Source organism: Chrysemys picta, chromosome 10, assembly GCF_011386835.1.
Source record: "Chrysemys picta bellii isolate R12L10 chromosome 10, ASM1138683v2, whole genome shotgun sequence".
NCBI classification, from domain to species: Eukaryota; Metazoa; Chordata; order Testudines; family Emydidae; genus Chrysemys; species Chrysemys picta.
The window spans coordinates 84,560,185-85,033,620 of record NC_088800.1 but is presented as its reverse complement, the minus strand read 5'-3'; the positions used below and the strand labels follow the sequence as shown (position 1 = coordinate 85,033,620).

The window sequence follows — 473,436 nt, the reverse complement described above, 5'->3', positions numbered from 1 at the left end:
GGATTTTAAATCCAGTTGTTTCCCTTAATGCGTATAATTCTCCACATACCCATTCTTCTGAGCCATGACCACAGGGACGTGTGGAAAAAAAGAACCAATCTCCTTCCTTCCTGCCCTGTGATGTGATTTCCAGCCCAGATGTTGCGGAGTGTGGTACTTCCAAGCTGGATAGCTTCAAGGACAATCTATTCCCATCAAACACATCTGTACACGGCATTGGCTGCACTGTCTTGAGAAGTATTCATGTTCTTGATTGCTGGACAAGGCATCAAAGGTAACTGTAACTGCATTAATTGTAAGCATAACACAGACTTCTCCCAGACATCTCTAACAACACACTTCAGTCCTGCTCTGAGGCTCACGTCTCGTCCTTAATTCTCTCACTGCTTTGCTAATGGCCTGCTCTCACTTTGCTATTCCAGGCCCAGCCCCCACCCTCTCAGACTCTTCCCCTCCCCCAACCTCGCTCTCACCTGCAGCTCCCCCTATTAGTCCAGTCCTGGCTTTTCTGTACAATCCCAACCTTCAAAAGCCTGGGGCGATCTCTCGCTTTTCCTTTTTCTAAGCTTGGAACTAGTGGCCTAGAGGTCGGAGGGTCCATATCCCATCCTGCCAGCCCAGAGCAAGTCAGTCCTGCAACACTTGTTTCACACAAGAATTAAAGGATTTACTGGCACATTCTTTGTTATTGTCAAATGTATTCTCTAGAGGTGAGCGATTCACCTCTTAGACAATACCCATCAGTCACCCAGCTGTCCATATCACCCTGCATTTCTACATGCCCTCCTAGATAGCCTCCCACGGCCAGATCCTGCAAGCCAGGCTCCCATGAGTCAATGGGTCTCGCGGTGCTGGGCTCTTACGGATCCAAAACCCACTGAAGTCAATGCAGTAAGCCTTTGGCAAAACCTACGCGCTACAGCTTCTGGAGAGCATGTCACACAGAGAAGTGATGCTCCATGCTAGCCCCATCTTCCAACAAATGCCTTATAAAAAGAAACCTGGGGCCTTTTCATAGAATCATAGAATATCAGAGTTGGAAGGGACCTCAAGAGGTCATCTAGTCCAACCCCCTGCTCAAAGCAGGACCAATTCCCAGCTAAATCATCCCAGCCAGGGCTTTGTCAAGCCGGGCCTTAAAAACCTCCAAGGAAGGAGACTCCACCACCTCCCTAGGTAACGCATTCCAGTGTTTCACCACCCTCCTAGTGAAATAGTTTTTCCTGATATCCAACCTGGACCTCCCCCACCGCAACTTGAGACCATTGCTCCTTGTTCTGTCATCTGCCACCACTGAGAACAGCCGAGCTCCATCCTCTTTGGAACCCCCCTTCAGGTAGTTGAAGGCTGCTATCAAATCCCCCCTCATTCTTCTCTTCTGGAGACTAAACAATCCCAGTTCTCTCAGCCTCTCCTCATAAGTCATGTGCTCCAGACCCCTAATCATTTTTGTTGCCCTTTCTATGCAGTCGAGTATTTGCTGGCTGTAAACAAACCCGATACCTTTTCACAGCTGACCTCTCTGCAGAGAGAGTTCAGCTCTCCAGGTAATTCATTGTTTATACACCTTGTTGCAACATGCCACAAGCACTGCCAAGAGCCCACACACCCAGCGAATGTAATTCCTGACTCCAGTTTTCCTCTCGCGGCTCCCTCCTGATTTCCTTTCTATAAGCTTTGGTGCAATTCTTGGCACCACAAGACCTTGTACTTGCTGACAATGCTTCTTGGTCATAGGCTGCATTTTCCAAGTTCAGTTTCACGTCCGTAAAAATCTGGGAGGGATTTTGTGGGTTTTACAAATCCATCCTATTCCATCCTTTGCATTTTGGGGCAGGCCAGAAGCTTTGCACAGCACTGAGCTAGTAACTGGCAAGCTGTTAACATGACTGCAAGCTCATTTGCTGAGGAATCACTGACAATTTAATTTCCTCTGACATTACAAGGGGTTTACACGGGTCAGCAAGTACTATGTGAATGTATTTGTTAAACCTGAGTGTGGAAGGGGAATTTAATTCTTCCAAAGGGGCTGAAATGACACGACCTCCTTTTGATCACACAAGTGGGGAGATTAGACCCTGGAGTTGCAGAAGTTAGAGCTGGAAAAGAGAAAAAAAGAGCATTCCCCTCGACAAGGTAAGCCAGCGCCCAGCCCTACCATCTCTAGTGCTCTACCCAGTCTAACTGCACATGTCCCATCCACCACTTCCCTTGGGATCCTATTCTGCTACCGTCTTAGGGCCAAAGGCATCCCTGGCTCCAATGGAATTAGATCAGGGATAAATGTGGCCAAATACAGCTCATTGTCAGGAATCTTTCCCACTAACCAGCCTTTTCTTGATTTCATCCCATTGCTCCTATTTCCAGAGGTCTCTTTGGTAGGCAGTGAGCATGGCTAGGACTGGGACTCAGGAAACCCGGGTTATATTCTCGGCTCTGCCCCACACTTACTTTGTGACATTGGCCAGTCAATTAACTTCTTTGCGCCTCACTGTCCCCATCTGTGAAAGGGGATAATGGTTTTACCTGCCATTGTGAATGGCTTTGAGATCTATTATAAATATATAGAGATATGCCTATCTCATAGAGCTAGAAGGGATGGTCATCGAGTCCAGTCCCCTGCCTTCACTAGCAGGACCAAGTGATTTTGCCCCAGATCCCTAAATGGCCCCCTTAAGGCTTGAACTCACAACCCTCAATTTAGCAGGCTAATACTCAAAGCACTGAGCTATCCCTCCCAGAAGTGCCAAGAATGAAACCCTTGGCCCATTCTGTAGCGAACAGGCTCTCTTCCTTCTGGCAATTAGTAGCAATTGAATTGAAACTTTCTAGCCAAAATGTAAGAGAAGGGTTAAAAGGCTGCCCTGAGCTGCAGGACTTAAAGTCATTAAGATCAATGGAAGCTAGGTGCCTAAGTCACTTAGGCACTTTTGTAAGACCCTCTGGGCCCCTCTCTGCATCTTTAGGTTCCCCAATACATTTGTAAATGTAGCCCTGGATCTATTCATCAATCACTTCAGTTCCGCTTTGCAAAGGCGCCCATTGAAATTCAATGAGAGCTGGCGCTGGGCCCAGCCTGAAAAGAGTTTGTAAATAAAAGCTAATTTTATGACCTGGCTCTCACAAAGCCACAGTGAGAGTGAACGCTGCCGGCCTAACCCGGGCATCCTCCCCTAGTGCGTGGGGATTAGATGAAGATGAACGGGGAGCAGCTTTCATAAATCAGAGTCAAGGTCTGTAAGACAAGCAAGTTCATTGAGTCTGCCAGGAGGATGAGAGCGCTAAGTCATATTCCAGAAGGAACGTGTTCTTCTCATGCAGCAATTTGTTAAATGGGGCCTTGAAATATATGTGCATGTCTAGGGGTGTAAATATGCACAGAGACGTGTGTAAGGTGATGTGCACAGGTACCAATGCATATGCATGAAGATATGCATTTAGCAGGGTGCTTGTGCCCAGAGGTAAGATGGGGAAGGGGGGTACTTTTCTAGCACTCTGGCATCTTGACAATACAAAGTTCTTTGTCTCTTTCTCCTTGGAAATGCAGCAGCCCACACAGTTCTGAGCTGCTGTGATTCTTCTCCATTTATTGTTCCTCCCCCTTTCCATCCCACTGCTCACTTCCCTTTAACACTTCAATCTCATTTCCTTTGTCAGTGTCACTCTGGTTTTTCATTGAAATTCCTCAAACATCAGCTCCTCAAGCGCAGCCCATCAATTATTTTCAGGCAGGAATTGACTGTTTTCTTTTTTGCAGCTGTGAATGTTTAAATTCCAAAATTTTGCTGGAAGATCTGTCCTGTTTATTCCTTTTCCTATTTTGTCAGGTCAATCCAAGCCTCCTTCCTTTGTCTCTTTATTTTAGTGTCTGTCTCCCTCATACACACAGGGTCCCTGTGGTTTGGATCTTAGGGTCCTTGGCTTATTTCTGTCATCAGTCTTGAAGGGCAGCTTCTCTCTACAAGCTCCCCCGCTACCACTTCGTCCTTAACAGTATCTGCCGCTGGAGCACGGATACATGGATAATCACAGGGGTTTAGTGAACATCTCCGACTACTTGGGGTGGGAAGCAGAGGGGGATTGATTGCCAAGTCTTCCTTTCCTGGCATTTAAACACATATTTTGTTTGCAAGGCAAATTCTATTTTAAAAAAGCAACAACAACATGTTTCTGGAGCCAAGGAGAAAGGGGTTTCAGCTCTGCTGAGCACCTGCATCTCGAGCTGACTTCACTTGGAGCTGAGGGTGCGCGGCCCGTGCTGATAATCAGTCCTATGGTGTTAATACAGAACCATGCCGCAGGTGGCTGCCTGAGATGGAGGATGGAGACTGGGTTCTCCCAGTAGGATTCTCCTGCCCACCAACTCATTGCATTTCGTTACTCTCTGCTCTACTTTCACTTTGTTCCCCCCGCCCCAGTCTCCTCCCTTTACTATTTCTCGCCTGCTGTACACCGAATCCAAGCCCAGGAATGTCTGGGTTTTCAAACTTTCAACCCACCGACTTCCAGTCGAGTACACCTGCCCCTAATACTGTGTTTCCAGGTTCGATTTTTTCCCCCAGGCACACGTCTGGATGTTTTCGTTACCCCTTTGCCATCTGCTCTGACCCTGGCTGTAGAGAACGTGGGGCACACCCAATAAGCAGAGCATTAAACCAACACCCCTGCTCGGACCAATAGCCAGTTCTTCTTTGGGCAGCTTTTGAAATGAGTCACTGGGTTCTCCAGCCTCTTCCTAATGGATAAAGGCATCTGCATCAAAACTGGCCCCTTCCTGGCAGCCCCAGCAGAGAGGCCAGGGACTGGCTAGGTCATGGAGCCTGAACTCCCCTCACCCCAGCTCAGGATGGAGGTATGCTAGTACAACAGCTCACACTGCTGCTTCCTAGCGCTCTTCTCTGGGAAAGCGGAGCCTTCACTCTCTGCGGCTGCTGTGGAACCCGCCAGCACTAAACTAGTTCCCCCTTTGGGAGCGGCACTGCAGTGGGACAAGCTTGTCCGGCAGGAAAAAGTCCTGGGCTACAATTGTTGTACCGATTTAGCTATGTAACTAGGAGGGTAATTTTTTTACCAGTATAGTTAAACTGGTACAACACCCAGTATGGATGAAGCTATATGCCACTATCCAGGTAACGTGTTCTCCTACATTAAGAATAAGCTGTCTCTGTAAAAGCACCTTTATACCAGTATAATTGCATCCATTCCAGGGGTTTCCACTGCTTTAACTAGAGCAGTAGTCTAATGTGTGTGGAGACAAGCTCTTAAGGAAAAACATACTACTCCTGTCCCATCCATCCCTGAAAAACTAAAAATGGCTTGGACTCAGCTATATAACCATCCCTAGCTTTTATAGAGCGTGTTTCATCTGTTGATCTCAAAGGACTTTACAAAGAAGGCCAGTGGCATTATCCCCCTTTTACAGATGGGGAAACTGAGGCACGGAGCTATGAAGTGATTTACCCAAGGCCAGCCAGAGGGCTAGTGACAGAGCCAGGAACAGAATCTAGATCTCCTGAGTTCCAGTCCAATGCGGTAACCACTAGGCAACACCACCTCTCAGAGGGCCCGATCCTGCAAAATGTTTACTCACATGAATAGTCCTAATGGGCCATGTGAGAAAGAGCTTGCAGCTGGATTGGCCTTCGTATTCCTGGCTTCAATTGCCTTCCCTAATCAACGGTTCCCTGAGTTATTACCCTTTGCCTGAACTGTAGGCCAGTGCCTTCTGCCACCATTTAGGGCTCGTCTAGATTAGGGATATGGGCACCAGTGGAACTACAGCCGTGTATTTGTCCTGGAGCGAAGACACTTCCCCAGCCCCAGCTCCACTCTACACCACAGCAGCACGTCTACACTGGAAACTGCACCGGAGGCGTTACAGCAGTGGGGAAAAGACACCTTGGTCTGTAACTGGACTCACACCCGTGTCTAAAATTTAGGCACCACTGTGCTTAGTGTCGCAATGCCCAAGTCCCCTCGTGGATCTGGGCCTTCATTCCTTGCCATAATGTGTCCCAAGAACCATCCGTCTCTCTTGACAAATAACACGTCTCCAGCTGCCACTCAAGCACCAGGAGGGCCCCTGCCCTATGATTTTGCAAGAGAATCTAGCGAAAGGAAATGTCAGGGAGAAGACGAGACACCAGAGCTTGGATCTCCAACAGTGACAGCCTGTGTAAAGGAATAGGCAGTTGCTTGGTATTTATCACTGTGGGATGAGAGTCACAAGGGCTGGGATTGGGATTCAGATGTGCTGTGATCTAACCCTGGTTCTGCCATGGACTCCCTGTGTGGCCACAGAATTTCACCTCCCCGTGCCTCGGTTTCCCCCCCCCTGTGAAATGGTGGTGATGACATTGACCTACTTTCCAGGATGAAATAGTTGCAGGACCTGATTACTGCAAACATTACTCATCTGAGCAATCCAATCCACCTGTCAATCACTATAGCGTCTAGGTGCCTAGATTTCAGAGGGACCGCTCAGGGGAGTAAGGATTACTCATGTGAGTAAAGGCCGAACGATCTTATCCACAGATTGTGTCCCCGGTAGAAACAACTCATCATTCCACAGGAAATCCTGCACATAATGGTTGGAGCGTATGGGAGACGGCAGGGGTGCGGCGGAGTCCCCATCATTTGGAGTTTCTGCCTCAAGACTGAGGGTCTCCCCCTGTAAAAGAACCACTCCGGCTCAGTGAAGAGTTATTGGGCTGGAGGCAGGAACCACTGGGTGGGGTTCTCTGGCCTGGGTGAGGCAGGAGGTCAGACTATATGATCATAAGGGTCCCTTCTGGCCTTCATGTCTGTGAGAAGTGCAAGGAAGGAGGGCGACCCTGCACTCATCGCTAGGAACACCAGCTCAGCTGCACTCACAGAGTTAGGAAGATATGCAGCTTCAGGCCGTCCTGTAAGGTGCTAAGTGCTCAGTGACTACAAGGGGCTCTCAGCATCTCCCATGCTCGGGCCCTTAGAGCCTGGAGATTAGTAATGCCACAATCTACAAATTGAAGCTCTGTGGGGCAAAACCCGTCTTGCTAGGGTAACCTGCGCACAGGGGGGCAGGGGCACTGCCTCCCCACTCCCTAGCCCCTAGGCCTTCCTGCTGCTGCAGGACCAGGGTGGAAGGCGCTGCTGACTGCTCCTAAGAGCGGGAGCGCAGTACATACCCAGCAGCATGTGCACTACTAACCCATCTGCGCAGAGGTGTTGTCGTCAAGCCCCATCCTTGGTAATGCAGCAGCAGGTGGGCTGGAGCACTCCTACCTTGAGGCCAGATCCTGCTCCCTCTGAAGCCAATGGGAGTTTTGCAGGAGTAGGCGTTTGTTGAATGGAGGAAGAGAAGAACCTTCCTATGCCCCCTTCCACCCTAGAAGATCACTGCAACATAGGGCAGGATTTTACCCTGGGTGACTGCTAGCGACAACCCAACTACCCCCGCTGTGACGCTGTGACCGGACAAGAAAGCCCTTGGGCCGTCATTTCACTGAATTCCTCAAAGACCGACTCTCCCTAGCTCTCCATTCCTGCCGGGGCTCCTGGGATAAGAAATATTGTACTTCCCTTGCACTGGGGTTGGGGTAGTTAATTTTTAAAATTCCCTTTTAGTCTCTGTTCTTCTACAGACTCCCCCCTGCCTCTGAGAGCGAGGGGCTGATGAAAGCGCATCTTTGAACTCAGTGCGAATGGAGAAAGGGCAGAACAGGTTTTGAAGCAACCTAGGTTTGGTACAGTGAAGAGGGCAGGGCTGCCCAACGCATTTATAAATGAGGGGCAGCCCAAAGGCAAAGAAGAGTTCGGCACTTCAGAGCGAGTGCAGAGCAGAGATGGCACGAGAGCTCCAGGGAGCAGATGCCCCTGAAGGAGGGAGCAGGGAGAGTTCCCTGGTGAGCAGTAGAGCCAGATCACACTGGTGAAAGCAGAAAGCGGGAAGGCAGTCGGGAGGGTCCCCTACAAACTTCCTCAGGGGCTGCATGCATATGACAGAGACTGTGGGCAGGCAATCGGCCCCCAGGAAGAGGGGATCAGTCAGCATGTGCCTAGAAGAGGGAAACCAAGGCGGGGCGCACTTCCAAGGCCACCCTGAGGCCACAAGGGGGAGCCCAGGAGGCAGCCACCCTAGGACACTGCCCCCTATTTTTCACAAAAATCCTGATTTAATAGTGCATTTGGTAAATCCTGCACTGGGCATAACATTTACTGCACTGAAAACAGTGCAAGAATACTGTAGAGTGTGTTCATGTGTATATGTATACATAAACACTAACATATACACATGTCTACCGAATATAATCACGGCTGCTCAATTTTGTGTCATGTGCCCTATACTGCTAACAATTAAAGGAGATTCTCCTTCAGCTCCGTTTAGTGGCTGGGTTTTCCCCTCAGAAGGAGGTGAGTTCTAGCCAAGCTGTCCAAGTTCCACGCTGCTATGGCACGAAGCACAACAACCACCATGAAGTCCTATCATAAATGACCACCGCTTTGTTCCAGTCTAAACGCATCATTCCCTAAGGGCGCAGGGAACGATGCTGCAGAGGGTAGGTCTGTGTTTTTGACACAGGAAAACAAGCTAGCCACAAGGCAAAGGGTAAAGTAGCCTCTATCAACAGCTCGGAGGTAAGGGCTTTCTGAAATGTCTGCAAGGTCAAGCCAAGAAAAGGCAACTGCTAAACTCTGAGTAAGCACAGCCGAGTTAGTCACCAGTTAAGGAGGGCTGATAGGGATGAGATATAATTGAGTTTCCTCCTTAAAACCCAGGGTAAGAGATAAATATTTTACATTCTCCGCCCTTAATATTTAATGGCTGGTTGTAACATGTTCAACGGGAAAACTACACATCTGGCGTGCCTCTAGCTGTTCGTCCTTGGTAAGGAGTTTAATCTCTGGCGGGCTTTAGGATGCACAGCACATTATGGGCTCCTTAGTGGGTCACCTAGATCCCACACTGGGATTCTCCTCTTGCCTTTTAGGCAGGGAAAATGAAAACATTAGCAACTAAGTGCTGCTGAGATTCTGCACTGGCAGGACTTGTGCAGCGTTCGTATCTACCACGGATACAGTGGTCAGGCACACAGCATCAGATGAGAGGTGAAACGTCCCAAACAAATAAGCGCTGAGGCCCCTGACCCCAACTGCTCACAGTCCAAGGACATTATCCAAAGATCCCTGAAGTCAATGGAAAGAACACCATGTATATTGCTTGCCCTGAGATTACTTCTCTAGAGGACTAAGTCTGAAATCCACCCACAGGCTCAGGAAGTCAATAGTAACAGAGCTTGGTGTTAATCAAACAACACGCCTACCCCTCTTCCCCTCCAATTCACAACAGCAGAGCCCGTCCTTTCTCCTGCAAATCTAGTCCTTTCTCATCCCTGCTCCGGTGGGTACTCTCACTCCTTCCAATGCATCGCTCTCCAGGCGTCCCAAGTACAGCGGAATCTGCTGAATTAGCACGTGTTCCCAGATGCCGGGCTTCCTCTTAACCAGGAGGTGGTTTCTCTATTTTTGCAGTCCCCATGCTGGCTGCTCATTCCTTTGGCTACAATATAGATCATTGTTACTCTGTTGGTTTCCCCAACATTGGTCCTGCCGAGCAGCACAGATAAGGTGATGCATTAGCAGTTGTCAACACAGGCAGGGTATTAGTACCTTAGCCATTTAATGGAATGGACATGAGCGAGCACTCGAAGCGTACGATATTACAGATGGCTGAGTCCTGCAAGATGCCGCGTGCCCTCCACACATTGACTTTCGTGGGGGCGAAGACTGCACAACACCGCTCGGAAACATCCAGCACCTGGCAGGATTGGGCCCATAGCAATTTTCATCAGAGCACTTTAAAAACGCTTCTAATAACAATACTTAACACTTGACAGATGGTCTTGTGGTTATAGCAGTGGGATTCTGGAGGTCTTGGTTCAATTCCATTCTCTGCCACAGATTTATTTTGTGACCATGGGCAACTTCCTTTTCCGCTCTGTGCGTCAGGTCCCCATCCATAAAATGGAGATAATAATACCTTCTTCCTCCAGCTAATTGTCTGACTTGTCTAGTTAGATTGCAAGCTCTTCAGGGCAAGGACTCTTGTACTGTATGTACAGCGCCTAGCACAACGGAGCCCTGAGCTCGGTGCTACTGTAATACAAAATACAGTCATCAATTAACCGCCACAATACACCAGGGTGGCAGGTATTACTGGGCCTATTCCCTACTTTATAACTGGAGAAACTGGGCAGAGAGGCGACATAACTTGACCAAGGCAACACAGTGGATCAGTGTCAGGAGCAGACTAGAAATCAGGAGCTCCTGGCTCCCAGTCCTATGCTCCGATCACACCTCCTGAAGCTCCTGCAGTAAACGGTGGTCCTGGATGGTAGGTGCCTTCATCTCCATTTGCCAGATACAGGGCTCCAGGTTGAAGAGGCCACACCGTGGTACCGAGTCGGGAGAGAGTGCAACTTAGGGATGATTGAAAAGGAAACAGAGGTGGACGCCAATATCATTTCTGATATAGAACAAATCTATAAGACTCCTGCCAGCCTGAAATTTTTGACTTTTTACTGATTTCTTTTCAAAAGAAAGCAGTTCTGTTGTGCTTCGGTATGTGCCATGATCTGCGAGGTGCTGCCCCCTATGGGTGGGAGGTTGTGCAAATAGCATTTCCGCACAGACATCTTCCAAACAACGTAGCTCCTGGCCTGGTCTCTCTACTCTCCCATTCCTTGTGCTCTCCTCAGCAAAGGCTGCTAATCATGCCAGACTGTAATGGGGCCAGGATTAGATGGAGGCCAGCAAACTAATTTTGCTCATGAACAGAGACAAAACTGAGTCAAAGTTTCCATCAGTGAGGAGCTAGCACATAAAACCCCTACAGCACTTAGCCTTCAAATCTACTCTGTTCTAATACTCCTCTGCTTTTATGACCTAAGAGATCCAAAAATGTAATAAGGGAAAGAGATTTGGAGTATGAGATTCAAAAGGTCTTTAAAATGTGTCATTTTTTAATATTGGCTGCTGGGGAAGTGGAAAACTGACACTATTCAGCTCCCTGAATGCAAGGGCTGGAGTTATTTTCTGGAGAGTTGGGGCATTTTCAGTGCTTTTCCCCGTGTGTCTCGGTGGCACCAAGCGTTACATAAATAACCATAGCTTAAAATTGTCGGGAGACTTTTGGTAGCAAGATATAGGCACCTTTCACAATGGAGAAGGATTAAAGTATGGCTGCAGTTATAAAAACGGCTGTAAAAATGTCACCTCTGTGTTTCATATTTATCGGCAAGTCAGCCACGTCCATCTCAAATAGATCCACCAAAGTCAAACCGAGCCACTTTGAACAGCAGCTCGGGCGCGTATCACTCAAAGCACGAGAGTAGTCTCACTGAAGTCAATGAACAGAACTGGTTATGTGCTTAAAAAGTTATGTATGTGCTTAAGTGCTTTGCTGGGTCAAAGCCTTAGCCGGCTGGCTGAGAAAACACAAGGCAGAAGGGATCATGGCCGCTGTCACAGGCCAAGTACACCCTGTCCCCACTTTGGGGCAAGGAAAGGAGCATTATAGTCCCACAACTGAGTCCGCTTGACCACCCTCAGCCTCACGGCAGTAGGGCCTACTGGCCAGAGTCAATAGGGCTGCCCTCCTTTGCAGGGCTGAGTGGCCCAATGGCCAGAGGGGATGAGCCACCACCCAAGGTGGGGTAGCTGAGGTCGGGTACCCAGGCCTCCCTACTCCACTGGGTCCCAGCCCAGGCCCTGTCAGCAGCGAGTGTACTAACCACAGGGTCAGCAGGGATCGGACTGAAACACGCTGACTTAGTTCCCGGACCTATTACCAGATCACTGGCTAGTTCCCCCGGGCTACTTCCTACCCTGTCTTCCCATGGCATGGTCCTCCAGTCCCCTGGGTCTCTGGCCTGTGAAGCCTCTGACGGTTCCGACACCTCCTGGGTGTCCACAGGTAGCCGGGTATCTGCCCAGGAGCCTGCAACATGCATCCTCCATCCTGACTGAGCTGGGCTGCTCCCTTTTATACTGAGGCTCTAGTTGGAGCATGCCCAGCAGGGGCGAGGGGGCGTGGTTTCTTCTGCTCAGAGTACGGGGTTAACCCCTCCTTGTCCAGTGCAGGGTAAGTAGGCCCTGTCACAGCCGCCCCTTGCCCAGCTATCTGCAGTGCTAACTGGAGCAAAAACTTGATTTGACTCCTGCCAAATACCTGTTCAGGGCTTGACGCGGCAAGGCCCTGTGCTGCTCTCGGAAGCGCTGAGCTCCCGCAGCTCCCAGTGCAGTCAATGCGCTTGTGAGCATTGAGCCCTGCCGCTGCAGCGCTGGGAAATTCAAAGGAGTCTCAGGTGCTCAGGCACCCACATCCTGCTGAAATTCAAGGCCATTTAGGTACCTAACTCCCTTTGCAAAGCCCAGGCCAAAGCACTTCCAGGACAGTTGGCTCTGGCCACAGAGATGCATCTTTTTTAAAGGAAAAACAAATTATTGAACCAATATCAACTTAAAAACAAACAAGGTGTTTCAGACCGGAGAATCCCCCACCAAAAATCTGGGCCTTATAAACTAGTACCCATGGAGACCAAAGCTATCAGTGGTACATATGGCGCCCAGAACTATAACATCTGAGCACCTCCCAGCCTGTAATAAATTTATCCTGACAGCATCCGCTGTGAGGCAGGGCAGTGCTCTCATCCCCACTGCACATCTGGGAAACTGAGGCACGGAAAGACTCAAGGTATGGCCAGGGCCAGCTCCAGGCACCAGCTTGTCAAGCAGGTGCTTGGGGCGGTCGCTCCAGACAGGGGCGGCACGTCCAGGTATTCGGTGGCAATTCGGCGGACGGTCCCTCACTCTGCCTTGGAGCGAAGGACCTCCCGCCGAATTGCCACCGCAGATCGCGATTGCGATCGCGGCTTTTTTTTTTTTTTTTGGCTGCTTGGGGCGGCCAAAACCCTGGAACCGGCCCTGGGTATGGCTACACAGCAAAGAAAAACCACTGGCATCAAGTCTCAAGAGCCCAGTTCAACTGACTCGGGGGGATAGGGGCTCTGCAACCTGGGGACGGGGAAGCGTCTCAGAGCCTGGGTGGATGGCAGCACAAGAAGGAATGTTTACACTGCTCTTTTGAGCTCTGCGGCCTGAGCCCTCAATTGACCCAGGCTCTGAGACTTGTCACCGCTCTGAGACTTGGTTTCTCTTTGTAGTGTAGACATACCAAGGGGCTTGTTCAAAGTTACCCAGAAACTCTGTCAGAGTATGGAATTGAATCAAGGTCTCTCATCCTAACATCCTAACCACTGGTCTATCCTTCCCCTACTGAGCTCAGCTGCAGAGATAGTACATGGGATGAGATAGGCTCGGGCTAAATTAACTGTAAGCCCCACGGAAAGATAGCTCAGCGAAGACAGCTATTTAATGCACAGAGACAGTCAAAATAAAAGCAGACAGCGTGTGCAAGGAATGAAATAGACAATACTGAGATTGTTAGAGGGCCATAACACAATTAATCTGGAGTGCTGCATTTTGTTCCAGGCTTCCATTCTCTAAATAAACAAATAAATAAATAAATAAATAAGCAAGCTATGGCAGAAGCCGAATGGGCCCAGAGAGAGGTGACGAAAGCGCTCAGAGTCCTGGAAAGATTGCCATATGAGGGGAGATTGCACGGGTTCGACAGCAATGTGCAATTCAGCAAAGCATGTGCTTAACGTTAAGCACGCGCTTGGCTGAATCGGCATCTAAAGGGATAAGAGGGGACGTGCTAGACGTATGCAGAATAATGAATGCTATTGAGACAGGAGCTAGAAAGATAGGGCGCTCCTATTTACCCTCAGACCAGAACAAGGGGGATAGCCAGTGAGAATAAAAAGGACAACACATTTGAAACTGCACAGAAAACACAGATCTGGAGATATCATTAGGCCCAAGTGCTTACCAGGACCCAATAAAGGAGTAGACATTTATCTGGCTAAGATCATCCACGGTTACATAATGCACCTGGCACACCTTGGGGCCCTGTAAAATAATAAGTGATGGTAATAAGCCTGAATAAAAATGTATAAGTGTTATAAAGCCTAATGTTTCAGTGCATAAAGCAGCCGCTAACTGCAGGGGATTGGCCGAAACTTCCACTAATGGCAGGTTATTACACAACTGTCCATGATTATGGGGTTTTCTGCATCTTCCTCTAAAGAATCTGGTGCGGGCCCCTGTCAGAGACAGGATCACGGGCTCGATGAACCCTTGGTCTGGTGGCAATTCCTACGTAGGAAAACGCCAATCTGGCTAGCCAGTAACCTGCACAGTATGGTTAGCACCCAAGTGCTCCTTCACAATCCTTTTTCCAGCATCCTTTCAGCTGGCAAATGGATGATCTGCAGTTCCACATGAGTGGGGAGAGCCAGTATCTAAGTGCGAGGCTTCATCAGCAATTCATCAGAGTCCAGAGCAAATCCCCTGGCAGCGGGTCAATGATTAGTCATTGGCAGCCCTTTCTCCGAACAATAGTTGTAAATCCCAAGATCAGCTGGGACTTGGAGTTACCGTGGATGGTTCTCTGAAAACTTCAACTCAATGAGCAGCAGCCATCAAACTGTTAGGGAAATGATAGACAAGGAGACAGAAAGATGTTCCAATGGTCCCATATAAATCCAGGGTGCGCCCACACCTGGAATACTGTGTCCAGTTCTGGTCCCCGCATCTCAAAAAGGACATAGTGGAACTGAAAAAGGTTCAGAGAAGGGCAACAAAGATGATCAGGGGTATCGAGAGCAGCCATACAAGGAGAGACTATAAAGATGAGGGCTGTTCAGCTTGGAAAAGAGACAGCTAAGGGGGGGGGTATGATAGAGGTCTATACAATCATGAATAGAGTGGGGAAAGCGAACAGAGAAGCACTATTTTGCCTTTCCCACAATACCAAAACCAGGGGTCACCCAATGAAATGAACAGGGAACGGTTAATACAAGCAAGAGGAAGTACTTTTTCATGGGGCGTTGTCATGGCCAAAAAGTATAACTGGCTTAAAAAAAATTTAAATAAGTTTATGGAGGATAGATCCATCAGTGGCTATTATTCAATGGTCAGGGATGTAGCCCTATGCCCAAGGTGGCCCTAAACCTCTGACTGCCAGAAGCCAGGAGAGGAAGACAGGAGTGGATCATTCCAACTGCCCTGATCTGTACACAACCCTTGAAGCTCTGGTGCTGGTCACTGGGCTGGATGGACCATTGGTTTGACCCAGTCTGACAGTTCTTGTTCTTAATTGCTTCCTTCTTTCTGCTCCTCTCCCTGCATTGCACTGCGTCTTCTCTTGCCAGCTGTAACTTTGATGTGAACTGGACTGCAGGCAGCTGGTATGGATTCAGTTCATTCAAATCCAGAGCTTGAAAAGGATGTTTGGTGTTTTTGTTTGTTTGCTTTGGGGTTTTTTTTAGTGCTTGTTAGTGTTTTCCAGGACAATTCTAATTTTCCCTCTTGGCAAAACTCTAATATAGGTGTGAGCAATTGATTATTGTGAGCTTTAGGGGACCGTTATTTAATTGACTGGACAGCCCCACAGATACACGAGTTTAAAGACACCGTTGACTTGAAATCTAGCCAGTTTTGATAAATTAGTTCAAAGCACTTCCAGGTTCTCCTCTTGCCCCTGAACCTTTCTGCCAAGGTCTGTGGTCTTACAATTCAAATATTTCCCGGTTTCTAATATCTTTCTTTTCATCCCCACTGCCCTGCGCAAAGCTAATGAATGGCCCAGTCCTGCAAACACCTAGGCATGCAGATAATTTTACTCGTGCGAGTCACCCTATTGAAATCAGAGGCACTAATCCCATGAGAAAAGTTATTCCCGTGCGTCAGTGATCGCAGGGTTGGCCCCTAAGGAAGCAGCGAAACCAGCTCTGTACAAAGCAAACAGCCGTTGACTAGCAATTTCTCAGAGCTGGCTTTTAAAAAGGAGAGTTTTTGTCTTGGATGCCACGTACCCCAGCCCAAGCCCCAGTGCTGGCTTTTCAAGGAGATCTTTACGCTTCAGCTCTGGACGTGCCTCCTCACACTTCCTTGGCTGCCTGCAGCGTTCCAGGGTCTCGCGCTCTGTCAGCGTGGAGGGGGGTTAGATCCAGCATCTGAGCTCTGGGCTTTTTGAGCAGAGGGTTCTGTGCCTGTACGTCCCTGCTGATGCTACTCAGATCCCCTAGCATCCAGGGTCCCCTTCTGCTGCATTGTCATCCATGGGGAAAGGTGTGGGGGGGAAGGGGGCTCTCAAACACAGAAAAGTGGAGGGATGTGAAGAATCAATCACAGTCACTTTCGTTTTCAAAGAACGGAGCTCCAGCCCTCGTGTGATTTCAGATCTCCCAGAGGAGACCTTTCATGTGATGCCGTCAATGCTGGAACCAAGACAGCCCGTGTATTGTGCCAGCGACGGCTTTACCTGAACTCCCTGGAATATAGTTCAATTCCAGCACCTGATGCCCATTCCACTGTATCGCTTTCCAATCCCCCAACATGGCTGGATCCGGAGCAGTGATGCTGTGACAGACTGCTCAGACACCAATGCCCATGCCAGCCGTGGGAGCAAGGCCCTGATGGGAGGGGTGTGAAATATCCACAGCAAAACGCAAAACCTCGTTGCAAAAGTGGCCCTGGAGTCCGGCTTTGTGGGAGTGTGGCTTAGGAGTGCAACACCGTTCCATGAAAGGGGCCCAGGTTCTGAGCCAAGCCAGGCCCGTTTCTGAAGCGAGATGATGGTTTTCTCATCAAAGGGAGGTGAAGAGTCCCATTTTTTTCAAGTTTTCAAATGCAAAAATAGCCACAAATGGAAACAAAACAAAGGGTGGGGAGGGGAGGCCGCAAAAATTGCACAGAACAGCAAGAATTGCCGGGGTGGGGCGGGGCGGGGGAATTCAACCCCCTGAATCCCAAGATTGCTGTCAAACATCTTCTCCAACACCTAGCGAGAGATGCCAAGATTAGGGCTACTCTTTGCTTCCCACCCCCCTTCAGGAGCTATTCAGCACAAGAAGAAAGGCAGGTCAGGGTTGCGACCGGTTGGTGGCTGAGTGGGGTGGGACAGGGGTGAGCTTCCACCCCTGGAGCACCTGTCCTGGGAATAAACAGAGATCTCGGGCTCACGGTGGCACCTTTCACCAGCATTACAAAAATGAAAAGAATCACTTTTAAAAATTGTTTTAAAATGAAGGAAACAAATACCAACGACCCGAATGAGAAATGCTTGCTAAGTTGTACTGCGACCTCGTCATCACTATAGTAACTAACCCAGCGAGCACAGCGGGAACTTAGGAAAAGCCGTCTCGCTAGCAAGCCGGTGTGCTGCAGTTGCTGCTTGCTACACTCGGTATGATCATGTCACTGTCACGTTGTCTCCCTCTGGCGGTTTGTAACATCCACCTCCATGCCTGTCCTCGTATGCTTCAGCTGTAAGCTCTCTGGGTCAGGGATTGTCTTTTATAGAACCATAGGTTAGAATGGACTGAAAGGGTCGTCTAGTCTAACCCCCTGGCAAGATGCAGGATTTGTGGTGTTAAGCCATCCCAGACAGAGGCTCTCCAGCCTCCTTTGGAAAACCTCCAGTGAAGGCGCTTCCACGACCTCCCGAGGCGTCTGCTCCATTGGCCGACTGTTCTTACAGTTAGGAAGTGTTTCCTGAGATTTAATCTAAATCTGCTGTGCTGTAGTTTGAACCCATCGCCTGTTGTCCTGCCCTCCGTGGCGAGAGAGAACAACTTTTCTCCATCCTTTTTATGGCAGCCTTTCCAGTATCTGAAGACCGCTCTCATGTCCCCCCTTAATCTCCTCTTTTCCAAACTAAACACACCCAGTTCCTTCAGCCTTTGCTCGTCTGGCTGCATTCCATCCCTTTGATCATCTTCGTCGCTCGCCTCTGGATCCTTTCCCGTTTCTCCACCTCCGTTCTATACATTGGTGACCCAAACTGGACACAGCCCTCCAGCTGAGGCCTAACCAGCGCCGGGTAGAACAGTACCATCACCTCCCATGACTTGTATGCTACACCTCTGTGAACGCAACCTAAAAATGCATTTGCTTTGTTTGCAGCAGCGTCGCATTGCTGACTCATGTTGAAGGTGTGATCCACCACAACTTTCTCATTGCTTGTGTGTACGGCACTTACCCCGCAGCAATGCCCTGGGACACGAACACTGAACGCATGCTAGTAAATGCATTCATCAGCATTCGATGAGGCCAGGTTCTGTTGCCTTTCCTCAGGCTGACTCTGCAAACAGCGCCGCTACAATGAATGAGACAGTGTGCGGAGGAAGGTGCTGCTCCAGGTGGTCCGGTCTCACCCTTACTCTTTATGTTATGGCAGTGTCCAGAGGTTCCGGCCAGGCACCGTGCTGGGCGCTGTATGGAGACAAAGACGATACCGTCCTTAACCTCTAGAGGCCACTATCCACGGTCACCATCTAAACCCACCTCTAGACTTTTCCAGAAGAGAGAGATGAAAACCACTCGGCCGTACCATCCTTCCTTTTTACAACCATGCTGGCCCAGCTCCTGGGCCGGTGCAAACTGATGCAGCACCACTGAAGTCTGCACTAAAATTCCAGGGCACTACACTGATTTACATCAGCTGAGGATCGGACGCATTGGCCCATCTGTCTTTGATAGCCCCACCTTCCGAGCTCCGCTGTCCATCTTGGAGAAAGGAAAGCAGTCCAAGCCAGAGTCCTAGCCTGTGGCCAATGCCACCTTTTCTGTCAGACATTCTTAGCCAGGCAAGGCTAGTCCTAGTCAATATTTAGTAGGAAGACACCCCTCCCTCCTCACCTTCCCAAAGGAAAAAGCAGGGCGCAGTAGGAAGGGGCATATCCATTAACCAGCAAATGCACTTTTCCTCCGGATCTCAGGTGCCCTGCATGGATGGAGCTGCTGTCTTTCAGATGAGGTCTTTGTGGTCATTACTGATCACATGGCACCTTCCGCAATAATAAAGGATGTTAGCTCTGGTGTCCTTGCCAAATTGCACTTTGGTTAATTGCATTCTGTCTCCCTACATTCCCCCTGCCACTTCCATTGTTTGGGTATTCTTCACCACCTGCCCAACACTGCTGTGTAATGGGGCAGTGTGCTGTTAAAAACAGCTGCTACGTTCTACCCCAGAGATGGTTGCTCTAGACTCGCACCCCTTATCAAAAAATGTTCTCGCACCCCTTAAGTCTAGATATATTTTTGTTTGTATATTACAGTAATCGTTAAAAAATGTATAATGTTAATAAATACATAGGTTTGATGAAACAAAGTACCGTAGTTGTACTTATGTGCCTGTGCTTAATTTGTGTTTTCGATGATTTACCTTCAAAAAAAAATCTGGCGTGTCTCACACCCCCAGAAAGGGCATCTCGCACCCCCAGGGTGCGTGCACCCCCAGGTTAAGAACCACTGCTCTAGAGCAGTGGTCTCCAAACTTTTTTGATCGCGCACCCCTATCAGTAAAAAAATTTTGAGCACGCACCCCCTGCCGTGCCGCAGGGCCGGCTCTACCATTTTTGCTGCCCCAAACAAACACACAAACAAACAAAAAACCGCTCGGACTCCCGGCTGAACTGCAGAAGCGAAAACCCCACTTTGGAGACCACCGCTCTAGAGCATGGGGGTGAGGGGTGAACTGGTTACTGCGCACATAGTTGGTAATAATAATAAATAATAATAATACCTAGCTCTTACAGTGTTTTTCATTCATAGATCTCTTAAGCACTTTATATCTGCAAAATGGGGAAACAGAGGCACAGAGAAGCAAAATGACTGCCCAAGGTCATCCAGCGGCAGAGCTGGGAACTCAGGTCTCCTTACTCCCAGCCTGGTACGCTATCCACCAGGCCACACTGCCTCCCTGTAAGAGGAGAGGAACTTATATAGAGGTAGCTGACACTGGTTTGACTTATGCGGTTTGATGTGCCAAGTCAGAGTGGAGGCGGAGAAGCCACTGGTATCCTGCAGTCTCCCATTAAAGAGAATAAATCAGAACATCAATTGTAGATGGATCTAAATGATTCAGTGGAGGCAACTTTTTTTGCATGCAGTGACAACTGTATTTATAGCGATTCAAAAATAAACCCCCTCTGTGTAGGGGGATGACATGTGCTTATTGAGCGAGCAGCACATTAGACAAGATTATCCCTTAAGGAGATCAACCTGTATAATGAGCTACCTTTCTAGTGCCAGCTGATCTTCTGCCACGGTTGTCAAAAGGGGGGGATCGAAGATAAAAATCTGGCATCTAACTCTTTCCATATGCACTCATTATTCATACACAGCCAGAGGGGAATGGGAGCAGTTTTATAATGGACTTGACACAGAGTAGAGTGTGTGCCACATCACCACGTTTGCGCTGTCCCTTCTCTGTGGATGTGGCGAAGCTGCGCTTGCAGGAGCTGACGTCTTCCCAATGCTGCGGGGAGGTGGCCATCTGCTGATGGGGGCCGTATCCCACCCTAGGCCCAGCTGAGACAACACCAAGGGAAGTGTGAGGACCTCCTGACTCGGGAGTCTGGCAGCGGGCTAAGGAGCCATTTATGTCCTGAACGTGATCCAGTTCAGCGGCACTTGTATGGAGTCAGCGGCCGACAGCTTTGGGGAGCCGATGCGACGTGAGCGAGTGGTCTTGGCCCACACTCAGCAGTGCTGGGGTTAGCACCCTTGGGGGCAGCCTCATCAGAAGCCAAAGTCTGAATGGGCCATGGAGACCGAGCTGTGCCCTGCCCCCAGAGCTGGTCCCTCCAGGTCAGGATGAAGCACTTATCCGGGTGGGGTGAGGGCTGTTTCCTCTGCTGCCGCCAGCCCTGTGCCAGTTTTGGGAGAGGTGTCCTGTGTCCAAAACCTGCAGGAACAAGGGCTGCAGTTGTGAGGATGCCGATATGAGAAGATCAAACATGAGACAACATCCTCACTGACCCCCAGGCAAGGAATACCTTCCCCCTTGCCAGTCACCAAGCCAACCCGTCCCTCATTCAAATCCCACCTGAAGACTTACTTCGTCCCTGGTGCCCACAATGATAATACACTGAGAAAGACATGAAATACACAAAAGCCCACTCATCCCCTCTGTTGGCGCCTGGGTTTTCAGATTCCTCTGAAGGTACGTCCAGACTGCAATAAAACACACGCAGCTGGCCCACGTCAGCTTGGGCTGCAAGGTTATAAATTGCAGTGTCGATGTTCAGGCCTGGGTTCTGAGACCCCATGAGGGGGGAGCTTCTCAGAGCTCAGGCTCCGTAGCCAAGGGTCTGTCTACACTGCAGTGTAAACCCAGAGGTAATAGAACTCGAGTTAGCAGACCCTGGGTTTGCTAACCTAGGGCTTGAGCATCTACACTCATTTGTAACCCCAGGTGTGGGATTGTTAAACCCTGGGTCCCAACTGGAGGGACTGCATTATGCGGGCCTAAGTCCAGCCACCCCATCCCAGACTTCCTAGTGCCCTCTGTAAGGGAATGAACTCACCCCTACGGCACCTCCTGCTGGTTGTCTCAGGGAATTAGCTCTCCAGCCTCTGGAGTGCCCTCTGCAGGCAGGTGATCCGCCTTATGGCTGGCCCCCGTGTCCCTCCCGGACCCGGTGCCCTGTTATCTGGGGCGCTGCCCCCTGGCAGTAACCCCTCAGTCTTAGGGTCTCCCCTCCCCGGGGAACCTCCACCCACTATCCCCACCTCGCCTCAGTATACGGCTACTGCCAGTCATTGTCTAGCCCCCGCGCCCTGGGGCAGACTGCAGTATCAGCTACTCATCACTGGGAAGGTTGGGTTTGTACCTGCTGCCTTGGCCTACCCCGGGCTGCCCTCTGCAACCCCCAGTACCTGCTAGCCCAATGCTAGGCCGCAGCCTGGTGCTTTCCAGGCTGGAGCTCCCCGGCTCCTCTGCCTTTCCCCAGCCCTGCTCCATTATTATCACCAATAGTTGACGAAGCCTCATGACATCACTGGAGGAAGGTAAGTATTACCATCTGCATTGGACAGATGGGTAATTGAGACCGAAAGGTTAAGGCCCAAATTGGACTCTGATTTTAAATGTCCAACTTTAGACACCGAGGTGTTGAATATTGGGTCCCCCAACACTGAGGCATCAGAGGCCACTTTTGAAAATTCAAATTTAAATGGCTTGCTCTCAGCCCAGGTCACATACAGCAACACAGTCAGAAATAGAACCCAGGAGTTCTGACTTCAGACCTGAGCGCCAAAGGCTGGAGAATGTTTTGGACTGCTCAAAATACTGTAGCCAGGGAAATCATCAAAGACAACTTGTTTGCTTGAAGAAGGTTGTTGGTGAATAGAAACTAGAACATGAACAATGAGTTACTGAGTATAAAAAGATATCACCTGAAACGGCTAAATGTCCATAACCTTTTTGCATTCATACAATATACAAGTGGTTTAAAATAATTGCTGTGAATAAATTCCCTTCCTGAGCTGAAGCCTTGCGCAGAAATAATTCAGACAGAGCCAAATGTCCCCACAGGGCCTCGCAAGGAGATTATGGAATCAGCACTGACTAGAGCATCTGAAAAGTCAACACTGAAAGTCCACCACTCCCTCTGCCAGCTGGAGTTGCACTTCATGCACCATGGAAGGAACAGATAATGTGCTGCTGGACTTGCCCTTCCTGTAACATTTCAATACAAGTGGATTTAACCAAGGTTAGGGGGAAGACCTGGTCCATAAAGAGCATGTCATACCGGCATGCCAATGACTGCATGTCCGGGTGCAATGCAAGGCATTTTTTGCTCTTTAAGGGATCAATCCAGCTCCCTCTGAAGTCAATAAGTCTTGAACTCCTATGGGAGCCTTTCCATTAACTTCAACGGAAGTTAGATTGTGCCCTAAAGTCCCATATAATTTGGGTCCCAGGTACCAGAGACAGCAGCTCTCTCCCCATGCACCATTACAACAGCTGAGATCATCCACACCCCCATGCTAGTGGTCCTTAGATTTGAACATCTGCAGGGCTCCAGACAGAGCAATCTCAGCGGAGGATCCTTGACTTTGGAATTGGTTTCCTCAGTTCGTCCAATGGAGAGAGCGTCTGTTGACCTCCAGGGCACAGTGTGAAAATCTTTGCGCTCTCAGCCTGATGGTGGGGGACCCGAGGTGGATCTTCAGTGAGTGCTGTAAAAATGCCAATGCAGCATCTAAGCACTGATCATGATCTATTAGAGCTGCGTGGCATTGTCTATAATAGACTTAATAATGATTTCTTCACTTCTCCTGGATTATTAGAAGCTCTGTGTGTGTGCACAGGCGTACACGGTTGTAGTTCTGCGACTTCAGTTATGGGGCAGAAGCTCAGGGTCTCTTTCCTCTCCCACGTGACGTACTGTATGTTGTGTGTAACAGCGATAGCTGGGGTCAGGACTCCTCCTTTTTGGTTAGACCTGGAACTCTCACTTTGCAGGGGTTTGTAGCAGGTGCATGCTTGCAGGGAGACAACTGAGACCCAGGCTTTTAAACAATATTTTAGAACAGTAAATCAATGAAGTACTAGAGGGCGCTGTCCATTCATAAACTGAGCGGTGGCCGGTCACAGGCCAAGCTGCGAACAGTGAGATGAAAGGAGCGTGTGTAGAGGGGAAGGCCTCTCTTAAGGTTCCAGGGGACAAGAGGCTCTAGTTCCTTTTTAGTTTGTTTCATGTGTTCACCCAAAGCAGGATCTGAGCGAGCAGAACCTCCCAATGTTCATCAGGAAGAATCTCTTATTTCCCCAAGCGACAAAGTCAGCCTTCACTAACACACGAGGCTGGACAGTTACACTTGTTGCATCTGATGCCCAGCTCTTAGAGTGGCCCTATCACGTGCCCAACGACAGGGTCGTTTCTGTGCATCCTGCACATTACTGCGGGTCAGCCTCAGACTTGGACTCGTATGGGTCTAGGCGCACCAAGTGGAAGGTTGAACCCTTAGGAACTGTGCCATAAGCTTGTCCCTTGTCCCCTCGGTCACCATGTCTTGCTTATGAGACCGCAGATCATCACATCGTCCTGCTGCAATGCGGCATCACAACTCGACAGCCTTCATCGTGCAACAGTACAGCACCCTGAGACGTGCCGCACGAGGAAGGCACTGCATGTCTAGATTCACCTGGGGATATTTTACCATCCTGCCCAGGCTGCGTGTGTCACAATGTATACTATTGTACAACAAAGCTGGGCTGTCATGTCACAACACAGCATCCTGATGCGATGCGACGTTTGCCGTTCCTTGACATCTCGGCACTTTTCTCTCATCTTTGCAGGCAGATCTAGGTGATACACCCTAGCAACTATGGGGTAACCACAGCAGCTCTGTGAATGATGAGGTTACAATTTGGAATGGAAGAAAGATGAGAGCGAGGGTGCTTTCTTTGAAGGGATGGATCCTCTATTGTACCCTTAGGGATCTCCTCTCTGGCCTCATGTATCAACTCCCACTTATGCGTACGCAGACTTCTCTGCAGCTCGCTTGTGTGAACCATACCAACCACCCTCCATTAAAGTCAATGGAAAAATTCCCTTTGACTTAAATGCTGCAGGATCAGGGTCACAGACCGCAGTGAGGCCAAGCTAATGAGCAAGCACGAGGCATTAGAAAATCAGTTCTGCTTCTTGAATATGACGCGGTCACTCTCAGTAGACAAATAAGAGCAAAATGACAAACGCTGATTAATTGTGTTTATCCAGAACTCACTTCCACTTTGCAGCAATAACAGTCAACAGATGGAGTGAGCTGTGGGCTGGCTCCTAATAAAGACGACTCCCACAGTTCCAAGAGCAATATTTGCTGGCCTTGTTATTATTTCCCCAGTTGTCCACATTTGAGGAAGCAGGGCTCCAAATGCAAAGACACTGGCTAATCACACCCTACAAAAATAGCCACTTCAGCATAGACAGCCACTGAATGAAGTCAGCCTGCTTTATACTTGTTTACAAATGAGAGGATGGGCAGGTGCTAGATTTTGCTCCCCTTCTGGAACTGAAGTCTTACATTTGGTATTTCCAACCCCAAGTATTGAATAAAATCATGAGTCAGATTCCCTTAAAAAAGAAATTGACAGATTGGCCTAACAATCGTGAGATTTTAAAAGCAACCCATTTGGGGTTCTTTTTATTGGCCCCCTTATTTGGAGCCTTAAAGGTCACGCTCTCTCTCTCTTCTCTGCAACCACAGAAGCTAAAAACTTGTTTTAAAAAGGAAAGCTGAGATTCTCTGCTAATAACGCGATTCCAACATCTGGGCCTTTAACAACAAATATCATGAGACTTGTGATAAAATCATGAGAGATGGCAATCTGGTAAATTTCAAGCCATGTGACCATTATCAAATAACCCACTCTTTAACTCTGGGAGGCATCACGTAAAAGCAAAAGAAGATGCGCATTGTGTTTGTGATAAGTGATTACGTTTTACATGTCATCTCTCTGTTACTGCATTAAGGTGATTTATTTTCCTTCACAGCTGAAGCATCTGTTCTAGGGTATGCGTTCTTTATTAATAGAGAAACATTTTGTGAAATGCCAGGAGAAACAGCTTCTGCAATATAAACAGCATCATGAATAGGCTGTGCAAGTGCCATCCTCTACTGGATGGAAAAGAAATGCTCACCTAGGTGTCATATGCCCTCACTAGCCAGGAGAGTCTGAGTGCTAGAAACTTTGGGAGCAGAGGATTCTGGGTTGTAGCCATGCTGTCACTGTGAAGTTCTGAGCAGTCATGGTGTTCATCTAACCAGATGTTAATTTAGTTAATTTAGTTTGTTTAAACCGTGTTGAGAAATTCACAATTTGTTGATGGTGCAGAGACAGAAAAATCTCCTTTCCCACGTCCACCCGTTCCCTGGCAGTAAATAGGCAATAACATCCCAGCCCCAGAATGCATTTTTCCCCTCCATACTTTTCTGTGCTTTGCATTGTCATTTGTTGAATATATTCCGACTCGGTAATGAGAATTTATTATCAGAACTAATAAATCAATGTGACTAGTTATCCTCTTGAAACTTTTGTGAGCCTCCCTATATATCCGCCCATGCCCCTGATTAATTCTTTGTTTATAATCCTCATATTTGCCTGGCAAGCCCGTCATTTGGGGGAAACCTTTAGCTCCATTATAGCTTCATCTGCTGGGTCACATTAGCAAACTATCTGCTCTCTTAATAATGATACAGTCCTTCCATACGGGGATTTCTTTTCCTTGCTGATAGCTGAAAGCAGAGACGGTGAACATATGGATGTTAAAGCAGGAAGATTGGAGAAAGAAATATTTACAACTGGGGAAAACAGAGATAAATATTTTGCAGTCAAATAAGAAAGTAGTAAACACTGTGTTATGTATGGCCCAATTCATCATGCAATTAGCACGGATGGATGCTGTGTATTTCAGCAGAATTTGGGCCAAAAGGCACAAATGTTTTCACAGAGTAAATTTAACATAATTAAATATCCTGCCAAGCAGTGACACTGGGTGCTGTGACATTAGTTCAGGTTTATACAGTGCTTTAGACATGGAAAGCCAGCATCTCGGTCAGTGTCAATTGGCATTGCATTGGTTTCAATGGGATTCAGCATGTGCTTAAATGCTTTGCTGGAGTGTGGGCAGAGTTCAGCATTTTACAGGACTGAGCCCTAAATGTCTCAACAGGCAGATTAGATAGATAGTGGACAGAGAGATTATACAAGTAATGTAGTGTAAACGGCCCTGGCTTGACAACAGATGGACACACACGCACACACTCTAATGCCAGCCCCAACGGTTCAAAGCTCATGAGTCTTCCCCACGCCCCGAAAAATCATGAGATAAAACACACAGAGGTTCTTTTTATTTGCCTGCTGGTTTTTTTAAGCTATTGAGAGTTGCATTTTCAAGTTTTTCTCTACAAGGAAGAGGCGCTAGAAACTTATTTTTTTTAAATGACACCTGAAATTCGGAGGCAGTCACCTGACTCCGGGAGCTGGGGCTTTAAGACAGATACAAAACAGCATGGGACTTGTGATAAAATCATGAGTTGGCAACAAAACTGCGCACAGAGACTCAAGAAACCTGAAGTTGGGATCATTTACATTGTTCTACTCCCATAGCTAGAGAGAAACCACCATTTTAGGGGAGTTTAGTCCTGGAGAAAGGTAAACCCTGAAATCTCTCCCCTCCCCCTGGAAAGAGGCAGCATAGGTCCCATCTTCCTGTACCATCCTGGCCAATTGCTTTGTCTGCCTGCTCTTTAACGGTCAGATGCTTGCAGCGCATTTCTCTCCTCCCACTCCCTCTTTCGTTGTGATTTTCTCTTGACAGCTGCCAGGCAGATTTCCTGAGAGCCTGACTGGGCCCCATCCCTTGCTAATCAGCTCCTGACACTTCTGATCAGATGCCTGCCAGACTGACAGACCAGTGCAGAGGGCAGGAGAATGCTCACAGCTGGCCTGATGATCTAAAGCCCGCTATAGCCAGGGGAAAGATTCCCACTGACTTCAGTGGGCTTGGGACCAGCGTCACTCAGCTTTCAGGCCCCTTCTCCCTTGGACTGAGAACGTGCCCATTCACGACCCACCCGCGGATCTGCTGCCAGCCCCACCTGTTGTGGGGATACAGTTCTCTACCTCACAGCAGGGTTGGGAGGATCCTTTAGTTTGCATCTGTAAAGCGCTTGAAAGGTCTCAATCCAGCACAGCACATGAGCAGTCTCATGGACGTCAATGGGACCATTCCCACATTCGACCCTTTGTGCATCAGTCACTGGCTCATTGGTGCGCTCATGTTAATTATTTACTATATAATAGGGAGGACAATAAAAACCCATGGAATCCCACCAACCAAGAGAGACTGTAGGCCAGACACTGCCGTCCTTATCTAGTCAAAAATCCCATTGCAAGACTTGTCTTGATAAGGAGTCGGAGGCAGGGCCAATCACGCAAGGAGCTGAGAATCCTGGACTTCCACCGAGTCATCAAACCTCCACTGACCTCAGTGGCACCAGTCTCACAGTAGGGATTTCAGGGTTTGGCTCTGTGGACATAGCTGGTGGGACAAAAGTCTGCCACCCCAGAGAGTAATATTTATCTAGCTGTGCCTCTTGAAATGGCTTGAGGGAACCCCTCTCTTCACAGGAAAAGGATTCTGTCGCCCATGGTAGATGTCATGGTACATCCCAAATGGAGCTGTGGTCCTCTGACTTAGTTCCAGAAGCTTCGCAATCTCTTGGAGGCCCCTAAGGGTTTGGATCTCATTTAGCCGAGCAAACTCTTCCCAGGTTTGATTTGACGCCATTTAGCAAATGCTTCGCAGCAGAACAGATTCAGGGCTTGAGCCCTCGTGACATTCCAACTAGTTTGAACCCAGCTGTCTCACGCATGATTTTTGTTGTGAGCTTGCAGCAAGACTCAGTTTGGTTGGGTTCATGCAAGTCTGCGTGGCGTTTGCTGAAACCAGAAGTGGGACAAGTGGCCACAAATCATGTCACTTGCCCCCCTGGTGCCCTCTCCCAGTGAACACACCTGCAACAACAATCAGCAGTCGCCGATCATTTGCCGTTCTCTAGACAAGAGCCAGCCGTGATGAGAAGTTTGCAGCTGCAAATGCAATTCCAGTGAATTGCTGCTGGTTTTGAACTCCAAGCAAAGCTGATTTTGTCTCTGGGGAAATTTAGAGGAAGACTTGAATCAGAACCCCAGATTTAGAGCAGTCCCCTCGCTCTGGGGAAAGTCTGAATTTCAACCCTGATCCAAAAGGAGCACCTGGGGCCTATATCCTATTAGATGTCTCCTGTCCCATCATAGTGACCATGGAATATTAAAGGAGCTGGCAATTTAAATTGCAAGCTCAATAGCAAAGATTTTTAATGAATCAGTAAACTCGGGGGTCGTACCCTATGACTGGAGAATTGCCTACAGTACCTATTGTGACATGTTATGCCCCACTCCGGGGTGCCAACTGATGTACTGGGGTACCACTGAGCCCCCCTATTCCACCAGCCTGTGCTCCCTTACACTGCCCTGCTGAGCCAAGCTCTCAAACCTCCTCCAGCACACACCCAGGTAGGGACACACCCAGCCGCAGAAAGACACAGACACTGAGATCAGCTCTGCATGGGAAAACTCAACTAGGGATTTGCCCAGCACGCAGTGCATTCCCTCTCTGGAGTGTAAACCCCAAACTGTATTGTGTTGCACTGCACAGACAAGTGTACAGCGTAAGCTCGTGAAATTCGCCCCCTCCCTCGATGTGGAGGAAGATATGCACAGCTTTTTGCCCCACACTCCTGAATTCCACAAACTGGTTTTAGAATAAACAAAAACAAGTGTATTAACTACAAAGGGTAAATTCTAAGTGATTATAAGGGATCGCAAACCGATCAAAGCAGATTACCCAGCAAATAAAACAAAAACCGCAATATAAACTTAAGACACAAATGAAACTGGTTACAAGTAGTAATTTCTCACCCTAAATGTTATTTTAGGCATTTCTTTCACAGGCCAGACACCTTTTCCAGTCTGGCCTCAGCTCTTCTCCCCCTGTTTTGTCTTTGTTTCTTAGATGTTTCCAGCAGTCATTCTGGGCAGGGATTCAGTGAAGAATGAACCAAGATTAACTCACTTCCCCATCTTAAATAGGATTTACATATGGCGGGAATCCTTTGTGTCCCAGTTTGATCCCCACCCCCTATTAGTGGAAAAATATAAGTAGCCCAAGATGGAATCCAGTACCAGGTGACATGATCACATGACTCTGCAGTGTTAAAGCAGCATCCCAGGAAGCTTCTCAGGAAGGTGGGAGATTAGCATCTTCAAAGTCCTATTGTTCCCCTAATGGCCCAGCCAGGTTGATTGCATTTTGTCTGGTGGGGCGTTTCCCCAGGTGTAAACACAGTTATAATAGGTACATCGACAATATTCCCAACTTCAGATACCAAAATGATACATGCATACAAATAGGATAATCACAGTCAGTACATCATAATCTATCCTATGATATCGCACATGATCCATCTTGCATAAAACATATCTTAGTTATGCCATATTCATATAATAACAATATATCTTTGAAGAATATGGGGCATAGTGTCATACCTATATTTAAGAAAGGGGGGGGAAAGTGATCCAGGAAACAACAGGCCCGTTAGTTTGACCTCAAATGTAGGCAAGGTCTTGGAACAAATTTTGAAAGAGAAAGTAGTTAAGAACATAGAGGTAAAATACAACATGGTTTTACATACGGCAGATCATGCCAGACCAAACTGATCTCTTTCTTTAAGAAGATAATTGAGTTTTTAGACAAAGGAAATGCAGTAGATCTAATCTACCTGGATTTCAGTAAGGCATTTGATACTGTGCCACATGGGAAATTATTATTTAAATTGGAGAAGATGTGGATTAATATAAGAACTGAAAGGTGGATAAGGAACTGGTTAAAAGGGAGACTACAACAGGTCATACTGAAAGGTGAACTGTCAGACAGGAGGGAGGTTACTAGCGGAGTTCTTCAGGGATTAAGCTTGGGACCAATCTTATTTAACATTTTCATTCATGACCTTTGCACAAAAAGTGCTAATAAAATCTGCAGAGGTATTGCCAATAGGGAGGAGGACCGGAATGTCATACAAGAAGATCTGCAGGACCTTGAAAACTGGAGTAATAGAAGTGGGATAAAATGTAACAGTACAAAGTGCAAGGTCATGTTCTTAGGGACTAACAACAAGAATTTTTGCTATATGCTTGGGACACATCAATTGGAAGCGACAGAGAAGGAGAAAGAGCGAAGTGTATTGGTTGATTATAGGATGACTATGAGCCACCAATGTAATGCAGCTGTCAAAAAGGCTAACGAAATCCTAGGATGCCTCAGGTGAGGCATTTCCAGTAGAGATAGGGAAATGTTAGTCCCATTATACAAGGCACTGGTGAGACCTTATCTGGAATACTGTGTGCAGTTCTGGTCTCCCATGTTTAAGAAAGATGAATTCAAACTGGAACAGGTGCAAAGAAGGGCTACTAGGATGATTAGAGGAATGAAATACCTATCTTATGAGAGGAGACTTAAGGAGCTTGGCTTGTTTAGCCTAAACAAAAGAAGGCTGAGGGGAGATATGATTGCTCTCTATAAATACATCAGAGGAATAAATACCAGGGAGGGAGAGGAGTTATTTAAGCTAAGCACTAGTGTTGACACAAGAACAAATGGATATGAGCTGCCCATCAATAAGTTTAGGCTTGAACTTAGGCAAAGGATTCTGACCATCAGAGGAGTGAAGTTCTGGAACACCGTCCAAGGGGAGCAGTGGGGGCAAAAGACCTAACTGGCTTCAAGACTGAGCTTGATAAGTTTATGGAGGGGACGGTGTGATGGGACTGCCTACAATGGCATGGGGCCCATCCGCGACTGCTATTAGCAAATATCTCCAACAGTTGGAGAAGGGGCACTAGATGGGGAGGGCTCTGAGTTACTACAGGGAATTCTTTCCCAGGTGTGTGGCTCATGGGCCGACATGCTCAGAGTCCAACTGATTGCCATTTGGGGTTGGGAAGGAATTTCCCCCCCAGGTCAGATTGGCAGAGACCCTGGGAGTTTTTCACCTTCCTCTCAGCGTTGGGCACAAGTCACTTGCTGGTTTAAACTAGTGTAAATGGTGGATTCTCTGAAACTTGAAGTATTTAAATCAAGATTTGAGGACGTCAGTAACTCAGCCAGAGTTAGGAGCCTATTACAGGAGTGGGTGGGTGTGGTTCTGCCGCCTGCAATGTGCAGGAGGTCAGGCTAGATGATCCCGATGGTCCTTTCTGGTCTTAAAAGTCTATGAGACCTCTTCACCTCCAACCTCCTTAGGTCCATCTGATTCTGCAGTTCCCTTCCTGCACTTCCCACAGAGGCTGCTGTCTGCCCTCCCTGCTGCCCCATCACGTCTGCACATGCAACTTGTGTTCCGAAGCCTTGTGCCCCTGTGGAAGATGCCACAGATACTTGCCAAGTCTCCTCTTTCTTTTCCTGGGTCAGGCAGGCTTCCTCAGGTTGTGAGCTAGGGCCACGTGCTAACCTCTCCCACAGACTACAACAAACATACACATTTGTTATGTTTACAGTGAGAAATCCCTGCTGGACTGGACCGGGAATAAGGAATCCAGTTTCCAGAGTGAGCGCTCTGGCACGGAACATGAAGAGCTGTTCCAGTAGCTAGAGTTTCTTTCTCTGCGTTATGCAGGCTTTCTTATATTCTGCCGGACTCCGACACCTAAGACTTCCTCTTTGTTTACCACCACACAAAAGGTTAGGCCTAAAACCCCACATTAACATTAGGGCACTAGAAGGATGTGATCTATGATTTTTCCACCCCCAGGTGTGCTTTGAATTGGGCTGGCGCTGACAGTCCTGGAAAGCAACAAAATAGGTGCGTCAACCCTTTTTCTGGCAAGCTGATTCTAGAGATACGGCGTTAGTTCGGTTTCCTTGGCTTTGTGCAGCAACTGCCTTCATGGGGATAATTAGCACTATTCGATGGGGTTTGTTGTTGTTTTTTAAATGGAGACCCTTAGCGCCACTAGGAACTGGCGTGAGTCCCACAGGCCATTGTACAATCATCAGATGCTGATAGGGCTCAGTTCCAACTGACTTGGGCTGAATTTGAACCAGTGACCCAAGGCTGAGAAGTCTATTTAGTTGTTAATACCCTGGGCCAGCCAGTCCCCCACTGTTTCTATCTGCTACGTTAATGAGCAGCAACACATAAATTGTGTTCAAACCTCTGGATTCTTTTGTCATCGGTATTTCAGACATAGCGTTGAGCAAGGGAACGCCCTTCCATTTCACCACGTCCATGCAGTGCCTGAGCCCTGCTTCCAGACAACGAGGTCTGAAATGCCTAATAAGTTGCAGAGCTATGACACATGCTATCCAAGCATCCCAGCTGAAGTCAGCGGGAGTTTTGCAGGAGAGAGCTGTAGGTGCCCTTTAGAATGGACATCAGCTCCAGGAAGTCAGCTGCCAAATACCTTGCAAATCCGAGGGTGCGTCTGTTCGTGGGTGGGTCCAGTCAGTTGTGCACTTGGGGTAAAAACGGAAGTTTTGGGCTTTTAGCCAGCCCAAGCCCTCCCCATCTACCCGACCAGTGTATCTACACCAGGAAAAGGGAATGGTGTCCCTAGCCTCTGTTTGTCAGAGGGTGGAGATGGATGGCAGGAGAGAGATCACTGGATCATTACCTGTTAGGTTCACTCCCTCTGGGGCACCTGGCATTGGCCACTGTCAGTAGACAGGACTCCTGGATGGACCTTTGGTCTGACCCAGTCTGGCCGTTCTAAAAAGGGAGAAGGGCCACAGGTTCTTCTTCTAGGCCCCGGCTCTCGCCAATCTATGTTAGATGGTAAGCGTTCAGAGGCCAAGGTGATGGGCTGCACTATCACACCCTAAGAGGGTAGGCTCCAGGGCGTCTGGCTCCCAGCCGGCTTGCTTTCAGGGGCTATAGGGGAGTGTGTGTGTGTGTGTGTCTGTCTGTCTAGGTCTGCAAGGCCTGGGTGGGTTTGTGCAGCCCACAGGAGAGACGGGATCTGGGGGGGCACAGCCCCGCCGGGCAGAGCTGCCTCTTTCTCCCTCTTCCCTGGCGGAGGAGAAGGAAACTTCCCGGGCGTGCTCGGCTGTGAGCTCCCGCCGGCGAGGGGCCGGCGGGGGCGGCTGCTGCGGGGGCAGAGGGGCCAGCAGGGGCTCGGAGCAGCCCTGGCCGCCGAGGGCCTGGCTTCCCTTCCCCACGCCGGGCGGAGGGCGGAGCGGGGCGGAGCGGAGCGGGGAGCTGGCGGCGGGCCCCGGGCAGAGCCGCGGGGCGCTGGGCTCCAGCTGTCAGGGCGGAGGAGGATGCTGGCGCGGCGGCCCGGGCGGCGGGAGGAGGAGCCCTAGCCGCGTCCCAGGCCAGCGCTGCAGCGGCGGGCAGGACACAGCGCGCAGCCCGAGCCCTGGCCGGAGGAGCGCGATGCGTCGGGGCCGCTGAGCCCAGGCAGGGGCCATGCAGCGGGCCGGCCGGTGCTGAGCCCAGCGCGTCCCGGGCCCGGGGCTGTCCGGGCCGGGGGGATCGGCGGGCCGGGGCCATGCCCTGCCCGCAGTGAGCGATGCCGTTTGGAAATGGACACACTGGATCACAGCGCAAACATGGCGTCCCCGTCTCGGGCTGGTGCCTGCTCTGCTGCCTCCTGTGCGGGGGGCTGGCCGCGGCCAGGGGCCCCCTCGCCCCGAGCTGCCAGCCCTGCGGCCCCAGCTGTTCCTGCGCCGGCGGCAGGGCCCCGGGCTCCTGCCTGGTGAACTGCTCCTCGCGGGGGCTGGAGCAGCGCCCGGCCAGCGGCGTCCCGCCGGCAGCCACCGCTCTGTAAGTCCGGCTGCGCCCTGGGCGCACGGGGAGGGGGCGCACGGGGAGGGTCCTGGGGGGGGGTCCCCCACCCGTGCACGAGCCGCCTCCGGCTCATGAAACAAACTCCCCGCTCTGCTCCCTGCGTGCCGGGAGGTGGCTGGGCTCGGGGAGCTGCTGGCACCCCCCGGCATTGCGGGGTGGTAGTGGGGAGGTGTGTGAAAGGCAGGTCTCCCCCTCCTCTTGCCCCAGCAGGCGCTAGCCTCCGCCGGGCAGCCTTGCTTTGTGGTCAAAGGAAGAGAAACGCGGGGGGTACCACTGATCTCATTTGCCACCAAAGCTGCGGTTGGCACTGGCCTAGCACTGAAGGCCAGGGCTGAGAGCTAGATTGCACGAGGCATAAGCATTCCTTCCACGGTGGAATAATTTTCTTTTAAAGCTGTGAACGTTAGCAACCCCCTTCCTCCCCCCACAGCGGGGCTGGGATCTTTCCAAGTGAGCCGGGTCCTGAAATCTCACCTTGAAGAATTGGAGGTGCTCTGGCGGTGTTAGTAAACTTTTCTTTCCAGCAGTAGTTTTCCTTGTCTTGCAGGGGGGGTTTTGTAATAGAACTTGCTGTGATTTATGCTGGCACACAGATCATACGTATGACAGCAGAGGCAAATATGGAAAAATCAAGGGAAGATTGCTTCGTACTAGGTGTGCAAGAATTTGAAGGTGTGCAGAACTGTACTTAGTGAAGCGTGTGATTTAACTAAGAATGATACAGTGGCCGGGTGGAGAAAGCAAAAGGAAACAACTCCAGCATCTGTAAATGAAGGCGGTCCAATGCTGCATGTAACTTCACACAATGGCTTCAGTGGGACAGCTCATGTGAATTATGTTACTTGTGTGTAAGTAACAGGGCTGCCAGCAGGAGCAGGACACTGGATTTGATGACCGAGGAGGCCCCTTCGCGTCCTATGTTATATGTGTAACTTTGCTGATGACACCCACAACCAGGGCTAACACGCATAAACTTACTCACATTCATAAGTGTTGACAGAATCAAGCAACTGCCTTGCGACTGTGGGCTTAGATCTTTGCAAAGTCTTCTGCATGTGCTCAACTTTTTGCATTTTAAGTGGTGTGCAGACTTTGCAAATATTTGCAAGCTCAAGACCGTAGGCTTCGACCAGGATCCTGAATAACAGTGTTATGGTTACGCCAAGCTTTTAAGGTGTTCTCTGGTATGTTAGAGAAAAATAACAGGCCGTGTGGTACAGTGGGTTTCAGAGAACCCCAGTGGAAGTTACGGAGTGAAGGCCCTATCTCTAGATGGAACCCCGTGGCCACGATTCGAGCACTGGCTGTGTCAGGGGCAGATACACAAATTCAAATGTTTGATCAAAACTTCTAGAGAGAAGTAGCAGCAATGCAAGGTGATTAGTACGTTTCTAACTGGCTTTTGATTCCATGACGTTAATGACCAAGTCAAGTTTAAGAATCATGCTGATCTCTAGAACGGTTCGGTCCGTTAAATAAACCTGCTAGTCCAGCCTTTTAAACAGGTTGAAGAGGAGCTGTGGGAATTGTTATTTTTTCTTTTCATGAGTGAGTTCAGATCAGTAGTTGTCCTACATAGATAAAACTTTTTAGGGAATAACTTTTCTGTTCTTCAGGGGACAAAACCCTCTCATAGGTTTTGTTGAAAAGGAAACAGACACCTAAATGATATTTCCCTGTGCAGGAAGAAAGTTTCAGTTTATCCACATCCTATTGATATTGCAATAAGGTAAATATCAGCTTTAGTGTTAATGTTGCTTAACAATAATTTTTAAATCTGTGAAGTTTTAAAAAGCCATTGTTTTGCATAATTCTACTGGCAATCCCGGAAAGCGTGCAGTATTTGGGACCTATACAAGCTGTAAGTCAGTCACCTTTTTGTACTTTTTTTAAGAATTAAAAAAAAAAATCACAAACACCTTTGAAAACTTTATAATGTGGATCAAGGGGACAGACCTAGCGTAGCTTCGGAGAGAACGACAGCTTTTCATCTAGAAGTGGAGGTGTGTGTTTTAAGTATTTTCCTACACCAAAATTAGAGTATTAAGTGTTTCTTTTACTGGGAGATTTAAATTGTAGAAACATACTCTGGCCCTAGGATATAAAAACACGTTCCTTGAAGTTGTACATCTTGCTAAGTTTTTACATTTATTTCTTAAAATAAAGTAGAGAGTGAATTTTGCAGAAATCCCTCAACTGGGCAAGATTAATTTTTATTGATTTACTGGTTGCGCGAACTGCACAATAGGCAGAGTTAGACATTTGTGATGGAGGTTCTGCAAATGTAATGTTGCTTTGGACAAAATAAGTGGTGTATAAAATTGGCCTCTTCTCATAAGGATCTTTAAAAGGCTTCTGAAGACAGTGATGAAGATTAAAAGTGTCACTGGAACGTCAGTTCAAGCTTTCTAAACCGAGTTGGGGTTATTGTGGCGGCTTTATGGGTATTACTAACTTTGCGAGTGAGTGCTTAAGACAGCTAATTATTGTTCAGCGGTGTTGGGTGGTAAAAGCACCCTGAACAATTAGGATGGGCCTTTAATATATACAAGAGCTACTGGACATCATCTAACTTAAATACTCAAAGCATGTTATACATTCTACTGGAGCAAGCACATTGAAACCTCAAGGTAATATTATTAGCAGCAGGATTTTTCCTATTTTAATTTATGTGAAATTATTTGTTTACAGCCCTATTAAGGCGAATGGTTCACAAGAAGAGTGATCTTTGGAATTCACAAATTTGAGCGATATCTGAATTTGCAAAGGGATCTTTGGCAGGAAGTGGATCATTTAGGATGCACAGTAAAGGCTCTGTTGGGGATCAAAGTATGTGTTTTTAAATACTTGGTCTCTTGGCATAAGTTGTGGTGAAGTTGTGCCCCTCCTTTGGAAATGCACTTGGATATGAAATACAGAAAGATACAGTGTAGGAAGATTGCTAGCCTATTTGACCTTCTAACAAGGAGAAAGTGTGAGGATGTAATTATGGGTGTCATAACTGTATGATAAGAGCTATAAGAGTTCAATTACTCCAGGGGTGCATTTAGCCCCCCATCTTTACACCCCGCAAGATAGGAGGGAAACTCTACAACCTAAGGTGTAGAGTTACAACTTAGGTTGTAACTTCCTTTATCGACTTCCTTTATCGACTATTGACAGATAAGGCAGTTGGACTTAAATATTCTGCTTCCTATTCTCATGTAATGGCTTGCAGTGATATTTTGTAGTAAGAAAAAAGTTGTATAAATAATTTTTAAACACAAAATGCAGCTCCATCAACCTTTATGAAAGCAGTACCGATCAGCAACTATGAACCCTGAAGGAATTATATAACCTTTGTGGTGAAGTCTTCAATTTAGCAGTTCTGCACATATTAACAGTCCCACTGAAGTCAATGTGATTACGTGTGTGCAAAAGTGTAGAATCAGAGCCTAGGATAGGAATGCTTATGATAAAACCTCTTTTGGCCAACATAACAGACACGGCCTTTTCTTATTCAGAATTGCGAACACTGAGGGAACGGTTACCATGAATACGGAAGAAATGCCACATCCAAAGACTCACCAAGGAAAACAAGTACTGCCAGAAATAGAGTATGCACACCTAGATGAAAGCAGTCTCCTGATCCACTTAATAGCAACATCAAATCAAAGTTAGTCACCCTATAAGGCAAATAACTTGAAGACATCTCATATAAAATGTCTAAACAAACGTAAGAGGAAAGGCTATTGTGTAAATTGATCATCTTCAGTCCTTAACGTAAAAAGGTACTTTAAATGCAAGAGTTTTCAAGTGGCAACCCTGGTCGTTTTGTATGTTCACCCCAATTGAGAGGAATTCTGATACTATCTTAAAGTGTTCTTCTCCCATTGGTTGTGGATTTATGCAAACTTTTTGTTTGGGATCTTAGATCTTTTTGGTGAGACAGATAATCCTGATTTAGATTTCAGTTGAGATCAGAGACTTGTTTTCTTTCCCCTGTGAATATTTACTGTTTCTGACACCTCTGCAGTATCTTCGTGACTCTTTTTTTAAATACAGGGATTAGAATCTTGTCCATAGAAATGTCGGTCTGGAAGGGAACATGAAAAGTCATCAAGTCCAGCCCCCTGCACTGAGGCAGAAAACCTAGGCCATCCCTGACAAGTGTTTGTCCAGTTGGTTCTTAAAAGCTTCCAGTGACAGGGATTTCACAACCTCCGTTGGAAGGTTATTTCAGAGTTTCACTACCCTTATTGTTAGAAAGTTTTTCCTAATATCTGACCTAAATCTCCCGTGCTGCAAATAAAGCCCATTGCTTCTTGTCCTACTTTCAGTGGACATGGAGAACAATTGTTCCCAGTCCTCTTTATAAACAGCCCTCAGCATATTTGAAGACCGTTATCAGATCTCCTTTTCTCAAGACTAAACATGTTCAGTAGAAACTCATGTATTTGTCCTTCGGTAATCCATAATTCTTGGGTGATACCACTATCAGAATGCTGCAGCAAGGTCTTGTTGTTGCTCTTACAATCTATGGGCCCAAACCTGCCGACATGCACATTTCAGTAATTCCATTAGCTTCAATGAGACGGCTTAGGCGGGTAGAGTTACTGACGTGCGTTAAATCTTTGCAGTTTTGGGACCTGTATTACTCATTTAACCCTGCTTATTATAGGGGGATGTGTCAGCAACCCCTATTTTTATGTTGCCTAACAAATCTAAGCAAACCCTGTCAGTATAAATGTATTTTTAAGATGCAGGCACATATATTTTTTGTTTTTCCTAACTCAGTTATTTGCATGACTTGGTAAGTTTCAGTAGGTCTCCGAGTCATTAATAGAATTTATTTATTTCTATTTCAACATATAAACATAAGAAATTCCTATCCAAGATTCAAGTCATGCTTGACAGGTAATGAAAAATGAAATCCAATTAAAACAAAGCAGCGGTAGCAAAACACTCTCTTTGTACAAAAGCAGCTAGCCCACAAAACCAAAACGTCCCTACGTTAGTCATGAAAAACCTGAATTTCACTCAAATAAGTATCCGTATCGCCACCTAAACGTGAGGTTCTGGTTTCCTTTTTTTTCCCCAAAGAAAGACTTTTTTTTTTAATTAAAAAAAACGAGCGCACAAGTTGAGGTGCAGGAATAAAATTAATTAAAAACAAAATGAACTCAGTCTATTGAAAGGACAAAACTGCATGAGGTACAGAAGGAAAACATGTCCCAGTTAATACATTGAACAAGGTAGGGATTATGTAGTACGTGATTGACGCCAATGAGCTAAGATATTAGTGCGGTGTCACTGTCATGTCTGTTTTGTTTAAAGCAATGCCCTACAGTGGACTACACAGTTTGCTACTCTTCTTCCAGATGTTTCAGACAAATTACCCCTATATCTTAAGTGTTCGTTGGCTTTTTATTCTGACGTCTAACTTTGGCTTTTTGTCTGCTGCTGGCATAGAGCATTTTAGTAACAACAACAACCTACTGTTTGGGGAAAACACTGTCAGTCTGAGAGATGGCGTTAGAGCGGTTTCTGTGTATTTGGTTAGAGAATTTGCCAAGCTGCCATGTAGAAACTGGAGCGACAGAGAAATCTCTTGCCTCCTCGACTCCAGCCCAACCATTTAAGAATTTGCACTTAGTAATTCAGCACAACCAAATGTGAACAAGAGCAATAATTTAAGGAGACAAACTAAGAAACCACAGCTAGACACCTCAAATGGGTGGAGTGAATACAGAACTCACTAGAGACCCAGTTCTGCTGCAATTCAGTGATGCAGGATCAGGTCCTAAGTATGTATCAGTGTTTGGGAAGAGGCTTTGGAGGTACCTGGTGGTGTTTTGCTCCTATATATTTAAAGAGTTAAGAAACAGAATTTTAACACCATTAAAATAAATCCAGCTGTGGGACTTGCTTGTTCATTGTTTTAAAATGATTGTGCTAAATAATTTCTTGACCAGTTAATCATTCCTTGCAACAATCTATTGGGAGGGATAATGGGTAGGGTGAGTGTGAGGGAACGCCTTATCTTTGTACAATTCATGTGGCTGGGTTATCCTGAAATTCAGGTGATGTTTAGAAGGTGTTTTGCTTTTGTGTCATTAATTTTGTTTTTCTCTTTCTTTCTGCAATTCATTTTCCTTGTGTCACTTCCCTCATTTTAGAACTAATTGTATCGCTTATTCCACCACCCCTTTAATGCAGCTCCTTCTTGCTTTTGCATTTTGAACTGACAGCATGGGCCCAATCCCAAACCACTATTCACGCAGGGTGGCCCACTGGTAGTCTACTCACATGAGTAAGGCAAGCGAGATTTTTCAGCTGCTTTGTTCTGCTCTCGCACCTTCGGAATCTTTGCTGGTTTTAATCCTACATTTTAATCAAGCGATTTTTAAAAAGTCACCGGTTAATGCTTTGCTCCCTGTTTGTAGTTGAATGGAATTCCTTGTTGTATCTCATTGTGAATTATTTTCCCCACAGTGGTTTCTGTATTGGATTTCTGTGTTGCCCCTCTTCTACTTCTCCAGGCCCTGTTCTTCTTCTTTATGGACGCATTATCCTTATTTAACACTGCTTCCCCATCACCTATCTATGGACTGCCTCCTGTCAACTTCAAAGACCTGAGGGCCAGATCGACCTCAGTTCTATTGACTCGCCTAGCCTAGCTTAACATGCTTGTACAGAGCAGGTCACCTTCCCCTTTAGTGGCTGGTCCACAAAGAGGATGAGGCTTTGGAACTAGACCCTTCTTTCTGTAAGTTACATTCACATTCAGGAGAAGGCTAGCTAGGTTTTCATCTTACCAGGCTCTTTTACTAAGGGCTTGTATACACTTGAAAGACTACAGCGGGACAGCGACTGTAACGCTTCAGTGTAGACGTTACCTATGCCAAGGAGAGAGGTTCTCCTATTGGTGTAGGTAATCATCTCCTCAAGAAGCAGTAGATTGACAGAAGAATTCTTACATCAATTTAGCACTGTCCACATGGGGACTTAGGCCTGGTCTACACTGCAGAGTTAGGTTGACGCAAGGCAGTTTACATTGACCTAACTATGGAAGCGTCCACACTAAAATTTCGCTCCCACTGACATAATCATCCCGCTACGCCAACTTAATAACTCCACTTCCCCGAGCGCCGTAGAGTCAATGTCGATGTCACTGTCAGTGTAGACATGGTGTTGCCTACATTGACTGTTACTGGCTTTCAGAAGCCATCCCACAGTGGGCCACGCTGACAGTACAGTCGGTACAAGCGCTCCGGGGGAGGCTGAGCACTGCCGACACAAGGAGCGTAGTGTGAACACGCAAAAGCGATTTAGTTAGTGTGGCAGCCGTATGCCAACGTAACTTAGGTCAACATAATTTTGTCATGTAGACATACCCCCTTAGGCTGTCTTAACTACATCGCTCAGAGGTGTGGCTTTTTCACACCACCGAGTGCTGTTGCTGGGTTGATCTAATTGTCTAGTATAGACCAGCCCTAAGATACTGATAATAAATTCCAGTTTAGCTTCAGCAAGACTACATGCGAGGTATAAATATTTTACAATGCATTGCAAGCCAAAAACGGAATTATAAAGGGTAACAAAAAAAAAAATTAAAATCATGAAAACAGATTTAAAGCATTTGGTCATCAGTAACAGTGTTTGCAATTTCCAATATAACCATGGGTAGCATTTCTTGTGGTAAAATTGCAGAAACCATGACTAGAAACCAGAATTTTGTTGTTGTTTTTGTATTCATCAATTTTTAAGAGACATGCAGCTGATGGATTTTAAAATAGAAATAAACATTATTTTCTAGCGAGTCTGACTGGGAGGAAACTTACCTATTAACCCTGTAGTGAATAGGTTAGCGGAAAACACAGACCACCACTGGTTGTGGTCTCATATCTCAGAAGCTAAGTAGCACCAGACCTGGTCAGTACTTAGATAGCATGAGAGCCCAGGAAAGTCCCATATATGGCACAATGGTTTTCTGTGCCAGTGCTCAGCCTGGTGTTACAGTGCACTGGTTTGTACCAGTGCCATTTTTGGGCAGAGATGAAAAAGGAGGTGTGGACTGTGTGTGGTAATGAAAAGTGCCAGGGGGATTTTAGTAAGAGCAGGGACAGTAACCATGGTAACATGCTGTAATGCCAATTTGGTTTATACAGGCTGCCTCCCTGAAATCCCCACTCAGGTTTCAACGGATTCAGTATTCTTCACTTCCTGTCCTCAACTTCAGCATAGCACTGGTGTGTACTGCTAGTAAAACAGTAGCAACCTCCTCTGGGGTGGGCATGTCAGAAGCTATGGGCTGTGCAGGGAGCCAGGGGCCCACGTGGATGGAGCCAGTTGCAGGATTGGGAAGACATCCCAAAGCTATTTACAAGTTCTCTCAAGCTGAGAGGCATCATAGAAGTTTGCCTTTGTTTTTCCGATTCCCCAAAGCACAATTTAAACAATGTTTATCAAAACGGGAAGTGCAGAGAACATCTGGCTGCACAATATGGAATTCAGGACAGGAACAGTATGCACCGCTAACAGCTTAGTACCCTAAGAAAAGCAAGTTAGTGTGTGTCATCATGGGATGGGAGAGACTGGACTGGCTGACTTTGACAATAACATAACAGAATCTGCTGAACAGATTTTTGCAAGCTAAGACCATTCAGAAAAAACAAAACAAAAAAAACTCATGATGAAAGAAGCTTTGAAACCCCATGCCAGGAACTCATAACTGTCTTACCCATCTCAAATTGCGTTCAAGTCATCATTTCTTGTCTGATTACATTCCAGTTACTGTTAGGCAACGGGGACAGAAAATCCAAACACTAGCCATGTGTTCTAGGCCAGAGCCTGCTAGCGTGTGAGTAACATTTTTGTATTGAGGGTACATGCTATAATGGGAACCAACCAAGGGTGCTGGAACAATGTGTATAGTGTGGGTGCTGAGAGCCATTGAACCAAACTGTAAACCCTGGATATGATGGAAACCACTTCAAGCCAGGGGGTGCTACCGCACCCCCAGTTCCGGCACCTATGGAACCACACGCGTTCCTCGGTTGGAGTTTGCATGCGTTGAGTATCGGAATTGGGATAATTTGAAAAGCGTTCATGCCAAGACACTCAACCCCCTCTACCCTTTGACAGAGAGTTACAGATTATGTGTGACCAGACTCACACTGGCTCAGATTTGTGTCTTTTTTGCAGCGTTGTGGGAAAAGAAGAAAACTGTGTACAGAAAAAACTAAGACACAGGGGCTGGATTCCGCCTTCACTTACAGAGGCCTGCTGAGGTCAATAGACAGAATTTGGCTAATGATGATACCACCTTCTCTGTAATAAAGTCATTGTTAAGGCACAAGGCTACCTTGCTTCTGCTTTGAAACTGGGGTTCCCGGTGAGGAGTTGGCAGGATGGGCTAGAGCCAGGAATCTTGAAAACGGCTCTGTGCAAGTTTCCCAATGCAAATGTCACTAATGACATTCTACTTGGACTTGCAGCCTCTTTGCTGTGCCAGCCTTGGGCACTACACAGCTCTCTACCCATGCACTGCAATCCCTTGCCCTCCTTGTACCTTACCAGTAGGGCTTCATGGTGCTCAGAGCTTCCCCAGTTGCAGCTGCCTCAAGGTCTTCCTTGGAAGGGTGGGGGGCTTGCAGACCACTGAGAGGCTAACAGCGTCATTTACAGCAAATTCTGTAGGCAGTGATTTGAACCTGCCTTCCCTGCAGTTTTGGTGGGGCAGAAAATGCTGCACACCATCCATTGTGGCCTTTAGTTTGTAAAATTCTTTGGGCTCTATAACCAGCAGTCAGTATTTTTCAGAAACACCCCATCCTGTTAGCAGGTGTTGATCCTACTAGGAATGGGTTAAGTGGGTTCTGCTGAGGTAATTGGCTTGTAGCCCCCAAGAGATGGGAGTGGCTCTTGGAAGAGAGGATGTAGGGTGGGGGCTGAGCAGTTTCAGAGGAGGAACCCTAGAAGCACCCAAATTTGGGAAGGTCTGAGATGAATTTTTATGCTGTGCAGATAATTTCTTTGTTCAAAAAGCCACACCCTAGGAAGGAAGTGAAGTGATTTTCTGACTCTACAGAATGTGGAGTTTTAGATCAAGTTGGTAAAAGCATCTGTTTACAGGTCCCTTCAGGAGTATGCTTGGATGTAGCAGTACAATTCTCACTTGGGGTGCAAGTGGTCCTGGGTTGTATATTTAGATACCAAGGTGATGGGTACATTGTAGAATCATCTAGTCCAGTCCCCTACACTGAGACAGGATTAAGTATTATCCAGATCGCCACTGACAGGTGTTTGTCTACCTGTTCTTAAAAACCTTCATTGACAGAGATTCTACAACCTCCCTAGGTAATTTGTTCCAGTGCTCACAGGTAGGAAGATTTTCCTGATGTCTAACCTAAAATCTCTCTTGCTGCAATTTAAGCATGTTATTTCTTGTCCTTTCCTCAGAGGCTAAGGAGAACAATTTCTCCTCCTCAAACAACTTTTTATGTACTTGAAAACTGTTATCAAGTCCCCCTTTAGTCTTCTCTTCTCCAGCCTAAACAAACCCCATTTTTTCAATCTTTCCTCGTAGGTCACGTTTTCTAGACCTCAAATCATTTTTGTTGCTTTCCTCTAGACTTCCTCCAGTTTGTCCACATCTTTCCTGAAGTTTGGAGCCAGAACTGGACATAATACTCCAGTTGAGGCCTTATCAGTGCTGAGTGGAGTGGAAGAATTCTGTCTCATGTCTTGCTTACAACACTGCTGCTAATACATCCCAGAATGATGGTTTTTTTTTTTTTGCAATGATATTACATTGTTTACCACTATTTAGTTTGTGATCCACTACACCTCCTAGGTCATTTTCTGCAGTGCTCTGTCCTAGGCAGTTATTTCCCATTTTGTAGGTGTGCAACTGATTGTTCCCTCCTAAGTGAAGTACTTTGCATTTGTCCATATTGGATTTCATCCTATTTAGTTCAGACCATTTCTCCAGTTTGTCAAGATCATTCTGAATTTTAATCCTATCCTCCAAAGCACTTGCAACCCCTCCCAGCTTGGTATCAGCCGCAAATTTTATAAATGTACACGCTATGCCATTATCCAAATCATTTATGAATAGATATTGAATAGAACTGGACCAAGGACAGATTTCTGCGAGCCCCCACTCAATGCACCTTTCTGGCTCAATTGTGAGCCATGGACAACTGCTCTCCGAGTATGGTTTTCCAACTAGTTATGCACTCACCTTTATAGTAGGTTCGTCTAGGTTATATTTCCCTAGTTTGTTTATGAGACGGTCACGCAAGATGGTGAAGATATATGAAATCTGCTACTTCCCCCCCATTCACAAGCTTGCTACCCTGTCAAAGAAGGATATTAGGTTGGTCTTGATAAATCCATAATGACTTTCTTATTACAGGTCTAGTGCTGACAAACATTGTTTGATTATGTGCTCCATTATCTTTCCAGGTACTGAAGATAAGGTGACTAGTCTATAATTCCCTGGGCTGTCCTTATTCCCCGTTTTTATAGATAGGCGCTATATTTGCCCTTTTCAAGTCCTTGGTTCTCTTTCCCACCCTCCATGACTTCTCAGAGATAATTACTAACAGCTCAGAGATCTCTTCAGGCAGTTCCCTAATTAAATGTCCATTATCTGTCTAGATATTTGAAGGGTGCTGTGCTGCGAACACAAAATCATTGCGTCCATGGAGACACACCAGGAGTTATTGTACTGACAAGAACACATGGGCCCCTCTAGTAGCTGAAGCCAGATATTGTTCCTTTTATTTATTTATATCTGGCAGGCTCGTGGCGCTTGGAAGAACGTTTAAGTGGCTATTTTTCACTTTTCCCTTCATCTCCTTGTCTTATAGTTGGGCCGGTTGTGGTCAAGGGTGGCATCCCGTTTCTCCTTTCCCAGCATGGCTTAACTAAAACAGATGTTCCCATTCCTAACACTCACGTAATGCATTTCCAGCATTAGATCAACACTGGCAAACAGGCTGTGACGTGTGTGGAGGGAAGATGTTGTGTAGCCCCTTTGGCCCTGCGTCTCCCCGCCAAACTTTGGTTGTTATTTTCAGAGTTAGCCGCACTTCTCTCTCTCTGAAATTAACCAGAGGGGTGTAGCTCACTCCCCCAGTCGGCTTTGAAAATTGCCACCTGTGCGTGTGACACAAAGCTGGTGTCTCTTTCCTCCCCCTCCTCCCATCTCTGGCAGCGGGGACAGACGCGGACTGTTCCTCCAGCACGCATGGTTGATAGGGGAATGTTCACGGGTTTTGCCTCATGAGTTGCTTCTGTGCTGTTGCCTAATGGTTTTCACATGCAGAGGGAGGCTGCATTTCTGTTTTCCAGCAGACTGAACTGTCTGAGCCGTGTTCTCTCGCTGGTGCCAGGCGGGTCCATGGAATGATAATCATCATCATCACAGGCCTCATCCGCCCAAGTTCTGAGTGCACGGCTGCCGCGGCGGTCTAGGGGCTCTCCGAGGGCTCACAGAGGGGAGCCCCGTCTTTGGGAAGCATCTCCCCTTTCGCTCTAAGGGGCTGCAGGACTAGTACCACAATTGGGAACAATTAAAACTGCATCACATACAGACTATACAGTCCCAGACAGAAGGGGAACAAGCCAGATCCACTCCCAGGGGGTGGGTTTATGACCTGGAATTGCCCAGCCAGCCCCTCCACCCCCAATCCTTAGAGGTCTCAACGCCCCCATTTTACTCCTTCAATCCCCTCCCTCCTTCTCATCAATAACCCTCTCACTCGCCACTCCTTTCTCCTGAACTGTATTGTGCCTTGTCATGGTCTACAAGCATAGATCGCTCCTCAAAAGAGCTGATGAAGCATTAGCTATAGGGCAAAGTCAGTCCTGTACACAGGGGCCTATGCTCCACCTAAGTCCTCAAGATAGGACTTCACTGGTGCCTAGCTCTGCAGCTGGCCCTCCGTCCAGGGGTGAATTTCATTCTTACCCTGCTACAGCAAGCACCGAACAGGGTCAGAAAGCTTTGTAAGAGGGGCAGCTTTTTAAAAGGAGGAATTGGAGTGAAGAAAGGGGGGGGGGGGTCAGTTGGAACGTGGGAATTCATAGCTTCCAGGGCCAGAAGGGACCATTATGATCCTCTAGTCTGACCTCCTACAGAACACGGGCCAGCGAACTGCCCCCAAATAATTCCTAGGGCTGCTCTTTTAGAAAAACATCCACTCTTGATTTAAACATGGCCAGCGACGGAGATTCCCCCCCGACCCTTGGTGAGTTGTTCCAGTGATTGATTACTCTCACCATTCAAAATGTACACCTTCTCTCTCATCTCAGTGTGTCCAGATTCCATTTCCAGCCTTTGGATTGGGTTACACCTTTCTCTGCTAGACAGAAGAGCCCAGTATTACATATTTGTTCCCCAGGTAGGTACTTACAGACTGTGGTCAAGTCACCCCTTCACCTTCTCTTTGGTAAGCTAAATAGAATGAGCTTCTTCAGTCTATCACTAGAAGGCAGGTTTGTAATCTTTCTCCTGGCTCTTCTCTGAGCCCAATGAAGTGTATTTAACATTTTGTATTGTGATAATACAATAAGGGATCAGGCCCTTGTTGGGCTAGACACAGTATAAACCCAGCAGAGAGATGGTCCCTGTCCGGAAGCACTTACATTTTTGCACAATTACTTGCACTGTAAGCATGGCACGTAGACAGTTTTGCCAGTTTCACAAACAATCCCTTAAAACCACACCGCGACCTTCTTTCAGTTATTTCTGCCTTGCAAACCTGTCTTTGCACCCAGATGCTTTCAGCCCATCACACAGTTTCAAACTTTTTTAAATTATCCCTCCCCCCCCCCACACACACACACACACTTGAATGGGTTCCTGGAAACTGGAGATTTAAAAATGGGAAGTGCTTGTCTGAAATCTGATGCAGTGATTCCCGAGAAGAATACTTTCCATTTGGAAAGGTCTTGGCCCCTTTCCAGCGCTCTGTTAAAGTTGTTCTAGATGGTGGCTCATTATTGCTACCTCAGTGGGTTTTATTTAAAAAAAAAAAAAAAAAGGGACTGTTACATAAGCAACAAGTTGGCGAATCTATTCGTTGTGCTCACTTCTCAGCTATTCCACTACATGAAGTGACTGGGGGGGTTGAGACGCACTGAGACAAACCGAGTAACATTGGCCAGAGATTCATAAGTAATTAATTAAATCTGTGCAGATCAAAGGTTTCTATCGGAGTGTGGGAATGTTAGTTTACTCCTACAGAAGGAAAACAAGATCAGTGGCCTTTATGGAGCAAATTCTGTACTGACGGGCAACCCTGGAGTCAGTGCAGAATTTGCCTCAAACCTCTTTAAAAGTCTAGTGCAGACAAAGTGGAAGGAGGAGAACTGTGAGCTGCAAGGAGAGTTGCACTATTTCATGTTAAGAATGCAGGTTTTTTTAAACCTCCCCTGTAGTTTATTTAGGAGAGTGAAAAGTGGATTGGGTTCATACAAATAGTAATGAATGGCCCTACATTTACAAAGCTAACTTACGATTGCTGCTCCCACTACTGAAATGCAGCCACCTCTGGGTGCAACATGGCGACTGTTTTATACTGCACGTGGCGCATGCCACGGAAGTTATCCAAATGGAACGGGAAAGGTTTGTTAGGTAGGCAGAACACAATTCCCCCAGGGGATTTGGCAAGAACTGACAGATCTGTTCTTACAAAGGATGCTACAAGACCTTCACAGGTGGTCAGGGCCTCCATTCAAACAGTGGCATCTCCAAGAGGTCCAGGCCCCAGCACCCTACCCTAGAATTGATTCAGGATTGAATCTGGAGGCAAGGTCACCCTCTCCTTAGTCACCACATGTTAATATCACCTTCCCAGTATCTGCTAGTAGAGTTACAATTTTGCTATTCTCCGTAGAATTTATTCCTGCTCACTTGGTCGGATTGCACCAAGTAACTCCATCGATTTCAATAGTGGCTCTGGATTTGCACTGAACCGAGAACAGAATTGGGCCCACAGACTGCAGTGTCCAAAGGGTTAACTCCGATTTGCCATCTTTTCTGGAGAATGAAACACTAAAGCAAACCGCTGTGTTCTGTCTTCCCATGGATTATGTTAGACACCTCAGAGCTTGCAGCCTTGTCACATGAAGTTAGAAAAAATTGGGAGAGGAAACTGTTTGACAATTTATAATCCCCACCCTCCCCCCTGAGACAGAGCTTTCCCCAAACTAGAAGCCTGCAGTAACTGCTGAAGACAGACCTTCCACAATTCGAGAGCAGCCAGCACAGAGGCCAGCAGTCTCTTCCGGCTGGCCGATGTCCCTCTGCCCAGCAGTACGGGTTCCTTTTCTCAAGGAACTCTGATCTCTTCCACGTACCCCTGGAGTTTAGCTCCTGTTCACTCACACACAGACAAGGAGGTGAAAGTGGGGCCTGCAGTATTTTTAAAACTCAGTTGCTGCAAGTCTGCGGAGAGGCGGGACTGGAAATGGAATACTGTAGTGAGCAAGAGCGGTTGTAAAAAAACAAACAGACAAACAAACAAACCACACAAACACCATGAGGAGTCCTTATGGCACCTTAGAGACTAACAAATTTATTTGGGCATAAGCTTTCGTGGGCTAGAGAAGCGGTTAGTCTCTAAGGTGCCACAAGGACTCCTTGTTTTTTTTTAGCTGATACAGACTAACACGGCTACCACTCTGAAACCTGTCACCATGCAAGAGCGGTTGTGCGTGTGCACATTTGAATGTACAGGGATAAAATGTAAATAGGCAGCAAGAGTTAGGGACCAGCATTGACCTGAGCAGCCCGCTCTTTTCCTTCTACCAAACAGAAGTGGTATAGCTCATTCCCTGTTTTGTGCTGGGAGGTAGCGCTGTCTAGTGGTTGGAGCAGGAGTGGGACTCAGGACACCTAGGTTTTGTTTACAGTTCTGCTGCTGACTTGCTGTGTGGCCTTGCAGAGGTCACTTGACCTTTTGGGGGCTCATTTCCCCATGAGGATGATGCTTACCTGCCTCACCGGGCTATTGTCATGATTACTTACACAGTATTCATGCTTAGATGCCAGGATGCTGTATAAAGGCCAAGGATTATGAATTCCTGTTTGTGGAATGCTTTGTGGCCCGTTGAAAGGTGCTTTGGAAATGCATAGTGTTGTCACGTACTAAGTCCTGGTCCAACTGCGGTGAGCCCCATGAGAATGAACCACATATCCCAGTTCGTCTTGGGCACACTCACCCATCGCTGCCTTCCAGCCTCTGCACTAGTTTTCACTCATGCCTGGCAGCTTTCTAGATGCAAATAATGCTGTAATTCCTTTCAGTGGCACATGACCACACATCCAAGCACAGTTGCCCAGGGCGGAATAATTCACCAACCCCTCATGCCTAGAGAGATTGATTTTTCTTTAGCAAGTTTTAACACAACTCCAGGTTGTTTGGGGGCAGGACAAGGTAAGGCAAATGCATTTCTGAACAAAACATCCCCCATCCCCTCTACCCCACCTCCCCAATTCACAGTCAAATTTGATTTAGCCCAGGAATATCTGCTCCCCAGAAGAGACTGTTCTGTTGCTAGCTCTGTCGGCTAGGTGGAGATGGCTTGCTGGGGATAGAGAGCATCGCTTTCTCCTACATCCCATTGCACCAGGGCTCCCCAAGCAAAGCTGTACAGAGGAATTGCTGTAAGCCAAGGCCTGGAAGTGGGGAGATTGAGCTGAAGATAGCCCTGTGTGAGTTGTTGACTGGGGTTACTGGAGGAGAGGTGAAAAGAGCAGGAGCACTGAATTATACAGCAGCAATGCATGCTAGGACACTAGGGGTTTGTGCCCTTCTATTTCCCATAGGTAATTCCCCAGTGAAGTCAATGGGATGTGGGGAGTTTAGGGTTTCCCACACCCAGGAGTACTGAGGGGAAGGGTTTTCAGTTTATTCCTCCGTAATGGGATCTTACCTCAGCTATCTAGTACATCTGCTGCTTCAGTTTCCATTCTGGTGTGCCATCTGCCTCTTGGGGTAGGCTACTTTATGCCTCAGTTTACCTTCTGGCTGGCTGATTCCATGCCATTTAAGTGCTTTGGCCATAGGGTCAAAGCAAAGAGACTTTATCTTTGTCACACTTCCTTGGCCCTCCCTAACCTGTCACCTGCACGCCATCTGGTGCCTCCTTCCACCCCTCTCTGAAAACCCCAATGATGGAGTCCCAAGCAGGAAGCTAGCACTCAATTGCCCTCCCCAAACCTCTCTGCTTTGGTGACCTTTGCTAACAGTTGCTTCCTTCACCCTTCCCTGGGGTCCTTCTATAGGACCCTGCCTCTCTCTCTTGCCTTTTGCATGCCCTGCTTGGGTTGCTTCCCCAGCTGACCTGGTAGTGAGCCCCGCCTCACCCCACACCTCTTACAATACTTCAAAGAACAACCCCCACCTAGTTAGCTAGCTCACTCTGTTGGTAGGGCAGGCTTCTCCTTATATTCCCTGGCACTCCTTCCCAGAATGCCCTTCTGCCCCAGCCCACAGTCACATGGTGCCCCACCAGTCCTTGTGGACTACATCCCCCAGAGTGCCCTGGTGTTGTGCTGCTCCCCCACCAGGGTAGGCCAGTCGTCTCCCTTAAAGGAACCAACACCCCATTGCAATCCCCACAGTTGGAGAAATTTCAAAAGTGCAGCCCAGTGAATTTTGGGCATGCGCTCTGTGTAGTGGTGGTGAACAGTGAGGTGAATAAAGCTGGGCTGCGGTGACAACACACAGTAATACACGCTCGGCCTGTCACATCACACAGACTGTATCTGTGAGCTTCTGAGGCCCAGTCTTGGCAAGCGCTTCTGCATTCGCTTGCTTGAGTAGTTTTAATGGCGCTATTATGTGAGTGACGTGAAACTGGCTAGGCAGGCAGTGTTGTCTAGTGGGTTGAGAACCAGTTGTACTTCAGCAAACCTGGGTTCTGTTCCTGGCTCTGCCAGTGAGCTGGGGTTGTTTTCTGCACGGCTGTTTCCCATCCCACCCTTTACTTGTCTTGTCTGCATAGATTATAAGCAGCACCAACCTCCCCACAAAGAGCCCTTTGAGGGAGCATCTGCCTCCGTGCGTGTACAAGGCCTAGCACGCTGGAGCTGTGATAGCAGTTATTATCCTTTGAACTGTGGGGGCACCTGGAAACGCCAGCCCCGGTGCATGGCGCACTGTACAGCATCACAACAAAGAGACAGGCCGTTACAGACGAAGGGCCCACACCTGCTGTCATAGTATAAATAATCAGCCTGTGCGTGTTTTCAGGAGCAGGCCCTAAAGTGGCTCACCAGCTTGCGCGTCTGATATAGACTGTATTACCGTATTTAAAAGTGATAATATGGAATAGCTGCTGCGTGTAATGTCCCATTCCTGCTGGGAGCTGCTTTTTAACGATAGCTGATTAAAGCGAGAGGAAAGGAACTTGTCCTCTAGCGAGCATGCCCCTTTCTGCTCCCGGACAGGGGCTTTCAGTACTCTTCCTGGGCATTTGATAACGTCTTAATCTTCTGCCTAGGTCATCAAACGGACTTTAAGGTGGTAACGGAAGCTTCACTTAGCATCTGGGACACTGGCTTCCAGAATGGAGTTTCTTTTGCCTTTTCAAATGTGAAACACATTGCAGCAGCAGTAGCATTGTCTTATTCATAGATTCATAGATTCATAGATTCTAGGACTGGAAGGGACCTCGAGAGGTCATCGAGTCCAGTCCCCTGCCCGCATGGCAGGACCAAATACCGTCTAGACCATCCCTGATAGACATTTATCTAACCTACTCTTAAATATCTCCAGAGACGGAGATTCCACAACCTCCCTACGCAATTTATTCCAGTGTTTAACCACTCTGACAGTTAGGAACTTTTTCCTAATGTCCAGCCTAGACCTCCCTTGCTGCAGTTTAAACCCATTGCTTCTGGTTCTATCCTTAGAGGCTAAGGTGAACAAGTTCTCTCCCTCCTCCTTATGACACCCTTTTAAATACCTGAAAACTGCTATCATGTCCTTTCTCAGTCTTCTCTTTTCCAAACTAAACAAACCCAATTCTTTCAGCCTTCCTTCATAGGTCATGTTCTCAAGACCTTTAATCATTCTTGTTGCTCTTCTCTGGACCCGCTCCAATTTCTCCACATCTTTTTTAAAATGCAGTGCCCAGAACTGGACACAATACTCCAGCTGAGGCCTAACCAGAGCAGAGTAGAGCGGAAGAATGACTTCTCGTCTTCTTTTTTCTTTATGAAGCTAGCCCAGGAAGGCCCACAGCAAGGACTGTGAGTTTACTGCTCAGATGAGACGCGAGGCCTTAGACAGGAGGGTCAGAATCGCCCTTCTGGCGGACTCAGTATTCACACCGTTTCTCTTTTAGCTTCTTAAATTCCTTCCTCTTCCCAGCTCAGGGACTGGTAGGCCACAGGCCTTAGACAGGTGTTCTGCTTCTCCCCAACAGTGGTCAATGCTGGGTACTTCAGAAGAAAGTGTAAAACCCTTTCCTTTGCATAATGCACCTACTTGTGCAATGCTGCACCCTGAGGGAGAAAGGTTTTCCCAAGCCCAGCTAGGGTTCAGTTTATGCCGTGAAATGTGAAGGCATCAGTCCTGCAAGAGCCAATATCCAAGCCTACTGCCGGGGAGGGGGACAAAGGGGGCAATTGCCCAGGGGTCCAGGCAATTTAAAAGGGCCAGGGCTCCCCGTCCTCCACCCCTGGCCCTTTTAAATTGCCTGGACCCCTGGGGGTGGGGGCCGCAGGGCTCCTAGGTATGTGTGGGGTGGTACCGGTGGCAGCAAAGGCAGCCAGGCGGGCATGTGGAAGCCCTGGCCGTGCCAGAAGAGAGCACCGCGCAGCCGGCAGCAGTTCGCTGGGCACAGCCAGTGCGGGCGCAGCACCGCCCAAATGTCCGGCGGCTCTTTCTAGGGGCCCATTGACTGTTCTGCCATGGGCAGAGCTGTCCCTAGGGTATGGCGAATTGGGGCGACCGCTCCGGGCCCTGCGCTTTTCGAGGCCCTGTGGGCTGGTGCGATTGGCCAGCGTGGTCGGTCCTGGAAGTGACAGATTCGTCACGTCCGCCCCGCATCCCCCCTAGGGACGGCCCTGGGGCCCAGAGTTGCTGTCGGCGGGCCTGCCACTATCCAAGCTTTGGGACACTCCGAATCCCTGTGAGACACATGCTGGTGCCAGCAGGTGAACTGGCCATACGTACTAAAGGTCCCAGGTCCTCATTCGCCGCTTCCATTTGACATCTGTGTTGACATCTACAGGAGTCTTGTGTACCCAAATGCTGGACAGGATATGGCTGTTAGTTGCCTCTGGCAATGACTCATAAAGCTGTATAATCCTCCTTGTAAGAATGGTGGAATCATTTATGATCCTCTAATCCTGCATCACTCAGCCAAGGATCTAAAGAATTTCTATCCTGGCAGCCGTGGATGGCAAGCAGGCCAAGGTACCCCCTACTGTCTGTCTTTGAGCAATGAGCAAGAAGCCAGCCAAATGATTTTATGAAACGTCATCAGCTCTGCTGCCTATTCACTTGTACCAAGTCAGGAGGGAGAGGAGAAACCGCATTTCAAGCCACTGTAAATCCATAACAAAATGGTTCACTTTAAATGCAGACATTAGACTGCAGCTTATGTGTCTGGGAGAACCAGAGGAGCAGAATCCGGGAATTGTTATCAGTTATAGAGCAGAAGTACCTAGAGCCCCAGCCAAGAATGGGGCCCCATAGTGATAGGCACCATCCATGAACATCATAAGAGACAGGCACTGCCCTGAAGACCGTAGAATGGAAATAGCCAAGACGAGAGAGAAAAAGGAACTGTTATTACTGGTCTGCAAAAGAATGGAGCGATTAAGTCACTTGCCCAAGGCCCCACGGAGAATCTGTGTCAGCACCTGGGACTGAATCCAGCTCTTCAGAAGCCTGGTCCAGTGTCTTACCCATAAGGCCACCTTGATACCCCCACTATGCCCCATTGTCCATGATTGATAGTCAATGCAATCCTCATGGGATGCAGGGATAGCGATGAATTACAGGGACATACCAAGAGCAGAACACTGGTTCATTTGGCCCAGTCTTCTACCTTGGGCTGAGGGCTGTACCTACTGCTTCAGGGGAAACCAATCTCAGCCATTTTGCACTATGCCTAACTCAATAGTGGGAGGGATAGCTCAGTGGTTTGGGCATTGGCCTGCTAAACTAAAGGTTAGGAGTTCAATCCTTGAGGGGGCCATTGAGGGATTTGGGGCAAAAATCTATCTGGGGATTGGTCCTCCTTTGAGCAGGGGGTTGGACTAGATGACCTCCTGAGGTCCCTTCCAAACCTGATATTCTATGAATAGATGAATTTAGGAAGAAAAATGACCTTCCCAAATCAGCTTATTCCTTGCAATGTGAGGCTTGGCTTCCTCAAAGGCATGTCGGCATCCACTGTGAAACAAGCTACCAGACTGGATGGGGCAGTGTTCTGCTAACATATTATAATTCCCTATGACATCAAAATATAATGACAGAAAGTGGCAACGTGCACTAATATCTCTCCAGAGTAGTACGATAAAGCCATTAAATCAATTGGCAGGTAATTAATATATTAAGCTAGGGCACCGATTCTGGGTCTGCTGAACACAGATGGAAGTTTGTACATTAGCCTGTTTCAGGTAAATATGACGTACATCCCCAGCTACAATATGCAGTGACCTCCCAGTGCATGAGCGGAGCGGCAGCTCCTGAGTTGGTGTCCCCACTCAAACCCTGCTCGCCGCAGCCTTCCTGAGCCTTTGGGTGCGGATCCTAAGTATCACCCGTTGAACTTAACTGTGCTTTGGGGAGTGTTGCCTTGTAGAAGTTTTTATATGCTGATGCTAAGGCCCTGATCCTGCTGTGCAGGGGTCTGCCCACCCTGGACTTGGGCCTAGCAGATTTTTCTTATGCTGAGATAACTTCTTTGTGGTGGACTCTGGGACACAGGCTCTATCTAAGAGAGCATGGTGTGACATGAGGGCATGACATTTCATCATTAACTTCTTGTGCAGAAGTCCCCGATTAATCATTACCGCAGTTTAATGGGCTTCGAGTTTAAACCCAGAAACGTCCGCAGCACCTGACCAGTCCGTTGGCAAAGCCAAAGGGATATCAGATGTTAGCACCCGGAAATGGGGCGCGGCACTCTGCAGCGCAGGAGGGAACGAACAGCAATGGTTAATATGTAGATCCGAGTTAATCATTCATTGAACGCCATAGCTACAAACCCCCTCCTTGGTAGTTGTGCTGTGTGTGTGTGTGTGTGTGTGTGTGTGTGCGCACTGCAAAAAGACAATTGATCACCAGCATCAGATAGGAAAGGAGATGCAACACGATCCCTTTTTGGATCCTTACAAACCATAGCCCTGATAAGTGGAGAATTTCTGGTCCTCCTCCAGACAAGAGGCCGTCTACAGGAGGAGATGCTTGAATGATCTAATAGGGATGAGCAAACATCTCCTGTTGCTGGACCTTGGCCAGTGCTGGGAAACTTGCTGTACCTGCACTCAGGCGCATCCCACTTCAGATACAGTTGCTGATGACCAAAGAGGAAAATTAAAGGTCTTTTACGGGCCAAGATCTGAAATCAGGGATCTGTGTTTCTCCTGAAACAGTGGATGGCATCATCAACACCTAAAGCAGCAGCAGAAGAATTGGTTTGAATTAATCTGGTGGGCAGGAGGTGCTTTCTTAGAAGAGTGCATCATCCCACCTCCCTCAGGTGTTCAAAACTGAGTTGGGATCCCCCAAATCATGAGATTGGCTTAAAAATTATAAGACTTTAAAAAATAATAAGATTTTGGGTTATTTTTCTTTGCCGTCTATTTTCAGAGTCTTCGGGTTACACTCAGGTCATGTTTTCAGGCTTTTCTTTGCAACCAGGAGGGCTAGAAACTTACTTTAAAAAAAAAAAGTGAGAATCTCATGTAATCACAAGACTCTGAGAGCTGGAGCTTTAAGGAAAAAAGAACATCAAGTATCATGAGACAGCATCACAGAGTACGTTTTCTGTTGGTGATCTGCTGTTGGGTGAAGGTGGGGCAGCCAGCTGTTGTTCTGAGCTAGATATAGTTACAGCTCAGGTTTAGGCTGGACCTAAGGGTTCAAGACTGAGGCCAAGACAGTGCTGTGTCTGAGTTTGGATTAAGTGATGCTGAAGCCTTGAGGGCCATTCACACAGAATTTCTCAGGTGATCCGCTAGATCTTGTGAGACTTCTGCTATCTTGGGTTGAAATCACATCCCCATGATACTTCAGCACTGTCTAAACCAGAGCCGGATAGGAGCCAAAACTGGAAGGAGCTGGGCTTGGATCCAGGGCTTTGAGTCTAAACCACCCCCACTCTTCTCCCCACCCCATCCCCCAATGATATACCCAAAAGTTGAAGATGTTTCGATCTGAAGTTCTGGTTTGGGCCCATCTTTGCTTTAAAGAGAGTGTCCTCCAGATTCAGGGTTTGTTACCTTGGGTATACTCAGGGGTGAAAGTAACTTAAAGGACTTACCGGGACGCCGGAGTCCTGAGCGGGGGCGTGGCCTCAACGGGAAGAGGCGGGGCCTTTCAAGATTTAAAGGCTCTGGGGCTCCGGCTGTGGCTGGGAACCCCAGGGCCTTTAAATCACCCCGGAGCTACCAGCTGCAGAGGTGAATGGGAGCCCCGGGGCTCAGGGGCGAATTAAAGGGCCTGGGGCTCCGGCCGGCGTGGAGCTCCGGGCCCTTTAAATCACCGCGGGAGCCCAGCTGCCAGAGCTCCGGCGGTGCTTTAAAGGGCCCAGGGCTCCCCGCACCGGCCGGAGCTCCGGGCCCTATAAATCCCCACCCGAGCCTGGCTGCCGGAGCTCCGGCAGGGACTTAAAGGGCCCAGGGCTCGCTGCAGCAGCTGGAGCCCTGGGCCCTTTAAATCACCACCGCAGAAGCCGGTCCAGTCTGGCACGGCGTACTGGCTCTTGCTGGTACCCCGTACCGGACCGGACCAGCTTACTTTCACCTCTGGGTATACTCCAAACCTGGTCTTTCTTTTGGAGGGGGTGGATTGAGGGAGTGAGCTGGTTAGATTTGGGGTGTATGGGCATTCCCAGGAAACTCAATGTCCTGTAGCTTCAATATACGTTTTGTGGCTATTATTCTTTGTATTGTATATTTTAATTATTGCAGAGCACCTAAAGATGAAGGATAGATGCCCCCCTAGAAACTCACTGTGTAACCGTTCCCTCTCCGTGCCTCAGTTTTCCAACCTGTAAAATGGGGATATATTTACTAATATTTAGGGCTTGGCTACACAGGGACACTCAGGAAAGTTCATCTGAATTAACAAAAGATGTGAATTTAAAGTGGATTAGTTAAACTGCACTAAACCCCTGTGTGGATGCTCTGACTCAGAACTAAAGTGGCCTTAATTTGATTTAGCTTAATTCACTTCCAAAGTGTGGTTTAACTAGTCTCCTGTAAAAGTCAATTTGGATTAACTTTCCTGAGTGTCCCCGTGTAGACAAATCCTTATTTCCTGACATCCAAGGCAGATTGTGGAAACGAATGATGTAGGGCCTGATTCTGATCCGACTTATAGCCATTTTAGATCACTGTAACTCCATTGCCTTCAGGGGAATTACTCCCGATTTGCACTGTTATGAACGCAGAATTGGGCGCTTCACGGCTGTGTACACTTGGGGGACTTCTCATGCCAAGTCCTCCTGCCATCTGTTGCTCAAACAAATGCTTTGGATGTGTCCGTCTAATGGACGTAGACTGATTGCCTGTGTTGTTGGTCTTTTCCAATTTGAAACGGCAAACCCTAATTGCTCCCTGCAAGTTACCAGGGCTCCTTGGGCAGATTCTCATTAGACAGTATGGTTAATGGGGGGATCAATGAAAGTTTTAAAATGCCTTTGACAGGGTGTTGAACTAGGGAGGATTTCTCTGAGATGACAGGCTCCAGTTGGCAGGGAGAAGTTTTGCTTTATTGTATATGCAAAGTGTGAGAGAGCTCAAACATCCTCCCTCTGCGTTTCCAACCCCGTGGGCTAGGAGCAGAGGGTTTGGGAGAGCGCTTTCAGTGAGACGGGTTTGGTAATTACAACAAAGTGAAAGGTTTCATCGCTGGCAGTTTTCCTCGTATTGCTTTCTGGAGACTTGAGCAGTGTCAGGCCAGAGGGTCAGGGAGTGACATGGTGCTAGGGGAAGATTGCACAGCAACTTGGGTGGAGGGCACTGTTTATGCTGGCCCTGGCCCTTTAATGCTCTGGGTACTCTCAGTGTCCAGTGAGGGGAGTTGGGAGCAGCCCTTCCCACCTGTGCAATGTGCAGCATCTGAAAAGCATCAGAGAGAACCTTTGAAGTGAGACCATTTTGTGGTGCCAGGGGTGGCTACCCCGTGTCCACTCCCCTCCCATCACATTGTGGCTGACCAGGCTGACTGGCAGGCACTGGGCAAGCCCCAGCGCGTTGACGCCCTTTTCAGATCCCAGGTAGAATGAATATGTTGCCTGTTTCCAGCATCCTCTCGGAGCTGCGTCTGCGCTGGGAGGAGCCCCTGGCAGCAGCTCTGTGGTTGCAGTGCTCGGGACGTCTCTTCCATTCCTTTCCATGCCATCAGGGATATGCCCGCTCCAATTTGTCTCCAGCAATAAGACGAAGCCACATTCTGGCATGAAGAGGAAGGAGAGAAAACGAGAGGATTCTACAATCAATTTGAAAATGGCCGCAGTCTGCAGCTCAGAGGCTTTGAGTGCCAAAGACTTTGAAGGAAAGTGCCGGTTCCAGAGGGCGTTCCATGAAACCCGCTCTCTTTTTCTGTCCATCTGTCTCACTTCCTCTGTTTGTCTTGCTCCAGATCCCACTTCGTTAAGTGTGGGAAAGTGACCAGAACTTTAAAATAAAAAACCGAGCCGCGGACCACCGGTGCCAAAGCCCGTCCTCAGCAGCACCGCTGTGAATGCGGTTGAAACCAACTGGCATGAGTGGAGTTTCTCCAGCTGGATGCTGGTGTTGCTGACAGTGAAATACAGCCCTGTGGTACGCCCCGGTGTCATTTCTGCCCTGGCAGTAGCAGCCCCCTAGCGCTCATCAATTCCCTTCTCTGACTGAATTTTATCCTTCCATGTCATTTTCCATTTTCCTGGGGAGATGCCATGTCTGGAGACGCTGTGGCTCAGCGCGACTCGGGCCAGGCAGCAGACTTGTCTCTGGGTCCCACCTCAGCGACGCGGCATCTGGATGGGTCCCTTCCCAGCTCCCCGCCCCACACATCCCACAATGTGCAGGGTACATCATTCAGCTGTTGTTTTGCAGCTCCACTCCTCTCCTTCCTGCCATAGTGAAGGGAGGGAACCAAAAATAAGCCAAACGAGAGTGAAAAATAACGTGATGGGTATTAGTCACATCACACAGTGTGTCAGCAGTCAACCAGCACCATCAAATACCTAGGGGGATCCAATTTAAACTCCTAAAAGCTGGAAAGTCTGGAGTTAAAGCCTGATTCTCTGCTCATGGAACTGGCCCATTGTAAGGTCAGCATTACTGCAGCCCACCTAGGCCAGGGAGGGGTAGCATTTTAATCCATTAGACCACTGTCTCTGAACCTTTTTGATACCAGGGATTGGCTTGCTGCCTTCCTACACTGTGTCAGGAAGATCTCAGGGACCAGCGCCGGTCCACGGATGGGTCATTGAGAAACACTGCATTAGACAGTCTAGTCAGATATTTTCAAGGCTTTTATTTTACTGGCTGACATTTTTGCACAGCAGGAAAATAAAAACAGCCTCAGATATTAATTGTTATTTACTCACATTGGACTGAATGTAGGAGTTGGGATTCAGCCACAAAAGTCATAATATTTGATGATCGTGATATTCATTTTGTAATGTTTTCTCTCTCAGTAGAATGGAATACTGAATTCCTTGACAGCAACAGACACACAAACAGAGCCTGCCAGACACAGACAGTACAGCCTACCCACAGAGATAGAGTATAACTGTGAGTGCTTTGTCCAGCCCGGTTTTAAACGTCCCTTCCCTTGCGGAGACTGTTCCATGCTCCATCACATCCCATTACTAGTAACGTTCTCCAGATTTCAGCCGTGGTTTTGCCTTGCTCCAATTTCATCCCATGATGCTTGTTGCACCTCGTGATGTTTGTTCCATACAGACACCTGTGGGGAGAGAGGGCTTAGCCGAACCTGGAGTTACTCTGGAATAGCTAGTGCGCTTTAAATTCACACCCGACCTTAACGTGAATTAACTTTCCAGTGTAGCCAAGCCTTGTCCCCACCCCTGGACATTCCTGGAGAGGAGCTACGTTGCTTTTCTAGTGATGACATTCCCAAGAGGGAAGTCCTCAAGGCTTTGGTGTTTCTGCCTGGGCCGGCGGTGTCCGGGAAGGAGAATTCACGCGTTTCGTTCTGTGCAGAATGCTCAAGGCTGCAGCTCCAGGGCCTGGAACAGCTCACCCCTGACTTGTGCGTTTGCATTTTCTCCAATGCGTCTGCGCAGGTTAAAGTGGAACAATTTACCCAGGCTCACAGTAGCTTCTCTATCACTGACGAGGTTTAAATCAAGACTGGAGGTTTGTCTAAAAGCTCTGCTCTAGGAATCATTGTGGGGTAAGTTCTCTGGCCCGGGCTATGCAGGAGGTCAGACTAGATGATTGCAATGGTCCCTTCTGGCCTTGGAGTTAATGGATCATCTAGGAATGCCAGACTGTCTCTCCTGGCACAGGTGCATCACCACATTTCACAGCAGAGAGTTCCCATGAGCACATCCTGCCAGATGCTGACTGACTCCCTGATTTCAGCCAGAGATGGGGGCTGCCACCTCCTGCAAACTGATTGTGTGCGATATGCTGACCTGGGAATGGTTCTGCCAGCTCAGCAGAGGGAGATGAAGTCTATCGCACTCCCCCATGGGGAAAAGCACCTTCCCAGCCTGAGATGGGAGGATCAGCTTTAATCCAAGCCACGAGAGCACTGGCCATCCCAGTTACCACCTCTCTTTACAACCCACGGTGCTGAGAGTGTGCAGCTAATCCCTGTCCTGCTTATAACAAATTGCCTCCACTCTTCGCTGATTCCTGCTGTACACCGCTGAGTGCCTCCCACTCCGTGCCACGTGATCCTCTCTTCCCCGAGGCCTCCCACGGCGCATGGGAGCGGAGCAGCCTGCTTGACTATGAGGGTCCCTAAGCGCAGAACCAACCCCCACTGATTCTCTTCTTTCTAGACACGTTAGAAAGGGGGTGTCTCGACTGGCGAGGCTGGAGCAAGAGAAGAGCTTTGCAAACCTCCTGGCAGCTCAAGGAGTGCCGCTCTAGCAGCAGGCAGCCCCAGTGTGGGTGCTTTCTTTGCCTGTGTGCTCGCTAGGGAGGAGGTTTATGCCAGCCATGCAGGCAGCGTTTGGAGTTTTCTTGGCAGGACAGTGTTGTTGGCTTTACCCTTTCAAAAGGAGATGCCCTGGCTGGACTCTGTACTGTGTATAACTGTAGCGCCTTGGGCAGAATCCGAGTGGACGGTGCTGACGTAACAGGAGGGCAGGTATGTCAAGCTAAAATCTGTCAGGTTCGCAGGGAGAACCTGATAAAGCCTGGGTAAAATCCTGTCCTTCCTTGTCAGACAAATTGGGGGTCAGGGCGGCACGAGAAGAAAGGAGCCGTGCCCACTGTGTAGTAGGTATAGGAATCATGACCAGGCACAGTGGCTCGGGACATCCTGTGTCAATCTCAATGAGATTAGCAATTCTTCTTCGCTTCCTGTCCTAAACCCTCATGTCATGTTGCTCTGTGCTGTTATCCAGCAGCAGCTGCATTTTAGTTGTGGGTTACACAATCCCTGTGTACAGTTTGTACTTCAGTAAATAGGTTTGCAATGGTCTTTTGGGTCTTTGAGGATGAGCGGCGCAATGGAAACATAAATGGCTATTATTATATGGGAAGGAAATCTGTTATTTCACTGTCCTGACTGTGATTGTGATTACACTGCCGAGTAATTTTTAGCTTTGGCAGGAAGATGATTTAACTTAAGACGACCAAAGATGTAGCTTAATGGAGAACCTGCCATAAATCTTGTAAAACGATGACATCGTCTCAGGCGCCATGCTCCGTGAGAGCCAGGGCAGATGTTCTTTCCTGCCATACGGCACTGATGTAAGGTCTGATTTATGAACGTGATGGTTCTTGATGAGGTTTCAAGATGGCTGCGAGGTCAGAAGATCACCAAGGGCATTTACAAACAAAACAAAACCAACCCCTCCATATGAAGCAATAACAGGGAGGCTGGGGAGAGATTGGGCCCCATGTTTACATTGCCCACCATATCCTGCCTACGCTTGGTAGCTTGCCAAACTCGATGGCATTGGTGCTTAGACAGATGACACTGCACTCATCCAGACTGGTGTCCCTTCTGAGTGCTACACAGCTTCTGGGGTACATGCTCCAGGAAAGCATGCTGCATTGCTTGGCTTGGTTGGAGGTGCTCTGCGTTTTCTTGGACTTGAAAATGCTCAGGTTTAAACTCTCCTTTCTATTTTAAACCAGGCAAAATTTGCTAACCCTTCTCATTTGTCACCAAAGGCCTCTTGCACAACCTGGTTTGTTTTTCTTCCTAGTATATTAAGACTACGTGTGCTAGGTTAGATTTTTATTCAGAATCGTTAAAGGGAAAAGCAGCCCAAGATAATCACGGGAGCCTGAAGCGAAGTGCGAAGCTGAAAAAAAAAAATCATCAGTCAGTTATTCCCCAGTTTTGTACTGACCACAGCTGAAAAGGAATTAATTTCCTAGTTTTCTTTTTTACTTGGCAGAGAATGAAAAAAAGAAAAGAGATGTAAGTCACACTAAATAAAATCTGTAATAGGGAATGTGTGTGATTTACCCCCTCCCCCCCAAAATGTGATGGTCTTTGTCTCTCCGCCCATGGGACCTGTCTTTGTGGCTCTCTGAATGTTTGTTTATCCTTTCTTAATCCTCGTGCTGTGCTGCATGACAACTGCGGGTAACAGAAGTGGGTGAATACCAAGAATTGTCTGGGGCTGTCCCGAGAGTTGTAACTAGGAAAATGGGGTACAACTTGAGCAAGGGGAAGATTGACACTGATTTAACAGCCTATGGACTCTTCTCCCAAGGGAAGGGGCGGGGGAGGAGGGAGAGGAAGTCTCATTGCTTGAGCCATTTGTGATTAAAGTGGACAGAACTCTGCCAACTAGACTGCAGGCGGCAAACCTGCCCCGGGGAAGGGTCTGGATTAGATGCCATCTCTGTTTCCTCTGGGGCTTTGGATGAAGTGTTGTGTGTTGGACTGTTGCATTCATTGACTTCAATGAATGGTTGTGTGCGAATGCCAGAGGGCAGAATTTAGCCCTCTGAGCTACAATAACAGTTCCGATGAACTTTTATTTTGGGTCCAGACAGCAGTTTAAGCTCCCACATTGACCTGCCTGTAAATATTTATCTGGGAGAGAAAAAGCCTTTTGGATTTAAATAAAAGAATACATAATGTGCCCTGGGTGAGATTCACCCTTTGGCAAACGGCCGACACAAACAAAGGCCGATGAACCATTTAAGCCCCATTTTGAAGTCTTAAGTAGGATTTAAGTGCTGTGTAGGCCTTATGCTTGTCTTCAGCACAGGGGAGAATTTCACCCCGTCTGACTAAACCACCGCCTCTTGTCACTAAGGTCTTACAACAACCCCATAGACGCCATTTGTGTAGAAGCTATGCAGAAATCATGTGCTTTGCTCTAGGGCTCCCCCTGCTCGCTCTTCACAGCAGCACATGTTCTCGCTACTACGGTTAACACATCAGAAAACAAATGCACCACCAAACCCGTGGGGAGGGGAAGATTGCCAAAAATAAAGAATACTTTTTTTTAAGGGGGGTGTGGGGGAAAGAAAGATTCTGGTTGTGAAACATCAACTTTCCCGCTGTAGACGGTTGAATGGTCCAGTCTGTGTATTTATGCTGGCAGTAACCGATCCCTGCAATAACAGCCGTACCCTGTTTAGCTTTGCTACTCTTTAGCGACTCTGTGCCAGGACTTATTGGACTCCCCCGGACAGGCATTTAGAAAGTCTTTAAAGAACCAAGACACAAGAAACCAAACCAAAACAAAAACAACCCACCGAGTCTCTGGAGAAACTGGATTTGTTTAAAAAGAAATCCACCGTAGGGTGATCTAGTGCAGTAGATGTTTAGCATGACAGCTTTTAACAAGATCAAGAAAGGGATATCTCCCTGTAGCATTTGCAGGAATTAAATCATTAGAAAGATGAGTGGAGCGGCGAGACTATTTTCTTTCCCCGAGGAGGTTTAGTCCATGTTATGATGATAAAAAGAAGGGGTTGCAGGTTTCAATCCTGAGGGGGGAAAGAAACAGACCTCGTTAGGAAACTTCCCTTGGAAGATCCGTAACAGGATTTATAATCTTGGGGTAATGAAATTATCCTTTTTACGATTCACTGAAAATGGAATCAGATCAGGATTGATTTAATTTAGGGGAGCAGTGTCCCTTTCAGAAAGGGGTCCAGGGACGGTAGCTTGCAGGAGTGTACTCCCACCTTCGAAGGAGAGGGAGGTGGGTAAGTGTAGCCACAGAGTTATTCTCTCTCCCTGCCTCATTCCTGGAGCCCCCTGCTCTGAACGGGCTGACGGCATCAGAATAAAAAAGGCAACAGGACTCTAGAGCAATGCTCCCAAAGGGCAGGATTTCCAGATGTCACTGCGGAGTCTGCAGCCAGGGCGGTAGTATTTCTCACTCAGGAGGGGCAGCTGAGTCTGTGAGCACTTCTACCAGGGAACAGACCAGCCAATTGCCCCTGGCTGTCTTTCCCCTGGGAATTTGCTGATTTAGGCTCTAAGGAAAATCTTGGGTTTCTATCCCAGCTTTCGTGTCTGTTGACTGAGAAAAAGCCTAGCGTTAATCATGATCTCCAATCCCAGGAGAGGCCAAGGCCTGCTTCTTAAGATGAGTTTCTGCTGCATGGCTGTGTGCTCCTGTCCTCTCTCCCCACTGCATTGCCCCCTGGCCAGAGGGGAGCTGGATAACGAGGCAAAGGCCTGCTGGTGTTTGAGAAAGCCCAGAGCTGCCACACCAAAAGAGAACAAACTAGGAGATCAGACCCTGGCCTGAAAGATAGCGCATGTAGGAGGTAGACAGAAAAATGGGGATGGAGAGAAAGTGGGGAGCAGGGGCAAAAAAAGACTCCAAGATATCCTTTTCCTCCCCCCTCCATCCAACATTTCCATCTCCCCGTCTTTCCCTCACTCCCATATTTCACTATTTCTGCTCTCCTCCCACAGTGTCATTCTCCCCACAGCCTAACCTTTCAGAAGCTGGCGAGGGCAGCAGGACAGAGATCCCCCTCTCCCTCAAAGCCTAAGGGGAGGGGAGGGGGAGGCACCAGCGGGTAGGAGCAGCTGATCCCCAGAGAGTTCTTAGTTCACATGGTTCCCAGGTGGCCAGTGCAGGGCCAGAGCTCTGCTCTTGTTGCCTGGGAGCTCCTGGGGACTCTACTTGATTGCAATCAGCATCATAATTGCTCGGTGCTTTGGAGGGCCAGGCCCCCTGTGGTCACTGGGTGGCGGAAGGAGTTGCTGAGCGTTTAGTTTGGGGTTGTTTTGGTATGTTTGTGAACAGTGTTGGCTTGACAGGGACAGGCCCCCTCCTCAGGACGCCCTGACCTGCATGAATCAGCTCCGGGGTGAGAGCGGAGTCTGTACTCCGTGGCTCGTTGGTTTCATGGTCCCACTGATGCGGCTGCCAGCGAAGACGCTCGTTTGTGCCTGCACTGATGGCAGTTTTGTGATGTGGACATCAGTCTACTAGGGACTGGGCTGAGGCCCACCCAGCCCATTACACCTAGGCCACCAAATAATAATAATATATGGAGATATACCCATCTCCTAGAACTGGAAGGGACCCTGAAAGGTCATTGAGTCCAGCCCCCTGCCTTCACTAGCAGGACCAAGTACTGATTTTGCCCCAGATCCCTAAGTGGGCCCCTCAAGGATTGAACTCACAACTCTGGGTTTAGCAGGCCAATGCTCAAACCACTGAGCTATCCCACCCCCCTGTCAGGCAGCCCCGACTTCCTCCCATTACACCCTGGGCAGCTTGAAACGGATGAGCCGGAAATGAGGGGGGAGACATGCCCCTCATCTGAGGTTAGCTGGTGCCTGTGTTCATGTGGGCCATCTCCGCGCCAGGATAGCGAATGATACGCAATGCCCTAACCATGTGGATCGATAACTGCTGTATGTGTTTGGGGGCGTCAGAAAACATGGCCGTTTGGGTTCAGAACCCCCAAAGAAGGGCACCTCCAACCCTTTTGTTCAGCGCGAAGTAGGAAGAGAGCACCGTCACTGAGGCTCTCTCTTCTCAGGCACCTGTCCTTCCCCCTCCACCCTATCCCCAGATACTTACTTGAATGCACAGCAGTGGATTTATCAGCTGCTAACATTTGGCAGAACTGCGGCCAGTTATTCTTCACAAGCAGATTTTGTTAAAATCTTAGCTCTCTCCTATCTGGACTTACAGCTTCTCAAGAAAGTTAGATGTGCAACTCCAGTTTAACCCCTGAGCTCCAAATCCTCCCTTCCAGCAACATCGGGATCTCACCACCCCCATTGCAGCACAGCAGATGTGCTAGCGGTGCCATCCGGGCCTGTTGCACATCAAAGAACTGCGAAGGTCTCTCTGTAACCCCCGGAGCACATGGAGCTAAATTGATCTTTGATGTAATGCCATCAACTGCTATTTGACAATTCTTCCCTAAATACCCTGTGTTTCCTGCTGCATTTACCTTCCCCGTCATTGTCGGTTATTAGGGTCCTTTGTGTGAAAACAGCCTGGATTGGTGGGTGGAGTCCACCAGAACAACGGATGGACATCCTTGCTGAGCTCCAGCATAAGGGACAGATTGGTTATGGTTTCCCATGCTCGAGTACAAGATGCTTTTGTAGGACGCAACAGCTCCTCTGAATTCATGCCCCACGGTAGGGTTGAATGAACGGCTAGTTCCTTTTGCTTTGTACTCATTGTGAGGCCTAGCCTCCTGCACAGTGGTGGTGTTGTTTTTTTATCTAGAACATTCTGACTATGTCACAAAAGATCTTCTAGTGCTAAGAGGAAGTAAAGCAACCACCCAGATTATTAACGCCAGAAGCATGCAACGTCATTCTGTCCCTAGAACCAGCCGATCTCTATTCGGTTCTGATCGTTTCTTTTTTTAGAGGGAAGATATTTAAGGATCCTCAGCAGACATATTCCAAATACATTCAGCGTAGAACCCGCCAGCTCAAACAACCAGATTACAAATACCTGGGCGGGGAGTTCCTATAACTCAGTGAACACTGGAACTTCAGAATTAAAGGAAAGGACTGTCATGAATAGTTTTGTAAAAACTGTTTTTAACCTGGTCTCATGGTTCAAAAGCAAGCCTAGGAGACAAGAGACCTGGATTGCAGTCCTCATTGCAGTCCTGTGGTTTTGGATAAGTCACGTAGGCCAAAATTATTATTGTTTAATACATTAATTTATTATTTCTATTCTGGTACCAGATCAAGGTTCTGACTGTGAAGCAGGGCCCACTGTGCCAGGTACTGTACACACACACACACACACACACACACACACACACTCTCTCTCTCTCTCTCTCTCTCTCTCTCTCTCTCTCCCCCCCTGCCCGTAGAAACCCTCTTTACATATGATGAAACAACTAGTGGATAAAACAAAGAAATGGGTAGAGAGAACAAGGCAATCACTGACAGAATCCCAAATGGCTTGATAGGTGGCAATGACAGCACACCAACTGCCTAGCCATTCTCAAGTGGTTTGTAGGCATCATGGCAAAGGTGAATTGTAAGGGTTTGAAAGAGGACAAGGGAATGAGCTGTTTTTGTAAAATGAGGTGCTCCTCCCAAGCATAGGGGGCTGCAAGGGAGAAAGCCCAGAGATGTCTGATTGAAAGTTGAACTCGGGGGTAATAAAGGGACATTTATAAGCGTGAACATTTTCAATTTGAGCCGCTTTGGGTCTACTGTTCAGATGTGCTGGGCCCCCAGAGCTCCTATTGGCTTCAGCTGGAGTTCTGAAAAATCAGGCCCTGGGCATTCCAAAAGAGAAGGCCACTTTTGAAAACATTGGCCATCCCCTCTGTGTGTCGCTCCCGTTCCCTCTGGGCGATGGGGTTAATCACTCACCGTCACACTTCTGCCCTCTCCCCCCCTCCCTGCCCCAGTATTTTGTTGTTTAAAAAAAAAAAAATCATCCCAGGCAACATTTCTACTTGCATTAGGTTTTGTTAAACCTAAAGAGTATTTGGGGTTTGTAGCATTGGCCTGTGTGCGTTGGGGGCACTTTGCCTTTCGGGAGGAGAAAAGAAGAACAGCTGGACACTCTCATGGGTTGACTGACAGCAGATTTCATTGCAACATCATGAGAGATCAAAAACTGCAAAGCTCAGTACGACTCCAGGTGCTGGAAAGCAGCACAAGGACAGTTGACTAGGTCCTTGTAGGATCAGTGGAACAAGTCCTTTGTGGAGAACGGTCCCATCATCACGGATAGAGGGCAAGCACCTGGGTGAAACAGATCCAGCTTGGAGCAGGGACTCACCTGGTCTGTCCAGTGCCTCAGTTTCCCTCCTGGTGCTGCTTCCGTTGTGACTCACGGCAGTCATCCATTGGCTCCCAATGTGGGTAGGTCACTGAGGTGACTTAGCTCGCTGGCCAAGTCACAAAAATCCCCCCTTTCCAGAGTTAAGGACAGTCCAAAAGAAACATGGCACCAAATCTTCCACCCCAGAGTTTGCCAGACATAGCTCTTCTTCTCAGGGACTGTCCTCTTCCTGCACAGTCTGTAGCCCTTCTCCTGGGCTCAGCTTCCAGCCTTCCTGGGCTCCAGTCAGGCCCTTCTTCCCCTCATTGACAGGGTCGGCTGTAGTACCTCACAAGGCGGTAGCATAGGGAGAACCCACACCCACCGTCTACTATGGACCACCAGCCCTGGGACCTAAGCCATTGAGTTCTGTGCTCGATAACTCACACTGCTCTGACTTTCCTTCCCAGGACCTCTTCCTGTGTGCTAAGCCTAATCTTCTCACTGCCCTTTTCCTGGCTGGTTTCCTACTCTTTAATGGAGCACTCGCTCTAGGTCTGTTCTCCCTGGAGTCTCTCCTGAATGCCCACAGGCTGCCCTTATATCTCTCAGCAGGTCTGTTCTCAGTCACCTGTTGCCAGTCACATGACCCTCCTACTCATTCTCATCGCCTGTGGAGGTAGCTAGCCAAACACAGGCAAGGCTGAGCCCAGTCCTCTTAGAAGCCCAGCTCACCTGATCGGCCCATCCTGACTGTGATATAGAAAGGCGAGCAGCATAGGGCCTGGCTACATTCCAGACCTCCTCCTCCTGAGGGATCCCTGAACAGGGATCCCAGCCACCGTTTAGCAAACACCCCATGTTGCAGGGCACTAGGCCTTTGCTATGGTGGGACAGTCCCAGAGCCCAGGCTTCTGCCTGAGCCTCAGTGCCTGGCTGTAATTTTCTAACCTCACAGCCTGAGCACCGCGAACCCAAGTCAGCTGACACGGGCCAGCTGTGGGTGTTTCATTGCAGTGTAGACATACCTACAGATGGCAGACAGCTCTGAATCAGTCTTCAAAATCAAACGGCTTCCCACTCCATGACCATGCAGCTGCCCAGACGCTTGCAGAATGAATGGCTAAAGCATGTGGCCCAAAGAGCATTTTTAGGGTTTGCTCTGCTGTTGTGAGCTGTGAAAACACTTCCTCGCCCAGGTGAGTATAAGAAGCTGAGTCCCTAGCCCTGTCTGTCCGAGGGATTTTCTGTAATTAAAAAAGAGAGAACGCAGCTGGAAGAAATATTTGCTTAAGTGCTGACTGAAGCCATCGGAAAGCAACCCATTCTGGAGGTGGGCACTTTCCCTCTGGGCCAAGCCTCGGTGTGCCGGCTTCAGTGGGAGACACATGGAACCTGTGGAGGGGCTTCCAATCCCGCATGGCTCTCTTTGTGGGAAATATAAAAAGTGAACCGAGAAGTGTGGGGGAGAGAGAGAGGAGCCGTTTTCTAAACTGGAGGTGGATGAATGTTACATAACGCACCGAGCTGCTCCAAAGACACATTCTAATGATTAATTTGAGGTTCTGGCAGCCGCTTCCCTGTAATAATATTTTAAACATTACTTTTCCACTGCTGCTTGCCAGGGATCGTTATTTTGTGCCGTGGAGGCTGTAAAATTTCACTTCAAGGATGGGTTTCACTCCCGTTACAAAATGTGTCTGGAATGTGCAGATGTTTCCTTCGGGGAATAGAGAGCCAATCCGCTGCAACACAACGTCCCTATTGGGAGGACTCAACATGCTAAAACGGCCCTATTCACAAAATCACAAACAAACACAGGCACACACGACCCTGTGGGGCTGTACCAGTGCTGGGAATGTCGCTCGGTGCCTTTTAAATGTACAAAGCCCACCGGCTCTGCTGGAGCTGCAGAACGCTCTGAGCTCGGCTTCTGCCAGCACGTGGACAGACACATGTGTTAGCCTAGCCGAGAGTCCATATTGCTGCCTTTTGTTAGCTGGGAGTGTTGTTTGTATCATTGGACGTTTACACAACGCTATACGTCATTATTTTATGGGGAATGGCTGAAAGAACCATGAATAATTTGGCTAGCAGGGCGCAAGGTACCTGAAGAGTGTAAAGATGAAGGAGGGAGAGGAGTTGTTTAGGATAGTCTGGAAGGAGGTAAAACAGGAAGGAATGAACAAAAGAAAGTTTTGGTTTAATTCAAGAAGATTATGACCTGTTTGTTCCCGCAAAGGAAATGGACGCCCCATCGGTTGGGACATTTTAAACAGGGCTAGACCAAGCCCTGGAGAATTGTAGGGAACAATCTCGCATGGGAAAGAGATGATTTAGCGGCTCACTCCGTCTTTCATTTCTGTGATTTTCTTTTTCAATAGTATCTGTACTGCGCAGGATCAAAACACGCTGCTGGGAAGTCCATCGGTGTCATTGGGACTGGCCCCCATGGAGCTCTGACACGGGGTCATGAACACTACACTAGAAAGCTGTTAATGCTATAGGAATCCTCCTCCCAGCCCCACTTTCTTGCTCCCCATGGCATTGAGCATTTTGTGCTTTTTCTACAGCTGCATTTGCATCTGCTACAAGATCGGAAAAGTCATTTCACTACTTCGTATAAAGAAAGCATCATCTTCACCGCCTGGGTGGTGCTGGTTGCAACTTTCAATGATCGTGCTTGGATTGTTTTAAACCTTGACTGGCTACTGATCCCAGCTCCCAGGGGCCCTTTTCTGTTTGCTTGTGTGTTTCTAAATTATTACTGATGAAAGGCACCGGATGAGAATATTTTTCATATGGACAGAAGAGATGCAACAACAGAGCCAGATTCTATTACATCATGCCTGTCCTGAAAGGACCCCACCTCTACGGGTGATAATGGAGTTCCATCAACTTGACCTCTTTGGGGAGAAGTTCATTTGCGGTGTTGGGATTGGTTTTGTGATGGGGACACCTCATTCTTTCTGCTCAGTACCAGAGTGACCAGTATATAGAGCTATCCTTATCATTTACCCTTATTAAAAAAACAACTTGACTTAGAGGGGAACTGAAGGCATTTACAAATAAATAAATAATATGTAACTTACGGAAAAAAGGAGAAGTTGATAGCAATAACTATCAATTAGAAGCTAGGAATAGTAGAAAACTGATAAGGGAAGCAAAAGAAGACAAGGATAAATTTATGGCCAGCAGATTTAAGGACAATGAGGAGTTACAGTTTATTAGAAACAGAACTCAGAGTTAATAAAGAAGTAAAGAAAGGTAATCTAATTAATGCCAATCAGCATGGATTTATGGAAAATAAATCTTGTCAAACTAACTTGATATCTTATATATGTGTCTCTGTATATGAGATGACAAGTTTGGTTGATAATGGTAATAGTGTTGCCGTAAAACTTTCGACTTAGTACCACACAACAATGTGATTAAGAAACTAGAACAATACGGAATCAATTCGGCACACATTAAATGGGCTGAAAACGCCTAATGATATGCCTCGATGATACGCAGGGATTGGTTCTTGGCCCTATGCTGTGTAACGTTTTGTATCAGGGACCTGGAAGAAAACAAAATAATTACTGATGAAGTTTGCAGCTGGCACAAAGATTGCGGGGAGTGGTGAATAATGACAAGGACATATAGAGCGATCTGGATCGCTTGGTATCCTGGGCGCAAGCAAACAATGTGTTTGAATACAGCTAAATGTCAAGTCAGACATGTCGGCTATACTTTCAGGGTGGGGGACTCTGTCCTGGGAAGCAGCGACTCTGAAAAAGACTTAGGGGTCGTAGTGCACAATGAGCTGAACATGGGCTCCCAGTGCAATGCTGTGCCCGAAGGGGCCAATGCGATCTTTGGAGTCATAAACGGGGGGACTCTGAGTAGGAGCAGAGAGGTTATATTATCTCTGTATTTGGCACTGGTGCGACCACTCCAGGAACACGGTGTCCGGTTCTGGCATGTCCACAAGTTAAGGATAATGTTGATAAATTGTAGAGGGTTCAGAGAAGAGCCAAGAGAATGATTAACGGATTAGAAAACCTGCCTGATAGTGATAAGCTCAAGGAGCTCCATCTCATTAAACCACAGTCTATAAGAACCTACATGGGGAGCAGTAATCGGATAAGAGAGGGCTCTTCAATCTAGCAGACTAAGGTATAACATGAGCTAATGGCTGGAATTTGAAGCTAGAGAAATTCAGACAAGAAATAAGGCGCAGGTTTTTTTTAAGTGAGGATAATTAACTATTTGATCAACTTACCCAGGGTTGTGGTGGATTCTCTGTCACTTTCAGTCAAGACTGGATGTTTTTCTAGAAGCTATGATCTAGTTCAACTGCAGCTATTGGCTTCGAAGCCAGACTTAATTTATGGAAATCCTATGGTCTGTGTTATATAAGATATGAAACTCAATGATCTCAATTGTCCCTTCTGGCCTAAAAACTGGATGAATCATCCTCTTTGCTCCTTGTTACTGAAGAAAGCAGATTGCCAAGGAAAGGGGAAAAGGGAAAGGGTTCCTAGCTTATCCCCCCAGCTGACTAATGTACTGGGAAGGTCGGGGTGTTTTAGAACATCTGGAAGACCTGTCTGTCATTTATTAGACCACAGAGAGTAGACATAACACTCCGACTGCAAGGAAAACACAAGCTGGACTTCACAGCAGCCCATGGTTTGGCTTGTTCTAGTGACCTGAACATGCAGCCGCTTTTCTCTTGCTGTAGCGTGGCTTTGGATTTGTTCAGTCAACATAATTGGGGGCGGGCTTTGTGTTTGTTCTCAGCATCACTGTTTGCCCAGAGTGTGGCACCATTTATGTTAATCTGTTTTTAGATGGATTTAGTATCGGTCTGACAGCCCTGAAGTCTTCTGTCTTGTATATTTGCAGGGCTGACGTTTAGCTGGAGAAAATTGCAGATAGCGGTGCACTTGTCCAGCACAAAGTAGACCGCAAGACATTTCCAAAAGTTATTCTTGGTCACTTAGCTGCCCGGGGCCATAAATGAACCAATGACCTGCAGGTAGACGGCGCTACATCTCTATTACCAGTCCTAGCCTTTCCACTACCTCCATTATTTTTAGGTTACTGCCCAAGTTTAGAGCTAAATGGCATTGGCAAGAGACCTGAACAGAAGAGCCTTTTAAACCAGAAGAGAATAACGTTGATAAAAGGTACCAGGAATAAAATCTGCTTGCCAGACACACTTAAAATAAATACAACAAAACCTGTCTTAAGCAATACCCTAGGGGTGTGCAAGATGTGAGTGCCTGGTGGAACTTGCCCTTAACTAAACAAAATTTTACTGGAAACCACGTGAGGAAGCTTTAAAGGGGTAGTTTGAGATGGGGTTGTTACTTTGTTGTAGTTATTTGGCTACTATGCCAATATCCCCTCTGTCCGCTGATGACCAGAAAGTCAGACCTCATAGACTCATAGACTCATAGACTTTAAGGTCAGAAGGGACCATTAAGATCATCTAGTCTGACCTCCCGCATGATGCAGGCCACAAAGCCGTCCCTTCTTGTGACTCTTGTAAAGAGAACCTAAAGCACTAATATAAGCACAGGTAACGAGGAGTCCTCTTGATCCCAAGTGACAGGCACTTGTGGTTTGGGAATTTTGGAGCAGATCTCACGTTCTCCATGTGACCCATGGTTTGCAGAACAGCTCATGAATAAATTGCCACAAAATCATTATGTTAGGTCTGGTTCTCTTTAATAGTCAGGCCACTTTCCACCACTCTGGCAGTGTAAAGGGGTCTTAAAGTGGGAGTACGTTATATTTATACCCACTTAGGGCCTGTTGACACAGCTAGAGTAGTACAGGGTGGTCTTAGTGTAAACGAGAATCAGGTCCGTTGTCCCTAGTGCAGGTGTAACCGTATCTTGAGTAGCTTCTTCCCCTGCATCCTCGTTACAAAAATTTTGAACCAGGGATGCCCAACTTTGCCTGTTGTTAGTAGATCAGTTTGCTAAGAACTATTAACTTCTCAGTCCTTCATGAGCTCCCCCTGAAAGGAATAATCTTGCTGCTTTGTGGCTACGGCTTTCCTCCCTTTTAAGTATAGTTAATGTCAGATTATATGCCAGAGATGCCCTCTGATCTGTTATCACCTGCGCACTTTCCAGTCTCACCCCTTTCTAGCAGCCTTTCCGTTTTAGCTCAGCCACAAAGTCAGTTGGACATTATTGATTTAAAAATCTGCTATTAAACTAAAAACCCCACCGTTGCATTTCAGATGAGCACGTACCAGCTACTCAAACCAATGATATAGCGGAACCAGGGGGATGGCAGAATTACATGGTTCAAAGGTCTCATTGCATGTTAATATCTAAAGTATCTTAGTGTTCCCCTGGTGAAACAAAATGTGGATGTCCTAAGAGGTTTCTACAGTAACAGGCTATGCAAATATTTACTTCGTATCATGTGGGGATGGTTGCCAACTTGATGTGTTCTTTTTGAGAAGATTTACCAGGATTTATCTCCATTTTCTGGAGTTAGCTCCTTCCATTTAAGCGAACTGAGGTCCTTTTTATATCATTTAAATAGTCTCTGAAGCTTCTTGCATCTTAAAGCCTTGTTTCTGGCGCTCATTCATTATATATAGCAATGCTCCTGGGGCTGGGGAAAATACTACAGAATTTCACATTATTTATCTCAGGGAGCCCTGCTTGTTTCTGGAACCTAGAGGATACCGCTTCAGCCAACCTGGCTGCACATTACCCTGCTAAGTCTGGTCATGCTGAAGGCCATGCTTCGCTTTTAACCAAAGGACGTGTAGATACAGTTTTCTTAGCAGCCCACCTGCATAGCTCCTAAATGGCTAGTGTAAGGTAACAATCGAAAACATCCCCCAGCTCCAGGAGTTGAGCAGACTGCCCTCTTGCAACCCTCCTGGTTTTTGAGAGAACAGGGCTGGGCATTGGAAAGAGAGCACATCATCACTATGGGGTTCTTCCAAAAGTTCGCTATTGGGGGGAGAAAGGTGGATATCTTCATGGAAAACTATTGGGTTCAGCGTGCAGGCTTCTAACCTTATTCCCACCACACCCCCCTTCCGTTCTGCTGTGTCTGCTGGGAAGAGACACTGTTTTAACATAGCTTTAGTTTCTTTGCAAACTTTTGGTGGAACAAATGTATATTTTCAGGGCTGACCCGTAGCTGGATAAAATTGCAGACAGCTTGTTTATATGCAGCTCGAACTGTGACTGTTAACACAGTTTAAATATTTGGGTGGTTGGATTTCCAAACTGTAAGGTCCTGTCTGTTTTGGTTTTAAAACATGATTTACCAGGGAGGGGTTGGGCCATTGGAGTGTGTCTGTATGAGTGAGATGAATTAGGCACAAGCTCCGTTTCATGCTAACGAGAGTCACCTGGTTAGATCTCCCATGAGAGAACAAGCCCTGGAGATGCAACAGTGGGATCATATTGTTTGAGAATGTCTGGATGACCAATCAGGTCACATGATTGGCGGAACAATTGGGAAATGATCTTAAAAGTTGTGAAAACTACATTTTTAACAGGGAAGGTTCCAAACTTGGGACTAAAAGTCAATAGCAAAACTCTCAATGACCTCCATGGACGTAGGAGGCGCTCAGTGAGTCACCAGTGTCCTGTTGCATTTGGCTTCATTGTTTAAATGTTGGGAACAAGAAGATGAAGGAAATTATAATCTAAAAATAGCTTGGAAAATGAACTGCGCTGCAGGTCCCGAGCATCTCTCCAGTTCCTGGGAGGGCATGCTGTGAAAAGTCACCCCCCTCCCCATCTAATTTGGGAGGAGGAGGTATTGCATGGTGCCCTTGCACCCAAGTGAGTGAATCAGCCCTGCCAAAGATGACATCACTCCATGAGGTAACACGTTCCCTTTGTCCGAATGGCTTCATCTCTGATCGCTCTCATAACCATATTTGGGAAAGTCTGAGAAGTGTTCTCTGGCCAGAGTGACGTTCATAACCGCTATTTAAATCTCAGATAGACTTCAGACAGATCCCACCTGGAATTACAGATGTGCCACTAGCTTAGGGTGACCAGACAGCAAGTGTGAAAAATTGGGACAGAGGGGGGGGGGGGTAATAGGAGCCTATATAAGAAAAAGACCCAAAAATCGGGACTGTCCCTATAAAATCGGGACATCTGGTCACCCTACACTAGCTTGCCTTTGCCAGACACTTAAAGAATACAATCCGAGGTTTACGCTGGGGAGAACACATCGGAGCATGCCTGGCAACACACCAACATCCTGTCACAATGCAAAGCGAGGGAGGGAGGGGTGGTGAGCGCAGGGGCTTGCAGGTCAGGACTGCTGGCTTCCATCCCTGGCCCTGCCTGTGTGTTGCTCTGTGATCTTGGACGCTAGGCTTCTCCGTGTCTCTGTTTTGCTATCCGTGAAATGATTACTTAGTTGTAGGATAGTAGCACTGAGAGGGTCTGTAACTGGTTGCCCTTTCCATAATCAGGTCATTTGCTGCCTTAAAGTTTCCCTACCTTTAATGCTCTGTCACAGGCTTTTAAGTTCTCCCCTCCCCAGCATAGGAAAGGGGCAACAACTCCCAAAACAAATAGGCCCTCACAGCCCTTCCCAGACTCAGACAGCCCTTGGTACAGGGCTCTGCCGACAGCCTTTTGCCCTTAGTGCATGCGTCATCACTCTCCCTAGGGAAACTTCAGCCAACCCTTCAGCCTTGGTTAGGGTTGTCCATTCCCTTCTCCAGGAGGGGCAACTGAAGGTGCAGAGGAGCCCAGTCCATCTCTCTACCCCAGGCTTCAGCCCCAAGGTCCTTACTCCAGCCTCACCTGTCCACAACATTATTCCATCAGGGCTACTCCCTGCCCTGCTTGGGGTAGGCCTTTACCCCAGCCCCACGTCAAGCTGTGCCTTCCTATGACTCACAGGCTCTAGCCCTAGGCCACTTCGCCGGCTGCTGAGAACCACACCTCCTCTTAGATCTTGCATCTACACTAGCTTCCTCCTGACTGAGTGGAGTGTTGCTTTATATAGTCCCCACAGGCAGTCACATGACCCTTCCCAGCTAGATCTTAAAGGATCCACGCCCCAGTAACAGGAAGGCTGCTAGCACGTAGCATTGCAAATCCAGCTCACCCATTGCACTAGATGCAGTGTAAACAGAGAGTAATAGATGGTCCCTGCTCCAGAGAGCTCACAGTCTAAATAGATAGGCCAGACAAAGGGTGGAAGAAAGGATGTAGCATCATCCCCATTTTACAGAGAGAAAAATGAAGCCCAGCGACTGGCCCAAGGTCATACAGTGAGTCTGTGGTGGAGCAGGGAATTGACTCCAGATCTCGTGCGCCCCAGTGCAGCCCCTCAACCAGAACCTGTTCTTTATCCCCTACGGTTATAACAGCTACCTTGCAGGGATGTACGTCAAGTTCTTTGCAGTCCTCTAATGAGCAGTGCTGTCCGAGTACAAAGCGTACAGAACAGTGCAAAAATTGCTGTGTCCTTGCCTTGAATTTTCAGGCCAGGAACTGCGATTTTGCTGTGGAAAAGTTTGCAGGGGAACATTGTGAAAAAGGTCTTCTTGGTCAGCACCCTTTCTGAGAGCTAAACATTGGGCCAGAATTTGTGACTTGGATTTTTAAATAAAAATGAACAAACCTGTTTGTTTGGTTTGTACATTAAATTGGCATTGTACCGTGGCTGCCTTGGGTGAAAGATGGTCCTGGTCTCACAGTACTGTTGATCCCAGGCGGCAGGTTGTCCAAGCCAATGCTCACGCTCAGCAGTTGCCCTGGTCTAGCCCCAAGTCTCAATATATGTCTCTTTTCCTTTCTCTGCACGGCGCTCTGTCTGGTACATTTAATCCCTACAGATCCAAACATGCTTTAGAAATTGATACCTGTAATGGAATCGCTGGGATTTCCCTGTACTGAAATGCAGCCACCTCTGGGGTGGAATGCACAGCACACAACAACGCTATACAACAGTTTGGGACAGAAAGGGTGAAGTGTGCAAAGGACCCGCACAGGGCCTATGCATAAATTCCACTTCAGCTCTCTGACGTGAAATGGGATTTGAGCACCTTAATCTATTAACCTCATTTGGCAGCCCAGCCTTAGCCAGTATCTACCTGAGTCGGACTGAAACCAGCTATCCCGTGGTGAAAGGCTCCACATCCTACCCCCACCTCCCCAGCTTTTTACAATGCCGAGAGAGCGCCATGCAGCACCACTGCTGAGAGAATATTCGTTTCCAGACTGGAAGTGGGGACATTCCTATATATAGCATGAGTCCATAAGTGTCACTTCCCCAGGGCCCAGCTCCAGACTTGTAACGAGACTTATTTTTTTAAAATTTCAAAGCCGTTGTGGCATAAATCTGGAACCCCCCTGCTGCACACAAGCCCCGTTGCTTCCTTTCTGCATCTTAGGAGAGGCGCAAGCCAAAAAAACAAAAAAAGAATCGTCAGCTAAAAAACACATTTTCCTGGCTCAAGTGTGCAAAAAACACCTAGGTTTTTTTCCCTCCAGAAGCCCTCTTTTCTGGAAAGGCTATTATGAAAGTGAGGCAACACCCGGACATACTCTTTTTACGCAGGGGCACTAGCCTGCATTTTCTTCCCATCTACTACAAAAGCATTTGCCATGTTAACACCTACTGCGGCATTCCTGCTGTGTAGGCAACCTTAGATAGCAGTCCTACGTGGTCAGCTGCTCTGTGTGTCTGTATTTTAAAAGGGGGCATTTCAGACAATTTAATATTTTGCATTTCTGTTCTCCCGCTCCCCTCCCCCCATGCAACTTGTCCTCCTGGGGGCTCCATTATTGTGTATCACATAATTGTGCAATCTCACTTTTGGGAGGGAGTGTGAGCTGATGGTAAGCGCAGAGGACTGGGAGTCAGGACCCCCCCTCTGTCAGTGTTGTGCTGCAGTACCTTGAACAAATCACTTAACTTGTCAGTGCCTCAGTTTACCACTCTGTGAGACTTTGTTAAGGAGAGCTGAGTCTTGCAAGGGGCTGCGTGCCCTCAGGATTCTGAAGGAGCAACTCTGGAAATGTTTGGGGAAATAAGCAGAAGTTGCTGGTTGATTCTCCTCCCTCCCCTCTATTAAGCAGGGAAGTTACATTTAAATAAACCTTCCGTGAACAGAATGTTAAGGTTATAGTTTTAAACACTCAAAAGGGAGGCAATGCAGACATCCTGGGGCCCAATTCTCTTGTCAGATACACCTGCACAGTTTCCAGTTTAACTTCAATGCGGTTCCCCTGATTCACAGCAGGACCTGGACTTATCTGCACCCTGTGAATGAGCTACAGTTAGTGCAAGCACCTTACCACACTATATCTTTGCCATGCCTTTCCCACCCATGTTGTGGGGTGGGGTGTGTAAATACCCCTTCCTCCCGCTGGGATTTTCCGGGCTCTGCTGACACTGGAGTTGTGATCTCACTCACGCGGGCTGCCCCACCCGGGCCGTGCTGAGATGAGATGTGTTTCCCTGGGCTGAGACATGCAATGGGGTTTTGTTGCTTGTGTGCATGTAACCTGGGGGCTAGGAGGAGCAGGGCAGTGTGTATGTGTCAGGGAGCGGGGGGCGGGAGGTGCGGGAGCCCCATTGTGGGGACATTAGGAAATGCATCTTCAATTGTTCATTTGGGAATTACGTGAAAGGAGGGGAGACTTTCTGGGATGGGGATGCAGTCGTGGGGAGGCACGCCCTGCCCTCCAGGTCTGCAGGGAAACCCTAGTCTCTCCCGAAGGACAGGGAGCCCAGCTGTTGAATGTGGGCACCTACTTGGTTCCTTGAACTGGCACTTAGCCAGGGATGTGCTCCTCTTACCCCAAAGCCCTAGAGCAGGGGTTGGCAACCTTTCAGAAGTGGTGTGCCGAGTCTTCATTTATTTACTCTAATGTAAGGTTTCGTGTGCCAGTCATACATTGTAACATTTTTAGAAGGTCTCTTTCTATAAGTCTATCATATATAACTAAACTATTGTTGTATGTAAAGTAAATAAGGTTTTTAAAATGTTTAAGAAGCTGCATTTAAAATTAAATTAAAATGCAGAGCCCCTTGGACCGGTGTCCAGGACCCGGGCAGGGTGAGTGCCACTGAAAATCAGCTCACGTCCCGCCTTCGGCACGCGTGCCATAGATTGCCTACCCCTGCCCTAGCGTGTCCTGTAGGGACCAGCCCTATCCTGCCTGGGAAGATCTAATAGCTTTTTCCCCTCTGTAAGCCTATGAGCTTATGCACCCCCGGGTGCTCAGAGTTCAGCCCCCGCTGGCACTAAGGGCCTCTTAGCAGCAGCCATGCAAGGCTGAATCTCCCTCACTTTCCCTAATACTAGGGTGACCAGATAGCAAGGGTGAAAAATCGGGACAGGAGGTGGGGAGTAATTGGCACCTGTATAAGACAAAGCCCCAACTATCAGGACTGTCCCTATAAAATCGGGACAACTGGTCACCCTACCGAATACTGATGGGGCTTTAATGGACTCTCAGAGTCCTGACTTGCTGGTGGGTCTTTGACTGTGGCTGCTTCTGCTTTTGAGTCCCTCCAAACCCTGCCCCCTGCTCAGGGTCGTGTGCTCCATCCTGCTTCAGAAGGGCAGGGAAACTCCTTTCTCTCTGGGTTTGTTTTCTTCCCTGGCCCAGTGGCTTTTATTTTTGTAGCTTATAAACTCGAAGCTGGTTTATTAATGAATCACTGCAGCCCTCTGTCAGCCTGCACACAAGCCTCTATCTGTGCAGACAGTTCTCTGTGGCCGTGGATGCTTTTCCCATTACTGTTCTGGCTGGACTCCATGCACCAAAAGGGCTGAGAAAGGAGTGATCCAGCGTAGCTTTTTTTTTTTTTCCCTGCCCCTCTCTTCCCTCCCCTTCTGCTTCATGAAAGGAAGGCGGGATGGGCCTGTGAATGACATAATGGGGGTATGACATCAGTCTTGGCAGCCAGGGGAGGCTATACTCTGTTTAACATTATGTGTTCTTTGGACTAGGGAAGAGGGAAAAAAAAAAACACATTGAAAAAGTCTTTTCCCCACAATGCTGCAGGAATAAAGGCAATGGCTGCCCCAGCCCTGCAGAGCATTAGTTGGCCAGTGTAAACTGAACAGTTTGACCGCTGCAAACCCTCCGCCTGTCTAAACTTTATGAATGAACAAAGCAGCCACCAGGCACCAGACCCTGCTGCTGGTTTCCTTCTTGGTCTGCTCAAGGGGTAGCAGATAGCAAAGGGGGGTTCAGATAAAGGGACCAGCTATCTCTCTCAAGTGTGTAACTGGTCCCCATCCCTGGAGTATCAGCACCTCACAATCATTAATGTATTGATACTCACAGTCTGCCTGTGCTGTAATCCCCACTGGGAAACTGAGGCACAGACAGACTAAGTGACTTACCCATGGTCACACCGGGAGCCTGTGATAGAGCAGGGAACCAAAGACAGTTCTCCCAAGTCCCAGGCTAATGGCCTAACCACGGCCCATCTTTCCTCTCTACAGCTTTGTCTGTCCCATTTGAACCCAACTCCAATGGGCTTTCGGCAATTTTGATAAAATTTGCTTAACTATATATGTTTATTGCCTCAAGCATATCTGAGCTTCCTGGTCATTTGGGGAGCTGTGAAGAGAGCTCTTGTGGTGTAGTACTTCCAGCTCAGTTTTTATTCCTTCATAGTAATAACTGCTCTTTTACTGTGCCTTCCAGCTAAGGCTCACAGAGCATTTCACAAAGACAAATGCATTGATCCTCACAGCCTCCCCGGGCAGTAGCATGATCCCCATTTCACAGACAGGGAAACTGAAGCCAATGTAGTGACTGCTCAACCCCTGAGCCATCCTGTCACCCAGGAGACAATTGAACTACTCTTTTTTTTTCAAATGAGGGCACGTGACAGCCTGCATGCTGGTGAATTTTCAATGAAGAGCCTTGTTCTTTTGCTGGCTTTTGCTTGGCTTTGAACCTGTTCCGAATTTCCTCCGTCCTGGCAAAGAGATGGGAAAATGTAGCCATGGCGGTTTGTGGCACCGGACGGCTGCGTTTTGGTCCCATCCTGCAGCCTTAGTGTGGGGTTTTATTGGTCGGTAGTTTCTTTCCTGGCATGTTTCTTTTTATGCTGTAACCTTGTTTGGTTAAGAAGCAGCCCTTCCCATGCCGGTAAGGCATCAGATAATTTTCCATACGTGCTGCAGAGGAAACAGTGGGAAAAGACGATCAGTCCTTTGGCAATGCAGCTGACCGAGAGTGACCTCCTTGTGCCGGTGGGGCCGTGTGTAATCTCACCATTCTTCTCTCACCCATTATCACCTGTCACCAGGAACCTCGCTGCTGTCACAGGCCTTGCACAGAAGAGATCTGGTGCTGCTTAAAATCGGGGAGATTATTTTAATCTATTGTTGGCTCAGCAAAGCCATGGGCTGACCAGCAGCCAGTGAGGGAATAATGTTTTGGCTTGGCCGTGGATTGTGGTGCCCTCTAGTGGTAGGACTGCAGGGAGGATAAAAGCCTTTCTAGCAGAGCTGGCTAAAGGAGCTATCTTTTAACTCAGGTGGTAGAAGTCTGGGGTTCTGGAGTCAAAGGTGCTTGGATCTGTTGCCCGTGCTGCAATATGTGAGGTATAATCGAGGACCCCAAGTTGGCGGAGCTGTAATCCGTCTGTAAACAGCATTACACGCTGCCTGGTTGCTTATGCTGGGCAGTTTGTCTGGAACTAGCCCAGGTGGAGAGAAGCTTCTTTTGACTCCCTGCCCTTTCATGGGGCAGGCCAGGAGGGTTCATCATGCCCAGTCTTGGTCCAGGGCAAGAGTGAAGTGTAATAATCCTGGGGCGCCAGGGCTCTTCGGCTGTATTCCTTGGGCTGGCCACGGAACCGCTCTGTGCTCTAGGTTTACTCTTTGACAAAACAAGGAGAATGATGCTTAACTACCTGAGGGAGGGGGTGTTTGTAGGGGCTCACAGAGGAGGTGAAGGGCCTCAGCACTGAAATAACATTGGAAGATGGATGGGTAGGAGCCATGTTGCTTTCCCAGAGTGCATCATTTCCCTCAGGGGCCTGTCTGAGGCCTGAAAGAGCCTGAAGCAATGAACTGTGTGGTGAGGAACACCAAAGGAGCCCTGAGCAGACACTAGGGTGTGGAGGATAATGGAGGGGAAGCCAGGAGTACAGTAAGGTTTGGGGCACAATAGAGGGGAAGCCAGCTAAATCTGTCAGGTACATTAGGGAGAACAGGAACATCAGCAGGTATCATATGCCGCCTGCAACCCCCACCTTGACAATGACGTTATCCACAAATCTAACAAGGCCGGGAAAAGCCGTTGCCTCTCTGCATGGTGCAGGCCAGGCAGCGCTTTGAATGGCCAGTCATTGACTCTGAAGGTGCGACTGTGCGGCAGCACGTCAGTTTGTCTGGGAGGTGGCTGTAGTTTTGGGGAACAACGTGTGGGAGCTGTCAGGGCTGAAACACTATCTCCCTCTGCCCTGCGCCTGAGGTGCTGTCTGACAGCATAAGTGGGATATTTCCAGACATCTCAAAGGAGAGAACTGAAAAAGAAATACTCTAGCTGTCTCCTTGTTATTGCAAGGAAATTAATTACCCACTGTGTGTGCACCCCTCACAGAAGGTACACGGTGCTTGCTAAAGACTTGGCTTGCTGTCAAGTCCATCCTTTCACTGAAGGTATGTAGTGTTTATGCACAGAAATCCTTAATAGCCTGGCTGTTTTCTCCTGTAGGTTAGCTGGGGTCCAGTAGCAGTGAGTAGATAGGTGGGGGCCAGGGGGATATCCAATACTAGCAATGGTTTTGGCTAGAGGCCAAAGGGAAATCAACTAAATAGTCTAGGACTATTTTGGTGAAAGTGACTGAAGTGGCACGCAGCCAATCTCAAGCTAACCAGCCTCACGTGGTTTCAGGAGAAGCTGAAGACGTTTAAACATTTGAGTGCTAGGGGCCCAGGAGTGGAGTGTATTTTGAAAGCGTGTTAAAGGAACACAGTCAAGATAACAATCCCGTAGTTAAGAAATATCATCCATCCCTGTGTTACACGGGGTTGAGGAGGGAGGGGTGCGTTAGGGTCCTACAACCAAAAGGATTTCAAAATTGTAAGTCACTTTCCACCACTGATGCTGGGTTTTTTTTGTTTTGGGGTTGTTGAATTGGTTGGTTGGGTTTTTTGGTTTGTTTTTGTATTGTACTCGTTATTGGAGCTGGTCACATAATGCAAAAAAAAAGTTACCCGGAATTTTATTGGTAACATTCACTTCAGTTCAGAGGGTTCGTCACAAGGCCTATATGCCGCTTAAGTCCCACTTAGCCCATAGAAAGAACAGGAGTACTTGTGGCACCTCAGAGACTAACAAATTTATTAGAGCATAAGCTATTTAGCCCAATGAGCTGGCTGGCTGCACAAGGATGAATTTCACCCTCCCTGCATAATGGCAAGTTTGGTGAATACACTGTCAAATAACACCAGATGAGCTGTGCTCATCTTAGCATCATTTTGTGTTTATAGTCAGTTCCACATTTTCTCTGCTGCACTGGCACAACACAGCTGGGTTTGGGTTGCCAACATCTGTGTTTTATTGCAAGTATCATGTTGTTAGATGTGTTTTCTTAAAGCCCCAGACCCTGGAGTCATGTGATTGTCTGAGAACCTCTGCTTTCATTTTAAAAGTGTTCAGCTCTCTTAGTTATGGAGAAAAGCAAGAACACTTGACCCCTAAAGACTCAAAAGCCAGGAGGCAAATGAAACCAAAAATATTTTTTTAAAATGGCATCATATTTAAATCAATCTTTCCATTTTTGGAGGGGCCTGACTCACAGTTTTTGAACATTTGAGATTGGCAGTACAAGGCCTCCAGCACCGAAGGGAGAAGGTTTAAATCCACCCAAAGTCTTATTTTCTTTTTTTAAACCTTCATGAAGCTATCTTTTTCTATCAGGTTTTGTAAAACTTTTTAGAAAGGATAAACTAAATTTATTCGCAAGCGATGCAAAAGCCCCCTTGTAACTCTCTATACCTGTCCTCAATGAATCAGATTGTGATGCAATGATTATAGGTAATGTGGGGACAGAGGTGCAAAGCAGAGACCCAAGGAAGATAAACTAGAGAAATAAGACAGCATCTCCATGGGGAAGGGATTAAACCTGTCTTGACTGGAGCAGCTGGGATCCAATTCCAAAACTCATTTTTTTGTCTTGTGAGTAGGAGTCGTAAATGGTTTTGGAAGTAACTTTGATGTCTGGAAGTTAAACGCCTCCTACACAGAGTGCAGCTCATGCATGTTTGTGAGAGTTTAGCAAAGGCTGCTTCATTTTCTGCTATTATCTGGCTAGCTTGAGCAAAGGAAATGCATATTGATTTGACAAACTTCGCTGCTGGCTTCTGCCTTTGTGCATTTCTTCATTGTTGTTTTGCAACACTCATGTTGCCTTCAGTGGGCTGCTGGAAATTTCTTCTAAATGTGCTATTAGCTTGGAGGAAAAATCCCCCACGTAAAGACACCCCAACTCCCCAAATAATGCCCCTTCCCTGTTAGGCATTCCTGTCACTAATCTCCCACCAACCCTACATTCCTGTGGTTCCACGACAGTTTTCTGTCTGTTATTTGAGAGGATTGTTGAATTTTGGACTGTGATTTTACCTTGTGTGTTCGGTTAAAAAAAATATAGACCAAATGTAGGTGTCAGATCCATCAGGAGGATTAGAACTTGCCGAATGAAATCAAAGATGTAGCAGCAAAGGGAAATTGCAAGGAAAGAATTCAGGGTAAAAAAAAAAAAGGCTCTGATTTTTATTTTTTAAGTGGCACCTCTTGAACTTAGGAGAGCTGTAGAGTGGGCCCAGTCCTGTCAGGAAAGCACATGACATCTTGAAGGATCAACCCATTGTGCTTATTCCAACCCCCTTTTCAACCTGATAGTGTAGCTGGTCCACCATTCAAACAGCTAGGAGAACTGTTGTATTTACTATTAGCTTGCTAGCTAGGTTATTGGTATTATATTAGTGTATTAAAGGGTCCCAGTCAAGTATTCTAGGCTCCCAATTTAGGTTTTGTCTTGTGCTGCAAAACCAAATATAAATAGTAAGGGGTTTTGCTAATTTTTTAGACCATAATTGCAAAGATTCTCTCTCTTGTTTTTTTACTTAATCTTTTTCTTGCTGGTGTGGTGTTGAACCCATTTCATTGGGTAAGAAATGAGACTCATCGGGAACTGAAATGGAAACTGACTAGTTTGTTTACTTTTAAATGTCACTTAGGGAGGACAGTGAAACAAAGGACATAAATTGAACAGTATAAATCGTGTAAAGTGAATGGGAGGGTGGAAATAGTTCCAGTTTGAATAAGGTGCAGGTTATTAGTAAAACAGGGAAGGGTTTAAAATGGTTATTTCCCCGGTGTTCCTTTATATAGAGTTCAATACGGCCCCTGTATTTACTTTAACAAAAAATATTTTGTTACTTCTCCTCTTTTAAGTTCTGCAGTCATTAAAAAAGAAAAAAGATTTTTGTATTTAATTTGAATGCGTCACTCCTGTAATTAATTACCAGTTCTTTGGCACTGGCAACAGTACATGAAGGTTCCACAGAAAATTCTATGTATAACTTAATAACTACTTTGTCAAAATTATTCCTTAAAGTAATTTCTTTATGAGGCATATTTTAGACTTCAGTTTTAAACTGGTGCCTGAGAATTAGTAATAAATGTGTCATGCCTGTAATTATTTTACTTTAAAAATGTGATGGGGGTATTTTTGTGTGTAGTGATAGGCCTAATTCATATCGACACATAGTGCAAAGCTTGGAGCACCGGATGCTTGATAGCTGGGAAAGGTGTTATTTTTGGCTGGGAGAACTGTTCCGTTTTAATACACCAAGAACTTACTTTCTGTCTGGAATCTGGATGGAGTTTGGAGACAGTCTTTTCTAAGCCTCCATGGTGGAAGACAGACACAGTGAACTTGCATGATAATAAGCTGCACTGTTTTCTTTCTTTAGGGATCTTTCCAATAACAAGATCACCATTTTAGATGTTCAGGCTTTTCAACATCTGACTTCCCTGGAAGAACTGTGAGTACATGTTACCCCTTTGTAGTCTTATGGCAGATTTAAGGCATATTTGAGCAGTTACGTAAAAATCCCTTTTGGTGTCTGGCAAATTACCCTTGTTCCATAACACTTGCTCTGACCTTCCTGGCCCTATATCCCCTATGCCCAGGGCTCAGATGCATCAAAAGCCCTTTTTTTACTGTTTGACGCAAGCCTAATTTGGCCAGTACAGAATATTTGCACAGTGCATTTAACTGTATGAGCTAGTGAATTACTGATTAACTCTCCTGGCATTCAGGAGTTCGGATACAATTTGATTCAACCCAATGACCAGGCTGGTCGATGGTAGAATGGTCCAGTATTGTAAATGGGGACATAATAAAGGACTAGCCCTGGGGATAGTGGTATCTCAGCATGTTGGTAAGGAGTTTTAGAACTCAGTGCCCAAATCCCACTGAATTTCTTGGTCTTGGGCACTTAATGCCCTTAGCCTGTTCTGAAAAGCCCAGTTGCCTTCTTCTTCCACGTTGTCCCATCCACTGATGTCACCAAGACCGCTTGGAGAGGGAGATGAAGGTGGCTTGTTAGCGAACTCCCTGGTTTGAATGCTGCTCAGGTCAAAAGTAACAGAGTTGTTATGAGCTGGTGGATTTTCACTGGCGAAAGGGAAGGCGCTGGTGTCTCTCAGTCCAGTCCCGGCTAGGAGGTAGGTACCCAAGAGCCACCATCACAACCAGCACTAAAAAGCCCATTTGGCAACCCCAGCAGAGAGACCAGGGTGGAGCAGCCCATGGAATCAGAGCGCCCCTTTTGCCCCTAGAAGTGGGGTTCCTCCCAGGGCATAGCTGAGATGAGCTGGTGAGGCCTGTGCCAAGCCTGATCTTTGGGTGAAGACAGGCTTCTGTCTCTAGGATGCCAAGCCAGCTCCTTTCAGCTGCACAAAATCCACATAGAAAAATAACAAGAAATAGACCCATGATAAGGAAACAGAGAGGTCTCGTTAGACCAAAGAGAGACCTGGGACAAGATGGTCAGCTTACCTTGTCCCATCAGCTGACGCTCTGTGCCTCGGTTTCCCCTCTTGCCCTGGGACCCTCCACCCTGAGCTCTCTCCTACTGGCAGCAGGTTGCCTCTTTTATAGCAGGTCTTGTTCCCCTGCTGAAGTCACATGACCTGACTGAGTCATGCGCTCCATCTATAGACTGCCTCTCCCTAAAACTCCGCCTTAAAGAGGCCACGTCCCCTTAACAGATGTGCTGCCTAGGGCCCGTAAGGGCCAGCACCTTTTTACATCTGGTTTATTGACTTCTTCACCCCCGAGGGTCTGTTGGCTCCTAGAACCAGAAAGAGAAGGTGGGCTGATGGCAGCACTGTACCGTTAATGACTGTACCTTTGAGATGAAAAGTCCTAGAGCCGGGCCCCCAGCTATCCAAAGCTCAGATTGGATTTTCATCCTGTAAGAATGGCAGAAAATTATTCTTATAATTATGAATGATTAAACTTTCCTTTCCCATTTTCCCTGTGTTACAGAGATATAAGCCACAACATGATTTCTACGTTAGAAGATGGAATATTTGATAATTTATTTAATTTAAGTTACATGTAAGTTCTTGTTCCTTAATCTTCAGCTCTCTGAATATGGCTCTTGTTTTCAGAATTCCCTTCCCCGGGCTCCTGCTATGTCTCAGCTCACTTAGGGTCTGTCTACACTGCAATCAGAGGGGTGACTGCAGCACGGGTAGACACACTTGAGTTAGCTTTTATCTAGCTAGCTCTAGTATCAATAGCAGGGAAGCAACAGCAACATGGGCTAGCTGCTTGAGCACATATCCAGGGTCCTTGGGTGGGGGTTATACACCCCGTGCTGTTGTGGCTTCACTGCTCTCATTATTCAAGGTAGCTAGTTCAAAGCTAGTGCGGTACGTCCGTCAGACTGACAGCTGCAGTTGTGGTGTAGATGTACCCTCCGGCTATGTCTACAGGCCCCGGAGTTTGGTCTGGGAAGCTGTGAACAGCTGTGCGCACAGAAGTGCTGCACCGTAACTCCCCTGTGTGACTGCTGTGGCGCTAACTAAAATGTTCCTAGTTCACATGAATGTGGTCGTGTTTCAAGAGGACAATGTTAACACCAACTAGGAACCTTTTAGTTTGCGCCTGCCGCATCCACAGGGGGAAGTCACGCTGCAGCACTTTGGTGGGCAGTGCTGTTCTCACCCCTGCAGTCCACGGGGGCAGGGTAGACGAGCCCTCAGGGAGTTTGCAACAGCACAAGTTTTTTAACTCACGTTAGCATTTTCAAAGCACATGACTCCAAGAAAAACAAAATGGCTGGGAGTGGCGAGGCTAAATCTCTGCTTGACTTCCTACTGTGGGGCAGGAGCATGGACCTGGGACTCAAAGAACTGCCTGCAGCGGGACTGGGACCCGCAAGACCTGCAGCCATAATAGTGGGAGCGAGATTAAAGAATAGTTGCACGCAGGACTCTACTATCTAGCTCTTACATAAATAAAACCCACACTAGGAGCATGTGGGTCTTTGTCTTCTTCTAGTGGCTGGGCCACAGGTTGAGAGATCAGTACATTTGCTACATGTACCAGCAAGGGGATTTAATTCTTTAGCTCAAGCTTGTGCTTTTAAGACAAGAGAACTGGGTTCAAACTGGCAGCATAACTACAGTTGGTTGTGCAAACATCTTCCCAGCTCTGTCCTCTTTGCAGCTGAATGCCAAAGGCTGTAATTTAGGCCAAACACAACTGCAGTTAATGTTTCCATCTTTTCATTAAACCACCACAAGGCAAAACTGCCACTACGTTCGCATTTCTTTTTTGATAGATCAATTTGATTCTCGTAGATGTTTTTTAATGACACTGTAAAAAATCTCCCTTAGCTACAGAGGTTGCCGTTGCAACCAACTGATGTTAGACGGCAGACTATTTTGAATATAGGATTATGGCTGTAATTTACTTCTAATTGCAACAATTATTTGTATTGTGAGAAAAAAGTGCTTGCAATACTTGCCTAATTCTAGCCTTTAGAAAAATCATGTTAATTATTGCTTGATTCTCTATTCATTAACTCCCCTAGTGAGTCTTTATGAGACATTTCCTTGGAGTCGTGCAGATGGGAACAGGGGGATTTTTGTGATGGTGTAATTAACACTTATCGTATGGTTCCCATTGTCAAGTTAATGCATAATCTTTCTCTACTCTGTTCTAGAAACTTAAGTTTGAATCCATTTCTTTGTGACTGCAAACTTTCCTGGCTCCCCCGCTGGGTGGAAGAAAGAAAAGTTAACGTTAGTCGGCTGCTGGATACAAAATGCGCCCAGCCTCCTGAAGTGGCAAACCTTCCGCTTTTCAATGTTTCATTCACCAGTGTTACTTGTGGTAAGGAAGGAGGATGGGCTCTGGTTTATGGTGAAGGTAAATCTAGTGGAAACGTTGAGATCAAAGAGGCTGATATTCCTCTAAGGACTCTTCCATCCTGCAAGTCATCTCAGCTAGTTCTCATCTAGCCCACTCAGTAATGATGGCTCATTGGTGAATCTCAGACGAGGTCCTGGTAGACTGGAATCCGTATCAGTAACGGGGCTCCTCTGTTGTCTGTCTCAGCAGAGAGGCTAAGGATTGGATGGACCGGGGGCAGGAAGGAGGTTTCTTCCAAGCTACCTTAGAGGCACATTGGTGGGGCAGTGAGGGGGAATTTTGTGCTCCGGTTGCCCATGTCACACCTGTGGCATGGACAAAGAGGGCTTCATCTTCCCAGCAGCCAGCACCTTTCAGCAGCACGTTTTTGCCTAAATACGCGCTGCATTTCACCTTTATTTTTATCTCCGCTTCGCTGCTCAGACCAGAGATCAGTGCCTGCCACGCTGGTGACTTTATTAAGTGAGTCCCCATTCACTGAGAAGAGGGCTGAGACCAGTAAACTCATTACTCACAGGCCACCAAAGCAACCACCAGATGGTGGCCTCTATGTCCTTTTTCCTTAGGCCCCAATTCATCAAAGCAAGTAAGCACGTGCTTAACAAATTGAAATCCCTCTGAAGTCAATGGGACATTAGCATAGGCTGAGTAGGGATGGAGATGAGCAACTGCATAAGTGCTCTGCTGAATCAAGGCCTTAATCTGGACAATAGACTTTCCTCTAAGGCAAGGGTCTCAAACTCAATTTACCTTAGGGCCAGGGCCAGTCCTCAAATCCTCCCAGCGGGCCATTGTCACTCATGCTGCCCAGAACCCGCCCCCACCAAAAAAACCTCCGCCCTCCACCTGCCCAAGGCTCTGGGACGGAGTTTGGGTGGGGAAGGAGGTCTGGGGTAGGGGATTGGGGTGCAGGCTCTGGGAGGGAGTGTGGGTGTGGGAGCGGGTCTGGGGTGCAGGCTCTGGGATTGAGTTTGGGGGCTCGAGGGGTGTGGGGAGGGTGAAGGAGGTGCAGGCTGTGGGAGGGAGTTTGCCCCAATTTTTTTTTTTGCTTGGGGCGGCAAAAAAGCCAGCCCCAGCCCTGGTAATTGGGCTGGTATTTTAAACAAAGGTACTTTCTAAGCATCTGTAATCATAACAAGGGGCTTTTCTCATGCATTTCTAAATAGGTAGCATGGCTCAATGACTGTACTGAGCTTTCAGCGAGACCAGGGCAGGCAGAGGGGATCGTTATGGGAACCGACGTGAGGACAGCAGTGTTGAGATGTTTTGGGAGCGATGTTGTAGCAACAGTCAGAAACAGACCAGTAAACATGCCTCGATTGCGTGGGCAGAATTGGACGGGAGGCAAGGAAATCCCAGCTGGGTTGAGGCTGTGTACGCTGCAAAATAGTGTGTGTTTGTGGCAGGGAAAAAACCCCCACCCCTCTTAGGCAGGTCAAAAGTTAGGGAACACAAGTGAATAAGTTACTGCCCTGGGAATGGGATCTGCTGCATATGTGTGTGTGTGTGTGTGTGTGTGTGTGTGTACCATGTGACTATGTGTATGTATCCATGTGCCTGTAGGTTTATATCCTCTGCTTTTCCACAGCACAGGTCTGGCATGGGTTAGGGCAGCAGAAGCTTCACCCCGATACTGCCCTGTTGGGGTGCCAGTGTGCATGCACCTCTGCTTGGCTGGGTCTGGGTGTGGGCTTATTGCTCAGATGCCAGTGAAGTTAAGTGAATGGCACCAGGAGCTGCAGAGAATTGGTGGCAGACCCAGGAGGAGAACGCACCTGCCACGTGCTAGCCACACTCACTCCTAAGCAGGGACTCGGGCTGAGAGCCGCTTCGTACTCTGTGGGAGTGGAACGTTCTCTGTGGTACTCTTTATTTACTGTGCCTTGCTGCTCCATAAATCTGTGCTGATGGCCGGGTATTCCTGTCGTCACCGCTACAAAGGGATTGGCAAACGCCACGGGTGGATTAAAGGGTTCCCAAGCAAGACTGCAATAGGAAATGCTCAGAATAGAAACCCTCCGCTGTGTAATCTCCCTGCAGCTCACGGCCTGGGGGAAGTCCACTTGCAGAGGTGTGGTGTCTAACTGAGGGTTATGGCCTGGCGTGGTCAGTTTGCAGCAGGCTTCTCTGTTCTTTCCCCTCTAGGAGCTCCTTACATAGCATGCTTGACCGACAACTCCACAGGGGCAGCCGATTCCGTCATCCTCTTCACGTCCGTACTTTCTGCAAACCTCAGCGAGGAGACCTGCAGCGCCCTCTGCTATGCTAACGCCCAGGAGTACGGCGGCTTCGGTGACCAGGAGCAGTGTCTGTGCGGCATGGCCCTTGAACCAAATTCTTCCTCCGGTTGTTTGCCGTTTTGCACGGAGGACTCTGCTAGGCGAGCCTGTGGTGGCCCTTCCCTTGTCCGCTCTATCTTCCCAGCACGGCTGCACGCCTCTTTCCCAGGTCCCCGCCACCCTCACAGCCTTCACCACATGTTGGCCTTCAATGTCAGTATTCCAGTTGCTGTCAGCACTTTACAGTGGGACTTCGGGGACCGATCAGGGCTTCTCAACACTACCAAAAACGTAGCGCTCCATCAGTACGCCTTGCCCGGGCGCTACAACGTCACCGTCACCCTCTTCATGGGCGCCAGGGTCACCTCCGTGCAGACGGACGTCGAGGTGGTGGCTCCCCCAGAGCGGATAGACCTGCAGTGTCCTACCCTGGTCAGGACGAACGAAAGCCTGGACCTACGGATCAGGAATAGGGGTGGCACCGGCCTAGCAGCTGTGTATAGTATTACTGCAGAGAATGAAGAGCCAGGCAAAGGTGAGTCGAGTTTGGCTGATGAGGTGCCTGCTGAAGTTGGGTTGGGCTGGGTGGAGGGAAGAATTACACTGAGAACTGGTTCCTCCAAAAATTCTTTACTTTCGAGGCCCTGCCAGCACCGGGAATGAAGGGCCTGCGTGACCGCTGCCCTACATCTTGAGCACTTATACATTACTGCCACTTGGAGTAAGAACTTCTGGTGGCATTTTGCACCCACGTTGCACTGGTGGAAAGGAGTGCACAAGACACAGGGCACCGGAGAACCAGACCCACTCACTCCAGATAGACCGGGCATTCTCAGTACCCAGGGTTTCTTCCATTCCCGCAGCACCTTTTTAGTCATCTAGTCAATCTCACTAGGTGTGCCCTGGAGAACCCTTGTGTGGCCATGCCCATCTGCACTACAGTATCTGAGCACTTCAAGCTTCTTTTCTTTACATCTTCCTCATATCCTTCCCTACCACCGCCTCATTCACTCTTCTCTAAATTCCTCCTGCCTTAGTCATGTTTTCACATGCCCCAGATTATGTAACAACCTCCACCCACTACGGCCCATTCATGGGGTAAGAACCCACGCCTCTCAGCACCAAATGCACAAGCCCCTGCTGCTGGAGCTAAGGGAGTAAGACAAAGGGCTGGTACTTCTAGTTGGTTCCTTATCTATGTAGGCCAGCCACTAGAGGGAGACATGGTCACACCTGCTGAGCTGATGTCTTACATTTGCATTATGGGGTCTTGCCAGTGGGTCGGGCGTCCCACCTTCCAACACATGTCCACCTAAGGGGCTTCAAGCTTTGTTTTTTTTTCCGCTCATACAGTGATTCACCCAATGTGCCCGTCAGATGGCCTGGTCTTCCCTGGCAACAATCACTGCTACCAACTGGTGGTGGAGAAGGCCCAGTGGCTGGAGGCCCAACAGCATTGTCAGGTCCATGGTGACGGAGAGCTGGCTTTTGTGAGCAGTCCTGAAATTAAGAGTTTCTTGGTCTCTCATGTCATCAGGTTAGTGAGTGCAGTCACGGCTGGGATTTGCTATGGGCAGGGTCGTTGCCTGGTGCATCTTCATGCCATTCTCACGGCACCCACAGTCCAAGGGGCACCTGTGCTCTGCAGGGATCAGCAGCAGACAAAGGAAGGGGTGTTATGACCCCAAGGTGAATTTACCTGTCGGCTGGGCATAGCTGGCTCTGCTGATTAGCCCCCCCCTTACTTCCTGGAGTGTCCGGGAACCATAGAATCATAGAGTATCAGGGTTGGAAGGGACCTCAGGAGGTCATCTAGTCCCACCCCCTGCTCAAAGCAGGACCAACCCCAACTAAATCATCCCAGCCAGAGCTCTGTCAAGCTGGGCCTTAAAAACCTCTAAGGATGGAGATTCCACCACCTCCCAGGGTAACCCATTTCACCCTTCACCACCCTCCTAGTGAAATAGTGTTTCCTAATATCTAACCTTGACCTCCCCCACTGCAACTTGAGACCATTGCTCCTTGTTCTGTCATTTGCCGCCACTGAGAACAGCCGAGCTCCATCCTCTTTGGAACCCCCCTTCAGGTAGTTGAAGGCTGTTATCAAATCCCCCCTCACTCTTCTCTTCTGCTGACTAAATAAGCCCAGTTCCCTCAACCTCTCCTCGTAAGTCATGTGTCCCAGACCCCTAATCATTTTCATTGCCCTCCGCTGGACTCTCTCCAATTTGTCCACATCTTTTCTGTAGTGGAGGCCCCAAAACTGGACACAATACTCCAGATATGGCCTCACCAGTGCCGAATAGAGGGGAATAATCACTTCCCTCGATCTGCTGTCAATGCTCCTACTAATGCAGCCCAATATGCCATTAGCCTTCTTGTCAACAAGGGCACACTGTTGACTCATATCCAGCTTCTCATTCACTGTAATCCCCAGGTCCTTTTCTGCAGAACTGCTGCTTAGCCAGTTGGTCCCCAGCCTGTAGCAGTGCATGGGATTCTTCTGTCCTAAGTGCAGGACTCTACACTTGTCCTTGTTGAACCTCATCAGATTTCTTTTGGCCCAATCCTCCAATTTGTCTGGGTCACTCTGGACCCTATCCCAACCCTCCAGTGCATCTACTTCTTCCCCCCAGCTTAGTGTCATCCACAAACTTGCTGTCCATGGGTGCAATCCATCCCATCATTCAGATCATTAATGAAGATGTTGAACAAAACCAGCCCCAGGACTGACCCTTGGGGCACTCCGCTTGATACCGGCTGCCAACTAGACATGGAGCCGTTGATCACTACCCGTTGACGCGATGATCTAGCCAGCTTTCTATCCACCTTATAGTCCATTCATCCAATCCATACATTTTTAACTTGCTGGCAAGAATACTGTGGGAGACCGTATCAAAAGCTTTGCTAAAGTCAAGATATATCACGTCCACTGCTTTCCCCATATCCACAGAGCCAGTTATCTCCTCATAGAAGGCAATCATGGTCAGGCATGACTTGCCCTTGGTGAATCCATGCTGACTGTTCTGATCACCTTCCTCTCCTCCAAGTGCTTCTAAATGGATTCCTTGAAGACCTGCTCCATTTTTCCAGGGACTGAGGTGAAGCTGACCGGTCTGTAGTTCCCCGGATCCTCCTTCTTCCCTTTTTTAATGATGGGCACTATCTAAAGATGGGAGAAGCAGTGCACTATGTCAGGGTTACTGCAACCATTCATCAGAAACCCAGCCTTCCAGGGAATGTCTTCTTGGTGCTTGGGGATGGCAGAATATAGTTGCATCAGGGTTACTGCATCCAATGAGGAAAGCGCTGAGGTACGTCTGGGTGAAGGTGGAAGGTCGTCACTGAATGAATAGGAGGAAGGTACTGGAATAAGCACAGCCGTACCGCAGCATCCCTGTCTGTGACCTTGGAGTGACGTCTGAGTTTGTTAGGAATTAAATCCCGCTAGAGAAGCATTTTATTCCGGTTTATTGCATATGGATTATTTGAAAGAGACCTTGGAGACCCCAGATCCTGTCTGCTCTCTGTGGGCATTTAAGAACTCAGGTCCTTTTAGTGAGGATCAAAGCTTGCCCTATGTTCCTTAGCTACAATTTCCCAGCTCCCCTAACTTTGGCAGCGCCCTCCACCCCAGACGTGGCAGCAGGGCTCTGCATGTCCAGTTTGCAAAGTGCTTCAGGAATCGTGGTGACAGGAGGCAGGCACCATAGAAAGAAAAAGTTGATGCTGTAAGTCTGCCTCTCTCTGTTGAGTCTCACGCTGCTGCCCAGTCACAGGGTGTCCACCTCAGCCAAAGACCCTTTTGAGACAGAGCAGCCCACGTCCCCAAGTGTTGGGCTTTGAAGGCATCTGTTCCACCTCACAGCCAGCACTTTCTAAACAGGCAGCATGGAACGTGTCAGCCTTTGATGAAATCCCCCCCACAAATGCCCTTTCTGCAACCAGCCATCTTAAAGGGGAAGTGCTCAGACCTTCCCAGGGGCCTGACAGCTCCATGCAGATGCAGATATTGGCGGGGGCTTCTTAATAAACACGTCCCAGAAAGCACACGAGACTGGAGCAGCTGCATGTGATGTAGCCTTTGAACAGGCCTGCCCTGGGTCCAACAGCCTTTCTCCTGAACTTGTTTTCTTGTCTTGCTCCATTCACACTGGGATTGATCCTGAGATTACAAACATGTGCGCCCGGCAAGGCCAAGTGAGAGGAGCCCATCCTTTCCGAAGGGTTAGGAGCTGGTCACTCGATGCACTGATTTATCTCGCATTGCTTGCAGGGCTTTTGATGGACTGCAGTGGCGATGAAATCATGAGACCTAGAAAGGAGCGAGCCGACCAAGCTGTTTCCCAGCTGCCGCACCTCATTGTTCTCCACTCCGGCTCCCTTATTCTCTTTATTTATTTATTTATTTATTAATCCGTTCAGATAAACATGAATGAGATGATTCCAGGATGTGATTTCCCTGGCGATAAGAGAGAAATGAAGTATAAGCCATGTTTTTTTGGAACGCGTGACTTCCAGGGTTTCTTGTGGGAAAATGACAGAAGCAAAAATCTGTTTCCCATTAGCGCACACGGCAGTTACGGTCACTCTCTTCTCTTCCTCTCTCCTGTCATTTGATGATCTTTCCCAGAACCTGTGTGCTCTGAACCAGTTCTCCCCACCAAGAACCAGGGCCCTGTGAACCAGTTCCCCCACACCTACAACCAGTGACTCTCCCCTTCCAAAATGCTGGAACTTTTCCTCTCCCTCCAGTGACCCAAGTCAGACAGATCATTAGTTCTCAAGAAATGCTGCTGGAATAAAGAAAGTGCAATCCAGCCCCTACTTCAACGGAGAGAATTTACCCTCATTTAGAGACACTGGACCCACCAGCCAGGGAGGGGGCAAGGGAACTATCCAGCCAATCTTGGTTTGTTTCTTTCTTTTTTTAAATTTTTTATTTTTGATGACTTGCAGTTAGATCATAGCTGGAATTAGAAAAGGAAAAACTCTACTGGGTTTTACTGCTGACAGCAAATAGGCTGTTTCCTAGCCCGCTCTCCTTAATCCCTTCCAGTGTTTCAGGAACAAAGCACAGCAATTATTTGTTTTTTAATCTGATTTGTGATAAAAATTACTGATTCACAGAACAATTATGTTCATCGTCATTTTTCAGTATGACCTCATTAATCATAGCTAAGGCTACAATTTAATCACAGGTATTTTTAGTAAAAGTCATGGACAGGTCATGGGCCATGATTTTGACATATACCATAAATACCCCTGATTGAATCTTTGGGGGGGGCACTGTGAGGGGGGCAAGTCCGCGGCACCAGCTGTGTGGGGAGCCCTGGAGGCCCATTGCCAATCCCGCCGCTGCCTGCGGGGGAGCCCCGGGGACCCGCTGCCGATCCGGCCGCAGCCTGGAGGGGAGGGAAGCCCCGGGGGGCCAGCAGCTGTTCTGGCCACCATGGGGGGAAGCCCTGGGGCCAGCCTCTAATCTGTGGCTGCTCCCGCCACCCTGAGGCCAGCCACATCGGGCGCTGCTCGGGCAGTCCTGGGGGCCAGCTGCTGGGAGCTTCCAGAACAGTGGCTGGTGTGGCTGGCTGCAGGGGCATCCAAGCGGCTGCCTGCAGAGCTGCTCCAGCAGTGGCCAGTCTGGCTGTCCCCAGGGCCACCCGAGTAGCTGTCCCCAGGGCGGCCTTGGGGTCAGCCACACCGGCCACTGCGGAAGTCACGGAGGTCGCAGGAAGTCACAGAATCTGTGACTTCCGCAACCTCCATGACAAACACGGATCCTTAATCATGTCATCTGGTACAGACTTGGTGGTGGAGAGACACCAATTATCTCCTTAGACTGCTCTTTGCAAAGCACTACCTTGTGAGCATCTCAGATTGCAAAAGTGAAGCAGTGATGGGTGCGGTTTGGAGGGGATACCTTCGAGGTGATGGTACAGGTGGTGCAGGGAAGGTCGACGAGCGATGGAACAAAGGCCTTAGCATACGAGCACTATCTTTTGGGTGAGATGTAAAGCAGAAGTTCCTGGCTGCCTTTGACCAGTGGAGATCCTACAGGATTTTCCACAAGAGCCAACTTTGGTGGTCAGCCAAAATTCCAAATTGGGCAGTTATATTCCATTGACCTAAAACGATACTGGTGGTTTCCATTGTATGGGACATTCTTTTTCACTTCCACGTCCTACATTGCTTTGCTCTGCTCTTGTATTCTACCCCAGATGTTGCTGTTTCAGTGGTCAGTGATGCATAATCGATATATTATTATATATTTCGGTAGTGCAGCGGAACCCCTGTCGTGGGCCAGGATTTATCAGAGTACGGTGTTAAACTCTGCACCAATGCTATTCCCAACTCCAGTGTTACTGGAGAATACTGTAGTAGCTCCTCTTAATGAGAAGTTCGTATAGGTGAAACGCGAGGTTTATAAAAGATACAGGCAGCGCTGACAGGTAATGGAAATTCTCCTTTATCTACAGTGCAGCTGTTCAGGAGAACCCACGTTCTATCCCTGGCAACATCAGGAGGTTCCGAGTGCAACTCAGTGACGTGTGAAGATGCTACATGGTCCCAGCTTTGCTATCTTATTATATGGCAGATTCTGGTAGCGCACCCATCACCGTGGCATCTGAGCTCCTTAGGAGGCAGCTTGCCTTATGAATTAAATGCCTTTATGACTATGGCTTTAACTCATCAGCAGGTCACAATATGGTTTGCTACTTAGGAGACTGTCTTTCAAGAAGCAGGTGCTTGAGATAGAATGAGTATCACAATCATGTAGTAATTAAAAGGGCTCTTTGAATATTGACTGACCCATGGATGGAAGCTGTTGTTGTTATAGTTATTTTCATCAAGAACCCTGGATGGGTGGAGTCTGTCCCAGATCCTTTCAATACTTGTGATTTCCTGAAAATTCTGGCATTCCTTTGCATTGTTTTGAAGGGGCCTTGATGTCTGGATCGGATTCAATGATTTTGCAAGTGCTGGAGCTCAGCAGAGGGGCGAAGGATTTAATCTGGAGAGCTGTCAGAACTGGCTGCCAGGAGAGCCCCATCCATCAAACGCTGACCACTGTGTCCGGATGGGCCCGACGGGCCAGTGCAACACCGACCTGTGCATGGCCAAGCACAGCTATGTGTGCGAGTACAAGCCAAAAGGTGAGCTCTCCCGCTGCCCTGCTCTCAGCAGGCCTTCCGCACCTGGGTGCTGGTTGGAGGTGGCATGTGTCAGTCCAAAGGGAAGGGCCTCATTGTTTTTCTGGTGAACCATCATCTTTGTTAGATGGAAGTTGGGAATTTCCGAGCCTCTTACAAATGTTCTGGACATAAAAACATGTTCTGTAGAGTCCCCAGAAGGAAGGCAGAATGGGCCAAATGGCCTATTTTATTGCCACCCACAATATTTGAGCGCGCACTCGTTTGGAAGCACAGATACCAGTCTTGAGTGCATAGAATAGGTCATTGCTCACTTCAAGTCTGATCTAGTAAGTAGGACAACCCATTGGTTTGTAATTCAGACATGACTAGCAGCCCTAGGAGAACAGCCAACCGACTCGCCATCAATTGGTGTTTCTCTTGTGGGTTTTGAAGCAGGAAACGTGCACACTGATGGAGCTGCAGCCCAGCCCGCTAACCCTTCCCAAATGTCTCAAATGTTCTCTAAAAATACGCACATACTGGGTTATCACCCAAAGACACGGCCTCATATTCTGAATAAAACACACACAAAATATCTTGGAGAAACATGCTCTCAGGCTGTGGGTCTTGAGGTGTATAGTCGCCATATGTCACAACAAACTCCCTCTCACTGCTGGGAAGTTAGGGAGGAAGACAGAACAAAACAGGGCTGCACCCTGCTCTTCTTCATGCTTTGTTCTTTTTCTGTGTTAGCGGCTTATGCAGCACCCCAACGGTCTCAGCCTAGAAAGGGGGGGCATTTTACACAGGCATGTCCTAGGATTTGATTGGATTTTTTTTCAGTTTGCCCGTTAAGGGCAATAAAGGAACCAAGGCGGCAAGTCTCAGAGCCCGGGTCAACAGATTCAGGCTCATGGGGTTCGGCTGCGGGGCTAAAAAGAGCAGTGTAGACCGTGGGGCGCAGGCTGCAGCCAGGGCTTTCAGACCCTCTCCCGCGCGCAGGGTCTCAGAGCCCAGGCCCCAGCCCAAACCCGAATGTCGACACTGCTGTTTTGAACCCCACAGCCCCAGCCAGTGGACTCTGAGACTTGCTGCTGCAGGTTTTTTAGTGCCGTGAATAAGCTGAATAAGAAAAAGAGGTGGGGGTTAGGTGAGGGTTAGCTACACTCCTGGGTCAGCTTTGACCAGCTAAATTGAGGTGAAAAAGGTGGAAAGCTGCATCTACACTAGGGAAAAGTCAGGGTTAGCTAACCTCGACTTCCTTTCCTAATCTAGAAATATCCCAAAAATCTGCTAGCACAGAGGACCCTCTGCCCCGTCCCTGACAGTGGTATATCTGTACCCCAGCCTGGGATGGAAAGTAATGCCGGGATGCACAGGGTTACCGTCTCTGAGCTCACCAGGCCTTCAGGGCTGGTTCAGCTCCTGTCTCTCCTGGAGCCGCCAGCTTTGTGGGCACTTCAGGGCGGCTGCCTTCCTTTTCTGCACCTGCTAGAGCTGCAAATGTTTCCTCTGTTTGGAGAGCCACGGTCAGGTTCCCTGAAGTTCATGAACATGTTGGAGAGCCAAGGACAAGCTTTGGGTGTGCCCGTGCCAAAGCTGGAATGTGCATTGGCTCCAGGCATAGGGTGGGTATCTGGCTGCCTAAGGTGCCACCTTTCAGGGTGACTCTGAGTGGAGAGTCCATTGCGGGAAGAAGCCATCTTAGCAGAAGACCCCACCCTCATGCAGCATAGGAACCCCCCCCCCCCTCCATCGCACAGGCAGCAGGAAGAAGCAGACTGGCTGGAAGACAAATTCCTCACCCCAGGGAGAGGGAGTGGAAGACAGAGGAGGAAGTTGGGAATAAGAAAGAGAATAAAGATGGGAGGGGGCTCAGATAAAGTGTAAGGTAAAGAGATGTGGGGGACCCACCCTAGCTGTGAAGAGAGGTCCCAATAACTGCTCACTGATACAGTACCCCAAGGCCTGCCCTGGTTATGAGAAGCCTGAGCTAGGTGAGGTTATTTTGATGGAAACCAGGTGGCTTTAGTTGAGTTTTACATAGAATTTTGGGGGCTGCATTTATACCCAAAAATTCAACGCAAACCTCAGGGCGTGAATCCCGTGTGAAGGGGGACGGGCAGCGTTTGCAGGATTCCCAGAAGCCGAAGCTGCTGACCGTTGCGCGGTTCTGTCATTGCGCTGGGAATGCTGCAAACATTAATTACACAGGCTGGGAAGGGAATCAAAACCACAGCGTAGAGAGAAAGGTAACTGAATCATAACCGCAGCTGCCTCTCCCCCAGAACTGAGGAATCATGTGATTTGAACTGGTCCAAAACCCATTTTGTAATTCCCCCTGTGATGGGTGTTACCGTTCCGATATGTGATGTGATCTAGCGCGGCCGAGGCACAAACACAGGCCTTGCTGGCTCTCACCGGCTTTGCCTAATGCTTCCTTTGAAAATAGGAATTCTCCTGAACGCTGAAAACTTTTACATGGGCGACCCTGCGTTTGACACACCCAGGTCTGTGAGATACGTGACAAGAGACGCATCGCTGCCGGCTCCATTGGACACTGTGGAGGTAAGAAGGGCTTACATCCTAGCCCCGTGGAGGGAGCTCCGTGAGCAGTGCAGCAGAGCGGTGAAGGCCTTGGGTTTTGTTTTCCAGACGATGGTGTTCCCCAGTTTGGCGTTTCAGCAGGAAGCATTTTTAACAGCCCTTGAGTTTGTGACTGAAGAACTGCAGCGGTCTATTCACGTGAGGTTTCAGGTGCACAGACCAACACGCAGTGAAGGTACAACATCTCCTCTCTTTCCCTGACTCCAAGTTATTTTAAAAGTGACCCACACTGGGTTTGTGGCCTTTCCTCTTCTTTTGAAAGGAGGCCTGAGAGAGGCTTTATGGTGTTTATTTTTTTTAATCTTGAGCAGTTTCAGGTGAGGTCTCATCTTCCTTGGTTTTGCTGGGAAATGTCCTGGGGGCATCTCAGTGCATGTGTATCGTGAGCTCTCGCCCTTCGATTGGAAGTTTGAATCTTTAACACAGTCGCCTGTTCCGCAAAATCTGTGTTGGGCTTTGGCGTTAAACTGACAAAACAAAGACCCTTCCCCTTGCCATGGCTGCGGCTTCCCACCGCTTCGCTTCTGGGATACCGCTGGCATCACTCGCTCTCTGGTCCCGCGGCGCCTCCTGGGCTAGATAGGACCTGGAGTTTCTGAAGCAGACATCAAGTGAGAACCCTCCCCACTCCTCACACAACAGCCAATGGAGCCATTCCGGCCTTCTCTCCAAACCACAGAGCAGCTAAAAAATGGGCCAAGCCTCCAAAGCTCTCCAGCCTCCTGTATTGGCAGGGAGTCTCCCGCTTGTGAATGAGGGGAGGCACTCTAGACCATGTCTCAATGGTTAGAGCCCTGGAGAACTGAAGCTCTAAATTATGGAGACCCCCAGGAGTCCTCCAGGACTCTAACCATAGAGATCCTGCCTCCAGGATAGCCCCCAACCCACATGACATAGAGATAGGAATAGAGCAGTGGGCAAATGTGAGGGAGAGACAGACACTCTAGCTGCCAGACACTCTATGGCTTTGGGCTGGTTGTGTGGGGAATATTCTTCTCAGAGAGTCTAGGGTTAGCGTGTGTGTTGCGTGGGGCAGGGGGAAACTTGAGGTGAGGTGAGGAGAAGCTGGGGAGTGGGGAGTGGAACCAGGACAGCGATGGGGAAGATGGAATCAGTCAGACAAAGGGGATAGGTGGGGAAATGCAAGAAAGGATTTGCAGTGGAGAAGGAGTCATAGAGGAAGTATCTTTGGATGGTGAACAGAAGAGGGGATTTATGCAAAAGAGATAATGACTATTTATCAACGCTATAAGTCAGGGCATTACATCATTAGCATACGGTCTGCAGCTTTTGGGACCTCCCCCCCAAACAGGGGTGGCACAAGCCCATTTGCTTTCCTCTTTAATATCCAGGTGGATAATTATTATTTAATTATTCAGAATGCACCATTTCCTGTAAGCTCGAGGGGGAAACAATGCTGATTCCCAGAGCAAGACACAGAACCGTGTTGGGAAAGGCCTAGAGTGCTGCACAAATCCCCTTTCTGCGCATGCTCCTTGTGTCTGCCTCACAAACTGTCAGCGCTCGTTGGACAAGAAACCTCTGTAACACCCAGGCACTTTAATGCTGGGACAGTTTGCAGGGGAATTACTCTGTGGCTGCTGGCATGAAAATAGATGCTGCGGATTCCGCAGAGCCGGTTCATACAGTAACTATGGCAACTGCACTGAAGTTGCCCCAACTTTCGCTAGGTCTGCATTTGGTCCAAGGTTGAAGCCATGGGATGATATTTCTTATAATGGATTCCAAAGGTTTCCTTGAGGAATTGTCGCATGTCATGAAGTATGAAGACTAACCGGATCTTGGGCAGAAATGAATTCACCTTCTGCATTATTTCTTTCTACTTGAAAATGTCACACCATGATGGATTGTGCTCTATCTAGTCCCAAAAGTTAACAGGGGAGAAAAATTTTTCCCGACCGTGAAACAGGACAATAGATCATTCTTATAATTTTGGCTGAAGAGGGATGAATAGTATGGTCTAACAGGCCTTTTCTATGAGTCTCAGTGCAACTGTGCAGAAGCCACAATTTTTGTGGGAATGAATTTTCCCCACAGGAAGGTTTGATGCAGTCACACAGTCCACAGTTGTGGGGGAAAAAAAGATATTTTGACATTGGAAAACGGATATTCTGACATCTAAGCGCTAACTTGTGAAAACTAACAATGCATTTTCAACGTTCACAGCCAGCTCTGCTCAAAAAAATGGGTCTGCTTTTGCTTGGAAATAGCTCTAAAATTGGAAAAGGGACCATTTTCCCCCTACGAACTGTGCAATCTTAATGAAATTTTCCACTAACATGGTCAATTTTTGGCCCAAAGAGAAAATGCAGTTGATTGACATTTTTGACTTTTTCAAATTCATGGAAAAAATGTGAGAAAACCTTGAATTTTGAGTATTTGGGGATTTTATTCTTAATTTAATTCTACACAAGTATGTGCCTGAGCTATCAGATTTCTTCTTTCCTCCCACCTTCCAGGTTACAAGGAGGAAAAAAACGCTACATATCCATTCCACACTTCTCAGGATATTGGGAACTGGACACTACTTGAATGCCCTGCTGGTTTCCAGTGGTGTCACTTGACTAACACATGTTTGTCGCTAAGCAGTTGCTGCAGCCCAGTGGAATGTGCCAATGATTCCATCACCAATAGCACCAACTCCCTTTCTTGGCACAATGAAAGCCAACTCAGCTATGAACTCCTCAAAGAGTTTCTCTTCACTATACCAGCTAACACCTCTGCTCAGTATCTGGTAAGTGCAAATTAACTGGTATAACCAATGTGTGGACAGGGCTATTTTCCTTGGGTACTGAACTGTGGGTCCAACCTGTGTGGCAGGTGTTCTCCCCATTTTACATATGGGGAAACTGAGGCACAGAGCCGTGACGTGACTTATTCATGATCCCATAGCAGGTAAGTGGCAGAATCTGGAATAGAACCCAGGAGCTGTGACTCCCGTTTCCTTCCTCTAACCACTCCCCCAGTAATTTGTTGCAACAATAAAGTGGATGGAAGGGTCAGTTTTCAAAGCTTTGTACAAGATTTTAACAGGGCCACGCTCATTGCATTTAACAAGAAGGTTGAACTGTAGAATAAAACCGATGTTTATCTCAGTTTTCAGCACATCCGATTCATATCGGCAAAGAGGGTGGCATTTTAAAGAAAGCTCCCTGCGCTACTGGATTTGCTGCGGTCTTTATCCTGGCGGTAAATCCAATGGTAAACTTTCTCACCTGCCCAAATTCGGGACTGGTGATGGGGATGGCGGTGCCTGCTGAGAATTTAAGCCATGGAATCAAAATAATCTCTACCCTTTCACAGGTGATGTTTAAAGGTGAAGACACCTTTGTCAGGCCTAAGGATGTCTTCAGCATCCAGCACGATGCAACGCCAGGCTTGTTCCTCCAGTGCCGGCCAAGTACACGATCACCGTACAGAATGAACTACTTAAGCACAAATTCTTCTGACTGGGTGCCCAGCCTGTCCGCCAACCTCAGCGGTGCAATTTGGAAGAATGATACCGTGTGCTCTCTCAGGGTTCTCTATGCCACTGAACAGGTGATGCCGCTTATCAGTCAACACAATCCTGGGCTGGAGCGTCACGGCCTCTACACCGTTAAAGCCACGGTAGACAATGGAGTCTTTAGTGCCAACTTGTCTTGCAGTTTCTGGGTCACTTCTCTGGTGTCAGGCCTCCATGTCATTTACCCCTCTCCTCACAGTGGCAAAGTCTATGTGCCAACTAACCACTCTTCGCTGGTGGTGAAGATCTCCTCCGGGGTGAATGCGACGGCAAGCTGGCTTGGCGAGAACCGGACCTTCCCCTTCGAAGGGGCTTGCCCCCCAGCCATTGTTCCACTGACAGCAGACTGCACCAGGGACACCAACGACACGTGGTTCTCGGTGGTCAAGCTAAGTGGCGGTGGGGAAAGCGTGAGCACCAGGCTGCTCATGGTGGAAAACTCGGTGAGCTCCCAGAACATCACTGTCGAAGTGAAAGTGGAGGAGCCCATTAGAGGACTCAGAGCGACCCCTGACCCGGAAACCAGAGTCTTGCTAAACACCCGGGTGGTGAGTCATTGCACTGTTGTTAAATTATTAATAATGTTTTCATTGCGACCTTTAATGCGAATGCTTTGGGGTTGGGAAACAGCCCTGATGTAAACACGGTGGATCACCGGTGCACTACTAATGAGGACCTGCACCTCCATGCGATCTGCCCCATTTTATGCATGTCAGATAGGGCCTTTGATCCCATGGCAAACTGCCAACACAGCTCCTCACTAGGGAAGATGTGGATGCCCCTGAATTAGGCGTGTAACTTAGCAGTACACCACCTTAAATACCCCAGCATTAGGGTAGGAGAATGTTAGCTCGGCGTTTCTTTCCTTGCTCCCATAAATTGCCCAGATGACCAGGTGCATTGTGGAAGATCAGGGTTCATGTTCCTCTGACTTCCTTTTGAAGTTCTGATTTGCGATCGCAAATTCCGTCCACCTGCCAGCTGGAGCTATATATACTTCCTTTGCCTACCCAAGTCCTGTAATTATCCTGGTGTCTTCAGTCCTTTTCCCCACTGCAAAGTTAAACCCTGCGCAGAGGCCAAGGAATCGTTGTTTGGTAACTACCCATCGGATCTGTCAAATGCTCTGTTTTAATCTTTGGCTGCTTAATGGCAGAAAATATGCAAGGTTGTGCCTGTCAGTCTCACCTCACCAGCTGGTCTCTGCAGCTGTTGGGTTAAGAAGTCTGATTGTGCTAATGAGACATGTTCTAGAGGAGCAGGAATCCAACCCCAGCCTGCCAAGTGCAACTGGATCTATTTAGGCTTTGGGTCGGGTATTTCCTAGTGAAAAGGGTCAGAGGTTCAGTTCAGCGAAGCAGCCAAAGCGTGGCAGCGTCTGCAAAGTTATCAGAGCCTCTTGGGGCAGGAAGGAAGCATAGTCTTGTGGACAGATCTCCAGGGAAGGGGGGTAGTCAGGAGACCTGGGTTCTGGTCCCAGCTGTGCCACTGGTGAGCTCCGTGAAGCATCAGTCTCTCACTGCCTGAATTTCCCCATCTGTACAAGGAGGCTAAGGAGGCTCACCCACCTCTGTAAATTGCTCCGAAACCTATGTTTGAAAAGTGCTCATTACTATTATCTGGAAATATTGGAAAAACAGGTTTTCTAGAACATCCCATTAAGTGGGACTCTTTCCTTTTTTAAGGCATGAGAGCAGTGGGGAAGACTCGACAGCAAAATAATTTAGATTGTGAATTCTTTGGGGCAAGGCCCTGGTCTGATTACTGTATGTGATGTAAGAGCCATGCTTACCTAAGGAGCTGTAGGCTGGGATTTCAGCAGAATTTAGCCCCCCAACTCCCACTGACTTTTAGTGGGATTAGGGTATATCCCTCCTGAAACCCCTTGGAAAGTCCCAGGCATAAGAACTAATTTTAGGAAAGACTACTTTGAAATGACCTTGAAAGGAAACCCAACAATAGTCACAGTGTTGTTGTTATCCCCTCAGCTGAGAGTCTCCAAGTTTCTTTCCCTCTCTTTCGCTTCTCTGTTTGGAGACTTGTACATTTGATTGAACTAGCGGCAATGAACAGGATTTCAGGCTCCCCAGTGCCGACCAGGAGCTGGAGAGAGAAAGATGTCTGACCACCTGAGGAGGGGAGATTAGCTTGGACTATGAAAGAGCTAAAGGGACTAAAAATAAATCCTACTGTTTACTTTCCATTCAAACTAAAAACGGAATCCCCCAAAATACAGTAACTAAAAGGCAGAGTCTAAAGGATGCAGAAACCGTTTCTTGTCCTATCAGCTGCTTTCAGTGAATCTTGAACTAGCCTGGAAGATTGAATCTGTTCCGTCTCCTGTTCAGTTGGGAAGTGCCATGTGCTTCTTTCATGCCCTCGTGCAGAGGTTTTCAACCAGGGGTCTGGGGCCCCCTGGGGGGCCACGAGCAGGTTTCAGGGGGTCCTCCAAAATACACCAGAAAGCAAGGTTGGCGTTAGACTCGCTGGGGCCCAGGGCAGAAAGCGAAGCCCGAGTCCTGCGGTGCAGGGCTGAAGCTGAAGTCTGAGCAACTTAGCTTCGTGAGGCCCTCTGTGGGTTGGGGCCCAGGGCAATTGTCCTGCTTGCTACCCCCTAACACCAGCTCTGGCTTTTAATCTCCTGGATATGCAGAAAAACAGTTGCTGAGCCACAGGGGGCCCGTGGAGTTTTTAGAGCATGTTGGGGTTGTGGGGGGGCGGGGCTCAGAAAGAAAAAGGTTGAGAACCCCTTGGTCTAGTATGAAGTGTCCTCGTACCTTTCAGAGCTACATCCCTGTGATGGAGGCCGGGTCGGATGTGACTTTCAGATGGACGGTAGACGATAAGCCATCTTTCACTTTTTACAACGTCGTCTTCAACGTTATCTACCAAAGCCCAGCTGTGTACAAGCTCTCGGTAAGCCAAGGCCTCTCCCGTGGCACCGTTTCAGGTCTGCTTTTCCATTGGGGTTCCACCAGCTGAAAAGGGAAAGCAGCGGTTTGATGAATTCTGCCAACGCCCTGCTCCATTCGCAAGCCAGTTGGTAACGCAGGCTGTGCATTGCAGCTTCCTGAAGAGGTTTTCGCTGCGCTTGCAAAACTGCTTAGTCTTTAGTTTTGCTCGGGTGAGAGCTTCCTCTTGTGTCCTCCACTCCACTGCTCTCTCCTCTCCTCCCTTCCCCTCTCCTTCTTTCCTCGCCTTTGTTCTTCTTTTCCCCTCCGCTGTTCTTTGTTCCCCACCCCCCTTCTCCTTTTCTTTTCCTTTGTCCCTATTATCTCCGGGTCTCTCCTCTGCCCATTTCCTTCCTCCGCTCCTGTCCATTCTCCTCCCATGTTGCTTTGCTCCTTTCTCCCAGTTTTCACAGTTCATCTTGGTCCCCTTTTCTGACCGTTCCGATCTTTCTTCTCAGCTCCCCTCCAGCTTTGCCCCCGGCCCTCTCCTCTCCTCCATCCCTGCCTTGTCTCATGAGAAGTGCTGAAGCTGCACTTGGCACGCTAGCGTCCTGCGCCCTCTGTTATGTCTGGAGCTACTCACCGGAAGCTGCTGCTGCTCCATCAGTGGCTCTGAATGCCTGTGCACAGCAACTTGCTAGCGACAAGGCTCAGACAGAGCCAGCGAATGAACGATCGGTAAGTTCAGGGCTGGAAGAGTCTCCTGGGTCGTGTGCACTTGTTGAGTTCCAAGGCACCAGGGCAGAAATTCCTCTCCCTGATTCCAGAATCCAGTTCCCCCTTGAACAGACCTAGCAGTGGAGCCATGACAGCTTCACGGGGAAGATTATTCCACTGGGCATGTGACTTTGTGGTCATGGATGCTTTCCAGTTTGAATGGGCCTCTTCCGACTGCCTATTACCCTGACTCCCTCTCTTTCCTTTCGTTACTCCCCCTACCACAGTCACACTTACTTGCCAGCTCTCCCCTGAGCTGCTCAGGCCCTGTCCTTTCCCTCTCCCCAGTCCCTTTCAGTGTTTTCCCCTGGACTCTCTCTGGTTTATTGGAGTCTGTCACGGGGGCACTCACCACCAGGGGTGCCTCCTCCTGGCTGCTCTGGGGATTAGCTCTTTCCGGGTCCGAGATCCCCTTCTGCCACTCGGTCTCTGCGACTGGGTGCTTGTTCTTTGTGACTTGGCTTTCCGACCAGGTCACTATACGTGTTTCCCCTTTCTGGGGTATCAAAGTATTACTAAGTCTCTGTCCACACTAGCCATGTCAGGCAGTCTGCCCACTCACTGCCCCATGGTGCCACTCCCTCAGGGGCTGGCCGGGGAACCCGGGCCCGCCCTCTGCTCTGGGGCCTTCTCCTCAGCAGCCAAGGTCTGCCCTATCCCACACCTTGCTGCTTTTCCCCTGAGTCTTCCCTACCTTTCTGGCTCTCCCTCCCAAATTCCCTTCTCCCTTTATAGTCCCAACCACACCTTCCTTCCCCCTGGAGCCTTCCTTCTGTTGCCAGTCCCTTGGCTTTAATGTAAGCCCCGCCTGTTCCCTCACAGATAAGTTTGCTTCCAATTAGTGGCCTCTCGCCTAAATCTCTCCCCTGTTTGCCGCTTAATTGGCTGATTGGACCCGCCTGGCCTAATTCCGCTCGCTCAAGGCCCGTTTGGGGAGACGCCCCATCCCAGTGTCCCTTTAGCACTGTGAAACCAGATCCCTCCTTGGTGCTGTACTCCCAGGAGCGTGGTGAGGTAACCTCAGAGCCATTCCGTTTGTCCTGCCTGTCCCTAACAGCTCACCGCGTCCAATCACGTCAGCAATGTCACAGTTGATTACAACGTCACAGTGGAGAAGATGAATAGGATGAAGGACCTGACCGTGTCTGAGATCCCACTGGTCCTCCCTCAGAACAGGACCATGGAGCTAACCGCCAGAGTACAGATCGACTCGGCTGTGGACGCTGCTTTCTTGTGAGTCCTTTGCACGTTGCCCAAACTTAGGGTCTCACCGTGCACAGCTCAGGGGCTTTGCCATGGCTGATTTCTCACCCGAGGGCCCATTGATTTCAAATGGGTATTCGGCCTAATTCACAGGCTCTGGCTTATTCTTTCCTCAGTGCTCATTCAAGGCAAATTCCTATTGATGTCCCCCAGAGCTTGACTGGGTGAGGCCTTTGCTAGGTGATCCTTTGGCTCTGTCTTTGTTCCTCACCTGCTCAGAACAGAATCATCACAGAACTCCCTGTGCAGTGTCTCTGCTCTCCTATGGGATATGTTTTGGCACCAGGGAAGGGCGTGCTGGTATTTGTAATGCCGGGTTTTTGGAACAGGAGCCGAGGGATGCTTAATTGGAGCAGGACCGAGGAGTCCTGGTGAAGAAATCTAAACACAGTGGTACCATAACAACAAAATCTGGTATTTACAGAGACTGATTTTGAGAGGGGCTTAGCCTCCCAGCGTTCCCATTGGTTTTAGCCGGGGTAGTGGGTGTTCAGTGTTTTTGGAGGTCAGTCCCATAATGCCTTTCTTCCGCAACACTTGCTATTTGGTTAGTTAGAAGTTCCTCCTTCCCTTTCTCTAACTGCCACCATACTCCTGTCACCATGGCACCGCGATGGGATTAGAATAACTCACGTTGTGATACTCAGCAGAACCCGCTGCGGTAGCTCCCCGGGTAACCACAGTGTTGTGACTGTAGCAGAACACTGGGAATAACACTGGGGGTGCTTACGGGATTCCACTATGTAACGACCAGCTCATGATCTGCATGTCTGCTTTCCTCTCCCCAGATGGGATTTTGGAGATGGTGGTCATGAAATTTACCAGTTTAAACCTCCATATAACGAGTCTTTCCTCATTCCTGATCCCAGCGTCCATCAGGTTGTGATCGAGCACAACGTTTCGTACGCCTATCAAGTACCAGGTAAGCTCTGTTTGCATAGCCTGGGAGAAAGAGGCTTATGCAGTTTTATTGCACTGGGGGCTACAGGGGTCAAGAGCTTCAGAAAGTCCTAGCACCTCCACACTAGAGAATGATTCAGAGGCCTGCATGTATCGTTAGTTTCTTTCTTGGTTAAACGCCCTCCACTGTTGGTGCTGCTGGTCATTGGTTGTAATAAACAACAGACGAAGCCCTGGCAGAAAATTAGCATCAAGAAAGGTGCTGATGAACACAGGAGGCAGGACTGGATGATCAGACATCATCTCTGACTGTGAGAACCTGTTCACAACACCAGTTTAAATCCTCCTCTGGATTGCTGGTTCAAATCTAGCCCAGACTGGAAGTGACCAGAAAGTGTCACCATCCGATAATCTCACTGGATGTGTGTTCACATCATAGAAACTACGCTCATTGGCACAGGCAGATTTCCTTCTTGGCAGTCTCATAGATTCATAGATTCATAGATTCTAGGACTGGAAGGGACCTCGAGAGGTCATCGAGTCCAGTCCCCTGCCCGCATGGCAGGACCAAATACTGTCTAGACCATCCCTGATAGACATTTATCTAACCTACTCTTAAATATCTCCAGAGACGGAGATTCCACAACCTCCCTAGGCAATTTGTTCCAGTGTTTAACCACCCTGACAGTTAGGAACTCAGGAGATAGGCCGATAGCAGAATGGCCCATGGAGACTGAACTTCCCTCACATCCAGGGTTCGGGTCAGAGATGAGGCACAGTTGCAGGGCACAGGTAGAAGCAGCATGCATGGCTACTCTCTGTTCGTCCACTATTATATGGATGAACGGAAAAAGAATCAGTCTTCAGAACTGTCAGGCTGGCCTCCTATATAGGTAGGCTGGCCACACATGCATGTCCTATTTTAATGCACCCTTAGTGGTAATGAGAGAAAGAAGAGAAATACAGCACATGTGTGGTGCAGAAGCAGAGCAGTGTCTACCTGGAATGTTTTTAACCTTTCCCATGAGGCCGTTAAGGCCTGTGGTGGTTGCATGGACCCCTCCAACATGACTGCCCATGTTCTGCTCTCTTCATCTGCAGGAGAATACACCCTGGTTGTTCTAGTGTCAAACAGTTTTGAGAACCTCACCCACCAGATCCCGGTTCACGTCCACACTTACTTGACTGACTTGACTGTAGAAGCAGATGCAGATGTCCTGGTCGTAGGCCGGCCTGTCACCTTCAGAGCCTGTCCGCTGCCATCCCCCTATGGAGTCTGGTACACCTGGGACTTTGGGGATGGCTCCTCGCTGCTGTTGGAGAGTCAACCTAGAGTGACCCACAGCTATCAGACCAGGGGGGTATACAACGTCAGCCTGACAGCCAACAACACGATTAGCAGCGTGGAGACACACCAGCGTTATCGTGTCTTTGAAGAGATCACTGGGCTGAGAGTTTCATCCGACGAGGTGGCAGAGCAAGGCATCTCAATATCAATAAATGCTTCAGTGGAGACAGGGGACAACATCACCTGGATATTTGACATGGGGGACGGGACCATACTGATGAGCACGCTGCCAGAGGTAGACCATAGGTATGAAAAGGATGTCAACTGCTGCACTATTAACGTGACAGCTGTGAATCCCGTGAACTCTGTTTCGCAGACTGTGCCTGTCCGAGTATTCGTCCTGGAGGTCCTCAAAATAGAGCCTTCCTCTTGCATCCTGGAACACCCCAACGTACAGTTCACCGCGTATGTCTCTGGGAACTCCGAGAACTACATTTTTGACTGGACCTTTGGAGATGGCTCGTCCAACGTCACTATTTCTGGGGACCCTGTGGTAATGCACAACTTCACCCACAGCGGAATCTTCTCTCTCTCCCTGATTCTCTCAAGCAGTGTGAACAAGGCGCACTACTTCACCATCGTCTGTGTGGAGCCGGAAATTGTCAATGTCACGCTCCTACCCCCCAAGCAGTTTGCGAGCCTTGGCAAAGAGAGCAATTTCCAGGTCAGCGCCATGCCTCTGTACCAATACAGGTACCTCTGGGACTTTGGGACCAATGATTCCGCTAGGTCCGGTGGGACTGAAGTGAGTTACACTTACAAGAGCACAGGGGTCTACCTGGTCACAGTGACTGTCTCCAACAATGTCTCGTTCAACAATGACACGGCTTTTGTGGAAGTCCAAGAACCAGTTGGGGTAGCGAAGATTGAATACAACGGGACAAGGGTTTTGGAGCTCAACGAGATCTATCTGTTCTCCGCCAGTGGGAATGGGACCAAAGTGAGCTACCGCTGGGACTTGGGGGATGGCAGTAACCAGCTTGGACCGATCATCACCCACTCTTACAACAACACCGGCAACTACACTATCAGCTTGACTGGCTGTAACGATGTAAGCAACAGTGAGACCAAGCTCAACCTCACTGTGAAGAGGCGACTCCAGGGGCTTACCATCAATGCCAGCAGGACTGTGGTGCCACTGAATGGGTCAGTGAGCTTCGTAGCCACTCTCCTAGCCGGCAATGCTAGCCGATATTCCTGGATCCTGTGCGATAGGTGCACACCCATCCAAGGCTCCTACACCATTTCCTACACATTCCGGTCCGTGGGGACTTTTAATGTCATTGTGACGGCGGAGAACGAGATCAGCTCACTGCAGGACAGCATCTTCGTCTACGTCTTGCAGCAGATCGAAGGACTGCAGATCGCCAGCAGCGACCTCGTGGAAGATGCCTATTTCCCAACCAACAAAACGCTTCATCTGCAAGCGGTGGTGAGAGATGGGACAAACATCTCTTACAGCTGGACGGCCTGGAAGGACAGCACCCCCGTGCAGACGTTCAGTGGGAAGATCTTCTCCTTGAGCATCCTGGAGGCTGGGAACTACACTATCTATCTGAGAGCCACTAACATGCTGGGAAGCACAGCTGTTAACAGGACAGTGGAGTTCATTGAAAGTATCGGCCTTTTAAAACCTTCTGCCTTCCCCAATCCGGCTGCCATAAACGCCTCTGTTAACATAAGCACCAGCGTAACCAGTGGCACTTGCCTAATATATATTTGGCACCTGGAAGAGGATTTCTCTCCTGTTACCATTGAACCCTTCATCATACATTCTTTCCAAAGACCTGGGGCTACAGCAGTCACTGTCACCGCTGAAAACAAGATTGGTTCCACTAATGCATCGGTTTACATCTTTGTACAGGAACCCGTGGTGGGGTTGAGGATTGGGACTGCAGAGCTGGACTGCAGCTACGTCCCCTCGGGCTCCATGGTGACCTTCAGTGGTGAACTCGAAAAGGGGACCAATGTGACATGGCTGTGGGAGCTGCCAAAAGGCTTGCAGACTGGACAGACTGTGGCGGTGATGTTCCCTAAGGCGGGCTTTTTCTCTCTCCGTCTGAATGTGTCCAATGACATCAGCTGGGCTGTGGCCAGCAAGAATATCACAGTGCAGGACAAGATTGACGGGCTGGAGCTTTTTGTGAGCAAGAAGGTGGTGGAGCCTGGGGAACAAATCGCTTTTGTGATCAGCATGTCTTCGGGTTCCTCCGTGAGCTATTCGGTGAACATAAGTGGGGGCTACTCCGTGGTGCTCAATGGTTCTAGGTTCACCCATGAGTTCACCGAGAGCGGTGACTACCTCGTGATGGTGATGGTGCAGAACCAAGTCAGCCGGGAACGCGCACAGGTGCTTATCTCAGTACTGGAAGCCATCCATGACCTACGGCTTGTGAACTGCTGCGAGCTGGGCATCCCAACGGGAACAAAAAAGACCTTCACCGCCCAGGTTGGGAGTGGCTCACGGGTGTCGTACTCCTGGCAGTTCTCCTTGCAGAAAGAGCACGGCCGTGCCCTGGTCAGCTTGGCGGGCAGAAGTGTCTCCTACGCTCCAGCGGCTCCAGGGCTGCTAGAAATTCATCTCAGTGCTTTCAATGACCTGGGGAGTTTGAACATCACCAGAGTGATCCAAGTCCAAGACCCAATCGTTCAAATCTCCCTTAAGCCGGCATTGTCCTTTGTGAACAGGACGGTGTTGTTTGAAGCTTCCGTGCAGCCCAGCGCGTGGCAAGTTGTTTTCTGGTGGAACTTTGGCGATGGTTCCCCAGCTCAAACCACAGAGGTGGCAGCTGCGAACTACTCCTACCTGAAGGCCGGAGATTACCAGGTGGAGGTGAACGCCACCAACCATGTCAGCTTCATGACAGCCCATCTCACAGTCACCGTCCGAGTCCTGGAGTGCGAGGAGCCGGAGGTGGAACTAGCCCTGCCACCGCAGGTAGTCATGAAACGATCCCAGAGGAACTACCTGGAGGCGCAGATCGACCTCCGGGGCTGCGTCAAGTACCAGACCGAGTATCTGTGGGAGATTTACAGAGCACCCAGCTGCCTGCACTTCGAGGACGCCGACAGGGTCCACCTGCTGAGCGTTGACGTGAGCCGGCCCCAGCTAGTCATACCCAAGCTGGCCCTGGCAGTAGGAAACTATTGCTTCGTCTTCTTTGTCTCCTTTGGAGACACCCCACTGTCCAAGAGTATTTTTGCCAATGTGACTATGACGCCGAGTAAGCTGGTCCCAATCATCGACGGGGGATCTTACCGCGTGTGGTCCAACACTCGGGACTTAATCCTGGATGGTGAGAAATCCTATGACCCTAACCTGGACGATGGTGAACAGACGCCACTGCTTTACCGGTGGTCCTGCACGTCTTGCTCCAAGGTAAGAGAATCTGCACTGAAAAAGACGGTGATAATTAGTTGCCTTGCAGTAGTACCTAGAGACCCCAACCCAGGATCAGGGCTCCATTGTGCCAGGCGCTGTGCGCGCACACAACCCATTTTTGTGTCTGGGCTGGGAAGGCATAGAGGGAAGAGTTCGTAACTGACTCTCAGTAGGATCACAAGGGAAGTGGGGGTGGCCTGGTACCCAGCTCAGAAAGATGGCACAAGATCAGTCGCAGGAGTCTCGGTGATGGCTTATCATGCCTATATGCTATTCGTATGCACCGCCCTCAGCATTTGCAGTGAGCCAAGGAGCATTCCCTGCATCTGCCATTGCACCTGGCCTCTGGTTAACCGTTCTGGTGTGGCTGCTGCTTTAATCTTCTGAAGGCATTACAAGGACAGGGGCCAATTTACAGTCTAGCAGGCTCGAGTTACATGTGTGTTCTCTAATCCTGCTCCCATTAGAGTCATTTCAAAACCTTCCGTTTCAGCAGGAGCCAAATGAATCTTTTGAAGGATAAGCACAAATAACAGTTGGGTACAGGACATTGTTCCTCGCTGGTCAACACATCGAATCAGTCTTGGCCACCAATAAAAAAGGATCTCCCTTCAGAGTCTCATGGCAAACTCTCTCGATGAATATTGTCTTGTTGACCCCGAACTGTCTTGTTTATTGAAAGACCTTTTCTTCGGTCTTTTCCACTTTCTAAATGGAGGTTTGTGCATCAGACTTAGCGTAAATGTAAGCACTCTTCTTTTTCTGCCTTCTGTTAGCATATTTACAAGGTATTTAATCAAGAATTAATTTTTAAAAAACGTGGAGGCCAGCCAAAATATAGGGGTGTTCCAAGAGTTGTTTACTAACCTGATGGCAAATACAGTGCGCTTACCGGTACCCCACCCTACCTCCCCAGCCACAAACAAGGGGTAATTTATAGCAAGAACTGATTGTGTCGGAAACTGAACATATTGGCTACAGACAAATGCAACGTGCATCAGTGCAAAGAAGGGTTTGAATGGTCTTTTCTCCTCGCAAGCAGAGCTCGCCTGCAGGGTGCTCGCTGCACTTCAGTGCCACAGAAGGGGTCAACACCATTTCCAAGGCAAAACTAGAAGCAGATGTGGAATATACGTTTGACCTCAGTGTCTGGAAGATGGGTCTGAATCCCGAGTCTACGAATCAAACCGTACGTACCTCTGTCCTCACTGTGCGTGTCTGTCTGCTTCTGGGCAACAGGACAACGCGCAGGGTTCACACTCTCCTTTCCAAGCAAAACTCCAGAGCTAGCCAGCTTTTGGGATACCCACAGTCATAGGTAGGTCCGGAGTCCTGCTCCTCTCCTGACCCCACTTTGCAGGACAGTAACAAACATAACAAGGGACTGTGAGCTTGCTGTTGTCTGCATTAATTGGGGAGGAAGCAGAGAGAGGTTGAAGGAGAGATTTGCCTTTGATTCCTCCCAGAGTCCTAAGCTCGGTCCACGGCCCTCAGGGGGACATATACCATATACTCAGTGATGGACACACTTTAAATTTCCAGGGGGCAGCATATCTGCTGACAACGGTAAAGTGTTTTGTTGGGTTTCCTCCCGTAGGCCTTTTATTAAGATCACGCTGTCTCTCGCTCTCTGTCTGCATGCGCCATGTTAATAACCGGATCATTCAGGGGTCCAGTTCACAGCAGATCAGATTCTGAAGTTACAGTGGTTGAGCTGCCTTAGGAGAATATGAGGATCCTACAGCCCACGGGATTAAGAACTGATCCAGCAATGTGCCCAGCACTGTCGTGCCCCAGCCCTACTTCCACTTAACAGCCCTGTGCCCTTTCCAAATTGGCACCAGAAGGGCGAGCTTTAGGAGGGCTGGTACTTGCTTTTGCTGTCAATCGTTCCTACCCTTTTTTCCTTTTTAAAAAATAAACAGAAGGTTTTTTAAGGGCATGTTGTTTATGTCAGATTAAACCAAACACTGAGCGCATCTGCAGTCCGACAGCACTTATGGCTTATGTCAGAAACATTCATCATGGTGCGTTTGGCAATTAAGAGACGTAGTTAGTCTGAAAGTGGAAACTCTTACTGCCTGGATTTTTAAACCAAAGCCGGAGGATAAAGAAAAAAAATTTAAATTGATAGTCTTTCAAGGACATTCCGTACTATCAGCTTTCCATGCATGAGCGCAAAACAATGAATCCAGTGTCATAGGAAATTTGCAAAGGCTGGAGGAATGAGGGAACCTTCAATGCTCTTCCCCTTCAGTTGGTGGAACACTTTGCTTTTAACAGCCTGCCATGTTAAACAATGTCTTTATTACTGCCTTTCTTTACATTCAGAATACTCATTATGCTAGGGCCCAGGCAAACTCCGCACAGTGCTGCTTGGTAGGGGATTAAAGGCGTTTAGGAGAAGTACAGAGAAATACTACACTAGCCAGGGGCTCGGAGGGAACGGGGATCCTGAAGTTCTTATCCTGCACAACGCTTTGTAGGAGAGGCGTGTTAGAGGTAACCAGTTGTAGGCGGTGAAGTTGAGAGGAAAGTCCGGGACAACACACCGTCCTGTGGAAAAACTGGCTGTCCTGCACAACAGACCAAAATGCATTTGATAGCCAGTAGGCGCTGCTGTTCTAGCTTCTTTATCATTTCTCATGTCTTTCAAGGGCATTTTAAAAATGTACACCTCTACCCCGATATAACGCTGTCCTCGGGAGCCAAAAAATCTTACTGTGTTATAAGTGAAACCGCGTTATATTGAACTTGCTTTAATCCGCCAGAGTGCGCAGCCCCGCCTCCCCGGAGCACTGCTTTACCGCGTTAGATCCGAATTCGTGTTCTATCGGGTCGCGTTATATCGGGGTAGAGGTGTATTTAGAATGCTGACAGTTTATACAAAGTCGTGACATAAAGAATGCACTGAACAGAGCCATGCAGGCCCAGGGCCAGATCCTGAGACCCAGCACAAAGGCCCAGGCTGAGGATCTCAGCGGGAACAAGAGAGGAAGATGCTGCTGCAGGACCAGGCCTCACTGCATTCCCCTTCCATTGGGAAGAATGCCCAGGGGCCTAGGCAGGCACAGAGCCTTGGTATGTATTGGAGGACAGACAACTCCCATTGTTCAGGGCTCGGTGGCAAGCAGGGGGCCAGTCCTGCCTCCCCCTTTTCACAGCTAGTTTCACTGGCTCAGGGCTCGCTGCAGAGGAAGGGCCAAAGATTTGGCCCAAAGAAAATCAAGGCGCGTTGCAGAAGTTTCCAGGGCCAGATGCATGCCAGATGTTTGATCTCAGATCCAACTAGACCTTCCCTCTCCCAGTTAGATGTCTTCTCTACAGAGCACAGGTTAGTCTTAACTGGGATAAGAGTGATTTTTTTTTTTGAAGGATGCCTCATCTTTCAGAGAACCTCAGTTTAGTAACAGATGTACTTAGTAAAACCACAAGAGCCATCTTGGCATCCTATCCAGGACTATACACAGAAACTTTTAAAGCAACCCATTAAAAAAAAATACGGAAAAACAAAATCACCTAGTCTAGCCTGGATCAATGTAGGGAAGTTCTAGAGATCCCAGCAGCGTCGTATCTAGGCCCTGAAAGTGAAATCCCTATGTGGCTTATTCATGGCTTGTCCCACTAAAGCCCTTTGGGAATCCTTAAGTGAACTTGCGCAGTGCACAGGCCCCGTGCTGGTCCCTCTGCAGTGGGGTGAATTTCACCCTAAATACGCGTCTTGCTGAAATGGAGTGAGCTCCCGTGCAGAGAACTGGGCACAAGGACATTTGCAAACTAGTCAGAAGTTGATAGCAATATCCCCTTATGTTTTTGTGTGTGTCCTGGTTGCATCAGGCATGGAATGGACGTCTCCTGAGTTGTTCTCTTACCGTTCTTCCCTCCTCGTAGGTGTTGATCAAGAAGGGAAGGGTCCCCATTGTGTCCCTAGAATGTGTTTCCTGCAAGGCCCAGTCTGTCTACGAAGTCAGCAAGAGCTCCTATGTCTACCTGGAGGGCACCTGCAGGAACTGCCAGAACGACTCCAAGCTTGGGGTAAAGTGGTGATGGGGAAGCCGTTGCTGTTGGAGGCAAAATTGATCCCTTTCGTGTTAGGGGGCGGGAGGGGTAGAATTAAGTGAAAAATAACACGATCGATGTGAACGCCCAAAGAGAAACAGAGCAGCAGGGTTCTGAGGCCTTGCTCAGCGTGTCCCCTTCATCCAGTGCAGTCCCCTGTGAATCTGCAAGAAGCCTGACCTCTTAGAGCAGGGTCTGTTTGTAGTGAACCTGGGGGAGGGGCTCTGACCCCATCACAGAGCCCCCCCCCATGTCATGCCAGGCCTTGCCACTGTAGGCTTGCTGTAGCTGCCGTTCAAACGAAGCCGCTCAGGTTCTGTCAGCAGCAACTCCACCAAGTGAGCCTTCCCCTAGCCATGCCCATATGGGCTGTGCGAATTGTGTCCCTGTGGAGAGATCTTCTCAGTAACTGCCCCAGGAGTTGCGGGAAATGTGGCCTCCCTCCATCAGAGTGGCTCACCGCTACCCAAGGGCCATTCAACCCATGATGCCCCTGCCACGGCACTGCCAACCTGGGCTCACGTACCAGGAGCTCATTTCATGTTCCTTTTGATCGAGATTTTAAAGTGTTTTCGCCTCTCTGCTCGGTGGCCTGAGTTATTCTGGCTCAGGGGGTTGAAACATAGATCGCTCAGTCTGTTTTCTTCACCTCCAGCCACATTCCCCTCCCAGCCGCGTACTGGGCTATATGGTGTTGGATGAAACAGGCTTTGTAAGTGAAAGTCCCACTGGAAACGCTGCTCTATATCCCCAGTGAGCTGAGCGGTTTCCTGCACGGTGTTTTCCGGCCGCCTGTCTCGGTGTGTCTCGTTGTCACAGTTGTACGTTTGTACGATTGACAGGAACAATGCAGGACACCTTCAAAAAGCAATTGTAGCCTGTAAAAGCAATGTTATCCCCAGGAGATTCCACCACTGTTTAATTTGATTTCCTGTGTTTTGTGTTGTGGATTATGAAATATTTTGTCAGTGGATGATGTAATCCCAGAGACGAAAGTGGATCTCACAGTGGAAATATTCCCACCAGACAGTTTGGAAGCTTTCCAGTTCTTGTTGCTTCAGCACATGAGAACAAAGCTGAATTATCAACTGCAAAGTTGGCAGCCTTTACCTCTAGATTCTATTCTTTCCCCTATAGACTCAGTCCAAAAACATTTTAGGGACATTACTTCAGATTAAACCAGAATTTCTCCCGTCTTTCTCCCTTCATCTCTGTAGAGATGGGCAGCACATAGCTTTAAAAACAAGTCTCTCATCTTGGACAAAACCACTACCTCCACTGGGAACACCGGAATGAACCTGGTCTTACGGCCAGGGGCCTTAAAGGATGGGGAAGGATACACCTTTACCCTTCACATCACTGACCTCACAACGGGGGAGGAAGGTTACGCCTCCATTGACCTGCTCCCGAACCGGCCCCCGATTGGAGGATTGTGTCAGCTCTCTCCGACCGGAGAAATCAGGGCGCTGATGGCAAAAGTTCACTTTGAATGTGCAGGTGAGTGTGTGGTCGTGACAGTGCCAGAGATTAGCCTGGCATCTCTACTGTTCATCGGTGAGTGTGTTTCTCACACCAAGTGAGTTATCCAGATGCATGTATTCCTTGGTCCCACAGAGTTCTCGCTCTTTACTCTCAGCTCCACTTCTATTCCTAAGGGTACCTGTAGGTAGGTCAGATTTTTCATAAGCAGACCCTTAGGTTTGCAAGTACCAGACTGCAGGCCCCACTCAATTTTGGTACCCCAAGCATGCACATTCTAAAATTCATTTATGCACACATTTTTCACATCTAAATCAAGTATCCGAATGCCTGTCAAGCTAGTTGGTGCGAGTGGATTGTGTGTATAAACCTGGGTTTTGGGTGTGGGGAAAAAAGTGAGTGCCCAAACTTACATCCCCACATTCACACAACTCAGAAACTGGACACCACTTAGAGGCCACTCTGAAAATGTGGCCTGAATGATTTCATTCTGCTTTCCCCACCCAAATACAGTTTCCTTTCCTGCAAGTTATTTCTGACACAGTCACAGAGACAAAAATATGTAGCCCAATGATGCAAAAGCTGACTGGTCCCTGTAACATATTGCTGTGGGCCTGCAAGTAAGTGTCTCTGAAACTCCCCCGCTTCTCCCCCAAGTGATTAGTATTAGAGATTCATGCTCTATTGTACATGAATGCTGGGATTCCATGTTTCCGATGGTAGGGCAAATTGGTTTCTAGCGCTAGTCATTCTTGTGATGGTGATCACATTGCAGCTTCAATCAGGTGGAAAAGCAAGAGGGTAATCCGAACGATGCGATTTTAATGTCTGGTATATTTTGATCTGCCAGCGCTAATTATGAAAACTTTGTACCTTTGGCATTATGGGGTTTGTGGCTATTAGTAGTAATATATGTTAAGCAGGGACAAAGTGCTGGATACAAAATACAGATCAGTGGGCTATATCCAGTCTAATAACCCATTCATTCCTAAGGCTGGTGGACTATAACAGGCTTGCACTGAGGTCTCAAGCTAACAGCAGCTTTGACAGGGCTTTTGTTTAGGACATTATATCTAGTCAGGGACCTTGGCTATGTGCTGTATTCAGCCTCTGCAGTACAACAGAATCGTCCTTGTTTTGCTATTGAGTTATGGGGAGTGCGTGGCTATTCCCATGGTGGCGTGTTGATTTCTCTAGGGTCTCCTGAATTGTTAAAAGCTCATGCTTCAGGGTTTCAACTGGCCACCTCTAGGGGGACAGGAAAGGATATTTGACCCCCAAGGTATCTGGGGATTTTTTGTTAATCTCCTTCCTCTGAAGCATCCAGGCTGGCCACAGCCGAAGCTGGGCCGTGGGGTGGGCTGGCCTGGCCATAACTCTGAGGTGGCACCGAGCAGCCTCTCTCTCAGGGGCTTGGTTGGCTGGTTCTTGCTCACATGCTCAGGGTCTAACTGATTTCCAGGTGTGGCCAGGAAAGACTTTTCCCCCAGGTCAGACTGGCAGGGACCTTGAGGAGTTTTTGTCTCTCTCTGCAGCGTGTGGGCGCGGGTCGCTTGCCAGGATGATCTGGGTATATCATCCCTGCCGTTGCAGGGGCCTTGGTGAACCTTGGTCTTGCCTATCCTCTGCCCATGGCACATACTAGACTAGGCTCCTGTGGGCTGTGATACTTTGGTCTCATTTCAGTGGTTGGGTTTAGAGCGTGAGTTGATGTCCTGTGATATACAGGAAATCAGACGAGATGGTCCCTTCTGACCTTAAACTCTATGACCAAATGTTCTGGGGCCCAAAACCCACAACAGAAAACCCCTAAACTTGAGAGAAATCCAGCTCAGAGCTTTGTGTCTCAGATCCCTCTATCAGTTCTCTGGAGGCTTTAGTTCAGCCTGTCCCACCCTGTCAGGGCAGCAGGGACACTCGCGGTGGAGGGGGTGATGAGGAGGGCTCTACCAAATTCATGATCCATTTTGGTCCATTTCAGAGTCATGGGATTTTTAAAATTGAAATGTCACGATTTCCGCTATTTAAATCTGAAATTTCACGGTGTTGTAATTGTAGGGGTCCTGACCCAAAAAAGAGTTGGGGGGGGGGGGTCGCAAGGTTATTGTAGGGGGGGTTGGGACCCCAACCCTTACTTCTGAGCTGCTGCTGGCGAGGGGGCTTCCTTCAGAGCTGGGCAGCCAGAGAGCAGCAGCTGCTGGTTGGGAGCCCAGCTCTGAAGACAGAGCCACCACCAGCAGCAGCAGCGGAGACGTAAGGAGGGCCTGGTATAGTATTGCCACCCTTACTTCTGCACTGCTGCTTGCAGGGTATTTCCTTCAGAGCTGGGTTCCCGGCCAGCGGCCGCTGCTCTCTGGTTGCCCAGCTCTGAAGGCAGTGCCGCTGCCAGCAGCAGCTCAGACGTAAGGGTAGCAGTACTGCAACCCCCCCTACAATAACCGCCCGGCCAACAGCCTCTGCTCTTCGGCCACCCAGCTCTGAAGGCAGCGCAGAAGTAAGGGGGGCACGACCATGTCCCCCCTAAAATAACCTTGTGACCCCCCTGCAACTCCCTTTTGGGTCAGGACCCCCAATTTGAGAAATGCTGGTCTCCCCGGTGAAATCTGTATAGTATAGGGTAAAAACACACAAAGGACCAGATTTCACAGTCCGTGATGCATTCATGGCCATGAATTTGGTAGGGCCCTAGTGATGAGGGTACAGAGGCAGGGGGAGTCAGCAATGTAACTCTGCACAGTATTATGCAAATCAAGGGACAAGAGTAACAGAGGGGAGAAGAGAGGGCACGGGCCGCTGTTAATGATGGATTTAAAAGCCTGATCCCTAGTGGTCAAGACAATGGCTGCAGCTACAGGCCTGGCGGGTGCACTCGGATCCCATTGACACTGCCCGGTGTGCTTGGCTTGCAGGCTGGAGAGACACGGAGGACGAAGAGGCCCCCTTGGTGTACATCCTCCTGGCCACTCGCTGCAAAGCGGGGCAATGTGAGGAGTTCGGCATGTACAAAGGCAGCCGCTCTGAGCACAGCGCCTTCCTCCCACCAGGCTTCAGTGCAAACAGCTTTCTCGTGTACGTTTCTGTGCTCGTGCAGGATCAGCTGGGAGCTACGGTCGTGGCCCTCAACCGGTAAGGTGCTCCTATTACAGACAGGGGAAGCAACAGGCCCACGGCCGCATGGTGAAGTAGGGGCCGAGCTGGGCACAAAATCCAGGAATCCCAACTCACAGGCCTGTGCCCTTGGCGGGATAACAAAGTGCGGCTTAGCAGCTGTGCAGTGGGCATGTCTGTTCAAGGGCTATGGATCCCTCGTCAGCTGGGTTCCTGCTGCAACCGTGCCCAGCTCAGAAACGGCCCCAGCACTGGTGGCAGATACAGCCTCAGTGAAATATTGGGCCACAGAGAATGAGCTCCAGGCCTTACAGGTGGTCTCTCAAGGACTGAGTTAAGGCATAGTGGGATGGGAACTTGCATTCCAGCTGCCTCCGTCATGTCTGGGCTGTAGGTGGAGGAAGGAGATCACACTTCTTCAGGCCCTCACAAGCACTCACTTCTCTGATAGACACACACAAATTCACTCTATTTTTAACCATCTGTCGATACACACTTCCTCTCCTCATTCATTTTAATCAAACACAAGCACCATTTGGAAATCTTTTAAAGACCTCTTCAGGTACGTCTTAAGTTTTACCTCTCTGCTAATAGACGGGGTTGCTAGACCAGTAAAGCTCGAAGAACGCTACCTTGTTAAGAAAGATCAAAAAGGCCCCTGCACACACATTTCCCCTCACCTGAGTTACTGTTCCCGTGGCCATTCATCTTGAGTCACAGCCACGCTTCCCTTTTGAGGCAGGATGTCGTTTTCTGGGAGACCTAGCTATATATTTTTTACGAGTAATATTGTTCGAGGGCAATGCATCAGGCAAAGAGGCTGTGACTGACTCGCATTGCAGTTGGGTGGGAGAAGAATTTAATGTTCCTTTCGTACCCATAACAAATGGCTGCATTATTAGTAATGGCTTACAGGGAAAGCCAAATGAATAAAGGACACCTGGGCCCATTTATCTTGGAGATCTCCCTGCTTGTGCTGCGAGCGTGCTCTGCCTCCTGCCCCTCCTTTGCAGCCAGAACCCTTTAAAGAAAGTTGGAAGCAGCAGGGAGCTGTGCTCGGAATAACCTTGTGTCCCACTGCGGACAAGCAGGGGCAGAGCTGTGTTTAGCTCAGGTGGGCGCACTCCTGTGTTTGGATCTGGGGGTCGCTGGGGCAGGTCCCAGCATGGGCCGATTTCTGACACTCTCATCTCTCATTCAGCAGTGAATAAACACAAGCCCCCCCAGTGCATTAACCTCATGCATTGGGCCCCAAGGGACTAAATCCAAGCTGCAAGTGCCCCCTGGACTCTAGAAGATCGACACCTCTACAATCTAAGTGGACTGAAGACAGTTCTTGGGTGCTTCTTAAACACCCTAAAACTGAACCCAGATCTTACTCCCAGGGTCAAACACCTCCCTTCTGCCAATCCAATGGTTATGTGGAGTTACGCAAGGGAGGAATTTGGCCCCTTATCTCAACTATTCAGAAACAGGCCTCCCCTCCCTTGTGAGACAGGGGTCTGAGAAGAGCCGGTCCATGCCCGGGGTCCGGTGACGCTGAAAGGACGTTCTCTAGGCACTGCCGGGGGGAGGTGGGGAGGAATATGCCCATCACCCTTGGTTCCATTCGACAGTCTGCTCTTTACAAACCGAGCGCTTCTTCCCCTTCCAGCTCCATGACCATCACCCTGCCAACCCCCGCGGCCGGAGTCCACAGCCTCTCTCACTGGCTCTACAATCAGACAGACACTGTGCTGCAGGGCTTGGTGAAGCAGGGGGACCCGCAGCACGTCATCGAGTACTCTCTGGCCCTCATCACCATCTTAAATGAGGTAAAGCAGTGCTGTCTGACCTGCTGCCTGGCTGGCTACCAGCTCTGGTTGGCTGGCCACTCGTTATCCAGTCCATGAGCTCACCTTGGGCCTGAGGTAAACTGACGGTTTCACCCGGTCTCCCAAGTAAGTTAGGAGATGTCGGAGACCTGCTGTGGGATGCTGGGCTGTGCTGGAGATCTGAGTGCGTCCCAGTCACATGACCTGTGTGAGAGCAGGGGGCATCAAAGTAGGCCCAGGAGAGGGAAATGTACCCTGTACCCACTCTCCAGCCTCACAGCCTACTTTCCTCCTCCGGATGCAGCCAGCCTTCCCTCACTGTCTTCTACCCCCAGTTTAAACACTGCACTTACCAATAGAAACCTTAGTCTGAGCTCCCCCTTGGGCTGGCTGTCGCAAAGCTCTCCCTCTCTCACTAGCCTTTCATGCACTTGAGTGGGTGCCACTGAGACCTGCCTGGCCCAGTTGCCAGGATGAGTCAGCAGAACGGCTCTGCACATGCACACAGGGCCTTCCACGGGTGCCCGACACGTGGCCACAAAGTACAACTCATGATTTTTCTCTCTTAACCATCATCTTCCCAGGCTCCCCCCACAACTCCCCCAGCCCCTTTGTTCATTGTCACTCATATCTCATTCAGGGCCCAGTCCTAGCAGGTGCCCAGCTCCCATAGATTTTTGTGGATCCCTCTTTCTTGCCGCAGATGAGCCTCGTCCCATCCTTTAGAGCCTATCAGTGTTGGTCCCTCAGGGAGTCAGCACAGGGCTCTCCCTTCCCCATCCCTGAAGGACTGAGCACACGGCTTCCTCAGCAATCCCAGGCCACTAGGTGAATGGGGAACAAGAGAACAGGCCCTGAACTCCAGCCATGGCAGTACAGTGGGCACAGATGCCTGTGCCAATCTAACCCACCTGGATTGTCCATAGCCTAAAATTGTGTATCCCTAAGACACTGTAAAGAGTCACTGTGCAGCTGGGGAGCCCAATTTTCAAAACATGGCCACTTTCACAGAGCATCCGGATCTCCATCTGGGTGCCCCGCTTTGTGCTTTGCTGGGTAAATGCCAGGTGTATGCACCTAGGTACCAGTTTAAGCCTGCAGAACAGGGGTGCCCTATTAAAGTGCCCATTTGAATCACAGAATTAGACTGGAACGCTCTGTTGAAAGCTGGGCCCACCGAGTGGCCCAACAAACAACAGCACAGGCAAGAGAGGAGATCTGGTACGATCACACAGCAACGTTGAAAAGTGACCAGATGGAGAGAGACAAGAATGTTCTCGTAGCTGGCAGAAGCTGCAGAGGAGAAGACTCTTTCACGGAGATTGTTTCCTGTCCTGCTTCCAGTTAGATTTTCCACTGGCAGCAGACTGCAAAGAGGCTTTTTAACTTTCAAATTGTATCCAGCAGCAGCCCTGGCTGTGCCTGCCGAGAACCCAGATATCAGAGACTCCCAGCTGGAAAGTCATTAAATGCTGCAATGGAAATTTGTGGTTGAGTGCTAAAGCTCGTGTTCTGCAAGCTTCTGATAAACCCCCCTGCTTTTGTTTCCCCTAAGCACGAGCACTTGATGCGCTCAGAAGCCAAGACTGGGGACGAACTAGATCTTCGCACCTGGACGCGGAGAAACATCACCGAGACCCTCATCTCCCTGAATGTGAACACGGTGGACGATATCCAGCAGATCTCCGCTGCCCTTGCTCAGTGCATGGTATGGGACCCTCCGGCCTCATTCTGCTCTGATGCTGAGTGATGGAAAGAAAGGGTAGCTCTGGCCTTTCCGTGTTCCGTTTCAGCTTCGCGCACATACACACACGTTGATCATATACAGAGGACAGGTATAATTTGTCGGTGACATCTGTAGGGCGTGTGTGTTTCTATCCATCCATCTTTAAGTGCAAGCATTATCGTCGCTACCCTTTTCTCATCTATCATTCTCGAAAGGCAGCGAGAGATGAATGCGCACTCATCCCCTGCAGATGTTACCGAAGAATTTATACCTGTCCTCTGGAAACAGCCCTAGCACAGTTGCTTGGCAGCAGGAGGCTCGGAGCCTGTCATCATTTGAAGTATTGCATTCCACACTGTGGCAGCCTAGCCGGGGCCGGCTCCAGGGTTTTTGCAGCCCCAAGCGGCGAAAAAAAAAAAAAAAAAAAAGCCGTGATCGGCGGTAGCTCCACCGCGCCGCTTTCTTCTTCGGCGGCAATTCGGCGGCAGGTCCTTCCCTCTGAGAGGGACCGAGGGACCCGCCGCCGAAGAGCCCGATGTGCCGCCCCAAGCACCTGCTTGCTGAGCTGGTACCTGGAGCCAGCCCTGAGCCTCGCCCGTGGGCCCCACTTCCCAGGGCTGGAGCTGCTCCCTGTTGGATTCAGGAGGGGCTTTTTATGCTTCATCAGCTGGGCATCAAACGAATGAGCCCAGCTATTTAATGGGCTTGGCTTTGGGTGGCCAGCCAATCAACCGCCTGCTCTTCTTCCCCTACCTCTCGAAGGGACTGCAAGGCTTTGCGTGCCCATCACCGTCATTTCTGAGCACCTCCCTCACACCCATAAATAGCTCCGCATGCTCGCTCATTGAGAATGCGGCCTGCCATGAATCCAACAGCCCGCTGCTCTCAAAATCCTTGTCCCGGGACCCCCTTTGCTTCGAACAGCTCATCCTGGGATCCTTCTCGCCAAAGCCACTGCTTTCTCTTCTGCCTCTGTCCCCGTCCTGAACTCTGGCCCTATGCATCACTTTCCTCTGCCGGATTTTACTAGCACAAGACACACTCGACCTCTTCTCGTGAGCCTGCAACCCAGCACCTCATCGGACTGCAGTGGAGCTGGTCAGGGAATGGAAGTCTTGTCCCGTGGTCAGGTTTGACATTCCCAGATTAGTTTTGGCTCTGAGCCAGAGCAAAAAGCCGAAATAGCAACCAAAAAAAAAAAATAAAAAAGGCAGAGAACAAAAAGTTTGAAATTGGAAAAATAGAAAAAAATTTTAAAGTAAACTTTTTTCTTTGGTTTTAGAAATGTTGGCTCAAAATTAAACTGCTTGTTTCTATTCTCCCTATTGGGGAGAGAAAATGTTAATTTTAACATTTTTCCCCACAGAGAGTTTCTATTTTGACAAAAACCACATTTTCTGCCTGGAAAGTATTTCACGTCAGCTCTGCTCCTTGGGTAACAGTCTCCCTGGGGCAGTTCTTCCATGACTCCTTTTTGCTGTTCTCTCCCTTCCTTCCTCTGCTCTGTGTAACTCGTTTTCATCTTACATGCTGCTGCTGTCTCTTCTTTACATAGTAAGATCCTCAGGGTAGAGAGAGGTCCTCTTATATCTCTGTAAATGGTGCTGTATATTAATGTACAAATACAAGCCCATGGGGGCTTTCACACCCCTTTGTGCTGCAAGTCGTTCTGACATCTGTGGTGAATCCTCTGATGACAAAAAGAGGAGGAGCTAGGAGATGGGTGGTGGTAACTGCTTCCATGTGTTTCGTAGCTTATTCTCATCGAGCCCATGCTTTAAACGTAGAACATTCTGTTTCTTAGACACATCTGGGAGTGGATGGGAGGGACGGTCATCAAAACTGGGTGGTGAAATCCCTCCCACAACTCTAGGACATGTTTGAATGTTGGAGATGGATCCACTTAGAGCCAAATCCTGCTCCCGTTGAAGACAATGGAAAAAACCCAACCGCCTCTGGTTGTCTTCAACAGGAGTAAAATTCAGCCCTGAGGTAACAACTTGAAAGAAGCAACAAGAGACACATTCACTCCTGGTGTCAGAACCCCAGGGACTTGGGTGCCCTACCTTGCGTTGGTACCTCTAGACAGGCTATTATTGCAGTGCGAGTTGCCTAGGTACTACAGTGAAGGGAACTCTAGACGTCCAGTAGGTAGGTAGATTATGGTAGCAAGTGAGAGGGGTAAGTAGATGATTGGGGGGAAAAAATGGACTTGGTTGTGGATAAAGTACAATCTGAAGAGAACTATTAGAGATGTGGCACACAGGGTGCACGGTCCCGATCCAGCGGCGCTCCCAAGCACAGGTTGAACTAGACGCATGCACGTAGTCTCAGAGCCAGAGCGCTCAGCACTTGGTAGGACTGAACCCAGTAAGTACCATGCACAGCTGCTACTGCCGTTCATACAGAGTTGATTTCGCTGGATTAGCCTGCATTTCTAATGGCAGGTGGCGAGCAAGGAGCTTCTTTGCAGATCATGTCTGACCGGGACCTTGAGCAAGCTGGAAAGCATGATGGCCATCCTCCAGGGCGAAACCACTCAGGGCATCATGACACCGACAGCCATCGCGGACAACATCCTCAACATTACGGGTCAGTTCTGGGGGCCCCCAAGCAACGGGGATGTTCTCTAGGCGGTGTTCAGGGCATGGGCGGGGGGTAGATTTTAAAAAGATGATCAGGGAAGGACCAGGCTAGAAAAGCTGGGAAAGGTTTCTTAGGCCTTCTCCCGGCTGGGAGATGTCCTGAGCAAAGGCTGCCTACAGTTAGTGTTTATCACAGAGGTGGGCCAGTGCCAAGCCCTCCATTTGAATAGCATCCCCCCCTCCAGGCGTTGGGGGAAAATCTGAATCTGTAGGTTGGGCCCATCTGTAATTTATCATCTCTCCGATTTTCCCACTGTCATCCTGCTGGTGCCTGTTCCCTGCTGGGGCATTTGAAACTGACAGCCCCTGAATTAATGAAGTCGTTGGTACTCTAGGGAACAGCCCGGTTTTAGGAAGCTTGAGGATAACAGAGGCAGCTTCCAGATGTGTGGGCTGCCATGCACAGCATCAAGTTGGGCTTCATCCTTGACAGATGTGCTTATGGAAACTTCATTGGCCTCTGACATCACCTTCAGATTACCTTTAAAGAAAGGCCCGTTATTGGCATGCTTGCAATGGGCTGCGTTTGTAATGGCATTACTCTTTATAGTTCCAGCGGTTTGTTATATTGGTTCTATGTGTCTATTTCCCTCCATCCACTTTTCTCGCAGCCCTTTCACAGAAGGAAGAGGAAGCCCACATTAGGATCTTGTAACTTTAGATCTTAACCACACCATAGGTTAGAGAAAACACAACGATGCAGAAGAGCGCTGTATGTTTAGCTATGGACGATGGAGAGCTTTCATTGTGGAAGGTCCTGTGTCACAATGCTGTAGTCCAATAGAAAGCCAGTAAGGAAGGAGGTTTCCTGATGGTTGTGGGAAGGAGTTGAGTGTTGCCTAGATTGTGGTCCTCACTGCTATTCCGTTTGCTATTTTACCTCTCTCCTTACAGGGGACTTAATACAACTCGTCAACACAGTTCCACAGGAGTCAAAACTCCAGGAATTGTGCAACGATCCCCACCGTGTGCTGGTAGCTTCCAAAGCCTACAGCCTGTCCTCCAGCCTGATGCGCATCCTCATGAAGTCCCGGGTGCTGAATGAGGAGCCCCTTGAACTGGTGGGAGGAGAAATCGTGGCCAAAGGCAAACGGTCTGATCCCCTCAACTTGCTCTGCTATGAGAACACGTTGGACTGCCAGTTCTCCATCCCCCAGGCCTTCAACACCACCTTCTCCGACCTGACCGACGTGATCCAAGTCATGTTCCGGGTGGACTCCAATCCCTTCCCCTTTGGCTACATCAGCAACTACACTGTGTCCACAGAGGTGGCCGCCATGGAGTTTCAAACCAACAACGGGACCCAGATTCCCATCGGGAGTCTGGACGCAGAGAAGGCCATCACTGTGATGGTACTGAACAATGCCATGACGAACATCTCCGCTGGCTCCGCAATCATTCAGGGAAAGACTTCGGTGAACCTAGTTGTTACGACAGAAAACAACAACAGAGAAGCAGGATTGCATTTCCAGCTCACCTACAGAGTCTTAAATGGTAGGTACCGCACTTTTTCTGCTGTTCAATATACTTTTCATCTGAAGGCCAGAGAGAGCACAGGACCTGGGGCCTGCATGCTAAACGGGATCTGCTACAGGGCAGGGACCAGTCAAGCACAACACACGAGCACAGTGCAGCAAGGGATCAGGATTGAGAGCTGCACTGCAAGTCACCGTCCCCAGTGGGATTAGAGCTCAAATCGTTTGCTCTCCAGGAGCATTGGCCTGAACCACTGGAGCCAAAGGAGAATCCTGTTGGCATATAGCAGCCTCAGAGCTTCGTCCGCGTGTTCCAGTGACATTGGACAGGGTAGATGCTTTCCAAATGCTCAGAGTCTAGCTGTGCTAGGACTGGTATATCATAGTCTCTGTGGACTTCCAGCCACTAGAGGGTGAGAGGATCATGCTTAGGATTCCCATTCCCTGCTGCAGAGGGGAAGGGTGATACCTAATTAGGGAGCCGGTCGCACTCCTCTGAGCCCAGGAGCTGCCGTTCCACCTGCCCCTTCCGCGAGCTGCACAAGCGGTGGAGGAAGTTCCTTACTCTCACCCCTGCGTCCTTGCAAGAGCCTGGCAGAACCTAGCCCCGGGTTTTACTAGGGCATGTCAGACACTGCAAGATACGCTACCGTTGTCTGGCTGCTCTCGCCCTGCACACCTGGTGCCACTCTCCTCTTGCAGGAGGAATGTCAGGCGGGTCTGGGCCTGTTCCCACTGACTTCGCTGACCCAGGGTCAAACCCCAGTCGAGCATTTCCCCCTTGGAACACAAATCGAATTGAGCTGCGCGGCGAGAATGGTCCGTGGTTACCGCTGGCGTTAGTGACATGCTAAGATACAGCGGGACCGAGCATTTGTTCCTGAGCACCAAAGGCCCAGTCCCGCGCTGTGCAGAGCCACCTCCCTCCCTGCTGAGGGCAATGGGAGCGGAAGGCATGTAAACCCTTAGCGGCAGGTGCTCAGCACCTGTCAGGATGGATCCTTCCAACCAGTCCTGTATGGGCTGCTGACACGTGAGCGTGGTACCAGAAGCAGTGGCACTTAACATTCACTTCTGTAAATATCACAGGTCCAATCTAGCAGCCCTCACTCAAACAAGACACCTGCTGAAGTCAGCAGGATCGGGGCCCACGCTGGGGGTTTGTAAAGGGCTTTCCATTCCCTCTCTTCCCCTTGCTGCCCAGATCGTTACATCTCGAGCGAGCTGGAGCCGTTCATCGCAGCCTACCTCTCTCCCTCGCCTGCGCCCAACGAGCACAACTGCAGCGCGGCCAAGAAGATCGGGCTGGAGGCCGTGGAGAGACGGGACCACAAGCGCTACACTTTCTTCATTTCCCCAATGTAAGAGAAAACAACACCCCCCCCCCCCCCCCCGTGTAACCCCTAGCCCTGGCTCTCGCTCGTGGCTTTAGACCATAAGCTTTTGGGGGCAGCTTACCCATTCTGGCATCAGGCACATCTGCTGCCCCGGTCGCTCCTCGCTCCAAGTCTCGTTCCTGCCGGCATACGGGTCCCTCTGCTGGTAGGGCAGTTCGGTGCTTTTCCCCGTCTGGCCAAACTGAGGTGTCGTCTCCTTCCCGGGAAAGCAGCATCCCAGACAGAGTCCCAGTGTAATTACTGTGACCCTCCCGCTCAGCTTCTTTACTAGGGCCCAGCCTCCCTTGAGCACCTGCCCAACTTCTCCTCACTCCAAGGGAACAGCCTCCCAGCGCTGCAGCTCCTTTCCCTTCAAACCCCCCTCCCTCCCCTGGCTCCAAGCAAGCCTTCAGCACCCCTTCCCCAAGCTCAATTTATTCACAGTACTGAGGCAGGGGTCTGCACCACCTCCCTCTCTGGGGGTCACCACTGCAGGGGGCTCATTCCCCAGAACTCAGTGGCTCCTTCACCCTGATGATGCAAGCTGAGTAAGGGGCTTCCTTCCACCCTCCCTTTCAGGGAGCACCTACGTGAGCACCGGTGCCAACCTAGACCTCAACCCCACACTGCGAACGTGCTGCCCACGCCTCTTCCTTCTCATGCTCCAGTCACCCCCTGGCCCCGTCTGGATTCTGCTCTGAGGCCCCAGCCGGGCTCCTTGCCCTTAGCCCATCCTGGCTGTTGCTCCAGGTCTGCCCGTCCCTGGACAGCTATTATGGGGCAGCCTTATATACTGCAGTCACTTGACTGTCATCTGCCCCTTTCCTAGCAGAGCTTGCTCCCAGTTTGGTCATGTGATCCAGAGAACTACACATCCCAGAATGCCTGTGCCGTGGAACTGCCCTTAAAGGGAACAGATGCACAGATCCCCTGCTGTACAGTGCCAAAAACTTTGGGTGTGGAGGAGTGAGCTAGGCACTGGGTGGTCCTGAGTTCTAATCCTGACTCTTGACTTACTGTGTGGCCTTCCGCAAACCACCTTTGGCCTCTGTTCCTCATTTACCCCATCTGTAAAATGGGGCTATTGATATTCACCCACCTACCTGCCCACGTAGATCACTTGGCACTTTGAACACGTAAAGTTCTATATAAACATTTAGTTTTATTATTGTACTGTTAGATTTTGGGATCCAACCTTTCTTGTTTATTGCGTTAATCATTGGTACAACTTCAGTAGTTGAAATATTTCTTTTTTTTTTTTCCCCACAGCAATAAATGTTTACGCCTCCCATTATTTATGAACCACTCCTAGGTGTTACCCAAGAAGAAAGTTGGTGGACTGGGAATAGGTGGGGCCAGGGTAGAGCCACTGCTGTGTAATTTAGCACGGCTTCCAGGGCTTTTGGTAACAAGATTCTCAAAGAGGGATTCATAGTCTTAATGAACAAATCCTTTCCCAGGCCCACTATGGAAGTGTCACCCGAGTCAGGGTAACGCAGTTAAGGGGTGGTGGGGTAGCTGTGCAAGTCTAGCCACCGATTCGCTTTTGCAAAAGAGGAGAATGTGCACTATAATTAGTGCATCTACCACACCGGGCTCCTAGTCCATGACTAATAGACGTACAAACAATAATAAGTAATAAAGCCTTGGGGAACCCATGAGTTCCCCCACAGCAAAAGGACTCTGTAAATTACTCACCATTAGTAGGATCCGTTTTCCTATGTCGCTTTGCACAGAAGTTGGTACTGAGTCAATTGCTCGCCACGCAGCAGGGCTGTTTGCATGGAAAGTCACTTGTGTGCCATAGATCGGCTTAGGATAGGGATTCGCGGCTCATCCAGGGGCTGGCGGATAAGCAGCCCCGTGCTTGCTCTTCTCTTTTTAGTACTGACGACACCACCAAGGACTATTACTTCAACATCACAAACCATTTCAGTTGGTCGCCGGTGGAGGTGACCCTGAGTTTGTACACCTCCTTGTGCCAGTACTTCAGTGAGCAGGAGATGAGGTGGAAGACGGAAGGCATCATCCCATTGGAGGACACCAGCCCGGATCAGGCTGTGTGCTTAACCCAACACCTGACAGCCTTCGGAGCCAGCCTGTTTGTTCCCCCAAACTCCGTCCAATTCATATTTCCTGTGAGTAAAAACAAAAACCAGACACTGGCGCTTTCCTGCACACTGGATAAATTAGCAGCTTGCTGGCTTTTGAATGTGCCCGCTTGAAAAAACAACTGCTGCTCTCAACACATCTCCCAAGCTAAGTAGAGTCATGCCTGATCTATGCTTGGATGGGAGACCAACCAGCAAGACCAAGGCCCCAGCATAGCCCCCTTGGGAACTTTGCTGCTGGCGGTGCCCTGTTTCAGAGAGATGTACACATCGGTCCTGACCAATTGTAGTCATTAAAAATCCCATAGCACTTTTACTGAGCGTAGGGTGGTTAAGCCCCAGGGTCCTGGCCAAATTCTGGTTGCATTTTGCTTACCTTCTCATTTTTGCCACAGCGTTCTTCCCTTCCTGCCCAAAGCTGTTGCATAGTTTTGTTTTACACTTTTAGAGGCTGCTCCTACCAGGTGCTCTGTGCCTTCTGATGGAGTTCAGGCTTCTCTGTAGCTCTGTAAGTGACGTCACGGGGAGCTACAGGCGTTCAGCACTTTCCTGCATGAAGCCCTGGAGAGCGGCTGAATTCCACTCCAGAGGTGGATGCATTTCAGCAGTGGGCAGGGTGATTGATGTGCATACGCATAGTCTGTACTCCAGTTAGGGAGCCTGCAGGATGGACGTCACTATGTAAGATGAAGATATGTGTTACTTATTGTTATTGCAGTCCGTGAGGAGTGAACGTGAGGCTGTGAAGAGAGGAGCTTGGGGAGGGAAAAGCATCTTTCAATATCTTTCATTTTGCTTAGCCTCCTGGCCCAGGTCTCAACTACATCGTTTTGCTGACATGTGCCGTCTGCTTTGTGACATACTCTGTGGCCATACTGATTGTGCACAAACTGGACCTGATCGACATTAACCGAGTGGGGGTGATTCCGTTCTGCGGGAAGAACGGGATGTATAAATATGAGATCCTGGTGAAAACCGGCTGGGGCCGAGGATCAGGTCAGTAACAGCGTCACTCTCTGGAACGGCTGACCGTGGGGTAGCTCCATATTAGTCCTTTGAGACTTCTAGGCACCGCATCACAGCGAATCGCCCTGCATGGCACAGAACTTTCCCAGGGTTCTCCAGAGCAGCGAGGGAGGGTTGCCCCTGAGGATCTGGAAGGTGTTTCCGGCTCTGAAAGGGGTTGAGTTATTCTGCCATGGTCCGGCTCCTTCTTGCAATTCTGCTGAAAGCGCCCTTGTATGTCTTTGAGACGTTTTCAGTTCAGGCCAATTCAATGCGACTTCAAAAGGAAACAGCCCTCAGGTAAGTGTCAAATATAAGTATGATCCACAAAGGACGGGTCTTCGTACTGGGCTTGGGGCTTGATCCCGTGTCCATTTACCAGCCCTGACTGTTCCTGATTGGGGGCGATGACTCCGCAGCACGATGCCCTCTTGCTCCTTTCTCCCGGGATTAGGCACAATTTCTCCTCCTCTCATTTTGTGGAGATGTTGCTCGTGGTTCCCGATGGTTTCAGGGAGAGCGTTGAATTTTACTCCAGCTGGCCCTTTGGGGCCAGCACTGCTATAAGACAGTGAGTTGGATTCTCTCCTGCTTTCTGTGCGTTGCCAGCACAATTAATCGCTTCACTCTGGTCCCTGAGTCTCTCTTAGCAGCGAGGAGGAAGGAGGCAGAAAGCTTGGGCTGGGATAGCAGCCACAACCGCTAGAAACATCATCTTTGGACTTTGAAACGCGAGCGGATATAATCTGGGAGCGTTGATTGAGCGTCTGTACAGAATGCCCTGGTGTCACTGTCGGATAGCTGCTCTCATGGGCGCCAATGGCTTCCCTGGGAGCAGGTTCATGCCCAGTCACCATGTCTGGGTCCTTATAGGCGAGCAGGGGACATTTAGGTGGCCCAGGTGAAACAAGGAGTGTCTGGCAGCTGGTCCCGGGGAGTAGTCAAAGAAAACAAGCCTTTCAGCCACTCCGTGGAAAGAACATCCAGAACAAACATCTCCTCCCACCAGGATGTCAGCAAGTTAAAGAACATTAGCTCACATCCCATCTCAGAAGGAAACATACTAAAGCCCATGTATCAATCCGATCTCACCAGCTGACTCTTCCAAGCTGTGTGTAACCCTATCTCTGGGTGTGGGGAGGCCAAGCCGCAACCATGGATACAAACATGTTAATTTCTTACGGGTCTCTGGGTGGCCTCTCAAAAGGGCCATTTCATTTGGTCATAGGGTTGGGGGGGAGAGAACTCTGCACTGGATGGGATCTGCCACACTGAACCCTCCTGTTAACTCCTGCCAGGTACCACCGCCCACGTGGGGATCACCCTGTACGGCGTGGATAATAAAAGTGGTCACAGGCATCTGGATGGGGAGAACGCTTTCCACCGCAACAGCCTCGATGTTTTTCAGATTGCGACGGAGCAGAGCCTGGGCAGCGTCTGGAAAATCCGCATCTGGCATGACAATAAAGGTGAGGCCTGGGCAGGTGTGCCAGGTTTGGACAGCTGGGACGATCACCATTGGGTTGGTGATTTACACTGGTGTAAGATCTGAATCAGACCTATGGTATTCGATATTCTTGCAAGGTTTCTGCCTGTGCCACTCTGGGCTACCCCCAGAAATCCTGCACGAGCAGCCATTCTTGCACGGGGGATTGTGCTGGGAAGCTGATGAACTCTGATGGGTAACTAAGAACATTCACTGCCTTAGGACACACCGCACTGTGGAGAGACATTATTGTCCAGTGGCCACGACCTGGGGCTGGCAGCCAGGGGACTTGAGCGCTAGCCCCAGCTCTGTCACTGCGTTTCCTTGGGAAAGTCTCTTCAGGCCACATTTGCCAAAGGATTCTAATTTTGAGTGCCCAACCATAGACACGTAGGCTGACGTTTTCCAATGGGGTTGCCTGGAATTAGGTGTGTAAATCTATGTGCAAGCCCCAAAATGATTTTCACAGATGTCCTTGGTGCCTCAGCTACCGCAGATTGGGGCTATATTCTAGTTACCTACGTTTGTAAAGTGCTTTGAGATGGAAGTGTCTGTCTTAGGCCCTTCCAGAGTGGCCCATCCCATAGCGCCTGTGGGCCACCCCGTCCCGTAGGGATGAGGAGTGCGATTGATACGCATTACTGACTGTTATTACTCTCCTGAGCTCGTCCCCGGGGCTGTGCCCCTGCCGAGGAATTGTCTGCCATGAGCCACGTCACTCTGTTTCCCTGCTCTTAGGACTCAGCCCTTCTTGGTACCTGCAGCACGTCATAGTCCGAGACCTGCAGACCAGCAAGAACTACTTCTTCCTGGTGAATGACTGGCTGTCCGTGGAGAGCGAAGAGAATGACGGCATGGTGGAGAAGGAGGTCTATGCCGCCAGTGAGTGCTTGGTTGCTGGGACACGCGGCCTGGAACATTCAGTGTTCATGGGATACAAGGAGGAGGGCAGGGCAGGGCAGTTCCTGGGATTTTGGGGCTTCTTATTTTGTAGGGAATGTCAAAAGAGTGACGGTATGGACGACATCATGGGCTCCCAGTCAATGCCCTCACGCTGGCTCGAGATTGGAGGTGCCCTGCTGGCTTCTTTCTGCCTTTTACCTGCTCTGGCTCTGTTTTCTCCACTACCAGAGCATACATGGCAAAGAAGGCGGCCACAATGAAACCCCAGCTCTGAGGGATGGGTCCTGGCCTCACCACACAGGTCCCCATGAACCCCAGCTCTGAGGGTTGGGTCCCAGCCTCACCACACAGGTCCCCATGAACCCCAGCTCTGAGGGTTGGGTCCCAGCCTCACCACACAGGCCCCCGTGAACCCCAGCTCTGACGGATGGGTCCCGGTCTCACCACACGGGCCCCCGTGAACCCCAGCTCTGACGGATGGGTCTCGGCCTCACCACACAGGCCCCCGTGAACCCCAGGACTGAGGGATGGGCCCCGGCCTCACCACACAGGCCCCCATGAACCCCAGCTCTGAGGGATGGGTCCCGGTCTCACCACACAGGCCCCGGGAACCCCAGCTCTGCGGGATGGGTCTTGGTCTCACCACACAGGTCCCCGTGAACCCCAGCTCTGAGGGATGGGCCCCTGTCTCACCACACAGGCCCCCATGAACTCCAGCTCTGAGGGATGGGTCCCGGTCTCACCACACAGGCCCCCGTGAGCTCCAGCTGTGAGGGCTGGTGGATCTAGGGCACAGAATGGCCTCCTCTGCAGAGCGTGGCTGTCACCTGCTCATCTCAGCCTGACCCTGGCTCTCTTTTCCCGGCATTCAGGTGAGACGGAATTGAGGAGCTTCCCTCGGATCTTCGTGGCGGAGCTGCAGCGGGGTTTCTTCGAGAAGCACGTTTGGCTCTCCATGTGGGACCGGCCCCCACGCAGCCGCTTCACTCGGGTGCAGAGAGCCACCTGCTGCTCCGCCCTCATCTTCCTCTTCCTCTGCGCCAACGCCGTGTGGTACGGCGTGGTGGGAGACGTCAATCTCAGGTGGGCCGCACATCCTACCGCGCTGCTCCTGGTCTCTCGGGCTCACCTTACCAAGCCTCTGCCCTGGTCTAGCACCACCCATCCCATGTCCTGCCTGGTAATGGCCTGTGCTGTCACCTGGCTGTGTGGCACGCAGACCATGATTCTGTGACGCCCCAGACCCTTGATCTATCACCTTCCTACGATCCTCCATTTCCACCAGTGTAAAGGAAAAGGAGCTCCCCGACCGCCCTATCACAAGAATCTGTGAATTGTTCCCATGCTCAGATACCACTAGGATGGGCATCATAGAAGAGCCTGGATGGAGAGATCTTGCTGCTCCCTCTCTCTCTTTGGCTCCACCCCTCCCCCCCTCTTATTTTTGCCTGTAGAGAAATATTTCAGACCTTGCCGATATTCTCCCTCCTGATACTTGTGATGGGGCTAAGAAGCAGCTGTGAAGGTGTCCCGCTTGCTCTGGACACAAGTGCCAGGTGTGGGGACTCCTGGCAGAAAGCAGCAGAGAGACACAGCTCCTGGGTGGAATTTTTCCAATAGCCCAACCCTGATTTGTTCTGTGGTTTGGGACTTGGGAGGCTTTTTATATCCTGGGAAAAAGCAAAGTAACAAAGCATCTAAAAATGAGCCCGAGAGAGAGAGGGACAGAGCAGGTCAACAGCAGCTGCAGTCGTTTGCTGCATAATCAGAATTTCACCAGACCACAACAGCCCTTCATTTTGGTACTAATAACGCCAGGCAAAAGGCTTTCTGCTCCAGATCCTCCAAGTTAGGCAGGTACCTTTGATACGTTTGAGGTACCATCCATTTCAAATCAAAGCCTGTTGATTTAGGACCTAAATACCTGTGAGGATCTGAGCCTAAGCCAGGGCTCTATTCTGCGCTCCTTGCACATCCAAAACTCCCAGTGGAGCCAGCAATGTCTTCTCGACGGTGTCCCTTTGAAAATGGCTTTTCCCTTCCAAACGCTGGCTCCCTAGTTCAGGTGGTGACACAGGTGATGTTGGTTCTGACATCTCTCTCCTTTTCTTGACCTTCTCCAGTCACGTGGCTGTTTCCAACCTGATCCCACTCAGCGTTGACACAGTGGCTGTTGGTTTGGTGTCCAGCGTTGTGGTCTATCCATTGTACCTGGTCATTTTATTCCTCTTCAGGATGGCTCGTAGCAAGGTAACAGGGAGGAAAAATCACTGACTTTCAAGGGGTGTTTTATGACAACAGATTGGCTTATAGCGGGCCAGCATCCGTCATCCTTACTCCCACTGTGTAGTATCTTACTTCAGGAGTAACAGCATGGACAGAAGTAAGAGGCACAGAATCTGGCCCATAGCGATGCTACAGAAGCGTTCCGTGCCCATACAAATAGCAGCGTTGATTCTCCTTTCACTCACCCCCTCCTAAATCAGGTGTTGCTCCTCTGTGTCTAGTAGGCTGCCGGGGTATAAATGATAGGAGATCCAGTCCCACAGACACATCAGGCAGGGGAGACCAGAACAAAACCCCAAGTGGGAATATGCCAATTGCAATGAAGAACGATGGGAGGCAAGCACCATAGGAGAGACTCTCAGAAAGTCGTGGGGGGTGGGCGGGGGAGGGGATGGACCCAACCGGAATCAGGACAGGAGAACTTGTGGCACCTTAGAGACTAGCACATTTCTTTGGGAAAGCCGCTCAGCAGGTGATTGTGAGCTGTCCCTGTGCTGGTATGCCCTTGGCGGGGGGAGACGTCAGACTCAGGGGCACCATGCAGGCACCTGGTGTCATCTGACTTGTAAGCATTGGCTGGTGAGAGCTGCCCCTGGGAGGTATTTGAAAAACCCACGTGGGTTTGGGGCGCTCCCCTGGTTTTGCTCTCACTGTTACCAGGCAGACCAGGGTTGCCCATTTCAGGGTGCTGATGGGGTCATGCGCACGGTTGTGTTACCCAGCCATTTATTTGCTGGTGTAACACGTAGGGCAGGTCAAGAGCGTCTGCTCGCTGATCTAATGGATGGGGCAGCCGAAGGAGGGGCTGCGGCCTGGAGCGCCAGTGTAGGTGGTGCCAGACCTGAAGGGGAGGGGGTGGGGCCATACATTAATTATACAAGCGAGACCTATTTCTTAGCCAGAACAATGGCCTCACCCTCTCCTCCCCGCCTCTTGTGCAGGCGTCCATCAGCCACACCCTGACCCACTCGGACCAGCAGTCCTTAGAGATAGATAACTACCTGGATTCCTCCTTCCTGGAGAGCTCCTTCCTCACCTTCCCCGGGATCCGGGCCGAGGTAAGCAGGCGATGGGACAACTCTCTTGCCTAACGGAGGCACAAAACAGGCAGTTCCGAGTGCTTCCCCCGGCCCCTCCGGGCATCATTCAGCCTCCTTCTGTCCCTGCGTGTGGCTGCGGAGCGGTGTCATGAGTTAATGCGGCGGGTACAGGGAAGAGTGGGAGCTGGCACACGGTACGGCCTCTGGCTGAGTCCCTGATGTGTAAGGGAGGGGTGGAAGCCATGCAGAGTGAGAGCAGCATGCTCTCAGGCCCCCACCTACCCAAGGCACTTAATGATACTCAGCATCCATCCAGCGCTTTCTGTCCGATACACGTTAATGCCCCGATCGGCCCGGCGCCCCCTCGCCTTCTACAGTGGGAAATGGAGGCAGAGAGGGGCTGTGAATTGCTGAAAGACATAGAGCGAGTCAGCATCGGGGCCAGTGAGTGACTGAGTGCCTGGCTTCCAGTCCTGTGCCCAGACCGCGAGGCTGGCCCCTCCCTGCTGCCATTTCCCCTGCCTGACCCCCCTGGAGAGCCCCTGGCCCTGCAGTGTTGATCAGCTGTGATTTTAACCAAAACCCAGCCAGCGTTTGGTGACAGACTCATTTTGCTCCTTCCCCACAGGCCTTTTCCGAGCAAACCAAAACCGACTTGTTCCTGGACGATTCAAAAAGGTGAGCAAGCTGCCGGGGATGAAAGCCAGCAGGGATTCTGCATTTGTACGGGCTCTGGACGCGTATGCAGACACCTCCTTTCATGGAAGACAGTCAGTTGTGGGTGGGGGAGTCTCAGACATCAAGCCCTGATTAATGTCAGTGGGCAAAAGGCTCCATTTTATTGTGGTTGGTCATTTTTTGTGACTAAGAGGTGAGGCGCATCTGCCAGCTTTATTACCACCACAGGCTGCATTTTGATTTCTCCCAGGGTAAGGGGTTCTGCCCTGCTTGCGTGTATTGATTAGCAAACGCAATAAATCAATGCGTCTGGAAGGCAGGACACTGGCTTCTGATACAAATCCCCCTGGAGTACATTATCCCGGCTATTAATACACAGCGCTCGGTCTCCCACTGCCAACCTGGGAACATCCCGCTCTGCCTTCTGTCCCGCAGTCTGATTCGGTGGCACTCCAACGAGGCCCTGCTCAACTGGCCAGATCTCCTCAGCGACCCCTCCATCATGGGCAACACCATCCAGAAGCTGAAGCGGGGACGGGCCAGCCGCCATCTGGGGCTCGAGGTGCCTCTGCCGGCCGAGGAGGACAGCTTGTCGCTTGGCTTGCACCAAGGGCAGACCAAATACTTCTCTGCCTCAGGTGGGGGTGAGCAGGGCGTGCTTTGCTCCGGTAGTGCTGGTAGGGAGGGGCATTTGGCCTTAGTGATTCCCTGCTGTCTAGTACTCGCTACCGTGGACAGTTATGCCTGGACGCAGACTGAGCAGGGGGAGTTTTGTGCATCGGAACCCCGCTTTATTTCTGGCCCTAAAGTCAGTGACTCCTCCAGTTCCCTGCGTCAGCCTTCACACCCCCTGCCCTTGACCACTGTGAAAGGGGACGGTGCTAAGATAAAAGTCCTGGGCCTGATCCCTTGACTCCTACAGGCAATTGGGCTGAGCGAGGGCGTCTGGATTCGGCCCATCTATCACCGATGGCGACCCTCATAGCCACAGGGTTATCGCTGCCTCCTTTGGCCAGGGCACCCTGCGATGACTCCTCAGGTCTGGCTGACGGAGCAAAAGGCCATTTGGTTCAGCTCAAGTGTTCAATGGACCCATTAGACCTTTCTCCTTATATTGGGAGTCCGAATCCAAAAGCGATCAGAACGGGTCAAGGACTCGGGCCTGCAGCAAGTCACTGGCTGCAAACCCTGCTCAGAGCAGGCGGCCCCAGCCCTCAGGGCATGGGAAGGAGGCACCCTGGCCCTCCGACATCACACTGCTCCCGTGTCTGAGCATGGCCTGTTCCTAGCCTGGCTTGCACCCCCCACCCCCACCTGTCCTGGGCCACCAGCCAGCTTTCATCCCAGCAGAGGAGGCCATGCTGCACTTTAACTGAAAAAAATCCCCCACGTCCGGGTTTGCATTTGCCTCGGAGCTCTTTAATACAGGGCCTTTAAAAGCAGAGGAGCTAACGCCCTAGGAGATGGGTGGCAGAGAGCAATCCTGCGCTGGCCCAGGGCAGCGGGGCTGCAGACCTGTTTGCTGTCACCGCCTGGCCCATCGTCAAGGCTATTGCAGCGTGGGCAGGCAGTCGGACTCCGGGCCCAGGGGCTGCTCTTACGCCCAGGGGGAGAGTCCACTGAACCCACGGCATTACCCTGCTGTCAAACCCTGGGAGCAAGGGGAGACTCTCACACCCAGGGTGTCTGAATTCCCCAGGGACCTGCGTATCCTCATCTGTGAGCCCCTGAAGTGACCCTAAAAGATTGTGCTCCCCAATTTGTGCATCCATCCGGGTGGCGAAGTAGGTTCACACTGGGCGCAGGAGTGATACTGGGGGGCAGGTGGGGAGCCATAGGAGGAGGTTCAAGGTGGCTGTGCAGGAGGGGACCCCTATAGCTTCACCTGTGTGGAAACTGGCCTGAAGCCCTCCCCCATTCCACCGAGAGGTGCTGGGAACAGATCGAGCAGCCCCGTTAACAGGGAGAGGGAGTTGGTTAACGCTTGGGGGGCTCACTTTCCCGCCCTGCTGTTGTCTGTCCCTCTCAGATGAAGATCTGATACGGCAGATCCTAGCAGACGGAGCTAGCGGCATCTCCCAGGATACGGGGCAGTACGCCAGAGCTGAAACGGACTTGATCTCAGGCCTGTAAGTACACAGGGAGAAAAGAGTGCTTAAACAAGGTGTGGCGAGTGAGCGCTTCCCGCCGGGAATGTGGGGGACAGGGACGACTGATTCTGCCTAAAAGAGGGTGGGGCCACGAGGCTCTGCCCCCTCCTTGGCCTCGCCCCTGCCCCTCCTCCTCCCCCCAAACCCCCCACCCCAGTCAAGCCGGAAGCCGGAGCTGGGCTGGGGAGCCCGGGCCCCTCTACCTGCCCAGTGTGGGAGGGGCCTGGGAGCAGCCCCTGTCCCCGCTCCCTGGGCCTGCCGCCCCCCATGTGGCTCCTACCCCGACCTGGCTCCAGCTTCTGGCATGCAGGGGCCCCAGAGGGCAAAGAGCTGCAGCCGGTCCCTGGTAAAAGCCACGGGGGGCTGCACCTTGGTGAAGGAGCCTCCAGCGGCAACAGAAGCGTCTCTGTAGCGGTTTCCTTTGAGCTGCTCCGCGAGTGCCGCTGGTGCAGGTCAGCTCTGCCCGAGAGCAGCTCCACAACAACGACGCTGGGGAGAGAGGATGTGAACCTCCCCATGGCTTTGATCAAAGCCCCTCTGTCCAGAGCCCATCCTAGCCCGGATACTGCTCTGTGCCTGGCTGACTGCGATCTCCCAGTGTCTGGGTTTATAGCCCAGTTTAAACAGTGCCAGCAAAGTAGCAGGGACTCTCTGCCTCGCCATGCCCCTGTAAGATATAAAACAGAGTCCATCAGTCTGACCCGGCTGCGCAGGGTCTGCGTTGGGGGCACCGTGGGCAGGCTGCTGGAAGAGCAATTTCCAAAAGTCATCAGCAGAAACCTGAGCAGCCTTGCGCTCCTGCTGTCCCTTCTCTGCAGGCGGTGACTCAAACCAGGCGGCCCAGTGGGACGTAGGCAGATCCCACTGACTGATGCTGCCGTAACTTGTATCTTGCCCGTGACTGCAGGGCATAACGGTAGTGATTCCTATTGAGCAGGCTGGTAGTGGGCAGGACTGGCTCTCTCACGAAGCACACACCTTTAAAAAGAAGAAAAGCTTCTAATCAGCCACAGAGTTGCCTGAGGCTGGTGCTAGATTAAATGTCACATTGCTTGGGCTCAGAATCCTCTCTCTAGGGCCCTCCGAACCAGGCTACCGCCGGTTTGCTTACCGCAGAGACCGCGTGTCTGATGGAGCGTCTCTTGCAAAGCAAACCCGGGTTTAAGCCCCATGCTAATAACGTTGATTTGCCCTGGCAGATCCAGCGTGTTTGGGGAGAAGACAGAGACCATCATGCTGCAGCGGCTGAATGAGAAAGGACAGAACATAGCAGCCCCTCCCAGGGAAGTGAGCAGATCTGCTAAGTCTACATGGACAGGTACTGGGCGGGCAGGGCCTTCTCTAATGTCAGTGCCCAGTGCAAAGGACATGCTCCCTGAAACAAGCTAGGCAAAGAAAGGAGCTCAGATGTTATGGCAATAAGGGGTGGATAAACAGATAGACACAGACCGACAGGCTGCCGTGAGGTGCACCCCTTTATGAGCCAGGTTCAGAAGGGGGCATGCTACTTGCCTACAATTCTCCAGCTCTCTAGTCCTTACCATGTCAGGATCCATTTCCCTTTGTTCCCTGGGCTCTCGTTAAAATCATCATAAAAACCCCTTCTGGAAAAGCCCTAACTCGGCATGTTGTGCTCAACAACAAAGCCACCACTCCCCACTCCCACAGGGGGGTTGATTGCAGAAGCAGGTTACCGGGGTGGACTAATTAGACCTGAAGGTAGGGGAGGGTCCTGATGTCAGCGCAGGGGAAAGGGAGTTAGAACTCAAATGAAGACTCAAACCAGTTAAACAAGAGTGAGGGAGAAGGAAAGGAGACTTCGTGCTGGGACGTATAACATGGGCAAACGAACAGTCCACACCGTCTCCCTACAGGCCAGCCTCTCCCATGGCCAGGAGGCGGAGAGCTGAACAGATGGGAGACGGGTCATGGGTGGTGATAGGTTCTTGGCTTCTCCACTTAAGGGTCCTGGTAAGGAGCTAAGAGCAGTGGCTTTCTTAGCACGAGCTGTCCTGCTTTCAGAGACACCCCACCCCCAGAAATTTCTTGCACTACAGCCTCTCTTCTCAGTGCAGAAAACTGAACATGGAGCCGGGGCTCTTGGGCCTATTAAAATCCATCCATTGGTTTTACCTGAACTACTGTAGTATCTGATTTGTACAGCATAGTCACACGGCTGGATAAAAGCGTCTCTCTGTCTAAGCAGCCCCTCCTGGACAGGGTGGCTTAGTGGCATAAGCAGCCGGTTAGGAGGAGTCAAGACTCCCGGTGACATGCGGGTTCAAAGCCTCGCAGGGTCACCCTTGTCCTTCCCAGGTAAACAGAACGAGCTCCTTGGATTGGGTCTTCCGGGTGACACCTTAAGCCAAGGCTCTGGCTGGGCATTAAAGATCCCCTGGGTCTTTGGTAAGATTTGGAGAGTGAGGGCCAGTGTCTGGGTCAGAATGGCTGCCCTGCCCCATGTCCACACGGTGCAGTTTGCAGACGGGTGACTACTGCCCTTCGCTTCAGGGAGGGATGCATTCCAGCAGCGAGCTATGGATGTGGTCTGTCCAGCATGGTGCGGGAGAGGGGCCGCAGAAATCCGGACGATCCGTCTAAAGAGCACCCAGGCTCCCCACAACGGCTCGGGTCTCCGGTGGGGCTGGCGGTTGCCGGCCGCACCGTTGTGGGATTTCAGCCCCTTGCTTTGCTCCCTGCAGTTGCAGACCACGCGTTCAGGAAGCGCCTGCTGCCGCATTGGTGCTCGTACCTAGCTCACGCCGTCAGCCTCCTCCTCTTTGCCACCTCCATTGGGGTCTCCGTGTGGATTGGAGTGGGCTTCACCTCCAGCGTTGCCCTCATGTGGCTCATCTCAGGGATATTCAGCTTCCTGGCATCCTTCTTGGTCTGGGAACCTCTGAAGGTAAGGAGGGGTGTGGAGAGAGAGAGAGAGAGAGTGTGTAATTTCTTTTCCAGGTAGCTGAAACTGCTTAATGTCTCATGATCTTCAGTATCCACCAGTCTAGGCTGCACAGGGTCCTGCTTCTCTCTCTCTCATTCCCCTGTGTAAGTTATTGCAGATTTTGAAAGGGGATCAGCCCTGATTGAACTGGCACCGAGAAGCCCTCGGCAAGCCGTGAAATGGTTCCATCTCTCTGCCTGTGGCAGGGACGCATCTGTGGAGATTATAGAGATGTAAAGCTGGACCCTCTATCACTGTTGTGTATCAGGCCGTACAGCATCCGGCGTTGGGAGAACGGATGTTCTTCCCCACCCCCAGCACAATTCGATGGGGCAAACGGAGACTAAATCTCAGATGGCAACAGCCAGACAGGCTTTACCTCAGAGAGGAGAAATCAGTTAGCACAGACCCATGGTCGGCTGCCATGGAGATGCATGGATCCAAGTCAAGGCCGGCTCCTCTATTCAAGCTTGAATCCATGTTGGGAACAGCGAAGATGTTCCCTACATGGCCTTGTGCTGGTGGGGTTGCTATACCGCTGCCTTAAAGCGCGTTGATTTCCTGGGTCACAGGTTCTGCTGGAAGCCCTTTATTTCGCACTGGTTGCAAAGCGCCTGCACCCGGAGGAAGACGACACACTGGTGGAGTATCCATTTGTCGAGCACGTTTCAGAGAAGATCAACAAAGTCCGACCTCCTCAGGGATTTGCCCTTTTCCAGGCCAAGGAGGAGGCCAGGAAGGTCAAACTGCTTCACAAGATGTTAAAGGTAAAGTGCCTGGCAAACTACCTGGATATCTTTTTTTGATGAGATGACAAGTTTGGTTGATAAAGGTAATAGTGTTGACGTAATAGACTTTGATTTCTGTAGGGCATTGGACTTGGTACCACACAAGACTTTGATTAAACAACTAGAACGATATAAAATGACCGTGGCACGTATTAACTGAATTAAAAACTGACTCACTGATACGTCTCAACATGCAACTGTAAATGGGGAACCATCACCGTGCAGGTGTGTTTCCAGTGGGCTCCTGCAGGGATCGGTTCTTGGCTCTACGCTATTTAACATTTTTATCAGTGACCTGGAAGAAAACCTAAAATCATCCCTGATAAAGTTTGCAAGTGACACAAAAATTGGAGGAGTGGTAAATAATGAAGAAGACAGGTCACTGATACAGAGCAATCTGGATCGCTTGGTAAACAGGGTGCATGCAAACAATATGCATTTTAATAGACTAAATGTAACTATCTCAGAACAAAGAATATACTTACAGGGTGGGGAATTCTATCCTGGGAAGTGCAGACTCTAAAAAAAGATTGGGGGGTGATGGTGGATAATCAGCTGAAGGTGTCCAAAAGGCCTAAAGCAATCGTGGGATGCATAAACAGGGGAATGTCAAGTAGAAATAGAGAGGTCATTTTACCTCTGTATTTGGACTGAGTGCAATCACTGCTGGCATCCTGTGTCCAGTTCTGGTGTCCACAGTTCAAGAAGGATGTTGATAAATTGGAGAGGGGTCAGAGAAGGGCCATGAGAGTGATTAAACAAGATTAGAAAACCTGCCTTATTGTGCTAAATTAAATAGATTGCGCTCCTTGAGTCTAACAAAGAGATGTTTAAGGGGTGACTTGATTACAGTCTAAGTACCTAGATGAGAAACAAATATTTAAGACTGGGCTTTTCCATCTAGCCGAGAAAGGTCTAGCACAATCCGATGGCTGGAAGTTGAAGCTAGACAAAGACAGGAAATAAGGTATCAAGTTAAACAAGTGAGGGGAAATTAACCATTGGAACAATGTTCCAAGGGTCGTGGTGGATTCTCCATCAGTGACAATTTTGAAATCAAGATTGGATGTTTTTCTAAAAGATCTGCTCTAGGAATGATTGCAGGGGGGCAGTTCTCGGACCTGTGGTATTGAGGAAGTCAGACTAGCCAATCGCAATGGTCCTTTCTGACTTTGGAATCCATAAGTACCCTGGAGACTCCTCCCTGCTTTCTACCTTACTGAGACTCTGAGCTTGGGCCCAGGGTGCGGCCTGGCCCCTCCTTGCATCAGAGTCCACCTGCAGTAACGGGCCATGGAACGTGGGCTGCTCCAAACACCATCTTTGTGACTACAAGCCGCCCAGCCTAGCAAGTAAGCACCACTGAATGGCAAGCAATAGCACTGCCCTGAAAGGGTTAGGAACCACTGACCTAAAGGACACTCCTGCTACGAACCTTATATCAGGTTAGAAGAACAAAGCAAGGAAACTAACTGTGCGGCTTATACGAAGGGCTGGGTGAGTCTTTCCAGACTTGGAGGCCCACCGCACAGGTTTTGTTTAAAAGTGGGAGGAATGGCTAGAGCACGGGACTGGGACTCAGGAGACGTGGGTTCTCTTCCCAACTCTGCCACTGGGTTGCTGGGTGACCTTGGGCAAGTCCCTTCCCAGCTCCATGCCTCAGTTTCCCCATTTGCACAATGGAATGATGATCCTGACCACCTTTCTAGAGCGCTTTGAGATCTGTGAATGAAAAGCGTTACGTCTGAGCTACATGGTGGGGTTCCAAATCTAAGGGCATGTCTACACTTACCTCCGGAGCGATCAATCCAGCGGGGGTCGATTTATTGCGTCTAGTGAAGACATGATAAATCGACTGCTGAGCGCTCTCCCGTCGACTCCGGTACCCCACCGGAGCGAGAAGCGTGGGCGGAGTCGATGGGGGAGCGTCAGCCGTCGACCTACCGCAGTGAAAACACTGTGGTGAGTAGATCTAAGTATGTCAACTTCAGCTACGTTATTCACATAGCTGAAGTTGCATAACTTAGATCGATCCCCCCCCAGTGTAGACCAGGCCCAAGAAGAACGGAACTATATCCTCCCCGTGAAATCAGTTGGTTTGGAGTCAAAACATTCCCTTGCAGGGCTGGAGACACAACAGCTCCGGCCTTGGGCACAAGAAAATGGAACAGGCCCAGTGAAATGCAAACAGCCAACCAGCTGTGAAAAGGAGCTTCCATCGCTTTAAAGATCTTTCCCTGTTAATACTCCCAGCTGGTGCTAGCAACACAGCCGGGGTTTAAAAGCTGTGCTGTGTTGAACTGGGCGCTATCCCTTTCAAGAACGGAAACCCCGCTAAATGGGAAGCCGTTACATAAGCAGCGCTGCCAGCATGGAGCGCGCCAGGATGTTGTGCAATCTGTATTGACTTGAACATGGCCGGTTTGAGGAAAAAATTTGTTACGAGGCCATGGTCTGGGTCTGGATTTCATTTAACGGCAGCTCCCATATGGAAAAAAAAACCAAAACCATACCAGGATGTTGGGGCCTGCTCCTGCTCCCAATGGGGGTCTTGCCATCGACATCCAATGCGAGCAGGGTCCAGCCCATGGGGCGCAGGACAGCTTCATGTGCGCAGCCCTGCTTCTACTGAGGTAGGCACCGTGCCCTAGGCTGAGAGCAGCCCCCTTACTGCCTGCCTCTGTTTTCTGCTTGCCAGAGTTTCCTCATCTATATGTTGTTCTTGCTGGTGACTTTGCTCACCAACTACGGCGACGCCTCCCGCAACGGCAGGGCCTTCCTCTTGCAAAGCTCCCTCAAGCAGCAGCTCGGCGGCGAGGAATTCCTCCGCATCAAGAGGTAATTGCAAAGCCCCGTGGGTTGTTCCATCCTCCGGGCCAGGCAGCCTCAGGCTGTGCACTGGGGGGTTCGCGCTGGAAGTCAGTGAGCAGACGCGTTTCTATACCTGTCACAAATTACACACATGCAAATGCCGAATCATCTGTGGTCGCTGCTCCCATTCGAACGGGACAGTCACCGGTGCGTCCAGGCTCATGGTGTTAGACAGGAGAGACTGTCCCTTCACTAACTGTATTGCTCGGGTTCCTTCTCCCATCATTAGGCACCCAGGGATGCACAAAATCCTCAGTGCTGAGGTTATAATGTACGTGTCCGAGTTGCCAGATGTTAATTTTAGAAATTCACCTTGGGAGGTCAAGGATAATTTTATGACTGACACCCAGCGCAGGAAGTCAGGAGGAGATCTGTATTCTAGTTCTGCCTCCATCACTCCTTCCCTGGGGGGCACGTCCTTTCATTGCTTGGTGCCTCCATTTCCCTATCTGTAAAATGGGGATAGGGATTCTGTGAGCTTTAATTCATTAATGTTTCTAAAGGATTGAGCTCCATGGTTGGAAGGAGCTATACAAATGGGGGGGAAAAAAAATCAGTTGATACTTCTCTTTCTGGTATCTGAGCAACGAATTCAGAGTTGCAGCATCAGGACAGACTGAGACGACCTTTAAAAACCACAGCTTTAAAGAAGATTTAGCAATAAAGAGGCTCATGAAAACCAAAAATAATCATCTATTCTATAAATATTAAACCCTATCATTCCTTGGTGCTCGTAGCAAGAGGACGATTTCCTGGTGGGGTTTTCAGGATGTTATCGTCCCTGTTGTCCAGAAGGGCACCAGAGCGGCTTTCTTGGAATTAGTTCTGTCCTTGTGTCAGCCGTCGTGATTGTTCCACAGACAAATGAGACTTAGCGAAGTTAGAGCCAGAATCCATGTTACATCTGATTCACAATGATAGATCCCACTGACGTCAGTACAATTACATTGGTTTACAAGTGGTGTCAAACGAGAGCAGACTCGGCTCCTAGTTACAGGGAGACCTGGTTCATTTATACTGCACTGGCAGTGGAAAGGGGCCTTGCCATGGAAGCCGATGTCTGGCTACACCCCACTGAAGGCCTCTACACCACAAGAATGCTGTGAAGTGGCTTTAATGTAAATGAGAATCAGGCTCAAAAGATTTCTGCGGGACACTTATTTTGTGAGGTTAGAGCGACACGGGGAACGTGTAATGGGATGAAACTGAACAAAAGGAAAAATGAGATCTAATGGCCAGATTCACTTTGTCTGTGGGTTAGTTTCCCAAAGGAAGTGGTCGAAGCCTCATTTCTTCGCTCATTCGAAGCGAGGCTGGATAAAATCACTCCAGTATAACACTGGAGATCAATTGTGCATTGGCCTGGAACTAGAGCAGATGTTCTGATAGGTGTCTCAGCCCAATCTTCTGTAAGAATATTCTGAAGCAGGGGACTAGTTTTACCTTGTAGGGTTTTTGCATTCCAAATGACTACACTGTGTGATCGCTCAGGGGATAGGATAGCAGTCTGGAGGATAAAGCCTGCCTCTGGCTGGGCCACTGAAAAGCAGTGGAGGTCACCTTTCCAAAGCTCCGTCTCCCCCCAGTGGCAGGATGCAAGCTTTCGGACAGAGAACTCCTCAGAACCAGAGCTGGGGTTGGGCTGAGTGGAGACGCTTTGTTCTGCATTGACCGGATGAACTTTCCTCTCTTCTCCTCCCTGCGTGCACAGATCCGATGAGTTTTGGGCGTGGATGTCGCAGGTCTTGTTGCCCTCTCTCTACAATAACCAGTCGGGGCGAGAGAGCTGCAGCACCATGCTGGGAGTGCCACGGCTGCGTCAGCTCCGCCTGCAGGAAGGTGTGTGACTGCCGGCGTCCCTGGTGACACCGTTGGGTGTTTGGGGAGCAGTGGCGCCTCCCCGAAGAGATTCGGATCAATTAGACAGGGAGGGACAACGCTGAGAGCCGGCTCTAGTTTTCTAGCCCCACAGTAGCCAGCTTCACAGCGCTGTTCTCTGCAGACGTTTGGCCAACGAGGCTGCAGGTTTGTTCCTGGTTATCCTTATGCCCAAGAACACATGCCAGGTACGGTACAAAAGCCAAAGACCCGGGCCCTGCCCGATTTCAGACAGGATGCAACAAGCCTGGGTGGTCAGCCGTCAGGATGGGGCAAGCCGAGAGGGAGCGAAGTCTGTGCCACGTGACTCACGTTCTCCGGTGCTCAGCCCAGTAGCTCAGTTATGGATTTTGCATTTATAAATAAATGATGTGGACTTGCTCCTTCTCTAGGTCTGGCCGGGGAAGGGGGAACTGGAGGGGAGGGTTTAACTGAAGCAGGAGGAGGGAGAAGCTGTAGAGGAATAGCTTTCTGAACAGGGATGTTCATATGGCCATGTAACGGGTTTCCCTACTCACTGGTGGCTGGGTCTGGGGAACAGCTCTCATCTGGAACAGTGCCCACTCCATCACTCGCTCACCCCGTGGCCTGTCTCACTCTCCAGAATGGAGGGTGCTCTCTCTTCGTGACTCAGCCCTCCAGCCAAGTCACTAGGTAGTTTTCCCCTTCCGGAGTCGCTATGTCCCACTGGACAATCCACCCGGCAGTCTTCTGTAATTCCCGGTCTGTGCCACTTCCCCAGTGGCTGGTAGGGGAGCCCGGGCCTGCCCAGTACTCTGGGGTCCAGCACAGGGACCCGCTATCCAGCAACGACGGTCTGCTTATTTCCAAACCCCATTGCTATTGCCCTCTGCTCCTTCTTACTTCCCTTCTCTTTCTCGGTGTTCTGGCCTGCCCCTGGGGTCCGACTCAAGCTCCCAACTGCCGGGGAGTGGCTGCAGCCTCCTTCCCCAGCAACCCCTTCCGGTCTCAGCTTCCTAGCTTTGTACCGGCTCAGGGTACAGCTGAGCTTCACCTTCCATTAGCGCTTGTCTATCCAGCCTAGTCCTCCCCCAGATGCAGTCCACTAGGCTAATTACCCCTTCCAAGGTACCCAAACCCCTTCAGATAGGTGCAAACACCCCAGCACAGGCCGTCTCATGTCTCGTCACTGCCAAGATAACATGATGCTGGCCTCTTTTCAGCAGAATGCCTGGATACCATTCATGATTTCCTTAGCGGGACGGATGCATCTGCTGCTGCGAAGAAATGCACGTACGAGTCTAACGGCTTTAATACTGACGATTATGCTGTTGGCTGGAAGAGGGTATCTGTAAATTTGACACAGCCGTGGTCCTACTCACCGCCTGACCTAGCAGGGTACGAAGCTGCGCGTTCCACATGTACATTTCCTGTTCTGGCTGCAAAATCCAGTCACAGTATTGGGTTCTTACGGCCACTCCGTTTCCAGCTGTCATGTCAATTCAGCCAACTGCTGCCCCCGAGCGCCAACCGAATGAACAATACGGAAGGCCTAGTGCTGTTCCGACCACCTGCCAACTGGTTTTGTTCCTTAGCCGTTTGATGGGCATGAATCATGCAGCCCCATTTGTAATTTTCTGGCGCGCGCACTGCATGGAAGATAGAGTGGAGCGCTGTGTGGGTAAGCGAGTGCCACCGTGAGGTACTTTGCCAATGCAGAGGAGGCACGTGCTGGGGGTACCGATATTTCGAAACAGCTGTTTAAGAGTTACAGAGCAATTTAAAACCTCAGCAAGGAAAGTTTTGCATATTGGCGGTAGCTTCCTGTTACTGCCGGTTAGAGGGGCTCAGGAGACAGGGATAAAAGCTGCTTCTTTAGCTTCGGTTCAAGCATTTGGTTGGCTGTGGCTCATTTCTGGGAGATGTGTTAAGAGGGGTTTGGAGGGGGGTGGGCTAGGGCCTGTTCTGGGCCGTTTAAGTTGTTACGATTTTCGTTTGTAATTTCTCACATGCCCTAGATGCATTAAATAAGACACTTACTGTCAGTTCAAATCCTCCGTTTGCCACGAAAGTAAAACAATGCAACTCCTCCTGGCTTTGACTGAGTTATGAAGTTATGACGCCAGGTCAGCAACTCCCCACCCCCAAAATGCAACCAGTGGCTCCTCTTCTTTTCAGAGTCTGGTACTGGGGCTACGTCTCTATGTATGACAGTGGAGGTTACATCCAGGAGCTGGGACCCACGCTGGAGGAGAGCAGAGCGCAAGTGGACTATCTTCAGCAAAACAACTGGATCAACAACATGTAAGCAGCTGGCAAGGCAGCAGAGGGGGGAGCCCGGAGTTTGGCTGTAACCTGGGAACGGTACCAAGCCCTAATCTGTATTTTTCAGTGCAGGTAGTTGAGGGGCTGCCTGCCAAGCCTAGAAGTATTGGGGGGGGGAAGGTGGGGGAGTTATTCAGCCAGAAGATCTCCCTTTATCTTCCCTCATTGCGCGGTCAGGCTGTGTCCATCCAACCAAGGCAGGCAAAATGTGTTCCCCTCTGCAGTTCCTTGGTGGGCTTCAGATCCACTCACGGTGCACACCCGGCCTCTCCTGCCCCAGACAGGCCCTGAGCTGCTCTGGGCAGCCCTTGCCCCTATAAAATGGTGCCACCTGACATGACGGACACCGTCGCCCGCGTCTCTGTCCCCACAGGAGCAGAGCGGTCTTTGTGGAGCTGACGCAGTACAACCCCAGCGTGGACCTGCACGCCGCTGTCACCCTGCGACTGGAGTTCCCCATGGCGGGGCGAGCAGTGGCCGCTATCGCAGTGGGGCCCTTCCCCCTGCTGCGTCTCAGTGGGGGAGTCACGCTGCAGCTTGTCATGATGGTCAGTTCAGCAGCCTTGCTCCTCTCAGTCAGGCCTGTGGAGAGAAAATTGGGGCTCCCATCACTTTCGTTAGGCCCACCCCCATTTCATCCCAGTTACAGGCTTTTGCAGGGGCCCTGCGCTCAGGGTCCTGGTCCAATTATCCCTCCTTGGCAGCCCTGCTCTCAGTCACAGCCTTAGCACAGTGGATGGACATCACTGGGATCTGGCTGTCGGAGAGTTACTCAGCCCTGTTCTGCTTGCTGCTATGACCCTGTTTCCCAGACTCGCTCGACAGCTGTGCTGTGGAAGGGCTGTCGGGGACCCCCTTTTTAGGTTGTTCTGTTGGCTCAGGAGAATAGTTGCCTTTCTCCCATGGCTCAGAGTCACCTGGCTGATGGTTTCCCACCCCCATTGCTGGGCCCAAAGCCCGCACGCCCCCGTCACCACTTCTAGGGCAAGGGATACAGTCACTGACTACCTCCCTTTTGGAGGAGTGTTCTTTGGGTGGGAGAGGGAAAAATCCCCCCTCAGGCAGAATCCAAACACGTTTCACCCTCTCCTCTCATGGGCGACTGGTAACAGATGAGGCCTATGTACCGATGAAGGGGCTGTGGCATGGGCAGGGCCCTCTGACAGACAAAACCCCAACTTCCCAGGAGCCTCCAAGTGGGCAGGGTTTGCCCTGGGGGATTGGGGCAGAGTCATGGAGCCTTGTGCTTTGATCTACCCAAGGCGGGGCAGGCCCTGAGGGTCTAACAGAAACTGCTGCTCGAAGGCGAGGCCTGGTCCTAAGTTAGCTCTCTGGGCTGGGAGCGCTGTGGTGACAGTACACTTGGCCCCTCAGGAGCCAGAGAAAGGGAGAGCCCTGTCTCACACTCCAGTGCTCACCTATCACCAGCCAGTCAAGGGAGTTACACCAGGGACAGATTTGGCCCCATATTCCAGTGGCAGGGTTGCAGCCATAACAACATCATGGGAGATGAAGGCCAGTAATATGGGCTCCATTGTGCCATCACGGGACGATAGCCCCGCCACTGCTCCAAGGGGCCAGTAGGCAGTGCTGTGATGAAGGACTGACAGCACTGCGGTTCTGTAATTGCAACCCACCTCTTTCTGGATGAACTCTTCCTCTTCCCCTACATTACAGGTCTTCCTCATGGTGTTTGTGGTCTATTTTGTGGTCTCTGAGTCCCTCTTCATCAAGAAGGAAGGCAGGGCCTACTTCGCCTTGTTTGGGAGCTACAGCCAATGGCTGCTCACCCTTCTGACCACCTGCACCGTGGTGGTGCACTTGAGCCAAGCCACCATCGCTGACCAGCAGTGGGCAAAGTATCTGAAGAACCGCAAGGGCTTCACCAGCTTTTACCAGGTGGCCTTCCTCAACTCAGTCTTCAACAGCCTGGCCGCCTCCCTTCTCTTCCTGCTGACTGTAAAGGTATGGCAGTGGGCCTGCTGTGAGGTAGGGCTAGGTCTTGAAAGCACTTCATGCAGGTGGGGTAACACTTGAGTCAGCCACGCCTGTCCCAGGTCTCCTTTCCTGTGCAGTGTTCGTTCCAGAGCACGAGTAGTAATTAGATCCTTGTCTCTCCTTTATTAAGAGTAGTACAGATAGGTTAGACAAACACGTGTCCGGGATGGTCTAGATAATATTTAGTCCTGCTATGAGTGCAGAGGACTGGACTAGATGACCTCGCGAGGTCCCTTCCAGTCCTATGACTCTGATACTGCGGTAGAGCCGAGGAACCCCAGCCATCTCACTGTCCAAAACCCAGCCTTGAAGATGAAGGGGTGACCATCAGATGCCCATTTGTGTAAACCAACCAGACAGATATGGAACCAGTGAAACACAAACATGGAGTCATGTTCGCTCACTTCTCAAAGGAGAACTCTGCTTCACAGGCCAAATTGTCAAAAGAGCTCAGCTCCCAGCCACTCCCCAAATCTGATTCTACTTGTTGGTACTGAACTCTTTTGAAGATCTGTCCATGAGCCCTTAGACAGTATAATGCAATACACCAGCTCTTATAATATTCTGATCTATAAACCTGGGTTAAATTATATAGTGCTCAATCCCCAGTTTGTATAGGAGATGAAAACTTGACCATATTCTCTTCACTAGATTTACGTACTTGGGACTCTGGTACCCAACCGTATTTAATGAATAGTAATGGTAGTGAGATGTAGCTTAAGTGCAGCTGCAAACCAGCTGTTCAGAAAAGGGCTGGTGATGCTCAGCAAACCCCCAGAAATGTGCGCTAGGCGCTGTACAAATAGAACAAAGATACTCCCTGCCCCTTAGACCGTACAGGGTCAGACAAGAGACAGACAGGGGAACACACCCACACAATGCGACAATGCTGGCCAGCATACTAGGCCAATCATTTCTACACACCAGCTGCCTAGCCATTATACTGGTCTGTGCTCCAGCAGAGAGCCACACAAGGGGTTGGTTTAATCCTTTGAAGCCTCCCCCTGCCCTAGGCCAGGCTGTTACAGTTGAGGAAGTAGCACTTGAATTAGAGCTCCCTTGTTATAAAGAGGCAGGGCTGCTGGCAGGACATTCTCTGCAAGGGGCCCTCGATGCGGAAACGTCCTCCCCTCCCGCCCCTTAACCAGAGCCTGGATGTATGAGGCTAATAGACACATTACAAAACATTAACATGAACTAGGTACCTTTTAGTTCACACCCCCAGCATTCACGCAGGGGGAAGAGAGCGCAGCACTGCAGGTCACGTCTCTATAGTCTGAAGCACAGGGCCACGCAGACAACTTTAGGCTCTCAGGTCACTGATCAAAACTTCACCCACAGTTTGGGGAGGGGACCAACGTGGCAAAAGACTGGCGGAGCATAATGGTTGCCCAGGCGGCCGGCAGGAACAGCACACATTGGGGACTCTTGTTCTGAAGTTTGCTGTGTTTATTTAAATGAGTTTGAACCCCTCAACCGAGGGCTGCTTAAGCCAATGCAGATGTTTTAGTGGCTGGGGTTGAAAACAGACTGAGGGTAGGTGGACCTTCATCAACCACATGCCAGCTGTGTAAGTGGACCCTGAACACCGGGCGCGCAGTGTCTGTTTCTTTGCAACAGTGCCACGGGGTGGAAAGCTACCCCCGAAACACATGCAGCAGATTCCTTGATCCACACGGGTATAAACCTGGCTTCTCTTCTTTGGTCTCAGGCTGCCCAACAGCTGCGCTTTGTCCGGCAATGGTCCGTGTTCGGCAAAACCCTACAGAAGTCCACGAAGGAGCTGGCTGCTGCAGGGCTGGCCTTCGCGCTGCTCGTCCTTGCTTATACCCAGCTTGGCTTCCTGGTAAATATTTATTTGTATGATACAGTCAAGACTCACCCTACACTGTGCGTTGCTGGGGGAGAGCTACTTGAGTAGCTACAAAGGGAAGGGTTAATTAGAGAGACCTCCGCTCCGATCCAAGCCAGAGCATTCTGGTGAGTGAGTCTCAGCTCATCTGGCCACACTGCAGTTGGCCCCTTCCTGGCCTGCAGCAGAGGCATCAGTGACTGAGGGGACCATGGGGATGAAACTCCGAGAACTCCCTGAGGTGCCATTGGCTGGGGGCACAGGGGCAGCCCATCAATGTTGTAGCTGATGGATGGAGCAGGTGCAGCTGGGGATGCTGCCGCTTGCCCGCCTTTGCCAGGCGCTCGGAGGTGGGACCAACAGGCAGTCTGGCCACTCTGCCATTGAGACAACGGCCTTCCATTGAAACCCCTGCGTTTCCTTCGCAGCTTTTCTCCTCCTGCTCAGAATCCTTCCACAGCTTCAGCAGCAGCCTCCTGCTCCTCTTGGCTGCGGTCCGCGGCAGCGTGAGCCTCCGGCTCGGTCTGCCCGAGCCCTCGGGGCTGTACTACCTGTTCTGCGCCAGCTACATCGTCCTGGAGATGTGGATCGTGCTGAGGCTGTTCGCCGCCGTGCTTGTCCACAGCTACCGGGAGATGAATTTCGAGCTGTACCGCCCGGCCTTCGAGCCCCAGGACTACGAGATGGTGGAGCTCTTCGTCCGCAGGCTGAAGTTGTGGATGGGCTTCAGCAAGGTCAAGGAAGTAGGTGCACAGTCCCACCTCAGTGCAGTGTGCTAGCCGGGGGGAGGCCCAGGCTCCTGGCTGGTGGATCAAGGCCGGAGGTGCAGGTCCCCTGGGGGCAGCCTGGGATGCATGGTTTTGCAGTGTTTTGGTCGGCCTTTGCATTCACAGGACCATGGGGGCTGGTGATACAAACACACTGATTGTTTCCCCCATTGCAATTGGCAGCGGGGTGGGGGCAAGCTGTGACAGGCCACTGCCCACAGGAGTATGGGTCACGGGCCACCACTGGCAGGAGCCGGAAGGATTGGCAGCAATAACTGGTGTCCCAGGTAGAGGAATGGTGGCCGTGCGCATGCCCTGGCTGGCAGGAGCAGAGACTGCCTCCAGCATCGTCCCCGGCATGTCCATCTTGTGCCACCCCCACTGTTCAGTTTGGTTTCTAATCAGGCTGGTGGGTATATAAACCTCCCCACCCCCTCCGCATTTGGGCCACCCCACCATCCGGCCAGGCCAAGTGGGGAGCACTCTGCAGTTGGAGACAGTCATTCAAGGCTGACATGAAGAGCTCACTCCCATCCCTCCTGCTGGGGTGGAGCAGGCGCCTACAGGGCGACCGGCAAGGGTTCACGAGTGCCTGTTTTCTGCACTAACCCTCTTTTGCTCTCACTTCCCTTCCAGTTTCGGCACAAGGTGAGGTTCGAAGGGATGGATCCATTACCATCCCGATCCTCCAGCGACAAGTCCTTCCGGGGTCCCACCCCCAGCGCAGCCTCCGACAGCTCCAGGGCCTCCACCTCTTCGAGCCAGCTGGATGGGCTCAGCCTGGCGCTGAGCACCAGAGAGAGCTCAGAGGTGGATGCTGATGTCCAGCGGCTCCTCTCCCTCTTCGAGATGTTGCTGGCCCAGTTTGACCGAGTGAACCAGGTGACAGAGGACGTCTACCGCATGGAGCAGCAGCTGGAGGACTCACAGAGCAGGAGGACCAGGACGAAGTACATCCAGATGACTGAGGACCTGCTGAGTCGGTACCGCCTGGGTTGCACAGATCAGGGGCCACAGGGACTTTATCCTGAGAACTTTTCCAACACCGACCTGCACCCTCCCCGAGACCCTCTGTTGCCCTCCCATCCCGCCAGCGCCCTGGGTGCCCTGCAGAGCAGCACAGCCTGTGTGCCCAGCCGGATAGTCCGAGCCAGTAGGGGCCTCAGTGTGGCTTCTCTACTCTCCCCGCACAAGACGTATGCCACCACGACGCCAGTGGTCAGGAAGAAAAAGCCACTGCGGGCAAAGAACAAGGTCCACCCCAGCATCAAGTAACTGGAGACCACGTGCAGTGTCTCTGGGAAAATACCTCACTGCGCCACCCCTGGGAAGGCGGAGAGATCCTCGTAACATGGCCCGAGAAGGTTCCACCACAGCTCCGGGTCAGAAACGGAAGTCGCAGGGAACCGGCGTGGAAAGCTGAAGCACTCATGCCACACCAAGGACTGGGGAGCCACTGTGCCTTCCTGGGTTCTTGGCCAGCTTAGATGCTAGCAGCATCACTGCCGCCTCGGGACACGCGGCTAAGAATACCGGCGTTGCCCTGAGCCTCCCAAGTGCCTAATGAAGATGGACACAGCCACTGTGTGTTGTACATACTGGCAGCTTCTGTTACCTAGGTGCCTCCGTTTCCTGTTTACTTTAGCGACGGTTTCACAGCTTTTTGGTTTCGTTGGAGACTGTTTGGCCCTTCAGTCCAGGACAACCTAAGAGACCCTGCTTCACCAAGGCGGCCAGATGAGAGAAGCCGCAGGGGTCTCCCCTAATCATATTTAGCGTTGGCAGCGAGAGGAAAAGCAACATTAATCAGGGCCATATTAAAAAGAAGCGTCTCTCCTTTTAAGTGACCCTAGCTTCAAACAACATGAACAGATTCCAAAAGCAGAGGCCTGTTATTGTTCAGTTGCTTTATCAAGAACTGCTGCGAAGTAACGTGAATGGTGCGAGGAGCAACTCAAGCAGGATTTCCCGTGCTCAGCTGGCTGTGCCAAAACGGGAAGAGAGGAGCTGAAATTGCAAGGCATTCGGGTTTAACGGACTTTTGGATTCACAGACCAGACACACTGTGGGTGGAGGAAAATGACAGGTTTCAGGGGGCTATTTAATTCAATCGTTGTACTGGCATGAAGAGAGAGAGACCGTATCTACACCCAGATCAGTTAGTTTTCAGTATTGGCTAGTGTTATCCTCCAGCATTTGGTACTGTTATTTGTATTTAAAGAAATTCAATATTTAAAGAATATGAATGACCATGAAATCCACATTAAGCCACCGCTTCCAATAATCTGCCAGTCTTAGGACATGGCAATTAGTGACAGCTCAACCAAAAAGGTACTGGAGACCTAGGGGGGGTTCTTCTAATTGGTCACTTAAAAGAGGGGGCTGCCGGCATGCTGGCTCCATTCCGGCCCAGCTCCCCTTTAGCTACTGATCTTCCCCCAGCCAGTGGATTGAATGGGTAAGTATGGTTCGTCGGTTGCTTGGTTTTTACAGTTGAAGGAATGTATTGACATATGTATTTTTTTTTTGGTTTACTTTTTTGTATGTACTGCCGAGCACTTTAACAATGCTTTCCTTGGCTAACAATGACACATGCGACCTTTTTAACGAGAATGGAATAATATATCATGAAAGCAGTATTTTTTTGTTAAAAAAAAATCATAAACGGAAATGAGCAAACGGTAATGTGAACGCAGTTTCCCAGTGAACCATCCCCAGCTGCAGCCCCGCCTCAGGGGCTGGGTGCCAGCTAACAAGACTCAAACCTACTCCCCAGCACTCTTAGGCGCTTCCAAAGAGGAACAACAAACGCATTCAAAAAATAAATGCACCAGGTGATGCAGGGAATAAGCCACCTGCCGGCAGAGGCAGGTGGTGAGAGATAGGGGCGGATGGTTCTTGGTTTGCTTCTGTCTGGGACAGGAAGATGTATCTGCTCCTACTCCAACCTGCTTCCACTCCCCACTTTGCTGTAATCCACAGTATATCGAGCTACAGCTGTGCTACGCTTGATATGCCATGGAGGTACTTGTCCAGCACTACCTTTTAGAAAATTGGCGTGGGTAACAATCAAATGCACCTATTCTGGGCAGCCACAGCCTATGTAAATTATTTCCAGCTATGCTAAGTGGTGCAACCATCAGCCAAATCTCCCTGGCAGCTAGTGCCCATGGAAACCCCCTGGCCAGCCCGTGTTCACCTCACCCTTGTCATTCCGTGTTATGTATATTGTAAGTAATTTATACGGGGTTTTGAAATGTATATATTTGCTATATTTTCATAGCATCGGTACCATGTTTGACACATGTAGATAGGAGACAGAACACTGTTGTCAGAGTTATTTAAAGGATGTATTAAGTGCTTCTTTCTGGGAATGTTCGTTGTATATAAAGTATTAGGTGTCAGAGTGCATGTGGTGTGCGTGCTCTCGTGCCAGATGAGGTGCGGGCCGGGCTGGCACTACGGTGGAGCTGAGAGTGGCAGTGGGATCTCTCGCGATGTACTAGGTGTTGTTCCCACCACATCTTGCTCAAAGCTTTTGAAAGGTAATGTTACGCTAGGGAGCTCTTCAAAACCAAAGGCCAATATTAGCAGGGGCCATTGTTCATGGTTAGCATCTCGTTAGACTCCATCTAGCCTCCATTGCTGCCGCTCTTAGAAGACACTTCGCTTGTAACAGAGCTCCCCTTTCCCAGCATTGCAACTACCTAATCCAGGGGAGGAGAGAGCCCTAAGCCGGGAAGTCTGTGCACCTTTCCAGCTAAGTAACTTTACAAAGGCTAGAGACAGGGTTTCCCTAAAGACACTTCCATTGGAGTTAGTTCTTCTTACCTTTTGCTGCTTATTCTCGCCCCCCGGCTCCTGATGCCTCTCTCCTGCTGTGCGTGTGAGATTGTTTGCACACAGCGTTGTATTCCAACAATCCACAGACTGGATCCAGGTTGACTTTCCTTGTGCTGCTCTCCCCACCTGCTTCCCTCTCTGTGGAGACTTGAGCAGCAGGCCTGGGGTTTACAGCCATGGAAGTTACTCTTGTCGTTTTGTACTTGTTGAGTTAGTTGCGCAGAGGACGGAACTAGGCGAGCAGTTGCAGAGGGCGTGGGGGAGGGATTAGCGGGATGTATAAAGAACGTTCTCTTTACAACGGCAAGGTGGTTTGGTGGTGATAGGAAGGGGATGAAAGAACAGCAAGCCAGGGGTAAGTAGAGCATAGACGGAAGGAAATGGAAGCAGGAACCATAGGTGATGGAACAGCTGTGGTTAGGGCAGGGCGGTGGCAAAAGTTAAGTGTTTGGAATTTTGGAAGCGGCATCTGGAGTGGGAGGATACGAGTTGGAAAATGGCAGGTGGATGTTATGGGCACCCATCCCTTAGCTGCAGGTACTACAGTCACTAAGGACAACAGTGCCAACAAAACGGTTGGCACGGCCTTTAGTAAGCTCGTAGGTGGCAGCAAAGGTTAACGTTAGGATGCTCCCAATGTGAAGAGCCAGGTTTTTCTTAAGTTAGGCCTTAACGTGAATGAGTTTCTTATCCAGCTAGCTGTGCGCGCATGGTGGTGTGAATGAGTCTTACCAAGTGCTTCTTCTAACTGCAGAAGAGCAAAGATGGGTTAGGACAACTGCCCTACTACTTTCCTTGGATCCCAGTAGGTGGAGCAGCTCTAGAGCCCACGCAGGTGTTTCAGAAAAGCCGGACACTTCAGTCAGACAGCTTTAAAGCGATCATAGTTCTCATAGGAGAACTTGTTTGTACAGAGCCTTTAGCCACAGGTATGGGGTTCCTTGAAGTGTCACCGTTAAGGTAGCAAGTATACGAAATCTGAGCTTAGCTGCAGCCAGAACTATTAGTCATGAGATTATACTCCTTGTCAACAGCAGTACGTTTGACTTGCATCCCTAACTCATAGATACTCTTGAATGTATATTTTGTGTTTATAGTCACCAAGAGATGGTTTCTTATTTATTGCCTTAAGTCTCACAATGATGCAATAGTATCAAGCTGCTTAATACAGAACCCTATCAGCTAGTTACGGGGTGGGGGCTGGGGTGGGAAATCTATATCATGCTTTTTGTAGCAATGGATGATCAGGAAAGGAAGGATGGAAGGAAATAGTGCCTTCTGGTCAACGTTACATTTGCAAAAATAGCCTATTTTGTAACTGTGGAAATGTTTCTTCAAAAATGACAATGTCAAATAAAGACCATGGACTGCTAAGTAAATGTCTGCTATGCGTTTCTTGAAAGCTGCCACGACATCCTCTTTGCCTCTTAGCAATCCAGATGCACCACTGTCTGAAGTGTACATCTAGGAGAGACTGTGCTGCAGTACGACAGAAAGGTCTGAAAGCCGTTCGCTTCAGAGCTAGTCCAACTCGGCAACTTCAAATACTGAGTAAATTCAAACCCGTGAAAAATACCTGGTTTTGTTTATTGGTAACAAATTGGTAGCGGGGTAATTAATCCATGTTACTTCATTAAGGAGCTTTGAGATCTTTGATAGATGTTCTGCTTCAAAACAAATTCAGAATTTGCTCTGTGTAAGAGAGACTCACAGCTGCTTGCTTGTGGCTGAACATGTATCTGGCGCATGGACTCAACATAGGTCACATGTGGCTCTATGTATGTCACTGGGAAACACCAGCATTCCTGCAACTTCAGCAAGTGGTTACATACCATTATGTATTTTAACATCTGAAAAATTCATAGAAGGGGAGTCAGCATCTTCTGTGTCACTGTTTCAGCAGCACCCAAAAACTTTACCAAGTGGTGCTTCTGGGAACGGAGTCCACAGGTTTTCAGTCCAGTGCTGCTCAGACACGAGTCTACACTTCACCACTGGCCTCCTTAAAGACAGTCTTGAGAGGCCAAGGACTGAACAGGCCATGAGAACTAATCTATGCTTATGCCTAGCGATCCCTCCCAATCAGGGCTGAGGCGAACTGGCAAGGTAGTGCGGGAGTTTATCCTGCTGCCATCGCCCATCCTGTACCTGTTCTTTGGACATATGCGGCTCTGGTACCAGACACTTTTCACAGGTCAGATGGAAACGGTCTTATTGTCAAATGACGGAGCAGATTCATCTGGAGTGGTTCCAACATGCAACACAAGAGGTTGCCCATCCCAGTAAGAACCCAGTAACCATACAAATACTTTTATTTCATTTACAATTTATAAACACTCAAAACAGGACGTACACATGAGTTAATGGACAGTCCCACATTGGTCAGTAGCTCCCCTTTCCCTCCCTCCAAAAAGAATTCTAGCTTTTGATTGCTTTGCCTGCGATTCGATTCAAATTACTCAGAAGTTACCCAGTCACTAAAAACTGCTGTTATCCAGTCACTGAGTTTAGCGAATTAAGAGCTCGTCACTCGTTTGATGAGGACAGCAGTCACTGAGGAGTGACAAAAGCACACAGTAGTCACAGTACGTTCCAGCTTACATAGCTTCTCCCATTATGGTAGTGTAGTGTCCCATTATCTTTCACCACAAAACATGCTACTTCTGAAAGGCCTGGTGCACATCTGCATTAAAAGGACCCTTTACATACAATCCAAACTGCTGGCTTCCAAAGGTGGGACCGTCACCATATGACAAGTCCAATATGGCGATGCTGCCAACCAACCAGAGCCAAGGGTCATTTAAAAGGGAAGAGGAAATTTTGCATTTGAGGAAAGATTTCTGGCAAGGCCACATTATAGACCAGGTTAAAGCCCAGTCAAGTGCAGCCTGGTCACACACTGGGCTACCACTCACCTCTCTGAAGCGTGTGTGAATACGCACAAAAAGGTCAAGTTACTTCCTAGCATCCTGGCCACATTCTTGGGGACCATCTTGCTGCCCTTGAAGTCAATGGAAGCTTTGCCACTGACTGCACTAGAAGCAAGGCTGGGCCTCTAGCTAAATCCTTTGCTCATAATTTCCAAACCTGGGCCCAAATTGTCTTTGGAATCCTGGGTTTAACGGAGTGTTCATTACAAGACAGTTTATTCACGGTCAGCGATTTCCATACCAGCTTTGATTACCATTCTGCCTCTCTCCACTGACCTGCAGACATCTCCCTACTTATATCATTAAGGTCTGAGAGAACAATTTCACTGGAGTGGGAGACTCATGGAGATGTCCTCAAGCGAGGAGATCTCCTGGGAAATAAAGGCAGCTGCAGTTTTTACAGGTAACTTGTGAAGCTAGTGGACATTCCTATAATCAGAGCTGGTGTTAAGAACTAGTTGGAAAGTGCATGCAGCTCTCATGAATGCTAATGGAGCTTTTCCACCCAGGTAGAGGAAATGGAGATCCCAAGTGTCCAGAGACTGTGACGGAAGCTTTCATTTGGTTGGGTTAAAACACCATTTGCTTCTGCATCGTCCCACCAAGTGATGAGTGGGGAACCGTCTCCTGGCTTGCTGCTTTGTCTCCTCCTGCTTAGAGAAATGCTTAAATTTTGCAAGAAAGCTGCTAGCAGAGATGGATCCCTTTCAACTTCACTGCATGTCTCTAGCCAAATAAAGACCGAATTTATAGGCTCGGTCCACTCTGGGATTCTCCAGCTAGGGTAGAAAATCCTCCTTTCCTGATGGTGGGCGACTCAAAGTCAAGACGACGCTGTCTATCAGAGTCACACGGCGGTCCAGTAACTAGTTCACACGAAGGTAACATAGCCACACCGAGTTTGCCAAGTCCCAGTGCTGAATTAGTGTGCAGGGTCAAGAGCGTTCACTCCCCTCTTCCCCCCTCCGCCGAGGGCAGACGCTGATCACATGGGGATTTACACAAATTCTGTGAAGTCATCCACCGAGGAGATCAGCCTCTTTCTCTGCCCAGTTTCATAGGTTGATGCTGGGTCCTGTGGTACCTGGGGAGGGGGTTTAGTAAGAGCAGAAGGGTGCATTTGCATCAGGGGGAAGCCAGGTGTCTGGTACTGGGTTTCCTCTCGGATCTGAAAGAGCGTCACAGAGGAACAGGTCAGCAGGATATCCCCACGATTCCCCCTCGGCATGTTAGTAGGTACAGCTCCCCCTATTGCCACTTGGATCTGAACACTGCATCACACGCACAACCCTGCAGGACCTGGTGTCCTCAACTCCCACTGTAGCCAATGGAAATGGAGGGCTCTTTAGCTGCTTGTAGCTTCAAACCCTATCTCCCCACATGTCATTCTCACTAGAGTTTGGTTAGTCTGAGGGCTTGTCTACACTTACGCGTGGCAATCGATGCATCGGTGGTCAGTTTAACGAATCTAGTGAAGACCTGCTACATCGACCGCAGATTGCTCTTCCGTCGACTCCTGAACTCCACCGGATCGAGAAGAGTAAGGGGAGTCGATGGGAGAGCGTCTTCCGTCGACATCGCGTAGTGTGGACCCAGCGGTAAGTAGATCTAAGCTCTGTCGACTTGAGTTACGCTATTCACGCAACTCAAATTGCGTAGCTTAGATCGACTTTTCCCTGTAGCGTAGACAAGGCCCGAAGGCCTTTCAAGGCAGACATCCCTTTAACTTATTCACAGGCCTTTGACAGTTCATTCTTATTTTCTCCAGATATTTAGAATTGTGCTTGCTTGTGCTAAGCGTTCCAGATGTGCAATATGTCAGGGAAGGAAAAACAAACTTGAATTACCCGGTGCCTAAGCCTCTTGATATGACGTAGCCTCGCTATCCATTTGGATGGGTAAGTATCGGTAGGATTCGATCTGCTATGGTGAACCTGGGAAGCCATCTGATTCAAGGGAAAAGAAGTTTTAAACACAGCTCCCATGACAACAAGAGTAATAAATTGTTACACAACATAATTAGTTTAGTCGTTGAAGTTCAACGCAGTCTGTGAAGTTCAGATGCTTCTGACTCGACTGGTTATTCAACGGATAGAGCTCTGAGAGTTTAATTTCTTGGCCAAGTTGCATTCATTTCCCTGGGGTGGCAGAGCGTGATCCTAGCAGAAAGGTAACAGTCCTTGAAGAGAACCCAGACAGTACTCACATTAGCATGCAGGGCCATCTGGCGGGCTACAAACGGCAGGTTCTTATCCGAGACAATCTTAGCAACACTTGTGTCCACCAGCCCTTCCATGTCTGTATGTTCAAACGGAAAAGATTTAAAGATCGTCACTTTAAAAGGTGAAAAGCCAGAATTAGCCAGTAGTTATATGTACTGGGATGTGATAAATTCAGCTTCATGAGGATTTCCAGTATGAGAGTCAAGGTAGTGAGAAATCAGAGTACATTTTACTCTCCAATCGACTGCCTCGAAAAAAAGGTCTCCATAAAGTATTATAGCGTCTATTGTAACACTGCTCAGGGCACAAGGGTGCAATACTCTGGGGGCTCCCGAGCTCTGACTGCTCCACAGAGAAGGCCTTTCCCAGGAACTCTAGTCACAATCCATGATTCCCCCAAAACACAGAGGCAGGGGCAGAATATTCATAGCTATGTTTCTCAGACTGGAAGGGGGTTTCATTAGAGACATGCATTGTGGGTGGGGCGTGGGGTGTATGGTTGGCCTCTTGGTTATACATGCTGGGGATCAATGTGGGATCTGGTAAGGCTGCAAAAGGCCCTAAACGAGGGAGTACGCCCTGAAACAGTTGCGACCCCCGCTCCAACTGATGTTCAAAAGAGCCAGGAGGAGCCATGTCCACTCACTGCACTGCGGGGAAGGGAGACTAGCCACCAGGATTTCTTCCTCCAACCTGCCAAAAAAATGTGTCACTATATCGGTGTGCAAAGCAGAAGCCAAAATGGGGGCGTTCTGGTCACCGGCTGGGACTCCATGCATCCCCCTAACTAGAAGATAGCTGTCTTATGGTCCAGTGGGGAAGAATTACTGATTGGCTGCATCCCCAAATACTAGGTGGTGACACAATTTTGGAGCATTTCTCTTAATGGGCTCCTCTAAAGGGAGCTGGAAAGCTTTTATTGGGAGTACAAATCACTGTTCAGGAAGGGTCTACCTAAGCCAGGTAAAATGGCAATATGGGATGTGCGGTTACAGGAGGGGATTGGCTCTGAATACTTGGTCCTGCCTCAGGGCGGGGGACTGGACTAGATGACCTATATTGAGGTCTCTTCCAGTCCTACATTTCTACAATTCTAAAGTTTTACCACCTGGAGACTTGTACAAACATTCCAATGAAGTTAAGGAAGTTGTCATGCGAACCAGTAGAAACATTGTTCGAGAACTAACCCTACCTTTCCGACACTGTAACGTCACCAGGTTGCAGTCATAGTCAAGCGGTGTGATTATAACATGCACAAAGTTGAATTGGCCCTAGGGAGGAAACAAAATATTGTAACACAGAAGCATAACACACACTTACAGGCATATTTTACTGGCAACCATTATGACATCTACAGATGCAATCCACTGATGCAGTCTGAATACAGCAAGGTAAAAAGTCCCAGTTCATAACCAAATAGTCTTTAGACCAGCGGTGCCAGTTAGGAGGCTGGGGGAGGGGAAGCATTCCCCCCACCCCAGGTATTTGCACTCGCTAAAGTTCCACAGGCCATGGAGCAGGGCAGGGTCCGACCACTTTTAAGCAGAGGTCCTGTACTAATCAGTACAGCTGTTGGCGGAGTGGTCTGGAGTGTCGCTTGGCTGCGTGGTTGCAATGCCACTGAACTAGGACCTGGATGCCCCTCCATGCAGGCAGAGCCAAATTTCAGTGAGTGGGGTTGCAACCTGGTGCCTGGGTTGTCTGTTCCTGTACGGCAGAGCGCAGGGGAGTCTGCCCAGAACTTGGCTGTGGCGACACTGGCTCGTGTACTGTGTGGGTAACAGAGAGGAGAGACTCCCTGGCTGAAGGAGAATCAGGGTCCCTGCGGGAGGAGGGGATGGGGGGAGAGACCAGGACTGGAATTTGCCCCCACCCAAAGAAATATCTGAATTGGCGTCTCAGCTTTAGACAACACATCCAGAGATTAACAATTTTACAAAGAACCCATTGCTGCCACGCAAGTGGAAAGTCCTGTTCATCTTTGGATGCTTTCCAGTGAGCTGCATCAGTCCAACAGATGTTTAATAAGTAGGGCAGCCCTACCGAATTCACGGCCATGAAAAACGCGTCACAGACCGTGAAAGCTGGTCTTTGGTGTGCTTTTACCCCTATACTATCCAGATTTCACAGGGGAGACCAGCATTTCTCAAATTGGGGGTCCTGACCCAAAAGGGAGTTGCAGGGGGGTCGCAAAGTTATTTTAGGGGGGTCACGGTATTGCCACCCTTACTTCTGAACTGCCTTCAGAGCGGATTTAACTAGCTGAAATCATGCAAAGTATGATTTTAAAAATCCTACCACCGTGAAATTGACCAAAATGGACCGTGAATTTGGTAGGGCCCTATTTATACGCAGACCCAAGTATAAACTCTTGTACCTTTATCGTTCCCAATTTAAAGTCTTCACCAGAATCGTTATAAACTATGGAAACAAAGTCATTCCCAAGGTGCCTCTTCTTGTCGCAGCGATATTTATCCAAATCCTTCGTGGGCATCAAAGTCGCAATGTGAAAAATGGCTGGGGGGGGAGGGGAAATCAAGCAAACAAAACCAAGCTGGGATAGAAAATAGGAGATGCAACTAATAACTTTACTGCAGGTGATGCTGGAACAGACAGATTGATAGGATACTTAGGATCCTATTGCGATAATGTTCTGTACATGACATTTGTCTGAAAGTCAAACTGACAGCTGAACTTTCATGCTGTGCTGCTTTGACAAATCTGTGCCGCTTTGTAAGAGCTGAACCCTGTCGGCCAGCTCCTCAGACCCCATCCTATGCTTTGCACTGCACTGGGGACATGTCAGAGTGCACAACGCTGCAGCCAATTCTCAGGCCGTGGAGAAGACCCTGTGGGACTTCTGAAACTGGTGTAACTTGGGAGCAGTCCTTAGTCTGCTCCCAGTTATAACAGGACCAAAACGGCCGATCTGGCCCGCAAGAGTTAGCCTTCTCAGATGCATTCCCTGTTACCCTACATTTATTAGCACACTTATCCCAATATACACGAGAGATTTAAGGAAAAAGTCCCTTACAGCAATTTCTGTAGGGCCACAGCGGCATAGATGAGGAGAATCTGCCTTATACAGAAAGAATTAAGTACCTTAGACGTTTAAATGTATTTCTTGTCACTGCCGATTGTGTGATGCTGCTGCGTTAACACCCAGTTACGAGATTAACATTGACAACAGCACCCAGCTTTAAATATCGTTCTCTAAAGAAACATTGGCACAGTTTCGATGTGTGCAGCTGCTAGAATACCTCATCTGGTTTCTGGTAACCCAGTGGCCCATGAAACAAGACCGATTTGCCGCAAGGACAGACATAAAACCATGTCTCATAGGGTCTGTATGTTCAGAGTAAAATGTGAGATTTTTTTGCCTAATATAAATGTGTGTGTCAACCTCTCCCCAATCATCAGTGCAGAAGATTAAACATATTAAACAACACGGAAAGGGAGCCCAGGCTGCCTCAGGAAGCGGGTAGGAAATCCCTCTCTTTACCACACCCCGAACACAGAAGCAATCTGGCACCACAGGGTAAAGTTTAACGGTGTACAGACCCGCTGACTTGTGCATTAAGGCATCATTCCTGTCCCCCAAGAAATGTAACCCTTTACTTGGGATGCCCTACCTTGCATAATGTCATCGTGCCAGCAGTAGGTAAACTGACCATCCTCCCCACACACGTCCAGACCACCAAGGTAAATTTTATCAGGCTGACAATCTTTGAGTTCAATGAGCTTCCCTAAGCCGGTCAGAAACTCCGTATATCTATAGGAGCCATGTTCATTCGACAGAATAGCGATCTCATTGTTGCTCTAGGAAAAAAAATTGAGTGTCTCATATAGGAGGTTCAAGTACCTCCTCGCACCTTTTGACTGTTAAAACGTATTCACTTCCTTACAAGTTCTGTGAACCGACTCCGCGACTGGCAAGCAGAGCACAAGGGCAGACTCCGTACAGGCAGAACAGGTGGGTGACAAAAGTGTTCACCGAGTCTGGGCTGGGCTAGCAGAATATTTGCTTAAAAGCCTGAAAAACTTCTAGAGCTGGTCACGTGGAAGAAAAGCCAATGTCATGAAGAGTCACGCGGAAATGAGATTAGCAAAAGATATAGTGGACTAAGTGAAATATAAGCCCAGTTGCTGTAAAGTTGCACAGTCGGGGCTTGAACAGCACTATGAACAAGTACTAAGGTGAAACCTCAGGCCTCAAGGCATTTTGCAATCGCTTGGGCACTCTCTGTATAAACTGGGAAGCCACAACACAAAAAGAAGCTACTTTAAAATGGGTAGAAATGACTGCAGTTCAAGTGAAGCTGCTTGGCCTCTAGTGAAAGTTATACTTTTGCATGTGTAAGAACTCACCTGTCCTTCTCCTACATAGAGCACGGCAATCTTGTGGGTGTCATAGGAAGGAATTTGATCTAGGAGCTGCACCGAGCTTTCAAATGTCTACAATTAAAACATGTCCACTTTGAATTAAAACAATTCTTTGAATGGCACTGATAAGCAGCCCCACCATAGACCTTGAGGGCATATGTAGTAAGAGATTCCTAATCGTCACACAATTATTCCTTGATAAACTTCATTAAGGTATTTAGCACAGAAAGGCACATATAATATTAGCTTCCTACTGATACAAATAAAGAAGTGTTTAATAGGGTGTATTATTCCTTTTTCTGTTTTTTCTGTTTCATAGTAATTTAATCTCCTGACAACTGAATGTATTTGAAGCACCAGCCATGACAACTTCTTACCTCTAAGCACAAAGAACTCACTGCAGGGTCAGTTCTAGAAAACACCTTTCTTGGATACTGTCACACAGAACAGTACTTTAGCTCACCCATTATTTGTGCATCTCCCAGCTGGTTTGCTACTTGGACCAAGGAAATGACAACCCAAACTCATATTTTACTAGTAGGTTCTCTACGCTTTGTGCCATCTCTACAGCGCTGTACTTCCCCACCGAACGCTGGTTTTATTCTGGTCTATTTCTGCGATGGATAACTTCCCTTGGCCACTCCCAGTCTGTCATATTGGTCCCCACCAATGTTTTAGCCACCTTCTCCAACTCACACTGCCCAATTTCACCCAGTGCGGTTACCACCAAAGAAACACCACACCTACTTGTTTGGAAGCTAGTACTATGGGGGCAAAAACCCTGCCCTTGGAGAGCAAATATACTGCTTGGCAAGCTAATTGGTCACTGTTAGCTCTAGGAGTGGGAACTGAGCCATCTCATCATAGCAGTACATCAGCATTGTGAGAAACGGAGAGGGGAGGGAAATGACAATCCATAATTACAAACAAGGGTCATCAGTTCATCGGGGATAGCCAAGATTTTACATCTCCAGCAGCCGGGCCATTAAGGAACAACCCATAACTGCCACCATCCAGCCTCTTGTTTGTTAATTAGTATCTATGTAGCTTTTTAAAAGCAAGTGCGATTAAAGCAGTCATTCCAAGTGTGCATGCTTAAAATCATTGCCTACCTCATTTGGCAACAAAAGGGGCTTGTTGGATTCATCTCCAAAGAACGGGGAGTGGTATAACTGTAAAAACACAAAGCTAAGAAGAGAAATTAAATCCTGTTACCCTACAATAAAGCCCACATCAATCAGTGGCCTACAACCGCGCTTTAGGAGAGCTCTGAGATTAGCTGCTCATAGTGCAGAATCCCTCCATGGACGGCACGGCAGGTATTTGCTCCAGCTACAGTTTCTGTATATGCACACACTGTACCATAAAATCAAATACCTCAACAGAGGCAGCAGCATGGCTTCCCTACACCAGGAAGTGCACTGGATCTTTATGAAAGACAAAGGAGTGGAAATCAAATCCTGTCTCAGGGCCATTGTTTTATTTCAGACTTAGAAGATTAATGAATTCTCTTAGGCTCTCGACTCCTCTGAATAATTCACAAATTAATATACCACCAGCAAGGTAAAAAATCTTCAAATTAGTGCTCTGGGATACTACTAGGCTCAAACCACCAATCTAATTTACGTTTCCCCCCACTGTTCATGCTGCTTACCATTTTGCATTTCATTCATCTCGGACAGAGAGCCTGCTCTGGTTCACTGGTTTATAGTTAATTTGCTTTCTAGCTCTCTTGCATTCAAATTGCACGGATGTGTTTTGATTCCAAATGGGGAGGATGTTAATCCAAATTAATTGTTTTTAGCAACAACAAAAAGTTTAGAAGTTGAGATGTTTGCCACATTTCTTTTTGCCCCAAATTCAGGTTACAGGTACTAAAACACGGATTCAATTCTAGAAAGTTACACCTCTTGGCTGTTCAGTTTTAGGTTTTGTAAGATCCAGAAAACCTTTTGTGTGTTGGATTTAAACAAGTTTAGCTAAACCTCTAAAAATCTTAGTTCTGAGACATGAGTTAAAATGAAGTTTACATCTGGAAACACCATAAGCCCTTTTTAGGAACCTCCCGCAACTACCTACCCACCTTGGGTTTATTCCAGGTACTTTCTCGGCATTGGAGGCTGCTGTCCTGCTCTTGAAGGCATCTCTCTCTATCCTTTTGCCTCTCCTCGAAGGGGCTGAATCCGAGATGGTGTACCCTCTAGGACGGTGGCCGTTGGGTGAGCGGGGAGAGGAAGAAGGGACGCTACAATCCAGTCTGGCTGTGCCAGTTATTCCAGCGTCATCCCCTCGGCTCAGCCAGCTACTGGCCCCTTCTCCTTCAAGGTTCCCAGACTGAGATCTCGATTTCAGTTCCGTGCTCAGCCTTCCGGTTGCTTCTTTAGTGTTTGTGTCTTTGAGGACTTCCTGCAGCGTCTGAAGCTCAGGGGAAGAGCTGGATTTGCTGAGTGGCTGGGAAGGCTGGAAGGAGAGTTCTTCCAGAGTCCTGCCATCCTCTGAAGGGACAACCCTGCCGATAGGAATTCCGCCGGCCACCAGTTCGTCGGATTTCAGAGATTTCTCTTCTTGACTAGATGTTGAAGAGGACTTAAAGAAAAAGTCAAAGAAAAGCTGTTTTTCTGAGTAGCACCTTGACAAAACCCACAAGAGAACATGCACGGAAAAGGCACCAGTGGACAGGGAGAATATCGTCACCACTAAATACACGAGACTAAAGTATTGCCGCTTCAATATAGGCAGAGATGGCCTAACTACCAGAAGGACAGAAGTCTAAGCCCTGAGCCCATACGCATGCAGTTACCATTTCTCCTGTGTGTGCAAATGGCCAGCAAGGCCTTAGATTGACCATCTGAGCACACAATCACTGCACGTGCAATCTCATAGACTCATAGACTTTAAGGTCAGAAGGGACCATTACGATCATCTGGTCTGACCCCCTGCATGCTGCAGGCCATAAAACCGTCCCTACCCCTTCCCTGGACTCTGCTGCTGAAGTCCCCAATCCTGTTATTAGTGACTTCAATCGGCAGAGACCCTCCTGCTAGAGATCCCTGCCCCATGCTGCGGAGGAAGGCGAAAAACCTCCAGAGGCTCAGCCAATCTGCCCTGGAGGAAAATTCCTTCCCGACCCCAAATATGGCGATCAGTAAGACCCTGAGCATATAGGCAAGAGTCTCCATCCTGACCCCTGTTAGCCATTATGCTATTTACCTACCATTGCTTGGTTTTCCTTGACTACTATGTTTTACCATTAAACCATTCCCTCCATAAACTTATCTAACTTAATCTTAAAACCAGACAGGTCCCTCGCCCCCACCGTTTCCCTCGGAAGGCCATTCCAATATTTCACCCCTCTGACGGTCAGAAACCTTCGTCTAATTTCAAGCCTGAACTTCCCCACGGCCAGTTTATATCCATTTGTTCTTGTATCCACGTTAGTACTAAGCTGGAATAATTCTTCTCCCTCCCTTGTATTAATCTCTCTAATATATTTAAAGATAGCAATCATATCCCTTCTCAGCCTTTGCTTTGTCAGACTAAACAACCCGAGCTCCTCTAGTCTCCTTTCATACGACAGGTTTTCCATTCCTCTGATCATCCTAGTGGCCCTTCTCTGCACCCGTTCCAGTTTGAGTTCATCTTTTTTAAACATGGGAGACCAGAACTGCACACAGTACTCCAAATGAGGTCTCACCAGCGCCTTGTACAACGGAAGCAGGACCTCCTTATCCCTACTAGATATACCTCGCCTAATGCATCCCAAGACAGCATTGGCTTTTTTCACCGCCACGTCACATTGTCGACTCATAGTCATCCTGCGGTCTACAAGGACCCCTAGGTCCTTCTCCTCTTCCGTTACTTCTAACCAATGCGTCCCCATCTTGTAACTAAAATTGTTATTAGTCATCCCCAAATGCATCACCTTACACTTTTCACTATTAAATTTCATCCTATTTCTGATACTCCAATTCACAAGCTCATTCAAGTCTCCCTGCAGGATATCCCTATCCTCTTCCGAATTTACAACGCCTCCCACCTTCGTATCATCCGCAAACTTTATCAGCCCACTCCTGCAATCGGTTCCGAGGTCAGTTATAAATAGATTAAATAAAATGTTATGAATAGATTAAATAAAATGGGTCCCAAAACCGAACCTTGAGGCACTCCACTAGTAACCTCCCTCCAACCTGACAGTTCACCCTTTAATACGACCCGCTGCATTCTCCCCATTAACCAATTCCTTATCCACCTCTGGATTTTCATATCGATCCCCATGTTTTTCAGTTTAACCAATAACTCCTCATGGGGTACAGTATCAAACGCTTTACTGAAATCCAGGTATATTAGGTCCACCGCATTTCCCTTATCTAATAAATCCGTTACTTTCTCAAAGAAGGAGATCAGATTCCCAAGTTCAAAGTCTTTTGCTATAATTAAAACAATAAAAAGTGCAAATGGAGAACACATACAAATCTGCAGTGTATATTAAAGCCCCTTCTCTGGCTTGGGACAGAAAAGTTATTAGACTGGTATTCAGCCAGCTGCGTGACAGCCTTACCCTGCTGTAAGCCTTGTGCGGTTTGCTGAATTTCTCCTCAGCCATGGCTTGCTCAGAGCACACAGCCTTAAAGTCTTCAAACTCTTGAGACACCAGGGAATCGGTTTCTTTTAAATCCACTTCCAACTGGCTCCCCTCTTCCAGAACTACTGCCGATTCTACCAAGACACAAACAGAGTAACTGAGGCATGTAGAGAGGAGTGGCACGATGGGACCCCATCCTTTCCTCTGAAGTACCAGCCTTTTCCCTACTAGGATTTTAGTGGAAGGCCATATTCAATGTGTGATACATCATATATCTTTGATCACAGAGTGAGGACTTTAATGGCACACCAGACTTGCTAGAGGTCTCCCCTCAATAATTGGTCGACTTACCCTCAGACCAAAGGGTTGTAGAACTGCTTTGTCACACTAAACGCAGTGGTGCCAAACTGTTGCTAATGGACAAGTAATGGAAAGATAATGGAAAAAATGGATCCTTGCGCATATTAATACTCAAGTATCAGGACAGACAGTAACTAGAGAGATGTAAGGAAGTGCAAGACTAGCATTAAAGTTTGTTATTGACCAGGCAACGAAAACATAAGTTCTATGCAATTGTGGAAAAGAATAAGCCTTGTATTCATTCTTGTATATAACAAATGCTCTCGTGCCTTATACGGAGGGGGAGACAAGAAAATTTACTAGAAGCCATTTACTTGCATTTTGACCGTTTTCTCAGTATGCTTCAGTAGAAGCTGAACAGTTTAGCCTATGCCTTATTAAAGGACAGGAGGACATCATTAACGCATGTATTGCAGCAATATTGGAAAAGTCTGCATGTGGTTTCCAATCAGACAAATAGCTAATTATATAGACCAGACTGAAAGGAAGCTCCGTGTAAGCGCTGTGTATGGCGGAGAGGTTAGTGGAAGGGGTAACCAAGTGTCTACTATACACAGTAACCCTGAACACAGGAATGCATTTGACTGATGACTTCTGTTTGCCTTGGTTTTTTTGTCCTGAGGAAAAGGCTGAAGTACAGGAGGCTTCCCATGACGTACACACAGAATTGGAAGACCAATCTGAAAGGCTAAGATTTGTTTTCCAAAGTAAAATTAAAAAAAAAAAAAAACTTTAGCGCGCACACACACAAAAAAGATCAGCAAAAAAAAAAAAAGGCACGAAAGCAGCTTTTCCTGGATTGATTTCAGCTCGCAGGACCAGTTATTTCAAGAAGCAATTAAGAGTTAGCATTGCACACACATACCTTCTAAAAAACGTGCTGATCTGGTTAGCTGTCCAAGCCAGAACACACCTGCACATACTCTGTGGTTTTCACTTCCCTAGTTCTAATATTACTGCCAATTTCGCTGGTGTTTTTAATTAATTTGAATGTTCAGTAATTGCACTGGAGGGGGAAGTAGGATAATATGAGCAAAGAAGAGTAATGTATTGCAGCTTCTGTGTGTCACTTTAATAGCATTGTGCCAATACAGTAATCCAGTTATGACTAACCCAGCTATTCCACATAGGATTTTCCATTGAAGGAAGGTGGGATTTAATTCATCTAATTAAGCATTGCAGGCCAAATGCAATGCAACTGCTGTGCTTAGAGGTATCCATTTTGATTACCATCTACAGGTCTGATATATTTAGGAAATAGATTATAGTCCCAAAGCAAGAGGAAGATTTTACACAGCTACTGAATTTACAGAAAGCTACAATTTGTTATATATTTCTCCTTGAAACAGATTTTGGCTTTTGTTTTAAAAAAAAAAAGACTTGTAACCAGCAATTATACTGTAGTTTCAAACTTAGACTTTCTAACCAGCTTCTCCTTTCCGATTCTTTTCCCATGGCCAGTTTTGGTTGAATGCTCAGTGCAATGAGAAGCACTGGATTTCATTTGTGTGGAGTTGTATATGCAGCATTCCAGGAGCTATTCCTAGAAGGGGGAACCTTCTGAATTAATAAACAGAACACAAACCCAATTACAAGATCTAACTGAAAAGTTAGGAAACACAGATCTTTTATGATGTCACTCTATAGTCTGACTTCTTCAGATGCAAGACAAGTGCACTGAAGAAGTGAGGTTCTTACCCACGAAAGCTTATGCTCCCAATACTTCTGTTAGTCTTAAAGGTGCCACAGGACCCTCTGCTGCTTTTTACAGATTCAGACTAACACGGCTACCCCTCTGATACTCTATAGTCTAAGTCTCATGAGCTATGATCTCACTCCACCCAAAAAAGGGTTCCATTAAAGTTACTCGTGCTTGCAAATGTCGTATCTGGCTTGGACTTCTTCATGCTAGTCAAGATCCCATTCGTCGAAGGTAATGAGACCAGCAGGGACAAACAGGAAACATGGCAGGGTGATGAGGTATGAGGGAGACAGTTTCTATGAATCAGAGGTGTTCTTCTATGGCAATATTTTTTTTTCCTTAAAGATATATATATACCTGCCCAGGATATGCTCCTGTGCAACTTTCCTTGACAACTGGACTGGTACATGGAAGAGAAAGAAGCCACTGCAAAGGGAAATCAAGTGAGCAGCTACATCAAAAGGAAGGAGAGACTATATGAAAAAATTAAAAAGCACAGAGTTTAATGTAACCAGGAGCCTATTTAAAAAATAAAATAAAAGCAAAGAACAAGCTGGGAAAGTCTCACTAGATGTAAAAAGGGAAAACTTAAGGGTCGAGGGTCTCATTGACACAAATCAAGAGGCATAAACACAGTCAAACAATCAGACTCAGAAATTGTTCTCTGGGAGAAAAGGAGTTTCTGATTTGTTTGTTTTAAATCGAAAAGAGGGGTCAACTTTACTAGAGTCCCAGCACAAGCAAGAAATGAGCCCAGCCAGCCAGTTTCTGCAGTACACAAATTTTGCAGGGGGTCATTTAAGTGTGTAGGAGAATTTAAACAGCAGGATATGGATAAAGGTTCACACAATGAGAGATTTAACCTCTTTAAAAAGAATATATACATTGGCATTACAATCTCAACACTTCTTAAATAGAAGTCTTTGTGCCAATTGATTATGGTAAGTTTGTAGTAAGACATCAGCTGAACATGAATATGGCTGAAACAATTCACTGCAGATTCAAAAGTCGGTGTGAGTGGTAGTCAACAAGTGGGTCTCAAGTTGGCTGCTTTTAGCTTTTCCAAACTGATCAGGCAGCATTTGTCTAGACACCAGAATCTGCAGGAGTTCATAAAAATCAAAGAGCCTGCTGGAGCAGATGAGTGTTAGAGGAAAAAAAATAAAAATAAAAAATTCACCATTCAATTTTGCGCTCCAGTTTTAACTGCCTGGGTTTTTGCATGCACACGTTTTGAAAGACTAAAATCAGATCCTGCATATGCAAGGCTTAATAGCGAAGCTGAACCTGGAAATTGACATTTTTACTGGGCTCCCAGACAACCTGCACTACGGCTGACACCACCAGACAGTCTTGTCCACTGCTTACATGGTTCAGTCTCAAAGTTGGAAGCAGCAAGGCTATTAGATTGGCTCTGAACAGGGTTAGCTCACAAGGTTTGAAATGCCAGCGGTCAGTCGACATTAGGACTCCCAACATTACTAACACCAGTGGAGCTGTACCAGTGCTAGCGGCAGTGTAAAGCATGCCCAAGGCCTCCTTGGTGCAGAGAAGTGGATGTTTAAAAAGCCCACCACTAGAAAGTCAAATGAATAAAACACTCAGGACTCGAGACAGAAGTCAGTGCAGAGGCAAACACCCCCGCTATTAACATGATGTGCGCTCTGCCACATCATCCTGAAGACTCTTGCGAAAGAGAGCAACAATGACTCCTGAGCGGGAGGGTTTGTAGTAGGCCATTATCTTAGTAACCACTGCCCAACAGAGAAATCTATGCAAGAGGTAATTAAAAACATGAATGCTGGAGAAGAAGATCCATCCAGACACATGGACAAGCTTTGGCTCAACCTTAAAACAAGCAGTAGACCAAAAAATAGGCTCCGGTCAGTTTCACTCAGGACACGCTTAGCTTGAGACCACTAAGAAATAGCTAAGGGGTGCTTAAGGAAAGGGATTACCTCACTTCTAATGTGCCATGGGAGATCAGGAACGGCTTATTTCACTGAATACTAAGCTCACGAGGAGAGCTGAGCTGTCCCCCCATCTTGTGCTTTGCAGCCTCTGCAGTAACTCATGATAGAAGACTGCTGTAGTCTCACCACGTTTTATACTAGCGAGTGCCGGCTCTCTGGGACACGCTACGTTAATCTCTCACCTGTATTGGAGCGCTGCAGAAGGGATGGTTTCGACGTCCCGGTGGCCAAGCTGGAGGAAGGGACTGAGAGGGACTTGTACAAAGCCGTCTCTCTGTGCTCCTTAAAGCGCTCTGCAGCCATGAGCGCGTTGGATAGCTCCTGCAGCGGCATGTTGTTTATATCTGACGAGAAGGGGCTGAGCGGGTTCTCCAGGCTCATTAACCAGCTTGTGTTACCTGGAACGGAGGGGAACAGTCAGGAAAGTTAGATATTCTCTCCTTTCGGAGACAGAAAGTTCAAATAGCCGAACTCAGCAGCATCAACGGCCCTGGGACTTGCTGGTAAAAAATTAGGCTGAGTAGTTCTAGGGTTTTCTTGACAGTTAGCAGCTGACTTGGTTAATTTCACATTTTAAATGAGAATCAGTCCCCAGTGCCGCATGCTTCTCTCCTCCCCAAAACTCTTTAACCCTGACGTTTTAGCTCAAAGCCGGGTCCCTAAAGGTTTTCCACTGCTGGAGTATTTTAATTAATGATAGAGCAATTTTAAATGATTCTCTCAAGACAACTTCGAGCTGAAATATGCAAGTCTTGCCTCCATGTGGCTTTTGGAATGTATTGGTGTCCAGGAATTTTGGGATTGCCCTGGTTTTTTAACCTTCATGCCTTCGACACCATTGCTACTCCTTCACCAACAGGAGTCGTGCACTTATTTATTATTCCAGCAATGGGCCTTGTTCGCACTTTGGAAATTAGATTTAGAAGAAGGAACCAGCGGCGCTCAGAAATGGCAGTACCATAATGAACAGATAATTGAGTGCCAACACAATGCCCACACCCACCAGTGCAGCAGGATTTAGTTTACATAAGGATTTTACTCTTCTCACAGGAGCGTCTTACAACTTCGCATCATTAAAAGGTGCGATTTCCAAAGACCTGGCTGACAAATTAAACACGAAGAACGGAGAGGTTAAGCAGCATGGAAGAATTCCATTTACATTTAATGACACGGATATTTTTTCTATGTAATCCCAATTTCTTAGCAAGCCACAGCTCAGAAGCCCCTTTGTGCAGTTGGTTAAGGCGTACCTGTGGGCCTCCGGACTAATATTTCTGCCCAGCCCTGTGTCAGCAGTGGGACATATGCTGCCAGGTTTGTTTTTTCTTTCTGCAGAGGAGCGTGGGCACCAGGAGTGGCCTTTTCTGTTCGAGGTGCAGAAGCAGCAGGACTCCGTAACCCCTGGGGGGCTGAGCTGTCTAAAGCACCAACACGTAAGGCATGACCACCTGGCAAAACAAAAGACATGGAGGGTAAGAAAGGAGGAACCCAGGAGCTCAGTTTAGAGACCCATAACTGGACTCAGTGCCAAGAAAACACGTAATAAATAGTTCTCTGCACTTTGATAGCATCTTTGATCCCTATATCTCACATGAATGAACTGTACATTGTGCTGGAAACCTGGCAGAGGTAGACATTGGTCTCTTAAGCCAGGGGAATTGGCTGCTAGAGATGGCTTTACTGCAGGTTTCACCATACAAACAACGGCTAAGGCCAGCAGGCAGAAATCAGCCATTCAGGAAGCCAGCATTCATTGCTGCTACTCATTCTAGGTCTTCATTACTAAGTACTGGGTCCTGTGATCAGACCACTCTGGCCTTTTTACATGGCCAGAGTTTAGGTCTGAGACTGGACACGCCGATCGAACGTGCCCACTAAGGGCTGCAAGGCTCCCAGGACAGAGATGCGCTGAGACTGCTTACCGGACATCGACCGGACTCTGTCGCGAGCGCCTCTGCACACCTGCTGGCCGGCTTGAGATTCCAGTTTTGCTGGAGCTTCTTTAGTTTGTCTCACTTGCAAAACAGGGTCTGGACTGGGGGGGGGGGAAAACAGGGAGAAAGGAGGAGAACTAGTAACGTGGTGGGTTATAATTCATACCAGACTGAAATAGATCTGATCATTCCTTGTATTTACAAAACAGTTCCTTCAAATCAGTTCTAACACAATGGTTTTTAACTGGCTTCATTAGGGAAAAGAATGTTAAAATAAGAGTGACGTTTACCTTGACTCTGTGCTGGTCTGGAGCTCTCCAGAGTCCAGGCCCAACAGTGACCGGGTCCCTGTTCCAACACTCGTCGTGATGGTCACTAGCTTGTTACCAACCAGCCACGTCTTTGTCCTTCCTCCAGCCAAGAGGAACTCTCCCACAGGAGACCTAGAAATACAGGCTGGAGTGAATACAACTCACATACGTTGCCCAACACCTGAGATTCAGCCGGGAAGTTATTTTCTGCATTGGGGTTGAAAAAATTCCTGCTCTTTCCGCATTTAAATGACGACATTTCTTGCAAACTGCACCAAGGTAAAACTGGTAAAGCATAAAAATTCTCCATCAGGATGAAGGACGCACTGCCTCCTATATCAATTACTTCTCTGGCTTCTAGACAGCATTGCAAATGTATTCCTGGCCTCGATGCAGCTGACCACAGCGCAGCAGGCCTTATCCCTGCTACACGACTCCTTCCAGGATACCAAGTTAGACTAAAACTTCAGTGTTTCCAATTCATGCAGCACCTTTCATCCTGAAGGATCCCCAAACACAACACACACAGACACACAGTCTCTGATGGGAAGGAAAGTAGTCATCTGGCAAACTGCATTACATTGTGGGAGATGAGGAGGGTGAAATTTGGCCCACTGGAGGCAAACCTCTGCTCATAGGGTGTCTCTAACAACCTTTCTGCTCTGTGTGGTTTTTGAAGGTTTCATGCAAAAAGACTACATGGTTTTCAGCATATCTACTCTAGAAAGGCTCAATGCTGAGGCAGTCCTGACAGGATTTGATCCACAGTGCTAGGGGAGTTTTGTGTCGCCAGACTTCATGCTAAGTCAATGAAGGTTTTAGCCAGAGGGGATGGGTTAAGCCTATGAGACTTGCTGTGCTCATAAGAACCTGACATTGGATCCAGCAATTTCCTGCTGACGAGGCGAGACGTACCTTTAGGCCAAAGAATAGCTAACACCAGAACAAGTAACTGACTCCCACCTCTTGGGCACCGCAGTGAAATTTGAAAAGACATATCGGGCCATCATATCCAGACAGGTCTCTGTGAGTTCCAAGTGCAGGTTTTTTAAGTTGTCATCAGCCTGAGCCATCGAATTCTCATCTGCAGAGCCCAGGCTTGAACTAGTGATAGATGTCTGTATCCTACTGAGAGAGGGAGTTTAGAGTGTGTCAAGTTACACTGCAAAACAGATACAGTACGGTCATCGGATCAACACTAAGCCACGGAGCAATCCGCAATACATGCACATGCCACAATAGGTTTGACTACGTCCATATGCATCAAACCCAGGGCACATCAGAATCATTCTCAAATCACCGATATTATACAGTCACTGAAGATGACAGCGATGTCACCCCAGAACTGACAGCTCATCTTGAGAAAGAAACGGAAGCATGGTTGACGTTTGTGCAGTTTGAGCAGGGTCAGCTTTAGGAAGGACGTGGTGCAGAATAGCAAGGCAAACAGCAGCGTTACATACATTGATTTTAAATTGCAGAAATAAAATTCAGAGTTCTGTAAAATCGAGCTAACCCAGTGGCAAAAAAAATTGCACTCTGCACACAATTAGTACATTGATATAAAGCAATTCTGTCTTCAGGTAATTGTATTTTAAGCAATGCAATTCTGAAACAATTGCAACAGCAGGCGGCATTACAGAACGTGTTAGAAGGAACGCCTCGAACCCAGTCGTTTGCAAAAAGACTTGGCTGCACCGCAGCTGGGTTTATATTACGCAGCAACTTCTTTGGCATCATTATTTAAATGTTTTGTTACCTATAATTTAAATATAAAAAGAAGAGAACCATGTAATACTGTAGTAGACTAATAGGGACATTAGATTTTGAAGTGTCAAATGCATTTTCACAATAGTCACTTCTACGCCTCTCCCCCCACCCCTAACATGTTATCCCAAACAGGGAAAATATTTGCAATGCAATTCCAGTGACAGTCTGATGCTTATTTCCTGTAGCCCAACAACATTCATTTTCAGGTAAAGAAACTTCTAGCCATCATATTCCTAGCTAGCAATTTAATATTCAAGGGACACATTCAGAAACAGGAGAAAAGGATTTACAATTTTTAAAGATGTGATATGGTCAAATCAAGAGTCAATGACCAAACTATTTTCTTCGGTCATGAAAAAATTAACCATTTTGTAAGGCCTGCCCTTCACGGCTTTGTCCCTTAGATACAATATCCTGGAGATGCATTGATGGTGAGTTACTTTATATCAACAGACTTCTCTGTGCCTTCTTCCCAGCAATAATCAAATGAACCATTCTCTCTGCCTTGCAGGGAAGGTTTGCACACAATCCTAGCAGAAAACTGCGACATTCATGCTTCAAGTTGCCTTTGGAAGGCTGTAATTTAAAAGCCATTTAACAAAGACTCAAACTTGCACAGAATGCAACCTTTTTATCCTTGATTTTTACTCCGCAATAAAAGAAGCTTTCGTGAATAGAACACCACTGAATCAAAGCACAGGGCAATGTAACACCACCACAACCAGCATTGGTAAACCACAGGACCTCCATGAAGCTTTTCCAAAGCATATTTTGTGGACAGGACCCAATTTTTATTTTCTGAAGAGGTCATGCAAGCATCCCGCATGCAAGCCCACCCTGCCCCCACCCACCCTTGCAGCAAAGTTTCCAAGTGCAGATTTGCTCTTGGATTCTCCCCCTTTAAAGTGCCACTACCTGCGGACCACATGTTCTGACACACTGATGCTGCGGGATCGGAAGGCATCAACTGCAGAGGGTTCTTTCAGCTCTTTCACTGGAGGAGAGTTATTCAAGCCTTGCCTTGCATTTTTGGCTATTCTTAAACTACTAGGTGAAGAAGCACCAAGCCCCGAAAGAGGTGTAATTGCACAGGTCACAGGAAGGGAAGAAATCATTGTAGGGATGGAGGTTGAAAGGTCACAGGTCACAGGGTCAATATTGGGGAATCCCAGAGGGTGATGTAAAACAAAACAAAAAAATGTCAAAAAGGAAAAATTAAAACATAAAACCAGGCAGAGTTGAAAGCATAAAAATCACTTTTGAAAACAAGATTTTAACAAACACTACAAACAAATGAAATTAGTACAAACAAAAACTGATGTCAATGATAGTTGGAATACTACACTGCACTGAGGAAGAGAAAATAGGTTTGCACTCAGATTTGGTATCAAGGTTTCTCCACTCTGAAGAGCTGGGCTTGTTTCAACTTCCCATTGTGTTACTCTAACCAGGGGCTCTCCTGCAATATGATTACCGTTAAATAAGACTTGTATAGAGACTTTATCATAGTGCTTTTCATACACTAAGCCTCAAAATATCCATTTGAGACAGGCAAGTATCTTTGTTCTACCTGTCTGGAAACTGGGGCAGAGAGGTTAAGAGTCTTGCCCAATGTCTGAAGTGAGCCAGTGATTAAGCTGGAAACAGAACCCAGGAGCCTTGACTAACCAGAAATAGTTTCTCTCAATTGAGACAAATGCAGACATTCATTTCAAGTGATCTCCTGCCTTGCTTATGTGTAATTACAAGCATGAGGAATAAGGTTCTTTTCCCAAAAGGCTTTGGGACATTGGACACGAACCAAGCTTTCTAATTTGTCCTCAATGAAGTCAGACCCATGGACCTGATCCTGAAAACCCTTATTCACAGAAACAGCATCACTGACTGGGACTTCTTCCATAAACAAGGGTTTGCAGAGGAGTCCACGTTACTATCCAATTATAGTTTGCTTCCCCTAAGAGAATTTTGCAGAACTAGCCACGCTGATCCGATTATGTTAACAAGGGCAACACCTTCCAGAATTAGTAGTATTCCAACCCAATGAAATTAAGTAGGTTTTGGGAAAAAGACAGATTAACAAACTGCAAAATGAGAGATGATTGGCAAAGGTGTCTATTCCAAATTTTAAAAATGAAACAAGGAGATGAAGGATTAGAGAATATTAACTTGCAAACACAAGACAGAGTTTACAGCTATGGCATTAAGGAGAGGATGGTGTTTCTTTGTTACAAGATCCTTATGATACTTTGCAATTAAAAGGAGAGGCACTCTCCCCAGAGCATTTAAATGTTACTATGGCCTCACTGCAGAGAAACGCTGACGCAAGGTCAGTGAACCAACTCAAAGAGGAGTCCAGTGGATAAGCCACCTTTGCAAAACACTGAGTGACTTCCAAACTACATCTTCCCTTCCCTCTCTGCAGATGCTACTTCAAAATATCAATGGCTGCTTCGAATAACATGAATACTTGAATGGACTTCAGGGTTCTACCTGTATTGATGTACTGATTTCAAAACACTCCTTCCTTGTGGGATCAATTGGTTAAGATACTTTACAGTGAGTTGCCTGTTTTTAAAAAGTGGACACTACCGCCTCTCCTCTTATGAAACTGAAATCTAGACTCTACTGCCGTATAGAAACTTTCCACGGCAGACTGGTTTGTCATTCTAGTTTTTTTTCCTTTCAGAAGGGATCAGAGATCCAGCACTCTCTTCTTCACAGAATAATAGGGCAGCAATAGGTCAGATTCTGGATCTACCAGAGTTTAGACTGGGCAAAAATAAAGTGGTGGCTCCCATAATCCACCCAACGACTCCAGTTTGTCCACATTGCTATTAAAATGATCCACAATGAAAGAATTTAAGCATCCATTGTTAAACTATCATTAAGATGCAGAATTAACAAACCACTGAGATGAACAGAGCATGCACCCCTCTCGCTATTTTTTTCAGCCAGCACTATGTTGATTCACATTCAGCTGACAGAATTATTTTTAGAATGTAAGCTTACATTCTGCAGAAGTGGATGGGGGCACCCAGTGATGTCTTAGTACGAATACATACCATTAACCACCAGCTCGTTCTGACCTCAGGTTTAACAACAACAACTCAGACTGTGTCTTAATACAGAACATTCTGGTTATCAGAAAGATTACACAGCACCTTTATGGTGCTTTAAGGACACAGACAGTTCTCTTCACAAAGCACAGGAAAGCATTTGGCATTTAAACAGCTCCTAATGAAGAGCTACCCATAGCCCCAACTGGAATGGAATACAATTTACCTTTTCGGCCTCTCGTTCAGACTTGTACTGCGAGCCCTGAAACTGTCCTTCTCAGGGGTGTCATCAAATGAGAGGAGGACGTTTGACCGCAAGCCCTGCCAATTTGGACACACAGAAAACGGTTCAAACCGTTGGTATTTGCAGCCCACTTGCCATGAGCCAATCCTCAAGAGCTACATTTGATTTTGAAATTCTAATGTAATAAGTACAGGTGAGTTATTTTGATGTCAAATAGAATCTCTGTAAATTGACAGCAAGAATGCCCACAGATTACAGTTCTCAGAGCACTCTTTGTATTGCAAGATCCAGCCATAGCTGTTACCTTTGTAATGTAGGGAACAAAGTCTTTCCGGAAGGGCAGGCGACAGCGGATGAACCACATAGCGATCACATGGTGTGCCAGGCACACGATGTACTGGTTAAACCTGAACAGGGGAAGATTTCAGGAGTTTAGTGGGGCAATCTGAACACATTTTCAGAAGAGATGCAGTTCAATTCCAATATTACAGAGGTGTGGGAGAGAATACTACTGTACGTTCAAGGGGAAAAGGAACCTGGAGTGCAATTGGCAACACACACTATTTGTCTTGAAGCTAAATCTGGCCCTCCCTCAGCAAGAAGACCCATATATAAAGGTATCACAAACAACTATATTTTTCCTCTGTAGATCTTAAAACACTTTACAAAGGTAAGTCAGCCATTTCCCCCAATTTACAGATGGGGAAAAGGAGAGAACAACAACAACAAAAAGACTGGTGAACTTACTTGGAGGGATTTGTATAGGGCAGAGAGATGGCAAACACGCTCGCATACTGCTCAGCTGCAAAGTTCCTATAGAGGTGAGGTAGCCTGGCTAGAGCTGAAACAGTTCAATAAGAAAATCATTTGCGAAGTCTGGATGAGAGCACTTTGTTACTGACTCAGAATTTAGCTGAAGCATCCAGCGGTTTCTAAACCATTGGTACCAGCAGGAAAGCTAACGTTACATTACGTTCTGTAAATAGTATTTTGCAAGGTGTAAGCTATAAGGAGGGAAAGATAACCTCCGATTTTCCAGTTCTCTAATGTTTTAATATGTAAAGCATATTTCTTTTTTCTCCGTCTGCATGTGCATTAGGTCGAGCAGCTGGGTTACGTGAGCAAGAGTAGACGATCTGTTAAGATTTTATGGCAGTTGCAGCACTGTTACAACCTGTTCTAGGGTTCACTGTATTTCTGGTATTTGACCTTAAACTAAACCAAGATGATGATACTCATGCTAAATAACACAGTTAGCCTTTTCACAGCCCCACTGAAGAACATAGGTAAAAACACAATTTCCACTGCAACTTACTTGAAAGAAATTCTAAGAGAGGTATTGCCATGTTTGCTGTAGCAGAAATGTGGGTTAACTTGACTATCAAGACTGGCAGTGCCTTTATGATGATGTCAGGCATCTCAACGCTGCATACTGATAGAGCCACAACGCACTGGTTTGCACAGCGATAAATTAAGCCATGTTCCAGGCAATAAACCATTTCACGCTAGAAGAATAGAACAGAATATGCTCGGTATAATAAAATAAGACCAGGATCCATCTGCCACTAGCCTACAACAAATCTCTAGCATTTCTACATACTAAAATGCTAGTTGTGTGTTGGTAATTGCATTGCTAGGGCCAGCAGCTAAAAGAATTTTTACCAAAAATGCACTAGCAATTTGAGACTACAATCTCAAGAGAGAAAAAAAAAATCACAGGTATTTCTGCACTGCTGGACACATCTTGGCTCTAAATCTTAGATGAGACATTTGTCATCCTGAACTTTTTGAAATAATCAATTTTAAGATGACAGTTTCTGACAGAATAAAAAGGGACAAAATGTTTAAGGCTTTTCTGCTCCCTTCTGATGGTTATCAGGGTCTTTCAGACAGGGAGAAAGAACCGAATGACTATGCAGGGGATGGCAACAACAAAACTGACTATACAAAGTGCTATTAAATACACAAAGCTCAGAATGTGAATAGAGTTTTACTAACTTCTCTCAGTTACAGTCATCCTACGTTACTTTTACTTACAGTGGGTACATTGTTTTCTGGCAGAACTGCCCCTTTATATGTCCAGTGCAAATGCTTACAGAGCAACTGTACATTTAGTCTCCAAGTCGGAGACAGGCTGGCATTAGAAAGTGCACTGGAGACAGACTCAGATTTCACCTCCCACAGCCCATCCCATTGATAGTACCTGTTTAGCTTTGTCCAGGTAATTATGGTAAGATATCAATGCAGTCAACACTGGAACCACAGCCAGGTGCAAGTCATTGCGGGAGAACCCATCTGGAGCGCCACGCAACCTCTCAGCTGTCTTTTTGTCTGTAAGCTAATCAGTTACACACAGGGCTTGAGTACTTTGTGTTTCACGTGCCTTTTCAATTCAGGTCTTTTGGGGCATATTTTCATAGTACAAGAGCAGTACAGGGTTCCTTATGAAACAATACTGGCTTCCAGGTCCCAGAGCTCAATCATATATGTACTAGGATCTGGATGCTGTATTTGGAGCATAATCTTCATAGTAAAACTATGAAATAAATCCCTTAGCTAACTTTGCACAGAGTTTTAGTGCTGGTCTACACTGTGGGGAGCGGGGGGGGGGGGGGGGGGGGGGGGAGGTCTGATGTAAGATACACAACTTCAGCTACGGGAATAGCGTAGCTGAAGTCGACGTACCTTATTTTGACTTACCTCCCGTCCTCACGGCACGGGATCGGCAGCCACGGCTCTCCGGTCGACTCCGCTACCGCTGCTCGCCCTGGTGGAGCTCCGGAGTCAACGGGAGCGCGTTCAGGGATCGATATATTGCATCTAGACTAGACGCGATATATCGATCCCCGATAGATCAATCGCTACCCGCCGATCCGGCGGGTAGTCTGGACGTACCCTTAGTGTGGGGGAATGGATTTTCAGGAGACCATAATATACACCTAGAACCCCAAAGCCTTACATGCAGGTCAGTTTGTTTAGGTTTAGGCTCAAGTGTCCTCAAAACTCACTCAATTTATGGCTACACTTTTACAACTATATTCTTTAGCAATTGAAACATATGGACAGTTAAATATCTAAAGGAATTTAATTATCCCTAACCCAAAGTTTTAAGCTAAAGGAAAGGGGTCAAGTTGTTGGTGAGGGGGAGGAGGGACAGATTAATCCCAAAAATATAGGGTATAAAATAAGGAAGCCTTAAAGAAAACACATTTCTATTAGAAGTGAAGTGGTGGTGTCCAGACCCCAGGAGGACACACTGGTTATTACCATGGAGCAGAGTGCAGAGCACAGCTGATCCAGGTTGCAAGGGGAGGTTAAAAATAGGACTTTGTAGCGGAGAGACTCCGGTAACTTGTTGAGAACCAGTTTCAACACCTTCCAGTCCGTCTCCTGGAAAGAAGGGAAGAGGGTTTAGTAAGGAAGAAAATAACTTTGCATGATTTATATGTTAAATTTGAAAATAAAGCCCATCAAGTGTCAAACAATGATTTGTTGTTTATTTCTGTGATCCCTTGTTTCTCCAGCCTTGTTAGTTAACAAAGATCCGGCTCTTATTTGATGCATGGGTTGCTTCCAGGGTTCCACCCAACTGCATCCTCTAGCTCAGATGTAGCATGGACATTTTGATGCCATAAAATGGACTGATCTCCAAATAGATGGTGAAAACAAGCAGAAAGAGTCCAACCCAGGCCTTTTCTACATATGCTTCCTCCATCCGCCAAAGCAAAAACGTAATTCTAGCATTCAAGACAACTCCTGGTCCCAAAAAACGAAAAAGATACTGTCCAGAACCAACATTATTGCACCTCATTATTTCCTTTCCATAGTCAAATATCTAATGGTCAACAGTTTGTCAACTTAAGTTGAACTTCTAATTTGGGGGGGGGTTATTATTAGTTTTAAATCCTCCTTGAGAAGCAGGGTGACATTTTTCCTACTGGCTTTTGGCCTCTGTTAAATGGAAAAAAAAAATTCACCCTTATTTCCTGTGAAGCAGAATCCAGTGTTGGTCTGCTTGGATTAGGAAGAGTTTTACTTGTGGCCCTCCTGGTGGCTGAAGAGTTGTAGAATCACACACACACAATTTTCGGATGAAAGTTCTGGATTTCTAGAAGCTACTTAGATACCCTCGGCTGGTGTTGGGCATCCTGGATAACATTGATTGCTAGATCATTTTAAAACACAGGCCGGTCACGTTTTAGGTTTAAATATAATTGATGATGTTCTTTTAAGAAAAATAAAGCACAACAGTGTATGAATTGGCTACACTGTGAAATGGTGGGTAAGTCTCAAAGATTACACTGTTGAGAAAAGATTCAAAAAAGCATCCCATCAGACAATTTTTAAAGCCCTCTTTGAGTAAACAGATTAGGCTCAGCACTACATATGCCGTTTAATCGGCCACCACAAGTGGACGAGTTAAAAGCTCTATTCCTGCTTCTTAGTGTAACGAGTGTCATGATCTTCCACAAGAAATATCCATTTTAAAAAGATTCAATGGGAGTTTTTTTGGGCATAAAGGGGATAAAAAGGTGACATTTTGGAACATTTCAGCATCAACATTCCAAACGCTTGAGTTTTAGACATGTTTCTGATGTCCTTCTTATCAGCACTTAGAGCTCCAAATGTGTGCACAGAACTCCACTGTAGATGGAGTTCATCAACGTACTTGCTTCAAACACTGCAGAAGGACTCGGAAGAGCAATGAGTAGGGCAGGTAGCCCATCCGAAGAGTGGCATTCTGGGAGGAAACGCTGGGGCTTCCTGATGGAGGGGAGAGGGTCCCAGCAGGTTTTTTCTCAGACACCCTCTTCTCTGGTTCTCTACGACATGGAAATACAAACCAGGCCAGCGTTTCAGTAGCCACAACCAGACACGAAAGCAAGATGAGAAATGCATATGCAAAGCAACAGATTTCAGGGAAGTGACCAAGCCAACTAGTCAGAAGCATGCATCGCTTTATTATCTACAACAAAGGCTGCTTCTCTAAGTTCCTTTGCAGAGATCTCGCTGTTAAGAGGGTTAAGTTAAAGAGTCAGTTACTACCAGACTAGGCTGTGCAACTTGAAGTAGCAGCATTTCTACAGATCACTGTACCGCATCTTAGTGTAAAACCAGATTTCTCAGTCTCCTGGCAGGAAACTGCAAACAAGGGATTTGTAATCTTTTGCAGAGTAGCTACGTAAATCGCAAGGCTCCAGTACACTCCTGAGAGCTCTGCATGCCAAGGATTTGCAGGACTGGTTCCGAAGTTATTTACTAGAGGGAACTGCACCCCCCACGCCCCCCAGCCATAACGATGAACGTGGTCTGATAACTGCTGATCAGAATTTGGGAGATGAGAAGAGTTGTATAGAGACTGTGACAGACTATTAAATACACATGTGAGAATGTCAAGATTTCAAAGGTACTACAATGCAATGAGAAACATACACCAAGTCACAGAGGCAGTAGGGGCTAAATCTCACTGCTCCATCCTTGTTGGTCAGGCCAAGGCGGTGGAGGGAGTCCGCTCGAAGCATCAGCAGAAAGTCAAATGCCTGCAAGACAGAAGATTTCTCACTGCATTCTGGAATGACTCAAAACCTCTGCTGATGGAATATTCCCCCCGCTTCTCACCACTCAATCGGCTGTCGTTCCTGGCCAGCAAGAAGATTTGCTCTGCATTGGGGCCGATTCTGTAGGGGCTTCCACTCCCTGAGCTCAACTGCTATGGAATTTTTTTACACAGCTAACGAACATTTTACTCCAGCACTGGTTATTCTACAGCTACAGAGGTATGCTGCAGAGTACGCAGTAATAAATTCCTACCAACGCCCCATCTTCTACCCAACTAAAACCTTAGCTCAGCCCCTCCTTCTATCATAGTGTTAGAAGAGAGCCTATCCATACCTGCAATCGGATGCTGCTAGCAATCGGGAGGCGGTACATGTTCTTATAGTGGAGCTCGATGTGATTAATAAGCATATCATACACCCGAGTGGCATGGCTGGCAGGCAAGCTGTACAGCTTCGTCTACAGAGGCACAGAACAACAGTCAATAGATGCACTGAAGGTTTACTTGTTAACAGAATAGCCCATCTTTGGTCAATCGGCATCAAAGAAAGGCAATGTGAGCTGTTCCTGACGCCAACACGAACAGATGAATCCTGGGGATCACACACACACAAAATCCCCAAACAGATCCATCTTCCTGCTTTTAACAGAGCGCAGCGCGTGCGCATTATGGACACCGACATTTCTATGAAAACTGTTTGAGTGGCAAATTTGACCTTTAATTTATGAATGACCCGCTAAAGACGTTGCTTGGGGGTATAACGCTATACTCCACTGACGCTGCTAGTAACCTCAATAAAAAAAGGGCAGGGCAGGCTTTGAGATGGCCTGAGAAAGTGGTGTTTGGATCCTGACAGGCTAAAGTCACTTAAGTTGTTCTTGTAAAATTTCCACCATCTTGAATGGTGAGTGTCTGGCAATACAAGAGATCTGTGGAGTTTTTGCCCAAGGTAGCAAGTGAATTAGTGAGATTTCTGCTGAGAAATTTCAGTCACATTAGAACTCTTCTCATTTTTTATCTAATCTAGATCCAGAAAGTTACAGGTGTGGGTTTGGATCTGGAGATCTGAATTTCTTTGGGGTTAGGATTCAAAAAGATTCAGATTTGAGAATCCAGTTCTGGCTCCTTTTTAGCTGGACCCTAGGAACATATCACCAAAACATTTACATTTATCACATGCTGGCTATTAGTAGATAAAGATTTAATTTTTAATACATCATATGCAAGGTACCCAGTCAAGAATTGAACTAACCCAATCATGGCTAAAATATCCCCTATTCTGTTAGTTTAAAGAGTGGGACAAGTGAATTAGTCTATGAAGTTACAGAAGAGAAAGAATTTGTTATTGGGAATTGACTGGCCAGTAAACAAAGCCCTAGAGAACATTGTTTTAAGGGAGGGATTTTTAAACGCTCCACAGTGTTACCTGGAGAATTACCAGGAGGCCTAGAACAGCTGTCTTCACATCCTCTAAAGCAGCAGAATGAGATAGAAAGTCTCTCTCCTCCAGATCAACCGGAGCCCAAAGAGAACGTGCAGCCACCTTTTAAAAACAAAAGGAGAAATGCCCTTTAAAACCCACATCGGGCACAATGAGACGCTGACTTAATTCCATGCCAACAGGTCAGAAAGGCACAAAATAAATGGTCCCACTGAAAGTCTCCTAATATTGTAGATGAGCTTGGATGTGCATTAGCAGAGCTGGTTCCAAAGCACCTTTTTGCTTTCCATTAGAGCTCTGGTTTCCTCCAAAAACCAGGAGTCCTACACCACCCCCTTGGATCATATAGATAATTAACTGTTAGCCAATCGCTTTACTGGAGACCAAGGAAGGCGAAGAGATGGAGACGAAGTTACTGGAAGTGTCACTACCGAGCAAACGAAGCCTCACCTTTTCTATGATATCAAGCAAGCTGTTAAAGTGATGCGTGTTGCAGCCCTCGGCCAGGTCCACCAAGAGCTGAGTAGCCAGTTTCCGGACTTGGTGGTCTTTATCCTCTGGAATATGTGCCAGCTGTGAGATCACTACCACGTTAATCAGTTCCTCCTGTAATAGGATAGACTGTTCAGCAAAATGTCTCCCCGCTCACTCTGATTAGTGAGTTAACACAAATGTATATCCATGATCAAGGAAGCACGAGGTCATACTAGCTTTAGCCTTCATTACCTAATTGTTTAGTCTGCTAGATTTCTTCCTCCAGCCTATTTAAATCTCTTTCTAGGTCATCTCTCCAAACAATTAGACTATTGTTGAACTTGGACTCGGCAGCTTAGGTCTTTATCAATCTGACAAAGGCTCTGTAGCTCAACTTCAGCCGACCCATTCACATGGGATTCACAGGCCTTGTTTTTCAGAGAGGCAGCAGCAAGTTTAATAGAACTTGGAGGAATCTGAGCAGCGCCTCTCCCACTTTCCTTGCATCAGACACACTGAGCAGACATTCCTTTGAGTTAACAAGCAAATCAAGCAGGGTTCACTGGGCTCTGCTCTATCACAGCGCCTGCCATCTTGGATTTCAATTAAAACAGAAACACTGAGTCGAGTCAATCCACTCATGTCAGATAATATCTTGGCCTCATCTTGGTACAAACGAAACTTTATCTTTACCCAAACCAGATTAAATCTCCCATCTCCAACACTAAATATCTATCTATCTATCTATATATATATTTTAGTAAAATGAATGGAATTAAAACCTCTTTGGGAAACCTTAGGACAGAGAAAGAAGGTATCCACAAGATGCACAAGGTGAAAATTAAAAAAGCACATTGTCAAAATAGACCTGCTAATATCAACTCCCATTATACATACACCATATCGACAACAGCCTTAAAAAACGCAACTGTGGACCACATTTAATAGGCAGGTCCTTCCAGTCACATTGCAGAGAAACCTAATTACAGTGTCCTGTATTCTCAGAACGATTGGACTGACTCTTCAGAATTGCAGAAACTAGGCCTGACGAACACGCACAATTAAGCATCAGAAAAACATTTCCACCACCCATTCCAGATCTCCAATTCAAACACCCCAATTAAATAGCAATAAAGTACAAACCTCATAAAACTGTCTGTTAATGCTCAAGACAAAAGACAAGACATCCAGAACTTTAATCCGAACTGCACTACGACACTCGTTCCTAAAAGGGAAAAAACAAACCCAAAATGGACAAAAGAGTTTAGGGGGAGGACAGAGAGCATGTTGTGACAAACTCCCTTTTTTCTGGGTTAAAAACGTTACAAGCAAAGGCCACGTGAACCTTCAGTGAATGTTCTCTCCATATGAAGTTACAACACCAAGCAGACAAGGTGCCACCATCAAGAAAAACCTGGAGGCTGTCTACGAAAACAAGAGCTCCTGTGGTAGCAGATGGGCAGCCGGACCCATCTCCAAAACTTAAGAGTCAACCAGGGAGAGCATGTGTGAATGGGAGAGACTCTGTGCCACAACTTTACAACCACATACACAGGGGTGAAGTCGTCTTTATCTTAATTTTTTAAAAGGAGCCAAAAGCTCTGGAGATATGAGGGGAACACTCTAAAATAAGAAAGCCTGTTCTAGGGAGCTGCCATTGCAGAACCCCACACTACAGGATATTGTCAAATCAAAAGCATTCCTGACATTTAGAAGGTAGGGTTGAAGTTCTGATACCAAGGAAGATACCATGCAATGGAGCACAGGATAGTTAATTAGAGAGGTGAAGCAGCCAATGGCTACCCTCCACTTTGTTAAAAGAAGAAGGATGATAAAGGAGCCTCAGTTGGACATTTTTGTTCTGTTGATTGGACAAAAAGCAAATCCTGCATTCTGGAATCACCCCCATATTTCAGCGGCCATTACTAACATTAAAGAGATCCAGAGAGTAAGATTGTTTTAAACACAGACAGTTCATTAAACAGACTGCACACACATTGAAATAACCTTTTCTTTTTAGAGCTGAAGTTTCCTACCTGAAGAACCTCTCCATTAACACTTTCAGGTTATGAATCCAGCCATCCTTGGCAGGGTGAATAGACTGAGCTTTGTACGTTATTAAGTTTAGTAGAGAAGATTCCTTTAAAAAAAAAAAAAATGTAAGAATGGTCCAGTGCTTACCTACAGTGCATGCATCTCCCTTCCCATCCTTCCAAGAACAGGTCTCAAGGGGCTGTGAAGTCTTCACTGTAGCTTTATAACATGCACTATTTTATAACTCCCGCCGCCCTTGGTTGTATGGGATAAAAATCTAATATTGATGAGGGCAATAAGAGGAAGGATGGTCTTGTAGGCACTCAGATTGGGACTCTGAAGTTCTGGGTTCAATTCCTGGCTCTGCCAGACTTCCTATGTGACTTTGGGCAAATCATTTACTATCCCTGTACCTCAGCTCCCCATCAGTAAAATAGGAATATTGAATGTTTCCTGTGTGTGTCTTGTGCAATTTGGGACAGGGACTGTTCCTTACTATGCATTCATGCAATGCCTCCCAAAATGGACCCCAGATTTTGGGTGGGACCTCTAGACATTACTATAGTACAGAGAAACATTTCTAGGAGGTTTAAAAGGGGGGGGGGGGAAACCCACAGTAGGCCACATTGACTTGAGATGGGAGAGAAGGTCTTACAGGTCTCTGATCAGCACATCTCTCCACCAGCTCAAAGTATCTCTCCTCAGACCCATGGAATTCGTTCTGGTCATAGAGTTCTTCTACAGTAGTCAACAGAGCATGTACAATGGACTTCAAATCCTGGTTCTCTATACTCTGAAACACAGACAAGGCCGCTCTAAATGGTTTCTTTTTAATTACAAAGCATGTCACAATTGAAATAAGAGTGTTGGCTGAGAAGTACCAGAGTCAGAAGTTAGGCCAGACCCACACTCAATCCTCTTCCCTTCCAACACCAAATACCTCTCCACCTCCATGACAAGCACAGCTCCACTGACAGGAGAGCCCCAGGGTCAGACATCAAGTCTATAGGCTGTGGCAGGGTACATGCTACCCCCCATCAACAGCAGAAGCCGTAGAATGCTTTTCGGTATTAAAAAATAAGAACATTGTATAAACCAAAATACTTCCTACAAGATGTTTTTATAACGTCTATCAAGATTTGGCTCAATACCTACCTGTAGCTGCTGGAGTAATCGCTCAACGATATCCAGAAGAATATCCCAAGTGACAGCCTGCAGCTCCTTCCCATACTTCTTGATTAATCTGGTTATGGACAGGACTATTTCATACGATACAACTGCATTGGGACAAGTCATGGCCTGGAACACAAGTTCCTCAGGTCAGTTAATGATCTGTAACCTTCTTAAACTGAAGTCGATCAACATCCTACATATTAAGAAGTTTAGCTGAAGGGCTCAATCCTTCCATCAACCTACCTACTGCCTCTTAGGGAGGTGGTTTAACAATGGGAACAGAAACCCTTCCGTTGCTGTAGTAAGTGTCTACACTGAAATGCTGCAGTGACACAACTACAGCATGGCCACTGTAGTGTTTCAAGGATAGACAAGCTCAAAGTCTGAGGCTACAGCTGCAAAAGCCAATCAAAGATGGCCATTTTATAAGCACAATAATGTATTCCCAACACGTGCAAGTCAGATGTTAAAATGCATCCCTGGTTCCACATGAACAGGGGGTTGGAGACAGTGCTACCAGCTGCACATGACACGACATACACCCCTCACTGGAGTACGTAGTTCAGTTTAGAACATGGTAACTCTCGTGGTTTGGCTGAAAGGTCCCCAAATGCTGAAGAGACAGTAGGATTTTGTAATGAGACAACTCAATCTGGTCACTCATACCAAGCCCATTATAGGAAACTTCTAATATTGTTTCAGGGACTCTCTCTCTGGTCTAAAGCATAATCTACAGATCAAACATACAGCGTGGCCAGCCAATAAGGGAACTTTAACACCATTCCCTTTGTTGTGGTTAAAATCCATTACAAAAATAGCCTTGCCATCTCCTAAAGTACAGAAGAGGGGGCACGAAAGGTGGGCAGGCTGCTCCCAATTTAATATCGTACCAAGGGTTTAGTAAATGCCCTGGTAGAGAGGTGATCACAGTACAGCTTCCAGCACTAACACCCAGCCGGTCAAATGCTTCGGCCGTCTCTCAAATAGCTGCAGTTTCCATTAACAGGCACTTCTGCCAACAAGCTCATAAATCTTAATCCTCCCCTCAGGGTGTCTCTCCATTTAAAAAATCCCGGCACTAATAAAATAAAAAAAAAAAGAAGTGTCACACTTCACTTTTCATTGATGCGGACTTTGTCCCCTCTCCCTGCATTTGTATGCTGTAGACTGGAATCTACTTGCAGCAGGGATAGGATTTTTTTAAGCTATCTAAACCATCTAGAATGTTGTTTCTGGTTCCTCTGTGTCCAGTCCTCTGCCTGTGCACACAACAGTTCACTCTGCTGAGGACTGAAATGCTTTAGGTTCAACCCACGTTATGGGGTAACTGGGTGAAATTAACGGCCTGTGTTAAATCAAGTCAGGCTTGATGTTTTAATGGTCCCTTCTGACCTTAAACTCTAAAGAACTATGAAAAATTCAAGAATTGCTACGTGGATCTGTAAAATATTTCCATACGAAGCATCAGTTTAAGCTTGAAATAGCTATTGTCTCCTTGTTTCATGTGTTCCCCCATCTGTCTCTATCCAACTGTTGGCTTTGGTCTTATAATTAGATTGGAAGTTCTTTGGGGCAGAAACTGTCTTGTTGTTCTGAGTTTGCACAGCCCCTTGCACAGCGAGGTGCTGGTCCACGACTGAGGCTCCCAGGCACTATCACAAGATAAAAGTTCCTCCCAAGTACCACTTTACCTTGAGAAATGAGGGCAGCACTGATGTAGGTGAGTTCTTGAGAGAATACAGTCTGTGTGCACCCCACAGAGCCATTCCGACAAAGAAAACTGTTCCTCTCAGTAATGCTGCATCCCTCATGTAGGCTCTAAGACAGGGTGCAGAAGGTAAGCCAAGATTTTCTTAGATCACACTATTGCAGCAGGTTTAGTTTTAGAGTACAAGACTCATGCAAAGGGAAATGAACAATACTTATTACTTCTAATTAATCAGAGCATCTTAAAGGACTTTAAAACCATGAAGACTAACCATTTAGGCACTGTTCTCATTTTACTAGCGGGGAAACATAGGTAAATAAATAAATATAAAAATAAAATAAATATATGGAGATATACCTATCACCTAGAACTGGAAGGGACCCTGAAAGGTCATTGAGTCCAGACCCCTGCCTTCACTAGCAGGACCAAGTACTGATTTTGCCCCAGAACCCTAAATGGCCCCCTCAAGGATTGAACTCACAACCCTGGGTTTAGCAGGCTAATGCTCAAACCACTGAGCTATCCCTCCCTATCCCTGAGCTATCAAGGTTAATTAACTTGTCCAAAATCACAAAGCAGTCATAATTTCTAACCACTACACCACACATAAAATTTTGGGTCTGCTCCTGCTCCCATTAGAATCAGTACGTCATTTATTTCAGTCAAAGCAACACTGAGCTTTTAAAAAAAAAAAAAAAAAACTATTTAATAGCATGATATTCCATACCTGTCTTCCATGATGCGGCACATGTTGTATATAGCACTGTGCCCCAAATGGGTTCCCAAGAGATTGCGCATAAGCTAAAAAGCAAGTAGAGGATTTTCAGAGAAGGTTTTAGTAGGTCATTATACAGCTTCAGGGTCCTGTCAGTCAAGAGAGGTTACATTTGCAATTTAATAATGGATAGTGTGGCATTTAATAAACTAGAGAAGTGTGGTATATGCTCTGATCTCCTCTCAAAGAACTATTATAATCATAATAAAAGGTAACTGGAGTCTAGATTTTTAACATACTAATATCCAGAACAATATTGCTTTAATGAGAAAACTGTGCATGGTACATGAACTCATGTCAAGGGAAACGAAAGGATTCTGACCTTCCAGCATGGCTCACAAAGCTCCTTAACGTTGATGGTGCGGCACAAGGTGATGATAAATACCGGGAGGCTCTCCGAGGGCAGGCAGTTGTAGCAAACCACAGCATCTAGGACCTGCAGGGAGACCTTTGTGGGGGTGAAAAGCACAATGGTTACTCACTTCTCCCTTGACCTAGCATTGAAATACAGCAGGTTAAACTCTGTCCTGATTTACGGCCACAAAACTCCTCAGAAGTCAATAGGGATACACCAGGTGTTCATCAGTTCAGGATGTAAACCAAACCATGACAAGGATGGTTAAAGCAGTGAAGGGAATCCCTTAGCAAGATCAACCTGGTTCCTTTGTCCCAAGGTTTTATGACTAAATTAATAACTTAGTAACTGTACAGTGCTTTACTCAACCCCAAAGTGCTTTACAGAGTTAGTTAATCCTCACAATATTGTACTGTCCTCATTTTATAGGTGGTGAAACTTGAGTAAGAGAGGGATAAGTGACTTGTCCAGTTAGGACTGCGACTCACGATATCCTGGTTCCCACCTCTATGCTCAGACACGTAAGTCATAATGCCTCTCTCCACCCAACGTCCAACAATATAGTAAGCTCCACACTTTGCTATAGCAGCTTTCCCTGAAGGAAGAAAATCCTTAGGAACCCTAGAGAGTTTTGGTCTAGCTACTCAAAAGCAGCCTGATCTGTAATGGATACAGTTCTACAGAATGTAATCGATATTAGAAGAGGCTCCAATTACTGACCTCTATGTCAACCGATGAGGATGTCTTTACGCACAATAGGCAGATCATACTGTTGGAGGAAAACGTAGTTAAATGTGTTTATTTTAATCAAATTTAACCAATGACCAAAAAAAATTGTCCAAAAGTAACACAATTAGATTAGTGCAGAAGTTTGCTCTGTTGCTTTCCTGACGCTGGCTCAGTTGATAATACTTTGGGGGATATGCTTAGTGTCACCAGCCCTTTTCTGAATAGTTTGCAGCTGCACTTAAGCTACATCCCACTACCATTACTATTCATTAAATACGGTTGGGTACCAGAGTCCCAAGTATGTAAATCTAGTGAATAGAATATGGTCAAGTTCATCTCCTATACAAACTGGGGATTGAGCACTATGTAATTTAACCCAGGTTTATAGATCAGAATATTGTAAGAGTTGGTGTATTGCATTATACTGTTGAAGTTCTCATGGACAGATCTTCAAAAGTGCTCAGTGCCAACAAGTAGAATCAGATTTGGGGAGTGGCTGGGAGCTGAGCTCTTTTGACAAACTGGCCTGTGAAGGAAAGTTCTACTCCGAAAAGTGAGGAAACATGACATTGAGAGACTCCACATTTGTTTTTCATTGGTTCCATATCAATTTGGTTGATTTACACAAATAGGTTTCTAAACTGTCACCCCTGCATCTTCAGTTCTGGGTTTAGGAAAGCGAGATGGGTTCTTTCAGGTTTAAGCATCACTGAGCTATGACGACGAAGACAGCCAAGTTCTACCTTCACATACACCCACGCACCCCGCCATCTTCAGTGCAGTTACACAGGTATAATTCTGGGCAGAATTTGGTCCTGCAACTGAAATCTATTGAACTATTCTGCTGACAGGAACATAATCCAGAAACAGGATCATTTTCCCATAGCTCTTTAGAGCCAAAACAGCTAAGAATAGCAAAAGAATACATTTGCCAGAAAAGTCAGCTCTGACAACCACGTACGTTCTGAAATAAAAGCACCTTGGTGCCATTTTTAATCACTTTTCTGACCACAGCCACACTAATTCTATTTCAACCGATACCCTTTCCACACCTTTCCCCCCACAAAGCACACTTGCAGAGACTAGCTGGGTCATTTGTCACCCAACTGGTCAGTCTATGTATACAAAACAGAGATTTGCACGTGCAAATAGATACACCTGGAGGTCTGTTGAAAATTTAGACCACTGAATTTATCCACAAACACTGCCCAGCAATTTAGAAACAATAAGTGTTAATAGTTTAACCTTACTGGACCATATCAGCAACGTAATCTTCCAGGTAACAGCTGTTGAACTTGACCAGGTTCACTAGAACTAGAAGGAATTCTGAAGACAACCCGACATCCATCCACTGCAGGACAAACTCAGCTAAAGGAGAAGGAAGTGGTGGTGTTACAACATGGTTTCAATCCAAAAGTGCTGCAAATTTCCTTCTGGCCCTACTTGCTGAAAAAGAGATCTATCCTTTGATGTATTTCCAGCTACATAAACTGCTCCCTAGAAGGCAATAATAAAGAGAGAGGGTCGATTGACCAAGGCTGCTATTTGATCTATCACACTCTTCTTAGCTGTTGCTTACAACTGACTTGCTCTCATATCCCTTATCTTGCTATAAACTGCCACATGCATTGAATTCACGTTTTTATGAATTTGCTAAGTTTGCCTGGAACGAAACACATTGCAGATGTAAAACCATGTCAGATGGGTTGTATTAAGTTTGCCACAAGACGGCAACAACAGAAAACCCTCCAAAAATAAACAGGCAACAGTTTAAAATTAAGAGAACTCCCCAAACTCACAGATGCAGAACATCCACTGGTTCGTCATTACTATAAAACTGTTTATCACATCAGCATGGGAGAATTTGTACCCTAAGACTTTACACAATAATGTAGAATAGTACATAATTTTTATGCCCTATAGAAAAGCCATGGAATTTTATTTTTAAAAGGTAAAACCAGCATAATGAAGCTTTTTTCAGCATGATTTTAAAACAACGGCATTGCAACTTTTGGACAATCCTATGTCAGAATCTGAAAACAACAGCAACCCTCAGCATTTGTATGCAACACCTACCCAATTCTTCCTCCAGGTGAGTTATGGATCTTCCATTATCTGTGAGAGCCTTGAACACTGCAAGCCGTTCATGAAGATCTTCGTTAGAAGGATAATCCTTGATAACCTTAAAGAAATGTGCTCTGAGGATCCCTAGTCTCTCACCCTGAAAGGAGAAAGAATTATAGTGTGAGACACAATAGCAACTGAAAACTAGACTTATTACAGACCATGATTAGGAAACTATAAGAATGTTCTTCACACTTTAAAAGCAAACTTTTTCCCCCTTGAACTGTGTGAGTGTCTACTGAAAATCTTCCCATGGTCTGCTGGGAAGGCAGTTAGTTCTCCTTAGCCTCTTACAGACGTTTATCAAGCTGTCCCCACTGACCCCAGACAGCTTTTCCAACATTCAGCAGGCCCAGAACCCCAGATGCGGAAAGTGGCCCACGTAGCAACAGCCAGACCACTAATTCCAGGACTTGCAAAGGAAATGCTACAGACAGCACTGCTCAGTGGGATGTTGTAATAGCTTGAGGATTCATAATGACCTTGACTTGATCAGACTCATGTACAAAATTTGCCTCGATGCTTGGCATACCTGCCAGAGCAGGGATGCTGCAGGTCTTGACGCAGCTGTCTAGATTATACAGTGCCTGCCGCATTGTGCTTGAATTCAGCCACTGCAATCACTCCCCCTTTTCAGGAGTACAAAATTCCTCCCAAATTAAAAAAGAAAAAAAGGTTAAACTGAGAGCCAAGAGAATTAATCAAACTGAACGCTAAACTTTTCCTGTTCACTGTGCTGGACTAAGCTAAAGAACGAGAAGAATGTAACTGGCAGGAGACAGCCAGCCAGTGCTATTCATCTTGCTCCATGCAAGCCCTATTTGGAAGGGGGAGGCTTTACCTGTCCTTGAATGATGGCCTTCAGCAGGTGAAGCACAGCATGTCTGGCTTCTGCTGGTAGCTCTGGCTGCAGCATATCAGCTACCACTTTCCATATTGCTTCCACCGCGTGCTGTAAGTGGACATAGAAAGCAACAGCACAGTTTATTAGATAGCTATCGTTAGCAGGGTTAAGCTTCTTCTAGGGTCTTCCCCCTAGGATGCAGTCACTTCTTGAATTGGGGCAAGTTACACCGAGAAGAGTTAACAAGATTCATGCCTCCTAGTTTCCTAATGCCCTCCTCCCTGAGTGCTACTTCTACCCACCTCTCTTATAGCCAGAGTGGAATTTGTGAGCCGCATCTGGCCAGCCAAAGTTGGCCTACACAAACAAAATGACTGGACTGGCTTCATTCATACCATTAGCCATTTCCATGCAAGTCTCTGTGTGGACGCTTTTGTTTTGAGTTTAACCAACATGACAACCTGATATAAAGAGCATCTAATGCAGAGACTTGCACAGACATAATTAAGAGTGTGAATTAAAGCGGATTTAAAGTTATTTCAGTGCCTGTTTGTTCGTAGAGCAACTCTAGATCAAAGGGAACTAGTGGACACTTCCCTGCAGGACTGTAACAGCTACTAATAAGGTTAGGTCAAGAGCAGAGTTCCACCACCCTACAACAGGTGTTATAACTTTGGTGTCTTCTTTTAAGCACCTCTTAAACTACTTGTCCTGGAAAGCCTTTCAATGATGCTCTCTCTGCTTTGCTTTAGAGTGTGAGCTCTTTGTTGTACAGTTTATGTTTCCAGTGTCCAAATCAGACTAATACAAATTCATAGATTCTAAAGCCAGAAGGGACCATAGTAATCAACTCATCTAACCTCCTTCATAATACAGGCCATAGAAGATATTTGAAATAATTCGAGGTTGAACTACAGCCTGTCTTTTAGAATAAGATCTAATTTTGATTTAATAATTGCCAGTGATGGAGAGTCCTCCACTACCCCTATTAAATTGTTCCAATGGTCTTTGCAGCAGGGATCATTGATTTCTTATAGGTTTGTACAGCACAATAAAAATGCAAGATATAACTTTCTGGATTACAACAATTATAACAATGTTAAGGTAGGCCAAATTACCTAAGCGTCTTGTGACAAAAGAAGTCCAAGGCTGTTGCTTAAATCTTATCTCAATCCTCCCAACATTTACTCTACACCTGACAGCAAACATACCTCTTCAAATTTTTTGGTTTTTGCTACTTCACAGATCTGACCAATCGCACGTATCCGGTTATGTAATCCACACTCTACGCTCAATTCCTGAAAAGAAGAATGGAAATAATTAAAATAATCCAGGCTCTGCCTTTCTTCATGAGAAAAACCCCTCTCCATCTCTCAAAATGACCACTTGGACCATTATAAAATTAGCTCCACATTGTCTAAAAATTTTTTTTAGAGCCTAACCATTAGTCACCCCCACAGAGATGCACTCAAATGAAGCTGTAACCAACATCAGCAGGTTAAAACTCATGTAAAATGATGACAGAATGAGGGGAAAATGGAAAGTGTGCTCTAATTTAGCCTAATATAATTGCGTTTTACACTGACACACCACCTTTCAGCCAGGCATCTCAAACTACCCAGACATGTTAACTAATTAAGACTTGGCAATACTATGAGGTACGTAACCTAACCCCCATTTTATCTATGATTGACCTGAGAAATAGGTAGGATAAGTGAATTGCCCTAGGTCACAAAAGGAGTCAGTGGCAAAGCTGGAAAAAGAACTCAGGAGTCCCGTTTCCCTGTCTCCAGCTTTAACCACCAAGTCACCCCCCCTCCATTTTTGTGCTCATTGCCCATTAATCTCAGTTTATACTCTAAACTCAGTCCTCAAACCTTATGACAATTTACCTTGAGTATTTCCGCAGTGATGATAAACTCTGTCTGCTTGCCCTCTGATGATTTGGAACTAGCCCGGGATGGTCCCAGACCTAAGAGGCTCTTAAACTTCTCCTTTAACCCAGGATCCTTGTTTTGCTGCTTCGCCATGGTTGACAAGAAAGCACCAAGAGGCCCCTGCATGCACAAAACAGTTCTATATAGAGAGCTGTAGACAGAACCTATGAACCAGCAAACGCTGGAATCCATCTCACTTTTCAGTGGGATATTTACACACAGCTCTACTGTCGCAAGTCTTTGCAAACAGGCTAAGGATTGAACTCCCTTCAGATCAGGGAAGAGAGACACTGGCAGGTGCAATGCTGTCAGGTATGTGGGACACTTGTGCCACTGTAACCATTGCTGGAACATGTCCTGGAGCTGGCTAGGGGACTTCCTTGTCTGGGGCAGCACTTTCCCAGAGGGTTGTATGTGCGATAAAGCAGCACCAAATGCCTGACCAGCACACATGTCAATTTTAAAACTGCTGAGCTGTTTTATTTTATAGGAACTCATAAGGTGCTTTGCTCCCAGGCTAAAAACCTGTAGTAAATTTCATCTCAGAGCAAATTTTGAAAGTGGCTATAAATGAAAAAAGGAGGAGTGCTCACAAAAGTGTTAAACTAATTAAATATTACATCACACCAACTACATGGGGTGTTAGAGGGAAACAAGGAGTAGGTGTGTCAATCTCAACCAAAAACAGTGAAGGCCTTCAGATGCCATTTCTCCCACAGCACCACAAAACAGACTCCCATTAGACCAGATACAGCTTCAGTGGCTGCTACAGAAATACTGCACGTGCTAAATAAATATACTCTTCATCACATATGCCTCCTTTTTGTGAGAAAGAGGGTCCCAACTCCATAATGGGCCTGTTGTCCCATGAGTACTTGGAACAAGTTAATCCCCAACATCCACCATATGTATTTTGTGCGGGATCCCTTTATAAATCCCTCACAGCCCCAATATCTCACTTATCTAGGTGGGGTTCCCTGTACAGTTCCTGCTCTCTCCCCACCACCGCACATATCCCAGCTCCCTAGAGGGACAGGCCCCTTCCATAATCCCTTCCCACATAATCCCCCATCCTATCTCCACCAGACTTGTCCCCTACATGTCCACTCCCTAGTACCCATAGAGCCCAGCTCTCATGGGAAGACCACTGCATAACCCCCTCCAATCCCCAAGATCCCAGCTACTTATAGGGGGTCCTTGAACAATTTCCCCCAGAAAAACCTCACTGCCTTCATGGGCGGGCCCTGTTATGATCCCCAAGTACCCACACCCCAACTGCTCACGGTGGGGAGGGGGGGAGATATTCCCATAACAAACCCCACCCCCGTACCCCAGCTTCCCAGGGGATACCCTCTTCATAACCACCCAGTGCATCAAGCCCCCCAAATCCCCAACCCCTTGGGGGGGGTGACCCCACATACCCCCCAAACCCCATCTCCCCAAGGAGAGACCCTCCCCCAGCCCCACAGGCAATACCCCCCTACTGCCCTCCCCAGCCCCTCTGGGGGGGTGACCCCACATACCCCCCAAACCCCATCTCCCCAAGGGGAGACCCTCCCCCAGCCCCACAGGCAATACCCCCCTACCGCCCTCCCCAGCCCCTCTGGGGGGTGACCCCACATACCCCCCAAACCCCATCTCCCCAAGGAGAGACCCTCCCCCAGCCCCACAGGCAATACCCCCCTACCGCCCTCCCCAGCCCCTCTGGGGGGTGACCCCACATACCCCCCCAACCCCATCTCCCCAAGGGGAGACCCTCCCCCAGCCCCACAGGCAATACCCGCCTACCGCCCTCCCCAGCCCCTCTGGGGGGAGGGGCCTCCTCCGCGCAACCCAGCCCCCCCGCTCCCCGGGCAATACCCGCCAGCGGGGCCCCGGGGACACTCACCCCTCCGGCCAGCAGGCCCAGCCCCCTCACCCCGCACACAGCTCCCCGCCCACTCCGGCCGGATGGGCCCGCCCCGCCCCTTCCGGGTAAGGCGGCGCACGGGACTGCCGCGCGGCATGCTGGGGCTTGTAGTCCAGGGGAGCCATGTGCGCGGCAGCCCCGCGTCCCCTGCGGGCTGGCGGCTGCGGCGGGAGGATGGTGACCAGGCAGCTAAGCAGGGCCGGGGGGGAGGCGGCAGCAGCAATAGGTACGAGGGGTCAGAACCCAGGATCTCCCCCCCTTTGCGGGGCTCCCCCAATATGAACTGGGGCTGAGGGGGAGATGGAAGTGGGGTGCATGGAGGGGGAGGGGAGATGGAAGTGGGGTGCATGGAGGGGATAGAAGAGGCGGGAGAGGGGCTGGGAGATGGAAGTGGGGTGCATGGAGCGGGAGGGGCTGGAAGAGGTGGGAGAGGGGCTGAGAGATGGATGTGAGGTGCATGGAGAGGGAGGGGATAGAAGAGGGGCTGGGAGATGGAAGTGGGGTTCATGGAGGGGGAGGGGATAGAAGAGGCGGGAGAGGGGCTGGGAGATGGAAGTGGGGTGCGTGGAGGGGGAGGGGATGGAAGAGGGGGGGGCTGGGAGATGGAAGTGGGGTGCATGGAGAGGGAGGGGATAGAAGAGGGGGGAGAGGGGTTGGGAGATGGAAGTGGGGTGCATGGAGGGGATGGAAGAGGCAGGAGAGGGGCTGGGAGATGGAAGTGGGGTGCATGGAGGGGGAGGGGATGGAAGAGGCAGGAGAGGGGCTGGGAGATGGAAGTGGGGTGCATGGAGGGGGAGGGGGAGAGGACTTGGGGAGGGAATGGAAGAGCTGGGGGAGGGGTGAGAGATGGAAGTGGGGTGCACAGAGGGGGCTGGGATGTGGATTTGGAAGAGGCTCCGACATGGGGGGTGACTGGCTGTGAGGGGATGTGAATTCTGGGGGAGGGTCTCCCCTCCTGGAGCTGCTGTCTGCACCCACCTACCCCCGGACCCTGTGCCGTCACTGTTGTGGGAGCATTAGCCCAGCTAATCCACCTCTGAGCTCCCACTCACAAGAGGCTACCGGTGGAACAGCCCCATCTGGTCACCAAGCCATCCCCAGCCAGGAGGGCTGTCCTAGATAGGGTGACCAGACAGCAAGTGTGAAAAATCAGGATGGGGTGGGGGGTAATAGGAGCCTAAATAAGAAAAAGACCCAAAAATCGGGACATCTGGTCACCCCAGTTGTAGACCCCACAGTAGGGGACATTAAACTGCCTCTGCCCCTGGCATGACCCAGGAGACAAGCCTGCCCCAGCGTAGCCCTGGACTGGCAGGTACCCAAGATAAGCGCTTCAATGGCTCAGAGGGCAGCCCTTTGCCTGTGGTCCAGCCCTGTGCAGAGGTCAGAGACATGTGATCGCATCTCATGCTGTTATGCTGTGTGCGCGCTGTTACATGTGAAAGGGGCCGTTTTCCAATGAGTTCTTAGACAGTTCATAAGTCTACACTGGAAAACTTGCCTGATGTGTATGTTGTGGACATGGTTGTGTTCCTGATGGGAGGGCTTGGGGGACAAGCAGGGGAGTGGTGGAACCTTAGCCCCATTTTAGGCTGCATGGCTCCGCTGTATTGGTGTAGGGAGGAGCTTGGCCCTGACTCTTCCAAAGGCTATGGTCTGAAAGTCCCTTTTTCACCTCTTTCAGGAAGTCGGGCCCACAGCACGGCAACCGTCCCATCAAAGAGCAGCGGGAAGGGGAAGAAAGTCACCGTTCTGTATGACTCTTCGGAAGGAGGCATTGCTGAGAAGGAGGAGACTGACTCCAAGAGACTGAAATGGGAGCCGGGGAACTGGAGGCAGCAGCTGGATAATATCCGGGAAATGAGGCGGAAGAAGGATGCTCCGGTGGATCAGATGGGGGCTGAGAAGTGTTTTGACAGCAGCGCGCCTCCAGAGGTAAAGCACGCAGCTCCCCGTTCAACCTGAGAGCGTTAGCGGAGCCACAGACGATATTGTGCAACTTTCTCCAGCTGTAGAGCTCAAACTCCTTCATGCTGGAGGGCAGGTACCCTACCCTAGTTTTACAGCGGTGCCGCGATTTGCCCAGGGTGTGTTTGAAAGGTGTGAGAGCTATAGGCCATGAGAAATGGCGTAAACTCTCAGAGAGTGGTTTATCTTGCCAGATGAATGATGTGTTCTCCTTGGCGGTTCTTTGCTGGGCATCAAGGATGAAGAACTGAGATGAAGAAGGGCTGGTCCATGGGGTGGTCTCTCATCCCATTACCTGAACTTGACCATCCCTTTCATCAGCCCTGATCTTGATGCCTCTGCTTTGACCGTGAGCGTTACACCAAAAAAAGAGACTCTCCCTGGTGGAAACCAGTATGATGAAGGGTTGCTGTGCTCCGACTGTGCTTCGGAGATTTTATCCTTTGGTCTGGAGGCCCAATGAGAGCTAGTGGCAGGTCACTGTAAGCTAAGGGGTGGGCGCTGTTTCAGTGGGGGGGGGCCAGTGACACAGAGTCCAGCTGGGGATCCATGCCGTTTGTTTTGCTCCTCGCAGTCCTGCACACAAACAAACTTTGTATCCTCTACTGCTGCGTGATAGCAGAGCACGTAGACACACAGTGAGATAATTGTATCCTACAACCATGTGCTTAGAAGCCACATCCAACAAAGGCCAATGCAGGCAGCCCCACCACACAGAGCTAAGTATTTAGCAAGTCAGAAGATGGGAACTGGGGGAGGGAGGCTTGTCCTCACCTCTTGTTCATTCTGCCTCTACGAGCATCTGCCTTTGTTCATTCTCTAATAATATGTTAAGTGTTAGGAACCCTAGGGGGGGAAAAGACACACCAGAGGAAAGGGGCTCGGCAGCTGTGTGGATGCTGCCTTCCCCCAAGTGCAACATGTGTGAAGGGAGCTCCCTTCAGTGCCAGGTTCTGGAGACATGCTATGGAACAACAGTGTGAATTTCCCCAGCTGTTCTCCACTCAGGCAGCAGCTCTGACATAGGGAGAGAAGTGGAGTGGCCAGCAGAGCTGTGCAAAACAGTCCTCCTGATCTGGAGGTTCATTTTTCACTCAAAACTTGAACCAGGTTTTGTAGAGTTTAAGGCCAGAAGGGATCATTAGATCATCTCCCTTGACCTCCCGCATAGCCCTGCTAATTAATTTCACCCAGTTACCCCATACTGACCCCTTAATTTGGGTTAGACTGAAGCATGTCAGTCCTCAGGAGACTGAACTGTTGTGTGCCAAAGGCAGAGAATAGGAGACAGAGGTGCCACCATGAACATGCTATATGCTTTAGATGGCTAAAAAACGGTCCCTGGTGCAAGTAACTTCTAGTCTGCAGCCCACAAACACTGGGAGGGGGACAGTCAGGGGTAACTGCGGACAAAAAAGAACTAGATAACTTCATGGAGGATAGATCAATCAATGGATATTGGCCAAGATGGGCAGGGACTTAAACCCACATTTGGGGCAACTCTAAACCTCTGACTGCCAGAAGCTGAGAGTGGAAGACGAGTGGATCACTGCATAACTGCCCTGTTCGGTACACTCCCCCTGAAGCTCTGGTACAGGCCACTCTCAGAGACAGGACACTGGGCAAAATGGATCATGGTCTGATTCAACATGGCAGATCTTATGTTCTTAATGAAGAGTGACGTATGCCACATACGTAGTTTTTATTAGTGACTTTTTTTTTTTTTTAATTCCACCTTAAATGGAGACACTTGCTGATGGGAAGATTAAGGTTTGTGAGCCAGGGAGCAAGGTGATGTCTGGTTTTGAGTGGAAGCCATGGAAAAATATTCTGGTGGTCCCTGCCAATTGGTGTAGGCTGGTGGCTCATAAAGGCAGCTCCAGAAATCCCTTTGGGAGTCATGGATAAGTCATATCTAGCTGACTGGTCTCAACAGCCTCCAGCAAGGGAAACCAGCATTGAGAGGAGCCGGGAAACCCACCTCTTCCCAAAATAAATCAATGTGAGCATTACTAATGGGATTCTCTCAGCATAATTGCTGATTGTTACACCGGTTTCTAGCAGGGAACTACAATGAGGCATCTCGTGTAAAGGTGATAGGGAGGGAAGGAAGTTGTGTGTCCCTTTTTGCTCTTCTCTGTTGGATAAAGGCAGCCTGCAGGTCTACACATACTGATGCCCCAGTTTAATGTAAGTTCTAAAGTGACTTCAGTTAGACCAGGGCAAAGGCTGGTTGGATGCTCTTATTGGAGGTTAGCTGAAGTTCAGAAGGGACAGCTTTAAGAAAGTGAAATGAGCCCCTCCAACCAAATTAAGAGCACCCACCCAGGAGTTTGCAGCAATTTAAATGTGTTTAAAAACTGATTTCAAGTTAAACTGGTGCCACTGTCTCAGGTGGACAAGGCCTAAGTGGGTTATAGGCTGTTGCCCTCTCCCCTCAGCCCAGGAAGGATTAAACGCCTTGCCCAGAGTCTGTCCAGACCCTTCCTTCAGGGCACAGTTTATTATGCCAATACTAAATTTGCAGAGTAACACAAAACCAAGCTGTTCCCCTGCGCAAAACTGGCTGCAGGGGCCCAGAGGCCTTTCTCCTTGGGTCTCTTCCTCCTGCTGCAGGACTTGTCTTTCTGCAGTTTCTCCTCGGCTGAGCTCTTTCAGCCTTTATAGGAAGCACGAGGGCCCCCTTTCCAGCTGGGTCTGATTATCCCTTTTACCAGGCCCAAACCCTTTTTGTTAAAGGGGCTCTGCCTCAGAACAGGGCTGGCTGGCCCCATTTCCCCATCACCCATAAAGGGACAGACCACCTAGTTACACACAGCCACAAAGGAGTCTGGTACTGGTTTAACTAAAGAAGTGTGAGTTTGTACCTAGAGCACGCAAGATCTTACAATAATAGACTTGCCGTGCCCTTTGTGTTTGGCTGAGTCTAGACATGTGGTTTGGGAGAGCTCGCGGCCTGTAACGGAAGAGGCACAGGTGTTGTGTTGGCCCTCTACCAAAGGAACTTTTGATTCCATGTCTAGATATTTGAGTTAGATAGTAAGAGTTTTAAACAGTCTGTGTGCAAATCCCTTCTCAGTTGTGCTTTTTTTCTTAGATGGCTTATCTGATGATGTAATCCTGCCAGTTCTCCTATCAGCCACAGAGTTTTGCAGGATCTAAAGAGCAGACCAGACTTAAATCTTTTAACACAAAGAACAAAGCAGAATTTTGGCGGGGGGGGAGGGGGGGGCAGAAGAAAACTTTCTAGGCTGCTTTTATGCACTATAAAGGAGCAAAAAAGGACACAGATCTAGTATTTCTCCCCCTTAGTTCACCATTAAGAAAACATTTATTTAAAAACGCAGGCGTGCTTGGAATGGTGCTGTGCTTCCCCAAGTCGCTGGCACAGAATCAGAGGCCCAGAATGACGCCGCCCTCAGAAGGGAACATATGCACACGTTTGCATCGGTACAAACAACAAACCGTGGTGCAGCATTGCGATGGGAGGCTGCAGGGAGACTCTATCAAATGGCATTGTTTGTGTGAGAACATTTAGATTAAAGGGCAGGCTGACTCTGGTGATCTCTGCATATCAGCTCGAGCAACGTATACTTGAGCAGCCCACAGGGCTCCAAAGGGAGGCTATTGAAGATGCAACTGGGTAGATTTATTTGACATGTTGCTCTTCTTGTAATCTCTGGCCCCAGGACTGGGGTCGTGTCCTAGTCTGAAGTCCCTAGTGAAAATGGTTAGCTTCTGCTTTAGTCTGAGACAGCGTGTGACGCCGTAAAGACTCAGCAACCAGCACAAAGTGATACTCTGGGGTTAAAGAGAACCACAAGTCATCACTGGGAAATAACTCTTTTCCCTAAGGGAATAGACTTATTCCTTCCAAGATAAAGCTAGGCATTGTGATAACCCCTAGCACAATAACCCTGGGCTTTTCCGGCTGCTGGCCAGAACTTTCAGGGGCTGTTTTTAGGGGGTTGAGGAGCCTGAGGCGGGAATTGTAGCCCAAATGTTCTGCAATCATCTTAGTCGCTACACTAACCCCCAGCACCGGGTGCCTGGCTGGGAAGACGGGGTCTGCAGCGCAGAGTCACAGGGAAGGAAAGTCTAACTCAGCAGTAAAGCAGGAAATAGACACCAGGTCAAATCCTGCTCCGTTACACCAGAGCAACTTCACTTATTTCAGTGACGTGCCTCCAGACTGACGCTGGTGAGAGATCAGAATGAGGGTATTTCTGGTGACCGTGCCGCACACTGGACAGTGTTCTGAGGCCTGAGTTTGGAGAAACACATTCATCTCAGTGAAATGCTCTGTCCAGAGTAGTCCAGCAATTCAATGTCTCATTACATATTTGATTTTAATTTCTAAGGGCTTGTCTACATGGTGAGTTACTGTGCGGCAAGTCAGCATGGGCCCCTGCAGTGCACTAGTTTGCTGCACTATAACGTCCCATGTGAGTGGCGCTACAGCGCAGTGACTTTCACTGCAGTGCCCTTGTGGGATGTTACTGCGTGGCAAGCTGGTGCACTGTAGATTCATGCCCTGGCTGGCCCTGCAGTAACCTGGAGACAAGCCCTTAGGCTGGGACTTTCAAAGAGGCCTGTGGGAATCAGGCACCCAAATCCCATTGAAATCCAATAGGAGTCAGGTGGGTGTGACTTAGAAGCACAAATCCCATTGAAAGTCAAGGGCACGTGCTCCTAAATCACGTAGGCATTTCTGAAAATCCCAGCTCTATCTTTCGCTGTCAAGCCTGCGGAGATGCCGATTCCATGGATATGAACTCCAGCGAATTATTCTAATATCACCCCATTGCTTTTCTGTAAGCCATGATTACCTAAGAGGAAAACTTTAGGGGTTCTGGGGAAACAGAAGTAGATACAATTTCTGACTCTTTTCGACTGCAATCTCTTTTATTTAAATAGTAATAATAAGGTAAGAGCTGAGGAGAGGCCCATATGGCACATATTGATACGCATGTCACATGTGTGTATGTGTCACTATACCCCACTGACTTGCAGACCCCAGACCCAGAACTTTCAGGATCCCAGCCCTGTCTAGTCAAGGGGTCTCTGACACTCCATCTCCCATCTCATCCTCTAGGTGATGCGCTATCAGGTTCTGCTGTCGCTGATGCTGTCCAGCCAGACCAAAGATCAGGTGACCTCGGCAGCCATGTTGCGCCTGCGGGAGCATGGCCTCACAGTGGACAACGTTCTGCAGACAGACGACGTGACTCTGGGGCAGCTCATTTACCCGGTGGGATTCTGGAAGGTGAGAGCCAGACCATAGTGGTTGTAGATGGTCGTGTGTCTAAGCAGAAGTCGAATGATGCCCCTGGTCCCAAAACTGTTGGCGTTGTCTCAGGAATATCCGAGGCACAAAGCTATGAGTCGGATCGGGGTGGTTGGATCGGCTTTTGCAAGCTTCTCCCCCTTCTTCCATAAAAATTATCCATATGACCTGTAATGGCAGTTGGGAACCACCTCGGTCCTTGCCTATTTATTTCTCTTGACTTCTCCCAAAGCAATGCCCCTTGTTGTCCCGTTCATGTTCCCTACCTCTCTTTCTCTCCTTTGCTACTCTCGCCTCTTCCACTCACCTACTAGCAAGAACGCCTCTCTTTTCTCCCTTTACGTGTATTTCCTTTTTTTTTTTTTTTTTCAGCTCACCATAGACCCTCTTTTCTTCTTCCTTGCTGCAGGCAATCATGCATCATGTCCTGCTTACGAGAGACTCTGTACTAATCTGATGTAATTTGGAAGCTGTATTTTATCCCAGTTTTAGCAATCTGTATCCAGGACAAGAACGCACTCATTGGTATCATCCCAAGCATGGTTAGAAGTTAGAGCTGATCACGTTACAGCTTCTTACTTTTTAGGATAAATCAAGGACATCTTTTGTATTTTCCTCTACAAACTCATGTCTGTTCCCTCAAATTAAGGAAATAGTCCTATTGTCTGGTACATGTTTCTCCTTTCCATTTCTTGGATGGGAACTTAGCTCCTATGCTGTTTGCTTTCGTTTCCCAGAACAAGGTGAAGTACATAAAACAGACGACCGCAATCCTGAAGCAGCAATACGGAAGTGACATCCCCAGTACCGTTAGGGAGCTGGTGAACTTGCCGGGAGTTGGGCCCAAGATGGCCCACTTGGTCATGAACATTGCCTGGAACAACGTGACTGGGATCGGTATGTTTTGCAGTGTGGAGGGCGCTGGTCTACCATGATCTGCCCACTCTTCCCAATCCTAATCTTTCCCGATCCATTGCTTGTAACATAATAATACCTTGCTCTTATAGGGAGCTTTTCATCCATAGATCTCAATACCAGAAGGATTCTAAGGCTGGTGAAGTCACTTGGGCTAGTCGCTTATTCTGCCTGGATTTACTTATTTGCAAAATGGGTCTAATTGCTACCTCCTAGATGTGCTGATTAAGAATAAAGGCATTGCTTAATGAATAATAACTAGGGATGTGTGGTGACATGTATCACGCTTTAAGGTCCCCTGATGAAAAGTGCAAAGCAACGGCGATGTAATTCCACGATACCTCTGTTAAATAACATATTTTTTGTTTAAACAACTCTCACTTCGGAAACAGTTCTTTCAGGCCAGCTGGAGAAGGGACCGAGGAAGTCTGATTTTTGCAACTATACTTAGAAAGAGCTTAGTTGCTGACGGTCCCTGGGAGGATTTTGTTTGAAACTGGCTGTTTTAGGCTGAATTGGCATTAACTTGAAGTCCTAGGCGCAGGGTTCCTTGTGGAATTGTCAGACAAGAGGTTTGTGGCAATCAGTGTCTCTGTTTCTTTGCCCCATTTCTGGTACTGGAAACTTACAAAAGTTGGAGGCCTAGATAGCACTGTATTCAGGTCCTGTTTTGATGTCTTCAGGTGATGGGGCTTATCATTTGAAGCCTTCTTGAATGTATAGTGGGGATGGGCCTCAGAGGCTGGGTTGGACTGGAGTGAGGTTCTGGTAGCAATTGTACCCCTTCAGTTTAAAGGAACAGAATCTGGGTAAGGCAGGATTTTGATTTAGCTCATAAAGGCCAGCAGATGGCACTGCCGTACTGGCTCCAGGTATGCATCAAGGTCTCTGGGGACAGATTAATATTCAAAGTGTGTTTGCTGCTTAATCCGAGAGAGTCATGGGAAACCTGGTAATGCTACCACCTGATGAATGACGCCCGCTTGGAGTGAAAATTCAATACCACGTTCCACACAGGCCACAACGGTGTCTTGAAACTCGGCTTTACCGAGTGTGGTTCTTGCACTAGACTGGCAAGCTTTTGAGTCTGTTGTTCCTTCTGAACAGTTAATCCGCGGTTGGGGAGGAGAGTCTAGAGGGAGCTCTGATAGCTTTCCAAGGAATTGTACGCACGGTTTTGATTTAGAAGCAAAGCTATACACTTCCTGTTTACAGCAATTTCCTGGGTTTTGTTCAATTAGCAACAGAAGGACCAGTCTGTCACTGCTGATCTAACAATAGATTACTTTTGTGCTAAGAGCCTTTCATCTGAGAGTCTCAAAGCACTTTTCAAACATTCCCTGAGCCTTCCAAACTCTTTGTGTAGCATTATTAAATGCATATCCTGGGGAAAGTAGGGGGCAGCGTTTGCAGCTTGCCTAGTGTCAGTTGAGGCCACTGCAGGAAGAGAACCCAAAAGTCCTGGCCCCCAGTCCTGTGCCCTGACCTGCTAGATCGCACCACCACAAAGAAAACTGTTTATGATGAAACAAACTAAGTCAGATGGGGTGGCTGTCTCACAGTGTGCAGCCTGCGGCCCCAGTCTGCTTAGAGTGACATTGTCCTGGGGAAATCATGGCTTCTTTCAAAGCCACGTCCCACTGTCCCACCACTTTTGGGCCATGTATCGAGAGAGGAGCCACCTCTCTATAGCATCCTCGTAAAGTTCTTGAGATGATCAGCGACATCTCATGACTTAATAATCGTGATCCCTGCAGAGAGGTAACCCCACTTGATGCTGAGACCCACCTAGCAAACCCTCGATGCAGAGAACTCCCCCGCTGAAGTCAAAGGGACTTCTTGGATCAGGCTCCCAGGGAAGAAAGGTCTTTTCGATTACGTGAACGCGTGCGTGTGCACACACCTCTGCCCCTTCCCCCCTGATTTATCAAAAGCTAATCATCATCCTTCAAGATGGAAGGAAAATGGCCAAACTCCCGGCTGTGGACTTTGGGGCTTGGCGGCTGCTGTTTCCTAGCCCTCCCATATTAATCCATTGGCGGTGCAGATGTCATGGTTGCAGCTGGGAAGGGCTTTGACTTCCTGGTTTGGAGCCATTCTGAGCTGGCTCGCATCCTTTCCTGACACCCTGTCTGGCCGTCCTGCTTAGACACTGTTCTGTGGCTTGGCAGGGCTCATCTCGTACAGTAACCCTCAGCCTGGAGTGCTGCTCGTCCTGGTAGATGAGCGTTGCTGCAGGGACTCGTAGGGATCAGTGCGAGCATCTGGGAGCTCGGTGCTTTGGTAAATCAGTGCACTTCTGTAGGTTCCGTTCCTGGAGGTTCCTGGATTTGAAAGTCCTGCTCTAGCACTTTTTTCCCTGCTGCCTATTTAAAGAATAAAGTACCGGTAACTTAATTACTGGGACAAAGTACATCTTAAAACACATGAGTGTTATTTAATTAACACTGTAAACATTGGCTACTTCATCACTGAAATACAAATATTGTAACAATCCTGACCTTTGAGGGCTATATAGGACACGCGCTGGCTGCCTCGGGTTCAGAGTGCTGCTAACGATGCTGGTTTTGTCCCACAAAGCCCTAAAGGGTCTGGAAGCTGTCTGAAAGATCAGCTGTGTCCCCTGCCTGCTCTGAGATTGGCCTGGTAGCTACCAGAGCAGGGAGAATGAATAACTCTGCCTCCTCCACCCCCAAGATGTTTAGTCATAACTCCAAGCAAGTCTTGGTTTAATCCATGTTCTCATATGGAAGTGCCCAAAATAAATTGCTCTGAAATATGCCAGCAAGTAGCCCCAACACACGGGCAAGACACCAGGGACCTGGACTAGCTGGGCAGTGTTAGGGGTTTCTCGGGTTGGCAGAAAATTCAGAGGAAAAGGCAAAGTCTTACCTTGCATTTATCCGAGAACTCCGGGCCAAGGTCCTTGAGAGAGGCAGATGGTCCAGTGAATAGGGCAGTGGCCTGAGAGTCGCTCTCGCCTCTGCTGCTCAGCTGTGTGACCCTGGGCAAGTCACTTCCCCTCGGTTTCCACAGCCACCAGGTGGGCATGACGACGCCCCCTTTCCTGTGGAAAGCACGCTGAGCTCTATGGAGGAAAAGCACCCTACAAGAGCGTGGTGGCATCAGTGAGGCCAGCTCACGCGCTCCTTGCCGTCTCGTTGGTCAACTTAGTGCCGGGGATACATAAAACTAAGGAAATATCTTCAAGCCAACTCAAGCCCCAGATCTTGGCACTTCTGAATGGCAGACTGGGAGGTGGGGGGAAATTGTCTGTTTCACACTTTCACCATTGGCAAGACCTTGCTGTTCCTTCTTTGTGGATTTGTGACACACACACACACACACCCCCCATTGGCAAGACCTTGCTGTTCCTTCTTTGTGGATTTGTGACACCTCCCCCCCCCCCCCCACTTACTCCAGCCATGGTACTCTGCCTCCCAGGGCCCTACTTTTGGACAGCAAAAACCCACTTGGCATCTGCCCTCAGATGGCAGAACCTCCCAATACAGACTGGTGCATCTGCTGTGGGTCCTGAGTTGACTGCTTCTTTAACGCCTTAGACCCTGCTCCCTCCTGACCAGCTGTTCCCTCCTGACTCCAACCTCTCTGCTCCCCAGGTGTGGACACCCATGTGCACAGGATTTCTAACAGATTGAAATGGGTGAAGAAGGAAACTAAAACCCCCGAGGAGACCAGAGTGGCGCTCGAGGACTGGCTGCCCAGGTGAGGTGTCTCATGCAACAGGGGAATCTGGGCTGGTTTTCAGCTGCTGCTTGGCTCTGAAATCCTGACAGACACAGACACATCTCCCCTCCCTTCCCCTCCCCGTTGTAATCTTCACAGGAAGCTGCCATCGGCATTCCTTTCCCCAGCTTGAAGCATCTTTTGGTCGTTGCTGTGGTTTATGGCAACAAGCGGCTGCCGCATCCAGCACACAGAACCCTGCGGAGCTGTTTCCTACCCTGCCCCGTGGCATTTTCAGTGAGCCTGTCCCCTCCCCTTGTCACGGACGCCGCAGGGAAGGAAGCCTGGCATTGCAGTGCCTGGGCCTAGGACTTGGCCTCGGGTTATTTCTTGTTTCCCAGGGAGCCGCATTCGTTCAGCTGTTTGGACGGTTCAGAGATGGCAGAGACTGTAGTCACGCCTAGTCTGTGCTGCTGGACTTGTTCCCTACAGTGCATTCTCTACTGTCCAGTTTGGTTTAACAGACCCAAGGCCGTCCCTTCCCTTGGGAGGCCATTCCACCATCCAGTAGCGGTGATCTGTCTGCCAATCTCCTCAGCTGCAATGGAGTATGCCAGGGATGAACTCTGGCCTATACCTTAAATGATCAGTTAGTTTCTCTGTGTATCAGAGACTCATAACAGGTGTTGAACAGGAAGGAAACCCCACCAAGTGCTCCAGCCCAGCACTCCATTCTGTGTGCAGTGGCCTCTGGAATTTGTATGCTGCAAGGCCCAGCTATGGGTGCAGTGGGGATTCGGTGCCGGGGGGTAGCCCAGCCCTAGTGTGAGCTCAGGTTGAAGCCTGTCTGCTTCATCCAGTGGTGGGAGTAGCTGTGTATGTGCCTTTCCCCTGTTTGCACCGGAGAGAGGAGAAAATAGAAAAGTTACTTTAGCTGCTCCCGCCCACAACCGTCCTGGCCCCCAGCCAGCATAGCAGGACTGGGCTCTGGGAAAGTCTGCGGGGCGGACGGGAGCTAGGGCTGGAATATTCCTCCGAGAGGCTGAGGAGCTAAAACAGTTGAACTGTCGGTGGGAAATGAATTAAAAACCTGAGCGGTGCTGGGCTGCTTTTCAATCTTGCTCGGCGGCAGCATTTACCAAACTCCTCTCCCTTCTGGGTCTGTAGGGATCTCTGGAGTGAGATAAACTGGCTCCTCGTGGGTTTCGGCCAGCAGATCTGCCTGCCTGTGAACCCTCGCTGCAAAGAGTGCCTCAACAGACACATCTGCCCGGCTGCTAAGAGATGCTGAGGGGATGGCTGCTCCTTCTAGAGCAACAGCTCTGCACCGGGGTTGTGAAGCTGCTGGACTCTGAGCCCCAGTAAGACTGCATTGGGCTTGGGGAGAGACCTAGTGCTGCAGAGAGATGGGATGGGAATGCAGCAGCTACCCGGCGAGAGCAGATCTCTGAAGGGGAAAAGCGCTCTCTGAAATGCAGCCGTCCTACTGAGCTCTGCAGGAACAGTCCCTCGGTGTGGGTGTCTAACACAAACACTGCACAGAGACAGTGGGAACGGGGAAATGTTACACACTGCGGTGTCTGGTGCAGCTGGAAGGAGACTTCCGCCGGCTCGGGGCCTGGCCCTGCCCGGAGTCCCTGCCTCAAGCTGGTTGGGCACAGACTGGCTTAAGAAAGGTGTTTTTTTCATTAAGGTTTTACTGACACTCTGCAGCGCCGGAGGGAGCCGTGGTGGCCTCAGCCACCGCTGGCGGGCATAGGGACTGAGCACGGCAAGGGCCAGCTGGAGGCAGGGAGGGGAGTATGGGGCAGCCCCCCACGGGGAGGGATATTACATTCAAAAGGTACAATTCAGGCTTCACAAAGATGAGCCCAGCCACCCAGACCAGGATGTTGGGGCTTCGCTCGTAGCCAAGAACGGGGGAAGCAGCGAGAGCGATGCAGAGACTGGCCAGCAGGGCTGCTCTTAAGTTCAGCTTTGACAACGCTGCCCCCCTCTGAACACTCTCTCCCCATGGGATCTCCTTTGATCTTGGGCCCTGATTCAGGACAGCACGTCTGTTGGATTTAAGCACATGCATAAGTGCAGCACTGGGGATGCTAAAATAGCTCTGTTTCTGATCCTGGGGCCCTGTCTGCCTTTCAAAGGGTGCCGGATTGCGAAGGTGTTTTTCAAATGGGTATGAAATTTGGAGTGGTCAGGTATTTGAATTTCGGGTGGGGTGGGAATCAGTCACAGAACCACCCGTTCCAGTAGCAGCTGTGGCGCTTTGGCTTAATCAGATGATAAATATTGTTTTGACTGATCCTTCGTGTGTCCGGCTTTAACCCCTAAAGAATTGAGGGCCTATTGGATTGGAAAGAGGAGAACGCCTCACTCAGCCAGCTCTGTCACAGCTGGGGGTGGGGGGAAGGAAACAGAAAATCCCCCTAAATACTGCAGGAATTTCCCATAGGACTCCAGTGTGCTTCCAAGCAGCTCTGCACTGAAGTCCAGAGTGTCAAAGGGATTTAGGTGCCTTTGAGGAGTTGGGCCCAAACTGGGGAAAACTTTGCTACTGAAACTGTTAAGATTCCAACAACTTGTTCTTGCACTAGTATCGCACACGCTTTGCCTAGCACAGGGGCAAAAATCAGCAACGGGCTGGAGTGGAAGGGCTGCTTTATTCTGATTGCATAATACTGCGTAATCTTGATTACAGAGCGGTCACCCACAAAGCCTACACCTGCGGTGCTCTGTCCTGACCTGGCCGGGTTCTATGTCTCAGGCATAAGCACTGCAGATTGGGAGTTTCAGTCTCTGTATTAAAGGTGGGGACATACAGAGAGGGAAATCTGGTTGGTGCTCTTTTTTTTTGGCTTCTTTCTAATGTTTAAAGGATGTCTGCAAAGTTATGCTCTCCCTCCTCCCCCCCACACACACACCAGAAACTGAAGTCTCATCTACGCTGAGGCCTACTTAAAACTGGAGCAGTAGCGGGTGCATAACATCAGAAACACCAAGGAAGAGAGCTGATAGAGAGAAGTGGTTTTTTTTTTTTTAAATAAACTTTTAAAATGTTTAGTTTATGCCTCTTTATCCCCAACACTTGGGCAAAAAGTTCTTTGTGCTAAAGATTCACCATACCCAGCTTTTTCCAATTAAGGGTTGAGCAATATGGATTTCAGAGTCATGAAATGAAGCCAATACTAGACATTCCTAAATTTAAAGTAGTAGTAAACCAAAAATCAAACCTTTCAGACCCCCTTATACCTCCAAGAAGCTAAAAAGGGCACCAACAATTTTCTTCCGTTGCAAGTCACCGTTCTAAGCAACGACAACTATTAACCCATCGCAGACCTGCAGCAGTTGTTTGGCCCACTCTTCTAACTAGCCAGTGGAGGGAATGGAATTTAATATAACACGCTATTGTGCTTCCTTTCTGATGCTCTGTACAACACCAAGACTGAAATGAAGAACAGACTAATTACCCTTTTAAGCTGTACATGGCAAAACAAAGTTTATTATTGACATTACAGTATACATTGTCTTTACAATGCAGATAACAACTTTATACTTGTATTGGTTTTTCAAGTTAAATGTACAGAAACTGAATAATTATTATTACAGAGCTACTAGATGTCAGAAATAGCGATAAGTGCTTTAACCATGAGCCATTTCCATGGACTATGCAGCGATAATTTTAAAATCTTATTGGTACATATTTGCATACCTGATTTATTTTGATCAGCATTAAAAAGAAAACACAACCATGCTATTTTCCCCTCGACTACGTTGGTTCTGACTTATTTACAGGCTTTTCGAGAATGACTTCCTTGTTTGCTACGCTGTATTTTAACACCTACCTTGCAATGTAACTGGGGAGGTTTTATCCCTAGCAGACTCGCATACTGTAGTTGGAAGTACAGGGATTGAAAGCAATCTGCATATCGTGAGTGTAAGATTCTTGTGTTATGGACTTCTTAGAGTAGCAACTGTTTGTTGTGGCCAACAGCAAGCGCCCCCCCCCCCCCCCCAATCAAATTTTCTTCTGAAACGCAAGGTAAGAGGCCAATGTGAGACTCCTGTAGGGAAGAAAAGCTCTAAACTTCTTACTAACCCTCTCCAACCTGGTATCCCTCCCAGGGTTTACAGCCAAACACTTGCAGAGATTTCTTTCCAAGATCCTATTTGCATCCATTTGCCCCCCTAATACTGTACATCCTCCCTGTCTTCAGTATGGTCACAGCCTCGCCCTTCACTGGTCCCTGCAAAGAAGCCGAACACCCCCTCTGTCCCCTCCCCACAGTGCTGCGATACATCCATCTACTGAAAGGAACAGTAAATGTTATAAGGCACCTTTTTAAGCTCAGTATTACGAAATATACACAGAACCTTCACAAGACCATAGTGCACAAAGTCAAAGGCCACTTGTTCATTATACAGAGTCTCGGGGTAACCTGGGGCAACAAAACTGAACCATGTGCTTTATCGTAAATAACTATTGCAAATCTTACATTCTTGCCCTAGTGTGTCGTTAGCTGGAGGGTGGGGGTGGGGAGTGGTCATTGACCTAATCTGTCTGCTCTGCCCATCCCCCACCCCACCTGCTTTTTTAATACTATTTTTGCCATTGTTACAAAATACATGTCAGCCAAAAAGGCTGTTTTGTTAAATTTCAGTAAAAAGGCAACGGGAATCGTCCCGCTCTCTACGGCACAGATCCAGCCCCAGTACAACTCCACTGCCTGGAAGCCATTAGTACACATTTAACTTAATCTTCGTTAGTGTCCCTCGTTTGAAGCCCGAGGTAAGTAGTGAAGATTTTATACTCGTTTAGTCATGGCTATGTCGGATAGCTTTAATGGTACATTTTATGGAACTCTCTAACATTGAGAGCAGGGTGTTTTCAAAGGGGCCTAAAGCCAAAGCAGTTGTCTGCTCCACCAACCCCGCTGCCAGTTTAACAGTTAGCAATACGGTGTGGACCAGCGGATCGTATTCCATCTTCCTATAAGACAATCCACATGCCAGATCACATTGCTACAAGGGGCCCGGCCCAGCCCAACATAAGACAACAGAGAGCTTGCTTGTTATTTTTCCAGGTTGGCAATGCAGCTGGTGAGAGATCAGCAGGAAAATGTGAGAGGTTTAAACCCTGAGTCAGGAATAGCAAAGCAGGTTCGGGTTGGGGCTTGGTTCTGAAGCCAGCGTCTGAGTGGACGAGCCGCCGCTGGATTGCTCCTGCTTGAAGCCCCGTTTTCATGAGGGCCTCTCAAAGCAAGGTCTTCGGGGATTTCAGTTCCCAGCTGATGAGACACTCGGTTGTGCTTCTTTGAAGTCTGCCTGAAGAGCCATGTTTCCAGTGTCTCATTGAGTTTGTTCTCGCAGGGCTTCCAGTGGAGATCGGGGACAGAAAACCTTGCGTGTGGATGTGCTAACAGGAATCACAGACATTCCTTTATTGTCCGGGGGGGGGGGGGGGGGGGGGGGGCTTATTCCCCTCCTCTCCCGCCATTTCTGCATTTTATTATGCACATCTGAGGCCTGGGTTGTTTGGGCTACTAGGTTTTGTGGGATTTTTTTGTTTTGTTTTTAAGTCCTACCATCTTCTCAACACCCAGAGTTTGTTTTGAGGGGAGGCGGGGGTGGAGCACAGAAGGGAAAAGGTTTGCTGAGAAAAGGGCTTTTATTGCACTGGTTAAAGGGATCCCGGGGGAGAGCGGTTCCAGCATTAATGAGAAACAGATGGGGAATTTTCTTTTTTACACCAAAAACAAACAAAAAACCCCACCAACCCTTCTAAATCAATAGAGAAGCCAACGAGAGAGAAATGTATAGCCACTGACCAATCTCCCACCTTGTGAGTATTCAACACTGTAGCTCAGAGTGGGATTTTTTTCAATTTTTTTTTTTTTTAAACAAACTAGATTATTTTGAATTGAAACGAATAAGAGTTTGCCCTTTGGGAGCCCTCGGCGCGAGGCTTTTAAACAGGAATGCATAATATCCCACCGGGGATTCTGCGGCTGGGGGAAGCTCAAAATAGTAAAAACTGAAATAAAGCAGGTAAGAAGGAAAACTGAAATCTTTCCAGTCTTTCTTCAGCAGCAATCTGGGAACCGCAGGCAGCCGGGTAAGTGCTGGGAGGAGCTTTGGTCATCTTTCTACTGGAATCACTTGTCCATAAACGACCCTTTGTAAAAAATTTGCCTTGCAAAAAGCGACCAATGAAGAGCAGAGCACAAAGCGTCTTGGGTCGACAGCCAGGAAGGGGGCTGGTGCGCGTTGGAGATGTTCAGTTTGGAGGGTGGGGAGAAGGGGAAGACCTGCCGTCCTGGCTCAGAAGTTGCTGAAAATCTCCCGTTTCTTGTTCCAGTCCATCTGCGGAGCCCTCTTGTTCACCCGCTTGGCGCGCGCTTTCTCCTTGGCCTCTGCCGCAGTCGGGCTCAGGTTCAGGCCACTTTCCTCAAATGGGTCCTTCTTCTCAGACTCTCCCTCCTGCAAAGAGGAAGAAGACATGAGAAGCTTTCCTGTTACGGTGTATTGCAGTGTAGTATGTTGGGTGGTATAGCTGTGACCATGGAGTGAAATGGGCATGGTCGGGTGCAACAGTGCCCCCTGCAGGAATACAATGGGCTGACTGGGGTGGGTGTCTGTGTGTCCGATTACATCCCCCGCTGGAGAGCACATCAGGCCTATGCCTGTAATTGTGGTTCTCTTGCCCTCTAGTACCTCATCTACATAAAACCTTACAGAGAATTAGGGCAGATTCTCCTTAAGGGTATATGATAGGAAGCCCGTGTTTGTGGAGCAGACCATCGAGTTTGTCATGTTTGTGGTTTAAGTGGCGACCAGGGTGTCTTTGTGGCCAGAGATTTAATTACAATATTGGAGGGGAAAAAATGCCCTGAAGAATGTGTTGCTGCTGTTACTGGAACTGGAAAAGCAGAAGCACAAAAATGCGGTGCCGTTGCCAAAGGTGAGACGAAACCACGTTTGGAAACACAACATTAAGCCCCTAGTGACAGTAAAAGCTTTTATAAGAGAAAGCAACATGGAATAACGGCAGGCTCTGTGGAAACACAAACTTGCTCATTACAGTAGGGCATGTTTAACTGAGGACCACAACTGAGTTGCTGATTTGGTTACATTACAGGCTTGGTTCACTATAGCTCTGGTGTTCAGAGTGGATGTGAACCCTCGCTGATTTTTTCCAGCTAGATGGCTGTAAAAAGGCCACACCTAGCACTGCATCTCAAAGCCACCAGGTATTACAATGCAAATATTTGCTTACGGGCGACTGAGCTCTGCCACATGTCGTGAGAATAGCACCTTGGGAGCTGCCCAATAAAAAGCATAACAATCCAACATTCTTTTTGCCAATTCAGTGGGATATCTAGGAGAACTGGGTCCAATGCGTCTTGTATGAAACTTGATTCATAGCTTCCTCCTCATACTACTGATGGCTGCCACCTCAATAAACACTCTGAGCAAAACCCCAGTGGCCTGTAAGTTCATCTCAGCCCTCTGATTTCTGTAATGGGCAAAAGCTGGACTTCAACTCCTCAGGGAACAATTCATATGCAGGATGAAGTGCTTTCAGCTAAATATCTATTAGTCTTCTGAAGAGACATTTTACTGCAGGCCTTAAATTGCATTACTGCACTTCCATCTTCATGCTAAGCACAAAGATTATTTAATTGGGACTCAAAGTCCATTAACTTGCTGTGGCAGAGCTTCGGAGCACAAGGAAGCCTCTTTTCTGCTACGACATCTTTAGTTAGAACGTTCGTATAATAGACGGGCTGTATATGGAGCTTAATTTAAAGCGGACTGCTTCAGTAACCGCATTTGCATGGTGTAGGTTTTTGTGAGAGAACCAGCATTCAGGAAAGAGCTACAAAATGATGCTCAAATGCAAGACATTTGCATTTTCAGCACGGTCATAAAAGCACGAAGCTCTTAGATGGAAAACGAGGCTAAAGGCCTGATTCTTCATTGCCTTGTGCCGTCATTTACATCAGGAAAAAGTGCCAAGTGCCACCTGATCTGAATAGTAGCTCTGTTGGACCTTCTCCCCTGAACCCACCGAACCGAACTCCACCATATGAGGGTCATCTTATCCTCATTACCCGGCCCGCTTATCTATACCTATGCTTGCCTGTAATTCCTGTATGAGTGATGTACCCTCACTGCTTGCTGACTGTACCTTCATTCATCCACCTTATATCCCCCCATTGGGGATATTGCCGACTGTTTGTGTTATGTGCTATCCAGTATCAAAATATTAACATCCCCCCATACTCTGTATGTTACCCCCGATGACTAATAACTGAAGTTTCAACACTCTGTATCATCTATTTGTCAACATTTTCTAATAAAATTTTGTACTCACTTTGCCCTGCTGGAAGGGATTTCACCTGGTGCAGTAAAATGGAGAAACACACCCTTCAAGTTTAAGGGAAGTTTTTAGAGCCATTTGTCTGCACCACTCCCACTGACACCATGCAGCTGAAACTCCAACCGACACGTCAAACGTTTACCCCCAAATGGCAATGGCCACTTTTTTCAAATGGAGGTGTCTGAGTTAGGCACCTGAATGAAAATGGCCAGATTTCAGGGATACAGATCACCAATTCTTCCACTACTTCAGTCCCTGAAAATCAGGTCACTTTTATTAAGCGCCTAACTATGAATTCAGATGCCTGCCTTTAGGCACTCACGTTAGAACACTTTGTTCATGATTTTTAAAAAACTGATTTATTTTGGGTGCCTACATTTTTAGACATGCAATTTATGACACCTTAAAGGGACCTGATTTCAGAAGGTGGGTGCTCAGTATTTTCTGGAATTTGGGGCTCGTGAAGATATTTCTAGTTGGGCACAAAAATCAGAGACACCCAGACCAAGTCACTTTTCAAAATCAGGGCTTTTGGCCAATGCATTTCTTTATTTTTAGTGAACAATTCCAAGGCATGACAAGAATGAAAGTTAAAGGACACTCAACTCAAAAGTTTAGAAATCACTTACTTCTTTTACTAACCACATGCTAAATTAGTAAAATGAGAAGTGTTATAAATCTACTCTTTTCTCCCTTTGAAGCCATGTGTTTGCTTTTAATCTTTCATTCAACTTGATTAATGAAAGAGTGGTCAATTTCAGTTTCCTATTCTGATTCTCAGGCACTAGCAGAATGCTACAAAGTCTAGCTTTTCAATAGGCAGAGAACTGTTTAATTTAAAAAAAAAAAAAATCCTGAAATTTGTATTCAATTTTTTAATTCACGAAACAGGGTTTAGTCCTGTTAGATATTGTGAAATCTTTCCATGCAACTATTTTTAATGTGATTATATTTGAGGCCTAAAATTAGCTGAATGTATACCGTTAGCTTAAACCTTATACCAGGCTAATGCAACGGTACCAGTGAACCCTTTTAATGAGGTTACCAACGGTCTCCCTCAGTTATTACTCTACCTCTCACCTGTCCCTTGTTTTAGACCCAAGTTTCCCTCTAACTCATTTATTTTCCTTTTGGGTGCTAAATAATTGAGTATAAAGCGCGACTGGTGACATTTAGTTATAGAACGTCTTGGTTCTGCATTGTGCTTCCTAAAACTGCTGTTTTCTCTGTGTCCTTTACTGGAATAAACAGGCTGAGAAGTCCAAATAATACAGTGTAGTAAAGCCCTCACACTTAACTTTACACACCATGCCTAGTCTATTGACTTCACAGTACACAAAGTTAAGTCTGTACAGGATGGGGGCCTAACTAAGTAAACAACTAAGCAGCACAACGGTGCATCAGAATCCTTGCAAAACTTGTTGTCTGTATTAATCTGGGACATCTGCTGCTTCTGGCAGAGGCCACATGAAACCAGGAAGCTTTCCTGCACCCCTGACAAAGAGTGGAAAGAATGCACAGTTTGGACTCCAGCACGTGGAGACAGAAGCAATCCAAGTAATTTGAGCCTCTCAATAGTCCTTTTAAACTCCATTTAATCAAACCCTGCACATTTCAGCTTCTGCACATCTTAAAGCAAGAACAAGTCATAGGGAATATCATGGTTTAGAAATATTTAGTTTCTCCCCCCCCAAACATAAATACATGTTTTAGTCATGGGCTTGGGGTTTTTTCATTTGCTAGTTTTCAGTTGATTATTTTCCCTGCATTAACATTTTTTGCAATAACATCATATTGAATTTCCGCAACTCTTTTCATCCCATGGGATCCTAGAGCTACTTCAGAAACTAGAGAGATTGCTCACCCATTATAGAAATGCAGCCATCTCTGGGTTGGAACCTGGAAGCTGTTTAACAGCTCACAAGAACACTACATGCTAGTTTAGGGCAGGAAGTGAAGAAGAAATCTTGTTTCGAAAGGGTATTTAATATGCATGTTTATATAATATGAAAAAATAAAAAATTGTAAAAATGTATTTTTACCTCTGATTCCTTCTCAGGACTTTGAAGATCACTATGGGATGAAGACATGGATCCTCCGTTCAGCTGTTGAAAATGGAAATGTTAACATGTACATTATATACGTGTGTGTGTGTGTGTGTGTGTGTGTGTGTGTGTGTGTGTGTGTGTGTGTGTGTGCATATTTTTTATATATAAAGTGAGATGAAAAATGCTGTGTGGAGTTTACAGCCTTATGAGATCAGATCAGAGCCAATTCTGCCAGGTGAAGAATACTGTGGGTTTTTTTCCAAACACGTGGCTGGCTGCAAAACAAAGACTGAAGGGGGGGGGGAAACTGTAAATTCAAGTGACAAAAAACCGCAAGTGTTTACTAGCAAATTACACAGATGCTCTCCTCCAGTGCAGACCTGGTGGCGGCAGGGTCCAGTTACAATTCATCGGAGTCAATGGAGCTCCACCCACTTCCCCAGAGCAGAGTTTGGCCCTGTGTCTCCACTCTCATTTAGCAACTACTCCTGTTCCATGCACATTGCAGGAGCAGGAAACTAGGTAGCAGAGAAACCAGCATTGTTTTGAAGCCAGCCTTGAATTAAAAACTATAGAGGGAAGTAATCAAATTCAGTATATGTTAAGTAAGCTAAATAAGCCTCCAAACCCTCTCTGAGGTAGTGGTCATCCGCACTTCATAGCTGGGCTAACTAAGGCAGAGTCACCTTGCTCCAGATCACAAGGGGAGTCAGAGGTAAAGCTGGGGTGAGAGTCCTGACTCCAGTTCCCCACTCTGATTACAAGGTCACATGTCGTCCCAAAACAAGGTGAATTGGGATGTTGACATTGCTCCTTGGACAGATTTGCCTCTCAAAATAGCTAGATCACTGCTATGCTTTTTCCATCAATCAGAGTCTATTTGATTAATAAGAATAGGACGCCAATGACAGACACTCACCTGGGTTTGTGCAGACCCGTTAGTAATAGGCTGAGGCACTCCACCTATAGACCAAGAAAAGTAAAGCCCTGGTAAATACATTTAACTGGAGACTGAGGTGTCAGACAGAGCTTCCTCTAGCGTACCCATCCTGGGAACTCACATGACTTTCCCGTTTCCAGGGTTAATGGAGTGGAGCACTCTTTGCAGGCCACATGAAGTGAGGCATGTATATTCTCCTGGAGTCATAGTCAGACTGAACCCAGGCGGTTTATGAACCCCTACAAAAACCTATTAATTCCCTTGGGTTTCTCTTCTGTGACCCAGCTTGTTTTTAATTCCCCCCCCCCGTTTCATTTGATTTCACCCCCCACCAAAAAAAAAGTCATTTCATGGATCATTTGGGGATGAAGTAGCTTCTTTTCTGAATCAAATACAACAGATAGCCATTTCTAATTAAAACAAACAAACAAACAAACAAAAACAACACAACAGACCCTCCTTGTCTCAGAATACTCACATACCCAAGCAATATTCTTTGCTGCAATTGTCACCTTGTCAATTTCACAATAAAATGTGTGTGTGGCGGGGGGGTAAATCTGTTTTTGGAGTCATTTTGCATTTTTGCAACATCTTTCACTGCCCTCCAATTATCCTGCACTATTAACAAAGGACAACAACTTGGATGAGCTGCCAATCAACAATTTCACATCCCTGTTAGCAACGAAGGACAGTACAGATGTGCCAATCACAGAACAGCCAGTATTAAATAGGTAATCCGTCTGTGTGGGCTGTACGTTTCTTGGGCAAGGACTGTGTTGTGTGTGTGGTTGTGCAGCACGCAGCCCAACAAGGCTGTGGTCCCAGTAGAGACTTCTGGAGGCTGTCATAATACAAATAATAAATATTAATAATTAGGCGCACGCACTTCATTGTATAACACACAATCTAGTCAAGCAGGAGCTAACAGTGCTCAATGCCAATGGGCCAGGGGTAAATTCGGGGCAATAAATCCAAAGTTGCCACTTCTAATACCAATGAGCTGCATCACCATGTCTGTCGTGACCTCATGCCAATGCCGAAAGTATTTCAGGACTGTTCTAAAGATCTACAAGCCTTTCTGGACTCAGCCAAAAACAAGAGCCCTGCAAAGTCTGCATGAGTAGCAGTCAGTGACTCCCAGTGAAAACCAGTGTGATTTCAAACAAAAATCCTACTTTGAGATCTAGGGTGGTACAAAAACCCAAATTGCATTGTTGGGTGTCTTTAAACTCAATCTGTCTCTTTATTAGCAGCTGTACGGGCCCGATTCCTAGTGATCATGAAATCTGCAAAGAAAAGGTGACAACATACACTCCAGTGCTGCAGTCAGAGTTTTGATGCCAGGATACGCTGCTTGAAGAGGCAACTGAACATGATGCGTATCGCAGTAACACTGGCTACATCTCCTCAGGCGGAGAACAAGGGCTTCATTATCATTTGTGCCAACAGCAGCGTCTCTCTCGCATCATCTCCTGTTTGTTCCAATTTTGAATTCTGAGCATCTGACACCACTTTCCCCACGGGTGGATCTTAGAATTGTTTGACCTGGTTTTTTGGACAGCTCTCTCCACTGAATACTTGAAAGAGCAAAGTGATTGCCTGAGCTAGAATTCAGTTTAGATAAGAAACAGCTGTGTTGAAAAACAGAGCTCCCCATTCACACAGCCAGCAAGGAGGGAAATATGTGTTTGGTGGAATGCAGAGATCTCTCCCAGCATGGGAGTCTGCAGCGCCACAGGTCAAATAGTAGATAGGCAGCTTTCTCTGCCAGTTCTCAACAGCAAGGATAATATTTATTGCACTACTTATCAGAGCTATTGCTGTCCTGTGAAATGTCTTCCTTCACATACACATGACACTTGCTCTGTGTGGCTGTACATATGCATACATGCTCATGCTTTCGAAAGGCTATGAGAAGTTAAAGGATCTTTAAGTGTTTTCCTCTGGTGTCCAAATCCAAACATATTAAATAAGAGAAAATACACCCCAGGACAACAATGGAATAACTTGCAGGCGCCGCTCTGAGTCCCTTTCCAGACTTCCTTGCCCCTCCCTCATATATGGGACATGTTGTCTTTGGGACTTAGATACTGTCATCATTGGATCAGATCAATGGGTCACCTGGTCTGATAGCCTGCTTCTGACAATGCCAGATGCTTCAGAGGAAACTGAAAGAAATGCCTGGACAATTGTGTAATAATAATCTGTTATTAGAGGAAGTTTCTTCCGAACCTCAGGCAGTTAGTGTTCAGCTGATGTCCTGAAGTATGAGGATTGAGGTCTCTTAGAAACATTTACCTTAGCTAGTTATACATGACATGCCTATTATTCATATCAATGTCTGATTCTCTTCTGAATCCTACCTAAGTTTGTCTCAACACGATCTTGTGGCAGGGAGTTCCACAGGTTAATTATGAATTGTTTAAAAATATATAAATGTTTGGATTGCCTGGAAAATATTGTTATTTCTATTTATAAAAACCTCATAGACACTCAGGTAACTAGCAAAAGGGGCTACCTAAGCATCTAGACTGACAGAGGAAGTCACTGGGACCAGTAGTTCTAAATCACTTTTGAAAGTCCGACCCCAAGCTCATAACAGTGGAGAGCAGGATACAGTCACCTGCGGGGAGTAAGGAGGATCTCACCTTTGATGTGCTCCTCCGTGGGGATTATCCCCAGTTTCTTGAAGTATTCATCCGTTTCGGGATCCACCACTAGGAGCTTGGCTTCGTTCTCCTTGGCCTTGATGTTTGACACAACCTCGGAGTGTTTCATGCCTTCCACATTTATCCCGTTCACCTGCAAAGGGACAACGGGGGCGTGAGTGCTTCTGGGCAGGTCACACACCGACGCAAAAAGCACCATCCCTAGGGCGCCAGCAACTTTAGAGGTTTATCTCCTAAGCACTGCTGGGGAGCAGCTTTTAGGTTGTGTACCTGCCTCAGTGCAAAAGGTGAGCATCTCTTCGTAAAATGCTTGGTGCTCCACAGGGCCACATCAGGAACCTCACCTCTCCAGCTGGAATGACTCCACACGTGCATTTTCCCAGCTAAATTAATAGCCTCAAAGGTAATTTTTCCCCCCAGGAGTTATGCTGGTTCTCCAGTTCTTGGCCCTCAAACCCCCAATTGGCTCCCCTCTGCTTCTGGGTTTGAAGATAGGGGGACACAAGGGCTAAAAGGCTCTTCTTTCTTTCATGCTAGCCACCATGTCCTACCAAGCTCGTCCTAGGTTTTGCCTTGAACGCACAGGCAGCTTAGATAGGACTGTACCCAGAGAATAGCTTGGTGAACTTTCATTCGGATGGCCACCAAAAGGTCCCTGGAAGAGCATCTTCCCTTAGGTCCCATCAACTCCCAAGTAACCTTTGCCTTTTACCCATGTCCTGAATGTGCATGTTCCACTCGTCATGGGAGCAGGTGTCTCTGATACTGAACTCAAGTCTCCCACCAGCCGAGCGCTTTCGAGGGACCATTCTCCAGCATACTCCCCCATGGTTTGCCTAGTGCAGTTCTAAAGGGCCTAAGCCCCCAATATTACTTTCCCCGGGAGACTATACACCACAGCCCAACTGATCCCACTAGTATCTTCCCCTTCCCAGTCCAAGCCACTGGTTGGTCCTTTCTGTCCACAAGACCAGGTCTCCACAGCTGGGAAAGCAGCAGTCAGGTCTTTACTGCGGGTCTCCACTCATGAGCCAATGCCATGTGGCCATCTTTAAAAAATGTGACAAAACCCTCACACTGGGGGAAAGGATTGCCTATTTGCTCCCACGTCTGCTTTGGCTAAACAGAGTGGTGCATCTCTCTCCTAATACTGGATGCAGTGATTAATTGCTGTCCTTTGTTGGATGCTAATTGGTGCCTGTAAAGGACTGAGATTTATTCTCTTCATTATTCCATGCAACACGGGAGGAACAATTGTAACTGCGAACCATTATTCCTGCTGTTGAGTGAGTGCACTCTGCGTCCTGAGCGAAGAGATCCTGATGTTCCCGTGCCACTCATCGCTTGTAGGCACAGACGCCTCCGTTGGTTCCGCTCAATGAACCATTTTGAGCACTAATGGTTTAATCGCATTCTTTTCATGCGGTTACAAAAACTCAAACCGCCAATTCCTCATCGGTTTGCGCTTTGCATCTTAAAAAGAAGGCGCAATAGATTTCAAAACAGATGTGTTGATTTAGTCTTAATAGTGGCACAATAGATACAGTCGATCATCTCACTGTAAATGCGAACTACAAAGACAATTGGTAATGAAATTATCCCGCCCTCTAAAGACCTCCAGCTACTACATCACAATGAGTTTTGAAGGAGCTAAAGCGCTCGGAGATATTGTTCGCTGCAGAAAGGTCGTTAGCTACTGTAACTATGTTTCTATTAAAAGGCCTGGATAATTTTATAATCAGTTATATCTTTATCACGCATGTATGACAGGATAACTCAATTGTCATGTTTCAGGGCATTAGCTGATTCCTTCCTGACCCACTGAATCACTTTTCCAGCCCCACACCATCACAGCACTCCAGTTTACTCTCCTGCAGTGCCTTTCATACAAGGATTTCAAAGCACTTTACAAATATTAACAAATTTTGTCTTCTCCCGCCCCCTCCCCCTAGGCAGGTCAGTATTATCTTCCCCCAGCTATCGATAGGAAACTGAAGCAAAGAGTTGCAAAGTGACTTGCCCAGCATTATACACCAAGTCAGTAGCAGAGCCTTGAGTGGAACCAAGGAGACCTGAGTAAGATCTAACTCCAGATTCACTTCTGAGAGGCTAAGTACCTTTGAGTGGGGTTTCACCTTACCCTAAACATTCAAGTATTGGCGACTGCAAGAATCAGGATACCAGACTAGACAGGTCATGATATATATGGCTGGGTAAAACTTGTCTTCCCCCAAAGGCCCAGTTATATTGCCACATGGACACCCAAAGTCTTGGTGCATTTAGCCGTTTAGCATCACATCATGAGGGCACCCTGTCAGGCAAATGGGTGAAGACCCCACCTAGGGGCTGGGGAGAGAGAGAGAAACACCTAGAAAACAACAGGGGCTAGTTAGTTCCACAAAACTAGAGATAGGGGCCGACCGGGAAGCTCAAGCTTCCCCCTACATTTGGGAGGGTTTGGCTCAGAGAGGTGGATGTCCGTGTCCTGGCCCACTGGTAGCAGGGCCAGCCATAGCTGCAACCAACATATCCAAGGCCAACACGCACCTAGGCTCTCGCCTCCTCTCCATATCCTAGCAACGGGGGCTACCTTCTCCCTCATAACTCTTGCTGTGGAAGCTTTCCCTGCTGTGAATTCAGGTCTCAGGACACGGCTGGGCATGTGGGCCTAAGGGCGGCTAAGGCTGGGAATGGGAGCATCTTGGATCGCCCGAGGCTCTGATCAGGGAGCTCTTGGCTTTCTTACCCCTGTGAGACTTTGGCGAGACTTTTCAGTTCACATCAGTTCCTGCCTGGTGCTCACCCCCGATTAAACAAACATCTGGGCCAGCTCATAGAGTCCCATGGAGCGGGGAGGCTGATGTGGAGGTGAGGTTTGAAACCCAGCTCCCTGCAGGCTCTGCCTTACCAGGCAGGGGCAGCTCCTTACCCACAATCCCTGGCTCGCCAGTAAAACTCCTCAGCACAGGGGAGCTGTTTAGCATCAAATATTTATTTAAGCCCAAAGAGCCGGTGCATGGATCAGGTTTCCGGAGGCTCCGGGTCACCTCTTGCCTCTTTGTGCGCGTCGGGGACTGTGCCAGGGACAGATAAATAACTAATAAAATGCCACACAGTGACATAATGATGGGCCACAAAGTGTCACCCCCGGCTAGTTCTCCCCCTCCAGACACACACGGCTATATGCATTAAACATCCAGGTGCCAGGAGAGTGTGTGGTCAGCCCTCGATGAACAGCTGGTGTCAGGGCAGGGTTCACGGCAGCCAGGGACTGGTGTTCAGGAGGTATTTACAGCATGGCTGTCTCTCCAAAAATCAAGATAATCTGAGCCCCCCAGCACCAATTAATACATTCCTTTAACGGAGACAGACTGCAGGCAGGCCCCGAGTCAGCAAAGCCAGTTGGCACGTTGAGGTCGATGGGATTATTAATGGGGTTAAAGCCAGGCAAAGTGCTTTGCTGTATCTCAATGCACACTCCTACCCACTCACCCCGCTGGGCCTTTAGAACTCACTTCCACTGTTGGTAAGTAATAGTCGGAGTTTGCGAACCTTCAGAGTGTGCTGCAAGTCCCATCTTTGAGCCCTAGCCTGGAAGGCGGTTGCTAGGGCTGAGTAGTGGTAGTGTGGGATCCCGGGGGAAGGGTTTAAACTACCTCTTTGGAATTTACTATAGGTTTGTACAGCACCAAGCACAGTGGAGCCCCGACTTGGAGGGTCTCTAGGTGCTACCATGATATAAATTTTAAATAATAACAAAGTAAGTTGTTGCTGGAGAATTTGATCGTGGGTTAATGGACAGCTCTGTTTATTTATTAGTGTAATTTTAAAATATTGTCAAGAGCATGCAGAGCTTTCGATGGTCATTCTTATAGAGTAGTAAAAATTACATGAATTAAATTATAGCAATTACATCTAAGGGAAGGTGGTTCTTTCATTTTAAATATTTCTATTGTTCACAATTAAGTGAAGAGCAAATTCCTTTAAAGGATGATTTTTGTACTAACCCACCACAATCCACAATTTCATGTTTTAAAGTCTATTTACATAGTTTGTTACTACAGTTTCAACTGGAAACATTAGGCTTCATTTCCTGTCCTAAACTGGTGTGGTAGCAATGTTGTGTGCTGTTAAACAGCTGCCATACACCACTCCAGAGGTGGCTACATTTTAGTGACAGGTAAAGCGATTGCTACTCATATTCTCCTATATTTCCGGCATGGCTTCTCTAGCCACATTTGGCTGATGCCACTTCACTCAGGTCAGTGGAAGCTACTGCATGGAACCTGCAAGAGACCCTTAGTGCAAAGCAGAGAGAATTCTGTCCATCATCTGCAAAATGCATTGGGTCTTCTGGGGATGAAAGAGGCTGTGTAAGATGTTATCTAAAAGGATCAAAGGCGCATCATGCGGCAGCCCAGCAGATGACATTGCAGAAGAAGCAGAAAATGTCCTGAGCCTCGCTCCACATTACTCCGGAGTCTGGCAGGCAAATGCTACCAAAGATCGGGCTTATTTCCTGCTGATGACTGGGCCCCGGATGTATTGAAAGCAGGGGTGGGCTCAAGCCAAATCCCTGGATCCAGACACACACTTCCCCCAAACGAGGGAAGTTCAGATCTGGACTTTACAGCTCATCCCCAATCTCTGTGTAAAGGAGCACTCAAGTTTGGAGATCCCAAAGCGGGTCAGAGCCCAAAAGGCACAGCTGAGAAAAGCAGAGAGGCTGGATGAAGAAAGCCCTGTGCAGTAGCTGGCTCTCTGAAGGCCACTTAAAGCATTCCGCCCCTCACCAGTGGGCAGAAGAAGGCTCTAGCTAACCAGGGCAATTAGCACTGTTCTTTAGAATTCAGACCAGTGATTAAGACTGGCTGCATTTAATCAACTGCAGAGCTTAATCCAGGGGAACGAGACGGATTCCCTCCAAGGATACGGCGCAGCCAGACAGCTGCACTGGCTGAAAGAGTGGAGCATCACTGTAGGATTGCAAAACCATTCTCTGCAGCGGCACCTCCAACAGCCAGCCAGCTGCTGCTGGACCCTTGAAAGGAGTAATTCATTGTCCCGGAGAGACTCCTTCACTTTCTCTGCCATGGGAAGGTTTGCTGGGTTTTCATACCACAGAAGAGGAAGTGGAATGACAGCCTTATGGGTAAGTCACTGGATGAGGTCTCGGGAAATCCAAGGTCAGTTCCCATCTTCACTACAGGCTCCCTGTGACACGCTGGGCAAGCCACTTACCTTCTCTGTGGTCCCCATCTGTACAGTGGGGGAAACACTGATCTGCCTTGGAGGATTAATTCACTGATGTAGGCCCTGTGCTCCGAGATCCCTGTGTGGGAGCCCTAGGAAGGGCAGTGGGTTAATGGCGGTTACAGTTCATAAAAATTGGAAGCGGATTAGTTCCTTTCCTGCCAACCTGCCTCTTTGCAAAGTGCAGCAGGCGGCATTTACAAACCAGGAGCCCAGGAATCTCTCCAATGAGTCCACTCAAGCCCTGCTCACCGCTCTCAACCCAACACTACCTCAAAGGTGCTCAAGCGCCTGACTTCGGCCCTCAAATGCCCTTGAGGATCTCGGTGATGACCAACATCTTTGGGAGAGAACAAGGATTCCCTCCCTGCAACGCTCCTTCCGTCCCACGACAGAGCCCCCGACCCACCGCCCGGCTGCCTGCCAGGAGCCGTCAAGCCCGTACCTCGACAAGCTTGTCCTGGGGTCGGAGGCCCGCTTTAGAGGCTGGTGAATCGGGATCTACCGAACGGATGAACTGCCCAGGTCTGGACTTTTCACTGTGGAGGTTGAACCCGTAGCCACTGGGGCCTTTCTTAAGGTGACAGAGACGCGGACGCAGCTCCTGTGTTGGTCCATTGACATCCTGGTGAAAGAGAATAAAAGCCACAGGGTTATATTTGCTGCTTTAAAAAAAAAAAAAATGCAGATGCAACAATTAGAAACAAAACCAAACACGGAAATGGCCGATCTGAGATACCGACCCCCTCCTCTCCCAGCTACACAGGGACACGTTAACATATGTATTTCCTCGAATTGAGTCTATTTTAAAAGCCAATTGTCCAACTCCATTCTGATACAAGCAAGAAAAATGCATTTCCTGAATCACAAACTGCTCGAATAAAATACACCCATTAATTTGGACCCCCACCTCTAAACACGAGTCTGACACTCCCGCCCCAGCAGAACAGGAAACAGAGAAACAAGGGCCTGTTTGAAGAACACAGGATTTAGGAGACAATGTATTAACCGTACTTATTTATTTACGGGAGGATAGTGCCCCGGATCCTGTGCACATCAGCAGCCCTTGCACGTGGCTATAGTAATATCTTCCCGTTACTGAGCTCCTTTCATTCGGAAGGATCCTGAAGAACCTAACAGCCAGACACACCCTGTCTCATAGGATCACTTCCCTCCTCACTAGGATGTGCCAAGGTGACTGCACAGGAATTCTGTGCAATGGGTTCAGGACTGGCCATGGAGTAATTGCCCCTTATCCAATGGAGAGTGCAGGCAGAACTTAGGGAGGTAGAATGGCATTGGCCATGGTGGAATTCAACCAGTACACTCACTCTTGCAAAAAGTGCCCGAAGTTGTCAGGACATGTGGATAAAGGGCATGCTATGGACCTTAATGGGGCCCCTGATACAGGGCCTAATAGGGTCCATCCATTTCTGGGATAGTCCTGAGAAAAGACACGGAGAACTTACTAGTGTTGCTTTGTAGGGATCTGTGCAAGTCTCTTCTTATTGGGTCATGATTAGGAAACAGAACAAGACCTTCCAAAAGAGCGAGGTCGGCGTGCAATGAAACCCGACGTTGGCAATTACGTTGAACGTGCTGCCCTTGCGTCTGGCACTGAGGAAACCCGTCCGCTGATAGAACCCTGGCCAGGGAGGAGTGCCAACTAGCGTCTGTGAAAGCGAGGCTAAGAGGGAGGAGTCTTGGGGCTAACGCACAGTGGGCCTGGACTTTATTCCTGGCTTTGCAGCTTTAGACCCAACACTTACCCACGCCATGCCTCAGTTTCTCCATCTATAAGAGGCAGATTATACTTCCTTAGCTCAGAGGAGTTGTGGAGCGTCATTTATTAACATGTGTGAACACTTCGAGATCCTTGGGTTTGGCAGAGGTGTAATGACACCAGCTGCAAGGCCACGGACTATTATTGCCCAGTAGTTTAGCGTCCAGTACAACTAATGTGTCCAGACGCCCTTAGTGTGATCTTTTATGAGTAAAGCAACCTATGCTCTGATAAAGAGAGAGGTGGGGGGGGGTCTGGGTACTGTGGCTTGAATTACTGCCCAAAGGGGCTTTCTGAACCCCTCTGTCCAGCCCTTTCCCGGACTCTAGCCGCGTCTCCCACAAGAATACGGAAGAAAACTGTCTTCCACAAGCGAAGGAGGACTAGGGAGGTGCTGACTCAGTGCTGGCGATGTGTCTGCCAGGCCAAGGAGAGTCACTGCAGCTTTCATGAAACCAGGTCCCCTTTGCTTCCAGCAGGGCTGAATTCTAGCCCAGCCCCAGCCCATCTCAACCCGCCAGGGGCCCATGGATGTTGGCTCGCCTGCTGAGTCTAGGCCTGTGAAGTCCATGCTAAAAGCGAGAGACGCCTGGGTCTGCGGAGGGCCAGGGGTGAATGTGGGGCTAGGTCGAGGGCCAGCCGTGACATGCCACTTCCCTTGTTAGCAATCGGTGCAGCTGACCTCTCTCGACTTTGGCGGGGCCGAGCGTGCTGTGGAGCCCTTGTCTTCCCTGATGAGATGGAAATCAGGGCGTGCGACTCCCATGAAACGGCCCACGAACCTGGTGCGGAGCCACACGCAGCTGCGGTGAGTAGCCGGGGGCCAGCCCCTCGTTCCCCCACACAGTGGCCATGTTCAAAGGGGTAACAGCTCCGCCACTCCGCCTGCAGCGTGACTGCCACCACTGAGCACCAGCCCTTAGGGAGGCTTAGGGACTGACTGGGTACCGATGGGGATGTCACTCATCACGGCAGCTGACTATCTGCCGCCCCGCCAGCCGGCAAGAAGCAAAGCATTTGGGGTTGAACAGCAAACCCCATTCCCCCGCCAACAAACCCCACGTTAGGAAGGTCCCGTCTCTTGCTCATTTTTGCAGTTTCCACGCCCCTCGCTCGCTGCAAAGCCTGTTTCTGCAGCATCGCTGGACTGACTGGGGTCAGGGAGCTCCTGAAAAAGCCCAGCCTGACGCGCCCTTTCCGGCCAGTTGGGCAGATCCAAGAGGAACGCAGAGCTTGGGGAAATGTCTAACGACTGGGTGCCGTATCCCAGCCCACCTGCCGCGTGGGGAGGGTGGAGCCTAGTTATTCGGGGGAGGAACTCAAGCACAGGACAGCACATCAGGATTCCTGGGTTCTCTTCCCAGTTCTGCCACTGACTCACAGTCAAGCAATTTGCCAGGCAGGCTTGGATGGAAAGGACTGTTCGAACCAACAGCAGACAGCGTTAGCGGTCACTGCAATGGTTTCGACTCGCCACCAACATCAGCGAGCCCATGACATTTTCACCAGCTATTTTTCACTGCGCTTAATCTGGATTGACCACGGAGCGCTGCTCACTCGCTGTTGCTGCTCTATCCTCTATCCCAGGGACTGGGTTTCTTCTGTTTATTTTGGTGTAATTACAGGTGAGCCTGTCTCGCCAGTGCAGCTCGAACAAACATGTCGGTTTATCCTCTGGGGTCCCATGGAGCTATTATAAGTCCGTGGAAAGTAAACATTGACTATATAAAAGCTTGCTGTGGGCAACAGATTAAAATTTCAGGAGCATGTGGTATGTTTAGCACTTTCCCTCATTCACGTTGAGCACTGAAAGAAATTGCTTTATTGCAATAACTGGGCTCATGGGGGTTAGCTCAGAAATTATTCAAAACCAGCAAGGGGGGGGCAGCAAATATTGGGGTTTCGCAATGTCCGTTCTCTTTTTAATCCATTAGCAATAGAGCGGTGATGGATTTATATGTATATACATTAGAGCTGCTCCAAAAATTGCAGAAGTTTCCTGTGAACTTTCTTTGATTTTTCACTGAAAACAAAACAAAAGATTTTTTTCACTAAAAATTTTCTAGTTTTCCTTCATTTTTTTTTTTTAAATCCGGCTTTAGTAAAGTCTTTTGGGTTTTGTTTCTTTATGAAAAATCAGAACGTTTCAACCCAAATGGAAATTTTCAGTGGGAATTTTTTTGTTTTAGTCAAAAAGCAGTTTTTCGGAGAAAAAAAAAATGCAATGAAAAATTCTAATGAGATCTGATTTGTAGATTTAGAAACCAAATGAGCTTCCCTATGGGGATGCGCAGGTGCGGTCAAATTCATCCCCATCTCTCTGGCTCATTCAATGCTTGGCACTCCTGCGGGGCTGCCCAGACGGGGAGATCCACTAGTACCCAGGGGGGCTGGAACAATGTGTATAGTGGGTGTCCTGAGAGCCATTGAATCAAACTGTAAACCCTGCATATGATGGAAACCACGACAAGCCAGGGGGTGCAGCAGACCCCCCCAGCACCCTTAGTTCCAGCACCTATGCTAGTACCAACTATAATGCGGACAATCGGTCTGTAAGGCGCTGGACTAAAGCCACCAACTTTTTTCACGCAGGTCACCAACCTTGGTCTGAAGTTACCCAGCAGCCTGGCATGCCATTCCAAATCCCCCGAGCGACCCGTTCCCCAACAACCGACGGCTTTGTCTTTAGTGCCGGTATTGGATTGTGGTCTGCACACACAAGGGGACAGCCTCCTTTCAAACCATGATATTTAGCTGCAGTCAGAAGGGGAGCTGGAAACTCAAGCAAACGCCTCCCACCTTTGCCTCATCTCTGCATGAATTACTTTGCAGTCCTTGGTACTGACGCCCTATAGCAGAGCACAAGCAGCGGATTAACGGTCAGCAAAACAATGCCGGTGCTGGGTAGAAAGCTGCAGACTGCTCAGGGTAGGGTGCAAAGCACTAGGTATAGACAGTCCTCTACGTTGAGGGCTTTACTTGGGTCTCCAGGGGTGCATAGGTCTTGTGCTGGCCCTCTGTACAGGAGTGAACGGAGCCTATGCCCTACAGTAGTTTACAGTAGTGTAATTATGGTGTTTGGCTCATTATTATAACATACACATTTTTTAAATATTGGCTGCTTCCTATGCAACAATACTGATACCTTCCAGAACCCACCCTTAGTAGATCTAAGCACTTTACAAACACTAGCAGTGTGTACTGAAGCAGAACTCAGGAGACCTGCGTTCTATTCCTATCTCTGCCACTGGCCTGCTGGGTGACCTTGGGCAAGCCACTTTAACTCTCTGTGCCTCAGTTTCCCCAATCTGTATCATGACAATGACTTCCCTTTGTAAAGCACTTTGAGATCTATGGATGAAAAGTGCTCTATAAACGCTACCCATTATTATTATTAGCTGATTCAGTCTGACAATTCCCCTGAGAGGTGGGTAAGCATTATCTCCATTTGCAGGTAAGGAAAACGATCATAGGGAAACCCAGCTGCTACACAATTTAAGCACGAGGACAGATACACTGACATTAGAGCTGGTGACACCTTTTTTTTTTTTAAAACCACAATTAACATTTTTCCACAAAAAGGCATCTTCGGTCCAAAAAAAGTATTGTGTTGGGGAGAGTTTTCAACCAGCTCTGAGCCGATAATCAGTCAGGGATGGAATATGACCCACTGGAGCTCATTAAGATGTTGTACAAAAGAATAAAAAGTCACCACATCAATGATCAGGGATAGCTGTAGTGGAGGTGGGTTGTTGTTACTCATGGGACTGCTTAAAAGGAAAGGGGAAATAACAGAACACCTTTACCTAAAGCAGTTTGTTGCCTCACTGCCAAAACAGACTGGGGGCAGTGGGGTGTAAAAAGAAGCCATTGCTTGTGTCTAGGGATGGCCTCAAATGGAAGGTCAACCGCTGGTCACTCTTGTTTGCTAGCAGCCCCTTAGCACCCGATATAAACACACAGGGTGAAGCAGTATTTTCCTCCCTGGCTTGCATGGTCACTGCTGTCCCTTATCTGAGAGATAAGGACCGCTCCCCCAGCACTCAGAAGCCAGAATCCCTCACTGCTCTCATCCTGCCAGGCTTATGTGAAATTAAATGCACCATAAATGTCTGCAGTCGCCTTTTCCCCTAACCTCTTAATCACATCAGAAATATCTCCAGATACAGGCGGTGGAGCAAGAGGCAGCAAAACGCTGCCAAAACTCCCCGCAGAGGCACGGGGGACCAGTACCGCAGCTGCCCTCCCTGAACCGAGAACGAAGCAGCCGCGTGCTGGCGATGACAGGGGAGTGATAATTCCATTTGCCAGATGATCTATAACCTATGCCTCGATAGCAGCCCGCCTTGCTCGCCATGCTGGATGTCTGCAGAGCGCGACAAGGCTAGCGTCACCTTGCACCAAGGGCAACTTCATGGCAGAGCCATCGCAGATTAGTCCGCTCAGTAGATTGTTTTTCAGACTAAAAAAAATGACATCAGAGCGGAGGAGAATTCCATTCTTATGGCGGGTCACTTTGTTCTATGGCACTTTCAAACCGCACAAAGTAAAGATAATTGCTGCACATTGAGGGAGTATGTTAAAGGGTCACTATCAAGATAAAAGTCCTTTTAAGGGCAGCGCTATCGCCTGGAGCAGCCAGCACAGCGTGGGGAGCTAGAAAGTCATGAGGTCTCTGCCACCACCTCCCAATGTGCCCTGGGGCAATTCACCCCACTCCTTTGCCTCAGTTTCTCCATCTGTAAAGCTAAAATAATTCGATAATTTATATTAGTAATCATGTGATACAATTCGTTTTCTAGTTCTTCTGCACTCCTGGACTCAATGCTCCAGGGCTTGCAATGCTTCAGGGAAACATATTTGACAAAGTGTTTTCAGCCACATTTATGAGCACACATTTCTGTTCGCATTAGGGTTCGTGAAACCAATTCATTTTCACAGGGGATCTAACATTTGGTCCAACCCTGTTTGACTGGCTCAAGTTAATATGGCACTCGTACAGATCTTCAATGAAGAATATGAAAGGCAGTGAAGAGACCAATCAATTTTCAAGTCTTCTCTCATTTCCCGGCACCCTTGTCAAGACAATAATTACCTCTTGATGACACCCCCAGGGTTCGATGTCTGGAAAAACATCATGTAAACAATCCAATTACTCAAGAAGATTCTATAACGACAGAAAGCTACACATCCCTTAGTGGAATGATGAAGCTGTGAATTTACTAACGGGATTCTAACCTCTTCTCTGTTATCCTTTTAAAGAAGGGATTTTTCTCCCTGGAAAATAATACGGGTCTGATCCAAAGCCCTCTGAAGTCAGTGGGACAGTGAGCTATTCTGAACAGGAACTGCTTTGTGTGTGTTTATATAGGGCCTATCACAATGCATCTGGGATCTCTAGGCCCCAATCAGGGCTTAACTTTGCAGAATCGTTTTTGTGAAAGAGCAGCTGCATATCACCACTTCTTCAGATGTTTGTGTTTGCCTGTCTTTTAGTTTTTGGACCTGAACATCAGCAAAGAGTGCTCCTTAGAGCTGGGTGACATTTTTTGACCGAAATTTTTTTTTGGCAAAAAAATGCAGATTCAGCAACACCGAAACATTTAGCAAATTCATGTTGATTTTGAGGAATTATTTTGGCTGGAAAAATCCTTTAACAGGGATTTTTCCAGCCAAAATAACATTTTTCAAAATGTTTCAATTTGTTTTTTTATTTGAAACAGCTTTTCATTTCAAAATTTCCTTTAATTTTATTTAAAACATTAAGAGTGCTTGAAATTGAAACAATATGTTTTGTTTCACGACAAACAAACAAAAAACAACAACACTTATTTAACTTTGTCATGTCCCCCAAAAATCTAAAAGTTGTGTTTTCCGTTTGACTCAAAATGAATTTTTTTCTGATTTTTCAGAATTGCCAGTGACCCGAAAAATCCATTATTCACGTCGCTCTGCTCCTCAGTGATACATCACAGCAAGACAATGGGAAATGGCAGGTGACTATAACCCATTCTGCTTTATAAAATATATCTTAGAGGGGCCAAATTAGTAGAGCTGGGTTTGAGAATTTTTTTTTTTTTAAAAGCCCTGAAATCCTAGAGTCCATTTTCATTAGAAATAACAAAAGGACAGTGTCTGTGAGATCTCGTTTGAACTGTATTCCTGACCCTGAATCTGGTGGTCACCATGACTCTGAGCAAGTACACCCGTGTATACACAATATTTTACTCCTATAGAGCACCAGGGAAGTCTTCCTGAATAACTTGTGAATGGGATCTAATCTGGCAGTATAACCTTACTTTTTGTTCTCTGGAAAGACAGCAGATCACTTGTACTGTCCACTAGTGGGACAGCTTTCATCAGGTATTGCATTCAAGCTTTGGTCTGTTTGCAGACCTTGCTTGAACACAAGTTATGCACGACAAATTGAATAGACATTATATTTACATACCCGCCCGTAAACGGGGAAGGACTGTGGATTGAAGACTAAACATGCTGGATTACAGGCTTTTATAAAGCAATAAAGTGATGTTCATTCAAAACAATTTGTCACACACACACACACACACACACACACACACACACACACACACACGGCATTCCTAACAATTGCCTGGGCAGTTAGCAATACGAACTGGATAAAATCATTTCACGCCCTATCCTTTACGGCTGTATCTTTACAGAGCCTGAGGCTGTTGTGGGGAGGGAAGTGACATGACATGGCTTCATTTTTCTAACCAGTACGTGCCTTTTTCAGCTTTGAACTAAGCAAAACTCATAGAAATCAAGTTCCTGGCCTGTCTGACATCTTAAAACAAAACCCACCAGAGAGGACTCCCAGATCCTCCTTTAAAGCACCCCAGGAGTTTCGGCCTGGGGAACATGAGACAGGTTCTACAGCAGAAGCGTTCAAGTCTCCCACGAGCGGACGACGAAATGCTACAGTCAATGCCCGTTTGTTGTCTTTTAGCAACAGCCAGCGCCGGCTCTGGGCTTCGCCCTGGGTTCTGACGGGGCTGGAACCAGTCCAGGGAATGCAGCCCTGGGACAGTCAGCTCTCTCCCCCTCTTCTCCACAGCACCAAGCTTTGGTTCCAGGAGATATCGCCTTGTGCTGCAGCTGGTTTAATTACCCTGCCCGGGCACGCTGGGAAACAATGCGGCTGAAAACACAAAATAGCAAAAAACAAAGGACAATTCGTGGGCGGTTTGGTTTTTTTAAACTGAGACGAAGCTGCCTCCAGCGGCAACTGGCTCCAGCACACACCCGGCTGCAGTGCTGCGTCTCAGCTGGGCTTTTCACTTAGCTCTTAGCCCTGGAAGGCTCATTTCTTTCAAAGCTGAGAATCTTCGTCCTAGACTCACGCAGCCAGATCCTGAGCCGGATGCAGAGCCGAGGAGCCGGCCCTGTCCCGACTGCGGCAAGTTGCGGATCTAGCCCCGAGTTGTGCCTGCTCCCTGATTTGCAGCAGTGCTCACTACATGCTCGGGGCTTTCCAAACATTGGAGGAGGACAGCCCAGGAGCTGGTGCGAGAGCTGAGTCCTGGCACCTCTGGGCTTGCTGCATCACTTGTGAATGTAAAACATTGCTTCAGCCCCGGCCCGACTTTAAGCACTGCCAGTCGCTTAAAGTCCAAGGACAAGTGAGTCCAAGGAACCACGCACACAAACTCCCCGCAACTCTGAAGTCTAGACTGCGGATAACCCTACGCGGGTGGGCAAAGGGTGCAGGGCCGGGAGAGGAAGCCCTCTCCTTGCTCGCTGGGATACCTGGCCAATAGCACCACCAGCTCGGATTCTGGGCTCCTGTCAAACCTAGGGTGACCAGATGTCCCGATTTTATAGGGAAAGTCCTGATTGGGGGGGATTTTTCTTATATAGGCGCCTATTACCCCCCACTGATTTTTCACACTTGCTATCTGGTCTCCCTAGTCAAACCACTCAACGCCAACAATGGCATTTCAGCTCCTCTGGGTTCTGTAAGGGATGGCACAAAATGCCTCCAAAAGGGGACTGGGTGGTCCACCAGGCCCCACCCGTTCTTGGCCAGGAGAGCAGGACCAGCACGAAGCATGGAGAGGGGGTAGGGAACATACTGCTCAGTGTGGGGTGGAGGTGTTACAGCTCCCACTCGGACAGGCGACGTTCGTCCCCCGGCAGAGGGCCAGCACACCGGCTGCGTGAGCCATCTAAGCCCTGTTTTGAAGGCGAGTGGGACAGAAGTGGGGCACTGACATGTTATGTGAACTCCCAGGGGAATTCAGAACCAGGCTGCCAGGACACCTCTGGGCACAAATCCCACCACGGCCCTTTACACAATGCAGGTTCTAACCTCCTGCACCCAAACGCAGCCCTACTCCCACGTCTCAGTCCCTTCCCCTGTCTCTGGCATGGCTGGGAGACAATCTCTCACCCAAAACAGCCCCGTCTTCCTGCACCTACAGCTCTCTCACTGACAGGGCCACAGCCCATGCAGACTGCAGCATCTCTCCCGCAGCCGCACGCTGTCCACAGGGGAGGTGCGCTCTCACTGCACAGGAAAACTAGCTCTCTTTCCAGCATGCAAGTCACAGGCCTATTAGATTGTTAGGGTGCAATCCTGGCCCCACTGAAATCAATGGGGTTTTGCCATTGACTTCAATGGCAGCGGAGGATTTCACCCATAGATTTAAGGCCCGAAGGCACGAGGCTCATCTGAGGCCTGGCCTCCAGAAAGAACGGGGAAGAACAAGTGAATAAAGACATGACATTGATGGAGGCAAAGCCAAGAGATCCCAAACTCGGCACACAGAGAACGTGCAGCGAAACTCCACACGCTCCACAAGGGGCTTAAAAACCCGAGCGGCCGGCTGGTCAGCCTATCTCCAGATGGGGCCTGTTTGGTTTTGTGGGCTGCAGAGACCAGCTGCAAGCTGGAACTAAATATTTACAGGCTTATTTTAACCACATTGCGAGGTTAAAGGGAGGAGGCTGCAGCGGGGATCACAGAAGCTTCAGTAATTACTGCTCGGCTACACACACACTGTGAAGGAGGGAGAGTCACCTCCCAGACAGAGATACACACGCTGTTGTCTAGACTTGGGGTGACATTTTCACAAGCACCTAAATGGCTTAGGAGACTACGTTCCATTTGCAAACGTAACTCGGGTCCAAAACTGCCAAAGGGATCTAGGTGCCTAAATCCCTTTGAGGTGCTGGGCCTGCGTGACTTCCAGTGAGGCTTAGGCTCCTAAGTCACTAAGGCTCTTGACAATTTCACCCTCGGGCTGTTTAAGGAAACTGACAGGTCTCTCCCTCCGATCACTGGGCCCAAATTCCACCTCTGCGGTACTCCCGTTTTGCACACTGGTGACTCAATCATTGGCACTTCTGAATCTGCCTAGGGGTATGTTAAGCTCTCCCACAGGGCCGCACTTGCTCACATGAGGAAGGCTTGCAGAATCTGGTCTTTTCGGGCTTTGCCTGCACTGCGAGTTCCTCCCCCCTTGCAGCACCGCTGGGGTGAGCACCAGTAGGAGCCGTAGTGTAGGCAAGGCTTCCGCAGCCACTGACATTTCTAATACCAAGACTTGGCCCTATTCTGAATGGGGCTAAGTGACACAGCGTTAAAAACCCCAACAGCCACGGAGTCTTGGCTACAGTAGGGCTCCCATTGCTAGCGCCAGAGGAGAGGTACTCACGGTGGAGAATTTTTTGCTGTTGAGACCCAGTGTAGACAAGGCTATTGCGAAGACTCTTCATTCGAGCCTGGTATGACGCCACTGCCCTCTCCCATTCAGCTTTGCCTACTCTACCATGCTATGGTGCTTGAACCAATCCAGGTCCTAGCTGTAGGAGTAACCTAAGTATCTAGCTTGGATCCTGTGGATACATCAGCAGACGAGGAGTCAAGAGACATCGGCTCTGGACCCAGCTCTGCTATGGACTTTCTGGGCACGTCACATTGCCTCTCCGCACTTCGAGCTCCCTACCAGTAAAACAGAGATGACGATACTCACCCCGCTTTGTTAAGCGCTTTGAGAGCAAGGGCATCAAGTGCTAAATCTTATATGATCTTCCCCTACGGCCTTGTGAAACAAAGACAATCGTTTCCCTGAGCTCCCTACAGTAGCCGAGATCTCCCGCTACGAGATAGGGGCTCCTTTACTGTCCCCGTTCTATTCCCAACAGCAGCTATTATTTCTGGTGGTAAAAATTTGGCTCTGATCATGAACCTGGCAATAAACTAATTTAGGCAAAGTTATGAAATGTAGTTTACCAGGAGGGATTCAAAAGGTTCTGCCTTTTTCCGCTGTTTCAATGTATGAATCCGAGTTAATTTAAACGGGAAAACATTACAATTCTAAAATCCACTGATAAAATGCAGGTACCTAAGACGCTAGCTCTATACCATTGACAAACAGTGCTGTAACTATTGGACTTCTGGAACAATTCAATTACCTGATCAGTGAAAACAACCATAAGAAATGACTCTCACATTAACAATTATACATAGTCTGATAGAAACACCCACACATGGCTCCTCTTTCTTCACAAACTTAGCAACCCAGGATTTTTCCCATGGCCTCAGAGCACTAAGTTCACCCGTATCTGCAAATGTTTCCAGCCTGCCCTACAGAATTCTTCAAAAACTGCAGAAAACAGGAAATGATTCAATGGATTGAATAATGTCAGAGCTCTGAGGCTTCTAAACGACCCTAAAGGATGATTAGGGCCTGGGGTCAGGAAAAAGCTGGTCTCTTTCATGTAGAAGGTACATGCCTGGGGTTTTCTTTTCAGGACTTTAAAAAAAGGCTTTTAAAAAAGAAAGAGCAAAAACATTTCAAATCCTTTCTCCTTAAAGCATAGTGTAAAAAAACCCTGCAGTTTCCATAGCCGTGGAAGGTGTTGAAAAAGTGAAAATCGGCAGATTTCTCTTAGCACCTGTTGCCTCACCTTAAGGGGAGCTCCTAAAATCAAAACACAGACTCAGTAATGAGATACATAATTATCAGCTATATTGATTGTGTTCCCACTGCCTGCCTGCCCACAAAGTCCAGAATAAACTCCCAAAGACCCGATTCACTGTATTACATTCGCTTTGTTACTGATCTCAGTCTCTTCCTCCCCAGACCACTGGTTTCAGCAAAGGACGCGGTCGCAGGTCTTTTAAGTGAATGCAGAATTATCCTAGGAATAAGATCTAGGAGAGGAGACTATTATTGCGCAGGGAGGAAAAGCCTGGTTAACAGGGAGGGCAGTTAACCATTGAAAGAACTTGTCAAAGGTTGTGGCGGATTCTCCATCACTTTAAATCGAGACCAGATAGCTCTTTGTAAAAAAATATGCTCTAATTCAACCACGTGATATGGGCTTGATGCAGAAATTACCAAGTGAGATTGTCTGCCCTGTGTTATACAGGAGGTCAGACCATATGATCATAATGGTCCTTCTGGCTTAAAAAAAATATATATCTATGAATCCATGTATTCGCTAGTGGTTAGAACAATGGGTGTCGGGACTTTGATCCCAATTCAGTAAAGCACTGAAGCACACGCTTAACTTCCAACACATGCTTACGTCCCCTTGTCAATGGGCGTCCGGCACATGCTGACATATTTTGCTGAACAGTGTTAGATTTAAGTGCATCAGTGCTTCGGTGAATCAAAGCCTCAGTTTCTACTGTCGGCTCTGGTATTTATTTATTTCCCCTATGACCTATGCCTCTGTTTCCCCATTTGTGTACTGAGAACAATACTAGTTCCTAGCTCACAAGAGAAGCTTGGGCTTTAGGAAAGCGCTAAGGCCCAGATTTGGACAGATGTTGCTGTGCTCTGCGTTGCAACGCCTAGCCTATTTAGGACCCTATGTCTCAGTTTCAAAAGGAATTTAGGCACTTGGGATCCAAAATCCCATTGACAGTAAATGGGATTTAGGCTGCTAAGTGCATAAATCACTTCTGAAACTGAGATGGGGGTGTTGCAACATTAAGCGCAGCAACACCTAAATACCTTTAAAAATCTGGGCCGGAGACCCTTCGATGACTCTCTCTAGGAGGACGGTATTTTATCTGGTCCCGGTAGGAACACATGGAGCAAACTTACAATGGTGCAAAAGTGATCTCCATTAAGAATAACCTTTCAGTCCTGGTTTCCTATTATGCTCTCCCCAATACCTACTCACGGTCTCTTTCACATTCTTTGAAACATAAAAGCCAGTTCCATACACATTCTTATCTTTATGTACGTGTCTAATAGATCAAACAGAGTCTGCTGGCATTCTGTCAATAGGTATATATTGTTTAAGTGACATTCCAACGCTAAGTGTCCAAAGGCAAGTGTTGCTCACTAGGTTCTATAAAGTGGAATATAAATAAATGGTGTTTCATATTCCACTAATATAAGCATTAAGTTTGTGTCCACACACACACACACACACACACACACACACTCACACTCTCCCGTTCTGAGATTTTCAAAGTCACACGAGAGATCTGGATTCTCACTGCATTTAAATTTTTATCATGAAGCCTACAAAAAATCTGACAGCGGTTAGGCAGCTGGTGTGCAAAGGTCACTGCCTATCATGCTGATTAGTATTGTCTCATTGTTTCCTTGTACTCTCCTGTCGGTCTCTCTGTATCGAACTGTTGTCTCTTGCCTTATGCTTAGATTGTAAGCTCTTCGGGGCAGGGAGCAGCATTTTGTTCTGGGTTTGTACAGCGCCTCTCACAATTTTATCACAACTCTCATGAAGTCTCATGATTGTGGGAGACTGACTTGTAGTTGGCAATACTATTGCTACTGATTTCATTAAGTCCTGTCAGGCCTGCTCCAGGCACATTTTGGCTCATTTCTGGCACCTTAGCACTGTTCCCTTTGCCAGATTTATAGGGCTCGCTACGGCGACTTGGGCTCACGAGGTAAACGCTCATTCATTCCCACTTTGCCACTAAAACCCCCAACAGCACATTCCACCATGGAATCAGCATCATAAACATCACCCGCCTTGATTAACGAGAGGTTTCAGTACAACTAACTAGTCAAGTGTCAGGCTCTGTGAAACAGAATCAATTCTCAAAAGCACCAAATAAACCTCAGCTGAGATTTTAGTCTTTGCTGCTTCCCCAAGTGGAAGTTCACTTTCTACCTCTATATTCTGGGAACCAGTGTTGAACTGCAGCCTAGCTAAGCCCAGCCCAGCACTGTTACACCAGCACCCCAATACCCTGCTGTGGAAACTCAACAGAAAGATTGACACTACACAAGACTAGCTGCTTCAGTGCCTATGGTTGCCAGCCTCCATTCAGGGCACAACACAATGAGCTCAGTTCTCTTGAAGACTGTCTATCATGCACCCACCACTGCGTATAGAGTGTGAGGCACCCTTCGGTTCACTTGAATATCCCAGCCACAGTGTCCAGGCACTGATAGACCACCTGTTCTATGCAACCTGTGGAACTCCTTGCTGGAGGATGTTGTGAAGGCCAAGACTAAAACAGGGTTAAAAAGGAACTAGATAAGTTCATGGAGGATTGGTCCATCAATGGCTATTAACCAGGTTGGGCAGGGATGGTGTCCCTAGCCTCTGTTTGCCAGAAGCTGGGAATGGGCGACAAGGGATGGATCACTTGATCCATCATTCCCTCTGGGGCACCTGGCACTGAACACTGTCGGAAGACAGGACACTGGGCTAGATGGTCTGACCCAATATAGCTGTTCTTAAGTTCACTTTGGAAGGTGAAGTTAATGGGATACTCATGTGCTTAAGGGTAGGCACTTGCTTATGTGCTTTGCTGAATGCAGACCTTTTTGAATAGGGAGTTAAAAGGGAATACTTCCCAAGTTAAAATCATATATTAAAAATATTCCTTCCACGTGTTACACACCGCAACTTAGATTATTTAAACTGCAAGGATATACAGATCTGAATACACTTGTTACTTTTCATGGAGTTTGTGTTTTAGTTTGTGCATTTTGCACAGCTTGGAGTACAAGACTAGTTTAATCAGTTTCACGTTCTGCACGTTGCCAGTTTCACTTTCTGGTTCCCCTCCAGGGCTTGTGTGTCTGAGTTCCCAACCCTCTACAAGCAGAGTAAAGAAACACACAGAACCACACCCTGCATTTTGGTCCTAACCCACCAGGTAGCGTCCCTTTATCAAATGCTTTATATTTTTCTATTTCGACTCCACCTTGCTCTGTACTGAAACTTCACACGCTGAAAAGTTTTCAGCAATAGGAAACAGGACATTCTGTATGCAAGCAGGGGAATGGGTAAGTGGTCAGTCATCTACACTCAGCCTTTCTGTAATGACCTCTTCAGGTCAGAGTTGAGGCCAACAATGGTGTAGGGGAGGTTTAATTTGTCGTGCACTAAGAATACCTGTGTAGGATTGATTTTAGTGTCTATCACCCTGTGCACCTGGCTGAGGGCAGAATGAGATCAGAGCTGGAAGATGACAAAGGGGAAGAAGGTCTGTGACGGGAGCCGGGACAGTTGCTGAAACGCTGGGGTCTGAATGAGGAAACCGAGTTCCTCCAGGACTCTCCAAAGGAGAAGGAGAACTAAACAGGGATACGCAGGTCGTCTGGTCTAGAGAGGAACTAACTCACTTAAGTCCCATTTACACTATGACATCTACCAGGTTGGGGGCACACCACTTGGAACACAGCTTGCTCTTGCAGTACAGTTGGGACGGAACTATGTCTGAATCACGTTTCTGCACCATCCAGGGCTGTTGCATGAATCGGGAAAGTGATTCAAACATAGTCAAATGGCATTTAAAACATGTCAGGGGACTGCTAGGTCATACCTGGGCCTGACTCTTTCCGGGGTTACCTGAGGTGCCTGGGATGAATCACCACGACTTGCTCGCAGCAGGAGGGTACCTTGCATGCCCACCAGGAGAAACTCCCCTATTACCGGATACTAGCAACACAAGCACTCCAGGTTCTGCAAGCCCTGATCTTTCCTGCTGCAAGTTAGCAATTTACACACCCCGCTTCGTTACATTCAAGTGCCCAGCCCCTCGTCCTCTGAACACCCACGAGGTACCCCGATCTATTGCCTCCATGGAATCAGTGCAGCCCCGTTTACTAGTTTCACCTCAGTTCAACACACTCCTTAGCACAAGGCACTTAGATGTGCCTATAACACAACCAAATGGAAGTTTATTTAACAGAGCTTGAGATTCAAGTACAAGCAAGTGTCAAGTTTGGAAACATCAGGTTACAGGTAAAAGAGAAACACAAAAGCCAAACACCCTTTACTTATTAACAAGTTACTTTCCTGCCTAATAAGACATCGCTCACCCACCGGTCAGCCTTTACAGTACTTGTCCAGTCCAGAAAGCTGGGATCCACCTTTCATGAGATGCTCCTACAGGCAGTCTCTCGCTGTAATGGATAACAACTTGTGCTCTTTCTTCTCTTATACACTTATAGACTATTGTCTCTTAACCTGGGTGTCCCCCATTCATAGGCTTTTCTTGGGGTTCTTTTGTCTTTGTAAATGCTCACATCTGCCTCTTTCCCAGACTGCACCCAGGGGCAGGGCGGGCTGAGTCGAAGGATGTTGATTGTTCTCAAAAAGAAGAACAGGAGTACTTGTGGCACCTTAGAGACTAACAAATTTATTAGAGCATAACTCACTGTTGACTGAATCCGTTTGACATGCTTCACTTCCACCGTTTTGAAACATGCCATCCTACACGTTATGTAACTCTACAGTCGTTTCCTATATAAACATCTCACAAGAACAGTGACAACCTTAGTTCTTAGCTTTTGGCCGAGCCCACGCATGACCCGTTTTGGTGAAAACTGAGAAGAGGGTCAGACACGGGTAATATACATGTCTGGACATGTCTCTGTCACGCTGGGTCTCTCCCTAACCACCCAGTAGGTTTTAACAGTGTAAACAGGAGCTCAGATCCCAGAGTTCCTAGTCTTCTGAAGCACAGAGATTTGCTCAAAACCATCTGATGAACTCTCCCCTTGGCAGGGATAATTGGAGGTGTGAGACCAGAACAGATCACTTTCTAATAGTCTGGGGGGGGGGGGGGGGAGGGGAGAGATCCTTTGCTGAAGGAGATCAAAGCTATTCATAATCACCACATAATTAAAGTGCTCATGTTCTCCCACATGCTAGGGTTTTCATTGCTGCCTACAGACTGTTTCACAGAGACAACCTGGTCCTGAAACAATCGGCCAGTAACGTACAAAGACGCCCCCGGGTGACATACGGCGTTCACAAGGAGCCCGGGGAGGTTTGGTTATTGCACTGTCAAGGCAACTTTTGCATTTCAGCGCAGAGGTTCTGATCCATTGACCTCGGCAGGCCTTTGGGGTCACGCTCAGAATGCACCAGCCTTAGGCTAGAGGGTACGGTGGGTGAGCCAAAAGTATTGAACAAGGCCATTTAGACAATGCACCGGCTGAGAGAAGCCCTCTTAAACAAGGACAGTTTTTTATCTGCGTCTCGAAAGACACAGCTCATTCCCGGCATCGGGTCGCAGGCACCATTAGTTACTCTGGCAGAGAAATCATGGCTGTCTGAGAGGCCAGTTTAGCTTGTCATAGAGACCAACTTATACTGCTAGGGACCCTCGAATCAAGTGCTGGGGCTCCCGCAATCCAATTATATCCTCTCCCTGAGGTTCCCCTCTCTTTTTCAACAGCGTTGCTAGGAAATTGGCTGTTTTAGCCTCAGTCCTAATCTCAGAAAGGCCCAGCGCCGTGGAGCTTGGGAAGTTACTGGTTGCACAAGAACACTGAGGAGAGGCGGGAGAGAGTGATTGGATTTTTTTTTGTTTTTAATCTTTAAGATCTCATTTTAAAAGCACATTCAGCACTGGGGAAAGGTGCCAGCTTCACAGCCCTCCCGGCTCTCGAGCCTCATCCTACGCACAGAACATTTACAGCACAGGGAACTGCACCTCTCCATGGGCCGCGCTCACATTTCAGCGTAGAATACTGCAACAAACCTGGGGCAGCCTCGGACTTCCTGGTTGTCACTGTGCTACATAGCGTGGTCAGCTGGATATTCGCGGCAGTAACCGGGACAGAACCCAGATCTGCCTGCTCCCCAAAACAACAGGCCCCTGCCACTTGCACTAAGGGAGAATCTCCACAAACTATTAACAGCAGAGGGTCTATAGCATCACAGTTCTGATTCCATCCAGTACAGGAGAGCGGCGCACACACCTGCCCACCAGTCAGTTCTTTACAAAGTTTTCATTTTCTCAGCAGAACAACATGCAAAATAAATCAATAAAATAAACAGCACCAATGGCCCTTAGGGGAATTAGATTTTTAATATTCTCTCACTTTGAATCTCAGCGATGTTTTAGGTTAATTAGATAAGGAAGGTTGGTAAGTTGCCAAAATAAGGAATTGTTTTTTTTTTTTTTTTTTTTTTAAAGAAGACCTGTGTGATATTTAACTTGGCTCTTTCAATTTCAATCACCTCAGCCTTGACCCATCATCCAGAAAACAAACAAGGGAGCTCCAGCATCAGCCGGAGTGGCCTGTGCTCTTTCCCAGAGCAAAATCCAGCCCAGTGTTCCCTTCATGCCGCAGTTAAGTGGGTTTTGCTGTTTACTTTGCACAGCTAAATAGGGTCTAATCACTCCCATTAGGAATCATGCCGTTTTTGGAAGGATTCCAAGCTTCAAAGCGCCCTGCGACATGTCAAGCTTTTCCGCCTTGGCTTAGGCAGAGCTGGAGAAAATGCAGTCAAGAGCATTCTTGGCTAATTTACATTGTTAACATATTTTCTTTTAAGTCAGCTCCAGTGGCGTTTCCTTTCCTTGGACATGTGCCTCTGGTCAGAAAATGGCTCCGTGAAGCCTCCACTCAGTGAACAAAAGTCAGACAGACTTCAAACCATGCAGCAAAGAAGGAGAAAGCACCGGAACCTCCCAGGGTGTCAGACTGATCCCAATCACCAGCCAACACCCATGCTCACAATCCTATTTTAGTAACATCTGCCATGTGAACAATAGCTCAGATTGGACCACAAGGAAAATAGTAGTATAAACCTTATGCAATTGATCATCATTCCATATTTATATTACCGTAACATCCAGAGACCCTAATCAGGACCACGGTCCTAGCGCTAGGTGCTGTACAAACACACGCACTGACCCAGGTTGCAGTTATCAAAGCTGCAATGGGAGCCATTAATTTCAATGGAAGCTGTGGCAAAATCCCCTAAATTGACGTTGGAAATGATAGCAGTGGTCCCTGCTCCACAGAGCTTACAGCCTGCTCTCTTCCTTGCTTCGCCTTTCATGGGGAAGCTGGACAGGATTGTTTAGAGTAAGCTACAAGGTACTTTTAAAAAAAAATTTTAAACTAATTTGTTGCATTTATAATATGCTCATCCCCAGGGTCTGAGTGTGTCAATTTTCAGTGATCCTGTGTTAGCTCAGCACGGTTGGTATTTACCGGCTGATTTCATGGAAATTCATGACAATGTTTGTGTCCACATAAAAATGACATGTGGGGTCTAAACTCCTGAAAGTCCTTTTTCCTTCTCCAGGAAAAGAAATAAATAGCATCTCATCTCTCACAACAAACCCATTTTCTCACTAATGTTTATAACCACTCTTCGCACTCCTCCAGGGATAAATTTTGCCTCTGATCTCCCGCTGCCCCTGTCCTCTCCAAGCCTGGCTCCAAACGCAGCAGAACCAGTCTGGTTCTGCCCAGCTGGGAGACAGAATGTGGGGAGGTCAGTCAGGGAAATAGCGCCCCCAGCGTGCGCTGAGGGGGACGGGTCTTTGGGGGATGGGTCTAAGGGGGACGGGTCTTTGCTCTGGTGCACAGGGGAGCGATGAGGAATGGTTCCATGTGGTAGGAGCCACATGGCAGGGGGGCAAGACCTACAAGGGCTCATCAGTGATTAACCTGAGTCCAAGAGCTCTGCGCCTGGGGATCATTGTCACCAATCCTGTCACCCCATTATACAGATCAGAGAACCAAGACACAGGGAGGGGAAGAGGTCCCTGGTAGTGCAGGAACAAAATCCATCAGCGACACCCTTCCATACACACACACACACACACACACACACACGCTTCAACCCCCGGCTCCAGCCTCTCGCACAGGAAACAGAAGACATCTGCCTGCCAACTCCCAGCACAAGTCACACACCCCCAACAGCCAAAACACTCAGGGCGAAATTCTGATAGTGGATCCTTAAGAATTAAGTGCTTACAAAGAATGGAATCGGTTCAGATCAAACGCCGGCGTGAAGAGCTGCCGTGGGCAAAGGTCGGGGCTAAAATAAAGTGTCACGAGAACACGACCCCGGGCCGCAATCCCGCTAGAACTAACCAGCCCCCTTTCAGTTCAGCAAGAACATCCTCCTGCCATCTTCTAGTGTGCAAAGTAAAACAACGCAGGACTTAATAGAAGAGAGCAGTAATCCGGACGGCAGCTCGCTGCTAAAACTGTTATTGCTGCCTGCAGCCGCGTTCATTGTAAGAACCAGAGAGAAGTTGGGTTCCTGCCATAGAAAGGAGTGGAGATTATTGTCTTCATTCATATTAGTGCCAGCAATCTGCCGTGTATTGCAGCAGGACTGGGTCGCGTTCTCTCTTGCTCGCTCTCTGTAAGAGAACAGCTCAAATTTTCCCATTAAAATAGCACATGAAGGGGTTCATTGTAGTAGGTCATCCCGCCAGGACACAGAGAGCTCAGTAACCCACGATTGTGTATGAGGGAGGAAGCCCCTATTTAGCAAGTCTGTAGGGTCTGAGTCACGGGTGCTGGAATGGGGGGGCCGGGGGCCATGTCCCCCCCCACTTTTTACTGGCCATAAGGGCGAGCGATGGGGGGGTTGGGGGTGGAGAGAAGTGAGTGGGGAGCGGGGCTTGGGGGAAGGGGTGGTGCGAGGGCGGGGGCTCGAGGAGAAGGGGCAGCATGAGGGTGGGGGTCTCAGGGGGAAGGGGCAGGGCAAGCTCACACACACACACACACACACACACACACACACACACACACACACACACACACACTTAAGGGAGCTTCTGCTGCTCCTGGTCTGAGTTAAACACAATCACGTAGCTTACTTGGCTGGTGAGTCTCAACGACTCTTGAAACCCAGACAGAAGCTTCTATAGCCCACAGGTGGATGCTGGGACTTGGGGGCTGCATTAGATCTTTTGGGGACATCTTTTTTGGGGACTGCTGGTGGAGCTGCACTGGCAGAGATTTCCCAAACAAGCCAAGTGTAGACACAGCAGAAAGGGGTGAGTTCAACTGATCCTTCCCTAGAGACCCTTATTATCCTGTTCACCCTATTCGATCCTTTCCCTCCTAGAAACCTAACCAGATCTCAGACTTGCCTGTTGATTTTAAGAAGGCAGCATGGTCTAGTGATGAGAGTAGGGGACTGACTGCCATGATTCCTGGTCTCTCCTGAGGACTCACTGGATCACCCAGCGCTAGTCCTTTAGAGGCAGTGAGAGATTAATGCCTCTGTAACATCAGAATCTTGATACTTCCTCAACACACAGCTGGGCGGGGAAGATTCATTCCTTGTTTGCGGAGTGCTTGGAGATCCTCAGGAGAAGAACGCTGGAGATATCAAAAATGGTTCCTAAACCTTAGTACAATGGCGTATTATTTTCTACAGAGCTTAGGACGCTCTGGCACCTTCCGGGATACATCTGGGAAAGGCTCCAGGGGTTCTCCCCCCATTTAAAGAACACCATCTTCGCTGGCAAGCTCTCTAGCGACAGCACCATTGCAATCCAACTTAATCGCACGGCTAGAATTTAACATCACTTAAAATCCAGATGTTGGTGCTGGTGAAAAGCTATAAATAAAACACAGAAATCTTGGCTAATGGGGCCTCAGTCCCATGGAAACATAACCAGATGTTCCCCTTTCCCTCACAGAACTGCACCGAGGTTCCACAAACACTGGATTCAGAGCCGCTCCCGGGTCGGCCAGTACAGAGCTGGCTCGTTCTGCCTGGTGTCAGTTTCCAAGCAATTATGGAGGAGCGGGGAGGAAGAGGAGGAGATTGGGGAAGGGGTTTTTGTTTATTTTTAATGCACAGATGGGTTGAAATCCTCACGGGGCGCCCAGGCGGGAGAGAGCTGCTGCAAGCTTCCCTGCCACTATTTCATTCAACCGTATGTTTTTAATAGAGCCTGGCTGAATTTACTGCTTGGAAGAGAGAAATCGATTTTACTGCTTTCTAATGTAAAGCAAAGCCACTGTCCTTCCCGCTGTCACCATGACTCTCCTTTCTCACCATCATTCTTTTCCCGATGCTCTAGTCCAGTGGTTTTCAACCTCTGGTGACTCTGATTAATGCAGGGGTTCTCAAACTGGGGGTCGGGCCCCCTCAGGGGGTCGGGAGGTTATTACATGGGGGGCTGCGAGCTGTCAACCTCCACCCCAAACCCTGCTTTGCCTCCAGCATTTATAATGGTGTTAAATATATTTAAAAGTGTTTTTAATTATAAGGGGGGGGTCGCACTCAGAGGCTTGCTATGTGAAAGGGTCACCGATACAAAACTTTGAGAACTACTGGTCTAAGGGGTCCGTGAAAGCTCGCCGTCACCATAGGACAGGGGTCTGCTGACTGTGTGTACGATTTCCTAAGGAGTCTGCACCGCCATTCGAAATTTTAGGGGTCTGCAAATGAAAAAAAAAAAAACCCTGCTCTAGTCCACACCCTCTCCCTTTTGGCCTCTCCCTTCTTGGACCATCACAATCATATTGTATAGGCCAGGGACCACTGGAGCTAAGATAGGCCCCACAGTCATTTAGAGCATGTCTACACTGTAATGAAACACACGCGGCTGGCCCGTGTCAGCAGACCGGGGCTCAGACTGCAGGGCTACAAAATTGGAGCGTAGACATTCAGGTGCGGGCTTTATTGCAGCGTAGACCTGCCCTTAGAAGAGAGGCACACTCGAACTCCCCACACTTGGGAACCTGGGGCTAGAGTCACCTTTGCATCAGCATCCTACAGCCGCAAGAGTGAGTTGTCTCTGCTGAGCTGGGAGGGGCTTTGATCTGTGTTTTATGGGCTTCTGAGACGCCCAAATTCAACCACCTCAATCAGGCTTTTCAAGAAATTCTGCTTCCTACTGCAAAGCCCCAGGGGATGAGTCTCGCGTTTCCCGTGTCCTGTGCACCGAGCTGCTGGATTTTCAGAGCCAATCAGCATATTTAAAAAGAAAAAGTCCCACCACTGTATTGACTTTTGGGATGCAGTCCTCAGAGCAGTGCTACCCGAACCTTTGACCGCAGCTTGTGACGGGCTCGAACCTTTACAGATATGAGGGCGGGGTAAAAGTTTGGTCGGCATTTTCTTCACAAAAAGCGTGTTTGTGTGACTTTGCTCCGCCCGCATGGATGGACCAGGGGAGTTGAGTATCACAAAGAAAGGCTGGCAGTTCTTTAAGGAAGAGATCAATTGCAAGTCCTGGATGCCTACAGAGAGAGGGGCTGCTCTTGGGAGAGTCCTTGCCACTGAACGTATGGCAGTCACCCAGCACTGGGTGAATCACATTCAGAGGCGTGTGGATAATCTTCCATTAGTTTAAGGCTTTGTTCTACTCTGACAGGCGACTCGAAAATTGACATTGTTGGAGTCCATGTCTGTCTTCTCCCATTGACTCCAGATCTAATCTGCTCTGATCACAAAATATTCTCTCCGCCATGCCAGCCCCGGGCTCCGAGAGTCAAGCAGGTTCTTTCTGGCTCACGTGCCCGCCGCAGGAATAGGAGATTCTGAAATGGGAAGTTAGCTAATGAGGCTGGCGAAAAGAATCCTGCTCAGTCTCCCAGATCAGTCTCAACTCAGTAGTAAATCCTCGCTCAGAATACTGGTTCGCTAAGACTCCACATGCCAAATAATATGCTTCCACATTTACATAGTCACTTGTCATCTAGCGGGTAGGCCGTGCTCACACAAGGTATTTTAACTCAGACAAAAGCATTAAAAAAAAAAAAACAACGGAGTTTAATCCTTTCAATGGAAGTCTGACAGTTTGACTGCCACCTGCTTTTAAACCTGGCTTCCTCGTAGCATCTCATCAGTACCAACAATTTTTATTACTGCTTCATAACCTCCAAAAGCCAATCGCAAACATTCCCTCAGGATAAGGACCGATTCTGTATGGATCACTCACAGTAATTACTGCTCAAATAAAAAGAAAAAAGGATGAGCTTAAAAACAAAACAAAACACACATTGCTGCTAAACTACAAATATCCTACCGCAACAGAACCAGAGGTCACACTGAAACTCATCAAGTTATCCTAAATGTCTCCAGGTGACAGTGTTTAAAAAAAGAAGGTGGGGGGGAGGGGGAAATAGTAGAGACCACTACAGATTTTTAATTACAATCTGACCTTCCCTGCAATATCCCGAATAAACTTTATTGAATTCAATTAAACTTTGTCAATAGGGCCCTACCAAATTCACATCCATGAAAAACGTGGGAAATTGACAAACGCTGGTCTTCCCCTGTGAAATCTGGTCCTGTGTGTGCTTTCACCCTCTACTATACAGATTTCACAGGGGAAACCAGCATTTCTCAAATTGGGGGTCTTGACCAAAAAGGGAGTTGCAGGGGGATCACAAGGTTATTTCAGGGGGGTTGCGGTATTGCCACCCTTACTTCTGCGCTGCCTTCAGAGCTGGGTGGCCAGAGAGCAGCGGCTGTTGGCCGGGCGCCCAGCTCTGAAGGCGGCACCCCGCCAGCAGCAGCACAGAAGTAAGGGTGACAATATCATATCGTGCCATCCTTACTTCTGCACGGCTACTGGCAGCGGCTCTGCCTTCAGAGCTGGGCTCCCGGCCAGCAGCCGCCGCTCTCCAGCTGCCAGCTCTGAAGGCAGCCAGCACCAAAACAGAAGTAAGGGTAGCAATACCGCAACACGCCCTACAATAACCTTGTGACCCCCCCCACAACTCCTTTTTGGGTCAGGACCCCTGCAATTACAACACCATGAAATTTCAGATTTAAATAGCCGAAATCATGAAATTTACTATTTAAAATTACCGTGAAATTGACCAAAATGGCCCGTGAATTTGGTAGGGCCCTATGTACTGAATTAGGTTAATACCTTTGGGGCCCCATTATGTTAAAAATACAGTTGTGTATGCGTTATTGTGGAATTGCATGTACTCCATGAGCAGGGTAAATGGGAGAATAGCAGGGGGTGATTAGACAAATTTACCCAAGTTGTAACATCTCCAGAGAAACCACCCCTCTGGAGAGGTGCGCATATACTGGTTCAGATTGGTTTCCCCAGGGCCCAAGAGACAAACAAAGGGTTTTTGGATAAATAGTCTGGTTTTAAACAAGCAAAGGGCCTCCTTCCTGATCCTAAAAATGGTCCAAGGAGCGCCCCAATTCTTAGGATGGGGTTGGAAGGACTGAACCTCCCTGAATCCATGTTAGGGGGCGGAGTTAACTCTGATAAGCTTATTGGCAGGCATGCAGGTTCTTCTATTATTTTTAATAGATTTTCTCTGTGATGGATCTTTGGTCTGTCCCAGTATGGCCGTTCTTATGTTCTTGTGCTTTTTACCTTAAGAATAAAGCAGGCTTGCCTAGGATGTACCATAGGGTACCTTATAACTGTTGACAATCACTCTATTACGAGTCCCTGAAGAGAAAGACGGCTTGGGCTTGGGCTTGGGCTTGGGCAACCTGGCTGTGCTGAGGGATCTGTGCAGCCTGGGAATACCCCAGTCAGGAGGGAGAGAGATGAGGGTCTCCACCCAGAACAGCAACAGCTGGGAAGCGAGAAGCTGGGAGCGGGTGCCGTTGCTGAACCCCAATGGGGAAATACAGCTGCAGTTGCCCTAAACTGTGACAGAAAACGCTCCAGATCATTTGTAATCAGCATCTGTTCAGGATGCCAGAGGATAAAGATCTGTGTGTGTTTTGGGGTGGCTATTTATGCTGAGCCAGGTCACAGAGCCTTCCCTCTGAAAGGAAATGGACATAGGACTCACTTCTGCTTCAAGTTAAGCACGTCTTACGAGTTTTGCTGGGCTGGGGGTCAGAGCGCTCCGCACTTTGGAGGACAGAGCCCAGAATGTGATGCAAACCTAAGGGTCCCTGCAGCTCAGCTCGAGTTTGGGGGTCGGGGGGGGTTGTTCTTACTTTTGACTCAAACCCAGCATCTCTAGTTACTCCAGCGTCTGTTGCTCAGTCAGTCGGGAAGAACAGCGTGATGGTGCAAGCTGCTATGAAATCCTCCATCTACAAAGCATGAACAGCACTGGGCCGAGTTTCCTCACTTTGCCCTAAACGCAGACATGCAGGGAATCGTCTCGAGGAATGAGAAATGATTTCGTTTGTCGTGGCTTGTTCAACCCTTGAGAGCCTCTTTGCTGAGCCAGGCAACAAGGGGGCCAATGAATGCCACTTTTGTTTGAGCTTTTAGCCACGTAGGCAGTTCTCCCCTGGGAGCTAACCTGAGACCCACCAAACTTCTCTTCACTTCACACAAGCCAGCAAACCATCATCCCAGGGTAACAATCTTCAGTCACTGTCTGCTTGACCTGGATTTGAGTCGGTGACCTAGCGGTGAAAGGCCAGAGAGCTGACTGCCCTCCCTGAGCCGCTCCTGGCTACGATCTACATTTAATGTCGCAGCAAAACATACAACAAAACAGAGGGAAGGAGTATTATGCTCCGTTTTTCACTTGCCGATAATGCGGGACGACATTTTAGATTTGTTCCCTCTCTGTTTATCACAGGCACCATAATCTAATAATCTAATTATGGCAAGGATGCGTAAATCATTAGGGACGGTCTTAAAGTGCTATTCTACTCAGAAAAGGGACTACGTAAAATGGCACCAGATCTACTCCATCATGTGCATGTTCAGTCACCTCTGCTCACTGGGTGACCCAGGGAAGTTTTTACTTCTGTTTCCTACTGGTAGCTCTGAAGCGCTGACACAGCTCTGAGAGCATGAGCTGGGCTCTGATCCTTCCTGTGTCTCCACGGTAGAACTGTATACTAAATTCCATTCGCAAATATGGGGTTTGCATGAGGAATTCCCACATATTTTACACATGCAGCTGAGAATCCGGATCTAGATCTCGGTTCACATTGTAGTTCTGAGGCAGCTAAAGCAGTGTTCCGATTCACCATAATTATATGCACAACTCGTCAGCGACAGACCTGCAAACAGAAAGCCTGGCCACTCTGAACAGCTGAAAATGCAGTTAGTCACCTTTTCAATTGGTCAGCCTGAACCATGGAAGTAGCAGAAATAATTGCAGGGTATCAACACACACTTTGCTTCACCACGCTGACCAGAATAGAAACAGACAATGCACTTTGCACCTCACATCTCCATTTGCTCAGCACGCAACAGGCACATTCTCCTCTCACTTACTCGAGCTGTTGAAATTCCACTGACATTAACAGAGCTATTTACATTACCGTCACAAAACTCAGCATCTGGCCCAATGATACTAGCTATGTTGCCTGGAGTACAGCAGGGTGAACAACAATATAACAGAAAGTGGTAGTGGAAAATGATGTATTGGGGTCACCCAACTCTGCCACTGACCTGCCCTGTGACCTTGGGCAAGTCATTTTCCCTCACCGTGCCTCAGTGTCCCCTGCCGTCCTATGTCCATCTTGTCTATTTAGACTTTAAAACGTCTTTGGGGCAGGGAGTGTCTCTTACTATGTGGTTTACAGTGCTCAGAGGGGCCCTGATCTCAGTTGGGGCCTCTAAGCACTTCTGTAATACAAATAAATACAATTTTGTCCGCTCTACAATCAATGCAGGATCGGTCCCTGCAGTATATGCTCTGGTGATTTGTTCACTTCAGCTCCACAAGCAAACTGGCCAGGGCATGCAAAGGATTAAGGAGGCTGCAGATGTGTCAGACTGGAGTTTGGTTATATGTTGTACGGCTAGGCATTATCATATCAAACAAGGGAGGGCATTAACATTTGATCCTAATTAACCTTGCAGCTCATTGTGCTCTAGGGAGTCGGGACCACCACAAAAGCTCACACACACACACACACACACACACACACACACACACACACACACAGTTTATTGTGGAATATACGGGAGCATGCAGCCTGGAAATTATGGACCTAGCTAGATGCAGTAAAATTTGATCGAACAACGAGGGGAAACAAATTGAAAAGGGCTCCAGCTAACTACCTTCTTTGCTGGTTGGTGGAAAAAAGGATTTTTGGAAAAAGCAGGCAACCCACACAGAGGAGACACATATGAGCAACAGATCATCCCTGCTTTGGGACTACAGTTTTCCAAGGACTCTAGAAGGAAACAACCTCGTTTTTTATTCGGAACTATCTTGAAGACACTGGGATGTGGAAACGTTATCCTAACAGACTGCCAAGCGTGGCTGTGCGGCATTCCATCTGCGGCTCATTGCTTTGACTGGACTGTACCAAGTGTCAAAGAACAAACCTATTTCCACTGTAAGTGCCAAACTATGTTTTCAATTAAAATCACAAAGGTTATTTAAAGTCCACAATTCCCCTTCATCACCCCCATGTCCCCCAAAAATGGTTTCTCCGCTCAAAACATCCCATGGGACTCTCCATTCCCAGCATGCATCTTAGAGTATGTCTAAACTGCAATGTAAGACCGGGGTTCAAACTCAAGCCTAACCCTCCTTCTGTCTACACACAAATTATGCTAACCCAGTGCTCGGCTCCCACACTGCACCACGAACAAAGGGCTACAGCAGTCACATTTTGGGAGGGAGCAAGGAAGTTTGGGATAGAGGTGGTTGGACTCAGGCCCACATAATGCAGTGTTAACACAATTCCTAACTTTACAAAGGAGTCTAGACACTCAGGCGCTAGGTTAACAAACCCGGGGTCTGAGAACTCAAGTTCTGTAACCCTGGGCTTTCACTGCAGTGTAGACAGACCTTTAGTGGCACTCAGTAGCCCTGCAGGAGCTGAGGGTCCATTAGCATCCCCATTACAGCTTAACCCGCCCACCTCCCTGCTTTTCAAAGTTTAGTCTCTTAGCCATTTCAAACTGCACTGCGCCTAACCTGCCCACGCAGGCTGCCAAACTGGAATGTGGAGTTTGTTTTAAAACGATTTCAATTGCTTCCATTATTCCAATTGCTTCAATTATTTAAATTGCTCCTGCTGAGTTTGCGAGAGAACACCAAAAAAAAAAATTTTTTTTAAAGGATAAAATTATTTTTTGCCTCTTTATTTTATTTTTTTACTGGAGACGTCATTTTTTGAAGCAATCCTTAAAATAGACTAGGGCCAGACTCTGCCATCCTTGCTCAGGTTGAGTAACACCTTCTCATGGAGGAAGGCTAGGCTATGGCTCTCGGGAAAACCTCCCGTCTTTGTGTGATTGGGTTTTCCCTTGCAAGAGAGATGTGGCATATACATGCAAGCAGTGTATAAAGAAGGATGTGAGGTGGCTACATACCATGATCAGGGGCTTGGTAGGAAATTTAGAGAGATGGATCCTCGGAGAAGAAGGATGGTCCAGTGGTTAGGGACTCAGAAGATCGGGGTTCGATTCACTGCCCTTCTACAAGCTTTCTGAGTGTAGGTAGATGCCCTGCAGAGCTAGAAATGGGGCTTTTATGCCTGGAAAGGAGAAATTCCCACTTCCCAATGGGACTTTCAGACCTTCAAACTGTGGCATATTGATGCACTGACAAGCTCCTTAGGTCACTTGCAGGCCAGTCTACTCATGAGTCAGGAACATCCCGGGAAGATGCAGAGTATTATGGTTTTGTAGAGCATCTTATGTGCCAACAGAACATGTTATTCAGTTCGAGGTTGGAGTCCTGGATCCCATCTCCCTGCCCTTTGTCACTGCACTCCTTAGGAGTGCGCGCTTGGAGGATTCAGCTTTTCCCCCCAATCTCCCACGACATATGATGGAAAAAATGTTTCATGCTAGAAGCAAAGCTTAGAAGTGGCTAAATATCTGAATACGTTAAATATTTGAAAACACTGATCCAAAGCCTCTTGCTCAACTAATTCTTTGTCCCCAGTGTAAGGGAATAATACTATTTCACACCCGGAGCATCGTGATCCCTGACTGATTTACAAATTGACAGCGAGTCAGCCGGAACCCCCTTTGAAATAACATCTCTGTTTTAAAGATGGGTAAACTGAGGCACAGAAAGGCGAATTGTCTTACCCCACAAAGAGTCACTAACAGAGCAAGGAACAGAACCCAGGCTTGTCTCTGAGTCATTAGACTACAACCCCTCCCATCGTCCAACACCAAGTGAATGATTCAATTAAGCCTGTCCATGGTTCAAGGCTGGAACAAACCCAACATCACTGCTGGACTCTACAATGGTCCTTGTGTTTGGATTGAACAAAGCCCAGAAGCAGTCCCTAAAGCCACCACTTACGGGGCTCCTGCACTAAACAAGCGACAGGATCCGATACGCACCAACACTGAGGTGAGTGTTCCAGGCCCAACAAAGAGACACCACTCAGACACTGTTGTGCTTGTCTGCCAAGGTGAAACACAACGGGAGCAAAAGAATGTTATAAACAAGCTCAGAGATAGAAAACTGATTCCAGTGAGTAACCGAAATCTCCCTGCGAAGGCACTCGGGGTGACTTAAAGCCAAGGCAGAAAGAGAAGGCCATTCACAGCAGATGTTGTCATTCGGTTATTTTCAGTAACTGAGCTTTAAACCTCGTCTGGGGCTGCCTTTGCGTCAGCTGGGAAGGAGAGAGATCACGGCTGTCCAGACATGGTCGTGGAGATACCACACCTCACCAAGCTTCTCACTTCAGTGCTGCAACCACGCGCAGCCTTAGTACGGAATGCAATTACCAAGCCCCAGGGCCACCCAGCTAGAGAACGATGGGGACTGACTGGGTGGCTCTGTAGCTTGGTAACCGTATACAACGCCTCTTGCTTCTAGGTCACTGGTTCAAATCCAACCCAAGCTGCTCATGACAGGAGGTTGGTGGATCTCAGTCCTGTCCTTAGACACAGCAGCACAATGGGCAATCTCAGCAGGGGGCCAGGAATAGCTTGTGCAATAGAAATCCTACCCTCTATTTACTTTGAGAGCGAGTCTCTCTAGAGCAGTGGTTCCCAAACTGGGGTTCACGAAATGTTACAGGGGGTTCTTGGGGAAAAATTCCCTAATGGCGGACAGAGCTGGCAATAGGGAGCACGGGGCCTGGAGCCCCTGGACTTCCAAGAGCTAAGCAGATCAAAGCCAGCGTCTCTATCACACTGAGGAGATTGAAACTTCAAGACTCCTTAGAAGAAATGGAAAGGGAGGTGGATATTCGTTGCTGTCTTTAAAATGAAACAGGCAGCTAGCATTGTTTTTAAAATTATTATGAAGAACAAGTTTAAGCCTTGTTGTAACGTGCATTGTTTGCCTGGACTGCTCAAGACCTGAATGCTTGTGTAGGAGGAACTCTTTGAGTTGGCTTCTTAAATACCTTTCTGCTGTTTCACATCTGATATTCCTGGATGAAACATAGGAGCCTTGTCTTAGAACAGGCTTATTCGAAGTGATACAAGCTACGAAAGTGAGATCTTGGAAGAGTGTTGCCATTTTCATAAGGGAATAAAAATACTGTAATGATAAATAATAATTAATAATTAATAGTGTGTAATAAGCATGTCATAAAAACAATTTATAGTTCCAAGATCACTGCTTTTATCATTTATACTCAGGTAAAGGAGAAAATCCCTGGAAATATTCCTTTTTAGGAGGGGGTTCGCAAGATATGACACTTTCGTGAAAGGGGTTCACAGGTTGTTAAAGTTTGGGAACCACTGGTCTAGGGTAGCGTGGAGGCACGTTGGTGGGGCAGCGCAGAAGAAACATGTGTTGTACAGAGAGCAACAGCATCACTATGATGGCTAGCCAGACACCTTCAGTCCCAAAGGCTGAGTCAACCCAACCATCTTTCAGCAGCTCTAACGACAGATCAGAATCAGATCTCACTGATTGCCACTGACCCAGGAGTAACTGGGGATCTCGGCTTTTCAGCGTATGCCAAAAGTAACAGAAGAAAAACGGACCCTTTGAGCTCTGAGAGTTCTGGGTCCCATGTCAATGTCATTCCAAGCAGCATCAGAGGCGTGTGAATCCAGGCAGCCACAAATACCCATCCAGAATCATGGGGCAGCTAGTAAAACTGCAGATCCTCATATGACATCCTGCAGGAGAAACACCTGCCAAAGGCTTTGGAAAGAATAATCCTTAGTCACCACCGTATTTCTAGGGCACCCAGCACTAAATCATCTGGACCGCAGACACCTCCTTTCATCCATCCTTCTTCTGCGGATAAACTGAGGCACCAGCACTACACTTGCTTTGTAAACAAACCGGGATGAATCAACCACGCACATAAAGCACGTGAGAACACATGAGAAACGATAATAACCATCTAATTCACAGCCAACGTACACACCGCTCTCTAGGGTAGTCATGTGTCCCCCATTATCATAGACTCTGAGCACCTCGTTAATGCAGCTGTCCTTGCAGCACCCTGTGAGGCAGGGAAGTGTTATTGTCTCTGTCAAGCTGTCTGGAGCGGCTCACGAGCGGGAGTACCAGCCTCAGGGCCGACTGTTAAGAACCCGGACACAAACTTGTTGGGAGTTCTATACTTAGATTTCACCAACCAAGTATCAGGTGTGAACTCCTCAAGCACTAAACCTGCCTTGCCATGGCATCACAGACTGTCCCCTTGGGTACTCTGCTTTATCTTGCCACCTCGATACACTTGCCTTTATGATTGATGGTCCCTTACACCAAAAATCACAACAATATTCAGGGTACTCCCAGTCCCAAAGGACCAGTCGCTTACCCCACGTCAATTGCACTCTCACTCTCTCACCAAAGACAAGGCATGTAGCCAATGCTATAATAAACTATCTAAGGATTTATTAACGAGGAAAAAGAAATGAGAGTTATTTACAAGGTTAAAGCAGGTAAACATAGACATACAAATGAGTTACAGTCTTAGGTTGATGCTTTCCCCAAACTTTGCAATTAATTATATCTCCAAGTCCCTTCCCACACTCTGGCGGCAGACTGCTAATCCAATTCAAGATGCTGTGCTTGCAATAGGGTAGCAGCATTTGCTGTACCCTACACTGTTAGCAGGTGTTGATCTTAACGGCAAAGGGTTAAGTGTTCTGCTGACTCACTGGGGATGGTGGGAGTGGTTCTCTAGGGAGACAAGATCTAGGGTGTGGGCTGAGCAACCCTAGGGAGGAGCCCTACAAGCAGCTAAACCTGGGGAGAAAAACTGAGCTAAATTCTATGTCATTGCCAATTTCTTTGCTAGTGAAGACAAGCCTCGGGAAGAGGATGAGAGTTTAGACTCTACACGGCAGGTGGACTTTGTACAACGGTTTGGGAAAGGCACCTGCTTACAGGACCATGTTTAGAAGTTCTCTACACACAGCACATCTCCTTTACAGATTATCTTGCAGCACTAACTGTACAGCAAGTCCTGACTTGGTTACGTAAGAGAGCCAACCTTCCCCTCACAGCTCCATGCAGTTATCGCTAGGAGCAAGAACAGGCTTACAAAGAGGATACAAAGTATTTAGGAATCACAGATAGACAGTTTCAGCAGAAGGTCTGTTTCGGGGAGATTATCCAACCCAGGGCAATAGAGCCTTGGGGCCCAAGTATCGCAGAAGGTCAGTGCAATGAGACTGAGACAACTGCGAGACTCAGTGATAGCTTTATGAGGTGATAAGACCATAACTTTGACATGCATATTTAACAACACGCTGGAAAGCAGCACATGGCCCCTATCGGGTAACACTCCCTTTTCGCTGCCCTCTCCAGCCTGCACAGAGAGCTGACAAAGTGTTACCAACTCTCGACAGCAGAAAACGTGCCAAGGACAAGAAGGCTCAAAATGCTTGTTGCTTTCTAGAGAGCAGAGGGCCTGATGACAGGCTGGGAGGGAGGAGGGTTCCAAGCCAGAAGGTCCCTGGTGAGACGAGGACTTGGGCACAGGAGGGGAGAGAGATGTGGTTTGAGCCATGGGGGGCGGGTAGGAGGGTAAGTGCAAGACAGCAGAGCTGGGAAAAGTAAGAGAGAGAAAGTTTGGAACTGGGACAAAAATCATGAGGTTCTTTCTAGACTAGTTCTCGCAAAGAAAGAGTAACAGTCTCTTCTGGCTTCAAAGCGTCCCTCTGAGAGCGTCTACGTCATAAGCCGCGATGCTCAAGTACAACACATCAGCACCATCATTTTATAAACCAGGCACCCGATCCTGAAAAGGGATCTCTATTGGTGGCCCTTATTTCCAAGGACTCCACGTGGCAGTATGGGTCCACGCATGAGGAGCTCTTTGCACATAATTGTCCTGGGAGCAGATTCGCTAGTACTGACCCAATCAGCTGGAGGTGGGGGGGAGGGTACTGGACTCTAGAGAGAACTAGAACTAGATCAGCAGCAGAAGTTGGAATGGGGAGTGTCCCAGGCTACCACCAACACTGTCATTTGAAAGAAACCTGGGAGTGCTAATGGCCGGCTCTTCTGAAGTGCTGGTCAATGGGAGTGGCAGGTGCTGAGCACACTTGAAGAATCAGACCATGAATGTTAGATCTCCACAGTGCCCCAGCCAGGGCTCGGGCACTATGGAGAAGTTGTTCTCCTGGGGAACCGCTGGGCAGGAAGGCTATGGAGGGTGGGAGAAGTAATTGGTTCAGAGCGCTGAGAACGACTGCTGCCAGTCTCCTGCTGGAAAGGGTCGGCTTTAACTCTCTGGAGTAGCCTGAGCCTCTGTTCTGCCAGGGGAAGCAGAGGAGTTGAATCTCCAGTGCGCTGCACCATGTGCAGTCAGTGCAAAGCCGGGATAAAATGCTCCCATCCTGATGCAGGAGGCTAGAGAATCAAGCCCATTGACTCTTGCGAGCTCCTCAGGCAGGGACCGGATGCTGATCCCAGCTACACCGGTTTAACCCAAGAGGAACCCCACTGCGGTCAATGGAATTCCCTGAGCGTAACGGAGATCAGAGTCGTCACTCCGCAAAGCCCCAGGCCTGCCACACTCTGCAGACACCATGATAAGACGGGAGAATCCAAAGGAGGTTTTAGCCTTTCATTTCCCTACAAAAGTTTTCCAATATTTTGTCTTTAAGCAACATGCTGCCAAAAACCGAGTGTTCGAACTTCAGACTGATCAGCTGCTGACGTTTTAGGAGGAGGAGGATTACAGAGGAATAAGCCTGGATTTTCCACCTTTCTTAAATCCCTCTGGAGTGCATGCCAGCCCCTTCCTTAGAGTTAGAAAAATCCCCAGGCACAAAGGCCCCTCTCACTGAGCTAGTCACAGCCAGAATCAGCGCTCACCCCGGCTGGAGGGCAGAGTCCTGGAGGAGAGATCTCGGACTGACCAGGGAATTCGGCCACGGAACAGCATTACGTAAACAAACGGAGCAGGGTCAGCTGCTCCGACTGGGGATTTGGGGGTCACTTACATCCCAGCAGGAGAACTTGCCCATTCACAGTGCGAGATAGGACTGCATAGGACTCCCCCCGGCCCTATGGTGTGGGGGGTAGAGGAAGGGCAAAACAGAGGCTGCATGTTGATACTCTCCTTGCAAATAGGTAGGCAGAGCCCTACCACACGCCAGTCAGCAAAGCTTGCCCAGTGCAAGGGGGAGAATGCAGCTCCCCAGAAAGGGGTGCAGGGAGCTATTTACCCCCACACTGTGGATCCAGGGGAACACACAGGGAACTGTGACTCTGAGGTACAGGGACTCCTTCTGAGACCTCCTTCCCAGGTGCAGGAAAAGGGAAAAGAAAAATTTCCCTTAAAAAATGATTCCAAGGAGAACAGGTTTGTTTTCTTTAAAGGATTTAAATAGTGAAAGTCGAAACAAACCAGCACTGGGTTAGTGCCGGGAACCACAAAGGGAAACTGACTACTAGAAACAGAAGGTGGAACTGATCAGGCCTGGATTAATTGATCAAGAGTGAAGGGCAGCAAGTAAACAAACAATACTAGAGAGTGAAACAGATGATTAGATTGTTCAATTTGAGTAACTCCAGGCGAACACAGGACATGCAGGCATGTGCACACACACTTTATTTTTACTGTCCCTTTAAATACAAATAGTATTCAAAGAAACTCGGATGCAATAGCTCACTAAAAGTAAACATCAGGTTGAACTTTCTATGGGGTACCAGCAGTGGACCCTAAGGGGTAGAGAGATGGACCCTCGGGCACAGAGCTGGCAGGAATAGCTGTAAAGCTACACACACAAAACTCTGACTCCTGAATGCACCATTTTATCAAGAGGCGGCAAGGAGGTTCCGGGTGCCTGCATTCGTCCTCTGCCCGCAAGGGTGTGTGTTCTGCAAAGGCCTGACGCCAGCGGTCTCCACCCAGTTTATCAAGCTGCAACAACAGCACGTAGTAAAGACAACATGACCAAATCCCTGATCAAATAAGCAACCCATCCTAGAGTCAGGCTCACCAGCCCTTGTGGAAGGTCCCTGCAGGGGTGGGAGTGCGGCTTCTTCATATTCTCAGTTTTAGAACTGCTGCAAATCAGAAGAAACAGAGTATTTGCTCCTCCTTTGCTGCAGAAATTCTGTTATGGGACCTAACCCATCTTGAGACGGGTAAGGCAGGACTTCAGGAAGAGAGCCAGCTTCTTTCCAGTCACATTCAAAGACTCTGAAAACAGCCATTACGGTCTAAGGTTTCAGCTCTTGGCAACAGATTCGCTAGCAAAGGGGTGAGAAAACCAGTTTGGTCTTTTTAATGGACCCCCCCCCCCCAAAAGGAATTAAAAGTCTGCTTAGCATCAGCAGTTTCACCCAATAAAACAGGGCATGTCAGGTGGTTAACAGCAGCAAGGCATCAGGTGAAAAGAATGCAGGTTGGTATCCGGGAGAATGCAGACAGCTGGGTTTGAGCGGTGCCGCCTGAAAACAGAAGGTTGGAAGGAAAGAATGACACATGCAATACAGGATTTGATGCACCAGGTCAGATAAGCAGGGCCTGGGTTCTGCCTCTGCCCTTGTCCAACGCTTGAGGTTTTAGAAGCGTGCAAAGGGGAAAAAAATGCACCAAATAATCAGGCACCTCCTGCCACTGAGAAATGCTCTTGGGCTTCTTCATGGCTGCTTGACCTCGACCACCATCAACGTAGGGGCTGCCTGAACTGACAACAAGATTGGTTCTTGCTTTCAACAGATGGGGAGGGGTGATTCAAACCTTCATCTCATACGAAGTGAGGTGTGTCCAGCTCGCTGAGTCCGGCTCTGTCTACACGAGAGACACTTTACACCGCGGTGTAAGAATACTGGTGCACTGTACCGGCACAGCACTGCTGGGGTGATTGCTGCTACACCAGCAATGCTGCACTATGCACCACCCCCGGCCCCAGGAGAACAACAAGCTAGCCAGTAAAAGTGCAGGGTAGGTAGTACAACGGCATCTACCCTCGCGGCTCTGCCGGCAGAAGGCTGTAGTGCAGACATAGGCCAAGTGTAACAACGTTGCCACGCTGACGGGGAAAACAATGGCTCCTTCCTGTTCACCCAGGCCTAGGCTACACCATTGTTGTTCCAGTATAACTATATCGGTCTGTGGTGGAATCCAGTACAACCCCTAGTACATGCACAGCTATACAGATATAAAGGAGCCTGTGATGGGGTGTCCATGGGGCGTGATGGTTAAAAAGGGCCAATTAACCTTAGAGGCTGCCTGTGGAGGAGAGCCAGAGATGGATATCTGAAGATGATGCCCAGGGGGGCAGGGGTGGGCGGGCTGGCTTGTATAAAGCCAGGAAGTTGAGAGCAAAAGAGGGGGTTGCAGGCAGGAACTCTGCAGTCACTCAAGAGAGAAGGGAGTTGTGAAGGGATAAGGAGGAGTTCTAGAGAGCCTGCCCTGGACTACAGAGTCTGGCGAGAATCTGAGAGGGGTGAAGGAGCCTCTGGGAGCCAAAGAAGCCCAGGCTGGTAAACCCAGAGCTGGGCGAGGAGCTGGAGAAGTGAGGTACGAAGGAGCCCCGAGTGGTCGGTGGGCCCAGGTTCCCCTACCAGTCTGATAGGGCATCCGGACAGCTTGTCCAGTGGGACTTTGAGACCCCAGAAGGAGAGGACTAAATAGCAACCTGGCTAGAGGGCTGAGTCAGGAAGAGGGAGCACCCCAAATCCCAGAGAGAGACACACACACACACACACACACACCACGGTGCACTCTGCCGATACAAAGGCTGGGTGAGAGCTGATCTCCAGCCCCAGACAGGAGGAGGCGCCCCAGTGGTGAGTGAACCCCGTTACGGTGCCTCAAAGCAGGATAGCGTATTCCTCTTCCCATACGCCAGCATACGCACCTTTACACTGGGATAACCACACCCCTGCAACCCACCATGCATTCCTTGTTTCTGCAGCGTACCTCACAGGGCAGCCCTATAGCTGGAAGCACCAGCACGCAGCTGGCCCAGAGGAGGGAGAGGACGGGAGGGACAGAGAAAGGCACGTACGTGTGTTTTCTTTAAAAGATCCAGCTTTTCCAGTGCAATCTGCCAAAAATCCTGTATAAAGGTGCTGCTTGCTTGCTCCTCCCTCGGGGAAATAAGGGAGGAAAGGACAGTCGCGGACTCGCGGGACAGAGTGGGGAGACAACGTGAACACCCCCACGCCAGTGAATGTGAACGGAAGCTCTGACAGGATGGCCAGTGGGTGCTGCCTGCATGAGCAAGAACATGTCCAAGTTCTAGCCTCTGTGCCTAGGAACGGGTGGGCTTTGACTCCGGACAGGAATGTAAGGAATTCCTGTTCTGGACACTGAAAGATCCTGCCAGCCAGGCAGCAATTTCAATCTGGTGCCAAGCTGCATGGAGGGGATTTAATGGCAGAAGGACAACACCCAGCTCCAGGGTGGATACAAATCCTTTTTTTTTTTGGCCGCGGGTGTGAGGGGGTAAAAAGATTGTTTTGTTGATTTAAATCAGGTTTATTTTGTTATTTAAATTAGAACAAGTTTTTCCTTTTAAAAATAAACCTGTTCAAAATGCAATCTGAATTTAATACAAAATAGGTTAAGGCCTAAACTTATTATAATCTCTTAAAGCATTTCAATAAAAATATTTACGTTGAATCCATAGGCCTCTATCAAAAACTTTTCAGTTAAAGGTGACTTTTCTGTGTAAAGAAAGAATCAGGGGGGAAGCATCTCACTTTTGAGGCCACGCTTTATAAATATGGTACAATAAAGCATGTGCTGTATTAAGGGCTTGTTTTGATTAATAGCAATAAATGTTATATGCTGTTTTGTGTTTAATTAAATTCCAGTTAGCATCTTAATGCAGCCTGATACAAATCATGAGCAAAAAGTTAAGTCGCTAGTAAATAAACAATATATCATTCACCATTTTCTCACATAATAAAAATGTACAATTAATAAGAATCTGAAAAAATTAAGTTATATAATTGCTTAAATAAATATATAAAATTACAGTGTACACTCCTAGGTCATAAAGAGATGTACCAAATCTAGTGTAAAGGCTCTATTTAGTTGTAAATCAACACGTTTTAATGATTTTGTCAACCAAGGAGAATGCACCTCTCTCTAGAAAGTAACTGACGCACAAATGGAAACGTTGTTTAAAATCGATGATTAAATCGCAGCTTTCCACTTGGTGATTTAAAGAGTTGATTTCAGTGGCCTTGATTTAAATCAATCCACCCTGCCTGTTGCACTGTTCAAGCCACTCAATGGACAGACATGAGGGTTTCCCACTCACTATCTGATTTAGTGATGCCCGTTGGATTTGCTAGGGCAGCTCTCCAGAGACTAGCTGATAGGCGAGTGGTCCGGCATGATGGGCAGGTGAAGGGAGTCTTTTTGGAACCATTTCTGCCCTGACTTGGCATCCCTCCCCTGCTGAACCAGCCCCACTATGGTCGCTGGGCCCTAGATGCCTATTTGAGAAGGGAAAGAACCACAGTTCATACCACTGCGGGTGAGTGTCAGAGTGGACAGCTCAGTGCTCTCAAGTGTCGGGCATAAAACGTGCCGATTCCCTCAAAACATGGGTTCCAACCCGGGTGGGGGTGACTGTGTCTGGATCTTTCAGATGAGACCATAAAGATCAAAGAACTGTGTAGATTCTACAGTGCTATCTCCAAGAGCAGGAGTTTGCTGTGCAAGTTGTAGTGAACATTTTTGCCTGCCTGTTGTGTAGCCTGATCTGCCTTCACCCCAGAGGCAGTCGCATTTCAGTGGCACTGCACGGCATGGCCAAGATGCCATCGGTATGGGGGGCTATAGAGATCAGTGAATATTTCAGTGGTTCAGTCCTGCATTTGCCCTAGTGACTCTTCCCCATGCAAGTAGCCCCATTAGGTAGGGAGTTCCCATGAGACTACGTGTGTGAGTAATGGTTGCAGGATCGAGCCTAAGAACTAGGGGTCACCAAATGAAATTAATGGGCAGCAGGTTTAAAACAAATAAAAGGAAGTTCTTCACGCGGCGCACAGTCAACCTGTGGAACTCCTTGCCTGAGGAGGTTGTGAAGGCAGGGACTATAACAGGGTTTAAAAGAGAACTGGATAAATTCATGGAGGTTAAGTCCATTAATGGCTATTAGCCAGGACGGGTAAGGAATGGTGTCCCTAGCCTCTGTTTGTCAGAGGGTGGAGATGGATGGCAGGAGAGAGATCACTTGATCATTACCTGTTAGGTTCACTCCCTCTGGGACACCTGGCATTGGCCACAGTCGGAAGACAGGATACTGGGCTGGATGGACCTTTGGTCTGACCCAATATGGCCGTTCTTATATTCTTGTGAGCCTGCAGTTTGGGAAGTGCCAAGGTGTTGGATCCACGTGACAGTCTTATTAAATAAAACAGGCCATTCCAATGAATATGCAGCAATCACACAATGAACCTGTCCCGGGACGCTCCCCTGCAGGCAAGCTAAAGACAGCTGCAGCCTCCATGAGACAGGATGCTCCCTGCTGTAACAATGCAAGCCCATTTTACACGGGATGGCAGAGCACTGCAACGCACACCACGTGTGCGCGAAGAGACGGACTTGCCCCGACACGGAGTCATGTCCAGCACTCAGCAGCAAGCCCTGCCCTAGCTGAATGCCTGGGAGCCACATGTCAGGCTATCCACAGCCAACAGAGCACAATTCCTCCTTGTACGTTGCACCAACATACCAAACCCTTGGACTTTCACGCCCAATCGCACTGGCCAGACGCCATCAGTGATCAAACCAGTTTTGACCTCTGGTCCCACATGCTGCGTGTTTGTAGACACCAGGACTTGCTGGCTTTGCACACCAGTCGCTGAGGGCAGCACAATTCCCCGCAGGATGTTCGGGGACCGTTTTCCTGTAGGAGCCTGGGACCGATTCCCTTGCTGCCACGCTCTGCCCAGCAACAGCTGGTAGGCAGGATAAGCTCTCCGAGCCTGTGCGTCAGAGGGAGTGGGCAGCCCGCTGGGCATGAGGAGGAGGAGAAACAGGGGCTGGCCTCTTGCCATCAGGAAGCCAGGCTGTCAGGGAGGGATGCAGGCATTTGAGGATAGAAGCCAGCGGGGATGGAGCCAGGGCATCTGCCCCCAGCTGTGCAGCGTATCAGACAGAAGGCTGCCCTATGGGCCTAATGCATGAGCATCACCCTCCTGGCTGGCTGAAACCCTGGCATCCGTTACAGCAGCAGAGGGGACAACTGCGATTGCTTCCTCTGGATTTCAGCAGCATACGGCGCATCCAATGAACGAACTCCCTGCGTTCCGGCTATTCGGGCGAACGGATCACACCTGCTGGCTACAGTTCCAGGAGTTTACTCCGCTTTGCCCATCACCCCTCTGGCAGTCTGGCTCTACATGAGGATTTTCTATTTTGTAGTCAAAACCAAGCTATTAACCCCACACGCTTCCACAGACAGGGACAGAGCCTCACCACACCAGCAAGCCGCCCGTATTCACCTGGCTGAATCAGACTAAAACCCAGGAGTCCTGATGCCATATCCCTTGCTCTAAGCACTAGACAATGCTTCCCTTCACGTGGCTTACAAAACTGCTGAAAGCGCTGAACACAGCAATGCAAACCAGATCTCACGTTAGTAAAGCGGGTCGTGTTCCTGCCATACGAGCGTCCCGGATCCAGCACCGTGTGCTGTATCTGAGACCGTTCACTCTGTGGTTGCAGCATCCAGCAGTGGATAGCCTTGGGTGCAGCATTCAGGGGCGATGATGCACTACGTCTCTCTAGGTATGTGCCTTGGGAGCTTTCCACTCCCCGTTCAGACAGAACAGTCACTGACACTGAAGGAAGCTTTCAGCCCTGAAAGCAATGGGGTTTGGCACCCGAATACCTTTGACGACCTGGGCCTGGGGGCCTAAACCCCATTGTCTTTTCATTAAACTTAGGCACCTCAGTGAGGCACTTTTGAAAATTTTACTATAAGTGACTTGACCAGGATCGCATAAGAAAGCTGTAGCAGAGCCGGGAATTGAAGCCAGATTTCCTGGGCAGCTCCTTAATCACAAGGCCATCTTTCTCCCAGCGCCTCGACGCTCTGGGGAGGTAGGTATTATAGTCCCTATTTTACAGCGGGCCACAGAAAAGCAAAAGCCAACAGTTTAAAAAATGGATCCCTAATGTTACGGCGCTCAGACCATCCACAGGACTAATCTGACGGGTTGCTGAGCACCCACTTCCCCTCTTGACTTAAATACCTCAGGGAAAAACAGGCCCCTTACTGAGGTGTCCAACCTGAGAGGCCCAAGGCGAAGATTTCTGCCCTACGTGGCTCACCAAAGGCCAGTGACGCAGCCTGGCATGGAGCCCAGATCTCCAAGCATGAGACCACCCACCCTTCCCACGCCGCACTCCCTGGCCTGGGCCTTCTCATGTAAAAAAACCAAATCCACTTTTATGGAGTCTAAGGATAGACTGAGAGCGCCCAACGGAACACATTTCGGAAGAGGAGAGGCCTCGCAGACCAGTTGACCGGCCCCTTTTGTGGTTCATCTTAATCTTTTTTTGCTCCACTGCCGGTATCCTCGTTCCCCTCGAGGTCCCTTATGCCCTCTGCTCCAATTACGCTCCTCCGGGATCGCAGCACCCTTTGCAGGAAATCCAGAATTCCTGAGCCCTGTCCTACTTCCCTGGCTTTTAGATGACGTCCCCCCGTTGCTGACACCCGGAAGCCTTCCTGCCTCCTGTTTCCAAACGACGCCACAAAGCCCAACGCTCTTCACCTTTCCTCATCTGTAGGATTGTCCAAACCGGCTAATATCTCACTGCCCAGCGCTGCCCTCGCCACCTGGCCAGGACCTCCCTGCACACAGCACCCCCGATGGGCCCTAACAGGCGCCGTACACAGCAAATGTACCCAAAGCTGCCGCACAGCCCATCTAAAGGGATGCTGAGCCCAGCATTCGCACGGCTCCTTCCTCCGGGATTCTCCCTCACACCTGCACGCTCTCGGAGTTACCCCGCTACGGCTCCATTAAGCTCCACACCTGCATTGGCTTTAACCTCAACACCCTTGTTGGCCATTATCCCCCTATTCCAACAACAGGATCTGCTCTGTTTATATCCTCCCCTGCTGCTAATGCAGCCTCGGATCTTGTTTGCTTTCTACGTCTGCCGTGGCATTCAGACAATTGAATGTTGACCATGTGCAAACAGGGTTCCTGACAAAATGTGCGTTAATCCCCATTCAAATGACAGCTTGATGCGCAGACAACTAAATCCACAGAGCAATGGGAAAAATGACGGTGATCTAAATGTGGTTTCCTTCTCTTTTTTACCCAGTGCCTTTGTGTGTTTGCTTGTTTTAACTCACAGCTTTAGAATAGAGGAAAGTGACAACATGAACCGAGCTGAACGCAGCTGCATCACTTTCCGTGGGTAGAAATATCCGTCACCTAATGAAAACAGGCTACGGTCAGTATTTACCTTGGCAGGGAGGTGCAGCTCTCTGGAGAAGAATGGGGGGGCTCTGCACAGCCTCAGCAAAGCCAACTGGTGCCAGGGGCATTAGATACTTTATTTTAAAAAGCCTTTACATTGAGTGATGCACGTAGACATGCGGTAAACCGTCTAGCGCTGCGATTTTCAAAAGAGCCTAAGGAAGTTCAGCACCTAACTCTCACTGACTTCCAGTGTGAGATGGACACCTAAATCCCTTAGACCCATTTGAAAATTGTAGCCCAGAGCAAATGTATAGGGTGGAAGCACTTGGGAGAGACTTCTATACAGTTGAGAACTTTAAAATATGGGAGGTGGGTCTGAGCCCAGATCCAAACACCCCCAAGTTCCAATCCAGTGTCAGACTTGGTCTGCTTAGACGCATCTTTAGCACATAAGCAAATAAGAATAACTTCAAGTGTCATCACCCTAGAAGGCCAGGGCTAGGTTCATTTCTAAGTGCTCCATTTACCAGGCTGGTTACGGACTCCTAAGGTACTGGGGCAAATTCAGACCTGGTGTATCAAGTGCAACGTCCTCAGAGCTGCATCCACTTACCCCAGGTATGAAGCTGGCCCATTCTTTCCAGTTGGTTTAAATACTAGGGGGTTTCCATCTGCTTTAAGCCAGTGCCTTAAAAAGAGAACTACAGTTAATGGTCCACTGGGGTAAAGAGAACGGTTGTGGCAAAGGAAACCAGCCACTTCCAAGGCGCTACACCCGTTCCCCCCAGCTGAGAGTCTGACCCATTATCGACAGCAATACGCAGCCGCCCTTTGGGACCTGGCCTGTGTGAACAGTACGTGCATACAACCATAAATAAGGCAGAAAGAGGGAGAGAGAAACGGTGCAAGTGGTCATGGAGAAAACTCCCAAATAACAGTGATCAAGAGCTGACGTGTATTTTAAACAGGCGGAGCGAGAGGGTCACCTGGATAACCTTTGCTGCTCAGCCCCGGGACCTGGGCTGTATATTCATATAATCCTCTCAAGAGATGCTAGTGAGCTGAGCCTGCCGAGGGTTTCCAGTGCTTTGCTATCTCAGCACCAGACATCTCCCCACCTGCACCCTCTCCCCATCCCAGTGCTAGCTGGAGTCTCTCTCTGAAGGCAGGGCAGACAGGCACTCCACTTTCCTTCCTGTGGGATGCAATCAAGACCTTTCCAAATGGAAATAACACAGTCTAATGTTTAACTGCAGAGCTCGGAGGTTTCCATGGGAAGAACAGAATAGCAATGGAGATAGGGGGAACAACAAGAAAAGCAGCTAAAACCAAGGAAAACCCCAAACAGCTAACTGCATTTGCAAAGACAACACAGGCTACCCATACACAAACAGGGCAAACGCAGTGTGTGAAACGTGCAAGAAAAAGACATTCAAGGCTTAATGGAAGGAGCATGGCTAGTGAAGGACAGCCTTGCTTATTCCAGGAACAATCCTTGCCCACCTGCTCGTATGAAGGTGTCTCCAACCATCCCAATATTCATAGGACGCTGCCTAATTTCCCTGGGTCCATCCTGCGCCCTTGGAGCCTAGCTCTCCCAAAACAATGACAGGGGCCTCTCTCGATTTGCAGCATGGCAACGCAGCGACAGCACTGACATGCAATGCTGCTGCACCATGATGCACGGTCGCTAAGCTCGCACATTTAGTGCGTCATGACGTAAGAGGGCGAACACTACCATGCGGGAGCACACGCTGGGCCTGAGATCTGGAGTACATGCTGTCCAGGTGGGACCGGAGAAGAAAGCTGGTCCCGTTGTGATCAGGTCTGGGTGAATTCAGACCTTGGCCAACTCAACACAACAGTGCGGCGGTTCCCGGTCATTATTTATGTGGCCCCAAGCGAAGGCTAATTACTTATCTACAGTTTGGGTCTGTTCATGCAGCTAATGGTAAGCTGCACAACCCACACTGGGTCTGATCCCAGGCCCCGTGAGCTCAGTGGGAATTCCATGGTCTTCAGACCAGGCCCAGAGACTAGAACAGAAGCAGCGGCTTCGTTGTTCTCCGGGCAAAGTGAACTGTCCACCCTGACTGCAATTAATTAGGGCTCCACGCTTAATTAAAGCCTGCGTGAACTGACTTACTGAGGGCTGCCCTTTTGTCATTCTCTGCATAAAACCATCGCCAGGCTCATGGGCTAAATACACTGGGGATGTCAAGGCAGGTGTGAGCCACACCTGGAAAGAGTCACTGTGCTGAACATGGTCTGTGGAAAGAGAACAAGGCAGTAACTGTTAGGGCTTGGAGAAAAGGAGAGGATCTGCAAGGAGCACTGGACCGGGGGAGGGAGAGGAGGAGGGATTCACATCATATGCTATAAGGAGGGGCACCATAGCTCGGCCAGCGTGACCTGGAGCAGCCTCTGACGCAGGCCCGGAGCAGACAGCGTCAGAGTTACTGCAGCTGACAGGCTGTAAGCAACACCTCTGCCATGAAGTTGGCACTGCTACCGGTCAGGGTCCACTGGTGGACTGTGCAGAGTTCGACCCGCCCAGAATTCAACACACTCACCACGCCACACAGTGACGTTTCACCCTGACAGCAACCACCACCAAAACAGCCGCCTCTGACGAGGACGGCTCGGAAAGCCACAGCCCCCCAAGCTGCGTGATAAAGCAGCAAACGTGATGGACACACTGCACCAGCCCAGCTCTGCCTGTGGCCTTTTGTGCTGTTAAGGAAATTAACTGGCTTGTTCCTAATAAGTATTTCAGAAGGTTTAATCATATAACTCTACAGGTTTAGATTTGGTTATTCCTTTGATGCCTATTCATTTCAATGACCCTCCCTTAACAGGATTTACCGGTGGCAGTAAAATGCAGACGTGAGAGCAGGGACTGGGAACCAGGAGTTCTGGGTTCTGGTCTAGGTTCTGCCCTGGATTCACTGTATTATCTTTGGCGAGTCATTTCCTCTCTTTGTGCCTCTTTTTCCAGCTGTCAAGTATCAGGGGGGTAGCCGTGTTAGTCTGAATCTGTAAAAAGCAACAGAGGGTCCTGTGGCACCTTTGAGACTAACTAAGTATTGGGAGCAATACTAACTAACCTCGTTATCTCCATACTGATTTATACCTGCCTCTGGAGATTTCCATTACTTGCATCTGAAGAAGTGATGTTCTTACCCACGAAAGCTTATGCTCCCAATACTTCTGTTAGTCTCAAAGCTGCCACAGGACCCTCTGTTGCTTTTTCCAGCTGCAAAATGTTTACTCCCAAGCAAGCTGTTTACAAATATTAATTTGCAAAGAGCTTGGAGAGCTAGAAGAGTAACGTATTATTTGAAACTAAAGAATAAAGCCCCAGCACCACATTAGCCCATGCTTTGCCATATGAGCCACATGACTCAGCCTTTGCATACGGTTTGGAAAGGCTTTGCTGTCGGATTTGTAACTAGCACTTGCAGCTCCCTGCAGGCAGGGCTGATGAGAGGGGGGGACGGGAGGGATAATTGTAGTGGAGCCTCAAACCCGGGGGACTGGGGGGGGGAGCCAAAATATCAGTAACTGGGGTGAAATGTGATGGAGTGGGGCTCCAGTGAACAAGACGTCCTGGGGCCTCAAATTTCTCTTGATGGGCCTGCATCTGTGGTCCCTCACAAAACTGGCTCACCTTTCTCTTGACAAGAAATAGGGGGATCTGTTAAGCTCCTACATAAGCATTCTGATACACAGACACCCATTCCTGTATTAAGACCCAAGATAGACAGCCACGGTACAGAATTAACGAAGCACTGAACCTCAGGGGAATGTTCATTTCTGTACCTCTCTCTTATGCAAAAGAAGGACTTTGCCAGAGGTTTCATCTTAAGAGTGTAGCTGCAAATAGAGAACAAAAGGAATTTCGCTTAAAATAAGTCACAGTGCACATTGTTTTACCTTGAACAAACACTTGCAAGGCTTCAGAGGGAAAACAGACATAGGGTCAACAAAATTCAATTCCAAGTCTAGTTACAATTTAGTATAAATTGATCCAGCAGTGTAAATAAAATGCTACAGAGGTTCATGCGAAAGCTGTAATGAAATCAGATTATGACTTGAATCCTGCCTTAGAAATATTCTCCCTAGAAATAATCCTGTTGGCCTGTTACGTTTCCTTGCTGTTTTCCTCCTCTTATTTATTAGGGACATCTGGATTTAAAGACAATCATTACTTCTTGTGAGTTTCACCTCCTCTCTTTCATCCCAACCTGAAATCAACTGAGACTCAAGTCTGCTGGTTAGATCACAGTAATTAACGAGCACAGGACTGGGAGCCGAAACAGCTGAGTTCTAACCCTAGATCCACTGGCTTCCTCCGCCATGTTGGCTAAATTCTGCCTTACTCTCCCTCTGTGTATGGTAGGGATTAAAAGTACTTGGCTACCTCACTGAAATGCTGACATTGCTATCAAATGTCACTAACATACCCATTACATTGTAACCAGTACATAGACAATGTCTTATGGATTATGTACAAACACTCTGAAAATCTCACTGTGCGTGCCTTGCCGATGACTGGAACGCCACTGTCCCCTCTGCAATTTTGGAATACTTAATTTAAAGTAAAAATATAGATTTTTACCTTTGTTCCACATGTTTCTATTCTGGAAAAGGATTATATACAAATAGCACCTTCTTACACAATCATCTGCCCTGTGTGTCTGCTCACCGGATCTGCTTTGGATTTCTTTTTCAGTCCCTCTGAGCCCTGCAAGGGCCAACCCAGCTCTGGGGGAGCGAGTGGGATTCCATTCCAACCTACCCATTAACAGAATGATGCCTGGAGGGCAAAACCCAGTGTGTGGTCTAGAGGACAGGGCACTGGACAGTGAATCTGAAGACTTGGATGCTACTTCCAGCTTTGTCACTGAGCCGCAGTGTGACTTGGGCAAATCACTTCCCCTCCATTTCCTCTCCCACCCTTGTCTATTTAGACTGTAAGTCCTTAGGGGTAAGGAGGACTGTCTCTTATTAGCGTATGTACAGCGTCTAGCACAACGGAGCCTTGATCTCAGTTGGGGCCTCTAAGCATTACTCTAATACAAAAAATAATAGCAGCAAATTCTGCCCCTTGTTTTTCCTGTGCGCTCTCAGTAAAGGTCATGGGGATGTACAGGGATGACTGGTGACAGCATCTGGGCTGCAGAATCTTTATTACTGGTGATGGTAGGAGAGTCAGAAACAGCCCAGCTTGACTCTCAGATCCCACATTGCAGCCTTTCCCCTAGCCTTTTGCAGGCACGTTGCCTGTTTAGATTGTAAGCACTTTGGGTTACAGGACTGGAGAGCAGCGGTTCCCAAACTTTTTACCAAGGGGACCCACCAGCTGCATTTTATCCTTTTTGGGGGCACCCAGCATTACACAGATACAGTGTGTGTATGCACATGCCCCCGCATACACACACTACTGTTTTGTAATGGTTTTTTTTAATTCCACCACAAAAGAAAAGGAAAACACAAAATCCCCTCCCCTGACCCCAGCTCCCCACTCCACCTGTTCAGCTCCCCTCGACCCTCTGTCTCACTTTCCCAGCCCTGCCCACTCCTAGGGGCTAGCCTGGGACTGCTACCACGCTGCGGGCCATCTGCTCGCTGGCTCCAGCTGCTTCCACTGCCCGGACTGAGCTCCCCACGCTGCTGCCCGGTGTCCGGGGCAAGGGAGTGCATGGAGGGAGGAGCTGCTAGGGCACACGCAATGCACAGCTGTAGAGCGCTCTGGAGTGCTAAGTAAAGAATATCTGAAAAGTACTTTAAAGACAGCAAATCCAATGCCACACACAACACACAACACCTGGGGGGCGGGGGAGGAGCAGAAGAAGGACCGGAGATCCAGCTTTGATGTAAATGCTACTACTAAAAATCAACAAGGAAAAGGGGAACAGAAGAAAGGACACGAGTTACGGACAGAATCGTTTCCAAAGAGAACAAGACAAAAATCAACCCTGGTGTAACTCCATTAAAACCCCCAAGGGTGTTAGGGACTCAACTCCCACTGACTTTTGATGAAATTGAGCACCTTATTCCCTTAGGCACGTTGGAAAATCCCACCCCACAGGGCTACACTAGGGGTGAGCATGGTCCATTGACTGGGCAGGTTGGGAAAAGACAGGCTCCCTCCCACCCAAAAAAAAAAAAAAAAGTGGGGTTTTCAATCACAAGACGGAAAACTGAAAATTCCACCAAACCCGCCCCCCCAACCGAACAATTGCATTTTTCAGTTGGTGACACCACCCCCAACAAACGTTCCCCTTGGGGCTCTGCACTGAAAACACAACCCTGGCAACAAAAACGGGAAATTTTCACTAAAACGTTGGCTTTGTGGGAAAAGCCGTTTTCGGTCGCAAATAAATTTCAGTGCAAAGTTGTGACGCGCTGATTTTCAAAGGTTTCCATGCTCATCTGGGACTTTCAGAGCAGCAACAGGGCCTCTTGAACCATTACACCTATGGGCAGGCAATCAGAGTTCTTACAAGACTTCTTTGTTCTTCTCATGTTCACTCCACCGTGGAGCGAAGTCCCCAAAAGTACAGGGCTTGTTTGGAAAACTCCCTGGCATAAAACATCGCATAGAACGTAAGTACTTGCATCAGTGTAAAACTGCTTGTCAGACAGTCAGGTGTCAAGGATTAGAACCAAAGCCGCCACAAAAGGAATAGGCACAAAATCTAGATTTGGCCAAAATATCTTTAATTGGTTCAAATCCATTTAATACTCTTACTCGCCAATGGAAACATGAACTAGTTGGAAAGGATCCAGCCTGTAACTAGGTCTCTTACTAAAGGGAGTTGTGTTTTATAAGCAGCATAGCACTTCTTTTCTTCCAACCAGCCAACAAAACCATCCTGTAGGCGGTCATAGGATTGGCTGAGGCTAATGGCTGGACAAACTGATTTTTCAACCATCGCATTTAACACAATGTTAACATTTTTTAAAAGTCACATTGAGGGAAAACTTTTCTTAACCAAGACTTTGTTACGGAGCCAATTGCAAAGGGGAGTTTCGCTGGCTCCGGATTTGATACTACCAGTACAAGTACAAAACCGTCTTGCTGTTTACACAGCCGTAACGAAGACCTTCAATGACAGATCAACATTAGACTGCACGATCTTCCCATTAGCCTTCCTCCTGTAAGCAGCATTCTCAAGTCTGCGGAAGGGGCTGTGAGTCAGGACTCCTGGGTGCTAATCCTGAATCCCTGCGTGACCTCAGGCAAGTCACTTACCCCCGCCGTGCCTCAGTTTCCCCTCTGTAACATAGGGAGAACTTCGACCTCAGAGAGGGGCTGTGAGGAGGAGTTCACAAGCTCATACTTTAAAAGCCTTTTAAGTGTCCCTATGTCCGCCCCCACCCCGGTGTCCTCAAGGCCTCAATAGGCGGAGGCCAAGCTCAGCGCATCAATAAGACATTTGAGCGTCAGCTTTCCAAACGCTTTCCCATGGAGACGGCCCGCGAGTCTTCTGCTTGAGGATCTGAGATGCGGCAGCGGCACCCACCCGTCCGTGGGATCAGGACTTCCTTTGGCCAGAAACCCAGGGAGTTTGTGTCCCCGGGAACAAAAGGGGTCTTGGCAGCCGCACAATTCATCCTGATACTAATCTAGCTCCTACCTCCAGCTCATTTCCACTTGCTTTGTCTTTCACTAAAAATATCGCCGCAGAGGAAGTAACTGCCACGGGGTGGATACCTTCCTCGTGAGGAGGGGCTTCCTGCCAACACCCCAAGTCAAAAATAACCAACAGCCAGACTCTCTTCTAGACAGCCCTCAAGATGCCACAATGCCCCACGCATCAGCCATCAAAACTGCATTTGTCTCACATGAATCCCTGGGCCAGATAAGGGCACCCCCACATGCATGCACAGATTTCCCAAGGAGGTGAACCAAAGTACTTTGGGATGCCAGTTCACATCCGTTTCCCACTGCCTTAAAGGGTGAAGTACAAAATGTCGGGCTGTTTTTAAATATCAATGCATTCAAGAACCCAACTCCCAGAAGGTGGATGTGGATGAGAGAGAGGCATGATCCAAAACACTGCTCACACACTGAGATTTTAAAACCCAATTGTTTTATGGTCTTGTGGGAATAAAGCACTGGGCTGGGACTCTAAAGGTCTAGGCCAATTCCTGACTCTGCCAGATTCTCTGTGTGACCTTGGGCAAGTCACTGAATCTTCTGTGCATGAGTAAAATGGGGATAATGCTCCTCCCTTTCTCCCACCACTTGTCTGTTTAAACTGTAAGCTCCTTAGAGCAGGGACTGGCTTTTATTAGGTGTCTGTACGACGCTTCACTCTACTTCTAAAAGAGCATCCAGTTTCTGCATTGTCAAAAGCACAGATGATCTGACAAATCAATTATTTTAAAAATAGACGCTGCAGATATTGATCAGATCTATCAGAATGCCTGCAAGCCCCAGAGCAGGGAACAGCAGAGAGGGGAAACGAAATGTACAGTCATTTGAAGGCTAATGGTTGAGCTTTGCCAAGACAGGGAATTATTTTGATAGGAAAAAAGACATTTAAGGTTTTCTCAGATCTATAATCTCAGATGCTGTTAGTACCATGGGGAACGGTGATAATGACGCTACAAGGGGGAGCCCTGGTACCTCTCCTTAAGGAGCTTAATAAAAGTGGCCTTCCTAATCCTGAGCAGCTAGGGGAGGAAGGAGGGCCTTTTAGTTCAGGCACAGGTCTGGGATGGCGCGAAGGGGATTATAATCCCAGCAATTGACGCTCTCTGTGTGGCCCTGGGAAAGGCACGTAATTTCTCCATGCCCCCAATTTACCCATCCGTAAAGTGGGGATAACGACATGGATCAGCCTCCCAGGGAGCGGTGGGTCACTAAAGTTTGCAAAGGACTTTGAGACCCTCAAGGTAAAGATGCAAATGCAGTGTAAAGCCATCTTCACAGTCCAGCACAAGGTTAGGAGGAACCCGCTCTTTTAATCTTAAAGTGAGTAGAAAAAGGAAATGCATTCCCCATATGGCCCAGTGGGGGGTGGGTGTGTGTGTGTGTGTGTGTGTGTGTGTGTGTGTGTGTGTGTGTGTGTGTGTGTGTGTGTGTGTGTGTGTGTGTGTGTGTGTGTGTGTGTGTGTGTGTGTGTGTGAGAGAGAGAGAGAGAGAGAGAGAGAGTCCGAAGCTCACTGGAGTTACTGCATCCACTTCCCGGGGCTTCAGATCAGACCCCTTCTCAGGTTATCTGGGGGACCCAACTTTCAAATCAATAATGCAGTGACTTCAAGCCCTTGCCAGGTTTGCAGCGTTTCTCTCTCTATCCTCCAGCCTGCAAACTCTCTGTCCCTACAGCAAGCCTGCTCAGGTCGGTTTCACAACCCCCACTTCAGAAATGGATTGGAACATGGTAATACAGCCCCCAGGGGATTTAGCAAAGTAGGTTGCTTGCTTATCCAAGCAAGTTACCGGAGTGGGGTAAATACAGGGTCTCACACACGGTACGGTGTATATACTGGCACTCTTACAGCCACCCGAAACAGATCGCCTATTTCTTGGGCTAGATTTTAAAAAGAAGCAATCATCTAAATGGGAAATTTGGCTTTGCAGAGACACATACTGCAGCGAGCCAGGCTTTGATGCTCATTAGCAACACTCTTGGAATAGGGGCTGCTTTCCCTCATTTAGAAACAGCTCATCCTCTCTGCGCTGGCTCCTCAGTTATAACTTTGTCATTTCATAGACGCACAGACGCTCATTTGTCCTGAACCCTCCTCCCTCCGGCTCCTTTTGCTCAGAAGCCGTGCAACGGAGGTCAACAAGCTTTGTTGGTTTTTCCCATGAAGGTTACAAAGGGGCTAATTAGTGCTGGACACTGAAATCCCGGACATCTCTGCTAAGCCAGGTAGGCAGGCAGCTGCCACTTAACTTCCTAGGGCTGCCCTGCTGGTGACCTGCCCTGGACATTTCTAATGCAGCTCCGTGGAGCAGGGCGCCAAGAACTAGCGGAAACAAGTTTGTAAAGGATTTTTTTTTAAACCAGGGTGGAGTGTGTTTGCGCTCCAATGGTTAGACGATATGTACACACAGGTATACACGATGGAGGTCTTCAGAAAGCTCTTGTCTCTTCAGACATGCACTTACTCAGACGTACAAAAAGAGAGCTAACCCCCGAACAGCTCCCATTTCAGCCAACACCAAGGAAAAAGCACAAGCCTTTTGCAGCTGCAGCCAAGAGCGGTAGCAGACCCACACGCGGATGGGGCACCAGGAGGGGACACACAAGACACACTAACTATATGCATCCGAAGAAGTGGGCTGTAGTCCACGAAAGCTTATGCTCTAATAAATCTGTTAGTCTCTAAGGTGCCACAAGTCCTCCTGTTCTTTTTGCGGATACAGACTAACACGGCTGCTACTCTGAAAACTAACTTGTGCGTTACATACCGGTACTTCCTCTGGACTGAGGAAGTTTGTCCCAAGCATCTAAGGACTGGAGCAGTTCAAATTCCAGACGAGGCCCCATTTACGTGACTGCCTCTCTTGGCCAACTGCAGAGCTTGAACTGGGGGTTTCCAGAGCTAAAAGCACAAGTAGCTACAGCTTGAGCTAAAGAGCTGACCTCCCAAGCGGCGAGCTGTAACAGCCCCACATCGTCTATGGAGCACAGAGCGGGATCCATAACACACACTCCCCAGTGCGCTACAAACACGTGGGCCTTCTGCAATAGCCTATGTTGGGAAATCTCCCGTCACTGTATTAGCATCAGTGCAGATCCACCCCGGCAACAGAGGAGGAAGTGCTCGTGTAAACAGGAGAGGCTGCAGGAGTCCTACGCACATGCAACTTCCACTGATGCTACCACCAGCCGAGCCATGCTGAGGCAGCAAAAGGCGGGTTAGCTTTGCCAGCATAGGTGCCACCAGAGAGCACCTGAGCGCAGACACTGCAGAAGGGGAGAAAATATATAGAACCCCAAGCAGGGAAATGTATTTAATCCTCCCATCAAGTCTCTTCCGCTGCTCAAATGCCAAGGTTATGATTAAGCTCCAGCCTCAAGGAAAGCATAACAGAAGAAAAACTACGATTACCGTGCAACGTTCACGACCAGAACGGCTACAAAAATAACAGATCTTAAAGGGGCACTGTCGAGATTTTGCATACAAACAATATCCGATGTAACAGTTCTTTACCTGGGCTGTGGCAACACCTTCAACAGTCAACACGGACGTGATTTTAGAAAAATCGAATTTGCCTTTCGCTATTTATTATTTCTATTGCTGTAGTGCCTAGGAGCTCCGGTCGTGGGGTAGGATCCCATTGTGCTAGGCACTAAGCAAACAGAACCAAAAGACAATCCCTGCCCCAAAGACTTTACAGTCTAAGCACTTAGGCCGTTTCTTTAGCTTTGCATTTCACCCCACTTGGTCAATGAATGGAGATCGTTCATGTTCACACTGATTGCTAGCCAGTTTCACTTTGCAGTTTGCACGCTAAAACTGGGAGATCAGGGCATGTTTTAATTTAAAAACCATGCATTTCTTTTAATGTGATTTCATAACATAATTACTGCCGACATTTCTGCTCAGACGAGGAGGTGCTAAATCTTTCTGACTATCCTACAAACCCTAAACTCTGGACCTCAACTAAGCTGGCAAAATCCTTTTAAAACATTCATCGTTGCTCAATATTCTTTCAGTACTCGGGGAGATTTCTCGTAAGAGAAGATATTGCCAGCCTAGGAGGTTTATTTGCAACAGGAAAAACTCTCTCATTCCTGACCCAAACCGAACTGTAAATATTTAGGGTCTTCATGTAAATATTTTATCTACACCTGCAGTTACTGATACACTCTTGCTAGCGGCACACAAAGCTTGCACATTCTAAACCAGTGTTTCCCTAGCAAAATGTACATCAAGTTTGTACCCGGTACTAGACTTTTCGTGGGTTTTTATTACATCTCCAGCACATAGAAGGTTTAATAGCCACTGCCCCATCATGCATGGCTGGCACACTAAGGGCCAGTCAAGAAATCCACCAGAGAAACCTCCTTACTGACAGCCTAGTGCAGGGGTCGGCAACCTTTCAGAAGTGGGGTGCCGAGTCTTCATTTATTCACTCTACTGTAAGGTTTCGCGTGCCAGTCATACATTGTAACGTTTTTAGAAGGTCTCTTTCTATAAGTCTATAATATAGAACTAAACTATTGTTGTTTGTAAAGTAAATAAGGTTTTTAAAGTGTTTAAAGGAGCTTAATTTAAAATTAAATTAAAATGCAAAGCCCCCTGGACCGGTGGCCCGAACCTGGGCAGTGTGAGTGTCACTGAAAATCAACTCGCGTGCCGCCTTTGGCGCGCGTGCCACAGGTCGCCTACCCCTGGCCTAGTGTGTCTCAAGCGTTTTTCATGGTCCTGTGAAGACTTGGGGCCTGATTGGTAGAGGTGGAAATCCTGCAATCGGAGCGAGGCTCTCGGCTGCTTTCCGTTCAGAGCCCCAGACAATGCAGCAAGAGGACGAAGGGGTTGGATGCTTGCAGACAGACTTGGAAACTGGAGTACTGTTTAGCCTGGGTGAGCAGAGGGGAACAATCAAGCCAATTACAAACTAGGCTGAGGCAAGTCTATCCCTGTTGGCCTCTAATTTCACCCAACTCCCATCAATTTCCCATCCCTGCAAGAAGCACAAATAAAGGGTGAAGTCGCCCCACTGAAGTCAGGGCAGGATTTTTCCCCTGGTGGCCAAAGAACATTAACCAGTTCTTCATACTGCCCGAATTTTCCAGAACGGACTGGTAAACTGGGCCCAGGGTCAGCTTGCTCATCAGAATAAATAACCGAAGGTAAAGTCATGTTTCTAGGAGGGCAATAACCCTGCACTCTTCACTCATATCAGCAAACTGCTCGTCTCCACCTGGCAGGAGCAGAGAGTCACCCCTGACACTCACAAGCACAACAGCTTCTTTAAAACAGAGTTCTCAGGCAACACAAACACAATAATACAAATCCTCTTCAAACCCCTTCCAATCAAGGGTCCCAATGTGTGATACAACCATCAATTCGTTTGGCCTCACAGCCCCCCCGAGGCAGGTAAGAGCACAAGAGACAACGTGATGTAGAGGACAAGATGCTGGTCTGGGAGTCAGGACACCTGGGTTCTGTTCCTGGCCCTGCCGTTGACCTGTTGTGACACCTTGGGCAAATCACTTCAGCTCTCTGTGCCTCAGTTTCCCCTCCCACCCTTGGTCAGACGTATCAATTTAGACTGTACGCTCATCTCTTGCTATGAGTTTCTACCATGCCGAACACAATGGGGTCCTGATCTCATCTGGGGCCTCTACTGCAATATAAACAGGAATAATTATCCCCATCATACTAAACAGGTAAACTAAGGCACTGTGAGGCTAAAGGGCTTGTTCGAGGTTACACAGTGAGCCATTGACAACGCTGGGAATAGAAACACGAGGAGGCAGGTTCTTTCACTAACTAGTAGGCAACACTGCCCTCATAACATTCTTGTAGAGGCCCTGGAAAGCACGGTTTAAATTAAGAATCAGATGTTAATTCCTACACATTAAAACATTGCATTTTGCAGGGTTGTGCCTGGCTGTTACAACTCAAGACTTGCCACGTGAGTTACCAGACAAGACACAAAAGCCAATAATACAGAGCAGAGATTGGGGCGAGTGGGGCATCTGGCTGCAGTGATAAAAAACAAAAAAGCGAACGTTTAAGAACAGACGTTTAGCAGCCACAAAATCCTGAATGTGGATTGATCCTTTCTGTATTCAGATATGTAGTATAAGTCACGGGTCGGCAACCTCTGGCATGCAGCTCGCCAGGGTAAGTTTGTTTACTTGCCGCATCCGCAGGTTCGGCCAATCATGGCTCCCACTGGCCACGGTTCGCTGCTCCAGGCCAATGGGGGCTGCGGGAAGCGGCGCGGGCTGAGGGATGTGCTGGCCACGGCTTCCCGCTGCCCCCACTGGCCTGGGGCGGTGAACCGCGGCCAGTGGGAACCGCGATCAGCTGAACCTGCGGACGCGGCAGGTAAACAAACCGGGTTGCCGACCCTGGTATAAGTAATAAAATGGCCAATGCATTTACCCAGGCAAGCAGGCACTATGCAAACACGGCCTTTGGGATGGTTTCATTAGGGGCGTTTGGTACTGGACTGGCAACTCAGTTAAACAGAATGCCTCCACCTACACACCAGAAACTGGAGCAAGCGCAGACACACCTGCTCTAACTCTGATGTAGGTAGGTGAGTAACAGCAGCATGGAAGGCGGCGAAGGCCTATGCCGGACACTTGGTTTATACTCAAGCATCCACCGCCCGTGCTGCTGATGCTTTCCTGCGATGGGCATTCGAGCTAGCTTTCATTTAGTTAGATCCAAGCTCAGGGACGTCTACACGTCTTGCAATCACACCTACTGATTGCCGGGCTGGCGTTATGTTAGCACAGGCAGTGCTAGGCTTCCTCCACGAACACTGGCCCAGCCAAGATGCCCCACTCCTGACCCAGTTGTTCATGGACAGGTGTTTACAGCACCAACAAGACCTCACCTGCCCCTGCACCATGGAGGCAGTCTCAGCAGAGATGCCAAGGGTAGGATGGGCCATGGAGACTGAAATACCTCCTGTCCCCTCGCATTGGTCCTTTCAGTGCAAGGATGGAAACACTGGCTGGAGACACCGTGGGGGAAGCTTGTTTTCTGGACACAAGATGCCTCCAGTCTGTCAATCTAGCACCTGTTACCACTCTGCTTTCAAGTTTTGTCCTTGACGTCACTTTTCAGTTCAGTGCATTAAGAGTCAAACCCTGGCGCCACTCAAGTCAAGGAGAGAATTGCCTTGCTTCCAACAGAGCTAGGGTAGGGCATTCCTCTGCCACATTCAGGTCTAGCTGTAGGTCATAGTTTGGGGGCCAATGGCCCAGCAGCGGTTCTGACCTGAACGGTGAACGGGTCGTGGAGTTGGCCCGACCATTCCCACTCTCCAAGGGTTTCATGGCAGGAAAGCGGCAAGGAAAGCAATACACATGTTCCAGATGTGTGTCTTTACACAGGCACTGCCTGTGTGCACCATGAAACCGGCGCTGCAATAAAGCAGAACCCCTGCTCTGTTCCTTCGGGAGTGCTGCTACGAGTTATAGCCCATCCACATCTGGTTCAACATTCCACTCTCCCGCCGCGGCTCTCATGGCCTGCACATGAGATTTGGTCTCAGAACATCGCTCTGTGTCAGGCCTTGGCCCGGCCCCCTCAAAAGAAAGACTAGAAGGCGGCTTCACACAGCGGAGCTTTTGCAGAAAGTCAAATATCCGACTGTTTCAAACAGCTAGTTCTGTGCAGCTGAATCTACTGGGCGTAGTTAGCCTCTGGTGTAACCCCAATGACTTCAGTGCCTCTACACCAGGGATCAGGTTGGCCTCTTAATATTCCCCCGGGGTAGTTCTGGTGTCAAAGAGACGTGTCCAGCTGCAGTTGTGCACACCTGGATTTGTGATCTCAAAGGGCAAAGGCTCAGGTTTCTCACGCTATTGAACATTTCTTCATACTACAGCGACATGCGCATTTTGAAAGTCACCCACCCAGTTGAGCAGCATCCAGGCCAGAGCCCTGCAATTTTGTTTAGTACAGCCCCGAGCAAATCCGGGGCAGTGCTGTAATAGAAAACAACAAGCCGGCCTTTTACACACACTGGATTTGGGCATTTTGTTAGCATCTTATTCCCTACTCATCTATTTTTCCTATAGGGTGAGCCTGCCGTCATCCCCAAGGTGCATTTACAATAAAAACAATGGAATGGCTCGGCTGAAACGATATTAAATACACACTAACAGCTCCTGCTGAGGTCACACGCCTCACGTGCGGCCCTCAGCACAAACATAGCGACAAGCTGGGCCTTATATGCTGTTTTAGGACCAAATTGCAGAGATGAGTGCCCTCTCCTAATGCATCTGCCTGCAGCCCCACAAATCTAGGAGTCGTCAGCTCAAGCGTCCTAGCTGATATGCGAGCCACTAAACGCTGAGATACTCAACTTAGACAGCACATGGGTCACCCAGTCTAGTCAAAATCAAGAACCATCTGAACTTGGAAAGAATGAACATTTCTCCGAGGAGCTCCACTTCCTATCAATACTTTGCATTTCTAGGACCCTTCCAGCAGGGGATCTCACTTTACTAAAGCATCGACTTAAGTCTCACGACCCCGCGGTGAGGCAGGCCAACATTAATAACCACGTTTTGTAAGGGGAGAAATGGAAGCAGAGAGGTTACGTGACTTGACCAAGGTCGCACAGCAAGACAGTCCAAACACGACGGAGAAACGCAGAGTCCCATTGATCGGAGTTCTAAACAATAGCGTCTTAGAGTAGCTGTGTCCTTTCCTCTTCCAAGTTGCAAATGGCAAATTTCTTCTGTATCCCTCCAAACACAGATTGCAGGGAAAGGTCCAAATATACACACACGCTCACAAATGATATGGTTCCTTCAGCCAAGAAACCAAGTTGTAATTTATGGGGTTTGACAGAGCGAGCCACAATGTATCAGTTAAATCTTACATTAATTTTACCTCCTGGGGAGAAATTTCTTGAAAGCCAGGCAAACAGCACACAGGCGCACACCCCCTCTCCAGCTAAACAAAGCAACCACTGACTTCAAACCAAATGACCGTAAAAAGATGGATTCCCCTAACACCTCACAGCAGTACAGGCGAAGGGTGATACCAGAGGAGATAGCTTAGTGATTTAAGCAGCTGGCTTTAAACACCTACATTCCTTGAAACTGCTGGCTTAGCTCCAGCCCCGTTCCTTCCAGGGCAAGGAAGTTGAGGACTTTTGGACAAGACCTGAAAACCCAAGGTATTCTCAGCTCCTTTAGGTCAACGCTTTAAGATCCTTAAAGGGCGCGTTTGTCCCTGTGCATCTCTGCCAAAATCTCCCCTGTTTACCGGTGTGAGCTCCAGTACTCCAGAGGTGGTATACATATGTAGGTATACAATTCCCCCTGTATTTTGAGATCCAAGGTGCTCCACAAAGAGATGTTACTACCACGCTGGGGAGAGGAGCTGATATCTGAAAATGATGGTACCCAATGACATGACTCCATACTCACTTCCTTCTCCTGCAGCTGGCCACAATGGAAATGGAACAGAGCTGAATCCCATCCTAATTGCTCTAATGATAACTTGGGATAATGGCTGAGCACTGGGAGATGCAGGGGTGTTTGACAGCACAGACTCACTAAGGATTAAGGATCCTCGCTGTTACTAAATAGTTACTGCCGTCACGGGGAGAGGAGTCCCTATTGGTTGTTGCCACATGACGCCATCCCTGACTTAGTGGGAGAAGTTCTGCTTGGAGATCTGCACAGTAGATCTGGACTGAAATTCCCCATTTTCCTCACAGGTTCTGCATCCTTGAAGGTTTGCATGAGTCAAACATAAGTTATTGGGCTCAGTGCAGAGGTAAGTGGGTAAAACTCACTGGCCTGTGTTATACAGATGGTCTGACTGATCTAATGGTCCCTCTTGACCTTACAGTCAATAATCTATTAACCCCCTGCAGCACAGAGAATCGGGGCTTGGACCCCTCACGCTGCTCCACAGGGAGACATGGATCTTTAAAAAACAACATTTAAACTCATATGTACTGGAGGATAAAAAATTCCCAGCAGCAGTTAGAAGAGACAGACCTCCCAAACACGGACATCCCAGTCACGGACACCCCAAACACTGGTTCCAGAGCACAAGGTTCCCACCAAAGGGGTGGCTGACCTGGGGGTGTTGGTGTCAAGGGGGGGCGAGTTATTACTGGAGCGTATCCATCTCCTATTCTTGGATCGTTCTCCTGCACTCTGGCCGTTTTTTCCTCATGGAATGAGTAGGGACAGGCGTTCCGCTTTAATTTCTGTCCTACCAGCCCCTAATGCTCCTCCCCATCATGTGTCTTTCCCCCATGCACTCGGCTCGGTTCTCCCCAGAAAGTGTCTGCGGATACGTCGTATGAAGGACGCTACTCTAGTCCAAAGGAATCGCACTGTATCGGATTGTGAGAGAGAACAAACCACCAGGGCGGCCTGCCGAACAGAAGCACCCTGCAACAATGCCATCCCGTTTATGTGGCTCTCTGTTTGTTCCCAGGGCATGGAATGGCAGGGCTCACTCTAGTCAATGACATAACCTTCTGGCCCGCAGCCCTGCCGATCGGCTGTCTCACGGCAGCCAGGGTGATTGTAATAAACGCTGAATTATTCAGCACCCTGACGCGGTTATTTCAAGGGACACAGTCCTGGGCAAGTTGATCTATTGGGGACACACTTTCAAATGACAGTTGTCGGGGGTGGGTTTTGGAGGCGAGAGGGTGGTTTGTTCTTCCAACATAAGGCTGCTGCAGTGTGAAAAAGCATAGCTCCCAGCCCGACCAGCCCAATCCCCCAGGGAGTTACCATCCCCACTGCATCCATGGATATTGCACATGGCGCTGCTCCCCACGCCGGCTCTGCTGACAATGACTGGAACTGGCCGGGGGAACAGAGCCACTGAGCAGGACAACTCTGCGTGCTTGTGTTGCATGACTGTGCCCACCATCAGTTAAGGAGTACCATGCCACACGGCCCAAAGGGAGCCAGGTCTCAAAAGCATTCATGTGCCGAGGGAGGGAGGGAGGGGTGTGTGTGTGTGTGTGTGTGTGTGCGCACAATTCCCCTCCTTTACAGTGCTGGATTCAACCCAGGTTTCAATCCGCTCCTGTGTCCAGCGCATGACTGCTGGCACTGCCTTGATGCGGCCAAATCCTGATGTCACTTGTACTGGTGGAACCAAGAGCAAAATGTAGCTCATATAAATTAAAGACCAATTATGTCCCAACTACTCTCTTCCCCTTCTACCAGTGCTAGATTAGGCCCTACAGTATATTCTCCAGTCCAAACAATGGGGCTTCGACCACTTCCCTTGCAGGACCTCACAGGGATTAATTTTTTTACTAATATTCAACCTAAATTTGCCTTTTTCCCCATTTCAGCCCATTACTTCTCGGTATAGTCCTCTGGGCCCCACTGAGCAGTCCCGTAAAAGACCCACGTCAGTAATACCTGCGTGGCTGTCGCTCTGCGTGCCTACAGGAGACGCTGAGGATACACTCGTGTTACAACAATCAAGCCAAAGTCAAATACACCATAAAAGACACAAATGGATCAAACCCTACCCTGAATCTGTCCCACGGGGGTTTTGCCACTGACTTCCATAGGAGCACATTTGGGCCATGTGGTTTGGTAGAATAGAAATATTGCGTTTTCCTCCCCCTTATTCGTTACACGTCTTTGACAAAAAGTCATTTAAAATTTTTCGATCAAAACTGAAATGGTACAGGGCGACACCCGTTCCAGACACGCCGTGTCTCCGGCTGCCAACACAACGGCAGGGCTTGCCGTCAGACACAGCGCACGTGCCTGTGGGTGTCCGTTATTAAGCAATTTGCTATCCTCTTTCATGGCTCGCCTGGCAGAGATGGAGTGCCGTTGTCCTGCCACGGATGCCCAGGGCTTCCCACCCCGCCATACTATTTATCCCTGCCTGTTTACCTCTTTCTGCCCCCCGAGCTGAAGCCGTGTGAGTCCTGAGGCTGTCAGATGGGCTGGAATACCAGCATATGGTGGTTAAAATCACGGCTTTGCCTCTTGTATGTCAAAAGCCACCTCCCCCACGCCAGCTTTCATGAAGCATCGAGGGGTCGTTAGATCCCCATCGCCTTAATTCTTTGCTAGCTGGGAAAGGGAAATCCCACTGTGGTTTCAGGCAGACACTGATCCAATACTGTATCTACCCAGCTTCCCAAAGCTCTGGCACGGGGGGATCCAGTAATAATACCTGATCACGCATTGACAGGCAACGTGCCTCCCACAGAGCAGTGCCAGCACCATGGGGCAAAGCTCGTATTCCCTAGAGTCCTGCAGCCACACCGATCGTGAACGGAAACTCCCCTGGGAGCCCCAGGACCTCTCCGCAGAGGCATGGTGTTTTCAGTGGGTGGTGCCTGAGGTCCCATGGCAGCTTCCTGAAAAGCTGATTGCCAGCTGGACGGGCCAAATCTAATCTCACCTAGAATACCACAAGCAAGCGAATGAAGCAGGGTAATTTAGTGGCCTGAACGTGGGATTCAAGGCCCCGAGTTCTAATCCCAGTGCTGAGCAATTAGTTGCTGTTTGACCTTTGGCCCCTTCAGAAACACTTCCCTCCCCAAGAATAGTTATTTCCCCGTCCAGTCATTTCCCCCTCCATCAAATGAGGAGAACGACATTCACTCCCCGTCCCCCAAAGGCGGCTAGTGACGGGCCGTAAAAGCGCTTTGAAGCCGCTGTCAAGTGTGAAGTGTTGTATGAAGAAGTGATGCAGAAACCACCTGCAGCCTCAGAGGTGATCCCGAGGAGAGGACGGCAGAGCAACGTGATTAGAGGCGCTCGCAATATGACCAGGAGCCTCCGTTGTGGGGGCCTGACAGCTGACGGGCATTCACCACAGGACTCGCTGCACCAGGCCAGGCAAACAGCACACCCCACTGTCCCGTGAGCACGCGGCTCCCTTCCCCAGCAGTTCATTCCCTGCCCCACCCAGGCCATGCTCTTTTCAGCACACAATGGGTTTCAGTGCTGGGAGGGGGCGGGGGGGGGGGATCGGAGCTGCTGTTTCCCGAACAATGGGAGACGGGAAAGAGGTTTCACTTTCAAGGAGGCCGAGCAGGGAGCCTGGGAAGTCACTCGCTGTGCTTTGCTGCAGCCTCATTCGCTTTGCTCACGTCGGAGCACAGCTCCGCTTCGTCCCAAGTATTTATCGACTCTCCTGCTGCACCCAGCAAGAGGCCCCAACCTCCAATCTCTCCAGGCTGGGCTGTTTTGGTTCCACGCTCTCTCCAGCCCTTTCCCTTCATAAACAAGGAGCGGGACCTAATTTGTGCTGCTCTGCTCACCTCTGACCCCGCCCCCATCAGGGTCACCGATAGACCCAGCGCTGATAAACGACTTTGGGCGGGGGGGTCCCACGGTGCTCATTCGGAGAGGGGGCAAGAGGGAGAGAAACAACATTTAACTGGAGCCGTTACACACGTCAATCCATCCTCAAGGTCAGTTCTCTCGGCTTCTGGAGACCGTAGCGATCTGCCTCAAGCCACAAGTACATACCCACAGCCACAGGCATCAGCAGGCAACCCAGGGAACAGAATTCGTGACCTCAGGCTGATTCACACACCCCTTCCTGCTGCCTGACCCGTTAACGGGAACCCCAAATACCGGAGCAGCCCTGACATGCTCCATCCAGTAGAAGGCAGTGAGGCACACACCACACCGCCAGGCACGTGGCATGGACTTTTGGAAACTGGAGCCCTAATCTAGCAAAGCAACCTGTGCGGTCTGACGGCAAAGCCATCTCACTGGGCTTCGCGCACCATCGAGCTGTTCAGTTTTGCTTCTCTTCCGGGCCCCCTCTATTACTGTGCTTGGCCCGGGAGAGCAGAAGCCAAGTCTAGAGGAGGCCAAACTGGAACTGCTTGGAATCATTTCTTGGACACGCTTCATAACTTTAAAAAATAAATTCTTTGACAAGTTTCTCCGCCCCCACCCCTCTCTCTGCTCAGGTCTCAGGAGACCACCCACTCTTTGAACCGACTGGTAGATTCCAAGGCTGGAATCATCTAGTCTGACCTCCTGGATAACACAGGCCAGATGAACACAGTAAACTTATGCTATGCTGTGACCTAACACAGCACCTTAGACGGCCTGGCTACCCTGACCCTCTGCGTCTCACAGACCCGCTCCTCCGCAGCAACCAGCTAAGGATGTTAGGGATAATGCTGCTGACCTCCTTTGGAAAGCGCTTGGAGATCTATGGATGAAAAGTGCTAGATAAGAGCTAGAGATTACTGTTATCCGGGCCTTCAAAGCATTTCAAAGTGAAACCACGTTGCCTCTGGTCTCCCAAGGAAAAGAAAGGCGAGTCCCATAACAGAGCCGAGGCAGCTCGCAAAGCCTCCAGGAGAGTCTACAGGCCTCTGTATCAAAGGATGCAAGGCGGGTCACCGGGTCTTTATACTAGGAGCAGGGAAAGCACGTTACCCCTCAAAGGAGACAGGAGGATCTGAGCTGCCGCTTCCCTCTCTCCCTAGAGGGAACAGCACCACAAGTCTCTTGCTCCAACAAATTCAGACACGTTCACTTGTTTTTACTAATTTAAAAAAAAAAAAAATTCCGCCGACTTGAGGGCTGATCAGAAGGGCCCTGGAAAGCGAAACCTGCTGCTCAGCGACAGGACAAGATTTGCACACCCGGTGCCCCAGTGAACCTAAAACCTGAGCGTTCGAGCTCTGTGATCCAGTCAGAGCGTGGCCTGTCTGCTGCCAAGGGGAGCAGGACAAAGACCCACCAGTCATCAGACGGCTCTGACCTTCAGTCACTAACAAACGGGGGTGGTTGCATCGTGCAGTGACTGAGCTGAGCTGGGAGAAGGGGTTTCCCGGCTGCGGCAGGGATGTTTGCAATTAGAAGTCCTGGGGGAATTACAGCCCATGGATGGGTCATAAAACAACCAGCTCAGTGACACGCAACATCCCTGTGCCGCTTCTGCCAACATCCAGAGTGAGCAGCCTGGACATGAATCCCTCTTGCCACTCATGGAGCGCAAGCCCGTACCGCCGCCACGAAACCCCGTACCGCCGCCACGAAACCCCACAGCCCTGGAAGCCACCTCCAGTTCTTTCCCTCTTCACAGAGTTAATAAAAGAAACTTTGCCGAAGATCTAACAAGGCAAGAAACATGCATCTTCTAAAGTGGCTAATTCCCTCCCTGTTTAAACAGAAACAGGATCACAATAGCCCCCCTGGTTCCGTTCCCTCCCCTCCCCCCACATGGAAATACAAGGAGAGGGACAAACTCATCATAAGCCTCACGGCTTCATTACATGCCCAGGGTCCCTACATTTTCCCCGGTGGTCTGCAGGGTAGAGGAGGGAGCAGAGAAGTTGGGATAAAGGGCAAAGCGCAGCAGAGGGCCGTGGTTCTGTGGGTAATCAACCCTCCAAACGCAGCTAACCCTATAGCTCCCTGCTCTCTTCCACCCTCCCCAGACAGCATGGCTGGGCCAGTTACCGCACTGCCAGCTCCTGCCTATGCTCCTCCACGACCCCTGGGACCAGAGTACCCAGCAGGAGGTAACGTAGCTTCAAGCAGTAATAGCTTTCCCCAGGTTTTAGGGGAGACTGCCCACTGGCCGGAGAAAGGAGACAGCACAAAGCCCAGCGGGGGAGGGGGGGGCCTTCCCAGCTCCTCCCCTGGCCGCAAAATTTTTTCCAAATGGCGGATGAAGCACACAGAATTTCTGCAGACGAGAAAGCGGCTGCCCTGGGTGCAAGGGGTCTCCCAGGCAGTCACTTCCCCTGGCACATGGGCCCAGCACAGCTCTCAGCAGGGTTTTGTCATTTCCCTGCTAAGCATAACTCGATGCACATCTGGCAGTAGCTGGGCAGAGGCCCGGGTAACACAAGGCTGCAAGAAAACAGCGGGGGACTTCACTCGGTAGCCATCTGCAGAAGCACCAGTTGGACCAGAGCCATCCCACTAGAGCACCCCTGCCCCCGCTATTTATCCCTGTCCATTTACCTTCTTCCCGCTCTCCGAGGTGAAGCTGTGCGACGAGTGACTCCGGAGGCTCCCGCCGCTCAGCTCCAGCTGCGGTTTCCAAACGTCTCCGTTGTCGCTGCCGGGCGATTTGGCTGGCGACGCGTTGGAGTTCACCGGGATCCCGGCGTGCGCCATCTCCTCAGTGCACGTCAGCCGCAGGCCGCACAGGTATTCGTCTGTCTCCTTATCCACCACCAGCAGGCGGGTCTCAGACTCCACCGCTTTGATGCGCTGCACCACCTGGAAGGGAACAGAAAGGGGGAGAGAGATTTAGCCAGGCAACTGCAAACCAAACGACACGATCCACAACCCCCAGGCCACTCTCCCCGATGCAGCTGCTCTGCAAGGCCGGGGTCTCAGCACTCTTAACGAGAATCTTTCCTAGGAACTGATTATATATATATATATATATATATATATATACACACACACACACACACACACACACACACCCCTCTCTCTCTCTCATATTCCCCAGGGTGCTGAAATATTTGATTGTCTCCCCCCCCACACACACATATTTATGAAAGAAATGATCTGATTCTGTGCCTTCATCCTGGCTTTGTGCTACCAGACAACAGAGCTGAGGAAAGCAAATGGCAGCTAAAGGGGCTGAGAATAGGATCTGGGGTCCGTCACCCCTAAATCCCTGCTCAGAATCCAGCTCAGGTCAGTAGGGAGTGAATTGCTGTCAGGAGACGGTTTGCGGGGCGGGGTTTGGCTGGGTTTTGTTCTTTAAACTGAGGGACATGGTGAAAGGAGCTGGTGGTATCCGGCCAAGCTAGTGAGAGGAAGGACAGGCTAGTGGTGGGAATGGGATGCTTGGGACCTAGTTTCTACTCCTGGCTCTGCCACAGCCTCCCCGTATGACCTTGGGTGAGTCTCTCTGTGCCTCAGCTCTGCCACCTGTACAATGGGAATAACAGCTCTGCCCTCCTCATGGGGGAAGGATAAATACATTGATGCTTGTGAAGTGCTCGAATACTATGGTGACAGGGCCAGATAAGTTCATGGATAGGAGCAGACAAGACTCCACCCAACAAAGCCATCCAAACAGCTATCAGCTGGTCCCTTTGTGGGTGATCTCAGAGGACGGACTCTTATAGACTGAACATCACTTGACCTTCTACCGGGGTCTCCTGTTTAGGGCAGAAGGGGCAAGGATATTGCTGGGAAACTTGCCCTCCAGCTGGAGCGAAGCAGTCCAGGCTCCGGATGCTTATAACCCCCAGATCCTTTTCAACAGTATGACCACCTAGCCAGTTAGTCCCCGTTTTGTGGTTGTATATTTGATTTGTCCTTCCTAACTGAAGTAATTTGCCCTTATCTTTATTGAATTTCATCTTGTTGAATTCAGACAAGTTCCCCAATTTGTCAAGGTCATTTTGAGTTCTAATCCCGTCCTCCCGAGTGCTTGCAACCCCTCCCAGCGTGGTGTCATCTGCACATTTTATAAGCACTCTCTCCACTCTGTTATTCAAGTCATTAATGAAAATATTGACTACTACCGGACCAAGGACTGACCCCTGCGAGACCCCACTAGTTACGCCCTCCCACACTTCCCTAGTTTGTTTATGGGAACGTTATGTGGGACTGTGTCAAAAGCATTGCTAAAAATCAAGATCTATCATGTATACTTCCTCCCTCCTATCCACCAGGCCAGTAATCCTGGTCTGGCATTTTGTTCTTGACAAATCCATGCTGGCTATTCCATATAATCCCATTAACCTCTAGGGGCTTCCAAATTGATTTTTTAAATAATTTGTTCCAGTTTCTTTCCAGGTTTCGAAGTTAAGATGACTGGTCTATAATTCCCTGGGTCCTCCTTGTTCCCCCTTTTAAAGATAGGCAAACATAGTAACCTTTCTCCACTCCTCTGGGACCTCACCCGTGTTCCATGATTTGTCAAAGATAATTACTAATGGTTCTGAGATTGCTTCGGCTAGTTCTTTAAGTACCCTAAGATGAATTCCATCAGGCCCTGTGCCAACTTGAACACATCTAACTTATCTACATATTCTTTAACCCGTTCTTTCCCTATTTCGGCTTGCGTTCCTTCCCCTTTGTTGTTAACGTTAATTGCCTTGCATATCTGGGCACCATTAGCCTTGTTAGTGAAGACTGAAACAAAACAAGCATTAAACACCTCAGTCTTCTTGATGTCATCAGTTATTAGCTCTCTTTCCCAACTAAGTAGAGGTCCTTTGTCTTTCTCTTGCTCTAATGTATATAAAGAGCTTCTTCTTATTGCCTTTTATGTCCCTTGATAGGTGTTTCTGATTTTGTCCCTACACGCTTGTGCTGTTCTTGTGTACCCCTCCTTAGCAAGTTGTCCATGTTTCCACTTTTTGTAGGATTGCTTTTTGAGTTCCAGGTCATTAAAGAGATCCTGATGAAGCCATATTGGCCTCTTCCTATACTTCCTTCACATCGGGATAGTTTGCAGTTGTGCCTTTAATAGACTCTCCCTGAGAAACTGCCGGCTCTCCTGAACTCCTTCTTCCCCTTCGGGTTTCTTCCCAGGGAACATTACCGACCAGTTCGTTAAAGTCTGCTTTTTTGAACTCCACTGTCCTTATTCTGCTGCTCTCACTCCTTCCTTCCCTTACAATCAGGACAATGTAACATTTCATGATCATTTTCACCCAAATTGCCTTCCACCTTCAGATTCGCTACCAATTAATGTTTAACCGGGCTATGGCCTGCAGCTTCAGTTGTTCTGCTCAGGGTACAGGACATGTTACAATCCCCAAGGTTACAAGTGACAAACAACCCCACTGCTCAATTACCTAGCATACCCCAGGCCAGGTCACAGAACCTGCATCCACAAACGGAAAACAACCTGATGAGAAATTTATAGACTGCGGACACAGCTGCTTGTCCCTGCACCAGCGACTCCACTGCGCAGCAAAAAATCATGTCACTCTCTGCATTGGCTCGTATCTGGAGGCAGCACGGCCGGGGCTCCCATCCATAACGCGGAGCCAGCCTGAGGAGGAGCTACCCAATCAATCCCCAGAAAATCCCTGCTGCTCCCTTTCAGATCTGCTTAGACACTTCATCAGACTCAGCTGCTCAGAAAAACCGGAGAGGCAGGGACGGTGACATGAGCTTGTCCAGAGATAGAATTAGGGCCAGAGAGACGGCCCTGCAGTGGCAGGCAAAGCATGGGGAGGGCCACTCCAGCTGATCTGCTGGCTGGTGTGCAATTAGGGGGCAGGGTCTGGCCAGTCCCCATCCAATCCTGGTTGGGGAGATGGCATTATCACTGTTATCACAGGGTTCTTGCTGCCCTGCATGGTCCGTGCAGTTTATCTTAAAGCTTCAGCTCGCGGGAGGTAACGGATACCATGAGAAGATCAGCTTTCATTCACAAAGTTTCAGCCCTTCTGGCTGCAGAGAAAAGACAAGGCAGCATTGGCCAAGTGCACCCAAAAGGTTCAGAAAGCAGAAGGCAAATTAAGAAGAACATAGGGTGACCAGACAGCAAGTGTGAAAAATCAGGACAGGGAGTGGGGGGTAATAGGAGCCTATATAAGAAAAAGACCCAAAAAATCGGGACTTTCCCTATAAAATTGAGACATCTGGTCTCCCTAGAAGAACACAAAGTTCTTTAAAAAAAAAAAAAAAAAAATCTCACGATTTTTTAGACCGGACTTGTGATTTTTTTAAACACTCAGCACTACTCTTTGCATGGGAGTTGAGGGGAATGTAGACAGAGCACTTGGGGGCAAAATCAGTCTTCTGCTCCGCGTTTGTACCACACCCAGTCCAATGAGATCCTGCGTAGGGCCTCTGGGCACTATTGTAACACAATTAATAGCCAGCAGAGGGAAGGGGAGCTCTGGTCCCCTTGACATTTTTATCATTTTCAAAGGCTCGTGCGGAGTTCCTCGCTTCACACTTCCCCTCAAAGGGCACTGCAGGGTTCCCTAGTCTGCTCTCGACCTGCCAGAGCCAACAGGGAAGCACCTTAATAACTACGGAGGTGGCAGAACTCTGTCACCACAGCCAAGCTCAAAGGAGATATTGTCCTGTCCAAAAAATCCACTGTATTGTAAGTGCTTCTGTGCTGCCCAATGCACCGGCTGCAGGGTCCGCGTGTGACAGGTGCTCCATAGAGGCACAAATCAGACAGAACAGCGGATGGCCGAAAGGTACCATGCTCCACTGCAGCACAGAGGCAGCGCCCAGCAATTAAGGAGTTAACGCTGTAATGGGGCGAGATGGCTGTTCTGAATGGTCAGATTGCCTCACACCTTGCCGCTTTTTTCATAGGGAGTTCAGTGTTGGTGAGAGGTGCGAGCCCTCTGCTTAGCCAGAGAACGGGTCCCCCACGAGCAGCATTCGGGTACGCTTCCCTCACACACCCTCCCCCAGCAGTGTCTCTCGACCGCGAGCTGATGGGCCACACATCCTCTATGGCCCACTCGCTCCTGGGTCACTGCCAAGACCGACAGCAAGAGACCCAAATGGTACTCATTGTGACTGGGGTTTCTGCAGGCATTCAGTGATGGGACTGAGGTCTGGTCTTCTCTAGAAAGATATGGTGAAGATACGTGGAGAAAACCACACCCCTGACTGACATCCCTATGCGGACGTAACCCACAGCGTAGATGGAGCTATGACAACAGAAGAGGTTTCTACTGATGTAGCTCATGTCATTCAGGGAGGTGGGGTTTCTATACCGACAGAAAAAAAACCCCATCTGTCAGTGTAGGCTGCGTCTATGCTACAGTCTTCATAATGTAGACATACCCTGAGACCACAGCTCAGTGAGTGTCACTAAACCACCATTACCTGGGAAGCCACTTCCACTCACTCCCAACCTGGACTAGACGGGAACCAAGGACCTTGTGGTGAAAGATTCCACGTGAACTTCAAAACCTCAAGAGCCACTCTGTCCCACCGGGCCTTTCACCTTGGAAATCTGCGCCCCACCAGACAACCACTTCCAAAAGAAAGCTATACACTGGTCTAGCAGACAACAGGGGACTACAATCCAAGTGCTCTGGTTTCTAATCTAGGCTCTGACACTGACTGTCTAGGGGGACTTGGGCAAAGCACTGCACTCCCGTTCCCTTATCTGTAAAACTAGGGTTATAATAGTTACCTACCTCACATGAGCGTGGTCAAGAGCAACAGATTACAGATGTTAGAGGTGTAAGTGACCTATTAGTTCTGCTAGTTTCTCTCCCTGAGACCCAGTTGGGATTGTTCCCCATAACACAGTTTCTATAATTTTGCCCAGTCTAGATTTAAACATCTCAAGCAACGGGGCTCTCACCCCTTCCTCAGGGAGAGGATTCAACCACCTCACAGACCTCACGTCTGCCTCAGAATCGATATAATTAGAGAGCACATGAAAAATCAGGAAAACGAACATCTTCTCACTTCTGCTCAACATTACGTTCCCAGCCAAACAGCTGTTCCTGGTGTCAAGGACAACATTCACAGGCAGCCACCCCTATTACCCACCCTCAAGAACGATGGGCTAGCAGCGTGAGGACTGAAAGCAATCGCTCCATGTCTGCAGTCTATGCACGTGCCTTCTAGAAGGCCTAACAAACAGACTTGCCTTATGCATCTGTGTAATTATGCAACCTTCATTAACATCTTGAAGTGCCACTGCAATGAACAGAAAGGCTGGAAAGGCTCACAAGGAGGGGTAGTGATGCAGGCTCACCAGGGCTCCAATGGTAATGTTTGCCACGGTGACCTCCCCCACACTTAACCCTCGTTGCAGAAGGGCAGCTCGAAACTGGCTTTGTTAAAATGACATTGCACCGTGCCAGTATGTCCCTTTTTCAATGATTCCTCAGTTTACAACTCAAACGAGGCTATTCCAGCTGACACCACTGCAACCTCAACCTGGGATCTAAACACCGAGGAGAGGGGGAGTCAATAGGCGGATGATGGGCCAAATCTGGACTGCCGGACGCTTTGGAACGGACCGCAAAATCTGTTCATTTATTTACTTATTATTATTATCGTTATTGTAATTGTGGTGTGAAAAATGTTTCTCTGGCGTCTGGATCTTGACCAAGAAATCTGGACCTTGACAAACAATAATTGAGTACCTCTGATCTAGGAGGTTCCTCTCTCTGCCCATATTAGCATGGGCGGTGTTAGTTAAGAGGGGCGGGGGCAAGAGGACACCTAGAGTTAACCAATTATCAGGTGTTACAACCACAACTTGCCTTGTCTACACTAGGACTTCAACCTGTGTTAGTCAACACAGCAGGGCGAGCACATGTTAAGTTGCCCGTCCCACAAACACTGGGAAGCAGGCTGCAATTCTGCAATGAAGACAGGAGCAAAGCACCTTGAATCTACTTCCTCTGTTTGCGCTTTCTGCTTGCTTTAATCTACAGTTAGAAAAACAATGAAGCAACAAATAAATACAATCAAATGTCATCAGCTTCGGCTTCCTGAGCTTGCAACAAAATTATAAACAAACAGGGGAACGGGACCCCTCCTCTGCAAAAGGCTCTTTGCTCCTGGCTGTTTCAGATGTAGGCGTAAACCGGTTATTAGCTCCAAGGCTGATGTCCCTAAGAGAACAGGAAAAGCCCAGCAGGATCAGACCAACCGTTCACCGAGTCCAATATCCTGTCATCAACAGAAGCTAATGTCCGACACATATGGTGTAACATTCCCACAATGTACATACTTTTTCAGCACATTGTCATGGAGGAAGTTTTCCCTGACCACCAGAAAATTACCAGCGTATTGTTTTGAAGCACGAGGATTGGCAGCCCAGCCCTGCGTAACGTCATCCCAGCTAATGTGACTGCAGATGCTAACTCGGTTCATATAAATGTTGAATCGTTCTTGGAACATACTAAGCTATCTGCGTTAGTAATACCCTGTAGCAGTGAGTTCCAGAGGTTAATTATGCCTTGCTTAGAAGAAAACATGGAGAGGATGAAGTGTCTCTAGTTTCACTTGACCTACCCAACCGAAAAGCCCACACATTTCATACATGAAATTGATGCCTCAGCAATGTTGAATCAGCCTTCACCATCACATCAGATTTTAGTATACTAAGTCTTGACGATTTTCTGGCGTGAAACACCGCTCTGTATGTAATAAGAGCACCCTCATCCACCCAGCAATTAGAACAGAGCGACAGATGTACCCTGACTCCATTCCAAATATAACTGGAGGGGCAAGTGTTAACTTCTGCAGAGGGTGCTCAGGTCCACAGCATTGGCTTAATTAACGACTAAACAATAAAAGCCATGTCCTGGCGGGGTGTCAGTTACATAGCACTTTAATGGCGTTACCACTGCTTGCACCACTACTGGGGATGGCTCTGTATCTCTCAGCAAATCAGTCAGTCATTCCATATCTTTAGGACTCACTGTCGGCAACTAAAAACTGAGACCCACTACTTCCAAAGTGCTGTTGGTTCCATGAAGCATGCAGACGACAGATCACCAGGCTGCCCGTAGAAATTATTACAGGAGGCGCCTGCCATATGCTCTAAGCTACTAAAATATTCAACCCTGCAGTGCCCTGAAAACTAGACAGACAGACAAAAGAACTGCCCAAATGGGACTCGAAAGCACCAGGCTCTTGAAAAGCAAAGAGATCTCCAATTCAAGCTAGAAGCTGCTTGTTTCTGGCCATTCTTTTTCCAAAGTAAATTGGAGTGAATGCAAGTATAAATTATGTGAGAATAGTAATTATTGTGAGCATCTGCATAGTCTTTGCATCAGTAGATGCCGAGGCACTTTACACCGGTCAGTAAGCATTACTGACTGCATCGGGAGTAAGAGAAGCGCAGCAAGGAGAAGTGGCATGCCCATGGTCAAAAAGTGAGTCACTGGCAGAGTCAGAAATAGAACCCAGGTCACCCGATTCCCAGTACCATGCTCAGAATCACAGAATCGTAGGACTGGAAGGGACCTGGAGAGGTCTTCTAGTGCAGTCCCCTGCACTCATGGCAGGAGGCAGTATTAAGACCATCCCTGACAGGTGCTTGCCTAACCTCCTCTTAAAAACCTCCAATGACGGAGATTCCACAACATCCCTGGATAAATTATTCCAGTGCTCAGCTACTCGGACAGGAAGTTTTTCCTAATGTCCAACCTAAACTGCCCTTGCTGCAATTTAAGTCTATTGCTTCATGTCCTATCCTCAGAAGCTACTTTCTGCTGGAACCTGTTCACCTACAACTCAGTGTCTGACGATGTCACAGCAATGCCCTGACCATGTCACAACATCCTTTGCTCTTTCCTACCTTACCTGGTCTTGGCAGGGATATAACATGATTATTGCGCAGTTAGATGTTGTCCATACAGACAAGACCAACCATGCTATAACACGCTGTCCTCGTTGAAACTTACGAGGGTACACTGGGTGCTCCAACCTGGTAAGATAATGTTGCTGTGTAGAGCAAGCCTAGAATTGCGTGGGAACCTATTTTACTGATTATCTACTGCTGGTCATTTGGCAAAGGGAAGCTTTTAAACAAACATTCAGAGGGAGGATCACCCTCCTAGCTTCTCCGCCCGCCCCCGCCCCCCAACTTTAGCTCATTCCTGAAGACACCTTCCAAGGAGCCGGGGGAGCAGGGTAAACTAAGGAGGTTTCAGGCCTATGTAGCAGGCTCCGTGCTCCATTTGAAGAGTCAAGGAAAGACTCACCAGGGTTAGAGTTCTGGTCCCCGTCCCAACAGGGATCTTACCCCCAATAAACTGCTTATCTCCGTGTGAATTACTCTATCCACCTTGTCGTACAGGAACCATCACCCAAAGAGAGACACTTTCCATCACGCTAGCTTCACTTGGAAACTCGCCTGGGAAATCCAGCGGAGAATGGGAAAGCTACTCAGAGTCTCATCGTAAATTCACAAGCAGTTTTAGTGACCAAACCGGACACGGACAGATCCCCAGAAGAAAAACAACACCTGGGCAACCCAATTCAAAGCTGCTAGTGTAGGGCTCTGCGTTTTACAGCTAAATAAAAAGCCTTGTTGCGAGACTGGACACAGCATTAGGAAATATAATGTAGGGAACAATCCTGCACCAGCAGGGGGTGGGTTAGATGCGACTTGATAGGACTTTCCCGACTTTAACCTCTCTGAATATTAATACATAAATAGTGGGGGCGGCAGGGGGCATGTGAACCATAGGAATTACAGGAAACAAGTTAATGACCCAACATCAGGGCACCTCATTCCACCAGCAGGCGACACAGACACAGCAGATGAAAAGCAGGTGCTAAGGATTATTAACAAAAACTTTCCATGTCACTCTGGCTTCCCCACGCCCAACCTCCAGCTGAAACCCACTAGCAAACAGCTGGACTGCTCAGCCCCAGATTAGCTGTCACCTGGCGGTACCTCTCGCTCCAGCTCTCCAGTCAGACAGACAGAGGGATCCAATATGAGTTAGACCCTGCCCCAGCACCCACCGACAGACCATCTGTCCATGGGCAGCCCCTTACCCCAGCACCCACCGACAGACCATCTCTTCCATGGGCAGCTCCTTACCCCAGCACCCCACCCACGGACAAAAAGACCATCCCCAATTCCCACAGACAGACCGACCATCCACGGGCACCCCCCTGCCCCAGCACCCACCCACCCAGACCGTCCACAGGAACCCCCTGCCCACGCACCCACCCACCATCCCCGCCCCAGACTGACCGACTGTCCACGGCCCCCCGCCCCACACCGACAGACCCCTGGCGGGAGTTCCCCTGCAGACCTGGTGGTGCGTCTCCTTCTCCACGTTCACCCCGTTCACCTCCACCACCCGGTCCCCAGCGCGCAGCGCCGCCGCCTCGGCCGGGGAGCCGGGCTCCACTTTGCGGATGAACTGGCCGCTCTTGCCCTTCTCGCCGTGCAGGTGGAAGCCGTAGCCGGTCTCCCCCTTGATCATGTGGCAGAGCCGGGGCTTCAGCGGGTCCTTGGCCATGGCTGGGGCCCTTCCAGCCGCGCGCAGCGGGAGCTCCCCGGGGGCAACCTCGGTGCCCGGGCGCCGAGCCCGGAGCGCCGCAGCTGGAGGCGCAGGGCCGAGGGACCCCGGCGGGATGAACAAGTGGCCGCAGCTCCCCGGCCCCGGGGCGGTGCGGGGCTGTGCGGCTGGCGCGCTCCCTGCCTGCGCCTCTCTCCGGCGCACCTGGCGAGACGGGGCCCCTTACGCGCGGAGAGGCGCAGAGGCAGGAGCCGGGCTGCTGCTGCCGCCGCCGAGCGGGGCCATGCTGCGTCCTCCGCCCGCCTCTGGGGTCCCCTGCACCAGCCCCTCGGGTGTCCCGCTCGGCCCCTCCGGCTCCGGCGCACCGACTCGGCTGCAGACCCGGGCGGCTGTTCTCCTGCCCGCGGCTTTGACTGCTCCGGCCCCCGCCGCTGTTACTGGGGCTGCAGCGCCTCCTCCCCGCTGCTTACGGCTCCCAGTGACATTGCAGCCGGGGGAAGAGCTTGGAGGCCAGATGTGACCAGGGCACCTCCCCCTGATGCAACCCGGAACCTTCCAGAGCTGGCTGGGGTGGGAGTGTGTGTGGGGGGGCATTACTATAGACTCCCCACCAAAAAAATAATCCGGCCACCGCAACCCAGCCTAGACCTCGGGGCAGGGGAAAAGCTGGCCTATCTGTCTCATGCTCTTTGTGGGCGCTGTGTAAATTGGTGCTAGTCCCGTCCCGTCCCATGGGACATCGGAGGGGCGCACCTGGGTCATGTCAAATAGGGGTGCAGGGAGGTCTGGCTGGGTCACCCTCATTCCAAAACCTGGTGAGTTCTTTGCTGATCATGCCAGGGGCCAGGGCCGGCTCCAGGGTTTTGGCCGCCCCAAGCAGCCAAAACAAAACAAAACAAAAGCCGCGATTGCGATCTGCGGCGGCAATTCGGCGGGAGGTCCTTCGCTCCCAGGCGGAGTGAGGGACCGTCCGCCGAATTGCCGCCGAATACCTGGACCGTGCCGCCCCTCTCCGGAGCGGCTGCCCCAAGCACCTGCTTGACAAGCTGGTGCCTGGAGCCGGCCCTGCCAGAGGCCCAGCTAATCACTGAGTCTTGGTGAAAACCACTTTGTGAAGGGCATGATTAAAACTAGTCTGTATTTCATTCCAGCCCTTTGCCAGGTGTCAACGTGCCACCCAGAACCAGTTAAACGTATCATAGACTCATAGACTTTAAGGTCAGAAGGGACCATTATGATCATCTGGTCTGACCTCCCGCATGATGCAGGCCACAAAGCCATCCCAACCCTTTCCCTTGACTCTGCTGTTGAAGTCCCCAAATCCTGTGGTTTAGAGACTTCAATTAGCAGAGAATCCTCCAGCTAGCGATCCCTGCCCCATGCTGTGGAGGAAGGCGAAAAACCTCCAGGGCCTCTGCCAATCTACCCTGGAGGAAAATTCCTTCCCAACCCCAAATATGGCGATCAGTAGAACCCCGAGCATGTAGGCAAGAGTCTCCAGCCAGACCCTCATTAGCCATTATACTATTTACCAGCGATGGCACGCTGTTCCTTTGACTAAAATCATGTTATCCCATTAGACCATTCCCTCCATAAACTTATCTAGCTTAATCTTAAAACCAGACAGGTCCTTCGCCCCCACCGTTTCCCTCGGAAGGCTGTTCCAATATTTCACCCCTCTGACGGTCAGAAACCTTCGTCTAATTTCAAGCCTAAACTTCCCCACGGCCAGTTTATATCCGTTCGTTCTCGTGTCCACATTAGTACTGAGCTGGAATAATTCCTCTCCCTCCCTGGTATTTATCCCTCTGATATATTTAAAGAGAGCAATCATATCCCCCCCTCAGCCTTTGTTTGGTCAGGCTAAACAACCCGAGCTCCTCGAGTCTCCTTTCATACGACAGGTTTTCCATTCAAGAGGGAAGCCAGCTGGTTTCAATGTGATTGCAGACCCCAGGGAGGAAATCAGACATAAGGGCAAGAACGGTCCAGTGATCTAGCTGTACAAAGAATGGGAGGATAGGGGTAGCCGAGGCCAGAGAACATGAGTCCCAAAACTGGTGGTGAATAAGTAACTAAAATAATGGATTTGTAGGGTGATTTCCCATTGGACTTTAGTGGGAGTTGTTGGATCAGGCCTTAAAAACAGCCAACATGGGACTCTGCCTGGTCTTTGCCGGGAGAGAGCTCCCCAGCCCATTCCAAGCAAAGGCTGGTGTTTGACCCCCATGAGATGCAACAGCACCTTATCCCCCAATGGCTGGTCTCTGCACTCAACCTCACACCTGGAAAGGGCCCAGGGGCTGTAGGCTGGCCAGATAGCAAGTGTAAAAAATCGGGATGGGGGTGGGGGTAATAGGAGCCTTATAAGAAACAGCCCCAAATATCAGGACTGTCCCTATAAAATCAGGACATTTGGTCACCCTAAGGGGCTGTAGCTTACTTAAAGGTTCCTGCGGGGCTGGGAGGCTGGCATGGTTCTGTTTCATGAGATGGTGCTGAACAAGCCCATGGCTTGAAAGCAGGTGCAGCTGAAGTTTCCTTCTGGTCATATACTATGAGCATCTCTTTCCCAGGGCCTATTTATTTGTCTATCATTGGATAGGGCAGATTTCTCCATAGGCATTCCGACCCAGTTCCTCAAAGGTATTTAGGCTCCTAACTTCCATTGATTTCAGTGCAAGTAACAGCCCAAACACCTTTGAGGAACTGGGACAGATACTACAGTGATGAGGGGCCTTGCAGTAGAAAGATAGATAAAGAGATTCCTCACATCTATGCAAGTGGCGATCTAGGAATAGATTACATTATTATTCTATATCAAGCCTGCCAGTCCAGATCGCATATCTAACCTAAGATCTTGCTGGAACTGTCAGAGGAAATAATGTGGCAATGAATATTGTTCTGATCAAGTCTATGGTAGGCACATCATTTCCTTAAAGTGAGGTTCCCCCTGATGCCATCAGCCTGAAAGGAAACAAGTGTAGCTGATTTCAGTTCCCAACCTCAGTGATCAGCCCTCATCGCTCTATGTGCGGTGTCTTTGTGGTGAGCATTTTAACCCGTGAAGTGCATCAGACCTCTGGCAATATGCCAGCTGTCATCAGACCTTGCTGCTCTGTAGTTAGCCGCTGCTCTGCAGAAGAATCTCTCTCTGCCTGTTTGCACAAAGCCGGTGAATGATGTGAAAGCAGGCCAGAGAGAGTCTGGAAACTTTGGGATGACTGTGTTACCTGAGGACTTCCCTGAGCCTCTCTCTGGAGTGATGACGTGCTGTCATCGAACAACCCGACCAATACCTGAGCCACAGATTCTGAAAAACAGCTGCTGGTACGTAACCTTAACAGCTATATAGGGGCCCTATTCTGCAAACCGTGCTCCCATGAGCCATCCCTGCTCACACACGTAGGAATACGCCTGTGAGTACACTTGGAGGACCCACCCCTGTTTCTGTGCCACTCCCTTTCTGTAGTGTTTCTAGATCAGAGATGACATTACCCATACTGCGAGGCATCTTCCTGCAGATCTCATTTTACCGGCTGCTGCTGGTACAGGCTGGGTGCAGGTAGCACCGGGAGGAAGAATTTCCTGTGAATTGAGGACTTGGGTAAGGGCCCAGTTCAGCCAACTATTTATTCAGGTACCTAACTATAAGCATCTGCATAGTTCCACTGACTTCATATGCTTGAAGTTAAGCATCTGCTTAAATACCTTGCTAGATTGGGGCCTATCACTCCCTCCTTCTTGCATTTAGGAATGTCCCAAGTGCTCACCCATTCCCTAATTGCCCCTTTTCTTCTGCCCTGGTAAACTCTAATCTGCAGGGGAGGCTTCTTCAGCCCCCAAGTAACATCTGTTTGGAATACAGGTGTATTGAGTTTTGGGGCATCCTGTGCTGTGATTGGTGGGAAAGGTTCATGTTTCTATAATGGAGCTGGAAAAAGCCTGAAATCATTCCTGCGTCAATGACCATCTTAACACTATAGAGAAAGAAATGCCTTCAGGCTCAGGAAGATCTTGCAATGTGCTTAGGGGGAGTAGCTAGATTTCAATCCTATTTTACATTCCCCCCACCCCCATCTCCACGCCAAAAAACCCCACTTGAACATGGAATTGCTGCCTTCAGTGAACTGAATATAATAGAGCCACAATTAGAACTCAATAGCCCTTGAACAGCTGGAGTTTTGCATTTTAATTTCTAAGTTCTTTGATTTGGGTAAATATTTAAGTCTCGTTTGAGGGGGAGGGAAGGGGGGAAGTTTACAGTAGATTTATGCTTTTTGGCTTAGCAGAATTTGAAGCTACTTTTATTTGACATCTGCTTCAAAGCAAATCGGTTTATTTAGAATTCATTTATTACAATTCATTAAGCACTTACATAGACTTTTACCCGTGTGCTAAACTCTGTTTGCATTGGGTTTTAGACTATTGCATAATTAATGCAATGTACACCCAGGATAAAAAGCCTGACACTTGAAGAAATTCCAATTGCTGGACAGGCTTCCTAGTATATAATGGTCAGGGCTTCCTACAGAATATACAGCATAGCCCACCTTAAACCACTGCTCCGGGGACCAGCAAAAATCAGTGGCTTACTTGTTTTCTAAAAAAGGTAGAGTAGGAATATGTATTTGAGCGTAGTTAAGGATGGTCTCTGAAAACAGAAGGTGGCCTGAAAAAAGTTGATAATCCATTCACTGTCCTTTGCCTTCTTTTTCTACTTACACTGGTAGAAATAAAAGTTCATGCACGACCGCCTTGTGTCCATCTTCTCCCAAAGAGCTCCAATGGGAATCACGAGGCCTAAGATCTAGCTCTCCCTAGATTTGCTCTGATCTTGGGCAAATGACTGAATCTCTGCGTGTCCTCCTCTTTCAATAGAGTGCAAAGCAGAGGAAGCAGCTAAGGTTTACTATCTATGGATGAGGAGTATGCTATAAATGCTAAGCAGCATTGTTTTTCTGCGTGGGGGTAGGAAATACAGACAAAGGCAGGAAGGGCGGATGTTCACAGAAATCAAAAGGTCCAAAGTGCCAATATGTCCCTCAATTCAATTCCTTCCCAATCCCAAAGCTGGGCATCACCTACCCCCCTGTGTTGTCAACATAACTCACCCTTGTTACACACCAAACTCCATCTCAGCAGTGGGTGAACGAGGATTCCCGAGGACAGGGGGCTGGTCTTCCCCGTGCACATGGCACTTTGCTCAATTGCTCATACTCATGCTCGTACACGGGCTCAGCTCCTCTGTTGCCGCCTCTTTCCTGGGGCTGTGAGCTGCCTGTTTATTCCTTGCCCTCCGTTGTAAATTTTGCTCTGGCCAACGTTTGTCCATTTTAAGTTTCCCAGGTAGTCCCATGTTTTCCTGTCCTGTTTTCAGGTGGTGATGTACAATGCTCGGGAGTCACGGTTGATGTCTGATGGAAACATCAAGAGGTGTTGGGTACCCCTGGCACTTGTGGGTGTCCCGGGCCCGGATGGTACACCTCTAGGGCAGTGGGCCAGCCTAGAGGAACCCGTACATGCTGTACTCGGGTTCTAAGGAGGGTCACTGCTTCACGTTCTTGAACACCCTTGTACAGAGTAACACGGGTGATTCTCTTGCTGCTGTTCTCTAAGAGTATTAAACCCTTTAACCCCACTCAGCTCAGGTGTCCGTTTTGGGAGGAGCCTGGGAGCAATGTTTAATCAGGTTTCTCATTTTACCCGAACTCAGGCTGTGGCTGACGTGATTAAGACAACTTCAAGAAGGCAAAAGCCTGAGGAGGTTTCAGCGCCTGGAGAAAGGCCATTGATTTATTTCTGCAGCAGGAGGAACCTGTACAATGAGAAGAGAGCTCATAACCTGCACAGTCTTTTCTTCTCGAGCTGGATGGGAGGCAATATTAAGTTGTAAGCCTGTTCCGGGGTAGATTTATAGAGGTAGAATAACCTGTAGAAGAAGGGTTAGGCATATGCTTTATATATTTTTAAAGTGCAGCATGGATTTAGACAGGCTGCCTAAGGCTGTGAGCACCTCCTGTTTTATAAGCTAAGCAGATGTGAACCTGCTCAATCCTTTTATTACCGTGGCATCATGGTTTGGGCCTTATTGTGTTAGGTGCTGTACAAACACAGAAGTGGTGCCCCCCCGGTAAAGTTTGTAATCTAAATACAGGACAGTCAAAGGATGGGGGGGAAAAGAGGTACCAAAAAGTGAAGTGACTAATCCCAAGCTCCACCAAGGGTTAGAGGCCAAGCTGGGACTAGAACCCCAGTTTCCTAAATATTAGACCCGAACCCCCACCCCTGGACATGCCTTCTCTCAGCTCTTTGCTGGGGAAAATGATGATGCGCTTCCCTTAGGGTTTGTATCTAACCAGTGCTCCAGCATGGGGGGGGGGGGGAGTTTGTGCTGTGTTGTCTTTAGAGGAGATATGAATGTAGGGTCCACACCATGTGGTGCCATGGTAATTTTTGCAAGACGTGGAGGCCTGGCTGAAATGCCAGGATGGAGAATACCCTTCTCACACTCCGGCTGCAGCTCCCAATAGGCACAAGATTCCTCTTTGTTTGCTGTTGTGTAGTATTGCTGTGCCCTTTTAGACAGCTGTGCACCTGCTTTACCAGCCTAGCCCCCCCTGCTCCATGCAGGGGCCCCATGCCCCACGCAATCTGACCTGCCACAGCACATAGTGTCATCACTCCCCTCGTCATCTAGCAGCATGCTAATAGACAGCCTGATGTCGAGCAAAAGGAGCCTGCCACTTGCCCTCAGAGATGTCACTGCCAGGCTGTACACGGTGGCACATGAGGGGGGATTGTGTGACTCAGGCCATGGTGAGAAGTCATCTAAACCTAACTGAGAAATGGCATCCGTCCATGCAATACAATAGAATTCATTCCTCATTTGTCTTCCAGGCTCCTGACCTCACCCTCTTTGTCTCAGCTTCTCTTTCATTTACTTAAGCCCCTTCTTCCCACAGTGCTACCCAAAAAAACCACACTGGTCAAAATAGCTGACATGAAACCAAAGCTCAGAGAGGGCTTGGTGAGACGCTGAGCTGCGGTGGGGATCTTCCGTGGCTTCCACTGGCCGCTCAGCTCCCGGGACCTGGTTTCAGCTCCCAGAGGACGTAAAAAGGTAAGTAAGTTAGCTGGACTCAGTCTTTCATCTGAGAACATCACAATCCCACCACTGAGGTAAATGGAACTGTTCAAGAGAGGATTGATTGCTGCATGATTGGACAACCGACTGACAATGGGGTCTTATGGTCAGAGCTTTGGGAGTGGGGTTCAGGCATCACAGAGAAGTGACTGGCCCAGGATTCGGTTACATTGCAGAGCCCCATCCCCTGTCCTCACCCCACAACCACCATTGCCCTGGCACACCATCCAGGGGGGTTGTTCAGCAGAGTCACCGCTCTGGATTCCTGGTACCTTCACCCTGGATACAGTTATTGCATTCATCCCTGCTGCATCCGGAGACCTGCTCTGGAGGTTAGGATGGAAAGATCTCAATGCAAAGAAACTGCAGCCAAGACAAACGCAGCACTCCTTGCAGGCCTGGGGAGAGGATCCCTTCCCTTGTCCTTCAGTTATACAGGGAGCACTTGCTCTAGTATTTGTAATCCACCATGCACTCGCTCACTTAACCTTCAGGTACATCTTTGGAGTGGAAACGCTCCGCTGAGCTAGGACAAACACTATTTGCATACCTGGGGTGTGAAAAGAAACTTACCCGGCAGGCAATTTTTAGTCTCACTGCCTCCAACAATTTTTTCCATATAATTCTACTTGCAAACACAGATGGGAGGGGCACCTGGATATGGAAATTTCCAGAGACAGTCGAGACAGGCTTCTTACTGGCGGCCAGTTAAGTTCATGCCTCAGTTTTTCCCCCCCTAACTTGGAGATTATGCGAAGTTTTGTTTGACCCGATTTCCTCCCTGAGCCAATGCCAGACTCCTCGTGGGTTTGCTCGTTGTTCTGTAGATTCCAGAAACGTTAGGGCGTATTGATTACAACCAACCTGACTGCCTACCCTGGGAATTATATGGGACTAACGAATACAATCAAAGTCAGGGAGGGAAGTACAGGCGCCGAATCTCTCAGCTCATGGTGAGCGAATGCAAGAAACAGCCTCAGGGAGAATTACTTTGCGACTCCCAAGCATTACAAGACACTTTGCAAAGTTAATGAATTAAGCCCGTAGCATCCCTGGGAGGGAGGTAGCGATTCTTACCTCATTTCACAGGTAAATGTCAGCCAGACACGGAGGCTAGTAACCTGATTCCCAGTCTCCTGTTCCAACCTGTAGCTCCTACAGCTGCAACAGTTCCAGCACAACTCAGCCAGGGGGAATTCCTAAAAGGGCCCAGCCCTGTCAGCCTGGCTGCATGATAATCTCCCCACACCAGCCACTGGATTGCAAGTTCTTAGTCTACCGAGTGGCTCCCTACCGACCCAGAGAATTTTGTTTGGTGTCTCAACTGTGGAACACACAAGATGCAAACTTAGCAGGCTTTGTGTTCTAAAGGACAGGTGTGCAAACGTAAACATGTTTCTGTACCTAATTTGCACATACAGTTGCCATGGTTGTGCACACAGCCTGGGTATGTGTCTGTGCAAGCTCCCTATTGTCCGGGTACAGTCACGGTAAGTGAGCACATGAATACACCACTGATTTTTTACACACATGTGAAAATCAGACCCTGTGAGACCCAATGGGTTGACCATTTGGACAGCTTCAGGGTTTGGGCATCGGTTGGTGGATGTTGCCGCATCCAGGCCCAATTTTACAGCCTCACCCTAGCGAGATGTGCTCCATAAATTTACAGGCAAGTGGAGAATGATTCCTATCAACTGTCAGTGTATTGGGGCATTATCTTTTTTAAAGGCACAAGTGGAAGTGAGCCCTGTGCAGCATTTCACTTCCCCAGCTTCCAGTCCCATTTTTCTTCTCTCAACAGTCACCAGAGCAAACAGCCAACCTACTCCTTCTGTCCTCCACCCCACCCACCGAGCCCAGACCCAGGGATCCACTGAGAGAAATCACACTCCCAGGTGAATGATCGGAAACGTGGATATTCCTTTCACTTGTTGTGCAGAATCCCATTAGCTCCCCTGGAATCAGCATCCTCCCTGTTCTAGCATCCTGGCAAGGAGGCCAAAATATTCCAAAGTCCTCAAGAGGTGCTCAGGCAGCTGGTTCCCGTGGATTTCAATGGAAGTTAGGAGCTAAATGTCTTTCAGGATCCGGGCCCAAGTGACTGCAGGAATGGCTCTCCTAGCCCATCCATTTTGTACTCCAAGGAGCCCAAAGAGGACAAGCTCATCTCACTGAGTCCTTGCCACGACCCCACGGCATGCCTCTCACACACTCCAGAAGGAAAGGTTCATGTGCACTTTCAGAGGAAGGAAGGATCAGTGCCATCTACAGCCAAAACTCCGGGAGGCTGTTAAGTCCCAGTGGCAGAGTTGGGAAGAGAAGGTGGGAGGCCAAACTCTAACCACTGAGGTCACTGGGAGTTTGGGGTGTACCCAACTTTTGTTTTCCCTGAATATCTGAATTCTCTTATTCATTGTACTCCTCTGTCAGTGCCAAGGCAGCAAGTTCTCCTCTCAGTCACACTAAAGTCAACAAGATGGCTGGGTGCCATTGAGAGAAGTACACCTCTACCCCGATAGAACGCTGTCTTCGGGAGCCAAAAAAAAAAAAATCTTACCACGTTATAGGTGAAACCGCGTTATATCGAACTTGCTTTGATCCGCCAGAGTGCGGAGCCCCGCCCCCCTGGAGCGCTGCTTTACCGCGTTATATCTGAATTCATGTTATATCAGGCCGCGTTATATCGGGGTAGAGGTGTATTTTGGACTTGATTGCTTGCCAGCTGAGTCATCTCTATCCAGTATGACCCTCCGTGACATGGACTGAGGTACCAGCTGTGGCTTCATGTGTGTTGAAGTCTGCATAAACCTCCAGCACACTGAGCTGCCAGGGAAGGGTGCCCACGAGAGGGACCCCCAGCACCAGCCATGGGCCATTGGTCTCTGGCGCAGGAGGATTTGGGGCCAGACAGCCTTGTGGGGCACTTGTGGTGAAGTCCCGCTAGAGCCCCCCAGGACGGTTCTGATCTGAGGCAGGTGCAGTTAAAGCATAGCTAGGTCCGGCTTCTTCATCTCGGCGGATGGGGCTGTGTGCTTTGGGAAAGTGTCTGTCTAGAAGTCAGGCGGGGAGCCTGGGAGGTAGCAGTGCTCTCCCTTTTATAAGGGTTGGTGATTCTAGAGGCTGGAGTTTGAGGGAGGACTGAAGCTGGCCTAATGCTGCAATCATTTGTTTGTTATTGCTGGTCACACAAAAAGGCCCAGACCTGGAAAAAGGCCCTAAACTCCAGAGCGCGTTTATCCCTGCTTAGCCCTGGGCCTGCTGCTCAGACCCTCTCCAGCAGCTCGATTCCCAGCCGTCAGGGTGATTTTTAGAATAAAAGCAGGTCATGTTTTCACCCCCGTTGTCTTCTGCTGTCCTTGGGCCAAAGGGTTTGTGTCTTGCTGGGCTGCATATTGTGTGTATCTAGCAGGGAAAGTTACTACACACTGCCATCTGCTGGGCCCAAAATCTGGTGTGGGACCAAACCCTGAACAGCGCTTCAGCCATAGATCTCAAAGCACGTTACAAAAGAGGCCTGTACCATTGTCCCCATTTTACAGATGGGGAAATGGAGGCATGAAGGTGCAGTGACTCGCACCAGGTCTCCCAACAGCCAAGCCAGGAACAGGGCTCCTGTGTCCCCATTCAGTGTGGCTCATACTGCCTCTCAAAGTGCGGGGACACATACTCACCCTGTCATCCCATTCAGCTTAATAGGACTTCTTGCATCATTGCTACTCAGGGTGAATAAGGGATGCAACACTGAACCCTTCATTTCCACTCAGTTCTTAGGCAAAACTCCCACTGATTTCAGGGGTGGTTTGCCGAACTTAGGAACTGGTCTAGAATGGGGGAGAGAAGAAAAAGGAGAGAACATTCAACACCAGAGATGCAGGGCTGGCTCCAGGGTTTTGGCCGCCCAAAGCAGCCAAAAAAAAAAAAAAAAAAAGCTGCGATCGCGATCTGCGGTGACAATTCGGCAGGAGGTCCTTCGCTCCCAGGCAGAGTGAGGGACCATCTGCCGAATTGCCGCCGAATACCTGGACCTGCCGCCCCTCTCTGGAGGGGCCGCCCCAAGCACCTGCTTGAGAAGCTGGTGCCTGGAGCCGGCCCTGCAGAGATGCCCAAGCCAAATAGAAGGAAGAGAGACAAAGAAAGCTACTAAGTGAGCTCCTAAGGGAGTATCGGTATCGAGTGGTTAGAGCCAGGACCCCTGGGTTCCATGTCTGCCCTGGAGGCTAGAAATTATTATTACACTTTGATCCTGGCAAGTCAGACACACAGTACAAGCGAGAGCAGAATTTGGATCCATTTCAGCAGGGGCTTAAAGTTCAGCACACAGTTTGCTGAATTGGGGCCTAAATTGGTGTCGCTGAGAGCAGAAATTGGGCCCCCACATCAGAAACTGGGTAGCCAGTGCTGAGAGAATTAATCCCCAGGGCAACAATGAAAAACAACACCACACCCAGTCAAGAGGGGAGTGCAGGAGACGGGCCGGCTGTCACCCAACGAGAAAGTCGACATTCATTCATGCTGATCTTCACAACAGCGGTTTCCTCTCTTGTAAGGAAAAGAAACAGACCAGAGACCCTGCCCCCAGTCCAGCAGGCAGGAACCGCACGGAGCCCAGGGAACGAATTGGTTCTGAATAAAGAAATGGCAGAAATACATACAAGAGGCTCAGGAGGGGTTTAAGGTGGAAGCAACAGATGAGCTGGGCTGATCCTGGTTATCTTGGATCCTTTGCGGTCTCATCCTCTTTGGCCTGGATTTTCTCTTTGCCTGTGAAACCCGTAGCTGGCAGGTGCTTGTTGGAGTGAATTCAGAACATAGCGAACTGGGGACATCAGAAAGCAGCCACTGGGAGCGGAGATGCCGTTGTACGTTGGTGAATGGGGTTAAATCCTCTCCACAAACATCACAGGCCAGATTCTGCCCTGCCAAAGCAAGGCAGCTCTTGTGTTGCCATAGCCACCCTTGGTGGATCCCCCCAGCACAGCCAACCCAGGAGCAGGGGAGTGCAAAGCAAAGCTGGCTTTGAATAAGTCTCCCTTGCTTGCCCACAAGTGCGCTCCCTGGGCCAGATCCTCCTGAGCAGGTTCGGGCTCTCGCTTGCCTGTGGATTTCACCACAGCAGCTTCCGCTCTGGCAAGGAAAAGAAACAGATGGAAGACGTAACAGAAGATGGAACCTTGCGGCCTTGAATGGGCTTCCACTGGTGTGCCAGAGAGCAGAACGCCACCGATAGTTTTCACAGCCCTTCAGTTTCATCCAAACCATGACACAAGTTCTGTAAAGCTTTCCGCCTTCTGCCTTCACCTCTGGGAAGGTCCTATAGAACTGAATGGAGATGAAAACCAACAGGGTTCTACAGAATCAACTCAGACTCTATAGAGGAGGCTATCCTTTCTGCAGCCTATTTAACCCAACCTATAGGATTGATGTAGAGAGAGTAGTATGCCCAGACACTGTTCAAATAGTCTGTAGAGATCCTAGTTCTCATTTTGCTGAACAGTTCTGTAGAGCTTCCCCATCCGGGTAAGTTTAGGACTTTCACCAACGGACAATACCCAGTTCAAGTCCCCAAAGAGCACTGTATCAGAGGGGTAGCAGTGTTAGTCTGGAGCACTGGGCTCCATCCCAAATAGGCAGAATATGAACTGGGAGGGTAGAGGACAGACTGATGTGACAATTGCTAGGGAAGTGAAGAGAGGACTGTGATCCCCTCACTACACAAGTATTCATACCAAAGTGAATGAGACTAAGTGGAAAACACAACGTGGCCCTAGATACAGAGAATGTCCTGCTGGGGCCTTGGAGTGCCAACTGCTGATGGGTTCAAAGGAACTCACTTGGATTGGTAAAACAGGGCCGAGCCGGCAGCTTCATGAAGCAGAGATGGTTGTTTACAATGGCATGAACACAAAGGCCAGGGGGGTGGGAATGACAGGTGAGCTGGCTTCAAACACGGCAGCAAATGCAATATTCAAAAACAGCCCTGTGTACTGTCAATACAAAGGGAGAAACATTCTCCAAAACAGCATTTATTGCTTTAATAATTCCACTGGCTGGGAGCTGGAAATTCTGCTGAAAATTCCAACATGGGGGTGGGGAGAAGGGGGAATTTGAAATTTAGGCTTTTTGAACAAGCTTTCCCATGAAACAAATTCCCAAAGAATTCCATTTGAGACCATCAAAACATGTTGACTATCATTTTATTGGGCCTTATCTGCATTGATAGAATAATATTTGAAATGTTAACCTAAACATTGTAAAGTCAGCACAAAACTAATCAAAATGATATTCCAACCAAAATGCTTGGACTTTTTCCCCTGTCAAGTTTCATCAAAATCAACACGGTCCCGTGACTCATTTCAATTTCAACACGATTGCATTTTTTGACAAAAAAACTTTTACCAGAGCAGTTTTCTGACTGGCTCTAATTCCACGCCCTAACAGTGCTTGTGTCATCAGAATCAGGCCCACGATTCTTAACCAGACAGGAGTGCCTCTGAACATCTTTTACAGTAGTTGAGCAGGGGCATGGACCGGAGTACATTTTCTTTTGTGAAACAACTGGCAAAATAAAGATCAGAGGGTCTGTTCTTGTAGAAAATATTCTGCTCCAATGGAAAACCATCTCAGTGCTGCCATCTCCAACGAGTGCTTTTCTAAACCACTGCGTCAAAGCCTCTGCTAGAGCACCGCAGAATTCTTCAGCCGGCAGAAGGGCAGCACAATGGCAATGGAGCAAGCTCCCAAAAGGGCAAGAGGCAGTTTTCTGCCAGGCTAGAGCAGTCAGAGGCACCTTCTATTGGCCGTTAAAAACAGAATTGAGACAATAGGCTGCCGATTCAATTCTGAAATCCAATCTAGCAGCGCCCGAGCGAGTCGCCTTCCCCAAGTGAGAGGAGCACACTATTGTCCAGGAGAGTTTGTAGAGATTTATTTAATGCAAGGCTGCAGGTTCTCAGCAGCTTCTCTAGTCATCGCCGCCAACTACAGCAAAGATGGAGATTGGGTTCCTGTTATTTGGGGGGAGGGAGGAGGCAATATTTAAACATATGATTAAAATAGAGACCTGAAGAAGGGCTCTGAGCCTTGAAAGCACGTCCACCACCAGAAGGTGGGCCAAGAAGAGGGATTACCTCACCCACCTTGTAACAAACCCCGATGCCAACTCTGTCCACATATCTATTCAAGTGACATCATCATAGGACCTAATCACATCAGCCATACCATCAGGGGCTCGTTCACCTGCACATCTACCAATGTGATATATGCCATCATGTGCCAGCAATGCCCCTCTGCCATGTACATTGGCCAAACCGGACAGTCTCTACGCAAAAGAATTAATGGACACAAATCTGACATCAGGAATCAAAATACTCAAAAACCAGTGGGAGAACACTTTAATCTGTCTGGCCATTCAGTGACAGACCTGCGGGTGGTTATATTACAACAGAAAAACTTCAAAAACAGACTCCAAAGAGAGACTGCAGAGCTAGAATTGATATGCAAACTAGACACAATCAACTCCGGTTTGAATAAGGACTGGGAATGGCTGAGCCATTACAAACATTGACTCTATCTCCCCTTGTAAGTACTCTCACACTTCTTATCACACTGTCTGTACTCGGCTAGCTTTATTATCACTTCAAAAGTTTTTTTCTCTTAATTAATTGGCCTCTCAGAGTTGGTAAGACAACTCCCACCTGTTTATGCTCTCTGTATGTGTGTATATATATCTCCTCATTATATGTTCCATTCTATATGCATCCGAAGAAGTGGGCTGTAGTCCACGAAAGCTTATGCTCTAATAAATTTGTTAGTCTCTAAGGTGCCACAAGTACTCCTGTTCTTCTTTTTATATTAAAATAGCCAGCCCACGCCCCATCATTCCTATCACCCCCCCAGACGTCACTCCAGAGCTCTCAGCCCTCATAAGAGCCTGGGGAAACATGAGAGCACCAGAGTTTCAAAGCAGCTCCCTGCTCAGTTCCCATTCAGGCACCCAAGTAGGCAGCCAGATTTCCCAAGTTGCACCAGAAGCTCCCATTGCTCTCAGGGGGAGGTTGGGAATTCCCCCCCCCCTTTGGGAATTCCCCATTGCTCTCAGGGGGAGGTTGGGAATTTCCCCCCCCCTTTTGGGAATTCCCCATTGCTCTCAGGGGGAGGTTGGGAATTTCCCCCCCCCCCCCTTTGGGAATTCCCCATTGCTCTCAGGGGGAGCCGAGCACTTTTTGAGAATCTTGCCCTTGTGTTACATTTCTTTAGATTTAAAGCACGACAGAGATGCTCAGACAGAGATGCTCAGACAGAGCGCTAGGTGGTCTAGCAATTAATTAAATGTACAGTTCTATAATGGCAACCCCCCAGCAACACTGAGCTGTCATAGAGGTGACAGTGTCAGCCAGTCAGTCAAGGCACTGGATCAACAGAAAAGACCCTTTCATCCCTCTCCGCCTCCCCAGGGACAGTCACTCAGCCTCCTCCCCAAGGCCTGTCAGACAAGAGGCTTTTGCAGCATTCTGATTAAATGCACAGTTTAACTTCCGCTAGTGGAATGTATCCTGTAGGGCTTAATTTGCCTGTTTGCACAGCACTGCTCTGAGTCTAAACTGCTGTTATCTTATCAGCGGCCTGGCCAATTTGGAAATGGGCAAAGTGGAACTGCGGAGATAGTTCTCCTAGTGGTTTCTGCGTCTCCTACCTGATATCTTAATTGTGTCTTAATTGCCCTAAGTGAATTTAGTGCGAGGGCATTGTCAGCCCTGGGGCTGGTTAGCCTCAGAGCAACACAGCACAGCGGTTCTGCCAGCACCCACTGACGCCTGCCAATGTTCCTCAGCCCTGCCCTAGTGTTACATTACCAGAGCCGTCACTCAGGGTGAGAGGAAGATTCAAGCTCCATGGTTGGCGGTTGCTGAGAGGGAGCCCGATTAGTGTAACAGTTAGAGGGAGTTCTGTGCGGGTCACATTGTCACTGGGACTCACCAAGGCATTGCACCCAAAATGCCTGCAGACCACTGCCACCCTGGGCTGCAGGGAAAAGGGCCAGCATCCCAGTGAGACACCCAGGCCCACACGGGCAAGATGCAACACGCTGTTGGGTAAGGAATTGGTCTGGGCAATGCTTGGGCAGAGTCAGAGAAGAGGAAATTCCTTGGGGAGTTTTCTTCCTCCAACTGTACTTTAAGGGCCCTGCAGACATTGTTTGCGTGTAGACACGGGGCCCCTTCGGGAACTCGGGCAGGTTCCTCTCAAAGCTTTTGATTCTTATCCCGGGGCCCTGCCCACCACTGACGCAAAGGGTCTCCAGTGCTCTGAGCACCAGGCTCAGGCTGCCCTGTGGGTGGAGGTTGCTCTCCGTTGCGAGGGGGCAGGGAGACTGGGAAAAGGAAACTGCTCCGCCCCAGGTTCAGCCTGGGATCAGGGTGGGCCGGCTTCCTGGCTCAGCCCTGAGCACTTATGGGGCTTTATGTGGCCTTTGGAGCGGAACAAACAGAAAGCGTATCTGCTGGAGAATGGATCAGATAACCGGGTGAACCTTAATAAACTCCCGCCACCCCTTCCAGGAAACCCTCGCTAACCTCAGTCGCGTTCCATCCCCCTGCAGCTGACACCCGCAAGATAGGCTACACGGGTACAGGATCAAACCTCGCCACGGAGCAGCCGTGTCAGGGATGGGCTCAGATCACAATCCCAGATCCAAACTTCATGTCTCTAAAACAGGCAGAGCAAAAACCCTGCACGTGAATGCACCCACCCACACCTCAGAACCCAGCTCGGCCCTGGAACCATCTCGAAGTTCTGAAACCGGTTCAGACTCAGAGCTCCAATCCATGTTTGACAACCATCTCGAGTCCAAAGGGAGGGCAATTGGCAAGTGACAGGTACAAGGAAAACAAACAATCTGGCATTGTTTAGCTTCGGGATACACCCAGCTGCATCAAACAGGAAACCTCCCAGATCAGACACACAATGAAGTGAATGCTCCACCTTGCCAGGAGAAAGCATATAAATACCAGGGCAGGTTCTAATCGGCCCTAACTGGCCCTCCCACAAGCTGTGATGTCTGTCACCTGCAGCCTCAGAAACACGTGAAATTCCTGCCTGCCTTAGTGCCAGCAGCTGAGCCAAAAGACCAAGGAGCAACAAGCACATCCAAGTCTCCAAAGATCAGGGGGATGTCTGGGCTTGCCATGTTCAGGACATGGGCCCAGATCCCCAGAGGTATTTAGGCACCTAACTCAGATTGAAATCAATGGGAGTTGGGTACCCAAGTACCTTTAAGGATCTGGGACATGATGCTTAGATACGACGCTGCTGATGGATGCTGTTGGAAGCCTTTAGGTGTATTATGTGGATAGACAGGCAAATCTCATCTCTTCACATTCACCTTGATGGTCTAATGGTGGGTGCAAAATAGACAGGGGCCCTGACCCGCCGCTGCCCTGCGCTATGTACAGTCGTTTACACCGGGGCAAAGAGGGGATGAATTGCTACCTGCTCAGAATGAGATTTGCTTCCCACTTTGCACCAGGGTAAAGGGCTGCACAAGGCAGGAGCATGCGCAAGGGAGGGCAAGGTGGGCCACAGCCCCTCCCCCAAATCAGTGGGTGCACAGAACTCTGGGGCAGGGAGAGCGAGCTCCTCCAGCCTCAGCTCCTCCAGCCGAAAGTGCCCCTCCAAAAGCTGCCAAATGTTTATTCCTGTGCACCCCGCTGGTGTAAGGCAATGGAGAACCAAACCCAGGCAGGGTAATGAAGGTCTGACACCCATTAAGGCAGGAATCATCCATCCACTCTGCTGGCTATAAACAGACAAACTAGACTAGATAACCATGTTAAAGGCATCACCCCCAGACGCCCACCTCCGTTTTTTTGACCCATTCATCTGGCTGCAAAACCTAGGATCAGGTCCTAGGTCCTGCGACGCCATCGTCTGAATAATGACTGTCGAAGTAGTCTCCAGTTTTCCTATCTGGGTTCTATACTCACCAGTTCCTCCAACTCACACAGAGGTTCTTCACCGGATTGGCATCACAGTATCTGCCAGGGCTCGTTAACAACAGACATGGAATCAACCTGGCATGACCACCAAGTTCAGGATCTCGTCGAGCTGTATCCTCTCCGTGCTGCTCTGAAACATGGACACTGGGACACTCAGACTGGGCAAAGCTGGAGGCTTTCCACACAAAATGCCAGTGCCGTATATTGGGCGCAAAGTGAAATGGCTTCCTCTGTAAGGCAGATGTTTAGTCACGCCGCTCTGCGGACTACTGGGCCATTGTCCGCAGAGAGCGTCTTATGCTTTTTGGACATGTCGCCAGAATGCTGCAAGAAACGCCCTCCAAAACCAACCAGGAATAAAAGGCGAAACGTGGCCATCATTCCAGTAGTTCCAATTCTCTGTGGTATAACTGATTGACAGGTTTCTTAGGTAGCTCCCTCGTGGCGTAGGACCTCACACAGTGAAGAGGGCTCCCACCCACAGGACGAAAACTCTCGGTTCTCTGAGCGCATTCCCAAGTCTGGCCATGAGATGGCACTCTACACCTTTCACAGGTTTCCTTTCCCTGGAGGTTCTAATCTGGTTGCGCTTTTCACTGAGTTTACAGGTGTTTGCACTGGATTTGTGCTAGACATAAAAGTCTCCCTGAATTCCTCAAAGCGCCACAGTCCACCTGATGGGGGCAGGGTCCTACCCTTATTTGGTAGGGCTTTCCCACAGGTAATCAGTCGTCTTGAAAGTTGTTGGCGGTCAGCAATACAAATAATAGAAGTTGGTGACTTTCGATCCAGCTGTCTGATTATTATTAATCATGTTTGTTGTGGTAGCATGCAAGCAGTGCCACTCACTGCTGTAGCACCCCCTAGAGTCAGGTCGTGGCATTGCAGGGGTCTTCACCACTAGCACCCCCAGTTGGTCAACTCTCTGGCCTTGTATTGGCCTGTTTTCTTCCACAACTCAGCCCTCCAGCTGAGTCCAGACCCCTTCTGGGGTAACAAGCCCAAGTAAGACTCCAAACATCCCAACAAGAGATTCTCCTGCCTCCTCCTCAACCCGTCCTCGGGGCTCAGTTCTCAGCTCCTCTCTGGGCTTGTGTTTGGGGCTTTTACGCCCCCTTCTGTGGTGCTGGTAGCAGATCCCCACCTCTGCTCTGGGTGCCAGCCCAGGTACCCTATTTTCAGCAGCTGCTTGCTTCTTCAGACATGCTGCTGCTTCCCTGGGCCACTTGCTACCCCCCAGCCCCTCGTGCTGGTTCCCAGTAGCCTGTGGTTACTACATCCTCTCCTCTGGTCCCCAGGCCTCTCCCTGGCTCCCCATTACTCCCACAAACACCAAACCACAGGGCAGCCCCACTGGGTCTTGCCCCTTTTCCAGGGCCCACCACAAGTGACTAACTCCATGCCTGGGACTCTCTTCAGCCTGCCTTCACCAGGGCTTTCCCAGAGCACAGGAATGCTTTTCACTGCGTTCTCTCCCCTCTCGCTTTAGTTCTCCCCAGGGCTTAATTTCTCAGAGTATTTCCCAGGCCCCCATGGGGCGCGCCAGGGCTAGGGGCGGATTTGAAAATATTTACCAGAGCTCCGCTTTGGACAGCTCTGGCTGAATTTAAGTCCTGGCTCTTCCTTGTCTACAGCTGAGATGACTCAGTTGCAACTGAGTCCAGACCAGCTGGAGGTTAACGGCTATGTCACCGGTAAGGCTGAGCCCAACTCCCCTTAAAGGGCCAGCCAGCCTGTGACCTAGCCCCAGATCCTCAAAGGTACTTAGGCTTCCATGGAAGTTAGGAGCTTAAATACATTTGAGGATCTGGGTCATAGAGCCTAGGGATACCCAGGGACCAAACAAGTCTGGGATCCCATTGTGCTAGGTACTGTACAAACACAGAAGTACACAGTCCCTGCCCGGAAGAACATGCAATCTAAGTAGACGGGACAGACAAAAGGAGAGGGAGGAAAGAGGGATATAATTTATACCATGCTCATGGAATCTGAGCATCTTCAGTTCCGAACACACACTCTTGAAGACGCCCAGCACGCTACCTAGAAGTCACCACACGATGAAGAAGTCCCCTTCTGGAATCTTTGCTTTGTGATGATGCTTTTGGCTGAATCCAGGCGGTGTATGCCCCAGAGTCACATCTGGGTGCGCCCTGCTCTGCTTTCGTCTCCAAGCCCAGAGAGCGCCTATAATTATAATTAATGGAGACATCCAATCTCCTAGAACTGGAAGGGACCTTGAAAGGTCATTGAGTTCAGCCCCCTGCCTTCACTAGCAGGACTAAGTACTGATTTTTGCCCCAGATCCCTAAGTGGCCCCCTCAAGGATTGAACTCATAACCCTGGGTTTAGCAGGCCAGTGCTCAAACCACTGAGCTATCCCTCCCCCCTAACATGTTAAAATCCCGTCTGCTTTTTTGTAAACCTGGCTATATCTGAAAAGACTGATAGCACGGTTGAACCAAACCAGATGGACTAATGCTGAATATTACAAAGGAATACACAATCCTTCCCAAGATTCCTGTAATTGTGCAAGACTAGATAGAGGGGGAAATTCCTTTTTGTTCCCAGGCTGGTGATCAGCTTATTCCTCTGAATAGAATCATAGAATCTCAGGGTTGGAAGGGACCTCAGGAGGTCATCTAGTCCCACCCCCTGCTCAAAGCAGGACCAATCCCCAACTAAATCATCCCAGCCAGGACTTGTCAAGCCGGGCCTTAAAAACCTCTAAGGAAGGAGATTCCACCACCTCCCTAGGTAACCCATTCCAGTGCTTCACCAGCCTCCTAGTGAAATAGTTTTTTTTAATATCCAAGCAGTAGAAAGAATAATTTTACAAGTTTATAACTGAAGAAGCCCCTCTGCTATTTCTGCCCTGGTAATTGGCGGGTAAACAAGTGTTTCCTTCACACACACTGGAATATAACACTCCAATTCCTCCTCTAATCACAGCCTTTCAGCAGCCTCTTCGTGTGTTCTCCCATACAAAGCTGACCTTTACATTTTGCACCTCATTTTATCACTTAACTCCATCAAGAATGGTAATCTGCCTCTATGGCCACTCCAGGCACTGATTGACATTGTTAACAGGTACAAACTCCAGTCCTCTGAAAGCCAGCGGCCTAATGGATTATTTTTAGTCATTGTGACACAGTATTGATTGCAAACAGACTCTAGAAACTTTACAGGTTTGAAAATAGGGGAGAAAAAACTTCAGATTAGTAGTGAGTTGAATTTGTGAAATGAATTTGGTGACATGTGTTCAATTCCCCCTCGATAAGTGCTCACATCACAAAATCCTCAGCCGCCATTTGGCACCCCCTTTCTACCCTGGGACTTTCTATGCAATATTCCTGGGGAAAGCACGGACTGTAGGGGAAAACATTCTGGGAAGGTTTTATCTGCCTGTTCCAAACATCCTGCTCTTGTCTGATGCGGATCAGTGCAGCTCAAGGATTCTTGAGCCCCCCCACAAAAGAGTCATGCTGCTCCCGCAGGTTACGAGTCAGCCACACAGATTAGATCTGTCTGAGGCTGGCACCAGGGTTGAAAGGGAACATCTAACCGCTGCATTCGACATTTACGTGACTAGGCTGTTCGCGTTGCAGTTTAACATAAGTACATGGAGAGCGATGGGGAGCCAGCCAGCCATGTTCAGCACATTCCCTGTCCTGAAAGGCAGGGAACGTGTCTTCTTAGATACATACACAGCAAGGCATCCAGGGGTTTGTGCTACATACGCTCAGGCATGTCTTCCGCAATGATAGCCCAACTTCCCCACCCCCCTTTCCGCTGATGCCAGCTTTACTTGTCAGCTGAGCATTGTTGAAAAGCAGGAAGTTCACTACAGGAGAGAAAAACTACATTGAAGTCACCTGCTGTTGTGTTTCGTTACACACCTGAAGTTCAACACTGGGCCAGCGGAAGATTTATTGCTGAAGTTTCCAGACGTTCCAAGGCCAGCTGGACTCGGTTTCCCACAACGTCAGGGATGAGGTTATAGGGGCAGGCTGAGGCCCCAGCCGTTTGGGGTGTCCGTGGCTGACAATGCCTGCTTGCAAGGGTCAGTGGGAGACCACCACCACCCACCACCTCAGAGCTGCTGCAATAGACACTCCATTGACTCAAACTCCGCTCCTGCACGTGCAGAAGGCTAGAGCACTCATGGTGGCATAAACTAGTATTACATACGCTACCCTTCCAGGTCTGCAATTCCAACAGCAAGGGGTTGTTCTGGGCACTATTTGCATAATTCAGATCTGAATTTGAGTTTCAAATGTCCCCAGAGCTCAGGCGTGCTTGGCTTTGGGCTCAGGCCAGTCTTTGACTTCTAGTTCACAGGACGCCCTTTCACTGCACAAGGAGAGGGGCAAGATTTGGGGGCACACATTGGGTGTGACCATGCATGGACATGCAGTGAGCTGGCGTATTATTGATCTAGGTATCCTCAGAGTGCCCAGGCAAGGTAGAGGAGCGTTATCTCCAAGTTCTAGATGGGAAACAGGCATGGAGAGATTAAAGGCCTAGTCCAGCAAAACACTTAAACATGGAGTTAAGTTTACACACACAATTGCATTGACTTCAGTGCAACTACTCCTGTGCATAAAGTTAAGCAGGTGTTTGTGGACTTTTCCCAAAGGCCACATGTAATGAGTTGGCCACCCCCCCATGTGCATTCTAGTGGCCCAGGTACCTTCATGCTCCCTCTTCTACAAACACCACACACTACTCATCCAATCATCACCCTCCCCTGGATCAGGGTTTCTTCAGACAAATAACTCAAAGTCCCAAAAATCTACCCCAAGGCCTGGCTCTTACCTCAGAGCCTGGGCAAGCGAAGGGTTCCTGCAGAAAGTCCCTTCGAGGAGTTCTTAGGGGGTGGTCTACCCTGTGGCTCAGCTTGCAGCTGGCCTACTCAGAGCTGACTTCCCAGTGTCAGCCTACTCAAAAAGCTGCTTTGGCTCTCTCTCATAAGGAACCAGCTGTTTGAGGGTCCCTCCCTGTGCCAGGTGTCTCTGGTTAGCCCATTTAGCAAGCCTGCAGCCAGGGTTCAAGTCTCCTGCAGGCAGTTCCTTCACTCTCTCTGCTTTCTCACCCCCCACATTGGGAAAGATGTGGACAAACCAGAGAGAGTCCAGAGGAGAGCAACAAAAATGATCAACGGTTCAGAAAACCTGACCAGTGAGGAAAAGTGGACAGAGGGGGTGGGGACCTGATAACAGTCTTCAAATAAGTTAAGGGCTGTTGTATAGCGGACAGTGATCAATTGTTCTCCATGTCCACTGAAGATAGGACAAGAAGCAGTGGGCTTAACCTGTAGCAAGGAAGATTTAGGTTAGACATTAGGAAAAACTTTTTAATGTTAAGGGTAGTTAAGCTCTGGAATAGGCTTCCAGGGGAGGTTGTGAAATCCTCATCATTGGAGGCTTCTAAGAACAGGTTAGGCAAACACCTGTCAGGGATGGTCTAGGTTTACTTGGTCCTGCCTCAGCACAGGGGAGTGGACTTTATGACATCTCAAGGTCTCTTCCAGGCCTCCACAGCTATGATTCTGAGGACAGCAGAAGACTGGGACCTGAATGACTTGCCCCCAATCACACACGGAGGTTGGAGAAGGGGTGTGAATCGGACTCATATTTTCAGCATCCTCGCCTAGGGCTGTAACCACAAGACCAGCCTTCCTTAAGAAGCTGTTTTGATTGTTCAGAACTTAAAGGGATCAGTAATGAGACTCATCCTGGAAAATAGCTTCCCTTTGTAGGAATGTTAGCTCCTAATCTGCTCTGCCCTGGACACCATAGTGTCTAGAGCTCAGAAATTGCCCATAGTGACTTAGAGGAATCCTGGGAACTTCTCAGGGAATCCAGAACTATGGGTCATCTTGTTACCTCTCTGCCTTAGCAAAAGAGAGCCCTACCTGGGCTAAACTGTGTGTCACTTCCCTGATGCTCACAATCAGTTAACCACTCAAACAATGGCCCCCAAAGCTCTGCCAGCCTTTACTTTGCCCGGCAGGTAACCTTTGGTGCCCTCCACTTCCCAAGCCCCCCGGAAGAACGTTCCACTGCAAACAACAATCAGAGATCTAAGCTGACAGGTAAATCAACATTCCTTTGTCTGGGAAAAAATTGCTTATCGACCCTGCCTGGTTACATAGTAATTAAACATATTTTTAGTATGTACATACAACTTCTGGCATAACACCTGTACATACATCTCCCAATGCTTATGATAACCAGTATGATATAAGCTTTTATTTGATGCCTTACCTGCCATTCTTTATAAATAAATATGATGACAGCAATGTGTTAGGTGTGGTGAGTTTGTGAGGCCTGATAGGCGTTGTTGTTATATGACAGTGAACCCTTTGGCAGCTGGCATTTAGGAGTTCACAAGATCACGGTGAGGTGGAGTCACAGTCACAATATTATAAACTTCAGACCAGCTAAGATCGTCTTCATTCAGGGAACCACGTCAAGGAGATGGCAGCTGCGGTACTTACTAGCGCAGGTGTCTCTTGTGGCGCCGCTGGGGATGGGGATTTCCCGCGGAAAGGTGGCAGAAGCAGCTGCAGGGAGGGAATTGGCCAACACCGCCCCCGCTGCAAACCAGGAGTGATCGATCGGGGACACTCGGCCATGCACCGTGTACAGAGCAGGACTCTGATCTCCGCACGTAGGGGGAAATCCAGTACCCTCCCTCTGTTGGAGTTCACATCCTGGGGTGCAGTGGGGTCACTGTGGTCCTCCTGCAGGGGCAGAGTATGGGAGGTCGTGCTGCGTGCAACTCCGCTGCGTGCTATGGTGTCTCCAGCCCACGGGGAGGGTTCAAGGAGCATTGGAACTGGGAGATTTACCACTGTGTGTACCCACCTACTGCTGCCTGTCCCCAGGGAGTGGGGGTGCAAAAGCTACTGCAGACCCTGGGTGCAGCTGCTGCCTGTGAGTGGGACTTCTCTCCCCTCACCTTAGCACACAGACCAAGTCATTGCCCCGTGGCTCAGTGACTTCGCTGGGAGCTTTGCCTCCGTGAGGGCGGCAGGACTATCTGAGATTCAATTTCCGTGGCTCATTACGCAAACAGCTGTTGTTTCAGTTGTGCCGTGAGAAACTGGCCAGCCCCTGATGCCAGAACGTACCATCTCTTGCAATAGTTATAAGAAGATGGCTGGGCAAAACAGGCGGGTGGAGAGGGGTTTCTTTCGCAGCTGCACAGTATGCAGCAAGTCCCCGTTGAGTGTTTGCAGGCCCTTTGCTCCTTTGCTTGGGCGGCTGAGAATTCTCCTGCCCTGGCACACCGAAGGCGGAGGTTGTAGAGTCCTTGGGACGGTCTGTCAAGGCTTTTGGAAGAACCAAAGAGCCTTTCTCCCAGCGCATGAGTCCGGGAGTTTCGTGAGCACTGTGCATGGACACACTCCCGTGCATTGCAGACGTGATCAGTGAGGCTCATAGCAACCAAGTGAATCAGTGCCTTGGTTTAAGGAGCTCTCAGTAACATGGGGGTATAATGGGTGACTGTTCAAAGGTCTGTTAGGTTATTGCTAATGCTCATGGCCACCTGGGAGGCAGACCCATCTTGTAGCTGTAGGGAAAGTGACATTTGCATCTGTGCAGGTAGTGGGCAGTCATTCTTCCATTTACACCCATGGCTCAGACTGGGAAGTGAATGTTTCCAAACAAGAATTTAAGGTCAAGCGCTTGTTCCTAAAGCACAGGCATTGGAATCAAGAAATCTGGGTTTTATTTTTGCCTCTGCTCCTGACTCACCGTGTGCTCTTGGGTAAGTCACTTACAACCACATTTTTTAACGTGTTCGCTGACTTGGGGTTCATGAGTTCTTGGATGTTCAGTCTGAGAAACTCTGGGCCTGCTGACCTCCTGCAGCTCTCACAGGACTTCAATACACTCCTGTTCCATCTTTATCTAAAGCCCGCGGGCTGTATGCCGCTCTCTGTTACATCCACAATGAACTCAGATCTGTTACAAGGGAGTAGCTACGAGTGGGTTTTGTCCTCAATTCTATTAAGCAATCAAATGTTGACCGTCCCATAAGTGGGCACTTGAGACCAGCCTCCGGATGTTCTGTGGCCTCATCTAAATTATAAAGATGACCAGATGCTGACATGGAATGCCCCACAGCCCCCTCGACCGGTATTAACATAGTTTAGCTGCTATTTCATTAAGACAAAACAAAGCCATATATGAGGCAAAATAATTGTCAAGATGATCACAGGAAGCGTGATTGAGAACCTCTCGGCCACCTCTCTTCAGACACTCTGAGGTCTGGTGCTTTGAGAAGTGTGTGTGCAGGGGAGTTTCAGAACTCCTGGTTGTGGTCACATTTCTCCTCCTAATTCACTGTGACCTTGGACAAGTCACTCTGCCTCTCTGAGCCTCAGTTTCCCCATCTGTAGAAGACATATATAATAATTCCTACCTTTCTGAGGTGTTGAGAGACTTGTTTGTGTTAATTGCTTGTTGTAAAGTGCTTTGAGTTCAGTGAATGAAAGTGCATGACATTATATTTCTTCTAGCAGACAAAGGAGCCATCCTCCTTTTCCATGTGATGAGAATGCGATTGCTTGGACTTTGATCTAGGCCAGGGCCAAAATTGGAACCTTTAATACTAATCTTTTGAAAACCCAGATTCCCAAGCCAAACCCAATTCTAGGGTCCTGGAATGAGTTCAAAACTGGGACGAGATTATTTTCCCAGCTATCAGTTCTGATGCAGAAATCTGGCAGGAACAGTCAGTCCAGGGGTGCTGGAATAATGTGTCTAGTGGGGGTACTGAGAGACATTGAACCAAACGGTAAACCCTGCATGTGATGGAAACCACTTCAAGCCAGGGGGTCGGGAGCCCCCCCAGTCCCCCTAGCTCCAGCACTCATGAGTCAGTCTCACAAGCGTTTAGCCCAAGCTAGTGGGAGTCTCACAAAAACAGCTCATCTGGCTAGACTTATCTAGGGAGTCTGTGACATCTCCACCACTGGAGGTTTTTAAGAACAGACTACACAAACATCTGTCAGGGATGGTCTAGATATGTATTAATCCTGCCTCAGCACAATGAGATGGACTAAGTGACCCCATGAGGTCTCTTTCAGTGCTAATGTCTATGATTCTATGATTTGGGATCAAAATCTGCCAAGAACAACTGATGAGATTTCAACACCTTTGAATGCATACCCAGACCCTGACCCTCATTTAGTCTCGGACCCAAAACCCGCCAACCCTAGCTTCATCTGGATCCCAAAACCTCAACTCTGCTCAGCTCTGGTTTAAATGAATCAAGGTCCAAGCCCAAAAATAAACATTAAAAAAGTAGGAACTTACAGCGTCTTCGCTCAACCAAGTCCGGTAAAGATTTCTATATACTTATTTATTATTTGAGTGGATTCTTAGCATGATAGTAAATAGATAATGGGTCATAAAATAGATTCATGGTAAAGACGTGGAGGAAAATATTCCAAAGAGTTGAAACATCACATCGGAAAAATCTGGGAGAAATCAAACTACTGAATTATCTCTCCCAATTCTGTCCCAGTTCAGGTCTTGATAAAAACGTGTAACACAAAGAAGCAAACATTTCCTTTGATTCGTTCAATTTTAATGAGTGCAGGTTCCTAGAAAGCAAACAGTACATATTGTTGTGATATTGCTAAGACGCTATTACAGAGATCTAAAAAATAAAGAAAATAAATATCTTCTCTTTGTCTCCATGGTTATAGCACTAGGTCAACTTGAAAACAACAGGAATTTATCACTGTGTTTGCAAAGTTGGTATAAAACCAAAGAGATTTTTTTTTTAAATGGCAATTGTCTATATGTTTTCATAGAAATCAGAGTGTCAGGAGAACCAGCTTTGAATATCTTCCCCGTCCGCTACAGGAAACAGTTTCCAAGTCAGGCAACCATTGCTCTTCGAATGTCTCTGTTGGGCGAGTTCAGCAGATCAGGAACTATATCTCGGACTCAGAAAGACTGTAGGGAGAAAAAGAAATCATGCGTTTGTCTTAGGTCTGACTGATATGTCTCAGTTGTGCCAGTGCTCAGATATGTTGACCTGGGCAAATCACTTCCCTTAACCATATCTCAGTTTCCACCATTGTAATATGGGGATAATGATACTTAGTCTTTGTAAAGTGCTTTGAGATCCTCTAAGAAATGGCAGTGTATACGGGCTATGGATCAGCTATGGATTTAAATGGGATCAGAATTTGATTTACATTTATTACAGACTTGCTTGCTTGTTATAAATTATCATGTATACAAACCAAAACCCCAGATCCAAGTACCCCCAAATATCAGGCTGCTCTAAATTTGACCCCCTTGATTGTGGCTTGGACGGATCTGTAATATACATACACACAAATCTCACCCTCCCACTGAAACATACTCGCAGAGAAGAAACAGAATTACAACCTTAGCACACACATGTAAATTCTGCCCTCAGTTACACCCAAGCCAATTGCAGTGAAATGAATGGGATAGCACAGGTGCAGTTAAAGGCTGAAGCGACCTCTGTTTGTACTTTTCAGGCTTGTAACTTTAAACCTCTTGATCAAACCTGGCGGATAAAAAACTAGGGCTCCCCAAATTATTTTTAGGGAAGGGTGGAAGGCAAATTGGCAGAACACTTCGGGAACAAATTCTACACCCACCAAACTCTCACAGACTTCAGAGGGAGTCTCCAGGGAAAACAGAGTTAGATCCCACCATAACTGTGAGGAATAGGTGTTTAATATTTGAAAGCAACCCCCCTGCCCATGCAGATAGATTGAGTGTTGCTTTGGTGTTACTATAGTCCGAGTTAAAAGCTGGGCTTTAAGGGGAGGGAATGAACGGAGGGGTAGAAATTTAGACCCACGTTCTCAAATGGCCGTGGCTCCTTTGAAGTCCACGGAGCTCCTCTGTTTCACACTAGCTAAGGGGCTGGCCGTTCAAATGGGGTGGGACTGCTGCACTTTGAGAATCAATGAGAGATGCACTCTTGGAATCGGCTGAGCCTGTAGTGCAGAACGTACCTAGTTCATTTCTATGCTTTTAAAATGAAGCACAAACCTTTTCAGATGTAAATAGCTAAGTGGTGAGAGAAACAGCATTATGAACCAGATGTTGCCAGGTTAAGCCGCCAAACTGAAGTTCAGAAACCTACATCCGCCGCACATAGTGTGTCATGCAAAGCAAGTACTGGGGTTATTTTTAAAGGGTAACAAAGACCCTAATGAACTTGGTTAAATAACGTCCATCAGCTGCCAAAGGAACACATTAGCTGGAGATGGAAAAGCCTGTGTAGGTAATGGGATCCACACCCCTGTTTGGACACGCACCTTAATTTACTTTACTGTTTGACTGCAACTTCTGTGCATACAGTCCAACATTTCAGCAACAGCAGACAGACGGGCTTTGGCTTTTTGCATTCGCTTTAGTGAAGCATCAAGTGGTACCAAAACCCACCATCTCTTGAGTATCAGAGGGGTAGCCGTGTTAGTCTGATTCTGTAAAAAGCAACAGAGGGTCCTGTGGCACCTTTAAGACTAACAGAAGTGTTGGGAGCATAAGCTTTCGTGGGTAAGAACCTCACTTCTTCAGATGGAGATTTCCATTACTTGCATCGGAAGAAGTGAGGTTCTTACCCACGAAAGCTTATGCTCCTAATACTTCTGTTAGTCTCAAAGGCGCCACAGGACCCTCTGTTACATCTCTTGAGTGTTCAATTAAAGCTCCCGAGCCTTGAGAAAGAACGGGACAGGTCTTGATTGACTGCGGCGTTTTGGTGCCTTTCCTATACACACCCAGATAGGCTCGGTGCTGGATTGCTAGTTCCGTCTCTTTCATCCCGGAGGAATATTCAGGGTAAATGCTGTGAAGGACCTGACCTGGTCATCTTGCTTTCTTGCTGCCCAACCCCCTGCCAATAGCGCATCATGTAATAATCCCGAGTTCTCAGCACTGCACAGAAATCTTTGTCTACAACTAGCTTCTGTGTATGCTTCCTTCCAAATAGCCTGTATCCCCAGCCACCAAACCAGAGGAAGGTACAAACCAGAAGCGAGCAGCCACCGACCAAGAGGTTTCCAAGAAAATGCCATTGTTCGGCCCAGAGCTGAGAGACAAAACTGTTCATCTCAGTCTCCGGTTGAATCGCTGGTTTCAAGAATTTCCTGGCACCTCCAAAGCTCTGCTGTGATCAGTAAATCCGCTGATTTCCCTTCTCAGGTGGATTTACAGCAAACAGCGGAACTGCGGCTGCTTCCGCCTGGTCAGGAAACTCTCACTAGGTCACAGCTTTAAACCATTTGGAATAAAACCATCACCGGATCCCCAACCCATTGAAATCCGCGCCAAGGACGGCCATGGGGCTTAGCATCAGGCGCTCAGAGCAGGGTGAGTCCGCAAGGAGAGGAGCGGAGTGATCAGGGGACAGGTGAGTGAGACGGAGCCTGGGAGGGCTGTTGTGCCGGTGTGTGTCTCTGTTGTGAGGGCAAGGAGGGCTCTGCTGAAGCCCCGGCAGCGGGTCCCCGCTGGGAACCCATCCTCACCATCATGCCATTAACGAAGTAAAGTGTTAGCCGCTCAACCGACCCCCTAGTTCAAAGCATGGCCACCCGGGGAAGCCCGGCTCCGGGGACCCTGCAGCCCCGTGAGGGCTGGTTTCTCTCCCCCCCTGGAGTAGCGAGATGGCTTTTCTAGCCTCATACTTACTGGGGGAGATTTACCTTAAGTCCCCGATCCCCTCCTCGCTGCCTTGCGGCTGCTGCTTCATCACGGTCTCCAGGAGCTTTGACCTCTTCTTCTCCCGGGTCCCTCCTCGGCTCCAGGGACCCTGCGGGGCGGGCAGCGCTCGGGCTCGCTGCGGGAGGAGGCTGGCACCTGTCTGCAGGGGGCCCCGGTGCTGAGCGATTGTTCGCCTGGCTATTAAGTCCTGCAGACCCAGCCGCGTGAGGGCCACGGGTTCTCTCCCACGGAGCTCGCCTCTGGCGGGGCGCGGGGCTGGCACCCCGGATGCCTGGGTCCGCGGCCCGGCTGCTCTGAGGTCTTGCCTGCGGTTCTGCAGTAACCTGGGCGCCCTGTTCACAGCGGTGGGGGGCGAGCCCGGGCTCTCTCCTGGCTCATCCCCCAAGTCCCGGCGCCACAGGTAAGGGGAGCGTCTGATGCCCATCAGCAGCCCCGAAGCTCGGCCCACCGTGTGGTACCGGGGGCTGGCCACGTGCTTGTACCAGGCTCCTACCGGATCGAGCAGCAGCATCAGCGCCAGCAAGCCCAGGGTTTTCCATGCGCCCCCAGACGCGTGCCTTAAATTCATGGCGAGCGCGGAACAAACTTCGCGGGGCTTCCGCTGGTCCAGGCGGCGGGGGGAGGAAAGAAAAATCGTGTAACTAACTAACGAACTAAGTAACTCACTAACATGGGATGAGGGGTCCGCTGGCTCCAGGCGGGCGCTGGCCGAAGCCTGCAGAGCAGCAAGGGCCGAGGGCTGAAGTTAGTTCCCCTTGGAAGAGTTGCTGGAGTTTGGGAGACTCTGATGCTTGGGGGTCTCTCTTCCCCCCTTGTATATAGCCACCGAGGGGGCGGAGCGGCCAAGCCAGAGTCCCCGCCCCCAGCCAAGGTAACCGCGTGGAAATTGAACGAGCATCTTCAGCCCGTCAGCCCTCCTGCTGACTCCCCGCCAGCCACCCCCCTGAAAGTGACTAAAGCATCTCCGAGCCGGCTCTGGGGAGTGGGGGGGGGGCAGCAGCCACTCAACTTCTCCTCCCCCGGCTTTACCCGTCCAGCCCTCCTTCCCCACAGCCCGGGGCTGCCTGCCCGGTGACAGCAGCACCAGCTGTTTCATGGCAGCAGAAGGGAAGGGGCGAGAAATCCAACCCCAGCCGCCCCATCAATGCCCACGAAGGAGCACTGCACACACACTCACGAAACGTAGGGAGTCCGTGACTCACAGCTCATAGGAACCGCAAGCAGGGCTACATTGCTGTGATTTTCAGCAACATTAGTCCCGAGCCCGGGGCTAAATGGGCTTTGATCTGGCTGGTGTAGATGAAATTCCTGCTTTTGTGATCTCTCTCTTGCAGAAAGGATGTTGACTTGTAATTAGACAAGGATGATCCCCCCCCCCCCCACACACACACACACTTCTCCCTCTCTTACACATACACACACACAAACCCCCACCGGTGCAGTTCATTTGTCCTTGCAGAACAAAACCCGCTTGTGTCCACAAAGGGGTAATACATTATCAATCATTAATAATGCAAAACTTAGACTCCAATCCTGTCTCCTGCAATTCACTAGCAAATATCCCAGCCTAAGGATGCCCAGGAGATTTCAAAGGCCCAAATGCTCACTGACTTTGGATGCATGGCATTGCTGTGGGACAGGACAGTCCCAGAATAATTAGTCAATAGTTGCAAAGTGATTAGATAGATAGATAGATAGATAGATAGATAGATAGATAGATAGATAGATAGATAGATAATCACAGCATAACACATATCGAGCTATCTATCTATCCCCATCCACCCCCTCTATCTATCATTTTTACATCACATCTTAAAACAACTGAGAAAGACTGCCTGTCTCCCTATATGAGCAGCTATCTGACTAAATTATAACTTCTGATTTCTCATTTCTTCCTGGGGAGTGTGGGGGGGGGGGGTGTGGGAAAGAAACCTAGCCTTTGTTTAGTTTGGAAAGTCTATTAGTTTGCATTCTTTCAACCTTATAGAGTCATAGAATCGTAGGACTGGAAGGGATCTCGAGAAGTCTCCTAGTCCAATGATGGAGATTCCACAACCTCCCTGGGCAATTTATTCCAGTGCTTAAGCACCCTGACAGTTAGGAAGTTTTCCCTAAAGTCTAACCTAAACCTCCCTTGCTGCAATTTAAGCCCATTGTTACCATCCTCCTGATCCAGAAAAACCAGGCAGACCTGACGTTTTCTGCCCAGTCATCATTTAGCTCCTCTAGAACTCTGGGTCAGGCAGGCCTGGCCTTACAGGTGGGTGACATGGGCGACCGCCCAGGGAGCCGTGATCAGGGGTGGGGCACCGGGGTCAAGAGGCTGCAGAAGGGCTGTGCCCACCTGGGGGGTGAGGGGAGGGGCTAAAGGGCAGGAGCCAGGCAGCATGACACCTGCCGCTGCTCTGCCTGCTGCGGGAGTAGTACTTAAGGGGTGCCAAAGATGGTCCAGGGCACCATTTTCCCTAAGATCCTCAGCTGATGTAAACTGGTGTATAACTCACCTCCTCAATGGAGCTACATTGATATCCCCTGCCTGAGGATCTGGCCTAGGCCTCTCAGTTCACATTTTCTGTTGTGTGAGCAGCTACTTGGAAGCAAATTCAGACCTGTCTTTTGTCATACAAAACGACATTTCATTCCTGTATATTTTGCCTGCTATGTTTTTATTATTAAAAGGAATATGTAGCCAGGCGCACAGACACCACAGCACCCAGCGAGGCTGCAAACATGCAGCCTCATGAACAGGCTTTCTGCTCCAAAAGCACTGCCTTCTAGCCTTCGGATTAAAGGAGAGTCTCCATTATCCGCCAATACTATTTAGCCTGTTTGTCACTTTCCATCCCAAAGAAGGCCAGACAGTCGCAGACACTTGTCTTGAGGCACTCTGATTCAGTGCTGCCCATGTCACTGTGGGCATATTGCTTTTCACCAGAAGCAGTGCGAAGGCAGGTACACGATTACTGCTGTGAATTTGGTCCAAGGATGCCGTTCCTTATGCAGCCACGTGTCTGATTGTGCACCCTGTTTATTCATACAGGATTTACCAGTCCTTACATGAGTACTGATGCATTTGCATCAGAGCAGGAAACAGATTTCACTTTAGTGACTGCTTCTCTTGTTGGAGTTTGTTCTTTCTAATGTTGCCAAAGTAACAATCCTTTCCTGTAGCTGAGAGAAAACTCCAGAGTGGTCTGGAGAAGAAGGAGGGTGAGGGATTTGGTGAAAAAGCAAAAAGTGGGAGTGAGACGCAGTGAACTGTAAGAGGACTGGCTTGCTGAGCGGCATGCCTGCTCCTATTCCGAAAAAAGAAGAACAGGAGTACTTGTGGCACCTTAGAGACTAACAAATTTATTAGAGCATAAGCTTTCGTGGACTACAGCCCACTTCTTCGGATGCAAACTCTCTCATGTTCTGCAAAGGATACAAGTCAGTGACAAAGTGTTCCTGGCATGGGAGAAGGGAATTCTGAGCTTTTCCTGAGCAGAGCGCACAAAAATTACATGTGTACATAAGATGAATCCGTTTTTAACTAATCAGACTCTGAGAGCCAAGTCCACTCCTGGTGTAATTTCATGGAAGCCAGTGGAGTTGCACTCAGGGTGAATCTGGGCCGTAGTTTTTAACAGTGGTCATTGATGAAGGTGCTATTTCTGGATTTTTAGCCCTTTGAAAGTTATGAATGGCTCCACAGCTTTCATTTTGAATAGAGCCATTAAATGAATGACATCAGTACTGTACACAGACAATCACGCCTCATCCATCTCTGATCACCAAATACTGGCTCACAATCAGATATGCATTATCAATTTTATTTCATCCAATAAAGAAGTCATTATTCTTCCTTCTCCCTGCTATAGCTGCATGGACTCTGAAAAACCCTGGGCTAGAAAATCATTCGCATTTGGAAAAGTTGGAAGCTCATTTCTAACTTTGCCCCAACCTCCAGTCTAGCAGGGGGTTGGCAGTTTATGTTGTTGTGTAATGGTAAACGGACACAGGTTAATAATACCTATCTCTCATATAACGTTTTTCATCAGAAAGTCTCAAAGTGCTTCACAGTCTTTACCGTATTTATCCTCACAGCACCCCTGTCAGGTAAAGGAGTGTCGCTATCCTTATTTTACAGCTGAGTAACTGAGGCACAGAGAGGCTAAATGATTTGCCCAAGGTCACACGAGCCAGAGTAAGGTCTTGAACCTGGGTGTCCCAGTCCTGGGCTAATGGCCTAATCACCAGATGATACAGTGTATAACCCTATTCCTATTGAGTTAGACTTACCTCTGACAAATACATGAGGGTCTGTATTTTCCTTACACTTTGGCAGCATTTGTATAGTTTGTCGTGCCAATAAAATCTCATTTCACTTCTGCTGGTGAAAGAGACAAGCTTTTCATCACAGAACTGAAGTGGCCTGAAGAAGAGCTCTGTATAAGCCTGAAAGCTTGTTTCTTTCACCAGCAAAAGTTGGCCCCATAAAAGATATTCCCTCACCAACCTTGTTTCTCTAATGTACATGTGTACATCTAAGTCATACTGCCAGGAAGGGGGACTCTATCCTGGGAAGCAGAGACTGCAAAAGATTGCGGGGTGGATAATCAGCTGAAAATGAGCTCCCAGTAAATTGCTGTGCCCAAAAGAGCTAATGAGACCCTTGGATGCATAAACTGGGGAATGTCAAGTAGGAGCAGAGAGGTTATTTTACCTCTGTATTTGGCACTGGTGTGACAGCTACTGGAATCCTGTGTCCAGTTCTAGTGTTGACAATCCCAGAAGGATATTGATAACCTGGAGAAGGTTCAGAGAAGAGTTGCGAGAATGATTCAAGCATTAGAAAACCTGCCTTTAGTGATAGACTGGAGGAGTTCAATCTATTTAGCTTAACAAAGAGGAGGTTGAAGAGTGACATGATTACAGTCTATACAGTCTACCTACATGGGGAACAATTTGATAATGGGCTCTTCAATCTAGCAGAAAAAAGTATAACACAATCCAAAGGCTGGAAGCTGCAGGCTGACCAATTCAGACTAGAAATAAGGCATACATTTTTAAGTAAAGGTAATTAATCATTGGAACAATTTACCAAGAATCATGGTGGATTCTCCATCACTGGCAATTTTTAAATCCAGATTGGATATTTTTCTAAAAGATCTGCTCTAGAATTATTTTGGGGAAGTTCTATACCCTGTGTTATATACAGGAGGTCAGACAAAGGTCCCTTCTGGTCCCTTGCAATCTATGAATCTATAAGCGCCAAGGGGAGGGCGGAGAGCCCCCGGCGGCCAGAGCGCTGGGGGGAGGGCGGCAAGCCCGCCGTGGCTCTCCGCTCTCCCTGACCGGCCGGAGCGCCGGGGGGAGGGCGGCGAGCCCAGTCGCGGCCCCGCTCTCGCGCCGCCCCCATCCAGGCGCCGCCCCAAGCACATGCTTGGTGGGCTGGTGCCTGGAGCCAGCCCTGGCTCCGCATGTGCCACAGCTCCGCACAGCTCCAAGAAGTAGCGGCATGTCCTCCCTCTGGCTCATACATGTAGGGGCAGCCAGGGTGCTCTGCACGCTGCCTGCGCCCCAAGCGCCACCCCTGCAGCTCCCATTGGCTGGGAACTGCGGGCCAATGGGAGCTGCAAGGGCGGTACCTGTGGACAGGGCAGCGTGCAGAGCTGCCTGGCTGCGCCTCTGCGTAGGAGCTGGAAGGGGGACATGCCGCTGCTTCCGGGAGCTGCTTGAGGTAAGCACCGCCGGGAGCCTACACCCCTGATACCCTCCCAGGCCCCAACCCCCTTCCCCAGCCCTGATTCACCCCAACACCCACCGAACCCCTCGATCCCAGCCTGGAGCACCCTCCTGCACCCCAAACCCCTCATTCCCAGCCCCACCCCAGAGCCCTCACCTCCTCCCGCATCCCAACCCCCTGCCCCAGCCCGGAGCCCCCTCCCACACCCTGAACTCCTCATTTCTGGCCTCCCCCCAGAGCCCGCACCCCCAGCCAGAGCCCTCACCCCCTCCTACACCCCAACCCCAATTTCATGAGCATTCATGGCCCGCCATACAATTTCCATACCCAGATGTGGCCCTTGGGACAAAAAGTTTGCCCACCCCTGGTCTAAATGAATCTGAAAGAGGCATTTGGAAAATAAACCACTGTTGTTTAAAGATAACTTTCTTCCATTTTTATTATAATGACTCTGGTATTTACTGGGAAGGTTCGCAACTCATCCAAGCATGAAAGAAAAGCAACCGGAGAGGCCAGGCTGACTGCAGGGATGGGTCGCTATTATGGTTTGGTTGTTAATGCTCATTTCATACTTGGCACTTTGGTTTTTGCTCTCTGGGGATTAAGTGTTCTGGTGATTTCTACCATTCGGGCTCCACTGCAGCTCTTCCTGGGAGTATAATGTGGTGATGCAGATGCAAATGTCTTGGATGAAGGACCTTATGGATTCTTATGAGGAACATATGTTTTAAGCAGTCCTAACAGGATGATACTACTTTGCCCTTCTCTAGCACCTAACACCCAAGGATCGCAAAGCTCTTTGTAAGTCTCACAACAGCCTTGTTAGCTATTATTATCCCCATTTTCCAGGCAGGGAAACTAAGGGCAAGAGAGGTTAAGTGACTTGTTCGAAGTCACACAAGCTAGTGGCAGAGCTGGTAAAGAACCCAGAAGTTCTTAGACAAGGAAGTGCTCTAATAGCACACCACACTGCCTTCTGACACAAGGAGCTACATTCATCTGTAGGTTAAATGGGAGTGCAAGTCACACACTGGGTGTAAGTTAGTAAGAAAATCTGTGTAAGTGCCAAAGTACCATAAGGCGCACCAATATGGAATTCATCAAACGTGCCGAAGAGGCAAAATTAATTGAAGTCTCTGGTGTTACCCCGGTGATGAGTTTAGTCCATTTTGTCTCCTGCACTCACACAAACATATTTTACAAATTAACACTAGTTTGTGTATCTTAAAAGGGTTAATTGCTTCCCGCAATCCTAAGTGTTTATGTGTGTGCATACCCTTTTATAACAGAATCATAGAGATGTCGGGCTGGAAGGGACCGCAAGAGGTCATCTAGTTGAGCCCCCTGTGCTGAGGCAGGATCAAGTAAACCTAGACCAGCCCTGACAGCTGTTTGCCCAACCTGTTCTTTAAAACCTCCAACAATGGAGCTTCACTATCCTTATAGTTAGAAAGTTGTTCCTAGTATCTAACCTAAATCTCCTTTGCTGCAGATTAAGACCATTATTTCTTGTTCTGCCTTCAGTGGACATGGAGAACAACTGATCCTCTTTATAACAGCCTTTCCATATATTTGAAGACCATTATCAGGTCCCCATTTGACCTTCTTTTCTCAAGATTAAACATGCCCAGTTTTTTTAACCTTTCCTCATAGCTCAGGTTTTCTAAACCTTGGATCATTTTTATTGCTCTCTGTGATGTTGTGCAGTCTCTATGGTTTTATAAAAATATGGTAATGAGTGAATATAATGTAACTGGAATATGCTTCAGGCAAAAGGTCTCTTGTAAGGTATCACTACAAAGCTGATAATCTACTGAGTGTGATCATCCTATTTGTACAAATGTACCACTCTTGTATCTGGGAATAGAAATATGAAATATAACTCTGAGGGCCTATTGTAATTATGCAAAGTGTGGGTCATTAATGGTGGTTTGGAATCTTAATGGCTCCCATCAGCCAGGACAATTGACTGTGGATGGCTCTGTTTGCAGGCAGGCCTTCCTGTGAGTCAGGCTGGGAGGAATGAAGGCTTGGGGTCTTACAGTGACATGTGGTCATGTCACGTGCACTGGAATCCATCTTTAACCTGGTGCTTTTCCAGTGAGGGGGGGTGGAAACCCAGAGAGAGACAAAGGATTATGCAAAAGATATATAAAGGGGTGGAACAGAACAAAGAGGAGAGCGATCATGAAGAATCCCCTAGCTACCACCTGAGCTGGAACAAGAGTTGTACCAGGGGAAAGAATTGTGCCCAGGCCTGGAAGGCGTCCAGTCTGAGGAAAAAACTTACTGAAGCATCTCTGAGTGTGAGGTTATCTGTATTCAGTTTGATTAAACATAGATTTGCACATTTTATTTTATTTTGCTTGGTGACTTACTTTGTTCTGTCTGTTACTACTTGGAACCACTTAAGTCCTACTTTCGGTATTTAATAAAATCACTTTTTACTTATTAATTAACTCAGTGTATGTATGAATACCTGGGGGAGCAAACAACTGTGCATATCTCTCTATCGGTGTTATAGAGGGGGAACAATTTATGAGTTTACCCTGCATAAGCTTTATACAGGGTAAAATGGATTTATTTGGGTTTAGGCCCCATTGGGAGTTGGACATCTGAGTGTTAAAGACAGGCACACTTCTGTTAGCTGTTTTCAGGTAAACCTGCAGCTTTGGGGCAAGCAATTCAGACCCTGGGTCTTTGTTGGAGCAGGCGGGAGTGTCAGCAAGACAGGGTGCTGGAGTCCTGAGCTGGCAGGGAAAACAGGAGCAGAAGTAGTCTTGGCACATCAGTTGGCAGCGCCCCGGGGGGTTTCTGTGATCCAACCCGTCACACTCTCCTCTGGACTCTCTCCAATTTGTCTATATCTTTCTTAAAGTGTGGCACCCAGAACTGGACCCAGTACTAGAGCTGAGACCTCATCAGTACTGAAAAGAATAAGACAATTACTCCTGTGTCTTACATACGACACTCCTGTTAATACACCCCCAAAATGATATTCGTTTTTTTTTGCCACTGCATCACATTGTTGACTCGTGTTCAACTTGTGATAAACTATAACCCCCCAGATCCTTTTCAGCAGTACTACCACCTGGGCAATTATTCCCCATTTTGTAGTTGTGCGTTTGATTTTTCCTTCCTAAGTGTAGTACTTTGCACTTGCCTTTACTAAATATTTTTATTGATTGAATCCCATGTTTTGTTACTTCCACAGTCCTACAGAATGGTGGCTTTTAAGATTTGGTGAACGAAAAATCCATGGAGATAGCAGTCAATAATGACTGCTCGTAATGAAAAAATGAGATTGAAAAAGAATGGATGTGACTTCCCATTATTTATTATTATTATTTGTACTCAGGCAGCCTCTAAGAACCCCAACTCCCTGGTGCAAGGCTCTGTACAAACACAGAATTGAAGACTGTCCTTGCTTAATTTCTAAATTAACTGTCTGTTTGCCATCAAACCCCACCCCACCCCCTATGTGCTGGCAACACACTCATCCTGCATCTATACAGCCCTGGAGGCATGACCTCTTCAGACCTCACAAGAGAAGATGTGTCAGGCCTGATTAGTATGTAGATGGAAGACATGTGAAACCCCAGATGCTGCAGGACATGGTAGTGATTCAGTAGGTATCATTTCTGAGTCAGTATCAAGCATGGAGCCGTCTTCAGCTGAGATATACAGCTCAGGATATGAATGACTGGTCATAAAAGCTCCCCTGGCCCTTTTCACAATAGTCGTGGGGGTAAGCATGCTGGTCAAACTAGGAACATTCTGCCTCTCTAACCTCTACCTCCCTCCTGAAAGTTTCGTTTGCAGATGGTGTTTTTCACTTCCTCCCCTAGATTTAAACAACTGCCACGTGTTTTCACCTCACAAGTGATTGTATTTTTTAGTGGTAGAAAACATCATTCCTATATATGTGGTTAGCGAAGTGCTTTGGAATCATGATCATTAACCACCCAACTCTGGTACATTCCCACGCACATCCCACATGAGAGTTTTCTTGGTGAATCAGAATGAGTGCATTTTGTTAATGGATACATATGAGCCACTTCTTAGTGATTGGAACCCAAACTGGCTAACCCAATCCCTAAGGTACTAAGGTGACAGGTGTCTTAGATAGGTAGTCCTAGGTATAACAACGTTTGCCATTTTCTCGCATCTAGCATGTGTCCTAGTGTAATAAACTCAGATTACTCAGTGGTTCCTTTCATCAGTGATTCAGAACTTGCTGATTAAATGCTATTTCCTTGTTCCTTTGAAATAAAGGAGCTATAGCTGATACAAACAAATTATGATTTCACACTTTGAGGCAAGGAGCACCTTGATTTCATTCTAAAGTCTCCTATGTATTTTGTTGTCTCTAGAGAGAAAGAGGGAGAAATAATAGGTGTCTCATGATGTTTTAATTCCTCTTATTAAAGTCCATTAGGTTAATCACTAAACTCTTACCAAATGTCTAACTCATCACTACTTTACAAAAAAGTCAGATGCTGCTTTGAGAGATTTTTCCTCCAGGGTCCGTGAGTCTGGAAGTTGAGTAGCAAGCTACAGAGTCTCCAAAGGATAATAAACTCTCCCAAATTACTCTCCTAATGGAACAAAGAGTGTTATAAATGTCACATACAATGTAGCAAAAGCACTGGAAACCTTTACGTGAAACAATAGATCCATTAGCACTAAGTTAAAACAAGCCAGTCTCATAGGACCATTGCATGGTTTTATATAGCCTGCTATTCCAAGCCAAATGAACCTGTTTGCTTGCTCCGGAACTCTGGAGCTGATCTCACGCCATAGCACGTGGCAATACTAAGAATGTACATGCTTAAACCACCCTTCATCTGAAGATTTCAACGTACTTAACAGACAGTAACTCAGCCACACTACACCCATGTGAGTAAGTGTCATTATCCCCATTTTGCAGATGAGAAAACTGAGGCACAGAGTGGGAACAAAACGAGTCAGTCATTGGAGATGGAAACTGAGCCCAGGTCAAGACTCAGTCTTAGGCTCCAACCATCAGACCACCCTAACAGGTCACACCACCTGTCCCAACTTCAATGGGGCAGACCTGCATCTTACAAACTAAGGGCATGAACTTGTAAACCTTACTCACATAAGTAATCCCCACTTAACTTATCTGACTGCAAAGGGACTACTTGTGGGCACATAAGAATTGTCATACTAGATCAGACCTGTGATCCATTTTGTCCAACATCCTTTCTTCGACAGCAGCAGCCAATATATGATTAAGAGTGCCCTTAAATACCTCAGGGGCTGATGCAATGTCATCATAGTGTGATGCTGATGTGACAACTCAATGCCACAGAACCGTGATGCAAACATCATGAGACTCTGAGGTACCGATTTTTGTCCAACAGAAACAAAACAGAACAACAAAGACAAAGATAAAAAATGCAGGTGAAAGAGCAGAAGGAGAAGATGACGTCAGGTGGATATCTCTAATGCGAGCAAACTTTTCAGCCCCCTCTGTTCCATGATTCAACCTTTCTCCTGGAAACAATTTATAATAATAATGAAAGTGAGTTAACACCTACCTGTATGGAGTGCAGAGTAAATATGGCTCTGACATGATGCATGTTTTCTGTAATGAAGGACACAGCTGAGAAGCGAACCCTAGACTTCAACTGCTCTAAGAGCCCTTACCTAAAGCCCACATGGCATTGAACTACTTGCTTATTTAGCTGCAAGGCTTAATTAGTTGAGGTCAAATCCTATGCTCAGCTCTGTGCATGCAACTTAATTAACTTCAGTAGTGTCAAGAAAGATAGCTGAGGACTGAATCCCTGGCTCTAAGACCACAGTCCTGTAACTAGACCATGTTCTGTATAGCACAGGGTCTGCTGCATTGAACTGACTGACAGATTGGGGCCTATATTTGTAAAACCCTTTGAGATCCCCAAATGGAAGGCATTCTAGCAGTCCTATATGGTAACAACCATTAAAAAATGGAATTCAGTACACCCAACTGTGTGATAGTAGCAGGAACCAGGGTCATCTCCTCCCTTTGGTGCATGTAATTTCTAGTGACATTTAGCAGGAGTGATTTGTGGAGACAATGAAGTCTGAAAAATCTAATGGAAATGGACAAAATCAAGTCCATTCAGAGGCAGTATGGTCTGGTGGACCAGATAGGGAGCCAGGAAAGCTGTGTTTTATTCCCAGGCTTATCAGTGACTTGTTATGTGACCTCAGACACTTTACCTCCCTGGGCCTCAGTATCCCTTTGTGTAAAATAGGGATAAAATGTTTATCTCCATTTATAAAGCCCTTAGAAATATACAGATGAACAGTATTATATGCTAAGTACTATGCTGGACCTGGTTGTAATGACACACACACTTAAGGTTGAGTTGTAGATCTGTTTCACATCTGTTATATTACTAAGGCTGCCATTCTTTGCTGAACTCAAGGCCGAGTGCTCCCAAATGGCTGCCCATCATCTGTCTGATAGGTGAGATCATGTGCTTTCCTTAGATCCTATGGATATTCAGACATAAGGCAGTGAGGGAGCTCCTGAGACTGAATTGTCTTGCTTTTGCCTGCTTAAGTTAGCTCCCTTAATATCCTTTGAAAGCAAAGCTCTCTCCAAAGGTTGGATTCTGTTCTGGGAACTCGCATATTGACTCCTTGACACCTAGAAAGCTCTTTCTTTCTCTCCCCCCCCTTTCCTGTGTATGTATATTTTCTCCCCTATTATCTGCTCTTATCATGCTCTCTCATCCTCCAGCAAGCAGTTGCTAAACATATACATTTGCGAATTCCACATAAGGCAACTGTCCTTTACAGCATGGATCACTCTGCAGACTTTGCTTACACTCCCAGCACTCACGTGAAGGGCTCACTTCAGTTTTGTTTTGTTCAGAAAAGTTAGTGCCATCAACTTCTATAAAAAACTCCATCATGTTTTGAGAAAAACATTCTGTATCTCACCCCAGAATCTCAGTGGCTTGATCTAAGGACCTTGCCAATAACCCGGAACACAACTTCAACTCTTGCAAAAAGTGCCATATGACCAGGACCTTGATTTAAAGTTTCACTTGAAATATGGTACATCTGGTAGCACATCTCCTGTAGCACTACCATGAGGAGCTGTTCAGTATTGACTCAAAGGGAGGAGCAACACCTACTGAACACCAACAACCGTTCCTTGAATATTGTTGAGTTTTCTTTGCAGGACTCCTATCCAACTGCTGCCCAGGCTTTAGCTGTGAGATATGATGAGATTACAGCCAGAGGTGGCCTAGCTACAGACTCTTTACCACTAACACACTGAGGGCCAGACCACTTTACTACTAAACCCGCCGATTAAACAATAACAATGGCAAGGGAAACACTGAAAGAATGATCACTGTTAACAGAAAACGTATACAAAATCATCTCTGGCACTTATTCCCTATTTATTTAGCATTTGCATATTTGCCGAGCCAAGCCATAGCGTTCTTAGTGGCCAAGTGGAGCTCTCGGACCCCACCCACACTCCTCGACAATGCGTATCACTGTTTGCTGTGCCGCATGGATTGTCTCGAAGACCCCAACGGTGCTGATTGGCTGCACGGAGGCCGGAATGGTTACGAAGGGCCCACTGATGATGTGGCAGGTTGAAGCCGGGCAGGTGAGCAGCAGGGTGTCTGATGAGGAACAGATTGGTGACTGATGTTAAACCCCAGTCTTCCCACCACAGAGACTCGCTGTCACATCCTGGTGTGGCAGCCTTGACCGCAGTGGGGACCATACTGAAGAGCTCCTCATTGTGCTGCTAGTAGGAAGCGTACTGCCAGTGGTACCATATTCCAGGTGACTTTAAATCAAGGTCCTGAGATCGTATTCACTAAATATATCCATTGCACATGTACTGTCTCTATTTCAAGTTATAGAAATTAACTTAATCCAAGACGTGACCTTAAAATTTGCACTTTGACAATATTTTGGTGCTAAATTATAAATATTTGATCGGTTGCTCTTCTAAACACGACGGATTTGTTATGTTCATCTGCACAAATATTAATTATTTCAGAGAACATTGCTGATTAAAGTGTCCTTTGCAAGAAGTGTCCTTTTCCTCTGACATTATGTAGTGTTCGGTTAATAAACATGGAAATTAACCAGCAGTAGCATTGATATTAGCTCTTTATCTTTGGAGGCATATATTTCCTGTTAGCCAAGGCATAAGATTAAATACCAGCTGAATTATTTGCACTGCACATTGAGCATAATTAAATATGCATAACTATATTTCTTCATGGCGTTGGTTCACATCAAGTGCTAACATCCAGATTCCATTTGTAATTAGTAGGGGAGTAAGAATGACTTCTTTAGGTTATCAGCGAAGAGTGAGTCAATCCACTGAGAGGACATTATAAACACCTCTTTGCTTTTACACTGTGAAAGAAATTAATCTAAATCAGGACTCACATATTGTAGTAATACAATTTTTCATAATCATAATGACTCTGAAGTAGGCTTCAGAGAGAACTTTAAATATCGGCTACCTGGAATTTCATTTTCCAGCTTGCTCTGGATAGGGACTGTGGTGCTGCACTCCATATGTCTCTGGGAATATGATAATGAGTGTGAATATAATGTAACTGGAATATGCTTTATGCAAAAGGTCCCTTGTAAGATATCATTATAAAGCTTATAGTCTACTGAGTGTGTTCATCCTATTTGTATATATGCATCATTCTTGTATCTAAAACTAGAAATATGAAGTATAACTCTGAAGTCCTATTGTAATTATGCAAAATGGGGACCATTAATGGTGGCTTGGAATCTTGATGGCTCCCATTAACTAGGACAATTGACCATAGATGGCTCTGTTTACCTGCAAGCCTCCACTGCATACCTGCGGGCCAGTCCTGGAAGAATGATGGGGGGCTCATAGGACATGTGAACATGTCACATGATACTGGAATCCATCTTTAACCTGGTGCTTTTCCATTTAAAAGGCCGGGTGGGAACGCAGAGAGAGACAAAGGATTCCTGCCTTGTGCCAAAGATATAATAGGGGGCGGAACAGAACAAAGTGGGCTGCCAGTCATGAGAAATCTCCTAGTTACCACCTGAGCTGGAACTAACAAGGACTGTACCAGGGGAAAGAATTGGGCCCAGACTAGGAAGAAGTCTCGTCTGTGAGAGAAGCTTACTGGAACATCTCTAAGGGTGAGATTTACCTGCATTCAGTTTCTTAATGTATCAGGCTTAGACTTGCGTGCTTTGTTTATTTTGCTTGGTAACTTACTTTGTTCTGTCTGTTATTACTTGAAACCACTTAAATCCTACTTTTTATACTTAATAAAATCACTTTTGTTTATTAATTAACCCAGAGTAAGTGACTAATACCTGGGGGAGCAAACAGCTGTGCATAGCTCTCTATTAGTATTATAAGGGCGGACAATTTATGAGTTTACCCTGTATAAGCTTTATAAACGGAAGTATTTGGGGTTTGGATCCCATTGGGAGCTGGGTGTCTGGGTGCTGGAGACAGGAGTACTTGCTGAGTTGTTTTCAGTTAAGTCTGCAGCTTTGGGGGTGTGGTTCAGACCCTGGGTCTGTGTTGCCGCAGGCTAGCGTGTCTGGCTCAACAAGACAGAGTTCTGAAGTCCCAAGCTGGCAAAGAAAATGGGCTCAGAGGTAGTTTCAGCACATCAGGTGACAGTCCCAAGGGGTCTCTGTGACCGAACCTGTCACAGGGACTTCAATAGAACAATAATTAGCTCATCGTAATTATTACTAGTAATTGACTAATATGGAACCTAGACAGATCTATGTTTATACAGCTTCAACATATGGCATACAGCTATGGAAGTCACTTACAATATGCATGTTTGGAGCAATAGTCTGTAGTACATCAGGCATAGAGGGCTGCTCAGATCTTCTGTTGAGCAGGGTAACAGGGAGATAACTGTATTAGACAAAGAAATTGAGGGGGGTCCAAATTTTGTTTCACTGAAGACTCCTTTGGCAGCTTGCTAGAAGTCTGGGGACTGGACTGATTTGGCATATATGTGTATATACAATTAAAAATAAAAAGCACAGCATGCAGCAAACCTGCTCTCTCTTGTTCTCTCTCTCTCTCTCTGTTGCATCTACACATGGATGACTACGAAGGGCCTGATTCAACTTCTAGTCAACACACCAGTGTTAACTCTATTAACCTCAAGGGAATCACACTTGATTTACATCAGTGTATGTGAGAGGAGGATCAGGCCTCTTTGTTTGATGAGCATAAAGCTATGGGATCTGATTCTCTTCCCGTAAGGGAGAATCATATATTGCAGGAAGGGAATTGGGCCAGTGCAGTCAATCATGTTTGCTGTCCACCTTATGGTTATCGGTAGAGGATGACTGCATTTGGCCTTCAGGCTGCATTGAGGGTGCCCTAATTTTACTTGCCCTTCCTTCAAGATCAACTCCTTGGCTTCACTCGTAAAACTCCAGAGCTAGGTGAGTTTGGGAAATCTGATCTGATGAGCAAAAAAAAAGAAAAAGTTCTCTACATTCAGTGGCTTGTTAAATCTGAGAACATTAAGCCCTTAAACAGCTCCCCCTTCAGGCCTTGATCATTCTAAAGATTAGCAGAGAAGCAGAACATGTCACAATTGATCTGTTGGCAGAAAATGTTGCCTGCAATGCACCCTGATTATGTAAAACAACATACTGGTAAATGGTAGCTTATTTCCCCTCAGCAGACCTGGCCCTGCTCTCTAGAACACCTAGGGTGACCAGATAGCAACTGTCAAAAATCGGGACAGGGGGAGGGGGGTAATAGGAGCCTATATAAGAAAAAGCCCCCAAAATCGGGACTGTCCCTATAAAATCGGGACATCTGGTCACCCTAAGAACACCTGAAAGAGACTAGTCACAGGGGTAAGGTAGACTTTATATGAGGAAGGTCTGTAGGCCCAGGCAGGGCCGGCTCCAGGGTTTTGGCCGCCCCAAGCAGCCAAACAAAACAAAACAAAAAGCCGCGATTGCAATCTGCAGCGGCAATTCGGCGGGAGGTCCTTCGCTCCGAGCGGGAGTGAGGGACCGTCCGCCGAATTGCCGCCGAATACCTGGACGTGCCGCCCCTCTCCGGAGTGGCCGCCCCAAGCACCTGCTTGTCAGGCTGGTGCCTGGAGCCGGCCCCGGGCTCAGGCCCCAGACATTCCAGAACCAGCATTCAAATAACTGGTTTACACTTAAAAGTTAGAAAGACACAACTACAGCACTCAGGGGTGTGAAAAATTCGCACTCCCGAGGGCAGTAGCTATGCCAACCTAGCCCTGGTGTAGGCATGGCTAGGTTGATGAAAGAAGTGTTCTATCTACCGCTGCTCAGAAAGGTGGATTACCTACGTCGACGGAAAAAAACCCTTCCTTCGCTGTAGAAAGCATCTACACTACAGGTCTACAGAGGCATAACTGCAGTGTCACAGCTGTGCTGCTGTAGTGCCCATAGCATAGCCATGGCCAAGGAGTTCTAGATGACTGCAACAGGCATCAGTTCCTACTGACATAACGTGAAACCTTTGAGACAAGAGCTGAAAAGTACGACTAGTGGTTCTGCCCAACTGCTTTGTCACAATGATCATTATGATGAGTAACGTCATTTTAAAGCCTAATTATGAAGGTATATTTATTATCCCACACTTGGCCGTATCACTGGGGTACTTGCGTAATTTCACAGATGAGTGACACTTAAGGCAGCCCATTACTGTCAGCAGCCTCCATCTCATTTCACGCTAATTGCTCTCCAAAATTGGTAGGATGCAGTTTTGACATGAAAACATTTTCAACAGTATCATTAATTTAGGGGGGAAATTTCATGGCGTAATTATAGCCAACATCCTCAGCCGTTTCTCATTATCTCCCCCAGCCCCTGCACACTTTAATGCTGATTACCAAAAAGGCGTATATTATCTACTCCTAATTCTGAAGTACCATAAATGGATCTCTTTAAGCATCTTCAAAGAGAAGGTAAAGGTTACCTGATATATCTAATGGCCTGAGTCGCCAAAATACGTAGTTTTTCTTATGGTCAAAAGACTTAACTAATTTATACTCTCCCCGCCCCCACCCATAGATATTATTAAATGCTATCAGTGTTGAATTGGAGAAGAACAGTATGTGTAGATTTTCCTTTAGCTCAAGTGTCCGAGCCCAGTCATTTTTGGAGCAGGAGGATCTGAGTTCTATCCCTGCTGCTGCTTCTGCCATGAAGTTCCAAGTAGGCACTACGTGCAGCAGAATGATGCCTATCAAGGCCTACATAGCCTTGAATTTCTTAAAATATTTAATACATTAACTGAATACATTTCTGCTCCTCTTGCTTCTTTCACCTCTGGAGAAAATCTTCTTCCACGGAAAAGGTCTGCTCTCCAGTTCTTGCAAGTACATAACCCAGTCCCAGTGGGGAACAATATCTTATCTGTATTTGCCCAAATAGTCATGCTGTGACATCCCATCTCAACGTAACAATATTCATTTCTTTATATTGTGATGTCATATTTTCACATGGCAATACATTATTGCGCACAGCCACAGCAAGCAACATCTACATGCTTCACTGCATCATCATGGGGCCTTGAAACGTTTTTGAATTGTCCGGTGATTGCAGGTGCAGGAGGGATCCCATGGAAGTTGGGACCATCTTGCCAATGCGAGGAGAGATGGCAATCCTTGGGTTAGTGGGAGTTAGACACCTGTATGTCAAGTGAGGTGGGGAAGCAGATCTTTGGTAATATCCTTTATCCCGAGTGAGCTTGATGTCTCATCTGATGGTGGCAGAGTGAGAGCTTAGAGCACAGACCTTTGCTTTTTTTGAGACACTACTTGGAAAGACCCAGGAACAGAAATGATAGGCTCTAAAGAAATCTGCTCCAGCCCTCCACAAATGGAAGGATAAGTCAGCCCAAGATGGGTCATCTGAAGGGGACTGGGGAGAAAAAAGGGGTGATTCTGAAAGACTGAAAAAAAATATACCAGTATCGCTCATTTTATATTAACTCCCAAGAAGAGTTTATATTTTCAGATTAACACAGCTGTTCAATCCATGTTAAATCCATTCTCTGTATTACTCAGAACCCGCTTCAGAACCACAAATTTCCCTATTAAAGAAACAGACACGTTGATGGTTAATTCTGGCTCACATCACTAGCTTACCTATCAAAGCCTTAAAACAAAACCTGACCTTCATTAAATGTCCTGATTCTGTGTCACTCTTTGTAGCATGTATCTAAACAACCTCTTAGTGGCTCTTCACACTACATAGTTCTTAGGATCTGTAACATTGGCACTATTATAAGTAACATCTTTTCTATCTATTTTAAGTTCAAAGTATAGACATCCTGTAGATCAGTGGTTCTCAACCTTTCCAGACTACTGGACCCCTTTCAGGAGTCTGATTTGTCTTGTGTACTCCAGGTTTCACCTCACTTAAAAACTACTTGCTTACAAAATCAGACATAAAAATACAAAAGTGGCACAGCACACTATTACTGAAAAATTGCTGACTTTATAATTGTTACTATATAATTATAAAATAAATCAACTGGAAATAAATATCGTACTTACATTTCATTGTGTAGTATATGGAGCCGTATAAGCAGTAATTGTCTGTATGAAATTTTAGTTTGTACTGACTTCGCTAGTGCTTTTTATGTAGTCTGATGTAAAACTAGGCAAATATCTAGATGAGTTGATGTACCCCTGGAAGACTTCTGCGTACCCCCACGTTGAGAACTACTGCAGCAGATTATATATGCTAGTCAGGATTTATATTCAGTATTATATCAGATTGAGAGGCAGAATTGCTAATCTTGTCCATTGTGGGCTAAACATATCTGTCAAGTTGCTGTGTTGATCTTTCACAGCACAATAGGATCAAAACTTGTTTCAGAACATAATCATGCTATGTTAACTGGTCATCACGCTGCAATGTGGTGAGGATGCTTCCAAAACCATCACCACAGGTTGTGAAAAATATCATTGTGTCATAGACTGAGTGCCATATCTATCCTCACCAAAAGCTTGAGATACAGGATTTCTGTAAAAAGCAACAAAGAGTCCTGTGGCACCTTAAAGACTAACAGATGTATTGGAGCATAAGCTTCCGTGGGTAAATGCCCACTTCGTCAGATGCATTTCTGGGATTTCCTCAGCTCTCCAGGGCTGCCTTGGAACATCTCTGGATTTTTGGTAGTGCCAGGGTGGATGCCAAACTGTGAAAACTGCATTGGACCGAATAAGGGGGCAAGGATGGAGAGTCCAGGAAGGGCACAGAGTGAATACTCCCCTTTGGAAGTATTGCCTGGATTCACTTTACATCGAGGGCTGGTCACTTTTCTCATTAAATGTATTTAATGTCAATATTTTCTCTTCTGTCCAAAGGCAGAGAGAATCCGCAAGGCTGGGTGGGGTATGGGAGGGTTCATCTGAGAAGAAAAGCCCAAGCATTTCACTAGCCCATTGTAGGTAGGGGGCAAGGTGAGTGCCCAGGCTCCCGAGTGAGAAAGGCTGAGGCTGGTTTTTAGGTGCCAACCCCACACAGCACAAGGCCCTGCATGTGGCTGTTGCCTCACAGGCCCTGAGGCCAGGCACCAAGAAGGTACAGGCCACCTGTGGGCTCTCCTGGTGCTCTTTGGCCACGCCCAAGCCCTCAGACTGGGTCACCAAGATGAAGGGTTCCTTCCCTGGGTGGTCGTCATAGTGACAGTGGGTTTGCATCTCTTGATGGTAAATATTTGATTCCAGCCCTGGAGTCCCCAAGGATTGGGGTGAAATGTCCCTATGGGGAGGACTCCAGTTTAGTGGAGGTCTGTCAGCAGGGATAGAGGGGACCTGCCAGCCGGGACACTCTATAGTCATTCTCTATGGTTACAGAGAGTGATGGGTAGAGAGACGCTGGGCTGGAGGGAGGCGCTCTAGGTCGCGTCTCTATTGTCAGACTGCTGGAGGAGTACTGGGCAGCGAGATGAAGGGGCGGCGACGCTCTAGCCCTATCTCCGTGGCCGCAAAAGGGTTGGAGCTGGTGCTCTAAGCGGGGACTCTATGGTTAGGCGAGGTGCTGGGAAGACAGCGCTCTGGGCCGGCATCCGGGATCTCTATGGTCGGAGGAGCGCCAGCCGGAGAGTTGCGTACGGTTTGGAGCGGCGCTCTAGGCCGGCTGGATCTCTATGCTCCGGGCCGGTTGCTAGGCTGAGCGGGGCCTAGGCCGCGGCGTGTCCGGGGCGCCATGGCCGCCTCCCCGTCCCCGGCGGCGGCTCCCCCGGACGGGCTCTGCGTGCTGTGCTGTGGGGAGCTGGAGGTGGTGGCGCTGGGCCGCTGCGACCACCCGATCTGCTACCGCTGCTCGGTGCGGATGCGGGCGCTGTGCGGGGTGCGGTACTGCGCGGTGTGCCGGGAGGAGCTGGGCCAGGTGAGGCCGGGGAGAGCGCTCGGGAGAGCGCTCGGGAGGGGGCCGGGGCCGCAGGGCAGGATCGGGGCTGGGCAGGGTGGGACTTTCCACGTGGACACGCTGCCCCGGGTGGGTCTGTCTCGCCGCGGGAGGAGGCCGGAGCCGCTGTAACTCGAGTCGCGGCTGGGGCTTAACAAGGGCTCGGGGCAGTGACCTGCCAGCGCGTGGCCTAGTTCCTGCTTCACGTGAGCGGTGCGGGTCTGGCTGGCTGCGGGGGAGGGTCTGGAACATGGGACGAAACCTTTGGGGCCTTCAGACTCTGCGCCTGGGGTCTGAGACCCCTCGCTGCAGGGGCGGGAAGAAATCCCCCTGGGCTGCCAAGTGCACAGCCAACAGGGTACTAGCGAGGACACGGTGCCTCCCTCTTCCTTGTGAAGGGTTCTCTGGCAGGCTGAGCAACCCAGCTAGATCGAGAAGAAGAAGTGGGCTGTAGCCCACGAAAGCTTATGCTCTAATAAATTTGTTAGTCTCTAAGGTGCCACAAGTACTCCTGTTCTTTTTCTAGCTAGATCAAGGGGCTGCTGATGGAGTATGGAGAATCCGGCATTGCTAAATATGGTAACATGTTCCCAGGGAGAGAGGCTAAGTCTTATTTATCATTCCAGAGACCATCTGTTTGTTCTACTCTGGGTTTGAAGCTGTCAGGGCTATAAAAGCTAATTAATCTCATAAAGAGCAAAGACAGCCTTATATAGAGAGGGTGGGGACCCAGATCCACCCTGTTTGTCTGGTAACACCCTAGAGACCAAGATACACACAGCTGTAGTACAAAAGCCGGTTGAGCTTGAGGAAGGGAGGTTTCTGTCTCACTCACAAAACCACCAAGTTGGGAATTAGTGTGTTGGGACTCATGGAGTTGTAGGAACCCTGCCAATAAAGTTTACCTGTTCAAGGAAACTTGAATAGAAAAGAGGATTGATGATGTAGTCCCATATGGTGTCACAGCTGTTCTGGACACGGGTTCTACTTCAGTGGGCAACTGAAATGCTGAACAAATTTGTGCTGGAGGTCAGACTGTGGAAATGATGGATCCTAGAATAGTTTATGGCTAAATCAGATCTGTAGCTAGAGAGAAATCCTTTCTATTTCTTTCACATAGAAAAGCTTTCTAGCTTCACTTCTGGGTATATTACTTGGCCTTGAGCTCTGCCCCTAATGATGCAGCTACTGTTCAGGTGCAAAGAGAAGGATATTGAAAAGCAAGATATTAAGAGATTATTTCTCCTCTTTGATTTTTATTTTAAATATTTAAGTAAACCTATCCTTGTTCTCTAGTACTAGTATTAAGGAAACACTGAATCAGTCTGCCTGTCACCGTGCCGGATTCTTGCTTTGATTTTAAGCTTGGGGGAAGGTGTTTTCCATGCTCTGTTCTGGACTTGCGCAAGTCCTGTATTACAAAACATCGTGATGGTGACGTATCTACTTTTACAGCTCCTTCAAGTAGGAGGATTCTGCAGTGCTTTCTTATCTGAACTTTATTTAATGTGCTTTTATATGTTGAAATTGACCCCTTCTTTACAAATCAGTATTGTGAACTCCTACTGCAGTGCACAAGAGCAAGTCAGTCACATCCAGTTATCTAATTGCATAGTCTGAAATGTCTCTTTGGAAGGGGAGCAAGAATGTAGCAAGGTGGCAAACAAGCTTATTTTTGAAACCTAAGAAAACTTTCTCCCACTTGAGTTCTTCAGAGAGGATGAGATGATTTCTGGGTCAGTGCAAAAGGCAATATAAATAATGCTTCAGCGTGTGCAATATCCTTTTATTATTATTACTTCGAATGTACATCTTGAGACAATGAAATGTGTTGGGTTTTCAGACCTGTGAATTTATGCAGAGTGACTTTGGAGCAGCCTCTGTGTGTTAGTTTTCTGCTGCTCAACAAACCTCTTCTGAATTTCTGCCTCTCTCCTCAACAAACTTTTGACTTGTCCAGACATCATCCTGGTATGTAGTTGTGGAGATAAAAGATATTGGAACCATATTGAACTATCAAGGTAGCTGGCCCTGAAGATGCTGATCTTTTCCCATGGTAGAAACTACTTGCCACTTATGCATGCTACATTCTTTGCTGTCATGGTTCCTCACTGCTTTCCCAGTTCTCCATTTTTACAGACTTAATTCCCTGTCCAGCCACTGGATTGCCCTTCCTGTCTGCTCATTTCATCAGTAGATCTCAAAGCACTTCACAATTTTTAGTGTATTTAGCCTCACAATACCCCTGTGAGGTAGTACTAGGGTGGTTAAGTGACTAGCCTAAGGTCACACAGGAAGTTTCTAGTGGAGCAAGGAATTGAACCTGGGTCTCCCAAGTCATAGGCTAGTGTCCTAACCACTGGGCCATCCTTCCTCACTCATAGTTGCTCCAGATATCGTCTTTGTTTTTTAGTGGCTACAGACTTCCTTTTTAGCCCACCTGTAGTACTGTTGTGTGTGGAAAAAAATCAGGATAGACTGTGGCAAATGACAAGTAAGTCCTTGACTGAAAAGAGTGGAGCTCTAGGCACTACAGCTGGGTTGCTTTGTAGAATAGGTCTGTTAGTAGCATAGCGTTTGTGTGTGATCAGGAAAGGCAGCTAGGAATGTCAGTATGACTAAATATCCTCTGGTGACACACTAATGCAGACTGAAGTGGCAAAAGTAATGGTCATAGAATCAACATAGTGTTTGGGGCGGATGAAAGTAGGTTTAAAGATGAACGACAGTGTCGTGTATAATGGAGTAAGAAAACAGGCCATACTTGTTTGAGTCATGTGCACATTTAGGTATATGTCATGGAGAATACGGTTTTGGTTAAATGATATTACTTTGGAAGAAGCCAGTAGACTCATAATGATCATACTACACGCACACACAGTACCTCAGACCTGCTATTGTGAGGTATTTCATGAACAATAGCAGTCCTAGTGTCAACTGAAAAACAATTAGAGATCTACTGTAACTTTTCTGAATTGGTGCAGGTGATTCTGACTGTTGCATTATTGGTGTGATTCCTTAGTGTTTCTCTGTTCTTGGCTGGCTGTGTATTAGGGAAGAGAATTATGTTTCCTTTTTATTGGGCTGCTCATTTCTTTGTAAACAATACTTACACAGGATGCATCTGAATTTACTAATCCTTTAACAAATCTTTTTTGCATTTTTTTTCTTATTGACTCCTGTTAGCTTGTTTCCTTGATGAGACTCTGGCTTATGTCACTGAGCACTTACATCATAAAAGTTCATTGTATTATCTCCCAACAGCACATAAGGAGTGGGGTAGGAAACAGTGTTCAGTATGTCTGGGATTCAATACACACTTACCAATATTCATAACAAATTTCGGTTATAATGGTGATCGAGTGTAGACCACAATAACATACAACTTCGTATGTGCTTTCTCTAATCTTTCCTGTTTGTTGTCTGTAGGTGGTCTTTGGAAGGAAGCTTGCATCCTTTTCAACAATACCAATCAACCAGTTGCAGCATGAGAAGAAATATGACATCTATTTTGCTGATGGAAAAGTTTTTGCACTGTATAGGTAAAACTTAGCATTCTCTTCTCCTTCCTAGCATTATCCTATTTTCCCTTCCTTTTTTCCTTGGGTCATCTGAGCAGTGGGCTTTGAAACAGGAAGCACACCTAGGAGAGGACCTTGATTATAGCTGTGGTTTTGTCTTAGCCTAACAACCCTGGCTTCTTCAGTTGGTTTCTGGGTATATTGAGTTCAGAAAGATGAGGGTAGACAGATTAGAAAAAGGGTCCTAGGCAGGTACAACAGGTAGTCTGTGGCTTTAATATGAAATCTCTAAAATAATACCTTGTCCTCCGTATGTAACAGGAAATGCATGCTGCCCTTAGGTAAAACAGTGCAGACTCGGCTTGTGGAAATTTCATTGCAATGTGTGTATTTTGTACCATGCTGCAGAATGGAGAAAATTGAACATGTGTGCCTGGAAGTGTCCAAGAGGCCTGGGGCTGCAAAACGGACACATCTTTAAGTCTGAAATCCTAGGTCTTCAGCGGCTTAATATGTGATTTGTCATTAAAAGTCACTTTTCCGTCTTTCCCACCTGCGGCCATGAGCAAGATGCTGAGTGACCTCTACTCCTTATATTGGTGCTGTCTCTGTTAGTAAGAACAATATCATCACCTGATTTATTAATCATGTTTTTTCATAGTGTTTAAGAACCAACCAAGAATGGGACCGCATTGTGTTTGTATAGTGCCTCACACGGAGTAGTAGATAGATTGTAAGTCCCTGTCTTGGAGAGCTAATTAGACAATACAGACTGGTGGGGGAAAGGAGTGTAACACAAGCAGAATGAACAATGGGATGGCAGCAAATGTCATGTTAGTTCAATGTTTGGGTTTTTTGTGTGGATTCAGTTAGGAGGGGGATCAGCTAAATGGAAAGATAGGGGACGGGAGATGGGACATGGAAGGGTATAGGGCTGAGGAGTAAATGCAGCCAATGCCTTTTCTTGGAGACTAGTGCAATGCATTCAGTCTTGTTTGGCCCAAGGATGGGATTCAATAGGTGCATCGGTATTCTCTTACGACTTGGCGTTTGCTGGATTGGATAGTGGGTTTGGTGGCCTTCTGACCTAGAATGGAAAATGGAAGTATGTTGTGGGATTTTGCTATACTAACCGTCTGAGGAGTTTTCAGATAAGTGAGATACGGTTCCACTGTACTAAGTGTTTCCAGAAACATGTTGCTTGCTGCCTCCTATTATTAGTAAATGACTACAGGATAAGTAGGAAATGCATCCTGATGAATTAAATACGTTTGCTCTGAGCAGTTGTATTTTGTAATGATGTGTCTGGTTAGAAATGTCACAGTTTTGGAAACCCAAACCCAGTGATTTGTTGCTGAGGTTGCTGAATGCCATCAATAGCTGCAGAATGACAGTCAGGAGCTAAACCCATTAGGCTGTTCCCTAATAGCCAGGCCTGTGTTTCTGCTTCTGCTATCACCGTGGAGAATGGTGCTTTACTTGTTTCCTCTTTCAGTACTAGGGCTTTTCCTTCCCCCCCCCCCCTTACACTCATATTGAATTAGCTGCAGCTTAGGTCACTGTTCGACTATATCAGGTAGATACAATATTGCATGAAGTTGTTGCCTGTCGAAGAGATTTAACTTGATTGGATTTTAACAAATCACAGATTAAACTGCAAACTTCGTGCCATTACCTTTGGAGGAAGTTGAGAACACACCCTTGTGTTAGAATCCTCTACCACATTACAGCCTGTTCATAGGCCGTGCCACTCTAGTATTGTATCCCTTTGCAAGCAGTAGCTGTACTGCTCCCCTCCTGATCTTCGAGCTTCCATATAGTTTACTTCAGTTTTGCTCCTGGAATGATGGAGGGGATTTTTGGAATAAGCATAATCCTAACCTCCTCGAGTCAGAAATTGCTGTGACTGCTTAAAAATAAGTAGCACTGTTGCTTATAAAACATTTTTCTTTTCAGTGAAGTGTAGGTTCTTTTTCTGAAGTGTAGGTTTTTGGGATGGGATTTGAAATAACCTTGATAAACCTTCCTCGAATATCTTGGTCCTTTAGGAAGCTACTGCAGCATGAATGCCCTCTGTGTCCAGATGTGCGGCCATTCAACACAGTTGTGGACTTGGAACAGCACATGAGAAAACAGCATGAGCTCTTCTGTTGTAAACTGTGTGTTAAACACCTGAAGGTGAGCCATACAAATGTGCTTTAGGGCAGGGAAAAAGAGACATCATTGCATGGGAATCTGTGTAACTAAGTTTGTAGGAGACTTGCTGGAGAGGGAGGGGCAGAACGGAACAGAGGACACGGTGGAGAAATGAAATCAATGACCCAGTAGAAGTTTCTTCCACCCCACCAATTCTGTTTGAGTGACTTGCAGCATTTTATAACCACCGCTTGTCATAAATTGGTTAATTAAGGAAATCTAAGGCTTTCAGATTCTATTTTAAATATATATATTTATAGCCCAGCCATCTCAAAAAAACCTTATGACGTTAGCTCCACCCCAGGTGTGGATTAATGCCATGGGTCTAATTTCCTGCTTGCAGTCACATCAGAAAGTCTGACTATAGAGATCCGCTTTCTGTAGAACCACTTTTTAAAAAAAAAACAAAAAAACACAAAACTAATTCTAAAAATTTCAGCGCCAATTCAGAGAACAAGGTGCATAATAGGACCTGAGAGTCCTCCTCAAGAGCAAAACCAACTCAGAGGTATTTAGAATTTGCAGTGAGTTCATGTATATGATGAGAAATCACCTGAGCAAGTTCAAAGGAATAGAATTGTATTTCATTACCCTGTGTGGCTGTGCAGAGGCAGATCTGTTGTATCTTGCTATAAAGTCGTGGTGACACGGGATGAAACAGCAGTACTTGCTCACACACAATGCGATAACTGACTGTTTTAACACCTGTTTTGCGACACTAGATTCCACTGGAAAGCTGAGTTGTCTCTAACCTTGACAGGTCACTATACAGTGGGCCTTAAAACTGCATATTGCTATCTTTTTTTTCCTACATGGATTCTGTTTTTAATGGCCATTGTTATGTGGCCTGCAATGTGCAGGAAGTCAGATTAGATTATCATAATGGAGATGATCATAATGGTCCCTTCTGGTCTTAAAGTCGGAGTGTGTGTAGAGCTAGGCAGCTAATACTTTATACCATCTGAAGGGTTAAATTTGAGCTTTCAGAGTAGAAAGCAGCACTCTAGCCGAAGTGGTTTAGCTAAAACCACCAGCTGCTGCTGAAAGAACACTTGTAACCTCTAACCTCCAATATGACTGATACTCATCAGCACTGGTTAATGCAGAGGGAAGGAATTCCTTCAGAGCATGAAGAAAATATATTTGGCACTCTTCACCCATCATTTTGTGATTAAGTTTTTTACTTTCACTGACATTGAATAAGAAATACCAGGCTGGACGCTGGCACTTAAGTAGACAGTAGACAGAAAGAATGGGTCGGTTATTGGTTATTGATAAGAGCCCAGAGCAATAATCGTATTGAGCACTTGCACAGTGCTTTACGCTTTCCAAACACTTCATAAACATTTTTATTCTGGAGAACTAAATGTGGACTGTGCCCATGGAAAAGAAGGTCCTAGTTCCATTGAGAATTAAAGCTGCTCCAGCCTGTTGATGTTAATGAAGCCAAAGTAATCGCTGCCCAAGATGAGTTTAATACCTTCGGTCTAGAGTAGATATATATTGAATATCTACCACCAGTTTTTGGAGAGTATTTGGCAATGTTAATTTTTTGGTTTGCTTTCAAACAGTTGTATCTAATCAATGCCTAATGTCGTTTGTATAGATGTGTATTTTGTTGGTATCCTCGGTTTTATAAGCTCTCTTCCTAGAGAAACAAATTCCATGCCAGTAGTGACAAGATATTGGCAAGTGGTGCAGCAGTTATGGACTGAGCCAATGTTTGTGTGTAGGCATGGCACCCAGTAGCTGTCTGAGGAACGTTACCAAATGCATAACAGCTGACTCATTTCATTTTACATTTTCCCAATCTTGGGTAAGCAGAATACTAAGTGTTTTCAGAAGATGGTTTAGGTTTAAAGACTTTCCCTACAGATTTGGTCACCCAAACTGCTACATCGTTAGTACATGAAACAAAATTTACTAGGAGAAAAGTGAAACTGACTGGTCTGTTTTCCTTGTTCCGGGTGAGTGAAATGTAAATTAGATTTAAGTTGGAGAGGGACTTGAATTCTTACACCCATTCACTGAACCATTTAACCATAGATTGTTCATAGCCTGAAAGTGGGAAATGGCTTTGACTAGTAACGTTGGCCAATGACATCAAGACTGGTAGAACCCGATTTACTCCATCAGTAAACTGCATAGTTCTCTGTTGACATGAGGTAATTCTTTCTTTAAGATCTTTACACATGAACGTAAGTGGTATTCCCGCAAAGACCTCGCTCGACATCGAATACATGGGGACCCAGACGACACATCTCATCGTGGGCATCCCCTTTGCAAATTCTGTGATGAGCGTTATTTAGACAACGACGAGTTATTGAAACACTTGAGACGAGATCACTATTTCTGCCACTTTTGTGATTCAGACGGCGCTCAGGAATATTACAGGTTTGTGAGAGTGGCTGACGTGGGTTTCTTTTAATTCAATTAAAGATTTCAATCTTGACGGAAAGGTGGCTGCATCTGCTGTCAAGCTCTGAGCGTAGGTTGTCCAAAGGCACCCAACGCAAGAGTGAGCAGAGTGCTTTTAATCTTGGTTTGAATTTGCATTGAGGATGGAACGCTGGGACTGACAGACCCACCTTTTCTCCTGTTCGGTGGCTTGTCTCTTCTGAAGCTAACAGCCAGGCTGTACTGAAAATGGGATGTATGTATTGCTTAGCGCTAGATCAGTGCAAATGGAGCCATTGAGCTTTAAAAGTTGTATGAAACTGTGTATATGCATGAGAGATACTGATTATACCATGTGCTGTGCAGTGAATTGCCCTTAAATGCTGTGGCAAGAGGCAATCCCGCTGAACGCAGCAGCAGTCCTCAGTGGCAGGCTGGAAATGCTAAGCGGCTATGGCTACATTTACATTTAATAAAGGAAGGGAGGTTTGTAAAGAACTATTTAATCAGTGCAGCAGCTGGTCTCTATTTTTGTGTTTAAAATCAATGTATTTATTACTGCTCCCTCGCTTTCCGTTTTTAAGTGAATTTGCTGGTACTTAATTCTCACGGGGGAGCCTGAGGGTTTGGCAGGTATCTGAGCCATATTTGGGAAATTCGCCTTTGAGACTTAGGAAGACACGATGGATGGTTTAGGATTATTGGACAGATACATCAGATGGATGTTTCTGATGATTATTTCACTACAAATCATTTTAACCGTTGACATTTAAACTGTCCTCTTTAGGGCTCACATTAACGCACTAAGACGAGTGGGACAGTTCACACATCTGAGATCTTGCTTCAGACTGTCTGCAGATTCAGACAGCCCATCATCCATTTATATCCAGTTCATGCTTTTAAGGTTTCTTCACACTTGAAGGCTAAAAACAAAAATTAGACTCTGGAGTGCAGTTGTGTGGCAATTTCTGCAGCTCTGCTACATAAGCCCATAATAGCCAACGGTCTAAGATTTATTTGGGGAAAAGCAGGTCTGAATAAAGTTCCTTTTACGGAGGAGATTTTGTGCAGAGCTAATGTGACAAGGTCAGGGAGGCATCATGCAGTGAATTTGGTTTAACTTCTCTGAGACATTCAATAAACTGTTCTGTGTCTTGACACACAGAGAAGCGAGTACAGAAGGTCGCTATTCTAGAGTTTGTAAAACTGAGTGGCAACACTCAGTGTTTTTAAAGAATGAACAATTCTTTTAAGTTGACTGCGTTGCTGAACTAACCAATGTCTGCCCTCTTCCCAGCGATTACGAATACCTTCGCGAACACTTCCGTGAAAAGCACTTCCTTTGTGAAGAGGGACAGTGCAGTACAGAACAGTTCACTCATGCTTTCCGTACAGAAATAGATTACAAAGCACACAAAACAGCCTGCCACAGCAAAAACAGGGCCGAGGCCAGACAGAACCGACAGATTGATCTTCAGTTCAACTATGCTCCCAGGCACCAACGGAGGAATGAGGGTAAATCAGATTGGAAAGAATAAGTTGCCAGAAATACCTTCTTATTTCTTAATGCTTTGAAAGTTTTCAGGAACTCGGTGTGTAAATTGGCCATTTGTGGACTGAAAACTCATTACATCCCATTTCAAAATAAGGGGATTATTTTCACAGCTGACTTTCTGGTCTACCTTAGAATTGTTTGGGATACAGGTAATATGAATGAAGGGAGTGATAACCATGGTACTCCGAGGGGTACATCTGGTACTAAGAGTGGGGAGATACATGGATATTTTTTACTTTATTGGAAGCTGTACGTGGAAATCTCTGCACATCAAGATGAAACTTGTCCTAAACTTGAATCACAATCCCATAAAATATGGAATCCATATACTGCTAAATGTGTTTTAATGCAATAATGGTAAAGGCTAGCTAGTTTTATAAAATCAGTGATTGCTGATTGAAAGATGCTAAAATATACTGGTACAAAAGGACTTTTCCTGACTCTCAATCACCTATGGAGCGATGGGGTTACGTTCCTAGATTAGAAAAACAACAGAGAGAATGATTGGACATGTCTCCTGGTCAGGTATTGTAGGTGGAGAGGACTATGAAGAAGTTGACAGATATAACAGACAAGGACGACCAGGTAGATCGGGACTCCGAGGAGGGCAGCAAAACAGAAGAGGGAGTTGGAGATACAAGAGGTGAGTAACCCAGTGTGCTGTAGAACTTACTGCTGAATATTTTCTTATATCTTAAATGATATAAACTTATAAAGAGTTATAAAGTTTGTAGACGATACCCACGTGGGAGGGGTTGCAAGTGCTTTGGAGGATAGGATTAAAATTCAAAATGATCTGGACAAACTGGAGAGATGGTCTGAAGTAAATTGGATGAAATTCAATAAGGAGAAATGCAAAGTACTCCACTTAGGAAGGAACAATCCATTGCACACATACAAACTGGGAAATGACTGCCTAGGAAGGAGTACTGAGGAAAGGGATCTGGGGGTTACAGTGGATCAAAAGCTAAATATCAGTGAACAGTGTAACACAGTTGCAAAAAGCAAACATCATTCTGGGCTGTATTAGCAGGAGTGTTGTAAGCAAGACACGAGAAGTAATTCTTCCGCTCTACTCTGCGCTGATATGGCCTCAACTGGAGTATTGTGTCCAGTTCTGGGGGCCACATTTCAGGAAGGATGTGGACAAATTGGAGAAAGTCCAGAGAAGAGCAACAAAAATGATTAAAGGTCTAGAAAACATGACCTATGAGGGAAGATTGAAAAAATTGTGTTTGTTTAGTCTGGAGAAGAGAAGACTGAGAGGGGACATGATACCAGTTTTCAAGTACATAAAAGGTTGTTACAAGGAGGGAGAGAAATTGTTCTTCTTAACCTCTGAGGATAGGACAAGAAGCAATGGGCTTAAATTGCAGCAAGGGAGGTTTAGTTTGGAGATTAGGAAAAATGTCCTAACTGCCAGGGTAGCTAAGCACTGGAACAGATTGCCTAGGGAGGTTGTGGAATCTCCATCAGGAGAGAATTTTGTCTAATCTGTTCTTAAACACCTGTCAGGCGTGGTCTAGAGTACCGGGGATTGGACAAGATGACCTGTTGAGGTCCCTTTTCCAGTCTCACCTCTATGATGGTATTTTGGTGGGAGGGAAGTGAGAAAAATGAGGAAACTGCAGTACCAACTCCTTAGATAAGGATGTGACTAGTTTTCGATAGAAGTCTGGGCACCCCATGCACACAATTAAACAAAAGTATTTTACTGTCTGCACTTGCCAAAGTAGATGAGCATTGTAATCTTAAAGCTATCCTGAACTCTCCAACGTGTGGGTTAGTATAACGGAGAATTTTCTGGTTTAAGATAATTATTTTCATTCCTGACTTTTCTAAGTAGGATTTTCTGAAGTAACTGACATGCCTTTGCAGGCTTAGGGAACCTTTTTAGGTTTGGGCAATCATTAAGTTCCTGTTCTAAGGACCGTGCTTTTTTATTGAACTAACAGATCTCTGGTGGGCCTGTGCTTTGGAAAAAGAAGAGGGTTAAGTATTGAAATTAAACGGCACGTTGTCTCCTTTCATCCACACAATATCTAAGAGCTTTGTACCTATTGTACATCTATTTTTCTTTCTTGCTGGGCAATCAGTGGTGTGTTTGTTACCGGTAACTTCACTGGGAAAATCCATCTCCAGGCACCATGTACGTTGGTGTGTCGCATGTGGATCTTGCATGTGTTGGAAGTTCATGATGAGCCATATTACACTGAGTTACTTGGGGTACGTCTTCACTTACCGGAGGGTCCGGCGGCAGGCAATCGATGTTCTTGGATCTTGGATGTTCTTGCCGCCAAGTTAAAGAAGTATGGGCTGGATGAATGGACTGTAAGGTGGATAGAAAGCTGGCTAGATCGTCGGGCTCAACGGGTAGTGATCAATGGCTCCATGTCTAGTTGGCAGCCGGTTTCAAGCGGAGTGCCCCAAGGGTCGGTCCTGGGGCCGGTTTTGTTTAATATCTTTATTAATGATCTGGAGGATGGTGTGGACTGCACTCTCAGCAAGTTTGCAGATGACACTAAACTAGGAGGCGTGGTAGATACACTAGAGGGTAGGGATCGGATACAGAGGGACCTAGACAAATTAGAAGATTGGGCCGAAAAAAACCTGATGAGGTTCAACAAGGACAAGTGCAGAGTCCTGCACTTAGGACGGAAGAATCCCATGCACTGCTACAGACTAGGGACCGAATGGCTAGGTAGCAGTTCTGCAGAAAAGGACCTAAGGGTCACAGTGGACGAGAAGCTGGATATGAGTCAACAGTGTGCTCTTGTTGCCAAGAAGGCTAACGGCATTTTGGGCTGTATAAGTAGGGGCATTGCCAGTAGATCGAGGGACGTGATCGTTCCCCTTTATTCGACATTGGTGAGGCCTCATCTGGAATACTGTGTCCAGTTTTGGGCCCCACACTACAAGAAGGATGTGGAAAAATTGGAAAGAGTCCAGCGGAGGGCAACAAAAATGATTAGGGGTCTGGAGCACATGACTTATGAGGAGAGGCTGAGGGAACTGGGATTGTTTAGTCTCCAGAAGAGAAGAATGAGGGGGGATTTGATAGCAGCCTTCAACTACCTGAAGTGGGGTTCCAAAGAGGATGGAGCTCGGCTGTTCTCAGTGGTGGCAGACGACAGAACAAGGAGCAATGGTCTCAAGTTGCAGTGGGGGAGGTCCAGGTTGGATATCAGGAAAAACTATTTCACTAGGAGGGTGGTGAAACACTGGAATGCGTTACCTAGGGAGGTGGTGGAGTCTCCTTCCTTGGAGGTTTTTAAGGCCCAGCTTGACAAAGCCCTGGCTGGGATGATTTAGCTGGGAATTGGTCCTGCTTTGAGCAGGGGGTTGGACTAGATGACCTCTTGAGGTCCCTTCCAACTCTGATATTCTATGATTCTATGATTTATCGCGTCTGGTTAAGACGCGATAAATCGATCCCGGAAGTGCTCGCCGTCGACGCCAGTACTCCTGCTCGCCGAGAGGAGTATGCGGCATCGACGGGGGAGCCTTCCTGCCGCGTCTGGACCAGCGGTAAGTTCGGACTAAGGTACTTCGAATTCAGCTACGTTATTAACGTAGCTGAATTTGCGTACCTTAGTCCGAAGTGGGGGCTTAGTGGGGACCAGGCCTTGGACTAACAAGTGAGGTTTTCATACCTTGAAAATGAATGGGAGAGACTAGCGTTCCCATGCATCTCTGATATGCTCATCCTGCTTCCTGCTGTACGTAGATATTGGTTATCACCATATGTGGAATTTAAAAGGCCGGTGAATGAATGTTGCCTGTTTCATCAGAGCCTGAACCTGGATGTGATGATATGAATTAAGTTGAGTTTCAGTTGCAACCTTTCCCAGCAGGTGGCAGCATAAGGCAGTTGACATAAAGTAGTTTGAATGTGAAATTTAAAGGTGAGAGTTGGAGTGAGAGACAAAGGTGCTTAAAAGCACATTAGTCGTTTCTGTTAGACCTAAAAAACCTGTCCTGTCCTATAGGGAAGAAGAAGACCGAGATATTGCAGCAGCAGTCAGGGCATCAGTAGCAGCAAAACGGCAAGAAGAAAAGAAACAATTCGAGGATAAAGAGGATGGCAATCGAGGTAAAAAAGAAGAATTGAGGGATCCAGAAGTGTCCAACACTAAGCGAGTGCCAAAGCCTTCAAATGAAGCCACAGGTTAGTTGTGTGCGTGTTCTGATGGCTGTCGAGAATTCCAACAGGCATGGGCAAAGGTGTGAATGGTTATGGAATGCATGGCAAAGAATTGATTTTGGCCATTAAAGAGACCAGCACAGCTAGCCTGCCTTGAAACATGTCCAAATGTAATTCCTTCCTTTGGGATTCCGGCAGCGTGTTCATATTTTAAATGGATCTGGGCAGAAATACTTGAACAGCCAAAATAATCAAACCAAAGTGTGCACAACATCCTGATTTGGCGTACAGACACTGGTAGGTTTAGATCGCACTCCTCTCTGAGTTGGATATCTCCCTTAGCGTGAAGAATTTAATTTCCAATATTGGTGTAAAATTGCTAGAATCAGAAAGCTAAGGCCTGCCATGTGGTACTTTTCCAAGTGAGGTCATTTTGGGCTTAAAAAATTATATACTAAGTCATACTAAGTGTTTTAATGTCATTCTGTAACCTAAGAGCGAAACATTCCGCATACAGTATCCTAAAATACACTGAAGACTTGTATAGCATTAACATCTCTATTTGGATTATATCTGGAGTCAAGTATCAAACCTGTCCTACATAAACCAGTGGCTTAGTGTCACTCTTCTTGACTATAGTTAATGTGCTGCAAGTTAAACCCAGGACATGGGGAAACAGTAGCAAATGTAGTTATCCGAATGAAAAAGTGCATTTTTACATTTGTTTAAAGTGCGCGTCCATTTTTCTGAATTAGACTATCACCGTTAACAGCAGCATAAAGTACCAAGAACGGAATTAGTCGTGGTGTCCTGATGCTCGTTGATAGAGCCCAGGCAGAACTGAATGAATTTTAGTTAAGAGCATTTCTTTGGTCTTTTTGTCAAAGTTCCAAAAGAAGCAGCTGCTAATGGTGCTTTGAGCCAAGATGACTTTCCCGCAATCGGCTCAGCAGCAGGGCCCCTACCACGGTAAGTTTGTGCAAGATCACAGCAAAGTGAAGTCTGGTTTATAAACTCACTTGGGTTCCGAGTGTGGCAGATAATAGTTCTACAGATACTTTGAAGTTAAATTATTTCTGAGAAATGACTTCTCCTCCCTGCAAATTCTGGCTACCCAAACCACCCACGTGGCCTCAGTGGGACTGCTTGACAAGGTGTAGGCTGTCACTTCCCATGACTTGCTCGATCTAAAGGTTGCTTCAGATATGTTTCTAATCATCCCATAGCCCATCCTCTTGGACCACTACTCCTTTTCTAGCCCTGCAGTTTATCTCCAGTAGATACACATCCACGCTCCCACAATACGTGCTGGCTATCTTCCTCTGAAGCCAGTGGTGGTCTCTAAAGTGGCTACCAGGCGACCGTCTCAAAGCTGGTGGCTACTGGAGTGCCCCTCTAAGGCTTGTGGTTGCTTCTGCTTTGTACCGGTCTGGAATGTGAGCCTTCTAAGGCAGCGTCCAAGTCCAGGCCCAGACAACGTGCTGCTGAAGTCTCACTAGACTTGCAGTGTGCCATCTCATGGGAAGGCTTTTGTAACACATGACCTATTTGTAAGCACGCATGCATTTTAATTTTACCCACAATTACTTGCGAGTCTCGACGCCTCCTCTAAGTGAAAGTATTTTTGAGGGAAAACTGCAGTTAGACGTTGAGCTCTTTCTGCCCAGTGGATTTGTCTCTCCTCTGTGCTGACCGTGGGACTGCTGTACACAATGTTGTTTTCCCTTCCCACAGCTCTGCTCAGCCAGCATCCGTTAAGCTGAAGGAAGAAGATTTCCCAAGCCTTTCCTCCTCTGCAGCACCCACCATCGCTTCTGGGGTGTCTTTAACATACACAGTTGCTGCCAAGAAAACAGCCTTTCAAGAGGAGGACTTTCCGGCTCTGGTGTCCAAAATGAGGCCTAATGCTAGAACAGTGTCTAACATTACATCTGCATGGAGCAACAGTTCCAATAAAAGCGCGGTTAAAGCCGTCACTTCCCTCAGCTCCAGTTCAAACCATCTGGCTAAAAAACCAGCCCCCTCGAACAGCAATAAAGGAAGCAGGAAGAGCGGTAAACTCTCCCTGTCCGATGACGAAGACAGTGGCAGTGGCTTGACGACCCAGGAGATCAGAAATACACCGACAATGTTTGATGTATCCTCCTTGCTGGCAGCTTCCACCTCACAGACTTTTACTAAAGTGAGCAAGAAAAAGAAGATGGGAGTTGAGAAGCAAAGAGCATCCTCTCCCCAGCTGCCAGAGGAGACCTTGCCTCCTGCATCAGCTTTGGAAAACCTGGCAGAAGCTGAGCAGACTCCAAGTGCCCCTGCAAATCTTCACCTCCCCGACAGATCCGCAGCTGTCACAAATGGTCACGTGGAAAAATCAGTAGCAATTTGTAGTGCATCCAAAGAGCCACCTGGCCTTAAAAAGCCTCCAGTGACTAACCAATGCCCTTTATCTCAGGAAGACTTCCCAGCGCTTGGGAGCTCGGGACCATCTAGAATGCCACCACCAGGTAACCCCTGCAAAAAGTCAGTCCCATTCTGACTAGCTCAAATAAATGGAGTATGTGAAACGCGCAAGAGAGAGGAGTGGCTTCCATGGGTAGCTAAAATTACTCTTAAAATGGGAACAGTTTCCTGTAGCTCGCAGGGCTAGAGAGTAAAGTAGAAACATTTTAGCCCAGCAAATCTCATTGAGCAGTTTAAACTCCTTCCCTGCAGCCCCGTCCTGTTAAAATCCATTGAATTGTTGGGACATACTTGCCTCATTGAACAGCAGAGCTGCTGTGTTCGCTCTGACACTTAGGGTAACTTGTAGATAAGCAAGTTCAGCCTCTGAACACTCCTGCTTGTCTAATGAGTGATACCAGGTGTACCTGTGCGCTTGGGTATTCCAAGGGCTAGTTCGGAAGCTCCTTGGTGGAGGTACAGTCTGTCTTTCTACTGTGTGTGAACAGTGCCTAGCAGCGTGATCACAATATAAATACACGTAGGCTTCATTGGTCGGTTACTCTGGTTTTACACTGATGTAATGCCCTTGCTTTTAGTGGTGCTATGATGGGTGTAACACAATAGTGAATCAGGCCCCTAGAATTGTGTAGTTTAATGTAGTCTGTGTGTATAGCTAATAGATAGGGCAGTTCGCTCATAAACACAGTCCTGCTGCGTTCCTAGTGGAAAATTCATGTTGAGAGCTCTCCCAGAGCAAAAGAATGACCTAAATGGCAGGGAAGAATCTGCGCTTTGGCGGAAAGTATCACTGAGAGGTTGAGAGTTGGTAGTGACTATTTCAGATTGCCGTAGGTCAGTGTCTCTCGTACACCCAGTGCACCACATGGCACTTACATCTCATGAAGGGGGCAACCCAACAGCCATTGGTAGTAGAGCTCTCTGTTAGTGCCAGAAAATGTCGGTTGTGTGGTTCAGGTGAAGTAAAGCTGTGATCTTGCCTTTTGTTCCATTATGTAAAAAATGTGTTTTCCACCAGTGCATGTTTGTACTTCACTTTCTGTGGAAGCAGTAAATCAAGAGTTAGGGCTTGAACTTTGTGTCAGAAGAACAGCCAGTTCGTAGCATCTCTTGGTCTGACTAGGATCAGTGGCCTGTAAAACAGCAGATTAATCCCTTAATTTGAACGGTCTTCAGATACATTGGTACCTTTTGAGCTGTTTGGATCTTATAAATGGTAACGTATCATCTCTGCAGACTTTTGAGGGAAGGGAAGGAGTGGATCTGAGAGATGATGGGCTGTGTAGCATAGACAGTGCACTAATTTCCTCCCCGTTCTGTGTTATTTTAATCTAGGCTTTATTTCTGTGGCGCTATTAAAGAGTCCCCCTCCGCCTCCGGGGCTGTCAGTGCCTGTTAGTAAACCACCTCCAGGTTTTACTGTTATTCCATCCACCAATGTCTCTGATCCTGCCACTACATCTCTGAACGAGTAAGTAAAAGCGCTTTGAGAATACACATTAGTCTACACACAGTCTGTGCTTCAATTCCTCCATGTAGGGCTTCTTAGTATTGCATGCTGCTTTGGGGTGATTAGCCTGAACAGGTGAGGTTTAAGAGGCCGGCAGTATACAAAGATTCAGATCTCTGTTGTAGGGTCTGAGAGTCAGATTCCTGCTGATGTGTAGAGAGGGAGGTGTCAGTTACATTTTGGTAGATAGGTCTGAATCTGAGCAAGTCTAAACAGATGCAACATGTATGGTGTTTTTTTTTTTTTGGGGGGGTGAGGGGGGAAACCAGCTCAGAGTCCCTCATATTTGTCCCTAAACCTACAACAAGAAATCCTTAAAAACCTTGCATAGTGACTCCATCTCACCAGGGGAAGCATGACTTGCTGTCAACGAAAGCGGCTCACTTCTAGTGTTGCACAAACATATGAAAGTTCCCTGCATAAGACACCCACACCCACGGTTTGTAAACACCAAGCTGAATTTGAAAGTGGGTTTTTAATTACCTGGGATTTGTGGAGTTTCCACCTGATGCCACCATGCTCTTTAAGTAACTGGGGCAGTGGGTTGGGTTATGATAGTAGATCAGAAACCTTTTTCCATTCTGCTTCCATATTGCTGGAATCCTTATTGCTGGAGCAATAAGCAGAGTCTTGAATTTGCCTCCACTCTAGTAGTTGCAATATGCTGCTGCCTTGTAATAGTTCACTAGGACTCACCTATGCACAGAAATATTTGTCTGCATAGGGGAACTTGCTTTTGGGGGGGAATTTACAAAGTACCCATAGCCCCTAAATGCCACTCTTAGTTCTGCTCCTTTCCCAGGTTGGTCTCTTTGCCATGTCTGCAGTGGGATGGGAGAAGGGGCAGGTTTCTCTTTGTTTTCCATTAAGATTGCTAACACGAGATAACTGTCCTCCTCATGCAGACATCTTGGGTTGTAAATAACTCCCCTTTGGTCCCAGTATGCACAAGGCCTTTGTGACTTGTATCAGTTAGTTAACACAGTTCATGAAGCGTGTTTCAGATCAGACCAGTTTGGATCAAGAATAGATTAAACTTGCATTTTAAGTGTTCTCCTCATCCAGGAAGAACTGGGAGCATATCCCCTAATCCTTAGGTGGTGCCATTCCAGCATCTCCTTGGGATGGGTGCATGTTGCCAATGGGAGTTCCGTGTATAATTGGGTGAAGCGGGTAGCATACCCCATGGTGAGAGAGTGGCCAGAGCCACTGTAACAAATCTAATACATTTTTCAGTCACTTTCCATTGCATGGAGTGTTAATTCACTTTCTTTCCAAATGCAGGCCAAAGCCCTGTCGAGGATCTTACTTGATACCTGAAAATTTTCAACAAAGGAACATTCAGTTAATACAGTCTATAAAGGAATTTCTTCAGAGTGATGAGTCTAGATTCAATCAATTTAAAACTCATTCTGGACAGTTCAGACAGGTAAGTAGTGGAAACCCTTAGAAATATTTGAAGTCCTACTTGGTTGTCAGCTCATTGAGGGTTGAGGCAACAAATGAACAGTGAGGTTGAGTGGTTAGAGGTACCGAGGGATGAATTTCACCCTCGGTCAGTAGACTCTTCCTTTTCGTTGCTAATTGTCCTGATTCTCTTTTAAATAAAGGGGCTAATTTCTGCGGCAGAGTATTACCAAAGCTGCCGAGAGCTGCTTGGAGAGAACTTCACGAAAATCTTTAATGAGTTATTGGTCTTGTTGCCAGACGCAGCTAAGCAGCAAGAACTGCTTTCTGCTCACAATGACTTCAGAATCAAGGAGAAACAAGGCGCAAACAAACCCAAAAAGAACAAAAAGAATGTCTGGCAAATGGACTCCGCTTCTGCCCTGGACTGCTGCATCTGCCCGACGTGTCAGCAAGTGCTGACCCAGCAGGACATGGCCTCTCACAAAGCTTTGCATATTGAGGATGAAGAATTCCCTTCCCTACAAGCAATCAGCAGACTCATCAGTTAGCTTTCACAAAGACCAATAAAACCGTCTCAATCTTAAACGTGCACTTTTTGGAACGAGGTTTGACAGTGTAGTGCAGCCAACTGTGAGGGCCAGTTGAGTAGTCTTATGCAGGTTAGCATCGGGAGGCTCAGTGCAGCCCTGCCTACAAGTGCTGTGTAAAGGGATCACTGGACGACACCTGTATCGAATTAACATCCAAAATGTTAGCGTCCTAAACACCTGATTAGAAACAGGCTAACACTGCAGGTTCGTCAGGCGAGTGGCCCCCTTCCACCTTGCAAGACACTACAGTTAAAAGGTGGAAATCTATCATTGCTGTTGGTGGAAACGGCTCTACAGTGGTTTCCTTAATATTCTGGTTACAGCTAATATTCTGTCTTTGTGGCCACAAAGAGTGAGGGAGGTAATTGGTGCAGAGTTAGGGAGACAAATGGAAGCTGCTACATTGGTGAATAAGACCATTAAAATGTATGCTGTAAACACCTAGCTGTTTATATAGCAAAGAATATTCCTGGCTGAAAGCTAAAATACTACTACTACTACTTGAATTGGACTGATTTTTCTCTGTGATTAGTTGAACCTGGGATTTGAAGTTGCCTCTGACTTTCTATGTAATCGTGTTCTTTAAAGAAACTTATTTTGTAGTACTGCATGTAGTAAAGTAGCGTTCAAAGCTGTATTCTCTTCAAAGGGCATTTTGTTCACCATACTTTTATTTAACAACTGCCATGTTGGATTTCTTGGATGTGTTAATGGTGTTAGCACAAAACAAACAGCATATTGGAACATGAAATGCTGCTGGTCGCTGACCATTCTGGTATTCTGCAGTGCCTTTAAGTGCATGTATCTGTTTGCAGTGGTCTGCACTGAAGAGGATAAGCTGTTAAGAATTGTAGGAGTGTTTTACTTCCTGGGACTCCCTTGGTGACAACAGTCTGGAGGAGTTTTGCTCCTACCACGTGGCATTTATAAATCCCAATTGGAGGGGCTGGGGGGATCTGTCAATCATCTGAAGCAATCCCTCCAGCAGCAGCGTTAACTCGAGGGAGTGTCGAGAAGCTTTCCTGTGGTGCACTTTCATAGCTGTAGCTTCTTCGTGTCTCCACACCAATCATGGCAGACCATGTTTAATTTTTACCACATAGGAATACAAATGAAAATTAATTTTTGAGCGACCAGACACAGCTTTTATTTAAACAGCACTTCTATAAAACTGAGCTTGCGCTGTTGAAGCATTAGTCTTGGCTACAGAAATGAATGATCTTTGCCTTCTCTTTTGTTATTGATTTTGCTTGATGCCAGACTGCACTATCTGTGGGTTATTTGTTTTCATATAACTCAGGATATTTTTGAGTACCTGATCTTGTACCAGAATTCATAGGGCCAGGCTATATCCCCTGAAATGGAGAAGAAAAATGATTTTCTAAGGGGTGTATCTTGTTGCATGATTGTGTATATTATGCATGTATATATAGCAAAGGTTAATGTTTTCAAATTATTGTTCCTAAGTTTTAAATCTCTATTTCCCATGCAGTAGAGATTGGTATTTTTACGTTGGTGATGCTACCACAATTAAAAAGTACTTTCACTATGAAAGCACTTACATGCTTCTCTGTTAGCTATTGACCCATGATGTAAACTGCTTTCCCCTTGTCGCTTAATTTGGTTTGGAAAGTTCAGAGGTGATGAAATGCATATTCTTTGAAAGAGCATCTTATGTCTTCCCTTTATTTTCAGTTAGTTTCTTCTGTGTTATCAAACCGTTATGTAGCCCTCACCTAAGGGATTGAGAACTTGAAGTGACCCATCTATCTAGCCCGATGCAGGTTCGTTGTTCCATGTGCTCACATAATTAAATAAAGTATTATTGGAGTTTTCAGGCCACTTCTATTAATTTTTAAATCTTTATTGAAAATAAGTTGCAGTTGGTACACGGACACTGAAAATACACAATCACAGATTGTTCTTTCAAAAGATCAATACAAAAATTGTAAACATTTTTATTTACTCCCATACATAGTCCACTCTATACTACAATGCACGTAGGATTACTGACAACTGCAACTCTTTGAAGCAGTCTGCTTGTAAAGAGGTATCTGCAAAAAATTAAATTCGCAAACCACATTTGGTATCAGTTTGATATTAAAAACTGTTAAAGAATCTGAGGTTTAAATGCATATTGCAACAAAATACAGGCAGCTAAATTTGGGCTTCAAGTTGATACATTAAAAGGCCATCGTTTAAGCCTCATTTGTAAGGGTTATTTTTTTTGACACGAATGGCCCCAAGAAGCACTGTTTGAATAAATGTATAATGGAAATGGGCTAACAGGCTCCACACACACACACACACACACACACTGTAGAAAAAAGGCCAAAAAGTGAGTTTGTGAAATTTTAAGGTAGTTCTATATGAAAGAAATACTGATTCCATGGAAATAACTTCGTGATAAATGATGTCCTTAAAGTTAGCCTGTATCACACCTGCAGCATGTAGAACTGAAACGTAATCTGCAAACACTAACTTATTGATTTGTGGTGGGAGAGAAGAGGGAGTGTGAATTACTGGGAATGCAGACCTGAGGAAAAATAGGAAATGTATATGCTAGAATAGTAAGTGCTAAGTATTAACATGAACTGCTCTTCAACATAGCTGTGAAGTAGGGTAAGTACTATGTGCACTTTACAGGCCAGGAAACTGGCCTACTTCAAAGCATCTGTGCAAAAAACAAAACTTAACTCTGTGGTGGTGATGACGTTACTAGCACAGGGACCAAACTCTGTACACTATTTTAAAGACATTTTGTTATGGACAAAGAAAAAAAACAAACTTTTCTACTAAACCTCAGTTTATCATGTCCTCTTTACTCACTGGGAATAATGAAAAGATAGGAAATGATACTTTTTCCTCAGTGAGACATTGCCAATATACAGCTGTTCTTTCGACCCTACGATATTGAACATGCGAAAACAACAATGAAGCTTACACAAAAGCACGCTGTTTGCTTGTTAACCTCGGTGTTGAGCTGTATCTCTGTTGCTGCACCAAGGCATCCTCTATCAAGGCTATTTCTATAGAACAACTCTCCAGCAAGACATAGGTGACTTTTTTTTTTAAGCTCTATTCTTTACACCCAAACTTCATGCTAACACTAATGCAGAAGCTTTCAGCAGACTAGCCTGAGAGCAGCATAAACTGGCCCTCTGTATGGTAAATTACGGGGCTTTTGGAGATCTCTAGGGAACACGATGCAGTATATATGTAAACAGCCTGCAAAAACAGCATATGGAGAGCAACTGGCATGACTCAAATTCACAGCAAAATCCTGGCATGCTTATAAGATTTGGTCTGGATCGTTACAAGAAAAGCAGCTAATATCTACTGAACCACAGTGACTTTACAACAGAAAAATAGGAAAGAGAAAGGGGTGATCTGAATAAGTAATATGGGAACCCACAACTAATGTACTACAGTTACTACACCTACATTTAGTAATTTGCTATCCATAGTCCATAAGAATCTATTTAATTACATCTGTATCTGTGTATACTAGTCTACTTCACAATTCACTGATACATAGATGTGCTACCACAACAGTTAATAAACAGCACTATTAACACTAAAAATGGCTACAGGGAACATCTTGGAAACAGGATTTAATGCAAGTGGTAGGCACGTCTCATTACTGGCTGCAGTGAGGTCAGATGTCTTACGCTACCTTTAAGCATATCTGTTAATTCAGAAGGTTCTTTAACAACTAATCATCTATGCTACTACCCAGTAAAATAGAGTTAAACAGGAAGTTCACCATGCTGGCAAACAAGCCAGGAAAAATGTCTTTAAAAGTTTTGTAAATACTGTTTCCAAGGCAGGTGTGACTTGCACATTTCAATACACCATGAATTACACTTCTCTGACGTGACTGGCTAAACCAGCCTCAAGTGTAATTCATCACTGTTGCCTAGATAGGGCAGCAAGTGTGCAGGGACTACCCAGGCTTCCACACTGCTGTCCCAACACTAAAGGCAGATCAGCGTTGAGTCCAGGGAGGCTGGAGCATGGCACTTGCTTTTATTTTCTTAAGCACCAGTACAGCAGGGAGTGGAATAATTGGGGGACAGGGAAAGGTTTCAGCAGTAGAGAGAGCGGGGCAGGACTGCCTTCAGCTGAGTGAGTGCTGCTGTAATCTAACCTTGCCCTGACTAGTAGGTTCTAGCTTTGTACGCCTCTGATTCTAAACCAGTAGCAATCTGCAGCCATCTAAGCCACCACTAAAATGTCCCTGGTGCTCAATCCACCTGCCCAAACCTGGAAAAGTAGCTAGTTTCCTAAGGGGGGGGGTTACATTAAAAGTGTCATTAAACATAGTGACTATTTGAGCGAAGATTGGAAAATGAAATGTGGCCCTGAGGAGAGCAAGGGTGCCCCTTGATTGTGAAGTTAATGCCTGCAGGTGTTAAGTCACAGCCACATTGTCTTGCCTCTGATCCTCGTGCAATACTTCAGGGTTGCTGCCCTCAAGGCCAGTCGTTATTGGTGTGTCTGTGTGCAGCTATATATTTTTTTGCATTGACTGTACTCTTGCACAGACCTCAGCGGAAATCCATTGAGTGTTCCATTTGGGGCGGGGAAAATGCAATGTAGGCCTCAGGTGCATACATTCATATTGTAATAGTTAGCACGTGTACACCACTGATCAGGACAGTTCTAGCAGACAGAACTTAGTTCTTTACAGTTACAAGGAAACTCTGGAACAGGTATAGAGTTAGAAAAACTACAACATACTGAACAAACATCTCACGTGTACAATCAATTTAAGTAAACATTTAAATTGATTATAATTTTGCTAAAATATTAACACAAGTATGTTTTGTGCTGCTAAATTTTCAGTGTTCCCTCTAAGGAAAATATTGCTACAGCTCTGCTGTACCCTGTAGGAAAATAATTTGATTTTCCCCCCCCAGCAAGGCTGATTTGGTAGAGAATCACAATGGTCATATAATTAACTTAGGAGTGTAATGTACTAGGATTCAGATGTTCTCTGTCCTCTTAATGTCAGTGCGTTCCTGTCAACTGCAACCGTCCCTAATGCATTTGCCTGTTGCATCTCCTTGCTTCAGGCCAGCAGGAGGCGCCTGGCTTAAAGACGGGCAGCAGTGTGTGGCTTGTCCTCAGTTCCTTTGCTGTTTGGGACAGGAACCCCTTGGCAATGGGACTGAGTCATGCACAAATTCTCAGGTGTTTGGGTGCAAATACATCTCCAAGCAGTGCCAAAAATGAGTGAAGCTCAACGGGGAGAAGTTTTTAGTTTGGTCGCTGTGATGTGAAAAACGTGCGCTGGTTTATTTTTCTAGACACTGGCAGCGAAGCGTGCGTCTTTCAGGTGCAGTAAATGTAACTTTCACTGGAAATGCACATTAATCCTTTCCTGAATAGTCAGGAGTTCAACTAACTCCATTTTGTCAGTGACCGAAACGGCTTATGACTGTGTGTCGCTGTTAATTAACGTATTTATTTGTCATTTAAACAGCTGTTGAAATGAGCCGCATTAATGACGACAAAATGTTTTTTTACTACAAGGAAAGTGGGGGGAAAGTCATTTTAACTAGTTGCTCATCATGAGGTCAGCAGTCCTAAGACCTTTCAACTGCCTCACTAACACACACATTTTGCAAACAAGGAATATACTTTTGAACTGGCTCTCGTTTTAAAGAAAAATATTAACCAAATAAAATTGATCCAGATTAGCAATGGATGATCTTAAATACAGAGCAAAGCTCCCATCCGGGCACTAGGAGCATCAACATTTAACTCATCCAGATGTGTCTGCTATCCTTGAAGTTGGTTCTCAGAGAGAAAATGCCACACAACCACCACCATTGGTCAGCTGGATAACCTGGGACAGCGTATTACTGGGATAGACTATCTGCTGGATTTTGTATGGTTTACATTCATTTGATTCTAATAAGCCAATCATTTTGCAAATGATAACTACAACTCAGGCGTTTTCCCCTTCACATTTTATATGAACTCACTTGGTTAATTCTCTCACATTAATTGAACATACGGGTCATGGTTTACTCTTCATTTACTGCTCACGCTATCAAGCTGAATGGCTTTTCAGTCTTCTTTATAACATCTGAATGGTTTACATATTTCTAGCAGCTGCAATGTAACAATATATTCACACCTGAGTGTATTTGCTTCTGTTAATGGCAGATGGTGGCACTTGCCAATATCAAAATAAAGGCCATGCTTTCCAATTGATTAGATTTAAAGTTGAGTCAGTGTGTTTTAACACGCCCACGCCACTTGTGTCGGCAACTTTAAACGATAGAGTAAATAGCTGTTCAGTATCACTGGTTGCAACCCATTGTAAATTTGCAAACGGTTTAGTACGACAAACTGAACGTTGGCGTTGAACAGTAACTTACCATATTTCCCAGTAATAAGTGGTCTTTCCAATTAGCAGACAATCATTTGCAGAACTGTTTTCCAAACCAAGTTGAGAACAGTAATTTTTAATATCCTAAACAGATACAATGTTGAAGCAGATAAGAGATTTGGTTATTCAACATTTTTTTTTAAAGTAAAAAGCAAAAAGAGTGATGCCTGAATCCTAAGCTAAAAGTTTGCGACATCGGTTCAGTTTTTTTATACAGTACATATATACACACTAGAAACAACACAGATGATTCTTTTTTCTTTTTAAATTTGGCACTTTCCATAGACTCTACTTTCTCTGCAGCACAAGAAAGCTCTGTAGTGGCTTCTCGCAGTGGGAAGGTTTGAGGCTAGAATGAACAGGCGCTGTGTGTGCAACCCCAGGTTCACCAAAACGAGAACAATTCTGTGTTAGTTCTGGAAGAACGAGATAACCATCAACTCATCAGCTATTGTGTTTTCTAACAGGAGAATTATTGTCTACTTTCCTGGGTGCTCAGCAAAATTCAATGCTAATGTTTGGCATTCAAACAAGTCAAAGAGAATTGTGGTGTTGTTTTTGTGGTTGCCACGTGTATTTTGGGTAGTAGCAACCTTCCTTCTGTTTCAAACTTAGAGGGAACACTGCTTTTATAAAAAAAACCCTTAGGTAAGACAAGAACCAATACTACTGTACAGAATTCACTGCACAACTAGCTAATAGTAAGTTACCCAGCACTGACTTGCCACATTAAGGAAATGGTACTTAATACACTTGCAATCAACCAGTTAACTGTACTGCACCATGAGGAGACTTTGTCTATTTTTACATGACCGTGCTGAGCCCGCCGTCCTTTAGTAAGTTGGCACCTGGTAACCTTTTGGACTGGTGTCTAAGGTCTCAGAAAATGGTGGGCTCTGATAGGTTTCCGTGCTTTCAATGCCGCTGCCAGTGGGGTATCCTGGGTATCCTGTATTGGGGTCAGTGGCAAACTGATCCGTGGCAAAGAGAGACATGTCAGTCCCCAGGTGGTATCTCTGCATGGCCATCACCGTCAGGGCAACCTTTAATGAGGATTAGGGAGTTCAGAGAGTTAGTGAAAGCATCAGCGGTTCATGACACCATGTTCCTAGACAGATGTTCCCACCCTCATCTGCCTGTTCGTCACCTTACACGGGGACGTGTGCGCCTTCTCCCATCCGGCCCCCTACGCGTGGTACCATCAGCCCCAGCCTACATCCAAAGGCCACTTCCTCCCTGCTGCTGCTGACTCCACTACTTGCTCCCCTTCCCTAGCCTGTGTGTGTGTCAGGCCTTAGACTGTGATTGCTACAGGCCAGGGGCTGAGTGTGTGCACAGGCCCTACGGCCGAGCAGGGCTACAGCCTACCTTGCTGGAGCCTGCCCCTTGCGTGGTAACCAACAGTTCAACTGCACTAACAGGAGGCTAACGGACGTGTTTTCCCACACCACCAGGGAAAAACCAGAGTCTGTTTGGGGCTGGCAGGCCTTGCTGCCTGGGGTCAATGGAACCAGCTCTCCAGAGCCAGGAAGTGTTGGGTGATGGTCCTTCCCCTGGCTGGCCAGCCAGGTATGGGGGGCAGTACAAGTCCCTCTGAGACTGAGACAGCCTTTATTGTCCTCTAGCCCCAGAGAGCCACTTGCTCTTGGGCTTGTGTTGCTGTAACCACCGGCAGAATTCAGGTCATTGTACTGGGGCAAATCTTGGTAGTCTCAGAAACCCAGCAAGTAGGTCAATTCTGCAGAGACTCCTTGACCCTTTTTTTGAGGTTACAAATATTCAGGTCATAGACTGTGGGATATGTGCATAGTGGCGCTGCAGGAATGACACACCTGCTTTTATTTCAGGCTGGTTCATTAACAAGTCAATTAGTTTACACATGACAGGCTTGCGGAAAACTGCCCGCGGAAGCTGCGAGCCGCTGCCTTGCTGCTGACAACGTCTCCGCCACGTCTCACTTTGATATACTAGCAGTGCCCACGGAATAGCTGTTTATTTTCTGTGTATTGATTATGTAAAGCACAAGGGTTTATTAGCAGCAGCAGCAGGCTCAATGTCAGAATAGCTCTGCACTGACGGGGGGCGGGGGGGGGGAGATCGAGTGGCAAAGGAGTCCAAGCACTTCAAACTTGTGACAACACCTGGATAATTGCACAAAACTCAGCAATGTTCTCGGCTTCACCAGATCATCTATCGGCCAGTTTCATTAAAAGGATGGCAAGGATGGCCGCAGATCTGTGCTATTCTCAGTCTTCACTCTGAAGCCCGCACTGACATCAGGATGGGACCCACCCGGGGAGAGAATAAGGACCCAGCCACGTGTACCGGGGAGGATAATTTTCCCAGTGCTTCTATGAAAGGCTCTGTTCATCTTGGGAAAGGATTTCACAGGGAGCCGTCGAGCTGGCTCTGGTATGAACTCCTAGGCTTGCTCGAGGCACAGGGCCAGCGCAGCGACAAGTCGGGCCTGTGCACACAGGACCAGAGGGCCAGAAGCACTCAGCCCCCAGCAGCTTCCGCTGAGACCAATGGGGACTCCCCAACCCTGAGCACAACAGGGAGCTGCACTCGACTGTCAAACTGTCCAAAAGGCTCGGGGTCTGGCCCGGAGAGCGAATTGTTTGTGTCCAAGCTGGACAGCTAGAGGGAGCCTGGCTGGCGGATTGGTAATGGGGCAATACAGCCCTTCCCTGCTGGGTCACTGATGCTATTCCAGCCCCCAGAAGTTGTTATTGCTGGGAGGCCCTCGCAGCAGTGAGTGGGTTGCCGTGAATGGCGCTGTACATTGCGGGGGGTATTTGGGCAAGGGACCGCACCATTTTTAGCAAAGCAGCTGCCCAAAAGTCTGCCCGTCATTGGGCATAAATGGAACTAACCCAATCCATGCAAAAGCCCATCTGGGTCAGCCCCCATCCATCCGACACATCACACACAACAGCCAGGCTGAGGGGTGGCGATCTGGGCAAGGAGGAAGTTGCCCAGTGGCCGATAGGATGGGGAGGGCGTCTCTCCCAGTGCACCTTTGTGGACTGCTGCATTAAATACAGAGTATAGCAATGAAGAGATCAGGGTCTGTGAATTAAGTGGGGCTACAGGGAAGCTGGGATGATTATAGAGCCAGGGAGCTGGAGAAGCCCAGACTATCCTTTGCGTGAGATGATCCACTTCCTACAGTGCAGGATGATGGAATTACTGAAGCTCTTACAGGGTAACATACTCAGGACCCCGTATAAAGCTTACATGGGCAATGACAGGAAGCGTGGGGGAGCACAGACTCTCCCCTACACACAACCCCGAGCTCTTTAGTAAGCACACAGAGTATTGTCTGACAGACCGTTTCAGCTGGAGGGCCATGCCCGGTCTGGTTGTGTTACCAGTTGGAGGTGTGAACGCCAACAGGGCATCCTAAGGAGTGGGTCTGAGATTAGCTTTCTGTACACGGTGCCTGTCGAATTCAGGCAGTTCTCAGTTTTGCTGTCATATTTGGCACATCTTCTGGGTAAAGTACTGCTGCAATTCAACATGCCACACATGTACCAGAGGAGCGTCACGCTGATAGATGACTCCTACCGAAGGAGACAAGCAAAGCAGCTGGTTCTTGCTATTTGCAGGCAGGACACCTTGGGCTGTGAGCTTGTCAGATGTCACAAGCTAAGCCGCGTTAGGCCTGGGCAGTACTCGGGTTAGGGGCATGCAATGCTGGGGGTGCTGCTGACTGGCTTGCAGAGGAAGGTGTAAAACTGAGGTGCATTTGGACGGTGACTGAAAAATCGCCTGGCACTGTTTGCAAGAGTCCGGGTATCCTGGACCAATTCTACCTTGGGGGATACATTCTACTTGTCCAACCTACAGCTGCCAGGCTGTCCCAATGAATTGGCTGCTCTGAGGAGATCAGTTCTTTCCATGGGATTGTTACGCTCTGAGGCACAAGGCAGAGCAGGGCTTGCAGTATCTGTGCTCACACTGGTTTTTCATACCATGTGTTTCGTTCTTTCACTTCTGTTATTGCCTTCTTTTATGGGAAAAGGAAGCACGCTTTGCTTTGCTTTCATTTCTCTCGCCCCTGGGGTTTGCAGGAAGAGCTGACAAATCAACCCCGGGGCCTAGAGGCAGCCTGAGTCACTAATTGGCAGAAAATGGAGAATATTTGTCCTGGAGGGGAGGGATTTTCCAAAGCACTCAGCACTGGGCTTGCTCTGCTCCCCAATAGGTCAATGATCAGTGATAAAGCCTCCCACTGGTGCAATGAGAGCAGAGTTAGGTCAACCCGGAGAGCTGCTGCACACTGTTAGTCTTAAAGGTGCCAGAGGACTCTCTGTTACCCCACTCAAAGACAACTTTCCTGCCAGAGGAGGCTTCTGGGAGGTGGACGGGCTAGTAGCTGGGAGGTATTTCTGTGGGTTTGGGGATTTGTTTCTTGAAATCAAATCACTCACGGAGCTCTAATTACAGACACTGAAATGATGGTGTTTCCTGGCTTGCTCGCTAGTTTCAGAGGCAGGTGGGGGCACTCAGCACTCCACAGGACTGGGGCCTAGGGAGGCCGGGGGAAGTTTGGAATTCCCCAGACTAAAGGGAGTTATCCAGCCAAGTACTCACAGGTTTCAGACTTACTCCTCAGGGGTTAGCGGTTTCACTATAGATGCACTGCAATTATTTCTTTACTACAAACCATCTTTGTTGGGCAGAACCCCGGTTCCCCAAATCACATTACCTAATTCCCCTTTCTGCCGCTCGGCTGTGCTCAGATCGGATTTCATTTCCCTGTTTCTTTTCCCTCGTGACCTTTGCTGTCTCTCACTCTTGGGCCCTTTCTGCTGCAAACTCTTTGTTCCTACCAGGGGGGTGAATGATCATGGAGCTGTACGTAGCCCGGTTACACAGCTAAGGCCCAGCACCACGCTTGGAAAGCTGGCATGGGAGGGGCACCTTGGAGGATGACGGCTACCAGAGCTCCGACCTCACAGCACAGAGCAGGCAGGACAGGCACAGACTTAGCGCTTGTCTATACTAGGAAAACTGAGACAGGTGCTTCTTCATCTGCTCAGCTCCTATGGCGGGAGCTACTGTGGACACAGTGCAGGCGTCTTCCCCCACCTGCTCAGACCCCGGTAAAAACCCTGCCAGTCTGCACTACAACTTCAACTACTGCTACGCCCCTCCCCGGAGAACTAGAAGCCTGGCTTTTCCCAGAGTCACTGCACTTTTGATTGATCAGGGTGCTGAAATTCCCAGTAAAGAAGAAAAATCTCAATGTGATAACTGACAGTGATGGCAGGGTGAGTGCAGTACTGGTGAGATATCTGGAGTATTCCATTGCTCCGTGGTGAGATTTCTAGTGATCCTGCTACTTCATCCTCTTGCACCGTGGCAGGACTGATTTTGGGGTCCCCAAACCATAACTCATACATGGGTATCTAATCGGTCCCCGAGACAATGATTCCAACTGCTCTCTGGACAATGTGATTTGTTGGCCCCAAATTGTTCTTTTGGCCATAAAAACATTCCTAAAGATTCTCCCTGCTGAAGCTTAGCTATGAAAGAGAATCAGAGCCCGGATTTCCCTCTGTGCCCAGGAACTCCCCGCACAGTGACACGTCCCTGAATGAAATGAGAGACACACTCTTAACTCCGTAAATCATTAAGATCTCGGCACTCGGTGGCTGAGGGCACAAATCCACTTACACTGAGGCTATGGGAGTCCTGCCCTTCGCTCCACTGGGTGCAGGACCCATCGCTGAATTCACATCGCCAAGGATGAGGAATAGGACGGCCCTGGTAACCAGGTGCCTCCGATTAATCTAATGCAGTGGGCATTGTGCTGCAGTCCCTTGTCCCTGCTGGTTATTTCCAGTTGGCCATGATTTCCTCCCCCCCACATGTCTGTGATCGGCTAAGCATCTGGAACCTAAACTCACCCAGGAGAGGATGGAGAAGAATGAGAAGGCGATGGCTGCCCGGGCGGCATCTGCTCCTTGAGACACCTCTTTGCTGACTGTTGTGTGCTGCCACTGGTTGGCCAGGAAGCAGAAAGCTATGAACCACAGGAAGGACCACAAACCTGGAAGAGAAGGAAGGTTGTTAGTGGGGGCCACAGCCAACTGGCACTGCTGTTACGCACCATAGAGAATCGCAGACCTTCCAGCTCTCTGAAAACCAGGCCCCTTTTTCAGGGTTTCACGGGAAGCCAGGACATAGGACTGGAAGGGCCTTCGGGGGTCCATGGAGCCCAATCCCCTCCTATTGCAGACAACCCCCTCATATCATCCCCTGCATAAACTTACTGAGCTTCATCTTAAAACTAGTTAGATTTCCAACTGGACCCCCAAGGACAGAAGTACCCCGAAACACCAGTCCCTTCTGACAATCCTGGCCAATGGTGGTAGGTGTGTCTATAGCACCTTTCATCCCAAATTTGTTAGTCTCTAAGGTGCCACAAGTACTCCTGTTCTTCTTTTTTCATCCCAAAGGCCCTCAAAGAATTTTAAACAAATTTAGAGCCAGAACTCAGAAATCCCTACCCAGGCAGGAAGTCCTGTTGTCCTCAGTGGGTCTATCCACACCACTAAGGATTGCAGCCTTGGGCTGTTAAGCTCATGTTCCTACCATGCTCGGAGATGGCTTCACCCACCTATCTAATGCAGCCACCTCTGGGTGGAAAGTGGCAGCTGTTTTAACAGCTGACTGTACCCAATGGAAATGGCAGCGGGTCCTTAGAAAGCCAGATGGTAATTCCCTGAGGTGGAATGTGGCCAGGTCAGTGAGGTCAACGCCCTTACCCTTGACCCCAAGGGTTCAGGGCCTTGGTTCTGTGTGCTGCATAAGGAACAAGCAAAAGCAGGAAAATGAACTGTTCTTCTTGTGAACCGATCCCCCACGCAGCACCAAGGGAACCACATGGCCTCAGGCTCCCTCTTCTCTGCTGCTCTCACGTAAACGGGCTATCGTTCTGTAGCCTGACGGAGACAGGGAAGACGAAGCTGGTGATAATTTCCTACTGGTATCCCAGGCTGGCTGAGACTGCAGATCCCTCCCATCCAGTCACTTGACCGCATCAGTAGCTGGTACTAAGGTCTTGGGGGAAAGCAAGCCCTATCAGGAAGCAAACACCACTGTCACTCCCTTCAGCAGATCTCCGGGCCCCAGAGTCGGGAGTCTGTATTCAGGGTTTCAGGTGAAACCCTGACTGTCCATGGCAGTTACCATCCCCACCCCCGGCCCCTAACATCTAACTGACAATTTCAAAGTGTTGGAGTACGGCGGGAACGTGAACCCTGGGAATTGGGCTGCAACACTGTCAGGCAGGAGTCTGAGGAATGTAGCAAGTCACTGTAAGGATACGGACTATAAACCTGTGGGGCCAGCTAGCTGCAAAGTCACTCTGTGATGGCGGGGAGAGAAAAACGAAGCTTGTTTTGTTCCTATTTTACTTTGCCAGAGGCTCTTAAGTACAATACAAAACAGTGTTTTTCTTGGCGCAGAGCTTTGTGTGTGCGCACACGCCCAAGTCTTTCAGTTCCTGAGATTGTGTTAAATATACTTTGAGGAAACAGCACAACAATTTCTCCTGCTGCAGAGCATGGAAAACCCCCCCTTACCAAACAAATCCAAATCTTCAGCTGTCAATTTCCCCCTGGTTCTGTATGATTCATTTGTCTCTGGGGTGGGCAAGGTCTGTGGACCTTATTACTCAAAGAAAGGAAATTCCCAGGTGAAAACAGAGACATTTTCCTATTCTTCATCGTGCTAAGGGCCACAGATCTGTTACAATGGGGGTTTCACAGCAGTGCCTCCAGGCTGAGAAGTAGGATCATCCTTGAAATATGGACAATGAAAACAAGGTCTATTACATCTCTTCCCTCTTCCCCTGGACATTGAGGCTTGGAGAAGACTTCTGCCAGAACAATGGCACTGGCTAAGATCAGATGACCAAGATAGAGAACTTGGTGAATCTATTGTGACAGACCCAGACCAGTGGGGTACAGGAGTCTGGTAGAGGGCAAATATACTGGTCACTGGATGAGTAGTTTTCTGTTCCCTGAGTGACCAGAGCAGGGGCTGTACTAGAGTAATCAGGAACCTGCTAGAACCAGTTAAGGCAGGCAGGCTAATTAGGACACCTGGAGCCAATTAAGAAGAAGCTTCTAGAATCAATTAAGGGAGGCTAATCAGGGCACCTGGGTTTTAAAAAGGAGCTCACTTCAGTTTGTGGTGTGAGTGTGAGGAGCTGGGAGCAAGAGGTTCAAGGAGCTTAGAGTGAGAGGGTATGCTGCTGGAGGACTGAGGAGCCCAAGCGTTATCAGACACCAGGAGGAAGGTCCTGTGGTGAGACTAAGGAAGGTGTTTGGAGGAGGCCATGGGGAAGTAGCCCAGGGAGTTGTAGTTGTCATGCAGCTGTTACAGGAGGCACTATGGACAGCTGCAGTCCACAGGGCCCTGGGCTGGAACCCGGAGTAGAGGGCGGGCCCGGGTTCCCCCCAAACCTCCCAATTGACCTGGACTGTGGGTTCTTCCAGAGGGGAAGGTCTCTGGGCTGTTCCCCAACCCACACGGTGAATCTCTGAGGCAAGAAAATCCGCCAATAAGCGCAGAACCCACCAAGATAGAGGAGGAACTTTGTCACACTATGTATTGATGGCTGTGGGGCTGCCCAGCCGTTCTCAATGCAAGAGACAGGCCTTCTCTGCCTGGCTGTCAGGACTCGTAAGGACTGGACTTTGAGGCTTAACACACAGAAGACGACTACTTGAATTTCCTTTGGGCCGGGAGGACCCTCAGTCTGAATTCAAAGTACAGCAGTGGGGCTCATCACTTCGAAAGCTAATCTGATTGGAGACTGTAGCTACTGGGACGTCTCGACAGGTGGAGAGGAGAGACAGTGACACCCCCCCACAGGGGTTCAGTCTGGAGAGCGCTGCAAGGGGCCAAATGAGGTTCCAAGGTCATGCGCTCTGACCTGGGGGGCGAGGAATAAGGGTTGACACTCTGACTCCATCACCTGGCGGCCTGCCCGGAGGTACTGGAGGCCGTTTCACTGGTTTGACGTGGCGGTTGATTGAACTATAGATTCTGCACCGACCAGCAGGATCCGTTTATTGGTGATTCTTGTTGGGGTCCCTGAGGGAGATAATCACTTCCCCAAATATCCACTTGGAACCCTGGAGAGCTGCTGTGGGGTGGGGGCAAGGCCTGGGAGGCTGCTGCAGAAGTTGGGAAGAATAACACGGACATTAGGGCGTGGCCGTGGCAGCTGGGGCCGACAATCTGATGCCTCCCCATTCTCTTCGGAGTGGCAGGAAATCCCCATCCCGCTATTCCGTCTCCCCAGGGAGCACGAGAAGGGAGACAGAGCAAGAGCGTGTCCAGGGCAGCTGTGGACGTTGGAAGTGTCCTTTCCCAGTCCTCAGCGCTCTGCTGGGAGGAGACTATGCTCTGACAGTCCTTGTTCCTTTTCAGTATATATTTTTTCATATACGCCCAGAGAAATCAGCACAGGCCTGTGACCTGCTCCTTCCCACGGTGATCCGCCACGCCGCGCACTGATTTTATTTACTTGTTTATTTCCCCCTTGGCGTTTGCCCCCGTGATTCGGCTCCGAGTTGGGTTGGAGAAACAGAGCTGGGAGATGGCTCTGGAAATATTTCCAGTGGCTAGCCATCTCCCTGCCGTCAGAGACCAGCCACGTCGTCTCTCCTCCCCTACACTGGCCCCTTCTGGCTCTCTCCGGGAAGGAGCTGACCTGGGACAACGGACCGGCTCCCCAGCAGCTCCAGCTCTCTCTACTGCATGGGAGCCACATGGGTCTGATAGGTCAGTTTCCCCTGGAGGGCCAGCCTGGGATATCAGCAGGGACCCCCTGGGAGGGCTGTGATAGAGGAGAGACCTGGGCCCGTTTCCCCACTTCTGTAACCCAGAGGGAGCTGAGCTCTGCAGTGAGGAGCATGCCGGCTGGTGCAGGCTTTAGGGGCTCGGGCATGAAGATCTTCCATCTGGTCTCGCTGTCCCTCTGGGGGCTGCTTGTCCCTGGAATGAGTTTTTCCAATCCTGCCTGGCCTAGTACACTAGCCTCAGCCCTTGCAAATGCCCCCAAAGGGGAAGCGGAGCTGAGGGGACAATCTCCCGCCAAGGGGCAAATGCAGCCCTGGAACACAGCTGGGAATTAGACGGACACTTGACTGAGCCACAGGGTTAGTCAGAAATCTGAAATCAAGTTTGAAATTTCCCTCCTAAAAGTTCAGCAGCAGGAGGGCTGGGGAAGCCGCTGGGACAGGCCAGGGACACACACAGACAGACAGGTCAGGGGCCAGGCAATCCCCTGCTGCTAGCATCTGACAGGGCTGGTTCTGCCCCCTGAGCTGTAAGCAGGCCGAAGTATCCACTGAGGACCGCAGCACGATGAAGAAAAGGAAGGTGCTAAGACGAACTGTGAAAGTCAGTGGATAATTATAGTTTTGGGATCTGCAGACATCAGAGTGCAAACACCAGGGAAGAGATGTTACCGCCATAATTACAGCCTGGTTTTAAACGAGCTCACTTCTAAAGGAGCAGCTGTAAGAGCAGATGGAAGAGAAAGCAGCAAATGCTGAACTGTACAGCGTCAGTGTCTTTGCTGCTTGGGCCACAATACAATATTCCACCAACCTGTCAGAGGGATTCGGGTGTCAAAATTCTCTGCCCCTTTCCAATAACAACCGTTCTGCCTAAAAACAGGGAAAGCTTGGTACGTCTGCACTGCCCACAACACCGAGCCTCCCAGCTTGGGTCCACAGGTTTGCACTACAGCTCTCAAACCAGCTGTGTAGACATTGCCGCTCGGGCTGGAGCCTGGGCTCTGAGACCCCCACGAGGAGGGAGGGCCCTGAGCCCAGGCTACAGCCTGAGCCCAAACATCTACACCGCAACAGCGCCAAGCGGGGACAAGCATTCCAGGTCCACCATAGACTGAATGTCCAGTCTTCATCCCAGTGTGAGAAACCTCCTGGGTTAACCCTTTCCTGGCTACTAACCCTTCCTTCCAACCCTCAGAGACTGTAACCTGTCCTTCCTTTTGAGTCGCAGGGGCAATTCTATTTTGTGTCGGTGTGTCTATATATGTACGCAGTCGCGCGCACACACACACACACACACGGCTAGCATCTCAGCTAGCGTACACCGGCGTAGCCCCATTGATAGAACGGAGTTGAGGACGTGCCTGATAATTAGAGCTGGCCAGAGGACGACAACTCCGTTTTGTGACAAATTTGGAAATTTGTTTTGTTCTGCACTGGGATGGAAACCAAACCTTTGGCAGGTTGTCCTTAAGTGGAATTGTGTCAAAAGGCCGGTTTTCAGATCGCAAAGATCAGGTGCTCTCGCTCACCTCCCAGAGGTTCATCCTGGACCTGAGAAACTTTCATCAAAATTGATACAATCTTCGTGGAACGTTTTGATGTCGACAAAACGGCATCCTTCGACGCAAAAACATTTCATCCAAGTATCTACGCATCTATTCCTTCTTGTATTTGCATTTTTGTTTTTGTCACTTGCCAGGTGCATTTTCATTGTTTGGAATCAAACCAAGGAACGATGCAAACATTGCACACGGAAAGAACAGGGCAAAGCAGCAGCAACAGTCCAAAGGGAAACAAGAAACCCATCCTCATAAGGCAAGAAAAAAAATGAAAGTCCAGGTACCAGAGGGGGCTGGCTGTAAAGTCTCCAGTGGACTATGTGACACACCGACAATTTCTTTCCATATCCTGAATGAACTTTACGGAATTAAGTTAACCCTTACTGAATTCGTTTTAACATCTTTGGGGTTCATTGGATTAAAAAATCCAATTGTGCATGTGTTATTGTGACACGGTAGGCACCTTCTCAAGTGAGGAGGGGCCATGCTAATGTACTTCCTCTGCTATTAACCTGCTGAAGCCACCCCCCTGGAGAAGTGCGCAGATTAGTTCCAACTAGATTCTCCAGGGCCCAACAGACAAAGAAAGGAGAAATAGCCTGGTTTTAAACTGCCTCAGGGCCTCCTTCCTGATCCAGCAAACGGACAGGACCCCTGCTCCACACAGTGCTCCAATCCTTAGGGTGGGTTGGATGGACTGAGCCTGCCAGAATCCATGCTAGGCAGGGGCGGCCTGCCGGTCGCCGTGAGGGCAGCAGTCAGGCTGCCTTTGGCGGCGTGCCTGCGGGAGGTCCACTGGTCCAGCGGTTTCGGCTGCAATTCGGCGGTGGGTACCGCCAAAGGCACGGGACCGGCAGACCTCCCGCAGGGATGCCACCAAAGGCTGCCTGAGTGCCGTGCTTGGGGCGGCAAAATACATAGAGCCGCCCCGATGTTAGGGGGCGGAGTTAACTCTGATAAGCCTGTTAGCAGGCACGTAGGTTCTTCTATTGTTTTTAATATGGTTTCTCTATAAAGCTTTTTACCTTAAGAATAAAGCAGGCGTGCACAGGAAGTGCTGTGTGATATCTTATAACTGTAGCAATTACACCTGTTAACCGGTCTCTGAAGAGAAAGCCAGCAGGTGTTTCTGGGCTACCTGGCTGTGCTGGGAAGTGCAGAGTGAAGGCAGGGATCTGTGCAGTCGGGGAATACCCTGGTCAGAAGGGTGACAGAGATGCAGGTCTCCACCCAGAAAGGCAATGGCTGGGGAGTGGGTGTGTGACAGATTTTCATTTACCAATCCTCGTCATCCTGGCTGGACCACTGAGGGGAAATACAGGTGCAGCTGCCCTGTGACAGCTTAATCTGGAGATGTTTAAAAACCATAACTGAATTGTAGAGCTTGCATGGTGTGTCGTCCAGTCCAGCTCTGCTCAGCTCACCGGCTGCCACTGGCCGGTTTCATGCCCAAGGCCTGTCAGAGCACACGTGGCTATGACAGTCTTTGATCTGTGGGACTACAGAGGCTGTAAGCTCCAGTACAATGAAGCACTTTTTTCAGTCTCTGCTGTGAGAGACCTGTTTGTACACATGCCTGGTTATGAAAGCAACTAACTGCCTGCCATTTACCTGTGAGAGTCTGGGGGGATGGGGCGGGTGTGTGGGTGCAGTACTGCGTGTAAACAATGCTTTGGGCAGCAATCATTTTCGAAAAGTGGAGACAGAGAATATACGAACATGGTAAAAAATAGCTGGAAACTGCAGGGTTCCCCAGCCACTGGCCGTGGCTGCAGCTGGGCAGTGTGGGGAGTCCCCACTGCAGCTGGGCAGATGCAGGAGATCCGTCGGCCGCCCACCGTGGTTGGCCAGCTGCGGGGAGTCCCCACACCTGCTCACCGCAGCTGGGCAGCCGCAGGGTCCGCCAGCCCCCTGCTGCGGCTGGGCAGCTGCAGGGTCCGCCCACCGGTTGGGGGCTGGGAGCTGCGAGAGCGGGACTGGCTGGAAGCTCCAGCCCCAGGGCAGAAAATGTCACGGAGGTCAATGGAAGTCACAGATTCCGTGACTTCCGTGACATAATCGTAGCCTTACTGATCACGAAGAGGAGATCCCATTGTACGGTGGCACTGAAGAAACAAGTGCCTAGGGACCAAGATGATGGGCACAATAGAAAAACGCCTAAGATAGGTACAAATGAGTACACTTTCCTGCATCATCTTATACTTCTAGTTCTAGGTCCACACAGGGTTTGCAGATCTGCCATGTAAGGGTCTCCCAAGAAAGGAGGTTAAATCCCCATCACTTAGGATAGAGCTTCACAAACTTTTTTCATGGGGTAACCCCACTTTAATCATCTCATGGACAACTCCCCTCCCCTTGGTGATCTCATGAATCACTTGCCCCCACATTGGTCACCTCATGGATCACCTCACTTCCCACCGGTCACCTATTGGGTCACCTCGTCTCCCATTGGTCACTTCATGGATCACTGGGTCTCCCAATGGTGATCTTGCGGATCCCTCCCCTCCCAGTGATCACCTCACCTCCCTTCCCACCGGTGGCCTCATGGATCGCTGCACCTACCAGTGTTGACTAAAAAACATCCCTGTAGTGACGACAACTGTTGCTTACAAGGAAAAATCCTACTGGATAAATGGATTCCTGGGTCTCCATTAATGTAATGAAGGAGGAGCCAAAACCAAGAGACCAGTCAGTTCTGCACAGACCACCAGCAAATTCTCTGAGCACCAGCAGTGGCCCATGGACACTGCAAAAATCACTACTTGGTCCTGCTAGTGAAGGCTGGACTCGATGACTTTTCAGGGTCCTTCCAGTTCTATGAGATAGGTCTATCGCCATTTTTTCAGGGGGGAGGGATAGCTCAGTGGTTTGAGCATTGGCCTGCTAAACCCAGGGTTGTGAGTTCAAATCCTTGAGGGGGCCACTTAGGGATCTGGGGCAAAAATCACTACTTGGTCCTGCTAGTGAAGGCAGGGGGCTGGACTCCATGGCCTTTCGGTGTCCCTTCCAGCTCTATGAGATAGGTATAGCTCCATCTATTTATTTTGGAAACCTCTGATTTAGGCCATTATAGAAATAGCTTAGACAAAGCACTACAGGGGACATTCCTGCCCTGGCCCTCAAGGGGATGGCGTAGACTGTGTAACAGGTCTGAGCTAGCTCTGATTTCTAGGATCTCACTAAGCTCCACACCCCGCTGATCTCACAACTATGTGCGCTCTTGCTTAATAGGCCTGACACAGTAGCTCTCGTTTGGGGAAGTTCCGCTGAAGTTTCGCCCAAGACGGGACTGAAGACCCAGGCTCTAAACGTGGAATTCTTTAATTTACACTGGACCCTGTGACAAGCAGCCCCAGATTCTGCTCGCACTTCCGTCAGCTAAACCCAGAGCAGCTTCTCCGCTGGCTTTAGCGGAGTGACTCCGGATTCACTCCCATGTAAGTGAGATCCAAGCTTAGCCCGATGACTGCTGTTCAGCACTCTGCCTCTAGGCTCCCACTTCTTGTCAACACTCCGGGCGCTCAGATGCTCACAGCCACGGTGGTTATTACTGTTTGCTTGCACACGATAAAAGCAGCCGCCAGGCAGGGCAAAGCACACTGGTGCTGCTGGATGGTTTCAAATCTCTCACTGATAGTTGATGCTGGGTCCCTCACAAGCCCTGTAGCCGCATGACCTGCATTTAAGGGGTTTGTTTAGGAGGCATAAAGTGGCTATTTTCCACTGTAGGCGTTCATGGGGGGAAAGATCTCTCTCCAGGAAAAATTAAGCTCTTTGCAATCCATACCCAGAAAACACAAAAAGAACGAAATGGGGTAATTTACACCCATTGACATCTACAGAACTACATCCCCGAGCCTTCAGCTGCTTCCTAGCAAAATGTCTTTTCACATAATCCCTGTGCATTGGATTGCAACAAACATACACCAGTATAAAGACTTAGAACCAACCCTGCGGCTTTCCCCCAGGAGTAGGCTTGAAAGGATAAGATTTTTATCAGTAATTATGTGGGTAAACGTCAATTTCACCATAAACACACAAACCAACAAAAGAACATTTCCATCAATAATAATCGAAATGTACAGCTAGGCCAAGTCGGAAAAATGCTGCTTGAGAACTTATTAAAGCTGGCTTTAAGGATATTTACTTTTGTATCGTTTGACATGTCATGTTGATAATTTGTGTTTTAACAGTGACAAAGCTTTAGCTTTTTGAATCTCAACTTCGATCGTCATTAAATAATTGTCTGATCCCCCCCCGTAATTTTCCCAAACTGAACATTTCAATCGATTACAAACGGAAAGAAATGCATAAAAATAAACATAAATATTGTCTGTTGAAATGATAAGAAATTAAAAATCAAATTCTGCCAGGTCTCTCTCCGAGTGACTCCCTTGGAAATCAATGGGAGATGTGCACACACAAGGGAAGCAGGATCGGACCCGTCAGTGGTAGAAACCCAACAATTACACAGGTTATACACCTAAGGAGACCGGTGTAAGTGAGGGAAGAATGAGGCCTTAAATCAGAAGAACAGCATTTTATACACACCTTGAACAGCATCAATGGCTATACAAGATGGTGCAGGGTCAGACCTTGACTCTGAGATTTTCAAAGCAGCCTAAGGTATTTATTTGGATGCTCAATGAATGGACCCTAGGCATCTAAATCCCTTAGGGGGAATTGTAACTCTCAGCCTCCCTAAGCGTTGTACACTAGCTTTCTGATGTCATAGAAATAGAGTCTTTACGGTATATTTCCAGCTACCGTGGGTACAGAATAGTCCCTCCCACACCCCTCTGGAGTGTTCTACCTGGCACTTTTCATTCTTAACAACAGACACTGATGGTGATGTGACGATGCACTGATGGGTGCTTTCATTTGGGATCAGACAGTTGCAAGCTCCCTGGCGCTGGAAAAAATCACCCTCAGACTTTTAAAACATGAGGGCTGGAAATCCAGAACCTCAGGCCAAATGCAACTTCCAGATGGGCTGAGCTCAGGATAATCCTGTTGGCTCAGTGGATCCAGCTACGTGAGCCTGGTCCCGCTCCCATTTAGGTCATTGGGACTTTTGCCTTTGAATATAGGAGACGGGTCTGACACTGTACGTTTTCCAGCAAAGGACCCAGCTACAGTAAACACCATAGCCTCTGCTCCTGGAGTCAGGTGATTATATCAGACTCTCAGTTTGTATTAAAAAAAAGTAAGTCTCTAACCCTCATGGTTGTGGGGGAGAAAAGCTTGAAAGCATGACCCTGGGTAACTGACCCAGAGACATCTGCCTGAGTCTGCAGAGAGCCTGAAACAATAGATCTGAGAGGAGTGAACTTCCCAATGTGTCTCAAAAGAGAATTAACTCCTAGATCCATTGCTCCAGGGGGCCTCACCAATTCCACCCAGCAGAGGGCTGTGAATGGCAGGGGCAGAATGCAGTGGACGTGGCCCATCCACCCAAGCAGATAGACCTTGACTGCTGAGCTAATTACAAGGACTTGCTGCCACCCTTACTGCTTCAGAGGGTAGGGGGTCCTGTTGTCCCTGCTGGAGGGAGAAAATGGGACCCCATACTGCTGCCCTTGCCACTTCAATTGAGGGGCAGAGCAAAGGGGGGCCCCCATATGTTGGTGTGCCTAGTGCCTCGGATTGCCTTAATCCAGCTCTGGGCAATCTCCACTGCCAACACAGCCCAGCCAATGGCATACCTGAAAACCCCAGGTCCAGCAGGACAACCCGTTTCCGGTCCTTCACGCTGCTGATCTGCTGGAAGTAGAGGTCGACGATGAAGAAGAAGATGCAGGCGAAGAAGGCAATGATGCCGATGGCGATGCCATAGTTGCAGGCATCCTCATTCTGTTTGAAGATGCACCTGAGTTCCGCATCCTTGCTATCATTGACGTAGCCCTCGTTGACGATGGAGCCGAACACCACGATGGAGAAGACCTAGGAAGGGGAAAGCACAACTGGCAGCTGTTTACACTGAACTCTGTTTTCTAACAGCGAGATAATTGGACTCAATCTTCCATTTGATTCCATGGCAATGCGGCACTCATTAGAGGGATCCCTACGCTTGCCTGGTTGGTGGCTTAAAAACAACGGGCTGGTGAAAGGTTCCCAGTTCCTCCATTATAGCGATTTCGCCTTTGCTTTGCAGTGAGTCGGTCTGCAATGCAATTTAGGGGACGTTCTTCTCGATCCACACCAGGCAGAGGGAGACTAGATCACCCAGGTCCAAGCACAGCCTTTCTGCCTGCATCACTCTCAGCTGTCAGGCTGCGCTCAATAAACCGCCCTGAGTCACTAGGGACCGGAGAGAAATGAAGTTACAGAGAATAATTGAGTTGCCGAACACATTGCTCCTGAAAAAGCCTAAATGCGCAGGGTGGAGATGAGCGGGGAGCAGACAGGGAAAGCCCAAGGGAAACTCAGCTGCTGCCAGGAAGGAGAGTCATGGTCATGCCCTAAGTGAAGGGCTGGTCAACGTTATGCTCAGCACTGCTGGGGCTGGAGACCGCAAGGGGATAAATCTGTATCTGGGGACCTGGCTTGCAACCAGCTGAAGGACAAAAGTGAGACAGGTTTGCTGGCCTCCCTCTGGTCCCTAACAGCGTGGCTTGCAAAGCTGCTGTGGGTTTGGCAGGCGCTGCTCGGGAGAGGCCCTGGAACAGGATAATAGGGGTCTGACAGATCAGGACTGAGGTGGGACAGCAGAGCTTCGGGGTAGAGGGGAGAACTTGCATGGTGCCCTCTGTTCGGATCTACCCAGGATCAAACTCCTTTGCAATGACCTTCACTGAGGAATTACTTTAAAAAAGCCACTTCTCCTGCTGCCCAAGCCCTTCCCCTTCTCAGCAGACACACTAGGGTCACTGCAGGGCTTTCAAGCACACAGATGATTTCTTGTATGGGGATAAAGAAGAACAGGAGGACTTGTGGCACCTTAGAGACTAACAAATTTATTAGAGCATAAGCTTTCGTGGACTACAGCCCACTTCTTCGGATGCATATCATATCATATCATATCATATCAGAAGTGGGCTGTAGTCCACGAAAGCTTATGCTCTAATAAATTTGTTAGTCTCTAAGGTGCCACAAGTCCTCCTGTTCTTCTTTTTGCGGATACAGACTAACACGGCTGCTACTCTGAAACCTTTCTGTATGGGGATAGTGCACATAAGGGGGAAGAGAACCAGCAAAAAGGCCTAGGCACCACTTAAGTCTCACACCTTCTGCATGGGGTGAATTTCACCCAACCCGCTCAGGGTTGGGTCTCTGCAAGATGGCTGGATGGGGTCTGGGGATGGAGCCAGAGTTGGCTCTCTACAAGGCATGACTCACTTTGAGCCTGCCGGATTCCTGCGTTCTTCCCCACTGACATCGTTTTCTGGCTCCATACCTTCCACCTAGAACAGCAGGAGGCAGGTACTGCCGGATAATCAATGTCTCCTCCAGGAGGCACGCTCCCGTCCCGGAAGACAACTGGGATCCGGGAGAGTAGTGCAGAAACCCCTGACCTCTGTGCAGATGCCCTGAATCCCTGCAGATTCCAGGCCACATTCCCTGTCCTGGCAGGCAGGAAAGCACCACGGCCTAAGTGTGTAGCAAGCCATGTGCATGTGGATACCACTGCTGCATGTTAGGGTTACACGGCACATGAAACCAAAGAGACAAGGTGTATCCACGGGGCTGACTCCATCATAAGGCACTCAGAGCCTCGCCTGTCTTTGCCCAGACAGCACTGCACTGTGGTTTCGATTCAAATGCTGCCAGTGGAGAGCAAAGCAAGGCCTGCCAGTGGCCCTCATTCAAGCTGTGAGTCTCTGATCTTGTCTCGTCACTGCCAATGCGCAGGATCCTTGTCTGTTTCCATGCCCCGCTGGCTCATAAGGCTGCAGCAGGAGGCAGAGACAAAGAGCTTAACTTGAGAGCAAAGGCAACACCAGGGCTCCTGGCCTGTCGTGGCTCAAATTCCCTAGCTTCTACGAGGGCGACTAGTGATGCTGCAGCTGTTGGCCTGGTGGCCTTTCTGGTACCAATGACACATTATAAAGTAGTTGACAGAGAGAATGACCGTGATAATAGAGTGCCCCTTTGACCGCTTCACCTGCACTCTGGCCCCTAACCCAGCTCCCGCATGACTGAGCCGACACTCCGAACCTCGGAGCCTTTCTCAAACCAATCAACCCACCTCCCACAAACCCTATTTTGTTCTATCCAGGACCTTACACCGCGCTCAGCGCTGGACTAAGTGACAGGACTAACATCTGTTACAGGGTTGGTTGGTTGGTTTTTTTGCTATTGTATGACACTGTCCCACGGCAACATTCGGTTCTGTCTCACTGACTCACAACCCCTTGTATGGAGGGAAACTGAGGCACAGAGCAGTGCAATGATTTGCTGAAGTTCATACGTGGAGTCAGTGGCAGAGTTGAGAACCCAGGAGTCCTCATTCCCAGTCCCCTGCTCCAACCACCAGACTGGACACTCAATACATGATTCTAACTTTCTCCTTTTCTTTTGCGTTTTCCTCTCTCCCCTGTTGTGTGGGGTTGAATCTCCCTTGCTTTCCCTAATGAGCTGCTGGTAACACACCAAGTACAGAATTCTGCCCTTGGACACACACACTCGGTAGCCTGTGCAGCAAAACTGCAGAAGAAATTCATAAGGGTCCAATCCTGCAGCGAATACTCTCAGGAGTCAATGGGGCTACTCATGTGAGGAAGGATTGCTTATCTCCATTTACTGGGGAAACACTCACATTGTTACCCACCCATATGTTCTAGGCACACTTGACACAATTTAAAAACACAGCAACAGAAGACAACCCACCATAAATCCCCCTCCCCCTCTGACTATTTTCCACCCCAATAATTATAATCCCAATTTTCAAGCGTCTGGGCAAACAAGACGAGCCTCGCAGTTTGAGTCAAGGTTACAGGATCGGGTCCTAACGTCGGGCCCAAGCCAGCAGTCCTTACTCAGGACTGTGCCAGCGGAAATCAGGTCTAACTCCACTGCAGCCAATGCAGTTCCAGCAGAGCAAAACGGGGGAAATGAGAACAAAAATCAGGCCTTTAATTATTAGCCAACTGGCTAGAGAAGCCCGGTGACTGTTCATTCCACCCACCTCCCGCTATTCCCACCTCACAAGAGGACTCTTTCCTGGATGTGCTTTAAACTGGGACAGGGCTTGTTCTTTCGGAAGCTCGTCACGAATGCGAGCATCTCGTTAGCAGGCAGGTCTCCGAAGGTCTCCATTAATCTCCCCCAAACTGGAGGTGACAGCAAAGAGGTGGGTCTGAAGCCATCCCAGCAGCCTGTGCAGGGGAGTGACGTCATAACGTTGGTGGGTTTTTTTCTAAAGAAGGTGCAAGTTGAAATAAACAATGGCTAGTACCAGCAAAAGCCATCTCCTGAGAAAGGGCACTATTCACACATATGGTAGCGTCCTGAACTTTCATGGCTGCTTTGCCCCTGACTTCCATGAACATAGGATCAAGCCCTGGATGTGTAGGCTAGTAGTGGATGTGAAGAATGCACTAGACCACCCCATTCCCCTTGCTTCAAATGGATCAGAACCCCAGCTTCCCTGCTGTGGAAACGGGGCTGGTGGATTGGTTTTGATTTTTACATAAATTAATCTCAGAGCTCAACTAATGGTGGCAGCTTGATTTAACCGCTCGTGCTCTAAATTCAGGACACACCGTGGCCATGGCCTGTTTGCCTCGGGCGTGTGCCGCTCCCCAGGGCGTCCCAAGGGGACATCGTGTCATTTATGTCCTAGCAACTGTGTCAGGAAGTAGCAGTGCAGCGTGATGATGCTTCGTGGAAATGTAGCCATGATGCTGAGGGTAAAGGCCATCGCATCCTGCCTCAGTGCTGTGACACAATGAAGTCGTGTGAGATTTTGGTACCCAGGACTGTCCCAGTCCTCGACAATCCAGCCCTGACCCTACAGGGCCTGTCTTCACCGCCTCTATCCATCTGTCTGGATGAGATGCTTTCCACACCCTGTAAGACTGACAGGAGATGGACATACAGGTTCCTGGTTGCCTGCTTTTCAGATGACCTGGTGGCCCCTGTGAGGCTGGTCAGAACTCTGTACAAGGCCCAGCAACGATAGGCCAAAGAGCTGATGCTTTCGATAGGCAGGTGAATAACTGAGGGCTCAGGCCAAAGCACACCAGGGGCATGACAGTTACCCCTTGTAGAGGGGTGACTGAGTTATCATCCCCCTAACAACCCAAGCATGAAGCTTCCGCCTTGTGCTTCTGCACAACTCTGAAAGTCCATCATCTCATACACCCCTCGATAAGCTCCGTGGCGACATGGAAACGTGGCCTGAACCCTTGTTCTTCAGCTCCTCTCACAATGCTCCACCCCAATGTGAGCTCCATTTCCCTCCCAGCTCCTGCTCCAGCCCCCTGAGCGAATGAGACCCCACATGCCACCGTCTACCCTGCCTCCCCACTGCTCGCCTCAGGGCTCCTGTCTTCTTGGGCCTGATCTACCGATGGGACCAGGTTCTCCTGTTGCTGGTCCCCGGCCGTGTGTGTGTGTGTGTGTGTGTGTGTGTGTGTGTGTGTGTGTGTGTGTGTGATCAGAGGTGGGATTGTGAACTTTGGATCTGGGTCTTAATCCTCAGCACATTTGGGGTGTTTGATTCAACCCATAGCACAGATCGTAAGAACATAAGAACGGCCATACTGGGTCAGACCAAAGGTCCATCTATCCCAGTATCCTGTCTTCCGAGAGTGGCCAATGCCAGGTGCCCCAGAGGGAATGAACAGAACAGGGAATCATCAAGTGATCCATCCCATCGCCCATTTCCAGCTTCTGGCAAACAGAGGCTAGGGACAACATCCCTGCCCATCCTGACTAATAGCCATTGATGGACCTATCCTCCATGAACTTATCTAGTTCTTTTTTGAACCCTGTTATAGTTTTGGCCTTCACAACATCCTCTGGCAAGGAGTTCCACAGGTTGACTGTGCATTATGTGAAAAAACAGATAACAGCCAGCTGCACAATTCACATGCAGATTCTCAACCCCTCAAAACCTAAGGGTGTCTGGGCCTGCAGTTTTGGCTCAGGCTATAAACCAGCAGGCCCTCCTTGCCCCTCCTTGTTCTCCTCCATTCTCCGTCACATGGGAGATGATCAGATCCTGCTCCCTGAGCTTTCCTTGCTCTTCCTGCTCAATCAATCTCCACAGCTCCCTGCTCCAACCCGGCCCTACCTACCTTGACACTGAGCATCAGCCTTAAAGTCTATTGCAGCCTGCCTCATTCACTTTCACTCGCACGTATTGCCCAGATAGCAATCTCCTTTGTGGAGCACTCCGTTGTCACAGCGCGATGGGAACGCCACCACGCAAAACAGAAATATGCTGCGTTGAAAGAAAACCCCCAGCAATCAGAATTCTCGCTCTGCATTGGCCACAGCTGTAATCTCAGCATTTGTAAAAATCTGTTCATAAATAATGTAAAGTTGTGGGTTGCCTTCGGAAATACCAGCAGCATTTAAAAAACAGGCCCTGACAAAAATAATGTGAGCCTGGACAGCATGAATAATTGAGAGCATCTGATTTCACAGGATTATTTTGCTGGCAGGTCAGCGGATAGCGCGGTGTGTCTAGCATCTCACTCTACTGTCTTACTCAGTCCTTCCAGGAGTAACAACCTGGATTTCTCCTTCATGCTATTAACGGTCTAATCAATACTCCTGGAGTTTTAGCATGTTACGAATCGTCTGCTTAAAATGAGACATGCCTGCTCAGTGTATAATATGCCCAGTGCACAAGTTTGTAAGCAAGCTGTCGTGAACTTTTAGAGCCAGAGCCATAGCCATTCAGCCCTGGTATGTGGGCAGCGAAATGCCGACTCCCTCCAGCACTTGAGAAATGCAACAGAGCATGCGGGAGTGTATTATTACTGGACTTTAAAAGGGCCTCTGGTCAAATCCAGCCCAACATGCAGGTATGGGGCTGAACCAGCATCAACAGAAAGATTCCCAATGGGCACTGGACTGGAATGTTCGAAGCTAACAGGTAAAATTTTCAGACGTGCCAAAGTGACTTGGGAGCCCGAGGCTTATGCTACTAAGTACCTAAGTCACTTCTGAAGATCTAGGTTCCTAAGTCACTTAGGTGTTTCTGGAAATTTTGCCCAAGATCATTTTAAAAAATTCACTGATTTACTTTCAATTCCAGTGGCAATGTGTTTTTTTTTTTAACAAATAAACCTCCCCTGCAGCCTTTGTGAGCCAGACATGGCACCATAATGAGAGCGCATGAGAACGGGTCTGAATATCTCACTATACACCAAAGGGACATTGACGGATGATGAATGTATCGCTGTACAAGGGGAAAGGGATCCAAAAGAAGTAAATTCCATTTTTAAAACCCTTCCAGTTTCAATCATCTCAGGATGTGGCCAGTAACACTGGGGAGGAGATTTGTGTTTTTAAAATATACAAGTTTTCACCTGAAACTGTCCCCCCAAAATAGGTAGATAATAATAACAATTCAGGGCTATTTTCACCATTTGGTTAATGAGTTCTGACCGGCATGGCCTCCTAAGTACAGCTTGAATTCCTCAAGAACCTGCCTGCACAGCGACAGCTGCTTAGCACCTCACCTTTATGATGATTATTTGCTACAGTAGCACCTCTCTCTCTATCTATCGCGTTACCGGAATATCTGAGCACCTCACAACCTTTAACATATTTACCCTCACGCCCCCCCCCCCCCAGGAGGGAGGTATTATTATTCCCATGGTACACATAGGAGAGAGACTAAGGTCAGATCCTCAAAGGTATTTAAGGCTCCAAAGTCCCACTGAAATCAGTGGCAGTTACATGCCTAAATACCTTTGAGGATCTGGGCCTAAGTGATTTGTACACTTAGAAATCTGTGGTGGAGCAGGCAGGCTCCAAATGAATTCAGGCCCTCCCTGGGGTAGGTGCTGTATATTCAGACAGTAAGAGTCAGTCACGAGCCGGCACAGCTTACAGTCTCACAGATAAGAGGGGAAATGCCCAGGACCACCCAGCAATCCAGTGAGAGAGTCAGGAATGGAACCTAGCCCTCCTGACCCCCAGTGCAGTGTCCTATCCACTAGACCACACTGCCTCTCCACTTACCAGTACTAAATTCACCCCCAAGGCTCCCCAAGGATGATGGGGCTGCGAGACAACACAATCCTCCTGGGAGAACCTGCACCGGCCTCCTCCCACCAACACTCTTGCCACATCTGGCTGCAAACCTGGGGCGCGCAGAGTGGAGGGGCTGGAGGCATGGCTGAGTTCTGGGGGAAAGGGGTTGTGCTCTGCTCTGAAATCCACTCGCTTTCCACCAGGGGTGCCTGGTCATGGAGCCTCTAGGCCTCGGCGCCATGGAGCTCAAGTTCAGCCCCACAGCGAATCCAGAGCTCTGCCACGAGCCCCAGCTTCAGGAGCAGAGACGCTCAGGAGTGACTTGCAAGCAACCAGAAGGAGCGAGCTGACTGAACGCTGCTTGCAGCTCCTACCGCCCCTCAGATGGCCCGGATGGCGTCGCCTTGGTGGGCCTCAAGCTAGTACCCAGAATACCCCAGTGCCCTCCTCACTGAAACCACCTGCCCGACTGGCACTAATTGGCATCCATGTTGGCCAGGTGTGGCCGATGAGCATGTTGTGATCATTTAGGATTTATATCCAGTGCCATCAGCGAGCAGGGTGCTGTACAGAGAAAAAAAGACGCTGGGTGCCATTCTGTGCCTTGCCCCTTGGGTTTAGCACTGGTGAAAGGGGCTGGATCGATGGTCTAGAAGAATGGAGGCCTTCATTTTCCCACAAACCAGGGACAGCAAGGACAGAAACAGGGCAAGCTTCCCCCCACACCATCCACTGCCCCAGGGCCTGTTCTGCCTGCAAAGGGGAGAGGGGATCAGGATTCATGGCCTGGATTGTAATCTCCTCAGGGAGTTCATGTCTGCCACAGTCCCTGCACACTGCTGGCCATGAGAGCAGGCCAAGAACTAACAGGGCCATAGAGTCCAGTTCACCCCCCCCCCCACACACACACACCAGTTTGAAGGGCTTTCTCCAAGTCACGGCTGAGCGTGCACATTGCTGGCCAGGCAGCACCCATTCTGCAGGACTTCACCTTCCAGGGCTGGCAACCTCTGCCAAATCCAATGTATGGAAGAACAGGCTGCCTGTGTTAAAGCAGATGGCAAGCACCAGCCCTAACATATGCGACCAGCACCTACTCAGCCAATCCCCGGCGGTCTCGCTGCTGCCCTCCGTGCTAGTCCTTTCACATGGATGGATGGTTTATGGAGACAATCAGGCACAGATGAGGCTAGTCTCCAACATCATCCATTCAGCTCCTCTCTTCCTATCTGTGTCAAGATTCCGTACGTGACTGTGTACCCTCAGGGTTACCTTGTGCAGGGATGTGCACTGAGCACCAGCAGTGAAGGACGGGGAGACTGCACTTGTGTGTCATGCATCAGAAGTGACATTCCCTGCATGCCAGTTCAGTCTGCAATCGCCCAGGAATCCAAGCCATTCCTGGGTGTTGCTCATTTCATGCTAGGGAATGCGGACAGCGCCTTATTAGGGGCACTTGCAGTTTCCTCTCATATGGTTAAAAAAAACAAATTCAAGTGTAGGCATCTGAAAGCTATGCTTCAAAAGCAGAACTGCCTGAAATGTTCTCATCAAAACCTTTTTTTTTTTTTCTTTCAACCAAAACCAAAATTCTTCACAGAAAAACTTCATTTGGGTTGAAAATGTACCCTGAAATTCGAGGTAAAACAGTTCAGGGTTTGGTAAAATGTTTTACCCAAAAAAGCATTTTTGAAAATCAACATTTTTTTCATTTTCCAGCTACTGGTTGAAAAAGTCTTTGAAAAAACCAAACCCCACCATCACATGATTAAAAACAAACAAACAAACAAAAATCAGACAAAAAAACAACTGGCCTTTCCCAAGCAGCTCAATCCAACAGCCGCTTTGCCCACAGTGTTCATCAGAGAATTGTCACAACCATGTGGAGGAAAAAATGAAAAGTCTGAGATCTTCCAACCTGCCTGGTGATTATCAAGTGTCCAACCTGAGACACCATAAAGGCCCAAAGAATGGATGCTCAGCACTTTCTGGTTGGGTACCCGAAATCACTAGTCATTTTGGCAAAATAGTGGCCTAAATTCTCCCCACTTCTGGCTTTCAGAGTGCACCCTGCTGTGCACGACTGTAAACTCCTGGGGGCATGGACTGTCTGGCCTTTGGTTTATTGGGCAGTGCCAAGCACCCTGCTTGTGTCTGGCACAAATAATAGCTACCCTAATTAATATAATACCCATCATCTTGGGAGAGGCCCTGCCCACAGCACAGAGAGCTTCCATATCCCAAATGGCCATGCTGCCAGTGCTACAGCCAAGGTAAAAAGAACCCTGGGGGACTTAGCCCATGGATGTGTCTGCTGGGTGAATTAGCACGTATCCAGCAAATGCATTCTTCTACACAGCTTTTGCATCCTCCACGTGCTTTCACACACATTCATTGGCCCTGGGTCCCTTAGCTGCTTAGGTATTATCCCCAATTTCCAGATGGGGAAATGGAAACAGAGGGGGACAAAGTTTGCTGTCAGTGGTGCAATTCAATCACATGCAGAGAGCCAGTACAAAGCCTGTGATCTCTGCACAGGGGTGAACTTTGTCCCGTAGCTCCACTCTGCAGATTTTTGTTGAGGTTAAATTACTTACCCAAGGCTACAGTGGCACTGGTCACAGAAGTGGGATTCCAGCCCAGGGGCTCCTGGCTTCCAGTCTTGTGCTCAGGTCGCTCACCCTCGACTCTTAATATTCAGTTTTAGTAACAAGAGGCACGCAGCGGTGAGATGCTGAGCGCCTCCGGAGTCCTGCCTAGCGCAGATCTGATTGCAGACCCCATTCGTTTATTTCCCCGCATTCAACTGTGCTCCACATGAATGACCGGGGGTGGGAGTCGGGAGATTTTTCTTCCCTGTTTGTGTCCCATGAGACACACACTTCAGAGCAGCTATCCACTCCTGTTCTGGAGCCCACTTATCCTTCCAAGATCCATGCACAGAGGGCAACCTCCAGGCTTGGCTATGCCCACCCCGTGTAAGGAAGCCATCTGCCTTTGCAGCACCAGCCCCTCCCATTCTAGGCTCCGTGGAGAGGTGCAGGGAGGGATTGGACTAGGCAGCAGGTGGGGACACCTGGACCATGCCCCCGCCCCAGTTCTGCGTAGAAGCTAATGACAGCTAATTTCCCCATGGCCTTTCCCCGCAGCGTGGGACTTGCATACAGGATGTGTCTCCGTAGCAGCTGGGAGGTAGAAATACACGCGCTGGCTGTGATTGTGCTAGTGAGCTCTAATAGCAGCATGGCCATGCAGGAGGTGGCTTGAGCCGGCCGGCCACGTGCAGTGCTGTCTGAGGTACGCCCTCGGGCAGCGAGCCTGAGCCGCTCCAGCCAGGCTATTTCTTAGTTTGATCACAGCCAGCATGTGCATGTCTCCCCCAGATGGCAATGACTCCTCCCAGTGGGGCAAGCGCTGGTGGGGAAAGTGCTGGCAGGTGTGGCACCTTCCTTCCCTCCTGGGAGCTAGGAGGAGGCAGGGAGCCTCAGGGAGCAGAATCCCCCAGGATCTGCAGGGTTTCAGGCCATGTTCATCCTGTGGGGCTGGGGCCAACCCAGGAGCTCCCAATGGAACAGGCTGGGGAACGCGCCGCAAAAGCCTCTTTCCCTCCACCACCCCAGCAGCCTCCTCTCATGAGAGGGGACGATCATGCATGGACAACCATGCATTTAGGACATTCCTGCTTTGCATATACAGGGCCTGATCCTGAGAATTTTGCCTGTCTCAGGGCTGCTGGATGAGGCCCAGATTATATTATATTAGTGGAGAGAGACAAAATTTGTCTGCTGGGTTTAAGTTTAAAGCTAAATTCTGTCTACAAAGACACGTGTCCCACCCCACAATCTCCTTGTGAGCCCTAGGCTGCATGTAAATGCAGGGTTTAGACCTGGTACCTTTGCTATTATTAACTGATATATTCATCGCTCAGGTGCCCATCCCCACAGTATCAAGGCTCTGCTACAAAGATCAAAACGTGCAGCATCTGTCCTTCAGGAGCCGTGAGTATGGGGCTGCCTCCATGCGTTTTTTGAGATCACAAAAAAGAACTAGTCCAGATTATACTAGAAAGGCCTAGAATATTTCATTAAGAAAACCACCTCTCAGTTGCTGGCTCAGTTATGTGAACACCACCAAAGAGGCCGAGGTGAGTAGACTCTGCATTTTGGGCCTATTCCCACCACTGATTTAGTGTGTAAATCTTGCCTTACGCTTCGATTGGAAGCTCTTTGGGGCATGGACTCTCTCTTTGTTCTCTGTTCGTACAGCGCCTAGCGCTGGTCCATGATTAGGGCACCCAGGCGCTGCCGTAATACAAATAATAAATTATAATCATAACAATAACGACGGAAAGTGTGCCTGTGATGCTTGAGCCTGGAGTGAGGGTTTTTTTTAGTCCCATCCTAAAACTCTTTCCTTGCTGAAGACCTGACTCAGCAAGGAGCTGAGCGCTTCTTGTAAGGTGCTGAGCTCCCTCGATCACGTTCGGACAACACCTGATAGGCGGTACGCAGCAAGACTGGGCCTTGGTAGGGATGCCACAGCACAGTTATCTCATGGGCCCAATCCTGCAAAGGATGAAATTCACCCCTTGCATAGGCCCAACACAATGGGCACTGGCCCTGGGGCCTATGCACCACTTCAGTTCCACTTAAACCCTGGTCTTAAGAGGGGCATTGTGCTGGCACGCTGCACAGAGGTGATTTCACCCGTGGTGAGGTGCTGAGTGTCCTGAACTCAGATCCCTGGAGGATTGGGCCCCCTGTTACTCTCCTATTCCTCTTTATTGTTGCCGTTTCTAGGGAAGTTCCCACCCCAGAATGGCTCAAGAGCATTTACAGGCAGGATGTGGAGCCTCAGAGATACTTTATGCGCTGCAAGATCTTTCAAGAGGGTCCATGGCTAAGACTACAAAGCGAAGATTTGACTCCAGACTCTGGCACAGAAGAGGCTGCTAGACGATGCTGATGGCAATATGTTTAAGGGCATGTCTAACCGACTAATCAGCTCCTGAAAGGCGCACATTGATGAACACATGACCAATTCTTGCTAAATTTATGTTTTGTTATATGGCAACGATGTTGGCAAAAACTGATTGTCCATTCAAAGTTCCTAATCTAGTAACGCAATTTGAGCACATGTCAAGCAGACTGCATTTCCAACTAGTGCTGACAGGAAAAAGGGAATTTAGTAACAGTTTAAGCTCAGACACAAGGGAACTTCTGTATAATTCAATTACCAAGGAGTTATATTTAAGTTATGTAAAGTTCTACATGTAATCTACAAAACAAGGAAGTACAGAATTAATACAGAAAATCCAGATTTCCTAAACCAAACAGTCACGTAGACCAGAAAAAATCCAGAAGTTAATATTCCACTAATAATACTTAACATAGATATGGGGTTAAATGCTCAACTGATGTAAACTAGGATTGCTGGAAACAGAACCCAGAACTTCTGAGTTGCAGTAGAATATCATAAGCACAAGATCATCCTTACCCTCCCCCCGTCTCTGATTTAAAAAGCAAGGAGCCAGTGGTGGCCTTGGAGACAATGGGAGCAATTTAACAGCTTGCTGAATTGGGCCAGACTCTCCTCTGTTGTCACTGTCTCATAGGAGGTGCCCAGCCCACTTCGTAGGATGGGGCCAGCCAGACCACCTGAGGATCTAGCGTGCCATCTGCAAGGATCTTTGTGGGATTTGCCATGACGATAATGACCCCAAGTGATCAGTCCAATCTGCTCGGCTTCAGCAGCACTCTTTGAATGACCAAGACTTACTCGGGTGAGTAAAGCTTTGCAGGATCCAGCCCAAATCACTTGGAACAATTTTGTTTTCAAATGTTGTACAAAACAAACCACCACCCAGTCAAAATGAGGAACCTTCCACTCCTGGCCTCCCGCAGCTCCCCCTGAAGCCAAATTTCTGTCTGCGTGATACTCCCTAGGAAGGGAGGACGTGGACAGCACATCCCAGCAGATCGCTTAAATACGGTGACAAGAATAATGCTGGCACTGTATTCTCCTTGTTTTGCTGCCCATCTGTTCTACTACCAGGCATGGGTTTTTTTTTCCTACTAGACACATCTTGTACCAGGAGCACAAATAGAAGCCAGCTCTGGCCCTATTCTCCTTCTGGCAAAACAAACCAAACTTGAGCTAGGAATAAAGGGAAAGACAGCAACTTCTGTCATTCAAAGCCTCATCAGCTTTCCTTAATACAGCGAAACCCGTACAGAGATCTCTTCATTAGGGCCACAGTTCAGCAAAGCACTTCAGCACATGCTTAACTGCTTTGCTGCGTAGGGAGGGTTTGCTATAACCGGGCATAGGCAACCTACTGTCAGAAGAGGCCACTCAAAGGCACTTCTCAGAAACTATAGAGACCGTTACAATGCTACTCCACCTCTGTTAAGCAACTGATTTTGGCCTGTCCCCTGTCTGGTTGCTTAAGACAGGTTTCACTCTCAACAGTGTAGAGAGTTGCAAAAAAACCCAAAACAAGTGAATTCACTGCAAAGGAGAGGCTTTCTATATGGAACCCGACAGCATAAACTAGAAATTAATTTTTATTAAGAAATTAAAAACAAATGGGAACAACTATTTAAGGGTAGCTGTCAAGAGTCACAGGGCAGATCCTCCCCTGGTTTAAATCAGCAGGCTCCAAAGAGGTTGATGGTGCATTGCTGTGGAACCCCCATCATTAGCAGTTTTTAAGCACAGGTTGGACAAACACTTGTCAGGGCTGGTCTAGGTTTACTCGGGCCTTCCTCAATGCAGGGGGCTGGACTTGATGACCTCTCGAGGTCCCTACCAGCCCAGTATCTCTATGATTCACACCAGATGAGCATCTGGCCCGCCAATATTTTTTTTTTAAATATCCAATTCCTTATCTGTGTTACTAATCAACTTAGGCCCTGCTCCTGCATTGAGATTCACTCTGGCAGACCCTGGAGCCCAAGTGAAGCCTATGTGGTTCCATGCAAGCATGGTCATTCAAAGCACCCTGGGGAGCCGGATCAGGACCTTAGGTTATAAATAATTTCAAAAATTATATCCCCCCCCACCCCCATTTAGACTATTTCTGTTTTCATACCTATCTCATAGAGCTGGAAGGGACCCTGAAAGGTCATTGAGTCCAGCCCCTGCTGTCACTAGCAGGACCAAGTACTGATTTTGCCCCAGATCCCTAAGTGGGGGACTGAACTCACAACCCTGGGTTTAGCAAGCCAATGCTCAAACCACTGAGCTATCCCCACCATGTCTCACAGGCCAATCAGTTTCATTTTCCACTTACGATCAGTTTCATTTTCTGGTTCACAGTGCATAGAGAAGGCAGAATTTGATTTTTTTATCATTGCAATGGATAATATTGATGTTTATTTTTAAGCCTTTTGTAGATTTTTATCTATTTAAATTTTCACAGTTGCAGGAAATTATGCGGAACCAGAGAATGGGGTGAGGTCAGAGTGATTATTTAAGGACAGTAGACACTGAGATTCAGAAAGTTAAAGCTTTATAACCATTAAAACACGAACTGCCAGTATCATATGTCAAAATACACAAAGTAAACTACCTTAAATCAAATTCTAATAAGTTCTCAAGCAGCATTTTTCTTACTTTGCATGTACTATCTGTACATTTTGATTATTACGAATGGAAATATTTTTTCACTGGTTTGTGTGCACACAGTGCAATCAATGTTTATCAACATTGACCGACAACAATGGAATCCTTCCAAGTCTACACTTGCACTAGTGCAATGTGACTGTGCTTGGGAATTTCCAACCTTAGCAGGGGGGGGGGAAACCCTTTACTGAAATTCAAAAGAATTTGTCAAAATCTTTCTATCCAGACTAGGTTTGTTAAATCTTATTTTAAACATCAAACATAAATGTATGTCTACATTAAATTGAAGGTGTCCCATTTTTGACTATACAACAATTTTAAAATGTCTATATTAATAATAGGACAGATGTAAAAGAAAGGAGCAGGTGACCGCATGAACTCCTGTTGACTCCCAAGTTCATTTCACTCCATAAAAAACAAGTGTTATCATATCTTGACTCACAAGCTGCATCAGCTGTGAGTGAAGAGACAAATGAGGAACGGTTTCATGGGGCTTTCCAGTTATGACAGCCAGAAAGTTCTGCGTATGCCAGGAGCCGTTTGTTCTTCAGAAATTAATGCTATAGTATATTTAAAGAAATCATTTTCATTCTATCTGGAACTGTAAACTTCACTGGGGATTTCTGAGCTGGTCAACAGTCATCAGTAAGGCTCTCAAATGTCAGACGAAGGGCTCAATCCTGCAGCCCATGTGTAACTCTGTACTGCTAGAATCCCACTAGGCCCTGTCTGCTCCCAGTGAAACCAGCAATGAAACTCCCATTGATTTCAGTGCTGGAGGATCACGGCCTGAAGTGGGACATACATAATGCACAGGTCTTGCATTGCTCTGCTGCACCCAAGAAGGCTTCCACTGACTTCAATGAAACGACTCTGATGAGAGAAGCAAGCAGAACTGGGCTCGAATATTGGCTGAACAGTAAAATGACTCTCCTGCTCCCCTCTGTGCCCCCACCCAAAAATATCCAACAAGCCACACTGCATCTGATAGCCAACCCTTTGGTGTCAGGGCAATTCCACACTGGAGGAGATTGGGCTGAGCAGTTGGAAGGGACTGAATCATGGAGGAGTGGTCCAATTACTTTAACTGCATGCTTAAAAATATATAGGAACATGTGTTTTAAGGGGTATAAAGAGAAGGAATTATCCCTAGTAAACAACAGATAAACTCTGCTCTTCCTCCTACTTAGATTACAAGTCCTTTGGGGGCAAGGACAGTCTTTTTGCTCTGGGTTTGTACAGCACCTAGCACACCTCGGGGGTCCTGGTCCATGATTGGGGGTCCTAAATGCTACTGCAGTGGAAATAATAAATAATCACAATAATATTCTATGCCAGGATAGCTGCATTTCATACCCCAAATCCAGCCATCTGGGGTATGACTGCAGCAAAAATGGCTGAAACGAGCTGGAAGGCAAGAACTGTCTTTTGTCTTCTCAATGTACCCTTCACGCAATGTACCCTGGGCTTACAAGGTCTGCAAACAATGTTTTAAAAATGTAAGGTACAGTGAATGTGCTTTCTTGAGGCTGTAGGATGCAATAATGTTACGGAATTTGACGGCTGCCCACACACAAGTGGACAGGCGTTCAGGAGGAAAACTGACCCAACAAATGCAGCAGGCTAACTCATCAGGACATGCGAGGCCACAAGGAAATTTGTCCGTCTGCACAGGAAGTCTTGTTAACTGAAACATGGCTTTAAGCCAGTTCAAGCTGATTTGATTGACGCACACTTCAGCTGGCCACTGTGAGCAAGACCCAAATGTGTACCAGCCGTTGCCCCAAGCCTGCAAGCTGATCCGTGTAGGTGCAGGGTTCCCTGCAGAGATCAGCTTGCAGAATCAGGGCCTATATTTGGAAAATGTGGCCTGCAGCATTTTCCAATGAACTCATGCAGGTGTTTGGAGCTTCATCCAAAGACCACTGAAGTGAGCTGAAAGATGCCCTTTGACTTCGATAGGCTTTGGATCAGGCCCTTGACCCTGCAAACAACTTATGCTTGGGCTTAAATTTAAGCACTTGAATAGATTCAAAGTAAATGGGGAGACTCACATGCTTAGAATGAATCTGATGTGTAAGTGCTAGCGGTTTCAGGCCCTTCCTTCTCACTTTGGGACAGATCCCTTGTGGTTTAAAATTTTCCGAAGATTCCTGTTTGATCAATCAGCCACTGAACATGCGCAGGAACTTTTTCTGAGCTGTTTTTTAATGCCATATTCTGTATTCTGTTCCTGTTTCCCAACTGTAGTACCCAAGTCTTCCATGCTGGATCCAGGTGACGCATCATAAGCATCTATGAAGATGTCACTGCCACGCACTGTGTCAATCATGTGCAAAAGAACCGATCTACAACCGGCCTTGACGTTTCGTGCCGGCAATCGGCCTCCATTTTCGTCCACGCAGCATCACGTTCGGATGCTTTCTCAAAGCACCGGAGAATGGGTTACGGCTCTGACCCAGCAAAGCCCTTAAGCATGTCACTTCAATGGTTTTACTCAGGTGCTTATGGAAAGGTGACACATTGACTGTTCTGGACACCAAAGGCCTCCATTCACAGGACAGGTAGAGCCAGGGAACAGCAGTGCAAACTTCTCATATACACCACGGTACCTCACCCTGAACCTAAAAGGACCCTCCCTGCCTTTAAATCAGAAAAAGGGGTCCACCACCATCTCAACCCCTGGCCTCTCTGCTGAGGCTCCCATCAAGGGAGCCGCATTAGAGATGCTTATTGTGAGGTGGGCTTTTGGCTAAGGTCTTTTAGGAGAAGGCCTGAGGCGCCCAATTCACCAAAGCGCCGTCAGCACACGCTCGCAGGTCTCAGCACATAAAACCTAAGCACAATGAGGCGAGTTATGGGTGGAGTGTCGGCCTTAACCCTTGTACCTCCTGGCATAATCAATTTAAGCAAAGCTCTTTACGTAGCTTTCCATGTTGCTGCCCAAGGAACCCCAACCATCAAAGCCACCCTAAAGCAGGCGTCCGGAGAACATATTCAGCCTGGTGCTTTCGGCAAGGCAATAGGAATTTAAAATAAAAAAGAGCCAGCCAGCAAACCATTATATCATTTTGCATTAACATAGGGATCTAGGTAAGGATAGATCATGAAGTATAGAAGAAAAATGTCTTCTGACCACTGATTTCTACAGGATTTTCCTCAACATCCTATCATTCGTTTAAGCATCAGAAAAGACAGAGACCATGAAAAACGACCCATCTACAGTTGCAAAATAAAGCCCCCAAAATACCCTCCTTTTTACAGAGAGGAGGCAGAGACTTCCACTTCCCTGGGCAAACAGAAGTGATCTTTCCACTCTGCAAATACTGTCATAATAATACAAAAATCAGCATTTGTGACTACTGCTCCTGTCATTTTGACTGGGGTTTCGCGAGGAATGACAACACAAACTGGTCAGAAAAAAATGGTTAGCCGTTTCCCCCTGACACCCTTCCTGATCGCTGTCCCCATTTCCCCTCCCTCTTGCTTAGCAAAAAAAAAAAAAAAAGAAAGAACATAAAGCAAACAGCCTAGGCCACCCAAAATTACAAGAAAAAACAAAGCCATGCATGCCAAGTATTGCTTATTAACACTCCAGCAGCCCCTTTTTGCACTGCGATCTTGCAAGGCTGGAGGGTGCCAGAGAAAACGAGGACGAAGGGAGCAATGTCTCCCCGGGGGGGTGGGGTGGGAATAAATAAATGACCATTTAAAATGACGACGCTCTGCCTTACCCAGGACACTATCCTGAGAATGGTCTGAGGCTGCTTGAGGAAATCCACAGGGTCAACGGCCCCCCCTGCCCTGCCCGCTCCAAAGGAGGCTCCTTCCATCTTCCCCAGGCGCTGGGCTGCTTGCTTGCTCCGGCTCCTGGCTGTGCAGCAGAGACCCAGCCGGCGCGTGCGAGCGGGGAGTGGGGGAGGCTCGCGCCACCGCCTGCCCGGGTGCCCGTGTCTCGCGTCTCGCGCACAGCCCTTGCCGCGGCGGGTGCAGCCAGAGCCTGCCTCTCTGCCGCTGACCCCTGTTCCTTGCCGCATGGGCTCGCCTGGTGTCGTGTGCGTGTTAGGGAGTGGGCGGTACCATGGACGCGGGGGGGGGGGGGAGAGTCTGGGTGAACATACAGGTGCATCCTTCTCTTCGTCGTTGCACCCGGATCTGTTTCGATTTTTATTCCTACCTTTATTTCCTTATTGCACCATCTCCAGCTTTGCTCGTTGCATGGATTTCTGTTTGTTAACTGGGTGCTTCAGGCTGCATGCCCTGCCAATGGCCTGCTGTTTATCTGCCTCCCTTATTGCAATGGGGCTACTGCCTTGAGGGGGCTAGTTCAGGAGGTGCACAGGGCAAAATAGGGCAGCAATGCAGGGGGGGAAAGCAGCACCACCCCCTTCCCACCGCCATCCCTCTGCAAATGTGCTTCCTGATTTCTTCAAAGCTACCCCACCTTCTCACCCTCTTCCCACAGTGGCCCACACGTGCAAAACTGCAGTTATACCAGAAGCCCAGCAGACCAAGCTTCTGTTCTCTGCCCTGTCAAGCAGCTCAGAGTCAAGAGCCACCAACAGACACCCCGGTGCAGTCTTTGGTGAGCTGGAAAGATGTGTGTGAGGAGCACTGACAGAACCAGTGCTGAGAGGGGGCATTCCCCAGCCTCCTTCCCATCCCAGGAGGTGAAAGGCTCTAACAAAAGAGGCTGGGACCCTTGGTTTCTATCTAAGGGTAGTGGATGCAAAGCAGAAAAGGGTCACCGTGTCAGGCATGGACTAGTGTGACTGATCGCTAAGCTGGGTGCATTTACAGGTGCATTTGCTGGCTCTTGGGTCAGTGGAACCCCTCCTCCACACTGCAGGGCTGGGTTCTAGTCACTAAACTGCTATATACCTGTTATCTGGCCTAAAAATAGGAAGTGAAGGGCCGCTGGGCTGTAGCTTGTGTTTTCCTCCTGCAGGAAATGAGAAACTGCCTTTTGCCAGCCACAGACTCTGTTAGGCTGGAGACGTCTCTTCCCCTTCCCCCTGCTATTTCTCTCCCCTCCCCTGCTAAAGGATGAAGAAGAAAAAAGAAATCAGGTACAGGTCCTGTGGAGGGAAAACCCCATTGATTCCAAAGGGAGTCTCCCCCCCCCGGCAGGATCATGTCCTTATTTAGTTTTTCTTACACGATGATGATGATTTCGGTTCCATAGATACTGATGCCATGACAACTCTGACATCATCCTTTGGCTCCGGCCAGAAGCAGCAGGAAAAGTAACGAAGAGGAATCCACCTGCACACTTTTGACCTGAACAGGCGTATGGTCAGGAGCTCCTGGGTTCTGTACCTGAGTCATCTTCTGATCCTGGGCAATCCACATCACCTCTCTGTACCTCAATTTCCCCATCAGTGAAATGTGGATAATATTACTGACCTACCTCACATGGTGCATGTATGTGTGATACGCTTTGAGATCCTTGTGTACAAAATGCTATAATAGTGCAAAGCGTTACCCATGTTCTATGCTATCCCTGCCAAACCAGCCTGGCCTTTGGGTTGGTCAATATCCTCCTTCTGGCAGATGGAGTCAGGAAGATTTAACTTCTAAATCTCATTCTGATGCCATTCACTTTTTCTCGATTACAGGTGAGTCATCGTCTCTCCAGATCTATTTCTGACACCCAGCAGGAAGGGTAGGACTGAGCCTTTCGTTCCTCAATGTCACCAGCACAGTGAAAATCACATTTTAGTATGTAAAAAATAAACGGCCATTAAGGGAATGCCGGGCTAGCACCTAGCACCTGTGCTTCAGCTGTATGGCTCATTGTACTGGTGCAAAATAGTCAACAAGGTGTCTAAAGATGTCAGAGCTGCAGACTGGGCTGGCAGAATATTTATTTTCAGTGTCACCATGGGGGGGGGGGGGGGGATGTTCAAAGGGGCCCAAGTGACTTAGGAACACAAGGCTTTCAGTGAGATTTGTGCTCCTAAATCACTTGAGTGCTTTTGAAAATCCCCACCCCTAAATGATAAATCCAGAGACATTTATGTGTGTGGGGCCTGATCCTGCTTCATTTGAAGTCATGGGCAAACTCCCATTGACTTTAATGGGGAAAGGATCAAGTCCATAGAGACCTCAAGAAGTAAAAGGCAAAGATCAAGAGCGAGTGGCAAAGGCTCAAAGGGAGGAAGAAGAAGACAGCTCAGGAAGATTTGTTGGGTACTCTGGAGCCTTTTGTTTCTAGGACACAGACCAGATTGGTCCTGGTCAAAAATTGCAACTGACTTCAGTGGGAATTGACAACACTCAGCACTTTACAGGACTGAGCCCTCTGTGAGCTGAACTGGCGAGTCTCAGTATAATCCTTACTGTAGCTTACCTGCCTACAATGTACCATTGAAAAGCCAAAGTTTTTCCTCTCTGCCTAACCCCACCACTCCCACATACTGGTGCGATTTGTAAAATAAAACCCTTTATTGTTTGATGTGCGTAACCAATAACGCATCTAACACGCACACAGATTCAAAGATGAAGACATAGTCCTAAATACACATTTTAATCGACACCTGAGAGGTGGTGACTCATCAGTCAATCAGAAAGCATACCTAATAATTGTGCACTAGAAGTAAAATAAAAACCATCTGAGGGTTCGGGCACCGGGCGGGACAGTGTGAGATTGTGGAGGTGTGTCAGCAGGTCCATAGTTAAGGTTGCATTCAGCTCTGTAGTGAAAGTGGTTGATAACAGCCAGGCAGGTGGGAGCTACATTGTACACACTGCTAGTTATGCAGAAGTCTGGTATTATTATTGTTACAAGTATTATTGTTACACCGCCTTTCTCCTTTTGCCCCTATCTGTCACCACAGAACTTACTATGTGCAATGAGAAAACAAGGAAATTCACAATCAAAACACCCTGAGTGACGATGAAGGTTGCTGGCCTATAGCTAATACCATCCACACAAGCATTCAGAACAGAGGAATGAACAGTTACGCAAATAAACTCCAAGCAGAAATCTCAGACATACTACATGCTCCTCCCAGCATGCAATCCCGATACTCCTGACACCACTGCTCAATCCAACAGCAAACTAAAGTCACAACCTTCCCACCCACCCACTGGTGGCCTTTATGGGTCACATGTAGAATGTGTTGCCTTTTTAGAAATAGTTGAGGATATATGGGTTGTCTGGATGGGTATGTCTACACTGCAATTAAAAACTCGTGGCTGGCCTGTGACAGCTGACTTGGGATCACAGGGTTGGGACTAAGGGGCTGTTTCATTGTGGTGTAGATGTTTGGGCTCAGGCTGGATATGGTTCCAGGACACTGCGAAGTGGGAGGGTCCCAGCAGGCTACAGCCCAAGCCTGAATGTCTACACTGCAATTTAAACAGCCCCTTAGCCTGAGCCCGAGTCCACTGGCAGAGGCCAGCCGCGGGTGTCTAACTGCAGTGTAGACATCCCCTCTGTGTTTATGGGATGTGTTGTGTGTTTATATGATCTATTGTACACATGTGTTTATGGAATGTGTTGTGTGTTTGTGATGTATTGTACATGTGTTTATGGGATGTGTTGTATGTATGTGTGTGCCAGGCTGTTCACCCCACACCAACCCTGATGGGGTTAAGTTGGTGCAGCTAGGACCAATTAACTTTATTGGCTGCACCTGGTGGAGAGTCTGGCTTAATTGAAAATGACTAATGGCTGATAAAGCCCCTCTGGGGGAGAAGCTGGCTAAGGTCTAAAGCCAGGAAGTTTGAAGAAGAAAGATGCTGCAGTGTAGAAGCTGATAGTCACTCTCTGGGCTTAGAGAGGGAAAAGAAGGAAACCAGGATTCGGGAGAGAAGCCCTGAGGGAAGGGTTTACCTAGAAGGGTGGAGAAGAAAGCCTGTAGGAGGTGGACTAGGAAGCAGCCCAGGGAAAGAGCAGCAAGGTTAGAGATTGTGCAGACGCTGACTGCTGATTTTAAGGTCCCAGGGCCGGAACCTGGAATAGTTGGCAGGCCTGGGTTCCTCTACCAGTCACTGAGAAGTGGCACAGGATTGTGGGAGATGCTAACCAGACAGCTGGTCCAGAGAGACTTAGATACTCCAGAGGGGTGGGATGGGGGGGGCTGTATAATGACCTAGCTGGAGGGCTGAGTCCTGAAGAGAGAGAGGCTGCGGGGTGAGCGAATGACGGAAGGGGGCGCCAGACCCGATGAGAGCTGATTCCCCTGATGCAGCCATAAGGAGACGACTCAGGAGTGAGTATATACTGTGACAATGTGTTTATGTGATATATTGTACACATGTGTTTATGGGTGTGTGCATGTAGCAGAAACTACCCTTCTTTGGACACTGTGCAAAGTACCCATTTCTTTATATATCTGTACCAGAGATCACATACTTTCTAAGTTTTCACACTCTCCACTGAGGACGGGAAAATCAATGCATTTAGTGAGTCATGAATTAGAGAATACTAAAGTGAGTTGTGAATAGGATTATATTTACATTTAGTGTGGTGCTGATGGTTTAAGAGACATGTTCATGGATGTAGGTCAGAGGTAAAGTTGCAGTTTTTGTTTGGAGCTAGACTAGGGAGCTGTGTTTGCAATATCGGTGTGTGCTGGAAGGTTGAGATTTCTGCCTGGAGGTTGCTTTCTGGTGATGTAACTGTTCATGATTTAGCTGTTTTACATTTGTTAGCAACTTATATGTTCACACAACGTAGCTCTTTGTTTATGAATGTACACTTATGATCCGCTACCCTCGGTGTAGTGATGCAAGTGGTCATGAATGGGTAAGATCAATACTAGAGTAGCTTTTAACACGAACCAAAAAATTCCCCCAAATCACACTGTGCCCTGATAGTCAACTTTGTACCTGTATATTATAAATTAATCTTTCTAAGGATGCATCTTCACCTTGGCAGTCCCTGTTCTAACTGTTGCTGTATGATCAGTGTTCCACTGACACAGCAGTAACCTCTTTGCATAAGACAAAGCTGTGAACAGATACTTTCTCAGTCTCAGAACAATGGATGATACTAAAATGTGGCAGGATTCATTGTGCGGAGAGGCAGCTTGGTCCAGTGAATAGGGTACTGGACTGCGAGTCAGGAGACGTGGTCATTGTTCCTGGCTCTGTGTAACTTTGGGCAAGTCATTTCACCTCTGTACTGCATTTCCCCTTCGGGTGACCAGATGTCCCTATTTTATAGGGACAGTCCCAATTTTGGGGTATTTTTCTTATATAGGCTCCTATTACCCCCTACCCCCTGTCCCAATTTTTCACACTTGCTGTCTGGTCACCCTATTTCTCCTCCACGCTCTGTCTTGTCTATTTAGATTACAAGTATTTTGGGTCAGGAATAGTCTCTTACTATGTATTTGTACAGTGCCTAGCACAATGGGGCCCTAATTTTGGCAGGATCCTCTAGGCACTACTGGCATTAATTTCAGGACAAATAAATGTCCAGACCAAATTAAGTTTGGAGTCTTTGGAGCATGACCAAAGCACATAAATTAAGTTCTGCAGAAAGATCCCAGATCTGTGGCTTGTCGCTTTTCGCTCAAGTCTCATCTGTCTAACTTCTGCAGAGTCCAGTACATCCTGTGCGATAGTTTATCATGTAGCGGCTTTAGCTTTCCTTCCCTGCTGGTTTTATGCTCATAATGCAGAACCGCTACCCATTGTAAACTGTACTTGTTATCCCATTTAATTTCATGTTGCTGAAAACCAGTATCAGGGTATACATGGCCAACCAACAACAGATAAGCTGGGGGCATGTCTGAAATGTCAGGCAGAAATCCAGCCCCTTCCCTATGTTGTAATATTGCATGACTGGACGGGGTCTATTTGCCTCTGAAGCACGCAGGATAAGTCTCTGTTGGACACAGGGTAGCAGACTGGCTAGCTCACTGTCCTGCCCCAGCATGACAGGTCCCATGTTCCTTCATGGCAGACCAGGATGGCTTCTTTAGAACCACAGTGTACTAGGTAAATACTCCACAAAAGCCCTGTGATATGTATTTACCCTGTGCAGATGGAATTCCCTCCCCCCAGAGAAGGGGCACAAATCGTTTGCACAGCCATGGGCTAAAGCAACCGCAGCCCACTGCGCCACTTCTATGTAGGGTTATGGCCAGTAGATCCTTGCAGACCGACCACGTTTTCATCACTTAGTTGACCCACCCCCAACAGCCCTCCATGTTTCTTGCAACTAGAGTTTCCACAGGGCCCAGCTTCACAGTCCACAGGAAGCTGTGGAGTTCCAGCTCCCCGTTGCAGGGCAGGAGTGGAGCAAGCGCTGTAGGATTGCATCAGTTCTGTTGTATCTGTTTGCTTTTCCTAGAATGCACAGCATTGCCAAACCATAGTGTTCAAAAACCAGGAGCTAGACTGCCCCCCCCCCCCCAAAGTCATGAGCCTTGAAGAAAAAAGGTGAGATTCTTTTTATTCGGTTTTTATTTCTGAGCTGTCAGAATGTGCTTGTCACATTTTCAAACTTATCTACAGACACAAGGTGCCTAATCATTTACCTCTCTTAAAAGATAACGACTGAGATGCTTACCTAATCACATGACTCCTGGAGCTGGGGCTTTAAGAAAAAACACTGAATATAGCAAGACTCGTGATAAAATTATGAGAGTTGGTAACACTGACTACATTGTGGTGGGAGATGAGACAGGTCTCCCCCCTCCACCCCCAAGATGGAGATAAAATGACTGCCTAGGAAGACTGCCTTCTGTGGAAAGGGATCTGGAGGTCATAGTGGATCAGAAGCTAAATATGAGTCAACAGTGTAACGGTGTTGCAAAGAAGCAAACATCATTCTGGGATGTATTAACAGGAGTGTTGTAAGCAAGACACGAGAAGTAATTCTTCCACTCAACTCCACGCTGATATGGCCTCAACTAGAGTATTGTGTCCAGTTCTGGGCACCACATTTCAGGAAAGATGTGGACAAATTGGAGAAAGTCCAGAGGCCAGCAACAAAAAAGATTAAAGGTCTAGAAAACATGACCTATGAGGGAAGATTGAAAAAAACTGGAGAAGACGATGACTGAGAGGGGACATAATAACAGTTTTCAAGTACAGAAAAGGTTGTTACAAGGAGGAGGGAGAAAAATTGTCTCCTCCTTAACCTCTGAGGATAAGACAAGAAGCAATGGGCTTAAATTGCAGCAAGGGAGGTTTAGTTTGGACATTAGGAAAAACTTCCTAACTGTCAGGGTGGTTAAGCACTGGAATAAATTGCCCAGGGAGGTTGTGAAATCTCCATCATTGGAGGTTTGTCTACCCTGCTCTTAAAATCACTTGTCAGGGATGGCCTAGATAATACTTAGTCCCGCCATGAGTGCAGGGGACTGGACTAGATGACCTCTCGAGTTCTATGATTGGAGCCTTAACAGCCTGCACACCCACAGTGCTCTAAGACCTGATTTGTTTTTGGGCATGAGCCCAGCACCTGGAGTTACTGCTTTGAAAGTAAGATATGGGAAGGAAATGTCAACATTAACCCCCGAGACTTGACTAATTAATCTTTCAGTTGGCCTGATGCAGATTTTCATGGCTGCAGTAAACTAAACTTAGCGCATGGGATAAAACACTCAGCAGCAACTGTTTTGCACTGAGATAAAATTCTTTGAGAGGAAAAGACATTGTAAAACGCATTCTTAGGCCTGATATGAGTATAAACGAGACCAATTGTTCTAAAGAGCCTGGTGCTGTGAATCTTTCACTCATTTCTTAGAGGGTTTTAGACATTCAGAAGGCTACATGTATCTAATACAAGACATTGATTATGTAATTACTGCAGGCCTCCCACCCTACTGACTGCTGAGTCTGGGGGCGTGTATACACTTGTTCTTGTCAATCCATAATTTATTCTTCTATCATTAAGAATTGCAGTTGTTTATTTTTTATTGATGGGTGCCCAATATGCGCTCATGTCCATTGGGGTGAATTCTGCTCCTAGCTATTCTTATGTAGCTTTCAGTGAAGTAGTTACTCCTGTGTCACTGAGGGGCTGGTCTACACTAGAAAATTAATCAACCCAGATATGTTGCTCCGGGGTGTAAAAAAGCCACACCCCGGAGTGACGTAGTTAAGATGACCTAAGTCCCCATGTAGACAGTGCGAGGTTGACAGAAATTCTTCCCTTGACCTTGCCACCACCTCTCAGAGGTGGATTTACTGCAGAGACCAGAGAACCCCTCCTATCGCTGTAGTACATGTCGCCACTGAAGGACTACCATGGCACAGCCGCTGTGCTGCAGGTGTGCCGCCGTAGCGTTCAGTTTAGACACAGCCCGAGAAGGGGATCTGCCCCTTCATCACTCAGGTCTTGTCTACATGCAGAAGTTATAGGATAGTTTATATCCCTATACTGCAATGATTGTGTCCATTCACACTGCTGTGCATACACGGGTCACTGGGGTAAGCGCCATTGCTTCTGAAGCAGTATTCACATTAGGCAGCACTGTTCGATAGACGTGTGCTGTACACCGAGGAGGTATCCCAGGGTACCCAGTGCTGCCTTTAGGCTCTAAGCATTCTGGAAAAATGTTGTGGCAGATTATGAGATACCACCCAGAGGAACTGTGAGACTTGGTTTAAACTCATTTGATCCCTCCTGCTGTACCCAGAAATCATCTGGCTCTTTTTGGCCGACACCAACACCTGGAGATGTTCAAATATCCCTGTCATGGGGGCCTTGGGCATTAGCAAAGCTGCCACATTGAAATTCTCCTGTATATTAATATAATCCATTTAGCTCCTAGAGTGTGGGATCTTGCTCCCATTGAAGTCAATAACCAAACTCCCACTGACTCTCATGGTCAGGCCCATAATGACGCCCTGATCTCCTCTCATGCTGCTTTTTAGGCTATGTCTATACTACAGACCTTACAGTGGCACAGCTGTAAAGTCTCCCGTGTAGCCGCTCTTTAACGGCAGGAGAGAGCTCTCCTGCCGGCATAATTAACCCCCCCCCCCATGAGTGACATGAGCGATGTCAGCAGGAGAGTCTCTCCTGCCCACTTAGCGCTGTCCACTCCAGCACTTGGAAACGTATGTCAGACAGGGGGCTGTTTTTTCACACCCCCGGCTGACAAAAGCTTTACCAATGAAAGTGCTAGTGTAGAGAAAGCCGTAGAACGGCTTGTCCATGCAGTGTAAAGACCAGATTTAGCACTGATTTCACTGGGCACAGGATCAGGCCCATATGAAGTATGGCGGCAGGCAACATAAGCCAATGTAACCAAATCCATTAAGGTCCTTGACCTCTTCCCTGCACCAGAGTCGCAGTGGACGATGTTTTTTCTCTGTCCCTGCTCTTACTCGAGATTAACCCAATCTATGGCCACATCTGCTTTATTGAAAGCCTAAAAACAAATTATCAATGTGAAACTCTTCAGCCCTGATGGCAATGAATTTGCAGTGAAACCGATTCAGATCGGCACTCGGAATAAGTTAAGAGTAAGCACTTTTCAGATGCTTGGCCCCTGCAAGCCAATGGGCCAGATTTCATCCATGGTATAAAGTCCAGTGACTTCAGCTAAACCACATCAGGCTGAATTTGACCTGGTCTGTTCAAGCAGATGGGGATGGTGATACAGCAAGTTCTCTGTTTGTTACTGGACTGGCACATGCAATTGCAATGCTTTGCCCTTTAGCAAATATAAACATGTTGTTGTTTATGATCATGCTGCTCTGAAATGCTTTGCTTGGCACCCACCAGCGTCTGAATAAAATTGCCTCATACAATTAGCCTCTGGGAAGATGGAAAAGAGCTAATGGAAATCTTTTCAGGGAGTGTGTGGGAATCCATGATGCACAGTCCCAGAGCTAATGGATTAGTCCACTGACAATACCGGAGCACGCTGTTATTCTAGAACTACATAGCGTCTTCCATTCCGGAGCATCCCAAAGTTACCTTAAGGCTACTTCTATAATGTTCACTCATCCACTGCTGAAATGCAGCCACCTCTGAGGTGGAATTCAGCAGCCATTTAATAAGCAGAAAACACAAGATGATATTTTTGTAAAAGGAGGGGAAGTGGAGAGTAACTTCTCTAATGGAAACTGCCAGGGGAATCTTGGTTCATTGCATTCTGCATCCCTAAGACGCTATTTGCACTAGACAGATGGATTCACAAAACCCCAAGACTGGCCAAAAAAACCCCAGAGGATTTTATAACCACCACGGGGGGGGGGAGGGAGTTCTGGGGGTGCAATTCAATCCAGTGAACATGGTGTTTGTTCCTTCACTAAAGGTTTCAGAGCACAACACATTTTTGGGGGAGTTCCAAATATTGGATTTTCCAAACCTTTAATCTAGCCTGGCATGAGGCCAGGGCTGAATGTTGGTAGGTCAAGAAAGAGCTCAGATTCATCTGATTCATCGTGAAGTAAGGGAAAGCGGATCCCTAGCTGAACTCCATACACTCCATTAGACCTAGGGCAGCAAGTCACATTCTGTGGAGAGCCAGTCCAAATAGTTGCTTTTTGCACTAGTCACCTGCTCTCTCTGCGAAGCAGGGATGGTAATGAGAACAGAGATGGACAGCTACAAAGACAAGGGGCAGGTTCATGGTAGCCTGAGCGGTGATCTGACATGTGTAGCTACTACAGCTCTCATCTGAGCTACAGCGAACCATTAGGAACCCCTGCAAGAGGAGCATTTGCAGTTCATTTGGTTTTGTATTTCTCTGTTGCCTGAGAATACAAGAGCTGCCAGGCGAGGTCTGCAAAAACCTAGACATGGGTGATGAGGATGGGATCTGCAGTTACATTTTGAAAATGGGGAATGGCTATTTGTGTTTTAAATAATCATGCACTGTGAATACTAAAGGAATCCCTGGAGTTCAGAGGAAAATTGCAGCTTGACAAAAAAACTTGTGGCGCCTACTTGTATTACAATAGCACATACTAAGTTCGGGACCCCACTGCGCTAGGTGCTGTACATACTCAGAGAGAATCACAGTCCCACTCCCCAAAAGCTTATAATCTAAACAGGAAAGGCAGGGAGAATTTCCCCCATGTTACAGATGGGGAACTAAGGCCAGAGAGACTGACTTACCCAAAGTCACACAGGGAGTCTGACAGTGCTGGGAATTGAAACAAGATCTCCTCAGTGCCAGCCCTTTTCCTTACCCCCAAGGCCAGCCTTGTCCACTACTTTGCCCTTTGTATTGTCATTTAAACTTGTCCAAAGTGAGCGTAAACCGTACCCAGTCTCAATTCTCCACTTATTTACACCACTGGTAGCGTTCCACACCAGCTGTAAATGACAAAGGCAGAGAAAAGCTGGGTCCTGTCTACACCTAGTTAAGAGTCAAAGGGGGAAGTGCTCACTGTCATGGTCCAGTGCTTGTGTTTTAGAAAATACAGCTCAGTGCTTTAACAAAAGGGAGAAGCACTCTGCAGGGGCTGGGTGGAACGCCTGACTTGGTTTTTAAAGGGGGGTGGGGTTATTTAACTTTGCCATTTGCTCTCTATCTCTTGCACCCATGCAAACTCAGAGGTTCTTCCACACAAAGCGAGCTGTGGTCACTGCTCCTGGCTAAGAATGGTACACATCCTATTACGTTTGTTACCATCTCACCCACCTGTTATATCTGGTCTTTAGCCTGCAAGGTCTTAAGGCCAGGGACTATCATTTTCTGTTTGTACAACACTCAGCACAGTCAGGCCTGGCTTGTTTGAGGTTTCTAGGTGCTGCTGCAATATATATAAATATATATTTAAAATAATAGTGAACTTCCTTGTTCTTGTTGAGACCTCAGCACTGTTCGCTGGTGCAGAGACAGCAAAACAGCGAGTTGAACAATGACTCTTATTGTTCAGATGAGATCCTGGTTGCAGCACAGGGGCCGAATTCAGCCCTGGCCTAGGCTGTCTTCAGGAAAAGGTAGGAGGCACTGATTGGAGAGGAATCAAGAGAGCCAGGAAACACGCTGATTCAATTGATCTCCTCTGCAGCCTCTGCCATGGGGTGAGGGATCTGTGAAGCAGACCATAACTTAAAGCTGCTCTCTGGCAGCAGGCCACCGAAGGGAGGGAGAAGCAGGGCAGCCCTTCCCCCAGGGGTGGGAGGAGCTGATACAACACACAAGGTAGGGACCATTAATGCCAACATTTATTTAGTCTGTAAATTCCTTGGGGCAGGGATTGTCTAGATAGTGTGGTATAGTTGCTAAAGCACTGGACTAGGACTCACGAGACCTGGGGTCCATTCCTAACTCTGCCAATAGCCTGTTGAGTGACCCTGGGCAAGTCACCTCACCCCGCTCTGCCTCAGTTTCCCCATGAGTAAAGCGGTTTGAGAACGGATGCTAAAAGCTATTCTTATTTTTAGTTGTCTTTACAGAATCTAGCACCATTTGCAATGCAGCAAAAAATAAATACACCCCAGAAAAATCCTTTAGCTGAGAAAATGATTATAAAATGAGTAGATGAGGCAAATGCTTTTGAAGTGGCTTTTCCATTTTCTTATTTGCCATATGCTTGGAAGCAGTGGCTGGGTTCTTCAACATATTGGGAATAACTACTAGGAACACCAGGTAGAAAGCACGCTGGACATATTGTCTGGATCCTGGTGGGTGTTGCCTATGGTGCTGAGTGCAGATTTCAGCGACAGGCAGGGGAGTTCCCTCTCTCTCACTTCTCTCCATAAAAGGGAACAATGAAAGGAGCAGTGCACATGGCAGGTAACCACAGACTCAGGGTGAAAATCAACATGTCATTGGTTTGAAGAGTAACAAATGAGAAATTCCCTCCCACCATCCACAGAAAGGGGACAAGTAGCAGGCAGAAACCCAGGGGTGGCTTGGACAGTTTCTGTGGTGATCTAAAAGCATGAGAAAGAAATGGGGAAGTCAAGGAAATATATGCTCTGTTGCCCTCCAGTGGCTACTTGGTTAAAATGCAAAAGAACTCTTCTGCAGAGCTAATACAAACTTCAACATCATGGTGTAGCTGAGATCCTAAAGGGGGTTGGGGTGGGCAGTGCTGTAGGGGCAAGCGTGATCGTGTTTCACGCATGAGAAGAAAACTTGGCCCAACAGAGCTTTTACATGGAAGGATGGATTGCTGTAACATCAAGGAAATGCAAACACCTGTGCCGGCACAATACACAGAAATAACACTTTGCGCTGACAGAGCATCTTTCAACATGGGGCACACAGCGAGGCAGTGGGCATCAAGAACAGACCCCAGGAGTCCCGCCTACCGGGCCCTGATCTAATCACTACCACTCAGGTTGCAGGGTTTTCCACTGGAGAAGTCTTTCATGCAGCGTACCCATGAGGGCTCCATTACAACTCTTGGTGCTGTAGAAGCTTCTGATTCACTAAGCACTGATAGACCAAGATTATCACGTGCCCAAGGCAGGGAGAACAGTTTCAAAGCTAGGCAGATAAAATACTGGTGCTGCTGGTTATCTTTGTTACTGGAAACTTTAAGAGGAATCATAAAAATGAAGTTGATGGCTCAAGGGATTAGTAATACAATATGAGCATTGGTTCAAATTTGACCTAGGTTAGTAGCAAGCAACAACCCTCAACCTGTTAGCTGCTTGGTGATCGACATGAATGAGTCAGTGTTTTCATTCCCAGTGGATACTGCCCACATCACAACTACCTTGCAGGCAATCTCCAGAGAAGTGCTGAGTATTGGATATCCATGGAGACAGCGCTTGTGCTTTCATTCCTGCAAGCAGACCCTCCACATCAATGCACTGCCATCCCCTGTGCTGTAGGCAAGAGAGGCTTGTAGGGCTAGGAAACCAGCACTCATTTTTTTTTTTTTTTAAAGCACAGAGCATAGTTCCTGTCTGCAGCAGTCAACAGAAGATGGATATCATGAAATTGCAGCAGGGAAGAGGAGATTCCTAACATTCGCTGACACAGGTTTAAAGGGTAAAAAAAAATCAAGGGGTAGAACTATCCCCAGTGCTCTAGCTGTAAAGGAGAATATTTACACCCAATACGCTGCACAGAAACAGATAATCCTTGGGAAAATCTTAGACATTGTCCCTCCCAAAGCTTCACTCAGCATCCCCACAGATTACTTGCCAGCAATGGGAGGCAGAGCGGCCTTATTCGTGAGTTAGATGATTCCCTTGTTGCTCCGATCTCTGTTCTGCAAGCCCCACCACCATTGTGAATGCAAACTGGCCAGCGAGAGCAGCATGTTATTTGTGATGCTAAATGCTGCAAGGAGCGGTGTTGGAATTATACCCCAGGTGATCATTAAGGAGCACCTGCCTCTCTTCACCCTAGTTCATCGCATAATGGGAAGTCCTGTTGGGGCTGCGGCCTCCCTCGTTCTGGTGGCAGCACAGGGGAGCTTGAAGCTGGGCAGCTTGCATGTAGTTAACATGAATATCCCCTTTACATGGGCTACTAGCCACTATGGATGAAAACTCTGGACACCTGTCTGCTTGAGTTGTGCCACATTTCAGTTGTTCTGTGGTGCAGTTACAGGTCTGGTCCTGAGAGGGTGTGTTGAATCCACAATTTGTCTTCCACTGAGTCAATGAGAGTAGCAGGTACTCTGCCCTTAGCCAAATTAGGGCAAAAATTGACAGGCAAGAACCTTGCCTACTGAATAACTTCATGTCTATGGCCCCTTTCACTGAAGGGAATCACAGCACTTTACTAGCATTAATGATGCCTTCTAATAACCCTGTGGAGTAGGTTTAATTCCATTTATTGTTTCTCAGATGGGGATACAAAGACAGGCCAGGAGGGAGGGATAGCTCGGTGGTCTGAGCATTGGCCTGCTAAACCCAGGGCTGTGAGTTCAATCCTTGAGGGGGCCATTTAGGGATCTGGGGCAAAAATCTGTCTGGGGATTGGTCCTGCTTTGAGCAGCGGGTTGGATTAGATGACCTCCTGAGGTGCCTTCCAACCCTGGTATTCTATGATCTGTTCTCTTCATAAAACCCCATGGAGTGGAGAAATCAGAGGTGAAATAATTTGTCCTATTTTGAAATAGATAGGAATACTGATTCTTAGAACTACATTCATCATATGCATTAAAAGATTAAAAACTCATGCTTTTCCCCTCCCTACATGACTACAAACATCCTAAAGAAATTGCACAAATAAGATCAAAATGTTAGATATGACCTTCAATGAGGGGAAAAAAACATGAAGCAAAAGCACAGATATGAAATTAGGCCTGAGAAATACATGACAAATCAAAGCAGTCATGTAAAGTGTAAATATAAAAGAAAAAAGAGAACACTAACTTTTGCTATTGTTACCAGCTAACCACTCAGCGCCGTTACAATCTGCTCTATTAACAAACAAGTAGCCAGAATTTGCTGATGAGCGAATGCAATAGGCAGATGTTAACTGAGGATATTGAACTGAGGGGGGAGGGATAGCTCAGTGGTTTGAGCATTGGCCTGCTAAACCCAGGGTTGTGAGTTCAGCCCTTGAGGGGGCTACTTAGGGATCTGGGGCAAAATCAGTACTTGGTCCTGCTAGTGAACGCAGGGGGCTGGACTCGATGACCTTTCCAGTTCTAGGTCCCTTCCAGTTCTAGGAGATGGGATATCTCCATTAATTTATTAATTAAGCACCATTTTGAGATCTGCAGAGGGATGGTAGTGGTGCATAGGCCTTGTGCTGATCCTCTGCCCAGGTATGAATTTCACACTATTGTAAATATTTGATTCTGAGGGCAAGATATTTGGAATGTATTTGTTCCAAGAAGCTAAACATACACCGAGACACTTTTAATGAGCTTTTTTTAATAACCTGAATCATGTCCTGAAGTCCCAATTCGGTTAAATCATAAAAACGATATGAAATCAAGCTTCAGTTTAATTAGAATGAAAGGTTACACATAGGATCAATATTGCAGACAGTGAGATAAAATACACCGCGTGCTGAATGCAACTAACTTGGGAAAAAACACAGTATGGTATTGTTTTAACAGGTCTGGGTTGAAAGGGTAATAGAGGGTCAAATCATCTGAACACTTTCTCAAAGCTTTGATTGTTTATATGTTCTCCAAGGAGCCCTTGGTACCATAGTCTCGGGATCAGATGTTTGCTAACAGGAGGTATTAGCGCCCTGTTCACTTACAGAGATGCCACCCATTACAATTTCCATGCCACCCCCGATCTACTTCCATAAATCACTGCTTATGTTGAAGTAGCTCAGGAGACGACACACTTAGGATGCTCACCAAAAAACCCCAAATAGTTTTAAAACATCAGCAGAAAATAGAGACCCAGAAGATACTGTCACAGTTCACACAATGTCACATGACCATTTGGTACCCAGATATCCGTATAAATTTAAGGAAAAAAGACTGCACGCTATATCTTTAATATCTTGCAATAATTCTAACAATTTAAATCTGTCTACATAGACAAAGTCCAGCAAAGCAACTAAAGTATTTTAAACAAGTGGTTTTTATCTCACGTTCATCTGAAATTCTGTCTCACCACCACCCTCTCACACACACACACACACACACACACACACACACACACACACACACACACACACACACAAAGAGTGCAGACCTAGCGGGCCAATACACAGTATGGAACTTGACCAGTTACGAGGGGTGAATTTCACACCATGCACCACTTTAAGTCCACAATGCAGGGCCTAGGTATTATTTACGACTAACACAAGACAAGTGGGATTCAAATGCTGCATAGAATTTAGAGCAAAGGGCCTGCCCAAGAGAGAATTTCACCTTAGGAGCATACAGACCAGTCCAGTCTGTGATTATCTATCAAGGATTTCAGAATACAGACAGTATTTTACCACTCTTATATGTAAAACTCATCTGAATTGGCTTCATTACAACCAGATACACACACACACACACACATCATTGCAACCACTTCTACACACAACAAAAGTTCATGGCAGAGATTAAAAATAAATATATACGTTAAAAGCAGGTGGTTCCATGGGAATTCTTACATCATGCGCCTAATGAGCCCAAACAATTAGCAATCAAATCACAACGTTTAATATCCAGCTAATTAATTTGTGTCATTTGTTCTACTTGAGGTTTTTGTGATTCTTTCTTTTTTTCTTCCTGCAATGCCCTCTTGAAAGATTAGACAAAGGAACATACAAAATGAGGATATTCATCATGGCTGGAATGAGAGACCTGGAGTCCATGATTTGTAATATTTAAATAAAATCTTCCTGCCTTGAGGCCTTTCAGCAAGTAAGTGGGCGGCAGGTGAATTAATGGTTAAATAGCATTAACAGACAACAGCTCATAGACTTTGGAAGAAGAGATCAAGGATGACACGGAAGGCACAGAATGGAGCAGACTTATGGATTTGTATTGGGGTGCCAGTTGTAAGACCAGCAGAACAGGCTGAAGTGACACAGAGGAAGAAAGGCACTGCCTAAAACTTGAAGGCAATGTTTGCAGATAAACAAAAAAGTAGAAGAGGAGGAGGCTGAGACTATGTAAAAAGTGAAAGGAACAGGAGTCACGAGGTGCCCCTAGAACTATAGAAATTGAGAGAGTTTTCCTTACTGTGAACTGTCCCAGTGACAGAGTTTTGCAAGTTTCTGGCAGTTCCTGTGGCACATGTATGGTCCCAGTCCCAGCCGGGACATGACCATATATTAGTTACCCCCTAAAACAATATTCTGTTGGGATGAGATCTCTGAGTTGCCTTTTAGAGCAGGAGACACATTTATTTCCACAAGTCATGGCAGCCACACGTACAAACTATTGAGCTGCGGCTCCTTGTACTGAGTTCACATCAGGGATGATTCTTATTATACTAGAATTGGTCTGATTTCCTGTCGAGTCTCTACAGATTAATCACAGGAACCATCTTTCCAACCATCTCGCCAGCGTTCATCCACCCGGGAGCAGTCGAATTCAGACTTCCCCAACTTCCTGTTGATGTCATTATGAAGCAGGCATAGCCACTGGGATAAATTATTCCTGCTTCTGGCATCAGGCTGATTTGTGCGTAATCTGCAGAGGGAAGAGGAATCAAATGCTGTTTACTACTTTATAAGCAGTGATTTCACTCTCCAAAGCAGGTGTGTGGCCCACAGATGGTCAGAGCCTCTCTCATCCTCTATTTTGAGATGTCTCACAGAGACCATAAAGGCCAGCATACCGAGATCTGTATTCATTGCAGGCTGCACCTCCACATTAACGGCTGCAATTGGCTTGGATGCATGTGAGTTGGGGCACTCCTGAAGCTCCTTATCAGTCACATCCTTGGTTGGGAAAAAATTGGATGCCAATCAAAACAGTTTATCCATGGCAAAAGTATTCAGGCTCATCAATAATTTGATTTGAGAGAATCTCTTGGCAAATTAAGTAAATAATAATGAGCATCTTTTCTATATTGGGCTCCATCAAGGTGTTTTAGTCACTAACGAGCTCTCAAATACAAAACTATCTTTTTTTGCACTAGATAATTCCATTTGTGGGTAATGAATTGGCTTGGGTGTACAGAAGATGACGCTCCGCCCTCTAGCAAACAGAATATATATCAGCCCTCCTCATGTATTGTATTCAACCATTCCTTCTACTGCCTGAGCTAGCGTAAGCTGATTCTTTCAATCACTGAGGCAAGGCTGTTTTTGGAAGCTCAAAATCATTGATTCTATTTCCCCAATGTGACACAGGCTGGCTAGCAAGCACAGCATCTGCATTATGCAGCTGCTAATGGTGATAAATTGGTACCCCTCCACAGCAGTAAAAATATAATTACTGGAGTAGCTTTTTAAGATCTGTTTGCTCCAGTAAAAGACAAGAGGATTTCTCATCTCCATGTAACAAATATGAAGCTCTGTACTGAATCTTTAGTCACCTTTTGAAAGAAGCATGCAAACATTTCTATAAATGTGGACCAATTTTTTTTTTTTTTTTTGCCCCAAATCCCTAAATAGCCCCCTCAAGGATTGAACTCACAACCCTGGGTTTAGTGGGCCAATGAGCTATCCCTCTCTCCTTGAATGACCCATCCAAGCTGTGGATGTGTTCCAGAGGGACTTTCAAGCCAGTGAACTCACCAACACTGCTAAGAACCTGATAGATGGACTTTGTAGTCTCATGTATGTACCTAATTACTTTACCATTTAACAACTCTCTTCTTGTTCTTTTTTCTTTATAATAAACCTTTAGTTTTAGACACTAAAGGATTGGCTGGCAGTGTGGTATTTTGAGTAAGATCCAACCTAATATTGACCTGGCAATGTGGCTGCCCTTTGGGGTTCAGAAGAACATTTTGTATAGTGAGCTGGAAATGACTGACAGGGGATGGATCACTTGATGATTCCCTGTTCTGTTAATTCCCTCTGGGGCACTTGGCATTGGCCACTGTTGGAAGACAGGATACTGGGCTAGATGGACCTTTGGTCTGACCCAGTGTGGCCATTCTTATGAGCCTGGTTCAAACCAGCAAACAAACAAAACTCCTTTCACTAGTTCTTGGAGCTACTGTGCTATCTGACAGCAGTAGAGTGTTTGTCCTCTGAATGTATATGTCCTGTCTCCTTGTTTATGATTTATTCAATCAGAAAACTACATTTTTGCAACACAAAATACAATACACAATAGGCATAAAGATACCAACTACTGGAAAAGTTGATCTGCAAACCAGACCATTAGAGTCCAACACTTTAGGTTGATCTCTTACCTGTAGATATATTTTTAAAAGACTCACCTTTCCCTCAGATCTTCTGCACATTCATCACAAGGGAAAAACTTGGAAAATAAGTTAATGAACTGTGTCATATCTTGCTGCTGGGAATTGCTTGGGTGATCTGGGTAATATGCTGCCATAGTGTGAAGGAAAGACCATGTGTTTCTCCCAAGTTCTTCTCTGTCTAGAGGACAATCTGAAGGCTTCTCCTTCTCCTCTTCAACATATGCTTCCTGGGTCAGAAAAATAAGAGGGTTATATGTGCACATTAGTACTCGGGATAAAAAATGAACATATCTTACACTAACCCCATATGCTTTGTGTTTCTAGCACACCTTCAATTCAAGGCCTACACAGATATTAGCTAATTAAACCTCCTTTTAAATGAGGTGGCCAAATATGATTACTCCCCTTTTTGTTGATAGGGGCACAGGGAGGTTAAGTAATTTGCCTATAGTCTCATACTCCTTCTGTCCATCAACCGTGGCCTGAGAAGGGGAGGTCTTAGGTGGGGGGGTGTCTCATTCCTACCCCCTGTCAACCATAGCCTGTGAAGGAGAGTTCGGGTTGTGTGTGTGTTTCATTTGGACTCCCCCGTTAACCATTGCCAGTGAAGGACTGTGCTGGGGGGCTGCATGGGGAGAGGTTCTCATTCGTACTCCCCCATTAACCATTGCCAGTGAAGACAAGTTTTTTTTTTTTTTGGGGGGGGGGGTTGCTTATTCATATCCCCCCATCAACTATTGCCTATGAAAGGGAGTCTCATTCCTATCCCCATCAACCATAGCCTGTGAAGGGCTGTGCTGGCGGGGTGGGGGGGTTCTCATTCATACTATCCTGTAAGGGGAGTCTTGGGGAAGTGTGTGTCTCACTCATATGCCCCCCTCCATCACTGAGTGATGGGGAAAGGGGGCTCACTCCTACTCCCCTGCCAACCATTGTCTGTGGGGAGAGGGATTCTGGAGAGGGGTCATTCCCGGGGGGTGGGGAACTCGTGAAGGGAACCATCCTCCCCCTCGCGGCGGGAGGGGCAGGGGGATCGCTGGGGCTCATGTCTCCTCCCAGCCCCTCCCGCGCTGGGGAGCGGGGCGCTGCTCCCCGGCCGCCCCCTCACCCCGCTCGGCGAGGCCGTCTGCTTCCGTTGCTCCCGGATCCAGCTCCTGAAATCCGTGCAGGCCCGGCACGGCTTCTTCCGGGGCTGCTGCTCCGCCCCGGCGCCGGGCGGCCCGGGCAGGGGGAAAGGGAAAGAGCCGGGGCCGGCAGACGGGCCAGAAGCCGGGTTTCCTCTAGGCTCACTGGGCGCCGCCATCTTGGAACCGCAATGCATGTTGGGCCGGGTGGCTTTCTTCACCCCCCGCCGCAACTGCTCGCCTGGGGCAGGGGAGGCGGCCGGGGAGGCGGGAGAGGTGCCTCTGAGTGAGGGATGGAGGAGGAGGGAGCAAAGATGAAAGGGAGGAAGAGGTGAAGGAAACAGAAAAGAAAAAAAGAGAAAACATTCCCTTGGGGGTTTCCCTTTTCCGCTGGCCTTGGCCCACCCTAGAGCAGCAGCTACAGAGAGTGAAACTGAAATAGGATCGTATCAAAGGGATGTTAGTCTGGATCTGTAAAAAGCAACAGAGTCCTCTGGCACCTTATAGACTAACAGACGTATTGGAGCATAAGCTTTCGTGGGTGAATGCCCACTTCATCAAATAGGATAAAAGAATCCGCGGGAGCCTGCGCAGATTTGTCTGTAGTTAGAACCTGAGCAGTATAGACTGACTGTGAATAACATCCTTGCATCCATTTCTTGCCATAGGTGAAAAACATAAAATAGTCTCATTTACAAAATTCTGGTTATCCAAGTTTTAGACAGGGCTACCCAAAATGGCTGAAGTTTGAAATTTGGTTTGGCTGTGATGCTCACTGAGGCTTTGTGCCTTTGCTTGGTTTAGAAAATAAAACTGTTTTGAGCATGTACAATACAGCATAACCATGTACATCCATGTTTGTAGTTAGCAGGGAGAGACCCATGTTTAAGTTTTTAAACAAAAATGTTACAGTCCCCCATGTTCTCAAAAACTTAATTGAGGCTAAAGGTGATTTCATTATTCCAGTCCCCATTAATTGGTCTGAGATGCTGGCATCTCTGAGTAAAGGAAACAAAAAGATGGAAAACACAACTTAAGGTCATGCTCCTGTGAACATTTATTAACATATTGACATCAGTGGACTTATGGAATATTTAAAGGCTTGATCTGATAAAACTTGTCACAATTTCTGTCATGACTTGTGACCGTGTTCCCATGACAGGCCTAAAGTCCTAGTCTTAGCAGCTACATAATCACTTACAATTGGGTTCTTTCCCTGAGAATTCAGTTGGGGAATGAGCTCTCTGAGTTGCAGGTGAAAATAGGAAGCTTCTTGAGAAAATAAAGACATTTCAGACACATGTACACATATGTTTACTTGTATTGTTTTTAATTATATTGCACCAGGTTCAGTTCTTATTGTATTTAAATCATCATAACATCAGTCTTATTTCCAATGGCATCTCCTTAAACTAGACACAAGAACCATCTTTCCAGCCCTCTCGCCAGCGTTCATCCATCTGGGAGCAGTCGAACTCGGGTTTGCCCAACATCTTGTTCACATCGTTATGAAGCAGGCACATCCACTGGGATAGCTTCTTCCTGTTGCTGGTGTCTGGTTTTTTTATGCTTAAACTGCAGAGATGGAAAAGAATCAAAACACTAATTACTCCAGTCCAGAGTCACTAATTTCACTTGCCAAACGGGGAGTCGCTAAAGTGCTTGCAGAGTTTATAGAGGTGGCCAGAGGCCACCCTCATCTTCAATACAGAAATTGTTCTTACAGAAAATATAGGTCCCATGCTCCATCTTGGTCTGAGCCACCTCAACTCATCAAGGTGAAACACACCACGCAGATTCTTGTATCCTCTATAGTTCATATCTTAATAACTGATAACTCTCATTAATGATGAGGCGTCTGTTCCGTTTTATAGCCCTTCAGGCTCCTGGCAAGTTATTGATGCTAACTCAAGCTACGCAAAGTTTGGATGCCCCCGTCCAAACTGCTTTGCCTCTGCAAAAACCATCACATTCTCGGAGCTCACTAATACTTTAAACTATTCCTATTGATCAGTTCCTTACAGGAGAAACCCTGTTGGCAGATTTAATAACATTTAGCTGATGTGTATTTCGGACTCCTTGTAATTCATTTTTTCAAAATCAGTATCTATGTCTCCAATACAAACCCCCGCCCTCTCCTTGTTGGTTTTGTACATTTGTCCAGCAAGGACTAGGCCTTCATCTATAGTTAGAGAGCACATTTTGAGTGCTATTGTAATCATAATAACAATAGTAATATAATACAATTCCCATTGTGTGTAATGAATAGGCTCCAGTTTACAGTAGGTGTAACACTGCCCTCTAGAGGAGGGAATATATACCCGGCTTGCTCAAATGTTTACCGGCTTTCTGCTGGTTAAGCTCGTGGAACTGATTATTTTACTTGCTGGGTAGAAGTTGTTTTTGGAAGCTGAAAGTCACTGTTTCCCCAGCATGACACAGGCTGACTGTATCCACAGTGTCTGTAACAGGTTCTCACGGATTGTGATAAACTGGAACCCATTCAAAAGCACTGAAAACACTGCTGGAGGAGTGCTCACAGGTCCATTAGCTCCTGTGAGCAACAGGATTCCCCACCACAGAGCCTGCGCTGTCTCAGGAGTTGTGTGTTATTCGTGATATGTCTTATGATGCATTTAAACACAGAATATATCATTTGGGGATGGTGAAAAGGCATCTGCCCCCCTGGGAAACAGGCTGATTTACATCCCGCATTAACAGAGACCAGCACCTGAAGCCAGCTTCCTGCATGTAGATTGTCTTGATGCTTGTCTATATGCAGGGTTGCACTGGTTGAATGTAAGGTGTGATTTTTTTAAACCAATTTAAATGTAAACCAGTGCAAGAACAGGTTTAAACTAAACTTAAATAAGAATATCCAATTAAAGTCTAGCATTGGTTTAGTTCAGGGGTCGGCAACCTTTCCGAAGCGCTGTGCCGAGTCTTCATTTAGTCACTCTAATGTAAGGTTTCGCGTGCCAGTCATACATTTCAGCGTTTTTAGAAGGTCTCTTTCTATAAGTCTATAATATAGAACTAAACTATTGTTGTATGTAAAGTAAATAAGGTTTTTAAAATGTTTAAGAAGCTTCATTTAAAATTAAATTAAAATGCAGAGCCCCTTGGACCGGTGGCCAGGACCCGGGCAGTGTGAGTGTCACTGAAAATCAGCTCACGTGCCGCCTTCGGCACACGTGCCATAGGTTGCCTACCCCTGGTTTAGTTAAACAGGTGCATGTTTGTGAGCAGACTAGGCCTTATTCCACAAGGACTCACCTTTTCCTTAGATTTTTTGCACACTTTACACAAGGATAAAACTTGCTCAATAAATCCATGAACTGAGCCATCTCATGTTGCTGGGTGTTGCTGGGATGCTCCGGGTAATATGCTGCCATGGTGTGAAGGAAAGCCCATGTGTTTCGCCCCAGTTCTTCTGTATTGAGTGGACAATTTGAATGTTGCGCTTTCTTCTTAACCTGGGGTCAGGAAAACCAAAGGAATTGCAAGACGGTGATAGAACAGCCCTTTCCATAAGCTTGCATTTAAATCCGCTTGGTCAGTCTAGCACAGGGGTTCTCAAACTGGGGGTCGTGACCCCTCAAGGGGTCGTAAGGTTATTACTGGGGGGTCGTGAGCTGTCAGTCTCCACCCCCATACCCTGCTTCACTTCCAGCATTTATAATAGTGTGAAATATAAACAATGTTTTTAATTTATATGGGGGTGGGTCATACTCAGAGGCTTGCTGTGTGAAAGGGGTCAACACTACAGAAGTTTGAGAACCCCCGGTCTAGCACCATATTTAAGGGAACAAACAAGGACATTTAAACTCCAAAACAATATGGATTTATGAGAGCCACAGGCCTGGTCTATACCTAAAACTTAGGACAACTTCACTACATCGCTTAGGGCTGTGGGGAAAAAATCACACACCTTGTGTGACATAATTAGGTTGACCTCACCCCCGCTGTAGGTGCAGCTAGGGTGATGGAAGAATGTTGCCATCGATCTAGCTATTGCCTCTCCAGGGGGTAGACTCCCTGCCTTGATGGGAAAACCCCTTCTGTCTGCGTAGGAAGCATCTGCACTACAGTGCTACAGAGGGACAGCTGCTGCATTGGGCCGGTGCTGCTGTAGTGTAGACATGTCCTAACATTCCAATGCTCTTCATGGGGACTCTGAAGACAAAGAAAAATACTTCCAGTACCTAGAAGCCTCATTAAAATGCATTGGCTAGATGAGTTTGTTTGGAGGGTTAGAACTGGGAACACAAATAATTTTTCTCCCCAGAAGAGAGGAGGAGATGTTGACCAGGAGTGACTGTGGAGCCTGCAAACTGTACGTACAAGGATGGTTAACGATCACAGGGTTTGTAGCTCAGCCTTAGCTGGGTCATCTATAAAGCTAAGAGCCCCTGCAAGGGTCTGCAAATAAAGTGAAATTAATCTGGCAGTTTTTGAGGACAAATGTGAAATGTCCCAGGAATGGAGGAGGAAAGTGAAGGGAATGGGGATGGGAAGTAAAGAAAAAGGTGAGTGGCCATTTGGTGGGGAGGGGTTTGGGGGTCATACACACTCTCAGAAAGATTTGCATCGGTCATCAGCCATTCTTGAGGTTAGCGGGGTGTGACTTCTAGATATGCAATTGCTATATAGGTAGTTCATGTTTCCCGCATTAGCACTGGCTCTCATGGAAGCGGCCTCTTTTGAATATTACAGAGACAGAACATCTATAGAAGCATGGCATTCTCTCTCTGGATATGGAACGCCTACCTACTTCCCATGTGGGGCCCAGCCTCCAATTCCGGTCCTCCATTGCCATCCACCCATAATCCCTACCAGCCACTCCTTTGGGCTAATCCCTGCCCTCCTTATCAACCTTTCCCCCGGCATCCCCATTATCCCTTCCTTGGGAGGCTGACCTCCCCCACCCATTCCTGTCGGGGAAATGATCCCCCTTCTATCAATTACTCCTCAGGGACCATTTCAGATCCCCCTTCAACCATCCCTATGCGGTGACAAGAAAACTCCCCTTACTCCGTCCTGCCCCGTCCAATTGCCCTTACCCTGGCTGCTGAAACCGAATCCCTCCTCTTCTTGCCCAGGGAGTCTTGGCAGACTGGGCAGTCTTTCCTCTTGAACCTATTCTCGGCCACAACAAATGGGGCTCCCCCGAGGAGACCAGGCAGAGCTCCATCCTCCGGGGCAGGCCAGCTGGACGAAGGTGGGCTGCCTTTCTTCTTGCGGGGTGCTGTCAGCTTAGATCCACCAGGCACATGGGGTTGGGGGCTGCTGCTAGGGGCAGTGGTCTCAGTGGGACTAGGAGAAGGCGAAGATGCGGAAGGCTCCGAGGGAGGAGAGGGCAGTTTCTTCCCTGGCTTGTTCTTTTTCCAGTAAAACACCAGCATTAGGTGGTTCTTTTTCCGGAGCTTGGCCTGTGCTAAAGGCTTGGTCTGCCGTGGCGGTGCCATGAAAGAGGGTTTTTACACTGAGGCCACAAGATGAGTCTTTCACCTCTGACGCTGCTATTTAGAGTGTGAAATAAGTATCTGTCTTCCCCCTTCACATCCTACAGTCAAAGGAAACAATACACTACATTTGTTGATAAGCTGCACCGGGCCTGTCCAGAACAGTCTCCCTGACTCCTGCCCTAGGGCTGGGCTGTTACTGGATCAGTACAATGATGGATGATGGAGAGGGCGGGAGTTAATTGTATAGACTTGATGTGGCTCCAATACAGTCCTGAGCCCTTAGCCATGGATGCTGTGGCAGCCCAGGGTGGAATATGATGACAGCGTGATGTGACATCACAATGCCTCTTTGGGACTGGTGGTTGCATTTTGGCATGAGCAGGTGAGTCAGGCGGGAGATGGAAGGCGCTGTTTGGGTGGATACAGCTTTGTCTCTCCTAATCTATTCCTGGCTCTGTCACTAACTCACTCAATGACCTCTGGGGAGTCACTTCACCCCTCAGTGCCCACATCTGTAGAACCAGCGTAATTATGGGAAGTGTGTTGTATAAATAGTTAGCTAGCCCATGCAACCCTCGACCCCAGAGAAGTAGGGAAGTGTTTCCTCATTTTACCAGTGGTGAAACTGAGACACAGAGCTGAAATGACTCGCCCTCACAGTGAGTAAACGGCAGAGCCGGGACTACAACTCAGATGTCCTGACTTGCAGTTCCCTGCTCTAACCACTAACTACACTCTTCCCATCTTGGTGAGCAGATATATGGTTTTCCCGCAGGAAACTTTTAGCTAGTCCTACAGAAATGCTAATGGATAATGGATATAAACTGGCCGTGGGGAAGTTTAGGCTTGAAATTAGACGAAGGTTTCTGACCGTCAGAGGGGTGAAATATTGGAACAGCCTTCCGAGGGAAACGGTGGGGACGAAGGACCTGTCTGGTTTTAAGATTAAGCTAGATAAGTTTATGGAGGGAATGGTTTAATGGGATAACGTGATTTTAGTCAAAGGAACACGGTGCCTTGGCAGGTAAATAGTATAATGGCTAATGAGGGTCTGGCTGGAGAATCTTGCCTACATGCTCGGGGTTTCACTGATCGCCATATTTGGGGTCGGGAAGGAATTTTCCTCCAGGGTAGATTGGCAGAGGCCCTGGAGGTTTTTCGCCTTCCTACGCAGCATGGGGCAGGGGTTGCTAGCAGGAGGATTCTCTGCTAATTGAAGTCTCTAAGCCACAGGATTTGGGGACTTCAACAGCAAAGTCAAGGGAAAGGGTAGGGACGGCTTTGTGGCCTGCATCATGCGGGAGGTCAGACTAGATGATCATAATGGTCCCTTCTGACCTTAAAGTCTATGAGTCTTAAAGTCTATAATGGAGCACACTATGCTATAGAACTATTCTGTCCGGGTTTCCCATCGCCTAACTGCCCTTCTTGACATTAGCTAAGAGAGGACACAGCTAGGCTGGACACCAGAAAAACCATTAATACAAGACAGGACCAATTAGTGTGTGCATTGATCTACGCAAAGTCTAACAGATCCCAGCACTAGCGTGTGTGGGAGTCAGTAAAGACACACTAGCTGGACTGAGTGGGGGAAAATTCTGCACATGTCCAGGAGGTTTGGTTCAAACAGGGTTTACAAACCCTGTTCTTCCTGATGAGCAAAATCCCCACTCTTCCCATTTTAACACAGCTGAAACAACAGTAAATACCAGGTGAAAAAACAAAGTCTGTCTGCAGAGTCTCTCAGTACAAGTCAAATAGTACAGAGCCATTCACCCTCTCTGGGGGCCTGATCCAAAGCCCATTGAAGCCAATGAGACAACTCACTGATAGGCTCATCCAACCCTGGGTAGGAGAATCCTATTTAAAATGGTGAAGACTGTTTCAAACATGAGATGTGACCTTCCAAAGTCAGCCACTGTGTCTTTAACCCTTGCAAGAATGGGTGTGTAATGACCTGAGAAATGTGCCTTGTCCAACTGGGGGAACAGAGGCTTGAATCCTGAGATGGATGAGGAGTGTCACATGTTGCTTACAGGTCCCTCGTCTCCGGACAGAACCTCGGATCTGCCGTGGGGTGAAGCGCTGTCTTTTATGGGATTGCTGTGGAGATGGTATTTCACTCCAGCCGGGGCACCTGCCTCGCAAACAGAATAGTCTCTATGGAGTCCTCGTCTGTAAATCCCCTGCGACAGCGCTCATAGCTGCAGACTCTGTGTCTTGTATAAGAGCGTCTCTAGCTGATCTCAGAGGAATATCGCTGCAGGAAGTTACATGACAGCATTCTGGGGTGGGTCCTTGCCCCCTTTTCCTCTCCTCCTTCTACTCGTCCAGCACAAGCCTCCTCCATTTCCCGGGGCATGACAGTCTTCTCCTCCGCCACCCTCACCATCTGGAAACAGCCTGCCTGTACTTCTCCATCTTGTCCTTCTTCCAGCTCATTTCTTACCTCCGCTGAAAATACCTTTCTCTCCCCGCCCCCATGCCCAAGCTTCTAAATGGCCTTCTGCTGGTAGGGTTAATTCTATTGCATTATGAACTCTGCAAAGTATTGTGGGGGGGCAATTTGTCTGAAAGCTGCTGTACAACATGAAGTTCCCTGGTAGAGTGTTATCCTCTGAGGCTAGATAGTTAGCACCATGCAAAGTAACGTTTCCAGTAGGAAACGGGCCGCCCTCAGAAAAGTTTGGAGGCTCATCTTTGACCAGCATTCTAAACCTCCTGGTTTGGTTGGCTCTGACCTGGATTCCTAATATGCTCTAGGCCTGATTTGTTTAAAGGGGTCTTCACCCATCCCCCCTTTATGAGGGTGCATTTTTGTGGGGAAATTTATTTGACACCAATGAGGAAATATACTTGTTACTATCTTTCCTGGTTAAATGGAGGTGCCGTGGGTGGATTTGTTTGGCTGTTTGTTTTGGTTTTGGTCCAGGGAGTAGGGTGTTACACTTAGGCCTTATCTACACTACCAAGTTTTGTCACCCAAAACTGCCTTTTGGCGACAAAACAGCAAGAGCGTACACACTACAATGGGACTTTTGTCGCGAAAAACGCCCAGTTTTGGTGACAAAAAACTTCCACCCCCTGAGAGACTTTTGTCTTTTCCCCTCCCTTTATTGTCGACAAAGAGCCAGAGTAGACGCTGCTGATTGTTTTGTGGACAGAACTGGCTTCCCCCAGTATCCCAGAGTGCCTGCCCTGATCGCTCTGCTCAGTGTTTTGATCTCTGCTGCCCTGCAGGCATGCGCCCCTCTCCTTTCAAAGCTCCGGGAAGTATCCGTGTGCTGCTCCGTGTGGCGAACATTGGACTGCTCCTGTTCTGCCCGGCACTAGGGACACAGACAGCTGCTGCCAGGGGAGGGGGATAGACTGTGGTGCTCCTTTGCCAAACCTGAGCCTGGAGAGCTCACAGAGCTGCCCAGGATGCTGCTCTCGGCAGCTGAGGGGGCTGTGGGAGAACTCACGCAGCGATCAGCTCGTCCTTCCCACAACACTGCACTGTGGGATACATCCCCACAGCGCATTGCTCACACTCTCAATGTGGACGTGATCTGTCGACAGAGGGAGCAAGTGTGAACACCCTTTGGCGATTTTTGTTGTGTCGACTTTTGGGTGTCGACATAAGTTTCAGAGGGGTAGCCGTGTTAGTCTGGATCTGTAAAAAGCAACAGAGAGTCCTGTGGCACCTTTAAGACTAACAGATGTATTGGAGCATAAGCTTTCGTGGGTGAATACCCACTTCATCAGATGTCATGTGTCTGACGAAGTGGGCATTCACCCACGAAAGCTTATGCTCCAATACATCTGTTAGTCTTAAAGGTGCCACAGGACTCTCTGTCGCTTTTGACATAAGTTTTGTCAGCAAAACTTGGTAGGGTAGACAAGCAGGGTGGCCAGAGGGGACTTTCCCAGAACACTTTACAGTCCAGTATTACAGTAGTTAAATACAGGGGAGGGGATGCCTGAAGGCCAAAGTGATCTCAGTGGTGCATAGTTAATATCTAATATGATCATCTCTCTACTTCCTGGTCTTGGATTTTTTTTTACAGGAGTGGGGACACATAAATATGACTGACTGCTTTAAAAACAAAACCGGCTGCATTAGACAGAGGGGCCTGGAGGAGAAGAGGATGTAGCAAAACTCTCCATTTGCGGGGGCAAGTGCTTCATTCTACTCCAGAGTGCCTCCTTCTGGTCGGCGAAAGAACAGTATGTGCCAACTGGTCTGTGCAATATGGGACCTACAGAGTGGCCAGGAATGTAAAGGGGGAAATGAAGAGGCCTTCACAGCTCCAAGGGAGCCAGGAGACCCACCTTACCTCTAGGGAAAAAGGAGCCACTTGAATTCAATCAAAAAATAAAAATATAAAGTCTTGAGTTTTTCCCTGTAAGGGGAGGAATGTAGTCTAGTGGATAGCACAGTGGCTTAGCCATCAGGACTCCTGGGTTCCAGTCCCACCTCTGCTACTGACTCACTTTGTGACCTTGGGCAGGTCAGTTAAACTTTATGAGCCAAATTCTGCCTTCATTTACAACCCCCTTTTGTCCCATGGACTTAAGTGGGTTCTCCGGGGTGCAAGTCAGGACAGAATTTTGCCTTCAATTTCCCACTTGCTGACCAGAGATAATAATACTGGATAACCGCACGCAGAGTGATGGGAGGAGTAAGTAAAGCTGTTCACAGCCTCTGAATGAAATGAGTTCTAGAAATGCAAAGGATTGATGTTGGTTATTTATTAACAACAATAAAATGACTGATGAATATTAAAATAGAACTAAGAATGAATATTAATATCTTGTTGTCATAGAGTGACTTATAAAACATTATTTCACCCCATTCCTCCCACCTTTGTTTCTCTCCATTTCATTCACTCTCCTTTGGGCCCATCTGCTGATTTTGGTGTTTTACTTGGTAACCCATTAGAATGGCACGTCTTTACGAGTCGCTTTTCAGATCTATTTTAGCCGTGATTTTCTGTACTGCAGCCAGCTGGGGGTTCTGCCACTGGAGTGCAATCTGACCTTCCAACCAAGCAAAGCATCTCTAAGCTCCCTCCCAGGCAGCAAATTGTTTCACTGTCACCTTTTAAAAAATATTAAATAAAGCTTCTGGACTGAACAAGGTGTCGAATCCTGATCAGGACTTTGGGCCAAGCAGTGATGATTAAGTTTGCAGATGACACAAAAATTGGGAGAGTGGTAATAATGAGGAGGATACAGAGTGATCAGGATCACTTGGTTAACTGGGTTCAAGCAAGCAATATGCATTTTAATATGGCTAAATGTATCTATCTAGGCACAAAGAACATAGGCCATACTTACAGGATGGGGGAATCGATCCTGGGAAGCAGTGGCTCTGAAAAAGATTTGGGTTGTGTATGTGTGTGTGTGGATAATCAGCCGAACCAGAGCTCCCAGTGCAATGCTGCAGCCAGAAGGGGTTCATGCGATCCTTTGATGCATAAATGGGAATCTCAAGGAGGAGCAGAGAGATTATTTGACTTTTATATTTGGTGGTAGTGTGACCCCTGTTAAAATACTGTGTCCAAGTCTGGTGCCCACAGTTCAAGAAGGGAGTTGGTAAATTGGAGGGAGTTCAGAGAAGGGTGACAAGATTAGAAAACCTGCCTTATTGTGAATGAGCTCCTTGAGTCTATCTATTTAGCTGAACAAAGAGAAGGTTGGGGGGGAGGGGTGACTTGATTACAGGCTGTAAGTACCTCCATGGGGAACAAATATTTAATAATGGGCTCTTTGGGCAAGTAGAGAAAAGTATGACGTGATCCAATGACTTGAAGTTGAAGCTAGGCAAATTCAGACTGGAAATAATGTGTACACTTTTAACAGTCCAATAATTAATCATTGAATATTTTCCCAAACCTCTGGGTGGATTCTTCATCACTGATAAATTTTAAATCAAGACTGGATGTTTGTCTAAACGATCTGTCTAGGAATGATTTGGGGGCAGCTCTCAGGCTGGTGCAAAGCAGGAGGTCAGACTAGATGATCAGAGTGGTCCCTTCTGGCCTTGGAATCTATGAAAGAAGCAGCCAGCTAACCCATCACCGTTTTTACATTGAGGCCAGTGGAACTTTGGTTGCTTTAGTCCTTGTTTCTCAACCAGCTCTGCAGTTTAACGAGCGTCCAATAGATGCACCTAGCGCACGAGTTCATACACCGCCCTCTCAGATCTCAGGGCTTTGATTTCAGGCGCTCTCAGTAACCGGGGATATGACACAGACTGCTGCAAACTGAGGGCTCTTTGTTTGAAAAAATTGCTTAGGGAACATATTTCTTGGAGTCAATAACCAGAGGGCTCCCGTTTCTGCATTGTTGTCCTCCTTCGCGTTACCTGACCCTGTAATTTAGAGCAGCTGGGTTTAGTGAAGGCCTGTAACTTTGAAATGCAGGGTACTTGCCAACAATGCATCTTTTTAAATCTAATTTATATCTAAAAGACAGGGCATGGTGAATCCTGTTGAATAGGCACCTCTCTTCCTAACTACCTGTTAATCTGAGTGAAACGGCAGTAATAAAACTCAGGGCTGTGATGAGACTTAATTCAATAATTGCTGTTATTATTATCTGTATGACTAGATTGCCTTGTGTCATGCTGTCTGGAGTGGCTCACAACTGTGAGTGCCGACCTCAGGGCAGACTGTCAGAAAACAAGAGCAGACGCCACATCCTGGTGGTATATTCTATCATTAGATTTCACCACTCCAGTAACAAGTGTGAACTCCTGGATCACTATCCCAGTCTTACCATGGAGTCACAGACAGTCCCCTTAGACTCTCCAGTCTATCTTGCCACCCAGACAAACAAGACTTTGTGATAAAAGGTCACTTAAACCCCCAAATCACACCACGTCAGGTTGCTTCCAGTCCCAAGAGACCAGTCAGTAACTGCTACCCTAGATCTTACACCAAAGACAACATTGACTCCCAATTCTATAGTAAACTAACTAGAGGTTTATTAGCTAAGAAAAAGAATGAGTTATTGAGAGGTGAAAGGTAAAATTGACGTAAAGGTGAACCAGTTTGTAACTCCAAATGGTGGCAGGGATGTAATCAACTGCCAGTTTCCCACAAGTCTTTTCTAAGTCAGTTAGGCACTTTTGAAAAGTTTACCCAATACCTCTAGGGTTTTTTAAATTATTTGATCCATGTCTCCAGCAGGGAGCTATTGCATTCTTTAGAATGACACAATAATACCTCCACAGAAGTTATCATGGTCTGTTCAGTTCTAGAGGAATTGCCCACAAAGCTAGTGAATCAGCTACAAAGCACTAGTTAATTATCTTTAGGAGTTTGTCATATAGATGCTTGTGGAGTCATTACCAGCAAGGAAATAGAGCACAAGTTATTGCACCAGGGAAAAAACCCCTGTGTATTGACGTACAAATGAATCATTGGCGGAAAAATTAACACAGTAAAATTCTATAAATATTTAGCATGAGGAAGAAGCTTAGCTCTACCGGGAAAGGCTTTGTTATCACTTAACGGAACCCTCGCCCGACAAGAGGACGCCTGCCACAACCCTGACCCGATGCCCATACATGCCTTTCTACCTGTGACCCTCATGAACTGAATGTTGTATAGGACACCCATTAGCCTCCTTTCACATATGTTCACTGGCCAGCCAAGGCACAAACACCACTTTGTCACCTCCCGATAAAGGGCTTATCTGCGCACACAAGTTGCACCCCTTTACTTTAAATTGGCTTAGTGAAACCAGTGTAATTTGTGTGTGGATGCTCCCATACAAGGTTTAAACCAGGCTTGTAATTATTAGTTTGTGCCCAGCCAGCTGCCCGTGTATCACAAATGCTGTGACTTTAAAGTAGCTCTATAAAATCAGATGGGAAAGTTACAACCAGAGGTTCCTTTAGTCAAAATATTTCCTGCATCTCCCCATCTTTATGCAACTCTCCCTGAGTTTAATGAGCATTTTTTCTCCTTTATGATAGAGCCAGTGGGGCTAAGGGGAAAGTTTGAATTCACTAATTAGGGCAGGAGGGAACCGGTTTAGCTCCAGTAAGATCTGGTTTGATCCTTAATTGAAATGTGCACCTTCTGCGCTTTGGGAAAGTTTGATAAAAGTTTTTCTTTAAAAGTTTTGCGCCTTTACACTTCCCATGGGGAAGGGCAGTTTATGTGTGTTCAAACATCACTCATTTAACAGTAGAACAGGTGTTTACACACATTACCTATCAAAGTGCTTACTTCTGTGAAACCTTCCCTCCAAGGACCTCAAGGAGCAAGACCAACACTAATGAATTAACCCTCAGAGCTCCCCCAGGAGGTGGGTAAGTATTGGTGGGTAAGTATTGTCCTGTCAATTTTATGGAGGGGGAGAATGGAACAAAAAGGTCTTCTCCTTCACTAGGAAGTAAAGGGGTGTATAACTACAGCTAGCCAATACCAGGTAAAAAGCTAGTGAAGACAAAGCAGCTTGTAGTTTTCACATGTGCCAACAAGTCAAGGTGAACACTAGGGAGGAGGCTAGGTCAGCTTACATGTGACAACTACAATGGCCTTGTCCACAGCAGGATTTTACCAGTGTTAGTTAACATGAGGTCAGAACATACCTTCTTCCCTTGTGAAGACACGGCTGGAGTTACGCTGGCAGGAATTCAGAGTTACTACACGTTTACGCTGAGGTAACTGCAAAGAGAATTTGTTGCAAAGGAATGGACTGAGCCTTGGGGCCCTGTCTTATTCATTATGGGATCCCTGCCTCATTCAATTCACACCATTCAAACCTCATTCCTGGTGCCTTTCCTCTTAAATAGGGTGACCAGATAGCAACTGTGAAAAAACGGGACAGGGGGCAGGGGGTAATAGGCACCTATATAAGAAAAAGTCCCAAAAAATGGGACTGTGCCTTTAAAAACGGGACATCTGGTCACTCTACTCTTAAAGGATCCCAAGGTGCTCCAGGAAGTATGTATCATGCAGCACTGCTGAAATACAGCTGCTTCTGGGGTGGAGAGACAAGCAGCATATAGCATCATGAACGTTTGTTTTGTGGCCTGAGAAGCTGCTTTAGAAACTACAGCCATGCACCCTTGAGACCCAGAGAACCATCCTGAACGCTATCTTCATGTCTTCCAATCCAGCCCCAACACAAACATGTCCTGCGCTGACATCCTGTCAAATCCTTTGAAATGTGATCTTTGATCTCCTTTTCTTAGAACAAAGCAGGAAACTTTTGCCTACAATGGAGCAACTTTCCTCACCATGTTAGCTGGAAACTGTGTTCCTAAATATGTCCCCGGTCCCTTGCATAACCGCTGACAAATGAACAGAGAAAACACAACCCTTAGGAAGATCTGTGGGCTGCTCCCAAAGGGATGATGACTTTGTTGCAACAGGTGCTTGTAACAGGAGCCCTTAAGACATGTTTTAGCGCCTAGGTATGTTGATTTCACAAGAAGTCACAAAGGATCTCCCTCCCCACTGGACTTAGCTTCTGAATCCAGGGAACGTAAAAGGAAATACAAACCAGTTAGCTCTGTCACCTTTGCATTGTTCTGTACTTGCACCCCATTCAGCTGGGCGCTTCTGGGGGGCAGATGGAAAGACATGTCTCTCTGATCCTCTTGAATCTCTGATTTCCCTCCCCTAATATTTCAGTCTAGAGTGTGACTTTCATCCAAAGATCTCAAAGCACTTAAACATTATTGACCACTCTCCTTACCTTTCCAGGGAGGGGCCAGGAATTATCCCCATTTATAGATGAGAACTGAGGGAGGGAGAATTTATATATTCTGTTCTAGATGGGTTCTTATACTACCCTCCTCACTACTATCTGAACACCTTCCAAGAGTGCA

At 47.9% G+C, this 473,436-nt stretch overlaps 8 protein-coding genes across 33 annotated transcripts; 3 read left to right on the top strand and 5 right to left on the bottom strand.

Annotated features, from left to right (window-relative positions):
* The first annotated feature begins 31,782 nt into the window (after nt 1-31,782).
* PKD1 (polycystin 1, transient receptor potential channel interacting) lies at nt 31,783-168,430 on the top strand. Of its 5 annotated transcripts, none has more exons than XM_008164784.4 (46): nt 31,783-34,329; nt 88,904-88,975; nt 90,487-90,558; nt 92,174-92,343; nt 94,528-95,196; nt 96,015-96,198; nt 101,601-101,815; nt 104,247-104,362; nt 104,450-104,576; nt 106,882-107,156; nt 107,726-108,475; nt 110,712-110,843; nt 112,653-112,828; nt 113,647-113,780; nt 114,860-118,485; nt 119,531-119,677; nt 122,380-122,523; nt 123,765-124,044; nt 126,936-127,152; nt 128,789-128,948; nt 130,504-130,656; nt 133,122-133,266; nt 134,214-134,813; nt 135,999-136,155; nt 138,056-138,308; nt 139,082-139,277; nt 140,585-140,755; nt 141,511-141,654; nt 142,548-142,758; nt 143,799-143,925; nt 144,903-145,019; nt 145,630-145,679; nt 146,115-146,317; nt 147,709-147,808; nt 149,029-149,147; nt 150,532-150,734; nt 151,346-151,540; nt 154,260-154,399; nt 156,144-156,271; nt 157,495-157,669; nt 158,450-158,575; nt 158,970-159,144; nt 160,274-160,561; nt 162,306-162,440; nt 162,875-163,189; nt 163,850-168,430. In XM_008164784.4, exons 1-46 carry the CDS (start codon nt 34,076-34,078, stop codon nt 164,486-164,488), a joined length of 13,185 nt encoding a protein of 4,394 aa, XP_008163006.3. In that variant the 5' UTR covers nt 31,783-34,075; the 3' UTR covers nt 164,489-168,430. The 5 variants fall into 5 exon arrangements, with proteins under 5 accessions (XP_008163006.3, XP_065416330.1, XP_065416329.1 ...); XM_065560258.1 differs by having other exon boundaries at nt 146,115-146,323; nt 157,498-157,669; XM_065560257.1 differs by having other exon boundaries at nt 146,115-146,323.
* A 920-nt stretch (nt 168,431-169,350) lies between these two features.
* Nucleotides 169,351-213,661, bottom strand: TSC2 (TSC complex subunit 2). Of its 14 annotated transcripts, none has more exons than XR_010591222.1 (42): nt 213,563-213,661; nt 211,630-211,794; nt 210,949-211,035; nt 209,735-209,845; nt 208,846-208,990; nt 208,020-208,137; nt 206,761-206,809; nt 206,008-206,133; nt 205,638-205,711; nt 204,894-205,020; nt 203,185-203,328; nt 202,685-202,822; nt 202,032-202,135; nt 201,139-201,220; nt 199,972-200,127; nt 199,507-199,623; nt 198,416-198,538; nt 197,957-198,063; nt 197,193-197,346; nt 195,791-195,913; nt 194,727-194,861; nt 193,839-194,028; nt 193,271-193,364; nt 192,828-192,930; nt 192,506-192,600; nt 190,139-190,270; nt 188,417-188,581; nt 187,433-187,585; nt 187,131-187,243; nt 186,459-186,656; nt 185,391-185,606; nt 183,593-183,661; nt 181,150-181,307; nt 178,675-179,177; nt 177,704-177,779; nt 176,577-176,663; nt 175,841-176,027; nt 174,586-174,762; nt 173,401-173,479; nt 172,193-172,284; nt 171,834-171,932; nt 169,351-171,154 (listed from the first exon to the last, which is right to left on the bottom strand). XR_010591222.1 is itself a non-coding variant. In XM_065560272.1 (42 exons), the coding sequence occupies exons 2-42, from the start codon at nt 211,765-211,767 to the stop codon at nt 170,984-170,986; spliced, it is 5,478 nt and encodes a 1,825-aa protein (XP_065416344.1). In that variant the 5' UTR covers nt 211,768-211,794; nt 213,563-213,661; the 3' UTR covers nt 169,351-170,983. The 14 variants fall into 14 exon arrangements, 13 of the variants coding, with proteins under 13 accessions (XP_065416344.1, XP_065416334.1, XP_065416333.1 ...); XM_065560272.1 differs by having other exon boundaries at nt 174,586-174,725; XM_065560262.1 differs by having other exon boundaries at nt 174,586-174,725; nt 188,417-188,578.
* Nucleotides 213,662-213,668: 7 nt separating this feature from the next.
* Nucleotides 213,669-229,209, top strand: NTHL1 (nth like DNA glycosylase 1). Of its 2 annotated transcripts, none has more exons than XM_065560275.1 (6): nt 213,669-213,809; nt 215,268-215,518; nt 220,647-220,817; nt 221,576-221,735; nt 225,374-225,479; nt 226,608-229,209. In XM_065560275.1, exons 1-6 carry the CDS (start codon nt 213,707-213,709, stop codon nt 226,729-226,731), a joined length of 915 nt encoding a protein of 304 aa, XP_065416347.1. In that variant the 5' UTR covers nt 213,669-213,706; the 3' UTR covers nt 226,732-229,209. The 2 variants fall into 2 exon arrangements, with proteins under 2 accessions (XP_065416347.1, XP_065416348.1); XM_065560276.1 differs by having other exon boundaries at nt 213,693-213,809; nt 215,268-215,627.
* On the bottom strand, nt 228,913-326,517 carry NHERF2 (NHERF family PDZ scaffold protein 2). Of its 3 annotated transcripts, none has more exons than XM_065560274.1 (7): nt 326,470-326,517; nt 313,022-313,282; nt 245,179-245,358; nt 239,460-239,613; nt 236,791-236,834; nt 235,866-235,928; nt 228,913-231,920 (listed from the first exon to the last, which is right to left on the bottom strand). In XM_065560274.1, the coding sequence occupies exons 1-7, from the start codon at nt 326,500-326,502 to the stop codon at nt 231,762-231,764; spliced, it is 894 nt and encodes a 297-aa protein (XP_065416346.1). In that variant the 5' UTR covers nt 326,503-326,517; the 3' UTR covers nt 228,913-231,761. The 3 variants fall into 3 exon arrangements, with proteins under 3 accessions (XP_065416346.1, XP_005288996.1, XP_065416345.1); XM_005288939.5 differs by lacking the exon at nt 326,470-326,517 and adding an exon at nt 322,762-323,186; XM_065560273.1 differs by lacking the exons at nt 228,913-231,920; nt 235,866-235,928; nt 236,791-236,834; nt 326,470-326,517 and adding exons at nt 237,299-237,652; nt 322,762-323,108.
* Nucleotides 326,518-350,711: 24,194 nt separating this feature from the next.
* On the bottom strand, nt 350,712-354,781 carry NPW (neuropeptide W). Its single transcript, XM_005289176.4, has 2 exons — nt 353,831-354,781; nt 350,712-351,092 (listed from the first exon to the last, which is right to left on the bottom strand). Exons 1-2 carry the CDS (start codon nt 354,415-354,417, stop codon nt 351,071-351,073), a joined length of 609 nt encoding a protein of 202 aa, XP_005289233.2. The 5' UTR covers nt 354,418-354,781; the 3' UTR covers nt 350,712-351,070.
* A 19,902-nt stretch (nt 354,782-374,683) lies between these two features.
* On the top strand, nt 374,684-396,636 carry ZNF598 (zinc finger protein 598, E3 ubiquitin ligase). 6 transcript variants are annotated; one of them, XM_065560255.1, is made up of 14 exons: nt 374,781-375,003; nt 378,451-378,563; nt 378,951-379,152; nt 380,591-380,720; nt 382,921-383,132; nt 384,433-384,650; nt 385,216-385,333; nt 386,646-386,681; nt 388,680-388,858; nt 389,722-389,803; nt 390,569-391,335; nt 392,627-392,762; nt 394,086-394,230; nt 394,412-396,636. In XM_065560255.1, the coding sequence occupies exons 4-14, from the start codon at nt 380,667-380,669 to the stop codon at nt 394,757-394,759; spliced, it is 2,295 nt and encodes a 764-aa protein (XP_065416327.1). In that variant the 5' UTR covers nt 374,781-375,003; nt 378,451-378,563; nt 378,951-379,152; nt 380,591-380,666; the 3' UTR covers nt 394,760-396,636. The 6 variants fall into 6 exon arrangements, with proteins under 6 accessions (XP_065416326.1, XP_065416325.1, XP_042708991.2 ...); XM_065560254.1 differs by lacking the exon at nt 378,951-379,152 and having other exon boundaries at nt 374,684-375,003; nt 394,509-396,636; XM_065560253.1 differs by lacking the exon at nt 378,951-379,152 and having other exon boundaries at nt 374,685-375,003.
* A 13-nt stretch (nt 396,637-396,649) lies between these two features.
* On the bottom strand, nt 396,650-437,444 carry SYNGR3 (synaptogyrin 3). The gene is made up of 4 exons (XM_005288951.5): nt 437,109-437,444; nt 418,299-418,536; nt 407,123-407,265; nt 396,650-402,247 (listed from the first exon to the last, which is right to left on the bottom strand). The coding sequence occupies exons 1-4, from the start codon at nt 437,409-437,411 to the stop codon at nt 402,038-402,040; spliced, it is 894 nt and encodes a 297-aa protein (XP_005289008.3). The 5' UTR covers nt 437,412-437,444; the 3' UTR covers nt 396,650-402,037.
* A 15,633-nt stretch (nt 437,445-453,077) lies between these two features.
* Nucleotides 453,078-458,384, bottom strand: GFER (growth factor, augmenter of liver regeneration). The gene is made up of 3 exons (XM_024102367.3): nt 458,118-458,384; nt 457,025-457,236; nt 453,078-455,319 (listed from the first exon to the last, which is right to left on the bottom strand). Exons 1-3 carry the CDS (start codon nt 458,328-458,330, stop codon nt 455,157-455,159), a joined length of 588 nt encoding a protein of 195 aa, XP_023958135.2. The 5' UTR covers nt 458,331-458,384; the 3' UTR covers nt 453,078-455,156.
* Between the last annotated feature and the right edge of the window lie 15,052 nt (nt 458,385-473,436).

Coding starts and splice junctions, on each gene's coding strand:
- PKD1 (XM_065560257.1), top strand. CDS start 34,076: ATGCCGTTTGGAAATGGACACACTGGATCACAGCGCAAACATGGCGTC. Junction 133,267..134,213: donor CAACATCCTCAACATTACGG/GTCAGTTCTGGG, acceptor CTCTCCTTACAG/GGGACTTAATACAACTCGTC. Junction 160,562..162,305: donor TCTTCCTGCTGACTGTAAAG/GTATGGCAGTGG, acceptor CTTTGGTCTCAG/GCTGCCCAACAGCTGCGCTT.
- TSC2 (XM_065560272.1), bottom strand. CDS start 211,767: ATGGCGAAGCAGCAAAACAAGGATCCTGGGTTAAAGGAGAAGTTTAAG. Junction 200,128..201,138: donor TTAACAGACAGTTTTATGAG/GTTTGTACTTTA, acceptor ATCCTATTACAG/GAGGAACTGATTAACGTGGT. Junction 194,029..194,726: donor ACCTGGACAAAGCTAAACAG/GTACTATCAATG, acceptor CTATTCTTCTAG/CGTGAAATGGTTTATTGCCT.
- NTHL1 (XM_065560275.1), top strand. CDS start 213,707: ATGTGCGCGGCAGCCCCGCGTCCCCTGCGGGCTGGCGGCTGCGGCGGG. Junction 213,810..215,267: donor GGAGGCGGCAGCAGCAATAG/GTACGAGGGGTC, acceptor CACCTCTTTCAG/GAAGTCGGGCCCACAGCACG. Junction 215,519..220,646: donor ACAGCAGCGCGCCTCCAGAG/GTAAAGCACGCA, acceptor CTCATCCTCTAG/GTGATGCGCTATCAGGTTCT.
- NHERF2 (XM_005288939.5), bottom strand. CDS start 322,971: ATGGCCAAGGACCCGCTGAAGCCCCGGCTCTGCCACATGATCAAGGGG. Junction 239,614..245,178: donor CCCAGGACAAGCTTGTCGAG/GTACGGGCTTGA, acceptor GTCCCTTTGCAG/GTGAACGGGATAAATGTGGA. Junction 231,921..235,865: donor GTCCTGAGAAGGAATCAGAG/GTAAAAATACAT, acceptor TCCTCTTTGCAG/GAGGGAGAGTCTGAGAAGAA.
- NPW (XM_005289176.4), bottom strand. CDS start 354,417: ATGAATTTAAGGCACGCGTCTGGGGGCGCATGGAAAACCCTGGGCTTG. Junction 351,093..353,830: donor GAGGGGATCGGGGACTTAAG/GTAAATCTCCCC, acceptor TTCTCCCTACAG/TCTTTCTGAGTCCGAGATAT.
- ZNF598 (XM_065560253.1), top strand. CDS start 374,821: ATGGCCGCCTCCCCGTCCCCGGCGGCGGCTCCCCCGGACGGGCTCTGC. Junction 378,564..380,590: donor AAAGTTTTTGCACTGTATAG/GTAAAACTTAGC, acceptor TTGGTCCTTTAG/GAAGCTACTGCAGCATGAAT. Junction 383,133..384,432: donor GGCGCTCAGGAATATTACAG/GTTTGTGAGAGT, acceptor CCCTCTTCCCAG/CGATTACGAATACCTTCGCG.
- SYNGR3 (XM_005288951.5), bottom strand. CDS start 437,411: ATGCGGCAAGGAACAGGGGTCAGCGGCAGAGAGGCAGGCTCTGGCTGC. Junction 407,266..418,298: donor GCTGGACCTGGGGTTTTCAG/GTATGCCATTGG, acceptor CTTCTCTTCCAG/GTTTGTGGTCCTTCCTGTGG. Junction 402,248..407,122: donor TCTTCTCCATCCTCTCCTGG/GTGAGTTTAGGT, acceptor TCCTCATTAAAG/GTTGCCCTGACGGTGATGGC.
- GFER (XM_024102367.3), bottom strand. CDS start 458,330: ATGCATTGCGGTTCCAAGATGGCGGCGCCCAGTGAGCCTAGAGGAAAC. Junction 457,237..458,117: donor AGACGGCCTCGCCGAGCGGG/GTGAGGGGGCGG, acceptor TTTCTGACCCAG/GAAGCATATGTTGAAGAGGA. Junction 455,320..457,024: donor GCAGAAGATCTGAGGGAAAG/GTGAGTCTTTTA, acceptor TTCCCTCTGCAG/ATTACGCACAAATCAGCCTG.